Raw genomic sequence first — 576,716 nt, forward strand, 5'->3', positions numbered from 1 at the left:
CCTGCCCTCAGAGGAGCAATGCCTGGCTGATCATCACACAGACCTATGCTACGGCACTGTGAATAAGCCAGCATTTTCCACTCACCCCTTGGACAAGTGACCTCCGACAGATTCCACTCAGAGGGAGGAGAAAATGGGCATTCTTCTTAGAACCCCCACTGTTCTTTGTGTTTGCTTGTTGCTGTTTGTTTGTGAGACAATTGAAGCCCTGTTCACAGTAAACAAAGCCTTTTCTCAGAACACAAATATGCTTCTTAGTGAATAGGGAGAGGCTTGGTTGCAATCAACTATGGCAGCTCTGGTATAAAATATATATGTAATTCCAACTGCCTTGCAATGATTACTTAATTATGTACTCAATAAAGGTAACTACTCTGGAAACAATTAACTTTCCCTGATCAGAAGGGTCAGAGCCCATAGCCAGTCAACTTTGGAAAGGAAATTATATATTCAAAGTGGTGTGTGTGTGTGTGTGTGTGTGTTGTGTGAAACAAAGTTGTCTCTTGACTGACGTAGGTGTTGACTGATTTGAATTCTTATTTGTGTTTAATTTTATTTAAGAACCAAAGATTTATTCCCCTCATTTCCAGGGTGAAGAGAAGGCCTGTGATCACATTTCATGCTTGGGGAGAAAAGATAATGTGTTAGACTTATATGTATGAATAGAAACAGGTAAATAGTCATATTTCCTTCTAACTTTGTAATTTAAACAGTGTAAGTCAGTAGGGAAGGGTTGTAATTGAAGCCAAAGTAAGTGAGGTGAAAATTACTAGGTGTTGGAGCATCTGCATCTCATTTTAATTAGGTGACTGTAATAGCAAGATCAAAAACTTTTCCTTGTCACTCAATCTGTTGGGCTTTCTAATCAAGAAAACAAAGGGATTGTTTTGTCTTCAGGAAAGGGTGACCTAAAACAATCCTCTCTAATTACCTAGACAGAGCAGCAGACAGATTTGGCCTCAGGGATGAGTGCGGCTCAGGGAAGGTGTGTTGTGAGGCCAAGGTACTCTAAGACCAGCCCCACAAAGGCCAGCCCCTAAAGCCCTTAGGGACAGTGATTCTTAATTTGGCAGCTTGGAGTTTTTTCCCTTCCCACAAGGCAAAGTAGCTTAGAAGAAAATGTATCACATCATGAGTCTTGTGGGCCTGGGTTCTAGTCTGAGCTGGCCTCACCATTTGTGGGTCATCATTTGGGACAGTCTTTCAAATTCTTGGCACCTCATATTCCTCATCTGTACAATGGACTTAATGATAGCTGCCCTGCCTACCTCACAGGAGTGTGTAAAAGTCAAATGAGGTGAATGTTCCACCTCTTCTCCAATGGGATATGCTCCTCTTCTCCAATGTGTGTACAAAACGAGATCCCAGTCCTCTAAATTTTCAAATTAAATGACTTTGAGTTCCCATCCTGCTGATAATGAAAATGTCTTTTCTCTCTTCCGTAAATACTCCTTATCTGTCAACAAAAGCAGCCAGAGGGACCAGTTAAACAAAAGCCCTGCCTAGTCTGATAAAGAGTTCTGGCTCCTTTTCACGGATGAAGCCATCTCAGCCACATGATGCCCATATCAAGGCCTGGGGGGCTCCACACACTGTAACGCTGTCTTCCTTGTCCATTTCCAGATGAAGAGTCCAGGGAGAACTGTTTATGCTCTTGATGCGGGGTAGGCAAGCCCAAAGTGGAGCTTAGCCCACAAGGGTTCTTGGCTTTGCCCAGGAAAGAATTCAAGGGCAAGCCAGAGGTAGAAGCAAACAACTTGATTGAAGAGGCAGTGTTACAGCGCCATGACTACTCCTGCAGTGCAGGGCCACCCCTTAGGCAGAGGTAGTGGCTCAGGAGTTTCCAGTCATATTTATACCCATTTGTAATTGCATGCAGATTAAGGGGTGATTTCTGCAGAGATTTCTAGGGTGGGGGTAGTAACTTTGGGGTCATTGGTTTATTGCCACGGAAAGGGGCGGTCACTCTAGGTGTTGCCATGGCAATGACAAATCGACATGGCTTGCCGGTGGGTGTGTCTGATTGAAAGCTGCTTCTGTTCAGGCTCTCTTTCAGCTAGTCATCACTCTGGTCCCATGCCAAGCCCCTGCCTCTGGAGTGGAGTTCCCCCTCCTACCTCATTCTCACTGACTTCTGCCTCCCTTTACCACCTGGTGCTCTTCCTGACTGCTCAGCCCACTCTTGCCTCCAGCCAGGACATTGAGGCCTAGAGAATGAGGCCCATAGTACACTGCAGGAAGGACAATTGTAAACACTCCCCGTGTTCGGTCCATGAGGCCTATACTCATGGACATCAGTACATGATACTTGGCGGCCTTGGCCTTTGGTGCCATGCTCTTTGAACTGATACACTCACAGCCATTTTCCCTAAGTATATCTGTGGTGCTGCCCTGTCCAGGCCCAAAGTGTTTGCATTCTGAGCTACAGATGGCCTGGATAGAAGCAGCAGTTAGTCAGTCCTAAGTTTATCCCTGTCTCTTGTCCCAAGCGTTTGTGACATTCTTTACAAGGAAAAAGCTCTACCTTATTTCAACTATAAAGCATGATACCAAATATGTGATGGTCATTATTATACTTCTAATGGCGCTGAAAGATCTAGTTCAACACCCACCTTTTAAAGAAAAATAAAGCAAGACATAAGAGGTTGCTCAATTGCACACTGCTCATTTGTGGCAGATCTAGGAGTACAAGGCATGTGTCCCAATTTCTAATTCATTGCAAGAGACCACACTCTATTAAAGTACAGACTTCTAAATTGTAATCCCAGAATGTGGAGGCTGAAGAAAAAGGTAGAAATGGATTTCATTCTCACGTAGCAGCCCAGAAGCCCATGGCCCAGGACTGTGGGGCAGCTCCTCAGTCTTCAGTGAGTAGCTTCCATTTCACGTTCAAGCAGCTCTTCTAATTGTGCCAATTTCTTAGTCAATAGGAAAGCCAAAGAGATAGTGGGTGCAAGAGCATGCTGAGTCATTTTGAAGGGGTAACCCCAGTGGTTGTGTGGAGTACTTAGCTCACACCCCATGGGCAGGAATATAATCCCAGGGCCACACTGAGCAGTAAGGGAGGCCGGAAAATGCAGACTTCAGGGCCTTGTGCTCTTCTGAAATTCAGAGGTGTGCATCATTTTTGTAAACAAGGGAGATTAAAGACTAAAATGTGGCCGGGCGCGGTGGCTCAAGCCTGTAATCCCAGCACTTTGGGAGGCCGAGACGGGCGGATCACGAGGTCAGGAGATCGAGACCATCCTGGCTAACACAGTGAAACCCCGTCTCTACTAAAAATACAAAAAAACTAGCCGGGCAAGGTGGCGGCGCCTGTAGTCCCAGCTACTCGGGAGGCTGAGGCAGGAGAATGGCGTGAACCCGGGAGGCGGAGCTTGCAGTGAGCTGAGATCCGGCTACTGCACTCCAGTCCGGGCGACAGAGCGAGACTCCGCCTCAAAAAAAAAAAAAAAAAAAAAAAAGACTAAAATGTAAGGTCCGAAACTGTAAAACTCCTAGAAGAAAACATAGTGAAGATGTTCCTTGACATTGGTTTGTCAATGATTTTTCTGATAAGAAAGTAATAGCATGGGTCAGGTGTGGTGGTTCACGCTTATTAAGTCCAGCACTTTGGGATCCACCCAAGGTGGGTGGATCATAGGAGGCCAGGAGTTCAAGAACAGCCTGGGCAACATGGTGAAACCCCATCTCTACTGAAAATATAATAACTTAGCCGGACGTAGTGGCACACCGTTGCAATTCTAGCTACTCGGGAGGCTGAGGCAGAAGAATCACTTTAACCTGAGAGGCAGAGATTGCAGTGAGCTGAGATCACACCTCTGCACTCCAGCCTGGGTGACAAAGTGAAACCCTGTCAAAAAAAAAAAAAAAAAAAACAAAGAAAAGAAAAGATAAGAAAAGTGAAAAAAGAAAAGAAAAGAAAAGAAAGTAACAGCCCAGGCAACAAAAGCAAAAATAGACAAGTGTGACTACATAAAACTAACAACTAAAAACCTTCTGCACAGCAAAGGAAACACTCATCAGAATGAAAAGGGAGTCTAAGGAGTGGGAGAAAATATTTGCAAACCATATACTGAAAAGGGATTAATATCCAAAATATGCAGGGAATTCACAAAACTCATAAGCAAAAAAACCTGATTAAAAATTGGGCAAAGGGCCGGGTGCGGTGGCTCAAGCCTGTAATCCCAGCACTTTGGGAGGCCGAGACGGGCGGATCACGAGGTCAGGAGATAGAGACCATCCTGGCAACATGGTGAAACCCCGTCTCTACTAAAAAATGCAAAAAATTAGCCGGGCGAGGTGGCGGCGCCTGTAGTCCCAGCTACTCGGGAGGCTGAGGCAGGAGAATGGCGGGAACCCGGGAGGCGGAGCTTGCAGTGAGCTGAGATCCGGCCACTGCACTCCAGCCTGGGCGGCAGAGTGAGGCTCCGCCCCAAAAAAAAAAAAAAAAAAAAAAAAAAAAAAAATTGGGCAAAGGACACAAGTAGACATTTTTCAAAGAAGACATACAAATGGCCCACAGTTATATTAAACGCTGCTAACCATCACTAATCATCAGAGAAATGCAAGTCAAAACCACAACGATGTGTCACCTCCCACCTGTTAAGATGGCTACTATGAAAAAGACAAGATATAACAAGCGTTGGTGAGGGCGTGAAAAAGGGCCCCCTTGTATTCTGTTGGCAGAACTGTACATTAGTACAGCCATTATGGAAAACTGTATGAAAGTTCCTCAAAAAAATTAAAAGTGGAACTACCATATGATCTAGCAATCTCACTTCTGGGGATAAATTCAAAGGAAATGAAATCAATATGATGAAACGCTACCTGCAACCCCGTGTTCATTGCGGGAACATTCACACTAGCCAAGATTTGGATACAAACTAAGTGTCCATTAATGGATTAATGAATAAACAAATTCTGGTACATATATACAACTGAATGTTGTTCAGCCATAAAAAAGAAGAATATCCTGTCACTTGCAACAACATGGGTGAACCTGCAGGACATTATGCTAAGTGAAATAAATCAGACACAGAAAGTCATATACTGCATGATCTCACTTAGCTGCAGACTCTAAAATAGTTGAACTCATAGAAGTAGAGAGTAGAATGGTGGTTGCCAGGAGCTGACAGGGTAGGGGAAGTAGGGAGATGTTGGTCAAAGGCTACAAATATTCAGTTATAAGATGCATACATTTTGGGGATCTGAGGTACAGCACGGGTGGCGACAAGTGTTAATTAATTTGACTAATGTAATTATTACACTATATATGTATATTAAATCATCACATTGCACACCTTGAAAATATTTAATCTTTGTCAATTAAAATTTCTAAAATAATTGTTTTAATTTTTTAAAAAGGGAAATGTATGTATACATATACACACATGTGCATATAAATATGCGTATATATACACATGTGCATATATATGCGTGTGTATATATGTCTATATGTGTATGTGGATATATATGTGTGCTATATATGTATATAGTAATTAACCACTACACATGCTACATCAATACCTGGTTTAGGCATCCTTCCTCCACCAAGCCTTCCCTGAGCTCCCTGGCAGTGTTGAGCTCTTCTCCCCTCTCCCAAAGGACTCTGTGCATAAAGGTTTCTAATACACAATGCATTGGAAAGCTTTGCTTCCTCATTAGACTATATGCAAATCAAGGGCAGGAACTGCATCTTTTTTACCTTTATAAGCCCACAGTCTACATTGAGCCCGGTAAATTGCGGGGCACAATAAATCATTTGCTAAATGGAGTTATCATTACTAGACATAACATAGTAAAGGTTGAGTCTCCATGTACCACATAAACAAAATTACTACTAGTGAATATCATAGTTGTCCTAATAGTTGTAGCATAAATTACACACTCACCAGGTGTCAGGCACCAGGCTACGTGTTCTCTGGACATTAGGTCATTTAATCCTCATAAGAATACTCTTAGGAAAGTAACTTTTGTTACTTCCTTTGGCAGATAAGGCAACTGAAGGCCAGAGAAATTAAAGAACTTTGCTATACTCACCGAGTTAGTAATTAGTGGACCCATGGTATATATTTGGGTGACCCCACAGCCAGTGCTTTTAATCATCTTATCTTATTAGGTGAAGTGGGACAGGGTATCCTTTTAACGTGACAAAGAGTGCCTATCAGAAACCAAAAGACAGCCAACGCTGCAGGAGCCTATGTGATTAATAACACAAGAGAGTCAGACTCATCCCTTAGCAACATTCTTCCAACAATACGCAATAACAACGTGCAGCCAATCACACAGATATTCCATATGTGCACAACCATGTCAATACTGCAGGGATGCTCTTTCTGTTTTCCAAAGAGCTTTGACATATAAGATATAGTTAGTAGCTGACATTTGACGTATTTAAAACAAAACATTAAACTTTTAATACCCTAAAATCCCTTGACCCTTACTAGAACCCCACCCCAGCACACAGTCAAGTACCTCAGTCATTTGCAAAACCACAATAACAATTGAACATACAAAGACAGTAGAATATAAATCAGAGGTAGCCCAAGAAAGCAGAGTGGGCATCAAGGGATTCTGACCTGGATGATGGCACTAGGGACATACAAGCACATCAGCTCTGGAGACTAAGCACATGCATAGAGATCTTGGCTGAGTACAAGCCTAAGAGAGAGAGAGGCGAGGTGTTTATTTCTCTCTTCATTAATGCTCTGCTGTGTAAGTGCTGATAAGAATCTTCTAAAACTATTTTAGGAGTTTTTTTTTTAATGCAACTTGGGTTTGTTGGGGGCAGAAGACTCATGATTTGGAGGAGAAAAAGACAACAAGATTTGATTTCACAGATGCTTCAGAAATAATGGCACAATCTTATCCGTTTTCAGCAAATATAATCTGAAGCATTCAACTTCCGATAAAGGTGTATCGTCTTCATTCGTGCAGCAAACTGCAGATTAAGCTTTTTTTTAATGCTGTTCAAATTGCCTGTGAAGCAACCTTTTATGAGATATGATGGTTCAAACAATTTTGCAAAGAGCAGAAGACAAAGAATACATTTTTACCCTGAGCTGGTTTCCTAGGAAACACTGAAAAAATGTAATACGATATCTCTTAGAGGTAGTTCAAGGACCAGGGCTCCTCTTTACTTATTTAATTTTTTTGAACAGTGTTTAATATCTGCTTCTTCCTCTCCCTGCAGTGGAAACCTAGAAAGTTGAACAAACTCTCTTGTACCTGGCAGCCTGAGTGTCCTCTTGTTAATTGTGTGCCCACCCTAAACAAAGGAAAATTTGAGCCAAGTTGCACATTCATTAGTCTTTGGTACAATTTGAAATAAGAAATTAAAGAAATAGAATTTGAACATTTTGCTCTACCATAAAAAAAATCTCCAAATACCAACAAAAAAAAATTAAGAGGGAAAAAGCCAGCCCACTCTTTTTCAAACCATGTCTAAATTAATCTGTTTCAAGGTCTTCAAATACCATTTATTTTAGCTTTATTTATACTTTGGCTCTTCACCCGTCTCTGATGTGCCAGCATATGCAGGCTGACAGAATTGTGCCCAAATTAGCAAACTAACACATTTCCCAAGTTCAGATGCAAGACCACCAGGGGCTGGAGGTTGCAGAGAAGCCCAGGATGAAATGTTGGGAGAACCTGCAGGTCAGGAACATGTTAGGGAGCACAAGGTTGTCTGCAGTGCACCTCTGTGGGCCTTGATTTCCACCATTCATTACTCGTGTGAAGAGAAAATCAAAATAGGAAAAGTGAAGAAACATCTGGGCTGTGTGGGAAGGAGTTAAATTTGATTTTAAAATAAATAAGGCGTCAAAGCTTCAGTTTCACTTATTCAAAAATTTAAGATGAAAAGCAAAATGTTGGTTTAAAGAAGTTTGGAATCTTTTTGCGGGTGGGTGAGGGTAGGAAGGGGCTGCGACCTCAAACAAAACTCCTCACTCTGCAGGTGCTTCTGTCCTGCCTCACCTGAGGATAAGGCAGTGAGTTAAGAGGACAGTGTGGACGGGGGGCTCCCTGCTAGTTCGCCCCACACATTTCTTCACAACCACTGAGTCTGGGTAAGACATGACATTCTGGGAGGAAACCTCTTCAAGCTGAAAACAATACCATTGTTTCTCATTTGGAATCTTTGAGGAAGAGAATTAGTGTGGGAGTCTTAAGGGTCATCCAAACACATGGAATCACTGCCTTTTTAGATGGGACACTGTGTGAGGAGTAGCCTAGGGAACTGGGAAATGCCAAACCAGCAAAAGCGGATTGGCACATGCCATGGGCCTCCTTAAGGTGGACCCAGGCTTATGGTGATCCTCCTTAAGGGTCCTCCTTAAGGCAGGTCTTCCTTAAGGCAGACCCTCCTTATGGGATCCAAGCTCATGCCAAAGGACACGGCAGGCCTTGGGGGTCCTCCCAACCCCACCGTACACATTGTTTCTTTTTTTTTTTTGAGACGGAGTCTCACTCTGGTCCCCCAGGCTGGAGTACAGTGGCACAATCTTGGCTCACCGCAACCTCCACCTCCTGGGTTCAAGCGATTCTCCTGCCTTAGCCTCCTGAGTAGCTGGGATTACAGGCGCCCGCCACCATGTCTGGCTAATTTTTTGTATTTTTAGTAGAGACGGGGTTTCACCATGTTGGCCAGGCTGGTCTTGAATTCCTGACCTCAGGTGATCCGCCCGCCTCGGCCTCCCAAAGTGCTGGGATTACAGGCTTGAGCCACCGCGCCCGGCCTATACCGTACACATTTTTTAATGCAGGTTGAACTAGATGCAAACGAATATGAGGACTTCATCTGAAGACAGAAAGTCCAATTTTAAAAGCACCCTGTGGGATATGTGGGAAACGAAAAGACAACCCTTCCCGTTTGCCTTTGTATCAGAAGGGGCAGGTGAACACGAAGAAACACATCCTCAGGCAGTGGCAGAACTGAACCGAGCTGGTTTCCGAGGCACCGTGGGCCTTTGGACGTCATGTCTCCTGGCTTCTTTTTTTGACAATAGCATCCTGTCTTTCCTTTGAGAGTTAATGTTCTCCTTGCTACAATCTTGATGCGACCATTAATTAAACTTGCTGGTACTCTCCTAACAAAGTGGTGGGCAGATGACCCAAGCCAGATCAATCGACATCTTTTTCCCAAAATCTTTAGAAGGAAGTACTCAATGATTGGTGCTCATGCCTGAACATATCCACACCCACTGGAAGTGCCCTTGAAGGCCCAGCCCCAGGCTGTCAGTTGGAAGGAGCTCTGGACATAAAGGTAGAAGAATACCTATATCAAGGAAGGCCTGAGGTGAAGTGCAGTTTGAGGGAGAAGCACACGTTGGCACACATGGTGGTGAGACTGGAGATGGAAGCTACTGTATGAGCCTCCTGTCGCAAATAAGTGGGGCTATAGGCATCGTGATTCAGCCAGGTCAGCCTAGACCTTCCGGAAGACACTGGTGAGTCAGGGGGACAGGTCACTGGGCCTTCTGGACAGGGTACAACTTGGAGGCCAAACTGGCATGACAGATAGAAAGATTCATTTGATTACAAGTCATAGAAACGTATTCAGCCCAGTTTAATTAGCTAAAATGGGAATTTGTTATGAGGATATAGGGTGCACAAATGTTTTTGCTTTTCTTCGTCAACTTTCTCCATTTTCTTAAGTTTATTTTTATATGTGCATAAGGCAAGGCTTCCATCTTTTTGTCTTCCAAACCAATACAAGGGGCTCTTACCTGGTATATTGAGTAAGGCCCTCCATATCCACAAGTTCAGCATCCATGGATTCAACCAATCGCTCATTGAAAATATTTTTAAAATTAAAAATAATATAAAATTTAAAATAATACAGTATAACAACTATTTACATAGCATGTACACTGTATTAGGTATCATAAGTAACCTAGAGATTATTTAGATTATACAGGAGAATGTGCATAGGTTACATGCAAATACTATACCATTTGATATCAGAGACTTAAGAATCTGAGGATTTTGATATCTGTGGGGGTCCTGGAGTGAATCCCTGAAAATACTGAGCAACGACTATATCTCAAAGAACCTGATGCAAGAATTCATTGGTTCTCATAAGGGCCTGAAACCTAGAATTACAAATTCAAGAAGCAGGGCACTTTCTCTCTCTTTCTGTGGCACCCTGGCCTCTAGTGTCCCGTCTTAGTTCAGCTCCAAAAACTGCCACTCTCTGATTATCTGCACATGGGTCTAATGTGGCTGCTCTAGAAAGGCAGTCTGAGCTTCCAAAGCACATCACTCTCCAGTTCAAGCACCCACCAGAGATTGGCCAGCTTCTCTGTGTCTCAGCCTTGTGACTTGGGATTGGAGCCCAGGGTCAGAGATCTGTAACTGTGGTGGCCTTTGTGTAAGGAGACCTGGTAGCCATGCTGCCTGAGCAGGCCATAGCTTACCTGTGCTCCCTGGAGCCTCCATGCAGACAGAGGCAATATCTGCCCTCTGGAAAATTTCTCAAGTGCCATCTAAGGACAGAAGGAGTGAGCACAGCCTGATTCTGGAGTTCAGTAATTAGCACTTATAGGTTGAGCAGCTTAGAGAAATTGCTTACATGTTCTGAGCCTCAATTTCCTCATTTAAAAAAACAAGAGGGTGTTTATGGGAGATAATTGAATTAGATAATTTAAGAAAAGTGTCCAGCCCATACTGGATCTCCATAAGCCATTTTCCTTGTGTTACCTGGGCATATAGAGGGTACCAGAGGGATCAGAGGACAAGGACCCTTTCCTGTGAATCACACACAGGTAGCAACAGATTTTTCCTAGCTTTTCTGAAAGCCTGTGCTGGCTGTAAACACAGATTTACTGAGTTTGCTCTAACATCCAGGCTCTGTGTGTAAAACCATTAGGCTGAGTGACAGTGCTGTAAGCAGCCTCTGGGACCTGCATATGTTTAAACAAACATGACATTCTGCATGGCTAATGTGACTCAGTAGGTGCTGCATGTATCTTTAGTCTTTAATGGTAAAAAATATATATATATATATTCCCCAGAATATCAGAGCACTAGCTGTCAGGTGAGAAGGAAAAAAATCTCAATACATAAATTGTATTCAGAGCTGAGGGGATGTGGGGTCTTGAGTGCAGTTGTTAGGGAATGGAGTTTTAATCATTAGCATCTCTTTTCTTGGGTAAGCCTCACTCTGGTTGTTTTTGGTGTTTGGTTGATAAGAATTGTGGTATAATTCTTGTGGCCACAAAAAAAAAAAAGTATTTTCCCCAAATGTCCGTGAGAGAGTCTGAAATTGATTCATTTAGTCAGCAAACGTTCTTAGCACATCATATTTCCTGTGCTGTTCTAGGGGCCGAAAAAGTGCACAGGCGGAGAGATGAATGCGATGCAGTGAGCCGCGTGCTCTGATCAGGCTCCTGACACTCATTGAGGAGCCACAGGAGGGACCCCTCCCCTCTGTGAGACTGAAGGTGGACCCCACACTGTCTTAAAGGATGAGTAGGAATTGGCTACAGGAGTGGGGTTGATGGTTGAGTTTGGGGGCGGAGTGGCATAGAGGGGTTTGTTCCATGAGACGGGAAGAGCCTATATAAATAAAGTCCCAATAGATGTGGTCCTGGAAGAATGTGCAAGCACCCAAATTCTTCAAACCCAAAATGGACACATTTCTTTGGATGTTAAGGTCTCTGAAGTCAGCACACATTATACAATCAATATCTATCTACATATCATGTTTGTCCCTGGACAGCACCCTCCTCAGCCCCCCAACACACACACACAGTGTAGCCACTGGCACTGGCATGGGCCCTCACTTACTTGGTCTTTTGTTCTCATGGTATCTATGTATATTCCCACTAACCATATATTGTGAATCCTTTAATTTGCATTAGCCAGACAGCCAAGTTAATAATAGTATTATACTTCATAATATTATAAAAATCTTAAGAATGTAGCATCGTATATTTAGTTTTTCCCATGTCAACGAGTCTACAATAGGTAACAACCTTGAATGTATACCTTTTAAAATTGACATTATTTTTATTTACTAGATTGCCAGAAGTTGGATTGCTATGACAAAGGGTATGTGTATTTCAATATTAATAATTATTTCTGGAATTCACTAAAAAATGCTCCTATAATTCACAATCATACAAGTAGCAAATGATATTACCATTCTCCTCATACCCTGACCGAGGTGACTCCACCTTTTTAAGTGTGGCCAATCTTGTGGGTAAGAAGGTTCATTGTTGTTTTACTTTCCACATTTCTGAACATTAGTAAAATTAAGCAAATTTGCATTTGCTTAGAAAAACAAAAAGAGAATGTTTTCTCTTTCCTTCATCAACTTTCTTCATTAAGTTTATTTTTGTATGTGCATAAGGCAAAGTTTCCATCTTCTTGTCTTCCAAACAAATACAAGGGGTTCTTATTCAGTTTACTGAGTAAGATATACTTCCCCACTGTCTTCTAATACCAATATGGTGACTTTGAATTCTGTCAACTCAACTAAGCTGAAACTCTGTTTTCCAGAATTCCCTTCCCTGTGTGGCTCCAGGTTAGGCATGGCTACAGGAAAAACCTAGAAGTTGGCAGTAACACAGCAGCCATTGTGTTTTGAAGGTCATTTTAGGGCTCAAGGTGCTGCTGCCAGCTCTTGCATATGTTAGCTTAGGACAGCATTCAGACCTGCAGCTCCTTCAGCTCATGAGAGCTCCTTCTTCAGCTTCTCTGATTCCTAGGCCAGGTATGCCTGCACAGCTCCATAGCTCAGGGAACCAGCTTATTCTACAGGTCACTTACAGCATCAAGATTGGAGGTGGTGACAGACAAAAGCAGGTTCCAGTTTGTCCTCATGGATTCCAGTTTGTCCTTACTGCTTTGCCAGTTTGTCCTGTCTCTCCTCCCCTCCATGTCCATCTTTCCTTCCTAACTGCTAGTCAGACTCATCTACGGTGGCTCAGGTTCTAAGAACACAGCAACAGCCTTGCATAGACTTCCCCTTGGGCTCCCACCATTGCATGAGGTCAAAGTCTGCTAATATTTTATCTCAGGGCTTCTCAGCCTCACCATTATTGACATTTTGGGTTGGATAATTCTTTATTGTGGAGGTTGTCCTATGCATTGTAGGATGTCTAGCAGCATCTCTGGCCTCTACCCACTAAATGCCATTGGCACTTTTCTACCCAGCTGTTACTACAAAAATATCTCCACAATTTTTCAAATGTCCCCTGGGGGGCAAAATTATTCCCATTGAGAACTACCGCTCTATAGTACTGACAGTGGTTCTGCTTCTTTGATTGAACCCTAAGGATTATCATCACCTATATCTCATATTGTTTACAAATCTACAAAAATAAGGATCTGTTTCCTTATTCTATTCCACTGATAAATTTGTGTGTTTGTGCCAGTACTATGCTTTTTTAAATTATAAAAGTTTTAAAGCAGGTAAAACTAAGCTGCCACACTACTCTTCCGTTAAAACATGTCTTTCGCATTTTTTGCATATTTATTCATCCACATGACATCCTGGTTAAGCTATCTTGTAAAGAGTAGACTTTTAAACTGGAGTCCCTGATCCTCTTGAAATTGAAAAATCGTGTGGGTCCAGAGATGGCATGTAAGGTGGTCACTGTGAGTCTTAACATCTTTGTGATCACCTTCTCTTTTCACAATCCCCTACCTAAGAGTCTCAAAGGAGCTGGCAGGCAAATCAGGGTGGTCCATCCACATTCAAGATGAATTCAGTGAATGCACAGAACCGCATCCCCCAAATTTGTGAGAGACCTTCTGGAGAAGCCTCCTGAGTGTGACCTAGTACCCAGGGTGTACCTCTCAGGGGGCCAGGAGCACACCTTTACACACAGGGTGGGAAACTTCTTGCTTTGGCAGGCAGTGAAGCTTCGTAAGTGCACCGTATCATATGTTCATCTCTCATTTATTATTTATACCCCACCTGCTTCCAAAAGGATGTGACATAACTTTCAATTCAAAGTACAGATAGGAAAGAACCACACAAGCTCTGAAACTGTCAGGAGGCAACAGCCAAGAAGAAGAGGCAATAGCGGGAGGGAGTCTGTAGAATAATAATACCGGAAAGCATTGCCTTAGCTCTGAACTTTCTGTCCAAGAAGAAAAGAAAGGAAGAAAGCAAACACAATAGCATGCAGTTGTCTTTAGCTAGTAACAGGAAACAGATCATCAAGACAGGCCTCTGAAGAACTCTGGCCCCTTTTGCCAGCAGAGAGCCAGGCAAGGAGAAGAGAATATCCCTGAACATCCAGCCTCTGAAGGGACCTGTGCCCATTACAAAATTGCTAATTTTCTGTTGTTCAAGGGAAAGCTGCCCTTGTAGAACTGTTTATTTTACTCATCAAATATTTACTGGGCACTGGCTCCAGACAGACTTGGTGCTAAAGATTTAAAAGTGAGAGTAAGAAGCTAATGCCCTCCTTCAGGGAACTCATAAGTCAAGTGAGGAAGACAGATGTGAACAAATAATTGAAATGGACCTTGATAAGATCCCAGCACAGAGATGAACATTGGGCATCAGAGTACAGAAGGGAGGCAGGAACTTTACTTGGGAGGGATACCAATACATAGGAGAGCAGGGCGGAGGAAGACGGGCACTCTCAGCTGAAGACATGACACCCGCCTCCCACAGGCAAACACAGCACATAACTAGGTAGCCACGTTTTTTTTTTGTCTGTCCCCCCCCACCCCTTCTTTCTTTCTTTCTTTCTTGACAGAGTCTCTGTCACCAGGCTGGAGTGCAGTGGTGTGATCTTGGCTCACTGCAACCTCCGTCTCCCAGGTTCAGGCAATTCTCCTGCCTCAGCCTTATGAGTAGCTGGGACTACAGGCACCCGCCACCATGCCTGGCTAATTTTTTGTATTTCTAGTAGAGACAGGTTTTCATCATGTTGGCCAGGATGGTCTCGATCTCCTGACTTCATGATACACCTGCCTCGGCCTCCCAAAGTGCTGGGATTATAGGCATGAGCCACCGCAGCCGGTCTGCCAGTTTTAGGGAAAAGGAATGAGGTGGTGCGCATGAAGTGTAGAGTGCATGGTCATGGTGAAACAAGTGGAGACATGAAAACTTGGCTGCCATTAAATTGTGAAGAACCTTTTATGTAAGGCTAAAGAATCTAGCTTTCGGCTTGGGAACCATCAGAGGTTTTTAAGTAGGGAGTGCTGAATTCAGATCTTGGATTTTGTGCATTTGCTTAAGATCCTCAAATTTATACCCATCAGGTTTATGAAGAGGCTAGAATTGGTCAACACATCTCACCTGGAGCAACCCAGAGCTGAAACAAGGGCATTTCATACAAGCTCAGTGTTCTTTTGCAAAGCAGAACTGTGTGTCCTTTGTCATAATAAAACAGATAACGAGGGACTTTGGCTCAGCGCTCCTACTTAGACACAGCCAAGAAGAGAAGTAAAGTCAGCAGCAGGGGGCTGCTTCCAAGAATAAATCTAGGAGTTTTGGAAGGAAAAAAAGAAAGACACATTTGTGAGTCATCTAAAAATACATTCCATGGTGAAGGACACACAGGTACTTTCTGCTTTTCTCTGTAGTTAAAAGAACATAAAGTAGCCAGCTCCTATTAGTGTAAATGATCAAAGTGGTTTTCTAGTGGAATAAAAAGCCAAGGGCAGCACAGTTGAATGAGGGACAGGAGTCCAGGATGGATTGAGGACCAAGGACAGTGGCTGTAGGACAGTGGGTTCCAGTGTGGACAAGAAATATACCTATTCTAAATCTAGGGAGGAATGTAGGGAGGAAAGGAGGGGGCAAGAAGCAGCAGCTCTGCTCTTCCAGCTCTGTGCAGGAAGAAAGATGGTGCCACTGACCCCTGCTCTGTTTCTGACAATAACCAAATATCCCTCTCCTAGAGGACCAGCCTCAGCAGCCTCCCAAACCAAGCTTATCATCCTTCACCGGACCAGCCATTGTGAAAGTTTGCTCATTATATGTGTTCTAAGTCTAAAGGATCTAGTAAGAAAGGAAATATTTCCAAAGTTTGAACATACAAGTGATTTATGATGCCAGAAACCCTGAAGTAGGAGCGGGCTGCAATCCAGCCATGACACTTTCATTTTATGACTATCAAGACCTTCGTGTGCAGATCCGGAGCATTCATTGTGACCCGTAGCTTGATATAGTAAGTCCTCCCACAGGGCTGCGTGATATCATAAGTTTGTTTGCATTTTTAAAAGCCAGACATGATTGATTTTTCCCTCTGCTCTTCCTGAGAACCAATCTTTCATCATGTCTCACGGCTTTTATGACTTCTCTCCAAATATCTCTCCGGCCAGTGTCGCCTCTGGCCATGCAACACCTCAGATCTCCCAGAATCCCTTGGAGAGATAGTCCTCGGAGCTCTAAACTCAGCTAATAAAGATAAAATTGCTTTCTCCTTTGGCCTTGGCTCCTTTGCTCTCTGACACCATTTGGACTCGGATACCTGGTAGAAGTTAAGAAAATGACTACCTTAAAATGATAATGTTTTGTTAATAGGGAAAACCTCAGGCTGAAAGTGAGCACGCTCCCTAGACAAACTGAGAAACTCAGCACGTTTTGTGATTGGGGACCATTAGCCTCCCTGTAGCCTCCCCATCTCACTTGGTACCAACTTCTCATGCTCTCTATACCTCTCTGGGGTTAAGATTCTTCTCCTCCTCCTGGATCCTCCACCCAGATTTGCCTCTTACCACCCACTTCCCATGTTCCAGACTCTTCCTGATGTCCAGCCTTCCAGCAAACTGCCCTGAGTCCCATCTCACACCCAGTGATCTGTTAATTAAGCTAATGATGAAGTGGTGGTGCTGCAAAGAAAGTCGTCCCTGATGGTGGACTGCGTAAGATGCTTCTGTTCCTAGAGTATGCATGTAGTGTGTGTCCCCTGTGCCTCTTCCTCATGCTTTGTAAACCCTCATATTCCCTTGGCAAAACCCTGGCTCCACCATTTTATGCCACCTTGATGGGACTATTGGTTGGGTTGCCCTGGTCTGTCACAAAACCTGGGACACCAGACCGCAGCCAGGCCAAATAGGGTCTTCTTGTGAGAGTGGCAAAAAGATAACCAACTTATATAAAATGAAGATTCTGGAAAAAGCTATGCACTAATTCTGGACACGTAGTTTTCCACACCTGGACTGCTTCCCTTTTTGACCTTTCGAAGACCTGAACAACCATCTGATGAAGTACCTTCCCTTTTCATTTTCCCTTATATTTGTTAGCAGCACAAAACAGAACAACAACAGGCCGGGCGCGGTGGCTCAAGCCTGTAATCCCAGCACTTTGGGAGGCCGAGTCGGGTGGATCACGAGGTCAGGAGATCGAGACCATCCTGGCTAACACGGTGAAACCCCGTCTCTACTTAAAAATACAAAAAACTAGCCGGGCGAGGTGGTGGGCACCTGTAGTCCCAGCTGCTCGGGAGGCTGAGGCAGGAGAATGGCGTGAACCCGGGAGGCGGAGCTTGCAGTGAGCCGAGATCCGGCCACAGCACTCCAGCCTGGGCGACAGAGCGAGACTCCGTCTCAAAAAAAAAAAAAAAAAAAAAAAAAAAAAAAAAACAGAACAACAACAACAACAAAAACCTACTAGCATTTCTTAACTTGAAAGGATGGTAAAGTACGGCCCATCTTAAGAAAAGGAAGCCTTAGGAGAGACTATTTTAGACAAAATGGCCTTTAGGGAGGTTTCATGTGCTCTCTGAGAAAACAAAAAACACCAGTAGATGCTTCTGGCAGATCTCAGGGTGATATGGTTTGGATCTGTGTCCCCACCCAAATCTCATGTTGAAATGTAATCCTCAGTGCTGGAGGTGGGGCCTGGTGGGAGGTGATTGGGTCATGGGGGAGGTTTCTTATGGTTTCACACAATCCCGTCTTGGTGCTATCATTGCAATAGTGAGATCTGGTTGTTTGAAAGTGTATGCCACTTACCCCACCACGCTCTTCCCTCCTCCTGCTCTAGCCATTTAAGACGTGCCTAGGCCGGGCGCGGTGGCTCAAGCCTGTAATCCCAGCACTTTGGGAGGCCGAGTCGGGCGGATCACGAGGTCAGCAGATCGAGACCATCCTGGCTAACACGGTGAAACCCCGTCTCTACTAAAAAATACAAAAAAAACAGCCGGGCGAGATGGCGGGCGCCTGTAGTCCCAGCTACTCGGGAGGCTGAGGCAGGAGAATGGCGTGAACCCGGGAGGCGGAGCTTGCAGTGAGCTGAGATCCGGCCACTGCACTCCAGCCTGGGCGACAGAGCGAGACTCCGTCTCAAAAAAAAAAAAAAAAAAGACGTGCCTACTTCCCCCTCACCTTCCACCATGATTGAAAGTTTCCAGAGGGCTCCCCAGAAGCCAAGCAGATGCCAGCATCATGCTTCCTGTACAGCCTGCAGAACCATGAGCCAATTTAAACCTCTTTATAAATTACCCAGCCTCAGGCATTTCTTTACAGCAGTGCAAGAATGGACTAATACACAAGGTCTCCCTGTAGTTTTACCAGTACACTCCACTGAGGGGCAATCAAAGGGCTGAGGGAAACATTTGACATGTGCCAAGGCCTCTGCATGAGTATCTCACTTATTTCATGGCCAAGAGGATGACTCTGCCAAGCAGCCTGGCCAAGCCTTCCCCAGTCACCCTCCCCAAGGTGACGCTGAAGAGCAGAGCTGCCTGCCACATCTGCAGGAAACTCTGCCCCGACTGCACAGTAGAGAACAAACTAGAGAGCCCAGGAGAAGGGTTCCTCCCTCTCCCCTCAGCAGGGCTCTGGCTCCTGGCTATCACCCTCCTAGACAAAGGGGAGAGAAATGGGATCAAATGTGGTCAGACACAGACATACCAGGAGGCTGATAAGGCTCAAGCTTCGAGGCCCGTACTTGCACCGGCCCCTTTCCAACCTCATCGTCTATAAAGATTCAGTTCTCTACCTAATGCCATATTGTTATTTTCTATGTTTTTCATCAAGCAGGCCCTCAAACTGTGTAAGCACTGGGCCCCACAAAACTTGCATCTCTCCCCAAATGTACCACAAACAGAGGAAAGAGAAATAAAACTAGGAAACCCAGAGATGGGTGCTCTCTAAACAAAATCAAAAACTAAATTTTTACTTTTGAAATAGAATAGACTTGTAACCTGGGTGTGTCTGGATCCTCCTTCTTTCTGTCAGACAAGGGGATGTCCCTCCTTACCGAAGGGGGATCCAGGGCCAGCAAAGAAATGCACTTTATGGTCCCTCGAGCTTGCGGAATTGTGTCTGGTCTGTAATGGACTCCTTCTAGCAGTCCAAAGGGGAAGGGCTGGACGCTGCTGTCAGGTGATCAGGAAGCAGGTGCTTCCTCTTTGGAAGAACCGCCACCCAGAATGCACCCACTCTGAACTCAGCAGGATGTTGGATTGAAGGTATCCTAAGGTAGACACAGTAGATGAGCCCGAAGATAAGGCTTTATCGAACTAATGCTGTCCCTTGCCCCATGCAAGGTTGGGGGTAGGAGAACAAAGCCAGAGTTTGGACCTTCTGAGGATGTCCCACACATACAGTACTTTGTTCTTGCCCAGGGCAGCTGTTAGTTCATGCTGTGCCTCTGTGAGAATTAGAAAAATAAAGAAATCTCCCCTTCTAGATGGTCCTCCACTGCTCTATGAGCCCGACACCTGGCTTGGTAAGTGGAGCTGCAGCTGGACTCACGTCCTTACTCACCCCTTCAGCTCCTCGCTGATGCACAGCGCTTTGACTGCCCAGTCTGACATGGGGGCCCTGACTCTGTCTCCAGGTCATCTCTAGGACTCTTCTCCATCCCCCTTCTTTTGTAGCCCCTCTCTGTGCTCTGCTTCTTCCAGTTTTTTGCCCCTATCTGTTTGGATACAACCCTTCCCGTGAGAGACAAGCCTGCAGGGCTAAAGTGAATGAAGTTTCCTGGACTGGTGCCCAGTGATACTCCTTGTCCCTTGCTTTCCTTTGCTGGCTGCAAAGTGGAGAGAGGTAGATAGATCAGGCCACCTTACCTAAGAGCAAATAGCCAATAAGAGTTCGTTTTCTTCCAAAGTCAATACAATCTGATTTTATACAACATGTGCTTGTTTTTTCTATTAACAGCAGCTTGGCCTTACTCTTAGAGAAACAATAATTATGAGATTATTATCTCAAAGGAAATAGTGCCATGTCCAAACAGTTACATTCTCATAAGAAATTCCCTACATACAAACAAAGATGGAGGAGAAGTTTCAGTACATGACACCACAAAATGTTTTTAGGGCAGAGCAAAAGAATAAAGCTCTAGGCCCTCCTATGCACCAGTGATTCACTTTGTTCTACTGCTTCCCTGGAGCAATCACTTTCTCTGCTATTTAAAATATGCAGCACTTATTAGGGAGTGTGGAAGCTATAATGTAGTTGTCTGTTAGCTATTGCTATAATAATGCTACATAAACTCAGACACATACAACAAGCATTTATTTCTCTCTTATGCATCTGCAGATCATCTGGGGTTCAGCTGATCTAGGCTGGGTTCAGCTGGACTTGACTCAAGCTGTGGGCTGGGTCCAGGTCTCCCACACATGTCTGTCCTTCTCTGTGAACCAGAAGTGTCTTCAAGCGTGTTGTTCTCATGGTGAAAAGTGGGAGTGCAAGAGAATCAACTGACCCGCAAAAACACATTTCAAGCCTCCACTTGTGTCATATCTGCCAAAATCTCAATGACTGAAGCAAGTCACATGGCCAAGCCCAAAACAAATCAAGATGCCAAGCCCAATATCAGTAAGGCAGAAAAATATATTCTGCCTCTGATAAAAAGAACTTCAAAGGTACATGGTAAATGGCACACAGAGAGCGGTGAAGAATTGAGTATAACAATACCACCTACCATAGAGACAGAGGAGAAAGGGAAAGGTGGCAAAAGAAATAGTATTTTTAGGTAACTGCTTTGTAGCAGATACTCTACTATGTGTGTCAGGCTCGAATGTTTATTTCACAAAAGCTCAATATTGTAAATGGGAATTGTAGATTTCCCATCACATGGGAAAGCTGAGGAGTGACTGAGCCAGGATTTGTGCCAGGTCTAACATACTCCAGACTATGCCACCAGATTAGAGCCCAAGAGAGCAAAGCCTGGAGTCGTTTCTGTCTCTCTCAGAGCTACAGATGAATATTGAGCCAGGAAAAAGGTAAATAAACTGTGATCATTTCAAATGCAGTCTTTTTTTTTTTTTTAAATGGACCTGAAGCAGGGACATTATATTGAAGGAATAATTGGAGTCCAGTGACCTGAGTTCTTCATTAGACTGGGAATCCACTGCTCGCTTATTCCCAGAGCTCTTTCGGTCATTTAAACCAGTCTTGGACTGTATGATTTATACTATTCTATCCTAAGAATCTGTGTTACGATAGGATCAGGAGCCATTTTCAAGACCTATGTAACAAGTTCGGGTGTTTCCGTTTTTAAATTGCTTTCCTGCATTTGACTTGTTATGTGTTGATACAGAACGCAGGTATGAGACAAAGAAGATAATGTTGTCAATAGTGCCCAGGTGTACTTGTGAGTTCCTTAGCGTCAAGTTTGAGATTGAATAGGATCCTGTTAGGAAAAACAAAACAGGACACAGAAGTGTAAGGATCAGATACTAAGTTAGTTGGTGCTGAATAAATATTTGTCAAAAGAATGAAGTCATCAACAAGGATTTTCCACCTGTGCTGAGCAGCTGTGCCGTGCTTTGTACCATGAGTGCCTGGGCCTGGAAGGATGATCAGGATTCTTCTAAACCATGAATACTTCTCCATTCAGAAAAAACCACAACCTCTGAGGCTTATTCCAACCTGCTCTTTCTCCCTTCTCCTTTTAGCCATCCATTGACCTCCTGATAACTCGCCTATGTTCACTGATGGCTTAGGCTCAGAGATTCCAAATGTTCCCTGATCCACAGGTCCCACTAACACCCTGGGAACCTGATGTCACGGTGAATGGTCATAGAATACTGGAGTCTTGCAGTTTCCAATTTTCTCAGTGCCAGCAGCCTTAGTCTTCACCATACTCACCTACCCTGGGGCCCAGGCTCTTACCCACATATATCACCTTAGGCCATATTTTCAAACTAGAGGTCAGAGCCATTGGTTAGACAGCTGCTGCATTCTTACAAAATAAAGTAGAAAAGGGAATAAAATATCCAAGAGCATTGCATGTAATAAGGGGTTTTTATTCCATGAAACGTTTGTTTAAATTATGTGTATTGATATGTACACAGGGCTGAGATGTCAAATTGTTTTTTCCTGAGAGTTATGCTCAAAAATACTTTCTTTGATTTGTTTTTATTTGCAGAACATTCCATTTTTCTTTTTTTTTTTTTTTTTTTTTTTGAGGCGGAGTCTCGCTCTGTCGCCCGGACTGGAGTGCAGTGGCCGGATCTCAGCTCACTGCAAGCTCCGCCTCCCGGGTTCACGCCATTCTCCTGCCTCAGCCTCCCGAGTAGCTGGGACTACAGGCGCCCGCCACTTCGCCCGGCTAGTTTTTTTGTATTTTTAGTAGAGATGGGGTTTCACCGTGTTAGCCAGTATGGTCTCGATCTCCTGACCTCGTGATCCGCCCGTCTCGGCCTCCCAAAGTGCTGGGATTACAGGCTTGAGCCACCGCGCCCGGCCTCCATTTTTCAAATGTCATTTTTTTCATAGCTACCTATTCTTATATCCATTCTTCCTCTACTCCACACACTCACTGTTGCCACTCTTTTGGTTCCATGCAGGCTCGTTAATGCAGCAGGTAAAAAAAAAAACTTCAGAACAGAGATACTAGTGCATTATAAATCTCCAACTCTATCCCAATTCCCTCTGATATTCTGATATATATACACACACACAGTACTGTACACACACACATTGTCCAGTGTGGATAGGGTATGTGTGAGCAGAGGCACATGAAGGAAAATACTCACACTTGAGTGGATATTGAGATAAAAGGTAAGTTTCACATCTGAGCGGATGTGGGATATAACAGAGATACTACACCATGACCAGAAACTCAGACATGGAAGTTTGCAAAATCTTGGAAGTTTGTAAACTCTTGGGCAAGGAGGTATGAACTTGAACATTTGAATTAATCTCATGACATTAACTCAAAATGCAAGGATTTCAGCTGTCATCTCTGGATTACAAAATCCATAACCTAGAAAGGTTATGTCGGTATTGAAAACTAGAAAGCCTAGTATTGAAAACTCCAGCTGTAATCTAACTTTGATTCAATACAGATCGTAAGGTTCAAAGTTTCCCTTTGGGTATTCAGATATAGCAGGGGTTCTCAATATTGATATTTTGGGTTAGATAATTCTTTATTTGGGGGGCTGTACAGTGCATTGTATGATGTTTAGCAACATCCCTGTCCTCTATCAACAAGATGCCAGTAGCACCCTCTCACTCACCTTGTGACAACCAAAAATGTATTCAGACATTGCCAATTGTCCCATGGGGGAAAATTCACCCCAGTTGAGAACCACTGGGTTATAGCAATGACACCAAAAGCCATGTCATGAAGTGCCTCACTGTTGATAAGTTCCTCTCCAGCCATGATCTCCTTGGCCCTACACAGCAGCACTGCCAGGTAAGGCAGGTCCCACCGGAGCTGTCCATTGCCCAGGACTCTCAGCACCTCAGCCTCAGCCTTCAACTCTGAAATCTAGAGTCTATAGCCTCACATTGTTGAATCAATCACAAAATGAATTACTTCTCACCCCTCCTCAGTCCTCTGGCAATGCCAGGACAGGAATAAAAATATCAGGAGACAAGATGTAGACAATGTTTTAGGAGGCCAGAATCTCATGATTCTGACTTGCACTGAATTATGAGAACAGACTATTAGCATCATTTACCTCTTCATATACAGGAGGCTAAGGCCCAGAGAAAAGTAATAATGTCCTTCATGTTGAACAGGTATCAGTGGTGCTCCCTGCTCTGGGACCTAGATCCCCTGATCCTGAAACAGAGCTCAAGAAATGTTAACCGTAGACAATTGCAGTGCCAGCCTCTCTGCATCACAATTCCAGATTCGTGGGAGCCAATCGCAGTCAGACTCTCAGGTTGGCAGCATTGTAAAACATCAGGGGGCACCATTCACATAGAACATGGAAATGCCTATGTGATGCCTAGTTCCAGATAAAAAGGACTTCAGGGCCACCTATGGGTAAACAGCAAATCTCAGAGAAGCTGGCAATGAAGTGAGCGGGCATCTCAAAAGGGTCCACTGAAGTGATTACAGACAAGTTACTAAATTTCTTGGAGCTTCGATCCCCTCTGGTCAATTTGGCAATTTTAAAATGTGGCTCCCAGAATCTCTGGCACACTTGTCATTCAGATGTATAGGTCTTTGTGCCTTCCCTTTGCATCCGGGCTTTGTGACAGCAGGACCATTAGAATATGGCACAAATGCTGCTATGCTAGTGTCTAGATCTAGGTCTTTAAAACTACAAATTTTCACATTACATCTCTAGAAATGCCTACTCAAGAGACCCAATTATCATGCTGTAAGGATATCCAAGTAGCCCCCAGAGAAGCCCAACTGGATGGCCAGCACCACCTTGCCAGCCAGGTGAGGGAACCATCTCAGAAGTTCAGCTTCCAGCCCTCAGTCAAACTGTCTCAGCTTATCCTTCATGGAGCAGAGATGAGCTTCCTCGTAGAGCACTTCCCAAACTGCAAACCCATGAGGTAAGTAATGATTATTGGTGTTTTCAGGCACTGTGTTTTGGGGCTGTTATGCAGTTATAACCAGGAACACTCTTATTCTCAGCCTTCCTCATGGAAGTATTACGGCAATCTAATGGGATAGATATGTTATCTCTAATGAGATAGAGGGCATCAAATGTAAAAGCTCTTGGTAAACCAGAGAAAGTCAAATCAGGTTTATTTTGTATTATTCCAAGGTAAACAGGCAGCAAAGCCATGATTCTCTGAGCCAAGTCAGCAGCTGGCCTGCGTTCAGGGCAGAGAGGTGGTTGCAAAGACCAGACGAGCCTGTTAGAAGAGGGGAGGATGGAGAAGGAGGAGCTCAGGACAGAATGCTGTAGTTTGTCAAGCCTCAGGACTAACGGTGACCTGTGAGGTTGTCTGGGACCCTTCCTCCAGACAGATACATGAAGAATATTGATTTTATTTTAAAGGTTCTATGAGAAAACAAATGTCAGTGTCTAGCAGTAAATTTGAATTATTCCATATTCTTTGTTAGGAAATTCTAAACCAAGTCCCTCTGGTTTCCTACTTGGTCTGTATGTTGTCAAATAAATTAAGGGACAAAAGTAGAAAGTCTAAAATGAAAACAATTTAGAAGAGTTGGCTAGAAAGGAGAAGCCAAACAAAGAGATGGCCTGAAAATGGGGCGGGAGCTGGGGGAGTGGGAGGCAAAATCACCGGCACCTGCATATGCCAGGACATCATCGGCCAAGGTATGTCTGGCCCGGAGGGTGTTTCCAGAAGTCTCAATCATGGCAAAGCGCTGTTGTGTTGCTGTCTTTCAAGAAATTATTTTCACCATATTTGTATTGGATATTTTAGAAGCTGAATGGAAATCTGGTATGCCCAGTCCCACTTGGTGATGGCAATTCATAAATTGTTTTGCACATTAAGATGCAAACACTACCAAAGGGATCTTTGTGAACCAGGTTTAGTGCTTGGTCATGGCTCTCCAAGAGCCTTCCTCTTTTGCCATGCAAAGCTATCGCTGAACTTGGTGGAAATGGCCTTTGACCTTCTTGCTACAGTGGATCTTCTAAAAAAAAAAAAAATGCTGAAGAAAGGTGGATTGGAGCCGAATAAATCTTGGAGACCAAAAACAATGTAGGTGCTATTGCCACCATATAAAGTCAAGACAGAAGGCCGGGCACAGTGGCTCATGCCTGCAATCCCAACACTTTGGGAAGCCAAGGCTGGAAGATCACTTGAGGCCAGCAGTTTGGAACCAGCCTGGGTAACATGGCGAAATCCTGTCTCCACAAAAAATTTAAAAATTAGCCAGGCATGGTGGTATGCACCTGTAGTCCCAGCTACTCGGGGACACTGAAGTGGGAGGATAAGATCACCTGAGCCCAGGAGTTGTAGGCTGCAGCAAGTTATGACTGCATCATAGCAGCCAGCCTGGGCCAAAGAGGAAGACCGTATCTCTAAATAAATACATAAAGTCAAGACAGAGGCCAACTCACTGATAAATGGAAAGAAAATGAGTCTTGAGGACATTGTCTTGGCCCCAGCCACTCTACCCCTTGTGCACTGCAGCCTACATGAATCAATATAATTCTGTTTTGGCTGAAGACAATTTGAGTTGGCTTTTTTTGGTCATTTGCAGCCAAGAGTCTTAACTGACAAACACAGACAAAAGAAAATGTCCTGAGTGACTGTGGCAGGAAAAGCACATGGTAAATAGTTTCATTCTTTGCATAAATATTACAAAGACTCCCACCCCAGTAGGTACTCTTTCGTTTTCTCTTCCAGCCACCTCGCAGCCTTCTTCCAGATAGAAAACCGCACTGGTAGGCAAATCCTGACCACCCCTGTTATCATCCCTCCCGTTACTGAGCCTAATGCATCAACTCAGCTCCTCTCTCTCTCCCTCTCTCCTCTTTCTGTCTTCCTCAATCTCTCTCTCTCTCCTTCTCTCCAGTTAGTTTTGACCACAATAGTGCATGCTTGTGAAAGAGCCTCAGGTGTCAAGGCCAACTAGTAACAAGAAACAAGGAGTTCAAGTTTTGGAAAATGCCCAGCTACTTGATAGCCAGCCCATAAAAACCCAGCAAGCATCAAACAGCACAAACTGTCTCCAGGTGGATCCAGTTTTTCCCTAAGAACAAAGCCCATGAAGAGGCAAGAGAAGAGTTTCCACTCACAAGCCATTTGAGGACAACCACTTCACTCCCCCATGTTTTCTGGGACCGTCTCACTTTTAAATATTCTGTCCTGTGACCAAAACATGTAACCTGATTTGGGATTCTGAAAATATAGCTACTGTAGGTAAAGTTATAATCAAGCTAGCTTTTATCTTCCGGAAAAGCAGTTCCTATATAGAGAGTGGGAGCTGGCCAGGTATAGTGCAGTGCAGGTGCCTGCACTGTCCTCACCCATAGCCGAGAGGGAGGGTGGTGAGAAGGTGACAGGGCAGCAGCTTAGAGATTCCAATTCTCAGAGCCCTGAGTACAGAGGGTTCCCTAGAGTTGAAGAAAGAGTTCTTGGTCCCCTTTGGCATTGATTACCAAAGTGTGGCACTTCAGACGACTTTTTAGTGCTACACAAACATTTTTTATTTCAATTGTCATGTCCCAATGTCAGAGTGTTTTAGAAAAACATATAACTAATAAGTAATTTCATGACTAGTATTGCTAAAGATGAAACCAAAATACTTTAAAAGTGAGTCTATCAGGCCAGGAGCTGTGGCTCCCCCCTGTAATCCCAACACTTTGGGAGGCCAAGGTGGGAGCATTGCTTGAGCTCAAGAGTTTGAGATCAGCCTGGGCAACATAGGGAGACTCTGCCTCTACAAAAATTTAAAAATTAGCTTGGCATGGTAGCATATATCTGTGGTCCCAGCTACTTGGGAGGCTGAGGTGGGAATATCTCTTGGTCCTGGGAAGTCGAGGCTGCAGTGAGCCATGATCATGCCACTGTACTCCAGCCTGGATGACAGAGTGAGACCCTGTCTCAAGAAAAAAAAGAAAGAAAGTGAGTCCATCTAAATTAAAATAGTAAATAAATAATAGCTCAGTGACCTATTATAATAACAAAAATCATAAGATGGTAAAGAAAGAAAGGAAATTTGGCAAATTCTGCTCCTGGTTATCACTTTGAGGTCTTCAATGAGGTCTACTTCTCTGGACCAGATTTCCTCAGAGTATCCAGTTTTGTTTTTCTTGCTTTCACCTCTCACCCCTGACTGGCTGGACCCAGAAAGTTGTAGTTGGCTTTGTAAGAATGGTGACCAGGCAATTAGGCTCACACTAACTTCCCAAACTATGCTACAAGAACAATTAGCTATATTATAAGTGTGCCACAGTGGTGATGCAAGTTTTATGTGATTTAATACACACTTCATGGGTAGACCTCACAGTAGGGCATAAAATAAAAGGCTAATCTGTTCACAACTTTGAGTGCAGTTCAACACCATTTAAACTTCTACTAGGCCGGGTGCGGTGGCTCAAGCCTGTAATCCCAGCACTTTGGGAGGCCGAGACGGGCGGATCACGACGTCAGGAAATTGAGACCATCCTGGCTAACCCGGTGAAACCCCGTCTCTACTAAAAAATACAAAAAAACTAGCCGGGCGAGGTGGCGGGCGCCTGTAGCCCCAGCTACTGGGGAGGCTGAGGCAGGAGAATGGCGTAAACCCGGGAGGCGGAGCTTGCAGTGAGCTGAGATCCGGCCACTGCACTCCAGCCTGGGCGACAGAGCGAGACTCCATCTCAAAAAAAAAAAAAAAAAAAAACTTCTAGTAAAGGAAGGAGCATTACTAGGTGCCATAGTGGGGAGGGGCCAGAGTAGGGGGCTGGTGGAGAAAGACAACACTCTCTCCACTCTCTTGGTGGCCTCATCTAGGGAGGGAAAGAGCCGTTAAAGCTGCACAACCTGCTTTATTTCCAATTCTCTAGCTCTGGTTTGGGCACCTTCCAGCTACTCTTACACAATAATTCTCTGTAGACTATATATCTATGTCTCTTTATTGATGTCTATCTCAAAGCCAGGCAAAAGGGACTCTCAGACCATAAAACTAAATTTCAGAAAAATCACAGACTTAGAGTCTTAGAACTAATTGTAACCCTAAAGGATGCACCAGAAGTCAAGACAAGAGCCTGAATATTAAAGTCAGAAGACCTGGATTCAAATCTTCACGATCTCATTTCTTCGCTATATGATAAACATTGACTTAGATCTTACGTCTTTCTTAGTTTCCTCATTTTTAGAAGTAGATTGCTACACCAATCTGCCAGAATTCTTGTGACAATTCAGACAGTTTATTTTATGTAGAGCACTTGGCTCACAGCTGACAAATACTGACTGTTCATTCCCTTGTTCCCTTCCCTTCCTCCTTCCAATGTACAAGCCAGCAGGAGGAGGAAGGCGAGTGGGCGGCTGCCATGAAAGGGTTGGGGGTGGAGATGGAGGGAAGGCCAGAGGCTTAGCTGTGGTTTTCACAGGCAGCCATACCCCTTTCAGCCCTGCCCCTCCAGGCCTTACAGACAGGAACATTTTGCAACACTGCTGGGGAAACCACCCATAAGGAGTAGACCTCACAGATGGAGACAGGGTCAGACAAGGGCACAGAAAGTTGGGCTGCAACAGGCGGCCAAGGCTTCACTTCCCAGCCTGCTCCACCCAGAGACCTCTCCCTTGCCAGAGGTTACATTTTGAATTTTCCCTCCTACGGATGCTCTCTCCAACTCACAGGCCCATTTGGCAACAGACTGCAAGTGATGGGCTTTGGCAGGTCACATGACTTGGATACCATCCGGGACTCCATAGTTTGGATGGTGGACTGCAGCCACAGTGCAGGGCATCTGATTCAAGAAAGGAAACATCTATATGCTTTGTTTATTTTATTATTGTTAGGAAATGAATATATGCTGATACTAAGGAAAGAAAACTGAAAAATTACCAATAATTTCACCTCCCAGAGATAACCACTATAAATGAATATCCGTAAGCATTTCAGTTCTCATTAAAAACTGAATTTCTCTGCCATCTATTTCTTATTAAACAGCTTTCTTTCACTATAACAAGACACCTGGCAAGTGGTTTATATGAGGACTGTTCCAACACTGTCCCAGGCTATGGGTTCCAGCTGGCCCTGGGTTACAGAAGTGAAGGTGGAGGCTCTGTGGAAGGCAGTGCTGGGCACACACATTGCACGCCCAAGTGTGCCCTTCCATGGCCAATGCTGGTGAGAGGGTCCACATACTGTTGGGAGCCAAACCCACTGGCCCTTCCTTGAACTAAAAAACTCAACAGAGAGGAGAAATGAAGCTTTGCTGCACTGGATTTCTGCAATCACAGGACAGGCAGAGAAAGGCAGGAACAGAGACGGACTAAAAAATCCAAGCATTCCTCACCTCTCCACTGACTTACATTTCTATATTTTCTGGGCATTTTCCCCTGATTGCAAGGCCTCTGAAGGGCAGTCTATTCTGCTCATCTTTGCATTCTGAAAAGAAATGGGGGTGGGGTTTATAATTACTCTCTATTACTATGAATTAGAATGATATTCAATTAGTACATTGTGCACTTAAATGACTTATTTATGATGCATAATTGATAAAGTTTTGTGTACACAGCTTTGCTGAATCACTCTAAAAGTTTCAAGGCCTCAGATGACAACTAAGCTTTCTCGTGGCTTCCTTGCCACCTGCTCTTTTGGGCCTATTCCATCAAAAAGGTGATAGTTCTTGCATCTCCCAGGTTTCTGACTTTCAAAGCAAAAATGGTTGCATCTCAGTTGCTGAGAAGCCAGGGGAGTCCATGTATTCCTGCTGCCAACTCAGAAGGGAAAGATGAAGTAAACAGCAGGTGTGAAGACTAGAGCCGTCCTCCAGGAGCTAATGGAGCAGAAAGGAGCTACTGGCTGACGTCCCACCACAGCAAGGGGGTTGGGAAGACTCCCCACTGCAGCCAGTGCCTCCAGCTACGTTTGTAGGGAGGGCTGAACACCTGGGTGGTCTGCTCACCTGTCTTCCTGTCTTAGAATCTCATGGGCTGCCTGCATCAGTCACAAGTTTGAAGCCCAGGCAGCTGAGCAGGCAGAAAAAATTTGACATGAGGCAGGTTCGTCTTTCGGTGCTATATTCATTTGCTAGGGCTGCCGTAACAAAGTACACAGACTGAGTGACCTACACAGCAGAATGTTTTTTCTTACTATTCGGGTGGCCAGAAGTCTGAGATCAAGGTTTCAGCAGGGTTGCTTTCTTCTAAGGTTTCTTCCTTGACTTGTAATGGCGGTCTTCTCCCTCTGCCTTCATACAGCCTTCCCCCGTGTGTGTCTGTGTCCCAATCCCCTCTTCTTATAAGGACACCAGTCATATTAGGTTAGGGCCTACCCAGATACCTCATTGTAACTCAATTCCCTCTTTAAAGACCCCATCTCCAAATATCGTCATATTCTGAGGTAACTGGCAGTGGGGTGGGTGGCGGTGGTGGGGTAGTCAGGACTTCAACATACTTTTTTTTTTTTTGAGACAGAGTCTTGCTCTGTTGCCCAGTCTGGAGTTCAGTGGTGTGATCTCAGCTCACTGCAACTTACGCTTCCAGGGTTCAAGCAATTCATCTGCCTCAGCCTCCAAGTAGCTGGGATTACAGGCATGTGCTACAGCACCCAGCTAATTTTTGTATTTTTAGTAGAGATGGAGTTTCACCATGTTGGCCAGGCTGGTCTCGAACTCCTGAGTCAGGCGAATCCACCCACCTCGGCCTCCCAAAGTGCTGGGATTACAGGCATGAGCCACCGTGCCCAGCCAACACATCAACTTTAGAATGGAGATGATTCAGCCCACAACAAGGCCACCCTCTGCGGCGCGTGATTTCCACTCATTCTCACCTGGGCTGCTCTCTGTGCTTTGTCCCAAATCCAAACAACAATCAGGTGCAAAGAGAAAAGCGAGCTGAGGGAGGTCAGATTCAGCCACATGGTCATGGAGGAATCACTATTCCCTCCCTCCCTAATCTCCACTCCAGGGCATTTTTCACTATCAGACTATGAACCTGATCTCATTTTCTTGAGTTTAATTTAGCCAATAGTTTTACAGCACAGATTGCATTGGATGAGGCAATCATGGCGCCAGTCCCTCTCACAGCCACAGAGGAGGGAAGTGGCCCAGGCTGTTCTCTGATCAGAGATGGTTAACCTGAATCCTATGGCTGATCTTCCCACACAAGAGCACAGCTGATTGGCTCAGAGACACTCACACGACACTCACATGACCAGCTGACTTTTGGCCTGATAGGAAAAGTTCTTCTAACTACAAATAACGACATTAACTAGGACAATCTGAGATCTTTCACCTCTCCCTCTGGAATAGAAACAGGAAATATGGAGAGATGTTGGTAGTGGGAGGAGCAAGAAGACAGGAGAAGGAGTTGCCGTGCCAGGCTGGATTGTAGGCACTTTCTGACACTACTGCCCAAGGTGTTTGAGTCACTGTGAATCCAGGAACAACCTTTCAGATCTAGTTACTGTAAGCTGCACCTCACGGGGGATTGAGTTCTGAGCTTTCCAATATCTAAAATATTACCATAGCAACATGTGATCAGTACAAAAATGTTCAACAAAATATTTTAAAATCTTCAAAACCTGATGTATATCCCTTACAGGTTTTTGACTAGACACATCTCCAGTGCTCAATAGCCTAATGGCTACCATATTGGACTGTGCAACTTTAGGGACTAACCCAATGGGAGCCTTCAGTCCCACCAAGTACATAGTTAAAGCCATTATCCAGATCACTCAGGCCCTAAGCTCATCTTTTTCTTTACTGTCTAAATTGAGCGATTTTGTTTCTCTAGAATCCAAACTTCAATTATCTTGGAGCACAAGGATGTACTTACTTGGGAGCTTAGGGAGCAACCTTCACTTTTAGACTTGAAAATAAGAGGAAGACTGGAATGATTTGCCACGCTAAGAAAATGTACCAAGTGATTCAGCATCATATAAATTTACCCAGCTTGTGCCATGGAGGTAGGACAACTCTGAAATTGTGAAAACTCACAATACTCTCCAGCCCCGTGCCAGGCAGAGTCATATATGTGATATTGTTTATCTGTTAAGACAGCTGTTGCAGGATAGGCATCGTTATCCTCTTGCCCCCTACAGATTGGGAAACTGAGGCAGGGGAGTGTGGTGACTTGCTGGAGGTTACTCACTTAGTGGGTGGTAGGGCCAAGATTCAAACCACTGTCCCTCTCGTTCCAAAATTGGTGCTTTTCAAGGCACTCCAAGGTTCCAGGGACTTGGGCTTAAAAATAACTGCTCTAGAAAATAAAGTCTAAGGTAGGGTGGGAAGTGTTGTTTTTGTTAATGTTTTAGCAGATTTTTCAGATCCCAGCCTCAAGTGCTTTGCACATCAAAGACTCCCTTGGCTGAGCAAGCTGACCAGCACTAGGAGAAACTGTGACTCCTTCATGTTCCTGCTCTGCTGAGAAGCTAGAGGACAAGCCAACATGAACTTTGCTGGCAGTAGAAGCTGGGCCTCCTTGACAGGTGTAGTAAGATGAAGAAGATTATGTCTGTTACACTGAAGAGCACTTTGGAATAATGGCGCTGTCTCTAGCTTTATCTTTAAACTCCCTGGTCTGCCCTTAGTATGCCAAGCTGCCTGCAGAATGATCATTCACTACCTCCAATCTCTGGAATTGCTCCTACCTCAAACCCAGCCCAGGCTGCCTGATCCCTAGGATGTACTCAAAGACTCACCTGTGTAGGTCTGAGTTTAATTACATTCGTCAGGCAAGGGATTTGGGGAGCTTTAATTTAATGCTGGTGTTGAATGCTTTTAAATTATTTTAAATTTTCTGAGACACCCAGGTGCAACACACATCTTTTATAAATTATAGAGCAAATGCTGTGGAGGTTGGGTGCACAGAAGGGTCAAGGATCAGAACAGATCCCCAAAGGATGAGATATATTTCTGGCATGAAGGAAGAGCTTAGCACACACCTATCATTATTGTTAATGGGACTGAGGTGTTTGGCTTTCTCTAGAGGCGCAGCACAATGCAAATTTGGCTCTTGGAATTCAGTTCCTTACTGCTGCCGGCCTGCTCAGTAGCACCGAGCCCTGGTGAAATGTGTGTCAAGTTCTTCAAAACAATTATTGCTGCTGGAGAAAAAAATGATCAGCGAAGTACTCTGAAGTTAACACCTCCTCAGAGCTGGAAATGGAAATGGAAATGAATTCTGGAAATGTTTGCATTCTTTTTAATATGAATCCACAGACATGTCGGCTGCTGTGTGCAAAATGAGAGATGGCATTTTAACAGATGATAATGAGCTTAGGAAGGAGTTTGCAAGGCGTAGAGGCCAGAGTAAAAGACTGGTGGTTGTGGTTTGGGTTCTTGCCATGGTTCTGCTGTATGACCTTGGGAGAGCTACTTAACCTCTCTGGGCCTCCTTTTGTGAGTCTGACCTACGAAAGTGTTAGGACCAATAATTGATATTAGAGTAAGATTAGCTAGAAGTCCCATCAGATGTGACTGAAATTCTCCCAAACACAGGAAAACGCATCTGAAGAAATAGTCCTGTAGAAGGTAAATGCTTCTCATTCCTAGAACCACTGTGGCCTAGATCCTCTTGGTTCCTGGACAGAGATGATTTGGGGCATATCCCAAGGATGGGATGGGAGATTCCTCCACCCAGAACTTTCCACTTACAGGTAGAAGCAGAGCCAGAAAATTCTGACATGAACCATGAGGCATGGACTGGGATATTAAAATGAGACTCACTGTGTTTCAGTTTTGGCTGAGGCTCCAGAGACTGAGAAGTATCAGTGAACATTAGAAGCCAAGAAAGCCCCAATCCAAAGTGAAGTTCTAGACCACCTATGGCAGCCATTATTAAGTTTTGTCCCCTGGCCATAATCTGCCTGGAGGCTGTAACGTGGTTGGGGTTAAGGAAGCTGCCTTCCTTCCAAGAGAGTTGAGAGTGTGCTCTGAGTCTTCCGGACAAATGCTCTCTCCATGCATTAGGGTTGAGAAGGAAGGGTGACTCCTCTTTTCAATCCAGCCGAGATAGGCTTTAAAAGAACCACTTGGAGAGCTTGACCTGTGTCCCCTTCAGTAGGTGGGGTCAGACTCACACCTGAAGAAGCCCACAGGCAGGAAGCTTGCTGAAACAGAGTGGCAGGGTAGAGAGAGTAGATTGAGGGCCAATTACACTTCCTCAATGGCGGTGTTTCAAAGATTAGATGTGGGATCCTAGGAAGGGAGCTGACTTGGCAAAATCTTAGACCAGTTTCATATGGACCACCTGGAAGGGAGATGGGACCCAACGGGGCCAGTGGAGTGCTGAATGAGCAAGGGCTCAAGGAGGAAAGGTGATTTCCATTGCACTTAAAGTTTCCAAAGAAGAGAACGACCCCCACAGAGACCAACTGAAAGGTCTCCATTGGGAATCTGTCCAACCAGAAGGTAACAACGTGGGTTACGGCTATGGAAGTCAAATATGACAAAGTTTCCAATTCCTTACCTCTCCTCTCCACCATCTCAAAGCCCCGCAGGAGCCTGAAGCAGCCTGGTGATGTAGGGAGGAGCAGAAGGACAAGGCAGAGGGGGAATGGAGAAGAAGCCAACCATTCTCCCTCCCCCACTGCTCAGGCCCAGGGTGGGAGGAGAGAGAAGATTTAACATTTGCATTAAGTTTGAAGTGTTAATGATTAGGGCAGACTGAATATTTCAATTATTGAAATTAAGCTATTCTTATAACTTAAAGTGACCTGAGAACTTTTTCTTATCTAAGAATGGCAGGAAAAACCATGGGACTTGCTTGATCGTTTATCTCATGAGTGGGGAAAAATTATCTACAGTGAGAAAGAATAAAATTGTTACCTGCCTGCACTCTCCCGAGCTCAAGTCATTCAATGTACCAGTTACTTCCTCTTCAGGGACAGCAGTGTGTTAGCAGTGATGAAGGTACCACCCTCTGGTACAGATGTGATTTGGTGACAGCATTTTGTCAATTCGCAAACCCAGCTGGACACATGAGATGGCCCATGATGACAATGAAGTCACTGATCCTAGAGGCAGAGCTGAGAGACATTTGGAGATGTGCTGCCTCTTTTCAGTCTCTGAATGTTTGGTTGGTGTCCCGGAACTAATATACTTCCAAAAGTGCTTCACTAGAATGTATGTTTGAGTCATAAATACTCTTAGACACACACACACACACACACACAAAAATTTCATTTCATTTTATCAATTACATACTAAAGCCCAGAGAGGTTAAGGCATTTACTAAGGTCACTATTCTTTTGATTGCAAATGACAAAACTAAGCCAGACACAGGAAGAAAGGAAGGAAAGAAAGAAGGAAGGAAGAAGGGGAAAAAAGGAGGGAGAACAAAAGAAAACTGGAGAGGAAAGGGATCGTTTATTAACATTTGGAAAGTCCAAGCATTACTCGTTGAAGGTATGGCCACAGCCAGTTGCTCAATTAATGTCCAAAATGTATATTTCTCCATTTCTTAGTAACGCGTTTGCCTTTCTATGAGGTGACAAAAAATGGTGACCAGAGGCTCTAGCCTTATAGTTTAACTAACTAGGTAGTTTCAGTGAAATTAACTACTTTTCTCCTTAGTTCCAGTGAAAGTCACAGATTGAATTTCATTAACCTAGATTAAATTGCATTGTCCAGTGCTAAACTAATCACCATGACCCTGAATGTCCCTAAGGCCGGAGGAATCAGCTCCAAAGAAAACATGGACTAGGAGTGAGAAAGAGCTATTGTTACTTGGAAACAGGGAGGAGGGCCATAGACAGGCAAAAACAGCAGATGTCTCCTCTGGACATACAGCCAGTAAGTAAATGGCAAAACTAGGATTAGAACTTACATCTTTTGATTCCTAAACCAAAGATTTGCATAGGCACAAAGTAATTTCATTGATGTATCTCTTTTAAAATATGCTAGCCAGTATAAATAGGGTAAATTTAGGTCCAAACACTGAATTTATCCTGAACTCTTAGGTAAAGAGTCTGCTAAAAATAAACTTACGTAAACAAGATCATTTCATATACAAGATGGCAAATGGAACCATCAGCCTCATTTTATTAGTATTATTCAAAAAAATCATTTGTGCTCTAATTTACTCTGACACTAGAGAAAGCTCTAATTTGATAAATTCCTGATTCCAGATTACAAAGTGCCATTGCTTTCACATGAGTGAGACAAATTTAGAGTAAGCTGGCAATAGAGTCAAATCTATTCTTCAATGCTCTCTGGAGTTCTGTCAACCTATCACAATTAATTCCAAAAGTAAAGAGAGCTTAATAAGGCTTGTGGAAGTGACGAAGTTGTTCATTTGTCAGACAAGAGATCAAGAGCGTAAGTAGAAAGTCTAATGTGCAAACCTGCACGTCCTGCACGTGTATCCCGGAACTTAAAATAAAACAGAATTAAATACAAACAAACAACAAAAGACATTCTAATGTGAAGTTTGGGGATTTTCTCTTTTTAAAAATCTGTATCCGTGCTACACAAAACTTTGAAGCTTCAGTGAAATGCCAGTTCATCCTGGTGGTTGGCCAGTCCCAAGTTGAGTCCCTCAATCCCTTACCGGAAGAGCGAAAGCACAGCGATGGTGGGCAGGTGTGCTCTGACACAAACAGAGAGGGATTTCCGTAATTTCTGAACTCAACTCCTTGCTTAATGGAGATTAAACTTGGGATTGGGAGTTCATACCTTGCTCTGCCATGGCCTGAGATGAAGTGAGAGGGAGTTGGGAGCTGGAGGGTCCGCGTGCCCTGAGTGCCTTCAAGGCCTTGAATGAAAGTTCTGGGGCCAGAAACGGACATGCTGAAGGTGGTTCAAGCTGTTTGAGAGCATAGGGATGGATGGACATAATTTTCAATGCATCATCACATAAATCACTGTGTTCACACAAACTTCCTGAGAAAGACGGGCTTCCCCTGACTTCCCCAGTGAGAAGCCTATGCCTTGGAGGGGCAAGGGACTTATGCAGCTTACTAGCCTAATGAGAAGGCAGGACTACATCCAAGTTTACCAATTACCAGCCTTAGAACTAGAGGTCTGGCCTAGGGCCGAACATTCAATGAAGACTTCTTTAAAGCTTGATGAGGTTCCATCCATCTTTCCTTCCATTTGTCTGTACATCTGTCTGCCCTTCTATGCATCCATCCATCCATCCATCCATCCATCCATCCATCCATCTAGCAAATACCCTCGTGTGACAGACTGTGCAGATGAGACACAGTCTTTGACATCTGGGAGTACACAGCACCCGGGAAGCACACATTCAACAAATCCTTCCAAGAGTGATGAGTATCGAAGTGGAGCATAGCAAGGAGCCTGGCCTAGTCTCCCAGGTCCTCCTGGGAAAATACTACAGCCCCAGGTGTGAATCTCTAAGAGTGTCACAGCCAACGTGGGACAACAGCTGGAAGGATGAGGCTGCCCAGGGCGCCCTGCACAGAAGGAAGGCTTTGTGCTGGCTCCGTGTGGAAACTCTGACTCGGGGCAGTGTGGGCTTTCAGATGGATTTCCTATCATTTATCTTCTTATCAAAAGGTTTAATCACTTTCCGCTCTCCTGACTGTATGGGAATAATGAGCTTATTCTATCCCTACCAATACAATACACAATAGAAACAGTTCAGAGACTATTTGGCCTTCTAAAATGAATGTTTTTACTGTATAAACATCATTAAATCCACAGTTAAAGGAATGTTTAAAGAAGACAAATCAATCTCAGTAATCCTACACACAGCTACTTCGTCACTGCATATTGCCTGCTGGACTTTGTATGAATAACAAAATTAACTTTATGTGAAAATTAGTTGTCATCTCATTTGCCCAAGAAGCTGAATATATTCTGACATGGAATGGACCCATGGCTTTTGGAGAAGAAAGCATGCTCCTTCATGATTTCCAACTTCTTTGTCTAGAATGGAAAAGTACTTAAAAACGGAAAACAAATCGCCATGGTTTCTGAACAGAGTTCGTTTGCTTAAGTCTTGTTCTGGAAACAGTTAAAAATTTCATTACATTCCTTGAGGGCAATGTCTATATCATATACCTTGATGCTCAATTAGCTCACACCCCTAAACAAAGCTCCTTTATATGAAGTCAGACATATTAAGTAACAAAAGCAGCATGAAACTTGAGACATTCTAAGCTGCAGTGGTCCCTAGTACGTGTTCGGCCGGCCCTGCACAGAATGATCAGTCAAGTCTTCAAAAGCGATTCCGGCTTACCTAGACTCCTTTATCTAGCTTCTCGTCCAGGTAGAAGTCAGGGCCCTCATCCTCCCTCCACCATCAAAAAGACAGAGTGCTTTGCAAGTCATTGGTTATTTTGTCCTGAGGAAGGATTCATCACTGATACTGTTACTTCGGCTGCATTAAACTGTTTTTTTTAATTGTACAATAAAGGTAGATTTAGGAACTTGCAAGTAAGTGAAGAGCTATGGGAGGCAGGGAAGGGCCCCCAAAGCACTCCACAGCCTTGCTACTCAAAGTGTGGTCCGTGAACCAGCAGCATCTACAGCCCCTGAGGGCTTATGAGGAAGGCAGAATCTCTCAGGCTCCCCCTCGGCAGTACTAAATCAGAATCTCCATTGCAACCAGACCTGCAGTGGGGGCTAATGTTGCTGATCAGGGACCACATTTTGAGAGCCCCTGCCCTAGAGCTATTCAGGGAATCCACACACTTAGAATGTCCCGCCTGGGTGTTTTGCAATGGGGGGGCAGAAGAGGCAGTTTATTAGTTTTCATTGCGTTGTTGTCAGTGGAGACCAACTGGTAGGGCACATGGGACCCTCTTATCACAGCATGATCACATTGAATAAAAAGGTTAATTGTGCAGTTCTGAAGCCATGCCGTATAGAATAGTATTGGTAAAGTCTCATATTATACACAGAATTGGAATCTATGACAATCCTCCACAATTAAAAAAAAAAAAAAATCCATCAAGAATTGCAGAATTCCAAGACTGGAAAAGGCCTTGGAAACAGTATATACTTTTCTCATGTGTTAGGCCACAGAAATGCCAGCCATCCTTTTCCAGGCTCTGTCATCTGTGAATCTTGTTACTGTTTACATATACCAAAGAATTCATTAGCATCTGTGTGACTATTTTGCTAATATTATAATCTTTACTGATATAATTTATTATCTTTAAAAAATCTATTAGAGTGGTGTCATCTAAAAGACTCCTGAATGCGAATGTTCATGCTAAAGCTGGTAAAAATCTCTCCCAAATCAAAATCTTTGCGAAGGAAGTTACATATGGTAAAACACCACAATGAAGCCCACCCTCACTCTCTGATGTGCTGTTAATGTGGGAAAAGGCTCTGCAAATTATTAAAAATAATGCTAAGAAAATAAAAAGCAGCTTTAAAGCAAAAAGGCAACACAATAATTAGAGATTTATGTTCTCATGGAACACATCCAACTTTACATTTATTGCTATGGGAAAATTTGTCTTGAGTTATGCAAGACCCTCAAAACAGCATCCGTTGCATAAAATATGACCACTACATATATGAGAATATTTCATTCCTCAGGTAGCTGAAGCCAGAAATGTGTTCTGATGTGTCCAGCATGATTTCTCCACTTGCTTATGGAACTGGGCAAGGCCTCGCGGTCTCCTGGGGCCCCTCATATCGTATTGCAGGCAGTGATCACACGATCACATGATAATTATGCCATTACCAACAAGAGAGCTGGTTTTTAATTCATTTTGTTTTTTTTTTAAATCCAAGCTGATAATACTGCTTGCGCTCTGGGCTTGAGTAAGGCTCTTGCCTTGTCTGCCATGCTCAATAGCTGTTTTACTCCTCAGGGCCTCAGTTTCCTGTCTGTAGAAAGAGATTTACCCTCTGCCTGACAGTCACTGCCTGAAGGGAGTTGTATGAAGGACAAAGAGCCATTGAACCATGGCACCTTTCGGGAGTAGGGGAGCAGGGGCCTCAGCCATGTCTCCAGCGGGGGAATGGTGTGCTGGTCCATCCACACTCTGGCCTTGGTGGGTGGGGGCCATCACAGGGTGGGACATAACCATCACATTCTTTTCCTCTCTGCAAGACTATGGTAGTGCCACCTTGGCGGTGTAAAATGTAGGGCTGCATCTCAGGAGAGAGTGAGGTTAGCTGTGGGATCTCCGTAAAGTGGCCAGTCAAAACTGTGAGGGGATGAGCTCTGAGTATTAAAAGGTAAGGACCAAATGAAGTGGAGTTGTGGAAAACATTCCTACCTGAGGAATGAGAAGAGGAGGAGCTTCCAAAAAAAGGGCTGAAGACGATGATCAGAGAGGTGGTGTGAGAGGCGCCCACAGAGGACGCTTCTGCAAACTCCATCTTGTCCATTACCCTGAGTGGAGTGTCACTGAAGTCAGAGAGGAAGAACTGAGTTGAACTATATGAAATTGCCATTTTTAGGTTAACAAGATGATCAACTACTGGCAATTTCATATGGTTTAGCCTAAAATTACCTACTAGGAAGGCTTGGAAGGTGGGAGTCTCTGCAGTTTGCCTATCGTGGAAGGTGGGCGTGGCAAGGGTGAGTGGAGCTGAGTGGAATAGGGAGAGCTCTGTCTGTCCCCTCTATGGGGGGTGCTGTGTGAGCAGGAAGGGGGTTCAGAAATGAATACACACCCTCTAGTCCAACAAATGGTGACTGCATTGAAGAGGAAGCCTACTCATATTGATAAGAGGTCAGTCAAAACAAAAACCTCCCTGCTGTGGAACCCAATAATGCAGCATTTCTATAGAAAACTAGTCCATGGCCATCTCCAAGAGGAAGGAATAGGATACACTGTTTCCTAAAAGTATTTGATCACAAAATACATTGTTTTCATGGAGCTTCTCTCAGGACTGGTGTTTTGCCAAATGTATTTTGGTCATTCAGAGAGGAGTTGGGCTGAAATACCTACGCACAATCTATGGAGCAAAAAATTAATAGTGTAAACCAGATTTCTATTTTCAATACAAACATGAAAATACTTTGGGGGAAAAGACTTTCCAAAGAGCTGGGAAGTATTTGAGAAGCACAAAGTACACATAAATTATGCATATATTATTAATAAATAAATTATTCATTAAAACAGGTTCCGTAAAGATATGGCTGAAGCAAGACTAGGTCAGCCTAGTTGAAGACATATACTTAAAAGTAATATGACTACATTGCTTCAGATATATTCACACGCTTCAATCATTCAAACTAGTTCCACCATTTTATTCTATACTTAAACCTTTTTAATCTATCTATTTAATTCACTAATTCATTTGAAAACATGTGAAGGGTACTGTGCTTGGTATCATGAGGCTACCAAGATGAATAAGGCAGGGAATTTGCCTTCAAGGAGATTTCTGTGAGAGAGGTGCTAAACCAGGTAGATTAGAACGAATATTCTCCAAAGTAGAAAGTGATTAAATAGTATATGAAAGACACAATTAAGTGCTAGGGGCTTCTGAGGGAGGGAGGTTGCTTCCAGCTATGGATGAGAGAGGACTTTGGAAAGGAAATTCTATCTGTGAAGGCAGGGCAGTGGAGTTGCTGGTGAAGAAGGCATTGCAGATGGAGAGAACAGTGGGCGGAAAGAGCATCCTTTAGTGGGCATCATAGATTGTGTTTGGCCACTTAAGCACAATGTTTGTACAGTCGAGAAGACAAACTAAGGATTGAGACTTGATTCTGTCGGTGAATCGGAGTGCCAAGTGGGCGATCAGAGGACTGACCAACCTGTGACAGTGGGAGTGTGGGAGGTAGAACTGACAACTGCAAATGCAAAGGACAGGAGGTCATAAGAGGCTTTAATAGAGAGTTCTGAGTTAAAAGAAAAAAATGTGTACTGTGAAAATATGAAATCTTTAGCTCAGCTCTGTCTGCCTTGATATTAATATATTTCACAACCCATACCTGAGAGTAAACAAGGAGATTCTGGCAATATGCACAGAGTGATTTGCCAAATACATGAGAATGGAAAGTGCCTTTGTGTTCATGCTACTTAGAGTAGCATAGAAACAAAATAAATGACTCTGGGGCCTTTCAGTGTGGCCTCTGGGAGATGCTCACATTGGGTTATCATTAATGGTAAACGGCCCTGTAAAGATATGGCACATGAGTGGCATATGAGCAACAAAAAATAAAACAACACAGTGCGTGGGCTGTGGAAGATACAGCCAGCATGACCCCTATGACTGAACACCTGCCATGTTTTTTTTTTAATTTAATCTTCATATCAGTCCCAATGCATTATATTATCTCTATTTTATAGATTAAAAAAGAAAACACTTAGGTTCAGAATAGTCCAAAAACCTTTAAAGAAGCAACTTTGCAAGCCAGGGGCAAGGCCTCAATTTGAATCCAGGCCCTTTTCACCCCAGAAGAAAGGCTGTGCAGAAGCCACACCTTCGCCTAATCAACACCAACTCCCTGTCTTCTCACCATCTTGAATCCCTTATCTGTAAAATCAGGGGTGAATTGGGGGAAAAAGGTAGGCAGGGACTAAGTCTGTCTACTTCACAGGTCCATTTTGAAGCTCAAATGTGGAAGAACCTTTCAATTTGGAAGTAAGAACTTTATTAACGTGTATGTTTTGAGGGACACAGTGGGGGCTCTTCTAAAAAGCAGCTAGGCAGTCCTCGGGAGGAATATACATTTAAGCAGGTGGTCACAGAGGCGGCCGAGAAGGAAGCCGGCAGAGTTAAGAACAAACTAACTCAGGCTCTGCAGCTTTGCCTATGGCCAAATCTGGGTCCCAACTTACTGAAACTGGAACCCCTTTTCCCCCTTCTGGTTGGCCCTGAGGCTTTGGGCCATAACTCGCCAGGTACAGTGAAGCCTGCAGAACCACCTTATGTTGCCCACCCAGTGTCCTCCCATCGCTGGCCTGGCCCCAGGCCTCTGGCCAGGTGCTGGAGCTGATAGCCCGAAACCAAGGCCACCACCAGCAACACTGCCAAGGGATTTGGTCTGGGTCCATGAAGCTTGTCCTGCCACTGGGAGAGAAATGTATTCAAAATGTAGTCAAGAAGGCTTCCTTTCTCTGCTAGCAGAGGGGGCCTATGGCTCCCCACAGTCTGCATGATAAATCAGTACAAAGACACCAGCTTCAAGGCCATAAGGGACTCTTATTATCATAGGCCAAACACGGAGTCAGTGCTGCAGGATTTATTTTCTAGCTCATAAATCTCAGTTGATTAGAGCATGTCCTCACAGCATTGCAGAGCCCTCTCCAGCAGGAACTGTGCATGAAGCTACGGCCGTGGTTCCCAGGAGTCTAGGGCCAGCAGAGAAGGTGCCACTTACCTAGCAAGCAACGCACTTTTGGTTTGAATTCCAAGTGTAAAGAAATACTGTGGGGAGGGAGAGGAGGTTCTATCTAAATTATCCAGAAAATGGCCTCTTCCGCTTGGCTTGATGAGGGAAGAGTTGCCCTTTGGGGCTTTGTGCCACCCACCACTGAAAACTAGACATTTTTCCTGGGCTCCGGACCACCAGCTGAACTTCCATCAGGTGTGAAAGGGCCCACGAACTTCCTGAAATTATTTGGGATGTGTCTGCATCATATGTATTGCGTATGTACCAATGAGAATCCCTCTTGGGAACCTTATTAGTCCCCTCTTGGTCTCTACTGGGACCTTACAGGGCCCATAGCTTTCTTATATCTTGAGAGAATCATAATCCAAAAACAGTTACTAACTTGTGCTCTAGGAAGATAAACCTTCTCCATTCTTCCTTTCTGAGAAGCAGAACCCTATGCTCCCAAACAGCCATGAGCTGCTTTTGCCTGCCTGGAACATGAACTGCAGGCAGGTTCTATGGCATGACTCTCAAATTGCTGTTTAGCTTTTCAGAAATTGGCAGCATTTTCTCCCCGACTCTCGCAAGGACACTTCACCTCACCCTTCCTGGCCTTTCTTCCTCATAAAGCCAGCTTCTAAAAGAGTAGAAACAGACACTCAGTTACCCCCTGGGGTAGGGGCCTTCTGGGGACAGAGTGCAACCTAGAAGGAGGCTCAGGAAACTTTGCATTCTGAGGCCTGGGAATTGGAGGAGCCGCTGCCTAGCCCCGGGAAATGAGTGTAACAGCTTGCAGAGAGCTGAGTGTGCTACATAATCCTGTCTTAAAAGAAGGAATACCCCCTAGAGGTAAACAAGAACTATCAGAAGGCCTCAGAGCAGCCGCCGTTACCCTAGCCAGAAAAGATATGACAGCCTCAGAATTGTAAAGAGCTAGTTGAGAGCAGCACAGGATGCGTACAGATGCAAAATATTTCCAGTGCAAAAAAAAAAAAAGGCCAATGTCAGAAGCCAGGGGGGGATTCAGGCAACAGAAGTGCCTCTCCTCCTGTCTCCCTCCTGAATAGGTGTCCCAGGGGGCCTTGCAAGCTGGCAGTGCTCACTGGAGAGGCATGGAGGGCTGAATGCCTCGCTCCAATTAAAGCCTAAGGACCCACCCCGCTGGGTCCCAGCTGTGCTGCTGCTCCACTTGGGAAAGCAAACCCAGACAAGCTCCGCCATTCAGGAAAGCTTCAGGCCTACGTTGTTCTCACGGAGCTCGCGTGAATAGGAAATGCTGTGGTGTCCAGATCCACTCTCCTTAGCAGCTCAGTGCATCTTCGCTGCTGTCATCTGCTTCTTCAGAGGGAGAAGGGAGAGTGTGGAAAACCACGCTGCCCAACAGTCCCCGGTCTCTTTTTAATAGTGTGCTCTGCTCCCAGTTCTGTTTCTAAAGGGGTTAGGGGTCTAGCAGCAGAGGGCACCTCCCACCCTGGAGGCCGCTTTTTTCTTCCCTAAAGTCCACTATGAGCTCCAGCAGGTATCAGAAGGGACTGGAGCAGGCAAGTGGGGACTGAGGCAAATGGACAGCAACTTCATGAGAGGATGCACATCCAATGTCTTCAGGTCGGCAGACCTTTCAAGAGAAGCAGGAAATCTGTGTTTGTAAGTGAAATGTTCCATTTACAATGGTTGGCTTAGGTTTTAAAATAGTAGTTTTGTAGGAAAAACACAGGCAGGGGTCTCCTTTGTGCTCCCTCTGCTCTTCAGGGAGGTGGTCCTGCAGGCCCTGGTACAGTGAAGCCTGCAGAACCTCATGTGGTTCTGCACACCCCTGCACACCCCAGCTAGCTCCCCTACCTCCTCGCCCATACCAGCAATGCCCGGGAGCCTCACCCGGCACAGCCATGTAGAGCAGCCAGCTCCAGAGAGCCTTGAGGCTGAAGAAGAGATTTGCTCTTTCTGCAATATGTAGAATTCACAGAGCCACAGATCCACAGATGTGAGCAATAATTTTGGCCCCTCCACAATCACCATTTCTGGTCAAGAACAAGTTCCCATATCCTTGTCAGCTGTAGAATCTGAAACAAGACATGGTAAAATCACACCCACTTTTGCCTCATGTGGCCATGATGGAAGAATGACAGCCCTTAAGCATTCCGAGCTCCTCTCAAAACAGTCATGACAGCTTCATCACTGCACACTGAAATAATAGTTATTAGCCTTATTACAAAACCTCAGTATTCTCATGGCATCATACTCTAGCCATATCTCTGTGAAGTACCAGAGATGTCCACTGTTTTCCTCATTTCATTGTATGGACTGAAACTGAGGAAGGAAGAGTTTGAAACTGCTCAGAGCCCCCACCTGCATTCAGGCTTAGGATTTGGATCTTGGGGGTCTCATCTTAATATCACTTCACGCTGCCTCCTCTATCCCTCTGCATACATTCTTTTTCTGTCCTGTGGCAAAATGAGACTTTCTTTTCTCCTCTTCCCCTTCTTTCCTTCTTCTATTCATCCCTTCACAGGAAGTTAGAGCAAATATTCAAAGTCTTCATTATCATAGTAGCCTTTTAAAGTTTTGCCCCTGAGAGGCAGTCAATATCCTTAAGGCTGTTTTGCTAGCAGATGACTTACTGTGAACAAGCGGAGCCCAAATCCTCTTACAACAACATACTCAGCATCCCTCTGGTGTGACACCTGGATACTCATGCCCCTCCGCAATTCTTGGGGCCCCACGAGTACTCATAATTGGTGAGTGGACAAACTTGCTTTCTGGCAATGAACCAACCATACCTATGTCCTCTTCTAAGTATTACAGTCGAAGAATTGCCCACTTTTCTATGATTCTTTATGAAGCATTTGCCATGTGGAGCTGAACCAGATACAGTTAGGAAGACCCTTTTAATCTCCCTTTAAATATCTTGCTCTCTGATTTACTAGAGTGTTGTATATGTTTTGCCAGAAAAAAAAAGGTAAAAAAATTCATCATTGATAGTTACCTTCTATATTCTTATGTATTCCAGCTTTGCTTTTGAGCACAGAAGTTCAAGGCCTTTCTTTCTCAACCAGTGAATTAGCTAGTCATGTTAACAACTGATCATCTCTGCCTCAATCTCTAAAGGACATTTAGGAATATTAAAAACACTGTCCTTGCAAGTATTACTGCAAGATTTGAGGTTTATCATACAACATAGTGACTATAGTTAATCCTGATGTATTGAACGCTTGAAAATAGCCAAGATAGTAGATTTGAGGTGTTCTCACTACAAAAAAAATGTTAAGTATGTGACATAATGCATATATTATTTAGCTCAATTTAGCTATTCTACAATGTATACATCTTTTAAAACATCATATTGTATACCATAAATATATATAATTTTGTCAATTAAAAAATAAAATGCAAAAAATCTCTGGGTCCTTCTTCAATCAATGAAAAAATACATATGAATGAACAAATTATATAAAATAATATTTAGCCAAACTGCTAAAATATGTGATAGAGACAGCACATTTTCCAGGAGCGCAAAGGGAGAACAATGAGAGCTGGAAAAATCAGAGAAACTTCCTGAAAGAAGTGATATTTGGTCTCGAACTTGAGAAATGGGAACAACTGAATTGGAAACTTAGGGGTAGGAATGACCTTGCTTTAATTGGCTGGGAAAAATGAAATTTCTGGTTGAGTTGAGATGGGAAAGCAAATGGAATCCAATAAACAACATAGAGAAAACATTGGGTGAAACTATGGGGAAATTGCAGGCTTTTACGTTCAGCCTCCTTTTGTTAGAGTTTTACGAAAATTAGTCTGGTAGTAGTACTTGGACTGGATGCAGAACACACAGGCCAGAAGGGCTAGCTAATGCTGAGTGCTAGATTGGGCAACTACTATAGACTGAATGTTATATCCCCCAAATTTCATGCTGAAAACCTAACCCCCAGTGTGACGGTATTAGGAGGTGGGATGTTTAGGAGGTGATTAGGTCATGAGGGTGGTGTCCTCATGAATGGGATTGGTGCCCTTGTAAAAGAAACCCCAGAGAGCTGCTTCATCCCTTTTACCAAGTGAGAAGACAGCTGCCCATGAACCAGGAAGTGGGCCTTCACCAGACAGTGATCTGCCAGCACCTTCTTCTTGGACTTCCCAGCCTCCAGAACTGTGAGAATAGGTGTGTGTGTGTGTGCATGTGTGTGTGTGTGTGTGTATATATATTTAAATCTATATACTTAACATTTAAAATAAATAAATAAATATATATATTTCCTGTTTATAAGCCACCTGGTGTATGGCTTAAAATATAAACCATAGACTAGTCTATGGTCTGTAATAGCAGACTGAGCAGACTAAGACAGCAACTGACATGTGTTAAAAATAAAGAGATCTTACAAATCTACAAGAAAATAACGAATACCCTCCTTGAAAAGGACAATATTAAGCAGGTTGCAGGAAAAAAAAATGAGAAAATATATAACTTCCTACACACACACACAAAGAAAGTTAAAAAATACAAGTTGGCAAGATTAAATAAAAAGATAAAAGCCAATGCTAATAGGCAAAGGGGCACCATCATACACTGCTGGTAAGAGTACAAATTGGTGTATGTTCTGTATTTGCTATCATGTGTCATGTGCAGGCTTTTGACCCAGCAGGTAATTCTACCTTTCAGAACTTATACTAAAGAAAGAATTAAGTCTGTACAAAGAATTTGTGCAAGGATATTTATTATATCAAGCTTATCTTGGTCAAAAATTAAAATAAATTTTTAAATGTGGAGGCCGAGAACAATGGATAAGAAATACGTTTATTGATATAGAAAGTTGTTTGCCATATTATCAAGTCTTTTTAAAGGCATAGAGCATATCACAAAATAGTATGTGTTGTGTGATCCTATTTGCACATAAAAGCAAAATGAGTAAATACACACATAAATATATATACATATACCTAAACATACATTTCTCTCTCTATACACATATAAATGTATATATACACACACATATATATGTATATCTACTCATGTATATATAAAACTGAATACAGTCATGTGTCACTTAACAAGGGAGAAATGTTCTGAGAAATGCATTGTTAGGTGATTTTATTGTTGTGTTCATCAGAGTATACACTTAACCCTCGAACATTGAAGGGGTTAAGGGCTCCAATCCCCCATGAAAATACACATATAAGTTTTGACGTCCCCAAAACCTTAGCTACTAATAGCCTGCTATTGACTAGAAGCCTTACCAATAACATAAACAATCAATTAACACATATGTTATAGGTTACATGTATTATATACTGTATTCTTACAGCAAAGTAAACTAGAGAAAAGAAAATGTTATTAAGATAATCATAAGGAAGAGAGAATGCATTCACGATTCGTTCAGTGGAAGTGAATTATCATATAGGTCTCCATCCTCATAGTCTTCACATGGATTAGGTTGAGGAGGAGGAGGAAGTGGGGATTGGTCTTGCTGTCTCAGGGATGGCAGAGATGGAAGAGTGGAAGAGGTGGAGGAAGTGGAAAGGGAGGCAGGAGAGATTTATTGAAATTAAATCCATGTTTGTAAGTGGACATGAGCAGTTCAAACCCAAGTTGTTCAAAGGTCATCTCATCTATACTGACACAAACCTAGATGTACAGCCTACTACATACCTAGGTTATATGGTATAGCCCATTGCTCCCAGGCGACAAACCTACACAGCATGTTACACTGAATACTGTAGGCAGTTGTAACACAACGGTATGCATTTGTGTATTTACACATATCTAAACATAGAAAAGGTACAGTAAAAATACAGTATTATAATATTATGGGATCACAACTGTTTATGCCATCTGTCTCACTGACCAAAACATAATTATGTAGCACATGACTGTACACAGATGTCTACACACCCGATATTAACATTCTATATATCTAAGTAGTATGATCATGAGTAATTGCTATTTCTTTCACGCTTATTTTACATGCTTATTTGAAAACTTCTTTCTTCAATAAGCATTTTAGAAATTTAAAACAGAAAAAGCGGCCGGGCACAGTGGCTCACGCCTTAATCCCAGCACTTTAGGAGGCTGAGGTGGGTGGATCACGAGGTCAGGAGATCGAGACCATCCTGGCTAACAAAGTGAAACCCCGTCTCTACTAAAAATACAAAAATTAGCCGGGCGAGGTGGCGGGCGCCTGTAGTCCCAGCTACTCGGGAGGCTGAGGCAGGAGAATGGTGTGAACCTGGGAGGCGGAGCTTGCAGTGAACCGAGATCGTGCCACTGCACTCCAGCCTGGGCAACACAGTAAGACTCCATCTCAAAACAAAAACAAAAACAAAAACAAAAAAACAGAAAAAGCTCTGAATCTTCTGCTAGGAACTCAAGGTAGTAAGGTAAGCAGGTTTGATGGTAATTCAGATATGAAATGATGATGCTAAAGGACAAGGCAATTCTGAAAGAAGCACCCCAGTGTTTACAGTCTAGAACCCAGGGTTAGTGTGGCCTCGCAGAAAAAAGATAATTTGCTTCCTAAGACAAGTTGCATTTCCCACTGTGTGGTCCAAAGAGCAACACGTAGGGAGGGAAAGAGGAGAGAAATCAGAACTTTTAAGTGACAAACCTGAGGCCCAACAGAAAGATAGTGACAACAGGGTATAAAATCCAGCACCAAAAGCATGAATAAAAACTGCCATTTTCCATGCAACCGCTGGATATCTAAATCCTCTACATGAATATACAGCGTATCTGTGGATATCCATGTGGATATCTCTCCGTATTTTTTAAAAGTAGGGAAACAAATTCACATTACTGAAGAGATATATTTGTTCTAGAATCTCCCTCAATGGAACAGAAAGATTTCAATTTAGCTCAACAATTCAGCCCAACATGTTTGTTGAGTGTCGTCTATGGAGTTCTAAAAAGCAAAGTTCCGACCCCCTCCTAAAAATGGCAATGTCAACAATGACAGTATCTTACTGTTATGAAACATTCCTTATATCATTCACTTTTTACAGCAGCATTCTCATGTATAGTCATCTCTCAGTATCCATGGCGAACTGATTTCAAAACTGCCTGAGGATACCAAAATCCATGCATGCTTAAGTCCCTTATATAAAATGGTATAGTATTTGCATGTAAACCACACACATCCTCCCACGTACTTTAAATCATCTCTAGATTACCTCTAATACTTAATACAATATAAACAATTGTTATACTGTATTGTTCAGGGAATAATAACAAGGAAAAAAAAGTCTTAAATGTTCACTACAGATGCAACCACCCCTTTTTAATAAATATTTTCAACTCACAATTGGAACCCACATATACTGGGTGGAAGGAGACCAACTGTAGTTACAGTGAACCATTATTATACCCATTCTACAGATGAGGAAATTGAAGTTTGGGCAACAATCAGGACTTGACTTAAATGTGCTGACTCTCTTCTCTCTAGGTGACTTATTGAAGTATTTTTAAAACAAAACTCATTTCAAAGGCAGCCATTTATTCCAAATATTCATTGCAATGTTTGATATTTAAGCAAAGGAAAGGGTGCAATCATGCAAATCTTATTTATCGTGCCTCATTACACAATCAAATTAAAGTTGGTGATACATTGAAGTGTGAGCCTCAGTGTTTTGTTTTGCTTTGTTTTGTTTTGTTTTGTTAATCCCACAATGGAGTTTCTGGTCTACTAATCAACCTTCAGCCTGGCCTTTCCGCCTCTGGAGCGCGCCCTCAGGAAAAAGGAAATACTCTCTGTTGGAGGAAGCCAACTGGGCCAGCTGACTTTGAAGGACATGGAATCTGAGCAGGCGCAGGATCTCTGCCCTTGTACCTGCCACTACCAGAATCCCAGTCCCTCCCTAATGAGAACCTGTGTGTGCTCTTGGGAGGAAGAGAGGACACGAGCATGTTCCTCCCTCATTTCCCGTTCTCTCAGAAGGGCTGGCACTTGCTTCCTCACAGCTCCTTTGCAGCCTCTTCCTCCTGCTTTGAAACACCCTGATGATTTTAAAATGCAGGCTACAGTCTTCCAAACTAACCCACACCAGAAGAGCCCTCATAACAGTGCAGGATGTGTTCTCAGCTTCCCTTGGTGCTGAAAAATCAACATGGGGGGACAAAAGACTCTGTTAGAGAGCAGAGGTCCCCTTGTGGGGTGCGGCCGGGATGCACAGCTGTGAACAGAAGGTGGATTCCAAGCTGGGGAGGGGCTTTGAGTGGTTTGAAGGAGAACATTAATAGAGCTGGGGGTTTTGCTTGTTTGTTTTGTTTGGGAGTTCCTCAGATGTCTGTTTTATTTGTTCATTTTATTTTAGAAAAAGTGAATTTATATGTCTTTAGATTTAATTTTTTGAATAGGTAATGCACTTGCATAGTTGAAAAACCAAAAACCATATAAAAACGAATACATAGAGAAATCTTGCTCACACGTATGCCTTCAGCTCCTTATTCTCTCCCCTCCTTTTTATTAATTTCTTATGTATCCTTCCATTTTGTTATATAATATACTTATTTTCTCCTTTTCTTATTGAACAGCCATTCTCAATGGGGGTAATATCACCCCCAAGATGGTGATAATTGGTTTCTGGGAGTGAAAAATTCTTACTCTTTTTATGTATAAATCACAGATACACATAACACATATACTACATAAACAAATATGCATTGTATTAAAATTTCATGGGAGGGTGGGGATTAGGAAAAATGTTTTAAAATGTCTTCTTAGGGAAGTGATAATGATTTTTAAAAAGGTTGAGAAGCACCGTCATAAAAAGCGGCACACAGTATATGCTGTCCTGCACCTTGCTTTTTTCACTTTGCAAGATATCCTAGAGATAGTTCCATATCAATTCATCCAGAGTTACTTCATTATTTTTATAGCAGCATAGTATTCCATTGTGTAGATGTACCTTACTTAAACAGTTCCTTATTAATGGGCACTCACTTTGATTCTAATCTTTGATTTATAATATCACAGTGAATAGTCTTTTACATACTGAATACATGTACAGGTATATCTGTAAATAGATTCCCAGAAATGGGGTTGCTAGGTCTGGGGTAAATTCCTCTAAAATGCAGACAGACATTGCCAGAAGCCCCTCTATTTTGCACTCCCAACTTTGTCTATCATCCAATAAATAAGAAACAGTTTAGCTACCTTTTACATGGCATTGTGTGGGTCCTCCTGAGGGTCATGTTAGTGGATGGGCTAGGGGTAAGGTGGTCATGGGGGTTCTGGGATCTTCTATGGGGTGTGCTGTGACCAGGATTTCTGTAGCCCTAAAGAAATGCAGGTGAGGCCGGGCGCGGTGGCTCACGCCTGTAATCCCAGCACTTTGGGAGGCCGAGACGGGCGGATCACGAGGTCAGGAGATGGAGACCATCCTGGCTAACACGGTGAAACCCCGTCTCTACTAAAAAAATACAAAAAACTAGCCGGGCGAGGTGGCGGCGCCTGTAGTCCCAGCTACTCGGGAGGCTGAGGCAGGAGAATGGCGGGAACCCGGGAGGCGGAGCTTGCAGTGAGCTGAGATCCGGCCACTGCACTCCAGCCCAGGCGACAGAGCCAGACTCCGTCTCAACAAAAAAAAAAAAAAAAAAAAGAAATGCAGGTGGGCCTTGGCTAGGCAGAGAGCGGGCCCTTTGTGACACTATCTCAGGCAAGGAAGTGGACCCCGATCATGGACGAGGAGCTCTAGGTCATCAGAGAGAGTATTACTTGGGATGACCTCAGGCCATGATATGGGACTTGGCACCCCTCCCCCATAACATAGAGCCTCCAACTTGTGAGCTCCCAACACAATGCAACCTTGATTTCCAATGGGGGGTGGGGCAAAGGGCCTGGCCAGGGAGGTAATTACCACGCGGAATATTCAGGCTGCCACACAGCTCAGTTGTTGATACAATTCCCTTCCCACTGTCTTGTGTCTACCACAGCTGAGCAGGAAGAGAAGTCAGGTTGGCATCAGCCACACCTTGCCCTGAAACCTCGAGGGACACCACCTTCTTGGATTGTGCGCACAGGCAATACCGCAGCAGAAGCAGCCCCCTCGGTGCAGCCCCACTTTCCCTGTGATCTGGGTGGCAATTAATTGCTAGCTCGAGAGACACTTGTGCTTAAGACCGCAACTGAGTCTGCCAAGATATTATTTGGTCCTGAAGTTATTTAACCAATGTAATCATATTTGTTTTCAACAGAAATCTGCTGTATTCAGAAGTTTGAAAGCGAAGCGTCTGGGCTGCTGCTTCGGGTTCTGTGTGGATCCCCTCATAGAGACAGTCATCTCAGCACGAAGGGCACACATTTGCCTTTCCCTGGTGCTTATTAACTGAAGTCAAATAAATCATAAAACAGAGAAATTTTATGCTGCATTACAATCACGTCTAGGCTATTGCTGGGCAGGATTCGGACTCTTAATTTATTCAAGACTCACCTTCCTTCCTTGTTTTCCAGTCAACTTCCTGAGTCCACGCTCTTTCCTGCATAGTTCTGTAAGCAACCCCAGACTCAAACCCTGCTCAAAGAATGCTTTTTAGTTGAGTGAATGAATTTAAATAAATAAACACCTGCCATAAACATGACTTCAGAGATGAAGTGGGCACGGTTCCTTCTCTCACCTCCACAGCTTCTTGGAGTGCAATAAAGCTTTGTGCCCTCAAGAAACATGATAGAGGTGTCAAACTACATAAATTGTGAATCATAAGTCACAGTTCCATTTGCTCTGCCACGGTGTAAAAATTGCAAATTTTTCACCAAGAAAGAAAAGAACTATGAGTCCCCCTATATCACTCAGCTCCATGACACCTCCACCACCCACATCCACCCGGAGCTGCACTCTGCCCCACAGACTGGCCTGTCTGGGCCAGCACTTACACAGCTTGTCTTCTCTGGGTGCATGCCTTCTTCACCCTCCTTCAGTTGATCAGTATTTCAGACAGGTTCCATTGTTCTTGTGTTCATGGTAGCAATGGTAGAAAAATATATCAAAATTGAAATTTCTTCTTTTTCTTCCCGGTAAGTTTCTCTGTGGTTATTCCTCTCCAAAACGCCAACAACAGCATTCTCCCTTTGTCTCTCCCCTCCGCACCCTACCCCTTTCCCTTCTTTTTCCTATGAAGACATTTTTCTCCCATCTGCCCTAGAATTCCAGAGAGGTGGGACAGAAACCACAAAGGTCCCAGGCTTAAGAGAAACAACTAGGTCTTTTTACAAAATGATCTTCAGTACTTGTGTAGGGACACCCCTAAAATGTGAGGGCTCACACTATGGCTACGATGAAATTCCATGGCTTCTCCAAGGCCCTTCCTAGATCTGAGGTGCTCCCATATCTTGAACTTCTACTTCCAGACCCCACCTCTGGCCTAACTGGCCAATCTCGACACAGTGAGCCAGGCAATATTGCCAGATGCCAACACTACTAGATAGGCTAAGCCCAGCAGTGATTTATTTATTACTGGGCTATAGCTACAAGGTTTGGTTTGGGCTATGGACTTAGTGGGCCAGGACTGTCTTTATGCCACCTCCACATAATGCCAGCGAGAGGGTCTCAGTATTGCCTTTGGGCAGTGATAGCATGAGATGACATTTTGAGATGGAAAGTGCACGACAGCTTTCCTGGTGGCCTTAGGCCCACCCAGTTCTCCCTCTTTCTTGCTTGTGGTTCTCAGGAATAACTAGAGGCCAGGCGAGGTGGCTCGGCACCTGTAATCCCAGCACTTTGGGAGACCGAGGCAAGCAGATCACCTGAGGTCGGGAGTTTGAGACCAGCCTGACCAGCATGGAGAAACCCCATCTCTACTAAAAATGCAAAAAATTAGTCAGGCATGGTGACGGGCCCCTGTAATCCCGGCTACTCAGGAGGCTGAGGCAGGAGAATTGATTAAACTCGGGAGGCGGAGGTTGCAGTGAGCTGAGATCCCACCATTGCACTCCAACCTGGGCAACAGGAGCAAAACTCTGTTTCAAAAAATAATAATAATAATAAAAATAAGAACTACAGATGGTGCTGGGAGTGGGAGTGCAACATCCTGAGCTACGCGGGAACTGGCCTGAACAGCCTGGGCTCTGTTCCAATACCCCCAAAAAACAGGATGACCTTCAGTGTTTTCACCCGGGGTACAAAACCCAGTGTGGGCTGCTGTCCCAAGTCCCTTAGCTGCAATGTAAGAGGAGACTCTATTCCTCCCAGGCAGGATACCTGGAGCATTTCTGAGCCTTGGGGGACTGACTGCAGTAAATATTAGGCCTCTGTTGTGTCTTGCTGCCTCTCTGTAAGTAATAAATCCACTTCATGCAACTTGTTGGGGGCAGGGTGTTTTGACCTACTGAATACAGACAAGTTGGTAAGCAGTGCACAGTGAACCTGCTTCACAGGATGATCACCTGATGTATTATATTTAAGACAATGTGGTCATAGTGTCATCTGAAATTTAAATCGGTTTTAGCAAGTTCCCTGTACCTCAAAACTAATGGAGGAAAATTGAATCAACTTGTAAAATATAGAAGTCTTATTTATTCTTTGGCTATCTACTTATTTATTTTATAAACATGTATCAGTATGCAAGGTGCTCTGTGGTAGAGCACAAAGATAGACAAGATGAGCCCCTACCATCTAGAAATTTAAAGAAGATATAATAATAATATTTAATATAGTAATAACCACAACTAACATTGCTGAGCACTGCCAGTCTCTGTTCTGCATACTCAGCTTGGTTTTACTCATTTGATTTGCACAATAGTCCCATGTGGTAGTTACTGTTATTATCCTCATCTTTCAGATAAAGAAAGTGATGCACAATAAATGCCTAGGCCAGGGTGTGTACCCAGAAAGCTGCCTCCAGAATCCATATACTTGACCACTATACTCTGAAACTAGATGTATTAGTCAGTTTTCACACTGCTGATAAAGACATAACTTGAGACTGGGTAATTTATTTTTTTAAAAAAGGAAAGGTTTAATGGGTTCACAGTTCCACGTGGCTGGGGAGGCCTCACAGTCATGTCAGAAGGTGAAAGGCACATCTTACCTGGCAGCAGGCAAGAGACAATGAGAGCCAAGCAGAAGAGGAAACTCCTTATAAAACCATCACATCTTGTGAGACTTACTCACTACCCTGAGAACAGTATAAGGGATCTGTCCCCATGACTCAATTATCTCCCATCGGGTCCCTCATTCCATTACATGAGAGAATTGTGGGAGCTACAATTCAAGATGAGATTTGGGTGGGAACACAGCCTAACCATATCACTAGACAACAATTAATTGATGCAGAAATGAATGAGATCTCTAAAACAGGTGAAAATAAATTGCTATAGGAGTCTAGAGGAGAAGGTGATGCTCTGGGGTGGGGGATGGAGGCAGGGGCATGTCAGGCAAGGCTTCAGGGAGAACATGGTATTTGTGCTTAACCTTAAGAATGAGTAAGTTTGGGAAACTGGAACTCTCAGATGAGCTTTCCAGGTAGAGATGATGTGGTCTTAGAGGTAACAAAGAAGCACACCACTTACAAGAACAGTAAAATGTCCAGCAAAAAGAGTTTTAGGGGAACTGTGAACTAGGATTGAACATGTTTGGAGAGAGGGGATAATGTATTTATGTTGTAAAATAAATCTTTCAAGCATGATAGGACTCATTTAGGTCTGATTCCCCCACAGAGAAGCACACATGGCAGGTAGTAAGAACATCTGCTTGGGGTGCTAGAACAAATGAGGGGGGTTGGGGGCACCTAGCAATGGAGAATTAAATCCAGGTACTCACCTTTTTGCTGTGGCTTCAAAACCTTCCCAGGGAAACATAACTTTTTATTATCATAGTTAGAATAGACCCAAGCCCATGCCTCAAACTGGCTCAGTTCCCTTTTTAAGGTGAGGTGTCATGAAATTGCAAAGACAAATGACTTGGTCTTAGCAGATGGCTGGCTGTTCAAGCTGACAAGTCTATGGCCATGTCTCGAGCTGTGAGTCGCAGTGAACGCATTCCCTGCTGGAGATGGCTAGCAGCTTTATCTCCTTAAGTGTAATGGCTTGTTTCTCTGCTGAAAACACCATATTCTTACAACAATGTGGCCTCTGATGCTCAATTCAGGGCTGTCTCAGCCCCAGCATTGCAGGCAGGGTGATCTCGCTTTTCCTGACACCTCACAAGCCCAGACAATGTAGTTCGAGCAGCGATGCAACTCCAGGACCTGCCTGAGCCTAGCCTGCAGCTCTGGCCTGGCCAACAGTGGTAAGATACACACATGTGTTACAGTTTCAGTGGTCCTGAAATGCAGGAGGCCTGGTTAGAAAGTGCAGCGGGGGAAGGAGCGGGATAAGCGAGGACGATCATCAGTCTCCTGGTTTACATGGATTCTCAGTTGTTCATTTGACTGAATATCAAACTTAGGTGAACAGATGGTAATAAGATAACATCAAATGCTTCCACTTCCTCTGGCTCTCCTTCTTTGTCCTCAAGAGAGTTCCAAGGATTTTTTGTTTTGTTTTGCTCTTGTTTTTTAACAAAGGAAACTAGACAAAGCAGCATAGAAATCTTTGGCACACTATGTGTAAGGGAGAAGGGAGGTATATTGTCTTTGCAGAAGGGTAGCTGGCATTCTTCTGTTCTGCTTGGATCCATGACTAAGGAAAGGAATCACTAGCAAAGAGCAACAGGGCTTCAGTTTCTGGGCACGAGACCATATGAGGGAAATTAATTGGCTTTCTGCTCTCAGCCGCCATCTATTGCCGGGCAGGGCATGACGACATGAAGGAGGCAGCATGTGCTGAGATGTGCATCTCATAATAAATTCTCCATCCTTGCTGAGAAAAATAAAGCGTTTTCTTACACATTCGTTTGTCAGACATCTTGGGCATACTGAGGTGAGAGAGAAAAAAATAACAGAACTCAAAATAGCACAGCATTGCGTGGGAAGGATGATAAAATTATGGCACTTTGAATGGTGACAGACATTGAGGTTTCATTTTATTGCTCTATAAAAGTGTGCTTTGGGAGGTATGCTGTTTCTGTTCCTCTTCTTTCTCCACGTCCCCATGTTTTCCTCACATGAATATGTACATTGTCGAATATTTTACTTCAATTTTGGATGTTTTTACCTCATCTCATCCTGCTTTAGATCCACGCAGCCTTGTTGCTCAGTGATGGCTGGGAGCCTTTACTCCTGCACAGCATGGAAACGTCCTCCAGCACTGCCTCTCAGAGGGTCACTCCTAAGGAAATGTTTGCTGCCCCTCACTGTCTCCTGGGCCACATCATTCAAAGACCAGGGGGGCTGCTGTCCCTTAAAAAGGCAAATGCATCCCCAAATCTGGGACATGAGATTCCCTGGTATTTCTTCCTATCACCAGTTCACAGGAGAGAGGCAGCAAATATCTGCTGAACTGAAAAGAAACTGCTGTGTACATCGCTCACCTCCAGTCATGGCAATCTGAAGCCGCTTTTGCATCTTTGCCATCCCAGTTTTGTTGAACAGTTGTTTCTCCAGTTGTAGTCATGTGCAGAAATCCTGCCACATTGACATCAACCCCAATCCTAACCTGAACAGCCCAGGAATAACAGGGAGAGGTTCATGCCTCAGTCTCTAATCCCTGCAATGAGGGATTTAAAGGTTCCCACGGCACTCATTCACATGTAAGCTCTCTTAGACAAGGCATGACATTGGAGTCTGCATATAACGAGGACTCCACCAGTGTTAACTACTATACTAATTGGATCTAACTCCTGAAGTGAGGGATTTAAGGATTCCCATTGCACTCATTTGCATGTAAGCTCTCTTAGACAAGGCATGACATTGGAGTTTGCACATAACAAGGATTCCACCAATGTTACCTGCCATACTAATTGAATCAGGCAAGGTTTCATCAGAGAAGCACAAGCACTGTGGATGAAGTGTGGATAAAGACTCTTGGCCAGGCGTGGTGGCTCACGCCTGTAATCCCAACACTTTGGGAGGCCAAGACAGGTGGATCACAAGGCCAGGAGTTCGAGACCAGCCTGGTCAACATTGTGAACCCCCATCTCTACTAAAAATACAAAAATTAGCCGGGCGTGGTGGCACGTGCCTATAATCCCAGCTACTCAGGAGGCTGAGGCAGGAGAATTGCTTGAACCTGGGAGACAGGTTGCAGTGAGCCAAGATCACGCCATTGCACTCCAGCTCTGGGCGACAGAGCAAGACTACATCTAGAAAAAAAAAGAAAAAAGAATAAAGACTTAGTACTTGCAGGAGTCAGACCTTCTGCAATGGTAGTGGCAGACCATGCTGGTGATGCAGTCTATGCAAGCTGTTGCTTTTGCAGCTGGTATCTGAGAGTCTGCAGTCACTATGGGTCAGCCAGTCAGTCAGTTGAGAAGGGAGTGGGATATGGGTGAGAACAAGGACAAACTGGAATTTGCAAGGATGAGCTAGGATTCCCATGACAGCGGGAACCCAGGTGGACAAGTTGAAACCCATTTCTGCCTCTTACCACCTCAGTGCTATGGGTGACCTACAGGAGAAGCCAGTGCCCATTACCACATAATGGCATAATCACCTGGCACAGGACTCAGAGAAGCTGAAAAAGGAGACCTGGTCAGAGCTGGCAGACCTGCAGAAGCAGGTGCTGGCCTACAACACCTGCCGATCAGCACCCACATATGCTTGGTGCCCTGCACTCACATTCAGAGCTTAAGAACCATGGTTCTTGCTTCACCTCCACCTTCCAAAATTTTATTCAAAATGTCTCATGTAGCCAGGGCTCATTAGGAACCATGCAAAGCAGGGAAATCAGGGGACTGTAGCTTTAGTTTAGCTAGGTTCATACAGTACAAACCACCATAATACTTGTTGACTGTGACCTTCCAGCTCTATGTCCCTCATCCTTATTTGCTGAAGAAATACTGACCTAAATATGATGCATTCATCAACACCCACTCTAAGGCCCCCGGAAGCAAGGAATTATGTGCGTTTTGCTCACTGCTGTATCCCTATGCCTAGAAGATTCTGAGTAAATTTTGGTTGAATAAGTCAATGCCAGGGATAATCAGAGGAAACTCTGACCTGTGCTCAAGTCTTCAGCCCATTCTGTCTGTTTTTACATCATCTCTGAATTAGCAAGCATTAACTGAGCATCTATTTTGAGCCAAACACTGGGCTGGATACTGAGAAGAATGCAAAGAGGCAGTAAAAGTCACTCATGCTCTGAAATTATAGTCAACTGGCTTAAGAAGTGACATCTAAATTCATCTGAAGCTAATAAACACCACAGTGTTACATTTTGGTAAGTGGCAGGGAGTGCTAATAAATACTATAGGAATTCCAAAGAAGGAGAGATCCTTATAGGTGGCTTCAGGGAACGCTTCCCAAAGGAGGTGAGAGTTCAGCCAATGCCAGAACATAGACAGAAAGAAGAGAGATAAAGAGGATGACACAGGCAAAGAAGCAGAAGTCAGAGTTCAAAAGGCACATGGGGGCAACAGGAAGGCCCTAACTCATCTGCTTTTGAGGCTTTGCACAGAGGATGAGAGGACAAAGTTGGAGTTCACTGAAAGGATGCCACAAAGACTGCCTGAGCTCTCCCAGCATTGTGAATGGAAAATGAGCTCCTGTTGATTTTCAATAATGATTCAAAATAGCTGACACTCACTAATCATTTACAACGTGCTATTGCATCCATCACGGAATCCCAAACTCACTCCTAGAGAGTTATTATTATCCCCATCCATGGATGAGGCATCTGAGGCTGAGAAAGATGAAATGCCTTGCCCAAGGTCACCCAGCTCGTAAGTGGCCAAACTGGAATTCAAATTCGTAACAGCCAGAATTCATGCCTGTGCCTGCAGCTCCATCCCTTAGCTCTCCACTGCACAGAGATGAGTCTACTGTCAATGACCTGTTCCTCCCTAACTGCTCCAGGTCTGCCCACTCAGGCCTGCAGTGCAAAATCCTAGTGAGGGAGATGTCGCTGCAAATGATAAGCCACCAATCAAATGTTAAACCCACGAGGCTTTCCGTCATTTAATTTCAGTTTTGAGTAGCAAAGAAAATATCCTAGAATTTAAACCAGCTAAACAACAAGAGAATTTTGCTGCCTAAGAAGGTGCTTTCTCTATGCAGGAGGGTGGATTGGGGAAGAGAGCCTGTAGTATTTATTTGGAATAAGCACTTGGTCCCTTTTTGCTTTTTGTTTAACAGAGATTTCCCTTGTAGATTGCAAGTTTCTTTTGTGAGAAATACGTTCCGTTTATAAGGTTGAAATGCACTCATCAATGCAGATAATGACATGTGCATGCACACTGAAATCATCACCTCAGTGTCCAGCCTGTGACTGCCCTCCTGACAGATCACAGCCTCCTCCTACCGCGTGCTGGCAAGCCCACCCCGACTTCTGAGAACTGCTTCAGCAAGGAGAGGCCCAGCTGAGGCGATGAAGTCAGAATGGGAAAGGAGCTCAAGCTAGTAAATGTGTCAATTTATTTGGACTCCCTGCAATTTAGAAGCTGATTTCAAAGAAAAATTGCTTCAGGCTTCAGTCTCCTTCTGTCATTGCCAACTGTAGCCCATTTTACAGCTGACTGACCACCATCTAAAAAGGGTCCCTGGTAGTCACGGCAGGCCTTGATTGCTCCCGCTTGCTGCCCCCGAGCAGAAGTCACAAGCATAATTACAGCTAATGGAGGCAGGTTGGGGCAGGCCATCCCCCCACCTCGCCACCACCTGCTTCCCCAAGGACCAGGCCGTGGCCTGCACACACAGCTGTTTGTTGTGAATCCCAAGTCAACAGCTGACATGATTCATTAGAACCTCACACTCCTCTGCTGCAATCTCCTCACACCTCACACTCAGCCCGGTCCACAGGCTTCCTGCTCCCTATTTCCCCTCGCCCACCCTAGCCTGACACCACCTCTGAGGTTAATTATGCTGCCTCAAGGCCTCCACCCAGAAGGAAAATAAACAGTCTGATTTTGCCAGGAGTCACTGGATAGGGGAGAGAGGGGCAAGAAGTCCACCCCACACATGCATAAATCACAGCATAGGCCTTTTTCTTTAGCAGACTAAATCTGAGTATGTCTCATTTAAAATCCATCTCTCACCCATTGCCTGCCTGAGACTGCGGATAAGGGGTTATCAGACCGCTCTGTGGCAATAAGGAACCCATTAATCTCAACCTAGTTTCCAGAAAGATTTTTTTTTTTTTTTTTTCTGGTTCAGAAAGGGCAGTTATTTAAAAAGGGTTGTTTGGAGGACAAACCATTAATACGTTTTCCCCTCAAAAAACCCTTTAAGAACCTATTAACAGAGCCTCAGTTGTTCAGAGAGGCGATTCCTCCGCATGGCCTATCTCAGGGCAATTGGGGGATGTTATTACGTCCGCTGAAAGAGAGCCTGTTCTGAGGGACCAGGCGATCTGCAGGAAACTCCAGGATGGTGCCTCAGCCAGAGGGGTTATTCTAGGCCGGGGTGAAACGCGGAAGGCCAGAAGCTCATGGAAGTGGACACCTGCAGGTGGGGCCCAGAGGACGAAGGGTGGTTGACTAGATGCCCTTTATCCTCCACTGTTCTCCAGCCCTGGGCTCCTTGCCTGCACTTTCTCTTTTTGTGAAGACAGCAGTCTAGACGAATGGAGATAACCTTTCCAGACCAATCCCCGCAACCTTTCGCCAGGACATTTGCATGCAATTCTTATGAAAGGTCACCCAGAAAACTACGTGGTCAAACAGCACCCTTCCAAACAACAAATGTGACAATTAAAACAAAGCACCCTTCTCATTTGATGGTGCGGAAGCAGCTGGCTTTCAGGACAGCTTGGCTGGCCCAGGCTTGTGGCATTGGTTACCTGAGGGAAACAATAGCAGCTCTATAGGCATTTCTGTCTGAAAGGGCAGGAGCTGCATGCCTGCTTCTCAGGCTCAGGCCAGCAAGAAAGGGGCATCAGGAGACTTTTCATCAAGGCTGCAAGGACGTTTCACATCATCCCAGGATGCTATCTCCCACTGTGCGTGCCTGTGTGTGCGCAGACATACATGATCACATCCCAGCACGCTATCTCCCACTGTGTGTGCCTGTGTGTGCGCAGACATACATGATCACATCATCCCAGCACGCTATCTCCCACTGTGTGTGCCTGTGTGTGCACAGACATACATGATCACATCATCCCAGCACGCTATCTCCCACTGTGTCTGTGTGTGTGCACAGACATACATGATCACATCATCCCAGCACGCTATCTCCCACTGTGTGTGTCTGTGTGTGCACAGACATACATGATCACATCATCCCAGCATGCTATCTCCCACTGTGTGTTCCTGTGTGTGCACAGACATACATGATCACATCATCCCAGCACGCTATCTCCCACTGTGTGTGCCTGTGTGTGCACATACATGATCACATCATCCCAGCACGCTATCTCCCACTGTGTGTGCCTGTGTGTGCACACAGACATACATGATCACATCATCCCAGCACCCTATCTCCCATTGTGTGTGCCTGTGTGCACAGACATACATGATCACATCATCACAGCACGCTATCTCCTGTGTGTGTGTGTGCACAGACATACATGATCACATCATCCCAGCACGCTATCTCCCACTGTGTGTGCCTGTGTGCACACAGACATACATGATCACATCATCACAGCACGCTATCTCCCATTGTGTGTGTGTGCACAGACATACATGAAGATATGTTGTTTTGATTGTGTGTGCCTGTGTGTGCACACAGACATACATGATGAAGATATGTTGTTTTGATTGTGTGTGTATGTGTGTGCACACACATACATGAAGATATGTTGTTTTGTGTGTGCCTGTGTGTGCACAGACATACATGATGAAGATATGTTGTTTTGATTCCACAGCAGGGCTTGACAGGGTATTTCTCTTTCATTCAATTCTGAAATTGCCAGATTGTCCATGGCCTTGTTCTGGAATTGAAAACATATGCTGGACTATTGGAGTTATTTATGTATGTCGGACTGTCATTTTTCTCCTTCTCCTAGGTTTTGCTATGGAACCAGGTCTTTGGTGGAAATGGTGGCTTATGGGTAGCTTAGGGTTCTAAGAAGACTCTCTAATGCCCACATATGCTGGCTGTATTGATGAGTGTGTGGTGCCTGCTTGGATCACACTTTACACAAAGGAAATCTGGCCCATGTAAAGCCCTTGCTGTTTAGGTGGTCTAATTTTGACCCATTCCTTTCCATCCACACCCCTCCCACACAGCTGATTGGATCAGGGATTGTAGACCTAACTCACAATGAACCAATTGAAAACTTCCAATGACCCATGACACACACATTTAAAACCAAACAAACAAAAAAAGAAAAAAAAAAAAAAAGGAAGAGGAGGATAAAGAACTGAACAAATTGGCTGGGCGCAGTGGCTCAGGCCTGTAATCCCAGCACTTTGGGAGGCTGAGACGGGTGGATCACGAGGTCAGGAGATCGAGACCATCCTGGCTAACACGGTGAAACCCCGTCTCTACTAAAAAATACAAAAAATTAGCCGGGCGAGGTGGCGGCGCCTGGAGTCCCAGCTACTCGGGAGGCTGAGGCAGGAGAATGGCATGAACCTGGGAGGCGGAGCTTGCAGTGAGCTGAGATCCGGCCACTGCTCTCCAGCCTGGGCGACAGAGCAAGACTCCGTCTCAAAACAAAAACAAAAACAAAAACAAACAAAAAAGAACTGAACAAATTAAATTCTCTGTCATGTGAACCATTAATCAGAAAAGAATCTCCTACTGGCAGAAGTAAACCTAGAACTAAAGAGGCCAAAATTAAAGGTGAGCTGGAGCAGTGGGAAGCACAAGGAGCCAATGGTGGCTGCGAGTGAGAGAGGAGACGTCACGTAGAGTGTAGATGTTTCATCTTAAGAGTGAGCACATGGGTGAAGACCCTCCAGAATCTCTGGCCATGGCTGCTAGAGCCCCTGCCCCCTGCTCCCTTGAATCCTTCTCTTCTAGTTGCAGGTGACCCAGCTATACCTTACTTTCTGTTCTAGGATCCCAGGAGCCTCTGGTCTTTTTCATTGCTCCACATCCATCTCAACATGAATTCTCCTTTACTTAACCTAGCTTGAAAAGACCTCTGTCCTTTCCCTGAAAACAAGCCTGGAAAAACAATAAAAGACATCTTGAGGAGACTAGCTTCCCGGGGCCTAACAAAAAAGAGTGATTACATTAAGAATACATTTAATTGTTGCTGTTCTATTAGATTAAAGGAAGGAAGACAAAAGCGCTGATTTATGAGACAATCACCAGACCCAGAGAGGAGGATACAGAGAGCTAGAGGCAGTGCCTTTCTACAGATAGGAACCTGATTGCCTGTGAGGGAGAAAGACATGTGTCTGATCCCACGCGCTGGAACTGCTGTCCATATGGAAACTTGAGAAACTGAAGTAATGCCAGGCAGCTCTCAGGTCTCTTGGGCAGGGCCAGTAACACTGGGCACTGCAGCAGACCCAGCCTAGGAAGAGGTCAAAACCCTCTTCTGCCTGATTCCATCAGCCTCTCAGAACCTGACAGAAGATGAGAGCATGCTGGAGAGTCAGGTAGATTCATATTCTAGGGTAGGTGTCAGTCTCTTAGGTGTTTTATCTCTTTCCTGTTTGATTTACAATGGACATGCCGTCGGCTAAGGAGAATGCACAGTATTTTTATAAATATCAAAAAGTCTATGTCATTAAGTATTCTTTACAACTTGTTTGAGGAGGCTGGTAGGACAAAGACTGAGCAGTCCATATACTGTGAAAAGACCTCAACTAATCAGAAGGATTTAACAAACCCATACCTCTCAATTAACCAGATATTTTTACTTTCTACTTTTATAAACACAAAAAATCAAATGACAAATCAATTAAAAATGTCAAACTAGGTTATGACATATAAGCTGCACACAGAGACCTCCAGGATGATCACCTTGAGGTATTGTGCACCTTGAATAATGTGAAAATGTTATGCTCATTAAACTCTACTTACTAAGGCATGGAAGTGGCTGCACATTTTTGGAAAGATTTGCAACAAGAGAAGTTTCTGTTTTATTTTCATGGAACCAGGGAACTGGATGTTTCAATGCCTACCTATGAGACACTAGTCATGTTTTAAGACTGTACAACAGCCTGAACATCATATTCTCTTCTGAAAAGAGAGACTATGAGGATGGATTTGCCCAATGTCCCTGAGCTAGGTGAGAGCATCAAGCACTCAAAGGCATGAGTGAGCCATTAGACATAAGCAACTGTTGGGATCTGGACAAGGGAGTTAAGAGACATGGGTTCAAGTCCCAGACCTGTCACTCAAGGAATGACCCCAGAAAAGCCCCACATCTCAGTATCCTCAGTTGTAAAATGGATAAAATAAAGAGATTGCATTTATCAAATGATCTGTCTCTAAAGATTAGCTCACTTCCAAAATGCTGTACCATGATTTGGAGAGAAAACTTAAGAGGCTGCTTATCTTGATGTTTAGCCCTGAACTCCAGGTAAGTTGTAGAAGTGGTTACATTTGGATACATTTGACTGAATCCCATGCTCTGCATTACAATTTTGCCCTGTGGTGGGAAACTGCACCTGACATCATATTCCTGCATGGCTAGTTCTAGCTCACAGAGCTTTTCTTTTAGTCACGGAAAGAATTGAAGGTTCCACCCAGTCAGTCAGAGTTGGCCTTTAAAAATATATTCTATCCACAGTGGGGGCCCCCTGAGCAGACTCGAAATTATATAGCCCCCAAATCATTTTCTATCTTTCAGACCCTTAATTCCAAGCCAAACAAACCCAGAGTTCTTCCAAATCCATGTGGAGGTGAGGAAGTGGGAGGCTCCATTTGGGGAAATGATGAGGTTCTTCCTTCCTCTTGGGGCTGAGTGAGCTCCCTCTTTAGGACTCCCACGACCTCAGAGGCCAAGGTTCAAGAGCCTGAGAAACAGGGCAGAATCAGGTTTCCCTTTAGACCACAGACCACGAGTACTCTATCCACTGTAACAGGTATGTATAATGTAATGTTGTATTAGTCAGCATTCTCTACAGGGACAGAACTAGTAGCAGATATATATATGATTGTGTGAGTATTTTATATATATATATACATATATATGATTGTGTGAATGTGTGTGTATGTGTATATATATGTGTGTGTGTGTATATATATATATATGGGAGTTTATGAAGTAGTATTAACTCACATGATCAGAAGATCCCACAATAGGCCATCTGCAAGCTGAGGAGCAAGAAAGCCAGTCCAAGACCCAAAGCTGAAGAACTTGGAGTCTGATGTTCAACAGCAGGAAGCAACCAGCACAGGAGAAAGATATAGGCTTGAAGGCTAGGACAGTCTAGCCTTTTCATGTTTTTCTGCCTGCTTATATCCTGGCCATGCTGGCAGGTGGATTAGATGGTGCCCACCCAGATTAAGGGTGAGTCTGCTTTTCCTAGCTACTGACTCAAATGTGAATCTCCTCTGGCAACACCGTCACAGACACACCCAGGATCAATACTTTGCATCCTTCAGTCCAATCAAGTTGACACTCAGTATTAGCCATCACAAACGTAATCAAAGTGGAAGAGAGAATATTTCTAACAGTTACCCTCTTAAGCTCTGGGGTAACATAACTTGATTAAGTGACTTCATCTACTTTAACTTTAGTCTCCTCATCTATAAAATGGGCCTAGGAAAAGTCTTCACTTCATAAGTGTGGTGTACAAATTCAATGAGACAATTCATGCCAAGGAAAAGGCATGTAGAAAGTATTTCGTAATGTGTAGTTCTTGCTTATGTTGTATCCCAAGGATCCTAAAACCCATGCTTTATCTGCCCCCTGAAATTCTCCCATGAGAACAAGGTAACACCAGAGCTCAGTTCTGATTTGACCTACATGTCTCATCTGTGAGAAGGAGTAGGGGCTGTGGAACTTTCTGGTTTGGAGTGGGCATGAACCAGTTCCCTGGTTGTAAGCCAAGACCTCTGAATTTTGCACCTGTGATTTCACTTCACTTCAAAGTCCCAAAGTACCACCCCTGCCATTTGTGGAGGTGAGAAATGAGTCATTTTTGCCACCTTCCTCAAAGCTCTGATAATTTTAAACACACCTATGTTCATTAGTGTTCCATGTGAAACATAAAATAGCTTTTAGTTAGGGTTTGGGCAGTCAAATGCACCCAAGCTTAATTAGAAAAGAAGGAGTTGTATAATGTCATGCAAAGAAGAATAGCCTGAGTCTTAGTGTGGCATCTGTGGGTGAACTAGGAGGATCAAGGGAGCAGTCATGATTCACTCATCCTGGCTCTGTCGTTTGGCAGCTGCAGAACTGTGGGTAAGCTGTCGAACCTCTCCAAGCCTACATGTCCTCCTTTATAAAGAGAAGAAGGTAAAAGCCTTCCTAGGGTCATGATGGGGACAGTGTTCTGTAGGTAAGTATTTGTTGCTACTGGGTTCACTGCACTTCTCTCCATAGACCTGATGGCTTAGGTAGGCAAGTCTGTTAACCATTTGGTATCTCCTCATCATTGGCAACCACAAGCAGGCAGCTCATTCTCTCCTAGGACTTATCTTCAACTTGCACCATGGGCAGTACCTGAGAGATTTCAAATCTAACACCAGCAGGAGGTACATGTCCCAGTTGCACAATGTAGTCAGGCTGGGAGTGAGTTGGAGCCAAAAGAGAAGGAACTACTTTCCCATGATTCCCACTGGCTGTCCCTTGCCCCTAGAGAGAGGCCACATCCAGTTGGAATCTGGCAGGGACTGACTCAGTAGGGATTCTGGTTCTGGTAGCACACAGAGAAAGTCTCCTTGTCTCTTGAATATCTCCAGTTCCTTCTGTGGGACTTGCTCCATCTGATGTCCTTCGAGTCTTGTCACAGCATTTCCCACTTTGACTTGCTGTTTACTTAATTTTTTCTTACTATTAGACTTGCAGTCATTAATAGCATGGACTCTGGTCTTAGACTATCTAAGCTAAAATACTGCTGTACCACTTGCCTCAGTGCCCACATCTGTAAAATGAGGGTGAAAATCACTTTTCCTTAGTAGGGATGTTGTGAGGATTCAGTGAATTTATGCAGGTAAAGCACTCACAAGTAGCATATGTGTTGACTCTTTTATTATTGCTTCCTTTTGCCTGAGTGACATCTCATAATTAGCAGGGTTCTTCAGGGGTTTCATCTTTCAAAAGAGAGGGGATAGAGACTGCCCAGTCAGCTCTTCACTCTGGACATTGAGTTAATCCATCATCTTGCAATACACAGTTGGACTCTCTTCCTGCCTGTTTATTGTGATCCTAGAGTGGCTCCATCCTTCCTGTTCTTGGGACAGTTCCTCTTTTTCTGGAACTATCTGTTTACTCATAGTTCTGTATATCCACCCTTCTCCACACAGAGAGAAATTTTTCACATTTTACACACATATTCACATTTTACAAAAAGATATAAACTTAACTTAAAAAAAAACAAATACTCAAATATGCCAACCCCACCAATATTACCCAAGGGAAAGGGCAGTTCTCTGCTATGTTCCTAATTCTCCCTAAATGTGGGTGGCACCTAGGAGACTGCTTTGGGTTTTTAAAATATTTCCCCTCAACAGCTATCTTTTTTAAAGCTACAACAACAAGGGAGTTGAGTTAAAAGAGTTCTCTAAGGTAAAATTGTCTTTTTTGCCACTTAGGTAAAACTTACGGAAATAATATTCCAAAACACCACACAATACCCTCTCCCTATCAGACCCCAGTCCTCCTGGCCCACAGAGGCTCTTGGCAGCAAAGTTCATCTTTATGCAAAGCTCTGGTGAGAGACATGGGTAACTCTGAGCACTCCTCATGCCTTTCCCAGTCTGTATAGCACAAGAAACTCCAGACATTTCCAAAAAGTTACCCATCAGCTTCCCAGTAAAACAAAAGGCCATAAATTGGCACTTTCTTTTCTCTCTCCACCCAAGCTGTTCATACAGACAAAAAATTTAAGTCTGCAAGTTGACAAATGCTTTCTTTTTTTTTTAAAGTAGCTACCCACATTAAAGGAAGACTGTTTAATTCTAGATCTACAGCTAGAAGATAAAAAATAGGAATAATGAAAGTCTGAGATGTAATTGTTAAGAAAGGCATTTTTAAAATCCTCTTTGCCAAGTCTTTAAACAGGTAAACCACTTATTTAAAGAAAGTATGAAGATCTGAAAATTCTAATGGGATTTTTTTTTTTTTTTTTTGGTTTAAGACATAATGATTTCAGTCTTCAGAGACCATAAAGCAGGGTTTATAAAGCTCTCTAAACTGTCAGCTGAATAATTATCTAGCCAAGCCCGTGTGGAGGTGACTCCCTGTGATTCAGCTTCTTTCCTGTTTTGAAACAGAAGGTTATTAACCTCTGGAACAAAATTTGGCAAAGTCAGGAACGTCAGTTTTATGCAAACAGTATTTCCTTTTTGTGGCCTTCCTTTTCATCCTATGATGTTTAATTTTTTAAAGTCTTACAAATATACTGAATTCTACTCAACCACCCTTTCCAAATGCCCCAGAGAGCATGCAGAACTTAAAAGAAAAAAAAAAAAATGAAACAAGTCTCCGTTTTCCAAGGTGGCTAGAGCCAAATGAACTTTATGTCAAAAACCCACGAATAATATGACAATTTATATTCCAAAGAGAAGGTGAGGCAGGCGCATTAAGGGTCGTATGCAAAATAAGAATTCTGGAAAAAAAAAAAAATCTCATTACTGCCAAACCTGTTGGTTTTTTAATATGATTATAATTTTAAATTGTGGCTTTCAAATATCTAAGTGCTTGGATGTTATTGCTTTAAAGTCTCCACTTGAGAGATTGTGGCTGTGGTTTCCCTTTTACCTAAAAGTAATCTGGACAGCTGAATAATGGGCTCCTCCATTTGTTGCATGGACCTGTCCATCATATTTTGAAACTAACTTATTCAGCCTCCTTCCCCACAGGATGCAAAGTATCTTCAAGCAAAGACAATACATGTCATTATCCTAACTTGACTGAAGGAAAAGCTAAGCAGTGAACTTGAGATCAGATGCAAAACCTGAAATGGAGCAGAAACAGTGCCTGGCTTGCTGGTGTTCAAAAAGAACCCTTGCCTGGGTGTTAGACAGGGCTGTTCACTACACCAAACCAGGCAGGAGATATGGGATTCATGGAGTAGAACACAAAAGCCCAGTTCATTGAGTATAAAGAAGGAAAATTAACAGCTCACCTGTTCCAGAGCTCGCCAGCTTCCCTTAAGCTTAGTCAAACACGGTATTTTGTTGTTTTTTGTTCTAAAACCAGAAATCTACCTACTACTGTTTCTGCTGCTGCCTGTCATCTGCCACATTCAAAATGAGCCTGAGGTAGGCAGGTGTTTTCCTGCTTCGCTCTCAGGGAAAGAGTGGAATTGGGAGAAGGACAATGAACAAGAATGCGGTCCTGGCCTCCTATCCCCAACTGAAGATCACCTTAGCTACACGGTCTCCATTATCTGTGTCAAGAAATGTGGTTAGCAGACATGGACACATCACCAAAGCAGCTGTAACTGTTCCTGGTAGGATGTTATTTCTAAACTTATCAGCCTGAACCGTGCTTTAAGGACTGGAACCGGGTAGATATGCCATCACCATTCCCTGGACAAACCAACAAATGAAGCAGCATAAAGCAGCAATCCTACAACCACATACTTGGTAGTTTCCTCCTGGAATCCGGAGTTATGTTGTTCGAGTGCTTTATTTTACCACGATGTTTTCAGGTCATCCTAGCCTTAAAAAGGCGCATGTTTGGCCGGGCGCGGTGGCTCAAGCCTGTAATCCCAGCACTTTGGGAGGCCGAGACGGGCGGATCACGAGGTCAGGAGATCGAGACCATCCTGGCTAACACAGTGAAACCCGTCTCTACTAAAAAATACAAAAAACTAGCCGGGCGTGGTGGCGGCGCCTGTAGTCCCAGCTACCCGGGAGGCTGAGGCAGGAGAATGGCGTAAACCCGGGAAGCGGAGCTTGCAGTGAGCTGAGATCTGGCCACTGCACTCCAGCCTGGGCGACAGAGCGAGACTCCGTCTCAAAAAAAAAAAAAAAAAAAAAAAGGCGCATGTTTTTGTGACTTCCTCCTGCCTCAAGATAAGCTACTAACTTCTCGGGAAACTTCTCTATTCTAACACTTAAACTTCAAAGTTTGGGATTGGCATTCATCTTCTCTCTGAATTCAGCTGCTTGATTCTCAGTGTTCCAAGTGCCATAAACATCAAAGTCTCTTTGACTGTTTCTTTCCCCAAATTTCAAAGCCCCTTGTGAAAATGGACTCCCAAAATCTCCTGTCCTGATATCTTGGAGTTCCCAGCTCTGACATGATAATTAGGCCCTGATTAGTCTGCAAGGCTAGGTTCAAATATATGGCACATATGTATAAACCACGAGAGCTTGGTAGCTGCATTTCTCAGTGCCAGCCTGCCTTTGTAATAGAGAAAATGCACACACAGTCCACAAGAGATGCTGAGACAATTAATTATCTCAGCGTAACCAGAGAATAGGGGCTCCTTTAAAGCCCCTGTATTCTTTGATAGCATTAACTCCATGGCTCCCGGGATCATTGGCATTACCAAGTCATATTGTAGCCAATCTGTCTTTCTCTGCTGCCTGAAGACCCCCCAAGAGCTGTCTTTACCTTCCAGCATACTCTCTTTCTTCCTAGAAACTAGAACAATTGTATGACATGCCAGAACTGACCAGTGACTACTTGGTTAGAGGACATTTTGAGGGATACCTTTTACTTCTGCAAAACTTAGCAAATCAAATCAAAACAAACAAATAAAAATACAACAGCATGGCATCCTCAGGATAAGGGGCTAAAGTAAACAACATCTAATTTTGACAGGTAGATGGAATTGTTACTTTAGATTGTGGCAAATCTATAGGAGGAAAAGTAAACTCGTGGTCTTTATAGGAAATCAATGGTTGAATATTGAATATTACAATGTGGACCAATTTCACCCAGATAGAATTCCTAAGTACATTGATACCTAAGTAATTCTTTCTTAGGTGTCCTTGAATCTTTAGAAAATCATTTCTGATTTAAATCCATGTAGGTCTTACCTATTTTTTATTCAGTTTATTCCTGGATAGCTTACAGTTTTGTAAATGTCATCTTTTTTTCCTCATGACATTTTCAAAATTGCTTATTAATTGGGTGTAGTATCTGGCCAACTTGCTGAATTCTCTTATTAGTTGAAATCATTTTTCAGTTGATTTGCATGGATTTTCTAAATAGAAAATTATCGTGTCTGCAAGTAAAGACAGTTTTGTCTGTTCTTTTTCAACACTTATGTTTTATTTCTTTTTATTATTTTATGCCATGAGTGAGGATTTTGAGCAATACTAGTGTGTCCTTATTGTTTTTGTTTCTGATTTCAAAGTGGTGATTCACCACCGAGGACGATATTTGCACGGGGTTTCTTTCCGTTATGAACATAAAGCTGTCTTCATTTTGATTTCTATTTTAAGTTTTCTAATCATTAATGGGTCTTTAATTCATTAACATTTTCTTCTAAATCTATCAAAATGATGTGATGATTTGATCCTCTTAATTCTTGATCAAACGAATTACATTGATAGATTTCCTAACGTTGAAAAATGCTGGCATTCCAAGGATAAGCCCTACTTAATTAAGATGTATTATACTTTTAATATACAAAAGAATTTAATTTGCTAATGTTTTATTTAGGATTTGTGTACCTTTGTTCAGGAATGTGATTGATCTACAGTCTTCTTTTCCCACATTATCCTTGTTTAGTCTTGGTATATGGTTATGCAATCCTCATAGATGAGTACAGAAGCTTCCCATTTTATTCCATGTTCTGAAAGAAGTGATACAGCCCCCAAATTATGTCACTGGTGACCTGAGCCTTCTGGCTAGCTTTGATTCACTTTATAATGTTTCTGTAATTACCTCTTTTCAGTCAGTGTCAGAATTTATATTTACCTAGAAAAGCATCCATTTTTTAATGTAGATTTTCAAATTGATTGTAATGAAGTTGAACATGGTATCTTTTAATGTTTTAAATCTCCTCACAGGATCTAAGTCTGCTTTATTTCTAACGTTGTTTTGTGAATGTCCTCCTTTTTCATAACTGCAGCCTTGATCAATTTTTCTTTTTTGCTTTTACTCCATTAATTCCTGCATTTCATATGTTTATTTATTCTTTCCGTCTATTTTTTTGGTGGGGCATTACCTAATTATTTTGTCACGAGCTTCTTAATGCATAAGTTTAATGCATTTTTACAAACTTTTCTCATTGTCAAATTAGGACATTTAAAGCTATAAAATGTCCTCTGAGTATAATTTTATATACAACCTCTGAGTGTAGTTTTTTGTAAAGTGCTGTTCTCACATTTTCATTTAGTCCCAAATTGTTTTTAATCTCAGTAAGATTTCCTTTTTAACCCTGAAATTATTTAGAAATCTGTGTTAAAATTTCCTGGTAGATGTATCTAGAATATATAATATTTCCACAAATTATTAATGAAAAGACAAACAATCTGTTATAAAATAAATCTAAATTTAAACAAGTACTTCACAAAAGGAGATACTTGATTGGACAATAAATTTACAAAAAGGGAGTCAGGCACAGTGGTTCATGCCTGTAATCCCAGTCCTTTGGGAGGCTGAAGCAGGTGGATCACGTGAGGTCAGGAGCTCGAGACCAGCCTGGCCAACATGGCCAAACCTCATCTCTACTAAAAACACAAAAATTAGCCAGGCGTGGGAGGCGGGTGCCTGTAATCCCAGCCACTCTGGAGGCAGAGGCAGGAGAGTCGCTTGAACTTAGGAAGTGGAGGTTATAGTGAGCTGAGGTGGCCCCACTGCACTCCAGCCTTAGTGCAGAGACCTCATCTCCAAAAAAAATTATAAAAAGGAGTTGAATATTTAATATCATTTTAATATTAATGTTTCAATATTGATATTCAACTTTTTATAAATGTATTGGCCAATCAAATATTAATATAAATATATACAAATATATATAATATAAATATTAATATTTCCTAGTCATCAGGAAATGAAAATCAAAACCACAATAAGATATGTCTTGTATTCTCTCTCTCATCATTGTATGATATATGATGTATATGATATGACAATGAGAGAAAAAGAGAATATAAAACATGAACTGAGACCTCACAGAGCTTACCTTCTAGTGGTAAAGCCTAATGTTTTTGTCAAATAATCATACAAATTTAACCCATTTACATATATTGTAATTACTAATATAATTGGATGTATTTCCATAATCTTATTTTATGTTTTCCATTTATCATAATTTTTTTTTTTTTTTTTTTTGAGACAGAGTTTCACTCTTGTTGCTTAGGCTGGAGTGCAGTGGTGTGATCTCGGCTCACCGCAACTTCCGCCTCCTGGGTTCAAGCAATTCTCCTGCCTCAGCCTTCTGAGTAGCTGGGATTACAGGGATGCTCCACCCGCCCTGCTAATTTTGTATTTTTGGTAGAGACGGGGTTTCTCCATGTTGGTCAGGCTGGTCTTGAACTCCCAACCTCAGGTGATCCGCCTGTCTCGGCCTCCCAAAGTGCTGAGATTACAGGTGTGAGCCACTGCGCCCAGCCCATCTATCCTAGTTTTAAGAAAAGTTGTTAGTCTTCCCTTTTTAACATTTGTTTACATTTAAATACTTTGATTTTTTTCTGGAGAACATTGGACATTATACATCTTATTTTTATTTTTTCTTGGTGATTATCCTTCAATTTTAACACACATTTAAGCATATATTTTTCTATGAATATCTGGTATTAGTCAATATCTCTATACTCTCCCTGGATAGTTACCTATTGATTTGACACAATTCCAAATTAGCCTACTTTCACTTTCGCCATATCCTATCCCTCCATTCCAAAGCCACTACGTTAAGATCATTTGAAATTTTAGTTTTAGTTTAGTTCTATTATTTTTTACATTGTGCTATCAACAACTTTTTAGATTTAACTTATAATTTTACAGGTTTGTTTAACACTTTGTTACTTATTGACCACTTTCTTAGCTTCCTTTTTCTTTTGCTAGAAATTCTTGAGTATATCTGTTTAGAGAGGGTCTGTGGGTGGTAATCTTTCCAGTCCTTGCATGTCAGCGATTTTATTTTGCCCTTCAACTTTAATGGTAGTTTGGCTCAGCATAAAACAGTAGTTTTCTTGCAGCTGTTCTCTTTTCAGCAGTTGAAAACCAATGAATTCCCCTAAGTTGCTGTCATTTATGTTCTGGTGCTGCTTTTCCTTAGATTTCAGTTTAACAAATATTTGTTGAGTTTCCACTATGAGTTGGACACCTTCCTAGGTGCTGAGGATACAGGGATGAGTAAGACACTGGTCTGTGCTCTGTGTGCTCGGTTCACTCCCCATTTCTGTCCCAGTCTTCCTGTGCTTCTCTCAGACCCCCTTCTCCCCAAGGAGCCACCTTCCTCAAAGCAAGCCAATGGCTAGGCTGTGCAGCAGCAAATGGTGTGGTCTGACATTAAACAAACAAAAAAATTCCTGCACTGTGCTGACTTAATTCTCATTCTTATGTATTTGGATGGGGGAAATGCCCGAAGAATGAAGCTGTAAAAATATTGCTACTTGCCCACTGGCCATCCACCCACTGAGGGAAGACCTCAGGCCATCTGGTCTCTTCTGATAAATGCTCTGACCCAGCTCTGATGGACACACCATGTCTTTCTCGCTATCATTTCCAGACATTTTCATGAGTTATGACATTGGGAGAAAAAAGACTAGCTTCTTGGCAAAGCAGTTTCCTGAAGGGAAAAAAAAAAAAAAAAAATGGGGCTGAGGGTGGAGGGAGCATTTATTAAATTACCTGAAAAACTTTTTTGAAATGCACTTTCTGGGTCCTTACCCCCAGAAAATGAAATTTGACCTATTGGGGGACCCCAAATACACATGTTTTGAAAAAGTGCTTTAGGAAATTGTCATATGTATTTGACACATGACCACCCTGCCACCTCCTAGTGGACAATCACTGATGTTATCTAACTCTTTCCTTTTATACATGGCCCACAGAAGAAAGGTGATTGATTTGCCTAAGGCTACACAGCTAGTTAATAGTAGAGCCAGGAAGAGACCTGAGAACATTCTGATTCCCAAATGAGTGCTTCTTCTGACATTACCAATGCTTCCCCTTTAACTCTTATTCTTCTGGCAATGATCATCATCATCATCATCTTCATCAGACATTCTACTGGTGACATTACATAAAATTATCTCTTGTATTTGCAATAGTCCTATAAGACAAGTATTATCTCCATTTCTTACTCCCTGTCCATGTTGCCAACCTTCACATACTATGCATCCTGAGGCTCAGGATCTGCCATCACCAAGTTCCCCTATATCTTTTGTCCCTTTTCATAAGGTCTCTTTATATCTTGCCTTAATGGAAATTTGGCTGTCCCCTTCATCTGCAGTGTCTCAAATGGAGACAATTCCTGTCCCACCTTATTCTCCTTATATCAGAGTGAAAGTGGAATAAAGGTGACATTGTACTTTAAATGCAGTTATCTTCTCCCCTCCTTCAAAGCCCCTAGATCGTAGATCCTCTGAAATTCATGTCACCAAACTTGACCATCTGCCATCCATATCTGCTACTGTCATCTACCAACTCACTCCCTTCATTCATTAATAACTTTAACACCTGGCGCTCTACCGCCATTCCTAGCCTTGGTAACTTTAACAACCTTGTAGAATAGTGGAATACCTTACCCTCTGAGTTCCCTGACCTCCTCCTCACCTCCAACAATCATTAATCTCTATTTCACCTCGGCCACACTCTCACGATTGTGTCCCTAACCCTGTCACCACCAGTTAAGGTACCACTTCCAAAATCTGTATTTCAGTACTCCCCATGCTCTGAGATCAATCTATTGACCCTACCATTTTTATCTCATTATAAATATACAAAAGATACATTATATATGTTCTTCTCTTTATCCTCACATACCTTCTTGTTCTGCTCAATTCCTTGGTTCACCATTATAATTACTGCTTTGTGCATTCTGTTGTTTTTCTAACCTTTCTCTTTCTGTCAAACTCACCTGGTAAATGCACACTCAAGATTAAGTCTATATCCACATATCTTGTGACTACACCTGAGGAGCTCAAAGTTGTGGCAGAAAACACAAAGATGCTAATAAGTTTACCTTCATCACATTACTGCATACCCCAGATAGGCACTCAGCACCCCTGGCAGTTTTATGATACTTCTTTAATGTGTCCACTTTGTGAAAATATTTCCTTCGCATCTTCCCTCTTGTCCTTAAACTTTATAAATGGCTAGCTTAGCCTGGGTTCCCCTAAAAGTCATGCCTAAAACAAAGACTTATCCCAAGGTAGTTGTTATAAAAAGCAATCCTAGGGATCCAGAGACAGGATCCGAGGAGTGAAACAGCGGAAGGGCAAAGATGCATGAGTGAGTGGGCTGCTCCTAGGACAACAGATGGTCAATTCCATGGGACCTTCTGAAGATCCTGATAGGATGCAGCTTGTATTTATCTGCTTGGGGAGTAAAATGGTTGGGCATTTATCCATAGGATCCTGCCTTCCATTGGTCAAAGGTGGTTTTTGACACTAACTTCCTCACATCTCCAGACTGTCCATGGATGAGTGCCCAGTGGATTCGACAGGCATTCCACACAGCAGCCTCAGAAGGGTCCTGGGGCAGACACTGCCACACTGCTGCAGAGCAAAGCTGTTTTGACACCTTTTCAGAAGTGGCCACTGCAACGGTCAGAAGGGTAGGGAGTGACACTGGGAGGATTTGAAATGGGGCACAAGAGATATCCCTTGTACCTTGCCTATCTGTCATGGACCCTCTAAACCTAATCTGAGTCTTTTTCAAGGCTGCAGCCTTTACCAGGACTTAGTGCAAGAGTATGAGTGACACAAACTCTGATCCCCTGCCACAGCTGATCTCAAGACCATACTTGGTAAACATCACTTATTTCTAACACCCGTTCTCCATTTCCCTTGTCCTCGGTCAGTGTTTAGTTACTGTAAGGTGCTTGTTTAGTGCAGTGACAGAGACCCTTATCCCTAAGAGCTCTGATCCCTTACATACCCTTCCCTTGCCATGGTTGTGGAATTGTGGGTCTGCCATCATTATGGGGCAAGAGAACACTGAAAGTCACTCCTGTAGATACCCCGAGGTTCAGACATAGGCCTCCCTACCCTCCCTGGCTAGCTGGCAGCAATCCAGCCCATCAAGCCAATAGGGTCTAGCACAGTGTGAGTACCATTTCGGTGCTGGCCTTGGGAAGAAAGTAAGAGAGACAGATGGATCAAAAGTTATGCATAGTAGTATGGGGGCCAGAGACCTTAACAAAGAAGGGCCTATCCTTTCTTGAGGACCTATTATGTGCCAGGTAGTTTGGGTGACTTGTCATTTCCACACGACAGTGCCACTGTTAACCTCATTTTCATAAGAGGGAACAAGTTCAGAGCAGATAACTAACTTGCGGAGCCAGAGTTCACACCCAGATTGCCCAAGGGGGTGAAGTCTACCAGGCAGGGCTCCTTTCAAGGCCCAATCTGACTAGATTTGCATGCAAAATACATAACGAATCGCGTACCCAGACACTGCCAAGGTGTCAGATGATGACACGGCCGGCCGCAGGGCACCTGCAGCATCCCCCTCCGTCCTCCCTCCAGAACCCCTCTGTGCTTCTTTTGGGTGTGAGGTGTCTTGGGCAGACCAGTCAAGTGTGATTCTTTCAAATCTATCCTGTAAACGCACCTTCTCCTTCTTAAAGTCTCCCTCTTCCCAGGAGCCTCCCTGTGCACTTCAGGAGCAGCACCCAAGCAGGTCGCCCGTCCGCAGGGGCTGGATCCCGTCCGCGCGGTGGCGGCGTAGCGGGCCTGGGTCTGGCCTCGGGCTAGAGAGAGCTGCCGCCTGCTTCCTGTGGGAGCGGCGACAGCACCACAACGACAGCGCGGGCAGGGCTCGGGGAGGGTGCCGGGAGGACCCGAATCAGAGGAGCGGGCTCCCATCAGGAGAGGCAGGGACCGTGACCAAGCCCCAGAAGCGTGTCGGGCCCAGGTGAAAGCGCCAGGCGGCTGGGGAAGAGCAATCAGATGGAGGAGTCCCAGATCGGGAGCCGTTTAGGGAGGACAGCAGTCGCCTCCAGGGTACGCAGGCAGGCGAGGAGCCGCCGGGGCTGGCTGCGGTCGTGCGAGGGCCGCTCGGAAGCTGACGAGGGATTTCGAGTGCCGCCCGGAGGAGCCCCGGGGCCTGCGGCGGGACGGAGGGCGGCCTAGGCGGGCTTGCGCGCCGACCTCGTTTCCCGCGTGCCCTTCCTCATCTCCTCGGGCTGCCCCCGCTGCCCGTACTTTTGTGACAGCCTCAGCCCCTGCCGTGGCTTCCTCTCCTTGAGTCGCTCTTGTTCTCTGCTTGCTGGCTCCCAGGGCCATGGTTCTTCCAGAGGGCGGCTGGAATAACAGGCTGCAGCCTCGGCATCCCTGGGGTGGTAAGAGTCAGGGCTGCTGTTCAGTGGGTGCCTCCTCTGTCCAGGCCCAGCACCGGAGCGCCCCAGCTTTACAAAGACAGCAGAGCAGGCCTCCCTGCGCGGGCTCTGGGCCAGACTCCCTTCCTGGACTCTGGCCACTTCTGCCACTTACTGGTTGTGAGACCATGGACAGGTCACTGAACATCTCTGTGCCTCAGTTTCCTCCTCCATAAAACAGGGATGCTGACGGTGATGACACTACTTTCCTTTTAGGGTTGAGTGGAGAATCCTTAGAGAGGTGCAGAGCTGACATGTGTTTTGAATCATGTCATCTACTCCTTAGAACCACGTGTGAATTGTCACATTTTATAGGGGGGAAACGGAGGCTCCAAAGTTCATAGGCACTTTCCAGATGACACATCTAGCAGGAGCTGAGATCTGAAACCTACAATTTGTGACTCTAGGGTCCATGCTCTTTTTGGTCTTTCAGAATCAGAAGCACAGAACGAGACAGACCGACAGGTAGACAGGTAGAGAGAGCCCATGCAGTGCCTGGGCTGGCCCTGGACCCCTGCCAGAAGCAGGGGTTCTAAGTGGTGCTGCTTCACTTTTACTTCTACTCAGTATCCTGGGAACCAGACCAAGATCGGGAGCCAAAATTCCCACTGCAGAAGGAGAGGCTCCAAATTAGATGGGTATAAAAATAGACACAGACAGGTGATCTTTCCCAGCTCCTTCTTTCTCCCCTTCCACAATGAGAGCTTAGTGATACCCTAGCCACCTACCGAGAAGCCATGGGCCCTGTGGGAGAAAGATGGAGCACTGCGGGGTTTATACTAAAACAGGAATTGCAATCTGGTTTCAGAATCTCATCAAAATCCTTCTCTTGCCCTTTTGGAGGCTCTGTTTCTAAACAGAAACCAAGCGGAGGAACAGAGATTGTGGAGTTTCAGGACTGTGCAAAGGCTCCAAGCATTAGAGCATTCTCTAAGCTCTCCCAGTTCTTGCCTTTCTTCTCAGTTTTCTTCTTGCAGCCCTGTGCCAAGCATTCAATTAATCACCCTGCTCCTGCCCCCACCTCAGCCAAATGGGTACCAGATGCATCATGTAGACTTCGGACAAAGTGGGATAGAAAAACTTTACTCAGACAGATCGGCAGAGAAAACACAATTAGGCAAAGCACACAGAGCTGAAGAAGCAGTAGGCAAGCCAAGTGTCCAGGAGCTCACCTGCAACACATTTCCAGGAGCCCCTCAAAAACCATCCATTTCAAATGGGGGCCATATGGGAGCCCCTACCCAACAATGACAGGCTCTGGGCATAGCAAATCAAGAGTCACCATGCCAGGGGCTGGGGAAGTGAAAAGAGATGAATTTGCTTGTGTTCCACCCTGGGGTCTCCAGGAAGGATGTAGGGCCTGTGGCTGCTGTGAAAACACAACAGCTTAGTGCCAAGAAGCAACCAGAAAACTGGCCCAGCTCCTTCCTGATCTTGCAATCTAGACCTCCAGCTGGGGCCCAGAATTGCAATCACTGGAAGAGGAAGGAACAAAGGCCCAGTTTGAAATAACTCTTTCTTTGGGGGTTCTGCTCGGATCCCTGAGCTGAAAGTAACAGCCATCACCTTGCGGGGCTCCCTAATGGCCTGCCTACTTGGAGCATCAGGCAGCCTGGGAGGAGCTCCTGCCAACAGCACACACCCAGAGCCCTGGGCAGTTTGATCCTGCTACTACCTGGGAGCAGCAGCTGAGATGCAATAGTCATTCACCTTCCACCAACATTACAGATACTAAAGTGAGAATTCCAAGAACTGCCTCTTACTTCAGAGAACAGCACAGTGCCAGGAAGCAGTGCTGCAAGCTCAGCCTTATATCAGACAGATAGAACCTCAAATTCCAGTTCTACCTCTTATGAGCTGTGCGATCTTGAGCAAGTTACTGAACCTCTCTGGGCTTATTTCCTCATTTGTAAACTGGAGATAATACACATAATACATTTAAAGTTGCAAGGAAGATTAAGAGAAATAAGCACATGTATGGTGCTGAACACAAACCTGGCACACAGTCAGAACTCAATAAATGGCAGCAGCTTTGTGCTGAGCTCATTAAAAGGACATAAACACCTATAGAAATAGGGAGGTAGGAGAGAGAGGAGTGAATATGAGGAATAAATCTGTAGCTGAAAGGTGTGAGAAGATAAAAGAGCTACAGTTGGAAAAAAACATAGCAAAGTGTCAATAGAACTACGTCATCCACACCCACTTATAAAAAGAGGAACTGAGCTCTCTAGCTTATTAGCAGGGGATATGTTCTATTTAAAAAAAACAAACCAGCCCAAAGTACACATCAACTGTATTGCATCCACATAGTGGAAATGATCACCCAGCTCTCTTCTTTTCCTACTCCATAGCCTTGCATGATACCTGAGCTTGGCTCCCCTTGCATTTCACCAACAAGGTCCGTCTTTTCTCTTTCCTACCTACCCTCTTTTTGTTACAGAAATGATTCCAGATGAAAAGTGATGGGTGGATTCCAACTAGAAAGGAAGGTATCCCAGTGTCCTTTTGGAGGCTCAGTCCCTGGAGCTGGTCTTGGCCACCACCTCTGTCCATAGGTCTGATACCACCACAACCCACCAGTGTGGCCCAGCATCTGCTGTGTTCTCTTCCCCAGAGCTAACCAGCGGACCTCAGCACTCACAAGGATAGCAGGAGGGAGGAGCCACATGGCTAAAACCTGGGAAAACCAGGTCAACTACTATAAATCCATGGAGCTTGTATTTGGGGATTTCGTTTAACAGAGGAGCAACGAATCTCAGTCTGGAAAATTTAGCTTCATTTTCTTCAAACTTAAAAGTCCAACTCTGAGCTGCCAATTCAAGTGTCTGGTGAGAGATTCAGTCCAGTTGCTGTCGAGGCCCCTCCCTTCCTAGGCTGCACAGGAATCTGGGGAGGCTTATCTTGCTCAGAAGATAGTGAGCAAGAGTCTCCAACTGCCTGGACATCAAGGTTGCCTCTCACCTCTTAGGGCCAAACCCACAGCAGTCCCTGGAAGTCTGATTGCTCTTGGCTGAGTGACAGATTCACTGTCAGACTGGGGGTTGAGGAGGCAGGGCCTTGGGCTCAGTCTGCTTATGTGTAGGTGTACTATGCTGCCTTCCCCTCCGAATTTCATCTCCTCCTTGGGATATGGCTACAAAATGGTAATGTGGTTTCACTCTCGCCCTCCCCATAGCTCCAAAATCATTGAATCAGGAGCACAATCTCTCCTTCTTCTCCCTCACCGACCACGGAGGCTCTAGAGTGGTTCAGTGGTGTTCCTCTAAAAGGTATGTCCACTCGGGCCTCAGTATGCATCTATTTGGAATAAGATGTTTCTTCAGATGGAACTAAGGTAAAGATCTCAATATGAGGTCGTCTTGCATTAGGGTGGGTCTCAAATCCGATGACAAGTGTCCTTATCAAAGAAAACAGAGACCCAGTGTGGAAGCCATGTGAAGACAGAGCCAAAGAATGCCGGAAGCTGCCAACAGCCACCAGGAGCTGGGAGAGAGGCGTGAAACAGACACTGACTCAGAGGCTCCAGAAAAAACCAACCCTGTGATACCTTAATCTTGGACTTCTGCACTCCAGAGCTACGAAATAATAAGTTTCTGTTGTTTTAAGCCACCAGGTTTATGGGCAATTCCTTAGAGCAGCCCTTGGAAATGAACACAGGCTGTTCGTATTCTTTCTTTAATTACCTTAGGCTTTTGCAAAGGACAGTCTTTTATCTTCCATAGCTTTTGCTTTCTGCCTTGCAAAAACTTCTATGGCACAGAAATAATAAGGCCCTAGATCCCTGCTAACAAGGGCGAGGAAAAGATAAGTACAAAGGAACACATGCAAACTAAATTCTCAATAAATTATACTGACCCCAAACACTTATGGAACTTTTACTTGAAAAAAAGAACTGTGGTGAGTGGTGTGTGAGAGGACACAGAGATTAAGCCATGGAGCACCTAGGTTAAGTCTGGGCTTCCAAAGAGGTATATTGGAGGTTGGAGGTTTGTAGGTCTGATCTAGCTACATGGTTAATGGTTCATTTCCCCAGGAAGTAAGTCTAAGGTATCAAGCCAGGAAAATACACCTGCTTCTGAATTTGCTCATCATTCTCATAATACGTTGCTGTGAGGAAGTTGGATCTATCCGGAACCACTGGCCCTGGTGGGAGCTTTTGACCCAGGCAGATAGAGTAAATGTGAGGTATAAGAATAAAGGAGAACACAGCTAAGCCCTGTCTCTCCTTCCCTTGGCTCCATTCCTGGATATTCATGCCTGGGACTGACATTGCTCCCAAGTAGTGCAACATTTTCAAAACATATCTAACTCTTTATAACTGCTATAGCATAAATTAGTGCTAATTTTAATCCCTAAGCAGTGAGTCAACATGGCTATCTAGCAAAATTTAAAAACTAGTAATTAATAGGTACAAATAAATGCTTTCTGACTACTGTAAACTGTTTTTAACTTGTTTATATTTATTCCATGTATCATCTCAAAACCATTCTATTTTTAAATCCAGGTCTCTTGGTTCTCCGTAACTGTCCACAGATAACCTGGGACTTTAGTATCAAGAGTTCTGATCTGTGCACCAAACCCCTGTGACATGAATTTACCTATAAAACAAATCAGCACATATCCACTGAACCTAAAATAAAGGTTTTAAAAATAGTTCTGTGCAACATCCAAAGGCTTCTTCTGTGTATTTCTTCTGTCCCCATAAAATGCAGATGGCAAAAAAAAGACACAAAAAACTCAGAAATGGGCCTCTAGTCGATTCGAAACAGTTGTTCAATTGCTTTGATCCATCCCAATTAAGTGAGTCATCTGCCTCCATTCTCCTGGTCTCTGATCTATTTCTGTGGTTTAGTTTTAATACCTTAAACTTACCCTTAAGCACGGTCATCAGCACTGCTTGCCTCGCTTTGCATTTCACGGAACAATTATGACTTGAATTGGCTTCGGTGAAAAGGTAAATATTTCATAAGAGAAGGAGCTAACCCTCAGAGCTAATGGAACAAAGGACTTGAATGCTACCAAGTGTCTCTTCTTGTGATTCTTTCTTTACTCCTCTCTGTTGTCCAGTTCATTTTCTAAGATCGGCTTCCTTCACTTGGTTGGGAATTGACTGTCAGCCACTCCCTTGACCCACATGTTTTCATCATGGGGAGACTTATGCCATTTTATAGCACCAATGGAAAAAAATTCTAGGGAAAAATGCTGATTGACTTGGCTTAGACTAGATGCCCATCCCCATGACTATTGGTATTTATGATTGACAGCATAAAAAAACACACATGAATGGGGAATGAGTTTTCCCAAGGACAAGGAAGGTGTTATTCCAAGATAAAAGGAAGGTGATTACAGGAAAACCAAAACAAAACACCCCTTGATGTCCACTATTCTTTCCTTGACCACAATATGGTATTTCTCTCCAAATATGTAACTGCTTAAAGCTGCTGTGGCTCAAGGAGTCTTTCAGACAACTTTCCTGTGCTTATTCTTCTTACACTGATAGGTGGCATTCTTACCAAATTCACCTAAGACTCAAGAGAAGAATGCTGTTAAATCTCCAGTTATTCATTATATATGTGTGTATGTGTATATACACACAATTTGTATTGTAAACACTTTACAAGATACTCTTACTTTTTATACAATCAAAGTTCATTTAGGTTTACCTACATATTTTTCACTGTGTTTGTTCTTTATTCCTTCTTACATGTTAGAATTCCCACCTGGGCTTACTATCTTTCTGTCTAAATCACATCCTTTAGAATTTTCTTTGGTGTAAGTCTGATAGTGCTCATGTTTGTTCTCATTTCTTCTGTATTCTTGAAGAATATCTTAGTTTGGTATAGAATTCTAGGTCAGTAGATTTTTTTTTAACACTTTGACTCCATGTTCTTCTACTGCTCACTAATTGTCTATGTGGCTGTTGAAAAGTCAACTGTCTGTGTAATTGTAGTGCCTTTGATGATAAGTTGCATCTTTTTCTCTACATGTTTTAAAATATTTGCTCTTTGATTTTTTTTTTTTTTTGTAGCTTCATTTTGATGGGGTGGAATTTTTAAAAAAATATACCATTTGACATGTGATGCCCTCCTTAAATCTGCAGGTTTCGTTACAGAAAATTGTTAGCAATTATCTCTTTAAATTTGCCTCTGCCCCATTTTTACTTGTCTCTCCTTCTGAGATTAATCTTAAACGTATTTTAGGTTTTCTTATTCTACCAAATGTGTCTCTTATCCTCTTTTTAATTTTTTTTATTTTTCTGTGCTGTTTTAGATAATTTCTTCTGATGTATTTTCCAATATACTAATCCTCTCTTCAGTTGGGTCTACTGTGGTAGTTAACCCATTATTTAATTCTTAATTTAAGTTATATCATTTTTAGTTCTAGACATTCTTTTGTTTCTTTTAAATATCTGCTATATCACATTTTATTACTTCCTGTTTTCTGCAGATCAAGTTGACTTTTATGGCTTAGAAGTTTTATAGTCTGTGTTTGACAACTCCAATATTTTAAATTTATTTATATTTTCATGTCTTATTTCCTTGTCTATCTGGTCATCTGTTGTATGCTGGTCTGAACATATATGTATATATACATGCATGCTGGAGAACCAGGAAAGCCAGCAGTGTAGTTAAAAAGCCTCAGAATCAATAGTGTAGATTCCTATCTAGTTCTGAAGGCCTGAGAACCAGGAGCACCAAGGACAAGAAAAGATCCGTTTCCCAGCTCAGTCAATCAGGCAAAATTAATTCAACCTTCTTCCACCTTTCTGTTTTACTTAGGCCCTTTTGGATTGTTTGATGGTCACCCACATGGGAAGGGTCATCTGCTTTACTCAGTCTACCAGTTCAAATGCTAATTTCTTCCAGAGACACCCTCACAGACACACTCAGAAATGATGTTTAGCTACTGGCATCGTATGGCCATCAAGCTGACACATAAAATTAACCATCACAAGTCCATCCACTGTCAACGTGGCACTCATACATGTCTCCTTAAGCCACACTTAATCTTCAAATAAAGACAAATAAGGTCAAAATTCCACCTAATGTGATACAACTATCCTGCATACAACCAAAAATGTACTACCCTCTGCCCTAGAAGAAAAGGTAAAGTTCTTGAGTGATATTTACTTTTCTTCTTGATATTCATAACTTAAATACTCTCGTATAAAATTAGCAATACTAAATACTATGATATAAAGTCAACATATCTTATGTTACATAAGGGAATGAGAGAAGAAAGAAAACAAAGAGATACACATATTCTAACAAAATGAGAATATATGCTTGACAATTATAGTCTTCATTTCTGTAACTGGTCATGTAATTATAGCTGGTATGTATAATTACTTTCTGCCACCCACTCTGTATTCCCTTTGCTTTCAGCAAGCATCTTGGCTGGTTCTTTACCCAGTGGGGTGATCCAAACTTTTGTTCTTGAAAGGTCTGGGCTATTAGTGGTCCTGCTTAGATTGGGTTGTAGTTTTCCATTGACTTTAATCACAGGGCATGGTAATACTAAGATGCCCTAAGGGATCTGCCATATTCCACATATACGCTTCCTTACCTCCATGGCAGAATAGCAGTCCAATTTGTCCTCTGTAGTCAGGATTAATCACCTCAGCCAGCACAGTAATTGTCTTCTTTTCTGTTAGTCTGAAGTGTCTGGGTGGAAGTCTTAACTTCCAGTTCAGTGGAATTATTGCTGTATTTCCTTGGGGAAGTATTTCCTCCTTTGGAACTAAGACCTCTAAGCCAGGAGAGCATAAAGTCATGGGAACAGAAAGAACAATTTTTTCAAGTAGAGGTCACTGGGCAGAAGAGTAAGTGGTGCCACTCTCATTTTCACCCTTTGATTCAGCAATCCGGACTGTGGGAGAAACAACACCTTGTATTGCTGGATTCAGGACACATACAGTTTTCTGGAAAACCTTGCCTCAACCCTGCAAGGCATTGCCACCTAGCTGGTGCTGTAGTCTTCAAAAGGCCATTTCACCATTCCGTCAAACCACCTGCTTTAGGATGGTGGGGTGCACACACTATCTAGTTGCCTCTTTAGCGCTTCAAGATTGTTATTTTTATATTGCATGTAGATTTTTAGTTTTCCTCAGCAGAAAAGTTGCTCTAAATGTCCTAGCTTGCAATTTTAGGAGTTATTATATGTTAGTAAAAAATATTATACTAGAAAATAAGAATAAAAGAAAAGAAAAATCCTCCAAAATCCCACCATCAGAGATATCCAGTATTAACCTTTTAGTAAAAATATTTTCAGAACCCTTTCTACACAAGCAATCACACATAAATTATTCTACATAAATGGAAACCTGTATAATTAGCTACCCTGTAGCTTTTGCTCAATATGTTTATTTTCCAAGTTAACTTAGCTATTGTAACTTATAATGTTTGCATAATAATGCAGTTGACCCTTGATAAACATGAGTTTGAACTTCAGGGGTCCACTGATAGATGGAGTTTTTTCAAAAGCTATATTAGAAAATTTGTGGAAGATTTGCAACAATCTGAAAACTCACAGACAAACTGTGTAGCCTACAGATACCAAAAAAATTAAGAAAAAACTATGTAATGAATTCATACATGTATATAATACTCTATCATTTATTTACTACCATAAGATATGTACACCTCTATTATAAAAAGTTAACATTAATCAAAATCTACACAAAATCAGACCATGCATAGTGCCATTCACAGTCCAGAGAAATGTGAACAAACATAAAGATGCAGTATTAAATTATAACTGCATAAAATTAACTGTGGTACCATACTCTACTATTGTAGTAATTTTGTAGCTACCTCCTGTTGCTACTGTGGTAAGATCAAGCATTGCAAGTATCCTTTTAAAATGCCATACAATGCTAATCATGCTTGCTTGAGCAGTTTGTTTCTCCAGTAAATTGAGTATTGCCGTAAAAAAAAATTGCCGTGATCTCTCACACAAGCCACTGTTGCAGCTATGCCAGCAGGCATGAACACCTTGCACTTTTTATAAAATACACTTTAATCTCATATTGAAAATTCAGCTTTTAGTGGCACCAGGATTGCTCTAAGAAAGGCATGCCCTGTAGTCCCAGCTACTTGGGAGACTGAGGTGGAAGCATTGTTTGAATTCAGGAGGTTGAGGCTGCAGTGAGCCGTGATCACGCCACTGCACTCCAGCCTGGGTCCCTAAAAAAAGTGAAAGAAAACGCAAAGACATACCTATAGGCTGTAATATGATTCGAGAAAAAGCAAAGTCAACATATGAAAACTTTACACAAAAGAAAGGTGAAGAATCTAAAGCTGGAGAATTCAATGTCAGCAAAGGATGGTTTAATAATTTTAGAAAAAGGTTTGGATTTAAAAATGTCAAGATAACAGGAGAAGCAGCCTTTGCTGACCAAGAAGCAGCAGATGAGTTCCCACACATCATTAAGAAAATCATTGAGGAGAAAAGATACTGCCCAAAAAAGTTTTTAATATATGATTTTAGTAGATGAAAGTGGCTTATCCTGGAAAAAAAATGCCACAAAGAAAATTTATTATTATAGTAAGGAAAAGAAGTGAGCACCAGGATTTAAGGCAGGAAGGGATAGGCTAACTCTACTATTGTGTGAAAACACAGTCAGGTTTATGACTGGGATTGTCATCACCTATAAATCTGCTAATTCCTTAGCCATGATGGAAAAGATAAACACAGGCTTCCAGTTTTAAGTTTGTACAGTAAAAAGGCCTAGACAACAAGAACTCTTTTTTTCTGAACTGGTTCCATCAGTGCTTTATCTCTGAAGTCAGAAAGTACTTTGCCAGTAAGACACTACCTTTTATTAGACATGCCCCTGCCCACCCAGAACACCATGAGGTCGACACTTAAGGCATCAAAGTGTTCCACCTACCCCCAAACACAACATCTCTAATGCAGTCTCAAGATCAGAGGGTCATAAGGACCTTTAAGGCTCATTAGACACAGTACTCTATGAAAAAGATTATCAACACTGTGGAAGAGAACCTTGATAGAAATAACATCATGAAAGAATTATCTTCGGGCCGGGCGCGGTGGCTCAAGCCTGTAATCCCAGCACTTTGGGAGGCCGAGACGGGCGGATCACGAGGTCAGGAGATCGAGACCATCCTGGCTAACCCAGTGAAACCCCGTCTCTACTAAAAAAATACAAAAAACTAGCCGGGCGAGGTGGCGTACGCCTATAGTCCCAGCTACTCGGGAGGCTAAGGCAGGAGAATGGCGTGAACCCGGGAGACGGACCTTGCAGTGAGCTGAGATCTGGCCACTGCACTCCAGCCTGGGTGACAGAGCGAGACTCCATCTCAAAAAAAAAAAAAATAAAAATAAAAATAAAAATAAAAAGAATTATCTTCAATGGCATAATTCAATTGAAGATACCATCATTATTGAAAAAGCCATGACTACCATTGAGCAGAAACAAAAAGTTCCTGCTGGAGAAAACTGTGTCTAGATATTGTACATGACTTCACATAATTTACAACAGAGCCAGTCAAGGAAATTATAAAAGAGACTGTGGATATGGAAACAAAAAAGTATGGGAGGTGAAGGATTTCAAGATAAGAATCTTGGAGAAATCTGAGAGCCAATAGATACCACACCAGAGGAATGAACAGAAGACAACTTGATGGACAGGAGTGCTTCCAAATCAATGACAAATTATGAGGAAGAAGACATAGAAGACGCGATGCCAGAAAACAAACTGATGTTAGACAATCACGCAGAATGGTTCTGATTATTCAGGACTGCTTTTGACATTAATGACATGGACTCTTTTATGATATGAAACTAAAGCAAACAGTGGTAGAAGGATTGGTACTATATAGAAACATAGTTTCGAGAAAAAAAGGAAAAAGAGTCGGATGTGTTTTCGTCAAGTTATGCCAAGTGTACCTGCCTCCCCTGCCTCCCCTTCTACCTTCCACATCTGCCACTCCTGAGACTGCAAGACCAATGCCTCCTCTTCTTCCTCCTCCTTAGCCTACTTGATGTGAAGATGAAGAGTATGAAGACTTTTAGGACAATCCACTTCCACTCAATGAATAGTAAATATATTTTCTCTTTCTTATTTTCCTAATAACATTTTATTTTCTCTAGCATACTTTATTCTAAGAATACAATATATAATACCAGTAGCTTACAAACTATGCATTAGTCGACTATTTATGTTATTGTTAAGGCTTCCAGTCAACAGTAGGCTATTGGAAGTTAAGTTTTGGGAGAGTCTAAATCTATACAAGGATTTCTGACTGCACTGGGGTGAGTTCCCCAACCCCCATGTTGTTCAACTGTATTTATACCTAACACATATTGAGTATTTACTATGTGCATGAATTTTCAATGTATTAGCTCATCTAATCTCTGTAATAACTCTGTGAAGTAGATTTTATAGATTATGAAGTTACTTTATAGATTTTGTAGTGTTTTATAGACTAGAAAATTTAAGCAAAGATAAATAATGTGATCAAAATCATAAAAGTAGTAAGAGGTAGGACTAGATTTAAACTCAGAGAGACTGACTCCAAAATCTATGCTTATAAGACCTATGTCAAACTATACCACTATCTAGATTTATTTAATGTATTAAACTAAGCCCTCTATTGATGGATAATTAAATTACTCAGTTTTATTATATACAACTTTTAAAAATTCTTGATAAACATCTTTATGTACTTGCTTATTTATTTCCTCAGAGAAAATTCCTCCAAAGAGAACTGCCATGTATATGCATTTAAAATTATAGATTTTGATACAATTGCTAATCTGTCCTCCAAAAAAAGTTTACCCATTCACAAACCCTCCATTAGTTTATAAAAGTGCCTATCTATTGACATGCTTTTTAGCATTGAGTTTTGTCATTTTTTTGCATTTGTTTTCCAATAGTGCTTATTGAGCTATTCGTGTCTAATCAGCTGTCCGATTCCTAATTGCTGCATTTCCTCTGTTAAGCCTTGGCTTTGACCCTGCTTTTTCCTCTCCATCAGTTTGTCCCAAGGAGACAAGCTTTTTGATTATGTTTCCTTTCAGAACAGAAAGCATTCTTCAGGATACAGGATCACTGAGAATCTCTCCTAAACCACATGTTCTGATTAGGATGCGCTTACCTGAGTGAGTACTTACTATGTGCATGAATTTTCAATGTATTAGCTCATCTAATCTTTGTAATAACTGTGAAGTAGATTTTATAGATTATGAAGTTACTTCATAGATTTTATAGTGTTTTATAGACTCGGAAATTTAAGCAAAGATGCTAATTTCAGAACTGCTATTCTTTCCCCTTTTTATGCTCCAGAATCGCTCACTTCCTCTCTCCTTTCTAATCAATGAATTTTCTAACAAAGATGCTGCATGACTGCCAGTAACCTACCATTTTTTCCAGGCCTACATAATCTTCTACTTAGAGTGTGTGAGCTTCTAAGCTTGTTACACTATTTTTTTTTTTTTTTTTTTTTTGAGACGGAGTCTCGCTCTGTTGCCCAGGCTGGAGTGCAGTGTCCGGATCTCAGCTCACTGCAAGCTCCGCCTCCCGGGTTCACGCCATTCTCCTGCCTCAGCCTCCCGGGTAGCTGGGACTACAGGCGCCCATTACCATACCCAGCTAATTTTTTGTATTTTTAGTAGAGATGGGGTTTCATCATGTTCGCCAGGATGGTCTCGATCTCCTGACCTCGTGATCCGCCCGCCTCAGCCTCCCAAAGTGCTGGGATTACAGGCTTGAGCCACCGCGCCCGGCCAGCTTGTTACTCTATTAAAAGTGACTTGCATGGTCCATTTAAAAGCTGTGGTGTGGTCAAAGAGCTTCAGTCTAGAAACCACAACACAATTTTTAAGACAATACTAACTGTCTTCCTTTCTTTTTTCTTTCCTACCTTCCTTATTTCCTTCCCTTCTTCTTTTATTCTCTTCTTCTTTCATTTTGAGACAGCCAGGTTGGGGAGGGGGTCCCTGGATAAGTCCCAACCAGCCTGCCCACTGAGGTGGAGCCTTGGGAAGTTCATGACATTTGCAGCAGGAAGGAGCCTGGGTGGAACCTGGGATATGAACCACTAGGCAGGAAGCATCCTAGCAGGGACTCTGGCTTAGTCCATTTTCCCCTTTTCTTCCTTTTCACCTAATAAAACCCTACTTCGTGCACCCTTCAAACTGTCTGTGAGCCTAAATTTTCACGGTCATGGGATGCAAAAGGACCCCATCTTTAGCTGAACTAAGGAAAAGCCCTGCAACATTTTTTGGCACCCAATGTGGGCCTTGAGAGGTGGTGAGTGAAATGGGGACTCAAAATCTCCCACTGTTGCTTCTAAGTCTTTTCATACTCAGACTGAGGGTGGGGGAAACAACATCCCCACCTGCCCTGTCACTCCCAGGCTTTTTCATGGCCTTTTCTTCATCTTTCGGGAGGGACCAGTAAGCAGCAGCTCCTCACCACTCCCCACTCCCTGCTGGGGCTGGGACATGTGGCCCAAGGGTTCTGCACAATCTGCAGGCTGGTTCCCAGCCAGGCTGAGGCAGCCTTCCCCTTCACCAGTCAAAGGGTTTCAACTCTGTTGGACAGTAATTTAGCTTCATCTTTTCTCCCAGGTGGAGTAACCAGCTGCATAAGAATAAGAGGTTCTTCCCAAGGAATTTATTTTTCTTTCTTTCCTCTTCTCCACCCCGTCAGCAACTAACTTTTAAAGTTTTTTTTCCCCCTTTACTAGACCAGGTCCCCCAACGATCACTGTTCGTATTTTCTGTAAAGCTTTAATTATGAAGAAGGATTTGTGGAGCTAGTCTTGGGCTGTGACCAAATCCGGTGTGCTTTGCATGTCTGTGTGGCTTGTCCTGTAAGCTTCCATCTTGCTTTACATCCTTGGGGCATGGCCAGTAGCCACTTGGCAAGGCTTGGTTTAGCAATTCTGCCTTAGAGGATGAGTCCCCTCTGGTTCATATCTGCATGTTTTCCTAGCTCTGTCTCCTAGAGGGCCCCACCCAGTGACTGGGTTTTCTTCTGCCTGTCTGTGTATGTACTGTGTGTGATGTCTGTAAAAAGAGCTCTAATTAATTTGGCCTAAAGAAAGACAAGTGTTTGTATCTAATATTTTTTTAAAGGGAAGTTAAGAGCTGGGAAACCTTTCAGTTCATGTGACTTTAATCTTTGAAAAATAAAAGCAGCCTTAAAGATTATTAGTAAAATGTAGTTGTCATCAAGAGTCAATAGGTAAACTAAACTATGCAGCTCAGATGCAAGGTTTGCTGAATGTTTTAAGGTTACAAACGCTTTTTGGATTTTGAGCACTGTCTGTCTTGTCTGCTTTACAATTGTTTAGGTCTGGGGACTTATCGAACTAACCATGCTCTCAACTAACAAGGCAAACCTTAGATGCACTTAGCACACAATTAAAGCAATTTACTAAGTTTTATCTTAAAATTAAAAATTGATAGGAGTTACCATTATAACATGTAACTGAAACTACTGAAAATAGATTTATGTGCAAGGTGTGTACAAACAGTAAAACGTGTTTTTTAATAAAAGGTTATATGAAGGCATGGAAATGTAAACTTTTGCCTAGGGTTAAAGGATTGTTTTGAGTTAAATTAGGAAAAAGCTGAAGGTTCAAAAAAGTGGTAGATGAACTGTGGAAATTAATCTTGCAGAGGAGGTTCTCTATGTGAACATATTGACTACATTCAAAAGGGTTATACAAACTTTTTGCTTCTTTAAAATTTCTGAGTCATCATTTTAGCAAAATAAATAACTTACGGTAATCTGGAATACTATTTCATAACATCAAGTGCTTTAAACATATTTTAAAGCCCTCCCCAAATCAAACTTCAGTTTCAAAATTATCTTCCCTGACACCTGGCTTTTTGGATAGTCCAGAGAACCCCTGGAATGTCCAGAAGAGAGAGGTAAACAGGATTATTTGACATATTTAGGTATATGAAATTGCCAAAATGATGTTCAATCTTCTTTAGGTTATATCTTGGTGAATAATGCTAATATATGTTCCAAAATTGTATGAGATTTCTAGAATTTTAATATCCGAGTAGATGCTATCAATCATAAGGTTGTTATGTTATGTTATTGGAAGCCACAGAGACAACCAAACTTATTTGACTATTGTGTTTTTAACTGTGACTACCTGGACATTTTGCTATTCACAGAAAATTGTTGTCTTATTTTAATCCTTTTCAAAAGATGGCTTATAATAAGCTATAGAACTTTAACAGGTGCTCTCAAATACAGGCTTCTGATAACTTTGGAGATTGTGACATTGGAATAAAGGAAAATGTACAGGTCTCATGAAGAGCTGAAACGCTCATGAATATCAACCAAAACAAGAGTTCACTAAATGGACTGAACTCAGAAAGTTGAAGCAACGTTTTTGACTCTTGCTTGGAATATTGCTGACCCATGTTTTGTTTTTCAGAGTCAAGGAAACTTATTTTGAACTATTTATGGCCTTTAATAACTAAGTAAGGTGTATACTCCTGTGATCAAAATTTGGAGTATGTTTGTTTCTCTCTGCCTGGCTCCTCTACAATTTGGAAACTCCCTGTGAGTTTTTTTATGGCAATATAATTAGTTGCATCAGTGCAATAAGAATCCATTTTTCTCTTGCAAGAGAATACAACTCGAGAAAATGGTTATTTTACCAAAGGTTTGACTGGAAGGATATGCTTCCCTTTAAGGAGTCAATCTCAACCTGCAGAGCCAATAAAAGCCCACTGGAGAAAGTGGCCTCATACCCTCATCTACACAGTCCATGTACAGGGCTCCTGACCAGTGGTTAGTAAAGAATGTCACTTTCTAACAGAGCCAGGAGCTCTAAGTTTATCTTGCGACCTTAAGAGGAGAGGATCACCCAACTCACAGGTATTTGAGGATACAAACCCATGGTTAGGCTCAGCTTTAAAAGGTTTTATCTGAGATTCTTTGTGGAACAGAATTCCATCAAGGCAATCCAAAAGACCTATGTAGAAATAATTATTCTTGCTGTAATTTATGCAAAGAATCAGGCCAATTATAAAACTTAAGTCTATTTTGCAAACCACTCAGTCCTACAATGAATTGTTTTTTAACAAACATGAGGACTAGAGAGAGATAAACAATGTTTCAAAACTTCTCATATATTTGTCATTAAATTCTAAACTCATTATTAGCTTTTAAGTTTTTGCCTACATGTTAGACTAACCCTGCTTGCTCCTGTGGACCAACCAGCAATTGCTGGCTGCAGTTCGTAAAGAACAAAAGGGATGAGTAATACAGAAATTCAGATCGGTATTCTAGTTCTGAGCAATTATCCTACAAATACTGCCAGGTGACTGGAATAAATAGGATGCCTGTCACTCAGAGGTTTCCTTTTGGGAAAGTATAACCAAGGGAGCTAACCAAAGCCAAGTACCATGCACCCAAATCCTAGCAAGCGTAACTACAGCTACCAGTTATCTGGGTATGTCAAAAGACACCCTTTTTCTCCCCCTTGGAGGAGAACTCAGTTCTGCAGTTTCACCTTAGCATTTGGCTTATGATAAGGAGTCCATGCGTCTCCCCTCTCCCCTGCCCCGAGATACATTTTTGTCCAGATGCAATTCCAAGCTTAGGGTCAAAGCCCTAGGAAAGAAAATTGGATCTGAGGGATCCAGAGGCAAATGACAACAGAGGTTGAAAGGCATAGGGCAGGTAAGCATGGCTGATTCCTGCCAAATAAGCCAACACTAAGCTTCCTGTTTCATGGATAAAGGCCATGTTAATATTCATGGCATAAATGAGGTCTAGGGAATTTGAAGGCTACTGACAGGAGGCAGGAAAGAGACAGGTGAGAGTGGGTAATTCCTATTCTCGAGGGTCCTCTATTTCATGGGTGCAAGTTGCTTTTACACCCATGGTGGCACCTGCCAAGGTCACCAGAACTTGGGGATGCAAGGATGGAAGAGGGAAAATAGACACTCTTCTCTCTCTCCCTTACTTACCGCTGGGTATCTGCTAGGAAGAGAAGGGAAACAGGGATGCCTGCTTCCCCTTTCTAAATGGGTAGCCATCCCTCTTCAGTCTGTACCCCTTTCAAATGCATCCTGAACCTTTGGGACATCTTTTTAAAATGCCTTCTTTTTCCTTTCGTCTCCTCGGTTTTCTCTTCACTAATAGGTAATTGGGTCTCCGTACTATGGGACACTCCCCTCAGATGCATCCTCCAAACTGGAAGGAGTTAATTTCCCAAACCTTAAACTGGTTGGGTTAGGATAGGGCCCAGTGGAAGGGAACCCAGAAGCCCAACATGCTGGCAAAAGGATAAGGTCCAGTCGGGATTTTGGCCTCCCTTTCCATGTGCAAACTGGTAAAAAGCCTTGGGATTTCTGAGCTGTTCTTACCCCCACTTTGTTTCATTTTGATACATGTTTTCTAATAACCCAGTTTGTCTGTTCTTGCCTTCAGGCCATCAAACTCCACACAGTCATGCAACTGGAGCCCCTGACGACGGACCCTTCTGCTGGAGACCCTTTAAATAGGCCTCTGAGGGAGCCCTGACTGTCATTTCCCCACAACAGTAGTGCCCTCTTTCAGCAGGAGGCAGTTAAGATTGGTCTTTGTCCTTATCCTGAATCTAACAGCAGCTAGATGTATTTTCTTAGAGGGGAGAATGAGACAGCCAGGTGGGAGGGGGTCCCTGGAGAAGCTCCAACCAGCCTTTCCAATGAGGTGGAGCTTAGCGAAGTTCAGGAGCCTGGATCCTCCTCTTCGTGTGTGGAACCTGGGATTTGAATAACTGCAGGGCGGAAAGTGCTCTAGCAGGGACTCTGGCCTAGCGAGAGTCCCTCTTTCCCCACTTCCTTCCTTTTCACCCAATAAAACTCTGCTTCACTCACCTTTAAACCATCTGCGAGCCTACATTTTTGTGGCCATGAGACGGATAAGGACCCTAACTTTGCTGAACTAAGGGAAAGTCCTGTGATACTTTCTTCCACATTTCTTTCTTATTATTTCTTAAACACTACAAGGACAATACCTGATCCACAGCAACAATTCTTAAAACTCCACTTTCTTCTACTGCTCTCAACTGTTTCCCCTTCTATTTCTTTTCCAGTATTTTTCCTTGCAGCTTGCCTACCACTTCTTCTTTTTCCCATTCTCCCAAATCTGCATTGTTAAAGCTTAAAGAAAAATGGCAGAGACTTTCTTGGAGGGCAAGGGAGAGAAAAAACTGAGCACAGGAAATTAAAAAACTGACCTGTCTTCTAAAGAAAGTGGAAATGGTGGAGATTCTCTTACACTAATAATTTTTGTCCCATCAGAAACACAGTTGCACAGTGTCTTAGTATGTGTCCAAGTTTTTCTGATATGCTGATAGGCAGAAGTGATACTGTGCAGGTAAACCCTACTGGGGAAGGAAGGGTGGACATGGACAATAAAGTGATCAGGTGTGATATCTTGTCTTGGGGAAATCAGTAGAGTTAGGATAGCCCTCACACTATGGTCGTCATTGAGGCTGCAGTGAGCCAGTGCCACAGAACCAGAAAGTATTAGAGATTAGACAGAGAGGTCTTAAAGGTTCCCAAGCTCCTCATCTTCTTACCTATGTTCTTTGGAACACTAGGGTATATTAAGATATTTAGAGAAGGAGAGAGAGGAAGAGAGAGAAACTTTAGGTTAAATGGTTAAACAATTTTCCCTACTGCAGGATCTCTCAGAAGCATTAATATGATAATATTAATTAATTCATTATCTCTAAGAGGAAGAGGCTATGAAATGTAGCTCTAATGTTTCCTTAACTTATTTGACCACAGAACTCTTCTCTTTCTGGAACCCCTACTTTTCATAACATGATCTGGCAGGAGTAAATATAATTTTACTTTTGTCTTTACTTTTATACATGATATGTTTTGTAACTCCAGATGTTTTGTTAACAATGTACAGAATTATTGGGAGGAGAATTTACAATATGACCCAAGGCATTTCTTTACGTTTAAAATGTTGTAAAGCAGTAAATATTTCCATTTTTTCTAAATATCCTTTAAGTTGACAAGAATAATACATTTTCATCATAGAAAACTTGTAAAATATCAGCAATTTTCAAGATGATACTGAAAATCATATCTAGAAGATACTGAAATTCAGTGATATTGAATTAGCATCTAGAGATAATTATCTTAACATGTTATGGGGTTTCTTTCTTCTGTTTGTATGTGTATGCAAGAGAAGAAGCATAGGAGAAAATTGATATTTTTTCTCATTCATTGATGGATTCATGGTGAGACCCTTGTAACAAAAGACACATTTACAAGGGAAAAACACACAAATTTATTTAACTTTTATATGACACAGGGGACTTCAGAAATGAAGACCCAGAGAAACAGGGAAAACTGTATTGTTATGCTTAGGTTTGATGACGAGTGGTCAGTTGTGCAAAGGTCTGATTGGACAAAAGAGGATATAACCTAATGGTATTAAACTTGGGAAACCATTCAGATTGTTCTTTGTGTCTCTGTGTCTTGGAGGATAAGGATGTGCCTTTCCTCTGGATATACGAAGGACACCTCTGGAATGAGGGTTTTATGACTACCTCATAGGAAAGACAGAATCCTTGTATGTCCTGCCTCAGGCGAAGATAGGTGAAAGAGTTAAGAGTGAACGTCTTGTTTCTGCTGTTTCCTCCAAGCCAAGGTGTTATATTTCGGGGTAGCATACCCTGAACCACATCATAAACATGTGAGTGTGTACATATATAGCTTTTGGGGAAAATTAGGGTCATGCCATGTGTGAAACCTTGCACCTTACTTACTTTTCTATTCACAATATTTTGAGCATGTTGTTAAATATTCATTCGAAATGGTTTTAAATAGCTGTATGTTATACTCTGTTGTATGACTACATCAAATTTATTTGTTCCAATTTCATTGGACACTTAGGTTATTTCTAATTTTTCATGGTTATAAATAACACCATGATAAACATTTTATCTCTGCATATTTTCTGAGGAGATACCAGAAAGTATATTTGCTATGTTAAAAAGTGAAACTGCTTAAAGATTCTTTTTTTTTTTTTTTTTTTTTTTTTTGAGGCGGAGTCTCGCTCTGTCGCCCGGACTGGAGTGCAGTGGCCGGATCTCAGCTCACTGCAAGCTCAGCCTCCCGGGTTTACGCCATTCTCCTGCCTCAGCCTCCCGAGTAGCTGGGACTACAGGCGCCCGCCACCTCGCCCGGCTAATTAAAGATTCTTGTTTCATGTTATTAAACTGCTTTCAAGAAAGATTATTCCAACCCAGAATACCACCAATAGTGTATCAAACAGCCTACCTCACAACACACTGGTGTTAGGACATTTAAATTTAAATTGTATTTACCTGTTGTATAAATAATACTGTATATAGTGCAAAATGTTTTAAAAATTCAAAAGCAGTGAAACTTTCCCTTCCACTCTGGTCCTCCAAGCATCACCCTCCACAGAGGCAACTGATACTTCTTGTGAATACTTTCAAAGACATTTTGTGCGTATATTAGCAAATATATGTAAATATATTCTCTTCTCCCCTTACAATCTTGCTTATTTCAGCTAATAATATTGAATGGATCTCATGTCACATTAGGACATAAAGGTGTTTTTATATATTTTTGTTTTAAAATACTGTATGTACCTTTGTTCATTTTTATTGACACATTGTAATTGTACCTATTTATGGGGTAAAATTTGATGTTTGATACATATATACACATATAATTATACAACATTATAATTATAAAATCAGGGCATTTAGCATATCTATCATTTCATGTATTTATCATTTCTTTGTGGTGATAACACTCAAAGCTATTTTGTAATACACCATACTATACTATTAACCATAGTCACTCTACCGTGCAATAGAGCACCAGATTCCTTCTAATCGTAACTTTGTGCCTGTTGACCAATCTTTCTCCGTCCTCTTTGCCCACCTTTCCAGTCTTTGGTAACCCCTGTTCTACTTTCTGCTTCTATAATAACAACTTTTTTTTTTTTTTTCAGTTCCACATATAACTGAGATCATGTGGTATTGGTCTTTCTGTACCTGGCTTATTGCACTTAACATGATGTCCTCCAGGTCACTCAATGTTTCAAATGACAAAATTTCATTCTTTTTATGGATAAGTAGTACTTACTCCATTGTGTATATACCACATTTTCTTCATCCATTCATTCATTGTTGGGCATTTAGGTTAATTCCATAGTTTAGCTATAGTAAATAGTGTTACAATAAACATAGAGTGCAGATATCTCTTCAACATACTGATTTCATTTCCTTTGCATATATACCAGGAATGACATTGCTGGATTACATGGTAGTTCTATTTTTAGTTTTTTCAGGAATCACCATACTGTTTTCTATAGTGGCTATACTAATTTACAATTCTTCCAACAGTGTATAGGTGTTCACTTTTCTTTAGATCCTCACTGGCACATGTTTTCTGTTGTCTTTTTGATAATAGACACTCTAATTGGAGTGAAGTGTTTTCTCATTGTGTTTTTATGTTTCCCTGGTGATTCGTGATGTTGAGCATTTTCTTTTTTTGTGTACCTCCTAGCCATTTGTATGTCTTCATTGAGAAATGTCAGTTAAGGTCTTTCTTTTGCCCATTTTTAAATTGGGTTATTATTATTATTATTTGCTGTTATTTAAGTTATTAAGTTTCTTATATATCTGGATATTAACCCCTTGTTAGATAGATAGTATGCAGATATTTTCTCCTATTCTGTAGGCTGTCTCCTCACTCTGTTACTTATTCGCTGTGCAAAAGCTTTTTAGTTTGATGTAATCACATTTGTCTATTTTTGCTTTTGTTGCCTGGGTTTTCAAGTCTTATTTTAAAAATCCTTGCATAGCCCAGTGTTATAAAGCATTTCCCATATGTTTTCTTCTAGTAGTTTCATAGTTTCAGGTTTTACATTTAAGTCTTTAATCCATTTTGAGTTGATTTTTGTATATGGTGAGAAGTGGGGGTCTAGTCTTATCCTTCTGCATATGGATATCCAATTTTCCCAGCACCATTTATTGAAAAGACTGCCTTTTCTCCAAGGTGTGTTCTTGGCACTGCTGTTGAAAATCAGTTGGCTGTATGTGTGTCCATTAATTTCTGGGTTCTCTATTCTATTTCACTGTTCTACAAGTCTGCCTTTATGCCAGTACCATGCTGTTTTTGTTACGATAGCTTTGCAGTATATTGTGAAATCAGACAGCTTGATGCCTCCAGTTTTATTTTTTTTGCTCATAACTATTTTGGCTATTGAGGGCCTTTTGTGCTCTCATATGAATTTGAGGGTTTTTTTTTCTATTTCTGTGAAGAATATCATTGATATTTTTATAGAGATTACATTAAATCTATAGAGCACTTTGGGTAGTATGGCCGTTTTAAAAATGTGAGTTCTTCCAATCTATGAGCATGGATTAGCTTTCCATTTATTTGTGTCTTCTTCAATTTATTTCATCAATGTTTTATAGTTTCAATGTCAACATCTTTCACCTTCTTAGTTAAGTTTATTCTTAGGTATCTTATTTGTTTGGTAGCTATAGCAAATAAAATTGGCTTCTTTATTTATTTTTCAGATAGTTTGCTATTAGCATGTAGAAATGCTATTAATTTTTGTATGCTGATTTTTTTATCCTGTGACTTTGCTGAATTTATTACTTCTAGAATTTTTTTTTTTTTTTGGTGGAGTCATCAGGGTTTTCTAGATATAAGATTATGTTATCTGCAAGCAGGAACAATTTGACTTCCTCCTTTCCAAATAAGATGGCTTTTCTTTCTTTCTTTTGGCTAATTGCACTGGCTAGGACTTTCAGTACTATGTCGAATAGGACTGGTGAAAGTGAGCATTCTAGTCTTTTTTCCTTGTTCAGCATGATCTTAGCTGTGGGTTTGTTATATATGGCCTTTTTTATAATGGGGTACCCAATTTGTTGAGAGTCTTCTATACCTAATTTGTTAAGAGTTTTTTTTTTTTTTTTATCATGAAAATATGTTGAATTTTGTCAAATGTTCTTCTGCATCTATTGAAATGATCACATGGTTTTTGTCTTTCGGTGTTTCACGTTTATTGATTTGCATAGAGTTGAGTCATCCTTGCATCTCTGGGATGAATCCTACTTGATTATAGAGAATTATCTTTTTAATCTACTGTTATTCAGTTTGCTAGTATCTTGCTGAGAATTTTTGCATCTATGTTCATCAGAAACCTTGGCCTATGATTTTCTTTCTTGTTGTTGCTGTTGTGTCCTTGTCTGGTTTTGAAATCAACGTAACGCTGGCTTTATAAAATGAGTTTGGAAGTATTCCCTCCTTAATTTTCTGGAATAGTTTAAAGAGAATTGGTACTAGTTTTTCTTTAAATATTTAGGTGAATTCAGCAGTGAAACCATCAAGTCCTGGGCTGGTATTTTGTTTGTTTGTTTTTTAATGGAAGATGACCTCCTTATTACTGATTCGATATCCTCACTGCTTATTGGCCTTTTCAGAATCAATACATTTTCTATTTCTTCATAACTTAATCTTGGTAGGTTGTATGTGTTCAGGAATTTATTCATTTCTCCTATATTCTCAAGTGTGTTGGTGTACAGTTGTTGACAACGGTCTTTTACGATCTTTTGTATCTCTGTGACATCAGTTGTAATATCTCCTTTTTCATCTCTGATTTTACTAATTTGGATCCTTTTTCTTCTTAGTCTAGGTTAAAGGTTTCTTATTTTGCTTATCTTTTCAAAAAAGCAACTCTTCCTTTTATTGATCTTTTGAATTGTTTCTTTAGCTTCTATTTGTTCATTTCTGCTCTGAGCTTTATTATTGTTTTCCTTCTACCAATTTTGGGTTTACTTTGTTCTTGTCTTTTAGTTTCTTGAGGTGCATGGTTAGGTTGTTCATTAGAAATTCTTTTTTTTTCATGTAGGCATTTATTGTTATAAACTGCCCTCTCTGAACAGCTTTTCCTGTTCTTGTAGGGTTTGATATGATGTGTTTCCGTGTACATTTGTCTCAAAGAAAGGTTTAATTTTCCTTTTAATTTCTTCTTCGGCCTTTTGGTTATTTGGGAGCATCTTGTTTAATTTGCCATGCATTAGTAAGGTTACTGAAGTTTCTGTTCTAGTTTTATGCCATTGTGGCCTAAAAAAATACTTTAATTATCTCTATCTTCTTCAATTTGTTAAGACTTGTTTTGTGGCCTGAAATACGATCTATCCCGAAAAATGTTTCATGTCCAGTTGAGGAGAATGTGTATTCCATAGCTGTTCGGTGGAATCTTCTGTATATGTCTGCTAGGTTCATTTGGTGTATGTCATTGTAACTCCAATGTTTCTTTTCTTTTTTTTTTTGTTTTTGTTTTTTTTTTTTTTTGAGACGGAGTCTAGCTCTGTCGCCCAGGCTGGAGTGCAGTGGCCGGATCTCAGCTCACTGCAAGCTCCGCCTCCCGGGTTTACGCCATTCTCCTGCCTCAGCCTCCTGAGTAGCTGGGTCTACAGGCGCCCGCCACCGCGCCCGGCTCGTTTTTTGTATTTTTTAGTAGAGACGGGGTTTCACTATGTTGGCCAGGATGGTCTCGATCTCCTGACCTCGTGATCCGCCTATCTCGGCCTCCCAAAGTGCCGGGATTACAGGCTTGAGGCACCGCGCCCAGCCTCCCAATGTTTCTTTGTTGGTTTTCTATCTAGTTGATCTGTTCATTGTTGAAAGTGGGGTGTTAAAGTCCCCTATTATTATATTGCAGGATGTCTCTCCTTTTAGCTCTAATAATATATGCTTTATATATTTGTGTACTCTGGTGTTGGGTGTATATATTTTTTAGAATTGTTATATCCTCTTGTTGAATTATCATTAAACCTTCTGTCTTTTTTTTAAAACAATTTTTGACTTAAAATCCAATTTATCTGATGTAAGTATGGCAACTCCTGTTTGCTTTTGGTTTCCATGTGCATGGGATATCTTTTCCCATTGTTTCATTTTCAATCTATATTTGTCTTTAATAATAACGTGGTTCTCTACTGGGCAAAATACAGCTGGGTTTCATTGTTGTTGTTGTTTTTTTGTAGAGACAGGGCCCCACTGTGTTGCACAGGCTGGAATATGTGGTTACCTGCAGGTCTGATCATAGTACCCTACGACACCCTTGTAATCCTGGCCTCCAGTGATCCTCCCACCACAACGTCATTAGTATTTGGACTACAGGTACAAACTTACACATCTGGCCATGTTATTACTTGTGTACCTGCTCTTTTTTTCTTTCTTTGTCGTGGGGCTAAAATAAAGAGTCTTGTAGGTAGAATATTTTAGATTGATAACAACTTAACTTTGGCTGCATAAAAATACTGTACACTTTTTCCTTTCCCTATCCTACAATCTGTATTTTGGTTGTCTTAATTTTCTAAAGATGTAAATTAAGGCAACCAAAATACAAATTGTGGGATGGGGAGAGAAAAAAGTCTAGAGTATTTTCAGCCACTAATTGTAGCAGCTGATGTTTTTGATCTTTTTGATTTTAGACATTGTTATAGGAGGACTGAAAGATTTACACAGTACCATTACTGCACTGGGGTGTTCTGAGTATAATTATGAATTTACCTAGATGAGTATATTTTATACTTTCACATGCTTCCATGGTAGTAATTATCATCTTTTAATTGCCAGTCAGCACCCTCTGAAGCATTTCTTGTAAAGCCAGTTTAGCGCTAATGAATTTATTCAGTTTTTGCTTATCCAGAAAGGTCTTTATTTCTCCATCATTTCTGAAGGATAGCTTTAATGAATATAGCATTATTGACTGACAGTTTTGTTTATTTCAATGATTTGAATGTATTTTTGCACTCTCTCCTGGTCTGCAAGGTTTTTGCTGAGAAATTTATTGATAGTCTAATTGAGATTCCCTTACATGTGACCCAATGTTTTTCCTTTGTAGCTTTTAGAATTCTCCATTTGTCAGTGACTTTTGACAGTCCTATTATAATATGCTTCAGAGACGATTTGGGGGATATTGAATCACACTGAGAATTTGAGTTTCCTGGATCTGGATGTTCACAGCTTTCTTCAGACTTTGGAAGTTTTCAGCTATTATTTCATTAAATAGGTTTTCTGCGCCTTTCTCTATTTCTTTTCCCTCTGACACTTCTTTTTTTTCTTTTTTTTTAAAATTATACTTTAAGTTCTAGGGTACATGTGCATAATGTGCAGGTTTGTTACATATGTATACTTGTGCCATGTTGGTGTGCTGCACCGATCAACTCATCAGGACCCATGAACTCGTCATTTACATCAGGTATAACTCCCAACGCAATCCCTCTCCCCTCCCCCCTCCCAATAATAGGCCCCGGTGTGTGATGTTCCCCTTCCAGAGTCCAGGTGATCTCATTGTTCAGTTCCCACCTATGAGTGAGAACATGCAGTGTTTGGTTTTCTGTTCTTGCGATAGTTTGCTGAGAATGATGGTTCACAGCTGCATCCATGTCCATACAAAGGACACAAACTCATCCGTTTTTATGGCTGCATAGTATTCCATGGTGTATATGTGCCACATTTTCTTAATCCAGTCTGTCACTGATGGACATATGAGTTGATTCCAGGACTTTGCTATTGTGAATAGTGCCGCAATAAACATACGTGTGTATGTGTCTTTATAGCAGCATGATTTATAATCCTTTGTGTATATACCCAGTAATGGGATGGCTGGGTCATATGGTATTTCTAGTTCTAGATCCTTCAGGAAATGCAATACTGTTTTCCATAATGGTTGAACTACTTTACAATCCCACCAACAGTGTAAAAGTGTTCCTATTTCTCCACATCCTCTCCAGCACCTGTTGTTTCCTGACTTTTTAATGATTGCCATTCTAACTGGTGTGAGATGGTATCTCATTGTGGTTTTGATTTGCATTTCTCTGATGGCCAGTGACGAAGAGCATTTTTTCATGTGGCTGTTGGCTGTATGTATGTCTTCATTTGAGAAATGTCTGTTCATATCCTTTGCCCACTTTTTGATGGGGTTGTTTTTCTCTTGTAAATTTGTTTGAGTTTTTTGTAGGTTCTGGATATTAGCCCTTTGTCAGATGAGTAGGTTGCAAAAATTTTCTCCCATTCTGTAGGTTGCCTGTTCACTCTGATGGTAGTTTCTTTTGTTGTGCAGAAGCTCTTCAGTTTAATTAGATCCCATTTGTCAATTCTGGCTTTTGTTGCCATTGCTTTTGGTGTTTTAGACATGAAGTCCTTGCCCATGCCTATGTCCTGAATGGTATTACCTAGGTTTTCTTCTAGGGTTTTTATAGTATTAGGTCTAACATTTAAGTCTCTAATCCATCTTGAATTAATTTTCGTATAAGGAGTAAGGAAAGGATCCAGTTTCAGCTTTCTACTTATGGCTAGCCAGTTTTCCCAGCACCATTTATTAAATAGGGAATCCTTTCTCCATTTCTTGTTTTTCTCAGGTTTGTCAAAGATCAGATGGCTGCAGATGTGTGGTATTAATTCTGAGAACTCTGTTCTGTTCCATTTGTGTCCAAATCTCTGTTTTGGTACCAGTACCATGCTGTTTTGGTTACTGTAGCCTAGTAGTATAGTTTGAAGTCAGGTAGCATGATGCCTCCAGCTTTGTTCTTCTGACTTAGGATTGTCTTGGCAATGCGGGCTCTTTTTTGGTTCCATATGAACTTTAAAGCAGTTTTTTCCAATTCTGTGAAGAAACTCATTGGTAGCTTGATGGGAATGGCACTGAATCTATAAATTACGTTGGGCAGTATGGCCATTTTCACGATATTGATTCTTCCTATCCATGAGCATGGTATGTTCTTCCATTTGTTTGTGTCCTCCTTTTTTCACTGAGCAGTGGTTTGTAGCTCTCCTTGAAGAGGTCCTTTACATCCCTTTTAAGTTGGATTCCTAGGTATTTTATTCTCTTTGAAGCAATTGTGAATAAAAGTTCATTCATGATTTGGCTCTCTGTTTGTCTGTTACTGGTGTATAAGAATGCTTGTGATTTTTGCACATTAATTTTGTATCCTGAGACTTTGCTGAAGTTGCTTATCAGCTTAAGGAGATTTTTGGGCTGACATGATGGGGTTTTCTAAATATACAATCATGTCATCTGCAAACAGGGACAATTTGACTTCTTCTTTTCCTAACTGAATACCCTTGATTTCTTTCTCTTGCCTGATTGCCCTAGCCAGAACTTCCAACACTACGTTGAATAGGAGTGGTGAGAGAGGGCATCCCTGTCTTGTGCCAGTTTTCAAAGGGAATGCTTCTAGTTTTTGCCCATTCAGTATGATATTGGCTGTGGGTTTGTCATAAATAGCTCTATTTTGAGATACGTTCCATCAATACCTAGTTTATTGAGAGTTTTTAGCATGAAGGGCTGTTGAATTTTGTTAAAGGCCTTTTCTGCACCTACTGAGATAGTGATGTGGTTTTTGTCTTTGGTTCTGTTTATATGCTGGATTATGTTTATTGATTTGTGTATGTTGAACCAGCCTTACATCCCAGGGATAAAGCCCACTTGATCATGGTGGATAAGCTTTTTGATGTGCTGCTGGATTCGGTTTGCCAGTATTTTATTGAGGATTTTTACACCGATGTTCATCAGGGATATTGGTCTAAAATTCTTTTTTTGTTGTTGTTGTGTCTCTGTCAGGCTTTGGTATCAGGATTATGTTGGCCTCATAAAATGAGTTAGGGAGGATTCCCTCTTTTTCTATTGATTGGAATCGTTTCAGAAGGAATGGTACCAGTTCCTCCTTGTACCTCTGGTAGAATTCAGCTGTGAATCCATCTGGTCCTGGACTTTTTTTGGTTGGTAGGCTATTAATTATTGCCTCAATTTCACAGCCTGCTATTGATCTATTCAGGGATTCAACTTCTTCCTGGTTTAGTCTTGGAAGAGTATAAGTGTCCAGGAAATTATCCATTTCTTCTAGATTTTCTCGTTTATTTGCATAGCGGTGTTTATAGTATTCTCTGATGGTAGTTTGTATTTCTGTGGGGTCGGTGGTGATATCCCCTTTATCATTTTTTATTGCATCTATTTGATCCTTCTATCTTTTCTTATTAGTCCTGCTAGCGTTCTATCAATTTTGTTGATCTTTTCAAAAAACCAACTCCTGGATTCACTGATTTTTTGGAGGGTTTTTTATGTCTCTATCTCCTTCAGTTCTGCTCTGATCTTAGTTATTTCTTGCCTTCTGCTAGCTTTTGAATGTGTTTGCTCTTGCTTCTCTAGTTCTTTTAATTGTGATGTTAGAGTGTCAATTTTAGATCTTTCCAGCTTTCTCTTGTGGGCAGTTAGTGCTATAAAATTCCCTCTACACACTGCTTTAAATGTGTCCCAGAGATTCTGGTATGTTGTATCTTTGTTCTCATTGGTTTCAAACAACATCTTTATTTCTGCCTTCATTTCGTCATGTACCCAGTAGTCATTCAGGAGCAGGTTGTTCAGTTTCCATGTAGTTGAGCGGTTTTGATTGAGCTTCTTAGTCCTGAGTTCTAGTTTGATTGCACTGTGGTCTGAGAGACAGTTTGTTATAATTTATGTTTTTGTACATTTGCTGAAGAGTGCTTTACTTCCAATTATGTGGTCAATTTTGGAATAAGTGCGATGTGGTGCTGAGAAGAATGTATATTCTGTTGATTTGGGGTGGAGAATTCTGTAGATGTCTATTAGGTCCGCTTGGTGCAGAGATGAGTTCAATTCCTGGATATCCTTGTTAACTTTCTGTCTCATTGATGTGTCTAATGTTGACAGTGGGGTGTTAAAGTCTCCCATTATTATTGTATGGGAGTCTAAGTCTCTTTGTAAGTCTCTAAGGACTTGCTTTATGAATCTGGCTGCTCCTCTATTGGGTGTATATATATTTAGGATAGTTAGCTCTTCCTGTTGAATTGATCCCTTTACCATTATGTAATGGCCTTCTTTGTCTCTTTGGATCTTTGATGGTTTAAAGTCTGTTTTATCAGAGACTAGGATTGCAACCCCTGCTTTTTTTTTGTTCTCCATTTGCTTGGTAGATCTTCCTCCATCCCTTTATTTTGAGCCTATGTGTGTCTCTACATGTGAGATGGGTCTCCTGAATACAGCAACCTGATGGGTCTTGACTCTTTATCCAGTTTGCCAGTCGGTGTCTTTTAATTGGAGCATTTAGTCCATTTACATTTAAGGTTAATATTGTTATGTGTGAACTTGATCCTGCCATTATGATATTAAATGGTTATTTTGCTCGTTAGTTGATGCAGTTTCTTCCTAGTATCGATGGTCTTTACATTTTGGCATATTTTTGCAATGGCTGGTACCGCTTGTTCCTTTCCATGTTTAGTGTTTCCTTCGGAGTCTCTTGTAAGGCAGGCCTGGTGGTGACAAAATCTCTAAGCATTTGCTTATCTATAAAAGGTTTTATTTCTCCTTCACTTATGAAACTTGGTTTGGCCGGATATGAAATTCTAGGTTGAAAATTCTTTTCTTTAAGAATGTTGAATATTGGCCCCCACTCTCTTCTGGCTTGTACCCCCACTCTCTTCTGGCTTGTAGAGTTTCTGCTGAGAGATCTGCTGTTAGTCTGATGGGCTTCCCTTTGTGGGTAACCCGACCTTTCTCTCTGGCTGCCCTTAACATTTTTTCCTTCATTTCAACTTTGGTGAATCTGACAATTATGTGTCTTGGAGTTGCTCTTCTCGAGGAGTATCTTTGTGGCGTTCTCTGTATTCCCTGAATTTGAATGTTGGCCTGCCTTACTATGTTGGGGAAGTTCTCCTGGATGATATCCTGTAGAGTGTTTTCCAACGTGGTTCCATTTCCCCCCTCACTTTCAGGCACCCCAATCAGACATAGATTTGGTCTTTTCACATAATCCCATACTTCTTGCAGGCTTTGTTCATTTCTTTTTCTTCTTTTTTCTTTAGACTTCTCTTCTCGCTTCATTTCATTCATTTGATCCTCAATCGCTGATACACTTTCTTCCAGTTGATCAAGTTGGTTACTGAAGCTTGTGCATTTGTCACGTATTTCTCGTGTCCTGGTTTTTATCTCTGTCAGTTCGTGTATGGCCTTCTCTGTAATGATTATTCTAGTTATCCATTCTATTCTTTTTTCAAGATTTTTAGTTTCTTTGCACTGGGTATGTAATTCCTTCTTTAGCTCTGAGAAGTCTGATGGACTGAAGCCTTCTTCTCTCATCTTGTGAAAGTCATTCCCCATCCAGCTTTGATCCGTTGCTGGCGATGAGCTGTGTTCCTTTGGAGAGGGAGATGCACTCTTATTTTTTTAATTTCTAGCTTCTCTGCCCTGCTTTTTCCCCATCTTTGTGGTTTTATCTGTCTCTGGTCTTTGATGATGGTGACATACTGATGAGGTTTTGGTGTGGGTGTACTTCCTGTTTGTTAGTTTTCCTTTAACAGTCAGGACCCTCAGCTGTAAGTCTGTTGGAGATTGCTTGAGGTCCACTCCAGACCCTGTTTGCCTGGGTGTCAGCAGCAGAGGCTGCAGAAGATAGAATATTGCTGAACGGCAAGTGTACCTGTCTGATTCTTGCTTTGGAAGCTCCGTCTCAGGGGTGTACCCCACCATGTGAGGTGTGGGGTGTCGGTCTGCCCCTAGTGGGGGATGTCTCCCAGTTAGGCTACTCAGGGGTCAGGGACCCAATTGAGCAGGCAGTCTGTCCGTTCTCAGATCTCAGCCTCCGTGTTGGGAGATCCACTGCTCTCTTCAAAGCTGTCAGACAGGGTCATTTGCATCTGCAGAGGTTTCTGCTGCTTTTTTTGTTTGTTTAGCTGTGCCCTGTCCCCAGAGGTGGAGTCTACAGAGACAGGCAGGCCTCCTTGAGCTGCTGTGGGCTCCACCCAGTTCAAGCTTCCCAGCGGCTTTGTTTACCACTTAAGCCTCAGCAATGGCGGGCACCCCTCCCCCAGCTTCGCTGCTGCCTTGCCATTAGATCGCAGACTGCTGTGCTAGCAATGAGGGAGGCTCTATGGGCGTGGGACTCTCCCGGCTAAGTGTGGGATATAATCTCCTGGTGTGCTGTTTGCTAAGACCCTTGGTAAAGTGCAGTACTGGGGTTGGAGTTACCAGATTTTCCAGGTGTTGTGTGTCTCAGTTCCCCTGGCTAGGAAAAGGGATTCCCTTTCCCCTTGCGCTTCCCAGGAGAGGCGATGCCTCGCCCTGCTTCAGCTCTCGCTGGTCAGGCTGCAGCAGCTGACCAGCACTGATTGTCTGGCACTCCCTAGTGAGATGAACCCAGTACCTCAGTTGAAAATGCAGAAATCACCTATCTTTTGTGTCATTCGTGCTGGGAGCTGGAGACTGGAGCTGTTCCTATTCAGCCATCTTGCTCCGCCCCGCTGACACTTCTATAATGCAATTTTTTTTTCACTAATGGTGTCCTGTAAGTCATGTGACCCTTCTTCATTGTTTTTATTCTTATTTCATTTTTATCTCTGACTGAGTTATCTTAAAAGACCTATCTTCAGTTTCAGGAAATTTTTTTCTTCTTTATTCATTCTGTTGTTGAAGTTCTCAATCGATTTTTAAATTTTATTCATTTCATCCTTTAGCACCAAACTTTCTGTTTGGTTCTTTGTGATATCCCTTTGTTGAATTTGTAATTAAGATCATGGGTTACTTTATTAATTTCATTGAATTGTTTGTGTTCTTGTGTATTGCACTGAGTTTTTTTTAAGATCATTGTGTTGAATTCCTTTTCAGGCATTTTGTAAATGTCCTTTTTTGAGGGTCTGTTATAGGAGACTTATTTTGTTCCGTTGGAGATGTCATGTTTCCTTGCTTTTTCATGTTTATTGGGTTTCTGCTTTGACATCTGGACCTCTACTGGAATGGTCATCTTTTCCAGTTTACAAAGTGGCTTTTGAAACAAGAGGCTTTTTTTTTTTTTTTTTTCATAGATGGATCTTCGAGTGTCTGTTGGGAATGGTGCATTGGCTCTGGTTCTGGGTGGACTCAGTATTGTGGTCTTTGTAGATTCATTGTCTGTAATTTGTCATCTGCAATACCTGCTATTGTCTCAGTGGCATAGTCTGTGGGAGTTTGTGACAGTGGTGGTGCAGTTTTGATGGTGCAGAGGTGCTGGGTTTGTTGTCAGGCTGGGTGCATGTTGGTGTCATTGGCCAGCAGGCTGTGTGCCAGGCTCTCTGGGAGGCCATGGCTACCAATGAGCTGGCTGTCAGACTCAGCATGGGTGCATGTGGACCAGGCAGCTAGATGCACAGGGCTCTCCGGTGGGGTGAAGCTGTCTCTAGGACAGCTGGAGGGCTGGGGACAGGTGGATGTGGACTGGGCAGCTACACAGGTAGGAGGACAGGGTCAACTCTGGGTTGGCTGTTGGGCAGGGAGTGGGCCAACGGCTACACAAGAGCCTCTCCAGTGGGGTAAAGCTGCCTTCTGGATGAGAGAGAAAGAGGGACTTGATTTGTAGCATTTGTCAATTTCCATGATATAAATACATTTATGACGGCTTTTTTTTTTTTTTTTTTTTTGAGACAGAGTCTCACTCTGTTGCCTATGGTGATAGGGGTGGGTGCACATGTGCTTGACCGTTGCATGAGGCGTTCACACTGTGCAGGCCATCTTGTTTCCCTGGAGGATAGAGTGCCTCCTGGGTTTGAACATCAGGATGTTAGTCATTTTTTCCAGTCTACATTCTAGGCAGTCAGGGTATTTGAGGTGTAGGCCCTTGTGTGAACATAGTGAAATGACAGTGAGGCCACAGGGATGGGGGATTTGGTACCTACTGTCTCCCAGAGCAGGGCACATTCCAGCAGTGGGTCCAGTTTTCAGGATGGCACTATGCCACGGCAGCTTAGGTCACAGGGGTGGGGGCTGTCCCAGAGGTTCCTTCTCTCGGGCAATGCAGCTGTGTAGTTATGTGACAACTGTCCACACAAGATCTGTGGCCTTTGAAGACTGGAGGAGCCTCTTGTAGGAATTGCTGCCAGCGTTTGTGGTGGTGATGGCAAACTGCCAAGGATCTCCTTCTTACCATCTCCCCAGAAGAAGACGTCCCCTTGGCTCCAGGACACGAATGGCAGGGTAGACAGTGTTGCAGAGGTAGGCTGCCTTGCTGCCCTCTCTGTGGTGCTATGCGCACGTCCACGCTCCACAGGGATCTGACTGCTCCCCTGCTGCTCCCCAGTATAATTTCTCAGACTCTCCAGTTGAGATATAGTTGTTTATTTGTTGTTTTGGTCCCATTTTGGTGGGGGAAGTGGGGCACAAACCGAGCACCAGGCAAGTCTAGTAAGTCTAGTTGCCATCTTGATAATGTCCCTTTGTTCTCATATACTTTAACAGCTGATTGGCATTCCATTGTGTAAAATGTTCTACAGTTTTTCAAACCAATCTTCTACTGAGAAACATTTGTGCTACTGTAAAACAAATGCATCACTACACATATATGCACAAATATTAAGGCCACATTCCTAGATTTGTTACTGCAAAAGATGTGTGTAGTCAGTAACTTTGTTAGGTATTAACAAAATGCTCTGTGGAGATTATGCTGCTTTATATTAAAAATAACAGAATGAGAGTGTCTATATTTCCACACTTTCATCTGCTGATGTACTGGTAAATAATTGACAACTGGCTTTCTGGGAGAGAGAAAGAGGGACTTGATTTGTAGCATTTGTCAATTTCCATGATATAAATACATTCATGATGGCTTTTTTTTTTTTTTTTTTTTTTTTTTTTGAGACAGAGTCTCACTCTGTTGCCCAGGCTGGAGTACAGTGGCGTGATCTTGGCTCACTGCAACCTCCACCTTCCAGGTTCAAGCAATTCTCCTGCCTCAGCCTCCCGAGTAGTTGAGACTACAGGTGTGCATCACTAGGCCCAGCTAATTTTTGTATTTTTAGTAGAGACAGGGTTTACCATGTTGACCAGGTTGGTCTCCAACTCTTGACCTCATGATCCGCCCGCCTTGGCCTCCTAAAGTGCTGGGATTACAAGCGTGAGCCACTGCATCCAGCCACCATGGCTGATTTTAAGATATCAACATAAAGCCATTGTATGGGGAGTTGGTAAGAGACATGCACAATCAGCTTTTACACTATCCTCATCTGTGCAGAATATTAGCAAACATTTTAATTATCAGCAATATGACTGGCAAAAATGATATTGTGTATAAGACTGAATATCCTTTCATATATTTAAGAACATTTCTTTCCCAGGAGCTATTTCTTTATGCCCTTGGTTTATTTCTCTTTTGAGCTAGAGGGCTGTTTCTTATTTATTTGCTGAATCACTTTATATAGTAAGATTATCTGTTTCATATATGATTGTAGTAGCATATAGTTCCCTTTTTATGTTTTGACTTCATTTATGATTTTTGCCCTGAAGGAATTTTTAACTTCATATGGTTATATTTATATTATTTTATTATGTTCCTTAAGTTATGTATTACAGTTAGATTTTCTCTACTCTAAAAATTTAAAAATATAATTATTTTCACATGATTTCTTCTTGTAATTTTATAATTTTATAAAATCTTGGAAACTTTTTTCTCCATGTTTCTAATTTTTGGTGGCACATTATTTAAGGCAAATAGATCAAGTTGGTTGACAGTGTTGCTCGAATCTCTTACATACTGACAATTTTTTTTTTTTTGGTCTATTGGTTCTACTAATTGAAATCTTCAACTCTTTCTGCAGATTTGTCTTTTTTCTTTTCCATTCTATCAGTTTTTGCTTCATGTGTTTCGAAAGTCTGTAATTTGGTGCATACATATGTAACAATGTTATTCTTTGTTGATATTTTGACTTCTTTATAATTATGTAGCTGCCATGTTTATTCCTGTAAACATTCCTTGATCTGAAACTTATTTTGTATTATATAGCCACCCGATATGGTTTGGCTGTGTTCCCACCCAAATCTCACCTTGAATTTTAGCTCCCATGATTCCCATATGTTGTAGGAGGAACCTGGTGGGAGGTAATTGAATCATGAGGGCAGGTCTTTCCCATGCTATTCTACTGACAGTGACTGAGTCTCACAAGATCTGATGGTTTCATAAAGGGGAGTTCCCCTGCACACGTTTTTTTGCCTGTGCTGCTGCCATGTAAGACATGATTTTGCTCCTCCTTCACCTTCTGCCATGATTATGAGGCCTCTTCAGCCATGTTTAACTGTGAGTCAATTAAATTCCTTTCCTTTATAAATTACCCAGTCTCAGGTATGTCTTTATTAGCAGTGTGAGAATAGACTAATACAGTAAATTGCTACTGGTAGGGTGGGGCACTGCTATAAAGATAACTGAAAATGTGGAAGCTACTTTGGAACTGGGTAACAGGCAGAGGTTGGAACAGTTTGGAGGGCTCAGAAAGACAGGAAGATGTGGGAAAGTTTGGAACTTCCTAGAGACTTGGAAGACTCAGAAGAGAGTAAGATGTGGGAAAGTTTTGAACTTCCTAGAGACGTGTTGAATGGCTTCAATCAAAATACTGAGAGTGACATGGACAATCAAGTCCAGGCTGACATGGTCTCAGATGGAGATGAACTTTTTGGGAACTGGAGGAAAGGTGACTCTTACTGTGCTTTAGCAAAGAGACTGGCAGCTTTTTGCCCTAGAGATATGTGGAACTCTGAACTTGAGAGAGATGATTTGAGGTATCTGGCAGAAGAAATTTCTAAGAAGCAAAGTATTCAAGAGGAAGCAGAGCATAAAAGTTTGGAAAATTTGCAGCCTGATGATGTTACAGAAAAGGAAAACCCCATTTTCTGGGGATAAATTCAAGCTGGCTACAGAATTTGCATAAGTAACAAGGAGGCCACTGTTAATCACCAAGACAATGGGGAAAATGTCTCCATGGCATGTTAGAGACCTTCATGGCAGCCCCTCCCATCACAGGCCTGGAGGTCTACGAGGAAAAAATGGTTTTGTGGGCTGGGCCCAGGGCCCCCCTTTTCTATGCAGCCTTCAAACATAGTACCCTGCATCCCAGCTGTTTCAGCTCTAGCCATGGCTAGAAGGGGCCAATGTACAGCTCAGGCCATTGTTTCAGAGGGTGCAACCTCCATGCCTCTGCAGCTTACACATGGTGTTAGGCTATGGGTACAAAGAAGTCAATAAATAAGGTTTGGGAACCTCTACCTAGATTTCAGGGGTTGTATAGAAATGCCTGGATGTCCAAGCAGAAGTTTACTGCAGAGGTGGGGTCCTCATGGAGAAACTCGGCTAGGACAGTGTGGAAGGGAAATGTGGGATTGGAGTTCCCACACAAAGTCCCCACTGGGGCAACGCCTAGTGGAGCTGTGAGAAGAGAGTCACTGTCCTCCAGACTCCAGAAGGGTAGATCCACTGATAGCTTGCATCATGCACCTGGAAAAGCCACAGACACTCAATGCCAGCCCATGAAAGCAGCCAGGAGAAGGGCTTTACCCTGCAAAGCCACAGAGGCATGGCTGCCCAAGGCCATGGGTGCCCACCTCTTGCATCAGCATGAGCTGGATGTGAGACATGGTGTCAAAGGAGATCATTTTTAAAATTTAAGGTTTAATGATGGTCCTATTGGATTTCAGACTCACATGGGGCCTATAGCCCCTTTGTTTTGGTCAATTTCTCCCATTCAGAATGGGTATATTTACCCAATGCCTGTACCCCCATTGTATCTGGGAAGTAACTAACTTGCTTTTGATTTTACATGCTCACAGGTGGAAAGGACTTGGCTTGTCTCAGATGAGACTTTGAATAAGTTCAGACTTTGGGGGACTGTTGGAAAGGCATGATTGGATTTGAAAAGTAAGGACATGAGATTTAGGAGGGGACAGGGCAGAATATGGTTTGGCTGTGTCCTCACCCAAATCTCATCTTGAATTGTAGCTCCCATAATTCCCACGTGTCATGAAGGGGAAACTGGTGGGAGGTAATTGAATCATGGGGGCGGGGCTTTCCCTTGCCGTTCTCATGATAGTGACTAAGTCTCACAAGATCTGATGGTTTTATAAAGGGCAGTTCCCCTGCACACACTCTGTTGCCTGCTGCCATGTAAAACATGTCTTTGCTCCTCCTTTACCTTCCACCACGACTGTGAGGCCTCCCCAGTCATGTGGAACTGTGAGTCAAGTAAGCCTCTTTCCTTTATAAATTACCCAGACTCGGATATGTCTTTATTAGTAGCCTGAGAACAGACTAATACACTACCCTAAATTTCTCTTGGTTACTGTTTATATGGTAAATATTTTCTCTTCCCTTGCTTTTAACCTATCTCTGTCTTTATACTGGAAAAGGGTTTTTGTAAACTGCTACAAAGTTGGTTATTATTTTTATTTTATAAACTCCTTTTTAAACAAAAGAAAATACGGAGTCTCACTCTGTCACCCAGGCTTGAGTACAGTGGTGAGATTATGGCTCACTGCAACCTCAAACTCTTGAACTCAAGCTATCCTCCCACCTTAGCCTCCCAATAGCTAGGACTATAGGCACGCCCTACCATACCCAGCTTACAATCTCTGCTAACTGGCATGCTCAGACAACTTATATTTAATTATAAATATGATTGGGTTTATATATACCACATCTTTATTGGTTTTCTACTTGTCACATTTACTCTTTGCTTCTTCATCTACTTTCCTGACTTCTTTGGTATTAATTGCATGTTTTTAGTATCCCATTGTATCTCTATTATTAGTTTATTAGCAATATCTTTTTTATATTTATTTTTAATGGTTGTGCCAAGGTTTAACATATATAGCTACAATTTATCACAGCCTACTTTCACATTATGTTGTAAAAATTTATAAAAGTAGTATACTTCCATTTCCCTCCTCCCATCTTTTGTGCTATTTCCATACATTTACTATAACCTATACTATAAGTTCTACAAAACACTATTATTATTTTTGTTTAAAACAGTCAAGTATATTTCCATGATAGTAGAAATTAAGAGTATTTTTTGAAATATTTACTCACAGATTTGCTATTTCCAGTTCTTTAGTGGGGGGGGGAGGGGGGAGAGAGAGAGAGAGGGAGGGAGGGAGGGAGAGAGAGAGAGAGAGAAAGAGGGAGGGAGAGAGAGAGGGGGGAGAGAGAGAGAGAGGGAGGGAGGGAAGGAGGGAGGGAGAGAGAGAGGGAGAGAGAGAGAAGAATGAGTAGAATGTGTGTGGTTTCAAATTTCCATCAGAAACCATTTCACTGTAGACAAAATTCCCTTTAATATTGCTTACTAACGTAGACTTGGTACCAATGAATTTTCTTAGCTTTTGTCTGAAAGTCTTTATTGCCTTCATCTTGTAATGATGTTTTCATTAGGTTTAGAACTTTAGGTTGACAGATCTTTCACTCATCCGCCTCCATACACTCTGTAAAGATGTCATTTTAAAATGTGTTCTCAAAGTCTTCTGTCATATTTATCTTTACTTCTCTATATATAATGTATATTTTTACTCTGGATGCTTTCATTTTTACTTATTTCTTTTCTAATACTTTCTTTCCTTATATAGTCTAAGTTTCTGACATGTATCATTTTCCTTCTCGCTGTAAAACTTCTTCTAACATTTCTTGCAAAACAGGTCTACTGATAACAAATTCCCTCAATTTTTGTCTGATGAAGGCTTTATTTCTCCTTAACCTTTTGTTGTGGACTGAATGTTTGTGTCCGCCTAAAATTCATGTTGAAACTCTAACCTCAATGTAATAGTTTATAGAGATGGTCCCTTTGGTAGTTAATTAAGTCATCAGGGTGGAGCATTCATGAATGGGATTAGTGTACTTATAAGAAAGGCCAGAGAGCTAGTTAATTCTCTTACTTCCCTGTGTAGATACAAGTTGGCATTCTGAAGCCTGGAAAAGGGCCCCTCATCAAAACATGACTATTCTGGCAACCTGATGTTGGATTTCCAGTCTCCAGAACTGTGAAAAATAAATTTCTGTTGTTTATAAGCCAACTAATCTACAATAATTTGTTTTAGCAGCCCAAACTGACCAAGGGACCTTTGAATGATAAAATCAGAAAATACAAAACTCTAGGTTGGTGGGTTTTCTTCTCATAGCAGTTTAAATATTGCACTCTCTTCTCTTCTTGCTTGCATGGCTTCTGAGGCAAAAGATGTAATTCTTATCTTTGCCTATCTATAGATGTTTTTATCCTCTTGCTTCTTCCAGGAATTCTTAGTTTTCATTTTCAGCACTTTAAATATGATATGCCTAGGTGTCATTTCTTTGCTTGATTTTTGCATTTATCTTTGGCATTCTCTGAGCTTTCTAGATCTGTGGTTTGGTATCTGACATTAATTTGAGAAAATTTTCAGCCATTATTCCTTCAAATATTTCTTCTGTTCTCTTTTCTCCTTCTGGTATTCCCATTATACATATGTTACACCTTTTGTAATTGGTCCGAGTCCTTTGATACTCTGTTTCAAATTTGTTAGTCTTTTTCAGTTTTTGAAGTTTCTATTGATATAACCTCAGGCTCAGAGATTCTTCCCTCAGCTGTGTTCAGTCCACTAATGTGCCCACCAAAGACATGCTTCATTTCTATTCGTGGTTTTCATTTTTAGCATTTCTACTTTTTAAATTAGAGCCCTTAGCATATTATAATTGTTTTAAATTCCAATAATTCCGACATCCTTGCCATATTTAAGTCTGGTTATGATGCTTGTTCTGTCTCCTCGAACTGTGTTTTTGCCTTTTAGTATGTCTCATAATTTTTTGTTGAAGGCCAAACATGCCATACTGGGTTAAAAGAAATTCTGGTAAATAGGCCTTTTATTATGTGACAACAAGGCATGAGAAAAGGGGAAGCATTCTATAGTTCTATGATTCGGTCTCAGTCTCTTAGTGAGCCTTTGGGCTGTGAACTTGACAAGAGCTTCTCAGTTTTATCTCCAAGCTCAGGTGGGACAGAACATCTACAATACGCTGAAGTTGGCTTCCCCTCACCGAGGTTACTTAGGCTCTGACTAATCTGTTCCCCATCTCAGACTTGTGCACATCGAGCTTCTGGCAATTTGTTAATTATAGCTTAGGTTTTCCTACCCTGGTACTGATTCCAGCAGAGGGTTCTGCTTGCAGGTTTCTGCTCTGGTGAGTTGTGATTCTCTGTATTTGTCCTCTGTTTCTCCAGCTTTGGAGGCAGTGGTTTTCCCCGGACCTCATTCCTCTTGTTCAGCTTTGTACTTGTTAAGATGGAGTGATGACTTTCAAGTTCTTTACATGCTGAACCTGAAACCAGAAGTCTGGAGGCTTTTTAAGATGTTTCTCTTTATCACTAGTTGCCAGCAATTTGATTATGATGAACCTTGGTTTGTTTTCTGTTGTTTCTTTTTTTTTTGTCTTTAGACAGAGTTTCCCTCTGTAATGTGATGTGACCATAGCTCATCGCAGCCTTGACTTCCTAGGTTCAAGCAATCCTTTCACCTCAGCCTCTTGAGTAGCTAAGACTACAGGAGCGAACTACCACGCATAGGTAATTTTTAAAAAATGGGGGCCAGGTGCGGTGGCTCACACCTTTAATTCTACCACTTTGGGAGGCTGAGGCAGAATTGCCTGAGCTCAGGAATTTGAGACCCACCTGGGCAAAATGGTGAAACTCCATCTCTACTAAAAATCCAAAAAGAAAAAAATTTAGCTGGGTGTGGTGGTGCACACCTGTAATACGAGCTACTAGGGAGGCTGAGGCACAAGAATTGTTTGAACCCGGGAGGCAGATGTTGCAGTGAGCTGAGATCGTGCCATGTATTCCAGCCTGGGTGCTGGGCGATAGACCGGGACATGGTCTCCGGAAAAAAAAAAAATTATGGCGACAGGGTCTCCTTATGTTGCCCAAGATGGTCATGAACTCGGGGGCTCAAAAGATCCTACTCCTACCTTGGCCTCTCAAAGTGCTAGAATTATAGGCATGAGTCATTTTACCCAGCCTTGTTATGTTTCTTTTGCTTCGAGTTTACTGAATTTCTTGGATCTGTGGGTTTAAAGTTTTTGTCAAGGAATAAAATGTTTTAGCTATTACTTCTTCAAATCTCTTTTCTGATCCCCCTCACTTCCTCTTCTTCTAGTTGCAATTGCACGTCTGACTGTTTAATATTGTCCCATTGTCCCATAACTCACTGATGCTCTGTTCATTTTTTCAAGTCTGGGTTTTTTTTTTTTTTCTGTTTAATTTGGGGTCATTTACATTTGTATAACTTCAAGTTCACTGATCTTTCTTTTTTCAGTGTTTAATCTGCTCTTGAATTCAGTATATTTTTCATTTCAGCTACTGTATTTTTCATTGCTTGAAGTCCTATTTAGTTCTTCATTTCTTCAATTTCTCCCCTCGTTGTGCCCATATTTTAAAAATTTGAACAAATGTAGCGTATTTATAATAGCTTTTTAAATACACTTTTCTGATAATTCCATCATCTCTGTCATTTCCAGATTTATTTGTACTCATGGACTTTTCTCCCAGGTATGGATTGCATTTCTCAGATTCTTATTCTGTATAATTTTTTTGTATAAAAGAAAATGTTATATAAGTAAATAAAATTTTTGTATAAATTTTATTTTCTGTATAAAATATATTCTGTAAAATAATTTTTATTGAAACTCAGACATTGTAAATTTCACATTGTAGAGTGCTCAATTTTGTCGTATCCCTTTAGTGTTAAGCACTTTCTAGGGGGTAGTTACGTTACTTTCACATAAATTTATCCATTTTGAGGTTTTAAAAAAATTTTTAATCTATTTATTTATTCTGAGACTGGGTTATGAGACTGACTAATTTTTGCATTTTTGGTAGAGTCAGGGTTTTGCCATGTTGCCCAGGCTGGTTTCAAACTCCTAGGTTCAAGTAAGCTGCCCACCTCAGTCTCCCAAATTGCTGAGATTAAAGGTGTGAGCCACTGTGCCCAGTCACTTGAGGTGTTTTTTAAAAGTTCTACTTAAGATCACACAGAGAAGCCCTTGTTTTGGGGTGATTTTGTCCCATTTCTAAGGCCTGACCCTTCTCAAGTCTCTATTGAATGTCCTTGAATTAAATAATGTCTCTTCACTGTGACTGGGAAACATTAGTCAAACAATCCTAGTCTTCTGTGAGCTCTGGGAATTGTTTATTTTAAAGTTTCCTTATGGTTATTTTACTTTGGAAGTTGTTATTGCCCAACTTTGTGGTGTATCTTCCATTTCTCTCCTCATTATATTTATGCTTTCCTTTAATTCCTTTAACAAATATGCGCAGACTGATAATCAACCAAAGTTGCAAGGGACTCCATGAACACTTCTATGGCAGTTAATGCTTTGTAGGCAGAAGGAGAAGTCACTATATCTATGTTTAATGGAGATGGAAAGAGATGCAGAAATGTTGCATCATGTTTTTGCAGATGGAAAGAGATGCAGAAATGTTGCATCATGTTTTTGCCCTCAACTTTTCAAATCCCAAACACTTAAGTTACCTACAGTTATTTTTAAGAAATATATTTGAAAATATTTAAGTATTAAGCATTTTACTATATGGTTTGAATGTTTTTGTTCCCTCCAAAACTCATGTTGAAATTTAATCCCCCCCCAAAAAAAAACAGTGTTGGAAGGCGGGGCACAATGGGAGGTGTTTAGATCATAAGGTCTTTGCCTTCATGAATAAATTAATGAAATTATAAAATGGGCTCACAGGAGTGGGTTTGCTCTTTTGAGCCCTTTCCCTTCTACCTCCTGCCATGTAATGATGCAGCAAGAAGGCCCTTACCAGATGCAGGTGCCTTGACCTTGGACTTCCCAGTTCTAGAGAGAACTGTAAGCCAATACATTTCTGTTCATTATAAATTACTCAGTCTTAGGTATTCTGTTACAGCAGCATAAAACTGACTAAGGCTAAAATATATTCTATTCTTAGAAATAAGCCATTCAGGATTATATCTAAGTTTTTTATAGCCAACAAAATTTCTGCTCTCTGGATCCTGTTCAACATAAAGCAAGAAATGCAAGATGAAAGGGGCTAGTACCTGAGTATAATAAACGGTCCAGCTCTATAAAGATTAGGTAAAAATCTATTGTGCACTCTGTCTCTTGTGAATAGGGCTTAGAATTTAACCTCTATAACTTTACGGAGCCAATTCCCACTACCTCATGTTATTGAAAAAAATGTGGGATAACAAAACAATACTGTTCATTCTCTCTCTTTGTCTCCTATCACTCCGAACAGAGATGCTCAGAGAAACTATATTATTATAAAGATCTCTGACTATATCTACAAATATTCTCTAGCCTATCCAAGCTTTCTTATGTCAATAACCTAACACCCTACTCTTCTCTGACCTGTGAACAGCTCTGGCAGAAGAATAGCAGGATTTTGGGAAAAGAATACACTGATGGAGGGAGCTCAGCAGCAATTTTTGTGGTTATTTTTTCCAATGAATGGCACAGAGCTGAATCCTGATAGCATAACTAGTCCTGATCTCTTTGAAGATAAATTGTGAAAACAGTATTTCCTACGATGAACTGGTGGAAAAGAAATAGTCTATTCATAATCACCTTAAATGTTGATATCAGCATAGCTGGAAAAATCCCCAGGCTACATCCCATGGTAAAAATTTACTAATTTTGCAGGTATTAAATCAACTGAATAATTTTGGATGGATAGATAATGGAAGTAGCCATTCTGACAGCTAAAATACTACAGGGATGGAAACTTAATTTTTAAGTCTCTGAAAATAATTGCAAGTAGAATTTTGTATTTTTTAAAGCTACACAATTGGGATTGTTTCTCATGATAAAATGTACATTTCTGTAATCTCTGCATGCCAGTAGTGTTAACCTTTTATTTAGAAACAAATACGCAGTTTAACTACTACTGTCTGAAAATCATTAGACAGTAATCTCTCCATTTACCTTAACAAAAAAGGACCCAGGTCTGATTGGACCAGGTTGATATAATAAACACAATAAAAGATTTTCTTTCCCATTTTCAACACAGTGTTAAAGCTCTGATAATATATTAATATACTGGGCACAATATAATAGCCTGTGGTGTTAGTTTCAGATGATGAGAAGCACAAAACTTTCACAATTCTCTTGCTTACAACTTTCTGCCTGGTCAGCTCTAAACAAAGAACTATCAAGTTGGCAGAAGGTACAGGAAGGAAGAAAAAACAAGGAGCATCTCACTGAGCATATTACTAAAACTCTTCCCTACTAGGCTCTCAATAATGCAGAAAAGAGCTGTGAAAAAGAGTTGAGAACTCCTCTGGGGCAGAGATTTGTATTTTATTTCTGTGACTTCAGTGCCTAGTATATTTCTGGACACAATGCAGAGGAGTGTTACACATATCTCTTCCATTGCTGAGGTTATGGTAAAGAGAAGGAAATTAACCCAGATGGGGCTCACCCCTCCTCTTATCAAAGATATGCCTTCTCTGATGGACTCACACTTCACCTTTATAGCCAAAATGTGAGGTCTTACTGTCTGTCGTGTCTTATGTCTTGTTTGAGAATTTGTATATTTCCAGCAGAGGGAACAGCATGTGATAATTTTGGGAGGCATAAGATTGTAGAACATGTTTGTGAAATAGTTTCTCTCTCTGTTTTTGCTTTCCTATTCTGGCTGTGTAGAGAAAGTGCAGAGATTACAATGAATCATACTCCTTCGTTTATGAAATGGTATCACAATTGGTATGCTCAGGTTTTTATTTATATATCTATTACTTTTTCTCGTAGACAGGCTTCTGACTTGTGACAAATTAAGGCTCCCATTGATTATGTTTATAACAAAAAGTCATATGAATTTTTAATTGCTTTGTAAATTATTTGTATAAAGACATCTGAGGGTCAAGATTCTGGAGAGAAACTGAAGGGAGAGAAGGAAACTGATCCCCTGCAGCCACTTTTTCTCTGGAGGCATTTTTTGATTTGGGCCAAAGGCCAAGAGCCTGGGAACCAAGCTTTGACTGCGCAGAGGCAGAGAAAGCAGCAGAACTTTTTGGAAGTAACTACAGAGCTGGAGACCAAAGGGCCCTCAACATACTTCCAGTTTTCCCCTAAAGACATTTGCCAAATTCTGAAGCTACATTAGTTGGGGGCCTAAAAAGCTTAAGCAGAAGGCTTTATAAAAGCAGAATGGACACTGGGGAAGTATCACTGTGTTAAGGAAACAAAGAAAGAGTTCACGATCTGCCAAAATGGGGGGGGTCACCATGGCCATAGCAGGTTCTCAATGGAAAATCTCAAGAGTTACACCCTAAGAGCAGGAATAAACAGTAGGTAGACTGAGGCTTAATAAAATCTGCAACTAAACATTTTCTTAGCTCCTGATCAGATTAAGTAATCGGTTCTCACTTTATACATCTAATAAAGGGTGAGTCAACTCCAGGGAAAGATACGCATCATTTGAAGCCTCTAAAATTTTTTAAATCCACAATGTCCAGCATACAATACAATTAAACTAGAGTTAAGAAGCAGAAAAGTGACTGATAATAAAGAGATTAAACAGATAATAGAAGTGGACTGAGAAATGAACTAGATACCAGGCTTGCAAACAAGGACTTCAAAATAAATAAGATTAATATACAAATAAAACAGAAAAACAAGATAAAACACAGGTAGAAATTTTGTTACAGGGAATCTATATGGTAAAATAATTAAACTGACATTTTGGAACTGTAAAATACAGTATCTGGGAGCCTCTGCTTCTAGTATAGAAGGGATGAGCTTCTCATACAATGAATCCTCTTTCAAATGGCACCTTTATATAAACCCTGGAAAAGCACAAAACAAAGAGAAAAAACTATCTAAAGGCTCTGGAAATAGAAAAACACAGGCTGATTATGAAGGACAGCTGAACTTTGAAAAGTGACCAGCAGAGTGAATCTCCCATTTTTATATTGCTTTGCCCTGAAGGCAGCAATAGGCATAGTGTCAACAGTGCTAGGTCTCCAAAATGCCAACAGAAAAATCCCCTTAAACTTACTGTCCACAAGAAGCAGGGAAAACATCCAGTGACAACCACAGCCACTGAAGAATGAAAGGAGAACCCTGGAAAACAGAGGGCCAGCGATGGGAACAGCTCATGTCTATGGCTAGTCAATGAACATGCGTGAATGGGAGAAACTGGAAGCAGCGTGCAGGTGAACTTTAGAGAACCAAGCCACCACACAACACAGACATGTTGCACATGTTACACAGTGTGCAACTTGAGTGTAAATCTAAAGTATGATCCTCCACGTTCCAGCTCTTCAGGTCAGAATGGGTTCAAAATCATGCCTCAAGTGGGGCTATCAGGAATATCACAGGAACTGATAATTAGTAGGTGTCTGTTGGGACTGACTCTTATGAAAAATTCAGCTACTTTACCACAACTATCCAAGGACATATTTTTCATTCTATCTGTCACTGTAACAGGTAAAACTTGTAAAACCTGGCTTGGAATCACTTAGGCTGATGTATGTAGATGGACAAGCACTGTGTGGTTGCCAGGGCCTTTACATACGTCACACATTTAACTGTAAAAATTCCAATTGTTTTCAATCTTTGTGCAAGATTCAAATGCCTCCGGAATTAGCATAGATTGTGTTCCTGGGCTTAGGCCATCTCCAGTTCCCAGCAAATAAACAACAATATGTACAGATCAAAGTTCTGACTACTGGTAAGATATTACTACTCTATTGTCTTTCCAGATACCTTGAGTAGGACCATCATACTGTAGCTGACCATTTCTAGCATTTGTAGCTGCCAACATATGCAACATCCTCTGTAATCATCTAATCTAAGATTTCAACCCCTTGCTCTTGCTCAGCTTCCTCTGAAACAGCAATAATTCATAGATTTGGGTTTTTTTGTGGTAATTTCTGTATTTTCCAGGTGGCTTTCATGCCTTTTTTTTCCCTCTCCTCTGACTGTGTGTTTTCAAATAGACAACAGAAAAACCCACCAAAAACCCAGTCGTTGAGCTCACCTATTCTTTCCTCTGCCTGGTCCATTCTACTGCTGAGAGCCTCTGATGAATTCTTCAGTTCAGCAAATGTGTTTCTCATTTTCAAGATTCTGATTTTTAAAATATTATTTCAACTAAAAATTGTAATGACATTTATTTCATAACTGACTGTACAGCTACTATTATCAAGTAGTATGTGCAGTTGGTATAAGAATACATATATACAGTATATGGAACCAAAGAGACCTACATAATCAACGGCCAAATGATTTTGACAAAGGTGTTAAGATAACTCAGAGGGGAAAAAATGATCTGTTTAACAAATGATGCTGGAAAAATGGGATATCCATTTAGAAAGAAGTGAACCTAGGCTCTCTCTCACATCATTTATCAAAATTATCTTAAAACAAATTACAGACTTTTGGTTCCAAAATGGTAGCCTAGAAGCAAGCTGGCTTCACCTCCCACAATATGAAACCATAAACAAATACACAGCAACAACATTTTTACCAGCAATAATCCAGAACTCAAATATGAGGATAAGACAGCTCCCGGGGCCACAGAAGAGTAAAAAACTCTGAGCAAATGGTTAGAGAACTGGACTTTCACATATGTGATGTGTCCCCCACCTCTACCCAGCACTACATGCATGGAAAATCTCCCCCAAACTCAGAATTTCCACAGAAAAAGTGAGACTGAAGTGATCAATTAGCTTACCCACCATCCTGGGTACCTTGGCAGGAGACCTGTCTTTGTCTTGACCCATGGGAAGCACAGTGACTCCTTGAAGGGAGAAATATCCCTGAGGACAGGCAGAGACAAAAGAGGGAGGGGAGACTGTCATCCACAGCCTGGAAACTCTGCTCTGTTACTTAGCCAAAGGAGATACCATATGAAAGAGGTTGCTCAACAGCACCATGCTGTAGGAGGTATGTTCCACAGGTCTCCTGGGCACAAACCCCCTAGCCAGTCAGCCTTGACACACTGATGGGATAATCCCTTTGGGACTGCCCTGATTCATGACAGGCAGAGCTCTGATCATTTATTAATGCCAAGGTGAACCTGGGCTTAAGGTACCACTTAAAGCCAAAAAAGAGGCAGCAACTTAGCACTAAATATTTGCTAGCCAATATATCCAATAAAAACCAAAATAAGCTGAACACAATAAAATGGAGTAAGTAACTAATCTTTCAATGCAAACACATAAATCTGTACCCACAAGAAACAGCAGCAAGCAGGGAACCATGACCTCCCAAAAGGACAAAGCAATAATAAGCAGAATCTCTAAGAGATTATGTATCCACGATGAACAAATTATTACTGAGGTTTCATTTGCCTCAGGTTCCAATGTGGCTCAGAATGGCACTGTTCCTGACCCAGCCTTTTTAAAAATTTTGATATTTTCTTCATTATTTTTTTTTGTTAATCTTTGTTTTGAAAAATATTGCCTTAAAATATTATTTATCTTGATTGCTGAACTTCCTTTACATTTTTTGTCTGAAGTAAGTGCCTTACTTGTCTACCCTACTCCAGGTCTCCTGCTGTGTCTTAAAGGTGAAAACATTGAAATTTTAATACAATTCAATTTAAATAAGTAACTCTATTAACAATTCAGAGCGATGTTAGGATTAAAAACTTTCTAAAAATTTCTGTTTTAGACAAAAGGCAGCAAAGCATATACTCCACCTGAGCACTAAGATTGAGGAAATGTATGTCTCACTGATTTCTCATAGAAAAGGCTTATGTGACTACACTTGTGACCTCACGAAGTTTTATTCCACTGTGTAATAGTAAAGGGTCTCCCAGAATCTGTAAGTGAAGGCTCAGTTATGTGCAGCTTAATGGTTTTTAAAGATTAGCTATTAGCTCTCACCTGAATGCAGCAAAAAGTATCCTGGGGACTGTTCCCCATAGGAAAGAATACCTGGGACTTATGAGGCTCTACTGTTGGGGAGTAAGCAAACAAAAGAGCTGCACCTTGCATCTACTTAATAGTGTCTGGGTCTGGAAAAAGTATCACTTCTGGAAAAAGTGCCGAGGGTAACCTTCACAGCTCCCTGCATTGAGAGGACCCAGGAAGAAGAGATGGGACTGAGGACGGCTCTTAGATGTTTCCCTTCTCTGAGCCTCACGAGGTAGCCCAGCCCCACCTGTGGAAATCATGTCGCGTGGAGAAGGGGGCCTGTGTGACTTTCCTAACACCTCAGGAGATCATGTTTTGAACTTTAAAAACATGTGCGGCCACTTGTTATTTGTCTTTTTTGCTTTATCTCTGGGAATTTCTCTGTGATCTTTCCTCCCTGTAATTCTTTAAATTAAAAAAGCCTCAAGGAGAAAAAACAACAACAACAAACAACTTTTTATGTGTCAATGCTAATGAGATAACTGAAAAGATGAAACTGAAAACCACCTCCTTGGAGACCCCGGAATGAGTCCCAGGACAAAAAAAAGAAGTATTTTTTGTGATTTGTCATGGATTCCAGAAACCACTGTGGTTCCAGGCATCATTTTGGGAGTTAAGAGATAAAAGGACTCTTCCCACCCTCTGGCCATGGCCAAGCAAGTAAGACGCACCAGTCCAAGACACAGAGCAGGACAACCACAAGTATACAGTAGTGTAGTTTTTGGTAATATAGTTAAGATTTCCATTCTCCTTAAGTGGCATTCTCAATAATAGTAAGCTTTGAATTATGAGAACAAACTTTATAGAGCCTGATGAACTGTTCCTATGCTCAAGAACTGAATTTAGGTGACTGTCTTCAGCTGTATGGTGATCCCTGTGGTGGACAAATAAGCACAGGCCTTAGGTTTTCCTTAGGAATGAACTAGCTAATATTAAGGCTTTTAAAAAACAAAACTATAACTATTAAAGAAGAATGCATTTTTGGAAATATTTAATTTTCTCTGAGAAGAGAATACCATACAGTTTAGAGAAAAATTCGCTAGAGCCTCTAAGATAATGTTAAGAACTCTTTTTACCAAATGTCACCATTACCTCATATTACTTACCTCAGTGCCTCCCAAACTTTCTCACATCATCCTACACACAAGATATATTTCTCTATCATATTGGAGTAAACCTTAGAGGATTTGTGAACCCTCAACTAGGCTGCTTACAGCTTAAAGAATTTAAAAGATATATGTGTCAACAGGAAAAAGCTATTGATACAGGAGTTAAAAAGAAATCACTTAGGCAGATAGTGAGGGCACAGGAGTCCTTGGTAAGGTTTTCCTTTTAATGAAAAGCAGTCCCCCAATCATTTTCTTTTGTAACAAAGAGCAGCCTGTAAAATCAAGCTACAAACACAGACAAGCAAGCTAGAAGCTGGCACAGGCGAATGTCGGTGGTTGTGCCAATAGAAAGAAGCTACCTGAGAACAGGCATGTTCAAAATGGCAGCTACATCTTCTCTTCTCTCTGCCAGCCATGTGTACAGTATGGAATAGACAAGATGTCCCTGGCCAAGTAGAAAGCCCGCTTGCATAAGATTAGGGTGGAGCGACCAGCCTCCCTTGTGCACCATGTAAATGTCACACCTGATGGAACCAATCTGTGGGCCCGAGGTAAATCAGACACCACCTCCTCAAGCCTGCCGATAAAATCTGGTATAATCCGCTGCAGGCAGCCTTTCTCTTTTGGATGCCTCTCTCTCATGAGAGAAAGAGAGCTGCTCTCCTCTCTTCTTTATTCTGCCTATTAAACTTTCCACTCCTTAACCCACTCCATGTGTGTGTGTCCGTGACATTAATCTTCTTGGTGCAAGACAACGAATCTCGGGTATTTCCCCAGGCAAAGATGCCACTTCACTAGATCCATGAAAATATAGGGACCTTTCACCTCAGTTAAATACATGAGAACCTGACCAGTGGTCACATCTATGCCAGACAGGTTGCGGACTCTTGTGCTCATTCCAAGACAGAAGGGGCATCATGCTTGGTGGACCTGTTTCGTTTCTGGAGGTAATAGAGTTTTCAATGGGTGTCTGCTCTGGTCTATTCACCACATATCTGATGAAAACCTTTTGCTGACCTAAGTACTGAAATGATTTTCCACCCTACTATGTGATCTAAAACAAAACTTTAACTTCTGAAAAGGCATAATATATGTTTGTTAAAATTAAACAATTTTTTTCTAGATTTCAAAAATCTAGATACATTCATAAAGATAAATTAGGCACTATCACTCTTTCTGTTTATCTATCTCTCTTTCTTCTACTAAGCACATGCTTTTTCTACTTAGCCTTTATTTGATATGTGCCTTTTTTAAAAAAACAAAAAAGCAAAAAACTGTAACATTTGAGATTTGAGTAGGTCTTAAGGCAAGAAAAGGCTCTATCGGGCCTAGACATCCGTGCTAGTGACCCTGTGAATTCCAAAAGCGCTGTGGCATCTGCAGAAGCTTGGAGCATCATCTCAAGCCTGTGGTGAGGTCTGTAAGGTTTTAAAGCAAGGCCTTCCCCTTTGAGGCCTTACTGGGCTCTGATGGATTCTGAACAGGGGAAAGGGGTGACCACAGGATCCAGACTATTCACCATGAGCTTTGAGGCCTTACTGGGCTCTGACGGATTCTGAACAGGGGAAAGGGGTGACCACAGGATCCAGACTATTCACCATGAGCTTTGAGTCCTTACTGGGCTCTGACGGATTCTGAACAGGGAAAGGGGTGACCACAGGATCCAGACTATTCACCATGAGTGCTCTCTGCTCTCCCTAGCTATAAAGGTGAGCAGGCGAAGAAACAATCCATTATTAGATGGAAGGGATGTTTATGAGACCGGGGTCTGCCACATCTATCAGGCCATATGGAAAGTTCTCTATGACTAGCTACCTGAGAGGGAAAAAAAACTAAAATTCAGGATAAAGAAGCCTCAACTAGATGCTGCCTTCAAGAAATGCATCTCATCTATAAAGACCCACACAAACTGAAAGTGTAGAAAAAGCTATTTCTTGCAACTGGAAACCAAAAAAACAGCAGGAGTAGCTATACTTAGATAAAATAGACTATGAATCTAAGATCGTAAAAAGAGATAAAGAAGGTCACTACATAATGATAAAGGAATCAATTTAGCAAGAGGATATAACAATTATAAATAGCTATGCAGCCAACATCAGAGCAGAATGCATAAAGCAAACATTAATAGACTTAAAAAGAGAGATAGACTGCAATACAATAATAGTAGGGGACTTTAACAGCCCACTCTCAGTAATGGACATATTATCCAGACAGAAAATCAACAATGAACCAGCAGAGTTAAAGTGCACACCAAATCTAATAGGCCTCTCTGACATTTATAGAACATTTCACCCAACTGCTGCAGAATACACGTTATTTTCATTAAAACATGGGACATTCTCCAAAATAGATTACATCTTAGGTCATAAAACAAGTCTGAACACACTAAAAAAAAAAAAAAAAAAAAAAGAAGTCATATCAGTAATCTTTTCTGAACATAATGAAATCAAACTAGAAATCAGTAACAAAAGGAACCTCAGAGAATACATGAATACATAGAAATTAAACAAAATGCCCCCAAATTACCAATGGATCAATAAAGAAATTAAGAAGAAAATCAAAACTTTCTTAAAACACATGAAAATGGAAATACAAAATACCAAAATCTGTGAGATCCAGCAAAAGCAGTCCTAAGAGGGAAGTTTACAGTGATAAATGGCTGTATCATAAAAGCAGAAAGAGGCTGAGTGTGGTGGCTCACGCCTGTCAATTCCAGTGCTTTGGGAGGCCAAGGCAGGTGGATTGCCTGAGCCCAAAAATTTGAGACCAGCCTGGGCAATAAGGCAAAATCCCATATCTACAAAAAATACAAAAAATTAGCTGTAGTCCCAGCTACTCAGGAGGCTGAGATGGGAGAATCATCTAAGCCTGGGAAGTTGAGGCTACAGTGAGTTGTGATCATGCCACTGCACTCCAGTCTGGGCAAAACAAAAACAAAAACAAAAAAAAACAAAAACACAAGGCAGAAATACTTCCATAAACATTATAACAATGAATCTTCAGAAACTAGAAGAGCAAGAACAAACCACATTCAAAATCAGTAGAAGAAACAATGAAGATCACAGCAGAAATAAATGAAATAGATATTAAAAAATACAGAAGATCAAAAAAATAAAAAGATGGGTTTTTTAAAAGATAAACAAAATCGACAAACTTTACCTAAACTAAGAAAAAATGAGAGAAGATACAAATAAATAAAATCAGAAACTAAAAAGGAGACGTAACAATTGAGGCCTCAGAAACAGAAAGAAGGCTGGGCACGGTGGCTCACACCTGTCATCTCAGCACTTTGGGAGGTCGAGGTGGGTGGATCACCTGAGGTCAGGAGTTCGAGGCAAGCCTGGTCAACATGTTGAAAGCCCATCCCTATTGAAAACAAAAACAAAAAATAGCTGGGCATGGTGGCAGGCACCTGCAGTCCCAGGTATTCGGGAGGCCGAGGCAGGAGAATCACTTGAACCCAGGAGGTGGAGGCTGCTGTGAGCTGAGATCAAGCCACTGCACTCCAGCCTGGGTGGAGTAAAACTCCATCTCAAAAAAAAAAAAAAAAATTTAAAAAAAAGAAAGAAATAGAATCATTAGAAACAATTATGAACAACTACATGCCAACAAATTGGAAAACCTAGAAGACGGATAAACTACTCAACACATACAAACTACGTGTCTCTTGCTTCTCAGCACACAGGCGTATGCACATCTCAAATCAGTTAATCAGCATGCACTCACTCCCAATGACAGCCAACAAAGACATTCTAAACATGGTTTGGCTTTGCTCATACAGACCTTGCAATATCTACATTCATCTTTGGCTCATATGTGACCCATCTGTTGATGAAAAATTAATGAAACACAGTGTGTCACATATGCCCATACATTCATTGTAGGATTCAGGCTAGAAGTCATGCTTCTGGGGATGTGTCAGAGGATATGTGGAACAAATTCTGTTGATTCTTCCCCACTTAATAAAGGATTCCATGCCTTGGCTCCCTGGAAAAACATCTGACCAGAAATAGGAAAACGTCTTGATAAGTAAAACAACATGATAAACGAAGATCATTAGCATAATTAAGCTACAGATGTTGGAAAGGAGTGATAGAGAGGCTTTACATACAGGTGTGAGACTACATCAGAGAAATGAGGGATACTTTGATTACCGTGAGGGGCATCAAACCCCAAATCCAGCACATTTGACAGACTGCTAGTTGTTTTCCAAAAGGTAACAGCATTGGCAGGGGAACTTCTTGGATCCCAAAAATGGACTCCTTTAGAACTACTAGGTAAAGGATAACCATGTTTTAAGGTATTTTTTTAACCACTTCCCGAAATGGCAGTTTGTATTACCACTCCTTCCCGCCCCACTTGGAGAAGCAATGCAGTGTAATGTCAAGGGTTTAGACTGAGGATTATAGAATCTGCTGTCTACTCTTGGCTCTGCCAAGAGGGCTACATGACGTGGGACAGGTCATTTGTCCCCTCTGAGCCTCACAAGTGGTTAGAGCACTTCGTATTTATTTCCCTGGTTCTTTCTGGGTCTGTGTTGTTTTCATTCTTTCCTTCTGAATGTTCCCTTAGCTTGTCCTTAACAGCAATCATTCACTCCACCTCCCAGTTGGGGCCAATTCTGCTGTTTGACCTGCAGTTGGAGCCAATGCTGCTTATCCCAGTCAACATTATTGATCAACATTACTGAACAAATAAATGATCACATACATGAACAAATTTTTGACGCTTTCCTTTCAGCATGCTAGACCTCTCAGTAGGCTGTTATTACATTTCAACAAATAGGGGTGTTAAAATTAACTCAAATTGTGCTCAATTAATTAGAACTTATTCAAGACTTTCTATGTGCCAGGCATCAAAATAGGCAAGTGCTTGTAGTGATCTGAGATATATGATCAAGTCCCTGCCCATAAGAAACTTTACCGTGTCTGTGACTTCACACCAACATTTAGTGAGTGCATCAACTGGGGACCAATCAGGAGAAAGAAACCAAACAGTGATTTAAATAAGGGAAGTTTAATATAAAGAATGATTAAGCTGGCTATGCACGGTGGCTCACACTTGTAATTCCAGCGCTTTGGGAGGCCAAGGCGGACAGATCACCTGAGGTCAGGAGTTCAAGACCAGCCTAGCCAACATGGTGAAACCCGTCTCTACTAAAAATACAAAAATTAGCTGGGCAGAGTGGCACATATCTGTAATCCCAGTTACTTGGGAGGCTGAGGCAGGAGAATCACTTGAACCTGGGAGGCAGAGGCTTCAGTGAGCCAAGACCACGCCACTGCACTCCTACCTGGGTGACAGAGTGAGACCCTATCTCAAAAAAAAAAAAAAAAAGATTAAGCTATAATAGAACAGTAACTATAAGATGTAAGAGAACTTTATAATGCTCTATACGGGGCTGAGGGAGAGTGCTCAAAGAAGGATGAAACTGGAAGGGCTCTCCTCAAGGCTATCTTGTTGCAGAAGGTCTACTTGCAGTTCAATGGATGGAAGAGAGGTTTGCTGGCTTGTTCATGCCACAGCTGGTTCACAGTCACTGAGCAAGAAGAAAGCTACTCTCTAGGAAGTACATGAGCCACAGGCAGTGATTGGGTATGCACAAATACACTGGGAATCACTGTTGGGCAGAAGGCTTGGCACTCCTGGTGTCCATGTCAGGAGGGCAAATCTGAGGGGCTGGGTACAAGTGGGTCACAACTGATGAGCAGGTGAGTGGGCATGCAGAGGGACTAGAGGTATTGCTCTGGGCAAGAGGGCTAGAATTTCCAGTGTCTGTGTTGGGAGGGCTACAGGAAGGTGATGACTAGGCTAGGCCAGGGCTGCAAGCTTATCAAGGGACTATGTGCTCTGGCTGGGGCACAGTACCACCAGATGCACTCACACTCATACCAGTGACCAACAGTGCAGCTGCTGGAGCCTACAAGAGAAGTCTCTTTCTCCTGCATTGTCCCTCCAGCACCCTCTACTTAGAAAACTTAATATGGTGCTCACATAAAGGAGGAGAGCTTAAAGGGATTCCAACCATTAACAGCAGAGCAAGTACTCAAGGGAAAATTTGGAGGGGCAAAAATTGATAATTGGCACAGTGAAGTATTAAAAGAGCCTTAAACTAGGGCTTAGATATTCTGAGTTCTAGTCTGAGTTCAGCTGTGTAATCTTAGGCAAGTGACTTAGGTAACTAGGGCTTAGATATTCTGAGTTCTAGTCTGAGTTCAGCTGTGTAATCTTAGGCAAGTGACTTAGGTGTCTTAGTTTTAGTTTGTTCACTTACGAAATGGAAATAACACTTGTTCAATTAACTAAAGAATAATGCAAGGATCAAATGAGAACAAGCATATGAAAGGACTTTATAAACTGTAAAGTGCTACACATTTCCAATGGGTCATTGCTGTGGTAGTTGTATTCAGTATTACACTTACCATCAAGCTGAGTAATGTTTAGTCTAGAATTAAGGCCAAAGAGATGAGCCCCTTATTTCGAATCCCTAGCACCTAGTACACTTACTTAAACAAAATAAAGAGGTTTGTCTTTGTTACCAGAACTACAGTTTAAAAAACTTATTTCTTGATGGACAGTCTCATGAAGGTATTGCTGTGTCTACTCAATCATGATCAACCATAGTCTCTCAAGGGTGGCACACACTCATCTTTCCCCATTTTTCATCTTACCAGAATGCTGCTGGTGGAGTCAGTAGGAAGAGCCTTTTTGCCCCCTGATCAACCTCTACCTGAGGACCTAAGGCAATGTTTTTACTGTAGATCCTGATATGCAAGCAGAACTAGAGCACTCCAGAAGTAACCTCATTTGACTGGCCTATTAGTTAATGGGTAAATACATGTATAAATGAATGAATGACTAAGCAAATAGAGTTACCCGGCCAAGGCCGTGCTCAGCATCCTATTAGAATACAATAATTATAAGGCTATCAAAAACCATTGTTCTTTAAATATAATGCCTTTTCACACACACACATGCATGCACACACACACAGAGCACTACCTCTGTACAGTTTCCTCCATTCCTTCCTCCTTCTTTTCAAATAAATGAAGAAATCCTGAGTATATATACAAAATAACTGTTATTTTGTGTATTTGCAGCATGAAACTCACAGTAGAAAATACCAGGGTTCTGTCTTGGCATCTTGGCCACTGCTCTCTGAGATCTGGAGTCTCTCTCTGTGTGAAGGGTAAGTTCCTGATGGTCTCTGCCTGTCTTGGGACCACTGTTGATTCATGCAGGGAGAGAGCCGAGAACAAGCTGTGGCTGAAGAGGGCAAAATATGACGACATGCTAATTGGTTTGGGAAAGGAACCTCCTGCCATCTGGCTCTCTGCCCCCACAGCAGTGGTCAGGAAGGAGAAGCAGAAAGAGGCAAACAAGCTGAATGGCTCTGAAACATATCGTGGAACATTTCAGACCCCCCCTGCAGGGAACTGAAATGTTGCATGTTCTTTAAAGCTAAATATCACTAATTTAATTTAAATAAATTTTTTTGTACTGCCTATAACACATTTTGTGAATCAAGTTCAGAAGAAAAAAAAAGACACATATAGATTCAGGTATGGTAGTAGTTAATTGTCCAAGGCAGAAACAACTTGGCATTGCAGAATCAGTTTCTTCTGCTTTTGATACACACTGGGATAGGTTAAATACTTCAGGGTGAAAATAACATATGGAAAAAGCCTTTCATTCATTCATTCCCCTGCCTCAAGCACATCTCATGGGTTTCAAATGATGTAAATCATTCCAACTTGTAGATGATCAAATACGTTTAAAAAAGGAGGCACAAAGGTAGCCCTGAAGCCGCTTGGACATCTGTTACTGGAGCACACAAGAGTAACTTGATCCATCAGTTAACATCTCATCCTCTCTTTTTCTTGGTTTCCTACTTAGCTATGTTGCACTGTAAATGCTTAGTCTGGAAAGAGAGGAGCAATGTTTTGTATTGTTCTTTTCCTTCTACAAATGCAGCAAACAGCCAAAAGACAGAGTCAAGCCAGGCTACTAAGGGCATATTCCATACCTCCGCACTTTCCTAGGGAGCTAGACGGGGATGTTCGAGTTCAAGTTCTCACTCAGAAGCATATAGAGGAAAGTGAGTGTAAGGTCAATTTCCACCATGCCAGGAACTGGGAACAGACTCTCAATGGTCCATTGTGGCATGAAGGTAGCCAATGAGCCTTTGAAACTGACCCAGCAATGTCTTCCCTCTGCTTTCAGGGAGGTGAAATTTTTGCTCATTTAGAATGGAGGGTTAGAAGTGTCAAGCAGGTCTTCTTTGGGAGTCAGAGTCACTGATTTCAAAGCCTTCTTCTCTAACTGGAGGGTCACTTGAGAGTTGAAAGGTACGAACGATACCTTTGATATTTTTGCCTATAGCTCTCTGCACGTTTATCACTGAAAAAAAAAAAAGACAGATCTGCTAAGAAGACCTATAAAGGACAGAGGCTGAAATTGTGATTGCATTCATGGAACCTGACTAGAAAATTTCCAAATGCCCAAATCTTAACCTGCCATTCACTCCTGATGCTGACATTTCCAAAAGAGCTACATGTAGAAAGACTGATAGCAACTGGGAACCAAAATGACAATTATCTTTCAGAGCTTGGTAAGGTTGTGTAAGAGCATATGTTCATTCTTAAGGCCTAAGAAAGACAACTCCCTCCCTACCTGCCCCTCTTCCCCACACACCTCAGCTTCTCCTCAAAACCTGGACTCTCTCTATTCCAACCCATGCAGTGGAAGCGAGAGGTGCAAAACAAGCACCACCCAAGGGCATGGTCTTTTTACAGCCGATCTGGTCATCGATGAACACGGCCAACCAATACTTTAACTGACCAAACAGAATGGCAAGTCATTCCTCCCTAAAGGATGTGGGAGAAGCAGAGAGGGCCAATAGGGAAGTAGGCAGAGAGGCAGAAGCATTTCCTCCTCTATAACATATTCACCTTCTTTCCATAAAAATGTTCTATTTGAAATCCTATACAGAGAAGTTTATGAAATTGATTTGGCTTCCTTTAGTAAACCCTAAAGTTAAAACCCTTACAAAAATGATGAAATACGGTTTAAATATTTAATTATAGGAGAATTTTTAACATTTCAAAAAATACAATCCTAGGGAAAGAAAATTTGACCTGTTGTGGCTCTATTTGTTCAAGTAGACTCTTGTAACCCTGGATCTCCTTACATTGACTCTAGAGCTAAATATAAAGATTAATTAAAAGAATTGCCAAAGATTATCTTGGTTACAGGTTTAACTGAAAGAGTAAACTAAAGAAAAGGTATCAAAGAGTAGAAATGCATTTACAGGAATGGCATTAACTTAAGGAAAATGATCCTGGAAAATCAGACGGGAAGAGTGTTTCATGGGAACCAGCACAGAACCACAGCACTGTAAAATCAGGGCCTTTGGGTCAATGCTTATTGAGGGCCTGAAGAAATCATCTCACCGGTGGTGGCCACACTCTACTGGTCCATCAGTTTAGGGCACCTATCAACACGTATGAGCCTGCCAAGCAGGACTTTACAAGATCACTGACCCAACCATAAAAATAAGGTTAACAGCGTATCTAGCAAAGATGGCCACCCTCAGAGTCCTCCAAGCCTGCTGTGTAAGAAATGCCTGTGCTGGATAATTTGCAAGTCCAGAAAGCCGATGCATCCAAACTCAGTTTCTTTTTACTACTCTTTTGTTTGGATGACATAAGGAAAGAACACACTTTGCAGTAAGAACCAAAACTCTGACAAAGAGGGCCTCGAGTTTCAAGGATTCACAGGGCATTCTGCCATAAGGTAGAAAAGTTAGATGTTATAAATCATTACTCTATGATAAGAAACTGATCCCTCACATTGGGCTCTACATCTAAGGGCACAGTCTTAGTTGCATAGGGAAATTTTAAACTAAAATTAAACTAAACTATTACTGAACAGCTTTCTGTGTGGCTCTGTTTATCTTGCCTGCATTCTGTACTATCTATGTCAACTTCTGATTTTTGTCCAGCTGGTACATTTGTGATAAGCTGGAACAATCTGTGCCATGTAAAGGGAGACTTAAAAAAATTTTGTCAGAATTGTCCCACATCAGTGAGGAAAGCCTGTTTGTAGGCAGTGTGTATAGGAGTTTGTGTGTGTCTTTAATCAAGATACTCTTTTCAGCAGGAAATTAAAATCTTCTGGGTAATGAGCTCAGAAAATCTATACACACTGTACCTATATTTCAATATAAGAATGTTGTTGATGTCTCTCTGGAGCACTTCATTTTGACCCTGTCACATAAATCAACTCTGAAATTGCTAGGAATGTAACTGTTTTCAGTCTTTGCAGCATCAGTACCCAGCAGCATGTGTAGGTCAACTTCATGAATACCATAAATCTTTTCACAGCAATGGGAGAACTTGCTCTAGCTTTCTGGAGGGCAGAAATCGGGTCTCTGGTTGGTTATAAGGCTCTTATTCTCATGTTTATCTCCTGGATGATGAATAAAAGGTTCAGTGACCTCAGGAGATACTCCCTAGAAGGGATGTGGCCATTCTCTAATGGAATTACCAAATACCAGCATATCTGGCTAAACCAGTTTGAAACTTACTTTTGCACAACTTTAAGTTTACAATTATTTTAAGAATTTAGATGCTACTGTGCAAATAAATGGAGAGAGCCAAAGGTAGAGAAAAACTATTTACGTACTCAGTTGATTCAGTCAGTATTTCGAAAGCACCCCAATGCTGATAGAACTACTTGCATCAGCATGGAAGAGAGTGAGAAGCTGAACTGCAAAGCAGAGCACATGCTCTAGAATATACAAGTCACCTTTTCTCTAGTCAGCTGGAAATTACAGTGCTCCTCTGCCAAACCATAACCACATTCTTGGGATGGAGAGGAGTGCTGGCGCTTCTAAGGCTGATGTTTAAAGCAGCCTTTTCCAGGGGACAGCAGCTTTTTCCTTCGTCCCCTTAGGTAGTCTGGTTGAAACTGCAGAAGAATTTGACATGTGCACTAGAAGTAGTGCACAAAGGAAACTTAGAAATCTCAGAAGGAAGGAGAGATGAGGAAAGGCCTTGAGAAATCACTACACTCCTTGCCTTACAGCAAGCCTATATTTATTATAGATTAAAAAAACTTTACTATTGACTTTTCCTTTAAAGTTCTGGGTAGAATGCACAGTGTTTTTAATTTTTATTTGCCAATTAAAAAATACAAACACAAGTCAGAAAAAAAATAAATGCAGCTATTAAATTTACTATTAACTGCTTTCCTTTACCTAGGTTTTTTGAAGGAAAAAAATCTTTAAAACTCATTAAAAAATCAGATTCTCATTAAAAGATGCTAAAAATGACTGAACTCTGGTTTCACTAAAGGAACATTATCATATATTCATTATTTTTTCTGCCTTGGAGATTAAAACAGTGTCTCTAAGCCTGTAGCACCTTCTTCCTTACAGATTTATAGGCTGGACTTGCTTCACCTTTCTTGTCTTTGCAGACTATTTCTTTTGAAAGAAAAATCAGTAATTTTCCATTTCAAATAAAACAAAGTAGGCTATGAAAACTGCCATCACTTAGATTTGGATTGTAGGTCTCCATAACAGCTAGTACAACCTTATACTTCAGAGAAAAGCAGAAGAGCTTCAAAAAGACTTCAGGAGTGTGCATGTGGGGAGATGGAAGCAATGATTAAAAATCCTTAAAATTCTCCAAAATTAAAAATGCCATTAAGCTTTACTATGAAATACCTCAAATTAAAGTGTTCCTAATTTTAGCATTAAATGAGGCTGGTCTATTGAGTAGGGCTATTTGCATAATGATGGCAAAAAAAAAAAAAAATTAAAGTTTTAGGGAAGCAAAATTGATCTGAAATTTAAATTCAAATTCCTGAGTAGCTTCTGACTAATGCATCTGAATAAATCAGAACCATCCCAGTCCTCTTACTCAACAGTAGAAAAAGAATTATGGAAAGACTTTGGGGGAAATTTACAATATACTCTTATGGTTTCTCAAAACTTTTGTCTCAGAATAACCACACTGAGGGAGGGAGGTGAATATAGGTTCCTAATAGCACTGAGAATTTAGCCTAAAGTTGCAGGCTGTAAGCACAAAGGTTTTGTTTTGTTTTTTAAAGTTTCCCATTTCCTCTTGAACATTTATATGTATTTTGCCATAAATTGTTAATCTCCATTTTAAAATATGTTTTACATCACTGTAATTACAATAAAATTATGTTGCCACCATATTAGTTAGGCTACAGGCAAAACTGCTGTGTATAGCCTAAACTGATTGCAAATTTAATTACTCAAACAAGATATTTTATTTCTGTCAAGGGCATGGAGACAGTTGTGTTCTATAAGGATATTCAGGGACCCAGGTTCCTTCTATCTTGTTGCTCCCTACCTCTTAAAGCATTAGCATTCTTGTCTGCTCAAAGCTGACTCAGCTCCAAATTTGGGTTTCAGTCACAGAAAGGGGAACACAACTGGGGATGAATGATCACTTCCATTCACAATTCATTAGCGACACTTAGTTCCACGGCTGCAGTAGCTGCAAAAGAGGATGGAAAATGTAATTTCTTCTACCTCTGACAAAAAGTAGAAGTGATGCTATTGAAATATATACAATGTCCATCTTATGACTTTTTGTGTTCCCTACCAACTACCTTATTCTTCTAGGGATGCTCCAGTTTAGAAAGCACAGTACAAAGCAGGGTGCTGCATCCTTTCTTTCTATAAAGGGCCAGGTTTTAGGCTTTGTGGGCCATACGGTCTCTGCTGCAACTACTCAACTCTGTTGTTGTTCAAAAGTAGCTACAGACTACATGTAAACAAATGAACATGGCTGTTGTTTTAGTTATCTATTGCAGCATAACAAATTACTACAAAGTTAGAGGTTTAAAACAACAAAGTTTTCATCTCACAATTACCGTGGGCAGAGTTCAAGCATAGTTTATTTGGGTCCTTTGTTTAGAATCTCACAAGGCTGCAATAAGAGTCAGTTGGACTGTGTTCTCATCTAGAAGCTTAACAGGGAAAAAGCCAAAAACAAAACAACAACAACAAAAACTATTTCCAGGTTAATTCAAGGTTGTTTGCAGAATTTACTTCCTTGAGGTTATAAGGCTAAGGGCCTCCATTTCTTGGTGGCTGTTGTTCTCCCTCAGCCCCTAGAGGTCACCCTCAGTTCCTTGCCATGTAGCCCTATCCACAGCCTCTCTTACAACATGGTATTATTTCTTCAATGCAAAGAAGAGAGAAAGTCTCAAGAGTGAGTCTGGTAGCAAGACAGCTGTGTTTCAATAACATTTTATTTACAAAGACAAGCAGTAGGCCATGTCCATCATTTGCTGACCCTTGGTATAATGAATGAAGTGTAGAAGACATTATTCAAGGTAAGAAGAAATCAAAGTTCATTGAGTAGTGAAAAAGTTAGATTTCTCAGAGCCAGAAGGGCCATGTGGAAAGGTACTCAGAAAAAAATATTTTTTTCATTCTGGTCCCATAATACATGTATTATCTCATTTTTTAAATAAAAAATAAAAGCAGAATTGGCATTGTATTAGGATCTGTGATTATAAAATGGAGCTGTTATTAGAATGCCAAATAAGTTTAAAGTGAAGGGGTTTCATAGCAAGCTTTCTACAATGTTGACTCGAATTCAACTTCACCTGGAAAAATTTCAACAGAAAGCCTGCTTATTTTCTTAGTGATTATAAAAATGTCAGCTAATGCTTATTATATGATTGAGATTCAAGGATTATGCTAAATGTTTAACATGAATTTCACTTAATCTTCAAAATATCTTCAAAATAATAACTCGTAATGAGTTATAATAATAGGAATAGTAATCTAAATAACATGAGTTATTTATTTTGAAGATTATATATTATTATATAAGCCTTATTATATAAGCCCTTACACTTAAATACTGAGTTATTGGCTCTCATATTTGCTGATTTTTAAAGAGATTTATTTTTCAATCCTTCTATAGTTATCAACATGACATATCTCAATATGTCCCATCACTCTTCCTAAACCAACATTGATCTCAGGTTATAAAGAATGTTGAGGGTGAAATGTATAGACGGAAGAAGGGGCTGCTGAAGGTGGCTTGAAGCAAGTGAGTTCTCATTCATTGTTTGTGGGAGTACAAATTAATATAATCCTTTGGAGAAACAATTTAGCAATACATATCAAACGCTTTGAAATACATAAATGTATTTTTGAAAATACACAAGAGGTGTGTATATTTGTATTATAAGATGTCTGTTTCTTTGTATGTTGAGATGGGGTTTTGCTCTGTTGCCAATGCTAAAGGGCAGTGGCATGATCATGGCTCACTACAGCCTCAACTGCCTGGGCTCAAGCAGTTCTCCCACCTCAGCCTCCCAAGTAGTTGGGACCACGTGTGTGTGCCACACCTGGCTAATTTATTACTATTATTTTTTGTAGAGACAGGACTTGCTATGTTGCCCATGCTGGTCTCAATCTCCTGGCCTCAAGCAATCTGCCCACCTCAGCCTCCCAAAGTGCTAGTATTACAGACATGAGCCACAGCACCCACCAAATGTTTGCAGTATTAGGTAGGTACTTCCAGGAAGTGAGATGGCAAAAGGGAGCAACTTTGTTTTAATGAGCAACTGTATATATATGTATGAGAAAAGGTATCATTCTGTCACCTAGGCTGAAGTACAGTGGGGTGATAGAATGACTCTGCAGCCTCAACCTTCCAGGCTCAGGTGATCCTCCCACCTCAGCCTCCTGAGCAGCTAAGACTACAGGGATGCACAACCAAGCGTGGATAATTTTTGTATTTTTTAATAGAAATAAGGCTTTGCCATGTCGCCTAGACTGTTCTTAAACTCCTGGGCTCAGGCGATCCTCCTGCCTCAGCCTCCCAAAGTGCTGGGATTACAGGCATGAGCCACCAAACCTGGCCTCATTTTTTATAATGAAAATTCTATTAAAGATAAAAATAGAAAATAAATCTTCATACTTTTGACACAGCAACTCTACTTCTAGGAATCTATACTAAATATCACGAGAGATGTGGTCTAGGGTTTATGTATAATTATATTTATCAGTGAGTTCCTTATGTTAAAAAATTAGAACAAATGTGCCAAAATTTGGATAATGCAATTATTTCGAGACATATAAAGTATATAAAGTATAGATCATTCAAGTGATAAAATATTTAATATACATTAAAATTAAGTTTGCGCAATAAGGCTATGAAAAATGCTCATGCTGTAAGGGTATCTAAAGCAAAGTATGAAACACAATTGATGGCATTACTTCAGTTTGTTAGGAAAGAAGAAAAAATGAACAAGAAAGATAAATGGATACAAAAAAAACTGCAATAAATCTATCAAACTATCATTAATGGCCATTTTTGGATAATAGGATTTGATAAGTTTAGATTAGTTATTTATGATTTTTTGGTATTTCCTAAATAAAAATAATTGTAATAATTTATATAATTAGGGAAGAATTACAAATATAGATTGTAATAGATATAAAAATTAGTTCCTCTTGCTAACAAGCAATTCTATGTCTATTCAATCCTCATGTCACACACTCGTGAAAGACATACAGTAAATCTACTTGCCAAGATTGCAGTTCCAGGCCCCATTAATCTCCTCATTCACCTTATTTTTATAAAAAAGTAACATGCACTTAATACTCTTTAGAAATGCCACGTGTTCTTTGACTTGTGCATCATAACAACAGTAATGTTTTAAGAAAGAAATAAAGTTATCTTCAACTACATATTTCAGAAATAATTATCTTCTTAGTTGGCGTCAGACCTTCTACTTGCCCTTTATTTAGTGCCTCTGAGTCAGACTTTGTTGAACCAGACTAATGGGAAGAACACTATTTGCCATATTTTTGCATAGGTTTCAAGATATTTCTTTTAGGGAGCATGTAACGAACTACTTTCAGAAAACTTCATTTCTAACCATCATATTTAACTTGGATACCTACATGGAGAATTCAGTTTGGCCACTAAACCAATGAAAACTTCTGTTTATCTATATGGCTACTGTCAGGAAGGCCTATCAAATGTAACTTGGGATGATGTATATTTATACGTACATGAGAAAAAGTCTGAAAGAATGTTTACCAAAATGTTGATAGTACCTCTAGGACTTCAGGTGTTTACCTCTGAGAACTGGCAAAACAGAGCATAAAAGAGTAGGAGAGATCCTACAAGCCACATTACATTATAAACATGCCTTCCAGATATTCTACCAATGAAAGTTTGAGTTTAAAAACTTTTAAAATGAATCAACTATGGAAAACTGTAATAGTTGTATTCTGAAATAATCCAAACTCTCAATTCTTCTAAGCAACAGCTTACAAATAGATATACAAACAAATGTGGGTATAAATTCCATATACTGAATATTTGAGAGATATTTAACAGCTGTATTTCCCAGATATTTCAAATAAGAAATGTGCTTCAATTTCAACGACTTTGGTTATTTAAATATAGGACATTTCTGAAATCAAATTTCTTCATGTGAAGAAAGTCATGTTTGATTCTCTTTTTGAGAACAATATAGATATTTCATTCATAAAAAAATTCAAGTTTTTTAAAACAAATGTATGTAAATGTACTCATTTACAAACATTCATGGCATAAAATATACTATAAATGTATAAAATAAAAGTACACTTCAACCAATCCTAAGACACAAAAATTTTATTAACAGAAATCAACATATTTATAGAAAGAGAATATAAAAGGTATCTGATTTGAATAATGGTGCCCATTTAGCACTCATTACGATTATTTTATTCAAGATCTGATTCTGTCTCCCAAACTATAAAGTGAATCATTATTAATTTGCAGCATAAAGAAAAACACACAAAAACCTGGACTATTATTAAATCATTAAACTCAGAGAGAAACTGAAGTTGACAGAGAAGCTCAGACTGGAATTAACTGATACCATACTACTCACTATTTTACATTTCTTTCCTCTATTATTTCTGAAGCAAAATATACTCACCATATTCAAATAAAAATGCCATAGTGTATTTGATTGTAAAGTATGTGGCTACTTTCTTAATTTTATTCATCTAATTACCACAGTTCTGTATTCTACTAAGGTACATATCTTATCTTGTATCCATGGACCCTCCTTGATACATTACGGTATCATCAAGCAAGTTTTAAAAACTAAGCAGGACAGGCAAGAAAGCAACACTATGACAGTAAAAAAAATATGGTATTCACTTTTGTTTCCTTTAAAGCGAAAGTCTTCTTAATAATTATTGTTGGCTGACAGAACTAAAGAAAGTATATTAGAACCTCAGTACTCTTAATAATGATCTCTCTTGGTTGTTATTTGTCTAAGAAGTGATAAACCATATAATTTACAGAAAGCAAGCCACTGAATCCTTCAGAAAACACAACCTGGCAATGTATCTTCAATGCAAAATAATGAGGTGGCAGGAGCATGACGAAAAAAACAGTCTTCGAAAACATCATGTAAGGGAGTCCAGTTGTGCTTGTATAGTCTCTAGCTATTTACAAAGACAAAAAAAAAAAAGAGACATTAGTGAAGTGAACGAAACTCATCAATTGTTATTTAGACACATGCAAATAGAAAGGAAAAAATGGCACTGGTAACTATGAATATTAAATCCATTCACATAGCAATAAAATTACCAGTTAGAATATTTTTCTTTTTCTGTGAAGATATTAGAATTTGTGCTTGAAAATTTAAGTTTTCAAATTTTCAAAGAAAGAAGATTTCTTAATACTGTTAAGTGTCTTCAGCTGTTTCATTTTAAATTATCACTACATAATTTTGTTTTTAACGAGACATGGGGTTTTATTGGAGGCTTATGTACGAGGGAGTGAGTACAGTGGTGGTGGGCTGAACAGGATAACCACACGCATGGTCCAGTGGCAGTGGGCTGGGCAGAAGAACTGCCTACTTTATAAGATTTTAAAGTTGGGGGTGGAGGGAGTATATTTTCCTGGATTACAAAATCAGTCTTCAGAAAGAAACATGAAATATGCTCACAGAGAAATCTCTAAAGGCATGTTTCCCTTTACCTTTGGGCCCAGAAATTAAAGTGTTTGACATATATATTTAAAGTGTCAGTGTGGCTACGAATCACAAAGTCATTATTTAATGTTTTATATTAAAGCAACAATCCTATTGCTTTAATTCAAACGATTTTCCTTTTCTTCCTGGTTGAGTTTTTCAGATTCTCTTCATTTCTCCTATACTTCCCCCTGTGAAATATAAGGTGCTTATAAGGGAAGCTTAAAGAACTTAGTTCCATAATAGGACATTTAAAAATAAGAATTCATAAAATGAAAACAAAATATTATGAAAAAAACCTCACATATTAGAAAATTATTTTAAAAATATAGACCTTGTTATAGAAATCAAACAACTCCTTGTGACTGAATTCCACAAGAACTTTCTCCAGGCTCTGTAAGGAAGAAAAACAACAAAAAGAATGTAGCTGCACACAATTTACATCACATTTTTTCTCTCCAGCTAATCTTAGACTATGACATAAGATTGTCCTCTGAGTGGTTTTTAAAAATGCTTACCTGCTCTACTCAACCCCATGATTCTTAGAACTCAAAAACGCGTTAATCACACTCTACTTTAGCAAAAGGTTTCAACTCTACAGAGACATCTGTCCTTCAAGTTGACTCTACGAAGGTTAATAAAACATATGCCAGTAACAGAACAACTTCATTATCTAATTTTTTTCAAGACAGAGATAACACATGAGATTATATTTCATCTTTCTCAGCAGTCTGTTTGAAATCTAGTAAATACCATTACACAAAGACACTGGAGGCAGGATATCTGATTGAACTCATCCAGCCATTAATGCCTCACGTCAGCACAGCTACTGCCTCCAAGCACTAATATTGCAGTTGTGATCTCAACATGCTGAGGGTTACCTTCTTTAATGTACAGACTCAGCAAAAGTTCGCAATTAACACAACAGTTTCAAAGCCAGGACTTAAACACTCTCTTTCCTTTTACTTCACATGCATTAGAGAATCCTTTATGGGTGCTACAGATGCTAAGTAATATTGTATATGTATGTATGATGCTGTAGTAAAGTATGATATTAAACTAAACCCAACTCAACTCAATCCAACCTACTTTTGGTTGACTCCATACACTGAGGAAACAATTCAAACAAGTTGCTTAAGACTGCTCAAATGTATTTATTTTATTCAAGGTCCCTCTGAAGAAGTGAAAATTAATGAGGAGACAATGCCAAGAATATGCTAACTGCTCTGATCACACTGCTGCAATCACATGATATAAAATGGGCATCATGAACTAAAGAAGTAGAAAATTGATGCAAAATTGAGCCACATAATTAATTGTTTATGGTCATTTCCAACATACTATTTATTCTAGTTCCCAGTTCCTATGTTCACTTTTGTTTATCTGTTTTAATGATTTTCATTTCTATTTACAAAGCCGACATTTCAAACCAAATTATCTCTAACTAATTCCAGAAGAGTCAATGGGACTATGTTCAGAAAATGTATCTCACTTTTCATGAAGCTAAGTGTACAGGATCAAATTTCCATACTTCTAAGTACTTCAGCTTTAAAATGGATAAAGAAGTACATCTGCTTTAAAACCTCTTCCCTTAAGAATATAAAATCATGAAGTTTTTATACTATATTAGAAAAATTCATTGGCTGTCACACATCATTAAAGCTCCAAAGATTTAATCAGCATCATCTATACACACTATATGTCCTCCTAGCAGATAAGGAAGGATGATACCCTAAATTTCTGAGAAAAGCAAGACAAGTTCATTACTCTCACCTCCATCCAAAAAGCTAGGAGAGAATGAAGGCTGAATCAGTGTGTAAACAACTGATTTGATGTACCCCTAAAGGTAGCAGTCAAGCCACGTTCCTGTTTTCTGTATTTTGCTTTGCTTTGTTTTAAGGTGGTGTTTCCTAAAATGTTACATTGATGAAGGAGAATAAATTTAAATTCGAAAACACACTTCTTAAAAGAACAATAGCTATCGTGGTAGACTAGAAAGCTAGAGGACCTCTTTCCACCACTAGATAGCAAGTTAACAATATATGAATCAGAACACCCTTGTGAGAACTTGAGAGACCAGTTGAGAAGCTACAGCACCCATGTCATTACAAAACCAAGAAGAAATTCCAATGAACGTGGTAGGAAATTAATTCCACAGTGTTCAGTGTATCCATGCGGATATCCTCTCCCATGTGGAACAGTTGGAGCAACCAAGAAGAACCCTCCAACCCCCATGCCAGAGCTCTTCCCTCAGGACAGAAACAAAAGAATGAACCACACATCCAACATTCTGGCTTTCTGGGGGATTCCCAAGGAACCGGTTTCTGTATCACTTAAAGAAGGGCACTCTCAGGCCCAGCACCAGCGTTTGGAAGGCACTGAAAACAGAGGTGAGAGGCATATTAGAGCCGCAGTTCCACAGGCAGGCGCCAGAGGGAGTAAGATATCAGAAAACATTTGAGAGGCGCTAGAACTCCCAGCTGGGCTGATTAGTGAAGGGCTTTCCCTGCGCAAGGTCAGTATGCAAAGACTGGAGGAGGTAGTTGTTTTTCAAAATGCCCAGCAAAAATCACAAAGCATACAAAGCAATAGGGAAATATACCCTAATCAAAGGAACAAAATAAAACTCTGGAAACTTACCCTGAAGAAACAAAGGTCTATGAGTTACCTGACAGGGAATTTAAAATAACTATTATAGGGATGTTTAATGAGCTAAAAGAGGGCTGGGAGCAGTAGCTCACATCTGTAATCCCAGTACTTTGGGAGGCCAAGGCAGGTGGATCACCTGAGGTCAGGAGTTCGAGACCAGTCTGGCCAACATGGTGAAAACCCTCTACTAAAAATACAAAAATTAGCCAGGCCTGGTGGCATGCACCTTTAATCCCAGCTACTCGGGAGGCTGAGGCAGGAGAATCACTTGAACCCAGGAGGCAGAGGTTGCAGTGAGCCAAGATCGCGCCACTGCACTCCAACCTGGGTGGTAAAGTGAGACTGTCTCAAAACGACAGAGAGAGAATACAGACTATTGAAAACAATCAGGAAAATGATACATGAACATAAACACAGAAACTATAAAAAAGAACCAAACAGAAATCCTGGAGCTGAAAAATACAATAACTGAATGGAAAAAGTTATTAGAGGTATTCAATGACAGTCTTAGGCAGAATGAAGAATCAGTGAACTTGCAGACAAGTTATCTGAAATCACTGAGCAGAGGAGAAAAAAGAAAGAAGAAATGTGAAGTGATGCTAAGGGATTTAGGACAGTATCAAGCAGGTCCATATATGCATGATGGGTATTCCAGAATGGAAAGTAAGAGAAAAAACATAAGAGAGCTTATCTGAAGAAAAAATGGCTGAAAACTTCCCCCATCAGTGGACAGAAATGTACATACAGATCAAGAAATTCAAAGAACTTCAACTAGGAAAATCCAAAGATAACCACACTAAGACACATTATAGTCAAACTGTGTAAAGTCAAAGACAGAAACTTAAGAGCAGCAAGAGAAACGTGATTTATCACATATGAGGGAGCTTCCATAATATTATCAGCAAATTTCTCAGCAGAAACTTTGAAGGCCAGAAAGGAGTAGGATGATATACTCAAAGTGCTGAAAGGAAACAAAAACAAAAACAAAAAAACTATTAATCAGGAATACTGTATCTGGCAAAACAGTTCTTCAAAAGTGAAGAAGAAATTAATATTTTCCCAGATGAAGACAAGCCACGGGAGTTCATTACCTGAAGCTACTCTACACAAAATGCTAAAGGAAGTCCTTTAAGTTGAAATGAAAGGACAGCAGGCAAAAACACAAAGATGTATAAAAATATAAGTGTCTCTAATAAAGGTAAATACATGGAAAAATATAGTAATAGGTACTACTGTAAATTTAGTGTATGAAATTTAAATGAAAAAAAAACCCAAAACAAAACAAAAACCCATAAATCTATGTTAATGTATATATAATATATAGAAACGTAATTTGTAACATCTATAACAAATGGAGAAGTGGAGCAGTAAAGGAGAAAGTTTTTGTATGTGATTAAAGTTAGGTTGTTATCAGTTTGAAATAGAATGCTATAACTTTGAGATGTTTTATGGATTTACAATGGTAACCACAAAGTAAATATCTATAGAATACACACAAAAGGAAGTGAGAAGGGAATGAAAGCATATACCACCAGAAAAAAAATCAATGAAACGCAAAGGAAGGCAATGAGAGAGGAAGGGAACATAGACAGCAACTAACAAAACGGCAGTAAGTCCTTGCGCATCAGTAATTATTTCAAATGTAAACAGATTCAACTCCCCAATCAAAAGACATAGGCTGGTTGACTGGATAAAATAACAGAATCTAACTATACACTGTCTATAAGAGACACACTTTAGATCTAGCAATACACATAGGCTGAAAGTGAAAGGATGCAAAAAAAAAATTCCATGTAAATGATAACAAAAGAGCAGAAGTGGCTACACTAAAATCAGACAAAATATACTTTAAATAAAAAACCATTACAAGAGACAAAGAAATACATTACGTAATAATAAAAAGGTCAATTTACCAGGAAAATATAACAATTTTAAGTATTTATGTACCAAACCTCATAGCTTTGGTGCATAAATACAGTAACTTCTCACTTAATGTTGTCATAGGTTTTTGAAAACCGTAACTTTAAGTACAATGACAAACAACAAAGTCATTTTTCCCCCACCATTATGATAAAAGGACATTGAACAAAATGACATTATTTAAAAGCCTGCTGTACACTGTTTTGCTTAAAGATGCAGTTTCCAAGAACCTATCACAATGTTATATGAGGACTTACTGTATTTCTATGAATCTAAATATATGGAACAAACTTTGGCAGGATTGAAGAAATTGGCAACAACACAATAAATAGTAGGAGACTTCAATATTCCACTTTCAACAATGAACAGAAGTATACAGAAAATCAATAAGGAAACAAGATTTAAAAAACCCTATAGACCAATGAGACCTAACAGACATATACAGAACACTCCAATCAAAAATAGCAGAATATATATTGTTGAGTACTCATGGAACATTCTCTGGGATAAGACCATGCATTGGGCCACAAAACAAATCTTAAATTCCAGAAGTCTGAAGTCAAACAAAGTATCTTTTCTGATTACAGTGGAATACAACTAGAAACCAGTAGCCCAAGGAAAACTGGGAAATCTACAAATATGTGGAAATTAAACACATTCTCATACAATCAATGGGTCAAATAAGTCATAAGGGGAACTGGAACTGGGAAATACCTTAAGACAAATCAAAGTGAAAACACAGCATGCCAAAATTTTGGGATGGAATGAAACTACTGTTAAAGGGTTAAGTTTATAGCTGTTAAATGTATAATGTAAAAAATACATATATATATATCTCAAGTTAACAACCTAACTTTACACCCAAGAAACTAGGGGGAAAAAAAAAAAACCTAAGGTCAAAGTGAGCAGGAAGAAGAAAATAATATAGACTATAACAGATAAATGACATAGAAAATCAAAAAACAATATAAAAATTCAAAGAAATTAAGAGTTAATTTTTTAAAAAGATCAACAAAATTTACAAACCCTTAACTAGACTAATTAAGAAAAAAAGAGAGAAGACCCAAATAACTAACATTAAAAATAAAAGACAGGACATTGTAACAGATGCCATAGAAATAAAAAAGTGTTATAAAAGAACACTATGAACAACTGTTTGCTAACAAGTTGAATAACCTAGACAAAATGGATAAATTCCTACAACCAACCTACTAAGACTAAATCATGAATAAATAGAAAATATGAACAGATCAATAAAGAATAAGGAGACTGAATCAGTAGTTAAAAACCCCTCAACAAAGAAATGCCCAGGACCAGATGGTTTCACTGGAGAATTCTACGAAACATTTAAAGAATTAACATCCATTGTCCTGCAACTCTTCTAAAACCTTGAAAAACAGGAGATACTCCCAACCTTATTCTAATGAGGCCAGTATTATCCTGGTTCCAAAGCCAAAGACACTACAAGAAAACTACAGACCAATATCCGTGATAAGTATTGATGCAAAAATCCTCAACAAAACACTAGCAAACTAAAGTCAAGAGCACATTAAAAGGCTTATACACCATGGTATTACAATAAATATCATTATACAAGTAGTAGTTATTTCTACATTGCAAGCATGGTTCAGCATATGAAAATGGATTGGTGTATTACACTGCATTAACAGAATAAAGGTGGAAAGACACATAATCACCTGAATTGATACAGAAAAGCATCTGACTTATGTCTGTCATAATCATTGCCATTTGTCTTTCAATCCATAATGACTTACAGAAGACCATGGGGAATACAGCAGTGGTAAGTGTTTTGCCTATATTTAGACAGCATACACTCCACAGTCTTCCAAGGGGTGGCCCAGGGCAGTTGTTTTGTGGGGAAATAAGAATGGAGCTTAGATGTGCAAGATAAAAAGGAAAGGGTGGCAGGCCAAGGGCCAACTCCCCACATTATCATGTTCTGACATGGAATCCCCCAAGGAGTCCAAAATTTTTAAATTTAAATCTGTCTTTCTAAGATATCATGAAGATATCATGTAAGGAGAGTAGAGCACATTTAAGAGTTCGGTAGCTTTTTAAATGACTTTTACGTTTTTATGTATGATATGGATCTCCATTTTTACACTTGCTTCAGGTCTTACAAATATTAAGAGTGGGTCTGATCAAAAGCTACCCTGGAGCCACTGCATTTTTAGGAGGAAAACATACTCAGCTTTCCTTAGGACTATAACTAGGAAGTCACAAGTTTTCTTATAAAACCAGGATCAACTAACTTCATTTTTTACTTGTCATAAAATGTATGGAAGGTTTTATCCATTATTAATTAAGTATATTTTCAAACAATTTATCTTCAGTTTGAACACAAATCAGTGGCAGCCCCCACAGATATATGAAAAGCATTGAGTTCAATGGAAGTTCAATTACTAGTATTAAAGGGTGCTTCTCTTTGGATTGTCTAGGCTCTACATATTTCACCCTTAATTTTATATACTTCTGGCCTTTGAGTCAACCCACAGTTCATTAGTATCTTTGTTAAGGGAAGAAGAAGAGAAAATAAAATGAAATTCAGACCTGTCATCTTAGTTATCAGTAGCAACTCTAACAGACTTCATGGAGAAAAATGTAGAAACTCCTGGTTAAAGTCGTTTTATAGGCTGAATCTGGCAATGTATATAATTATCCATGTGCTTCCTGCCTATCACTGTCATTAGATAATGGAACTTGACTATTTGGCCCTATTTTTTTCCTCAGAGTCAGAAAGACTGGATAATAAAATGTAGGATATTATGTCATACTGAATAAGAAGAGAAATACCCTAATGGCATAAAGTACAGCTGTGAGTTATGAAAATGCATCTGCATCTTGTCATCCATAAACCAAAACTATCTTGAATTAAACCAAAGAAAGTATATCTATCTAAACACATATATATATGTACACATACACATACATACACATATACACTCCTTTAGATGATACTGTGCCTAGTTTTTAAAAATAGTTGTCTTTAGCATAAAAGTTAACGACATTACATCTCCATTCTTCCAGAAACCAGATACAAGGATATTTTCATATAATGCAAAATTGGATTTTAGGTTAAAAGATTTTAAAGAAATTAAATTTGCTGATCATTCTTTTTTTTTTTTTTTTTTTCTGAGACGGGGTCTTGCTCTGTTGCCCAGGCTGGAGTGCAATAGTATAATCACAGCTCACTGCAGTCTCGTACTGACTCCTGGGTGTAAACGATCCTCCTGCCTCAGCCTGTGAGTAGCTGGGACTAGAAGTACACTACCACACCCAGTAAGTTATTTTTATTGTTTGTAGAGACAGGGTCTCACTATATTGCCCAAGCTGGTTTCAAACCCCTGAGCTCAAGTAATCCTCCCACCTTAGCTTCCCAAAGTGTTGGGATTACAGGTATGAGCCACTGCACCTGGCCTTTGCTGATAATTGTAACAGGAAGTCTTTCAAAGGAATACAGTAACTGGATATGTAATACAAATTATTTCTGGAAGGACTTTTTGTTGGTTGTTTAACAACAATATCAGTGGATACTGCCATTATGCAGTAAGACTAATAGGAAACATTAATCAGATTTGGTTAAAAAGTTATTTTGAGGCCAGGCACAGTGGCTTACGCCTGTAATACCAGCACTTTGGGAGGCCAACGTGGGCGGATCACCTGTGGTCAGCAGTTCAAGACCAGCCTGGACAACATGATGAAACCCTGTCTCTACTAAAAATACAAAAATTAGCCGGGTGTGGTGGTGGGTGCCTGTAATCAGAGCTACTCGGGAGGATGAGGCAGGAGAATCGCTTGAACCCGGGAGGTGGAGGTTGCAGTGAGCCAAGATTGTGCCTCTGCGCTCCATAGCCCAAGATACTGATATACATACACACCCTTCCACACAAATGAATAAGTTTTAAAACATAAAGATGAAGTCAGTAAATAAGGTAGGGTTTTTGTTTTATTGCTGTCGTTTTTGTTGTAGGTAGAATGGTTATTTTTGTAGGAGAGGTGATGGATTTGTACTGAGTCATCCGCAGTATTGCATGATCCCTCTTGAGATAAAAGTATTTAAATGTGAGATGTTTTGGAGGCTACTGCAAAATGACACCTGCTCAAGGGAGAATAAAGCAGGATAACATTTTTCTTAGTCTTCCATTCTTGGTTCTACAGAATCTTGTCTAATCTAACTTTCTTAGTTCCCACAAAACCCACCAGAAGTCTCTATTCCTATGTGCATATGTTTATTCCTCATCTATCAACTATGACTTTAGGCTCTATTATGGTCTGAATTGTGTGTCCTCAAAATTTGTAAGTTGAAGTCCTAACCTCTAGTACCTCAGGAGGTGACTTTATTTGGAGATGGAGCTTGGAGGTAATTAAGGTAAAATGTAGTCATGAGGATGGCCCCTAATCCAAATGAATGGTATCCTTATTAAGAGACAAGGATACAGATACATACAAAGGGAACACTATGCAAAGACACCAGAGAAAGACAACCATTTACAAGCCAAGGAGAAAGACTTTAGAAGAAACCAAATGGATTTTAGATTTCTAGCCTCCAGAATTGTGAGAAAATAATTTTCTGTTGTTTAAGCTACTTCATTTGTGTTACTTTGTTACGGTTGCCCAGCAAGCTAATGTAAGACCAATCACCTCTTCTGGGATAGATAAAAGAGATCCTTATCATAAGAGCAATGTAAAAGCATTATAGAGTTTTAGATATACGAGTGATATAATTATGTTTACATATTTAAGAACTCAATTTGGTTTTTATTTGGAAATGAATTAGAACTGGCTGAACTGTACATGGAGAAACTAGTTTGGAGGCTACTACATTAGTCCAGGCAAGACAAATGTGATGGCAGCAATGATAAAGAAAAGTGAAAAATTTTGAGGTAGTGTTTAGAGGGAGATGAGACAGCACTTGATGACAGGTTTGAACTGGGATGAAGGGTAGTGAAAAAATAAAAGGAGTCAAAAATGACTCTCAGGTTTCTGGCAGAAGTTGGAGGGATGGAACTGAGATTAGAAACTCTTAGAGCTGCAGATCTGAAGAAGGGCAGGATCCAAAATACGGTTTCAGATACAATTAGCTTGATATGTCTGCAAGATTTCCTTGAAAATATATATCTGGAGAGCCAAAAAGATTTAGGTAAGGGATATACATTTGGAAGTCACTGATATATTGATGATATTTAAAACCACAAAAGTGCATGAAATAGCCCAGGAAAAGAATGTATTTTTCCAGATCACATGGGACCAAAAAAAAAAAAAAAGTAGTATGAAAAGAGAGGTAGCCTGAAGCTGAACCATAAGGAAATTCCAATATCCAGGGTATGCAGGTGTTCAATAAATGTTGAGTATCATCAGCTTCACTAATGTTTTCTGCACAGTATTTTGAAATGTACAGTGGACATGCATTACATGAATCAAAACAAATCAGTAAATGAGTATACAGGCAATAAACTGGATGGCTTATTTTTAAGTCTTCCATTTTCCTGTAAAACCCATTGAAGTCACTAATATTGTTAACTAAATATACAGAGACTGAAGACTTACTCTCTCTCTTCTGCTTGTATATGTAAGATTACAACTAAGAACTTACTTAATAAATCCATTACTTACATTGTCTATGCTGATCTCATGCATTAGTACTAAACTCGGACTTTATGCATCTAATCTAAAAACAATGCAAAGTGAAAATGAAAGTGCAAAGATTAATATTCTGTCAATTTCTTAAAAGAGAAGAAAGATGTGTTTGTTCACCCATTCCTTTTTATTTTTAATTTGTAATCCTATCTATGAGTACCTGGATAATGTTGCATATACCCATTAGCACAATTCCCATGGAAATAGAATTCAGTAAGGTCTTCAGAAAAGTCTGACTTGATGAAAGCTGACACTAAAAATACCCTCTGTTTTCCCATTAGTTAGGAATTAGGAACACATATACATTTTTCAAGAGAGAAATGCATTAACCTCTTCACAAATTACCCAGGCAAAAATATCCTCTAAATAATACAGATATAAACTAGGTAAGAATTAAACCAAATTTACATTGCTTAGCTTTAAACCTTAAATTGGATATCAGAATCAGAAATGATAAAATTATCTTTTCACCTAGAAAATCAGGAGATAGAATATTCCAGTAAAAGAAATAGCACTAAACTCTTGTCCAAGTTGAATGTAACAATACTCGGCTAGGTACTTAGAGAGGAAGTTTTCTTTTTAGTTATAGAAATAAAAGGCAGAGATAAAATGTAAATAACATTTCAAGTCATACTAAATGAGTTTATAAAACAAAACTCATTAGGCACCATTTATTAAATATGTCTACAGATATATTCCTATAACTATATAATTCGAGACTGTAAACATATTCCAGTATCTCTATTATTTGTTGACAATATTTACTAAGTATTATTGTTCAAAAACCTAGAGATGTAATTTCAGCTCCACCTTAGGCTAAATAAACCATGAAACTCTACTCATGATTACAACTGTTAGTCATTTCTGTCACCCACTATGTTCAGTCATTCAGTAAACATTTAAAGAGTAACAAGTGCTGTCCAAGAAATGTGCTCATGATACAAAGATGAATGTGCTATGGCAAGGAACAGACTCTTGATGAAAGAAAGATCCTCCTCTATGTTTGCAGGTTGCCTTTTATAACTAAGCTCCCAAATATGGGACGAACTGTACATGGGGCACTGAGGGAGAAAAGGATTCTCTTCCCATCTCTCCAATCCATGAAATCAATCTTGGCAACCAAAGGGGCAATCAATAATTGATGTCACAACCAGCTGTGGCTCAAAGGGCACCAGCATGAGAAGGTAGAAGCAAAGCATGCTATGCGGAGTGAATGAACAAATTTCTACTTTTCTGTGAGGCAGCCTGACTACATGATCTCCCAAGATTCTTTCCAATTCTATGATTCAAGAATGTTGAAAAGTACATCTATGTATGCAAGTTAAACTAGTGAATGGAAGTAGGTAGAGCCACGAAATGTCATTAAGAAAACACTTAAGCAATATCCTTGCCCAATCCTCTTATTTAATAGATGAGGAAAATGGTGCCTGTAAAGGTGAAATAACTCATATGTAAAAGTGAAACATGTCACTGTTCTTTCCATTGCATTACTGTGGTAGCTTGAGATTGTTACAGCACTTTCACCTGTGTATCAAGATAATACTTAGAACTTAGGTCCTAAACAGTTTGCACAATGACTTCCATTAAATAACTCATTCTATACAGAAATATTTCAAAGCTTTGCTAAGGGTAAATATTTTGATAAATATAGCTGATGGGGTGTCACACTGTCTTAAGTAATAAGAGGTAATGCTAGGTTAAAGTCTTTAATTTCTCAAAAATGGTCTGAAAAAATATAATCAAATCTCTTTGTATATTACACCAATTAGACCAACAACATTTTCACAGCCACTGTGAATATTTTACAAACATTAATACAATACCATTGCCAAATTTAAAAAGTGAGGTTTTGTTAAAGTTAAAATTCTAATACCAAACAAATAAAAAAAGTTAGTCCAGTGAATATACCATATATATACTGATCATTGTCACTTGAATTTCAGCTGATCTCTGTTGCCACCTCAAGCCCTATGATTCCAAAGACTTCATTAAAATATTATGCAGTCCAGCAGTTTCCAAAACCTCACAGGAATGTCCCCACTCTTTAAGAGGGGCACTGGGCAAACACAAACTCCCAAGCTTACATCAACGTTTGATAAAAGTTACAAAAGGACAACTGCAACAAATACATGGAATACACCACAAAAGGCATTTTCCCAGTGTTAAATCAATCAAATTATAACTTTTAATTTTTGAAAAGTACAGTTTAACAAAATGGTTACCTATTTAAGAATGTAAGCAGCAAAAATTCTAAACTTAGCATAGCGTTCAAGACTTCCAAACTCTGGCCCATGACTCTTACAGACGCATCTCTCAATATCCTCTTAATGCACTGCATGTGCAGGCAGTATGGAAGTACCAGTAGGGTTTTACACACTGCTCTCTGGGTCCTTTTTCATGTTGTCTCTTGTGTTTTCCCAACAATGCTTCCAATTGCATGCATGCACATCCTGCTGCACACATGCACACACCAGTGATTTCATTTAGCTAGATCATTTAGTATAGTTCAGTTGACCTCATGTCATTTTTCCCGAAGGAAAAAAATATCAGATATGGAAAATACCAGAATAAGTGCATTTTGTCTAAATGATTTCAATATTTTCTAATTATATTGTAGTATTTGACCCCAACGATAGTAGTCTTACAGGTCTTAATAAGTCTTGTTTACTCAGAAAATACATGGGCTAAATAGTGCAGTAATTAAACTCTAAGTATTTATTCTGTAGTTAGCTTAAAAAGTAGCACCTCACTCTTGAAGGTCCTCACCTCAAGCTGGTTAAAGCAAATGCTTTTGTATTTTATACATGTTTAGCTAAAAAATACAACAGTTTTTTAGCTGTCAACATAACAAACTGTCTTTGACCAGAAACCTTTATTCAGTATAAAAACTGTGTAAGAGTGTGCATGAAATATTTTCATGAAATGTTTAATTAGATTACATTCATTTTGGCTCTTAGGTCACTTGACTTGTTGTCTATATATTATATTTTCAGTTTGGCTAAAATACTACTTTGCTCCAGTGTAGATAAAATATGCTTGGCAGTCATATCACCACCATATTTTCCTTCCTCTTAAAAATACAATGTGCTATGCATGAGCAGTTCATAAACTTGGAGCCAATCAAAACACACCTCGTACAGTATTAACTGTAATTTATTATGTGTGTGCTGATATTGCCATTACGATTTTCAGCTTTGGTACTGAAATATTTAGCTATGGTTGCTGAATATAATCAGCAAGATAAGAGGTTTTGAATATGATTATTTGAAGCTTTTTAAACAGTGAGAAACTAGGTTGAAAAGAGCATTGGCAGCTAAAAACAATGGAGCTTTTTCTGTACTAAATACTATAGGTAATGCTATATTTTTCTATTTATAAGTATTTATAATTTATTCTAAGGATAAGTACTTATCTGATTTCTGAAACATTATCATTTGTAATAGGTACATTATTTAACTTCTCAAGACATGTGTAACTATCTTGGCGGAGGGATTCTGGGTAAATTATAAATAACAAATTGAAATTCTGTTGTTTCTAGTGTGTAGTTTTAAAGATTATGATCTCAACATTCAAATTTAGGTTTCTCTTTTCTTTATAAAATGACTGCAAGAGATTCATAAACAGAAATTTAAATGATGCATGTGTACTTTCAAAAGCTACTATGTATTTGGCATCCTAAATTAAATAACCTAATGTAATTCACTGAGTAAGAAAAAGGTAATTAAAAACATGCGCAGGCTTAATATTTTTCTATCTTGTGTTGTCACAGAAGTCTTCAAGGAAAACAGGACCAATGTGCGTACCTCAATGAGTGTTGATTTGGCAATTTAGTTAAATTTACACTTCTTATCAGTGAATAGAAGCTCTGTTTCAGCAAAATAAAAAGAGCGAGCGAGTTCAGCGTTTACTTCAAGTTATGAAGGGCATTGAGTTTATCATACAACAGGCAACTGAAAATCCATTGTAAACTGTAGCATAATAACAGGAAACATCCTATTTTACCTCCAACACTTGTGGAATCAAACTCCTAAAGACAGGCAGGTACAGTAACTAATTTCATAGGAAATGTGGTTAATTTAAGGCAGTAACTATCCAGAAGAAAATTTTAACCTCTAATGATGCTCTTCCAAATATACATGACTGATACAAACTGGAATTCAATTTTCCATGCACATTAGCTCTCTGCTCACCTAATGACCAGATTATGATTCACAAAATCTTCTTGGAATCAAGTGAACAAATGATGCATACTCTAAAAAGTACATGGTTTAAACGAGTTGATATATTTCTATAATCCTTAGTATATCTGGAGCTCACAAGTAAGGATTTCATTTTATGTTTGAAATACAATGTCTGTTGTGTACCACTGTGAATTCGACGCAGCAACAGCTGATAGTTCAGTTTGTACAATGGTACCTGAATAACGGATGGAACATGGGTTTTATTCGTAACTTCGTGAAAATAACAACACTGGAGAATTTAACTTATACTTTTTGGTAACAGCTTTATGGAAATATTCATGTCCCACACAATTCACCCACTTGACGTGTATAATTCAATGGTTTTTAGAATGTTCATACAGTTGTGCAACTATCACAATTAATTTTAGAACATTTTCATCATCCCCAAAAGATACCCATGCCCTTCAGTTATTTTCCACCAACTCTCCTGTCTTACCCCCTGCTCCCTCCTCTCCAGGTCCTAGGCAACCAATAATCTACTTTATTCTAACAGATTGCTTACTCTGGAAACTCTATCAATTTGAAATGGCATCATATATGTGGTCTTTTATGACCAGTTTCATTCATGTGGTACATTTTCGAGATGTATCCATGTTGTATCATGTATCAGTATAAATTCTGTTTAGCAAGGTTTGTATCTCAATTTAAGCAACTGAATTGTTAAGGTTAGATTTTAAAATTTATAATTAAAAAAGTCATGTATGACACAAACACATGCTTACACATAATATATGATAATGCTACTAACACACTTTGATTTTCCTTTGACAATTAAGAAGATACGGATGGGCGTGGTGGCTCACGCCTGTAATCTCAGCACTTTGGGAGGCTGAGGTGGGTGGATCACCTGAGGTCAGGAGTTTGAGACCAACCTGGCAAAATGGTAAAACCCTGTCCCTACCAAAAATACAAAAATTAGCCAGGTGTGGTGGCAGGCACCTGTAATCCCAACTACTTGGGAGGCTGGGACAGGAAAATCGCTTGAACCCAGGAGGCGGAGGTTGCAGTAAGTTGAAATAATGCCATTGCACTACAGCCTGGGTGACAAAAGCAAAAGTCCACCTCAAAAAAGAAAAAAAAAAAAAAAAGGATATTTCTGAATCATGCTTCACATGCTTATATATATTGTATGTGAAATTAATTTTTATTTTTCTTTCTGGCAATGTCTTATTCGTATTTTAAGACTCTTCTGAAGTGTTACCTCCTCTGCAAAACCTAGCCTGATTTCCTTTCCCCCTTCTGTCCACCTGTTGCTTGCTTTGGTGCTGTACAGCACAGTAAGAATACCTGTGTTAGTACTTATGATCATTTTACAGTGAAGGCTTCCAAAACATAGTGTGTCCTTGAGGTCAAGGGTAGTTTATTTCTTTACTTTTCCTCTAAAAGGAGCCAGGATTAAATAAGAATAGGGGATACTTATATTACTTATAAGCACAGTGATTACTTGTATGCTCATTAACATATGGCAAAACAAATCTGGCCATTAGCAGCTTATGCCTTGTGATTTAGAATCTGATGTTCTACATAAAATAAAACACCTTTGTGAAGTATGACATCTTTACTTCATTAAATTATTCAACTTTCTAATTATATACTTACTTTGATTGCAAATTAAGCCATCAGATATGTTCTGGTGCTTTGATTTGTACAGAACATGGTGTATTTTATGGATATTGAGACTAATTTCACTTGTTTTTAACATAGATTTACAAGCAACATGCTAGAGTGTTGGGGTTACAGCAATGATGAAGACAATGCATACAATCTTTGCTTTCCTTGAGCTTACGAGTCCAATAGAGACAAATAAACTGAGGTTACAAAATAATGTAAGTGCCATAACAGGGAAAGTATAGGGCACAGAGAACAAACACTACACCTACATTCTGGAGTCAATAAAGGATTCCTAGTAGAACTGATATCTAATCTGATACCTGAAAGATAAATTATTGGGAATAAAGCAGGGTGGGGGATATTCCTACCAGCAAAAGAGAACATGAAAGGGAAAAGCAGACCAGTCTACTAGTAATTTAAATTTGTGATGATGGTGGCTTGAACCAGCATAGAAGCAACAGAATATAACAGAAATATATAGATTTAAGAGCTATTTTAGAGGCACATCCACAAAACTCTGATTCTTTCCATGAAAGAAATGGGTGGGATGAAGAGTTAGGAATCAAAGATGAAGCACAAGTGCCTGCCTTGGGCAACTGAAAGAAGGGGAGGGCCATTCACTGAGATAGAATGTGGGTTGAGGGAAGTAATCTTGGGGATGAAAAAGAGGTTGGGAATTACGAGTTCAGTTTAAGACATGTATTTCGAAGCATCTTTGGATAAGCATGTAGAAAATACCAGCAGGCCATTAGATATACAAACTCGGTATTTAAATTAGGAATCTGATACAGATTAATACTTAAGTGTGCTCAGGAGGGAGAAAAACAGTCAGAAATTAGAGCTACAGTAACACAAAGTACTGCCTAAGGCAAATGTGCCAAGAAGATCAATAATAAATCCTTAAGGCACACCAATAATTAAGAGACTGCCTTGAGAGGTAGGTTAAAAACTAGAGGTAGGTCAGGGACATTAAAGAAAGAAACATTTTTAAGGAGAGAGTGATGAGAATGTCAACTGCTCCCAAGAATCCAAATGAGACAAGGACTGGTAAGTTTTCATTTTAATTCAACGATGAGAATGTTACTGATATTGGCAAAAGTATTTTGGTGTAGTGATGGGGAAAAGCCAAGCCCAGCTGAACAGAGGAATGAGTATACAGTAAGGAAATCAAACACATGTAGATCAGGGATTGATAGTCTGCAGGCCAAGTGTGACCTGCTTTCAGTTTTTGGGCAAAATCTGACCTGCTTTCAGTTTTTGTAAATAAAGGTTTATTGGAACACAGCCACACTCATTCTTTTATATACTGTCTAAACCTACTTTTATGTTGTAACAGCAGAGCCGTATAGTCTGCAAGTTTAAAATATTTACTATTTGGCCCTTTACAGAAGAAAGTTTGCCAACCTCTATTGTAGACAAATGTCTCAAATTATTAGTTCTATTTACCAAAAGCGACCTAATAAGCATCCATATTTCTCATGTTTACCATGAGACTTGCCAGTTAGAAAGACCTGTTGTTGATATATAAGTGGAACTAAGTAAAAATCTGCTGTACTGAATACAGTGTAATTGCTCATCTCAAGGCTGAAATTTCAGATCCTCTTCACTATCATTTAATATATTGCTGTTTTATGGGAAAGGTTGGTGACAGTTGCAGAGGTTGTTAGAACATATCTTTGGGTAAATAAAATACATCACTTAGCTCATATTTACATACATTTGACAACATTAGTAATGACTGATATAATCTAAAGTTCTCTAAGAGAAAACAAATGCAATTTTAAGATTGATACTTTAAAAAAAGTAAATTGTACCCTCAAGTTTTCTCTGTTTTCTATAGTTTATTAATAATAAACGCCTTTTTTGAACAATGACTTTAGTTAGTTCCAAGTATTTTATTTTAATGAGTCATTTATTCACATGAAGTCAATAAAAAATTTGAGTGTCAGTTTTAAAACTCCAGTTCATCTACAAAAAGAATTCAAAGGCTTAGATCAGAAACATTTCAATTGTGCTGTTTGGCTTTTGCTTGTTTTATTGGTCTTTGCCTGGAATCACTCATAGCATAATGAAGCTTCACAATTTGGTTTAATGTTTTGTATCTGTTAATGATTAGACAGGCTACATGCCTTTGTAGTCTAGTCATTAATATTAATGAGTTTTGTGACCTAGGCCAAGTTAATAAAACAAACTTCTAAATATCCTGTTTAAAAGTTCTCAATAATAATTTTGAACTTGAAATTGTTTTACAAAATTCTTTTATAGGGCCGGAAAATATACAAAGGTTTCAATGACATCTTCTATCTTGGATGAGGAAATATGACAGAATGGTGAGAGCATCTATCAAACATCACTTTTTGATTACAGGTCACATATGGCTGGTTCAAAATCATATATTTAATGGAATAGGGAATTAAGACAGATTATGAGGAGGGTTCTTCAAAAAGCTCATGGAAAATGCATATTATAAAAAAACTACGCATGGATTTCAAAATTCTTTTGCACCAAAATACACTAACTTTTTTACAGTATGTCTGAGCAGAATCTACTTTGAGGCACCAAGAAGGATAAGACATCCATTTAAAAATAGCCCCTATCAGAGCAAAATGAATTCTTCTAAAAGTGAAGCAAGAACAAACATTACATTTATGATGAATTGTGGGTGAAATGTGGTGATGTCATTGGTGTTTATATTATAAAGACTTGATGGAGACAATGCTCAAAAGAAATTAGCAGTTTCCAAGTGGATAACTTGTTTTAAGAAGGGATGAGACAACGTTGAAGATGAAGCCCACAGTGACAGACCATCCACATCCATTTGGGAGGAAAAGAATAGTTCATGCCCTAAGAGAACTGAAAATTAACAGCAGAAACCAGAGCCAACACCACAGACATCTCAATTGGTTCAGCTTACACAATTCTGACTGAAAAATAAGTTCAGCAAACTGTCCACTAGATGGATGCCAAAACTCTTACAACACCCAGATCAACTGCAGATAAGAACAGAGCTTTCCATGAAAATTTAAATGAGTGGGGTAAAGGTTCTGAAGCATTTCGTCCAAGAATGGTAACAGGATATGTAATATGGCATTACCAGTATGATCCTGAAGACAAAGCACAATCAGAACAATGGCTACCAAGAGATGAAAGTGGTCCAGTCACGAGAAAGGTTATGGCAACAGTGTTCTGGGATGTTCAAGTCATTTTGCCTAGTGACTTTCTGGGAGGCCAAAGAACGATAACATATGCTTATTATGAAAGTGTTTTGAGAGCATTAGCCAAAACTTTGGCAGAAAAACACCTAAGAAAGCTCCATTAGAGTCCTCCTCTGCCACGACAATGCTCCTGCTCATTTCTCTCATCACACAGAACAATTTTACAAGAATTTCAATAGGAAGTCATTAAGCATCCACCTTATAGACCTGATTAGGCTCTTCTGACTTTTTATTTCCTGATCTTAAAAAAATCTACAAAGAACATCCATTTTTCTTCAGTCAGTAATGTACAAAAAGACTACACTGATATGGCTAAATTCCTCAATTCCAAAAGAACTGAGGGATGGACTAAATGGCTGCTATTATTGCTTACAGAAGTGTCTTGACCTTCATGGAGCCTATATTGAGAAATACAATTTGTATCTTTTATTTTTATATTTTAATTCAATTTTTCCTTGACCTTTTTGAAGTACCCTCATATTCCATAGATGACTGAATACAACATAGAAACAGGTTAAATTTGTGTAATGCCAAAGTGGTTGAAAGTAAGTTTTACTTTCATGTCAGATCTAAGCTAACAAATATAAAACTGAGAGGTTGGTGGTTACAAAAAAAATAACTCATTTGTATCACGGAGTTGGGAAAAAGTAAATGATTTTGTAAAAGTGGAATGTTTCCATGGAGCAATATTACTTAAAGTAGGGTGAAATAATGGCTTACGAGTTTCCTTTTAGACATTTAAGCAGGGGCTGACTTAAATAAAAGTTTGCCAAATCGTGTAGAAGCAGCCAAGGACTATGCTGCAAATCAGAACTCGTCCAAGTAGACACAGGCTCCTTCTAATTGGTCTAGACTAATGTGAAACCATCATTTTTAGTAACAGAGATGACTCATGCCCTTCTTAAATGCTGATCTTCCATATTGGTAGCTTAAGAGTAAAAACCACATTAGTCATCATGCTCTCAGTCTGGTCATGGTTTAGAATGTTAACCCAATTCATGGAGAGTACTTATACTTATGTAGTAGAAACTAGATTTGAGATAGGAAATAAAAGTATACAAAGTGTACCAAGCAGAATTAGTAACACACCCTAACTTCTATTTACGGATGCTTACTAAAATGGTTATGGAAATGATTATATAAAGATATAGAACCTTTATATAATCATAAATATATATTTGTATATATATATAATTTATATATAATCTTTATTATTTTTTTTTGAGACCGGGTTTCGCTCATTGCCCAGACTAGAGTGTAATGGTGTGATCTCAGCTCACTGCAAGCTCTGCCTCCCAGACACAAGTTATTCTCCTGTCTCAGCCTCCCAAGTAGCTCGGATTACAGGCGCACACCATCAAGCCCAGCTAATTCTTTTGTAAATTCAGTAGAGGTGGGGTTTCACCACGTTCATCAGGCTGGTTGCGAACTCCTGACCTCAGGTGATCCATCCACCTCGGCCTCCCAGAGTGCTGGGATTACAGGTGTGAGCCACCGCGCCCGGCCTCATTTATACATAACCTTTATATAATGGGCATGATTACATAAAGCAGCAGCACCTCTTTTCTTTCTAGTCCCCATGCTACTACCTAATCTAAGCACTCATTTTTCAGAAATCAGAATGCTGAATTTGCTAAAATTCCTTTTCTTCAGTATCTCCATTCTCTAGACCATTCTAAATGCAGATGCCAAATTCAGTTTTTCTAAATGCCACTCTCTACAAAAGATAGTCAATATCTTCTCCATAACCAACTGTAAAGTTCTACCTTTTTTGCCTAGAATTTAAAGCTTTCTATAAACTGGTCCCAGTCTAATTTTTCCTTTTTCAATTATGAAATATTTAAAATGTTAAAATAACAGGAACTAATAAATGAATATAACAGATACCCTGTAACCCAACACCCAGATATAACAATGTATTAACTTTTTTGCTTTTGAAAAGGCTAAATAAAGCATCTAGTTAAAGTGTGCTATTCATCCCATCTCCTTCCCTTTAGTAAAAGGATAAAACCTTGCTGTAAATAAAAATGTAAAGTAGGAAATAAGAAACAAGGAACAAAATACTTAAAAATATAAAAACATAATTCTTCACTATGTCACAATAAGAATAATTTCTAAAAATGCTACCCATTTACTAACCTTAGAAGGCTTGAAAGTCAGAAAATAACAATAAAAATGGCAATTAATACATCTTTTCCCTTCCTTTCAAATTTGTGACAGAGGTGAAATTAACCTAGTTTCTGGGGATGGGATTAAACTACGCAGAAATGGGGTAAAAAGTATATACCAATTCTCTCATCCTCATCCCTTATTCCTCTAACAAAAGGTTGAGAAGATTGGCAAGTCAGACTAGGAAGGGTGCTTTAATAACCTATATGTATGCAAACCAAGATGGCTTACAACCTCAGCAACCAAAATAATTGGCAAAATCACACTTTCTTTTGTGCGCTTATGGAAAAGCTGGGGGGAAAGGGAAACTTAAGAAGAGGTTAAAATACTTGAGATGAATCAGAACACAAGATAAGGGAAAACCATACAATTTCAAACATATAATTATACAAAACCATAAAAACTAACATTAAAATGCCTGAAAAAAATACCAGGTAAAAATATGGCTTGGACTAATCCAATTTTTCCAACTTGAACTACATAAGATTTTTTATTTTACTGCCTGAAATCTAAAAGTCAATATAACCTATAAAGTAAAATGTGAAAGTCATAAGGAGAAATCACACCGTTTAACAATCTCAGTATAACTTGGTTCATAAATTGGGGCAGGAAATCATAGGTTTGGTGGGTGGCCCAAAATTTCTCCAAGTGGATTAGCTTTCCCCTTAAAGGCTTGGGAGAAAATCTTTCCTCTAGAAATACTATGATCAGAAAACACTATTTCAGTATTTTGAAATAAAGTGTATAATAAAGTGTATTTTTTATACAAGTTTTGTTTATGTCAGTTTTTAATAAACATAAATGTGGGAAAAATTCACGATAGTAAAAACAAATTTTTATTCTGAGTGCAACTATCTTTTGTTGTACTTTAAATATTAACAGATTATGGAAAGAGATTTAAATTAAAGAGCATAATAGAAGTAGTTCCTGTAGAAAGTAGGTTTACTACTGCTGCATTAACTCAGATCTATTAGATCAGCTTACAGATAATGTTAAGATTAGATGTAAAACATAATACCCATAAAATATTTTATAACATTTTCATATAAAATAAACGTTAATCCTTAGCATCTTTGCCAGATTCCAGTTTGGTTAACTTCTTTCCATTGAAATATACCTCTTTAGTTAAAAATAAAAATGTAACAGCTTAACCTTTAAAAAATCTATAATTTGAATCTGTAATACCTCAAAAATTATAGAAATTTCCAATTTTAAATGAAAACATGCATTACATTCAAAGGTCTGCATAGGCATAAATATTTTTCTTTTTCATATAGTCAAATTAACTTTGGGCACTGCATTTTCCTCAAAACAATCCTTTGTTCTCATTGCTCCCTTACGGAGAAGGTCTTCCTCTAATTAATTTCACTTGACAAAATCCTGCCCATTCTTTACGGGCCAGTTAAAACATTTCTTCCATGAGGCCTTCCCCACCTCCCAAAAGGAATGCATCTCTTTCTGAGCACCAGTGTCTTCCATATTTGAGCCAGTAATGCAGCACCTAACACATACTGCCTTCCTGCTTTTTTTTTTTTTTTCCCTGAATATGTATTACCACTTTTCCAGTAGGATGAAAGCTTCTTAAGGGTAGGATCTTGTCTTCATTTTAGTATAGCACAGTGCTTAAGAGTGTGATCTCTGGTGTCAAACTGCATGGGTTTAAGCCAGTCTTCCCAAATCGCTGGCTGTGTGACCTTGAGCAAATTGTGAAATATTCTATGGCTCATCTGCTTCATCTGTAATATGGGATAATAACAGCACCTACTTGACAGGGATATGAGGACTTACTTATTGCAAGTGTTTACAATCACTGTCATCATCATCATTTTTTATGTTCCACATGTACGTAGCCCAGGGCCTTGAATACAACAGATGTTTAATAAATGCTTGTTAACTTGAATTTTTTTAAGTTTTCAAACTAAGTGGAAAATAAAGCCATGTGGAAAATGCTGAGTAAGGAAAACAAAAACTCTATGTAATGTTTTAAATAAGCAATAAGTAGATAAACTTAAGTACATAGTTATGTAAATGTCCCAAAAAATTACTTTTTGGAAAGTGTGTAACATCACTGCTTAAATATAACCTAAATATGATTACTATTCTGAAAGCTATTCTCATACCTATAGGTTGTCTGAGAGGCCCTTTACATAAATAATCAAGGTCAATTTCAACAGTACTACCAGAACTTAATGAAAAATCTTGACTTTGGGGGATAGTGAAAAAAAAGCCAATATGCAGAATATTATGCTCTAGCAGAAAGAGCATGTGGAGAGCTGGCCTCCTTTCCCACATCACATTGCTTATTAAATTGCAATTTCTAGCTCTCTTTAGATGTAATGTCTCTTGAACACAGACCACCAATAATGCAAAATTGTGTTATTTTGTGAAGCAGACAAAATGCCTGTAATAGAATGAGGCTATGAAATTCATTTCACTGGTGACCACATCCAGAGATTAAGCCATATTATCAAAAACATTTTTCCTACTTTTTTTAAAGAACACATGAAAACAAAATGAAATGTTAGCTACTCTGAATATAGGCAGTGTCTGAGATTTTTCGGACATGAATATATTAATGATAAGCTATATGACTGCATGTCATTTACATGGAATGGACTTGCTATAAAAATCAAATAATGTCTTAGGCTAAAAGAACTGACCATACTTTGCATTTACATGACACCTATTTTTCAAGGAGCTCAAGATATTTTGCAAAATCTGACAGAAATGGTGTATCTCTCCATCAAGCTCCTAAAGGAAAAAAATGTTAAGAAAAGCATGTGAGTAAGAAAAGCACATGAGAAATTAGCAATATGGGGCAGTGCTCAGACCTATCAGTCATACAGGATATTACAATGTTGTGTCTGTTATGTAAACAGGTGGGCCTCAGGCTTCTGTTTTCAAATCAAGCCTTGACTTGACCTTTACATGACTTTCTAGTTAACGCTCTCGCATCATCTGATAACAGAAGAGACAGGGAGTTGTAGAAAATATAATCTTTGCATGCTAAGTGCTACAGTAAATGTAACAGTAATGTCAGGTGCTGTGAAATGAATTGTCAAATTACAGACCTAGATTTTAGTGAAGGGACATCCTGATGCTGAGCTTTCACTAAACAGTAATTTTTGTAACTACTAAAGGGAATAAACTAAAATATTAAACACTTCCATGGCTTCATACATATATTCAAAATTTGACCTGAATTACAGCTCAACAAACCTGCAGAAGAAAACCCTCTTTCTTCCCCCAGCACCAAGTTCTGTACTTTAATCACTAAAATTCCTCTAAGAAGAATGCACACCTGAGAAAGCAGGGCCAGATGGATTCCATACAGCAAGAGGTAGCTGGGAAACAGAAGAGTTTGGCTTGATTTAGGGGCCACTCCTTTAGTTAAGGCTCCCGCATTTTACATAATAGGTATATAGGTTCACATTCTGAATAAAGTCTGGCTCTCTAAAAATCTTTTCAGGAAGTACAGTTTGCTCTGTCGACAAAAAGAGTCAAACTCTGTAAAATATTTTAAGAGATTTATTCGGAGTCAAATATGAGTGACCATGGCTTGTGACATAGCCCTCAGGAGGTCCTGAGAACACGTGCCCAAGGTGGTCGGGGTACATTTTGGTTTTATATATTTTTACGGAGGCATGAGATATCAATCAAATACATTTAAGAAATACATTGGTTTGGTTCAGAAAGGCAGAACAACGCAAAGTGGGCAGGGTGGGGAGGGCTTTCAGGCTATAGGTAAATTTAAACATTTTCTAGTTGACAACTGGTTTATCTCAAGACCTGGGATCAATGGAAAGGAATGTTCAGGTTAAGATAAACGATTGTGGAGACCAAGTTTTATTGTGCAGAGGAATCTCTCAGAGAGATTCTTATCGTATCTAAAAGGGTGTCTGGCTCTTAGTTAATTATCTCCCGGATCTGGAAAGAAAGGAAGGAAAACAAACGGGAAAGGGGATTCTCTATAAGATGTGCATTTTTCCCACAAGAGACTTTGCAGGGCAATTTCAAGGTATGGCAAGGAAATATATTTTGGGGTTAAATATTTTTTCCTTGTCTCATAATGTTATGCCAGAGTCAGATTGAAAAGTAAGTCACGATACATAGAGTCAAATAAAACCCCTCTGATGAGAATTTATGGTTTTAGGGCATGACTCTCTAGATCCCTTAGGTAGGAATTTGGGTAAGATAAAAAAAATCAGAGCTTAGTCCTCAGCTCCAATTCAAATGTATCTTAGTGTTTCATAGATGTTTTTAAAAAGTCCTCCAATAGCAAAAATATACACTATTTCATTTTCTAAAATATATGTGTGTATAAGTAAAAACTGCTTATATATTTGTGAAGAATTTCTACACAACCATAGACATTTTAAATGATGGCAACCAATATCAAACCAAATAAGCAAACAATTAAAAAATATGTTTAGCATGACAACCAGTATGAACCAATTTCAAACAATTTCATGTTTTCCCTTTGTAAGGTTAACTATTTATATTACAGCCACTAAAGATACAATTTCCAAAACCCTGTTTTCAAATTTTATACTTTTTTTCAAAAGGAAACAATAGTGCCTGATAATACTTACATTGGCCATTTTAAATGCCAGATTGTAACATATTTGACATAGAAATATTGCCAGATATTGTGCAAATGGGCCTTAACTGGTACCTCAAATCATTTTGGGAATCAGTAATAATGAGGCTATAAAAAATGATCTTCATTTTGCTGGTACAAAATATAAAGGACAAAATGCTTAGGTATTTTATCTTCAGCTCACTTCAGAGTGAAAAGATTTGGGGATACATGACTTAATAACCAACACTTACAAAATAATTCACTTTTATAATGAGTTATACATTTAAACATAATTAACATACTTGAAAAAACTGGCCCTAAATTCAATCTTCAACTCTAAGAAAATCATATTTTAATTGCTAATGATGAAACGCAGGCATTTGTTTTGGTATAGTATTGGTAATTAAGAAACTGAAGAATTATGGATAAAACAAAAACACGTATGCGCATCACCTGTAAATCCTCTTTGGTCTAACTTTGAGCCGTTAATGACCGTTCTCTTTAAAGTTAATTTCAAAAGGCAACACGAAGAAATTGGTTCATAACATATATTAAACTTCTATTCTGTGGAAAACTATATTATTAACTGATACTTCAGCAGTTTTGAGGGTGTAGAAATTTTAATCTAACAGGTAAGTGTAGGGCAAATGAAAATATACAAAACTAGATCCAAACAGAACAAGATGAGAGGAGACACTGATCAGAATAGCATGGCATCTGAAGAGGAAAGTACCAGCTCTTAGTCAGACTGCCTGTGTCTGAATCCTGATTCTACCACTTATTAGTGTGGCCTCAAACAAAGTAATTAACCTCTCTGTGCCTTATTTTCCTTATCTGTAACTGGAAAAAATAATACAAACTTACCTCAAGGGACTGTGTTAGAGATCATATGACATGTAAAGTGCTTAGAATAGTCAAAGATACAAAGTAAGTGCTCAATAAAAATTAGCTAATTATTATTATAAGACCAAAAGGAAAAAATATTTCTGAAACCGAAACAGTTAAGAATGGCTGGCCAGTGGAACCAAAGGTTGAAGAGAGATCCAGAAGACAGAGAACAGAGACAGGAGCACTGAACCTACTGGTAAGATTTCAAAAAGAACAGTTTAAGTTGATAAGTGAAGATACAAGTTAGAGCACTAAAAGTCTGGTTGTTGATAGGAATGAGGTAGCCAGAAATCTGTACATATACAAAAATATGGAAAATAAAGACAACAAAATGGATAAAAAGAAAGAAGAGGCAGGAGTCGGGTGTTTTGGTCAATAATAACCAGAAAGATGTCAAATAAGTGCACTGAAATAAACATTTCTAGTCATGGTAACATGTTTTTAGAGATACCCAGCTGCAGGCTGCACTGACCAATTTGATAAAAGAGTTAATAAGTTATGATAAGAATATACATCTACATTACTCATAGCCTTACCAAAAAATAAATATAAAATAAGGAGGATCACCACCACCTGCACAAGAAAATCCTCCAAATACCCACAGAACTCAGTGGTACCCTAGGCAAGACTAGTAAACCTTAAAAGGAAATAGCAATGGTCACATGTACCGTTTTCATCTCCATGAGCACACCGACGATTTCTGATTGAATCCAGCTTTTCTACTCAATAAACAGTTGTGAACATTATAATCGACTTCTTTTTAACCAAAACTAGTCATGTTAGCAAATTAGGTAGTACTGAGAAATTTAATTAGTTATAGCAGTTTTCTTTGTGAAATATGTTTTTACTCAGTTTTGGATGCAGGTGCACTTTTAAAAGCAAAGCAACACATTTCCATAGGCTACTGACGTCTCTCAAGTAGGACTTGGCTTTACTAGAAAACAGTAAAAGAGAAAAATAAAGTCAGATTTGGCAAGTCTTCACAAGGCATACAAAACCAATTGCAAAGGTTTGTTAGTAATTTTCAACATTCACAAAGAGAACATGTTTCTTCACAACTTTTTTCTATTTTTGAATAATGACAAACATACAATACTTATTCCACAAATAAACTCTAACTATATAAATGAAACTCTTTTCTTATTCTCTTTTAAATGCCTATTCGCAAACTTTGTTTCAAAATACCATTATAAAAAATATGACAAATTCAAGCCTGGGGTCTAATATTAAATTCATTTTCCAAAAATGTAATTAATTAAAATGAAGTTATAAACAAACCTCTGTCCATTTTAGAAGACCGTTAATTTTCTTGTACAGATGAGCTACTGCTCTGCAGGACCATTAATATAACACCTAATTTTCTCTTTTTATTAAATCTTGCCTAGAGCAAGACAGTGAAGTTCTTTTATAATCTCTATTAAAGTACATGAGGGTTTACTTCTTTAATATTGGTAAGTTAAAATTTTCAAGATACTGACATGCCATAGCACTTTTGAAAATAACATGCCTACTAAATGGGTCAATATTGAATACGTCAAAACAATCCATTTGCTACCAAGAAATAAAAATATCACCTTACGCAAGGTGTTCTTAAACAGGATGACTAACAATAAACATTACCCAAGAAATTTCTCCAAAGACAGTGGTTTACACAGGGAAAAATAATAAATTGGTGATAGAGGCTAATGCTAAATAAATGTCCTCTCTAAATTCATTAAACACCAGCAATATTCAGCACATTTTTCTCCCTTTAAAATATGTTGATAAGCCTCCATTGAAATGGTTTCATCATCTCTTAGTTCTCTTAATTTCAAAATCTGTATTTTTACATTTTACTTTAAAAAAAAAAATGGATGGCAAATGAGGACACATATACTTCTTTTCTTTCCCCTCAAATTCCATATAAAATATATTTCTAAAAAGAAGAAACAATGATAGTGCAGGAAAATAATACCACTGCAGACCAAAAATTCTGAAGAAGTTCTATAAACAACAACAACAACAACAACAACAAAGAGGGGAGGTGATTAGTTTAAAGGTAAAATCAGATTTGAGAAAATGCAGTTAAAACAAGAAAGTGTGAGTCTGCTACAGAGGCTCAGAGAAACTCAAAGCTCATGGTCAATAAATAACAAAAGCAGGAGTATATTTTCCCAAATGTGATTTCTGACTGTGGAGAGTCCCAGATTAGAGAAACAGAATAAGGTGGCAGCCAATTGATGCAAAGGTAGTCCCAAACCCACGTGAAAAACTTCTGCAACCAGGAATCCCCTGCCCAGCCATACCCACTTCTTTTGCGCTACAGTTACTGGATGAAGGCTTCTGTAATGAGAATCTACATACCCCAAGAAGTAAAAGGGATTCTCATTCGGGCTGATGAAATATATACTCTCTAGCCACCAAGACTGTGCAGTCTCGGCTCTCCACTATTCAACAAACAAGAACCAGCCAAAAATCACCAAACACTTGCGGAAAAATTTGCAAGAAAGTCACCAAACTTAACATATTGAAGAAATAACACTCAGCAGAGTAAAAGAAACAGAGGAAAATGTTAAATATAATTATCATTCTCAGTGAGATTTGAAAAGAGAGCACACTGACGAAAAGAACAATTATAAAAAAAGAGTACTACAAAATTAAAAACATGACGAACAAAATAATGACAATACAAAGCCTTAAAAAAGAAACTGAAAAATTAAAGGACCTTTGAGACCAGACTGGCCAACACGGTGAGACCCCGTCTGTACTAAAAATACAAAAATTGGCCACGCATGGTGGCGTGCACCTGTAATCCCAGCTACTCTGGAGGCTGAGGTGGGAGAATCACTTGAACCCAGGAAGCAGAGGTTGCCGTGAGCCAAGATCGCATCAATGCATTCCAGCCTGGGTGACACAGCGAGACTCTCAGAAAAAAAAAATAAATAAATAAATAAAGGACCTAGAGGAGCTATAAGACAAAGACAAAAGATCATTTAGAATCCACTGCAAAATGAGCAAATACAAAGTAAGAGAAAAGGAGGATAGATCTAGTTCTAGTAGTTACTGAATGAAAGAATAAAACAGAGAGAACTGAGTAGAAAAAGTAATCACAGAAATAAAAGAAGAAAACTTCCCTTAGCTAAAGGTAGATTCAGGTTTCAGAAAAAAGCAGAGGTGCAGGGAGAGGCAGCTAAGGAAAAGCATTAATAATATGGCATCCTAGTATAACATCAAACCCCAAGGATAAAAATTCCAAAATCTTCCAAAGAGAAAGAAAGAAGACGAAGGGATGAAAAAGGATCATCTACAGTGGTACAAAAATTATATTGATATCAGAATTCTTTTTAGCAATATGAGAAAAGTCAATAGAATAGTATTTTCAAAGATCTAAGATCAAATTACTTAAACACAGAACTCTATGTCAAGTCTAATTAGCAATGAAATGAGAATAAATATACATTTTCAGTCATGCAAAGACAGGCTAGTTTAATACCTTCAGATACAATCTAAGAATTATTAAATGATCAATTCTAGTAAAACAAAAAAAAATCAATCTAGAGGAAAAAAGATGTGGTGGTGTCCAAAAAGTAGTAAACTAAATTTAAATAATTATTTATGCATAATTTTAAAAGGAAATAATCTAAAATTAAAATACAAAAGTATTCTACAATAGTAACAGGGAGGAAGAGAGTAAGTGTGCTATAGATCTTGTCTAGGGGAGGAATAGATATGCCACAAAATTTAAGACATCGTTAGAAATGAGTATTGACATTCGGTAAGAGTGAAGGTTTCAGATGTGTTCACAATACAATTTTTATTCTTTAAACAAGCAGATGTCCATGAATGGAAAAGAAACCCAATTTATATGCCTTTAAATTCAATATGAATTTGCTTTTCTTCAAATATACTCATATTTGTAGATCTGTATTGATATGTAAACATTATTTACCATTATACCATTCCTGGGGCTGCTGAACCCTCTTTAAAACCAACTGGACAAAAATGATTACAGATAGCCTTGAACATTCTACATCACACAGAACCAAATAATGAAACTGGGTATACAAAACTGTGATTCAAAAAGCTTCAGGATTAATTCGTGAAAAATTACTTCTCCCCAAATTCAGAAGATCACAAAATCTTTATCTTCTAGGCACATTATACAAAGTGGTCCACATATAAGAATCTTAGAATTTTCTGTTGCTGATATTTCCATTAAAATTGATCTGAACCCACCATAATATTCCTTTTGATATATTATTTCTTTTGGAAAAATTAACCTAATTTTGAAAAGAGCTGATCGCCTTAAATGTGTTTACAAAAAAGAACATGAAGTCTTAAACTAATTCCATGATTTCAGGTAAAGGGCCCCCTGCTAAGAAAAACGCTGCGGGTCTCAATGAGCCTTCCATTTACTGTGTGCTCTTGTGTACTCATTAAGAGCAAACCACCTGTCAAAAGCTGTTTGGTCTTATTGTTTCACTTAAATGCCCTCCTATGCATTTTACTTTCATAAATTTCATATGAAAGTAAATAAATATTTCTATACCATGGAGTATCTGGAACTGGTTAGTATAGAAGTTAAAAATATTATTAGGAGAAAAAGAGAAGCAGTCCATCTTTCTACTCAGTAGACAACAAGCTATATAGTTAAAAATCTCTATAAAGGCCCTTTGTAAAGGTTGAGCATCCCTAATCTAAAAATCTGAAATTCTCCAAAATCTGAAAGTTTTTGAGCATTGACATGACACTACAAGTAGAAAATTCTCCAAGTGACCTCATGTGATGGGTTGCAGTCAAAATGAAGGAACACAGCACACAGTTTATTCAGAATGTCTCCTCATCCCTAGAGGACCCATTTCTTGGTCCCTCAAGTGTTTCCAGTATTTCTTCTTATCTAAAAAATAAAATAAAATACAGTGTAGAGTAACCTTTTAATAAAAACAGCATTGCAGGTAAAGTCTGAAAGCCTGCCATTGTTTGTTGTTGTTATTGTTTTAACAGCTGATACAGGTATTCTGGTGATGCTATTATGCTGCTTAGTTACTCTGAACTCATTTTCTTTCACTGTTAAGTACATACATGTAAGTCTAAGAAAATGGCTGTTTATCAGTAACATACAAATTCAGAGTCAGGAATGACAGTGATGCCAAACACCACAGAGTGTCCACATGGCTGGCTGAGACAAGGATACCTTTGCTTTCTGATGATTCAATGTATGCAAACTTTGTTTAACGAGGAAAATTATTTAAAAGATTACATTAAATTACCTTCAAGCTATACGTTTATGGTATACATAAAAAATAAATGAATTCACGTCGAGACTTGGGTCCCATTCCAACATATCTCATTATGTGTATGAAAACATTACAAAATACAAAAAAAATCCAAAATCTGAAACATTTCTGGTTCCAAGCATTTTGGATAAGGAATACTCAACCTGTATATTGTTTCAAATGCCAAAGATGGAGATGAGAAAAATGCCCATCCTTTGATTTCTTTAAATATAAATCCAAGAACCTTTAATCAAGATTCTTCAGATCTTAACTGTCACATACGTGCAAAGGGAATTTCTATAGCACCCAAAATACAAGGTGTTACAGTCTATTATAGACTAAAACCAACACCTAAATTATACTTCACTATAATCATGTCATAGCTACTGACTGTCAGACACAGAAAAATAATATTCTTCATATACTCAATAACCTCAAAACGAACAGAAGTTGTATACTACCATTTGAAGTTTCCACTCGTCTCCAAGATCAGTCCCATTTGGTGATTCAAAATCATTTTGGACGAAACATGGTTAACTCTCATTACATTGTAGATTCTTTTCTTCTTCTTAGATATCCATTCAGAAGACAGGTACAGCATTTTAATAAAATAAAATATTACAGACATCACTCTTGGGATATTTTTCAAATGCTTTTGGAAATTTTTTATAGAAGATAATTTCAGTCATGCATATTTGGGCTAATTTATTTAGCTGAGATTGAATATGAAAATAGCTCAATATGCATATCCGTGAAATTTAAGGAAATGAGAAAAATTAAGAGTGGATCTAACTGCAATGTTTCTGAACACGACATTCAATTCCCACTACTAAATGGTTTAAAGATAAGAATTATGTTCTTCTTTTCTACTTAATGAGACTAACATTTCTTAATGTTTTAATAAAATATTCTTGATGTCTTACAGGCAAAAAAGATACAACCCGAAAAAGTAAGCATTCATGGGCTGTATCTTTTTTGCCTGTAAGATATGAAGAATAAGTAACTGAATACATATATTCAGTTAGCATATATGTACACTATTAAATAACAGTGTTAGCTTATGCTATTATTAAATCCAAACTAAGATTATAAAATGTAAAGACTATCTAACTGTTCCTAAATTATATCTCATCAATATATTAGCAAATGTCTTCAGAGGAAACGGTAGTTTCCGTAGACGCCTAAGATTCGACTACTTCTCTTGAAAATAGAATCTGCTTTAATTTGTGAAATATCTGTATAATGGGGAACAAATACTTAATGAACAATAAACTGAAGGTAAGAACATAATGGAAAAATCAAGCATTTAAAAAGCCAGCTTCAGAAAACAATGAACAAGCATAATAATAAAAACAGGTTGCACCTATCTTCTTGCCTACTTGGTAGCATCACTTAGGAGCTCTGCGCACATGGGTAGCTTTGGACACGGGCAAGTTTCGCTTTAGGCAGGAACTTAAATGAACTGGTAGGAAAACTGCACCTCCCCGCCCCACAACCCAAGACAGAATAACATAGGCTTAGTTGTGGCGTGCCAAGAGGCATGACAGAAATGTCACTCTTTCCCATATAGTTCTTTGCTCACAAGAACTAAGATCAGACTGGTTTCTAATCTGGGTTGCAAAAGGGAAGTAGGGGAGCCAATTGTCCCAGTTTCAGATATGGTCCTTTAATTGAGTCTCTTGTTTTGAGCTCTATATCTTCATCCTTGCAGATTCTCAGACCAGAGACTCTCCAGGGTTCAGGCAGGCTGATCATTTCCCTCCCATCTCTTCCTCTGCACTGCTTGTTCCATCAGTTAGCTCATTCCCATTTTTCCTTCTAGTAATTTCTTGAAAACATACAAGTGCTAGTAAGTCTCTCTGATTTTCTTTGTTCCATGGATGTACTCCTTTATGTATATGCCTCTATGCCTTTGTTTTAGTGAGGTGTCAGGAAGGATAAGAAGTTATCATGTATGCTCAGTCCTCCATCTTCAATCAAATAGATTTTTTTTCCTTTTTAGCCAAACTACTTCCATGTAGTATCTCCAATTGTGTATACAAATCTTGTCTGCTAACCCATAGAACAGCTACCCTTTCTAAGAACAAATAAAAACGCCACAGCATTTCAATTTAATATAAATTGTATATGAATTGAAAATTATACCTGAAAGATAACACATTATTATTACTATACCCAATGCATAATTAAGAAAACCAATTCATCTAGTGAATCTCAAAAAGATTCAGTTTCTGTTTCAGGTTCAAATGTTTCCTTACAAACTAAAAGATAAAAACGTAATTTTTTCCAGTTATCACAGCGATTGAATTAGTTCCAAGATAATGAAAACTAGATGTTTGAAAGTAAAAAGTTAGATTTCTTTCAAAACAGGGAATGAATAAAAAAGATCAACTATGGTTAATACATGGAAGTTTGAGGGAATATAAATTATCATTATTCATAAAATGAAATTTGAAAAATATAACAATATAAAACTTGAACATTCTGGAAACATATTAACTTTATGATAAATATACTACTAAACAAATATAATTGTTAAGTGACTTATGTGAATCATAGATAATTAAATCATTATGTTGACTTTATTACTTTACTGTCATTGTCGGTTCATTTCATAAAATCAGATGTGGACCTAATCTCTTGCCAAGAATTCTCCCAAAAAACACAAATATAACAAGAAGCATAAGCCATATAAAGGCAACTAAAAATCTGTACTACATTACACACCTATTTTTAAGATTTTAATTGGCTATAGTAAGAGAAAATTATTTTATAAACTATAATATAGTTTATTTGCTATAAATCCATTGACCATCACAGTCGTGCCAGCATTATCTTTCAAAATTCAAATGTTTGTAACCCATAAGGTGCAGATGTGAACATGGGGGAATTAACCCTGACTAGTCTCTTCTCATTTCTAAATTCTCTAGTCAATTTCAAATTCTCAATATTTTATTAATACTTTAGTACTTTACTACCATTACAAATAAGAATTCCTTTTTATTTAATATCAAAGTAACTTCCAATCATTGTGATGCAACAAATATGATTAATTAAAATTTTCCATTGAAACAAATGAGCACTACAAAACCGGATTTTGTGGTTTGCCATGGCCAGGCCATTTGATTTATCCAGATATCCAACAGATGAAAGATCCAAACACAAATCCACAATAATCACTCAAATAATGTTTGAGGGCATATCTCAATATTTTCATAAAACAAAAATAAAGAATATTTCAATAAAAAGTAAATACTTCTTTGTAATTATCTGTTATCTGAAACAGCCCCAACCATAGCAGTCCCAAATACACCAAGGTAATGAGAATGTATGATGAAAAATATGACTTTAAAGGAAGAATATGGATGGTAACCATGCTCTGATGTGAATATATTTTTCTTTCACTAAAAACAATAAAAATTGCTAAAGACAATATCATTAACATTTAACACAGCTTAAAACTGTAATAATGGGCACAATACCATTTAATGTTACTTATTATTACTTGGTTTTAGAAATCTCCAGGATGTTCAAACAAGATGTCAGTAACTTAAATTCCTTTTGTTTCAAATAATATGCATGGTGAGAAATTGCTTTTGTTTTTTTCTGTCTCTGGTATTCTATTTCAATTTTGTCAGTATATTTCTGGATCCAAGAGATGGCAACATACATGAGTTGCTTCACATGACAGATTTTGTTTTTATTTTAGTGTTGTTTTTAAAGTTGGTAGAAAAGGAAAACAAGAATACTTGCACAGCCAGGCCATAGTAACTCAACTTTGTCTCTAACAGAACCAATAGAGACCTGTATGAATAACTGCTACATGGAAGGCCACTCCCAGAAATTGTGCAAGTCTTTAGACCAGGACAAATGTATTAAAACAAAACAAAACAAAATTACAACAAAAACGGAACTTCACAGGCTATTTTGATGCCTTACTAGGGTCTGGCACACCTGGCATAGATCAGCATTAAGGGCTTTACTTTCTCGTATTTTCCTTTACCTTTCCCAAGTCTTCGTTGTAAACAACTTTTATTCTTTCTCTGTCAAACAGGCTACCTGCTTTACAAATGCCTAACTCTTAACATTATACTTTTTCTAATTACCCCTCACAGGGCTGCCTTGTAGTTCCATCTGTATCCATCTGTATCTGAACTGAAACTTTCAGTGCTGTCCAAAAGTTACACTTAAGTCAATTAATGCACTCCTAAATTGTAATTAAGAGAAATTCAAGGTCATAGAAGGATGACTATTTAATAAATATTCTGATGTGAGCACATGCTGGCTTGTATAGAGCTTAAAGAAAAATGCTCAGTTATTTATTTTTTGGCTTAGCACAGTATTTTCTACTCACTGCAGTAAAAGTGGTATTTTTGGTCAGTGAATATGATTCTTTTGTTTGCTTAGGTCTTGAAATTTCCATCAATAATTCTTTGTACAACTTTTATTAAATTTATAGCTATTGCATAATTTTGATATTGTGTTATCTTTTTAACTTTTAAGTTCAGGGGTACATGTGCATATTTGTTACATAGGTAAACTTGTGTCATGGGGGTCTGTTGTACAGATTATTTCATCACCCCGATATTAAGCCTACTACCCATTAGTTATTTTTCCTCATCCTCTCCTTCCTCCCACCCTCCACCCTCCAATCGACCCCAGTGTGTGTTGCTCCCCTATGTGTCCATGTGTTCTCATCATTTAGCTCCCACTTATAAGGAAGAACATATGGTTTTTGTTTTCTGTTCCTGCATTAGTTTGCTAAAGATAATGGCCTCCAGCTCCATTCCAGTCCCTGCAAAGGACATGATCTTGTTCTTTTTTATGGCTGCATAGTATTCCATGGTGTATATGTACCACATTTTCTTTATCCAGTGACAGGTGTTTAGCTTGATTCCCTGTCTTTGCTATTGTGAATAGTGCTGCAATGAACATACATATGTGTCTTTATAATAGAATGGCTTATTAATATATTCCTTTGGGTATATACACAGTAATGAGATTGCTGGGTTGAATGGTATTTCTGCTGTAGGTCTTCAAGGAATCACCACACTGTCTTCCACAATGGTTCAACCAATTTACACTTCCACAAGTGTATAAGTGTTCTCTTTTCTCCACCACCTCACTAACAAATGTTATTTTTTTGACTTTTTAATAATAATCTTTCTGACTGAGATGGGTATCTCATTGTGGCTTTGATTTGCATTTCCCTAATCATCAGTGATGTTGAGCTTTTTTTCATATGACTGTTGATCATATGTATGTCTTCTTTTGAAAAGTATCTGTTTATATCTTTTGCCCAATTTTTAATGAGATTGTTTGTTTTTTCTTTGGAAATTTAAGTTCCATATAGATACTGGATATTAGACCTTTATTAGATGCATAGTTTGCAAAGATTTTCTCCCATTCTTTAGGTTCTTTGTTCACTCTGTTGATAGCTTCTTTTGCTGTACTGAAGCTCTTTAATCAGATCCCATTTATCAATTATTGCTTTTGTTGCAATTGTTTTTGGTGTCTTCATCATGAAATCTTTGCCTGTGCCATTGTCCTGCATGGTATTGCCTAGGTTGTCTTCCAGGGGTTTTATACTTTTGTGTTTTACATTTCAGTCTTTAATCCACCTTAATTTTTGTTTATGGTGTAAGGAAAGGGTCCAGTTTCAACCTTCTGCATATGGCTAGCCAACTATCCCAGCACTATTTATTTAATAGAAATCCTTTCCCCATTGCTTGCTTTTGTCAGGTTTGTTGAAGACCAGATAGTTGTAGGTATGTGGCCTTATATCTGGGTTCTCTATTCTGTTCCATTAGGCTATGTGTCTGTTTTTGTACCAGTACCGTGCTGTTTTGATTATTGTAGACCTGTCATATAGTTTGAAGTCAAGTGGCGGGATACCTCCAGCTTTGTTCTTTTTGTATAAATTGCCTTGGGTATTCAGTCTCTTTTTTGGCTCCATATGAACTGTAAGATAGTTTTTTTCTAGTTCTATGAAGAATCTCAATCGGTGTTTAATAGGAATAGCACTGAATCTATAAATTGCTTTGTGAAGTATGCCATATTAAATATTGATTCTTCTTGTTCATGAGCATGAAATGTTTTTCCATTTGTTTGTGTCACTTCTGATTTCTTTGAGCAGTGTTTTGTAGTTTTCCTTGTAGAGATATTTTGCTTCCCTAGTTAGCTGTATTCTTAGGTATTTTAATCTTTTTGTGGCCATTGTGAGTGGTAGTGTGTTCTTGATTTGGCTCTTGGATTGACTGCTGTTGATGTGTAGAAATGCGAGTGATTTTTGCACACTGAGGTTGTATCCTGAGACTCTGCTGAAGTTGTTTATCAGCTTAAGAAGCTTTTGGCTGAGACTATGTGGTTTTCTAGAAATTGGATCATTTCATCTGCAAACAGGGATGGTCTGACTTCCTCTCTTCCTATTCGGATGCCCTTGATTTCTTTCTCTTGCCTGTTTGCCCTGGCCAGGACTTCCAATACTATGTTGAATAGGAGTGGTGAGAGAGGGCATCCTTGTTTTATGCCAATTTTTAAGAGGAATGCTTTTGCTCATTCAGTATGATGTTGGCTGTGGGTTTGTCATAGAAGACTCTCATTATTTTGAAGTATGTTCCTTCAATACCTAGTTTACTGAGAGTTTTAAACACGAAGGGATGAATTTTATCAAATGCCTTTTCTGCCTTTATTGAGATAATCATGTGGTTTTGTCTTTAGTTCTGCTTATGTGATGAATCACATTTATCGATTTGCGTATATTGAACCAACCTTGCAGCCCAGGGATAAAGCCTACTTGATGGTTGTGGATAAGCTTTTTGATGTGCTGCTGGATTTCTTTTGCCAGTATTTTGTTGAGGATTTTGTATCAATGTTCATCAAGCATAGTGACCTGAGGTTTTCTTTTTTTTGTTTCATTTCTGCCAGGTTTTGGTATTAGGGTGATGCTGGCCTCATAGGATGAGTTAGGGAGGAGTTGCTCCTCAACTTTTGAAATGGTTTCAGTAGAAATGGTATCAGCTCTTCGTACATCTGGTAGAATTCAGCTGTGAATCTGTCTGGTCCTGGACATTATTGGTTGGTAAGCTATTTATAACTATCTCAATTTCCAAGCTCGATATTGTCTGTTCAGAGATTCAGTTTCTTCCTGGTTCCGTCTTGGGAGGGAAGATGTGTTGAGGAATTTATCCATTGCTTCTAGATGTTCTAGTTTATGTGCACAGAGGTGTTCATAACATCCTCTGATGGTTGTTTGTATTTCTATGGGGTCAGTGGTAATCTCCCCTTGTCATTTCTGATTGTGTTTATTTGAATATTCTCTCTTTTCTTCTTTATTAGTCTAGCTAGTGACCTATGTATTTTATTAATTTTTTTTTCAAAAAACCAGCTCCCAGATTTGTTGATGCTTTGAGTGATTTTTTGCATCTCAATGTCCTTCAGTTCAGCTCTGATTTTGGTTATTTCTTGTCTTCTGCTACTTTTGGGATTTATTTGCTCTTGGTTTGCTAGTTCTTTTAGTTGTGATGTTAAGTTGTAAGTTAACTTGAGATCTTTCTCAGTTTTGATATGGGCTATACATTTCCCTCCTAATACTGCCTTAGTTGGGTTGCAGAGATTCTAGTATTTTGTATCTCTGTTCTCAGTAGTTTAAAATAACTTCTTGATTTCCTGCCTTAATTTCATTATCTACCCACAAATCATTCAGGAGAAGGTATTCTATTTCCATGTAAGCATATGGCTTTTGTGTATGTGTGTGTGTGTGTGTGTGTATTTTTTTCTCCATTACTTGTTAGGTGGTAATGGTGCAGTAGCATCTTAAAATACCTTACTTTTAAGATTCAGCCGGGGAACCTTCTCCTATTCTTTACCCCTCCTCAGATACTTCTCTATTGTACCCCCATAGTTCTTGTACATCTCATGACATATATCATTGTATTTTAATTTAATAAATTCATTTGTCTATTCACTAGACTGGCTTCTTTGCATTATAAACAAGACTTCACATAGATGCTGGGACCTCAAAGATTTCTAATAAATACCTACCGAATTAAGGAAACATGAATTTATGTTCTGTATCATGATGCTAGCGAAAATTTGTTATTGTTTATTTCTCACAATGAATAAACATGGGGTGTATCCTGTGTCCAGTGGGAATCAATTATTGATACCCAGTGATGTAGACAAGTTGTCTTAAAAAAGAAAAAAATGAAGGAAAGCAGCCTCTTCTTTTACCAGTCCCCACCTCAACCATATAATTTTATTTAAGAAAAAAGCTGTGATATCAATTTCTCTGTACCATCAACAGTTCTTGAAGTTGCCTTGACAAGCACAGACTTCTTGAATCAGTCCAAATACATGACACATAGATAATAATATGTGTGTATGTGTAGACATCTTTAGTAGAAATAGCTTTTCAGATACTGACTTAACATTGTCTTCCTCCCAGCTTTCCATTAACTTAATGATTTCAGATACAGTTTCAAGTTGCATCTTAATTGTGGGGAGTGGGGATGGTATTTAGTCTCTGGCTCCTGTTTTTTAAGGTTATTTCTGAGACTGCCTTGGAGTGGTTAAACCCAAAATAAATGCAGTTTACTGCCTATCACTCCATATTCTTAAGATGGTTTTGCCAGCTTTTAGAGCCTCTCAGATTTTCTAAAATAAGGTCAAGCTGATTCTACATCCTATTAGTGGTAGGTGTTAGTGCTGTCACTTCGGCAAAATGTTTTTGACTTGAGATTGAATCATTAATCTAGGGATATCTTGTTAATAAATTTACTGAATACTCACTTGGACTTTTTGATGTAGCAGCTTTTAATACTACAGCTTTTTCATGTGAGCCAGTTTACTTCTGGCTGAACTATATTTTCATTTAATTGTTTAAACACCAAGATACTTGGAGAATCATATTCTCCCAAGTATCCATAGTCTGACAAATAGGAATTTGTATGTTTTATAATTTCTAACTATTTTCCTCAAAGTCATTATTTCAGAAATTAAAATATCTAAGTTTTCACTTCTGGGGTGACATTTTCTGGCAGTGGATACAAGACATTCTTCAATTCAGTTTGAAAGAGTAAAATTTGAAGTTTCTGTTTTCCTTAACTAGGCTATCCCTGAACACGTTTGTAATGCAAATTGAGTCAGTCAGATCTTGGCTTTCTTGTAACTATAGTCTGGTGGTCTTAAAAAGAACTGAAATCATCTAGAGGATGTTACATGGTACAGAATGTAGTGGTTACCACTGTACTTTTCTATATTCATAGTGCAGTCAGCATTTAATTTTGAAATATGACAAGTTGTCTATTTGTTCCACTAGTAGTACTTTTTGGACATCACAATCACTTCAGGTTGTGCTCTTAATCCTGTCCAGGGCATTATTTAATGAAGAAAAATAGGATCAAAAGAAACATTTTAAAAATAAACATTTTAATTAGCACTTGAAAACTTAAGCACTTTCATTAATGTTTCCCCAGATGGAGTCCCTCAACTAAATCAAGATTTTATCTGCTTGTCAAGGTCCATCTCAAATGCATTTCTTTTTTGAAGCCTATCCAATGAGAATTATTATTTACTCTTCTTATATTATCTTAACATCATTTTTACTCCTTTATTCTAGTGAAGCATAATATTGTGAGATCAGGTATTTTATGCTACAGAACCCTCTCACCTCTAAAATCTTATCTGAAAAGCTCAATATATAAAACAATGAACAGGCAACTTCTCTGGCTGAAGCAGAAGTAGGAGGGCTGGAATCCTATATATCTCTTTCTGCTCTCCCCTTTCATTCCCACTGGGTCAAAAGTACCTGTTAAGGACATAGTCCCAGAAACTGGCTGTTGTTCAAAATAATACAAGCTTTGGAAGCAGGCCACTAGCTATTGAACCTTGAGAATTCAATCTAAACTCCAGTTCCGTTACCTGTAAGATGATGATAATAATAGTGTCAAATCCTTAGGATTGCTGAGAGGATTTCCTAAGATAACTGTTAAAATGACTTGCACAGTGCCTGGTATGTAACCCTCTATAAACAGTTGTTAAAGTGATTGAAATTCTCAAAAACCACATAGCTAATTAATGGCAGAGCCAAAACTAAAACCTGACAAAGGCAATCTGTCTACTATATTATCATACTAATAGGCAACAGATATGCATATATATACCTTAACAAAACTTTTAAAACTGAAATGACTTTTTCCCCTAAATCTTACTATACAATTATCTGTTGTCTGTTATTAGATATGGTCAGAATCTTCATAATCATTGGGTCTGTCTGTGAAACCTACAACAGCTATCGGCATTCACCTTCATAGCTGTTATCTTCAGAGTTAAGGAATGTATATTAGTCACCTTAGGAGATAACTCAGGGTCCTATGACTGCAGGTGACATAGGTCTGCCTTTTAGTTTAATGTAAGACAGAAATTACTAAGGATTTTTTCACAAGTTGAGGGATCCTCTGAGAGGTTAAATTTACCCAGGCTAACTAAAAGCCAAATGGGCCAGGCACAGTGGCTCACGCCTGTAATCCCAGCACTTTGGGAGCCCGAGGCGGATCACGAGGTCAGGAGATCGAGACCTTCCTGGCTAACACAGTGAAGCCCTGTCTCTACTAAAAAGAAAATACAAAAAATTAGCCGGGCATGGTGGCAGGTACCTGTAGTCCCAGCTACTCGGGAGGCTGAGGCAGGAGAATGGTGAGAACCCGGGAGGGGGAGTTTGCAGTGAGCCAAGACCGCACCACTGCACTCCAGCCTGGGCGATGGAGTGAGACTCCGTCTCAAAATAAAAAAAAAAATGAATAAATAAATAACAAATTAAAGCAGAGTGTGAGAGGATAGTTTTACCATATTAAGAACTAGACGGCTTGTATTTTATTTCACATACAGTCTGTGGCACTTTTTAGTAAAGGTTGTGTCAGTAAGTGAAGTTTTTTACTTTGGTACAGAGTACGCAGACTTTATGGTGGCTCACAAAATTACAGATATGTAGGTATTTGCAGTTTGCCATTTACTTTAAAAAAGTTCTGAGGCAAAATAAGTTGTTTTGATTTTGCTCCAGAGTCTAACCTAATCCTCTGTCTTCAGTTTTATTTTTAATGGTAGAAACCATTTCAAAGAAATGTCCACATACAGTTAAAAATACTTTTCAATATTATAAGGAAGCAACAACTAGATCCTTTTTACTAAAGATGATACTCAACTTCATGTTCTAATTTCTAACGTCTTTTTTCTGATGAACCTCAATTAGTAGTCCTGAATTGACCTAGGAATGGAAGTCTCGGCTTCATTTCTGGTCTACCCAAGGACCATAAACTAGTCACTTCATCTTACTGGGCCTCAGATTCCTCCTTTTTAATGTGAGGAATTTGACTAAATAAATATAAAAAGTCTGTTTTAACAAAAAATGGATCTACCTCAGTTTAAAGATGTAGAGGAAAATTAATCTTGTAGCCTGGAATAATTTTTCTTTATTTACATTTTAAGGAGCCAAGAGTTTATAAACAGTACACTATGCAGAAAGTGATTACCCATCATATTAGAACAATAGCTACAAGTTTGAAATCACCACTTGGCTTTGAAAATCTTAACCACTATTTTACCTTTAAGTTGAATTATGCTACTTGACCTAAGTAATACCCAGATTTACTGGAGTTTGATGTGTCTGTTGACACTAGTGATTCTTCTTTCTCATTCCTTTCTCCTGATTTCTTGCCTAGGACACCGAAGTGGGAGAAACTCTTTGAGTGGAACTTCTCAGGTTCTCTGTGCAAAGTTCTCATGCAACATGGCTCAAGGACAGCTGTGAAGAACTCCTACCAGCTGCATACGGTTGGCTAGTTTTGGAGAATGATGGACCACCCACCCCTCCCACTCCCTGCCAAATGTTTGACTAGAAAATATTTTAAATATTTGAGATATCACAATTTATAAGAATTATGTGTTTATGAAGTTTTCTCAGGAAAAGCTAATTTATAATTAAAATATTACAATTAATCTTTATGCTTGGGATAGGCAGATTTCAGGAGGAGATTGCTGCATTCTCCCCTCTTTCCTTTGCCTTCATTCTTTCCTCTTCTCCATTCTGTTTATTTCGCCCTCCTCATCTCACTTCACCTCTCTCTTCCCGTATGTTTCTTCATCTTTTTTTCTTTTTTGTTACCGCTTCCATTTCTCTCATTTTTCATCACCTGCCTGCCTACACTTTATGTTCTTATTCTATGTACCCTTGCCTTCTGTCTTTCCTTTGTTGAACCTGAAAGAGGACTCACTCTGGCCTCACATAGTGATCCACTATTTTCTGCCTGTCTGTCCTTGTGCTCACTTTTATGAAGCAAAGTATAGGAGGAACAAATTCAAGGGTGTCGTTATGTTATGCACCTCAACTCTTCTACTCTGATACTACCACCAGTCATTGTGGACTCTATTCTCTTCGGGATACTACCACCAGCCATTGTGGACTCTATTCTCTTCGGGATACTACCACCAGTCATTCTGGACTCTATTCTCTTCGGGATACTACCACCAGTCATTGTGGACTCTATTCTCTTCGGGATACTACCACCAGCCATTCTGGACTCTGTTCTCTTCGGGATACTACCACCAGCCATTCTGGACTCTATTCTCTTCGGGATACTACCACCAGTCATTGTGGACTCTATTCTCTTCGGGATACTACCACCAGCCATTGTGGACTCTATTCTCTTCGGGATACTACCACCAGTCATTGTGGACTCTATTCTCTTCGGGATACTACCACCAGTCATTGTGGACTCTATTCTCTTCGGGATACTACCACCAGCCATTCTGGACTCTATTCTCTTCGGGATACTACCACCAGCCATTGTGGACTCTATTCTCTTCGGGATACTACCACCAGCCATTCTGGACTCTATTCTCTTCGGGATACTACCACCAGCCATTCTGGACTCTATTCTCTTCGGGGGGAGTGAAAAATAAGCTAAGTTATAAGTAGATAGTGCCAATCAGTTGAAGAAAAGAGAAACTTTCCGCCTTGTCAATCATTTAAACACAGCAAACCTGGAGCAGTCCTCATGTCATGTATAGCTGTAAACTCTATGAGAACAGGAGCACCCAATGTACCACCCTGCTCTTACTGGTAGAATTCATTAATTTATGAAAGGTAATCGTAAATCACCTTATATGCTTAAATAGTTATGACAGGGCTTTTAATTGGTTTGCACATGGATTCTGATCAAATGACAGCTGCTATTGTTTCCACTGTTTTGACCAGCATTTTATGAATCTTCTATATGTCGTGGAAGTTAGCATTACCTGAAAAAGCCACTCCAATACAAAGCTAAATGTTACAACAGTCAGATTTTATTTTCTTCCTGACTTTTAAAATGTATTGCTCAAAGAGAGGTAAAGCTCATATAAGGCCCATGTGAGCTGCTTTTAGCTCCAGAATCATGAGTTTTTCAAAAATTAAAAAAAAAAAAAAAACCCTCTAATCTTCTCCCCTTTTCTTCAGTATCCATTGATTAAGGCAATTCTAATAACTCTCACAAATGTGTGACTAAGTCTATGATGAGCCTTCTTTGAAGGGAAATCAAAGTTTTGATGGGAGAAATAGAAGCTCATTTAAAAAGTATTTGTTACTAATGCCAACAAATTTTGTGAGTTTTGCTGGTTAACCAAGAACGTATAAAAAATCCACTATGATTCTTGTGTGAAAAGAGTTATTTTTGCATAGGAATTTTGGTTGAAAGGCATGGTTTAAATTGAGTATAAATTTGCGATTGGCAAAAACACAAGCTTTGCTGTTGTTTAATTAAAGAGACAACAGTTAAGAACTTCATTGAGCTCTTCAATAGAAGACATACACTTTTTAAAAAAATCAACTTGTTGACGCAGTATGCTGTTACTATGCTAGAATTGCTTTAATCTTGGAGAAAAACAAATTTTTGGAAACCTAAATGTAAAAGTTTCAAAGAAATTTAGGATCATCCAAATCATTAGTCTAAGCCACTGAAGACATTAAACAGATCCATATTTGTAAGTGACAGAAACAATTACTGGTTTATGTACTATCCAGTGGTACTATGTCAAAGCCCAGTCTCTCCTTCACAAACCTGGTTCTGTGCTTTGCTGGAATCATTCCCTGGGTGTTTACCCCATATAAGGAGTATGAACTGGGGGTTTTCATCTTGTTGCCAGTAGAAACAGATTTTTATGTCTTAAGTAGAATTGATGTTGTTAAATTGAATATGAACTCCTGGGGCGCCTACGTATTTTTTAATTTTCAAAACCAACTGTAAAATGTTGAAGTATAATATTAGTCCTTCTATGGCACATAGGGTACTTACTGATGAGGTTCTCAGAACAGAAGCTTGAGGTTAGTTGAAAAAAGCTTCGTGGGAATTTAAGCTGGTTTCTAATTATTAACATGTAACATTTAGGGAAACATTTCAAAATTACAGTTAAAAGTGGTCAGGATGACATATAATAAAATCAAAGATTTGAGAATTGCCTAATTTAAGTTCATTCAAAACTCTTGCCTTTTAACCCATTAATCATGAAAAATTCTGTTCTTAATTATCATGCAGTCCAGTAAATATGAGCAGTTTTTCTGTCACCAATGCCATGAACAATCTGACAATTTCCTGATAATGTTTTATTATAGTGGCTACAAATAATTCTGGAAAGGGCATTTGAAGAAATATCTTGCTGAGAAGCATTGTTTCTTCCAGGAAGTAACCTTTCATATTGGTCTAAACAGTTCAAGGAGATGGCCTCCTATTGGAACTCTAGGGCATTACTATTTTCAGACCTTGTTTGTGTGCAACATGAGCCATATTGATTTACAAATAATATAAATTTATTCAAAACAAAATACAGTAACATTCTGGGAGCAGACTGCTTTTACTTTTATTAAATTTATCTTTATTACAACTAAGAAAATTGCTTTGAAACAATGACATTCTGACCCCTTAGCTTTGTTGTCATTTAAAATCTTTCCCGAAGTTTCTACTGTTATTCTAACTCTTCTCAGTAGAAGTTGATGATATTAGTACAGATCAGAGGATGTAAGATTTAACACCACTGCTAACTTGCAAGAAATACAAAATGTATTTATTGCATTTTATGAGCATTGCTCATAATTTAACCATAATAATAAAAAGCAGATTAAAGTAATACCTGCTCATGTGATTGAAATACTTCTTAAGAGAACTTCAGGTTACAAATCTTGCTTTTTTTTTTTCTTTCCTAGAAGCAGGGTAGCACTATGTTGCCCAGGCTAGTGTCAAACTTTTGGGCTCTGGCAATCCTCCCAGCTCAGCCTCCCAAGTAGCTGGACTACAGCATGTGCCACTGCGCCTGGCAATTTTTTTTTTCTGTAACATTTATCTACATTTTAAAATAAAAGCTTGGTGTCGTATTTTTTTTCAAGTTAATGAACTTATGATAGAACTAAATTGAAAATCATGTGATTTGTAAAACTGTAATGTTACATCTGTTTTAATAAAACTACCAAAGAGAAAAATGCTCAAATTTAACCATTACTATTCTGCTCTGTAAACACTTCCCATCTCTCTCACACTAAGAAATCTCTACACTAGCCTACAAAGTCTAGGCTAGTGATGTAGCCCATTTCAATTTACCTCTCTTGATCTTATTTCCCACCATTCTCTCTCCCTCACTCAATGTACTTGAGCCACATTAACCTGCTTGCTGTTCATCAAACATACCAGAGACATGCTACTTTAGGGTCCTTGTACTAGTTATATCCTCTGCCTGTAACATTCTTCATTCAGATAGCCACAATCTTTGCTCAGTGCTCATGTCAGCTTCTCAATGAGGCCTACCTTGGTCATTCTATTCAATAATCGCAATTTGCATACCCCCATCCCAATACATTAACTCTTTTGCTCTACTTCTTAAAAAAATCTAGTTTAGATTGGTTTTAGTTTCACAGCAAAATTGAGAGGAAGATATAGAAATTTCCCATATAACCCCTACTATCAGTATCCCCCACCACAGTGGTACATTTATTATAGTCAACGAACCTATACTGTACACCTCATAATCACCCAATGTCCATAGTTTACATTAGGGTTCACTCTTGGTGTTGTAAATTCTGTGAGTTTGGATAAATTGTAAGTATCATACATGGTATTTACTGGAGCCCTAAAAATCATCTGTGTTCCATCTACTCATCTCCCACCCCCAACCCCTGATCTTTTTCACTCTCTTCACAGTTTTGCCTCTTCCAGAATGTCATATAGTTGGAATCATGCAGTATAGAGTGTTTTCACATCGGCTTGAGTTAGTAATGTGTATTTAAGGGGTCTCCATGTCTTTCACGGCCCAATGGATCATTTCTTTTATTTTTCTTTTTTGAGATGGAGTCTTGCTCTTGTCACCCAGGCTGGAGTACAGTGGCATGATCTCGGCTCACTGCAATGTCCGCCTCCCGGGTCCAAGCTATTCTCCTGCCTCAGCCTCCCTAGTAGCTGGGATTACAGGTGCCCGCCACCACACCCACCTAATTTTTGTATTTTTAGTAGAGACAGGGTTTCACCATGTTGGCCAGGCTGGTCTCGAACTCCTGAGCTCAGGTGATCCACCCACCCCAGCCTCCCAAAGTGCTGGGATTACAGGTGTGAGCCACCACACCCAGCCAAATCATTTTTCTAGCACTGAATAACATTCCATTGTCCTGATGTACCAAGTTTACTTATCCTCTGGAAGACATCTTGGATGCTTCCATACCCAAGGTTATCTAGGTTTTCTCCTCTGCTCTACTTCTTCTGTTACAATAACATGTATCATTTTCTAACAAACTATATAATGTTCTTATTTCTAAGGAACATAATGTGGCGAATGAAACATATAAAAGAGTGTTCAAAGATAACCAAAGATAACAGGTGGGCACAAATAATGTATGTATGCTATAGAAGAAAATCAGGGAAATAATTTTTAAAAACCACCAGACTTGAAGAAAACTATTAATCTTAAGATGCAAGGGCTGAGCAAGTTATCAAGCAGACTGAATGAATAAAATACTCGAATCCAAATATATTCTCTTGAAGTTTTATCCACCGAAGATAAAGAAGAAAATCCTAAGAGATTCTAAGAGGGAAAAAGATGTTACCAACAAAAGAATGTGAATCAAATTGGGATTCTATTTCTCATCAGCAACCATAAATTCCAGGACACAATGGAGGAAATGTCAAGGTTCTATAGGAGAATGATTTTGAAAACATAAGTCTACATACCCAAACTGTCTATTAAATATGAAAGCAAACAGAGATAATTCAGACCTTCAAGAACTCTGAAATTGTATCTCCAGTATGCCTTTTCTGTGGAAGATCTCTGAGGATATACTCCAATTAAATGAGGGAGAAAATTGTCATAGATGAAGAGGTGAGAGCTAAAAAACAACAAATCTAACCCAGGACTTAATAGGAAAGTGAAATGCCTGAAATGCTTCAATGACAGCTTTTCAACTGTTCAAGAAAGCAACTGATTCAACCTGGAATTCAAAATGGAACAAGCAAGCAACATTCCTACAATCTGTACCCAAATGGAATTACAGCTTTTACCATTCTGAATCCTGTAGGACCAAAAACACTCCTAAAAAGAATTAAGTATTCATTATCAACCTGTTCTCTGTTTTTGACTATGTTTTGACTGATGAGCTTCTTACTAGTAGCCCACACTCTCTCTTCTCAATTGTATCAGTTTGTTAAAGTAGGTGCCAGCACATTGGAAAAAATAAATGGTAAAAATACATATGAAAGGCACCGATCTGAAATTATATTATACAAATGATTGATTTTTATGTCCTCTTACAAATATCTTTACATTTGAAGAAGTTCACTGGTAAGATGTAGACAGACTAGGTGGGGGTTTTCCAGTAAAATGAAAGGTGTCAGACTCTGAAGAGACTGCTCTTATCCAACTCTTTTCTAAGTGGCTGCTTAGCAGAGCTGCTGCCCTTTTCCCCGGGCACTCCTGCGGCTGCACGTGAGCTCTTCCCTGTGCTCTGCCACCATTACACTTGAAGGGAGCTCTTCACAAAACGGACTCTGAGAACCTTTTAACATCAGTACTCTTTAACCGTATAGGTGAAATTATCCAATTGGGTATGTTTTTAGAACGAGTACTATTTTTTCGGAAGTTCCTAACTCGATCTGTGTGTAAATTATTTACGGATGAATGGAGTTGCAGCCAAATTACCTTACTTAAATGCATCATTACTGGACACTTCAATGGTTTCTCCATTTGAACACTGAATTTTACTTTACTTCAAATATATTTGCATAAGCAGTCTACATCATTCATGATTTACCAGTTTTACTGTATTAAAGCAATAATTTTACTCATCTTCAAAGCCATATGCATTAGATTATTGCTACCATGAGAATTTATGTAAACAATGGGTAATTGTTCCTGTCCATGTGATCTTGTGCTAATAATTATTCTAAAATTGAAATTGTTTTATTTTCATTGCTATTCATTACCTTTTTGTTTGTTTTTAAACAGGCAGCCTTTCAATTGCCAGATTTACGCGTGTGTTCGTTAGCAAAGCCACCCTAGTTGATTGACATAGCTGTCCAATGGCTTTCTCTGTCTTTCCTTGATATTATTTCTATGAGGAATTTCATTGTATTACTCTGATGCTTCTGAGAATTTCCCTGCCTGCCTTTGTTACTTTGGCCTCCACTGTCACCTGACTTCCATAGCAGATGTCCACTCAAAGCCTAGTCTTTCTACCTACAATGCCAGTGAAAATTTTAGACTCCTTTCACTGTCTTTCTCTTCCTTCCCCTACTGGGGACCCTGACTCTTCAGATACTTTAGCATCAATGACTGAAGATCTTCCTATGTTTGATTATTACTCTTTACCTCTTCTGTTAATGTAAAAACTTCATCTTTCCAGTTATCAAGGATTCTTCTAGAACCCTTCTTTCAGCATTTTGAGGTCTGATTTTCTATGCAAATGGCTTCCCATCTGAAAACAATAGCTTAAAATTCTAACAATGGCTTTACATCATCTGTCCTACTACAACCCTCTCACCTCTCCTCTTCCAATCTCCCTCTTGTTTACTGTGCTTCAGTAAAACTCTCTCCTTGTTCATGAAGATACCAAGCTCATTTTCTTCTCAGGGACTTTGCCCTTGCTGATTTCTTTACCTGGAATGTTCTACTTCAAGAACATTCCTCATGGGTTATCCTCTCACATCTTTCAAATCTCTACTCAAATGTCACCTTATCAGTGAGGGCTTCCTTGACACCACCTTATGAAATTAGTCCCCTTCACAGCTTGAAAGTAAATATTTTATTAGACAACCTAGTTGTTTTACTTTTTTGTTTATTGTCTGTAAACCTCTACTAGAATACAACTTCACAAAGGTCAAGAACTTTCATAAACTGTTATGTGTAGTTCCCCCTTATCTGTGGGAGATATATTTCAAGTCCTCCAGCGGATGCCTGAAACTGCCAGGAGCACTGAGCCTTATATATACTAAGTTTTTTCCTATTATACATACCTATGATAAGTTTAATTTGTATATTAAGCACTGTAAAAGATTAACAATAACTAATAAAACAGAATAATTATGACTATATACTGTAATACGAGTCATGAGAATGTAGTCTTTCTCTCTCACACATACATTATCTTATTGTACTGTACTCACCTATTTTCAGACCACAGTTAAACACAGGTAACTGAAACTGTGAAAAGTAAAACCATGGATAAGTGGGGGAATATTATATCCTAAATACCCAGCATAGTGCCTGGCCCAGTCGTAAGCACTGAATAAATATTTGTTGAATGAATAAATATTATAAATGCTATCGTGCTCCACATTTTATTCAGGCACACCATTTAGCTGGAATTGCCCAATCCCTTTAAGGGTAAGAGCACAGAATTACAATGAGACTGCCTGGATTTAAATGGCATTTGGGTGACCTTATACATGTACTTACCTTCTCTTTGTTTATCCTGTATCTCATAGGTTGTTTGAGAATTAAACAAGTTAATATATGTAAGGCAATTAAAAGAGTACCTGACAAATGCAAGTACTCTGTAATTTTATGTGTAACGAATTATTCAACATCAAATTTTATAACATTTTTCAGCTTATTGATCTTTGTTTTTTTATTTATTTTTACTTTTTTGAGATGGAGTCTTGCTGTTGCCCAGGCTGGGGTGCAGTGGTGTGACCTTGGCTCACTGCAACCTCCTCCCCCCGGGGTTTAAGCAATTCTCTTGTCTCAGCCTCCAGAGGAGCTGGGATTACAGGCACTCGCTACCACATCCAGCTAATTTTTGTATTTTTAGTAGAGAAGGAGTTTCTCCATGTTGGCCAAGGTGGTTGATCTTTGTTATTTCCGAACATTTATGCCAAAGTCCTTTTTGATGTGAAGAGTACTGGTACCAACACCATGGATTGAATTATCCTGCCTCACTTGTCTACCTTTTGATTTTAATCATGATTTTGATATTTCAATTTAAAAGACTTTTTTTTTTTTTAGGACAGTGATATTTAGTCTGTGTGTCTGCAGTACTCATTATTGGGCCCCCACTTATAACATCTCAAAGTCCTCCATTTCTAATTAGAAATTCATAACCCAGTAAGCCAATGGGTAAGTTACAAAAGGCAGCTTCCTTGGGGCTGGATAAACAATAAATCCAAATGGAACCTGGACTTCCGAAATTGATATAGTATGCAATCCTGGCATGCTGTTTAGCATCAGAAGCAGGGCTTCTGCCAATTAGAATGTGTTGGTAAAGTCTGTGGTTCTTTCCAGCTGCCAGACAAAATTCAGTTCAGTGTAAAGTGGCTCTTCAGCTTGGTGCAGTTGACTACAACTAACTTAGATGACCTCTTTGCCATGGAGGGGGTGTGAAGTAATATCATTCAGTCCAGAAGTAGTTGTTTTAAACATATCTTAAACTGTTCTTTAAATACAAAATGACATTTGTTTTTTGTTAAACACACTACATTTTATATTCTGCTTTTTTTTTCTGGATTGTCTTAGAAGTAAGTACTGTCGTATTAATGTTCAATTGTTATTTCCCAATTAATTTCTTTAAAGAATTTTAAGTAGCCAATACCAGTCATATAAATGTTAAAATAAACAATACACTTTGTAATGACAATTTTAAGAGCGAAAGCATTTTAGTTATCATACTAAAATAGTTTTATCTTTCCCTTTAGACTAGGAATCTGAAAGTCAGAAGAAAATTTTGCCCATTGTTTAAGAAATAATGTTTGTCATCAGACTAAAGCTGCTAAAGTAGCCCTTGATCTCCATAGATTTTAGTGAAGTATAGCATTCGTACAGCTCAATGAGTTACCACAAAATAAACATACCCATATAACCACCTCTAGCTGAATAAATAACACATTACTTGCATCCTCAGAAGTCCTCTTACTGACCCCTTACCTCTACCATTTTTGTTTCCAAAGTTAACTACTGCTAACTGTTCTAATATTAAACATTAGTATTGTATCCTTTTATAAATAGAAGTAGTCAGAATTAGTCAGAAATAGTTGTTGACGTGAAAAAGTTGTATTATTAAAAACTGCTACATCAAAAATTCCAAGTGAGTGGTCAGTAAATTTATTAACAAGATATCCCTGGATTAATGATTCTATCTCAAGTCAAAAACATTTTGCCAAAGTGACAGCACTAACACCTACCACTAACAGGATGTAGAATCAGCTTGACCTTACTTTAGAACATCTGAGAGTCTCTAAAAGCTGGCAAAACTATCTTAAAAGTATGGAGTGATAGGCAGTAAACTGCATTTATTCTGGGTTTGAACCACTCCAAGGCAGTCTCAGAAATAACCTTAAAGAAGAGGAGCCAGAGGCTAAATAGTATCCCCACTCCTCACAATTAAGATGCAGTTTGAAACTGTATCTGAAATCATGAAGGCAAGGAAAGCTGGGAGGAAGACAATATGAAATCAATATCTGAAAAGCTGTTTCTACTAAAGATGTCAACACACATACACATATTATATATCTATATATCATGTATTTGGACTGATTCAAGGAATCTGTGCTTGTCAAGGCAACTTCAAGAACTGTTTATGGTAAAGAGAAATGGATATCACAGCTTTTGATATCAGTTTTCTTAAAGAAAATTATATAGTTGAGGTGGAGACTGGTAAAAGAAGAGGCTGCCTTCCTTCATTTTCTTTTTTAAAACAACTGGTCTACATCACTGGGTATCAATAATTGATTCCTACTGGACGCAACTACAGGATGCACCCCATGTTTTTTTATTGTGAGAAATAAACATAGTAACAAATTTTCACTAGCATCATGATGTAGAACATAAATTCATGTTTCCTTAATTCAGCAGGTATTTATTAGAAATCTATGAGGTACCAGCATCTATGTGAAATCCTGGTTATAATGCAAAGAAGCCAGTCTAGTGAACAGACAAATGAATTTATTAAATTAAAATACAATGTTATATGTCATAAGATGTTCAAGAGCTATGGGGGTACAGTAGAGAAATATCTGAGGAGCAAAGAATAGGAGAAGGTTCCCCGGCTGAATCTTAAGAGTATGGTATTTTAAGATGCTACTACACCATTACCACTTAACAAGTAATGGAGATAAAAATAAAAAAGCAAAAACAAAAACATGGTAAGGCTGCTTTGCTACATGGTGCTTCCTTATGCAAACCTAAGGAGATTACTATGCTCTTTGAGGCCTACTTTTCAATGAACATAATTCAGAATACCTAGACATTGGAAAATACTACAAAACAGATAGAACGAACCTTTATGATATATGAGGCAAAGAATCAATAGTGAACAAAACCTAATAAAGTTTATACTCAATGGACTGTATCATTAACAGTGAGTAAGCTATTCTTGATTTTTTTTGGGGGGGTGGCTCAGGTATGAGTAATCATATATCTAATTAGTGTTTTTAGGTGGTCTAAATAAAGGACTATAAATAAAAGATATTTTAAATAAATACCATTTAAATTGCTGGGGATTTTTTCATCTTAAATAACCAAAGACCTGAATTAACTCAGGCTATGTTACTTTATGTTGCCACACAAAATTTAACATAATAAAGATATATCTTTTTACTTGCTGGACAAATAAATTGTGCTTGTATTCTGTTGCATGAATAACTACATTCAATTACATACTGTCATAATTTATTTTCTAGCTGTTTCATATATGAACCATTTGTCTTCCAAATTAGATGATAAACTACTTTAGTGCAAAATCATACTGTCTTCTCCTTTTGTATCCTTTAGCAGCTAACACGGTGTTGGGTTATAGAACTGTTCAATAATTGCTTGTTGAATTGAACAGTACCCTTAATCATTGCCACTTCTTTTCTTTGAAGTACAGTTGAATAGATGTAATGCTATAGTGCTGTCAAGTCTTTATGCTTTGTCCTGCTTCTCTGCCTACCTTGCCAGAAGAAGGTAAATTTGATCTTTATATTTACTCAGTGAATGCTGATCCTGCTAGGATTATTAAAATGACAACCAATGCCAGTTCAAGTGGTAAGTTTTATTACATACGAATACCTGTCCCTAGAGATTGAACCCAAAATGCCTGTATATCAGACTAAGCCATTACTGTATTTGTCTGCCCCGACTCAAAACAAATCATCAATCTTAGATACAAGTTTGATGCCCCATCTTTCATTCTATGAGTAGGATTAAAAATAGTACAAAGGGAAATAATAAAAAATAATTATGTTTAAAGTAGATAAATTATAAATGTTCTCTATGTACTCCTTCTTTTATGCCTAAATGTAAAGGCAAATCAGCACCTTTTTAATGTGAAACTCCTCTACTATAAATTGTAATGTCTATAGGCAAATATTTATTTTACACTATTTTATAAAAAGATAAAATCATCTACCCTACTTAATCCTATCCTGAGCTGGGAGTCAAAAATATGATTCCCACACTAAGTTTTCAAATACAAGAATATGTCTCAATGCTTACTCATTTCAGTAATTTTTCTTTGCTTATGACAAAAGAAAAAACTGAATTAAGAAACAGTTAAAGTTTGTTTATAATCAGGGCTAAGTTACAACATAAGACTAACAAGGAGAGAGTCACAGTGATCCTAAAAGATCTTATTTTAATAAGCCTGAAAGGAAAAGGATCAGAATTCAGACTTAATTTTTACAGTCCTAATATTCATGAAAAAACACAAATTATGCAACCACAAAAGTATTCATTTAAAAATCACAGCAGGACCATATTATTTCTTGAGGTTTAACTGAAAATTTGAAATAAAAAGCAGTGGTTTATTAAAGGTTCTTTGTCAAACCTATTAATTAAAGCAAATTTTCAAACATTTTTTAAAACCTACAATTCTGGTTATTGAAATAAAAATTACTACATACGAAAGTGATAAATGTGATATTTTCTTTAATTTGCCTATATTAATTTAATATTAACATATAGCTCGTGTCATTTGGCAAAATCAACAATGTGAATAAAATGTTATTTTTTTGAACTTTAAGTTTTAAAATTCTAGCCTAGAATACAAATGATGTTAGCTATCAAAAAAAATGATTTTGTGGCTGACATTGCACTATATTTCTTCTCAGTTTTTAAAGGGGAATTAGAAGTGTACTTTTCAACCAAATCACTACAATAACTGTTATTTATTTGGCTTAAAACTCTTATCTATAAGCTAACTTGACTTTTAAGGAAAGCAGGAATGAGGCCAAAGTGAGTACCTTAAGAAAGAATCATAGTAACTGTATTCACATTTATCGCTGCAATGAAAAAAACCTCCTACTTCATAATCCTGTCTCCTATAAAAGATTTTAAGCTCCACTGAAATGTATGTGCTTTATTCTGATGACATTTTATTCTCTCTTTTGCCTTGCTGACACTTATAACATGACCTAGTTTGGCTAAAATTACCAGGTGAAAAAAGTAGCTGCAGTGTGGTAAGTGATTTTACCTAGACACGATGTCTGATTCCCACTGGTATATATACACACTGATGTCCCTGGGGGAGAGAACTAATTCCTTCTACTTGTCTTTTTCATGATTAAAGGCACCGATAGTAACTTTTTAACATTCCTTGCATCTAAGCTGAGAAACTGAAAAGCTGTGTGAATGCTTGGCATCACCAATCAAGTCAGAAAACATGAGGAGAAAAAACATCCTGAAGCCAACACCTTGGATAATGAAGATAATAAGAATAAAATCACCTAAGTGGGCAGCCTTAGTATTTCTGGACATGTTCCATAACCCCCACAGATAATAGTGGACTGGTTATTACCTGTGTCAGAGGAGACAAAACATAAATATGGAATTTCAAGCAGAGTACTATTTGGTGGCAGGACATATAAATTGAACGAACTTTTTTTGCAGATCATATTAAAGATGTAGAGAAAATGAGATTTCAAAGATCTTGTGAAAGACAAAAGGAAATCAGAAGAATATCTAAAATGAACTGATGGAGGATAAAGAGGATGGGTAACCACAACTAAATTACCAGAAAGTTATCAGAATTATTGGTAAGAATAATGTTTGTTCAAAGGAAACCAAGGCCTGTTGAAGGAGAATGAGATGCTTCATTACCGAGAAAACTAGGTAAGATCTCAGGGCTTTGAAATAAGAAAAGATCACCATGAAATTTCTGTTAAAAGAAAGCTAAATCTAGTACTAAAGCAGTGATACTTTTTAAGTGACCAACTTAATTTATGGCAAGGATAGTGAACCTATAGTACAGAGAGATACAGACCCTGCTTTCCTGCTTACCACTCTGTGAAACCAGAAGGCAAAAGAGGGGGAGAGTGAATCAGCTAAACAGTATACATTAGAGCAGTACACTTATCTACCCTTTGGGCCTGGGGCATAAAATAATATGAACTCATACGAAATGAGAGTGAAGTGGGAGAATGTCTGAAAAATATTTAAAACTGAAACTCAGCAATCTGACTATATGTAAAGTCTCTAGTAATTCATACTTCCTGCTACTTTAACAAAAAATAGGAAGATCCTTGAAATTCTACATTTATGTTTTGTCCTCTGTCTCCCAGCTGCCAGTCCACTATTATCTGTGAGGGTTATGGAACATATTCAGAAATATTAAGGCCATCCACTTAGGTGATTTCATTTCTATTATCTTTATTTCCCAAGGTATTGGCTTCAGGAAAAATTTTTTTTTTCCTTGTGTTACTACAGGGCTTGGTTTTCTAAGTTGATTGGTGCCTTTTAGTCCCAAGTCCCCCAATATTTCTACTAAGTTCAATGACAAACTATTTTCCAATCAAATGTCTAGATATCTGTAGCAGTGAAAAATAGTGACTCTAAATGCACTACTAAATAGAGATACACATGTAATTAATACAAACTGTGAAAAGTCCATCAGCTAAAATATAATTTGCTGCTCTTTAAAAAAAAAAAAAGGAAGTACAAAGTATAAACATGAACTTACAAACTTGGAAGAGTTGAGGTGTAAGTTAATGTCTAAAACATCATTTGAATTTTATTGAATGTTTAGAAGCTCTTGTTTTAAATGTACTATTTGAAATCAATAGGGATGAAGTAGTTTAACTTTTGGTTATGAGAAAAACTGACGTGGTCATACAAAACCCCAGAGATACCAATAATAAGATACTACATTAAAGCAAACAAACTACTTAAAGATACTTTAAACTTTCGAATGCAGACATAAGGCTGAGGAGAGTTTTCTTTTGAAAACTAGAAGGGGTAAGAATTGAGAGTTCATACTGGCTCCAGGGCACTGACCAAACTCCATAGCCACAGCTACAAAAAAGAAGAAAAAAAATGGCATCACACTGGCTAAAGATGCTAGAACTTAAGAGTTGAGAGCTGGAAAAACAGCTGAAAATTTAAAGGAAAAATCTTAGCACCAAGCTGATGTCAGAAGGCACGAGACTCAAATTCAGAGCACAAGCCACACAAATTCCTGGCTGACAACAAAAATTACACATGAGCAAGGGAGGCCTATGAAGCCTAGTGAAAAAGCAGGAAGAGAAAAAAAAAAAAAAAAACAAGATTTTAAAATCAGTGATTCTTTTATTAACTGAGAACATTCTTCAATCATTTACAGCTTGAGTGGTAGAAAGATGAATCTAGACAGGCTTGATGTGTCGGAGTACAGGGCCCAAAGCTGGCATAGCTACTGTCAATTAGGAGGAAATTCTGAGACACAAAGAAACAACAGAGAAGATGAGCATCTACCAAAATCTTTGGGCTACCACATTATGCATGTACAAGGTGGACCTACAGGTGTTCAGGTTAACAAAGCAGCAGAGGAAAGGTGTAAGCTGAATACCTCACAGGAGACAGTTTGTGGTTTCAACCCAAGGAAGTCAATTGCCTACTAGAACAAAAAGCCAAGGTCCTCGAAAGAATATGACAGAACCCAGAGTCATTTCACTATGTGTTTCCCAGTGTCTAGTCTCCAACCAGAAATTTCTACATACACCAAAAAAAAAAAAGAAAAAAAATCCCCCCAAAACAAACAGGAAAGTCTTCAAGAAATTAGGAAAAAATACACTCAATACAAATGACTCTAACTGGGCTGAGATGTTTAATTTAGCAAGTAAAATAATTCAAAAAAGCTATTATAAATATATTCAAAGAACTGAAGAAAAATATGCTATCAGTGAGTGAACACAGAATAAATCTCAAGAGAAAAATAGAAACGAAAAAAGAAAACTCTAGATCTAAGAAGTATAATAAGTGAAATAAAGTATTCACCAAATGGGCACAGCAACAAATTGGAAATGGCAGAAGAATCGGTAAAACTGCATTATGGGTTAGGAGAAATTACCCTAGTTTATGGCGAGTCCCATAAACTAAAGATTAGCCTACAGATTGTTAAAGGATATTATATAAAATGTTAAAGTAACATTCTTATCCATCTTTTATTTAAATTTAAAAGAAAAGGTTAAACAATATTGCAATGTTTCATTCACTACAAGCCTAAATGTTATCACAGAACCATGGAACTATCAAATACTAATCAGCATTTAACGTCAAAATAAAATGTAATGCCAACAATAATTATTATTAATTAAATCAACAAATAAGTGCATCAACAATATCCCAGGTGATATGGTTTGAATATTTTGTCCCCTCCAAACCTCATGTTGAAATGGGATGTCTGATGCTGGAGGTGGGCCTAGAGGGAGGTGTTTGGGGCTTGGGGGAAGATCCCTCATGAATGGCTTGGTGCTGTCCTCACAATAAATGAGTTCTCGCTGAGTACATATGAGATCTGATTGTTTAAAAGAGTGAGCTGCCCCTTGTTCCCTTTCACCATGTGATATGCCACCTCCCCCTGTGCCTTCCACCATGATTATAAGCTTCCTGAGGCCTTACCAGAAGCAGATGCTAGCACTATACTTCCTGTACAGTCTGCAGAACCATGAGCTAAAATAAATATCATTCCTTTGTAAATTACCCAGTCTCAGGTATTCCTTTATAGCAACAAGAATGGATTAATATACTAGGCAATGGCTGGGAACTGTAGAGACAACAAGTAAAAACAGAGATGGCTCCTATCTACATAGGGTTTCCTAATTCTAGTGAACAAGAATAAATGAATTCCCAACTGAAGTCCTCATATAGACTAATGATTTATTTGAGCAGCAAGATTTATGAACTATCTTTCGCTGAAAAAATACATTGCTTCAATTTTTTAAAAGGATTAAGAGTTAAACGACCAACCTCAGAATCCTTAGAACTTGGACTGAGAGACAGAAAGATCACGGTTAAATGAATAGTCCAAGAGATGGAAGCTGAAAATGGAAGCTTTGTTCTTAAAAAATATAAAACAAAAGAGACAAACAGTAAAACTATTTCCATGGTCTTATAGTGGTGCTTCTAATACATGCTTTACTTTTTAACAAATTTCTAAAATGAATTCAGCACATGGAAACATAAAAATACTGTTAAGCAGTTCAGCAAAGAATACCAAATGGAATAACCATCATTCTTAAGGCTATGTTCAGTGGCTTATTTTAATCAGATAATTTCAAGTGTTGCCTTTGAACCATTCCAGTCTGGTTTCACCTCTTCTCACTGACTCCACTCCTGTCATCATGAGCTTCTTTCAGGGTATCTTACAATACATTGTAGTCTCTTCAGAGTTTTTGAACATACGATTCCTGCACTCCAATAACATTCTCTCCAAACCCCTTCTGTCCCTCTCTGACTCAACCCTACGGTCTCTGTCACATAAATTTTTCCCGAGCTTCACTGGATTACGTTAAATATCCCTAGACTATGTTCCAAAAGTACCATGAGCTACCTGCTTTCTTAGAACTTCTAAAATTTCTAACCAGAAATTTAATGTTTCATTGACCAGTATGTTTGCAAATGTATTCCCAGAGCCTGAGACACTTTCTACTACATAATTTGGAGCTGAGTAAATATTTGTTTAATAAATGATATTCAAATAAAATGTAGATAATAATATCCTATTTTTTTGTCTCACATATTACATTGTAATAAAAACTTTTTTTCTCTGATCTATAAATTTAATTTACCTTATACTTCTCAATACTAAATAAAAATCCTCTGACTTTTCTAAGGTAATTCCTAGATTTGACTTCGTCACATTTTATCCTATCTTTTTTTTTTTTTTTTGAGGCAGAGTCTCGCTCTGTCGCCCAGACTGGAGTGCAGTGGCGCAATCTCGGCTCACTGCAAGCTCCGCCTCCCGGGTTCATGCCATTCTCCTGCCTCAGTCTCCCAAGTAGCTAGGACTACAAGCGCCCGCCACCTCGCCCGGCTAGTTTTTTGTTTTTTTTTTTTTTTTTTTTTTTGTATTTTTTAGTAGAGACGGGGTTTCACCATGTTAGCCAGGATGGTCTCGATATCTTGACCTCGTGATCCGCCCATCTTGGCCTCCCAAAGTGCTGGGATTACAGGCTTGAGCCACCGCGCCCAGCCCCTATCTCCTTTTTTTAAAAAAAAAAAAATTCAATATAGAAAATATCTGACTCCTGTTAAGACTGATATTTATAATTTATAGGTGACGGCAAAATATAGTGAAAAATAGCAACTTCAAAGAAATAAGAACACAGACAAGTAAAATTAAAATAACACAATTCTATTACATATTTTATATACTCCAATCAAGAGGAATCTGAAGATATCAACTAAAATAACCATAATATTAAAAAGGGGGGCCGGGAGCAGTGGCTCACGCTCATAATCCCAGCACTTTGGAGGTCGAGGCAGGCAGATCACAAGGTCAGGAGCTCAAGACAAGCCAGATTAACATGGTAAAACCCTGTCTCTACTAAAAATACAAAAAATTAGCCAGGCATGGTGGTGCACACCTGTAGTCCCAGCTACTCGGGAGGCAGAGGCAGAAGAATTGCTTGAACCTGGGAGGCGGAGGTTGCAGTGAGCCGAGATGGTGCCACTGCACTCCAGCCTGGGCAACAGAGCAAGACTCCGTCTCAAAAATAATAAATAAATAAATAGGCTAAATGTTGTTTTCTTTTGAATTCTAGCTCTTTTGTGAACAAAAGGTCAAAATGAAAAACTGAGATAATTTTTGGCACGATTATCTTTCTGTCCAGCCTCATGTTCCTGAAAAGAATATTAAATTCCCTCATAAAACATTGTGTCAACTTTACAAATACAAGTAGACTCTTTATTCTACTTCTGAAAGCATATTCCCATTTAACTAGATGAGTCAATGAGTCAATTTAATATAATTTAAATATAAGAGTTTGATACCCTAATGGGTACAGAAACTATAATTATTGACCAAAACAATTCTAATGCATATTAAAAGATTCCATGTTTTTACTAAAAGAGATTTCAGGATGAGTAGATTTCCAAATTAAAATATTAAAATTTAATTCCAATAGTCAAAATTAAGTTTTGTTAAGGTCCATGTAGACTGCCTTACTATTTTCTTCAACTCTTGAGAATATTTTCTTTTTTTTTTTTTTGAGACGGAGTCTTGCTCTTTCGCCCGGGCTGGAGTGCAGTGGCTGGATCTCAGCTCACTGCAAGCTCCGCCTCCCGGGTTTACGCCATTCTCCTGCCTCAGCCTCCGGAGTAGCTGGGACTACAGGCACCCGCCACCTCGCCCGGCTAGTTTTTTGTATTTTTAGTAGAGACGGGGTTTCACCGTGTTAGCCAGGATGGTCTCGATCTCCTGACCTCGTGATCCGCCCGTCTCGGCCTCCCAAAGTGCTGGGATTACAGGCTTGAGCCACCGCGCCCGGCCTGAGAATATTTTCATGAGAACAGAGTAACAGACTTAAATGAGATTTAGCTATCACTGAAGAGAGTAAGAAGTTGCAATTTCATCTCAATTATGCTCTGTGCCTTTCCCTAACTTCTTAACACCCCAGATAGCATTAACATTTTCTTCCCCCTCCTATGATCACATCTCTATTTGGAACATATGCACTTATCAGTATTATCTGCTGCACCAAGGCTTACCTATATCCACTCCTGCTAACTAAAGAAGATGCGCACATTGACAGATTCAGTTCATCTTCTCACAACCTGCTAAAACAGACTTTATTTTTTTCTGGTTGAACTAACTACCTGCCTATCTACCTCCCTCCCTTCCTATCTACCTATCTAAGTTATGTTTTCTCTGGTAAGAAAACATGTTGGAAAATAAGCAAAGAACTGCAAAAATCCATCCTTACTTTCCTCTTGATTTTCTACTCATTTAAATAAAGAATGGTGGCTAGAACAACTAAAGCATAATGTTCAAAAACAGAAGCTATCCTGCATCTTTCAAAAAGTAATAATGCAACATTTCATCTGTGCATAGCTCACAGTGAAGAGATACCGGTATCTACACTTTTCCAAAGTCAAACAAAATAATCACTACTAAGACCTAAACCTAAGATCTTTTCTTCACAGCATTTTGAAGAGCTTGAAAACACAGGCTCTCACCAGGGTTCTGTAACTAACTAGCAATGTAACCATGAGTAACTATACAGCCAAGAGTATCCTCAGTAATAAGATTAAGGGACTGGTGTTTAGATTCAAGACCAACAAATTTGTATGCCTGCTGTACAGTAACAGATCAATATACTGAGACAGCAGGGTTTGTAACACAGAAAGAATTTAATGACTACAGGGTGGCTGAGAAAGGAGATGGGAGGAGATCCCCAAATCCATCTCCCAGAGGAGTTCTGGGCCAGGGATTTTAAGGGGATAGTAGAGGGCAAGGGGTTGGAAAATTGGGGTCATTGATTGGTTGGAGTAAGGGAGATGAAATCATGAGGATACAGAGTGTGTTCTTTGCTGAGTCAGCTCACCGTCAGACCAGCTGGTGCCTGTAGTTTCACTGGTATGCAGGACCTGAAAGAATATCTTAAAGGTGCCAATGTGCCTTTGGAACAGTTAAAAAAAAAAAAAAAAAAAAAAAAATTCAATATAGAAATATCTGACTCCTGTTAAGACTGATATTTATAATTTATAGGTGACGGCAAAATATAGTGAAAAATAGCAACTTCAAAGAAATAAGAACACAGACAAGTAAAATTAAAATAACACAATTCTATTACATATTTTATATACTCCAATCAAGAGGAATCTGAAGATATCAACTAAAATAACCATAATATTAAAAAGGGGGGCCGGGAGCAGTGGCTCACGCTCATAATCCCAGCACTTTGGAGGTCGAGGCAGGCAGATCACAAGGTCAGGAGCTCAAGACAAGCCAGATTAACATGGTAAAACCCTGTCTCTACTAAAAATACAAAAAATTAGCCAGGCATGGTGGTGCACACCTGTAGTCCCAGCTACTCGGGAGGCAGAGGCAGAAGAATTGCTTGAACCTGGGAGGCGGAGGTTGCAGTGAGCCGAGATGGTGCCACTGCACTCCAGCCTGGGCAACAGAGCAAGACTCCGTCTCAAAAAATAATAAATAAATAAATAGGCTAAATGTTGTTTTCTTTTGAATTCTAGCTCTTTTGTGAACAAAAGGTCAAAATGAAAAACTGAGATAATTTTTGGCACGATTATCTTTCTGTCCAGCCTCATGTTCCTGAAAAGAATATTAAATTCCCTCATAAAACATTGTGTCAACTTTACAAATACAAGTAGACTCTTTATTCTACTTCTGAAAGCATATTCCCATTTAACTAGATGAGTCAATGAGTCAATTTAATATAATTTAAATATAAGAGTTTGATACCCTAATGGGTACAGAAACTATAATTATTGACCAAAACAATTCTAATGCATATTAAAAGATTCCATGTTTTTACTAAAAGAGATTTCAGGATGAGTAGATTTCCAAATTAAAATATTAAAATTTAATTCCAATAGTCAAAATTAAGTTTTGTTAAGGTCCATGTAGACTGCCTTACTATTTTCTTCAACTCTTGAGAATATTTTCTTTTTTTTTTTTTTTGAGACGGAGTCTTGCTCTTTCGCCCGGGCTGGAGTGCAGTGGCTGGATCTCAGCTCACTGCAAGCTCCGCCTCCCGGGTTTACGCCATTCTCCTGCCTCAGCCTCCGGAGTAGCTGGGACTACAGGCACCCGCCACCTCGCCCGGCTAGTTTTTTGTATTTTTAGTAGAGACGGGGTTTCACCGTGTTAGCCAGGATGGTCTCGATCTCCTGACCTCGTGATCCGCCCGTCTCGGCCTCCCAAAGTGCTGGGATTACAGGCTTGAGCCACCGCGCCCGGCCTGAGAATATTTTCATGAGAACAGAGTACAGACTTAAATGAGATTTAGCTATCACTGAAGAGAGTAAGAAGTTGCAATTTCATCTCAATTATGCTCTGTGCCTTTCCCTAACTTCTTAACACCCCAGATAGCATTAACATTTTCTTCCCCCTCCTATGATCACATCTCTATTTGGAACATATGCACTTATCAGTATTATCTGCTGCACCAAGGCTTACCTATATCCACTCCTGCTAACTAAAGAAGATGCGCACATTGACAGATTCAGTTCATCTTCTCACAACCTGCTAAAACAGACTTTATTTTTTTCTGGTTGAACTAACTACCTGCCTATCTACCTCCCTCCCTTCCTATCTACCTATCTAAGTTATGTTTTCTCTGGTAAGAAAACATGTTGGAAAATAAGCAAAGAACTGCAAAAATCCATCCTTACTTTCCTCTTGATTTTCTACTCATTTAAATAAAGAATGGTGGCTAGAACAACTAAAGCATAATGTTCAAAAACAGAAGCTATCCTGCATCTTTCAAAAAGTAATAATGCAACATTTCATCTGTGCATAGCTCACAGTGAAGAGATACCGGTATCTACACTTTTCCAAAGTCAAACAAAATAATCACTACTAAGACCTAAACCTAAGATCTTTTCTTCACAGCATTTTGAAGAGCTTGAAAACACAGGCTCTCACCAGGGTTCTGTAACTAACTAGCAATGTAACCATGAGTAACTATACAGCCAAGAGTATCCTCAGTAATAAGATTAAGGGACTGGTGTTTAGATTCAAGACCAACAAATTTGTATGCCTGCTGTACAGTAACAGATCAATATACTGAGACAGCAGGGTTTGTAACACAGAAAGAATTTAATGACTACAGGGTGGCTGAGAAAGGAGATGGGAGGAGATCCCCAAATCCATCTCCCAGAGGAGTTCTGGGCCAGGGATTTTAAGGGGATAGTAGAGGGCAAGGGGTTGGAAAATTGGGGTCATTGATTGGTTGGAGTAAGGGAGATGAAATCATGAGGATACAGAGTGTGTTCTTTGCTGAGTCAGCTCACCGTCAGACCAGCTGGTGCCTGTAGTTTCACTGGTATGCAGGACCTGAAAGAATATCTTAAAGGTGCCAATGTGCCTTTGGAACAGTTAAAAAAAAAAAAAAAAAAAAAAAAGAATATCTCAAAGGGAAAACTTAATATTTCTTAATGTTCAAGTTGTTATCTATGGAGCAGTTAAGGAGAACTATAATCTAAGGTCTACGCGATTCTAGGACAATAGGCACCAAACAACTGTGAAGAAGTAAACCAGAGAGCAAGCCTGACCTAGTGATTAATGCTGAATGTGCTGCAAGCTTGGTTTTGTTTCTCACTATCCCTTCTTCCCTGATTAATTTTGTAAGTTTATAGGGAGGGTTTCATTTAGAAGACAGTCCCTTTAAAATAATTATTTTAAACCCACTTTACAGATTCCCATAGGGTAACAGGTATAAGCTGTTATTATTTGTTGTTTGAAAGCACTAACTAAAGGTGCCACCAATTTAGAAACATAATTTTTCAGTTGATGATTTAGATTTACGAAGTAATTAAGTATATTTGAAAATCTGGAATAATAGACATGTAAGTTATATTATTTTTCCAGTGTTTATACAACACTTGGGTTACATATGTATCCATGGATCCTTATAACTCTACTTTTCTTTCTCTCACAAAAAGTCCAAGGCTGCCAAGCTCAGAAACTCTGACGTATACAGATATGTTCCCTGCTGTACCCTAACATTCTCAAAGTTTATTATCTACGATGTTCATCTCTTTCAAAGGAATAAAAGAATAACAGGGAACAGATAAACACGATCACCTCTCAGTCATCTACTGTGACATTCTCTAGGGGCTTGGAATTCCTTTACTTCCTGATGAAATCCCCCACAACTCAAGTCACGTAGTCTTCACGCCTGAAGAACATGAATGAGGCAGAATGTGTCTGAGAAACTCAGTACCTAGATTGTTATCTGAAACTTTAATGCCTGATTTTGCTCCCTAGGTACCTATAAGCCATTTTTGGATGTACTGTTATGTCTTATTACCTTAAAAAACACACCTGAATACGGCTTCTTCTCCTTAAGAGCCAAAATTATCTCCCAACTGTCTATCATAGGAAGCTTCCGCTTTGATAACTGACTTTCAAGGTTGGAATAACCTGGGCTCCCACTATGTATCCAAAACAATTTAACATATAACCTTATGAGCCAAACCTGACAAAGACAGTATAAAAAAGAAAAAGTAGAGACTATTTAATTCCTTAATAAAAAACCTCTATCAAAATATTATCAAATCCGTCAATGTAAGAAAAAAAAATACCAGCACGAGGTAGAGTTTACAAAAAAATAGAAAAGTATATCGACATAGTTAATTTCTTCACAAATTAGAAAGCAAACATGGTATGATTCAAAAACCATAAGATTACATCATTAGACACTGAAAAGTATTTGGTATTTTCAGCAACTACTTGTATTAGTTACCTATGGCTGCTGAAGGCAAATTACTACAAACTCAATAGCTTAAACGAAAAGAAATGTATTCCTTCACAAAGTCCAAAAACAGTTTCACTGGGCAGAAAACAAGGAGTCAGGAGGGCTGCATTCCCTCTTGGGAATCTGCTTCTTGCCTCCTCCTCCTTCTAGCTGCCAGCATTTCTTGACTTGTGGCCATGATCCTAGTCTCTGCCTTAGTGATCGCACCATCTTCTCTTACATATGTCTTTGTCAAATCTCCCTCTGCCTCTCTCTTGTAAGGACATTTATTATTGTGCTTATGGCCTACCTAGATAACCCAGGAGAGTCTCCCAATCTTTTTTCCTTTTAAGTTAACGCTTACATAGTCCACAGATTAGCAGTTTCTATCTGTGGGGAGCTGTTATTCTGCCTGCAGCACTACTAGTTAAAAAAAAAAAAAAAAAAAAAAGAAAACTATCTGTATTGGTTTGCTAGGGCCGCCATAAGAAAACGCCATAGACTGGGTGGTTTAAACAACAGCCACCAGCAACAGTCTCCAGATTTTCAACAACAGTCTCCAGACTTTCCGTTCTGGAGGCTCAAAGTCCAAGATCACGTTGTCCGCAGGGCTGGTTTCTCTTGTGGCTTCTCTCCTTGGCTTTTGGATGGTCTTGTCTCATAGGTTTTCTCTATTAAAGTAGACACTGGTAGCTAGTCTTTTTCTTACAAAGACACCAGTCATACTAGATTACAGCCCTACCCTATGACCTTATTTAACCTTAATTACCTCATTAAAGGCCCTATCTCCAAATACAGACACATTGGGAAAGATAGCTTCAACATACAAATTTTGAGGAAGCACAATTCAATCTATAACACACTCTAAGAATATTAATATGGGGGTAGAGTCAATGCCCTATTCAAAGCTAGCTGGGATTTTCCAGTGACAAAAGAAGGAATGTAAGTTCTTTTGGAGCCCTTACTACTCTTCTACTATTCAGAATTGTCCCTAAAATGTTCTCATAGTATGTATTCTTTCTTCTATTCTGCCTCACCAAGAGAATGCTTCCTGGGAATATGGTTCTACTTTCCTTGCTTCCAAGAAAATTTGTGTCAAACAGAGATTAGGGAAGCTCTTACAGCTAGCCCATATACTCGTCCTAAGTGAAGAACTCTTGGTTTTATCAAGTTGGATAAATTTCTTTAGAAAACTGCATTTTGCTGTCATCAGGAAGCATCCTTAGAAATTGTGTGAGGAAAAACTATTTTTAACAGTGAAAAATAATAAACAACTTAAATGTACACAGTGGTATTTATAAAGAGTTCACTATTAAGAGTGGTTGATTTGGAGCAGTGTGAAGAAGAGGCAAGAACGACCCCTAGATTGACCAAAGCTCACATGCCACCGCATCCTATGCCCAGCACCTATGTTCTACCACCATCGCAAGAGAAAGACTGAAGGGGATGCTAAAGGAGATAAAGCCAAGGTAAAGGATGAACCACAGAGAAGATCTGCGAGGTTGTCTGCTAAACCTGCTCCTCCAAAGCCAGAGCTCAGGCCTGAAAAGTCCCCTGCCAAGAAGCGAGAGAAGGTACCCAAAGGGAAAAAGGGAAAAGCTGATGCTGGCAAGGAGGGGAATAACCCTCCAGAAAATGGAGATGTCAAAACAGACCAGGCACAGAAAGCTGAAGGTGCTGGATGGAGATGCCAAGTGAAGTGTGTGCATTTTTGATAACTGTACTTCTGGTGACTATACAGTTTGAAATACAATTTGTATCAAGTTTTATAAAAATGCAGAATTTTTACTTTTTTTTTTTAAGCTATGTTGTTAGCACACAGAACACTTCATTGTTGTTTTGAGGAGAAGGGGCACACATCACTAATAGAGTGTCTTCGAAGCTGGATTGATGTGGGGAAAACACATTTCCCTTCTAGTTCTGAGAGACTTCCTCTTGGCTTCCAGGAGGAGGGATTCCCTGACTTTGACACACATGGCCACCTTGGCACAAAAGCCTTGTGGTACTGAAAAACAAATTAGTTTTTATGTCCTCTTCTCCCTTTCCACCTTTCAGCATAGACTTAATTCCCTTAAACCCAGACATCTGTTGGGACCTGACCCCCACTCACTGGTTACCAGTGTGTCAGGCAATCTGGACTTTCCAGTGATGCCACTGAGATGGCACCTGTCAAAAGAGCAGTGGTTCCATTTCTAGATTGTGGATCTTCAGATAAATTCTACCATTTTCATTTCACTTCCTGAAAGTCAAGGTTGGCTTGTGAAAAGTTGTCAAACAGCATGCTAAATGTGAAATGTCAACCCTCACTCTAAACTTTGCCTGTTCAGAGCATCAGATGAAGACTTCATTGGGTTTTATGGTGGCCTTCTGATTTTCGGTAGTCCATTGAAGAAGGGAGTTTGAAAGTTGTTGTATACTGTTAATGAATGTCTGCCCATGTCCTGCCTGAAATACCACGACTGTTTATGGAAAGTACCTTTAATAAAGCTGGCTACAGTTTGGCTTGGAAAAAAAAAAGAGTGGTTGATTTGCACAGTGGGATTGGGGGAACTTTTTTTCTTCTTTATACTTGTTTGTATTTTCCAAATCTTCCCTAAGGTCATTTATCACTTTTAGAATTTAGAAATCCTTCTATAAAAATATATAAAGTTCTGGTTTTTAATAACTATGTAATGACTATGTCTACTCAAAAGTATCTTCAGAATGACCTATTTAAAAATCTATCCCCTCAAAATATCCTAATAAATCCTATCATCTTTTTTTGGACTAAAAATATAGTGTAACAACTGAAGAACAGGTTAAAAAATGTTAAGAAAATTGTAATTTAGAATTGATATGATTAATTTATATCTACTTTAGAAATTCCTAGGCTAGGACCAGGTGTGGTGGCTCACGCCTCTAATCCCAGCACTTTGGGAGGCTAAGGCAGGTGGATCACGAGGTCAAGAGATCAAGACCATCCTGCCCAACATGGTGAAACTCTATCTCTACTAAAAATACAAAAATAAGCTGGGCGTGGTGGCGTGCACCTGTAGTTCCAGCTACTCAGGAGGCTGAGGCAGGAAAATCACTTGAACCCCAGGGAGGTGGAGGTTGTAGTGAGCAGAGATCGTGCCACTGAACTCCAGCCCGGTGACAGAGCAAGACTCCGTCTCAAACAAACAAACAACAACAAAAAAAGAAATTTCTATGCTAGACATGTGTAACATTTGCTGATGACTATAATGTTTGTAATAGTTCTGGTGAAAATATGGGACTTATAGAAAAACATAACCTATTATGAAACTATTTCTGTGAGAACATCATATTTGTTTTGTTTCTACTGAAAGCACAAAAACAAACTTTCCAGTCCATATAAGTACTGTATACATGCTAAGTGTGATCAGTTTTCCTACTTTCTGTTAACATACATTTAAAACCTCAATCGTCCTCAATGAGAAATCTTCTAATTTGTTGTCTGTTCTTTTTCCAATAATAAAAATCTCGTGTAATGGTTAAAAATATAATTTTTAAAAAAGGATTTCCTTAATGTTAAAAATGTAGGCAAAAATATTGGATACTGGGGTTCTTTTAGGATTAAACCTCTAATCTGCCTAATTGGAGAAAATTATCAGTGTGGTAATGGTCTGGATTGTTTTATTTCAGAACTGTTCCCTTGATATCAAATTCTATAAATGATAAGGCCTTTCCTTTCCCACGAATGGCAACTTTAGAAATTGCTTTTCTATTTTGACCTCTATATTAAGGACAAAAAAACTTATTTCCCTTCCAGGTATTCAGTATATTTTCCAATATTCATCTCCAAATTTTCTTCACAAAAGCAATTTTTTTAAAGACTCCATATTGATTACAATAATATTAAAAGTATAATTATAAATAAATGAGAATAAAAGGAAATGTTTTTAAATTAAGTACTATATTTATATAAATTTTATATATATATATGTGTGTGTGTGTGTGTATATATATTTTAGATGGAGTCTCCCTCTTTCGCCCAGGCTGGAGTGCAGTGGCGTGATCTCGGCTCACTGCAACCTCTGCCTCCGGGTTCAAGCAATTCTTCTGCCTCAGCCTCCTGAGTAGTTGGAACTACAGGCACATGCCACCACGCATGTCTAATTTTTGTATTTTTAGTAGAGACGGAGTTTCACCATGTTGGCCAGGATGGTCTCGATCTCCTGACCTCGTGATCCACCCGCCTTGGCCTCCCAAATTGGTAAAATATTTAATATAATCTTCATGAATTTTTCAAATTTTATAAAAGCTAGATGTAGCAGTAATGACTCCCTCACTAAATGAATTTGACCATACTGCATCAATACTAGCTATAATACTTAAAATACTTTGAAGTATTTTCTTTAATATAAACTTTATGTACTTATATTTGTATAAAATGTTGACTATACAAGTATTCATTTCTTTTTCTTATATTGGATAACACTCAAATTTGACATCCATTTGCAGATTCAAACACTATTTAAAAATGATGCTAATACCTTAAAATGAGAAATAGCAAAAGTATAATTATTATATATCAATAAAATATATTTTCTCTCAAAAGAAATTAAACCAATGTGGGTAAAAACTATATTAAGGATTACTTTTTAGGAAAAACAACACGAACTATTAAGAAAAAATGAAAATCCCTCTCTATTTGCATAGAAGACTGTGCAGAAAAGACTTCTAATATCTCAACTGATCTCCAGCCCCATAATTTGTGACTAATAAGTGGGGATGAAGGTATAGAAAATCTGTTTCACTTCACTAACAGGATTATAAGAGAGATCATATTTCTCCAAAACATTATGATAAAAGCTTGCTACACACTGCTTTGATTATAAAAAGAAGAATCACTGCAGGAAACAATGCAGCAGACATTTAACTGGGTATATTTCCTATGTTATGTATACTGAAGTCCGGAGTCCCAAAATTGAGGCCGTAATTTAAGTGCAGATAAATAAGGAAATGAAAATACCAATGAAAAGATCAGAGATAAAAAGATATTTCAATGCAATTAATTTAGCAAATACTGAGCAACCATTTATTGCCTGGTTTTGAAGGTCACATACAATACCTTGAAGAAACTCCTGTATGTTTTAGTTTCCTCATCAAAATGGCAATATTATTTAATTCTTACAGTGGTTAAGATCAAATAAGGTAATATATAAAAGTGCCTGTAACAATTAAACATCCAATGAATGACTGTTCGTTCTATTATTTTTATTTACTAACGTAACCAATGTGCTTCTTTCTTTGGTGACAGAATAAAAAATTTTTGTTTTCAAAAATTTAATTTCCACATTAGCAAAACAGCTTCACATTTGCTCATTAATGTAGCTGGTAAATTTCATGAGTGAATACTGTAATTGTGAAATTACTCATTGTCTACTTCAAAAACATTAATGAAGATAATAATTATATTTTCTATTTCTTCCCTTGCTCATTTACAACTGTATGGTTCTACTTTCCAAGAAGTTTGCATCCCTTACGCAATACAAAGGTCCAGAAAGCAATAGCTAAAGGTTTAAAGACAAAGTTTGACTTTTAAGTCCAGTTCAGAGAGAATGAAATATTTCCAAACACAATAATCAACTACTGTTTAGGCTACCCTATATAATGCACTACCATTATCTGTGAGCCACAGAGTGGGGGTTCTGTATTTTCATAAAAGCAGGTTTTTCTAAATATGATAAATAAAAATTCAAGCCAAAGTTGTTTTAAAATATTCTATTCCATGAAAAGGACTGAATGTAAAATACAAAAAAATTCATTTTTGTCCCTTTTAACAACAAATTTGGGTATATAAGTAAAATTTCATAAATCATTCACATTTTATCAATCACATTAATGTGGTATTTGTACTAAAAATACTAATCACATAAAAAATAACACCATATTATGAAAAGGCCACAATTTTCTGGAAAATAAAAATAAGACTGATAAAAAAATACATGGTATCTACATTTTTCCAGAAGTATATGCAATATAGCGAGGAAATGAGATGGCAAATGGTTCCTCAATGTAAAAGACTTCTGAAGAGGTTACAAATCCATTGGTCCTTAATCTTTCATGGGTTATAGACTGGAAAGTACTCACATATGCTTCACAGAAACCATGTGTGCACACATACACAAAATACGGCAGACAATTTCAGGAGTTTCATAGATCTTCTGAATATAGACCCTACACAGGTTAAGAATCTTTACATAGATCCTTAATATTCAGTGATTACTTTTACCATGACCCAGAGGTCCAGGGTCTATGCTAATGTGTCATTTTGCTAAGACCCACGTTGCAATCATACTAACAGAAAGCTGTAAGACTGCTGTTCAGTAACAAGAACTCAACTAGCAAGGGAGCCTAGTATTCATATCTGTGTGAGTCTGGCAAATCTACAACTCATACTAGTGGAAAAATTATTAAGAATTGCTTTAGTGGTAATCATTAATATATTCAGAAGGTCTCTGAACTTCTCATATTAACAAAGGGAAGACTGTTTTTTCACACCATAGGGCTCCTTGGCAAGTGATATCATAATGGTATTCCAGCAGAAAGCAGACCAATAAAGTATGACAAACCAATCAAAAAATAAAGCATATTATCTTTATAGATAGTCATTAACATACTTATTAAATCCCTAACATATTAACTTCCTATCATTGTGTAATTTACAGAGATAAAAGATACAGACCCAATCTTCTAAGAGCATTCACTGTTATACACCAGGCTTATACCTGAAAATACTGACCCCAAAAACCACATGACATAAATTTTATTATGGATACCCCAGAACAAGTAATTATAAGTGTCAGATATATACAGAATATTCCAGTTTCTATAATCATTAAAATTCTAACACAGATTTTCCGATAGCCTTCGATGATTGTACTGTTATACACCACTATTATGTTGAAGCAAACCATTAAAAATCCAGCTAGTTTTCTTAAAGTTGGTCTCATAAAATATGATGAATTCATTATTTAATTTCAACAAAATGTCAAGAGTAGCTTCATGAAATAGTGTACAGCTTACATGTTTATTTTAAAATCAGAAGTTCTGGGCCGGGCGCGGTGGCTCAAGCTTGTAATCCCAGCACTTTGGGAGGCCGAGACGGGCGGATCACGAGGTCAGGAGATCGAGACCATCCTGGCTAACACGGTGAAACCCCGTCTCTACTAAAAAATACAAAAAAACTAGCCGGGCGAGGTGGCGGGCGCCTGTAGTCCCAGCTACTTGGGAGGCTGAGGCAGGAGAATGGTGTAAACCCGGGAGGCGGAACTTGCAGTGAGCTGAGATCCGGCCACTGCACTCCAGCCTGGGCGACAGAGCGAGACTCCGTCTCAAAAAATAACATAACATAACATAACATAACACAAGAAGTTCTATACATCTATCACCCTGGCCTATCTCTTCACTTTACACCCCCATGATCCTCTCTATCCAACTCCCCTCACATTCTACACACACACACACAAACACACACACAGCATTTCAGTACCTTCTGTCATTGGAACCTCATTTCCATTTATGATCTTCATTCCCCTTGCAGGCCTGCCCTGCAAAAAGCCCCAATCCAGAAGGACAACTACTGGCTTAGATATGTAGATACATTTACTTCTCTTCTTCAAAAGATAAAAGGATGCCTGAAGAGAGGATGACTACTTCTACTTTTATAACTTCAGGAGGGAAAAATACAGTTTCTGGCTTTTCAAACTGTAGTTGTGACTGTATTTTCCCATCAAACCACTGCTACAGATGGTTGTTTCACTCTATGGTATTATTTATACTACACTAAGTTACATTACGAATTAAACCAACTTTTGAAAGCTGGAACAGAAACCCAAAGGATATTTATCAAGTTGTGTTCAGGGGAAGGAATTTCGAATGAAAATACTGATGATAATGGTTTATTGTGTATGGTGTGTACAGGGCACCATGGCAAATAGTTTACATATATTCTCATTTAATCAACACAAAGAAGTAGATATTATCATTACTTGACACATAAGAAAACCAAGGCTCAGAAAGTCCAGAGTGAGAAGTCAAATGTTCTGTCTGATCCAAGCCTGTGCTCTGAGCTATCACACTTCACTGTCTTGTATTTTTGTTTCAAGTTTTAAATATCATTGTAAAATATAATCTTATTAATATTTCATGAACAGTTGACTGCCTCTGTGAGTATGTGAGTATGTATGTGTGTGTGTGTGTGTGTGTGTGTGTGTGTGTGTGTGTGTGTGTGTTTAATGTAGCTGCAAAGAGGCATATATTAAACTTGTTTTGACCTTTGGAATCTACTTATTTAAAATTCTCCATCTATTTCAGAAGCAATTAAAAATGCATCTATGTATGTTATTTGAGCATTACTAGAAATTTCTTTATACAAATCCATATTAATGTGCTAATAAGTAACAAATACATATACAGTCATGCACTGAATAATGATGTTTTGGTCAACGATGAACTGCACAAACAATGGTGGCCCCATAAGATTAAAATAGAACCAAAATTTCCTATGGCCTAGGTGATGCTGTAGCCATCATAATGTGGTAGTGCAATCCATTACCTTTTCTATGTTTAAATATACAAATACTTAACATTGTCTTGCAATTGTCTATAGTATTCAGCACAGTAACATGCTGTATAAGTTTACAGTCTTGGAGTAACAGGCTATATGATACAGCATAGGTGTGTAGTAGGCTATACCATCTAGGTTTGTGTAAGTATACTCTATGATATTTGCACAGGGATCAGATTGCCTAAAACACATTTCTTAGAATGTATCCCTGTCATTAAGTGAAGCACAACTGCATATACATACAAATATATGTACATATACACACACACACAAACATAATTATACAGAGATATAAACATCCCTTATTGGTTCAATTTATCTGAAGAACTCTAACCTAATGATTCCATTGTAATTTTGTACAAAATTTAGCAACATTTAAATTATTAACAAAATATACCAAGCATTGATAAAAAGCTAAAATAGTATTAAATATAATAATTTCAAATATTAAGTCACGTTCCTCAATTCTGTTCTTGTAACTATGTGTTATTATTACCTTTTCTAGAGGAATAATAATAATATTAGACAAATTAAAAAAATGTTTTTAAGAAAATTACCTGCTTGCTTCTACTTTCAATGTACCATGTGAGAGAAAAATAAGTTCTTTACCTACATGAATGATTGTGAAAAGAAAAATCCCAACACTATAAACACTTGGACAAGATCGTATAGTAAGTAAGTAAAAGCTGGTTTGGAAATAAGGTGACAGTGATAAACGTAGTAAGAAGGAGTTGCATTTAGCATATAACCTGAAAGTAGAGACGACAGGAGTTGTTGACAGACTGTACGTGGAATATAAACACACAGATCACCACAGACTATTCATAAATGCTTACTAGATAAATAACAATGTCTAATAGTAAGTCTGTAATGTGATCTATTACTTGTCAACAAATACACCCTAATTTACTGAGCAGTTTTCAAAATACTTATCTTATCCCCTATATTACTTAGATTGTATTTCACAGCTTCCTCTGCTGTCATCCCTACCATTAATGCTTTTTAAAATATAATTATTCATCTTCCAAGGAAAAAGATCTATAAACACACATATAAACACATCAGTATGCCTGTATATGTGTGCTTGCATGTATATATATATGTATATATACACACATAATTTTAATAGCGTAAAATGCTTAAGTTTAACAAAATACGTAACTGCTACGGTTTGTCTCCTAAAAAACTCACGTTGAAATTTAATTGCCATTGCAAATGTATTAAGAGGTGGGACCTTGAGGAGGTGATTAGTTCATGTGAGTACTACCCTTATGAATGGATTAAGACTGTTATTGCAGGAGTGAGTTAGTTATCAAGGAAGTGGGTTAGTTATAAAAAGAGTAAGTTTGGTCTCGATTTTTTCTCTGTCTCCTAAGCACAACTCACTTCATGTGATGTCTTCTGCCACATAATGATGCAGCAAGATGGCCATTATCAGATGCCAGAATCCTGCTGTCAGACTTCTCAGCCTTCAGAACTATGGGTCAAATAAATCTTTTTTCTTTACAAATTACCCAGTGTGCAGTATTATTACTGCACCAGAATAAAGAGAGTAACTATATAAAATGTTTTTTAAAAATAAGATGTCACCATTTTTGTGAATGAGTAGCTAACAATATCTTAAAGAAGACTGCTAAATAGATATGTACAAAAAATTTTAAATATATATAAAAACATATTTAAGTGATGCATGGAGAAAATTAACTGAAAATATTTTAACCAGCATGCTATGATTTCAGATAACACTGAATTCCTTGCTACTAACCGCTACTGAATTTTATATGTTGGCTTTTTTTCTTAGTGTTTTAAGACCATTTAACTAGGAGGCAGAAGCATGGGTTCAGTTCAGTAGTACCACACATACTAGCCATATGAATAAACAAATAAGTCTTTTTAACTCTCCTGGTCTATTACTTCCTGTACAAAACAAGACTAACAGTAATACTTGCAAGGTACTTCTTTAGAACTAAAAATCATACAGAATATTCTGAGCTTTGGGTTTATCTGCCAAGAAACACTATTTTGAAATTAGTACTAACTACAGATTTCATGCACCAAACTGGCAATTACGTTGTTAGTGGTCAGTTAAGATAATCTTTTCTGTTGTGAAACAGTGAAACTACTAAGTGCCAAATTTACAAAGCCTGAATCAGTAACTAGAAAATATTATATTTAATATCTTGTTTTTATAAAGGTCAGGGGAAAGCAAAATTAAAGTTAAAATTTCCACACAGAATTATAGAAAAAATTTATTAAATTAGTCAAAGTACAGCATATGATGTGCAAGCCACAAACAAAAAGAAAAAAAAAAGTTGATCTAATCATATCGCTTTGAAAGGCTTTAGGGTAAGACTTGGAAAAAGTGGAATAGCCATGGAAGAGGAATCAAATTAGTACACCAAGAACAAAGAAAAAAGAGACAGAATCTGGCACATAAATCAAAAAACAAAAGTAAAAATTTAGAAAATCACCACTCACAATAAAAGATTTTCCCAATGTTTGATCTAACAAACAAACTATAATTACAACGGATAAACAGTACCTGCATCCCATAAATACACAGCTATAACTGTGTAAAAGTTTAAGTATCACCACTCCTATTCAACATAGTGTTGGAAGTTCTGGCTGGGGCAATCAGGCAGGAGAAAGAAATCAAGGGTATTCAATTAGGAGAAGAGGAAGTCAAATTGTCCCTCTTTGCAGATGACATGATTGTATATTTAGAAAACCCCATCATCTCAGCCCCAAATCTCCTTAAGCTGATAAGGAACTTCAGCAAAATCTCAGGATACAAAATCAATGTGCAAAAATCACAAGCATTCTTATACACCAGTAACAGACAAACAGAGAGCCAAATCATGAATGAACTCCCATTCACCATAGCTTCAAAGAATAAAATACCTAGGAATCCGACTTACAAGGGATGTGAAGGACCTCTTCAAGGAGAACTTGGAGAACTACAAACCACTCCTCAATGAAATAAAAGAGGACACAAACAAATGGAAGAACATTCCATGCTCATGGATAGGAACAATCAATATCGTGAAAATGGCGATACTGCCCAAGGTAATTTATAGATTCAACGCCATCCCCACCAAGCTACCAATGACTTTCTTCACAGAATTGGAAAAAACTACTGTAAAGTTCATATGGAACCAAAAAAGAGCCCGTACTGTCAAGACAATCCTAAGCCAAAAGAACAAAACTGGAGGCATCACGCTACCTGACTTCAAACTATACTACAAGGCTACAGTAACCAAAACAGCATGGTACTGGTACCAAAACAGAGACATAGACCAATGGAACAGAACAGAGCCCTCAGAAATAATACCACACATCTACAGCCATCTGATCTTTGACAAACCTGACAAAAACAAGAAATGGGGAAAGGATTCCCTATTTAATAAATCATGCTGGGGAAATTGGCTAGCCATATGTAGAAAGCTGAAACTGGAACCCTTCCTTATATCTTATACAAAAATTAATTCAAGATGGATTAAAGACTTAAATGTTAGACCTAAAACCATAAAAACTCTAGAAGAAAACCTAGGCAATACCATTCAGGACATAGGCATGGGCAATGACTTCATGTCTAAAACACCAAAACCAATGGCAACAAAAGCCAAAATAGACAAATGGGATCTAATTACATTAAGAACTTCTGCACAGCAAAAGAAACTATCATCAGCGTGAACAGGCAACCTATGGAATGGGAGAAAATTTTTGCAATCTACTCATCTGACAAAGGACTAATATCCAGAACCTACAAAGAACTCAAACAAATTTACAAGAAAAACAAAAACAACCCCATCAAAAAGTGGGCAAGGGATATGAATAGACACTTCTCAAAAGATATTTATGCAGCCAACAGACACATGAAAAAATGTTCATCATCACTGGCCATCAGAGAAATGCAAACAAAACCACAATGAGATACCATCTCACACCAGTTAGAATGGCAATCATTAAAAAGTTAGGAACAACAGATGCTAGAGAGGACGTGGAGAAATAGGAACACTTTTACACTGTTGGTGGGAGTATAAACTAGTTCAACCATTGTGGAAGACAGTGTGGCGATTCCTCAAGGATCTAGAACTAGAAATACCATTTGATCCAGCCATTCTATTACTGGGTATATACCCAAAGGATTATAAATCATGCTGCTATAAAGACACATGCACACGTATGTTTATTGTGGCATTTTTCACAATAGCATAGACTTGGAACCAATCCAAATGTCCATCAATGACAGACTGGATTAAGAAAATGTGGCACACATACACCATGGAATACTATGCAGCCATAAAAAAGGATGAGTTCATGTCCTTTGTAGGGACATGGATGAAGCTGGAAACCATAATTCTCAGCAAACTAAAGCAAAGACCAAAAAAAAAAAAAAAAAAAAACCAAACACCGCATGTTCTCACTCACAGGTGTGAATTGAACAATGAGATCACTTGGACACAGGAAGAGGAACATCACACACCGGGGCCTGTTGTGGGGTGGGGGGAGGGACAGCATTAGGAGATATATCTAATGTAAATGATGAGTTGATGGGTACAGCACACCAACATGGCACATGTATACATATGTAACAAACCTGCACGTTGTGCACATGTACCCTAGAACTTAAAGTATATATATAAAAAAAAGAATAAAAGAGGTAACCCTTACAAAGCATTCAACAGAAATTTGTATGCTTCTACAACCAAAAGATAAAATAACAGGAAGCTGTTCAGACTTCCCTGTTTGTTCTCAATCAGAGAAAGCTTAGTAAAAAAGCAAAATGAGAAAAAATATGTGGTCACCTCTATCTCTACTCACACAGTGAAAAAAGAAAGCTTGTGTTCACCTCCACTGAAATTACTTTTATGTATTTCAATTATTAAATACTTAAGGTGTAAATATCACATAGACCAAGGTAGATTACTACGGTCCCTGTCCTTCTAAGAACTTAAAATTATAAACAAAGGCATTACAAACAGTCAGAACTCAAGTAAATAATCCACATTACCAACATGTACAAGGAAGGAATAACTGTTCATTACTGCACAGTGCATAACGAGGAGTCATGCCTGCTTCATGTATAGGAATGGCTAGCCAGGAGATATGAAATGAGAAAGCTTCCAAGAAGTGATGGACATACAGGAGGTTTTTTTGGTGTGGGGAGGTGAACAGAGGGTATTCCAAAGGCTACACAGGACTTGGAAAAGGCTCCAAAAGTGCAATAAAATGTTTATAACTGACTACGGCTGTTCAAATCACTTTTACAATATAGTTAGAGATACTAACCTGTATGTTCCCTTTTCTAACATTAGTGCTAAATGTTTTACTTGGATTGTTTAACCTATACATTCTCTTATTTAAGGTAGAGTTTATTTATTTCAGCAAGAAGGAAACTGAAACAAATAATGAAGTGACTTGTTCAACTTCACTAGTAAGCAGTACAACCACAACCAAGAATAGAACCTAGGCACTGCAATTCAGGAGCCCATGTTCTTACCTACCATCTCTACTAAACTGCAACTGCATAATAGCAGAAATATGAAGGTCTCTCATTCCCAGAGATTTACACAATGTCCCACCCATAGTAGACTCTCATTAAATAACAGCCAAACGAAAGAATGGGAGGCAATGTTAAAGGCTGGCAGTGTGATAGAGAGAAAATATTGATTTTTAGCTGGGCATGGTGGCTCACACCTGTAATCCCAGCACTTTGCGGGGCTGAGGCAGGTAGATCACCAGGAGTTAGAGACTAGCCTGGCCAATGTGGTGAAACCTCATCTCTACTAAAAATACAAAAATTGGCTGGGTGTGGTGGTGCGCGCCTGGGGTCCCAGCTACTTGGGAGGCTGAGGCATAAGAATTGCTTGAACCCGGGAGGCGGAAGTTGCAGTGAGCCCAGATCATACCACTGCACTCCAGCTTGGGTGACAGAGTGAGACTTTGTCTCAAGAAAAAAAAAAATGCTGAAATACTGATTTATTTCCCCTCTCTGATACTGCAATATTCTGAAACCAGTTGAGATAAACTGATGAATAAAAGAGAACATCAATATTATATTTGTATAACTTCTTGAAGGACCAAAAAGAAGAATCCAGAAAGTAAGAGATCTCTCACTATACTCACGTCCTTCTCTAAGACAGGGAATTACTCATTTCAGTGGTTCACAACTTGGATATAAAGATTCATCTAAACTATTAGTAATAAAACAAAATGCAATTCATACCAATACAAAACAAGCTATTGGACATTTGTAACTCCTAAAAATTAAATGCCTATATGCTTATTTCAAAATCATGGGAGTAAAAAAAAGCAAGTATTCTAGATTGAATATAACACACATCACGATATAATAATTATAATTAATAGAGAAATTTACCTGATTCAAATAATTCAGCTCAAGAAGGGAAAACACATATGAAAAGTACTTCTGATTCTCTCAAATGTTCACTAACCTTAGTTCTTAAAAAATAAAAAAGCTTATTAAAATAGCAAAAGGAAAAAACTAGATTGTATCTTTGAAGTTTTTTTCACACAACATTTCTATTTACAATTTTTTGAGGAGATGGAGAGAGAAGAGCTGTTGCTTCCTCATGCCTACCAATCCAACAGAATGGGGTTCTCAAAGGAAATTAGACTGAATATCCCACACTGGCTGGAATATGTATCTGATTTTAAAATCTGCCAAAGAGGTTTGCTTATTGCAGTTTATCTTCCATAGAGTACATATGAATTTTATTTTTATTTCATCAATTATATTCTCCAAGAATATTCTCCCTCCTTTAAATACGTGAACAACTGTCCCCAATTTCTTTCTTTCTTCAAATACATGAACAACTGTCTCTAATTCCTTCTCTTTTCCTTTTCCTTCCCCTTTCCCTTTCTTTCCTTTCCTTTCTTTTTTTTTTTTTTTTTTTTTGAGATGGAGTTTCACTCTTGTTGCCCAAGATGGAGTGCAATGGCACTATTTCGACTCACTGCAACCTCTGCCTCCCGGATTCAAGCAATTATCCTGCCTCAGCCTCCCGAGTAGCTGGGATTACAGGCGTGCACCACCACACCCGGCTGATTTTTTTGCATTTTTAATAGAAACAGGGTTTCACCATGTTAGCCAGGCTGGTCTTGAACTCCTGACTTCAGGTGATCTGCCCACCTTGGCCTCCCAAAGTGCTGAGATTACAGGCATGAGCCACCGTGCCCGACCACTGTCTCCAATTTCTATGCTTTTCCAGTGCTAGAAATCAATGATAAATGTGCATATGGGTTTATCTACCCATGAGAAAAATAGAAACTGCTGTTTCAACTCTAAGGCTACTCAAAGGAACAAACAGATTAGGAAATTTAAACAGTTCTACTGGCCTAAAATCCATAATAAATTTGTAGAAATTTCCTTCATGACTTTTGTGAAACCCACAATCATACACACCCTACCATAAATTAAATACGAAGCTCCTTGGGAGCTGATGTCTCAAACGTTTGATTTGAAGATACTTCAGCAATGAGCTAATAATTTCAGAAAACAATTTTCAGAATTAAGTATGATGAAATTTTATTCAACTTTGTTTCTAAAGTGCTCTTTTACTTCCAGACACTATCATACAAATGATACATGTAAACTAACAAAGGAGGAAAAAGAATCAGTGGAAATGATTCCAAGTATTTTAGGGAAATAAGAAACACTGAGAATAATATAAAGCAAATATGTAACTGACAGTATCAAGAAAATAAAGTAAAAATCAAATAGATGCTAAAATATGTTTAACTTAAAAATACTCAAGTGTTCTTAACACGATGTGAAGCTGAAAGGAACTGTTATAACAACTTATTTCTTAAAAGGAGCCATCTTGACCTCATTTTTTAATTTTATATTTTTCCAAGGTATGAAATAGAATGCTATTTAGAAAGGAACATACAGATACACATAAAACATATATACACAAAAACATACATGCACGTGTCATTATATGCGTACATACACAGAGATCTAAAGGCATATGTGTGTATATATATGCATATATGTGTATATGTATATGAGGTAGTTTTCAACAAATCCTGTAACTGAAAGGAAGGCTAGAAAAGTCAGCTAATAAAACAGATTACTGGAAACTTCCTCCAGGTAAAGAATGATTACTGCTTTCAGATGATGGTAAAAATTCAGTAACACCAGACGTAATACACATAGTATACTCATTAAGATTTAATGTACTTTTCTCTTTCAACAACTAAACACGGAGGGACTGCAGGGAGTTGTTTTTTATTGCTAGGAAAATCATATAATGGTCAGAAAAGTGAAAATAAATGTCCGTGAAAAATTCTGCTTGCTTTCATTTGTTTAAGGAATGCTTTCGCTTATGAAGAGGTTCCTTCCTCTCTTTCATTTAGAATTTAAAATTTGTATTTTCGATATTACTGCTTTCAGAGTTAAGGTGGTTTTGGACAAACCAGATCATGACCATTTAGGAATCTATGTTTAAAGGAATAAAACAAAGAGCGGCTGGAGCTTGGCAGTCATTTTACTAGTTTGATTTAGCAGCATCTAACAGAGATGGCAAGTTTTATCATGCAGCTTTAACTACCAAATTCACAAAACAAACAAAAGGTTTACCACGGGAGGTAGAGAGTGATCAGACTATATCCTCTAGTTACTCTCCCAGTACAACCGCATGTGTTGTCTAAACTTGCGACGGGAACCTGGGAGCTCATCAAGAGAACTGAGCTCTAGCTGAGCGCCTTCTTCAATACCATATGCCATGGCCTCCACAGCAAATAAAAGGCTCACATGCAGACATCCATTGTAGGATCAAATATGAATATTAAAATGGAGTGTAACGTTAAACTTGCAATGATGGTGCTGAATTTGTATTCAGCATATTAAGTTTCAATGAATGATTTTTTGTTTGCATCTTATTATTGCTTTTAACATATTCTGTAAATCAAAATAAAGGGGAAAGGCAGATTGGTGCTTCCGTTATACTTCTGCCTGTAACACAGAGGAAGAGTATACTATTAGATATTTCCTCCTCAAAAACGGCAGATAATCTTCTTAATATTCAGTACCATCAGGAACCAGAACTAAAAAGAAAATTATTAAAGGTTAAAAAAAAAGGAGGGGGGAGAGAGAAAACATCTAAATGAATATGGTATTAGAAACAATAACTTAAGCCTCGCTGTAATATTTCCCTATATGAACCCTTCATACCACCTTTCAGAAAAGTGGAATTTAATGACATAGAAAGATCATTTAATTGGGAGTCCAAATATTTAGATTCTATTCCCACCTGTGTCACTTGCAGGATGTGTCTCTTGGGATAAATTAAAAACCTTACTTTGTTTCACAGACTTAAAAACCAACCACAACTAACCACAACTCTCTTTTAACACTTCAGTGTAGTCCATGTCAGTCTGTGACATTCAGCTGGGATTTCTGGTTTCTGGTCTGGCATGTAAGAAGCTTGGAAGTCACCATTCCATCCTAACAACAAATAAAAATCTCAACAAACTGAAAAATCAACGATTCTTCTTGGATCTATAAGAGAAGTAAAGTCATAGCGTAAAGCATTGCCCCCCAGATTAGAGAAACAGATATAAATACAAAGAATTATAACTTATTGGAGTAGAAACCCAGAAGCAGAAACCTCCATGGGAACTAGTGCCAGTGTAAGAAAACTTACACCGCAACTAACTGCTGGAGTCAGCGTGGACAACTGTAAAAACTGAAACACGCAGGAGCCTCCACAAGGAGGCGCCTCACTTCTGTTGAGTTTAACTTCCAGAAGCCTGATCCGGTTCTCACAGTGAATACCGGAGAAAAATCCACTCATGCTTCCAGCAAAGGAAAGGACACACCATTTTTAAAATATGCCAGATCATTCTGCTCTTCTTACCAAGGTCAACCCACAGAGGAAACTATTTAAACAGAGCTTAACCTATTGGAGTTCTATCAGAGCCTAACTGACTTACAGGAAGGAAAATATCCAACTGCAGTTGGCACTAGCCTTCCAGGTGGGAGACAGAAAATACCCAACTCCAGCTCACTCTAGCCATCTGTCCAACTGGAGAAGGGATAAAAACACGGAGAAGCACTTGTGAAGTTAACAGTCAAGAGGCATAGGCTTGCTAAAAAACTGATACTTAATCATAGGACAATAGAACACTTCTCTTCTCCCAACATAAAAACACAGTTTGAAGAGGACAGAAGGAGCATCAGAACCAAACACAGCTATGGCAGGGATGTTGGAATTATAAGACCAGGAATTTAAAACAACTGTGATTAAGATGCTAAGGGCTCTACGGGATAAAGAAGACAGCAATAACAGATGAGAAGTACAAGCAGAGAGATCTAAGAAAGAACCAAAAGAAATGCTAGAGACCAAAAACACTGTAACAGAAATCAAGAATGCCGTTGAATGGACAAAACTCAGGAAACAACCTCTGAGCTTGAAAATATCTCAACAGAAAACTTCAAAACTGAAATGCAAAGACAAAAAAAAAACCACACAAAACAACAACAAAAACAAAACAACAACAACAAAACCCAGGAGGAAATGTAGGACAACTACAAAAGGTATAACATATGTGTGATAAAAATCCTAGAAGAAAGAGAAAAGAAAAAAATGTAAAGCAATAATGACTAAAAATGTCCTCAGGTTAATGTCAGACATGAAACCACAAATCCAGGGAGGTCACGGAGCACCAGACGAGATAAATGCCGAAGAAACTACACTTAAGGATATCATATTCAAATTACAGAGTATCAAAGAAAGACAAATCCTGAAATATTCCAGAGCGGGGGGAAAAAATCTTACTTACAGAGGAGTAAAGATTATTACATCCAATTTTTCCTCAGAAACAGTGCAAGCAAAAAGGGTGGAGCGATGGGTACAAAAATATATATGTAGAAAAAATGAATAAGACCTACTGTTTGATGGCATAACAAGGAGACCACAGTCAGTAATAATTTAATTGTGCATTTAAAAATAACTAAAATAATATAATTGGATTATCTGTAACACAAGGGATAAATGCTTTGAGAGGATAGATACCCCATTCTCCACGATGTGATTATTACACATTGCATCCTTGTATCAAAACATCACAAGTTCCCCATAAATATATACACCTACTATGTATCCACAAATATTAAAAATACAAAAAGAGTGGAGTAAAATATTTAGTGTTGAGGAAAAAACCCACCAACCTAAAATTCTGTGCCCTTTGAAATCACCCTTTAAAAGAGAAGAAGAAAGCCAGGCATGGTGCCACATACCTGTAACCCCAGATACGTGGGAGGCCTGCTTGAGCCCAGGAATTGAAGACCAACCTGGGCAGCATGACGAGACCCTGTTTATTTTAAAAAGTGAAGGAGAAATAAATATCCTCTCAGGCAAATAAAAATCAAGAAAATTTTAGGCTAGTGGACCTGCCTCACAAGAAATGTTTTTTAAAGTTCTTTAGAAAGATGTTAAAGGAGATAGGTCAGAAACTCACATCTACATAAAGAGGGAGCATTAGGGAAAGAATACACAAAGGCAAAATAACTTTTTTTCATTCTTAATTGATCTAACAGATCCAAATCATTATTATTTTGAACAAACAGACTTTTTAGATACAGTATCAAAGCTACAGTCCATAAAAGAAAGAAGTGACAAGCTGGACTTCATTAAATTAAAAACAAAAAATCTATACTGGGGAAGACACTGTTAAGAGAATAAAAAAGACAAGCCAAAGATGACTAGGAGAGAATATCTGTAAATGACATGTCCGATATAAAGGAACGTTATCCAAAATACATAAAGAACTCTCAAAACTCAACAATAAGAAAACAACACAGCTTAAAAGTGAGCCAAAGACCTAAACAGATACCTCATCAAAAAAGTTACACAGATGCCAAATAAATATATAAAAAGATGCTCCACACTGTATGTCAGTAGAAAAATCCAAATTAAAACAAAAATGAGAAACTACTACACACTTACTAAAACGGCCAAAATCTAGAACACTGACACTACCAAATGCTGGTGAGGATGTGGAGCAACAAGAACCCTCACTTCATTGTTATTGGAAATGCAAAATGATATAACCACCTTGGAAGACAGTTTGGCAGTTTCTCACAAAACTAAACATGCTGTTACCATACGTGCAATCCAGCAAACATGTTCCTGGTATTTATCCAAAGGAGTTGAAGACTTACATGTATACAAAAATTTGCACATGGAAGGTACAGCAGTTTTATTTATACTTAGCAAAACTTGGTAGCAATCAAGATGTCCTTCAGTAGGTGAATGAATAAACTGTGGTATCTTCAGACAAGAGATTATTTAGTACTAAAAATAAATGAGCTATCAATGCATGAAAAGACACAGAGAAACCTTAAATGCATACTACTAAGTGAGAGAAGCAAATCTGAAAAGACTTCATACTGTATGATCCCAGCTCTATGACATTTCTGAAAATGCAAAACAGGAGTGCAGAGGATTTTCAGTGTCGCAGAAATTGCGCTATACGGTACTACAACGGTGGCTATAATTGTCATTATACACTTGTCCAAATCCATGAAATGTACGACACCAAAAGTGAACCCTAATATTAACTGGGGTCTTCAGTGATAATTACATAGGTTCTTCTATTGTGACAAACATATCACTCTAATGGGGGATATTGATAATTGGATAGGCTATGCATGCATAGGGGAAAGGAATATATGGGACATCTCTATACCTTCCTATCAATTTTACTGTTAACCTAACACTGCTCTAAAAAATAAAGTCTATTTTTTTTAATAAATAAGTTTTGGTCATTCCATTAAAAATGACTTCCATAACAACCAATTATGTCAATACAATGTTTGCAATTCTTTATAGTATTAGGCGAAGTCAAGAGACTGGCTTCTACAGCTGAACACCTATAAAAGGCATACAGAAAGGGAAAAGCCAAAATGTACTTAAAAATTAAGCTCTGTCTTCAGCTGTAACTAATATTAAGGTCTTTCTGCTTAAGGGTACAATGTATATTCCTGAGTATAACTTGATTTAAGGCTATAAAAATTATGTGTGAGGTGTGTATAAATGTTGTAGAAAAATTATCAAAAATAATCAAGACCGCATATGTGTAAGTGAGAGGAGGGAGCCAGGAGGGGGCATCAGTGGGTGTCAAGCCTTCCGGGTAATAATCACAAGGGACGTACCCATAGCTCTGGGCTACACTGACCTGTGAATCTGCACTTAGTATTTCTACTTCTCCTACTGACTCAATATATAACCTAGGCAAGTCACGCGATCTCCCTGTACTTCTTTATGTGATTCTACTCAAAGGGTAATTGGCTGTTTCACAGGGAACTATACTTTAATCTGCACTTTACTGCACTGTCAGAAAGGTGAATAAAGTGGCAGAATCCTTCCATGAATTTCTATTTCAAAGAAAATAAAATTCTGGGGCCAAGCACGGTGGCTCACATCTGTAATCCCAGCACGCAGGGAGGCTGAGGCGGATGGATTGTTTGTGCTCAGTTTGAGACCAGCCTGAGCAACATAGTGAGAACCTGTCTCTACAAAAATAAAATGAAATAAAAACTAGCCAGGACTGGTGGCACTCAAGTCCCAGCTACTCAGGAGGCTGAGGTGGATGGATCACTTGAGCCCAGGAGGTGGAGGTTGCAGTGAGCCAAGATCACACCACTGCATTCCAGTGTGGGCAACAGGGTAAGATCATATCTCCAAAAATAATTCTGTTTTCAACTCCACTTATAATTTGGCAAGAAACAGAAAAAAAGCACTGTAATTTCATGTACTGTTTGGGTAAAATATTAATACAATGACATTGTGCAAAGTAATAAATGTCGTCCTAGGTGTTAATGTCTTACTAAGTCTTCAAAGCACACTACTACCAAATGGATGCTGAATGAATGAAATGAATTTTACAGTCTCTTCCAAAACTCAAAATTCTATGATTGTAATGTAGGCTATGCAAAATTTGATAAGGCAACCCCACATTAAAAAATGCCAAAAGGGTTTACTTTAGAATAAATAAAACATTTATGTGACAGAAACACTAAACTTTCTTGATTATATACTTCTGATATAAATTACTGAAAATCTGTAAGGAGAAAATACTCACAAAGTTGTTATTTGTATGTAAGCACACATTGAAAGAGAGAAATACAGTTATAGCAATGCTCCTAAGCTTAATTTAGTAAATCATACATCACATTAAAATATCCATTTTTTTAAGGTTTTGTTCAGTGTCTTCTTGATAAATTTGAAAATTAGTAATATGATGTCCTTTATATATAAAGATGAAGATTTACATTTAGAATATACTATATTAGCTATTTTTCCAGTCATCATATAGACTGTGAAAAGCCATTCATACATATATTTAGTATTTCTGTGACTAACGGCAAAAGGGATGTTTGAATTTAAGTATGTACTGCGCACAGCCTTAAATAATAAACATTTTTCTTTTCCTTTAAAAAAAAAAAAAAGCACCAGTAAAACATCAACTCCATAATCCTGACTCTTTAATATCATGTGATAATAATCTACATTAACAAAAGCAAGAATCACAGAGTTAACAGATTTGGCTATTAGGTTTTTTTTTAAAAAAACATATTTATTTTTCCATAAATTATTGGGGTAGAGGTGGTATTTGGTTACATGAGTAAGCTCTTTAGTGGAGATTTGTGAAATTTTGGTACACCCATCACCCAAGCAGTATACACTGCATATTTGTAGTCTTTTATCCCTCACCGCATCCCCCTTCACCCCAAGTCCTCAAAGTCCACTGTATCATTCTAATGCCTCTGTGTCCTCATAGTTTAGCACCCACAAAACAGTGAGAACACACAATGGTTGGTTTTCCATTCTTGAGTTATTTCACTTAGAATAATAGTCTCCAATCTCATCCAGGTCACTGAAAATGCTGTTAATTCATTCCTTTTTATGACCGAGTAGTATTCCATCATACACACACACACACACACACACACACACACATATATATATACCAGTTTCTTTATCCACTCGTTGGTTGATAGGCATTTGGGTTGGTTCCATGACTTTGCAATTGTGAATTGTGCTGCTATAAACATGTGTGTGTGCAAGTGTCTTTTTCAAATAATGATTTCTTTTCCTCTGAGTAGATACCCAGTAGTGGGACTGCTGGATCAAATGGTAATTCTGCTTTTAATTCTTAAGGAATCTCCACACTGTTTTCCACAGTGGCTGTACTGGCTTACATTCCCACCAGCAGTGTAGAAGTGTTCCCTGATCACTGCATCCACGCCAACATCTACTGTTCACTGATTTTCTGATTATGGCTGTTCTTGCGGGAGTAAGGTTGTATTGCATTGTGGTTTTCATTTGTATTTCCCTGATCATTAGTGATGTTGAGCATTTTTGCATATGTTTGTTGGCCATTTGTTTTATCTTCTTTTGAGAGTTGTCTATCATGTCTTTAGTCCACTTTTTGATGGGATTGTTTTTTTCTTATTGATTTGAGTTTCATTGTAGATACTGGGTATTAGTCCTTTGTCAGAGGTGTAGACTGTGAAGATTTTCTCCCACTCTGTGGGTTGTCTGTTTACTCTGCTGACTGTTCCTTTTGCCATGCAAAAGCTCTTTAGTTTAATTAGGTCCCAGCTGTTTATCTTTGTTTTTATTGCATTTGCTTCTGGGTTCCTGGTCATGAAATTCTTGCCTAGGCCAATGTTTAGAAGGGTTTTCCAATGTTATCTTCTAGAATTTTTATAGTGTCAGGTCTAAATCCTTAATCCATCTTGAGTTGATTTTTGTATAAGGGGAGGGATAAGGATCCAGTTTCATTCTGCTACATGTGGCTAGCCAATTATCCCAGCACCATTTGTTTAAAAGGGTGTCCTTTCCCCCACTTTATGTTTTTTGTTTGCTTTGTCAAAGATAAGTTGGCTGTAAGTATTTGGGTTTATTTCTGGGTTCTCTATTCTGTTCCATTGGTCTGTGTGCCTATTTTTATACCAGTACCATGCTGTTTTGGTGACTATGGCCTTATAGTATAGTTTGAAATCAGGTAGTATGATGCCTCCAGATTTGTTCTTTTTGTTTAATCTTGCTTTGGCTATGAGGGCTCTGTTTTGGTTCCATATGAATGTTAGAATTGTTTTTTCTAATTCTGTGAAGAATGCTGCTGGGATTTTGATGGAGATTCTGTTGAATCTGTAGATTGCTTTTGGTAGTATGGTCATTTCTACAATATTGATTCTGCCCAACCATGAGCATGGGATGTGTTTCCATTTGTTTGTGTCATCCCTGATTTCTTTCAGTAGTGTTTTGTAATTTTTCTTGTAGAGGTCTTTGACTCCTCGGTTAGGTATATTCCTAAGTATTTTATTTATTTATTTGTTATTGTAAAAGGGGTTGAGTTCTTGATTTGATTCTCTGCTTGGTCGCTGTTGGTGTATAGAGTACCTACTGATTTCTGTACATTAATCTTGTATCCGGAAACTTTGCTGAATTCTTTTATCAGTTCTAGGAGCTTTCTGGAGGAGTTCTTAGGGTTTTCAAGGTAAACAATCATATCGTCAAACACTGATGGTCTGAATTCCTCTTTACCAATTTGGATGCTCTTTATTTCTTTCTCTTGTCTGATTGCTCTGGCCAGGACTCCCAGTACTATACTGAAAAGGAGTGGTGAGAGTAGATATCCTTGTCTTGTTCCAGTTCTCAGAGGAAATGCTTTCAACTTTTCCCCATTCAGTATTATGTGGGCTGTGGGTTTGTCACAGATGACTTTTATTATATTATGGTACGTCCCTTGTATGCTGATTTTGCTGAGAGTTTTAACTGTAAAATTGCTGGATTTTGCTGAATGCTTTTTCTGCATTTATGGAGATAATCGTGTGATTTTTGTCTTTAATTCTGTTTACATGGTGAATCACATTTACTGACTTGTGTATGTTAAGCCATACCTGCATCCCTGGTATGAAAACCACTTGATCATAGTGGATTATCTTTTCAAATGTTGTTGGATTTGGTTAGCTGGTATTTTGTAAAGGATTTTAGCATCTGTGTTCATCAAGGATATCGGTCTGTAGTTTTCTTTTTTGGTTATGTCCTTTCCTGGTTTTGGTATTAGGGTGATGCCAGCTTCATAGAATTAATTAGGAAGGGCTCCTTCTTTATCTTGTGGAATAGTGTCAAAAGGATAGGTACCAATTCTTTGAATGTCTGGTAGAATTCTGCTGTGAATCCATCTGGTCCTGGACTTTTTTTGTTGGTAATTTTTTAACTTACCATTTCAATCTCGCTGCCTGTTATTGGTCTGTTCAGGGAATCCAATTCTTCCTGATGTAAGCAGCTAAGAGCTGTATCTTTCCAGAAATTTCTCCATCTCATCTTGGTTTTCTAGTTTATGTGCATAAACGTGTTCAAAATAGCCTTGAATGATCTTTTGTAGTTCAGGGGTGTCAGCTGTTAATATCTCCTGTTTTGTTTCTTAGTGAGGTTATTTGGATTTTCTCTCTTCTTTTCTTGGTTAAGTTTGCTAATGGTCTATCAGTTTTATTTATCTTTTCAAAGAACCAGCTTTTTGTTTCATGTGCCTTTTGTACTGCTTGTGTTTCAATTTCACTTAGTTCTGCTCTGATCTTGGTTATTTCCTTTCTTTTGCTGAGTTGGGGTTTGGTTTGTTCTTGTTTCTCTAGTTCCTTGAGGTGTGACCTTGGAATGTTAGTTTGTGCTCTTTCAGTCTTTTTGATTTAGGCATTTAGGGCAATGAACTTTGCTCTTCGCACTGCCTTTGCTGTATCCCAGAGGTTTTGATAGGTCATGTCATTATTGTCATTCAGTTCAAAGAATTTCTTAATTTCCATCTTGATTTCGTTTTTACCCAATGCTCATTCAGGAGCAAGTTATTTAATTTCCATGTATTTGCATCATTTTTTAAGGTTCCTTTTGGAGTCAATTTCCAGTTTTATTTCACTGTGGTCTGAGAGAGTGGCTTGATATAATTTCAATTTTCTTAAATTTATTAAGGCTCATTTTATGGCCTCAATCATATGGTCTATCTTGGAGAAAGTTCCATGCACTGTTGAACAGAATGCATATTCTGTGGTTGTTGGATAAAATGTTCCGTATGTATCTGCTAAGTCTATTTGTTCCAAGGTATAGTTTAAATTCATTGTTTCTTTGTTGACTTTCTGTCTTGATGACCTGTCTAGTGCCGTCAGTGGAGTACTGAAGTCCTCCACTATTATTGTGTTGCTGTCTATCTCATTTCTTAGGTCTATTAGTAATTGTTTTATATATTTGGGAGCTCCAGTGTTAGGTGCATATGTTTAGGATTGTGATATTTTCCTGTTGGACAAGGCCTTTTACCAGTATATAATGTGTCGTTAACTGCTGTTGCTTTAAAGTTTGCTTTGTCTGATGTAAGAATAGCTTCCCGTTTGCTTTTGGTGTCCATTTGCATGAAATGCCTTTTTCCACCCCTTTACTTTCAGTTTATGTGAGTCCTTATGTGTTAGGTGAGTCTCCTGAAGGCAGCAGATAGTTTGTTGAGAGTTCTTATCCATTCTGTGGTTCTGCATCTTTTAGGTGGAACATTTAGGCCATTTACATTCTATGTCAGTATTGATATGTGAGGTACCATTGCATTCATCGTGCTCTTTGTTGCCTGCGTACTTTGTTTTTTTGTTTTTGCTTTTTAATGTGTATTTTTGTTTTATAGGTCCTGTGTGATTTATTCTTTAAAGTGGTTCTGTTTTAACGTGTTTCCAGAATTTGTTTCCAGATTTAGGTCTCTTTTTAGCAATTCTTGTAGTGGTGGCTTGGTAATGTGAATTCTCTCAGCATTTGTTTTTCTGAAAAAGACTATCTTTCCTTCATATATGATGCTTAGTTTCGCTGTATATAAAATTCTTGGCTAATTGTTTTGTGTGAGGAGGCTGAAGATAGGGCCCCAATCCCTTCTAGCTTATAGGGTTTCTGCTGAGAAATCTGCTGTTAATCCGACAGGGTTTCCTTTATAAGTTAGTTACCTGGTGCTTCTGTCACACAGCTCTTAAGATTCTTTCTTTCGTCTTAACTTTGGATAACCTGATGACAGTGTGTCACGATCTTTCTGTGATGAATTTCCCAGGTGTTCTTTGTGCTTCTTGTATTTGGACGTCTACGTTTCTAGCAAGGCTGGGGAAGTTTTCCCGGATTATTCCATCAAATATGCTTTCCAAGCTTTCAGAATTATCTTCTTCCTCAGGAACACCGATTATTCTTAGGTTTGGTTGTTTAACGTAATCCCAGACTTTTTGGAAACTTTGTTCATATTTTCTTTTTTCTTTGTCTTTGTTGGATTGGATTAATTTGAAGACCTTGTCTTTGAGCTCTGAATTTCTTTCTTATAATTGTTCAATTCTATTGCTGAGACTTTCCGGAGCATTTTGCATTTCTACAAGTTTGTACAAAGTTTCCAAAATTTTTGATTGTTTTTTCTTTAAAGTATCTATTTCCTTGAATATTTCTCCCTTCACTTCTTGTATTGTATTTTGGATTTCCTTGCATTGGGCTTCACTTTTCTCTGGTGCCTCCCTGATTACCTAAATAACTCACCTCCTGAATTCTTCTTCAGGAAAACCAGGGATTTCTTCTTGGTTTGGATCCATTGCTGGTGAACTAGTGTGATTTTGGGGGGGGCGTGTTAAAGAGCCTTGTTTTGTCATATTACCAGAGCTGGTTTTCTGCTTCCTTCTCATTTAGGTAGACTCTGTCAGAGGGATGGTCTAGGGCTGAAGGCTGTTGTTCAGATTCTCTTGTCCCACGGGGTGTTCCCTCGATGTAGTACTCTCTCCATTTTCCTATGGACGTGGTTTCCTGTGAGTCGAACTGCAGTGATTACTGTCTTCTGGGTCTAGCCACCCAGCAAGTCTACCCAGCTCCTGGCTGGTACTGGGGGTTGTCTGCACAATATCACATCCTGTGATGTGAACCATCTATGGGTCTCTTCTCCGTGGATACCAGCGCCTATTCCAGTGGAGGTAGCGGGGGAGGGGGGACTGGGGGGTAGGGTGTTGCAATGGACTCCATGAGGGTTCTTAGCTTTGGTGGTTTAATGCTCTATTTTAGTACTGGTTGACCTCCTGCCAAGAGGTGGCGTTTTCCAGAGACCATCAGCTATAGTTGTATGGAGCGGGACCAGCGGTAGACAGGAGCTTAGAACTCCCAAGATTATATACCCTTTGTCTTCCGCTACTAGGGTGGGTAGGGAAGGACCATGGCGGGGAGGGGCAGGGCTAGGTATGTCTGAGCTCAGACTCTCCTTGGGTGGGTCATTGCTGCGGTTGCTGTTGGGGAAGGGGGTGAGATTCCCAGGTCACTAGAGCTGTGTACCTAGGAGGATTATGGATGCCTCTGCTGAGTCATGCAGGTTGTCAGGGAAATGGGGGAAAGCTGGCAGTCACAGGCGTCACCCAGCTCTTATGCAAACCAAAGGGCCAGTCTCACTCCCACAGAGCCCCCCAACAGCCCAAAGTCTGTTTCGAGGTGGTGGGCGAGACAGCCTTGAAAACTTGCCCCAGGCTATCTGCCTCCCAGCTGTAAAAGAAAAGGGCTTGGTTCCCTCACCTGCGGAGTGTGCACACCAGATTTGTGTCCTCCCCTGAGTTCTGGCCAGGAGGCTTCTCACCCTGTTCAAATTGTTACAAAGTTCAGCTAGAGATTTCCTTCTCTCTGTGGAGTTTTATCCCCTGCTCCCCTGGCCATTATCCTGATGGATCCCTGTGGTGTCAGGCAGGAATGGCCTTGCTAGGGGACCCAGCGAGCTCCAGGCCTTTCTGCTTCCTTCACCCCTGTATTTCGTTCAGTTCTCCAAATGGACTCAGCTCGAATTAAGGTCAGAAACTTCTCCCACAAAAAGACCTTCAGCTTCTCCAGTGGAGGTGTGTGTTTGGGAGAAGAGGGTCTCCCTTTCCCACCTCCGCAGTTGGGGCACTTGCAGTATTTGGGGTGTCTCCTGGGTCCTGCAGGAGCAGTCTGCTTCCTTCAGAGGGTCTGTGGGTCCTCCGGGATTGCTGGTTTGTTCTTGTAGTCAATCTGGAGCTAAAATTCACAATGCAAGCCACCACACGCTGCTCTGTCCAGAGCTGCAATCTAGTCCTGCCTCCCATCTGCCATGATCTGGCAAGAGCAAGTTTTTTAATATAGAAAGTAATATTACAGCTCTGTGTGTCTAAGATTATTTATCCACAAACTTATTCTCCTTGATAACAGTGGCAAGTGGTAAATATCTTTTTCAAATATGTATCAATTATTCTAAATTCTCTGAATATGAATAGCTTTTAAAATGTTCATCTGTACTGTACGTTATTAATAAAAACAAGGACAATAGACTGACTTGCCCACCATCTATGTGGCTATGTACATTTATCCTGGCATATCTGTGTAGCTTTCATTGAGATCGGTTTTCGTAACGCACAGTCTCAAATTAAGGGGAATTCTTTGCTTATTATAACATTTCCTAATATTGACTCAATCAGCCTACCACTCTAAAGGGCCACAAGTTATGACAGGACTTTTAAAGTGAAGTGCTAAGTATCTGAATACAAAAACAAAGTGAAAATGCTTGAAATTTTATTCATAGCTTAATTAGTCCAAGTTGAGCAGACTCCCTAAGCAAGCCATAAGATCATGACGCAACTTTGTACGGCAGTTAGCAGCCCCTGCGAATACACTTTATTCTGATAGAATCTACTTTGACTGTTTATTTTTACACAGATTCTGACCCTCACTTACTTAACTGGCTGCCCCTCACAAGAACAACTATACATGATTTTTAACACACACACAGGCACATCTCATTGAAAAATGCATTACATTACAAAAATATACTTTAAGTTGAAAAAAATTTAAACCAATTTCCCCACAGAACTAATGTTATGAGCAGTAGTTAGACTTCCAGACTAGTTTATAAAATTTAATGTGAGATTTTATTTAATGTGTTATTAGTTGAACAACAGAACACTTTTGACCTCTTAATTCTAGCTAGCTGGGGACCATCAGGAACAGGAGTAGCAAAAGGGCAGTGTTTATTAGTATCATTAATAGTACCGGTGGTAATAATATCAGCCGCCATAATAATATTATGGAACACCCACCATGTCTAAGGATTGTAATAAATGCTTTACCTAGTTGATTTCATTTAATTTCCATAATTACTCTATGAGATAGGTATTATTATTTTCATTTTACAGGTTAAAAAATGGGCTTTTGAAAAACTAAGTGACTTGACTAAGGTCACATAGATTAGAAGTGGTAGGGTCCCAAGACTCACACTTAGGTCCACATAACTTCTCAAGTCCATGCCATCTACCACTTTCCTACACTGCCAGGCTTCAAAATACCCACCTTCCTTCCCACGGCCAAAATTCTCAATCCTTCAATAAAAGTGATCCCAGCTACATAATAGGAGAAACATTCTGATCTAATTTACATTGGATATAAATGACTCAATCTTGCCAGAAGTAGTGTTTTCATCTAAAAAAGAAGGCAAGTGAACCCAACTGAATTCAATTACGGTATATTAGGCAGTGAAACAAAAGGAAGGAGAGCACTTTCAATGGGAAACTTAAGCCCTACTTAAGAAGACATCTGTACTTGTCTGAGTGCATCTTTTCTTTTTCAGAAATACCACTACGCCATTCAGTGTGATACTGAGAGACCCATCAATCATGTGGCCTTCCTTACACAAACCCTAGTAGTCATGAGAACCAAGCAGGCCCAGTACATTTTTCCCCCTGCAAATTACTAATCACCATTGGGGAAAACAACAGTCGGCCATACTTACTTGAACTGCAGAACTGTAAGAACGATACACATGTGCACATAGGCAGTCCATGGAGAAGCCCTGTCAGAGAATAAAGCCAACACAGAGGAAAGCAAAACCGAAGAATGCAGAAACAAAACTGTGTGGTGCTGGAACCCCTGGATTCTGCCATGGCTGAGGCTTGTTTCAATGTAGCTGTTTGAGCCAATCAGTTTCCTATATTTGATTACGTTAATCTGTGTTAGGTCTCTGGTGCCAGCACTCAAAAGAGCCCTCACTTAGAAGACTCTTGAGGTCGTGTTTTCTAGGCAGTGCTTTTGGAATTTCTTTTCTTTACCCATTTCAACACCCACAGATATGGTACAAGCAAGAAGGAAAATGAAGAAAATTTCAATTTCAGATCAGGAATGACAAGTAAATGCTAAATACAGGCATTTATGAATGGTGTTGGGAAAGTTAAAGAAAGTATTGATAAAATATTTGCCTACTTAGAATATATACCAAAATCTGGAAATAGCCTGCTTCTGTCATCCATAAACTCGTATTTTCACTCACGTTTGACAGAAAAATCACAATATTATAATGTCAAAACTGTAGAGAGTTATATAAGGCAACGGGGTGTAAAATGTAGCAAAGTGCTTATTATAAATAGAATATTTAGTTCTAGCAAATTTGGTAATATGTTTGACTTTTAAAAATACATATTTTACATGACTTAAATATTCACTTAAAGTGTTTGTTTCCCAACTTGTACTCTATCAATTTAAATTATCCTGAAAGTAAACATGTAGCTATCTCAAAGTTTTATAGAACTTAAGGTCTGAGTTTTCATTCTTATCTTTCAGGATTAGTATTTCAGCTTAAAGTTATTAGTTACTTTCCTTGTCAATAATATTTCAGGTACAAAAGTTATATGTAACTAAAATATAAATAAGAGGTATTCCTCAAAATATGGTATCAATACTTTACGATTCCAACTCAAGATGATTTAGCATTTATATTCCAAAGAAACAGAGAACCCTTGGTTGCCAATGACAGAAAATCTAACCCAAACTGGCGTAGGCAAAAAGGCAGTGTAATGGGTCATGTAACTGAAACTGTAGGATTGGAAATCATTTTAGAAATAGCTGGGTATTTATCAAACTATAAACTATGGTAGCAATTTCTGTACATATGTGTACGACTTAGTTGTATTTAAATGCACATAAAATTATTTTGTATATAAATAGAATTCCACAACATAAATACACTGTCACTATTATCTGTCCCTCCATATATTAATCATATATTTTAGCTGCATATTTAACTTTCAAACAGTTCCTAATTATAAAAGTTTCATAACATTTTCTAGTAGGTATATATTTAGGCCTCAAAATATACCACCAGGACTCAGTTTCTCTCCCTCCATCCTCTCAGTTCTACTTTCTGATATCTTGGTCTTCTCAGCTCCATGTGATGTGTGAGGCTGTGGTGCTTGAAGCTGCAACAGCTATCGTTCAGTGGAGGTATCCTGATATATACTCATCCAATCTCAACCAATCACTGTGTTGAAGGAGATAAAGCGTGCTGACTGCCTAGGCATAGGTCACATACATCATCTCTGAGTTGGTGGAAATAGCCTTACTCTAACAGCAGGAAAGGGAAAGATTCTTCAAAGAAAAATCAAGGGATGTTTTTCAGAAGGTCAGGAGTACATGCCTAGCACAAATTATTTCCTCTCATAATAAAGATAATATTAATAAACAGTAACAAATAAAAACATGCTTTAAGTTGTTTTCATCTTGCTAAAATATATGAACAATTTCTTGAAGATAACACTGTTCATTAGATTTTCACTACTGTTTTCTTCTGATGCCATAACTTAAATGATGTAAACTTTTATTTCCTCTTTCTTAAATTCCCTTTACAGTGTTAACTGAAATTTAGGGTTTTGGCAGCTGTGGCTATAAAAAAGTAGTAACATATTTCCAAACAGCTAGGGATTAAGATCCTAGCTTTTTCCAAGAGAATTGTACTAGTCCAGTTGTTGGTCACAAAGAATGGAAGTGATTTCTGGTTAAGTTAAGCAGGAAAGAATTCAGATGTCACACAAAATGACGAAGCTGAAGAACAGACATGGGAAAGAAGATGGCACTAAAGAAGGTTAGGAAGCCAGAACTGCAACCAAAATCATGCCGGAAACAAAGACAGCCTAGGAAGCCTCTGCTGAGAATATGGCACCACCACCACCGCTGGAACCAGTATCTCCACTGGTATGAGACACTGGATGCTGCTCTAGCCACTGGAGGCTGAGGTGGGAGGACTGCTTGAGCCCAGGAATTGGAAACCACTAGAAGAATAAAGTCTAAACTGTCCCTACTTCTTTTTGAGACGGAGTCTCGCTCTGTTTCCCGGGCTGGAGTGCAGTGGCCGGATCTCAGCTCACTGCAAGCTCCGCCTGCCGGGTTCACACCATTCTCCTGCCTCAGCCTCCCGAGTAGCTGGGACTACAGGCGCCCACCACCTCGCCCGGCTAGTTTTTGTATTTTTTAGTAGAGATGGGGTTTCACCGTGTTAGCCAGGATGGTCTCGATCTCCTGACCTCATGATCCGCCCGTCTCGGCCTCCCAAAGTGCTGGGATTACAGGCTTGAGCCACCGCGCCTGGCCTGTCCCTACTTCTTTGCATCACTTTTCCTAGATGTGAAGTCTCATGCAGAGATTTCCAACTGCTTGATGGAAACTCCAGCTGTCACAGGAGGTCATATGCCCCAACCTCTAGCTGTCACAGGAGTTATGAGAGGAACTATCTGTTCCACGTTGGCTCCCACAGAGGGAGGCAGAACCTAAGGCACTCAGAATAAACCCTAACATACAATGAGGCATCAGTAAAATTTGTATTCTTGTAAAACACTGTTTAAGGAATTATGTGGCAAATGTTGTTTTCACAATGATATTATGTGACTGATAGCACAATCTTCATTAATAACAAACACATGGGCTGGGTGCAGTGGCTCATGCCTATAATCCCAGAACTTTGGAAGGCCAAGGTGGGTGAATTGCTTGAGCTCAAGAGTTCACAACTAGCCTGGGCAACATGGAGAAATCCCCTCTCTACAAAAAAATACAAAGATTAGTCAAGTGTGGTGGTGCACAGATGTAGTCTCACCTACCCAGGAGGCTGAGGTGGGAGGATTGCTTGAGGAGAGGTGGAAGTTGAGCCGAGATTGTGCCACTGCACTCCAACCTGGAGGATGATAGAGCCAGACCTTGTCAGAAAGAAAAGGAGAGGAGAGGGGAGGAGAGGAGAGAGGAGGAGAGGGGAGGGGAGGGGAGGGGAGGGGAGGGGAGGGGAGGGAAAAGGAAGGGAAAAACCATGTGCTCACTTACTTCAGTAGCATATATACTAAAATTGGAAAGGTACAGGTAAGATTAGCATGGCCCCTGCACAAATTCATTAAGTGTTCCATTTTTTAAAAAATAAAATAAAAACTATTAAAAAGAAACACAAGAAAGATATTCCTAATATCACATAATTGCTGGTAGAACAGAGGCAAAAGCTGATTACTTAAATCAACCTTATTGGCTCTAATTAGAGCAAAAAAAAATTCCACGCCCGCCACCCCCAGTGTATTCTGCCTGTAGAACATACTTGAAGTCAAGTGGACTTGATAAGGCAAAAACAACAAACCTAAGAGGTAATCAAAGCTTGTCCCTTAGGAGTGGATCATGACAGGTCATGGACAACTTATTTTCTTCTCCCTCATGAGTGCTAATTGGTCAAATAAAATCAGTCACTAACTGCAAAGTAGGTACCAATGTTCATCTAGGTTAGTTTCCATTATAGTTACTGGAAACTAACAGAGTAAGCCTTCTGCTGTAAACTGACATAATGATGTTTTAGGTCACCCCTAAAGATTCCTGTCCAGATCTGAATCTATATACTTGAAAAAGAAAAGCTGTCACTTGGTTCCTATATTACCGAACTGCTTCTGTGATTACAAGGTAAAGCCCCTTATTATTCTCTCAGAATTCTACCCAAGACACATGGCTATAATAATAACTTAAATAAAATAAAGTGTGAGATATAAAGAAAGTATTTTTTAAAACACTGTTTACAACATAGTTATTTAAGTGTAAATATGTGGAATCCAGCAATTTTATTTATAAAAATGTTTGGTTAAAAAAAAGAATGTAATTATTATACTACGCTTTCTCAACTCAGTTAAATACAAACTATATTCACTTCCAAATTTCTGTTGGATATTTAAATTAGAATATACTATAAATATATTATATGTAAATATTAATATATGAAGTAATTTAGAGAATGTTAACACATAAAGAAATTTAGAGATCATTTAATCTACTTTGTAGCAGCAGTCCAAATCACTCTTCCTTGTTACAGCCATAAATAGATAGGTTGCTTTTTTTACATCAATATCTTTACACTAAAATTTCTTCAAAAATTAATTCTAATACTATTTACCAATCCATCAAATATGGCAGCAATCGCTATACATATGTATAGTATTCAATTATATTTAAATGCATATACAATGATTTTGCATGTAAATAAAATTTACAAAACAAATACACTGCCACTGCTATCTATTCCTTTGTATATTCATTAATTTATCATACATTTTAGCTAAATATTTAGCTTTCAGATAGTTCCTAAGTTTCATAACATTTCATTTATTCTACAGCATTAGGAGCTGAAAAGGGTCTAATATATTCAGGAAGAAAACAGACTTTCTGGGGTCTCTTTTGAACACATGTATTCCTATACTGTTTTTAAAGTGTTTTGTTTTGGTTTTTAGAAACTTGACTCATTTTTTTTTTACACTTTAGGATATACAGCGAGTAGTAGTCAATAAATAATGAGATTTGATTAAAAGTGCCATAAGAAACAAAATACTCAGCTTCCTAATATTTGAAATTATTACATATTTATAGTTATTTTTAAAGCAAAAAGGAGAGGACAATAAAGGCAAAGTATATAGTTGTGCACCTATGATGCATTACTGGCTACGGTGCTTAGTAACTCTAGTGGAATCACTAATAGTTTTTATCCACTTAAAATTCATTATGCTGCTAAGGAAAAGACACTCTCATAAGGCCAAGGACACAACTGATGCACTGAATGGGGAAAAGCTACAGTTGTTAATTTATTCAGTCATTTCTTCAACAAATATTTCCTGAGCTCCCTTCAGGTATCCAGTCCTATAACCAGTGTGATCTCTACTCTCTAGAAGCCAACATTAAAAGGAACAGGGAGAATGATAAATACATTATTACAAATGTGACAGGTGCTGTGAAGAGAACGTATAAAGTAGGAGAACTCAGCCAGCTCAGGTCACGGTAAACCTCCTTCAGAAGACAACATCTGGTGAGTGAACAGTTAGGTGGGAGGAGTTGAGGAAGGCAGAGTGTTCACCAGTTAAAGGACAGAACCTGAAAAAACCCAGAGAAGGAAGAGAATATTAACCATATTTCATGAAATGAGAAAAGTGCTTATAGCTAGAAAGGAGAGAGAGAATTGTGTAAATATAATGTTAGGGATATGAGACTATCAGAAGGTAATGGGAAAGCTGTTAAATGCTAAGTAGGGAAGTGAAAAAAATTTACAAAAGCAGTTTGGGTTATGGGAGCAGAAGCTGTATTGGAATGGGCTAAAGACAATGAAAATAAACAATTTGTTTAAAAAGTTTGACTGTGGGGTGAGAAACAGGGTTGCAGTTGAACCAACAAATTGATTATTTGTTACCTTCATTTGCTGCTTGGATTTATTTGAACATGTTTAAATGTTGACAGTAAAAAGCCTACAAGGAGAAAGATAATGAAGATGGAAAAAAGAAAAATTCCTCAGATGATTAAAAGGGGTGGAACCCAGACCTCAGGAAATTATAGGTAACCATTAGCCCAATGTGTTATTTTCTCCAAAACTGCTTGATGGCAGTAAAGTCAGGTAAGATTCATCCAGGGTCAGAGTTCTTGCTGGTTGTTACAGAGAAGACTAATGGGAAAAGAACTTGCAGACACTGAAAAGAGAGTAAAGTGATTAGAGTCTAAGATAAGAAAATAATGAAAATAGTAAGGATCTAATAAAGAGACCTCAATGTAGTCAGAGGAGGAAGTAATCAGAGGCAAGGTACCTGTATTTAACAGTTGTAAAATTTGTAATGAGGGCTCAAAACGTGGCTCTTTGTGAGTCGAGTTCAATGCAGGAACTAGAGGTCAAGGAATGTTCCCACCAGGAATGCCCTCTTTGCATAGGACCCTCATCCTTTTGCTATGTCTTGTTCTCTGAGAACTCCATCAGTAAGACCATGGAATTCCTCCCTACTTCCCCACTCTAATTCCCACCCATTCTCACAAACTTTAAAACGCCAAGGAGAAAGCAGGGGGAATCTGAGAAAAAGGAAAGCCAAGAAATAGACTGCTTGACCTTGCTTGTATTTTTTCAAGCTTTTTTGTAATACACAGACCCCTTCGTTCAATCAATACCTTACATAGAAATACAAATGGTAACACAGAAAAGTATAGCTGCTCTGCTAGAAGTAGGACCTCAGGTACTGTTAAATGCCCCTTGTCTTTGTCCTTCCCACATACTTATATCTAGAAGACACCTAGGACTCACAGCACAACTGATCATTCTTGTTCAAACTGAACAAAAACATACAAATTCTACGCTTTCTTAAGACACACATTCTAGTATGGGTCATTGTGGATCACACAGGTTAAGACAATATGAAGATCTATGGGCACAAACCTCTAAGAAAAAACGAAGAAACTTGACTTGTATCTCCCTTTCTATACTTAGCAGTAGGACTTGTTCATCTTTGGGAAGAAACCTGTATGTGCCAAAACTTTCATCACACATTTTGTATAACTGCCTTCTATTCTTTCAAAATTCTTGTCAGGAAGTTAAAATTATTCTCATTTTGCAAAATAGGAAGTTAAGGCCCAGAGAGGTCAAGTAACTTGCCGACAGTCACAAAGTGAAGAAGTGAAGTGGTCAGGATTCAAAGCTGATTTCAAAGCCCCAAAATCGAGTATATCACATTGCCTCCAAGGCTCACCAATGTAACAATGTTCCTCTATATCACATTGCCTCCAAGACTCACCAATTTAACAATGTTCCTCTACCACCAATTATATATAAAATCTTCCGGCTAAAAGCCCATAAAATGTTTTCTCATACATACTATTCAAAATAGCTCAACCCTAGAGAATTATCATGTAACTGTTTTAGATAAATAGGGCATAACACAGGCATTCTAACAGATCACTGCTGAATCTGTTTTCTTTTGGTAAATAACAACTCCACTGCTACTAGAGTAAAAGTTGACACTGATTTTTCAGGTTTGGTATTCATTATATCTTAATTCTAAACCAACACTGCTGAGATTGTACCCTAGGAGCCAGTGTTAACCAATATTATCAACCAGAAAGGCTGGGTGGAGGTGAAATTGCAACTACTAAAAATATCTCTATGAAGAAGTAACAAAAGTCATGGAAACAAATATTTGAAGAAAACAGTCACTAAATAATAGGCTCACGAGAAAAAGAAGCCCAAATCAATTCAACTTATTGTAGAGGAAAGTTGATTTTAATCAAGATCTTCAGGAAAAAAACCTAAAGGTCAGATATATAGTTAAGAAAAATAAAGAAAATGTAAATACATAATTAGGGAGTGAATACAAAAGGAATGACATGCTGGATTTAAAAAAAAAGAGAGAGCGAGAACTAAGGACCACATAGAAATGTCTGTCCTTTTCCTATGTGTTATTATGGTAATAAATACATCTATTGGTCTTCCAGAAACGATGTGATATCCACAAAACTTATTTTACTAGTCATGAAAAGTATTTGTTCCCAAAAGCACCATGACCTCAGTAATTTAACATTTGGAATTTGAGAACATAGTTAACTGTGATTATTAACCCTTAACAGGAGACTGATTAAAATAATTAAAATCCACATAACATCTAAAAGTTATATTTTGTTTAAAATAACACCAGTATGCTCTGCAGTGCATGGAAACATAAATCTCAAAAACATCCCACCACATTTCGAATAAGCACTAGTTCTATTCACATATAGCCTGCCACCAAATATACTTGAGTATGATTACAGTAGAGATATTTCCCAAGGGCAACAAAGGAACTGCTTCGTTAATTATCAGCTATCCAGGTAACCCAAAACTAAATGTAGAATTTATATTTCTACATTCATTCAAAAAGTATTTATTAAATGGTTACTCTGTGGCAGGCAGTGTGCTAAGTGCAGTGAATATATTGAACAAAACAGAAATGGTCTATTTCTTTAAAATATACAGAAACGGCATTCTCTCAGAACACAAAGTTACAAGTTTAAATTAAATACTACTTTGAAGATTTTTATTAATTTCAAGGAGGCTTATAATTCACTTTCATAAGGATATGGGTTATTTAAGTCCTCCTAATAGTCCCTTGGATAACTGAAAGATATGTTAAAAATAAAAAAAAGACTTTCATTTTAATAAGTCTATGTAGTCATTGAAATTCTAGGGCATGAGCCAGCTAAAACCAGATTTTCAAAACTACTTCGGTCATTTACATTTTTTGAAGGAGTCTGCTAAGATCTTTAGGTTTTAGATCTTCTAGGAACATTTTTCTTTCGGTTCTTGCATCATCCTTAGTCTCTCCTATAAATATTAACATTTCATATTTTGACTAACTCAATATAATGTTAGATATTATATGCCCATGGTAATTTATTTCTAGGTTCTCTGGTGAGTCAATGGCCTCACTCATCAACAATCTCTCTATGATCATCGTATTAGTCTGTTCTTACACTGTTATGAAGAAATACCCAAGACTGGGTAATTTGCAAAGGAAAGCAGTTTCACTGACTCACAGTTCTGCATTGCTGGGGAGGCCTCAGGAAACTTACAATCATGGGAGAAGGCAAAGGAGAAGCAGGTACCTTCTTCACAGGGTGGCAGGATGGAGTGAGTGCAAGCAGGGGAAATGCCAGATGCTTAAAAAACCATCAGATCTCTTGAGACTCACTATCATAAGGACAGCATGGGGGAAACTGCTCCCATGATTCAATTACACTACTTGATCCCGCCCTTGACACGTGAGGATTATGAGGATTACAATTAAAGATGAGATTTTGGGTGGGGAGACACAGCCAAACCATATCAATCAAGTATTTATTATTTTCTGGACAATCTGATTTTTTCCACTTGGAGATAGAATTTTTTTTTTTTTTTGGTATTTTTTTTTTTTTTTAGTAGAGACGGGGTTTCACTATGTTAGCCAGGATGGTCTCGATCTCCTGACCTCGTGATCCGCCCGTCTCGGCCTCCCAAAGTGCTGGGATTACAGGCTTGAGCCACCGCGCCCGGCCAGAATTTTAATCCCTTTTTACTCAGCTTTCTAACTTTTTAAGATTTGTATATGTCAACATTCCCTTAAACCTCCTCAAATAGATTGTTTTCCTCATTATTGATAATCTTTGTGTTTTCTCTAGAATACTATTTTGTTTCTCTAAATTTTATTAATATCTGAGAAATATTCTAAATTTCTCAGCAACAAAGTTTCTTTGATTTCTCACTTTAATGTATCAATTTTTAATCACCTCAACCGACTTTTTTTGCTCAAACTCTCAAAACACAGCTGAGCTCCCCGACACCCATCCCCCCCACCTCTTCCCCATTTCAGTAAACAATACTACCATTCGTTAATTTACATAAACCAGAAACCTATTGTTCTTAACTTCTCCCCTTTCTCTTTCACCTCCCTCCCTGCCTTCCATCCATAACCTTAATATTAAATGGTAGCCTAGAGCTAGAGTACTATCAGTTCTTAGACTAAAGAAACTTTGTTTTTGCCTCAGAGCTTGCATACATTCAATTGTCTACTCGAATATTGTGACTCCCTCCTAATAGACCTAGCTGCTTCTCTTCTGTGGGTCTCAATTGCAATGCCATCTCCTCAGAGATCACCACACCTAAAATAGTTTGCTAATAGTATCAATTATCACCTTGTTCTTGTCCTTCACATGACATATTTCAACTGGCAACTACATAATTTGCCTGTTTACCTGTTTTTGTCCATATATATGTCCCCTAAGAGAATATAAACTCCATGAGGGCAGGAGACATGTCTATCCTACTCTTTATCTCCAGCTCTAAATATGCCTGGCACATATTAGACGTTTAGTAAATATTTACCGAATAAATGAATACAGTAGAAAGTTTACCTAAAGAAATGCTGAGATGTTGGCCAATTTTATAATCTACTACTACCATTATAAGCAAGAGCACAATGCCAGAAGTTAAAGATCACCTGCTTAAATTAAAAAACCTTCCTTCTCATTTTCATCTTGATTAGGTCAAATGGTTCCACCATGATCTATAACAGTGATTCTCAAAGTATGGTCCTTGGACCAGAAGCATCCAGCACATTTCAAAATAATATTTCTCTAAAAATATTCGTAGAATTCAACAAAACAGACTTCCTATTATTATTTCCTTCTTTATGTGGATTTTTATGATTAACCATGTTTCATACTTTTCTTTTAAATCTATGACTCAAAACTCAGTACCAATAATGTAGATAGGTTTAAACTACTCTGATTTCTGCTAATTTCTTTCATACTAGTTGTAAAACCCTAGCTCAGCTTTAATTCACATTGTATCACTGTTTCACACAACTTCAGAAGATAGAAGATATAAAGCATAATCTTGGTCAATAATATGAACACTGGTAAACAAACATCCCAAAAGCATAAACGTCAGCATTTAGAATTCACATATTGAACTGACCATACATTCACATACCACTTTCAGAGATGTCAGTGTAATCCAACAGAGAAGTACATTAGAGAAATAAAATAGATTTCTAATTAAAATGAAAGTACAGCAAGAATAATAAACAGTTTTTTAAATTTTATTTTATATTTTTTGGAGACAGGGTCTCACTCTGTCGGCCAGGCTGGAGTACAGCAGCACAGTCTCAGCTCACTGCAGCTTCAACCTCTCGAGCTCAAGTGATCCTCCCACCTCAGCCCACCAAGTAGCTGGAACTACAAGTGTGTGTCATCATGCCCAAGTAATTTTTATAGAAACAGGGTTTCACCATGTTGTCCAGGCTGGTGTCGAACTACTGGGCTCACACAATCTACCCACCTCAGCCTCCCAAAGTGCTGGGATGAGAGACAGGAGCCACTACATATGGATAATTAAGACTTTTAAAATAAGCATTTCCTCATTTTCTCCTAAACATTACAACAAAAAATTCATTAAAATGATAAGAATTAAAATGTAGTCAATAACATATATATATACAATCCCCCTAAATGACCCCAAGTCAAAAAAAATTGATTTTTATAAAAATAGCTTTAAAAATGCATTTTTTTAGCCAGGGTTTTTTTGTTTTTTTTTTATTTTAGTTTCACTAAATTTGTTTTTCAAATAAACTTTTAAGATTGAAGGTCACAAAAAGAGAAAATGTATAATTTCTTAAACAGAATGAATTGCTAATAGAAAATTTCACAATAAATTGTATTCTCTAGGCAACTATTATTAAAAATATGAGGCACTAAAATTATGTATAAAAATCAAATCCATTATTCCAAGACTAATACAGGAAAAAAATCAAATTAGAAAAAATATACACTTCTCTCGTACTCCATTTCAGTGGTTTAGGACCTAAACAAAAGATAAATGAATAACTGAAAACATAATTTAGTGAACACATTTTAAAACATATCCTAAGCAATAGATCAGTGACAATTACGAATTTAGATACACTATTGCTAATCTGTATTAAACTATATCCATCAAGGTTTCTATAAACCTGAATTTATTATTCCATTCAAAAATGTTTTATACACATAACTGAAAACGTACAGAGATAACCTAAGCACCTCCAAGTGCATACAATAGATATAATCAGCTATTAACCCTAAAACCTCCATTCATCCCAGCCCTCCTTCCAAGTTACTTTGTTTCTGTCCATGGAAACAGCATTCTGCTTGCTACACTCTTCTTCCCTTTATTTTCTATAGGAAACTGCCATCTTGTTCAATCATTTTCCCCCAAGAAACATCTTATAGATTTGAGTTTTCTACTTCATTCCTACTACTACTACCTTTTCCTGCCTCAATATTACTTCAGTCTTTCATGGGTACCATCACACTGACCTTCCAGTTGATAAAACTGATATAATTTTTATCAAGTCATTCTGCTCAAGAAATCTATAAAAGCATTCTGGTGCTTATCCCATAAAAACTACCTGGTTTGCAAGGACCTCTTCAATCCAGGCCCAGGTTACTAACTGAAATTAATTCCTATTGTGTACCTTCTACTCTCAGTAGGCCATCCCCTATGCTCTGTGCCAGGTCTTTTAAGCTTCCTTTTTGCTCCTTCCATTGTGGAAGAGCTCTTCTCCCCACCACCTACCCGTATCTTCAATGTCTCATTTCTTCTGTATGCTTTGAATCAAGCCCATTCCACATAGGCTCATGGGTATTTACAAATGGAAAGAGTACCAGGCCAAAGTCAGGAAACCTGTGTTCTTACTCTGGTTCTGACATTATCCAGTAGTGTAACTCTGGGCGGATTTTTGAGTTAAACAGATAGTCCAGACTTTTGTTTCCTCATCAAAAAAAATGAGGTATTAGATTGTTTCTAAAATCTGTTTTAAAATTATTTAACTCCTAGAACACTTATAGTCTTAATACTTTATCACTTAATCGTACATTAAAGGTTTTATGTGTATTGAATCTTATTTACTAGGTTATAAACTTCCCGAAGATAAAAGTTACGTATTGTATGTTTTATATTTTTGCAAACTCAGCAAGCATGACACAGTGTTTTATAACATAATGGTCCTCTTTCAGCTATTTTATCTATGGAATCATAAAATTACATGGGTAAACATGGGGCCAGAGGCATGATGTATTACATTTTAAAACAAGCTTATTTTGTATTCCTTTAACAAAGAGCATCTGAAATCCCTAAGTCTCTGGTTCAGGTATATTATTAAGTAACATGTATCTAATGTAATTGAATAATTAAAGTATACAATGTTATATTTTGTTAACACTTTGGAATGGAAGATATTTATATGAATACATCCTAATGATCATCTGCATCAACTACAGCTAACCACTTCTGAGAATAAATCAGGGCATTAACCTTTGTGCTAAAACCTTATTATAAACCAACTTTCCTTAATGCTACTAAGAAAAGCAGAGTTGGGGCCGGGCGTGGTGGCTCACGCTTGTAATCCCATCCCTTTGGGAGGCTCAGGCAGGTGGATCACAAGGTCAGGAATTCAAGACCAGCCTGACCAACATGGTGAAACCCTGTCTCTAATAAAAACACACACACACACACACAAAAAAAATTAGCCAGGCAGGGTGGCACGTGCCTGTAATCCCAGCTACTTAGGCGGCTGACGCAGGAGAACTGCTTGAACTTGGGAGGCGGAGGTTGCAGTGGGCCAAGATCGTACCATTGCACTCCAGCCTGGGCAAAAGAGCAAGACTCCATCAAAAAAAAGAAAAGCAGAGTCAACTAACTGTAAAAGGCCCATCTAAGCTAGAAAGTAAACTTGGCCTGAGATGATATATATCTCCTGGTGCTATATACAATATTAAGTGCTTCTTAGGAATTATTAGAATAGTGAATATTTTTAGGGACAGGAACTCAAACAGGGGGCATCATCCCTGTTATTATAGTTATGCACAAATTTTTAAAATTATAAATATTTACACATGTACATTTGCAAACTCAAGGTACATTTTTGGTGTCTTCAGGGGTTTTATTGTACTTTAATATGTGTTAATTTTATAGTAATTGTATAACAACTACAAATACGTAATGTAATTATCTACTTTAGAACAATTTTATAAAGTAAGTTTTGTTTAAGGCTTAAATCTTACTAATTAATCACAGAATCTTAGAGGTGGGAAAGAACCTAGAATCACAGGTCTAACACAATGTTTGTTACATAGTAGAGGCTCAATAAATAAATATTTATCTAAGCAATCTTGTAATATTAGTGCAAATAAAGGAAGACAATCCAAAATGAAGTGGTTTCTATTTTAGCTCCATCATTCATTTCAGCAGATGGCTCATTTTCACCTTACTTGCCTTATCTCTAACTTGCTTTATCTATCATACAGCTATACATCTAAACATTAGGAAAATGAAGTAATTATAGACATAGGATTTTATTTCTTTTACAGGCACAAAACACACAAGAGCCCAAATAACTCTCAAGTATAATGTGTACCATTCTGAACCCTATCTTTTTAAGTTAGGGTACATGCTCATATTATCTGAGTCAAAGAATATTAAAGCCAAGAACGCAGGTTTATTTGTTCAGCTAATAAACGTTTATTAAGCACCCACTATGTGCTGTGTAAATTCCAAAAGGAAAAATATGAATAAGGAAACAAAACTCAGTATGAAGTGGGATGAGAGATACATAGACAAATGAAAGCATGTTCAAAGTAAAATGGCCACTTAGCACTGAGGAAGGTTTGGGCAAACAAGGAAACACTAGGTGGCATATAAGTTTTAAAGGACTGATAGATTTTTCCAGATGCAAAGGTAAGGGAGAAGAGAAGAGATAAAATATGCAAAGGAGAAGAAAATGATGTTTGAAAATCTTTGAAAAATTGAATGCAGAAGGTTCCTAGGATGACTATGGGAAAGTGGGATGAAAATAAACAGAGTAGGCAGAGATCTGATCCTACAAAGTCTCATTATTCTGCAGTTGGCGGGGGGCGGGTCACTTAGACATTTTAAGCAGGAAAGTATCATATCAGAACTTTGTTTCAGAAAAATGACACTAGGTTGGAAGAGGAAGATTCTGAAGGCAGGAAGATAAATTAGGAGAATAATGCAGTCCCTTAGGATGGAGATAATAAAAGCTTCAGTTAAAGCAATGAAGATGAAAAGATATTAATGGAAAGAGCATTTACATTTACATGTATTTTAAATATAAGACGACAGGAGGAAGAAAAATACAGTTGTCTCTTTCTTTCCTGTCTCAAAAACCATTCCAAATGTCCTAGCTTATTTCTGGTCCACCCAATACCATCAATCCCTCCCGTTTCCATCTCCATTCAGACCCTTTGTCCACTGGATCCCTGTCTTCATCACCTAAGGCTCTTCCAACACAATACGTGTTCTAGAACATGCTACCAGTCAGTGGCACTGTGACTACCTTTGCAAGCCCATGCAGGAGCCTCAGCTTGACTGCAACCGCAAAAAGATGGTTTCCTGCTTGTCCAGCAACTACAGACCAACTCTGGCCCCAGCAGACTGTACCTTCTCTAACAAGGTCTGAACTCTTAACTTTGGGGAAGGACCCCTCTTCCAAGTTGTTCTTTCCTTAAAGACTCTCCTCCTTCAGGCCTAGTATGTTTGTGACAGTTCTCTTTACACTTTTATGGTTACTCACATATCACAGCTTCATAATTCTTTCTATTAAACTTCCCCTGTTTAAAATTACTTTGTGATTTCTGTCTCCTTATTAGATTTAGGGAGACACTGACAACAATCATAAGAAATAAATAACTAATAACACAGAATAACAACATGAGAACCAGTAACTAGGAAATTTTTAAAAATAATTAAACGAGAAAATTATTTAATTATTATTATACCCATTAAGAGTACAACCTTATAGGACCTCAACATCAGAAAACAGAATTTAAGACGCTAAAATATGAATTTTATATACAAGATAAAGTAAAACATATAGGAAAATAACCATTAATAACATGAGCTTTAGGGACCTTAAAATGAAGACATACAAAATTAAAGGACTTGGAATAATAGTGGCAAACCCACATCTCAGATGTTAGGTTAAATGTTTCAGATTCTATTTGTAAAAGCCTAAAGTAGAACAGTGAATAATTCCAGGCCGGGCATGGTGGCTCACACCTGTAATCCAAACACTTTGGGAGGTCGAGGAGGGCGGATCACTTGAAGCCAGGAATTTTAGTCCAGCCTGGTCAGCCTGGCAAACCCTGTCTCTACTAAAAATAGAAAAAAATCAGCAGGGCCTGGTGGCACATGCCTGTAATCCCAGCTACTCTGGAGGCTGACGCATAAGAATTGCTTGAATCTTGTAGGTGGAGGTTGTAGAGAACCAAGATCGCGCCACTGCACTCCAGCCTGGGAGACAGAGACGATCTGTCTCAACAAACAAACAGTGAATAAGTCCAAAAAGCCAACAAGGTGAACGTGAGATTCAAGCTCAGAACATTTCTTTTTCTTATTTTTTGCTAAACTGTGGTAAAATATACGTAACATAAAATTTACCAAAGTAGCCATTTTAACTATACAGTTCTGTGGCATCAAGTACATTCATATTGTGCAACCATCACCACCATCCATCTCCAGACTTTTTCATCTTCTTTAACTGAAGTTCTGTACCCAGTAAACAATAACTCCCTACTCTTCATTCCCCCGGCCTCTAGCAACTACCATTCTGCTTTCTGTCTCTAGGAATCTGACTGCTCTATGTACCTCATAAAATAAAATCATACAACATTTGTCCTTTTGTGACTGGTTTGTTTTACATAGCGTAATGTCTTCAAGTTTCATCCATGTTGCAGCATATGGCAGAATTTCATTCCAAGACCGAATAATATCCCATTGCATGTATATACCATATTTTGTTTATCCATGCATCTGCCAATGGATACCTGGGGTGCCTCCGCCTTTTGGCTATTGTGAATTCTGCTGCTACAAACATAGGTGTATAAATATCTGAGTCCTTGCTATTCTTTTGAATATACACCCAGAAGTAGCAATGCTGGGTCATATGGTAATTCTATGTATAATTTTTTTATGAACTGCCATATTGTTTTCCAGAGTGGCTATACACTTTTACATTCATTCCCACTGGCAATGTACATGGATGCCCATTATTCTTTTCATGCTGCCATTTAATAAACACCCATTATGTGACATAAGGACATCTACTTAAAACCGACTATTCATTCAATTCATTTACATTAAGTTACTAACTACCTAGCCCACTGAGCTGCAGCAGTTTTTTTTTTTTCAAGCCACTGTCCTTATGAAATAGTGAGGTGATACAGACACAAAAATAAAAAACATATATATCATGTATTAAATACAACTGAGACAAATAAAACAAGGTAAGGAGATAGAAAGTAATGCGAGAGTGTTTGAAATGTGGTGGTGAGAAAAGTCACTCTGAATGTGGCATTTAGAAAGACCTTCAGGAAGGAAATAGTTATGAGAGACCACAAAGAGCTCTGTTCCCCAGCAAACTGGTTCTCCACATCTCTTAATCAGCAAGCTATATTATATCTGCCATCAGGTACAATTATTTAAAAGAAAGAAAAATTAATCTGATGTTTTAAATTGCTTAAAGGAGTTTCAAACTTAAGTAAACATTTAGAAATTGACCATTTCCTTATAGAGAGGTTAAAATGGGACACATTAACAGACTTCAAAGGCAACTGTTAGCTTTGATTAAAAATTGAGTAAGAGTGGCTACTACCTAGAGAAAATCCAAAATGTTTAGGAGAGGATTTCTGTAAAGACAACTATAGGCAAGTAAGACACAAGTTATCCAGGTAAATTCTGGAGTTATCTTTAATGACTCACTTTATCCCACACTTTGTATCTAACCAACAAATCCTATCATCTTCACCTTCAAAGTATTTTGGAATTCCCCTTTACTACCTCCACCATCATCATTCTGGACGAAACCACTACCATCTCTTGACTGAACGGCTATTCTACTGATTGATTACCCATCAGTTATATCATTGCTCCCTTGCAATCTGTTTTCTGTGCAGTATTATAGTGATCCTTGTAGACTATACTTCAGAACATGTATCTTTTCTGCTCAACATCCTCCATTTTGGGGAAAATTCAAAGTCTCTACCAAGGCCTATAAGGCAATACAGAATTCCATGTCCTCCCCTACCCATTATTACTCTCACCTTATTAGCTGAACCTCTCTTCCCACACACTCTACTCCTGCCACACTAGCCTCCTTCTGGGAATTTAGCAAGCACACTTTCATCTCAGGGTCTTTGCATTTGGTGCTCCTACTTACTGGATTGTTCTTCCTTACGACATGCACATCTCTTTTGGGTATCCAGTTAGATATTATCTCACCAGGAAGAAAGGCCTTCCCTAACTACCCAGTCTAAATAGTACCTTTATTGGTCTCCATCTCCATACCCTACTTAATTTTTCTTCATAGTGTTTATCACAACCTGATGGCATATACACTTACTCAATCTACGTTCTTTTTCCACTTACTAGAATGAATGCTCTAAGAGAAAAGGACTTTGCTTTGCTTACTGCTGTATCTTCAATACCTGGAAGTATATGGCACATGGTACATTTTCAATAGATGTCTGTTGAATAAAAGAATTAAGGAATGAATTCATATTACTATATTATGACTGTCCTTGTTCCAAAAAATAAAAACAAAACAAAACAAAAACCCCAAAACAGTTGGAGAAAAAATGGATCAACAAGGAAGGTGATACCCAATGCTTTGGCTTCTGCAGTCAGTATATGCAATTCTATTTGTAACTCTACAATGCATCTAGAGTAGGTGGATAATTTATGAAACTATAACTCCTCTACTGAAAACAAAGAACCGACCATAACTTTTGGAATGACTTCAGATCATAGCTGGAGAGGTAAAAATTAAAAGCTACCAAAAGTGAAGGGCAAACACTAAGTACTTCATTATAGAGGATGAAATAGTCTTTTTTTTTTTAAAAAAAAAAAGCTATTCATAATGTGATGGCTGAAAATAAATTCTAGCTCTTTGTAAGTATTTTCATACTAACTGTATAAATTAAGTTGGATGATCCAGTTCACCAAAATAACATAGAAAGTAAAATGTTAAAAATCAGGAAATTCCGAAGTTTACATTTCTACTCTAACATTAACTTGCTTAAACTGGCTTATATAACATTTTAAGGGTGTATATATAACAGGAAAACTGAATATAACTAAACTCACAGAAATAATGTTGATATATCGCTGCTAGAGGAAGTATAACTTAGGAATTTCCTGATTTCTAAGAGCTGCTGTTCAATGCCAAGGCATTAATACAACTTTCTTTCATTTTTAACTACTTCAAAAATGGAATAAATATGAAACAAGAGGCAGCTGTTAGATGAATTAAGATTATATGACTTTATCTTAACCTTAATATTTATTACCTAAATATTTTCATTATATATTAAAAGATAATATACAAACAAAAGAAAGGATTATACGTATTAATTTACATTATCATGAATCTCAGTACTCTAATACTTCCATTATTTTAAGCAGTTTAAATTTTACAAACTTTACATGAGCAAAAGTTAAAGATCTGATTGTGTTACATAAAATTATTAAAGACATCCTCTCATATTGTCAATTCTTGTATTACTCAAATTTTTGCAAGAATAGCAACACTGAAATTTCATTGCATTTTTCTGTAATTAAAAAGCATGAAGAGTTCAAGCTCCAAAATCTTACTATCTCAGATGAGTAAAGGTTAGTAATATCTCAATTTTAAACTATATCTGTGCACAGCCAGGATTCAGAAGCCCTGTGCTCCTCTTCTCCATGCCGCCTAGCTTGGTTCAGGGCTGTGGCTCTAAAAGATACCCTGGAGTATGACTTCATAACACAAAACACTGTGAGTAAATCTTTTCAAATAGGAACTCAGCTGTTTCCTAAAGTGTCAGACTAAAACTCTGTAGGACTGAGGAAAAAACACAAATATTTCCTACCTAGGGTAGATCACATAAAGTAATAGTTAGTCTGAGCAAATGCTCCAGATTTGAGGGACCTCCTATGATTCTGTAGAATCAAAAAGCTAAAGGTAACTTGTAATTCGGGGTAGCACATTTAGAGACAAAGAGGAAGCATCAAATTCCTACAGAACACAATTAGCATCGTCACAGTACTTTTCTTTATATAATTGCTCACTCCCTCTGTGAGTACTCCTTTCCTCCTATTTATCCCTGAAGCAGTGTGACAGCCTTCGCACACCTTTAATAATCCAAAGCTTTTCTTTACTTTCCCCTCCCACCTCCCTTCAGCTTTACATATTAAATAAAATCCTCTTGCTAGAAAAATAGCAGCTGTTAAGTCAATATGGGATGTTTCCTTAACATTCAACACAGTTTACCATATGTACGATATAAAGTTGCTTGGGCTGAAAGATATATTTTTCTAATCTTTAGGTTATTCTTCTGTAAGCTGTGGACATACCACTAAGCAAAATCTTATTTTGAACATCAACTAGCAGCAACTGAGTTTAAATGTAACAATTCATAAAATAATGGGCAGATTTTATTATAATTTAAGTTCTGGGATACATGTGCAGACATGTGCAGAATGTGCAGGTTTGTTACGTAAGTATACACATGCCATGGTGCTTTGTTGCACCCATCAACCCATTATCTTCATTAGGTATTTCTCCTAATGCTATCCCTCCCCTAGCCCCACACAAGCTGACAGGCCCTGGTGTGTGATGTCCCCCTCCCTGTGTCCATGTGTTCTCACTGTTCAACTCCCCCTTATGAGTGAGAGCACACAGTCTTTGGTTTCCTGTTCCTGTGTTAGTTTGCTGAGAATGATGGTTTCCAGCTTCATCCATGATGCTGCAAAGGACATAAACTCATCCTTTTTTGGCTGCATAGTATTCCATGGTGTATACATGGACATTTTCTTTATCCAGTGTATCATTGGTGGGCATTTGGGTTGGATGTAAATCTTTGCTATTGTAAATTGTGCTGCAATAAACATACATGTGCATGTGTCTTTACAGGAGAATGATTTATAATCCTTTGGGTATATACCCAGTAATGGGATTGCTGGATAAAATGGTATTTCTGGTTCTAGATCCTTGAGGAATCACCACACTGTCTTCCACAATGGTTGAATTAATTTACACTCCCACCAACAGTGTAAAAGCATTCCTATTTATCCACATCCTCTCCAGCATCTGGTGTTTCCTGACGTTTTAGTGATCGCCATTCCAACTGGCATGGTATCTCAACGTGGTGTTGATGTGCAATTCTCTAATGACCACTGATGATGAGATTTTTTTCGTATGTCTGTTGGCTGCATAAATGTCTTCTTTTAAGAAGTGTCTGTTTATATCCTTTGCCCACTTTCTGATGGGATTGTTTTCTTCTTGTAAATTTATTTAAGTTCTTTGTAGATTATGGATATTAGACCTTTCTCAGATGGACAGATTGCAAAATGCTTCTCTCATTCTGTAGGTTGCCTGTTCACTCTGATGATGGTTTCTTTTGCTGTGCAGAAGCTCTTTAGTTTAGTTAGATCCCACTTGTCAATTGCTTTTGGTGTTTTAGCCATGAAATCTTTGCCCATGCCTATGTCCTGAATGGCACTGCCAAGGTTTTTTTCTAGGGTTTTTATGGTTTTAGGTCTAACATTTAAGTCTTTAATCCATCTTGAGTTAATTTTTAAATAAAGTGTAAGGAAGGGGTCCAGTTTCAGTTTTCTGCATATGACTAGCCAGTTTTCCTAACATCATTTATTAAACAGAATACCCTTTCCCCATTCCTTGTTTTTGTCAGGTTTGTCAAAGATCAGATGGTTGTAGATGTGTGGCGTTATTTCTGAGGCCTCTGTTCTGTTCCACTGGTGTGTGTGTGTGTGTGTGTATACATATCTGTTTTGGTACCAGTACCATGCTGTTTTGGTTACTGTAGCCTTGTAGTATAGTTTGAAGTTAGGTAATGTGATGTCTCCAGCTTTGTTCTTTTTGCTTAGGATTGTCTTGGTTGTACAGGTTCTTTTTTTGGTTCCATATGAAATTTAAAGTAGTTTTCTCTAATTCTGTGAAGAAGTTCAACGGTAGCTTGATGGGGATGGCATTAAATCTATAAAGTACTTTCGGCAGTATTATCATTATCATGATATTGATTCTTCCTATCTATGAGCATGGAATGTTTTTCATTTGTGTCCCCTCTTATTTCCTTGAGCAGTCGTTTGCAGTTTCCCTTGAAGAGGTCTTTCACTTCCCTTGTAAGCTGTATTCCTAGGTATTTTGTTCTCTTTGCAGCAATTGTGAATGGAAATTCACTCATGATTTGGCTCTCTATTATTGGTGCATAGGAATGCTAGCACATGATTTTGTATCCTGACACTTTGCTGAAGTTGCTTATCAGTTTAAGGAGATTTTGGGCTGAGACAATGTGGTTTCTAAATATAAAATCAAAAAGAGAATTTGACTTTCTCTCTTCCTATTTGAATACCCTTTATTTCTTTCTCTTCCCTGATTGCCCTGACCAGGGTTTCCCATGCTATGATGAATAGGGGTGGTGAGAGAGGACATCCTTGTCTTTTGCCAGTTTTCAAAGAAAATACTTCCAGCTTTTGCCCATTCAGTACGATATTGGCTGTGGGTTTGTCATAAATAATTCTTATCATTTTGAGATACGTTCCAGCAATACCTAGTTTATTGAGTGTTTTTAGCATGAAGAGGTGCTGAATTTTATCGAAGGCCTTTTCTATACCTATTGAGATAATCGTGTGGTTTTTGTCATTGGTTCTGTTTATGTGATGGATTACATTTATTGATTTGCATAGGTTGAGCCAGCATTGCATCCCAGGGATGAAGCTGACTTGATCATGGTGGATAAGCTATTTGATGTGCTGCTGGATTCAGTCTGCCAGTATTTTATAGGGATTTTCACATCAATGTTCATCAGGGATACTGGCTTGACATTTTATTTCATTTAATTAATTAATTAATTTTTGAGACAGAGTCTCACTCTGTCACTCAGGCTGGAGTGCAGTGACGCGATCTCGGCTCACTGTAAGCTCTGCCTCCTGGGTTAACGCCATTCTCCTGCCTCAGCCTCCCGAATAGCTGGGACTACAGGCGCCTACGACCACACCCGGCTAATTTCTTTGTATTTTTTAGTAGACACAGGGTTTCACCATGTTAGCCAGGATGGTCTCGATCTCCTGACTTCATGATCCACCCACTTTGGCCTCCCAAAGTGCTGGGATTACAGGCATGAGCCACCGCACCCAGCCAACATTTTTTTTGCTTGTCTCTGCCAGGTTTTGATATCAGGATAATGTTAGTCTCATAAAATGAGTTAGGGAGGAGTCCTTCTTTTTCAATTGTTCAGAATAGTTTCAGAAGGAATGGTACCAGCTCCTCTTTGTACCTCTGGTAGAATTCGGCTATGAAGCTGTCTGGCCTGGGCTTTTTTTGGTTGGTAGGTCATTAATTACTGACTCAATTTCAGAACTTGCTATTGGTCTATTCAGAGATTCAACTTCTTCCTGGTTTAGTCTTGGGAGGTGTATGCGTCCAGGAATGTATCCATTTCTTCTAGATTTTCTACTTCATTTGTGTAGAGGTGTTTATAGTATTCCCTGATGGTAGCTGTATTTCTGTGAGATCAGTGGTGATATACCCTTTACCATTTTTTATTGTATCTATTTAATTCTTCTCTCTTTTCTTATTAGTGTGGCTAGAAGTCTATCTATTTTGTTAATCTTTTCAGAAAAACAGCTCCTGGATTCATTGATTTTTTTGAATGAATTTATTTTTTGAATTGGTTTTTCATGTCTCTGTCTCCTTCAGTTCTGCTCTGATCTTAGTTATTTCTTGTCTTCTGCTAGCTTTTGAATTTGTTTGCTCCTGCTTCTCTTAATTGTGGTGGTCTTTTAATTGTGATGGTCGGGTGTCAATTTTAGATCTTTCCTGCTTTCTCCTGTGGGCAGTTAGTGCTATAAATTTCCTTCTAAACACTGCTTTAGCTGTGTCCCAGAGATTCTGGTAGGTTGTGTCTTTGTTCTCATTGGTTTCAAAGAACTTTTTATTTCCGCCTTAATTTCATTATTTACCCAGTAGCCATTCAGCAGCAGGTTGTTCAGTTTTCATATAGTTGTGTGGTTTTGAGTGAGTTTTTAAATCCTGAGTTCTAATTTGATTGCACTATGGTCTGAGAGTCTGCTTCTTATGATTTCCATTCTTTTGCATTTGCTGAGGAGTATTTTACTTCCGAATATGTGGTCAATTTCAGAATAAGTGTGGGATGTGGTGCTGAGGATAATATATATTCTGTTGATTGGAGTGGAGAGTTCTGCAGATGTCTCTTACGTCTGCTTGGTCCAGCACTGAGTTCAAGTCCTGAATATCCATATTAATTTTCTGTCTCATTGATCTAGTATCGAAAGTGTGGTGTTAAAGTCTCCCACTATTATTGTGTGGGAGTCTAAGTCTCTTCATAGGTCTCTAAGAACTTGCTTTATGAATCTGGGTGCTCCTGTATTGGGTGCACATCTATTTAGGAAAGTTAGCTCTTCTTGTGTTGCACTGATCCCTTTTCATTATGTAATGCCCTTTGTCTTTTTTTATCTGTTGCTTTAAAGTCTGTTTTATCAGACACTAGGACTGCCACCCCTGCTTTTTTTTTTTTTTCCATTTTGTTGGTAAATATTCCTCCATCCCTTTATTTGAACCTATGTGTGTCTTTGCACGTGAGATGGGTCTTCTGAATACAGCACACCAGTGGGTCTTGACTCTATCCAATTTGCCAGTGTGTGTCTTTTAATTGGGGCATTTAGCCCATTTACATTTAAGGTTAATATTGTTACATGTGAATTTTATCCTGTTATTATGATGGTAGCTGGTTATTTTGCCTGTTAGTTGATGCAGTTTCTTCATAGTGTCGACAGTCTTTACAATTTTGTATGTTTTTGCAGTGGCTGGTACCAGTTGTTCCTTTCCATATTTAGTGCTTCCTTCAGGAGCTCTTGTAAGGCAGGCCTGGTGGTGACAAAATCCATCAGCATCTGGTTGTCTGTAAAGGATTTTATTTCTCCTTCGCTTATGGAGCTTAGTTTGGTTCGATATGAAATTCTGGGTTGAAAATTCTTTTCTTTAAGAGTGTTGAATCTTGGTCCCCACTCTCTTCTGGCTTGTAGGGGTTCTTCTGAGACATGCGCTGTTAGTGTGATGGGCTTCCTTGACCTGTCTCTCTGGCTGCCCTTAACATTTTTTCTTTCATGTCCACTTTGGTGAATCTGATGATTATGTGTCTTGGGGCTGCTCTTCACGAGCAGTATCTTTGTGGTGGTGTCTGTATTTCTTGAATTTGAATGTTGTCCTGTCTTGCTAGGTTGGGGAAGTTCTCCTGGATAACATCCTGAAGGGTGTTTTCCAACTTGGTTCCATTCTCCCCGTCACTTTCAGGTACACCAATCAAACATAGGTTTGGTCTTTTTGCATAGCCCCATATTTCTTGGAGTTTTTGTTCATTCCTTTTCATTCTTTTTCTCTATTCTTGTCTTCACGCTTTATTTCATTAAGTTGATATTCAATCTGATATCCTTACTTCCACTTGATTGATTCAGCTATTGACAATTGTGTATGCTTCACGAAGTTCTGGTGCTGTGTTTTTCAGTTCCATCAAGTCATTTATGTTCTTCTCTAAACTGGTTATTTTAGTTAGCAATTCCTGTAACCTTTTTTCAAGCTTCTTAGCTTCCTTGCATTGGGTTAGAACATGCTCCTTTAGCTCGGAGAAGTTTGTTATAACCCATTTCTTCTGAAACCTACTTCTGCCAATTCGCCAAACCCACCCTCCATCCAGCTTTGTTTCCTTGCTGGTGAGGAATTGTGATCCTTTGGAAGAGAAGGCGCATTCTGGTTTGGGGAATTTTCAGTCTTTCTGCATTGGTCTTTCCTCATCTTCATGGATTTATCGACCTTTGGTCTTTGATGTTGGTGACCTTTGGATGGGGTTTTTGTGTGGATGTCCTTTTTGTTGATGTTGATTCTATTCCTTTCTGTTTGTTAGTTTTCCTTCTAATAGTCAGGCCCCTCTGCTGCAAGTCTGCTGGAGTTTGGTGGAGGTCCACTCCAGACTCTGTTTGCCTGGGTATCACCAGAGGAGGCTGTAGGGCAGCAAAGATGGCTGCCTGTTCCTTCCTCTGGAAGCTCTATCTCAGAGCAGCACCCGCCAGATGTCAGCTGGATCTCTCCTGTCTGAGGTGCCTGTCAATCCCTGCCGGGAGGTATCTCCCATCAGGAGGCACGGGGGCCAGTGACCCACTTGAAGAGGAAGTCTGTCCCTTAACAGAGCTCGAGTGCTAGAACCACAGCATGTCAATTTATTAGATGGTGCAATTTATTTCAATGCATTAGATGGTGCAAATAAAAACTTGCCAGAACTTCCCCTAGAGTGCTTGTCTATGGAGAATTCCAGTTATCCTGGAAAAAAATGGTTATGTTTGGCTACTTAGAGTCTTATACTTGTAATTAGAAGATCTGGATTCAAGTCCTTAAGCTCTGCAAATAATAGAAAAAGGAACACTGTACATTTTTATAAAAAATAATCTTTGCATCTTATAATTCAAAATATATATTCCCTTAAACAATTATGACCAATAACAACTTTAAGGAACAACTATTATCACCATTTTGCAGACAAATAGACTCAAGTCCATGTGCCAAGGAATAAAACTATAGAATTGTTTAAATGTGCTAACTTATTCAGCCATACAATGTCTAGGTATGCCACAAGTGATGCAGGATAGTTCAGGATGACACTCTTAGTGAGTTTGCCACCATAGGTGACCCACCTCAATTCATGTCACCAAATATGATTAGACTAAAAAAGGGTAAGATGAACCACCTCTCAGGGGCAGATACAGGGTAATCAAGTATTATTAACTGAATTCTTGTATACTCCAAAATTCATTTTATAGCCCTAAACACCAGTGTGGTTGCATTTGGAGATGGGGCCTCTAGGGAAGTATTTAAGGTTAAATAAGGTCACAAGGGTACAGCACTGATCTGTTAGAATGAGTGCCTTTATAAGAAGAGACACCATCTCTCTGAAGACTACATTAGAAAATAAGAAGATAAAAGAAAAAGAAACTTAAGTAAATAAGAGACACCTGAGAGCTCACTCTCTATCAACTCCGCGCACGCGTGCGTGCACACACACACACCCCTAGGAAAGATTATGTGAGGACAAGGCAGGCAGGCATCTACAAGCTAGAAAGACAGCCCTCACCAGAAAGCAAATTTCCCAAGACCTTGATTTTCAACTTTCTTCCAGAACTGTGAGAAATAAATGCCTGTTTTTCAAACTACCCACCCTGTGATATTTTGGCAGCCCTAGCCAACTAATACACCAAGTACATAAGAAGCATGTGAGTGGCTATTAATTTGTAATAAGAAATGACGATTACCAAAAATACTCCTTAAATACAATTACCAAAAATATGCATTATCAGAGCTGTGTTTCAAGCAAAGCATGAAAGACAGGAGAACCTGATTAAGAGGATATTTAAAATAGCCTGAGGTATGCTTTTCACCATAGGCACTCCCTCATCAATGGAACCAGATAATTCAGACTTTTCTCATTTCAATTCCTTTTCATTGTTCATTGCCAACTCTCATCTTAGTCTCAGGGATTCTCTTCGGTCCTCAACAGCATAAGGACATGTCAGAAACTTGAGAGGGATACACACTTTCTTTAAATATGTTTAAAAAATTAGAAAAGCTGTAAGCGATAGACTGAGATCAATACTGACTTTATCACTGACTTTTCATGTCTTGGCCATGATTCATTCTGTGTAGATCCAAGTTTTCATGGGTGCTTTAGTCTCCAAGAACTTCAGACAAATTCCAGGGCTCAGGCTATATCTCCTCTTCATCCTCCTTTGCCAAGGGCACATTACAGCTTATTAAGTGAAAGTACGTAAAATATCGTCTTTGGGCTGTACAACACAACCCACCTAAGAACATTATAAATTTTCTCCCAAAATTCTGCAACTAACTCTTAATTAGTGGTGAAACCCAGATCCACACTTTTTACTATTTCAGACATTATTATGAGTAAATACATGAAGTAACCCAGAATTTCCTTGAAATAAACATATATGTGGTCATTTGTAAACCACAAGTTAGCTTTTATAATTAGTGTTTTAAAAGCTAACTGAAAATAGACAGTTACTAAAATAGACAAGTTACTATTTTTGCTTAACATTTTTATTTCATTAGCATTAATGGCATGAACATTTGACAACACAGGCATGCTCACTGAGACACTTTTCTAAACCAATGAAAAATTAATCATAGAATTATCTAAACCTTTGTGTGAACAACTGTCAATTACCCCCACTTATTTGGAGGTAGGGGAAAAATTAACCAGAAATACAAAACAGAAATTAATCCAGAGTGGTTTTTTATTTTTATTTTTTTTTTTGAGACCAAGTCTCACTGTGTTGCCCAGGCTAGAATGCAGTGAATAGCCTAATCTCGGCACACTGAAACCTCCGCCTCCTGGGTTCAAGCAGTTCTCCTGCCTCAGCCTCCTGGGTAGCTGGGATTACAGGCATGTGCCACCATACCCAGAAAAAAAATACAATTTTTTTTTTGTATTTTTAGTAGAGGCGGGGTTTTACCATGTTTGCAGGGCTAGTCTTGAACTCCTGACGTCAGGTGATCTGCCCTTCTTAGCCTCCCAAAGTGCTGGGATTATAGACGTGAGCCACCAGGCCTGGCCTCAGAGTGTTATATTGACTAAGGAAAATAGTTACACAAAGTATTTCCATCATCCCTTTGTATATAAACCTGTAACTTCTAATGGGAAAGGATAGAAACTATGTTTATGTACTTATATACAAGACAACACCAAAAACATACATAAATTTCACACAAATGGAAACTGGGTGGGTTTTCGTTTGAACATCATTTAATTTAAAAAATTAAAAGAGATGTATAATTTCATCTTTTCTCAAAAGCACAGAAAGCATTCTAAACAAAAAATGGTTTAAGAAGACATTATAACTTACTGCTTTATATTATAATAATAAAATAATAATCTCTACTAATTCAAGAATGCCATACCATAAAATTAATCCTATATACTATAAACTATTCACAAAATCATCAAGAGAGTTTCCTTGTGTTGATTTTTTGGTTTATCTTTTTCTTTTTTTTTTGGAGACAGAGTGTTGCTATTGTTGCCCAGGCTAGAGTGCAGTGGCACGATCTTGGCTCACTGCAACGTCCACCTCCTGGGTGCAAGTGATTCCCTGCCTCAGCCTCCCAAGTAGCTGGGATTACAGGCATCTGCCACCATGCCTGGCTCATTTTTTGTACTTTTTTTTTTTTTTTTTTTTTTTTTTTTTACTAGAGGTGGGGTTTCACCATGTTGGCCAGGCTAGTCTCCAACTCCTGACCTCGGGTGATCCGCCTGCCTCGGCCTCCCAAAGTGCTGGGATTACAGGAGTGAGCTACCTTGCCTGGCCCTGGTTTATCTTTTTTTAAATTATAAGACATTTTTAAGAAGCAAAGGCCAATTTTTTAAATTACAAAGATACTTTTAAAAATCTAAGATCTAGCTAGTACAGAAATACGTTTTACCTTTCGATATTAAAAGTTACTTGTATATATCTAATGCTGAATTATCTAAAAATTCCTCACTCCAGTAAAATAATTATTTATTCCTTTAGCTTAGTCTTTAAGTCGAGACTCTTCTTATCTGAACCTCTAAAGAAGTGGTAAAGAAGGCCCACAGGTGGCACAGAGGTTTCTAGAAACTGACAGAAGTATAAGCAGGACAAATTCTTAACAATGCCTGGCTCCTTCACTCTCCTTCACCCAACAAGAGTTGCTCCATTTTTGTCAGATACATATTAAGACTCTGAACATCTGATAAATTTTTTGAAAAGGTGTTGTATCTAAAACAGTTCCAAAACTACTGCTCTGAAGTAGACTCTCTAAGGTGTTCTGTGCGATAACCAAACACTGATGGAGACATTTACCACTATGTCTCTAAAACACTTTGATTTCTCAGCTGAATATCACAAAATTGACCAAACAATACACAAACTGTCCCTTTGGATAGCAAAGTACACACTTTCGTTGCTAATTACAGTGTTATCTACAATTTAATGTTTTCAACCAAATTAGTTATAAATTGGCAAGTTCAAGTATAACGAATGATAAAGAAAATCTATATATGTACATATATAGATATATCACTTATCTGTATGTGCTATTATGTAGTAGCAGTCTTATTAAACAGTCACTACCATGCCAATCTAAAATACCTGAGTGGGTGACTATTATGCAACTTCTGTATAACCGGAAACAAAATACTCACTCACAAAGCTATCTATAAATTATTGCACTCATCTGTTTATAGCAAAAAAGGTTTCATAAATTTCAATAGGTCAATGAAACTACTTAAGGTGTATGCTTATAATTTTTGTATTTTCTTGTACTTTAGAATGAGGTCAACATATATTACAATCAGTCAAAAAGTGGCGAAAATAACCAAATTTAAATGGGGATGAAAACTGGACCATCATTAACATGAGGGAGAGAAACTTCTGATTTCTCATTTTAAAAAAGACCATGCTGTAACTAGCAGCATATTTTCAAAAGACGATTTAAAAGCCCCCAGAACACAGGTGTGCACTGCAGGGGTGCACTTGTACATGAAGTTTTTTTTTTCCATAAAAGTTATATGAAGTGCACCTGCCTCCCGTGCCTCCCCTTCCACCTTCTCCATCTCTTCTGCCTCTGCCACCCCTGAGATGGCAAGACCAACCCTTTCTCTTCCTACTATTCAACATGAAGATGATGAGGATGAAGACCTTTATGAAGATCTGCTTTCACTTTCACTTTATGAAGAAATAACATATTTTCTCTTCCTTATGATTTTCTTAATAACATTTTCCTTTCTCTAACTTACTTTATTGCTAAATACAGTACATAATACATATAATATATAAAATATATGTTGACTGTTATTGGTAAGGCTTCTGGTCAACGTAGGCAACTAGTAATAAAGGTCTTGGGGAGTCAAAAGTCACATGCTGATTTTTCACTGCACAGGGCGCCCCGGCATTGTTCAAGCATCAACTGTACTTGTAACTTCCCCTGAGAGTCTATTCCCAACCACTTATAAGAAAAAGGAAGAAATACATTTATTCAGCTTCTATTGTATATCTGGCACTACACCATTATATATACATTATCTTCGTTAATTCTCACAACCACCCTAGGAGATAAATATTCACATCCCAATTTTAAAGATGACAAAGATAAGAACATAGCAGAGAAAGAATTTAAACCAGGTATGCTGAATCCAAAGCCCGTGATCTTTCTACGTCATCAGTAGTTTCTAGACATTTAGATTTCACAGACCAGTACAATACACAGATACACATGCACGTACACATTGACCAAAAACAAACCAACCAACTGGCTGGCTTCATGGGGCCATCAATATTTTATTTCCCAAGAAATGAGATATTTTTTCAAAGCCCTACTATTTACCATCAGTATTATTTTAAAAACTGATATTAACATGAACAAAAAATACCTGAAATTGAGAAACAAGCCTCCTGGGGAAAAAAGCCTTATACCAATATTTTCAACACAGAATAGCACAGGTTCACCAAATGGCAAATGACAACAATTGTACTGAATCACACTGCTTCCCGTAAGAGAGGCAGCGCACAGAACCCGAAACTCACACTGCTTCCCGTAAGAGAGGCAGAGCACAGAACCGAAACTCACACTGCTTCCCGTGAGAGGCAGAGCACAGAACCGGAAACTCACACTGCTTCCCGTACAGAGGCAGAGCACAGACCGGAAACTCACACTGCTTCCCGTGAGAGGCAGAGCACAGAACCGGAAACTCACACTGCTTCCCGTAACAGAGGCAGAGCACAGAACCGGAAACTCACACTGCTTCCCGTAAGAGAGGCAGAGCACAGAACCGGAAACATTCTCCTACATCCTCTTCCTACTTTCGTTACAAAGGTGATGAGAATGCATGTTGTCTTAACTAAAGAAATGGGATTTCTTAATTTTTATATGCCAAGGTTCTGATGACCAAGAAAACTATAGAGGCTTAAAAAATAATGAGGTTTCTGGTATCAGCAGATTGTTCATTCTCAATACAGGTATTTACTTTGTGCTTTCACAAGTATCTTCCTTAGGCTTTTTCTTCAAATAAAATCTGTAGATGTGATGCAATCAAAACAGCTGTTAAAGAGTATAAATCTATTACCTTGTACCTAAGAGACTCATCCATCTTCAGTTGCATTCCTGTCTTTCTAGCTTTATCTATCACATTTAATTAAAAAGAGCATCTTGTCTTCCTCATGTTTTAATACAGCATCTGATATTAGGATGCTAAGTTACTATAAGAAGGTCAAAATACAATGGATTCAGCTCACTGCCGAATGCAGGAACAAATTCATTAACAAATGAACTTGAGCTAAATTTTCAGAGTAAATATATCTATATATATATATATTTTTTTTTTTTTTGAGACGGAGTCTCACTCTGTCGCCGGGGCTGGAGTGCAGTGGCCGGATCTCAGCTCACTGCAAGCTCCGCCTCCCGGGTTCACGCCATTCTCCTGCCTCAGCCTCCCGAGTAGCTGGGACTACAGGCGCCCGCCACCTCGCCCGCTAGTTTTTTGTATTTTTTAGTAGAGACGGGGTTTCACGGTGTTAGCCAGGATGGTCTCAATCTCCTGACCTCGTGATCCACCCGTCTCGGCCTCCCAAAGTGCTGGGATTACAGGCTTGAGCCACTGCGCCCGGCCTATGAATTTATATTTTTTAAAAATTCATAGTTTATCCTCAAAACAGTAACCTGCAGCAAAAGTCGTAACAATTCTGCAGCACGTATATCCAAATACTCATTACAGTCTCTCCCATATCTCTATTTCTAGTCTCATTTACTTGTTAGGCAGAAAATAAGTTCAAGGGTATAGTAAAGGAGGCAAATGGGCAGAAAACAACCTCTTGTTTGCTATCTCACTGCACTTGAAACGGACCTCTATAATTCACTACCATTTATAAGCGTCTAGCATATCAACATCACATTAGTACTTTACTGCCTCCAATTCCTGGTCCATAACTATTCCATCCTGAAAAGTCATAATACAGTGTTATTGGAACAATCTATTCATATTGTAAATCACATGTTTTCTATTTTTTAAGCCACTGGGGAGGTGAATTAAACATTTTTCCAGGCAATACATTTAAGTTTCAATCTTAATAAACTTAGTCATTGTGTATACTCTTCCTTTTACCCAGACCATGCATTCCTTTTTTCACTTACTGTTTAAGGCCTAATTCAAATGCGTTTTCCTCTGTGGAGTCTTCTCTATGGATCTAGACAATATCAACCCCATGCATCTTGCACTCAGCCTGTACTTGGAATAAACCTCCACAGTTCATTATCATGTATAAGCATCCAGTGTTCGGGGCACCACCTTAGGTGCTTGACATATTTCCCCATTAACTGCACTGCATAAAGCCTTTTCTCTCACATCACTGAGTTTGTCCAGAGCAGGAACCTTAATATCCTTTTTATCTCCTCAGCACCTACCTCAGAACTTGGATAAAGAGTGACAGGAGGGACACTGCAATTATTTGCAATGTATGCTCAGGGAAGGCCTCTCTGATGATACTCGAGTAGAGACCTAACAGAAGGGAAACAGCAATCCATGTAGATATCCAGGGAAGAAGCATTCTAGAGGAGAAAATGAAAAGTGCAAAGGCCATGAGGCAAGAGCATTTTGGAGTGTCAGGAAACACAAGGCAACTTCTATGGTCACAACAGAGTGGAGGGGCTGGGGGAACAAGGTAAGAGGTGAAATCAAATAGGCAGCATGAGTTTAGATCATGTAGGTTCTTACAGGCCTTTGGGTTTTACTCCGAGTTACAAGGAAAGCCTGTAAAATACACAGAGCAAAGAAATTATCTGAATTATATTTTCAAAGTATGACTACTATGAGAGCAACACACTATAGAAGACAAAGGTAGAAGCAGAGAGACTGGAGGCACAGATGAGAGACTCATGTCAAACATAAATGATTAGCCACAGGAGAAATAAAATTTCCTGGACTTCATTAATGAACATGGTGACCTAGACCCTCTAGTCCCTATGACAAGACTGCAAAAGATGTTAGCATCTGTTACTTGTCAAGTACAACAAAACTGTCAATAAATTAGTTTGATCTCAGAAAAAAAACAAAAACAGTTTGCAAGGCAAATGACACTTCATTTACAAAGGACTTTACATAATGTACATTAATTCTTAAAGCTTTAGATATGGATCCTCAAATCCATCAGATTAATGAAAGTCAAAACTACAAAGACAGGAACGAATTAGTCTTTCAGTAATAGGAGATTTTCACACTAAGGATTAAGTAAAACTACTTAAGAAAATATAATTTTAAATGAAAATTTTAAAACTTTTGCTGTTTTAAAACTTTTGCTGTCCAGGCATGGTGTCCCATTCCTATAATCCCAGCACTCTGAGAGGCTTAGGCCAGAGGATTGCTTGAGCCCAGGAGGTCAAGGCTCCAGTTAGCTATGATCATGCCATTGCACTTCCGTCTGGAGGAGAAAGAGAACGAGGAAAAGGAAGAAGAAAAGAGAGAGAAAGGAGGGTGAGAGAAGAGGGTGAGAGAGGATGGAGAGAGGGGAAGGGAGGGAGGGGAAGAGGGAGGGGAAGAGGGAGGGGAAGGGGGAGGGATGGAGGGGAAGGGGGAGGGATGGAGGGGAAGGGGGAGGGATGGAGGGGAAGGGGGAGGGAGGGGAGGGGGGAAGGGGGAGGGATGGAGGGGAAGGGGGAGGAAGGGAGGGGAAGGGGGGAGGGGAAGGGAGGGGAAGGGGGAGGGAGGGAGGGGGAAGGGTGAAGGGAGGGAGGGAGGGGAAGGGGGAAGGGAGGAAGGGAGGGGAAGGGGGAAGGGAGGGGAGGGGGGAAGGGGGAAGGGAGGGAGGGAAAGGAAGGGGGAAAGGAGGGAGGGGAAGGGAGGAGGGAGGGAGGGAGGGGAAGGGGGAAGGGAGGGAGGGAAAGGAAGGGGGAAAGGAGGGAGGGAGGGAGGGGGAAGGGAGGGAGGGAGGGAGGGGAAGGGGAAGGGGAGGGAGGGAGGGGAAGGGGGAAGGGAGGGAGGGAAAGGAAGGGGGAAGGAGGGAGGGGAAGGGGGAGGGAGGGAGGGGAAGGGGGAAGGAGGGAGGGAGGGAGGGGAAGGGGGAAGGGGGAAGGGAGGGAGGAAGGGGAAGGGGGAAGGGGGAAGGGAGGGAGGAAGGAAGGAATCTGCAGGCAGGCAGGTGGGCAAGGATCTGCTTGAAAGCCTTGGAGAGTTAACAACAAAGTAATGATTTACAGGCCAGGATCTAGAAGAAATGGCAGCCCAAGAAGGTAACACAGACTTTGGAAGCACACCTCCCCTCCCCTTTCACAAAAGTAGATATTCAAATAGTTGACTAAAAAAAAAAGTAAAGGCAAGCCATCTTAGCAATTAAAAAACTATTAGAACCACAATAAAATACCACTAGACACCCACCAAAATAGCTAAAACTAAAAAGACTATTACTAGCAAGATCTGGAAAGGATGTAAAACAATCACAACTTGTATTCACTGCTGGTGGGAGTATAAACTGTACAACTACTTTAAAATTAAACACATATATTTTGGTAAATTGCAGAAATGACTCCAAATCTTCACCTCTCACTATAAACATAACCTTTGAAGTATGACTTTGCAGCATGTTCCATCAACAATTAGAATCTACTTCCCTATTCCTTAAATCTGGCTTATTCTTTCATATTCCTTTAGCCAACAGAATATGATGAAAATAACAGTGTGCCTGTTCTGTACTAGATCTCAAAAGGCCTATCCTATGTCCTTTGTGCTCTCTCTGAACGAAGTGAACAGCCCAGGGTAACCTGCTAAATGATAACAGACATAAAGTCCAGTCATCCCACTGATTAAAATCATCCCAAACTAGACTCGACAAATTGCTAAAACATGAGCAAGTCAGCCTTCGATCAGCCAAGCCCAGCCAGCCAACTACCTTGCCCACCTACAGACTTGTAAACAATAATAAATGGTTATTGTTTTAAACCATTAAATTTTGAAATGGTATGTTATTAGCAATAGCTAACTGATGTTACCAAAGGTAAGGTCCTGCCATAATTTTTAAAAAATAAAATATGTAGTATTGGCTTTGGAATTAAACAGTGGCCTTCGGCTTGAAAAACAGTGAGCAATCTATTCGGAAAAATTAGAAATTCATTAAAAAATTGTTATCAGAGGCTAAAAAAAATAGGAACTTGTGATATGTAGTAACAAAAAAATGGCAAAATTGTGTTCCCTATAAAACTCAGAGGATGAAATATTTACTTAATAAACATTTGGATTTGCCTGAGATCTCTAGGCAGAATATTGAAAATAAACTGATTGTTCCTAACTGTACACCATAAGGCAATATGGCAACAAAGAAATGAGCTAAACAGAAAACTCATCAGTTACAAGGAGAATTTAGAAAAAATAAAGGGGGCAAGGACTGTGCAGGGTTGCAAAACACAACTGCTGCTCATCTCCCGTGTATAAGCTGGCAAAACAGTCTCCAAATACAACATAGTCTGGGACAGTAGATCAAAGCAGAAGAGTCACTGTAAAACCCTTTGTTAATGTCTATAAAAGAATTATAAAGAACTTATTCCAACTTGAGGGGGTTATGGAATTAGATTAAAGAAGGCCTACAAAAATCTTAAGAGTTGTATTGGCCAAAGTGATACCACTTAGACTAAAAGAGATGAAAAGTATTCGAAACTCAAAAGGCCTCCAGGCCCCCAACTTTCTATAGATATGAAGTAGGATGAAAATGTTGCTTAAAGGGCATATTTTCCAGCTCAAATAATGGTGGTGTAAGAAGCTGGGCATTTTAATTCTCCAGCCCTAATCTGGAAAGACATCTTCAAGGAAATGAAGACATCAATGAATGGAACTGTACTGTAATAGATGCTTTTATATCTGCTATCATATTTAATTTCCACAACAACCTTGTGAGGTAGCTGTTGTCCCCATTTTCAGATCAGAATCTGAGCCTCAATCAGGTAAGTAATCTGCTTGACAACCTCCAGCAGCTTCCGAAGTGTCAGACAGTGTGATGACAAAGTTCGTGCTGTTTTTACTACATACCAGTGCCACCACTGGTCCTTCACCTCATTCTCTATTATTTGTCAAAAACATAATACGGAGTTATTTTGGAATTGGATAATAGGACAGCTTAACCCTTTATTTCGTACATAAATGCAGGAAGGTCAGGGAGGTGTTGGTCTTAGGGCACACAACTATTTAGTAACAAAATATAAGCACTCTCTACATTATTATTAACATGAAGAAAAAAGAAACCAAAAATAGTAATCCTCAGCTAGACCTTTTTAAATATAATATACTTCTCAAAAATTGTAGGACCTCAATTTAAGATAATTGACTTCTATAATTTCTTCTTATACTAAAAAATGTGATATATTAAATTTAATGGTTTTAAATGAAGAAAAATTAGTGGATAATTAATGCTACTAATATAAAGGTAAACCCCTATTGTCTAAAGCAGTGTAAGTAAAGCCTACAAGAGTAGAAACTGTGAGAGGCAGTCATACTTGAATCTAAATCTAATTAAAATAATTTGGCTGAAAGCAAAAGAATCACAATCAATGTATGTGGAGGGGAAAAAACAATCATGTCAGAATTCTTCAAATTAGGCACTCATTAAAACAATGTAGTCACATTCCTCCCTTTGTCAATTTAAAAATTAACACCTATCATCTATACTATCCTCTTTTTCTCACCAGAATACACAGGATGTCTATTTATCTACAAAGTTTTTACAAACATATATCTAACAAATATAGAACATATATTAAGAACCTTGTATCTCTCCTAACAGGCTCTGATGCTATAAATCAGTAGAAAATGGAAATAGGAGGCTTTCTTAATGAAAATAGTAGTGTTTTTAAATTCAAAGAAATGAGAGAGACTCTGAAGATCCTGATGGCATATGTAAGTAAAACGTAACGATGACGCACAGACAACCCAAGTCGCCAGTTAATAGAAACTTCATATTTATGTGAATTAAATGATGATTCACATGTATTAATTCAATTATAAACTCTGCAACCAGAAACAGTATAACTAAATAATGCAGACAATTAAGTCCACACTTCCCCTGAAAAAGTGTAAGCTCTGGAGTGAGTATAAGATGGAAAAGATGAATCTGCTGTTTACTCAGTCAATGCATGCCAAGGTCTTGTGCGTTTCCAGGATCTCATGTGTGCTAAAGATGACACCAATGTTAAAAGATACATACATGTATTCTGAGTGCTTAACTAAAGAAATAGCAACAGTTCCAACAAAACTGCTAAAGAAAAATAACATAGCTGCCACAGACTTATTTAGAAATGTTATACTGGGATTCAATGTGGTACCTTCCCAAGGCACTCCTTCTCCCTCTGAAGAACAGCCTTGTCTGAGATTATCACCTTTTGCACTAAAGTGAGACCCTAAATTCCATCCCTCCCTAAAATGAGATCCCACCGTACATTAAAAAAAAAAAAAAAAAAAAAGGCTATCACTCATTTTAAAATTATGTGCAAAAAGAAAAAGAAAAGTAAGTCCTGTGGTCAAGGCTGGCAGAGATGAGGATTAAGGAAAACTATGTGTGACAAATAAAGGTGGCCTTTATATATGGCTTTGGGCCAACTTGCCACATAAATCCCTTAATGTATAAGTGTTACCTAAACTATCTGAAAGAATTTGTATATCAGAGCTCCAAAGATTACCTGAAACTACTAGTAAACCAAACTTCTCCAAAAGGAGTATTGAAAATGAAAAGCACCCAGGTGAACAGCACTCTCAGAAAACAGGTCATGCTTGCCCTCTGTCAACTAACACAACTGATTGGTGGCCAATACTGCATTGCTCAGGAAATGTTTACACTTTTATGCAAGTCGCTGCTATTAACTTTTGAGATCACTAACAATAAACTACCCAGTATAAATTTCAAGTTATAAATCCAATATGAATAGTTATATATATCTAATCAGCAATTAAACAATGGGAGAGAGAACTAGGTTAAAAATAAAAGTAACAAAATAAAATTTCTTCTTCTTTCCATTTCTAAGTGAAATTATGCTTCCCAAACCTAACTCACATTCTGGCACTGACAGAAAATGATAATGTTTACACTCTACAAAGCAGTTAAGTAACAACGCAGCTCACGCAGCCCGAGGCTGGGTGGCTGGGAACTCAGGTCCCCTCAGACACTGCCTGGCTGCCCCAAGGGCATATGAAGTCAATCAGTATCTCAGCTGACCTCCTGCCTACTTGTATTGCAGTTGAGTAGCTAAGCTCTAAAAAAAATCCAGTATGGATTCTATTTTATGCCCCCAAATTCTCTGATTCTCTAGTACTATAAGTGCTCCATCACCCAGAAAGCCCCACCAAAAAAAAAAAAACAGGAACAATTCTCAACCCAACCCTTTATCAAGGTCATTCTCTCACTCTTCACATTTGGCAAATGGAAATAAATCATCTACCCTGAGGAGGGTTTCATGGGTATCAAAGCAAAATGTTTAAGAGCAAGATAAAGATTATGAGAATAGGGTTTATTAGAGAAGCCATGGACCACACTTTAACAGGTGGCAAAGCAATCACTATGGAAGCAAAGTGGCTACTTTATTAAGCTGCAAATTATTTTCACCCCTCTGGGCCAATAAAAGAAGTAACTCACTGCTTATTAATTGCAAAGGACCAATGAGGAAAAAAACATAAAAGCCCACAGAACAATACCTGGCACATATTAATTGGTCAATAAATGCTTATCTATGATCATTATTGTTTTTGAATATGGTGGTATCAGGTATAGTGATTACTGTGTGCTCTGCAGCTATCAAGACTCTCAGCTTTGATCAGCCCAACCCATCCAGGCTGACTAGAATTCAAGGCAGCAGGCCCTTATCCACAGAAGAAACAGTAAGGTAGCTCAGCCACTTGCAAATTTTATATAATATTATGAAGAAATCAGATATCCCCTCAGCCTCCAAAGGGGAGCTCTGACCCACACTTACCTCTTGACAGAAAATGTCCTCGTGAGAAATGCTTATGCTTTTTCAGGAATTACTATTAATTAGATTCCATTTTAATTTGTATTTTTAAACTTATCTTGCATCTTAACCTATATAAGATCTGTCAGTCTCCAAAGATTATTGCTTTTAGGAAACATACAGCCAAAATATATAGAATTAGGTAGCACTATTTTATTCATAAAGGTCATTCATGTGTACTGTTGAAAAGATGCACAAATATGCTATTATGTGGTAGCCTCTGTCTTATTATTAAACAGTCACTACCATGTCAATCTAAAATACCTGAGTGGTTAGCTATTATGCAACTTCTGTATAGCTGGAAACAAAATACCCACTCACAAAGCTATCTACAAATTATTGTACTCATCTGTTTATAGCAAAAAATTTCACAAATTAGAATAGGTCAATGAAACTACTTAAGGTGTATGCTTATAATTTTCATATTTTCTTGTACTTTAGAATCAAATGAGGTCAACACATAATTACAATCAGTAAAAAGGTGGCAAAAATAACCAAATTAAAATGGGGATGAAAACTGGACCATCATTAACATGATGGAGAAAAACTTCTGGTTTCTCATTTTTAAAAAAGACCATGCTGTAACTAGCAGCATATTTTTAAAAGATTATTTATTCTCTTAATCTAAAATTGAAAATTAAATAATACCATTCACTTCCTCTTTTAGCAAAAAATAATGATTATTTTATGCCTGTCTCAATGCAGTGTTTTGAGGCTATGTGTAGACTTTTGAGTCCTATAGCTGAAAGCTACTAAGTAAATACAAAGTATTAAAATTGAGAATGATGACATAGAAGCCAAATTTTTGATCTACATTTACAGCTGGCACATTGCCATACTATCCCTGTGGATTTCTTCTTTCACAGCTCATACTCTCTGAAAGGTCACTGTGAAAAAAAATCCCACAGGGAGGGAGTTCAAGCAGCCTACAATAGAATATTAGTAATTAAGGAAGTGGTATTCTTCCTCCATATTCATTTAAGAATCATTTCTACTAAAGAGAAAAGGAACAGTGATTTGTTAAAAATGATGGCTACAGACAACTCAGTCTCAATTCTAATAGTCAGGTTAAAAAGCAGATTACTGTACTACTGCACAGGTTTTGTTTTTGTTTTTGTTTTTCAAAGAGCAAATTCTTGTACAACCCACCAAGCCAGTATTCAGCTATTCCTCAAGATAATATATTCATCATAAAAATTATTTTCCAGAGCAACTCATGTTCCTGATAATAAACTATAGCACTGCAAATTCAAATTCAACTAACATTAACTTGAGTCACTTAGGATGTGAGAGCCTTAATGGGCACTTCACAAACATTATTTCATTTAACTCTATCAACCCTACAAGGCAAGTATTACCAACACATTTTCAAACTGGGGTATTTACCACAGAAAATTTCCCACAGTCCAAAAATGTAAATTCAGCTTTCTCACTTCAAGTCCAATGTTCTCTCTATTATATCAGATTAAGTTCTCATCTAGCTGTGCCAATAATCAACTTACACATCATTTAACCTCACTGGGACTGAATTTTCTCATCAGTAACTTAAAGGGTTGATTTATTTCTAAGAGGGACGTGTGCGTGTGCCTTTTTATAAAATTTACCATTTTAATCATTTTAAAGTGTACAATGTAGTAGCTTCCAATACAACAACAATGCTTTCTAATTACAGAACGCTTTTACCACACCAAGAAGAAGCTCACACCCACTAAGGTCAACTCTCCATTCTTTCCTCCTCCCAGACCCTGCAACTACAACTCTGCTATCTCTATGGATTTGTCGAACTTGGATTTTTCATATAAATGGATTCGTACAATAAGTGATCTTTTGTGTCTGGCTTCTATTACACAGTATAACATTTTCAAGGTTCATCCACATTATAGCACATATCAGTACATCAACCCTTTTTACAGCTCAGTAATATTCCATTCTCTATATATAACACAGTTTATCATGTACTGATAGACACTCGGGTTTGCTATGATCTGAACGCATTCCTTAAAATTTATATGTTGAAACAAAATCACAAACATAATAGTATTAAAAGGTGGGGCCTTTCAGAGGTGATACAGTTATGAGGGCAAAGCCCTCATGGAAGGGATTAAGGCACTTAAAAAAGCTTGAAGGAAAGGGTGTGCTCACTCCCTCTTGCTCTTCTGCTATGTAAAGACACAGCAAGAAGGCCCTCACCAGACACTGGATGCCAGTTCCTACATCTTGAACTTTTCAGCCTCCAATATTTTAAGAGATAAATTTCTGTTTCTTATAAATTACCTAATCTCAGGTATTTTGTTATAGCAGCACAAATGGACTGAGACAGGGTTATTGCTACCTTTTAGCTATGAATAGTGCTGCTATAGATATCTGTGTACATGTTCATGTTTGAGCCTTTGTTTTAAATTCTTTTGAGTATATACCTAGGAGTGGAATTGCAGGGTCCTAGGGTAATTCTATATTTAAATTTTGGAGGAACCACCAAACGTTTTCCACAGAAGCTGCTATATTTTATGTTTCCACCAGCAACTATGAGTGTCCCAATTTCTCCACATCCTTTCCAACACTTATTTTCCTTATCAAAAAAAATATATATAGCCATTCTAGTGGGTATGAAATGATATATCGTTGTGGTTTTGATTTCCATTGCCATAACGACTAATAATGTTCAGCATCTTTTCATGTTTATTGGCCATTTGCAAATCTTCTTTGGAGAAATATCTATTCAAGTCCTTTGCCCATTTTAAAAATTAGATTGCTGGCCAGGCACAGTGGCTCACACCTCTAATCCTAGTACTTAGAGAGGCCTAGGTGGGAAGATAGCTTGAGCCCAGGAGTTCAAGACCAGCCTGGGCAACAAAGTGAGTTCCTGTCTTTACCAAAAAAATTTTATTTATTTAGCCAGGCATGGTGACAGGTGCCTGTAGTCCCAGCCACCTGGGAATACTGAAGCAGGAGGGTCACTTGAGTCCAGAAGGCTGAGGCTGAAGTGAGGTATGACCATGCCACTGCACTCCAGACTGGGTGACAGGGCAACCCTATCTGAAAAAATATTAATAAATAAAATAAATAAAATTAGGGTTTCATGTTTTTTTGTTGTTATTGTGTTGTAAGAGTTCTTTATTCATTCTAAATACAAATCCCATAATATAATTTATGTAACTTTAAAATGTTTTCTCCCATTCTCCAGGTTGTCCTTTCAATTTCTTGACAATGTTCTTTGATACACAAAAGTTTTCCATTTTGATGAAGTCCAATTTATCTTTTCTCTTTGGTTGCTCATGCTTTTGGTATCATATTAAGAATCCATTGGCAGAAAAAAAAAAAGAATCCATTGACAAATCCACTTAAGATCCCTTTCGGTTAGAAAATCTCACAAGCCTTTGCTAATTCCATAAATAAAGTTGTACCTGGACAATTCTGGTCATTTTACTGTTGAGAACAACAAAGATGTTATGCTGGGATATTTATGGTACTGCTCTCACCAAGGAAGTAGCAGCACATTAACTATGGGTAAAATTACCCTTTATAATGGATAGGGTAGAACTTCTTTATGTCTGAAAGAGACTTCACATCTACTCTAATATAAAGAAGAAATCAAGAGGGGGAAAGAGAAAGAGGAGGAAAGGGAAGGAGCACAATCTCATGGTTTAAAAACCCCATGAATTAATAAACACACACACCGTTTTAAAAGACATTCTACACTCTATGTCTAAACATGTTAATCCCTGAAAGAGGAAGTCTCCCAGCAATAAAAATCTGAGATTTTAGCAATTACTAGAATTCCAACAGAATTCACATGAACAGAATTTCTACAATCTTCTTCCATCACTTTAGTCAACATGTTAGGATACAGTATTTTAAATATGGCTTTAAAGGCAAATGCACTGCTGAAGGACTATTCGAATAAATAAATCATATTTACCAAAAAAAGAAATAAGAAATGGAACATACAAACAACAGTATCCTATGTAGTCATTTAAAATGATGTTGCTGAGTAGACGCTCATTTATTTACTGACAATAAAATATGTTGTTTACAATATAATGCTTTATGGGGAAAGACAACTAGTTTACAATGGACAGATTTGGAAAGATATATGCCAATTAAATATGTCACTCAAAGTGATTACCTCTAGGTAGGATTGTAGGTGAATTTTATTTTCTTACATTTTCTGATTTTTCCTCAATGTAAATTACTTGTGTAATTTTTTAAAAGTACAAAAGAATTTTTAAAAAGATAAAATCAAGGTTCTTTAAACATGAAATTTATAAACAACAATTTCTTTCTACACATTCATTTACTATTACATTTCATCTTCACCCAGTATATGTAATTTGTGAAATACATGTTTTAGTTAACCAGCCACAACAATCACAACATATAGTTTCACTGATGTTGTAATAGCAGTTATTGACTATAAGCAAAATTTATATAAATTCCAGATAGTCAACCAATTTTTAAAAGCTTAAAATATGATATTTTTTAAAATACTGTATAATTTGCTATTTCATTGATTATACTTAGGAATCAAACATTTATGAAACAAGCAAGTTAAAAGGGTTTGTAAAAATTAGATATTAATCCTGTCTGTTTCTCCTTTGTGCTGGCAGCAAACGGTAGGATAATTGGTGAGATAAAGGATAATACTGCTTCATCAACCCTATTTCTATCCCTTTGTTCATCAATGGCCCTAGTTATGGTATATTCCCACTGCCTTATGAATATCATTCTCCAGCACATGATAAAGTAATAAAATTGACTGTTCCTTGTGCACTAACCAAACGGCTGTCTTCAGCAGATCCTCAAATACATCATACAGATGCAGTCCAAAAACACAGAACTGATGGTGCTAGGTTGATGCTAAATACCCAAAAAAGAAAACACCCAAACCAGACTCATAATCATTAGGCATCTTGGGATGGCCACATTTCCAAATAAGTCCTGGGATATAAGACTTGAGGATCTGATTAAATCCTTAAAGTATTTTAGCTTTTTAAAATATAGACATGGCATTTCTGAAAGATTGCAGCTTTGGATCATAAATATTAAGGACAGCTGAGAAACTTTGAAAAACAAAAATACTTTATATGAAAACCTAATAGAAGAATCTTCACTTTTCCCAATACCATCAAAACAGCCAAAAGTGCCCAATAATTCGTTCTGAGAAATATATAGTTACAATTATTCTTCCTCTTCATATAAGTTTAACTTCCTCTAAATAATTCTCATATAAAGGAAAGGAAAAATCTGAAAAGACTATAATCCGCACAATCCATTAAAGACATATTTAAGTAGTCACATAGTAACTAACATTGTAAACATGCTTAAAATCTTATTTGAACTATGCCAGGAAAAAAGAGTGTTTCTCAACCTCTTTTACTGCCAAAATAATTGGGACTGGATTCAATATCCAATAATGCAAATTACTTATAAGAAAACAATCTAGACATCTTTGTCTTGAAGTAAAATTTACAATAATACCCTCAAAATTATAATACCAGATTCAGAAAAGCAATTCAAAAAATCACCACTGATGTTCAAAAGCTAATATAATTCAAACAACATACAAAATTCTCACATTTTAATTGATTTCTGGATATAGTATCACTGACATAGTGGGCTCATTATGAAATTAATACTCTACGATTTCCAGCAGATGCTGGGTATATTATCAACCAAGGAAGCAAGAGATCAAGGAGTAGCCACTGGACACACATTGTGAATTCCTAGGATACAGAATAAATCTTCATATAATTAGACCACTTCAGTTTCCAAGCTGATGCAGGGTAAAGGTTCAGAAAAGACTAGCTTTCAAGTTTTACACGTATCCACTTCTCTCTCTTAACAGATAAACTATACACCTGATCAAGCCACAGACATCTCAAGACTCAAATTAAAAGTCACTGAGTGATCCTGGAAAATAATGCATCTACATGAGGCTCCTCTATAAACCTCAAGGGAAGCTATATTACTGCATTTTCATACTGCTGTTAAGAACTGCCCAAGAAAGGGTAATTTATAAAAGAAAGAGGTTTAATTGACTCACAGTTCAGCATGGCTGGGGAGGCCTCAAGAAACTTACAATCATAGCTGAAGGCAAAGGGCAAGCAAGACACCTTCTTCTCAAGTTGGCAGGAAGGAGACGTGCCGAGGCAAGGGGTAAGAGCCCCTTATAAAACTATCACATCTCGTGAGAACTCACTCACTATCAGGAGAACAGCACAGGGGAACCGCCCTCATGATTCAATTACCTCCACCTGGTCTCTCCCTTGACCCACGGGGATTGTGGGGATTGTGAGGATTACAATTCAAGATGAGATCTGGGTGCGGACACAAAGCCTAATCGTATCAGAGACTATGGCTAGGTTCCAGCATATTTCTAGATAGTTTCTCCCTCTCATCACTCACCATCCTATCCCTGAACACACATACACAATACTCACTTACCACCTGGCCCAATTTAGACTCCAGGGTCAGTTACTAAAATTTACTCTTTCGTAGACATAGGCACACCCTTTGTCCTTTTCACCCTTCACTAAAAACACCTGGCAAAGATAAAAGCATGATTAAACCCAATTATCCACCTACGCCACATGTGCACCTGAGCAATTAAAAACAGATGAAGAAAAATACACACCCTGCCAACAGTTCTCACCTCAAATTCATGATCACAAATCACAATTGGGCAATCAGCTCTGTGTAGTAACAGTAAAATACCCCAAAATTACCTACTTTGTTCAATTGTCCAATATCCAAAATAACTATTTCACACTTTGTCCTCTGTTTTCAAACCTACTAGGACCACCCCATTCTCCCAATCTCATGACAGCAGCATTGAGAAAATAGAAGCAATCAGATCATTACAACTTTCTCTTTCCACCATCAAAACCACCTCCCTAACCCATCCTCTTTTCTCTCTATGAAGACAAAAGAAATGTTCCCACTCTGATTGAATCCAACCTTTCCATTTGTGCTCTGAATCTCACATCTCACTTTCTCAAGAAATGTATTAATATATCCCTCTCCATTCTGCATCATTTTCTCCCCCAGGGGATCTGTGGCATCTGCATACAAACCTCCTCTAATATCTCCAGTCACTGAATCCACATTCCCCTACATCAACTGTCCTATTTCTGAAACAGTTACCGGTATCACTACTTCCACTCTCACCTCATATTCTTTAGTCAGTTTATCCCAATCAGGTTTCTTTCTCCTCCTCTCAATTGTTACTGAAATCATAATGGTCTAGGTCATCAGAGAAGTCCATTTTACGAAATCCAACAGTCACATGTCTGTTCTTCTCTTTTCTGACCTCTCAAATAGCATTCAGTACTGCCCTCCATCTTGAAATATTTCCTTCTCCTGTCCCACAAAGTGATCACCAGTGATCTCCATGTCACTAAATTCATTTTTTAACACTATGCAGTGATTATAAGCTCAGGCTATGGAGTCAGACAGACCTGGGTTCAAATTATGGCACCATCACTTTCTTTCTAGTATCCGATTTAGAGAAAGACACTTAGCCACTGAGTCTGGGTTTCTTGATCTACTTAATAGGAAAATACGAGCACCTGCTTCATGGCTGTCGGAATTATTATCTTCTCTCTCTGCCCCTGCTTCCCTCTAACTTTACTTAGTCGCAACAGGTGACATGATTCACCCTAAGATGCTCTCTTCCTTTGGTATTTGGCTAGTCCTTCCCAATCACTGTCACAAGCTGTTTCAATTCTACTTGTCATTTAAATGTTAGTTCTACTGTATCCTCTAAGTGATCTCTTCCATTCCCAAGACTGAAATTATAATCTCAATGATTTCCAAACCTCAATTTCTAGTTTACAATGTTCTCCCATGTCTCAGACTACAAACCTGACAATCTCCACCTGGATATCTCAGGTACCTCCATATTTGAAATGCTCAAAAAATAAACCTCTGTCCTCTTTCAGGTGTTTTTTCCTCCATCTGAAAGCTTCTCTGCCTGTCACAGTTTCTAATTTCTTGCTATTGGTTTCCATGTTTCCTCCTTTGTACTAGTCATCAAACTTACATTTATTGGCTTAACATATGTATTTCCTGCTAGCCCATAAGCTCCATGACAGAAAATAAAACCTGCCTATATCACAAATACCTTGCCTAGTAACTCACATGTAGTAAATGTTTAAAAAATATTTCTTGATTCATCTTGAGCTGAATTCAAGATGTTTAAAAAGTCAGTGCATATTAACTTTATTGAATTTAGCATTAATTGATGGTGCCATAATTTGAACCCAGGTCTGTCTGACTCCATAGCCTGAGCTTATAATCACTTCATAGTGTTAAAAAATGAATTTAGTGACATGGAGATCACTGGTGATCACTTTGTGGGACAGGAGAAGGAAATATTTCAAGATGGAGGGCAGTACTGAATGCTATTTGAGAGGTCAGAAAATAGAGGAAAAAAATACATATACATATATACAAACAGACACAGACACATATACACACACATAGGAATATGAGTCAGCCTTGAAAAAGGATATAGTGCCATTTGCAACAAAATAGATGAATCTGGAGGACATTATGGTAAGTGAAATAAGCCAGACATGGAAAGAAAAATACTGCATGATCTCACTTACATGTGGAATTTTTACAAAATGCCTAGTAGAACAGTGATTATCAGAGACAAGGAAAGGGAGAAAATGGGAAGCAGGTCAAAGCATATGAACTTGCAGTTATGTAACATAAATAAGTCTGGAGAGCTGATGTACAGCATGAGGACTATAGCTAATAATATTGTATCGTAAACTGAAATTTTGCTAGGAAAATAGATTTTAGGTGCTTTTACCAAACACAAAAAAAATGTAATTATGGCAGGTGATGGATGGGTTAATTTTCTTAATAGTAGCAATCATTTTACTACGTATATTTATATCAAAACAGCATGTTGTATACCTTAAATATATACAACTTAAAAAGCCACTCAACAATGTTAAATATGTGAGAGAATGATTTTATTTATATTTGAATTATGTCTTATCAGTTGAATTATCTCGTCTGTATGTGTAAACAAGGGTGAGAAAGTATTCTTTAGTGTGATTTATTCTAATAAAGATATGATACGGGATACCTCAAGAAAAAAAAAAGGAAAAGGCAGACCAACTCACATAACGCTAAAAAATGTGAAGGTCCTTCCAAATCAGTTAATACTAACACCACCTTTAAGATGAAAAGATGTAAATTTCTATAACAAGAATTCATGATTTGAATAGCATACATATTTTTCTCTGAGAAATCTGTCCTAAATAGATCTGAGGGCATCTTTTCTTTTTAACTGATATAGCTTATTTGCTCACAAGACATCAACATCATTGATGTCATGTAGCCCTTACAATAATATTTGTTAATAAAAGGCAGCCTCTGTTGAACTGACATCATTTATAACTTTACTTACTACATGAGAGTAAATGGTGTTTCTAATGGACTAAAAATGTAAAATTGTTTCAACTTAGTCAAATAAAGGGGAAAGAGAAAAATTAAATCTAGACTCCGTGTAACTATAATCCCATGAACAACTTTACATTTTAGAATAGCTTTCAACACCTTGAAACATACACACATATTACAAGATCAACTGCTAAGTTATTACATTAACAAGACGATACAGCATCCTACTGATAAACTGGAACTCAAATAAAATTGCCTGGATTCAAACCCTAGGTTTACTGTTTACTATCTGTATAACATGGGAATATTATTTAACTTCTCTGTGCTTCTACATCTCCACTTATCAATAAAATAAGAATAATAAGAAATCATGCCTGGAAGAGATGTTTTAAACATAAAAAGAGGTGATACCATGTATAGCATAAACACTTAAAAAAGAACTTTTGCCCATTTTTTCACACTTAATAGAATTTGTCACATATTTTGGAAATAAGAATGAAGAGCTCTAAGTCAGAAAACTAGTATTAAGAGTCCCAAATTCATTCAAAATCATAATTACTTTTACGTAAAGTACTTTCTGCAACCTGATTATAATCTAATTTAACATTAAGATAAATAAAAGTTCTGTCAGGGTGATTTTACCACAGTTATTGCAAAAGAAAAAAAATGAAACACAGGGATCCTTCCTCAAAGATGTACAAATAAAATGTGGAATCCCTGTATTAACAAAACAGGTTTGTCTTTAACAGGAATTTACTGGGGAAAAAAGTGTACAAAGATTAACAGCAAAATTAAAGTATTTTAAGATATTCAAAGTTAAAGTGTTGGTGTCAGACAATATTATCAACATTTGTTACAAATGACATTACTCTCTATAAATAAAGAACTTTCAGCTGACTACAATGGGCCTAGAACTAGTTACATTATAACCTAATAGTGCCATTCAATTATCTTATGGACTATTTTATGCTTTTTTCTCATGAAGAAATTAATATAAGTGACATAATGTAACAAAAAAGTCAATAATGTAGAAAGCTTTTAATATATTTCATTCTGGCAAATGATCATATACAAATTTCAAAAGTCAAATCATGATGATTTCATTTATTTGTTCTATACATAAATGATTAATAAGCATTAATTTTTTTATGGAAATAAATAAGGGAACTCTATTGTTCTATACAGATTAGAAATGTAAACACTTAGCATTTCCTTCAACTACTGACTTCACAAATTATTTTAAATGTTATTTCAAATAACACTGTGAATGCCAGAAAAGGCTCGGTAAGCAAAGCACTCTACTGCCCCCTAATGAAAAAAACTTTAAGTCAGAAAACTCAATTTGAGGTATCTGTGGAACAGGAAAATAATCTCACTTTCCTAAACACAGTAGACAAACATTAAGACAATTAACCAAAAACAACTAGAATACATATCAAAATACTGCAGGAAAACTACAATCACCCAGTTTTTGTGATAAAATTAGTAGCAAAACAGGAAAGCCTTGAGACAGAAGTGTTCTAAGAAAGGAGACTACAGTCAAACAGTGTTATCCAGTGTGATAGCAATTAAAACTTCACTGCAGGCTACATTTTTCATGTGTATGTTAGAAGGGAAAAAGAAGACAAGGAGCTCCTCATAAACCACACTCTTCAGTGAATTACAGTAAATTTTCAGTTCAACAGCTCGAAAGTAAACACCACCAAAATACTCCCTCACAATTTACAGTGACACTAATCCTCCCAATAGTTTAATATATGTATATTTTCAGGATAACTACCCTGTAAAATACACATTTGTGAGAACTGTACTCAATGCTTCCTGTTTTAAACAAACACCAACTTCATAAGTATGATAGTTTTGTACTTTAAGATACTTTATATCCTAAACTAAGCAGTGATAACATTTAATCTCCCTTTTGGTAAAAGCTTTCCTTTCCTTTAATAAACTTGCTTTTTAAAACATGCTCTATACCCTCATTCCTTTTACTTAATATTCCAACCTGTGAAGAATTCTCATTTCATAACAAAGTAAATATTTGAGAGAAAAGTAGTGAGTGGTCCTTAATAACAGGAGTCACATAAAAATTAACATAAGGAACAAGATGAAGAGTATAAAGAACAGAATACAAAATCCTAACATCAAGGAGAAGGTACACAAAAGAAAGAGCAGTAATTCCAGCCAGCAGTACACTGAGGAGAACAGGGATCGTAGGTAACCGGTCCTTTAGAGCTAGGGCACACCATATCACTTGGAGATGGTATGTTTCTGCCTAGGTGATGGTAGCTCTATACCTCATTATGTGTCTATTGTTTAGGAGATAAAAGACACCGGCACAAAATGTGTACAATACCGTAAAAGAGAAAGGCAATACAAAGAAGTCACTTAAGTCTACATACAAGATGAAAGGGAAATATCTTTTACGTATGTGTGCTTCTGCTCTTCTTCCTCAGCATATTTGTTAATGAAAATGGTGCTCCAGCTCTGCTAGAGTTATAAGATTAATCAAGGTGCATATATACATTTATTCAAAATTTCAAAATACAAACACACAGAAAAACATAAATGTACTCAAGCTCATATTTCAAATGAGCTAGATTTCACATCTAGATATTCACATCTTCCTGAATAATCTGAAAGTCTTATTAACATGGCTGTCTTACAAGAAGCATTATTCTTTTATTCCTACTGCCTAAAAATATAATAGACACATAGGCATACTTTGAAGATGTAACAAAGAAGCTAGGAGGACTTGAGAATCCCAAAGACAAGCATTGCTGCACTCATGATGCTTAAAGCATATCCAATGTATGTGGTGAAAACAGTGTACTTCCAACATATAAAATGCTTTTAGCTATGCAGACTTAACATTAGGTAGTCACGAAAAGTAAAACAGAGGAAGTATATAGCTACTTGGAATGTGCATGTATGCATGTATTTTCACTCATGGAATAGTTCCAGTCTACACTAGTGAGTTCCAGATCATCATCCTATACCTAAAGGAATACCTTACTCAGTTCACAGAAGAAATAAAAGGGACTTTCCAGGCTCTTTTTCCCCTCCCTAATTTCCAGTAAGGATATATATGAAAAATATAATAAAAAAAGGTGGGGGGGAGAGTGAATGCAAGGAACAAGGGAAGAGGTAATAATTTCATCAGGAAATAATGAGAACTTTGAATTAAAACAAATGGATTGATTTCTTTATTTTAGCTAGAAACAAAACAGTTTTATTGATGATGATAGTAGCAGCCAGCATTTATTGAGCACATGCTGTACTACTGGGCACTGGACTAAACACTTGACATATTCTAGGTATTCAGTCTTCATAAACATTGTGTGGATAGATAGATACTAGCACCTGTATTTTACAGATAAAGAAACTGAGAATCAAGGATTAAGTAATTTGCCAAAGGTTACACTACACTAAACTGCAGAGCACATAGTAGTCTCCCTGCCCATGGTGGGAGGATACACTCCAAAACTCCCAGTGGAGGCCTGAAACCATGGATAGTACTGAACCCAATATATACTGTTTTTTCCCATATACACAAACCTATGATAAAGTCTAATTTATAAATTAGGCACTGTAAGAGATTAACAACAGTCATAATAAAATAGAACAACCATAACAACATAGTGTAATAAAGTTATGTGGACGTAGTCTCTTTCTCTCATCTTACTGTACTGTACTCACCTATTTCAAACAGCAGTGGGTAACTGAAACTACGGAAAGTGAAACTGCAGATAAAGGGAAACCACTAGACATACTCTAACAGCTTGACTCTAACCACTAAGTTCGTATTACTTTCCAGCGAAAATCTGTGAAATAAAATGATACTTTTGAAACACTGTAATAAACTAATACATTATATATAAGACTCAAGTCAACTGCACAGAATTTTATTGTCATATAACCTGGGCTAGGTACTTCTGAAAGAAGCCAGAAACGTGCATAATAGAATGAATAGTGAAAGTTTTAACAAAAAAGTAATAATATTCCCATTCTTCAATTCCTGTTATTAATACTAACATTTCTTCCATTATTCTATTATCGCATTCAGTCACTGTAATCTCCTTCCTCAGATATTCTCTAATACCTCATTTTCAATTCTATTTTGTCTGAAGATGAGATAGTCTTATCTACTTAGGAGGAAAAAGTCACTCCCCCTTTTCTATCTTAAAAGATAATCAATTACAATATAAAATATGATAAAAAGCTCTTGTCATATCTGAAAGACGTATTTCCCTATATGTTGCAGTAACAAAAACTATTTCATGGCAATGCTTTGATCTTTAATAATCATGTTCAAGTTGTTCTGAAATTAATAATAAAGTAAAAATCACCCTGTGGTATAAAAAAAAATTATATTTCTCAAAAGCTGGGATTTAAACACATGCAAGCATACTACACTACTACACACACAAAAATACAATTCAGGTCTCCATCATATTTATTGTTCCAGGCACTAGCTGGACAACAAACAATATTCCCTCTACCACATATATTCAGCTTAAAACATGAAACACTCAGGAATATTCTCAAATACCTAAAACATTAAAATCATAATTTTATGTGGTCTTCACCAATTTTTTTTCACTGCAGAATTTAAAAGAAGACATTATGAAATGTTTTTGCATGAAAGGTACTTTGCAAGATAAGCTATTTCTTGAGATAAATAACGGTGATATTTAAATCTGACATCAAAATCTATCAAAAAAGATCCACTTATTAATAATTGTTTAACTGAATTATGTTTAAAATTTAAATCCAGAGAGCAAAGACTGCTAAGAATAAAAAGTTTGAGTCCCAACAAACAAAATACATCCTTTTAATGGGATACCATTTCTTACCTTTGAATCTTCATTGTTCACTCCGAGTTGTAACACAGCTTGAGGAGATTTTAGTTTTGCTTGAGCAGAGTGAGCCATCTGAAGGTTAAGTTGCCATCCAACCGTCTCTAGCTTTAAAAGACAGGTGTAGATTTGAATCAGATGGTACAGAAGGAAGAAAATAGTCAACTTTAAGCAAATCTCCACTCTGCAGGAATGTGTACGGGTAGGCTGGGCTTCACAGAAAGTCAGTTCCAGGGCTCCTTTAACCTACCTCATCTGCGAGTTCTCCCTTTGGGCTTACTAGATTGGCCTCCTGCCACACCTGTCAAATTTAACAGCAAAAGTCATCTTTAAATATACTCTATTCTAAAAATAAAAAATTCTAATACCAAGCAGTGAAATACATTAAAAGAGCCAATGGTTTTTAAATATTAAATAGTAAATTACTATTTTAAAATAGTATTTTTTAAAACTAATGGTTTTTAAATAGTTACAAATTTCAACTAGTAAATAGCATAAATTGGTGAAAAGCACTTTAATGACTTCCCATCATCTTTCAAAAACCTTTGCATTAGGTACTATACAGGTAAAATTTTGTTTTTTTCTTTTTAATTTAGAGGGAAACTAAAGTATCCAGATGGTAAGAGGTTCACACTTTTAGATACAATGAGATTGAAATAGTCAGGCAGAGAACTCATATCTACTACCTAGCAAGTGTTACACAACAGACTATCATACTTTACAAGGTACTCTTACTATCGTTCCCAGTTGTAACAGAAACTAATCAGAACATTTCCTTTGAATTTATTAGTTAATACAACAGCAAAATTTTAATCAAGTAAGACAAAAATAGTAAAGGAAGACTAAGGCAGAGAAACTTTTCTTATAAAGTATTAAGGAGCACAGATGTGGCTTTATACTGAACTTCAGCAGCTTATTGGTGCCTCCAGCTTCAAAAGTTTAAAGTTTTAGATTTAATTTCCTGTAAATCTCAAGTATCAATATTTAGGGAAGTTTTGTGAAACACAATTGTCATATGCCTCTGAGAACACGACCCTAATAATAGATTTAGTAAAACTACCTTAACAATACTGGGTAAGAATGGCAGGCTCACAACAATTTTTCCTTGACTAGAATACTAATCACTTAATTTGAAAGACTGTTCAACAGCTAGAATCACAGCAGTGACTCAAAGCCAAGTTGGAAAGAGAGCAATGAAAGTATTATCTATTTGAGAGAGGATGTGATGAGAAAATAAAGATACAGTTCTGTTCCTTCTGGCACCAAACCTTTTAGAGGTTATGGGTAAAAAGAAGGAAGATGTTGTAGAGATATAATCTATAATATCTCTATAATACCTAATACAAAATCAATTTAATGGTACATGTTAAGTAAGGATTCTTTATACACTGATCTTTAACACTGATTAAGTAAGCACAGTCTCTGAAACCAGCCTGACACTATTATCAAGTCCCATGCAATAGACTCTCCAATAAAATAGGAATAAATGTCATAACCATTCTCATATATTAAAAAAGCATTGGCATACATGTCGTCTTAATTGAAAAGCACATTCCAGGTATTTATATTGACCTGTAAAATGTTGCACTTACCTTATTTAATTGATCCTATCCCTCTCCATTAGGCACTTAACATAACTAATGAAGAGAGATATTAAGTGAATAAATTAAAACGCACACCCTACCATGATCAGGCCTTGATATTAATTAATGTATGCTTAAGCACTGCATAGAGATGATGCAGACAAATTAAAAAGAATCCTGAATTTGAAGCTTATGATTTGGTTCACGCTTAAACTATTACTAGCTATGTGACCGTGGCTAAGCCACATCTTTCAAGATCTCAATTTCCTCATACAAAATGGAACTCAATCCATTTGAACTACCTACTTTTCTGGGTTACTGATAATATCCAATAGCATGCACACTTAAAGGATTTTGGCAACTATAAAGTAGTATAAATATAAGGCATTTTGGTCACCTAATTTGTTCTATAATATCTTCTAAATATTTTTCAAATATTTTCCAAAATTCATGACTGATTTCAGACTCTCATCATCCACATATTCCCAGACTATCACAATAGTCTTCTAACTGGGCTACCTGCCTCCTATAGAACCTCATCCCATCATCCCACTTCCCTTCTTAAAAGTCTCCAATGGCTCCTTACTACCTACAAAATAAAATCCAAACTCTTAAGTCCTAAGTCTAGTATACAAAACCCCTCAGGACGTGATAACAACCTTTCCAGTCCTATGTTCTAGAACATATTCCTAATTATCTATAATTTAGCCACAGTGAACCAAATAAGATTCCCAGAACACACTACGCTGTTTCACATATCTCTTCTTTGGCTCCAATGTCACCTCCTCTGTTATTTTTTCCTTTCCCTTCCCTCTGTAGTCTGCTACTCTGTTCCCTCAGCACTCTACATCTTTCTCTATTAACATTTAGATCAGTTTATTGCAATAATTTGTCTACATGTCTATCTCCTCAGAGTAGAGTGTAACCTCCATTAGAAGACAGTTGGAGTCTTATTCACCTTTATATCCTTGTGACCTACAACAGCCTCTAACAGAGTCAACATTAAAGATTCCTCTCAGACAAGTGATCAATCACATAACATACACAAACTTTCAAGAAGTATTCACATGAAAATGAATGTATGAAAGAGGAAGAAAAAAACGTTGTATTTCCACTTGGCTATGGCTTTGGTAGGAGGCAGGATTGCAACCTATAGAGCTAATATTTGGTTGGTTCTTCACATACACATACATACATACATACACACACACACACACACACACACACACACACATACACCCCACCTGTCACACATACAATATTATCTGCAGGCCAAAGCATGTCCAGAAATCCTTTTTATAATGAGTAAACATTACCCTAGCTTTCATTTGATTTGCTAAATGGCAGCTGAGTGTGGGCTGTGAAGTTCCATACTAATTGACCTTAAGCAAGTTACATATTCTATTCACCTCTTTGAGCCTCAGTTTTCTCATCTGCAAAATAGAGACAATAATATCTGCCTCACTAAGTTGTAAAGGGTTAAATGGTGCATTGTCAAATATTGAGTTAGTGGCACCTCCTCTCCCAATTTCTCCAATTAGGTGTTCTGTCCAATCTGTATATTCTTTCCCCAACTAGATAAGTGTGTATTTATAATATGGCCATGAGTTAGCCTTTCTTGTTGATATTATAAATTGTCTTTGGAAAATACAACTTAAAATATATATCATCACACAAGAAACTATCAAGTATTTTGATTTTAAAAGTACAAACAAAATTGCATATTTTAAACACATTTAGAATGTTATTATATTCATTTAAGAAGATTATTAAAAAGTCATCTGTCAAAAAGATACAACTCTAATTTTAAAAGTTACTAACTAGAGATAGGTACACAAAGGCTAGCCTGCAAACCTCATGTTAATCAAGACTGTGTTACTCATTCACAAAACTTCTTAGCTATGTGGTTAGAAGAAAGGATAAATTAGAGTCACCACTTAAATATTTTGGGTCGCAGACTATTTGATAACTGAATGAAAAGTATAGAAATTTATCTCAGAAAAGTACATACACATTCAATAATTTTGGATAATTGCATCAAATTTTGAAAGACTTATTTACTACCCACTCCCTAAGTAGAACCAAGTAAACAATTTCTAGATTAGAGTTTCTTCGACTTCAACTAACAGTAAGAATGACTGACAAAACAAATGTCCAGAAGACAGGGAAGCAGGGTCAATAAATGAACAAACTGTATTCTCAGTCCCTGGATAACAGAAAACTAATAAGTGAACTGTGTCACTACTTGCCTTGCTTTATTTTCTTAGGGCTTTTTACCATCTATCATAACATATAGTATTTATTTGTTTGTTGACTACCACTTAAGATTCTAAACTCCTTGGGAACAAAGTTTTTTGTTCTTTTTATCAGTGCTATATCGGAGCACTTAGAATAATGCCCAGCACACAGTAGGCACATTCTACATCTATCTGTAGAATTGAATTGAAATAAAGAGTATGCACAAGGAAGGTAATTTTTAAAAGGCATAATTTTAGGTGTTCATGGATTGGCTTTCTTAATTTCCAGAGCCTTTTCTACTAAATTTTGTCATTGAAAAATATTTGTTCCATGGCCACATGACAAAGTAATAAAGAAAGTAAATAAAATTGCTGACCTCGTATGTGTTTGTGCATGCATACACCCACACATAAAGTTTCACAGAAGAGGCTGAGATCTGAGAACGGAAAGACTGCCTGCTCAAGTGGGTCCCTGACCCCTGAGTAGCCTAACTGGGAGACATTCCCCACCAGGTGCAGACCAACATCCCACACCTCACACAGCAGGGTACACCCCTGAGACGAAGCTTCCAGAGCAAGAATCAGACAGGAACACTCGCTGTTCAGCAATATTCTATCTTCTGCAGCCTCTGCTGCTGATACCCAGGCAAACAGGGTCTGGAGTGGACCTCAAGCAATCTCCAACAGACCTATAGCTGAGGGGCCTGACTGTTAGAAGGAAAACTAACAAACAGGAAGGACACCCACACCAAAACCTCATCAGTACGTCACCATCATCAAAGACCAAAGGCAGATAAAATCACAAAGATGGGGAAAAAGCAGGGCAGAAAAGCTGGGAATTCAAAAAATAAGAGCGCATCTCCCCCTCAAAAGGAACGCAGTTCATCACCAGCAATGGATCAAAGTTGGATGGAGAATGACTTTGTCGAGTTCAGAGACGAAGGCTTCAATCCATCAAACTTCTCAGAGCTAAAGGAGGAATTACGTACCCAGTGCAAAGAAACTAAAAATCTTGAAAAAATAATGGAAGAATGGATAACTAGAACAATCAATGCAGAGAAGGCCATAAACGAACAGACAGAGATAAAAACCATGACACGAGAAATACGTGACAAATACACAAGCTTCAGTAACCGACTCGATCAACCGGAAGAAAGAGTATCAGCGATTGAGGATCAAATGAATGAAATGAAGCAAGAAGAGAAGTCTAAAGAAAAAAGAGGAAAAAGAAATGAACAAAGCCTTCAAGAAGTATGGGATTATGTGAAAAGACCAAATCTACGTCTGATTGGGGTGCCTGAAAGTGAGGGGGAAAATCGAACCAAGTTGGAACACACTCTTCAGGATATCATCCAGGAGAACTTCCCCAACCTAGTAAGGCAGGCCACCATTCAAATTCAGGGAATACAGAGAACGCCACAAAGACACTCCTCAAGAAGAGCAACTCCAAGACACAAAATTGTTCGATTCACCAAAGTTGAAATGAAGGAAAAAATGTTAAGGGCAGCCAGAGAGAAAGGTCGGGTTACCCACAAAGGGAAGCTCATCAGACTAACAGCAGATCTCTCGGCAGAAACTCTACAAGCCAGGAGAGAGTGGGGGCCAATATTCAACATTCTTAAAGAAAAGAATTTTCAACCCAGAATTTCATATCCAGCCAAACCAAGTTTCATAAATGAAGGAGAAATAAAATCCTTTACAGATAAGCAAATGCTTAGAGATTTTGTCACCACCAGGCTTCCCTTACAAGAGACCCCGAAGGAAACACTAAACATGGAAAGGAACAAGCAGTACCAGCCATTGCAAAAATATGCCAAAATGTAAAGACCATCGATACTAGGAATAAACTTCATCAGCTAAAGAGCAAAATAAACAGCAAATATCACAATGACAGGATCAAGTTCACACATAACTATATTAACCTTAAATGTAAACGGACTAGATGGTCCAATTAAAAGACACAGACTGGCAAATTGGATAAAGAGTCAAGACTCATCAGTTTGCTGTATTCAGAAGACCCATCTCACATGCAGAGACACACACAGGCTCAAAATAAAGAAATGGGAGAAGATTTACCAAGCAAATGGAGAACAAAAAAAAAGCAGGGGTTGCAATCCTACTCTCTGATAAAACAGACTTTAAACCATCAAAGATCAAAAGAGACAAAGAAGGCCATTACATAATGCTATAGGGATCAATTCAACAGGAAGAGCTAACTATCCTAAATATATATGCACCCAATACAGGAGTACCCAGATTCATAAAGCAAGTCCTTAGAGACTTACAAAGAGACTTAGACTCCCATACAATAATAATGGGAGACTTCAATACCCCACTGTCAACATTAGACAGATCAACGAGACAGAAAGTTAACAAGGATATCCAGGAATTGAACTCATCTCTGCACCAAGCGGACCTAATAGACATCTACAGAACTCTCCACCCCAAATCAACAGAATATACATTCTTCTCAGCACCACATTGCACTTATTCCAAAATTGATCACATAATTGGAAGTAAAGCACTCCTCAGCAAATGTACAAGAACAGAAATTATAGCAAACTGTCTCTCAGACCACAGTGCAACCAAACTAGAACTCAGGACTAAGAAACTCAATCAAAACCACTCAACTACATGGAAACTGAACAACCTGCTCCTGAATGACTACTGGGTACATAACGAAATGAAGGCAGAAATAAAGATGTTCTTTGAAACCAATGAGAACAAAGATACAACATATCAGAATCTCTGGGACACATTCAAAGCAGTGTGTAGAGGGAAATTTATAGCACTAAATGCCCACAAGAGAAAGCTGGAAAGATCTAAAATTGACACTTTAACATCACAATTAAAAGAATTAGAGAAGCAAGAGCAAACACATTCAAAAGCTAGCAGAAGGCAAGAAATAACTAAGATCAGAGCAGAACTGAAGGACATAGAGACATAAAAAAAAACCCAAAAAATCAATGACTCCAGGAGCTGGTTTTTTGAAAAGATAAGCTAAATTGATAGACAGCTAGCAAGATTAATAAAGAAGAAAAAAGAGAAGAATCAAATAGAAGCAATAAAAAATGATAAAGGGGATATCACCACTGACCCCACAGAAATACAAACTACCATCAGAGAATACTATAAACACATCTACGCAAATAAACTAGAAAATCTAGAAGAAATGGATAATTTCCTGGACACTTATACTCTCCCAAGACTAAACCAAGAAGAAGTTGAATCCCTGAATAGACCAATAGCAGGCTCTGAAATTGAGGCAATAATTAACAGCCTAGCAACCAAAAAAAGTCCAGGACCAGACGGATTCACAGCTGGATTCTACCAGAGGTACAAGGAGGAGCTGGTACCATTCCTTCTGAAACTATTTCAATCAATAGAAAAAGAGAGAATCCTCCCTAACTTATTTTATGAGGCCAACATCATCCTGATACCAAAGCCTGGCAGAGACAAAACAAAAGAAGAGAATATTAGACCAATATCCCTGATGAACATCGATGCAAAAATCCTCAATAAAATACTGGCAAACCGAATCCAGCAGCACATCAAAAAGCTTATCCACCATGATCAAGTGGGCTTCATTACTGGGAAGCAAAGCTGGTTCAACATACGCAAATCAATAAACGTAATCCAGCATAAAAACAGAAAAAACAGAACCAAAGACAAAAACCACATGATTATCTCAATAGATGCAGAAAAGGCCTTTGACAAAATTCAACAGCGCTTCATGCTAAAAACTCTCAATAAATTCGGTATTGATGTAATGCATCTCAAAATAATAAGAGCTATTTATGACAAACCCACAGCCAATATCATACTGAATGGGCAAAAACTGGAAAAATTCCCTTTGAAATCTGGCACAAGACAGGGATGCCCTCTCTCACCACTCCTATTCAACATAGTGTTGGAAGTTCTGGCTAGGGCAATTAGGCAAGAGAAAGAAATCAAGAGTATTCAGTTAGGAAAAGAAGAAGTCAAATTGTCCCTGTTTGCAGATGACATGATTGTATATTTAGAAAACCCCATCATGTCAGCCCAAAATCTCCTTAAGCTGATAAGCAACTTCAGCAAAGTCTCAGGATACAAAATTAATGTGTAAAAATCACAAGCATTCTTATACGGCAGTAACAGACAAACAAGAGAGCCAAATCAGGAATGAACTTCCATCCACAATTGCTTCAAAGAGAATAAAATACCTAGGAATCCAACTTACAAGGGATGTAAAGGAACTCTTCAGGGAGAACTAGAAACCACTGCTCAGTGAAATAAAAGAGGACACAAACAAATGGAAGAACATACCATGCTCATGGATAGGAAGAATTAATATCGTGAAAATGGCCATACTGCCCAAGGTTATTTATAGATTCAATGCCATCCCCATCAAGCTACCAATGACTTTCTTCACAGAATTGGAAAAAACTGCTTTAAAGTTCATATGGAACCAAAAAAGGGCCCAGATTGCCAAGACAATCCTAAGTCAAAAGAACAAAGCTGGAGGCATCAGGCTACCTGACTTCAAACTATACTACAAGGCTACAGTAACCAAAACAGCATGGTACTGGTACCAAAACAGAGATATAGACCAATGGAACAGAACAGAGTCCTCAGAAATAATACCACACATCTACAGCCATCTGATCTTTGACAAACCTGACAAAAACAAGAAATGGGGAAAAGATTCCCTATTTAATAAATCATGCTGGGAAAATTGGCTAGCCATAAGTAAAAGCTGAAACTGGATCCTTTCCTTACTGCTTATATGAAAATTAATTCAAGACGGAATAGAGACTTAAATGTTAGACCTAATACCATAAAAACCCTAGAAGAAAATCTAGGTAATACCATTCAGGACATAGGCATGGGCAAGGACTTCATGTCTAAAACACCAAAAGCAACGGCAACAAAAGCCATAATTGACAAATGAGAACTAATTAAAGAGCTTCTGCACAGCAAAAGAAACTACCATCAGAGTGAACAGGCAACCTACAGAATGGGAGAAAATTTTTGCAATCTACTCATCTGACAAAGGGCTAATATCCAGAATCTACAAAGAACTCAAACAAATTTATAAGAAAAAAACAACCCCATCAAAAAGTGGGCAATGGATATGAACAGACATTTCTCAAACGAAGACGTGCATACAGCCAACAGACACATGAAAAAATGCTCATCATCACTCACCATCAGAGAAATGCAAATCAAAACCACAATGAGATACCATCTCACACCAGTTAGAATGGCAATCATTCAAAAGTCAGCAAACAACAGGTGCTGGAGAGGATGTGGAGAAATAGGAACACTTTTACACTGTTGGTGGGACTGTAAACTAGTTCAACCAATGTGGAAAACAGTATGGTGATTCCTCAAGGATCTAGAACTAGAAATACCATATAACCCAGCCATCCCATGACTGGGTATATACCCAAAGGATTATAAATCATGCTGCTATAAAGACACATGCACACGTATGTTTACTGTGGCACTATTCACAATAGCAAAGACTTGGAATCAACTCAAATGCCCATCAGTGACAGACTGGATTAAGAAAAAGTGGCACGTATACACCATGGAATACTATGCAGTCATAAAAAAGGATGAGTTTGTGTCCTTTGTAGGGACATAGATGCAGCTGGAAACCATCATTCTCAGCCAACTATTGCAAGAACAGAAAACCAAACACCACATGTTCTCACTCATAGGTCGGAATTGAACAATGAGATCACCTGGACTCGGGAAGGGGAACATCACACACCGGGGCCTATTATGGGGAGGGGGGTAGGGGGAGGAATGGCATTGGGAGTTATACCTCATGTAAATGATGAGTTGATGGGTGCTGACGGGTTGATGGGTGCAGCACACCAACATGGCACAAGTATACATATGTAACAAACCTGCACGTTGTGCACATGTACCCTAGAACTTAAAGTATAATAATAATAATAAAAAGAAATACTCTATAGGTACAAATTAGATATAACATGACAACAGTTGTAAAATTTTTAAAGTGAAAATGATTTCATCTTTTTGATGTATAATATGTACACATATATAGCCATAATAATGCAATATAAAATATTTCCTGAACATGAACCTTATTTCTTATTCTTTGCAAATTTACAATTATTTAAAAAAAAAAGTTTCACAGAAAATAATCAGTAGTCAGAAAGCTTAAATGAAGAGAAAATACAGAAAGGATAACTAGTATTACAACCTAATACTTTATAGCTACATAATGCAATTTTAAAACCTCTTTTCAATGAAAAAAGAAGACAAAGAAAACTAACAACCCTGTGAGATAGGTAACACTTATCCCCATTTTACAGATTAAAAAGGTAAAACAAATGTAAACAATTGGTGAACCGGGATAAAGAATATATGGGGCTTCCTTACATCATTACTGCAACTTTTCTGTAAGTTTAAAATTCTATCAAAATCAAAGGTACAAGTTCAGTCAAGTGAGAATCATCATAAGATACTGAATCAAAGTGGAGAAAGTCTCATGTGGAATTTTATGTTTACATAGTCAAAAAGTATCTACCCACGATTGCTCTTTATTTATAAAACAATAGAGTAGTAATACAGTGGAGAACCTCACCTTACCCAAGGGTTCAAAATTAACATTACCAAAAAGTAGCTAATGAACATCTAGTACCTGTAGGTGTGATAGTCTGCAAAAGTCACAGTGTCACTTACACAGTATTCTAATCAAAAAATCAGAATCTACATCTGATCATGAAGAAACAACAGACAAATTAAAACTGAGGGATGCCCCATAAAATAAGTGGCATGTATACTTCAGAAATATCAATGTCCTAAAAGCTAAGGGAATAAGTAATTCCTTACATTGTTTACAATATTTTATTATACATTCTATTTGTCAGGTCTATAGTAGGCATTGGCAATATAAACAAGATACAGTTACTCTGCTAAGGTTGCTAAGGTGAAAAATCTTATACCATTTAATTATTCCTGAGACTCATAACTAAGCAAATAAGACAATCACCAATATTTTAGTTACATGTGAAATAAAATTCAGTATAGAGTTTTGCCTTCAGTTAGCTAATTATATTTGCTTCTATTTAAAATAAAACTCTACCCTGTGTATATCATACCAGTGAACTATATTAATGTAATTTGTTTTATTATTTCATATTCAAATTTAAATCTGAGGGTCCTTACACTTTAATGTGCTAGGTTTAAATATGATCAAAATAATATAAAACACAGGAAAGAAGGCCACTAATATTTATAATGGTTTTCAACCCATGCCAAAACTGTTAACACAATAGTTAGGCATCTCACTTACATTACCTTTTACCTGAGAATGTTACTAAAATGTCAGCTCAAAATATTATAATTTCAATATAATCTTAAATTCTTACAATTGCTCTGTAAACCAAAATTCTAAGCACATCTCAAATTAGCCAAAATTACTATATTAACTCTTTTTTTTGAGAGAGTCTCACCCTGTCACCCAGGCTGGAATGCAGTGACGTGATCTCAGCTCACTGCCACCTCCACCTCCAGGATTCAAATGATTCTCCTGCCTCAGCCTCCCCAGTAGCTAGGATTACAGGCACACGTCACAACACCTGGGTAATTTTTGTATCTTTAAGTAGAGATGGGGGTTTCACCATGTTAGTCAGGCTGGTCTTGAACTCCTGACCTTGTGATCCGCCCACCTCGGCCTCCCAAAGTGCTGGGATTACAGGCATCAGCCACTGCACCCGGTCACATTAACTCTTTAAAATGGGAAAAGAAAATGTAAAGTTACCAGTCAAATTTTTACCAGTAGCTCTCTAAAAACAGTAGCATTACAGTTTTTGGACTGTGTCCCACAGCAAGAATACTTTTTATGCTGCAAACTGATACACATACACAAAAGTTTCACAAAACAATTTTTATCTAGAGCAGTGTTCTCTGATAATCTGTTATGTTTCTCTTCTTTTTTTTTAAATGCTATTTCAGAAACCTTTAAATTGATTTCATTACCCACTAACAGAACAGGTCATCTACAGTTTGAAAAACAATGCTTAGAAATACTGAATGAGTTGTAAAAACTATGTATGTGTGAATATTCATGAAAGTTATTATTTATTATAATAAATCATAAAAACATAAAGTTAGAGCCAAAACTACTAAATCTGAAAACATCATCTATGTTATTTTGTTATAATCCACCATTTATTTTATAACTGCCAAATGCCATAAGCGGAAATTCTATATATGTATAGTTCATTACACAAACTACAGCCATACCTCAGAGATATCACAGGTTCAGTTTTCTGACCACTGCAATAAAGCCAAAATAAAATGAGTCACATAAATTTTTTGGTTTACACTATGCTGTAGTCTATTAAATGCACAAGAGCATTATGTCTTTAAAAATACACCCCTGAATTTAAAAACTTCATTGCTAAAAAACACTAACAATCATCTAAGCCCTCAGTGAGTCATAATCTTTTTGCTGGCTGAGGGTCTTGTCTCAAGGTTGATGGCTGCTGACTGATCAGGGTGGTGGCTACTGAAGATTGGGGTGGCTGTGACAACTTCTTAAAAGAAGACAGCAATGATGTTTCCTCACATCAAGTGACACTTTCATGAAAGATTTCTCTGTAACATGCAACGCTGCTTGACAGCATTTTATCCACAGAACTTTTTTCAAAATTGAAGTCAATCCTCTCAAACCATGCCACTGCATTATCAACTACATTTATTAATATTCTATATCTTTCTTGTCATTTCAACAATGTTGATAGCATCTTCACCAGGAGTAGATTCCATCTCAACCAATTTCATTGCTTATCCAACAAGAAGCAACTCCTCATCCATTCAAGCTTTATCATGAGACTATAGCAAATCAGTTCCAGTTTCAGGCTCCACCTCTAATTCTAATTCTCTTGCTATTTCCATCACGTTTGCAATGACTTCCTCCACGAAATCTTGAACCTCTCAAAGTCATCCATGAAGGCTGGATCAACTTCTTCAAAACTTCTATTCTTGTTGATATTTTGACCTCCTCCCATGAATCACAAATGTTCTTAATGACATCTAGATAGAGAATCCTTTACAGAAGGTTTTCAACTTACTTTGCCAAGATCCATCACCATCCATAAGTAATCACTGTCTATGGCAGCTACAGCCTCACAAAGTGTATTTCTTAGGTAATAGACTTGAAAGTCAGAATTTTTCTTTGATCCATGGGCTGAAGAATGAATGTTGTGTTAAAAGGCTGGGAGAACAAAACAAAACATTAATCTCCCTGTATATCCTCATCAGAGCACATAGGTGACCAAGTGCACTGTCAATGAGCAGTCATATTTTGAAAGGAATGTTTTTTTCTGAGGAGTAGGTCTCAAAAGTAGTCTTAAAATATTCTGTGAACCATGCTGTAAACAGATATGTCATCCAGGCTTTGTTGTTCCATTTATAGGAAGAATAGACTTAGTATAATTCTCACTCTGGGATTGTTGAAATGGCAAATGAGCACTGGGTTCAACTTAAAGTCAATGGCCACATTAGCCCCTAACAAGGCAGTCAGTCTGTCCTTTGAAACTTTGAAGTCAGGTATTGACCTCTGTAGCTGCGAAAGTCTTAAGACAGCATCTTCTCCCAATAGAAGACTGTTTTGTCTCCACTGAAAATTTGCTCTTTAATGTAGCTACCTTCATCAGTGATCTCTGCTAGGTCTTCTAACTTGCTGTAGTTTCTACATCAGCACTTGCTGCTTCACCTTATACTTTTATGCTCTGGAGATGGCTTATTTCCTTAAGCCTCATGAATCAACTTCTGCTAGCTTCCTATTTTTCTTCTGCAGCTTCCTCACCTCTCTGAGCCTTCATGGAATTGAAGAAAATTAGGGCTTTCCTTTGAATTAGGCTTTGGATTAAGAAAACATTGTGGCTAATCTGATCTTCTATCCAGACCACTCAAATTTTCCTCTTATCAGCAAAAGGCTGTTTCACTTGCTTATTATTCATGTGTTCACTGAAGTAGCATTTTAATGTCCCTCAATAACTTTTACTTTGCATTTACAACTCAGCTAACCACTGGCACAAGAGGCCTGACTTTCAGCCAATCTCAGGTTTCAACACGCTTTCCTCACTAAGCTTAACCATTTCTAGCTTTTCATTTAAACTGAGAGATATGCAACATCTTTCTTTCACTTGCACACTTAAAGGCCATTGTAGGATTATTAACTGTCCTAATTTCAAAACTGTGTCTCAGGGAACAGGGAAGCCCAAAGAAAGGGACAGAGACTGAGGAATGGCTGGTTGGTGGAGCAGTCAGAACATACCCATTTATCCAGTAAGTTTACCATCTTATATGGGCATGGTTTGTGGCATCCCAAAACAACCACAACAGAAACATCAGAGATCACCATAACAGATATAACCATAGTAAAAAAAAAAAAAGTCTGAAATATTGCTAGAAATACCAAAATGTGACACAGAGACACGAAGTGAGGTGGTCACAGGCCTTCAATTTGTGAAAAATGCAGTATCGGGCCGGGCGCAGTGGCTCACGCCTGTAATCCCAGCACTTTGGGAGGCTGAGGTGGGCAGATCACCTGAGCTCAGGAGTTCAAGACCATCCCGGTTAACATGGCAAAAGCCCATCTCTACTAAAAATACAAAAAAAAAGTAACCAGGCATGGTGGCACATGCCTGTCATCCCAACTACTCTGGAAGCGGAGGCAGGTGAATCACTTGAACCTGGGAAGCAGAGGTTACAGTGAACTGAGATGGCGCCACTGCACTCCAGTCTGGGCCACAGAGCGGCAAGACTCTGTCCCAAAACAAAAACAAAAACAAAAAAAAACCAGTATCAGCAAAGTGAAATAAAATGAGGTATGCCTGTATATGCCACTATTTCTATCTAAGAAATGTAACAATTACAAAGTTGATTAAATGTTTAATATAAGAACATGAATAACTATTTATAACGCTAAGCTAAATCTTACTCCAAACATTTTTTCCCGACCTCATTGACTTCTTCCTATTCAATCTACAGAAAATTCTCTACTTATAAAACAGTGTGTTCTGGTATCAAGTTTGCATCTAAAAAAAAAAAAAATCCTTCCACTAACATCTAAAAACTCCTAACAAATACAAAAAAAAAAAAAAAAAAAAAAAACCTAAGAGCTCTATATAGAAAAAAGGCAAACTGATTTTGGAGAATCAAAACATAATGTAAGATAGCAAGATACCAAGAATTGAAACAAAATGCCATGAAACCAAGTTACCCATGTTTTGTGACTCTGCCTTGAGGTAGTCACAGTCACTGCTCACTAAAGCAGTGGTTTGGGAGACAACCACAAATACGAGCTCGCCATCTTTGTGGGTGAAGGAACCAGATAAAGGAGCACAGGACAAGAACCTCCAGAGAGTAAGAGGGGAATCTCCGTAAGAGATGAAGGAACCCTCAAATTCTGGTTTTAATTTCAGCCCAGGTGTCTGGATGACTCCTACATTAACAAAGACAAGTGGAACACAGAAAGCAGCTTGCAGCCAAGACTTAAAGCACTGAAGGGAGATTTAAGTCACTAATCACAAAGGAATGGCAGATTGCAGTTTGAGACACACCAAGTTTACTGCCCTAAAAGCAAAATATCAGAGCAAAATAACAAAATCAAGAAAAGGACCGGGCACAGGTGTTACGGGTAGTTAGGCATGAACAGGGTAGGAGAGGACTCTCTCCCACCCACTAGGAATGCTAGGTAAGGGTTTGGCAAATATTACGTTGCCTCTCTAAAAGTAATACATTGGCAGCTGGCCCCAGGGAGAGGCCATTTCCTGATGGTTCTCACCTGTTGCACTGAAGTGTTAATTGAATGCAGAGACACCAAGGAGCAGCTGGCCCCAGGGAGCGGCCATTTCCTGATGGTCCTCACCTGCTGCACTGAAGTGTTAATTGAATGCAGACACACCAAGGAGAAGCAACTTCCTGGGCATGAGCATTAAGAAACAAAATGGCAGAGTATGATCTGCCAGGGGCACACCACTGGAAAAGGGAAAAAAGCCTCAGATGAGCATGCATACAACTTCCTAAAACCACGACACATGCTCACCTCCCAAGTGTAGGGAGGGCACTGCATATATGGGCAGCCCACCCTAAGGGAGGATTCACAGGAAAGGGGTCAGCCTATAAAGTCCTAGGATGATAGTTAACCACGACACTCGTTCTTCAAATTGCCCACTTGGATCTCTTCCAAGTGTAAATTTCCCTTTTTTTCCCCCTTCTCTAAAGCTTTTCAAATAAACTTCCACTCCTGCTCTGAAACTTGCCCTGGTATCTTTTTCTGCCTTATGCCCCTCGGTCATATTCTTTCTTCTGAAGGGGCAAGAACTGAGGTTACAGCAGACCCATAGATTCACCACCAATAACTTGGTGAATAACTTCCAATTATAACTTAGTGGCTCATGCCTGTAATCCCAGCATTTTGGGAGGCTGAGGTGAGAGGATCGATCGCTTGAGCACAGGAATTCAAGACCAGCCCGAACAACATACTGCGACTCCATCTCTACAAAAAAAATAGAAAAAATTAGCCGGGCACAATGGGGTATGCCTGTAGTCCCAGCTACTCAGGAGGCTGAAGTGGAAGGATCACTTGAGCCCAAGAGGTGGAGGCTGCAGTCAGCTATGATCAAACCACTGCACTCCAAGCTGAATAAGAGAGAGAGGCCCTGTCTCATGAAAAAAAAAAAAAAAAAAATCAAGAACATAATATTCATATTGTCTAGAATATAATGCAAAATTAATCAATATAAGAAGAGCCAGACAAATGTGATCTAGCCTCAAAAGAAAACATAATCAATAAGTGCCAACCCCAATACAATCTACTGAAGTTTTCAGACAAGGATTATAAAGTAGCTACTGTAACTACATCCACTCAAGTAAATGAAATTGTTCATAAAAGAAGAAAAGATAGAAAATTCTGTCAGTAAAATAAAAATTACAGAAGAAAAGTAAAAACTTTAGAATTGAAAAATACAATACCTTAAATGTATAATTCATCAGGTTAGTTTAATAGCAAAATAAGATGACAGAAGAAAGACTCAATAAACTTGAAAATAGATAAAATGAAGTCCTTCAAGAAAAAAATGGAGGAAAAGTTTTTCGTTTTTTGTTTTAATTTAAAGAATCTCAAGAAACTTTGGGACAATTTTAAAAGATAAAAAATATGGGCAAACATAGTACCAGAATGAGAGAAAAGAAAGAGTGGAGGAGAAAAATATTTCAGGAAAAAATAATGACAGAAAACATCCCAAATACAGTGAAAAATATAAATTTACACATTTAAGAAGCTCAGAAAACCCCAATCATAGTAAACTGAAAGAAGCTCCACACCCAGGTACCCCAGAGACAAGCGATTAGAAACCAAAAGTAAAGAAAAATACTTAAAAACACCAAGAGAAAAATGACATATAACACACAAAACTCATGTGAAGAACTACGAAGTTCACATCAGAAACAACAGAATAAGAAAGACAATGGACTCATGGGATCTAATTAAACTAAAGAGCTTTTGCACAGCTAAAGAAACTACCATCAGAGTGAACAGGCAACCTACAGAATGGGAGAAAATTTTTGCAACCTACTCATCTGACAAAGGGCTAATATCCAGAATCTACAAAGAACTCAAACAAATATACAAGAAAAAAACAAACAACCCCATCAAAAAGTGGGGAAAGGATATGAACAGACATTTCTCAAAAGAAGACATCCCTACCGCCAACAGACACATGAAAAAATGCTCATCATCACTGGCCATCAGAGAAATGCAAATCAAAACCACAATGAGATACCATCTCACACCAGTTAGAATGGCAATCATTAAGAAGTCAGGAAACAACAGGTGTTGGAGAGGATGTGGAGAAATAGGAACACTTTTACACTGTTGGTGGGATTGTAAACTAGTTCAACCATTATGGAAAACAGTATGGCGATTCCTCAAGGATCTAGAACTAGATGTACCATATGACCCAGCCATCCCACTACTGGGTATATACCCAAAGGATTATAAATCATGCTGCTATAAAGACACATGCACACGTATGTTTATTGCGGCACTATTCACAATAGCAAAGACTTGGAATCAACCCAAATGTCCATCTGTGACAGACTGGATTAAGAAAATGTGGCACATATACACCATGGAATACTATGCAGCCATAAAAAAGGATGAGTTTGCATCCTTTGTAGGGACATGGATGCAGCTGGAAACCATCATTCTTAGCAAACTATCACAAGAAGAGAAAACCAAACACCACATGTTCTCACTCATAGGTGGGAACTGAACAATGAGATCACTTGGACTCGGGAAGGGGAACATCACACACTGGGGCCTATCATGGGGAGGGGGGAGGAGGGAGGGATTGCATTGGGGAGTTATACATGATATAAACGTCATGCACATGTACCCTAGAACTTAAAGTATAATAAAAAAAAAAGAAAAAAAAGAAAAAAAAGAAAAAAAAAAAGACAATGGAAGGATTATCTTTAGAGTTCTACAAAAAAAAAAAAAAATCAAACCAGATTTCAATATTCCATATAAATATATTCAAAAATGAAAGTGAAATACATACACTTTTAGGTAAATAATAACTTGAGAATTTTGCTGCCATTAGACAATACAAAGAGATACATCAAAAAAGGTTTTTCAAGTTTACAGGAAATAACGCCAAAGGGAAACTCAGATCTTCAGGAATGAATAAAGACCATTCAAAGTGCTAAATACATAGGCAAATATAAAACTTATTTTTCCTTTTAATTTCATTAAAACAGACATGGCATAAAATTTAAAAAATCCTCATCATGTCTTATGAGATTTACAATGTATGCATATATAACACACACATTATAGTGTGTATACATATACACACACATATGTACTTACGTATATACACATATGCATGATACAACACATTATATAGTGTAACTACATATGTACACATGTGACAACAGAATCAAAAGATTGTGCAAAGGAAGTACTCTCTGAAACAATCACTAAAATATAATGCATAGAGATACAAATTAAAAGCCAATAGAGCCGGGCGCGGTGGCTCAAGCCTGTAATCCCGGCACTTCGGGAGGCCCAGACGGGCGGATCACGAGGTCAGGAGATCGAGACCATCCTGGCTAACACGGTGAAACCCCGTCTCTACTAAAAAATACAAAAAACTAGCCGGGCGAGATGGCGGCGCCTGTAGTCCCAGCTACTCGGGAGGCTGAGGCAGGAGAATGGCGTGAACCCGGGAGGCGGAGCTTGCAGTGAGCTGAGATCCGGGCACTGCACTCCAGCCCGGGCGACAGAGCGAGACTCTGTCTCAAAAAATAAAATAAAATAAAAAATAAAAAAATAAAAGCCAATAGATAAAATTCTTTTTTTAAAAAAAACAACCCCAAAGAAGACAAAAATGGCGGAGGGAAAGAGCAGAACAAAACACTGAGGAAGACAAACAGAAAACAAATAATGAAACTGTATACCTAAATCTACCCACATCAATAATCACATTAAATATTAATAGGGTCTAAATGTCCCAAATAAAAGACAGAAATTGCTAGATTGGATTTAAAAACACAAGATACAACAACACAGCCAAAGATTTATCTTAAATAAAATGACATAGATAGTGTCAAAGTAAACAGATAGGAAAAAAATATACCATGCAAACAAGCAGAAGAATGCGGTACTGACTATATCACATACACACACACACACACACATATACATATATACATGTATTTATATGTGATAAAACAGACTTCAAGTCAAAAAGCATTCTTAAAGATACTTTATAAGTAAGGCATAATAATCAAACACATGTATGTGCCTTACAATACGCAAAGAAAAAATTGATGGAATTATAAAACAGGGTATGCTTCAAATGTCAGTATATAGGCTATCTGGGTCTCATAATACAACTTCCCCTGGTGGGTGGATGTAAGGAAAATGGATGTGCTTCAGTCAAGAATAGGCCAAAGCAGACATCCAGTCCAGCACGACTCGGCAAGTTTGGAGTGCAGGCATACAACTGCGCTCATTATGTAACCTGTTTGTATAAGCTCATACCTGGCTCTGAGCCACTACTGTCTGTAAGGAGTCTAACTGTCCTGCTGCCACTGGCCCAAGGGGTGGGGGGGGGGGGGGCAAAGAGAGAGAGAGCAAAACAGCTGACGCTGTGAATAGTGCTGCTGCTGCTACTGCATGCATAATAGAGCCAGAGCTATCCACCTTGCAGGCGGACAGTGGGAAGGCCAGGAAAGGGCAGACACACCAGGAAGTGTGGCTGTAGGTGTGGGGGCAGCAGGAGTCAGAGTTGGCTGCTGAGAAGGGGTGCGGCCACAGCAGGCAGCCAAGACAAAGGTTGATGGAGAGAGAGAGCATAATAAAGCCATATATTTCACCTGCCTACAGCCCCCCAAAGTGTTCTTTCAGCTACCCACTACCCATCTACCCACACCCCTTGGACCTCAGCTTGGGCTGGAACCTGACACTTCATATAACAGAAGAGAAATGGTAAAAAGTAGAACTTATTTTTTTCATGTATACAAATTTTGAAAGAAATATCTATTATTTTCTTCAATACTGATAATTGATGGGAGAGGAAGATTATTTAAAGAAAGGAAAGGGGCCGACCCCAATGGCTCACACATGTAATCTCAGCACTTTGGGATTCCAAGGCAGGAGGATCACTTCACGCTAGGAGTTCAAGATCAGCCTGGGCAATGCAGCAAGACACCATTTCTCCAAAAAATAATAATTAGCTGGGTGTGGAGGCATGTACCTGTAATCCCAGCTACTCAGGAGGCTGAAGCAGGAAGATTGCATCAGCTGAGGTGGCTGAAGCTGTAATAAGCCATGATCACCAGCCTGGGCAACACAGTGAGATCCTGTCTCTTAAAAAAGAAGAAGGGGGCCAGAGACAGTGGGTCACACTAGCACTTTTGTAGACGGAGGTGGAAGGATCACCTGAGGCCAGGAGTCCAAGGCCAGCCCAAGCAATACAGCACGACCTGATTTCCACAGATTTAAAAAATAAGCCAGGCACAGTGATAGGCACCCGTAGTCCCACCAAGTTGGGAGGCAGAGGTGGGAAGACTGATTGGGCCCAGGGATTCAAGGCTGCAATGAGCTACGATTGTGCCACCACACTCCAGCCTGGGTAACAGAGCAAGATCCCGTCTCAAAACAAGAACAAAAAAAAAAGGAAGGAAGGAGTATGTTAGGAAGAATGAAGATTTTCAAAGAACACTGCAAAGACAGAGGTTAACAAGACTTACTGCATTAGGGCACATTTCTTTAAACATGTTTTTGGGCAAACCTAAACTACTTTTTTACATGACAGCTTCAGAGATGGAGGCAAACATCAGGGAATAGGAATCATAATCTCAAGTATTATATAACCTCTTTTTTAATCATCTTAAGGGCTGATTTTTTTATCTAAGTTTTAAATTCTGAATATGAACTTACCCAACATTTTTTAGTTTTTGGTGAAATCTCTGAACCTCCATCATAACATCATTGTTTTTAACCAGTTAAAACTGTATTTAAATTTCTGGCCCACTACTCCTAGTTCCATGTTTTTGGGCAAACTAATACTTCTAATCCTGGGTTTCTTGACATTGGATAAAATAGACGAATGCTAATTTAATGACTGCATTGAGTTTTTGTGGGTATAAGCAAGAGAATAAAAGTACCAGCACATCATCTGACAAACAGATTCAAAATACAAGTTACTTCACAGTTCCCCCTTTCCCTTTAAAATCAATATCAAGTATTCCCATAGTAATACTGTGCAGTCTATTTAAGACTTTTAAAAAATTGTAAACAAGTGAAGCAATACCTCTTCATGTTTGCCTAATTTATTTCATGGCAGGTTTTCCTTTGTTGTGCAAAACTGTAATCAAATTGACCTCTTCAAAAGTACTTTAGGGTAGAAACTTCTCCCCCTCCTGTGTATTTAATTCCAGGATTCACTTCTAAACATAAAGCTTTATATGGCTTTATTTCTCTTAAATGCCATTGCTACAACAAATCTCTGATACCTGTAACTATGTTCCAGCCTTATTCTTTCAATGTATTAGCATACTCTCTGATTCTTGGCATGGAACCCCAGTTTCCCTTCTTCACATGTGTCTCCTTTGACCTTTAAACAACACACCTGTTTGTCTGCAAATGTGCTATCTAAGTTTGCTTTGGATATATCTCTTGTGTAAAGCCCACAAAGTTGTTCTTTATGATTCACTGTCCAAGGAATTTTCTTTAAGTAGGTGATTTGCTCATTTCTATTCATTGTTATAAAGATGTCTGATCTCTGTTCTGAATGATTTTATATTACATTTTCTGCTTTTATGGCTATTTAAATCTCATTGTGTGATCTATTTGCCATATATGTATGTTATTTCTGTATACACATACAGAGTCTGTTCTCTGACCACATGGTATCAAACTATAAATCAATAACAGAAAGATAATGGGAAAATCTCCAAACATCTGAAAGATAAACAACACATTTTTTAATAATCCATTTGTCAAGGGGTCTTAAAGGAAATAAAAATATACCTTGAACTAATTGAAAATGAATACACACTGTATCAAAATTTGTGGGTTACAGCTAAAAGCAATGCTGAAAGGGAAACTAAAAGCACCAAATACTTACATTTGATAAAATGGGAGAGAAAGATTGTTTAAAGAAGGGAAAAGGATTGGGCACAGTAGCTTACACATGTAATCTCAGCACTTTGGGAGCTCAAGTTAATGATCCAAGTTTCTACCTCAAGAACCACAGCAAAAAAATCAGCCTCAACTGAACTCACACACTTATATAAAAACTTAACTCAAAAGGGATCATGAACATAAATAAAAACATAAAATTAGACAATTTCATTTTTTAAAAAAACTAAGAGTTCCAGAAAATCTAGGGATAGGCAAAGAATTCTTAGACAACACCAAAAGCATAATCTATAAAAGTAATAGTTAACAGGTCTTCACCAAAATGAAAAAATTCTGCTTTGCAAAAGACCCTATTAAGAAGATGGAAGTCAACCTACAGACTAGGAGAAAATGTTTCCAAACCAAATATCCAACAAAGGATTAGTATCTAAAATATATAACGAACTCCAAAACTCAACATCAAAAAACCAATTAATCCAATTAGCAAATGTGCAAGACATGGAGGCATTTCATTGAAGAGGACATGCAAATTGTAAATGAGCACAAGAAAAAGTGTTCAATGTCATGAGTCATCTGAGAAATGCTAATTAAAACCACAATGAGATAACACTATACACCTTATCAGAACGGTTAAAATAAAAAATAGTGACAACACAAATGCTGGCAAGCATATAGAGAAAGTGGATCCCTAAAATAGTGCTGGTGAGATTTCAAAATGATACAGCCACTCTGGAAAACAGTACTTTCTTATCAAACTAAATTTACAACTACCACATGATGCAGCAATTTGTACTCCTGAGCATCTATTCCACAGATATAAAAACTTATGCTCACACAAAAACCTATATACAAATGTTGATAGCAACTTTATTTGTAACAGCCAACAATAATTCCAATGTCCTTCCAGGTTAAATGCTTATGCAAACTGTTTTTATACGTACTTTTTATTTTTGCATTGTTGACTTTTTAAAAATGTTTTATTTCTATAGGTTTTTGGGGAACAGGTGGTCTTTGGTTACGTGAGTTCTTTAGTGGTGATTTGATTTTGGTGCACCCCTCACAGAAGCAGTATACACTGAACCCAATTCGTAGTTTGTAGACTTCTATCCCTCCCCCCTCGCACCCTTTCCTCCTTAGTCTCCAAAGTCCATGGTATCCTTCTTATGCCTTTGCATCCTCATAGCTTAGCTCCCACTTATGAGTTAGAACATAGAATGTTTGATTTTCCATTCTTGAGTTACTTCACTTGGAATAACAGTCTCCAAACCCGTGGAGGTTGCCACGAATGCCAGTAATTCATTCCTTTTTATGGCTGAGTAGTATTCCATCATATGTATATACACCAGTTTCTTTATCTACTGGTTGATTCATGGACATTTGGGCTGGTTCCACATTTTTGCAATTGTAAAATGTGCTTCTATAAACATGCATGTGCAAGTATCATTTTCGTATAATGATTTCTTTTCTTCTGGGTAGATACTCAGTAGTGGGACTGCTGGATCAAATGGTAGTTCTATTTTTACTTCTTTAAGGAATCTCCACAGTGTTTTCCATAGAGGCTATACTAGTTTACATTCCCACCAGCAGTGTAGAACTGTTCCCTTTTCACCACATCCATGCTAATATCTTTTTTCTTTTTTTTTTTTTTTTTTGATAATAGCCATTCTTGCAAGAGTAAGGTGGTATTGCATTGTGGTTTTGATGTGCATTTCCCTGATCATTAGTAATGTTTAGCATTTTTTCATGTTTGTTGGCTATTTGCATATCTTCTTTTGAGAACTGTCTATTCGTGTCCTTAGCCTACATTTTGATGAGATTGTTAGGTTTTTTTTCTTACTAATTTGTTCGAGTTCCTTGTAGATTCTGGATATTAGTCCCTTGTCAGATGTATAGATTGTGAAGATTTTCTCCTGCTCTGTGAGTTGTCTGTTTATTCTGCTGACTGTTCCTTTTGTTGTGCAAAACCTCCTTAGTTTAATTAAGTCCCACCTATTTATCTTTGTTTTTGTTGCATTTGCTTTTGGGTTCTTGGTCGTGAAGTCTTCACCTAAGATAACGTCTAGAAGGGTTTTTCCGATGTTATCGTCTAGAACTTTTATAGTTTCAGGTTTTAGATTTAAGTTCTTAACCCATCTTGAGTTGATTTTTGTATAAGGTAAGAGATGAGGATCCAGTTTCATTCTCCTACATGTGGCTTACCAATCATCCCAGCAACATTTGTTGAAAAGAGTATCCTTTCCCCACTTTATGTTTTTGTTTACCCTGTCAAAGATCAGTTGGCTGTAAGTATTTGGGTTTATTTCTGGGTTCTCTATTCTGTTCCACTGGTCTACATGCCTATTTTTATGCCAGTACCATGCTGTTTTGGTGATTGCCTTACAGTATAGTTTGAAATCAGGTAACATGATGCCTCCAGATTTGTTCTTTTTGCTTAGTCTTGCTTTGGCTATGCAGGCTCTTTATTCATTCCAGGTGAATTTTAGGATTGTTTTTCTAATTCAAAAGAATGAGGGTGGTATTTTGATGGGAATTGTATTCAATTTGTAGACTGCTTTTGTGAGTACGGTCATTTTCACAATATTGATTCTACCAATCCATCAGCATGGGATGTGTTTCCATTTGTTTGTGTTTTCAATGATTTATTTCAGCAGTGTTTTGTAACTTTCCTTGTAGAGTTCTTTCACCTCCATGGTTAGGTATATTCCTAAGTTATTTTATTTTATTGCAGCTATTGTAAAAGAGTTTGAGTTCTTGATTTGATTCTCAGCTTGGTCACTGTTGGTGTACAACAATGCTACTGATTTGTGTACATTAATTTTGCTGAATTCATTATCAGTTCTGGAGGAGTCTTTAGGGTTTTCTAGGTATAAAATCATATCATCCGCAAACAGTGACAGTTTGACTTCCTCTTTACTGATTTGGATGCCCTTTGTTTCTTTTTGTTGTTTGACTGCTCCGGCTAGGACTTCCAGTACCATGTTGAATAGAAGTGGTGAGAGTGGGCATCTTTGTCTTGTTCCAATTCTCAGAGGAAATGCTTGCAACTTTTCCCAATTCAGTATTCTGTTGCCTATGGGTTGGTCATAGATGGCTTTTATTACATTGAGGTATGTCCCTTGTATGCCAAATTTTGCTGATGGTTTTAATCATAAAAAGATGTTGGATATTGTCAAATGCTTTTTCTGCATCTTTTGAGATGGTCATGTGATTTTTTATTTTAATTCTGTTTATGTGGTATATCTCATTTACTGACATGCGTATGTTAAACCATCACTGCATTCCTGGTATGAAACCCACTTGATCATGGTGAATTATCTCTTTTTGATATGCCGCTGGATTTGGGTAGCTAGTATTTTGTTAAGTATTTCTGCATCTATGTTCATTGGGAATAATGGTCTGTAGTTTTTTGTTTTGTTTTGTTTTGTTTTTGTTACATCACTTCCTGGTTTTATCATATGGTCCATCTTGGAGAAAGTTCCATGTGCTGATGAATAGAATGTATATTCTGCAGCTGTTGGCTAGAATGTTCTGTAAATATCTGTTAAGTCCATTTGTCCCAAGGTATAGTTTAAATCCATTTTTTACTTGTTGACTGTCTTGATGATTTGTCTTGTACTATCAGTAGAGTATTAAAGTCCCCCACTATTACTGTGTTGCTGTCTATCTCATATCTTAGGTATAACAGTAATTGTTTTATAAATTTGGAAGCTCCAGTGTTAGGTGCGTATATATATATTAAGGATTCTGGTATTTTCTCGTTAAACAAGGCCATTTATCATTATATAATGTCCCTCTTTGTCTTTTTTAACTGCTGCTTTAAAGTTTGCTTTGTCTGATGTAAGAATAGCTACTCCTGTTTGCTTTTGGTGTCCATCTGCATAGAATGTCTTTTTCCACCCCTTTACTTTAAGTTCATGTGAGTCCTTATGTGTCAGGTGAGTCTCTTGAAGGCAGCAGACACTTACATAGTGAATTCTTATTCATTCTGCAATGTTGTATTTCTTAAGTGGAGCATTTAGGCAATTTACATTCAACGTTACTACTGAGATATGAGGTACTATTCCATTCATTGTGCTATTTGTTGCATGCATAATTTTTTTTAATTGTATTTTTGTTTTGTAGGTCCTGTGAGATCCATGCTTTGAAGAGGTTCTATTTTGATGTGTTTCCAGGATTTGTTGCAAGATTTAGAGCTCCTTTTAGCAGTTCTTGTAGTGCTGGCTTGGTAGTGACAAATTTTCTCAGCATTTGTTTGTCTGCAAATGACTGTATATTTCCTTCATTTTTGAAGCTTACCTTCACTGGTACAAAATTCTTGGCTGAATATTGTTTTGTTTAAGAAGGCTTAAGATAGGGCCCCAATCCCCTCTAGCTTGTAGGGTTTCTGTTGAGAAATCTGCTGTCAATCTGATAGGTATAGGTTACCTGGTGCTTTTGCCTCACAGCTCTTAAGATTCTTTCTTTCGTCTTGACTTTAGATAACCTGATGACAATATGCCTAGGTGAGTATCTTTTGTGATGAATCTCCCAGGTGTTCTTTTAGCTTCTTGTATTTAGATGTCTATGTCTCTAGCAATGCCGGGGAAGTTTTCCTTGATTATTCCCCCAAATACATTTCCCAAATTTTATATTTCTCTTCTTTCTCAGGAACACCAATTATTTTTAGGTTTGGTCGTTCAACATAATCCCAAACTTCTTGGATGCTTTGTTCATTTTTATTAATTCTTTTTTCACTGCCTTTTTTGGATTGGGTTAAATTGAAAACCTGGTCTGTGAGCTGTGAAGTTCTTTCTTCTGCTTGTTCAATCCTATTGCTGAGACTTTCCAGAACATTTTGTTTTTTGTTAAGTGTGTCCTTTATTTCCTAAAGTTGTGATTTTTTTTTATTTATGTTATCTATTTCACTGAAGATTTCTCCCCTCATCTGTTGTATAATTTTTTTTTTCCTTAAATTGGACTTCACCTTGCTCTGGTGCCTCCTTGATTGGCTTAATAATTGACCTTCTGAGTTCTTTATCAGGTAAATCAGAGATTTTTTCTTGGTTGGATCCATTGCTGGTGAGCTAGAGTAATTTTTTCAGGGGACTTAAAGAACCTTATTTGGTAATATTACCAGAATTATTTTTCTGGTTCCTTCTCATTTGGGTAGACTATGTCAGAAGGAAGATCTGGGGCTCAAGGATGCTGTTCAGATTCTTTTGTCCCATAGGGCGTTCTCTTCATCAAGTACTCTCCCCCTTTTCCTAGGGATGTGGCTTCCTGAGAGCTGAGCTACAGTGATTGTTGTATCTCTTCTGGATTTGGCCACCAGCAGAACTCCCAGGCTCAGGGCTGGCGCTGGGGGTTTTCTGCACAGAGCCCTGTGATGTGAACCATTCTCAGGTCTCTCAGCCGTGGGTACCAGCACCTGCTCCCGTGGAGGTGTCAGGGCAGTGAAAGGTACTCTGAGGGTCCTTAGTTTGGGTTGTATAATGCATTATTTTTGTGCTGGTTGGCCTCCTGCCAGGAGGTGTTGCTTTCAAGAGAGCATCAGCTGTGGTAGTTTAGGGAGGATCACTGAGTGGGCTGAGCCCTAGAACTCTCAAGAGAATATGTGCCCTTTGTCTTCAGCTACCAGGGTGGGTGGGGAAGGACCATGAGGTGGGGACAGAGTTAGGCGTCTCTGAGCTCAGACTCTCCTTGAGCAGGGCTTGTGTTGGCTGCCGTGGGGGACAGGGGTGTGGTTCCCAGGTCAATGGAGTTATGCTCCCAGGAGGATTATGGCTGCCTCTTTGGTGTCATTCAGGTTGTCAAGGAAGTGGGGAAAGCTGGCAGTTACAGGCCTCTCCAAGCTCCCACACAAACCAAAAGGCTGGTCTCACTCCCACCGTGCCCCATCAACAAGATGGAGTTTGTTTCCAGGCAGTGGGCAATCAGGGCTGAGACTCTGCCCAAGTTACGAGCCTTCCAGCTGAGAAAGCAAGCAGGGCATTTGCACCTCCCTGTCTCAAGTCTGCACACTGGCTTACCACCCTTCCCTGAGTTCTGGCCAGGAGACTTTGCATTGGGATGAAATTGTTACAAAGTTCAGCTGGAGGTTTCCTTCTGCCTGTGGTCTTTACCAGTTCCTCTGGCAGCCGTCCCAAGGACCCCTGTAAGACAAGTCAGAAATGGCTTCCCTAGGGACCCAGAGAGCTCACAGGGCTTTTCCCACTGCCTCCTCTACCCCTGTAATTCACTCAACTCTCTAATTTGACTCAGCCTCCAGGTAAGATCAAATCCTCCCAGACCTTCTGGTTCCCCAGTTGAGGGTGTGTGTTTGGGGGCAAATGATTCCCTTCTTTCCCAGCTTGGGCATTCGCAGTCTTTTGGCTATCGCCTGGGTACTGCAGGAGCACTCGGCTTCCTTCAGAGGGTGTGTGGATTCGCTCAGCTTTCCTGGTATATTACTGCAGCGGTAGTTCTGGAGCGAAAGACAACGCAAGTCTTCATGCAGTGATCTGTGTGGGAGCTGCAATCTAGTCCTGACTCCAAACTGCCATTTTCCCTAAATCTCTAAGCAAACTATTTATATCCATGCTCCACAATACTACTTAGCAATAAAAATGAATGAACTACTGATATACATAACAACCAAAATAAAGCTCCAGAGAATTACTGAGTAAAAAAAGTCAACCCCAGAACATTACACATTGTATGATTCCATTTATATAACATATTTAAAATGGTAAAATTATAGATATGAAGATTAGATTAGTGGTTGCCTGAAGGACATGGAGTAGGCAGGGAGGAAAGTAGGTGTGGCCATAAAAAGGCAACATGAGAGACCCTTGTGGTGCTGTAAATGTTCTGTATCTTGACTGTATGAATGTCAATGTCCTGGTTGTGATATTTTACTCTAGTGAGATAAGATGTAACCACCAGGGTAAACTGGGTAAAGGGTAAATGGAATCTCTGTAGTAATTCTTACAACTGTGTGTAAATCTATAATCATATTCCCAATAAAAAAAGGCTAAATTTTTTAAAGGGGGAGCATGAAGAAAAGGAGAAAGTAGAACATTAATAAATATAAATAATTACAAAGAAAACTTGGTACGTTCATATTTACATCCCATTCTTAGGTGTATGACGGTAGCATTTAAAGCAAATTCACTCCTCTACAAAGTCCCTATAATTCTAGCTGTCTTTTCCATATTCTTTGTTTCCTAAACTTGTACATACAGAATGAAGCATAACAACTTTTTCTAAATCTTTCAGGGAGAAGGACATATTTCAAGCCAATGTAATCTGCTTTGTACAGTTAGTTTTTTAGGTATTTCTTATTATAAACCTCTACCACCAAGAAAATAATACCTGCTGGTAATATCAATTTAGAATCTGTTAGAAATCATACTTATAATTTCTCAATAATTTGTATACGTATGTATACGTAATTAAACCTTTGTTTAAAATAATAGACTGAGAGTAACTTTATATTTGTCTAAAATAAAGAATTTTCCATTCTTTCCACCATACTATATGAAGACTAAGTTCCTCAGGAAATGAAAGTTTGCCAAAGGAAACAAGAAGACACCACCAATTTAGGAATACAGGTTGTTGGAAACAACATTCTCTATACCAGAGCAAAATATTATAGCACAGGTAATCACACCTCAGTTTTGTATCTTATTTTCTTTGGAAAACAAATGCTATAGAATATAAGGAAGACATTTACAATCAGCTAAAATAGGTTCACTAATCAAGTGAGCAAAGTTTTTAAAATGTTACTTGGAAGCCCTCCAGGAAATCCCAAATGTTATCCCCATTTTTAGGCTGACAAGGCTCAACTTACAAAGTTGCATTCTAAAAGCACACTTGTTTGAAAGAACAAATTTGCAAACAGAATAACATTGTAAGTGGTGATTAAATTACCAATGAATTTAATAGAAAGGACGCAGGTAGTTCCCTGCTTTTGTATATAGTAGATTCCTAACCAGAGGAATGTCTAAAACTCAAAAAATAATAAAAGAGGTTCCACTACCCCTCACTCTACAGCTAAAAACAAATTACACCATGACGTTAAGACAAATTTTCAATTTTCAGCATTTTATATATGTGGTTTTCTTAAATATTATATACACATATATCAGTCTTAAAGCCACAAGCATTCAATTTGAGAAAAAGCCTGGTGTTTTCAGGATACTAATGATTCTTACCTCTATGTAAGTTGTATTAAGTTTATGAAACCTGTACTTATCAGTAGAATCAGACTTTCATCTTAGTTTTCTATTCATTTTTTTAAAGATGGCAAAATGATATAAAGATTACATCAACTATCACTGCAGTATAAAGTGGGCAATGCTGTTAATGTTTAAGTTTTAACTGCAAGAAACAGACAAGGCCGTACTTAAAAACGTTTATTAGTTAGCTGATGAATGGAAGCTTGCATTTAGCAAACTAAAATAATTTTAGTGGTATGGATGAACAATAACCACCTGTGTAAATAAATTCACTCTCGGTTCATGGCCTCTACCTCTTTTCACCTTTGGGAGAAATGAAGGTATTGAAATAAAGGTGCTACCTACCCTGTCCATCAAGGGACTTAAAAGAGTGAAAGAACAGAAGCTTAACACTGAGATTCACCCAAAAGCCAATGAGATACCAATAGCTGAAAAGTTGGTCACATTAAAGCCAAAGGCCTGACATCTATAACCTGGACACCCCTACCAGTTCAGAAACCCCTTTCACCCTTGTCACAGCTATAAGCAATGATGTTCATCACAGAGCTATCAGTATATTCTGGACTGACAGTATGTTACCATCACTTCCCATGGTTAGATACCAAACTCTTTGGCATTGCCTTCTCTATGCTGTTATTCTTCTAAGAATTAATTCAATAAGGATTTACTGAGTACCTACTTAGTCCTAAGTACTATTTTAGGCTGGAGGTTATAGCAGTGTAAAAAAATCAGCAGAAAAAAACTACCTTCATACAGCTTACATTCAAGCGGGCCAAAAGAGACATGAAAGATAAATGATTAAACAAAACAGTTGGTATCAACAGCTACAGAGGAAAACAAAAACAGAGTGGGATTAAAAAGTCATGAAGAGGGTTTGTAATTTTTTTTTAAGTGGCCAGAAATGACCTCATTGAGAAGCCAGCAAAGTTGAATAAAAATCTAAAAAAGATAAGAGGGCAAACATTAGCTTTCTAGGGTGAAACCATTCCGGCGGAGGACACACCAAATGCAAAGTCCTTAAATCAAGCTGGCATGACAATAATAAAGACGGCAGTAAGACTAGAACAGAGCGATCAAGAGGCAGAGTAGTAAAAGACAAGTTAATAAGCTCTTATAGGCCACGTAAGGCCATATAAGACTTTATAGGCCACTGAAAAAAACTTCGGGTTATTAAAAGTGCAATGAGAAGTCATCAAAAGACTGGGCAGAGAAATGACATCATTTCACTTCGGTCTTGACAGGACCAGTTTGACTACTACGATGACAGCAAGGACAGAAGCAGAGAGGATCATCTAGGAAGTGACTGCAAAAACCTAGGGAAGAAATAGTCTGATCCAGGGCAGATATGACTCGAAGTGCTGAGAAAACGTCGGATTACCTCAGGACACTTGAAGAACTATTTGAACGAGCTGGATACATACTGTAACTGAAACAAAGCATCAATAATGACTGACTGCAAAGGCTTTTGGCCTCAGCAAACAAAAAAATTAATTTTTTAAAAAACCTGAGTTACCATTAACTGAGAGAGAAAAGCTACAAGAAGAACAGTTTTAAGGAGAAAGATCCAAAGCTCAGTTTATTTTATTTTTTTTGAGATGGACTCTCGCTCTGTCACCAGGCTGGAGCGCAGTGGCACAATCACGGCTCACTGCAACCTCTGCCTCCCAGGTTCAAGCGATTCTCTGGCCTCAGTCTCCTGAGTAGCTGGGATTACAGGCACGCACCACCACACCCAGCTAATTTTTGTATTTTCAGTAGAGACAGGATTTCACCATGTTGGCCAGGATGGTCTCGATCTCTTGACCTCATGATCAGCCCGCCTCGGCCTCCCAAAGTGCTGGGAATACAGGCATGAACCACTGCACCCTGCCTCAATTTATTTTTCGAGTGTTGTTTGAGATGCCTATTAGACATCCAATGAAGTTATCAAGTAGGCAGGCCCAGGATACAGAAAAAAAGAAATAATAATTTAAAGACTAAAGGAGGCCTACATGAGATTAGCAAGGAAGTACATATAGACGGGGGTGAAAAAAAGGAAGAAAAAAGACCAGGGATGGAGTCCTGGCATACTGCAAAACTTAGAGACTGTGGAAATGAGGAGAAAGTAGCAAATGTGATAGAAAGAAGTTTCCAGAAAGGAGAAAAAACCCATAAGAGTATGGACTTGACTTTTATACTATCATGAATGCTGGGGAGACAAAAACAAACCTAGAATTTCTGTCCAAAAAGCTCCAAGTCTAATGGCAAAGATAAACAGGTGAGAAAATGACTTTGATATAATATGCCACCATATATGTAGAAAGCCGCACAAAAGTTACTTACACTAATAGGTGATTTTAGGAAGCTTATGGCAAAAAGTTTACTATGAAAAATCAATATTATTTCAATACACTAGAAACAAACTGGAGAACATACAAAATGCAGTTCCATTTATAGTAGCAACCAAAATCATACAAATACATAAGGATAAATTTAACAAAATTTATGCAAGTCATTATCATGAAAAAACTACACTATTGCTGGAATAAATTAAAGAAGAAACCAACAAATTGAGAGATACACCATGTTCATAAATTTGAAGGCTCAACTGACATATTATAAGATGTCAATTCTTCCTAAAGTGATCAACAGATGTAGGGCAATCCCAATTAAATTCCCAGCAAGGATTTTTCAAAAAATAGAAACTGACAGGCTGATTTTAACATTTAAATAGAAATGGAATAACACAAATTGCCAAAGCAATTTTTAAAAAAAGTTGGAGGAGTTATACTACCTAACTTCAATACTTACAACAATTAAGATAATGTGGCATTGGCTAGACCAGACATACAGATATACCAATTGATTTCTGACAAAGGTGACAAAGTAAATAATGGTAAAACTGGAAATATGTACAGAAAACAGAACAACCTCTAGCTCACAGCAAACATAAAACCTAACTCAAAACAGATCACAGACCTAAACATAAATGCTATAAAACTATCAAACTTCTACACAAAAGAAAATCTTTGTGATCTTGGAATAAGCAGAGATTTCAGTTAGGTTTCTATAAGTGTAAACCATAAAACAAAGAAAAAACATAAAATGGAATTCACCAATATTTTTAAATTCTGTTCTTCAAAAGTAACCATGAAGGAAAAGAAAAGGCATACCACAAACTGATAAAATATTCACTATAAATATTCACTGACAAAATATTCACTACAAAGGACTTGTACATAAAATATATAAAGAATTCTTACCAATCAATAATAAGAAAACAGAAATCTGTACAAGAATGGGCAAAAATATGAACAGAATTCACAAAAGAAGCTATACAGTGGCCAATAAACACATAAAAGATATTCAACACCCTTAGCATAATGAAAATGGAAATCATCACATACCTCTATACACCCACTATACCACCCAAGTGTTAGCCAGAAGAACAGCAAGTGCAGGTTACAATATAAAATGGTATAATCACCTTGGAAAACTGTTGGGCAGTTTCTTATAAAGTTAAACCTATCCCTACCCTGCAACTCAGCCAATCAACTCCTAGGTATTTACCTTAGAGGAATGAAAATATATGCCCATATGAGGATTCCATTCCAAGATGGCCAAATAGGAACAGTTCCAGTCTGCAGCACCCAGAATGATCGACAAAGAAGATGGTGATTGAAGCATTTCCAACTGAGTAACTTGGTTCATCTCATTGGAACTGCTTGGACAGTGGGTGCATCCCACAGAGGGTGAGCCAAAGCAGGGCAGGTCATCGCCTCACCCCGGAAGTACAAGGCATCAGGGGATTTCCCTTTCCTGGTCAAGGGAAGCCATGACAGACCTGGAAAATTGGGACACTCCAGCCCAAATACTGCACTTTTCCAAATGTCTTAGGAAACGACACACCAGCAAATTATGTCCTGCGCCTGACTTGGGGGGGTCCCACACCCACAGAGCCTTGCTCCCTGCTAGTGCAGAGCCTTGCTCCCTGAGATTGACCTGTGAGGCAGCAGCCTGGCGGGGGAAGGGTGTCTGCCGCTGCTGATGCTTGAGTAGGTAAACAAAGCAGCCAGGGAAGCTGGAACTGGGCAGATCCCACCACAGCTCTGCAAAGGCTGCTGCCTCTGTAGACCCCACCTCCGGGGACAGGGCATAGCTGAACTAAAGGCAGCAGACAATTCTGCAGACTTAAACGTCCCTGTCTGACAGCTCTGAAGAGAGCACTCGTTCTCCCAGCACAGTGTTTGAGCTCTGAGGATGGACAGACTGCTCCTCAAGTGGCACCCTGACCCCCATATAGCCAAACTGGGAGACACATCCCAGTGGGGGCTGACTGACACCTTCATACAGGCGGGTGCCGCTCTGGGACGAAGCTTCCAGGGGAAGGACCAGGCAGCAATATTTGCTGTTCTACAATATTTGCTGTTCTGCAGCCTCTGCTGGTGATACCCGGGCAAACAGGATCTGTAGTGAACCTCCAGCAAACTCCAACAGACCTGTAGCTGAGGGACCTGACTCTTAGAAGGAAAACTAACAAACAGAAAGGAATAGCATCAACATCAACAAAAAGGACATCCATACCAAAACCCCATCTGTAGGTCACCAGCATCAAAGACCAAAGGTAGATAAAACCACAAAGATGGCCGGGCGCGGTGGCTCAAGCCTGTAATCCCAGCACTTTGGGAGGCCGAGACGGGTGGATCACGAGGTCAGGAGTTCGAGACCATCCTGGCTAACACGATGAAACCCCGTCTCTACTAAAAAACTACAAAAAACTAGCCGGGCGAGGTGGTGAGCGCCTGTAGTCCCAGCTACTCGGGAGGCTGAGGCAGGAGAATGGCGTAAACCCGGGAGGCAGAGCTTGCAGTGAGCTGAGATCCGGCCACTGCACTCCAGCCTGGGCGACAGAGCGAGACTCCGTCTCAAAAAAAAAAAAAAAAAAAAAAAACCACAAAGATGGGGAGAAACCAGTGCACAAAAGCTGAAAATTCTAAAAACCAGAGCTCCTCTTCTACTCCAAAGGAACGTACCTTCTTGCCAGCAACGGAACAAAGCTGGACGAAGAATGACTTTGATGACTTGACAAAAGTAGGTTTCAGAAGGTCGATAATTACAAACTTCTCTAAGCTAATGGATGATGTTCGCACCCATTGCAAGGAAGCTAAAAACCTTGAGAAAAGATTAGACGAATGGCTAACTAGAATAAACACTGAAGACCTTAAATGATCTGATAAAGCTAAAAACCATGGCACAAGAACTACGTGACACATGCACAAGCTTCAATAGCCAATTCAATCGAGTGGAAGAAAGAGTATCAGTGATTGAAGATCAAATTAATGATATAAAGCTAGAACAGAAGTTTAGAGAAAAAAAGTAAAAACAAACAAACAAAGCTTACAAGAATTATAGGACTATGTGAAAAGACCAAATCTACATTTGATTGGTGTACCTGAAAGTGATGGGGAGAATGGAACTAAGTTGGAAAACACTCTTCAGGATATTATCCAGGAGAACTTCCTCAACCTGTCAAGGCAGGACAACATTCAAATTCAGGAAATACAGAGAACACCACAAAGATACTCCTCAAGAAGAGCAACCCCAAGACACATAACTGTCAAATTCACCAAGGTCGAAGTGAAGGAAAACATGTTAAGGGCAGTCAGAGAGAAAGGTCGGGTTACCCACAAAGGGAAGCCCATCAGATTAACAGCAGATCTCTCGGCAGAAACTCTACAAGCCAGAAGAGAGTGGGGGCCAATATTCAACATTCTTAAAGAAAATTTTCAACCCAGAATTTCATATCCAGTCAAACTAAGCTTCAGAAGTGAAGGAGAAATAAAATCCTTTACAGACAAGCAAACGCTGAGAGATTCTGTCACCACCAGGCCTGTCTTACAAGAGCTCCTGAAGCAAGCACTAAACATGGAAAGGAACAACCAGTACCAACTGCTGCAAAAACATGACAAATTGTAAAGACCATCGATGCTAGGAAGAAACTACATCAACTAACAGGCAAAATAACCAGGTAACATCATAATGACAGGATCAAATTCACACATAACAATATTAACCTTAAATGTAAATGTGCTGAATGCCCCAATTAAAAGACACAGACTGGCAAATTGGATAAAGAGTCAAGATCCAACAGTGAGCTATATTCAGGAGAACCATCTGACGTGCAGAGACATACATAGGCTCAAAATAAAGGGATGGAGGAAGGTCTACCAAGCAAATGAAAAAACAAAAATAAGGAGGGGTTGCAATCCTAGTCTCTGATAAAACAGATTTTATACCAACTAAGATCAAAAGAGACTAAGAAGGCCATTACATGATGGTAAAGGGATCAATTCAACAAGAAGAGCTAACTATCCTAAATAAATAAATATATATATATACACCCAATACAGGAGCACCCAGATTCATAAACCAAGTCCTTAGAGACCTACAAAGAGACTTAAGACTCCCACACAACAATAATGGGAGACTTTAACACCCCACTATTAATATCAGACAGATCAACGAGACAGAAAGTTAAGAACGATATCCAGGACTTGAAGTCAGCTCTGCACCAAGCGGACTTAATAGACATATCTACAGAACTCTCCACCACAAATCAACTGAATATACATTCTTCTCAGCACCACATCGCACTTATTCCAAAACTGACCACATAGTTGGAAGTAAAGCACTCCTCAGCAAATGGAAAAGAACAGAAATCACAAAAACTGTCTCTCAGACTACAGTGCAATCAAATTAGAACTCAGGATTAAGAAACTCACTCAAAACCGCACAACTACATGGAAACTGAACAACCTGGTCCTGAATGACTATTGGGTAAAAAACGAAATGAAGGCAGAAATAAAGATGTTCTTTGAAACTAATGAGAACAAAGACACAACGTACCAGAATCTCTGGAACACAATAAAAGCAGTATGTAGAAGGAAATTTATAGCACTAAATGCCCACAAGAGAAAGCAGGAAAGATCTAAAATCAACACCCTAAGATCACAATTAAAAGAACTAGAGAAGCAAGAGCAAACAAATTCAAAAGCTAGCAGAAGGCAAGAAATAACTAAGTTCAGAGCAGAACTGAAGGAGACAGAGACAGAAAAAACCCTTCAAAAAAAAAAAAAAAATCAATGGATCCAGAAACCAGTTTTTTGAAAAGATGAACAAAATTGATAGACTGCTAGCAAGACTAATACAGAAGAAAAGAGAGAAGAATCAAATAGACACAGAAAAAAATGATAAAGGGGATATCACCACTGATCCCACAGAAATACAAACTACTACCAGAGTACTATAAACACCTCTGGGGGTATCACCACTGATCCCACAGAAATACAAACTACCATCAGAGAATACTATAAACAACTCTATGCAAATAAACTAGATAATCTAGAAGAAACGGATACATTCCTGGACACATACACCCTCCCAAGACTACACCAGAAAGAGGGTGAATCTCTGAATAGACCAATAACAGGTTCTGAACTTGAGGCAATAATTAATAGCCTACCAACCAAAAAAGCCCAGGACCAGACGGATTCATAGCTGAAATCTACCAGAGGTACAGAGAGCAGCTAGTACCATTCCATCCGAAACTATTCCAAACAACAGAAAAAGACGGAATCCTCCCCAACTCATTTTATGAGGCCAGCATCATCTGATATCAAAGCTTGGCACAGACACAACAAAAATAGGGAATTTTAGATCAATGTCCCTGATGAACATTGATGCAAAAATTCTCAATAAAATACTGGCAAACCGAATTCATCAGCACATCAAAAAGGTTATCCGCCACGATTAAGTCATGTAATCCATCACATAAACAGAACCAACGACAAAAACCACGATTATCTCAGTAGATGCAGAAAAGGCCTTCGATAAAATTCAACAGCGCTTCATGCTAAAAACGCTCACTAAACTAGGTATTGATGGAAAGTATCTCAAAATAATAAGAGCTATTTATGACAAACTCACAGCCAATATCATACTGAATGGGCAAAAACTGGAAGCATTCACTTTGAAAATTGGCACAAGACAGGGATGCCCTCTCTCACCACTCCTACTCAACATAGCATTGGAAGTTCTGGCCAGGGCAATCAGGCAAGAGAAAGAAATAAAGTGTACTGAATTAGGAAAAGAGGAAGTCAAATTGTCCCTGTTTGCAGATGATATGATCGTATATTTAGAAAACCCACTTGTCTCAGCTCAAAATCTGCTTAAACTGATAAGCAACTTGAGCAAAGTCTCGGGATACAAAATCAATGTGCAAAAATCACAAGCATTCCTATACACCAGTAACAGACAAAAAGAGAGAAAAATCATGAGTGAACTCCCATTCACAATTGCAACAAAGAGAATAAAATACCAAGGAATCCAACTTACAAGGGATGTGAAGGACCTCTTCAAGGAGAACTACAAACCACTGCACAATGAAATAAAAGAGGACACAAACAAATGGAAGAACATTCCATGCTCATGTATAGGAACAATCAATATCGTGAAAATGGCCATACTGCCAAGGTAATTTATAGATTCAATGCCATCCTCCTCAAGCTACGACTTTCTTTACAAAATTGGAAAATACTACTTTAAAGTTCATATGGAACCAAAAGGGAGCCCGCATAGTCAAGACAATCCTAAGTCAAAAGAACAAAGCTGGAGGTATCATGCTACCTGACTTCAAACTATACTACAAGGCTACAGTAACCAAAACAGCATGGTACTGGTACCAAAACAGAGATATAGACCAATGGAACAGAACAGAGGCCTCAGAAATAACACCACATATCTAAAACCATCTGATCTTTGACAATATCTGACAAAAACAAGAAATGGAGAAAGGATTCCTTGTTTAATAAACGGTGCTGGGAAAACTGGCTAGCCATATGTAGAAAGCTAAAACTGGATCCCTTCCTTATACCTTATACAAAAATTAATTCAAGATGGATTAAAGACTGAAATGTTAGACCTAAAACCATAAAAACCCTAGAAGAAAACCTAGGTAATACCATTCAGGACATAGGCATGGATAAGGACTTCATGACTAAAGCAACAAAAGTAGTGGCAACAAAAGCCGAAGTAGACAAATGGAATCTAATTAAAGTAAAGAACTTCTGCACAGGAAAAGAAACTACCAGCAGAGTGAACAGGCAACCTACAGAATGGGAGAAAATGTGTGCAATCTACCCATCTGACAAAGAGCTAATATCCAGAATCTACAAAGAACTCAAACAAATTTACAAGAAAAAAAACCATCAAAGAGTAGGCAAAGGATATGAACAGACACTCCTCAAGAGAAGACATCTATGCAGCCAACAGACACATGAATAAATGTTCATCATTACAGGTCTTCAGCGAAATGCAAATCAAAACCACAATGATACCATCTCACACTAGTTAGAATGGTGATCATTAAAAAGGAAAAAAAACAGATGCTGGAGAGGATGTGGAGAAACAGAAACACTTTTACACTGTTGGTGGAGTGTAAACCAGTTCAACCATTGTGGAAGACAGTATGGTGATTCCTCAAGGATCTAGAACTAGAAATACCATTTGATCCAGCCATTCCATTATTGGGTATATACCCAAAGGATTATAATCATGCTACTATAAAGACATATGAACATATATGATTATTGCGGCACTATTCACAATAGCAAAAACTTGAAACCAACCCAAATGTCCATCAATGATAGACCGGATTAAGAAAATGTGGCAGATATACATCATGGAATACTATGCAGCCATAAAAAAGGATGAGTTTATGTCCTTTGCAGGAACATAGATGAAGTCAGAAACCATCATTCTCAGCAAACTATCACAAGGACAGAAAATCAAACACCATATGTTCTCACTCATAGGTGGGAACTGAACAATGAGAAAACTTGGACACAGGGCGGGGAACATCACACACGAGGTCCTGTTGTCAGGTGGGGGCCAGGGGGAGAGACAGCATTAGGAGAAATATCTAATGTAAATGATGAGTTAATGGGTGCAGCACACCAACATGGCACACGTATATCTATGTAACAAGCCTGCATGTTGTGCACATGTACCCTAGAACTTAAATGTAAAAAAAGAAAATAAGGGCCCATACAAAAACATATACATATATACATACAAAACATACACATAAACATATACAAAAACATACAAAACATATACCTAAATGTTAATCACAGATAAACATTAATTAGGTTTATTCATAATAGCCAAAACCTAGAAATAGCCCAGATATCCACAAACGGGTGAACGGATAAGCAGGTATATCCATATAGTAAAATACTACTCTGTAATAAAAAAAGAACAAAGTACTAAGATAAGTAACAAAATGGATCAGTCTCAAAATCATTATAATCAGTGAATGAAGCCAGACACATACAAAAAGTGTATCTGTAAGTCCATTTACATAAAATACTAGAGAATGCCATCTATAGTGACAGAATGTAGATCAGGGGTTGCTTTGGGCCAGGTTAGGGCAGGAACGGACTGCAAAGGAAAATGAAACTTTTGAGGGTAATGAAAATACTCTGTATCTTTTAAAAATTTTTTAAATTTTTATTTCAATCGTTTGGGGTTACAGCTGGTATTTGTTTACATGGATAAGTTCTTTAGCAGTGATTTCTGAGATTTTAGTGCAACTGTCACCCAAGCAGTGTGCACTGTATCTAATGTGTAGTCTTTTATCCCTCATCCTCCTCCCAATCTTGCCCCCCAAATCCCCAAAGTCCATTATATCATTCTCATGCCCTCACAACCTCAGAGCTTAGCTCCCAATAAGGGAGAATATAAGATATTTGGTTTTCCATTCCTGAATTACTTCATCTAGAATAATGGCCTCCAGTTCCACCCAAGTTGCTGCAAAAAACTGTTACTTCATTCCTTTTTTATGGCTGAGTAGTTCTCCATAGTGTATACATACCGTATTTTCTTTATTCACTTGTTGGTTGATGGGCACTTAGGTTGGTTCCATTCATTGGAATTGCAAATCATGCCGCTATAAACATAATGCCCTGTATCTTGATTACCATGGTGATCTCATGGACATACATCTATAAAAATTCATGGAACCATACAATTCAAAAGAATACAGTGTATACCATGCAAATTATAATTTTAGAACATTATTTTTTAAAGATACAAGGCAGGCACAGTGAGTCACACCTGTAATCCTAGCACTTTGGGAGGCTGAGGCAGGAGGACCAATTGCTTGAAGCCAAGAGTTCAAGACCAGCCTGGGCAAAATGGCAAGACACTCTCTCTGTGAAAATGTTTTTTAAAAATTATCTAGGCATGATAGCATACACCTGTAGTCCTGGTTACCTGGGAAGCCAAGACAGGAGGATTCCTTGAGCCCAGGGGTTCAAGGCTACAGTGAGCTATGATCACACCACAAGCCACTGCATACTCCAGACTGAGTGAGCAAAACGCTGTCTCTGGAAAAAAATAAAACAATAAGATGGCCAGGACCAGGATATCAGAGATGACTGGTATACAGTATATAACCTATATTACACAGATGTGAATCTATTACCATATCTTACAGCCAAGTGACTGCCTACTTTCTATAAGACATACTGCACAAATCTCCAACACAGATTAGGCAGCCTCCAGAAGACCTCAGGAGTCTGTTGCCCCCTGCAAAACTCCAACAGTGACTAAGCCAACACATTCATTTTGGCACTCTGTACTTTTAATTTGGCTGCTACATCAAATCATAATGAGAAGTGCAAACACTTTATTACAAACACAATTCAGGGATGTTCCCTAACCAATATCCTCAAGTTTAGACACCACAAAACTCAGCCTAGTGTCAACTGTTAGGGTGACAAGGAACTTAACTATATCAATTGATCAAAGTACCAAATCATAAGACTGGCCTTCACATTCAAGATGGAAGGAATTGAGGGGAATCATCAATGTATTTTTTTTTTCAAGTTGTTTGTCACCTCTGCATACCAAGAATATATGAAGATAATAGCACAAGTTTGAGGACACTGAAATGTCATTCAATGAATGTTCTCACAATTGGCAACACTCTGAAAAAGTACATCAATTCTATTTCACAAATGCACATCTTTGAACACTGTGACATAATAAGAGTAATTTTGCTAACAGCACAGTTCCCTGGCATTAACGAAATCTTTATTCAATTTGTTAATGGTTCTGGTTTCAGTCAATTACTTATGAAGTGGAGAAATACATTCTGTTTCAAATAAGAATGATTAAGAGTCTCTTAGATCTAAAGCTTTTTAAATTGATTTCTGCATCAACAGCTAAGTCTATCACTTTTTTTTTTCTGGAAAATTTCCATCTGTTTCAAGCTAAAGCAATTCTTTCTATATTTTCACTTTTAAAGAGAAAATTTTTTAAATGACTAGAATCTAGTACTCTAGCAAAATTCAAGAGCCATAAAATAAATGAACCACAAAAAGGCTTAAAGTACAACCAAAAATGAAAACACAAAAGAGTATTAGGAAATACAAAATGCAGTTCATAGTCTCCTCCTTTAATTGTCCTTTTCTCTATCAATAAATAAAAATACCCCTCTTCATAAGAAAACTGAATAAAGTGAACTTAAAAATAGCACAGTTTGTAAGGCAGGGATATTGCGCATGTACTCATTGAACAAATATTTATTGACACTTTACTATCTCCCAAAGACCAAAAATAGTGAAAATAACAGCAGTAAACAAACAGACAAAAATTCCTGCCCTTGAGGAGCTTATATTCTGGTGGGAGAGACAGACAAAAAAGTAAATAAGCAAAATATATAGTGGGCCACAAAAAAATAAATATTATGGCGAAAAATAAGATAATAAAATGCCACAGAGGAGGTGGCACTATCAGGGAAAGATTCACTGACAAATGTCACATTTAAACAAACACCTGGAGAAAGGAAGCCAGCCAGCCCTATGAACATCCAGTAGAACTTTTGAAGTAAGGAGATTAGAGGTATTCAATAAGCCAGGTAGAGGATGTTAAAAGGAGATGGTCAACAATGTAGGTTGTGGGCTGAGGAGACAACAGATCATGCAGTCCTTAAAGACAATTGTAAGAACTCCAACTTCTACAATTAGTTACATGGAAACTCTAAAATGGAAATAGAGCGGGGTGGATAAAATAAGACACATTTGTTAAAAATCACTTTTGGAGTTCTTAGTCTAGTAATGGTTGGGAAATAGCTTATATTTCCCAACCATTGAAGATAAAAATGTATAATCTCTATAGAAAATGCTTTTTTAAAACGACAATTTGAATGCATTAAGAATGACTAAAATCAGGCTGGGTGTGGTGGCTCATACCTGTAATCCCAGCACTTTGGGAGGCCAAGGCAGGCAGATCACTTAAGTTCAGGAGTTCAAGACCAGCCTGGCCAACATGGCGAAACCCCACCTCTACTAAAATACAAAAAAATTAGCCAGGCATGGTGGTGCATGTCTGTAATCCCAACTACTCGGGAGGCTGAGACACAGAATCGCTTGAACCCAGGAGGTAGAGGTTGTAGTGAGCTGAAATTGTGCCACTGCACACTCCAGCCTAGGCAACAGAGCGAGATCCCATCTCAAAAACAACAAAAAAAGAATGACTAAAGTTAGGCAAAAGTTAAAGGAAATTTGACTCTTAAAGGAAACTAGTCAAGTTGAGATTCACATATATATGACTTTTCCCAATCCATGTAGCATGGGGAGACTAAAACTTAAATAGAAAGTTTCAGACTTTTTGGCTCGAGGGGTCAGCAATCCCCATCACTAGATATTTACCCAAGGGAAAAAAACATAATATCCATAAAATGATTGGAACACAAACATTCACAGCAATCTTATTCATATTACCCAGAAACTGTAAACAACCCAAACATATATGAACAGAAATACGGATAAACAAATTGTGATATTTTCATATAATGGAATGACACTTAGCAATAAAAGATTTACTAATAAATGTAATAATATGAATGAATTGAAAAAATTGTTTTGAGTGACAGTCAAATACATATTATATGAGTCCATTACATTAAATCCAAGAGCAGACAAAACTCATCTGTGGTGACAGAAATAAAAAAGTGAGGATGAGGTTGAAAGGAATTGACTAAAACTGGGCACTTTCCCGCTGATGAAGATTTTCTATACTTTGTTATGTATCATAATCAAATGTGTGTAATAACTTCTGAAACCCATCAAACTGAACATTTAAAATCTCTGCATTTTACTGCAGATAAACATTTCAGTAAAAAGTAGTGAAGAGAATACATCGCAGCATTTAAAGCTCACAACCACATATAGTCCATTGATTTAAGCATACAGAAAAACTACGCCTTTTACATAACGTACCGACACTAAAGTAACAAAAATGGCAGAAATTTGAATTGTATGTGAACATAATTACAACAAAATACCCTTGCGATAAACAAAGACAATCATGTTCAGAAGCATTTAAATCTTGAAGAAGCTCTCAGATATGTATTCACAGTTACATATTGTGCTTCAAGCTTTAGCTACATAAAGTATGCTTTTTCTGTCCTCTTTAGGATGAAGCCATTCGACCATCCATAGAATGCCAAAAGAAATGAAATCAAATTAGAGAAAATAATAAAACAAGAGAACATGTTTTTAAAGTAACAATTTCTAATTTCTTATACTCCATATAAAAGATAGGTATTCAATAATTAATGAGACAACTAGTTGTTAACAATAAAGTAAACCTTACAATGGCTTAATGGGGATTTTTTAATGTTACAGTTATCTTAGGACTATTGTCTATCCATTTTTTAAATGTAAACTTCTCAAGAATCTGTAAGAATAAAATACAAAGTTTCACTACATAATAGTTTATATTATGGAAAAAATCTGCCATGTACTCGGCGAAGTAAAGAACATTCTTAACAGAAGAAAATCACATTAAACACATTTTAAACATTCAAACTAGACACAACTGTTAAATTTATATTTTAAAACTCCCTAACAAAACCCTAAGTGCATTTTAAGAAAAGGAGTCCATAAATGCATGCTTGAAAGAGCAAGCTACTCAGAAGTGCTTAAAATATGACTTACATATATGTCTCATAATCTTATTTGTAAAAATATTTTAGAAAATATATATAAAAGAACTCAAGTTGTTTCCTTTAGGTATCTCCCAAAAAAGAAATACTGATGTCAAAAACATTTGACACGTCAGTTTTTACATTTAGTATGGTAGAAATACATGTAAAAGAGCTCTGAGCAGAATTTCAGGAATAAAATTAAACATAGCATTCAATTTCTGTCTGAAAAGAATTCATGATTTAATAAATGTTATGAACACACGTATTATAACAACAAAATCAAACAGAAAACTCTGTTAGAAGAACACTGCTAACAGTCAACATGGATTCAAGAGGAAAGAATACAAATTCTAGTAAGTTATAGTGACATTTCAGTCTCAAGTCTCCAAAGAGGTTAAGACAAAGTGTTAAAGTCATGCTTATAATGTAAGGGTTCCAAGAAAGAACACAGGCGTTCAACAGAAAAGCAAACAGAAACTCCAAAATCAAGAGAGGAGGAGAACAAACAGCTAATGTAGACGGGACAGGCTGGCAACCAAAAGGGAGTCTGCAATGTGGGAGAAGGCAACTGAGTGTCTTTCTGTGGTCCACTTTCCTACTGGAGAATCAATTGTATAATCCAGGCCATGGGAGTGTATCTTGACCCTCCCAAACCTTGAATTTGACTTGGGAAGCAACCAGGTGACTGTATAAAGGAGCGGCTACAGGGAAATAACACACCCTGGGTTCCATGCCTTCCCTGAGCAGCTACAGTAAGATGCCATTCTCAATCCTGGGGCTTAACAAATTGTGTGACCTGGAAACCTATGGCACCAGTCCTGAGAATCAGAGTAACTCAGCCTGTGCTTTGCTGAACTGGGGCCTGTGTAGGAAATGGGATTCTGCAACCAGGACTGAAAAGCAAGCATGACATAAACTCCAGCCCCCAGCTTGGGAGCTAGGCAATCCCCAAGAGGTGAGCAGAATAAGAGCTGTCAAAGCAGTCTGGACCTGACCTGGGCAGGGCTGAGTTATGAGATAGGTGAGAACTGCCCAGTCTGACTAAACTACAGGATCAGCTGCAAGAGCGAGGATAGGGAAGGAAGCCCCACCAGGACTGGGACATGAGAGGGACACAGATTCACAACTTGCCAGCCAATGCTGGAACCACTGGGACCAGTAGCCCCACTCTCCCATCATGGCAGTACTTTAGCAAAGGTGCTGTCACCCCTCATGCAAGCATTTCATAGGACAAGCCCAGGCTTTCCCAATCTAGATATACCCAGCTTTGCCCTACTCTCTGAGACACAATGCAGGATCTGGGCTTCTGGAGGTCCCATGGTCCAGCCCACTGCCTGAGACACCCAAGTACTTCTCCAAGGAGACACTGTTTGGGCATAAAAACCCTGCCATTACTACCTCAGTTGGTTTCTATCTGCAAGTGCCATATGGCCTGGAGGTCAGCCCACATGTCAATTACAATAACTCCCAACACAAGGGCACTGGGGAGAGCATCTCACCACCACTGCAACCACCATCACTGAGGTCACCCAGCTGCCCAAGAGCTCATGAGCCCATTCACTTGCCCAGTACACTGCTACCAAAACTAGTATTCAAGACAGCCACCCAGAGCCCCAATAATCAGCCTGCATAGAACTGCCAACACATGTGCCAGCACACACTGCCCAATATATAGACCTACTTAGACAACCACTGCTACCACTGAAACCTGAAGAAGGACCTATCAAGCATTCCAGTCCCTGGCAAAATTTCACCACATCCTCCATCAAAACGCACACCCTACCTAACACACAAAGGAATCCACAGATACCAATAACAATATTTATAGCCAAGAAAATCATAAAATATTCACCAATGCACACACCCAGAAATAAAAACAAGTGGCCTCCCCAACCAACATCAAAGTCACATATACAGCAGCAAAGTCTACTCCCAACAAAAGTTAAATTAAAAAAAGAAAAGCAATTGTTGTTCCAGATGTGCTGGAATGAACATAAAAACACAAGAAACATGAAAATGCACAGCAATATGATACCATCAAAGGAACACAATAATTCTCCAACAATAGAGCAGAACCAAAAAGAAATCCTTACAACCCCAGATAAAGAATTCAATATTTGATTTAAATTAAGTTCAATGAGATGCAAGATAAATCTGAAAACTAATACAAAGAAATCAGAAAATCAATTCAGGATATGAATGAGAAATTTGTATCTCAAGGTGATAAAAAATTCTGGAACTAAAAAATTCACCGAAGGAGATACAAAATACATGGAAGTTCCAACAACAGACCTGGCCAAGCAGAAGAAAAGATTTCAGAACATGAAGACAGGCCTTTTCAAACAGTGCAGTCTGATGAAAATTTTAAAAATAAGAAAAAAATGAATAAAGCTCTCCAGGTGTTTTGGACTACATAAAGCAATTGAACTTATGAATTACTGGTATTCCCAAAGGGACAGAAACATCAAAAATCTTTGACAAAATAATAGATTAAAAACTCCCAACATTCTTGGCTGTAAATATTGTTATTGGTATCTGTGGATTCCTTTGTGTGTTAGGTAGGGTGTGGGTTTTGATGGAGGATGTGGTAAAATTTTGCCAGGGACTGGAATGCTTGATAGGTCCTTCTTCAGGTTTCAGTGGTAGCAGTGGTTGTCTAAGTAGGTCTATATATTGGGCAGTGTATGCTGGCACATGTGTTGGCAGTTCTATGCAGGCTGATTATTGGGGCTCTGGGTGGCTGTCTTGGATACCAGTTTTGGTAGTAGTGTACTGGGCAAGTGAGTGGGCTCATGAGCTCTTGGGCAGCTGGGTGCCCAAGGCTAGCAAGAGATACAGACATAATAGATACAGGAGACTCCATGATCTGCAGGCAAATACAGTGTAAAAGGGACTTCAATACAGCATATTATAATGAGTGTCTAATGTCAAAGTGAAAGAACAAATCCTAAAATCAAGAGAAAAGTGTCATCTATAAAGGAAAGTCCGTCAAATCAACAGCAGACTACCCAGCAGAAACCTTACAAGGCAGAAAAAAATGGGATGACACAAAGTGTGAAAGAAAACAACTATCAGCCATGAATTGTATATCCAGGTAGTATTAAGCTTCATAAGTAAAGGAGAAATAGTCTTTCCCAGATAATCAAATACTGAGGAAATTCATGAAAACTAGACCAGTCCTACAGGAAATGCTCAAAGGAGTCCTAAACTTGGAAGAGATAGGACAATATTTATCACTGTGAAAACACACAAAAATATAAAATACACTAGTAAATATATCATACAAAGAATGAAAAGAATCAAATGAAACCACTACAGAATTCCAACAAACCATAAAGACAGACAAAAAACCTCAAAAGTTTACAAAATGATGAAAAAAACAATATGACAGGAACAAAATCTCAAATACCACCTCAAATGTAAATGGATTAAATGTTCTACTAAAAAATATACATTGGCTGAATGAATTAAAAAATCAACTATAGGGCAGGCATGATGGCTCACGCCTGTAATCCCAGCACTTTGGGAGGCTGAGGCAGGTGGATCATGAGGTCAAGAGATCGAAACCATTCTGGCCAATATGGTGAAACCCCGTCTCTACTAAAAGTACAAAAATTAGCTGTGTGTGGTGGCGAGCACCTATAGTCACAGCTACTTGGGAGGCTGAGGCAGGAGAATTGCTTGAACCTGGGAGACGGAGGTTGCAGTGAGCTGAGATTGTGCCACTGCACTCCAGCTTAGCAATAGCATGAGATTCCATCCAAAAAAAAAAAAAAAAAAAAATCAGCTATATGCTACTTACAAGAAACCCACCTTATCTGCAAAGACACACAGACTAAAAGTAAAGGGGTGGAAAAAGACATTGATTGATATTATGGGTCAACGAAAATCCAAAGCAAGCAGAGGTAGCTATATTTGTATCAGATAAAACATACTTTACAATAAAAATGTAAAAAATAAAGGAAGTCATTATCAGCCAAGTTCTATATCCAGAAATATCAAACTCCACAAATGAAGTAGAAATAATCTTCTTTCCCAGACAACAGAACACGAAAAGAATTCGTCAAAACTAGACCAGTTCTACAAGAAATATTCAAAGGAATCATAAACTTGGAAGAGACAGGGTAACCCCATCAGGAAAACACAAAACTATTATAGGTATCAGTTCTACAAGAAGACATAATAATTCTAAACATACATGCATCCAACATTTGAGCACCTAAATTCATATATTACTAGACCTAAAGAGAGATACACAGAAAAACAGTAATAATAGAGGACATCAACATCCCACTCACAGCATTAGACAGATCACTAAGACACAAAATCAACAAACATCGGACTTAAATTGGACTTCAGACAAAATGTACCTAACACACATTTACAGAATATTCTATCCAACAACTGCATAATAAATATTCTTCTCATCAACACACGGGATATTCTCCAATATAGACCACATATTATGCCACAAAACAAGCCTCCACAAATTTTTAAAAATCAAATGACAGCAAGTATCTTCTCAGACCACAGCAGAATAAAACCAATAACAAGAAATCAATATCAAGAAAAACTCTGGAAACTATATAAATATAAAAAAATTAAACAATATGCTCCTGAATGACCTTTGGATCAATGAAAAAGTTAAAAAGAGAATTTAAAAATTTTATGAAACAAATGAAATTGGAAACACAACATACAAAAACCTGCAGGACACAGCAAAACCAGTGCTAAGAAGGAAGTTTGCAGCAACAAATACCTACATTGAAAAAGTAGAAAGATTGTAAATTAACAACCTAACAACACACCTAAAGGGACAAGAAAAGCAAGAACAAACCAAACACAAAATTAGCAGAAGTAAAGAAGTAACAGGGATCACAGCAAAACTAAATGAAATAGAGACCAAAAGTAAAAATTAAAAAAAATTAATGAAACAAAAAACTAGTTCTTTAAAAAGATAAACAAAATTGATCAACTGCTAGCAGAACTAACCAGAAGAAGATCCAAATATAATAAGAAATCAAAATGGAGATGTTACAAATGATATGAGAAAAATTCAAAAGATCATCAGAGACGATTATGAACAACTATATGTTCATAAACTAGAAAACATGAAGAAAATAGATAAATTCCTAGAGACATATAACCTGATATAGTTTGGATGTATATTCCAATCCAAATCTCATATTGAAATGTAATATCCAATGTTGGAGGTGGGACCTGATGGGAGGTGATCGGATCATAGAGGCAGGTTTCTCATGAATGATTTAGCACCATCCCTCTTGGTATTGTCCTCACAATAGTGAATTCTCTTGAGATCTGGTGGTTTAAAAGTGTGTAGCACCTCCCCCTTCTCTCTCTTGTTCCTGCTCTGGCCATGTGATGGGTTTGCTCCCCCTTCACCTTTTGCCATGATTGTTCATTTCTCAAGGCCTCCCCAGATGCTACTAGCATCATGCTTCCAGTACAGCCTGCAGAACCATAAGCCAATTAAACCTCTTTTCTTTATAAATTACCCAGTCGCAGGTATTTCTGTGTAGCAATGTAAGAATGGACTAATACATAACCTTAAAGATTGAACAAAGAAGAAATAGCCTGAACAGACCAATAATGGGTAGTGAGATTAAATCAGTAACAAAATCCTACCCCAAAAGATGTAGGACCAGATGGATTCACACCTGAATTCTGCCAAACATACAAAGAACTAATACCAACTCTTGTAAAACTGTTCCAAAAAGTTGGAACAGGGGAAAGGAATTCTCCCTAATTCATTCTCCAGTATCATCCGAAAACTAAAACCAAACAAGGACACAAAAATAAAGAAAACTAAAGACCAATATCCCTGATGAATACAGACACAAAAATCGTAAACAAAATACTAGGAAACAGAGTCCAACAGCATATTAAAAAGATAATACACCACAATCAAGTGTGTTTTATTCAAGGGATGTAAGAGTGGTTCAAAATACACAAGTCAATAAATGTGATTCATCACATAAAAAGAATGAAGGAGAAAAACTATATGATCAAATCAATAGACTGAGAAATAGCATTTGACAAAATTCAGTACCCCTTCATGATACAAACTCTCAACAAAGTGGGCACAGAAGAAATATGCATCATAATAATAAATGCCATATATGACAAGCCCACAGCCAACATCATACTCAACGGGAAAAGTTGAAAACATTTCCTCTAAAACCTTGGACAAGACAAGGATGCCCATTTTCATTCCTCCTATTTAATAGAGTACTGGAAGTCCCAGCCACAGCCATCAGGCAAGAGATAAAAGGCTTCTACATTGGAAAAGAGAAAGGAAAATTATTCCTGTTTGCTTAAGATATAACTTATATCTAGGAAAAGCTAAAGATTCATGAAAAACTCTCATATTTAATAAATGAATGTAGTAAAGTTGCACAACACAAAATCAAAATAAAAAGTAGCATTTCTTACACCAGTAACAATCTAGTTGAGAACAAAATCAAGAGAACAATCCCATTTACAATGGCTACAAGAAAAATACAATACATAGGAATTTTTTGTTTGTTTTTGAGACAGAGTCTCATTCTGTCATCCAGGCTGGAGTGCAGTGGCACTATCTCGGCTCACTGCAACCTCCCCCTCGCAGGTTCAAGCAATTCTCAGGCCTCAGCCTCCCAAGTAGGTGGGATTACAGACATGCACCAGCACACCTGGCTAATTTTTGTATTTTTAGTATAGATGGTGTTTCACCATGTTGGCCAGGCTGGTCTTAAACTCCTGGTGATCACCCAGGAGTGGTGATCCACCCACCTCAGCCTCTCAAAGTGCTGAAATTACAGGCATGAACCACAGTGCTCAGCCAAATATACAGGAATATTTTTTAACCAAGGAGCTGAACGATCTTATTAGGAGAACTACAAAACACTGAAGAAAGAAAATTGAACAGGACATAAGCAAATGGAAAAACATCCCATACTCATGGGTCAAAAGAACTATTGATGATTTGTTGGCAAGATGGCCGAATAGGAATAGTTCCGGTCTGTAGCTCCCAGCAAGATTGACACAAAAGGCAAAAGATTTCCGCATTTCCAACTGAGGTACCTGATTCATCTCATTGGGACTAGTTGGACAGTGGGTGCAGCCCACGGAGGCTGAGCAGATGCAGGGTGGGGTGTCGCCTCACCTGGGAAGCACAAGGGGTCAGGGGATCTCCCTCTCCCAGCTAAGGGAAGATGTGAGAGACTGTACCCAGAGGAACAGTGCACTCCAGTCCAGATACTGCACTTTTCCAACGGTCTTAACAACCTGCAGACCAGGAGATTCCCTCTGATGCCTGCGCCACCTAGGCCCTGGGTTTCAAGCATAAAACTGGGTGGCTGTTTGGGCAGACACAAAGCTAGCCACAGGAGATTTTTTTGTGTGCGTGTTTTTTTTCATACCCCAATGGCACCTGGAATGCCAGTGAAAAAGAACTGCTCACTCTCCTGGAAAGAGGGATGAAGCCAGGGAGCCAAGTGGTCTGGCTTGGTGGGTCCCACCCCCACAGAGGCCAGCAAGCTAAGACCCACTGGCTTGAAATTCTCACTGCTAGTACAGCAGTCTGAGGTGGACCTGGGAAACTCAAGCTTGGTGGGCGGAGGGACATCCGTCATTGCTGAGGCTTGAGTAAGTGGTTTTACCCTCACAGTGTAACAAACCCACCAGGAAGTTTGAACTGGGCAGAGCCTACCACAGCTCAAAAAGGCCACTGCAGCCAGACTGCCTCTCTAGATTCCTCCTTTCTGGGCAGGACATCTCTGAAAAAAAGGCAGCAGCCTCAGTCAGGGACCTATAGATAAAACCTCCATCTCTCTGGGACAGAGCACCTGGGAAAAGGGGTGGCTGTGGGTGCAGCTCCAGCAGACTTAAACGTCCCTGCCTGACAGCTCTGGAAAGAGCAGTAGATCTCCAGCACAGCATTCGAGCTCTGATCCAGGGACAGACTGCCTCCTCAAGGAGGAGTCACTGGAAGAAACCTCACAGTAGGGGTCAAAAGACACCTCATACAGGAGAGCTCTGACTGGCATCTGGTGGGTGCCCCTCTGGGAAGAAGCTTCAGGAGGAAGGAACAGGCAGCAATCTTTGCTGTTCTGCAGCCTCCACTGGTGACACCCAGGCAAACAGGGTCTGGAGTGGACATCCAGGAAACTCCAGCAGACCTGCAGCACAAAGGCCTAACAGAAGAAAAACTAACAAACAAAAAACAATAGCATCAACATCAACAAAAAGGACGTTCACTCAGAGAGCTCATCCGAAGGTCACCAACATCAAAGAACAAAGGTAGATAAATCCACAGAGATGGGGAGAAACCACAGTAGAAAGGCTGAAAATTCCAGAAACCAGAATGGCTGTACTCCTCCAAAGGATCACAATTCCTGGCCAGCAAGAGAACAAAACTGTATAGAGAATGAGTTTGGCGAATTGACAGAAGTAGGCTTCAGAAGGTGGGGAATAACAAACTCCTCCGAGCTAAAGGAGCATGTTCTAACCGAATGCAGGAAAGCTAAGAACGTTGAAAAAATGTAAGACAAACTGCTAACTAGAACCAGATTAGAGAAGAACATAAATGACCTGATGGAGCTGAAAAACACAGCACGAGAACTTCGTGAAGCATACACAAGTATCAACAGCTGAATCGATCAAGCAAAAGAAAGGATATCAGACACTGAAGATGAATTCAATGAAATAAAGCAAGAAAACAAGATTAGAGAAGAGTGAAAAGAAACAAACAAAGCCTCCAATAAATATGGGACTATGTGAAAAGACCAAATCTACGTTGCATTGGTGTACCTGAAAGTGATGGGGAGAATGGAATGAAGATGGAAAACACATATCAGGGTATTATCCAGGAGAACTTCCCCAACCTGGAAAGGCAGGCCAACATTTAAATTCAGGAAATACAGAGAACACCACAAAGATACTCCTTGAGAAGAGCAACCCCAAGAAACATAATCACCAGATTCACCAAGGTGGAAATGAAGGAAAAAATGTTAAGGGCAGCCAGAGAGAAAGGTCAGGTTACCCACAAAGGGAAGCCCATCAGACTACAAATGGATCTCTCAACACAAACCTTAACAGGCAAAACAAACAGCTTACCATCATAATGACAGGATCAAATTCACACATAACAATATTAACCTTTAATGTGAACAAGCTAAATGCCACAATTTAAACAACAATTAAAAGACACAGACTGGCAAATTGGATAAAGAGTCAAGACCCATTGGTGTGCTGTATTCACAAGACCCATCTCACATGCAAAGACACACCTAGGCTCAAAATAAAGGGATGGAGGAATATTTACAAAGCAAATGGAAAGCTAAAAAAAGCAGGAGTTGCAATCCTAGTCTCTGATAAAACAGACTTTAAACCAACTAAGATCAAAAGAGACAAAGAAGGGCATTAAATAACGCTAAAGGGATCAATGCAACAAGAGTTATCAATCCTAAACATACATGCACCCAATACAGAAGGACCTAGATTCATAAAGCAAGTTTTTAGAGACCTACAAGGAGACTTAGACTACCACACAACAATCGTGAGAGACTTTAACACTCTACTGTCAATATTAGACAGATCAAAAAGACAGAAAATTAACAAGGATATCCAGGACATGAACTCAGCTCCGGACCAAGTGGACATAACAGACATCTACAGACCTCTCCACCCCAAATCAACTGAATATACGTTCTACTTAGCACCACATCGCACTTATTCTAAAACTGACCACATAATTGGAAGTTAAACACTCCTCAGCAAATGCAAAAGAACGGAAATCAAAACAAACCGTCTTTCAGATCACAGTGCAAACAAATTAGAACTCAGGATTAAAAACTCACTCAAAACCACACAACTATGTGGAAACTGAACAACCTGCTGCTGAATGACTAATGGGTAAAAAAAGAAATTAAGGAAAAATAAAGATGTTCTTTGAAACCAATGAGAACGAAGACGCAACGTACCAGAATCTCCAGGACACATTTAAAGCAGTGTGTAGAGGGAAATTTATAGCACTAAATGCCCACAAGAAAAAACAGGAAAGATCTAAAATCAACACCCTAACATTACAATTAAAAGAACTAGAGAAGCAAGAGCAAACAAATTCAAACCCTAGCATAAGACAAGAAATAACTAAGATCAGAGCAAAATCGAAGGAGATAGAGACATGAAAAGCCATTCAAAAAAATCAATGAATCCAGGAGCTGGTTTTTTGAAAAGCTCAACAAAATACATAGACCCCCTAGACAGATTAATAGAGAAGAAAAGAGAGAAGAATCAAATAGATGCAATAAATAATGATTAAAAGGGATATCACCACTGATCCTACAGAAATATAACCTACCATCAGAAAGTACTATAAACACCTCTATGCAAATAAACTAGAAAATCTAGAAGAAATGGATAAATTCCTGGATACATACACCCTCCCAACACTAAACTAGGAAAAATTCGAATCCCTGAATACACCAAAGACACCTTCTGAAATTGAGGCAGTAGTTAACAGCCTACCAACCAAAAAAAGTCCAGGACCAGACGGAATGACAGCCGAATTCTACCAGAGGTACAAAGAGAAGCTGGTACCATTCCTTCTGAAACTATTCCAAACAATAGAAAAAGAGGGAATCCTCCCTAATTCATTTTATGAGGACAGCATCATCCTGATACTGAAACCTGGCAGAGACACAACAAAAAAAAGAAAATTTCAGGCCAATATCCCTGATGAACATCAATGTGAAAATCCTCCATAAAATCCTGGCAAACCAAAACCACCATCACATCAAATAGCTTATCCACCATGATCAAGTTGGCTTCATCCCTGGGATGCAAGGCTGGTTCAAGATATGCAAATCAATAAACGTAATCAATCACATAAACGGAACCAATGAAAAACCGCAAGATTATTGCAATAGATGCAGTAAAGCCCTTTGATGAAATTCAACAGCCCTTCAAGCTAAAAAAAACTCTCAATAAACTAGATATCGATGGAACATATCTCAGAATAATAAGAGCTTTTCATGACAACCCACAGCCAATATCATACTGAATGGGCAAAAACTGGAAGCATTCCCTTTGAAAACTGGCACAAGACAGCGATGCCCTCTCCCACCACTCCTATTCAACATGGTGTTGGAAGTTCTGGCCAGGGCAATCAGACAAGAGAAAGAAATAAAGGGTGTTCATTTAGGAAAAGAGGAAGCCAAATTGTCCCTGTTTACAGATGACATGATTGTACATTTAGAAAATCCCATCATCTCAACCCAAAATCTCCTTCAGCAACTTCAGCGAAGTCTCAGGATACAAAATCAAGGTGCAAAACTCACAAGCATCCCTATACATCAATAACAGACAAACAGGGAGACAAATCATGAGTGAACTCCCATTCACAACTGCTACAAAGAGGATACAATGCCTAGTAATACAACTTACAACGGATTTGAAGGGCCTCTTCAAGGAGAATTACAAACTACTGCTCAAGGAAATAAGAGAGGAAACAAACAAATGGAAAAACTATTCCAGGCTCATGGATAGGAAGAATCAATAGCGTGAAAACGATCATACTGCCCAAAGTAATTTATAGATTCAACGCTATCCCCATCAAGCTACCAATGACTTTCCTCACAGCACTGGAAAAAACTACTTTAAATTTCATATGGAACCAAAAAGGAGCCCGCATAGTCAAGACAATCCTAAGCAAAAAGAACAAAGCTGGAGGCATCATGCTACCTGACTTCAAACTATACTACAAAGCTACAGTAACCAAAACAGCATGGTACTGGTACCATACAGATATATAGACCAATGGAACAGAATAGAGGCCTCAGAAATAACACCACACATCTAAAACCACTGCATCTTTGACAAACCTGACAAAAACAAGAAATGGGGAAAGGATTCCCTATTTAATAAATGGTGCTGGGAAAACTGGCTAACCATATCCAGAAAACTGAAAATGGATCCCTTCCTTACACCTTATACAAAAATTAACTCAAGATGGATTAAAGACTTAAACTTAAGACCTAAAACCATAAAAACCCTAGGAAAAAAACCTACACAATACCATTCAGGACATAGCCATGGGCAAAGACTTTACGACTAAAACACCAAAAGCAATGGCAACAAAAGCCAAAATTGACAAATGGGATCTAACTAAACTGAAGAGTTTCTGCACAGCAAAAGAAACTATCAGAGTGAACAGGCAACCTACAGAATGGGAGAAAATTTTTGTAATCCATGCATCTGACAAAGGGCTAATATGCAGAATCTACGAGGAACTTAAACAAATTTACAAGAAAAAAAAACAACCCCAACAAAAAGTGGGTGAAGAATATAAACAGACACTTCTCAAAAGAAGACATTTATGCAGCCAACAGACACATGAAAAAATGCTCATCATCACTAGCCATCAGAGAAATGCAAATCAAAACCACAATGAGATACCATCTCCCTCCAGTTAGAATGGCGATCATTAAAAAGTCAGGAAACACCAGGTGCTGGAGAGGATGTGGAGAAACAGGAATGCTTTTACACTGTTGGCAGGAGTGTAAATTAGTTCAACCACTGTGGAAGACAGTGTGGCGATTCCTTAAGGATCTAGAACTAGAAATACCATTTGACTCACCCATCCCATTACTGGGTATATATCCAAAGGATTATAAATCATTCTACTATAAAGACACATGCAGATGTATCTTTATTGCAGCACTGTCCACAACAGTAAAGACTTGGAACCAACCCAAATGCCCATCAATGATAGACTGGATAAAAAAAAAGTGGCACATATACACCATGGAATACTATGCAGCCATAAAAAAAGGATGAGTTCATGTCCTTTGCAGGGACATGGATGAAGCTGGAAACCAGCATTCTCAGCAAACTAACACAAGAACAGAAAACCAAACACCACATGTTCTCACTCATAAAGGGGAGCTGAACAATGAGAACAGATGGACATAAGGGGTGGGGGCATCACACACTGGGGCCTGTCAGGGGGTTGGGGGCTGAGGGAAGGATAGCATTAGGAGAAATACTTAATGTGGATGACAGGTTGATGGGTGCAGCAAACCACCATGGCACGTGTATACCTATGTAACAAACCTGCAAATTCTGCACATGTACTCCCAGAACTAGAAATATAATAAAAAAAGGAATTGTTATTATTAAAATGACTACACTGCCCAAAGCAATCTACAGATTCAATGCAATCCTTATCAAAAAACCATTGTCATTTTTTACTAAATTAGGAAAAACAAGCCTAAAATTCATATGGAACCAATGAAGAACCTGAATGGCCAAAGCAGTCCTAAGTAAAAAGAACAAACTTGGAGGCCTTACGCTCTCTGACTTCAAATTAAACTGCAAGGCTATAATAACCAAAACAGCATGGTACTAGTATAAAGGTAGACACATATATCAACAGAACGGAATAGAAAACCCAGAAATGAAGCTACAGATTAACATGTAAGTGTTCTTTGACAAAGTCAACAAGAACCTATATCGAGGAAATGATAACCTTTTCAATAAATGGTGCTGAGAAAACTGGCTTGCCATAGGCAGAAGAATGAGACTAGACCCCTGTCTCTGATCATATAAAAAAATCTCAAGATGAATTAGAGACTTCAATGGAAGACTTGAAACTTAAAATACTAGAAGAAAACCTAGCAAAAACTCTTTTGGACATTGTTCTAGGTAAAGAATTCATGACTAAGATCTTAAAAGCACAGAAAGCAATAATAAAAATAGACAAATGGAACTTAGTTAAACTAAGAAGATTTGCCCAGGAAAAGAAGTAATCAACACAGTACAAAGAAAACCTGCAAAATGGGAGGAAATATTTGCAAAAATATTTGTACCTGACAGAGGACCAATATCTAGAATGTACAAACAACTCAACAACAACAACAACAAAAATAATCTCATTAGAAAGTGGGCACAGGGCAAAGGACATGAATAGACATTTTTCAAAAGAAGACATAAAAATGGCCAACAGATACATTTAAAAATGCTCAACATCACTAATTAGAGAAATGTAAATCAAAACCACAATGAGATACTATCTTACCCTAGTCAGAGTGGCTATCAAAAAGTGAAAAAAGGCCGGGCACGGAGGCTCACACCTGTAATCCCACGCTTTGGAAGGCCGAGGCAAGTGGATCACGAGGTCAGGAGTTCAAGACCAGCCTGACCAACATGGTGAAACCCCGTCTCTACTAAAAATACAAAAACTTAGCCAGGCATGGTGGTATGCGCCTGTAATCCCAGCTACTCAGGAGGCCGAGGCAGGAGAATTGCTTGAATCTGGGAGCAGTGAGCTGAGATCGCACCACTGTACTCCAGCCTGGGTGACAGAGCAAGACTCTGTCTCAAAAACAAACAAACAAAAACAAGTGAAAAAACAATAAATGTTAACAAGAATGTGGAGAAAAGAGAAAACTCTTATGGAAAATAGCATAGAAAAGGGAACTCTATGGAAAATAGTATAGCGATTTCTCAAATAACTAAAACTATAAGTTACATTCAATCCAGCAATCCCTCAATGGGGCATCTACCCAAAAGAAAAGAAATCAGTATACCAAAAAGGTACCCACACTCCTGTTTATCACAGTACTCACAATAATAACAATATGGGATCAACCTAAATGTCCATCAATGGATGACAGGATAAAGAAAATATGGTGCGTATATATAGACAATGGAACACTATTCAGCCATAAAAAAGAACAGAATCGTATCTTTTGCAGCAACATGGATGAAACTGGAGGCCATTATCTTAAGTGAAACAAGTCAGACACAGAAAGACAAATACTGCATATTCTTACTCATAAGTGGGAGCTAAATAATGTGTACAAATGGATGTAAAGAGTAGAATGGCAGACAATGGAGACTCAGAAGGGAGAGGAGGTGCTGTGAGGGTGATAATGAGAAATTACCTAAAACTCCTGAATTCACCATTATGGAATTTATGCATGTAACAAAATTTCAATTGTACACCATAAATTTACCCAAATAAAAATAAATAAATGGCAAAAAACAGATGTATTAAAAAGTGAGATGAGATGAAATTTTAAAATCTCTTCAATCATATTTTGCAAAAACCTATTAATATCAAGTGTTTTTTCACTTGGCCCTCTCATTTATTAGATCTAAACAACAAAAGATAACAAGAGGGGGCTTCCCAGTAATCTTTGATAAGGGCACCAAGAATAGACCATGGGAAAAAGCCTTTTCAAGTAATGGTACTAAGAAAACTGGAAACCTACATGCAAAAAAAATGGAACTGGAACTTTATCTTATACCATGTACAAAAATTAACTAAAAATGAATTAAAAACTTAAATGAAAGATCTGAAACTATAAAACTTCCGGAAAAAAATACAGGAAAAAAGCTCCTTAACACTGGCCTTGGCAATGATTTTCTGGATATGACACCAAAAGTGTATCACTTTTTGGATATGAAATACGTAACAAAAGCAAAAAAAAACAGGCATGATTACATCAAACTAAAAAGCTTCTACACAACAAAGGAAACTTAACAAAATGAAAAGGCAACCTATAGAACGTGAGGAAACAGAGGTTCGGCATCCTTAATTCAAAAATCCAAAATCCAAAATGCTCCAAAATCTGAAATACTTTGAACTCCAACATAACACCATAAACAGAAAATTTCCACCTGATCTCATGAGACAGATCATAGTCAAAACTTTGTTTCATACACAAAATTACTTAAAATATTGTACAAGATTACCTTTAGGCTATGTACATAAGGTGTATTTGAAACATAATTGAATTCAGTGTTTAGACTTGCTTACCATCCCCAACACATCTCATTATGTATATGCAAATATTCCAAAATCCAAAAAAATCCAAAACCCAAAACACTTCTGGTCCCAAGCATTTCAGATATGTGATACCCAACCTGTATTTGTAAACCATGTATAAGGAGTTAATATACAAAATATATAAGGAACTCACAAGCTCAATAGCAGAAAAACTAATAACCCATTTAAAAACTGGGCAAAGGAACTGAATAGACCTTCTCCCCTAACCCCCCAAAAAAGGCATAAAAATGATGAGCAGGTATTTAAAAAAGTAGTCACTATCACTAATCATCAAAGAAATGCAAATCAAAAGCATAATACAAGATGACCTTACATCTGTTAAAATAGCTATTATCAAAAAGACAAGAGATAGCAAGTGATAGCAAGAGAGCAGAGAAAAAGAAACCCTTGTACAGTGTTTGTGGGAACGTTAATTGGTACAGCATTTATGAAAAACAGTATGGAGGTTCCTCAAAACGTTAAAAATAAAACTATCATACAATCCAACAATCCCACTTCTGGTATATATCCAAAGGAAATGAAATCAGTATCTTGAAGAGATATCTGCACCCGCTTGTTCACTGCAGTATTATTCACAATGGCCAACAATGTATTCATATGGAAACAACCTAAGTGTCTGTCAACAAATGAATAGATAATTAATGGAATATTACTCAACCTTTAAAAAGGAAACACTGCCATTTGTGACAAAATGGATGAACCTGGAGGGCATTATACTAAGTGAAATAAGCCAGGATCAGAAAGACAAAACACTGTATGAGCTAATTTATATGCATACTCCAAAAGTGTAACTCACTGAAGCAGAGAACCGAATGGTAGTTGCTAGGGGATGGGGTATGGGGGAAATGAGGAGATGCTGGTCAAAGGGTACAACTTTTAGCTTAAAATAAATTAAGTTCTGGGACTCTAATGTACATTATGGTGACTACAGTTAAAAATACCACGTTGTTTAAAGTTTTCAAAGATAGCAGATCTTAAATGTCCTCACACACACACACATACCACACATAAAAGGGGGTAACTGTGTGGTGATGGATATGTTGATTAATTTGATTATGGTAATCATTACACAATGTATAAAGCTATCAAATCATTACATTGCACACCCTGAATACACATAATTTTTGTTTATCAATTATACCTTGATAAAGCTTTAAAAATAAGCATTTTTTAAAACAGAATAAAAATAAACACCATTTGATTTTTTTAACATTATTTCATTGAATCTTACCCTCTTTGAATTCAGAATTACAGTCTTTCCTCAGTATCTAGGGAGGACTGGTTCCAGGACCCCCTACAGATACCCAAAACTGCAGATACTCAAGTCCCTCATATAAAATGACATAGTATTTGAATATAACCTCCACATATCCTCCTTTATACTTTAAATCATCTCTATATTATTTATAATAACTAATACAATGACAACACATCACTTCATTTGTGGGGATTTAACATAGTATTCAGCACATGGCAAATTCAAGTTTTACTTTTTGGAATTTTTTGTTTCCCAAATATTCTTGATGTGCTGCAAGTTTAATCCATGAACACGAAATCCAGGGATACAGAGGGTTGACTGTACTACCAATATGTGTTCTGCTGCAAGCACCGCACAGTTTAAACAGTTTATGTGGGTAAGACCCTAAGTTACCATAAAACAGTTAAAGTCATTGCACGTACACCTTTTTCATCATATAAGTCAGTGTAATATATTTCTGTTACAATTTAAATGGCATGATCTGTTTTCACATCTGGCTATTTTGGCCACAGTATCCTAAACAGTTCTCAGAATAAAAAAGAAAGATAGCATTATAGCTGCCAGAGGTAGCAAGATATAAAAAGAGTAAGACTTAGAGATAGACAGATCCAATCCTCTTCTCAGTTTCATCATGGACCACTTGGGATAACATGATAAAGTGACTAATATTTTCTAAAGTTTTATTTCCTCACTTTCAAAGATATGTGACATGGTTTGGATCTATGATCACAACAAATCTCATGTGCAACTGTAATCTCCAGTATTGGAGGTGGGGCCTGGTAGGAGGTGACTGGATCATGGGATGGGGGCAGGCCTTTCATGAATGGTTTAGCACCATCCCTTTAGTGCTATTCTTGTGGTAGTTGAGTTCTCGCAAGATCTGCTTGTTTAAAAGTATGTAGCACCTCCCTCCTCCCTCTCTCTCTTGTTCCTGCTCCTGCCATGAAAGACACCTGCTCCCCATTCACCTTCCACCATGATGTGAGTTTCCTGAGGCCTCCCCAGAGGCCAAACAGACGCCAGCACATCATGCTTCCTGTACAGCCTTCAGAAGCATGGGCCAATTACACCTCTTTTCTTTATATAATTACCCTATTTCAGGTATTTATAGCAATGTGAGAATGGACTAATATGAAGTACATACAAACAACTACATAAATCACCCTGCATAATGCCTGATGCAGAAAAATTTCACAGCTAACATCTATGTGTCAGGATAGTATAACAGCTTAGGAGTGTGACTATTCTTGTCAAATCCCAACTCGGATACTTATTTAGCTGTACAACCGGGGCAACTTTTTAAACCTCTCTAAGCCTCAATTTTGTAAGTGCATGTATAAACTAGAACTATGAATGGGTTTTGTACGATACAAAGAACTCCTTATAACATCTGACCCACAATAAGCACAATAAATGTTTGTTATTACTATATTGTCTTATTTAAGCATTCCAGACTTTAAAAGAGTATATTAGCTATCCTATGATATACCCAGAATTACCAAAAGATAATGTCCAGAATTCTCAATGGGACAATGTACAATTAATCAGGGCCTTCTAACCTCTTTATTTGCATATTTTATGTAACAAATGATTAATGTATTTCTTAAACAGAAGCTTCTGTAATGCAGCTATGGGAAAAATACTACTTTTAAAAAAACAAACTGTCATCATGAAGACACTAAAAAGTAACTTACTATTAGAAGCAGAAAACAAAAATATCTTTAACTGTTATGACTACTAATGTGCAAGGAAAAAAAATGGACTGTATAAAATATAGGAAAAATATAAAGAGAGAATAGGCTACTATTAAAAAACAAGAATTTTTTAAAAATGAAAATGGCTTTAAAAAAGAATTGCAGGGAAAGAAATGGAAAGCTCAAAATCTGTACAGGATATAGGAAAAAGTAGAATTTAAAATGATAAAAAATGAGGCAATGACACAGAAGACACTTGAGAGCAGTAAGAATACAGAATGTTTAAAAAGGGAAGTAGAGAAGTGAAAACAATAAAGCGGCATTTTCTAACATCCGACTTAATAAGAGCCTGAATGCTTTCACCCTAAAACTGGGAACAAGGCAAGGATATTCAGACTTACCACTCCTACTTAGCATCATGTTGGAAGTCCTTGTCAGTAAAATAAAGCAAGAAAAATAAAAGCTGTACAGATTGAAAAGGAAGAAATGAAACTGTCTTTATTCGCAGACAATGTGACTGTCTACAAAGGAAATCACAAAAAGAAAGCTGCTAAAGCTCCTGTAAGAAAGCTGCTAAAACTAATTAGTGAATTTACCAAGGTTACAGGATAGAGATCAGTATAGAAAATCTATTGTATTTCCATATATTAGCCATAAGCCATTGGAAAACAAAATTTGAAAAATACTACCAATAGTTCAACAACAACAAAAAAAAAAAAAGAAAGAAAGAAAGAAAGAAAAAGTACTTAAGGTACAAACCTAAGAAAATATGTACAGGATTGATAAGCTGAAAACAAAAGACACTGATAAAAGAAATCAAAGAAGATCCAAATAAATAGATATACTCAATACTTGTTAAAAAGTCATGTCTCAATAAAGTTATTTACAAATTAAACACAACCCCAATCAATACCCCAGCAGGATTTTTTATAGACATACAAAAGCTGATTTTCAAATGTATACGGAAAGGCAAAGAAACTAGGATTGCCCGAACAATTACGAAAAAGAAGAAAAAAGTCAGTAGGTTCACAATACCTGATTTTAAGACTTACTATTAAGCTATAATAATTAAGGCAGTGTGATATTGGCATAGACAAATAGGTCAATGAAATCAAAGAGAGATTCCAGAAAAAGACTCACACAAAAATATCAAATGTTAGACAAACACATTGTAATTCAATGACAAAATGATAATTTTAACAACAAATCACATTGGATCAAATGAACATCCACACGTAGAAAAAATGAACTTTGACCTGCACTTTATGTGTCATACAAAATTAACGTTAAATGGATTTTAGATCTCAACATAAAATATATATATGTAAAACATTTAGAAGAAAACAAAAGAGAAAATATTTGTGTCATGATTAGGCTGCAAATTCTTAGAAAACCAAAAGTAGGATCATGAAAAGAGAAAAAAAAAAAAAAACCAACAGATTTCATCAAAGTTAACAGTTTTGTTCCAGGAAAGATACTGTTAAAGAGAATGAAAACGAAAACTATGGATTAGGAGAAAATATGTGCAAATCATATATCTCACAGAAGACTTCTAGAGAATATACAGATGCTCCTTTACTGACAATGGGCTTATGCTTCAATAAATCTACTGTAAGTTAAAACATAATAATTGACAAATGCATTTAATACACTTAATCTACTAAATATCACAGCTTAGCCTAGTTGACCTTGGACATGTTCAGTAAACTTACATTAGCCTATAGTTGAGCCAAATCATCTAATACAAAGCCTATTTGTTAATCAATACATAACATTTTTGCATATTTATGAGATGTGTGATATTTTCTTATATGCATAGACTGTGTAATGATCATGTCAGGGTATTTAATATATTCACCACCATGAGCATTTATCATTTGTGTATGTTCAGAACATTTCACTTCTTCAATTCTAGCTATTTTGAAATGACCAATATATTAATATCAACTATAAGCACCATACTAAACTATCAAACTTTAAACTTATTACTTCTGATTATATGTTTGTACCCGTTAACCAGCTTCCATTCATCCACCCTCCGGCCCCATATCCCATGCATCCTTCTCGGCCTCTGGTGACTACCATTTTACTCTCTATCTTCATGACATCAACTTGTTTAGCTCCCACATAGGAGTGAGCGCCTGTTATATTTGTCTGTGTCTAGCTTATTTCATGTAACATAATGATCTCTAGTTCTATCCATGTTGCTGCAAACAACATTTCATTCTCTTTTATGGTTGAATATTATTCTCATGTGAATTACACCAAATTCCCTTTATTCATCCATCCACTGATGGACACTTAGGTTGATTTCTTACTGTTGCAATAAACACAGGGGTACAAATATTTCTTTAATATACTGATTTCCTTTCCTTTGAATATATACCAAATAGTGGAATTACTGGATTGTGTGGTAGTTCTAATTTTAGTTTTTTGAGAAATCTCCATACTGCTTTTCCGTAATGGCTGTACTAATACACATTGTCACCAAAAGCATATGAGAGTTCCCTTTCTTCCACATCCTTACCTGCATCCATTATTTTTTTCTCTTTTTAATAGCCATTCTACCTGGGGTAAGATGATAGGGCATGTTTGGTTCTGACTTGCATTTCTCTGGTAATTAGTGATGTTAAGCATTTTTTCATATACCTATTAGCCATTTATATATCGTCTTTCAAGAAGCATTTGTTTAGATCCTTTGTCCACATTAAATGGGATTAGTTCCTTTGCAGTTGAGGTGTTTAAGTTCCTTGCATATTCTGGATATTAGTCATTTGCTAAGTCAATAGTTTGTAAAATTGTCTCCCATTTGTCAGGTTGGGTCTTCATTTTGTTGATTGTTTCCTCTATTGTACAGAAGATTTTTAGTTTAATATACTTCCATTTGTCTATTTTGGGGTTTTGTGGTCCATGTTTTAGGAATGTCAGCCATAAAACTTTTGCCTAGACAAATGTCCTGGAGTGTTTCTCCTATTTTCTTCTAGTATTTTAATAGTTGTGGGTCTTATGTTTAAGTCTTTAAGTCTTTAATCGATTTTGAGTTGATTTTTTATATGGTGAGAGAGAAGGGCCATTTCATTCTTTTGCATAGTTATCCAGTTTTCCTAGCACCATTTATTAAAGGTGGTGTCCTTTCCCCAGTGTATGCTCTTGGCACCTTTGCCAATCAGTTGGCTATAAATACATGGGTTTACTTCTGGGTATTTTATGCTGTTCCACTGGTATATATGTCTGCTTTCATATCAACACCATGCTGTTTTGGTTACTATAGCCTTGTAATATAAGTTGAAATCAGGGAATATGATGCCTCCAGCTTTGTTCTTTTTGCTTATGATTGCTTTGGCTATTTGGGTTATTTTTTGGTTTCATACAAATTTTAAGATTATTCTGTTTCTGACAGGGACTAGACTCTTAATATGGAGCCATGCTCCAGCTGCCTAAGACTCAGGGGGTGCACAGAATCCAGTAAGAGCACCCTTTCTCGAGCAATGCCATTACACGAACTCCAGAGAGCTCCCTGTGCCAGTATTGAGGCCCACGGGGTTCAAGAACTCTCCCACAGTTAGGATTACAGGATTCTGCAGCAAGAATGTGGACACCTAGGGATCTCTCATTTACCCCAACTCTACACTGAGGAGCCTCTCCAGGCTTCTGGTTGATCCTAGCAAGGCTGTCCACCTCTCCTCCCTCTCCTCAGGTGTTTCCGGTCACTTCTCTGCTGAACTCTAGCATTCTCTTTTAGATGTTTTATTTAAAGTGCGATTACCTACTCACTATTTTGGTTATTCTTTGTGGAGAAGTGTCCTGTGCTTCTAGTCAGCCATCTTGAAAAGCCTCCAAAAAAATGAATATCTTATGTACCCACACATCACTAGCCCAGGAAGAGATCAAAAGTAAAAGTATGTCGAAATTGTGATAGTTTTGCACCACTGTAAAATCTAAACTTAAGTCAGGGACCATATCAGACAATTTTCTGACTTTATAATGGTGTGAAAGCAATATGTATTCAGTAAAAACCATACTTCAAATTTTGAATTCTTGGGCTAGCAATATGTATGATATTCCCTTGTGATGCTGGGCAATGGCAGCGAGCTATAGCTTCCAGTCAGTCATGTGATCACAAGGGTAAACAACTGATTCTCTAGAGTGTACTCTATTTTTGACTTAGGATATTTTCAATTTGCAACAGGTTTATCAGGATATAAGGCCATTGTAAGTTGAGGAGCATCTGTGTTTCTTTCGCCTGACTCTACCTCTCAAATCAAAATATTATCACTTTAAAAACTCTTCAGGTGTAATAATTCATGCCATACACTATTGAAAAACATATTTAAGATAGTATGTTCTATACCTTATAGGGAGCCAGAATTCTCTGCCTGAACTTTTCAACTGTTTCTTGACCCATAGAAGACCACGTATTGACAAATGCTTCAGCTTTGTCTTGTCTAAGATGAATGTTCTCTAATTGCTGCTGCAAAGCTGCTGGCTTCACATTGTGATATACTGCCTATTAAAAAGAAAAGAAAATGACTTATGTCCCTCATCTTCATACAGAAACCTTAAACTATAATAAAAACAAAATTATTTTTAAATGACTTAAGTCAAAAAAAAAAAACCTCATAGTCCTATTACAGACATTTTTGGTTATTTTACAAATAATAAAATCTACAACCAAGGGCTGGAAGATTCAGGATTAAATGGCCTAAATTATCCAAGATTTTTTTTTTTTCATTTTTGCCTATGCTTTAAGTAATCCTAAATCCACTTAATAACCAAAAAACTTCTTCTTTGCTTTGGCTATGTAAATAGTACCCTAATTAAAATTTCATTTATTTCACTTAATCATTTCAAATAAGTATACAACAGTTTTGTTTCCCAACTAACAATTTTTTTCCAAGAAGCACTTTCTCAAAATTACCTTGTCTACCAATTTCCTACATGATATATAATTAAAAGTTGTAAAAAATTTTAACAGTGATACCAGTTCTGTTTCTTACATTATTCTGGAACACCATGCTATGCTGTCCTACTCAATGATCCTTTTCTTCTACTGAACACCCACCAAAAATTAGAACCGCATTTATCTTTGTGATCTATAATGTATGTAAGGCTGTAGTAGATAACTGGCAGCTTGTCCTCCTAATATGTTCATTAAAATGCTCATGAAGTTACAAAACTATTTAAAGTTTTATTTCACAAATATTATTTTTAATCAACCAACAAGAATTTATGAGGATCTATTTTAAGCCCATCAATGTGTTAGGCTTATATAAGATACACAAAAAATATGATCCTGCTCCCCACAAATTAGAATCTGGTGAAGGAGGCATAACTAACATACATGAACTGCTGAAAGACTAACAATGTGCTCTACTGTGATGAGCCAAGGATTTTTAAAACTCCAAATAAAGGAAGACTGAAAGTATAAGGGGTCACAGCTCAAGTAAAGGAGATAAGCCTTGAATAGGAGCTTACATCATGCAGCGAATTTAGATTGGAAAAAGGGATGCAGAAGGCAGCTTAGCAGCACATGACAATACTTCTTTTCTAAATGTCTGTCTTACCCACCCAGTCAATACATCCCCCAAATCATTTAATATCGTAAGTAAAATATGCCCATTTTTCCATTATACCAAGTACCAACGAATTAACATATTTTGTAACTGTCTCAAATCAATGAAGTCTCAATTCATATTTTCAAATACTTTATAATATTCAGGTATTTTTCCACTGAAATTGTTCACAGCTTCCATTCTGCATACTTTTTAATCAAAAAAACAGAATGTTAAAGATATCATAACAATACAAATATGTAGTAAACAAATCATGGTTAGAAAATTTGAGGCAACAAAAATACCTGTTCTAAAATAAATGATATTGTTTCAAGAACTAGGTGAAGATCTTGTTTCTCTAGAGAAAATGCCACTTGAAGTTTTTCTTCCTCTTCTTCACTGAAACTGCTCTCAGCCTATAATACAGATAGCAATCTATTATATTAGCACATACTCAGACATTCAAAATTCATACTTGACAGAAGATTCATTTATTCGTATACGAGATGAGAACTTTAAAGGAAAATACATGGTGAAAAGAAATTGACGTGCATGTAAATTTATAAAATGTATGATGCTCATTTCTAGACCTTTGTAAACAAAATAAATTAGATTACACAAATATGTTGTGGTGACTCAGGTCATAATTACGAGCATCAGAGCCCTGTGCTAAGAGGCTCACGTATCCTAAAGAACTGCTGAGATACATGGATGATTTTTAACTAGAGCAAAAACAAATCTGAGACTTCTGTCCTTTTATGTTTCTTGGGTCTGATTTTCATAACTCTTCCATTTCATCTCATGATCAGCAGTCATTTCTTAGAGCTGCCTACACGCCCCATGACAGCATCTTCAACCCCCAGTTTGCTATTTTTAGTCTGCCATGGTCAGGAACCCAGAGAGGTGACCTCTCAAAACCAGATATATAGCACTGTTACCTCAACAGGCTTCGTGTGAGGGCCTCAAAGTCTCTCCTATGAAGCCAAGTACATGAGTTTTTTTATTGCACGAGCTGTGACAGTTATTTTTGAAGTGCAAAGGCCACAAATGTTTATTTCTAAGTTCCCAGCTATGGAAGTTCATCTGCCTTCCATCAGTATTTCCCAATGCAAACCGCTGGCACGCTGAATGAGACAATTCTTTGTGCAGGACTGCCCTAAACACTGCAAAATATATATATTTTTTGAGACGGAGTCTCGCTCTGTCGCCCAGGCTGGAGTGCAGTGGCGCAATCTCGGCTCACTGCAAGCTCCGCCTCCCGGGTTCCCGCCATTCTCCTGCCTCAGCCTCCCGAGTAGCTGGGACTACAGGCGCCGCCACCTCGCCCGGCTAGTTTTTTGTATTTTTTAGTAGAGACGGGGTTTCACCGTGTTAGCCAGGATGGTCTCCATCTCCTGACCTCGTGATCCGCCCGTCTCGGCCTCCCAAAGTGCTGGGATTACAGGTGTGAGCCACTGTGCCCAGCCGACACTGCAAAATATTTCTAAAGTCCCTGGACATTAAATACCAGCAGCAGCCTCCACACATTGTAACAAACAAAGAAACAAAATCTCCGTGTATTTGTATATGCCAGGATGAGCCAGGAAGATGGTCAAAGAGGACTCCCAGATCCATAATGTGGTATGCCCACATTCTGTACCTAAGTTGTCTTTGTTCCCTCATACTGATTCCTACTCGGGACTCCAAGGAATCAGTCTGGACAAAAACATATCTTCTGCCCATAAACAGATGAAACTTGGTAAAATAAAAGTACCAGTAGAGGGGCAACAAAATCCCAAAACCTCTTCACCAATCTGCCTGCCTCAGTTTCACTATTCTAAGAATTCTGCCTCAAGGCAAGGGCCAACTTGATGGAGTCGGGGCACATAAAAGTTGGCACATCCTGAAATGCAGTGCAAACTTGACTGAAGAGCTCTTACCAAAATAAGACCCCCTACAAGATGATCCCCTGAAACTGTAAAGAAAAAAAACAATTACACCTTTCCTGACATTTTCTTAGCAGGCAAGTATTCACATACATATGTTTCTTTATTTAAAAGTACCTGGACATTAAATGCCAGCAGGACCGGTAACTTCGCTTTTCAACAAGCACCTCTATTCCTCTCCACTCCCCTACCTCTGATGACAAGCATTCAAGCTTCTCCATGGAATTCTTTAGCCACTCAGTTAACTCTAAGATAGATACTTATTCTCAACTCCATACATGACTGAGAATGTCAAAGACACACATCACAATTTTCTGTGCAAGTGCTCCACTCTCCCTCAGTGTGAAGAACAAAAGATGTGTGTAAGACTTTCTTGTCCCATATTGTTACACACAAGCAAGCACCCACCAGCTCAAGAAATAAAGCAGCATATCTGTATCGCCCACATCATTTGCTTTTGGGCCAATTTATGAAACACTCCATACCCTTTCCTGAGGTTTCGTGTAATAAGGGATAGAGTTACGGAGCCAAGCTGCCCTACTAGCTAGCTGTGTGACCTTGGGAAAGTTACTTAACTGATCTCTGTCTCTATCTTGGTTACCTCATAGATAAAATGAAGATGACCAGAGATGAGAACAGTACCTACTTTTTCAAGTTGCCGTAAGGATTAGATGAGCTAGTAACACAAAGCCATTAGCACCACACCAGTCAAAAAGAAACCAATGTAACTTTATGAATAGCAAATACCACAGAATGCTGCTGCTATCATTGCAGTTTCTCCTTTCTCTCCATCCACATCACAAATTCCTTAGAAAAAGGAATATATTATAGAAGACTGAGGTTTGTTTTGTGTTGTCCACAGCAAGGAAAATAATTAACTCCAAGACTATTTACTGAGTGCCAACTACACTAGTAGCAATGTATTAGGAATGGGAATTACAAAGATGAGTAAGACATAATCCTCAAGATATTTAAAACCAGAGGAAGACACATTAATAGGTTTAAGGGATTTGGTTGCCTTCTAATCATGAAACAAATACTTATGATGCAGTACTAAAATCAGGTGAGAACGAATTACAGCACAGAAGAAAGAACAAACTGCTGAGACTGAGACTATGAAATCCTTGAAGGATGAACAGGTTACTCAGTAAAGAGCAGAAGAAGGCCATTTACAGGCAAGGGAAAGAGTATATGCACAGATACACTGCTGGAAAAGTTCATGGCATGTTGTAGTAAACAGGCACCATCTAGTGTAACTGGAGCACTTACAAAATGAGAACGTAGACTGCAGCCCTATTATAATGCGACTGGTACACAATATTAAGCATTTTAAACTTTTCTCCATGGGGCAATGGATAGTCACTGATGGCTTTGAACACTGTGAAAATTATAATCCATCTTTGTTTTAGGAAAAAAAATTAGAAAGTAATTTACATAGTATTATGAAGCAGTAGAAAACAAGAAGACTATAGGCAGGGAAATCAGTTTGAAGGTAACTATTGTCATCTAAAAAACAGGTAATAAGGATTTGACCTAGAATTGTGAGAACTTGGATTTGAAAGACACTTCGAAGGGGAAAGGCATGGTTTTAAGGCTGGCTCTTGGCCAGGAAAAAGAAGAGGAAAGAGTAAGAGTCTTGGTTCTCACTGGATGATGATACCTGGCACTGCATAGAGCAGTCAGTGTGTGCTCTATAAATATGTCAGATGCAATCAAATTTTTATAACTTGATAAAGAAATTAACTTGGATTGGGCTAGGTAGAGAATTACAAAGCATTCGCATGTCCAAAACAACCATACCCTTAAAATAAAAGTGGAAGAAGAACAAAATTACCTGAAAGATTAAATACTAGTTGATAGAAAAAAACCACAGAATTATTCTTAGGAAAAATCAAACCAAGACATCAGAACTTTTCCCTAAAGTATATTTTATAGAACATTAGTCCCAAAATACATACCATAATAAAACAGATCCAAGGTCAAAACACATTTGGAAAATGTTACCTGCCATAATCACCCTCACATATGTACCACAAACACTAGCATCTAAAATACTCTGAAAAGTTCCATAATTTAAAAAATTTAACTTTATTGAAGACAGAGTTTCTCAAACTTTTGACCACGAAACATTACCAAATCTTCCACAGAACCAGTGTCCCTAAGAATATACTGGAGAAGCTATGGCTTTGCAAAAAGTTCTCCAAATAATCAGACTTTCAATTAAATCAGAAAGAAGATTACAAAGTGTGGAAACACAAAAATACAAACCTTCAGGTGAAGTTTTTGAAGAATCCGAGTGAGCAACCGTGGAAATCTTCCTATATCTATTGCATTGATCAGTGACACTGCTTTCTTCATGCTAAAGAAAATTATAAAACAAAGTTTTAAAATGAGCTTTCCAAGTTGAACTGTACTTTCTAAAGTTGTCTATAAGTTTTCATTCCAACAACTCTGATTGCTATATGGTAAATCTGAATGAAATAAAGGAAAACAGAGGACAGCCAGCAAAAAGGGCAGGGCAACCTGAACATTTCCAAAAAGATGCCCCCAAAATTACTTCTGCTGAAAAGGTCCATTTGGCAAATTTTCTCTTGCTTTTGGGCAAACCAAACTACTAGGGAAAGCTTGTACTCTGCAGGGTAAGAGCATTAATCTAGTAGAGTGTTTATATAACCATTTAACCCAAAAACGGAACTCTGAAAGTGGTGGGAGGAGAGGGATAGCAATTATAGCAATTACACCAAAAACATAAAGAAGACTGCAAGGCAAGAAACTTTCCAAATACTGTGTACAAAAACATTTGGGGTCACTAAGGACACAGTTATTTTAAAACCCTCTTTCGATTGTAATAATCAACTTTATTATTACAATAATCATCAATTTTGAGATAAGGTTTCACTCTGTCACCCAGGCCGGAGTGCAGTGGCACGATCTCAGTTCACTACAGCCTCTGTCTCCTGGGTTCTAGGAATCCTCGTGCCTCAGCCTCCCAAGTAGCTAGAACTACATGCACAGGCCACAACGCTGGCTAATTTTTGTATTTTTTGTAGAAATGGGGTTTCGCCCTGCTGCGCAGGCTGGTCTCTAACTCCTGAGCTCAATCAGTCCTGCGGTGGCTCACGCCTATAATCCCAGCACTTTGCAAGGCCAGGGAGGACGTATCACCTGAAGCCAGGAGTTCCAGACCAGCCTAGCCAATATGGTGAAACCCCATCTTTACTAAAAATACAAAAAAATTAGCTGGACATGGCAGTGGGCGCCTGTAATCCCAGCTACTTGGGAGGCTGAGGGAGGAGAATCGCTTGAACACAAGAGGGGGAAGCTGCAGTGAGCCAAGATGGCGCCATTGCCCTCCAGCCTGCACAACAAGAGGGAAACGCCTCCTGAGGAAAAAAAAAAAAAAAAAGAGAGAGACATCTGCAGGCCTCAGCCTCCCAAAGTGCTGGGATTACAGGTATGAGCCACAGGACCTGTCCTGTAATAATCAACTTTAAATGATGTGATGAGAACAATTCTTTACTGCACCATACTGGATACTGTTTTCTGATGTAGCAGTGTTCCCCAAGACATTGGTATGAGGAAAGAAACTGGCAATCAGAACCAAAGTGAGGCAGGAAAATAGGGTCGGGAGGCTGGGAACATAAGGCTGATTCACACTTCAGCTATGACAGGAAATGTCCTCCATATAGGGCATAGGCGGAGTAAATGACTTTGTAACTTTACTTCATCCTCTTCGTGTACATAGGGAGTACACCAAGTAACCAATGGAATCCTCTAGAGGTTATTTAAATTCCCAAAAATTCTGTAGGGGCCCTTCAGCCCCTATACTCAGGCAGTTTCCACACTGTGGAGTGTAGTTTCATTTTCAATAAATTTCTTCATTCTGTCCTCGCTTTTGTTTGTGCGTCTTCTCCAATTCTTTGTTCGAGATGCCAAGAACCTGGACACCCTCCCCTGGTAACAAAAGGAATCCAGGAAGAAGGAAAAACTTTAAAATAACTCTTTTCTTCTGGAAGATTCCTGCCCAATCCAAGCACAAAGAAATTACTTCCGAATACTATTTTGCCTATATACTTCAGTACTTTTTCTGTATCCACATACCACCTGCACTATTACTTATTTTTTTCACAAATTAAGTCTTTTTTTACTTAAATAATGTTAAAGGGGAACTTTATGTCACCACCATGGACAACCAGCTTTATCTACCATAAGTAGAAATTAACTAAAAATTTGTTTAAAATGCAAACAAAAGCAAATGCTACCAAAGCCAGGCTAGATTCTGTTACCAATCAAAAATTCGGTCCCGGCCTGGCGCGGTGGCTCAAGCCTGTAATCCCAGCACTTTGGGAGGCCGAGACGGGCGGATCACGAGGTCAGGAGATCGAGACCATCCTGGCTAACACGGTGAAACCCCGTCTCTACTAAAAATACAAAAACTAGCCGGGCGCGGTGGCGGCGCCTGTAGTCCCAGCTACTCGGGAGGCTGAGGCAGGAGAATGGCGGGAACCCGGGAGGCGGAGCTTGCAGTGAGCTGAGATCCGGCCACTGCACTCCAGCCTGGGCGGCAGAGCGAGACTCCGCCTCAGAAAAAAAAAAAAAAATCGGTCCCATATTCGATCCTGATTTAAAGGGGGCATTAACACATGTTGGTCCAGCACCAGCGTGAGCCTTTCTCACCACAGGGTCCGAACGGGAACTGCAATCGGAAAGGGAATACCGTCCCACGTGATTCGGCGGCACTCAAGGCAGCGTCCGGGAACTTCTGTTACCAAACTCCGCAAACAGTGACGCAGACCCCATGCTTGCAGACCACACGCTTCCATACAGCCCTCAGCTGCCAAGCGCACTGTGAGCCCCACAGGTGGACCACCGTGAAGGAAGAGGCGCCACACGGCCCCACGCACGCCGCGGACCCGGCGTCGCGACCTCGGCAGCCCACCCCACCCCACCCCACCCCACCCCACCGGGTCCGCCGCGGCGGCCGGGCGGCAGGCAGCAAGGGCAGCCTTGTGCGAGCCTGATCCGCGCCTTCCTGGGCGCGGCCACCGCAGGAGTTTAGCGGATCAGCTACCTGGGGCTTTCCCGGAGGATCAGCGCCGCCGGCACCGCCATCCTCGACTTTCTCGCACTGCCGCCGTGTGTCAGCTGCGCCGAAGCCAGCCAATGGCGGCCGCGGCGGACGGAAAGCCGGAAGGCCCAAGCCGCGCAGGGGCCGCTTTAGCGTTCTGGGGCTCCTGCAACCCCGGCACCCGGAGACCTGTCCCGCAGTCCTGGAGGGCGGAGAGGGCGGCCCAGTTGTCCTCCCGACGCTACAATCGTGTTGGACTTAAGTCTTTGCTTATATATGTCTTTATATTTATGTATTATATATGTATGTACATACGTGGGCAGGGGTGTGTGTGTGTGTGTATTTAATAGGGCAGGTTTAAGCAAGTCCATGTACAGACCTGGATAGATATGTGTGTGTATGTATGTGCATATATATATGTTATTTTTAATAGGGCATGTTTAAGCAAGCCCATGTGTACATACTTGGATACGTGGTGTGTGCGTGTGTGGGTATATTTTTTAAATAGGGCAGGTTTAAGTGAGCCTGTGTGTACATACTTGGATAGGTAATGTGTGGGTTTTCTTTTTTTTTTTTCCTGCGTTTGGCCTGCTGAGAGGCAGGCGGTTGAGCCAGCTCCCCTGAGCCTGCCCAGGAAACTGCGCATCACCCCTCAGGAAAGGTGGTGCCTCCAGTTCCACCCTAAGCACTGTGCCATCAACCCCTCCTGTATCTGCATCTGCGGGGCTTGTAGTATGTACGTTCAATTCCTTCAGCAACGTTCAATGAATGAGCGCCTACTGTGTACCAAGCGCTGTTCTAGGCACGGGAGATACGAAAGGCCAAAATTCCTGCTCTTTTTTTGAGGTCTTTTAGGGTTTGCCAGCAGTCTAAATGGACAAGTATTTGTTGAACCCTTCTTTAGAGTCTGACACTGCAGAGTAGGGGAGATGAATCGCTGCAGTGAGTGATGTCAAGGACCTCATCCAAGACTAGGGAGACACCATGTTTGCATAAATACCTTGGTCTGCCTTTGAGAAAAACATGGAGTGAGTTAAAGGAATTCAGATGTGGGAGCAGTGAAAGGCATGGGAGGTAAGATCAGGAAAAGCTTCCTAGGGCAGGTGGCAGATGCGGTGGGTCTGCAGAGATGTGCAGGATGAGGCAGTATGTTTCAGGTCAGTAGAGTAGAAGGGCGGTTTGACGTTTGAAGAACAGGAATTTAGACTAGAAAAAGCCTTTAATGGCTGGTTGTGGCATGTGCACTTAATCTGGTGAGAAATGGGTAGCCATTAAATGTTTTTTCTATCCATTAAATGTTTTGAAGCAAAGAAATTTTGCAATGGGAGTTGGTTTTTTGAAGGTTGCTGTCAGCAGAATGATGATTGGAATGGAAAGAGGTAAGCAGGAGAGCTACCTGGAAACTACTGCAATAATCTATGGAAACCAATAAAATCCTGTGGTACTAAAAAGACATTGGTGAAATAAAAGATAGTGGATGGATTAGTTACATTTCAGCAGTAGAATATTCAAGAGCTGCCAAAAAATTGAATTTAATTTTCCTTCCTAATTATGTTTTACTTAAATTATTATTTAAATTAGTTGGCATTCCTGGAGCAGCCCAAGAACAACCTAACTGAAAGGAGAAACCAGATTGCAAATTAAATGTGAATAATCTCCACATGGATAATTGAGTCAATTATACAATGTGTTGAACACATACAAATACATTTAGTTCCACAACACTCTACAGTCCCCAATGTATGCATATCTGAAAAAGATGTATGTGAATCTACATAAATTATAGGTCTCTGATCCAAACACAGATTACCTCATCTGCAACTTAAAAGGGTCCCAGTTCCCTCATTCTTTGAATCATTTCCCTTTTGTCTTGATTCCTTTCCTGAAGTAGAACCACTAACCAACTAAAACTGTTTCAAATCCCTAATGAAGTTCACCCTCTGATTGCCTTAAAAATATACAGCCAGAATTTTGAGCAAAAGAGCATCAAGATGGCTCAAATCCCAAATCCATGTAACCTTGGACAAAGTACTTAACCTCAACAAGTTTCTCATTCTCAATCTGTAATGGGGATGAGAATAATGTCTGTTCCTCCAGATCTTAATGCGATTTAAATAATGTGATACGTATGTAAAAGAAATATTCTACCCTCCTTAGAAAACAAACCCAGACCTCTAAGGTTTTCATAAAAGCAAGTCTCCAGGAGACACAGAGGCCACTTACTCTAATTCTCTTCATTTTCAATGATGGACTGATTACTACTTATTACCACGTATTTCTATATAGGCGTGATGCTGTGAATAGTTTCACACCTCCAATGAGAACCTCACCCAAGACATTTCTGCATTCTCTGGCGTGTAGGCATCTATGTTCATGAAAAGTCCTTTTAGTTGTCTGCTATTATTGTGTGGGAGTCTTAAGTCTCTTTGTAGGCTCTTCAAGAACTTGCTTTAGAATGTGGGTGCTCCTATATTGGGTGCGTATATATTTAGGATAGTTAGCTCTTCTTGTTGCCTTGATCCCTTTACCATTATGTAATGCCCTTCTTTGTCTTTTTTGATCTTTGTTGGTTTAAAGTCTGTTTTATTAGAGACTAGGATTGCAACCTTGGCTTCTTTTTGCTTTCCATTTGCTTGGTAAATATTTTTCCATTCCTTTATTTTGAGCCTATGTGTGTCTTTGCACGCGAGATGAGTCTCCTGAATACAGCACACCGATAGGTCTTGATTCTTTACCCAATTTGCCAGTCTGTGTGTTTTAATTGGGGCATTTAGTCCATTTACATTTAAGGTTAATATTGTTATGTCTGAATTTGATCCTGTCATGTGATACTAGCCGGCTATTTTGCCCATTAGTTGATGCAGTTTCTCCATAGTGTCGATGGTCTTTACATTTTGGTATGTTTTTGCAATGGCTGGTACTGGTTGTTCCTTTCCATGTTTAGTGCTTCCTTCAGGAGCTCTTATGAGGCAAGCTGGTGGTGACAAAATCCCTCAGCATTTGCTTTTCTGTAAAGGATTTTATTTCTCCTTCCCTTATGAGGCTTAGTGTGGCTGGATATGAAATTCTGGGTTGAAAATTCTTTTCTTTAAGAATGTTGAATATTGGCCCCCACTCTCTTCTGGTTTGTAGGGTTTCTGCAGAGAGATCTGCTGTTAGTCTGATGGGCTTCCCTTTGTGGGTCACACGACCTTTCTCTCTGGCTGCCCTTAAAATGTTTTCCTTCATTTCAGCCTTGGTGAATCTGATGATTATGTGTCTTGGGGTTGCTCTTCTTGATGAGTATCTTTGTGGTGTTCTCTGTATTTCCTGAACTTGAATGTTGGCCTGCCTTGCTAGGTTGGAGAAGTTCTCCTGGATAATATCCTGAAGAGTGTTTTCCAACTTGGTTCCATTCTCCCCAACACTTTCAGGTACACCAATCAAACATAGGTATGGTCTTTTCACATAGTCCCATATTTCTTGGAGGCTTTGTTCGTTCCTTTTCACTCTTTTTTCTCTAATCTTATCTTAATGCTTTATTTCATTAAGTTGATTTCCAATCTCGGATATCCTTTCTCCCATTTGATTGATACAGCTACTGATACTTGTGTATGCTTCACAAAGTTATCTTGCTGTGTTTTTCAGTTCCATCAGGTCATTTATGTTCTTCTAGAAACTTGTTATTCTAGGTAACAGTTCCTGTAACATTTTATCAAGGTTCTTAGCTTCCTTGCGTTGGGTAGAACATGCTCCTTTAGCTCAGAGGATTTTGTTATTACCCACCTTCTGAAGCCTACTTCTGTCAATTTGTCTAACTCATTCTCCAACCAGTTTTTTTCCCTTGCTGGTGAGGACTTGTGATCCTTTGAATGAGAAGAGGCATTCTGGTTTTTGGAATTTTCAGCCTTTCTGCACTGGTTTTTTCTCACCTTCGTGGATTTATCTACCTTTGGTCTTTGATGTTGTTGACCTTCAGATGGGGTTTTTGCATAGGTGTCCTTTCTGTTAATGTTGATGCCATTGTTTTTTGTTTGTTAGTTTTCCTTCTAACAGACCCCTCTTCTGCAGGTCTGCTGGAGTTTTCTGGAGGTCCACTCCAGAGGCTGTTTGCCTGGGTATCACCAGCAGAAGCTGCAGAACAGCAAAGACTGCTGCCTGCCCCTTCCTGTAGACACTTTGTCCCGGAGGGTACCCACCAGATGGCAGCTGGAGGTGTCTGTCCACCCCTGCTGGGAGGTGTCTCCCAGTCAGGAGGCACGGGGGTCAGGGACCCACTTGAGGAGGCCGTCTGTCCCTTAGCAGAGCTCGAGTGCTGTGCTGGGAGATCCACTGCTCTTTTCAGAACTGGCAGGCAGGAACATTTTAAGTCAGCTGAAGGTGCACCCACAGCCACCCCTTTCCCCAGGTGCTCTGTCCCAGGGAGATGGGGGTTTTATCTATAAGCCCCTGAGTGGGGCTGCTGCCTTTCTTTCGGAGATGCCCTGCCCAGAAAGGAGGAATCTAGAGAGGCAGTCTGGCTACAGTGGGTTTGCACCCAGTTGGAACTTCCCGGGGGCTTTGTTTACACTGAGGGGAAAACCGCCTACTCAAGTCTCAGTAATGGCGGACGCCCCTCTGCCCACCAAGCTCAAGCATCCCAGGTCGACCTCGGACTGCTGTGCTAGTAGTGAGAATTTCAAGTCAGTGGACCTTAGCTTGCTGGACTCCATGGGGGTGGGATCCACTGAGCTAGACCACTTGGCTCCCTGGCTTCAGCCCCCTTTCCAGGGGAACAAACAGTTCTGTCTCTCTGGCATTCCAGGCGCCACTGGAGTACAAAAAAAACTCCTGCAGATAGCGCGGTATCTGCCCAAATGACCTCCCAATTTTGTGCTTGAAACCCAGGGATCTGGTGGTGTAGGCACCCAAGGGAATCTCCTAGTCTGCAGGTTGCGATGACCCTGGGAAAAGAGTAGTATCTGGGCCAGATGGCACCATCCCTCATGGCACCCTCCCTCACGGCTTCCCTTGGCTAGGGAAGGGAGTTCCCTGGCCCCTTACGCTTCCGGGATGTGACAATGCCCCACCCTGCTTCTGCTCACCTTCTGGGGGCTGCACCTACTGTCTAACTAGTCCCAATGAGATGAACCAGGTACCTCAGCTGGAAATGCAGAAACCACCACTTTCTGCGTTGGTCTGGCTGGGAGCTGCATACTGGAGCTGTTATTCGGCCATCTTGCCAGCCAAGTAAAATATCTATTGCAAACTTTTATGAAGTCCACCTTTTATTACATTCTGTATTAGCCTGACTTTTCTAGAAAATAAGCCTAGTTATTATACATGCTCAATTGGGAACTATAATTGCAAGGGAGTAGGAATGCAGGCAAAAGGAAACTAAGGAAAGGTAGGGAGAAAGCAAATACAGAGTGGCATGTTATCGAACTGGTTTCAGCTTCAAAACCTAGCTTATTTCTCAGTACTCTGGGATATTTCCAGAGAGGCTATTCGGAATCACTGTGTCTTAGAACAACATGGGGTTGGAGTGCAAGAAAGAAATTGAACTCTTTTCAATTTTTTCTTTCTTCATCAAAATCTGTCCTATAACTCATGCTCCTGCATTTCCAGGATATGTCACCTCGTGCCTCTAGGCAGCCCCACTGGAAAATTCAGAGCTTCCATGGGCCCAGTAGAATAGGAACTGAGTCCTGAAGCTATAGCAGAAGAGGAACCCGTGGTTCAATCCCTGCCCATAGCCCCTTCTCGATCCCCCTCCCTCTGCCCTGCCAAGGGTGGCAGTGAGTGACAGGGGCTTTAAACCATGGGACTGTCAAGAGTTTCCAGGGGCCATTTTGTCAGGAAAGTAGAACAACATGCTGAAGCCTTGGAAACAAGTGGGGCTGAACTTACCTGGGAAGGGACATAACTTAGAGACAGTTGTAGCCTTTAGTGGTGTCTCAAAACAAGAGTTGCTTGGGCCCTAACTGCTTCAGTCTTCATTATGCAGCTTTTTCAATTCATATTCATGTAATTTTCCCAAAGTACATCATGGCACAACTTGGAGTGAGGTCTGGTGTCAGCTCTCCCTGTATCATGAAAGCTAACGCTTCCTCTGAGTGTGAGCTTTGTCCTGTTTGGAAGGGCTCCTTTGTGGCCTCTACCTACAGCCCCACTATGTTCTCCCCCTCCCCCCATTAGGCATGATTTATATTTTTGACAGCCAGTGAAGTAAAGCCAAGATCTGGGATGTTTTTCTCCCAGAAGTCTCCCCCAACCCTAAGGGAACTCTGAAGACACCAGGGAGCCTCACCCAAATCTATCCTTCGACATTCCAGTCCCAAATGCAAATGATTATCTTTGGAGGAAGAGTAACACCTATTCACCCACCAGAATCGTGTCCCCAGAAACCTAGTCCAGCTGAAATGATCTTTTAAGTAAGTTTTTGATATATATTCTCAAATAGGGGGATGCAGACATTTTATTGTGTACCCCAGATTGTTCTGGCAAAGGATTGGCCAACTATGTGACCCAGTTCTTTAACATTTTGAAAGCCTGAAGTCCTACAACTTATCCTGAGTTCATCAGATCCATCTAGCAAATGGACATATAAAGGCAGGTGACTAAAACTATCTGCTACCCATGCCTGACTGCCAGACTGACTATAAAACACAAACTTCATATTCAACAGCTTTGTCACATTCACCTGCAGACACTGTTGGCCCAGTTTTCCTCTTTCCCACCCTGCACTGCACAAGGTCTTCCTCTCATTATCATCACACACATGCAGTTTCTAGCCCTGTTTTTAGCTCTGCAGTCAGCACTTGCCTCATAGGTGTGAGAGAATCAACTGAAGTGGAACTGAAGAACAACAGCCTTCTAGATGGTAAACATGTAATTGTTCATTTCACATTGCCTCCCCAGAGTCCTAGGGGAATAAAGTTTTTAAATTATATAATCTTTATTTTTGAGTTACGTATGTAAATATTCCTGTTTAATGTGATACACATAGGGGATAAAGAATGCTTGAACATAATCTATTCTCTGAATATTTGCACAACAGGCTGTACTGTAGAAAGAAGCAAGAAATGGCCAGGCGCAGTGGTTCACACCTGTAATCCCAGCACTTTGGGAGACCGAGGAGGGCAGATCATGAGGTCAAGAGATCGAGACCATCCTGGCCAACATGGTGAAACCTCATCTCTACAAAAATACAAAAATTAGCTGGGCATGGTGGTACGCACCTGTAATCCCAGCTACTCAGGAGGCTAAGGCAGGAGAATTGCTTGAATCTGGGAGGAGGAGGTTGCAGTGAGCTGAGATCATGCCACTGCACTCCAGCCTGGTGACAGCGTGAGACTCTGTCTCAAAAAAAAAAAAACAGAAGCAAGAAACAGAAAGAGAATAGTATCCAGGTTGTAGGCCACATTTTCCCATAAAAAACAATATTTATGTTCACCCACCCTTAACAAAATGGAGGGTAGGGAAGAGGATGAGAGGGAAACATTTATTAAAATGTAGCAAAAATACACTTTGTAATATATGAACAGATCCCCTCATAATGTGTTCTCAAACTTAAAGTTGAAAACCATCTCAAATTTTCACTCATCCATTTTCATTTGCACCTAGTTTTCCCCGTCCTACCTCCCAGAGGCCTGTGCCATTAACAGGACTGATATTTACACATAGGATGTGTGAAAGACAAAGTGCTTGCTTCAGTAATTTTCACCTGTGAGCACCATTTGAAAAGAATCGGTGGACATGTCAGAGCAAGGCAAGATTACAGACTGCCTTTTACCCCAGGGCTAGTAAAAAAAATAAAGAGTAAACACCATAAATAGACAAGAGGAAAAAGAAGTCAAATCATTAACAGCAAACGAAGCATAAGTTAATACTACACTTGAAAAATGATCTGATGAGAAAAGAAACAGAACTTCTGCCTTAGCTAAGCTGGATCCTAAAGGTGGTCCCCAACTTTCTGAAACTGTGCTAGGAAAATAAGGTTTCCACAAAACCATGAGAGTTATCTTTATATCCCCAGACTTGGAGAGGAGCAGAATTGGAGGTACATAGTCAGCCAAGAAGAAATCATGGAAAATCCCTGGAGAATATAAATGCCTGAGGCTGACACAGGACTAGCAGAGTCCAGAGGAAGCTCCAGGGGTCACTCTTTTGATGTATCTGAGTGAGGGAAAAAGTAGAGCAAAAAGGCAGAAAAAAAAATACATCTAATTATCTCAAATGATAAATAGGAAGCTATGAAATTTGAAGATAAAAGAGAAAATTTTAAAAAAGACACCCACGCAAAAAGCCAGTGGAAAAGATTACACTGAAGCTACAGTGAAAATAGCCTTCCCTAACCCTCCCTGCCTTAATGTTAACACTGGCTGAAACCCACAGGCACTCTGATTCTTTCTCTATATTAAGTGGAAATGAAAGAATGAAATGGGGAAGCAAAAACTAGGGCTGACTCAGGAAGAATCAGAGGTTCCGGTACTCCACAATGGAAGGAGGACTGATCTGAAGCCTGGGGGATACCCCCTCCGCTATTGGACATGCCCGTACCAGTCAAGTGAATCTTGATACAGCACAGTTGACAAAAATCTCAGAGCTAAGAAAGTAAAAACTAAATCCACTAACAAATGCTACCCTCAACCCCAAGCTTTTATTAAAAAGTACAATGGAATATTGAGCCATCAAGCTAGCATAGATGGAAAGACAGATCAATCTAACATTTAAAAGAACCGAGAAGACATATCAGAGAAAATAGAGGTCTGGGCAGAGCTGTTCATGCTAAACACAAATAGGATAGGAAGAAATGCCGTGACAGTTGTGTAATAATTTTACAGGAACATATATAAAGGAAAGCTATAGAGTATGCAAAAAACAAAAATTCCACTTGAATGCTCTTGAGATAGAACTTAAGAAAGAAATTAATTCAGTGAAACGAGCTAAAAGACAACTTGACAAAAGATCAAAATTAGATGTAAAGCACAGAAACCAAAGAAAGAAAGTCAGGACTAAAAACACCATTTCTTGTGATATAAATTAGAAACTGCAAGGAAAAGACTACACACAATTTTAAACTAAATTATGAACAAAGCAGAGGGGCTATGCATAGTGAATGCAAAGAATGAGACAAACACAAAGTAGATACTAATAACAAAAACCAACCTAAAGATGACTGTGTCCCCAAGGCAAATGACCCCATAAATAGACACAAAAATACTTTCAAATATGATAATAAAGAATCTGACTCCATTTTTGATGTTTGCTGACAAATTTCAAGCCCTACCACTCCCTCTTCCCCTTCTGCCCCACATCTGGGCAAAGTGTTAAAGAAGCCCAGCTGTTTCCTTCTCTGGCACTGATGGCAAATTCAAACCACATAAACCACTGACTGCATCGGGGAACCCTCATCCTGGCCCGAACCCCAACCATCATAAAGCCCCAGGCCAGTTGACCTTCCCTGCTGCCTTAAGCCATTTTTGGTTTTGCTTGAGAGTGTGCTCTGCTCTCCCCAGAAAACCTCATTATGTAAGTAATAAATCTTGTTACATACCTCCCTGCTGCATGAATGGCATCATCAGTCTAGACACCTGTATCAGACTGTTTTCGCACTGCTGATAAAGACATACCCAAGACTGGACAATTTACAAAAGAAGGAGGTTTAATGGACTCACAGTTCCACGTGGCTGGGGAGGCCTCACAATCATGGCAGAAGGCAAAAGGCAAAAGTCATGTCTCACGTGGCAGCAGACAAGAATGAGCCAAGTGAAAGTGGTTTCACCTTATAAAACCATCAGATCTCGTGAGACTTATTCACTATCCCAAGAACAGCATGGGGGAATCGCCCCCATGGTTTAATTATCTCCCACTGGGTCCCTCCCACAACACGAGGGAATTATGGGAGCTACAATTCAAGGTGAGACTTGGGTGGGGACACAGCCAAACCACATCAACACCTAACCAAATTTGGGGTACAAAATCCATTTTGCCTCTGTAGGATGATCAAAACAAATTAATAGAAGACGATTTCTCTGCAATGTTAGAAAGACTGAATACACAGTCTAATGAAAGAGCAAATTATTTTTTGGATACACTGATAGAATGTGATGATTCTGGGACAGATTCTGGTAAAATTATCAAATTCCAAGGATAAAGAAAAATTTCTTCAAGCGGCATGGTGAAAAAAGCATATCACTTACAAGAGTAAAATAATCAACAACTTTCAGACTTCTTCATAGCAATGTCTACGAAGTGTGGAGAAAAGTGTATCATGCCCTGCCAACATGCTATACAATATTAAAGCAAAAGTCAGATCTTACTAAATATGATTGCATTCGTAGTTTTCATGGGCTCTTTTTATAAAAACTAATAGTTGAGAATGAGCCAACCAAGAGATTAATGAAAATAAAGAACTCAGGAGCAGAGATGCTGTGACATGTAGTGAACATTAAATCCATATAAAACTAAAATGTAGTTAATTTATGAAATTAAGTAGAAATGTTATAATATTTGACAATATAGAATCAACATATAGCTTAGAGAACTAATTTTTAAGTGGACAAAATTGGGTGGAATAAAGTTTTAAGAGTACTTATTTCTTTATCTTTTAAAGCAAATGCTATGAATCAAACGTTCTCTTAAAGAAATACAACAGTACCCCATAAATATCTGTACCTACTATGTCCCAACAAAATTTTAAAAAATTAAAATGAAATACATTATTTAAAAAATGAATTGATTATAACTTCTTAAAATGTTTCCATAATCTTTTTTTTTTTTTTGAGTTGGAATCTCACTCTGTTGCCCACCGCAGCTCTGCTTCCCGGGTTCACGCCATTCTCCTGCCTCAGCCTCCCAAGTAGCTGGGACTACAGGCGCCCACCACCACGCCTGGCTAATTTTTTGTATTTTTAGTAGAGACGGGGTTTCACCATGTTAGCCAGGATGGTCTCGATCTCCCGACCTTGTGATCTGCCCACCTCGGCCTCCCAAAGTGCTGGGATTACAGGTGTGAACCACCACGCCTGGCCCCAAATGTTTCCATAATCTTTTTAAACATTTGCAGAGGCGGCAGTATAGAGAACTCTAGTCTGAATATGGCTCGTGGGCTATAGAAATACTGTGCTTGCTTATTTTGTTTAACCCACTCAGGAGTGACATAGACAATGTAACCAGAAAGATTCTTATTTTGAAAACAATAGAAGAAACTTAATTTTTATAGTTTGCTGCATGAATCATATAGTCACTATGCCTAAAGGCATTTAAGTTTATGACCCCCATCTTAGAGGAATACTTTAGGGACAAACATCTCTTTGTTAAGGAAACAACTCTCTAATATACAGCAATTTCTATAGTTTGTTTTTAAACTTCTCTTTTCCACTTTAATAAAATCATTTCTACATATCTGTACCACATATATTAGATATATAGCATATAGATTGTGATCTAGATATAAATATGCATACAGTGATTACTAGAATTAAGTTTGGTTCATGTCTACAATTATTTCAGGCTGGTGTGATTTTCTGTAAGTTTTTACTTTCTCTGTATTACTTAAATTTCCAATGATGAGAATTAATTATTTTTACCATCAGTTACTATTCAAAAGATCATAAAGAAAAAGATAATTAGTTATGTGCCCAGGATATTTTATATTAGGTACTAAAATAGTTCACACGCCAAGAAAAATTCTTTGGGGGACCTAACATTAACATCATTCTTACGGTAATTTGTAAATAATATTAATCTATTATTATCAAAATATACTTAAGATTTTTGTGTGTTAAATGAAAGGTCTAAAGTAAATTAGTAATATTATTGCATTTGGAAAAAAGGCAAACATATATCTCTTCAGTGTAACTGCCTGTTTTTTATTTACACAAGATTTTAAAAGGTTTTTTTCTTTACTGTTTGCTTAGATTGGTAAAATAACAAGATGGGTGCAGTTACTTTCCTTCAGGATCAGAGTCAGCATGGCATCGCTAAAGACAAAGTGGTGCTTCTAACAACAAAGAGCTTGAGAGGTTCCAATCGGACCCTTACAGCCATTGGTAAATACAGATTATGTGAATGACTCTACCCAGTCTCGTAGTTCCAGCATGCCATACCCATTCTCAGTTCTGTGTCTAGTTTTGTGGTCTCTTATTTGTAATATACTCTCCCCACAGTTCCTACCTCTCTAGAAGGGAATATGTAGAGGTATTTGGGTTGTTCCAAGGCCTTGCAAATGTTACTGGTACATAACAGGAATCACAGTCTCACACAATGATGAATTATCCACCCAAAGTGCCAATAGCATCTGTGTGGAGAAACCAAACCTTCAAGACTTCAAGATCCAACTCAGTTCACACTTCCTAAAATGTACACCACCTACTCATGTTCTTCTCTGGAGCTTTGAGAGGGTTTCTTATATGAAGCAGACGTTTTAGCAAGGAGTTCTATATGATTCCCTTTATTCATCAGCCACCTGTTGTAAAGGCATAGATCCATCGTTGACTTCTTCAGAGACCTTATCATGCCTGGTATCATACGGGTGCCTGGGATAGATAAAACTATTTCAGACCCTTTTACAGTGAAGATTTAACATCTCAGTTGGACAGCCAATTTAGTTAAATCGTACGTCTAAAGGTGCAGAAATCTGTGAATGCTATATTCAAAGAGAAATAGTGTGTATCCCTAAACACATAACGTATGTGATTCCTTGATTTATTCTACTTCGAAATTAGTAAGTTTTATTGAGATCTTGAAAAATGAGTTGCAATACTGTATTTTCATAGCTGTCTTTCCAGAACTCAGGACACTTCACAATACTTTCATGTTTTGACAAACTAATGTTAAAATACTCTGTTCCAAATGTGTCTATGTTTTTTTTTATTCCCTCATAACTTTTCCTTATTTTTGTATGACAGAATTTGTTCATCAAGGTCAACTTGGTAAATATATAATTGCGGAACATTTGATTTGAGGTATATCTTTAGTGTGAAAGCCTGTTAACTCAATCACACCTAGTGCCCCAATCTTGGTTTCTAATATCATTCTCCGATAAAAAGAGGCTGGACTTGTTGGAGAAATGGCTGATTCTAGGACTGGGGCAGTAAGCACAGAATGAGCCTGGGACATCTTGTAGTGCAGGGAGTAAGGAAGTGCTGAGAAAGTAAAATAAAATTTTAAAACTCATAATGATTCAGATATGTTAAAGGACCATAGAACGCAACTGAAAAAAACTCCTAATAAGTTAAAACCAAAGAATAAAATAAATATCCACACGTCTATACTGATATAAACAAATCATTTCATGAATTATTCCATTAGTTAATTAATTGAATAATTATTGAGTAAATAGGGAGAGAAGACAAAATTTCCTGCATAAAATTACAAATAATTTATATAAATACCCATCCCTAAAAAGAGGGAAGCATAACTCTCTACTCCTTCGTTACAGGCTACACATAGTGACTTCTTTCCAGAATGCAGTTTGTGAGGGTTGTAGGGATAGAGTCACTTTACGGTGAAGAATCCTGACAAGCACCACCTCCACCAGATGATCAAGGCCACATTATCAGTGATGAATCACGTGGGTAGTAAGTGCTCTTGGTGTCATGAAAATGGCAGTTGGTCTTCGTGTCTTCTTCCAGAAACCCGTAACTCTGGTTTCATTATGAGAAAAACATCAGACAAATTCCAATTTGGGGATATTCTACAAAATACTTGACTAGGAGTCCTCAAAACGGTCATCAAAAACAAGAAAAGCCCAAGAAACTGTCACAGGCTAGAAGAGCCTAAAAAGACATGATGACTAAATGTAATGTGGTATTTTCAATGGGATCCTGGAACAGAAAAAGGACATTGGGCAATAACTAAGAAATGCAGATCAAGCGTGGACTTTGGCTAACAATAATTTCTTATTATTAGTTCCTTTATTGTAACAAATATGCCATACTTATTTGTCAGTAATATGGGAGATTGGGTGTGGGGTATATGGCCCCTTTTTACAGTCTTCACAATTTTTCTGTTTCTAAAACAGTTGTATAAGATAAAGTATATTTGTTTTAAACCTATTAACTATTTTCAACTTTTTGAATTATGAAAGGAGTACTACTGTCGAAATGACACTTATAAAACTTAGAAACATTATCACTGTGACACTTTCCATAGCAGCACAAAGGTCACGGGTACCATTATGAGTGCTGTGTGGTGCCGCCCAAAGCCTCCCTTTGGAGGAAGGATGTATTCCCACAGCTGCAGTGAAGGGTGCTGGCTGACACTGCTGAGCTGTCAGTCCTCTTCAGGAATTGCCTCACCTAAAGAGTACCACTTAGCACAAGGCCACATCCACTTCTCAGTGCAGTCTGTATCTGACTGGTAATATTTAACAACCAGATCTCTGAAGAGAGAAAAACCAGTGCCCTTATTTGTAGCATTTAACCAGTTTCTATAGTGTTGATGTTTCTACCATAGCCCATATCAAGTACCAAAGTGCGATCAATGAATGCCCATCGGGGAAGAGATGCATACAATCGCCTCCCAAGCTGGAATGAGCCGGCTCTAGCACATCACTGTGTCCTTTTGATATCAACTTGGGACAACATTGAGGAGCCATTTCAAATTCACAGCTCCTGGAGGGCCCGCTGAGTGCTTATTATGACTGCATTGCAGCCCAATCTCTCCCTCTACCCAACTCTGTTTCCTTTCCATCCCTTCTAAGCATTCGACTCAACAGCACTCAACTTCCTGCATGTGAATCTCATCTCAGATTCTGCTTCCTGAGGAATCTAACGTGCAACAGGGATTTCTTGCTGGACAAACTAACCAAGAAGATTATTATTCAATGATTGCTTAAAGTACTTGAAGACAATTATCTTGGCAATTATGATGCTGATGGTGGTGGTCATAGGACAACAAAGGAAAGGAAAAGTTTTTGTCTGACACACTCTCAAATTCTATTTAAACAAGGAGTCAGTATATGAAAAAGTAAAAATAATAAACAAGATGAGATGGTTGAGATGGGGTCTGACTATGTTGCCCAGGCTGGTGTTAAACACCTGGGCTCAGGGAGTCCACCTGCCTAAGCCTCTCCAGTAGCTGGGATTACAGGCATGCCCCTCCATGCCTGTTAATAACCAAATATTTTAATGAAAATAATTTATGCTACTCTCTAGGAAACCCAGAGGACCTTTGGTAACCATGCCTATTTTACTTTACTTTCACATGCCCTTAACACGTAATCTACGTTGTCATTATCCACCATGCATTTATTGAATATTTACCTTGTGCCAAGCTCCGTGCTAGGGATCTTGCACTTAAAAAACACCATCCCTTCTCCTAAGCTTCTAAGGAACTTACACATCGGTATGAGGCCACAAAACAACAGTGAAGTGAAAACGTGTCATGATTCATGTGAGTACAGGGCACTGTGGATGCTCTGAATACATAATGATAGCCATCATTTATCAAGTTATGTTTGCCGTGTACCCAGGATTGTTTCTGATGCTTCACAAGCATTATTTCCTTAAATCTCACAGCAATCTCCTTTTGGATTTTTGCATAGACCATCACAGTAAGTGATTACATGCTTACCTCTTTCATATTTGGCTTGTTGTTTTAACTAGTCTGACACCTGACAGTTCAGCTCTCTCTCCCCGAGCTCAGCAAGGTTTCTGATGGTTGGTTCCTGGCTCATGATGTGTGACTACCCAGCTCATAAAACTGGCCTGGTATCTTTTCTCCCTGAGGCCAAGCTTTTCTACATTTTCTTAGATCTGGTGGGCCCCCTTTTTTTTTTTTGCTTAACTTAGCCAGAGCTGTTTGCAGTTGAAAGATCCCAGCTGACGTAAACAATAAGAATATAACGATCATGAAAAGACAACAAAGAATAAGAGCGCAAAGATATAGAAAAGAGAGAGATGATAATATTTGCTACAGGGCTGTCCCTAAAGAACCCAGGGAGGAGGGTCCGTCCCAACTGACTGGCCTTTAACAGGAGAGAAACTTGCCTCACGGAAACTACAAGAATGGAGGCAAAAAAAAAAAAAAAAAGGTGTGGATAGAGATTCTTACTAGGATTGGGGGCAGGAGAAAGAATCAGAATGTCAAAGTTATGTATCAGATGGCCTCTATCATTTCCAAGAAAACAGCAACATTGAGGAGAGGCTAAAGAAGTGGGGAGTTAAAGAGGCCAAACGTTTCCATAGCTGCTTTGGAGAATGGCCGAGGAGTTGACTGGACTGAAGGAGGCATCGTTATGGCAATATGGAATGGCATCAGTCTGTATAACTGGGTACCTTCACCACAGACAGCTTGAGAAAGAGACACAGCAGGAATCAGGCCTTTTGTCTAAAACATTTCCTGAACTTTACTTATTGTGCTAAATGTATCCTTTTTTAAAGTTATAATATTATAACAGTTATAATGTTAAAGTTTTTTAAAGTATAAATTTGAAAAATTAAATTGAAAAGTTTAAATAGTGCCAGGCATGGTGACTCACACCTGTAATCCCAGGGCTTTGGGGAACTGAGGCAGGTGGATCACTTGAGGCCAGGCATTAGAGACCAGCCGGGGCAACATAGCGCTTGAGCCCTCATCTTAAAAAGCTAAATAAAATTAAAAGTTAACCAGGCGTGGTGGCTGTCACCTGTAGTCCCAGCTGCTCAGGAGGCTAAAGCGGGAGGATCATTTAAGCCCAGGAATTTGAGGTTACAGTGAGCTATGATTGTGCACTCCAGCCTGGGCAACAAAGTGAAACCCTGACTTTTAAAAAAAGAAACAAAATCTTGAGAAATCATCTTTTATTCCAAAGAAAATATAAAAATCTCACTGAACCCAGCCTTAAGTAATCTTTTTGAAAAAATTCCAAATCCATTTGAAAAATAGTGGTCTTGATTTTGTTCTGTGTAAAACCTAAAGTACATACAAATGGCCAGCAGAGGGAGCCAAAACCATGTATGTATTTCATTTGTAGATCGTTTTTAGGAAAGTGATTAAAGATTACAAAATGCAAATAACCTTCATCATTCAAGAATATATGCAAAAATCATAGAAATCATATATTTAGTGCTACTCTATGCCAAGTACTGTATGGAAAATTCAAAGCTAGAATGGGATTCTAAATGTGAAGCAACGGAAAAAGCACTCCTTCCTCTCACTCTCTAGACTTTTTTGGGTTTTTGTTTTTTTCTTTTTTCTTTCTCTAGGACTTTTCTGTAGTAACTCCTGAAAAGCAAAATAATTTGTGTTCTATTGAAGTGGGAACATTTTATGAGTTGCATGAACACTTTTTCAGTTCCTATTGCTGAGAACACAATTGTTAGCAGTGTGTTGAAAAGAAACGGGAGGGCCTTAGCTCACACCTCTTAAATCAGACTCTAGGTGTCTCTCAGGAAACAGAAGGAAATCATTTTTGTGGAAATTTGTTGACAAGGAATTTGCCTCAACTACACTATACATGTCTCTCCATTTTCTGGACAACAACTGCATTAGTTAAGGTGTTTTGTTTATAAGTAAGAGAATCCAACTCTGACCAACTCTGGCTAACTAAGGGGGGGAATAATTTACTGAAAGAATGCTGGTTAGTACTATCCTTTCAATAATTTATAAATATTTGGGGAAAATGGTTGATATTTAAAAATCACAATGAATATATTTTGTATAACTTTATGTCCACAAATTTGAAAATTTATATAAAATAGATAACTTATAGAAAGATATATATGTAATATGTAATACATAAGAAAAATAGAAGAAAACAGAATATAACTATTTTAAAAACGAATGTATTATTGACAACCTTCCTATTAAAAAAAAGAGAGAGAGAGAAAGAAAACAACAAAAAAAATCCCTTCAGGTCCAACTGGCCTCACTGGCAAGTTCCAATAAACGTGTGAGGATGAACAGTTTCACCTGAAACAAAGACTTGTACAGAAAAGAAAATGGTCACCGTCTCCTTTTATGTGGCGAGTATCACCTTGACCTGAAAGCCCAACAAGGACTTCCATTTGCAGGAAAATGAGTAGACATGCTTTTTTTCTGTTCTTCTCACTACATACAGTTACAAACTCTGGACATTATGAATAAAATAAATACGAGATGACTCTGAAAGGCAGAGAGAAGGAGGCAGACTGGCTAGGGACCTGGGACATGAGGAATGACAGAGCAGTAAGTACCCTGGGTTTCTTTTTACTTCATACATCCTTAGGTATATGAAGACTAGGTAACAGAGATGCCAGCAATCCAGAAATGCCAATAGGCATAGATGGAAAAAGCCCCCAAAACCTTGGTCTCTGTAGCCAGAGAACCAAGAAATAGGCAGCGCAGCAAGACAGAAAAGTTTTAAACAATAACCCCTCTATTCCACCAACAATCACAGAAGACAACTGTGCCCTCACTCCCACCAGCAAAGGCTGAATAGGGAAACTGGACTTCCACCCTGGCTAGGCTGTAATGAAGTACCCCAACAATGGAACACATACTCACCAACATATATCATAACTCAACCTCTGAAAGCTGGAAAACAATTTTTTTAAAGCAACCAGAGAGAAGCAATGCATTACTTCTGGGAAAAAACAATTCAAAAGACAGGTTTCTCTTCAGAAACATTGGAAGCTGGAAGAAAGTAGCAAAAAATATTTTAAATGAGACCCCCCAAATCAAGAACGAGGTAAGGCTGTTTGCTCCCACAACTGCTATGAGAGTAATGGGAGGTCTCGCCAGAGTAATAATGAAGGAAGTGGACAGATAATGCATACACATTAGAAAGAAAGAAATAAAACAGTCCCTGTTTGCAGATGACAAATTCTATCTACATAGAAAATTCCAAAAAAATTTACAAAGATTTTTTAAAATCTATGAACAGCCTTCTAAAACTAACAAGGGACTTCAACAAAGTTGCAAGATCAACATACAAACATCTATTTTATTTCTGCATGCTATCAATAAACACTGAAATTTAAAATATGATACCATTTACAATTGTCGAGAAAAATGAGACACGTGGTTGTAAATCTAACAAAATACATATAAGACTTGTAAGCCAAAAACTATGAAATGATAATGGAAAAAACCTATAATGGAATATGGATGGAATGATAATGGAATAAATATACGAAAGGACATGCTGTGTTCATGAACTGGAAGGGAGACTCAAGGTAATAGAGATGTCAGTTCTTCCCAAATTGACACACAGATTTAACACATTCCTATTTTAAAATGCTAGCAAGATTTTTTTTGTGGATATAGACAAGTTTAATCTAAAATGTATATGGAAAAGTAAATGAATTATAGTAGTTAAAACGATGTTTAAAAGAAAAACAAAATGAGGGGAATTATTTTACCTAATTTTAAAACTTGCAGTTGGCCCTTGAACAACAAGCTTGAACTGCCTAGGTCCACATATACACAGATTTTCTCCTGCCTCAGCTGTCCCTGAGACAGCAAAACCAACCCCTTCTCTTCATCCTCCTTCTCAGCCTACTCACTGTGAAGATGAGAAGGATGAAGACCTTTATGATGATCCACTTCCATGTAATGAATAGTAAATATATTTCCCCTTCATGACAATTTTCTTAACGTTTTCTACTCTTTAGCTTACTGTATTGTAAGAATACAGTCTGTAAATATGTAACATACAAAATATGCATTGGTACCCCTAACCTTTGCACTGTTCAAGGGCCAACTGTATTATGTATCCGCCATCACAAAGACTATGTGGTATTGTCAGATGCATAGATGCATAGATCAGTGTAACAGTCTAGAGGACCCAGAAATAGCCCAGCACAAGTATGACCACCTGACTTTTTACAACAACGCAAAAACAATTCAGTGGAGGAAGGATAGTCTTTTCAATAAGTGGTGCCGAAAAACAGTTGGATATCCATAGGCAAAAAGGAACCTCGACCTAAACCTCGCATCTCGCATCTCATACAAAAATTAACTCAAAATGGATCACATAAAACCTTTAGAAGATAATATAGGAGAAAATCTTTGGTAATGAGGGCTTGGATAAGAGTTCTTAGATGTAACACCAAAAGCACAATCTGTAAAAGACAAAAATTTATAAATTAAACTTCATTAGAATTAAAACTATTGCTCTGTGAAAGACCTTATTAGGAGGATGAAAACAAGCTGTAGAGAGAAAAATGTTTGCAAACATGTATCTGACAAAGAACTTGTAGCTAGAATATATAAAAAAATTCTCAGAACACAGTATTAAAAACATCAAATAATCTAGTTAGAAAATGGGCAAAAGATATGAAGAAACATTTCATTCTGATTACATACAGATAGCAAATTAACACATGAACGTGTCAGCCATTAGGGAAATGCAAAGTAAGACCACAATGAGATATCACGAATTACCAATCCAAATGGTTAAAATAAAAAGTAGTAACACTACTAATTGCTGGTGAGGATTAGAATAAGTGGATCCCTCATGCACTGCTGGTGGGAATAAAGGGTACAGCCACTCTGGAAAACATTTTGGCAGTTTGGGTGTCACTCTGTTGCCCAGGCTGGAGGACAGTGGCACAAACATGGCTCACCACAGCCTTGACCTCCTGGGCTCAAGCGATCTTCCCACATCAGCCTCCCGAGTATCTGGGACTACAGGCACGCACCACCAGGCCCAGTAAATTTTTTAGTTTTATTTTTAGTAGAGACAAGATCTCACTATGTTGCCCAGAATGGTCTCAAAATTCTGGGCTCAAGAGATCTTCTAACCTCAGCCTCCCAAAGTGCTGGGATTACAGGTGGGAGCCACCACGCTTGGCCTCAACTTCCTTAATGTGCCTAAAAGGCCTCCCCTGAAATGAGTACTCTCTGCTCTGCAGAGGATTCTCATGCTTTCCCCTCCACCCACCCAGGCTTCTTCTAGTGTCTGAAACATGCTCTACCCTTTCCTGCCACAGACCCTTCAACATGCTCTTTATTCTGCCACAAACCTTCTCCCCCACCCCATCTTCTCTGCGACCTTTTTCTCACTTTTCAAGCCCTGGAACTGTGATCACTCCTTTAGGAAAGACTTCTGCGACTACCCATGTAAAGATGTCCTTAATAACTCCTCTCACCCATTACTCTTTTCACACTCGTTTGTGTCACGAAATTATTATTCTATGTCTCTCTCCCCACATGACTATTTCAAAGGATGTGAGTTGAGTAATTTGGTTTTACATCTTCCTTACTGGACTGTGACTCTTAAAGGTAATGCAATTCATTACCGTGTTAACACAATGTTTAGTTCACAGTGTATGCTCAGTCAAAGTAAGTGCAATCTGGAAAACCCAGTAAATTCTATGGAGAATGATGCAGAAGAATGTGAGTTCTCTTGCTCCGTGGACAGGTGTACTGTAGTCACACTATTACTTTTAGGACTTTGCTTATTTTAGTCCTGAAGCATACGTTAAGCAACAAATCCAGAATTGTCAGAAATGTTCCCTGGCACAAGTAGATTGTGCAGAAGTGAGTGCTAAAAACTGATTATGAAGGAAAAATAAATCCTGAAAACTCTATTTATAAAAGGCTGGTCACAGTTGCTCACACCTCTAATCCCAGCACTTTGGGAGGTGAGGCGAGCTGATCACTTGAGGTCAGGAGTTTGAGACCAGCCTGGTTAACATGGTGAATGAAACTCCATCTCTAATAAAAATACAAAAATTAACCAGGCGTGGTGGTGCAAGCCTGTAATCCCAGCCACTTGAGAGGCTGAGGCACGAGAATGGCTTGAGTCACAGAGGCGGGGGTTGCAGTGAACCGAGACTCGAGACTGCGCTACTGCACCGCAGCCTGGGTGACAAAGGGAAACTCCATCTGAAAAAAAAAGAAGAAACAACAACAACAACAACAAAACCCCTCTATTTATAATATTTCAAATTTATTTTAAAACTTAAATGCTCTTATTTACTTTTAAATTTTTATTACATTACTTTATTTAAATACTTCCAGCTTTGTACCATGGCAGTATCATAGTCAATGAGGTTTAAAGACTTCCTTACATTATGTATCTAAAATAATTTAGAGAAGTGGTTCTCAAAGTGTGGTCCCCACATCAGTAGCATCAACATCACCTGGGAACGTGGAACAGATGATTGAGCTCTGTCCCAGATTCTGAGTGTGCGGCCACAAAAATCTATGTTTTGACAAGTCTTCCAGGCAATTCTGATGAATGAGAACCACTGACTTAGGGTTAAAAAAAGACTGTCATAAAAAAAATGAATTCAAAGAAAGCTGAATTTAATTTTTATAGCTCCGATAATGTATCAAAATTGAAAAGACCACATCATGTATCTAGTCAATTGATTATCAACAGACTCAATTAGCAAACATATAGAAAATCATTTTTGTATAACTTGTTTCCTCTCTATGAAAAAAAATCCTGAAATACTATTTCTGAAATCAAAAATATGTAAACTCCTGGCTTTTAGGATATTAAATTCCTGACTTCTCAATTTTACAAGTACAATACAAATTTTTAATGATTAAAAATACTACCAAGCATTACTAAATTTCATTTTTATGTTATTAAAACATGAACAATAAAACATGACGCTATGGGTATACAGTGCAAAGTCACAGGTTTTTTTTTTTAATCCAAATGGCAATTCTGATTTACAGCTAGTGATGTATAAGATTCTAAGGATAACTAGATATTATAAATTTAAGATTCTATGTTCCATGTAAGAAAAGCTCTCAGCCACAGAGTTTTGAAAATCTTTTTTTTTTTTTTTTCTTTTTTTTTTTTGAGACGGAGTCTCGCTCTGTCGCCCAGGCTGGAGTGCAGTGGCCGGATCTCAGCTCACTGCAAGCTCCGCCTCCCGGGTTCCCGCCTTCTCCTGCCTCAGCCTCCCGAGTAGCTGGGACTACAGGTGCCGCCACCTCGCCCGGATAATTTTTGTATTTTTAGTAGAGACGGGGTTTCACCATATTAGCCAGGATGGTCTCGATCTCCTGACCTCGTGATCCGCCCATCTCGGCCTCCCAAAGTGCTGGGATTACAGGCTTGAGCCACCGCGCCCGGCCTTGAAAATCTTAAAGCTACATTTTCTCAGATATCAGCAAAGAGGGAAGAGAGTTTTAATTTGAAGGCAGAGTAGAGATGAGGGTGCTGATGAGAAATGCTGATCCCTCCATTGTTACATTCTTCAGTTGTAAGTTAAGGAACTTGAAACTTGTTGACACAGTTAAGAAGGTTACAGAATTATTGCCCATTCTACATTGTTCTGGGGCTTGACAGAACATGAGTCTTCAGTATGTTTTTTTCAATATTTCCCCCAAGCCCTAAAAGTCACCCAAGAGAAAGAGGTTGACTTAAATGTCTAAGAAGAAGAAACAAATCATTCCATATGCAAGAGCACCTAGTCAGGAACATTAAATGGCAGCGTGCTGATGAGCTCTCCAGACTCGGTGACGATGGCATCGTAAACCCACCGTCGGTTGCAGCGGCACTCGGGCCCACACTTGTTGGAGTTACACTTGGGGCATGGGTAGAAGCAGCCCAGGCAGTTCTTCTCTAGACAATCACACAGGTCAACATCATTACAGAGGAGTCTGCCACTTTTGTCGTACTTCCTCATTACTCTACAAAGAAAAAGCATGACATTAACATGACAGTGCAATCATCCTCAACATTGAGAATAAATGAGTGCACAATAAACATCATACACGTGACTATTTTACCCTGAGCCAGAACTCCAGAGATTACCAGAAACACTCCAGAATATTCGATGGCAGTGACGTCATGGGAAATTCAGTCAACATGAGATCAAACAACTTCCAGTGCAGCCAGGCTTGTCGTCTAGAGTAACACTTCATTTTTCTAGCATTGCTGGGAAATGCAGAGCTCTACCTAAGAAAATTATGAGGAATAGCGAACTAAAACTTCCTCTGACAAATGCTCCAAAGTTTCCTTTAAAATATTACCATTCTTGGCCGGGCGCGGTGGCTCAAGCCTGTAATCCCAGCACTTTGGGAGGCCGAGACGGGCGGATCACGAGGTCAGGAGATCGAGACCATCCTGGCTAACATGGTGAAACCCTGTCTCTACTAAAAATACAAAAACTAGCCGGGCGAGGTGGCGGCGCCTGTAGTCCCAGCTACTCGGGAGGCTGAGGCAGGAGAATGGCGGGAACCCGGGAGGCGGAGCTTGCAGTGAGCTGAGATCCGGCCACTGCACTCCAGCCTGGGTGGCAGAGCGAAACTCCGTCTCAAAAAAAATAATAAAATAAAATAAAATAAAATAAAATATTACCATTCTTGATGGATTTTTCCCTAACAAATTATTATTTTTTCTTAAAAGCACCATGCCAAATGCAACTACCACATTTTTGTTACCTAAAATTAGAACTGTCAGTTACTACATCATCATCATTTAAAGAAAGAAAAGCACCTTTGCTAACAGACTCCACGTGCCATTTCTTCTCTTCCTTTCTGATTCTGCTTTTTACCCAGTGTGGAGGGAGAAAGGAGGTGACCAGGAATGGAGGATCATGCATCGCAAGCTCTGAGCGAAGGCGAGATGCTCTGTCCCAGAGGACAGCGCAGAGTCCAGACTTTCTCTGTTAGCCTCTACAGCATGGTCAGGGACAAAGGACTTTCACAGGAATCCTACCACCTTCTCAAACCCAACCATTTGGAAGTAAATCCTTCAAAACTGAGTTGCTTCAAAACCTGAGAATAACAAAAATACCTCTGTACAACTTTTAGCCGTTATTACCACTGAAGTCCAAACGGCTGGTGGTCCCAAGCTAGTATGACAAAATTATATATAATACTCCTGCACCCTTTGTCCCCAAGCAGGCACAATACCTCCTCTCCTTCTGTTCAGCTAAGTTATATCGTTCCATCTTCTTCCCTTTCCTAAGAATGCAGGGAAGGGAAAGGATTGCTTAGTCATTATGTGTACTTGCTGCCTGATGATCACGCTTTAGCAAGAATGCCTTCTAATGAAGATTCACATTTGAAGTGCTTTGTGAAATGAAACTCTTCCTAAGCAACCCCCAGGAAATTTAGCAGAAGAGGATACTTTAAATCTATTGTAAGAATGATGGAGTAGATGGTCCTGAAACCAACCTACAGCACAGGTCAGATTCTGTCCTCCCTTTGCCTTAACTCAAATACTCTCCTGTGTTGGTAAGGCTTTATGGTTTCCTGCCTATTTGATGCTTTTGTGTGTGTGTGTGTGAAATCCTGAATTATACACATCAAAGCATGCAAAATATATACACTACATGCATAGATGAAGAAGAATAAAACAAACCAGTGTGCCCACTGTCCAGCTTAACAAAAGAGTGTTACAGCTGCGAAGTCCTCTTCATTCCCCACCCATTGCATACCTCCACCCTCCCCTCAAAAAGGAACTGTACCTTGATGTTATAAAGTCACTTCCTCGTTTTGCTCTTAGTTAGGACACATATGTAGGTGTCCCTAAACATACTGTGATTTTTCTTTTGTAAGTTTCTTTGTTACTCTGGTCATGAGTTGAGATTCTTCCATGATGATACATGTAGCTGTTCAAATATTTTCACTTCTCTATATATTCCACCGTGTACATACACCACAAGGTATTTATCTTGTCCATTGTTGATGGACATTTGGATTATTAACAGTTTATTTTCTTTGGTATTTCAGTGATGCTATGAAACTTCTTAAACATATTAGACTTTTTCCAAGATATTAGCATATACTCAGGAGTGAAGCTGTTAGGTCATGAGGCACATAGGTAACACTAAGCTGTTTTTAAATAGTGGTTGTAGCTTTTTACCCTTAATTGATATCCCATAGCTTCATCAGCTTTGATGTCGACAGACTAAATTCTGACTCGCTGGGGAGGATGGTGCTTCTCTGCATGTGCCGATGAGGTTCTATAACCTGAATGTTTATCTGTTGTTTCTTCTGTGAAATGTGTTTATCAGTTTATTGATTTTTCTATTAGGATATTTATACTTTTCTTATTGACTTGTAAGATTCTTCATATATTTTGGAACTGATTTTTTTATATTATAAATAATTTCTACTTTATGATGTGTCTTTCAGTGTTTTTATGGAGTTTTAATGGGCATATTAACTTTAATATAGTCAAATTTATCCTTTTCCTTTATAGTTTGCTTAGTTTATTATTATTATTAATTAATTGATTGATTTTTTTTTTTTGAGATGCAGTCTTGCTCTGTCACCCAGGCTGGAGTGTAGTGGTGTGGTCTCCGCTCACTGCAACCTCCACCTCCTCCCAGGTTCAAGCGATTCTCCTGCCTCAGCCTCCCAAGTAGCTGGGATTACAGGCGCGTGCCACCATGCCCAGCTAATTTTTTGTATTTTTAGTAGAGATGGGGTTTCACCATGTTAGCCAGGATGGTCTGGATCTCCTGACCTAGTGATCCACCCACTTTGGCCTCCCAAAGTGCTGGAATTACAGGTGTGAGCCACCGCGCCCGGCCAGTTTGCTTAGTTTATACTTATGATGTGCTAACAATCATTGTGCTTGATGAAAGTGCTGTGCCCATTTGATATCCCGAATTCATTCCCATGGTTATATCATTTATCCTTCTAATGATACATCTTCGTTACTTTTAAATCATCTTTCCTACTAAAGCCATTACTCTATTACAGGGCTATTGAAGCCTTTTTATAAAAATTGATTCCTAAATCAGGATTATAGTCTATTTTTCTGTTTCTTAAGGTTGCTAACATCCAGACACATGGGTACTATTATATTTTAGAAGAGATATTTTTAAATAATAAATTATAAAAAGAGGGAACCTTTCATTGCTTTGTCAAGGAGAACTCATGTATTTCATAATCCCACAGATCAAATATAATAAGTCGGAATCTTACTTGTATTTTGTAGAAAAATATTCATTCATCTTTGACATCCGGGCTTTCTTTTTCTGCTGCCTTGTTTCAGGATTGAAGTCTGCTACCTGTGGTCCAGGGTTTTGAAATGCCAAGCATCTTAACTGCCGCTCTATTTGTTGCTATTAAACAAATAAAATGTATTAATAGTAAGAACCAGATAGTTTTATGTTTTACTTTTCCCCAAAATGAACTTTCTGTCACTTTCACCATAATGGCATGAAATATATATGTTTTACACAAAGAAATAAACAGTTTAATTTAATTAAGTTTCAAAAGATGGTGTAAATGTTCTCAAGTTGGGCCATTCTTTCTGAATAAAGAAATAGTATAACACTCATAAAATAAAATGTGAAAAACAATCAAGGGGAATAGACGAATTCTCTTTAAAACTGCAAAACGGCACTCAGCTTTCCAAATGTGATGGGGATGCACATCAGAACTAGCATTTGAGGTGGGTAAGGACAAAGGAGTAGAGGCCCTTCCTCAGCTGTTAGCTAAAGAAGCCCATGTAGTGTCTCAGCCCACAGTGAGAACGCAGAGTAGATCCAGCACTCCCCTTCAGCGCCCTGGGACGCACTTCGGAGCTACTCCCTACCCAGGACTGGCCTCCACGTGGGGCTCCCATGCAGAACTCAGCCACCTGAAGGATTGACTTTCAGTCAAAGTCAGATTGGAACAAGAGAAATATTGCTAGGATGACTTTCTAGGGCATAGGGGGACATTTTCAAAAGTCCTGGAGATTTTTTTTTTTTTTTTTTTGAGATAGGGTCTTGCACTGTCACCCAGGCTGGAATGCTATGGCATGATCATGGCTCACTGTAGCCTCATTCCCCCCGGGCTCAAGTGATCCTCCCACCTCAGCCTCCCATGTAGGTGGGACTACAGGACGCACCACAATGCTTGGCTAATTTTTGTGTACATACGCAGTACAGATGGGGTTTCACCATGTTGCCCAGGCTGGCCTTGAATTCCTGGGCTCAAGGGATCTACCTTGGGCTCCCAAAGCACTGGGATTACAGATGTGAGCCACTGTAATTAGAAATTAAATGGGGCCTGAGCTGAAAGACGATTAGACATTAAATGGGGCCTGAGCTGGCAGACAAACAACAAAATGCTTCCATGGAATATTGTACTGATAACTTATTGTGAACATGTAGCACATGTCATGAGGGAAGAAAATGCTCTTTTGAAGGATTATGGAAGAAAATAATCTCAGAAGCACAAAAACATATAGGCTGACATATACATGAAATACTCCACCTGGAAACAAAGGGAACCTTTCAATATAGGAATTTCAATGTAACAAATTAGTAACAGAAGAACGTCATGGGCTTTTCTGCAGTTTATTTAGTTTAATACCAGTCTAGTCAGTCTAAAATAATACAGTGTTTCTTTTAAATTTCATCTTGGTATCTGTGTATGAGTTTGTTTTATAAACTTAACCTGAAACTGCTCTGCATTAGGTACGGTTATGAAATATGTACACCTTAGTACCATCGATTACTATTCTAAGTAGCACAGCAAGGTTAAGAACAGAGACGCAGGGTCACCTGCCTGTGCTCAAGCCTTGGCTCTGCCACGTACTAGTGGTGGGCCTTGAGCACATTCCTATGTCTCTAGACCCCAGTTTCTCCCTTTGTAAAATGGACTTAACAACAGTATGGTGTGAAAAGGATTAGATGAGTTAATACATACAGTTTTAGAGCCATAACATGACATAATAAGAACAAAATAAAGATTCATTAAATAAAAACATTTGTATATATTCCCCACAAAAAGCAGAATTTTACTGTACTGAACATTGGGCTAAAAATCAGGGTACACAGGGGGTGGAGAGGAGATAGGTGAGGCGAGAGCAGCCGGCACTGAGCAGTGGGGTGGAGGGAAAGCTCTATCAGCCTGTGTGGCAGAGCTCCTCCCTGTGAGGCCCTGCCTGGGCCCATCTTCCCACCTACATCCATGGGCATCTCAGAGATCCTCGAGGCAGCACTCCCCAGTAGCATGGAATCCTAAAATCTGTGTGCCATACCAGTTGTTTCTGTCCAATTTGACAGTTCTTCTCAGGAAAACTACGATCTGTGTGTCCCTCTTGAATGGAATTGTTTTTCTCTGATTGTTCACTCATTTCTGGTCACTAAAAAAGTAATTGGAAAAAATGAAACATATTAGTATCGTATATTCCCAGTGACTTTATCTGGTGATTCTTTTCTACTCTCCCTCCACGTCTCACTTTTTTCAAAGTCAGACTACATCTGTACTCCCAGTACCTTTTCTCCCACTCACTGAAACCTTGCATCTGACTCCCCCAGACCACTCTACTGAGTGTCTCCTCTGCCAGGGGTTCCAGGAGAAAATCAACTGTACATTTGACAGTCCTTAGCATCATAAACCTCTCTGAAGCAGGATTAAGAAGCCTCTGAGTTTTTAGAACTCCATTCTTCCTTCTTTACACACACTCTTGAAAGAAAAAGTAGGATACGTTAATGTCATACCCAGTAATGTTTGAAAAGCTCATCCACTCCCATGGTCTCAGCTGACACCTCTTCATGTATCATTCCCACAGTGACTTCCCAAAGCCCTGCCCTCCTCATTCAAGTTTTCTGATAAATTTCTAATGCAACTTGTGCTAAATGGTAATCAGTTTTTCATAAAACCCCACTGCTAAAATGCCTGTTACTTACTTCTTCTAAATTACTTCAGTAGTATACATACAGGGTGTGTGTGTGTGTGTGTGTGTGTGAGAGAGAGAGAGAGAGAGAGAGAGAGAGAGATGGAGCCCACACAAGATGCTAATCATGAGTGACAGTCCAGGGCTGGTCTGCAATGTTCTATCAGAAGAGACCACTCTCCAGAGGAAGCTTCCACAAGCCCTGCTGTTTTCCCTGACTCTCATCTACTACCAATGCTGACTACAGGGTACCATTTCTACCAAAGGAACTTAAGAGTTACGTGTTATCATGTTGGCTTGACTCATTGAGCAGCACCTCCAATTGCTGACCAATTGGAAATTCCATTTCTATCAATGGGAAATCGCCAAACTACTCTCAACAGTGACTGGACTAATTTACATTCTCACCAACAGTGTGTACGTATGCACCATGGAATACTATGCAGCCATAAAAAGGCCTAAATCATCTCTTTTGCGGCAACATGGATGCAGTTGGAAGCTGTTATCTGAAGTGAACTAACACGGAAAAAGAAAACCAAATACTGCATGTTCTTACTTATGTGGGAGCTAAACCCCGGCTACACATGGACAGAAAGATGGCAACAATAGACACTGGGGGCTACTGGGATGGGGGGAAATGGGTTGAAGAACTACCTATTGGGTACGATGCTCATTACCTAGGTGCGTTATCTCCCTGTAACAAACCTGCATATGTACTCCCTGTGTCTAAAATAAAACTTGAAAGTAAAGAAATACAATATTCACATTTTTTTAAAAATCACCTTTTTATTTCTCCTTATAAAATTCAAACAGTCATTCTCAGGAGAAGTAAATAACAGCTATTTTAAAATGCATCTATTCATAAATAGAATTCATAAGCAGATATATATATTCACATATATAGATATGAAATAAACACATTGAAGCGTCAATGGCTAATTTAATTTTGTTTATCTTGACTTTTCAGTCTTTGTATTTGCTGCCATAATTTCTACTGCCATTATTTTGGAGAATTTTAATTTATTTTTTTGTGCATGTTACATAAATACTTAGGGCTGTGAAAAAATGTAATTTATAATAACTATTATTTCTAATTGGAAACTACAGGGCCATAAAGACTTGCATGTGGAGTTTATGGCGCTGCTGGAGTTTCTTACTGTCCTCTCATAGCCAACTTATATCTCTTTTATGGTCCTGCAGACTATTTGTTGGCTTAACATATTATGAATGAAAGAAAGGACACATTTAAAAGATGGCAAGGGCAAGGAGGGTAAGGGCTGAAAAACTACCTATTTAGTACTTAGCTCTTTACCAAGATAATGAGTTCCATCATAATCCAAACCTCAGTATCATGCAATATACTTCTGTAACAAACCTGCACAGGTACTTCCTGATTCTAAAATAAAAGTTGAAAAGGAAAGAAAAATTAATTAAATTTAATTAATTACACTTTGTCTACATCAGTTTCTACTTTGATGTCCTCACATGCAATGTCAGACCTGATCAGCCAAACATTCCTATGAAGAATTTTTCAACTTGTAGAAGATAAAAATCATATGGAGTTGTTTCAAAAATCACTAATTTTCTTCTGAATCTCAGACCTCCTGCAGTTGTAATTTGCAGGAAAGAATCTGGTATTCTGCATAATTAATAAGTTTTCTAGATGAACCTTATCATTAGGCAATGAAAGGAAATGATAGGGTAGGAAAAGTAGGTATAATTTTCTCCACGCAGTCTGATGGTAAAACTATTGTCTATATAGATGGTCCCTGACTGAAGATGGTTTGACTTAGAACTTTTTGACTTTATGATGGTGTGAAAGCATGCTCCTTGATTTGCCATGGGCTACGTCCAAATAAACCCGTAGTAAATTGAAAATATCATATGCCAAAAATGCACTTTCTACTTAAAAATATTTTGAGTTTATCAGTACGTAACCTGATCATAAATAGAGAAACATTGTATTATCTCCCCATCGCTGACACCATAATTCATTTAATACATTCCAGCCCTGCGAGTATTCCAAAATCAGGAATCTCTTTATCTCATTTTTATTAAAATACTTCAATGACTCCTCTCTGCCAATAATATCCCACCCTTCTGGTATATAGGTGAAGGTTCATCATAGCTGTCTCTAAACTTTATAGGCTCATATTCTGTCATACCTACACTTGGACCAAAGCTATCTGATCCCATTAATCCCATTGACCTCCCAATTCTTACCTAACTAAATCTTTCCATTTTAAGCTCTGGTTCTGCTCCCTCCTCTAAGAAGACCTTTCCGATCCACAAAGATCCTTTTCTTTCTTGGGCTGTTTGGAACTTCTTCAATAAAATTCCCAGAAAGGGGTCCCAAATCCTCTAGCTTCCTCATGTAGCAAATTTTCCTCCTCATGGGAATAGATGTGACCATTAGACTACAAGCATCTTTGCAAGCAAGAACTTTTCCTGCAAATATATTAGATAGACTTAACTGAACTGGGAGAAAATGAATATCTTACGATGCCTGATGTACCTTTGTTTAAATCTTTAGTGAACTGTAGGCCTCTACAAGCAAGTTAGGAGCAAAACTTGCTTCTGTATATTCCAAATAAAGCAAAAAGAAATTACAATAAAATTTCACTGGGGACTGAAATTGTCATTGGATTTTATTACAAGCTCAAAATATCTGTCCCAGGAAAAGTAGTAAAAAGCTTCAGAACGCACCCCTCTCCACACCCCCCACCAACTTCTCTCTTACTGGATATGCCCAAGGCAGGGATTCCTAACCAGAAAATGCAGGGGGTTCTTGAACTTGAATGAGTAAAAAGTACATACTCGTTTTCACCAGTTTCTAACTGAAATTCTTCTGTTTCCTTCTATTATGATGTAACCAACAAACCACAGTAGTGTTAGCAGTACCTGTGACATTGCCGAGTATGGAAACAGATTTTCATACCCCACTAGAGTTGCCATAGATGTCAAAGTTTGACTTATGTTCACCACTTCTTCAAGATAATAGTAGCTCTTAGACATGCTACTAGATCTTGTTTGCTGTGTTAATAATTGGGCACATATATTACTGTCACAATATTTTGATAAGCATATTTCAGTATAATTGGTTTCCTTTCTTAACTTACAGGTTTTATTTTATACAATTAAAAATAACATTCTGAGAGACGGTCCACAGATATCACTGTCTGCCAAAGGGATCTGGGATACAAAGATAAGATTAAGAACTGCCAAAAGGCAGGCAGAAACTACTGCCACCATCTCCGCTGATGACGGTGATGAGAAACAACAGTTCCCAGCTCAGGATCATTCAAACGATACAAGAGGCTCATCTTCAAGCAGGCCATCTGTATGCTAAGGTATTGCATTTGAGGGGGATACAAAAAGTGTGAGATCGGGTTAAGAAACTGATTTGTCCTGACATTATGTCAGATTGCCCATGAAAGAGCCATAAAGTGTTCTAATACAAAGAGAAGAGGCCCCCCCAAAAATCAGACTCCTAGACTTTTAACACAGACTGCTAGAGCAGAGGTGGTCAAAGTGTGCTCTGAAGATGGGGCAACTGTGCAGTACCAGTACGGGGAAAGAAAAGAAGCTTGGGTCAGAATAGAAATCAACCGCTTCGTTAAGCATAGTGGTAGTGTTGGGGTTTTAAAAACAATATCTCAAAATGAAGGCTTCAGAAATAGCCTCAGAAGCAAAACTTTCTCTGTCTTATGCCCTCTTCTCTCTCAGTCCTAATCTCTTTTGAGTCTGGCCATAGAAACTAGAATCCCTCTTCCCCAAGGTGGGCTAGAGAAACCAGCACCCCTTTTCTCCAAGGCCAGTCATAAAACCTTAAAATATTACTCTAACTTTCCCTCCACCCCATCTGTGTAAAAACTGACCATAAAGAAATCATTAATATCTGACCCACCTTGTTTGACCGTAGATCATAAGACCCATTCCGGAGAGGGTCCTGCCTTATACCCAGAAGGAAGGACCACATGCTAGAGAGGCCAGGGAGAATGTAGAGAGATGGGACTTGCTGGGTCTCCCCACTCGGTCTATTAGCATTAGATCATACATTTTTTGTCCAATCATAGTTTTATACAGCTGTCCATACCTTGTTGAACCTAAGCAGTACAATTTTCTGTATTTTACAGCTGAGGAAACCAAGGCTCAGAAATATCATTTGAGTCACAAAGATACTAACAGGCTGTATAAGTTTGGATCTCAGATTTAGGTGGCCCCCAATACTATGCCCTTCTAAGAATGAAACACTTCAAGGTTTATTTTATTGGTGATTACCATCTCTACACAGAAGCCTGGGGAAGGAGTAGTAAAGGATGCACTATACACAAGCTCAAGCTTTCCTCCTTCAGCTCTTCTTCAGTAACACAACACTCAAAGGGTATACGAGGAAAGAAAAGCCCCCTGTTTAGGGCATATGAGCCACGTCTGACTTCACAATTGGATTCTGAAGAAAGTCACTATATTAGTCTTCTCAGGCTTCTATAACAAAATATCACAGACTGAGTGGCTTCAACAACAGACATTTATTTCTCATAGCTCTAGAGGCTGGGATGTCCAAGATCAAGGTCCCAACTGAGTCAGCTTTTGGTCAGGCTCTTTCTGGCTTGCAGGCTGCCTGCTTCTTGCTAAGTCCTCACAAGGCCTTTTCTCGGTATGCACACGGAGAAAGAGAGGCTGTTTTCCTCTTCTTACAAGACCAGCAATTCTATCAGATTAGGCCCACACCCTAGGACCTCATTTAAACTTAATTACTTCCCAGAGGCCCTATCTCTAAATATAGTCATGCTGGAATTCGGGCTTCAATTATGAATTTGGAGAGGACACAGTGAAGTCAATAGCAGTCATATACAGATGAAATTACCCTTGAAAATCCCTTCAGAAAATGCTACATTGAAATAGCCCAGCACAGCCAGGCATTTCTTTAGCACTGGAACAGATTATCATTCCTTAGGGTCAGCATCAGACGAAGCAGCTGGCTTATACATAGGAGCCATGATGGCTGAATTATCCATGATGGATACATGATGTTTACTTTTAAGCCTCAGAATCCCACACCCTGGCAAGGTGCTCATCCTGTGGAGGCCTCAGGAACCACATCCCTTGAGGGAATGGCACCAGGTCCACGCCTCTGTCTTCACACTAACTCTGAGGCACAGGTCATCGAGAGGAACTCCAGGCAACATGACTCACACGTTTATTGTTTCCATTTATGTTTAGGATTGCCGTGGCAGGTAGAGTTGAATTTACATCAGTTGATTGTGTCTTGCATGGGATAGAATCAGTAATTTTCCATGATTACCCCTATGGACACTAGCAAATTATCAAAGAAAGAAAAGTTCTGTTTAAATTCTAGCCTAAAAGTTGGTCTCTGTTCTTACTCCTAGCAGATAATGTCACTTATTCAGGGACACTATCTGTAAGATATCTCTTGGAATATATTTGGAAGTGAAAGATACACAATAAGTGTATCACACAAAAGTGAAGTCAATACCACCAGGGGCATGTCTGGTAAACAGAAAGGACACCTGTGCAGGTGGTCAGTTAAGTCATTCCCTTGCTGCCCTCTCCAAGCTGTTTCAGTTGTTTTCAAAACCACAAGACAATAACCTCTAAAAAATCTCCACTGCCATTTGCCCTTTAGAATTAAAAGTCACTTTGATTTAAGCCTTTGAGAGTGTTGTTAGATAATCAATATTAATGCTCTAGAAGCAACTGTATCTCCAATATCCACAGATTCCTAGAGATACTTTTGTAGTTGTATTTTCCTACACACACACACACACACACACGCACACACACACTTCTGTGGCTCAATATGAAACAATGTGAAACACTTACAGTATATTTAAAATAATTTGAAAGTGCACTCAGCAGAGAATTTCATCATCTGTGGAACACAACACCACCAAACAGTTGCTATTGTCACAAAGGCTACAGTCTGGTATCACTTTAAAACCAACTCCCTTAAACAGCCTGTCTGGGTCACTGACAGATCAGCATCTAAAAGGGCCTCTCTACTACACCTTATTTGCACCATGGATCTCTTGAATTATACATTCAAATTATTTCTTGCAATTTTAAAGTTTGTAAAAAACCAACCCTGTCTGTTTACCCTCCTCCACTAATGGAGAGTGGAAAAGGATGAAAACTCTTTTATGAGACCAGAATACTGTGCTACTTTCAGCATTATCCTGGTAAATATATTCAGCATTTTCCTGATAAACATCCTTCAAAAGCACTCATCTCAAATATTTAAGTGTGGAGGTTCTTTCTTCCAAATCCCAATGGCTCTATTATGCTCATTTCTTAGTTTTTATTTTTATTTCCATTTACACTGCAATAAAGGAACTCCAATAGTCTTTCACTCTTAAGTATAACACATTAATATAGCAATACACATTCAGAATCTACGTCATGTGGCTTGTTTTGTCTCTTCCTTCTCTACCAGCCTCAGAGGGCATCGGGTTTAGGATGCATCATTTGTAAAGGTGCACCTTTCAAATGATGAAGTTTCACAGTTCTGTTACTTCCTGCTTCTTAATGTGAGTTGCCTCGTGAAGATGAACTAGTAGGGTGGTAAAGAGAAAGAACACATACCTTTAAGTTGGATGAAAAAGAAGGAAAGAATACTGGAAAGAAAGGAAAACTGTACCGCCTTCTTTCCTTTGTTTTGCTGAGAAACCATAGAACCCTCAAGGGAAAATGAGAAGGTCTCAAAGGTGCTTCTACAGTTTAATCCTGTATAATAATGGCTGGGATGAGGGGAGGTAGAAAATGAAGGAGGGGATGGATGCAAATTTAACTCACTCTTCCACCATGACTCTATTCTAAAATCATATGAAATCGGATTATGAGAATTCACTTTCTCTCCCATCTTCCATTCACAATAATCTAGAGTTAAGTTTTTACTCTACTGTTCAGTCTCATATTGCAACTTCAAAAGTTTAACCAATATTAATACCAAATTGTCCCCTTTGCTATTTTGTACTTCAGTGCAAATAGCACTAATAGCACTACACACACACACACACACACACACATATATATATACACACACATATAGATAATGTTTTTCTTAAATGTTAAAGCCATTTAAGACAAAGCTGTTTTCCCAAGAGAAAACTAAACCATGTTTATAAACTGTGTCTAAGACATATACTAATCTCTAAATTACCACCCTCTAAACATTGTCCTCTGCCACCAGGGTTTGGATATTATGTTGTGAGTCATTAAAACCCACTTCACTGGCAGGCTAATACTTGCTCTGTTCACTTGTGAATTATAGGGTAAAAACTGCCGTTTCATTACTAATTACTTTTACTGCAAAGAACAAGGAAAGGAAACAAAGTCTTCAATTATAAGAGCTTGCAACCCATCTGGCAATGATGCAAAAATCCTAAGGTGGTTCCAGAATGAATATACTTGACCTGAACTTTTATGTATTAAGCCACTGCTTATGTATTAAGCCTTTGCTATATTTTGAGACTACACAGCAAATTTTGCATAATTAAAAATGTGTTCCATCTTGCCAGTTCCAGACTGATAAAATTCAAAGCTGGTAAAAATCCTACCAGACTTTTCCACAGTCAATCATTTCCTACAAAATAAATTCTTTGGACAATGTCTGACTTTGCTTTTAGACACTTAGCAGGAGAAGGGAATCTTTGCTAACGTACTAAACTAGCACTGGAATACAGCAAATGCATCAAGGGCTGAGGGCAAAGACAGCAACACTCTTGAAACTAGACAGAGGAAAATGTTCTAACAGATAAGGCTTGTAACCAACCAAGAAAAGTCCCAACTTAAAGTTTTTTTAAAAATAAAATGCCAAGAAATAACAGTGCACCACGGCACTGAACATTACTTCCTCTTATTTTTCTAATTTAAGTGAGAAAATAAGTCATACGAAATAATTATCCTGTACTATTTACAAGTTTCTCAAGCAAAACTTAATATAGTTTTTGAAATAATGGTTTAACTGATAAATCTTCGGGAGAACTTTATCTCACTTTTTTAAAGATAATTTCCTTTTAAAAGACTGAAGAGTATTTTTCAAAGGTAATAATACCTCATTAAATTTGCAAGTCCAGAAATTATTGAACTTCTGACATGATTTTTGCTATAAAATTATATTTTTTCATCTTCAGATATTCTCAGGTTTCTTAGAGAATAAGTTGAATGTAATGTAAAATTGGTTGCTTTTTCAAATGAAGGATTTACATATTAAAACACTCAGTTTACCCTTTAATTCTCAGAAAGTAAAATCTTCACGCTTATGAGTTGTGAGTGGTATTATCAGGTTGGTGGTACAAAGGTGATTGCAGTTTTTGCCACTACTGTCAACAGCAAAATTGCAATTACTTTTGCCCCAAACTAAATTTATTTTACCAGTTTTTAGCTGTCTATATATTAATTTGGAATATACTCTGTACTTAAAAGTGACACAACTCCTGAGCTTATCCATTGCAGCATTGTTTATAGCTGTGAAATATTCGAATGCCCATACATAGGAGAGTGGTTGAAAAAATTATGGTACATCCACATGTACCATAAACATGTAGTACTACACATCTGTTAAAAAAATAAAAGAATAAGGGAGATCTCTATGTAGTTGTATAAGATAATTTCCAAAATATATTGTTAAATTTAAAAAGCAGAGTACAAAGAGTATTTATAGGATACTATCCTTCATATAATGAAGAAGAATTATAAGAAAATTCTTACTGTAGCCAAGTAATTTTAATAAATTCTATATGATACAGGGTGTGGCTTATGAAATAATTAAAAAGTTGCTGGCTTTGGGAGTTATAAGCATCCAAGGAGGGGCTACAGTAGGAAACTCTCCAGTTTTATCTTCCTAAAGCTGTTAGCATCTTTCTTAGCACTTATTGAACAAGCTCTCACTGGGCTGCTCCAATCCTCTAATTGAAAGGCTCCAAGAAGAACAACCCTTATTGTCGGGGTACTATTACTTCTGGTTCGCTGTGGTTACTGTTTTATCAAGCTGCTGTTCTACTGTGAAGGTGTTACAAGTTGTATTTTCGAAAAGGTACACTTTCTAGTGGGAGTCATCATGGGGGGCCAGAAGTGGATGGCACTGATATAGAATACTATAGACCTTAGCCAGGACCAGTGGCTCCATCACTGGATATACTCAAGGGTATCTGTCCACACTGCCCTTCAAATCAATACTTCTTAATGAACCAGACAATGTGCCAATGATAAAAGGGCAAATAAGACACAGTTCCTTTCTTCAAAGTGCTCACAGGTCCAAAAGAAGAAGATATGTAATTAAATAAGTACGAGATGTGCATCACGAGTATTCAAGGCACTGCTGAGCTGAGGGGGCAGAAGGGGTGGAGGGACTAGTGTGCTGTCCCTGGGAATCAAGGTGTCAAGAAAGACTCCTGGTCGGACATTGTGGCTCACACCTGTAATCTCAGCACATTGGGAGGCCAAGGTGGGAGGATTGCCTGCACCTAGACATTCGAGACCAGCCTAGACAACATGGTGAGACCCCCATCTTTACAAAAAATTTAAAAAATAGCCAAGCATGGTGGCTCATGCCTGTAATCCCAGCTACTCAGGAGGCCGAGGCAGGAGGATCGCTTGAGCCTGGGAAGTTGAGGCTGCAGTGAGCCGTGATTGAGTCAGTGCATTCCAGCTTGGGTGACACAGTGAGACTCTGTCTCAAAAAAATTTGTTTTAAAAAAGACTCACTAAAAAAGATGCCAGTTGGTGAATCCTGAAAAATGCACAGGGAAAACTCAGGTAAAGAGGGAGGGAGAAGGACATTCTAAGTGACTGGAGCTGCTATGAGCAAGAGTTTAAAGCAGGAGAAATCTACAGATTTCAGAGGGCTCTAGTGGGGGTGTCAGGGGTTGTCTAGGCTCTGACATGGCTAAACTGCAAAGTGCACTCCAGTAGCTTCTCTGTGTGTATATAGACTCTAATGAGTATCAGTCCCAGTGACAGAAATGGAGTGGCCAGCAGGCAAATGAAATAAAGTCAACAGAGAGGAGAGTAAGCAGAGTTATGCAATTTCAGGACCTCCAGCAGATCCATTTTGGAAAATCATTAAAACAATTTAAAAAACAAAGAAACAAAAACAAAACAAAAAATAGGATAAAAACTACTTCAATGTTTTCCCCCAAAACTTCCTTGTAGAACTAGCATGACTTATATGCCAGTAAATAAATACATATATTTTTATATATTGAAAAATAATAATAAAGCAGTGAAAGTATTCTGTATAATACTTCAGTGGTGGATATATGTCATTATACATTTGCCAAAAGCCATAGAATAGGATGCAATAGACAAAGAACAAACCCTAATATAAACTGTGAACTTTATCAATATTGGCTCATGAATTATAACAAAAGTACCATACTAATGCGTGATGTTAATAATCAGGGAAACTGTTGGGGGATAACAAGAGAATACATGAGAACTTTCTGTGCTTTTTGTTCAATTTTTTCTATAAAACTAAAACCTCTCTAAGAAATATTCTATTGTGTTTTTTGATGCACAGCATAAAAACTTTTTACACAACTTCTAATTTGAAACAGAGAGTGGTATAAGTGAATACAATGTTCAGTTTAATTGTTTTATATTAAAAGAAATTATTTTCCTTATGTTACTATTATTACTATTATATTTACTACTACTTTTAACACAATTATTATGCTAATATTGTGTTAGTAATTTGACTTACTAATATCGTGCACTACGTCCCAGTCCTAGGACACGTTTTGTTCTTGCTGTACCTAAATGTGCCTTTATTCTCTTTTCCAGAAATGCCTTCCTGTCACTCTTTAATCACTCCTTTAATGCCTTCCCTTCACTCCTGTTATATACCAAATGGTTATAATTTCTATTATTCTATATAAATTATGTAATTTCTATTATGGCCATTTGGTATATATAACAAGAGTGAAGGGAAGGCATTAAAGGAGTGATTAAGCCAAATGGCTATAATAGAAATTATATATAGCCATTTGGTATATATCAAAAGTTTTAAAATAGACATTATCTTTGACCCAGCAATTCCTCTTTGAGAAATTTATTCTAAGGAAAGATAAAGATCTTCGCAAAAATTTAGCTACAAGAGTAAATCTTGTATTAATTGCTAGGCATCGAGTTGCTAAGTTGGGAGAATAAAAAGGTTGGCAGCAACTTAATTGTCAAAACAAAATAATGTGATATGAAGTAGTCATTAAAATAATGTTGTGGAAACGTATTTGTTAAGAAGCAAGATTGATACACATTGTTGTTACAAAAGCAGGTCTGAGAATGCAGAGAGTTTTAAAATTTGTGAGACAGTTTAGTATATCATATTTTTCTAGGAATGTAACCATTTCTTCTACGTTTTCAACTTTATTGGCATAAATTTGTTCATAATGTCATCATGTTATCATTGACGTCTGCAGCATCTGTAATTACGTAATGTATTCATAACACTGTTTATTTGTACCTTTTCTCTCAGAGATTTCTCATCTTCTCAAGTTTTAGCTTTCTTGTTTTTTCTATGTCATATTCTTCTAAGAACTTTGGGTATATTTTGATGCTTTGTTGTTCTAAGATGTATGTTTAGCTCACTAGTTTTCATTCTTTTTTCCCCTTAATGTAAGTATTTTGGGATATAAATCTCATTAGGTTTTTCCCTGCCTACCCAGCTTTGTATCATCTCTCCTTTTATCGTATCTCTATCTTTGATCTGATCACTTGTTTCAAAGAAGAAGTGTTTTCTTAATGTTTTTGTTCCATGGAGAAGTTTTTTTGGTCTTTTGTTCTGCTTTGTAGTGTATTTGTTTTTCTATGTGTCCCTTACTGGCTATTTGATTTTCCTGGTACCTTTGTAGAGACCCCATTCTGGTTCTTTCTGTTCAATCTGTGATCTTTGCATGAAGGCCATCCTTTCTGAGATACCTATTTGTTGAAAGATTATAGGAAGAGGGCCTGGGATCAGGAGTGGATGAGCTTAAGAGAGCAAGTGGTTAGGTGTGTTGACTTGGGAGCCTTCCCACCAAACCCTGCTCAGGACATGACCCTCTGTCCCAGGCTTACATTCCCTCCTGGGGTACTACTGAGTCTAAAATGTTTCCTGTCCTCTTATGGGTCAAGACCAGTAACTGCAGAGCTGACTGCCACCCACCTTCTTCCCCCACCCTGCCACCAGAAAGCAAAGGCGATTTGTCTGCACATTTCCTCATTCTGCTTCACTTCCTCTGCAGCCCCTGGGCCCCAGGGACTCCCTGAAAGGCTCTCTGGGGCTTGTAATTACAAAGTGTTACAGATTTGGCCTCTCAGGGTAAGCCACTTAATTTTGAAAGGTTCTGCCTCCTGTTAAAGATCCACAGAAACATGTATTTGCTCTCAGATTTCTTTTACAACTGGGTCCAAATGTTGTTTTTTAGAAGTAGTTAGTCATAGATTGTGTTTTTCAGAAAGTGCTCTATTTCCTCAGTGCATTGGATTTTCATCTTTTTCACACTCACCCTCCCCACCCCATGTTTCCCAGGCTAACTTCTAACCTAACCTAGTTTCCCTGCCTTAAGTCCTTTCAATCTCCACACTTCGCTGCTGAAGTTATTTTCCTTAAAATTCTTGTCTGCATTGTGTCACTTTCCTCCTCCAAAACCTTTGTGGTCCTCAGCATGAGATTTTGGGCCTTCCATGACATGACCAAATTCTACCTTCCCAACCTCATTGTCACTGCAATCCTTTCATTAGCCTGACACTAAATTCTAGCTAGAGTGCTAGAATCTTTCCACTTCTAGGACCCGCTTACGCTTTCCCCAGTGTATGTCTAAAATCACCATTGTGTAATCATCCCCACTGCTCAGTTAGAATAAGCACCTCTGTTTCCATGTTTGCAAGCTTGTTCATAGTTATTTACACACTTGTCTCCCCTATCAGACCTCTCCCACTTCAAGGCAGGATCTATATGACTTATTCATTTCTATGGCATCATCTGCCATGGCAACTGGCACATTGGCACTCGTGCATATCCACTAATAGAAAGGATCAATGGCACATTCTTCACTGTGAATAGTAACTTAGTGATCTGTTTCCCAGGAGTCTGAGCAATATAAGGCTTTTTTTTTTCAGGTTCTAACCCACTCCGCCATCCCTACCTCTCCTCCTACCTTGCCCTGTTAAATTGGAGCATAAGATTCCTGCTTTGCATGATAGGCAATGCAAGTCTTAAGGTTCACAAACACAACAGTGGCTGAGAGCATTTCCTCTCCATGAACCTTACATTTGCAATGCATCCCCTCTTCCTGCTATTGCTATAACCTATATCAATGCAGTGTTGATCTCAAATTGGTGTTAAAATAAAACCCACAACTAAAACCAAACAAAGCACATTCTTATGTGCAGGTAAGAAAACAGATATTAATAGTAGATATCTCTGGATTTTTTTATACTTTATCATTTCCTGTATTTACTCATTTCCTATAATAAGCATATATTTCACAATTTTTAAAGGTATTAATATTTTAAAAATACTTCTAAGAATAATGTAGAACTCTCTTGTATGTGTGAAATAAGTATGTCCAGCAGATGGCACAAAATCCCTAATCCAGAATTAAAACAGTTAAAAAAAACAAAACAAAACAAAACCCTTGCTACTTGAAGAATGCCATGTGAAGGGCATGTATCTTAGTGACCAGGAATCAGCCAAAATGGAGATTGCTTCCAGAATCTTCATCTCCACTAGGTATGGTTTGTTTGTCTCTGCTATAGTCAAAGGTGAGTCGTGTCAGAGGAAAGGAAGGGGCCTCTGTGAAATGCAGGATGTGTGGGACCTGCAGAGGCTGCAGGGCAAGTTGGACTGTGCAAAACATTCTCGAAAAGTGGACAAGCTGTGTATCAACGCGGTGTCACATCTGGAGAGGGCTTTGGAGCCCATATAGTCCATGCGTTTTCGGACAATGTTTTTACCATTTTTTTCCTAAATAAACTTCAATGTATGAAACCAACGGAAGTGAATCTCTCCTATTTAAAGCAGGGGATGGGATGGGAGGCAAGGGCCATGCTGGTCCTTCTCTTTGTCCCAGCGTAGCCCCACCCCTTGTAGCTGACATAGTCAATAACTGGCTATACTTAATCAACATTTATGAAAACCATAAAATACTTCCAAGAGGTCCCTAGAGAAAACCCCTAATGCAGTGGTTTCATTTTACTGCTGAGAAAAGGGCTGCTCAGAGGAGAGTTGCAAATTAAAAATGGAAAAACATACAAAAAGCAAAAAAAAAAAAGTCTTAATTGACTTTAAAGGAAAACATCAATAAGAATATTCAAAATGCATCAATAAACTTAGTACAGATGTTTTCACAAATTTGACATCTGAAACTGGAATTATATATTAAATTTCTGATATTTTAAACATTAGATTCACTTAAATCTGGTTTATAGTTATAACGGTTTATGGAAACTATAGGAAACAGCATTTCAGCTAACGTGAGGTTTCATGAGAAATGTAAGCGTATTTCTAGGTTACATTTTTACAAATAAAGTTTATTTATATCAATAAAATATCCTTAGGTTGTAATTCCTGCACAATCTATAATTTTTCAACGCAACTATAAACCCAAACAAATAGTGACTTGACAGCATGAAGCTAGTCATTTTAGAGCTTCTATAAGCCCCTAAAAATATATCTAAATAATGTTTGCAAAGTAGATGCAACCATCTATTTAAATGCATTTACCTAAAGTTTCTTTTTAGAACAAGTCCAAATTTAACTATTCTTATGATAATTATCTTATAAATTTTCCTTTGTTTTGGACACCCATTTCTGTTATTTCCAGGAGCTTCCCACTTGACACTATATTATTTCTGGTTTACGGAAGATATATGTGTTTTTTTTAAAAGCTTTCAGAGAGGCTTCTCAGGGTGTAACAGTATCTTAACCATGTCCTAAATTAATAAATAAAAGGAAAACCCAAAGGTGAATGGGGTTTACAGTAGAGAGCATGGGTCTTAAATTCTAGCTTCTGCTTCTGCTAGCACTGTGACCTTAACCCCTATTTCCCCATGTGTTGAGATCAGAACAATTATACTGACCTGAGTTGGTTAATAAGCCATTGTGTCTCAGTTCCAAAACCACCTTGTAATGCTCTGCTTTGTGATGTTAGGACTCGGACTATGCAAACCACATTTTAGCTTTGCCAGCTCTGCCAACAGGGTTGTCGAGGGACGTGAAAGGTTGGAAGAGAAAGAAGGGGCTTGCTTGCTCCTTCCTGTTTGCTTCCAATTTCTGTCGGTATCACCTCAGCAATGCTTTTTCCTCCTGGCAGTGGCTGTTGGATTCCAATTCTCAGGATTCTTCCCTCAGTCTCCCAGACCAGCTTAGTAAGTTCCCACAGAGATACCAGCAGCAGCTGGCCAGAGCCGCCTCCTCAGAGGTATGAGTCCAGCTCCCAGGGGCTTTCCTCTGAGTTTTTGGGGCATCAGCCCCAGTCAAGTTGACCCTCTCCTTAAGGTCTGGATCCTGGCTGGGCTGAGCCCTGTCTCTGAGATTCTGAAGGAGCCACACCACCTTGTAGGTTCTAATAACTCCACCTCCTCCCTTGTTACCCCCCGCCCCCCGCCAGAAGTGCTAACTGTTTCTTGTGGTTCCTGTCTCCATGTTATCTCAGCCTTACTCTTTTGTCATTTTGGTTCTCCAATACCAATTCCTTGTAAACAGTTCTCATTCAAAAAAGCCGATTTGGTTTCTGATTTCCTGACCAACTATGGAGAATTCTAGGAAATAGATTCTCAAGATAAGATTCTGAGCTTAGGCTTGATCATGACTTTGGGCTTGAACACAGTGCGGACTCCTAGTACTCCCACGATTAATCAGCAATCACCTGTGGTTGATTACAAATCAAATACCTACTCAAGCAAGTGCCTTCTGGGACCAAGTGGCTGCTTTGTTTAACAACTATGAAGATCATATGGTGAGATAGCTATTTCTGTGTGCACTGGAGTGCTTACGAGATGAAAATGACCAACTTGAGACATGGTCAGAGAACCAGAAAACTTCTAAGGCAGCTGTAAAAGAGTCTCTTAAGTTTCGTAGTTGCTCTGTGGGACACATCATTACAATGCAAGCTGAATTCACAGCCTTGATAAGGCTCAAGTGTGAGCACTAGAAGATTGGTTGGGAAGGAGAGAGATCCTGAGATTTGGAATAAGAACATCTGGGTGAAATCAAACAAAACAGAAAATCTTATACTCCTTCATCCAAACTTCTACATCCTAGTAACTTTAACCTTTGCCCATTATTCCGCAGTTTTGAGGCTGAGAACTACTTCCGGAGCTATAACTTGGGGTTCTTCTTTTGTTTTTTTCACTTCTCTAATACTTGTTTAACAAATCCTTAACATTAAAATCTCTTTGCTAAAACAAGCAAACAAAATTGATCTGGCTTCTGTTTTTCTAACTGAAGCCTACTGGACACACTGTCTTATAGGGTTATTTTGAGGCTGAGACAAGGCACATGTAGCACATAGCTCAGTATGGTGTATCACCCACAGAAGACACTAAGCAGGTAGTAGAATTTCCCTGCTGACCACATCTTTTCCCTACTTCGTTGTGCTACTTCTAGTCGAGCAAGTCAAAACTTCTCTCTGAACTTATTTATAAAAAGAGGTAACATTTCTCTAAAAATGGGGGTATGTGTTGGGGGAAATGAAGGAAAACATCAACCTTGTGAAGAAATGAATAATAATTCATTTCTAGAGCTACTACTAGTACTTTCACCCTGCCTCCCTCTGACAGGAGTTCATAAACACTGAGGCCACCCTCTAGTGCTAGGTGATCAGAAAGGTCTCCTGCTCACTATTGACAAGTCAAAGGAACACTTTCTGGAAGAAACCAGAGCTATTCTCTGTTATGGAGAATTATCAGGACAATCTCCTAAATGAACCCTGAGAGCCCTGGCATCACTAAGGATTGTCCCTACCCATAGGAAATGATGGGACTAACCACCTGTGTTGATCTCAAGTAAGACATGCAAACTATTCTCAAAGACAAGGTGATCATTTCACAGAGGATAGAAAACCCCAAACTCTTGCAAACTCCATGCTTAGAGCTCCTCTAATCCTCTGATGTGTATCTATGAATCCTGACAGTATAGGACTCATCACGTCATCAAAATCGTCCACCTTCAGTAGAAGCCTGAGAGCAGAGAAGGTGACAGCCTCATCTCATTGCTTGGTATTGTTTGTGAAAGAAAGCAAAGACAATGAGGAAGCCTTTATATCCCGCTATTTCTTTTCCATGGCAATCAAAATAATTAAAGTGCAGGTCAGCCAAGGACAGGCAAGTGTTCACATACACACTATTCCCACAAACATATACTCTATTATAAATACACACACAGCCTTTTTTTTTCACAAAATAAACTTTTTAGCAAGCAAAGTAAGTTATAATATACTTTTAAGAATATAGCTTGGGTAGAAAGAGTTTCTATTAAAAAGCCTGCAACTTATTATTTTGAAAATCCTGGCCGGGCGCGGTGGCTCAAGCCTGTAATCCCAGTACTTTGGGAGGCTGAGATGGGCGGATCACGGGGTCAGGAGATCGAGACCATCCTGGCTAACACGGTGAAACCCCGTCTCTACTAAAAATACAAAAACTAGCCGGGCGAGGTGGCGGCGCCTGTAGTCCCAGCTACTCGGGAGGCTGAGGCAGGAGAATGGCGGGAACCCGGGAGGCGGAGCTTGCAGTGAGCCGAGATCCGGCCACTGCACTCCAGTCCGGGCGACAGAGCGAGACTCTGCCTCAAAAAAAAAAAAAAAAAAAAAAAAAAAAAAAAAAAAAAAAAAAGAAAATCCTGATCTAAGGATCTACATTTTAAAAATAGAGTAGATAATATCTACCTGTGTTTTCCATTCTGTGCCTCTAAATTCCATTTAGAATTTTGAAGTCATGTTGTAGCACCCAAATCAAGATAATTTTATTCATCTAGTTAGATTTCCTTCAATGAAAAAATTACAGGTGATCTTAATTTATGAAGTTATGTCCCCATAAGCCTATAGGAAGTTGAAAATGCAGTTAAAGCACCAAACATCATAGCTGAGCATAGTCTACCTCAAATGCTCTGAGAACACTTACATTAGCCTCCAGTTGGGCAACATCATTGAACACAAAGCCTATTTTATAATAAAATGTTGAATATCTCATGTAATTCATGGAAAACTACACTAAAAGGGGGCAAAAAACCAGAATAGCTCTGTGGGTAGTCAAAGTATGATTACTATTGAATTTGTATCACTTTTGCACCATTGTAAAGTAAAAAAATAGTAACTCAAACCACGGTACTTCAGGATTGTCTTAGTGAAAGGAGGTGGTAATCTGCACCTAGCAGAGAGCTGTTATTTCACTTCTACTAGATAGTAACAATTAAGAATACTTAGCCACGGGCCGGGCGTGGGGGCTCACACCTGTAATCCCAGCACTTTGGCAGGCCGAGGCAGTTGGATCACTTGAGCCCAGGAGCTCGAGACCAGCCTGGGCAACATGGCGAAACGCCGTCTCAACTAAAAATACAAAAAATTGCCCGGGCGTGCTGGTGCATGCCTGTAGTCTCAGCTACTCCAGAGGCTGAAGTAGGAGAATCACCTGAGCCTAGGAAGTCGAGGCTGCGGTGAGCGGAGATGGCAGCCCTGCGCTCCAGCCTGGGTGACAGAGTGACACCCTGTTTCAAAAAAACAAAAACAAAAGCCACCACCACAAAAACCCCAGAATACATAGCTATGTATCAGGAATTACATGCCATCCTCCAAGGTCCCCAGTGGACGCCTAAAACTGTGGATATTATCGTCCTCTATATACACGACTGTTTTTCCTGTACCTATGTACTTAGGATAAAGTTAATTTATAAATTAGGCATAGGAAGAAATGAACAACAGTAACTAACAATAAAATAGAACAATTATAACAATATATTGTAATTAAAAATACGCAAATATGATATCTTTCTCTTTCAAAATATCTTATTGTACTGTACTCACCCTTCTTGTGATGATGTAAAATGGTAAAATGGCTACGTGATGGGATGAAGTGAGGGCAAGAACACAGGCATTGTGACCTAGGTGGAAAATTCCAGAAATAAACAACTCTTAAGTTTCAAATTGTGCACTGTTCTTAGTGGTGCGATGAAATCTCTTGCCCTCCTGCTTCGGCCCACTGGATGGCAATGAGTCACCATGTAGTCACCTTGGTGATTAGAGCACCTGTTGCCGTATTGCAGTGCTTGTGTTCAAGTGACCCTTATTGTACTTAATAGTGGCCCCAAAACACAGGGTAGTGATGTAATATTTTTGAACTATAGTTGACCATGAGTAACTGAAACTGTGGAAAATGAAACTGCAGCTAAGGGAAGACTACTTTACTATACTTCTAGATGTGTACTGTTTATCACTGATTCTATAAAATGGTAAAATATTATTAGCTATTACTGTAATATGGACTAAGTCAAGTTGTTGGCATAATAGTTTCAAGTTACATGATTCACTCATGTATATGTAAAGGTCTTCCCAAAAGTCTTAGTGAAATTGTAAGATTGAATACTTTTGGAAGTATAAAGGCTACAAATTTTTATATAAAAGTTTCAAACAAACTTTATTTAAAAGTGTAATGACTTACATTTATTTTACATTTATATAGCTTTGTTGATTTTGAGTAATACATTTAAAAATTTTAAGTTTTTAGTCCCTCTGGTTGAAGATAGGAAATGTTGACTGAAACAAGAAATTAAGTCTTTTCGGACAACTTGCATTTCCAACTTGGGCATAATTATTAAAATACTTAGTAGATAACTTCAGGATTGTAGCTGTGGCCATTACCAAATTTTAAAGAAAAAAGTGACTTGAAATGAAAGAGCATTGCAGTTCCAGTAACAAATAATTCTTTTATTTAAGTTTAATTTATTCAGAAACTTATAGAAAAGCTGGAGTTACTATAAAAATATTTTTTTCCTGAATCCACAGGTTATTGCTTCACTCCTTGATGTGTATTTCTCACAGCCAAAATATTTTCTACATAAATACAACAAACCATCAAAGTTGAGAAATTAACAATGATAGCATCTAATCTTCAGACTCCACCCAAGTTTTGCCAATTGTCCCTGTAACATTAGTCTTTTATGGCAAAAGGAACCAGGTCAGGACCACACACTACATTCAGTTGTCATGCCTCTAAGCTCCACCAGTCTAGAACGGATCCTCTGTCTTTCCTTGACTTTCATGACCTTGAGACTTTTGGATATTATTTTTGTGGCATGTCCCTCAATTTGTTTTTTTCTTCATTATTAGATTCATGTTAGCAGCTTTGTTAGAAGTATAACAAGAATATGATGTAGTTTTGTCATTTCATCTTATTAAATAGAATAAAATTTCTATTTATCCCACTGTGATGGAATATCACTGGAACTGATCACTTGATTGAGGTGACATCTGCCAGGCTTTTCCCATTGTAAATTACTCATTTTGCCTTCATTATTCAACTGTACTTTGTGGGAAAGAACTTTGAAATTATGTAAATACCCTTCCTCATCAAAATTTTAATTGTTATTTAGCTCATGATTTCTCATTTTGTTCCCTTACTGCCTTTATTATTATGATTCTCAGACTTTCCTAGATTTGGCCAGTGGGGTTTCCTTCAAGCTGGCTTTTGGGCCCATTTGGTATGTCCCATTATTTTTTTTAGTACTTCCTTGCTTTTTGCTTCAAAAGATGTTCCACTTTTAATTGCCCCTTTCCTTTCCTGTCCTGGCCCTGAAATCAGCCATTTCTTCAAGGAACTTTGGCTCTTTTAGTGGAGAATGGCATCCAGAAGTCAAGATATGGGCAATAGCTGTGCTCATTATTAGGGTTGTCTTAGTTCGAACTGACATAACAATACACCATAGACTGGGTGGTTTAAGCAATAGACATTTCTTTCTCACAGTTCTGGAGACTGGAAGGTCCAATATCAAGGTGCCGGCAGCTTCGGTTCCTGGTGAGAGTGCTCCTCTTGGCCTGTAGACAGCCACATCCTCTCTCTGTGTTCACCTGCCGTTTTTGGTGCACACACATAGAGGGAGAGAGAATGCTCTGGTGTGTCTTCCTCTTCTTGAAGAGCACTTACCACATCATGTGGGCTCCAACCTTAAGACCTCATCTAAACCGAATTACCTCCCAAAGTCCTACCATTACCTTGGAGGTTAGAGCTTCAACATATGAATTGTTGGGGGATACATTCAGTCCATAACTAGGTGTTGCTGCTGCTACTCTCACTCAGGAGGGAAGCTAGAGTCTAAATCCATTAGGTTGGTGCAAAAGTAACTGCAGGTTTTGCCATTACTTTTACTCTTTCTTTATCTCTATATAAATAGAGATAGGTAGAGATGATGTAGATATAGATATATTAGGTTGATGCAAAAGTAATTGTGGTTTTTGCCACTAAAAGTAATGGCAAAAACTATATCTATGTGTATTCAGATAAAGAGCAAAATATATCTACACATATTACAGCTGTTCGTTACATACTTTACAAATACTTATAAATCTATCTATATATTGAAAACCATGAGTCCACACAAATACTTCCAATTCCATACCAGAACAGTTCATTCTTGTTCCCTTCATTTAAATATCTGTAACTCCCTTCTCCAACTATGAGAAGCCTGGATCCTATTATCGTGGATGTATTTTCTTGTTTGACCCATAGCCCTGTGGCGACTCACCTTTTATATCTGCCTCTCTCCCTCCCAATGTGGATTCCCTCCTTACCCTCCCCAGGCTCTGATACCTCATACTAGGCCACCTTCCAACATATGGATATCCTCTTTACCCCACAAGGACTTGAACTGCCCATTTTGGGTTGCACAACCCCCATTAGATGCCCTTCTCACCCTATCTGGGCTCTAAGTCACCATGTCATAATCCCCTCCACCACCGTATGGTAACCTTATTCACCCTGTCTGGGTTCTGATATCCTGCTGTGATCTCCTCTCCCCTGTGTGGATTCTTTCTTCACCCCATGCAAACTCTTGATGCCCACTTCAAGTCATGGGCCACCCTGCTCCATTTCACCTCTAGGACTGACTTATTTATGAAGGGAAGGGAAGAGGAAGAGTCCAAATAACGCCTAAAAATGTGTGTTGTAGAGATAAACTTTGCTAAATCTTGTTGAATTAGAGAGAAGAATGAGCCAAAGGCAACATATGTATGGTTTCAAATGCTGCTAACTGTGCTAAATCATTATTTGCACGGGGGAGGCAGTTATATTTGCTTGTAAGCAACCCTTAAGGCTTTGCTTTGAACATGGTAATCCTGCTACTGTTTGGATGAGAAAAAAATAGCTTTTATTGGAGCAAAGAATGGATTAAACACGAGAAGTAACTAAGATGAGCTACATTTTAAATCTCATCTCACTTTGCTTCTTCATTCCTTCCCCAGAATAAATTGCTATACAGATTGGTCCCAGAGATCTAAATTACAAAAGATGTTGAACATCACACTAAGGCATTTGTTCTTTCATTTGAAGTCAACAATGACAAGTCACTGAATGGGTTTGGGCCAAAAAAAAAGGCGTAAGATTGTGAGAAAAAATTTAATTTCTAATTATGAAATTGGAAAAAATCATGACTATATTGAATATGTTGTTAATTATTTTCAGGAAGAAAGGTATACAATAAATGGACTGGGTCAGGGAAATCATTTTATAGTTGGGGTGATAATAGATAAGCAGTTTTTATTGGTTAATAAAGTATTAATGCCACGCAGACAAATCAGCCTCAGTACCACTCCCTGACTTGTTACTGCATTATTGCTATCACAGAAACCAATCAACAATTACTTATTTTTATACTTTGTATAAGGTAAAGCATAATAAAATGCAGTGCTTAAGTCACCGGCTTCATCCAAGTAAGTAAAAATGTTATATCATCTATTTTTTTTCTCATATTTAGAGGAAAGACTATTAATCAAATATTTGGGCATTTGATTTTGGAGAAACACCTTCAGCAGTATTTAATTACCACAGAAGCTAAGATGTAACAGGATTCAGTTTAACTTTTAACTGTCTGGAGAGACAGTTTAACTGTCTGGAGAGACCAGCCTACATGCTCTTTTGGCAAGATCAGTAGTTCTTGGCATCACCCAATACCAGGCATCAGAGCCTTCTTGACCCTGAGTGTCAGCCTCAAAGCACGCTCGGTGGACTGAGACCATGGTTGCATGGGAAGACCAAGGAGTGAGGATAAGAACAACCAGGCAGAAGGAAGGCAGAGGTCACTGGAAAGAGGAGAAAGGGGAAAAGGGGAGAAGGGAAGAGGGAGCTCGAGAGAGGAAGAACGGGAGTGGAAATAGAGGAGAGACCTATGTATGGTTTGAATATCTCCCTCCAAGGTCATGTGTTGGAAACTTAATCCTCAATGCAATGTTGAGAGGTGGGACTTTCAAGAGGTGATGAGGTCATGAAGGTTCTGCCTTCATGAATAGATTAATGCTCTTACCGTGGGAGTTGGCTAGTTGTCTTGGGAGAGGGTTCTTGATAAAAAGGATGAGTTCAGTCCTCTTCCCTCTTCTTTCTCTTGCCCTCTTGCCTTCCACCATGGGGGATGACACAGCAAGAAGGCCCTAGTGAGATGCGGGCCCCTGGACCTTGGAATCACCAGCCTCCAGAATGGTAAGAAACACATCTCTGTTCTTCACAAATTACTCAATCTAAGGTATTCTGTGACAGCAGCACAAAATGGACTAAGGCAGAGAGGAAGAGGAGGAAGAGAAAAGCAGTTGAGAGGACACATGAAGACAAAGTTATTGAAAGATGAGATTCATTATCAGAGGAAATATGGGAAATATAGAATGAGTGTTTAAGAAAAAAAACAGGGAAGTATCTCACCTGTAACACTTTGAAGGCATGCAGATATTTTATTGCTGAAAATTTACATTTCTAAATTTGAAGAAGAAATTCTCTGACCTGTGCTCTCGTTTGTTCACATGGTGAAGTCCCACAGCCTCCCTCTCAGGGAGAATCCTCTTGTGAAGCAAATATAAAAGCAAATTTTTGTTTCGTCTTTTCATTTATGGCTGCCTTAACTTATACCAGAAATAGGAAAAACGTCTTAGGTCACATTGCTTTGAGCTTATGTAACATCTGTAAAGACTGTTAATTGATGTCATACTCCTTAACCTTTACATATACCACCCTGAGGTGGAGATGTGTAGTTTTACCCCCATTCTACAAAAATAAAAATAAAATAAAAGATTAAATCATGTATACAAAGTCTAGAAGAGGAATAATTGGCTTTAGTTGTCTTGTTTTAATCAAGCATGAGAAAACTAAGCTAATTCCATACATTGGGACTGACCAAAATGTGTAAAGTAAGTTAGTCCACATTACAAGTAGGTTCAATTTGGCCAAAAGACACCATGTTTCAAACTTAATCCCCTGAGTGCAAAACTGTAAGATTATGCTCCAGTTAGCCTTGTGGTTCTGTTTCCTTCATTTCAGGATTCCTTTTGCCCTAAATAGTAGCCCATACTTGCTATTGTCTTTTGACATCATTCTTTTCACTCATATGCTTAGGCTGAAAGGGTGTCCATCCCACTGGTGAACACACAATCAAGAGCTTCAGAGCAAAGCCTTCATCTCCACTGTGGCCTCCACCACAGCAAGCCTAAGTGCACTTCCATGGATCCTACAATCATTCGTCTTTTTGCGACACCATGAAATTCAGTAACGAGCAATGCGTGATTCAATGCAGGATATACTGTGGGAGAGAGAAATGGGCAGGAGAAGACATACTTCTTGCCTTTAGGGCTCGTTAAATTGTCTCCTCTTTCTTTTTCAACTTGCTTTTCTTTGGCTCTTCTGTCTTCTAGTGAATATACTTTTTGAGTTTCTGTCTTTTCATATTGTCATGTTATCTTCTCATTAGTCTTTTCAATTTTCGATGTTGAACTAAATAAACCCTCGGGCCTGGCTAAACTTATTTCCCTCCGCAAAGAATGTGCTACTCATTAATGCCAATGATTTTATATTCCACTGGCCTTCACAACAAAATAAGCAAGACTTTCTTAGGTTAATTTGTTTTTACACAACATTTAAAGTAAATTCTGTGGGATTACAGCCCAACGTGAAGTGACATCTTTCCCAGAAATACAGCAGCATTGGCAAAATTGTCAGCAATCACCCAACCTCAGGGCCAAACATGACAATATGAGAAGAAAGGCACTCTGAGTAATACATGTGACTGAAATACAAAATGTATGGTTTTCCAGACTCACAAAGTATTGGAAGACAAAACTGTGAGCAAACTACATTATAATACGCCAGAGGAGTGCTGAAAGATAGCCACAAGCTATGTGTTTCTCCTTAGCCACGCAGCCATCCTGGCACTTTGCTTCTTGTTTTTCAGATTTTCATTCTTTATTGTCTGTAATTTGGCATGAACGCTGCTCCTTGAGTGGTCCTCCAACATGTTACTGAAAAACTGCTGCAGCTGGAAGGACAGAGAGACAGATGATCAGTGCAATCTAACTTCCCATTTGGACAAAACAAATATCTAAATGCTAAGCAGCAACATGATTTTGCAAATTGGTGATGATGGTTGGAATGAGTAGAAATGTATACTCCCAGATTGTGTGTCCCTGGGGAGACTGTGACTGAGACAATGTGATGAACACCACACCTACCCTAAAGAAGCAGATGTAGACAGGAAGGTCCATGAAGCAGAAACTATGCCTTATTCATTGCTCTATTCCCAAAGCACATATTAAGTCTCAATGAATATTTACTGAAGGCAAATAGTGTGTTCTCTAAGATTTGCAGACAGAGACACAGTGAACTCCCCCACTTTTTTTAAATCTCAAAAGAAACAGAAACTTCCAAAGCTCAAAATTGGTACGTAATAGTTACATCTTTACAAATGTCATTCTTTATTTGAGAACACTTAGATAATGAATTCGTCCATTGGCTGAATTACCTCATTGGGTCAGGTCAAGCATTCAGTTATCAGAACATTTGTTGCAATATTAGGTATAAGTCAGACTCCAAGTGAATAATAAGTTATATTCCAAAATATAAATAAGTTATAAGTTTTTTCAATTTTCATTTTACCAAAAGTCTCTTTTTGTATCAGTGGATTAGAACTCCAAACACAGCTATAAGATGAAGATGCGCATTCCAGGTCACAACAGCTCACTTCAACCCTAATATACTCAAAATTGCATAGTAATAGGGCTATTAAGCCTAATTACAATGTAAAAGAAATGTTTTAGGGAAAAGTAAGTTAAAGAGCCAGGAACAATCCTCCCCCACTCTTTCCTTCCCTGCTTACACCTGCCAGGAGGTGGTAACCAACAGCCCACAACTCCACATCACGGACAGTGTGCCCAGGATTGGGCTCCTGTAGTGGTGGGTGGTGGGAGTGGAGTGGCGATGGTGTTTGGGATTGTAGGTGGGCTTTATGTGTGCCTGAGAGTATGTCTAGCAGGGGAACATAAAAACCAGAGCCAGAGATGCGGAAGGTGTTTGAAAATCGTGCCTTTGGAGAGGAACAAGGGAGGCAAATGATTTCATTTTCACTTTCTTTTTTATTATTTATTTTAGATACTACCCTGTGAACTGATGCAGCACAGCAGGACTGCTGGACATTAATAGTTGTTGGCACGGATATTCATCTTAGCTAATTCATTTATTTTTTTAAATTGCAACAATTTACTGCTAAATCCATTTTTCCAATTTTGAAAAGCTGTCAGTGACTAGAATTTTGAAATTTTGAAGATTGCTAAATTTATACAAATCTCATTTATTATTCATTAACAACAACAAAATTTCACTAGATTCTGTAGAGGCAAAGATTGAACTAATGAATTTTAGAAGATAAAAACACACACTGAATCTTGATTTGCGGAGCTTTTGTATCAGCATGTTCTGGGTGTAGTGTGCTTTTCTTTCCCTTGTCCAGGGAATCCCTGATAAATCAGGTCCTGACAGCTTAGCCTTAGGCAGGCCAAAACTCAAAAAAAGATAATTTCTTTGGGAATTAGCAGTTCTGCTTCTCTCATGATAACAATGATATGACTTCTACTTGTACTTTTTTTTGCTTAGGATCAACGTTCAGGCCTTTATGACCTATACATGTATTTGTTTATTTGCTTAGGGAGAGTTGATTTACCTTTATTTACAAAGGCTCTTCTTGTTCTTATTAACATAGTTTCAGGCCCTGGTGTTTAATTTTAATCAATTTTATTGGGATTTAATTTATGTACAATAAACTAGATATACTTAAACTGTACAAGTCAATGAATTTTGACCAACGTGTACCCCTTTGAAACCATAGACACAATCAAGTACATTTCCTCTACCCTGAAAAGGGGTCCTCAGGCCCTCTTGTAGTCCATCTCTCTGTCCCAGGCAACCACTGATCTGCCCTTTGTCACTATAGATCCATTTGCATTACCCAGAATGTGACTGGTTTCTTTTACTAAACATAATCACCTTGATATTCATCCATGTTGCTACACAAATTTTAAAAATTTCAGGATAGTATTCCATTGTGTGGGTATATTACTTTTCCTTATTCATTTACCTATGGATGGCCATTTAGATGGTTTCCAGTTAACATTTAAAAAAACTGCCTGTTTCCTGACATGGTTGTGCCATGTTACATTCCTCCCAGCAAGATAAAAGAGTTCCAGTTGCTCCATATCTTTGCCACCATTTGGCGCCATAAATCTGTCTAATTTTACCTACGCTACCGGGTGTGTACAGGTTGTATTTATATTGTATCCTTGTTTTACTTTGTGTGAAAGTATCTTTTTGTAGACATTTGCTTTTGTCCGCTTCGTTTACTTTCTGGTTACAGCCCTTTGTCCTTGCAGAACTACCCTTTCCCCTTCCCATTGCCTGTGACTTGGGTGGGGCTGTTCGACCCTGGCTAGACCAATCAGAGTATTCCATCTCCCCTGGACACAGTGATTGCTGCCTCTGACCTAAGTAGGACCAACCAAAGTGCTTTTTTCAGGGCAGGAACTCTTGAAGCTGTGAGAAAGTATCCTTCCTTCTGCAGCTGGGAGTGCTGAGGATAATATAAGCAGGGAGCTATGCTTCCCTCCACATGGAAAAAGACTGCCTAATAAAATTCAGCCTAGAGGAAAGCAAAGCCAGGAAACGGTAAGAATCTAGAATAGACAAAACTAAGATATCATCTCAGTCCTCAGGAAGCTTATTGTAGCCTCATGGGGTAGACATATTTACCAGTGATTACACTATAATGTAATAAGCACTATGGTAAAAATATATTCATAGGATTACTTGAAAGTATAGGTGAGGAAAGGGTATAAATCCTTCATTAAAAAGTTCCCAGAATAGATAATAGGAGCAGAATCTTAAAGGATGACTAGGAATTATCCCACCAGGAACTGGGATGAGGAATGTTCTCCAGACAGAAGGTAGAGTGTTTCTGAAATCCAGAAAACGTGAAGCTATAAAATAATTCAAGAAAATTTGTAAGTGGTACAGTATAGCTAGAGGAAATGTGTTTAGGGGTGTCTGTCCATCTCTCTTGCCCTCTGACACTTTGTGGTGAGGTGAGCAAAAATGAAGCCAAACTGTAATGCAGGGGCCAGATCATGAAGGGCCTCATGTGCTAATCACAGGATTTCAAAATTTCTCTGAAAAACTATGCAAAGCTACTGAAGCTCTGGAACACAGCAATGACTGGCAGTGATGGCAAAGGTGGGAGAGAAGGAAACCCAATCTGGGACAGGAACCCTGGGCGAGAGTCCCCTGCATTCAGGTGAGAAAGGATGAAGTACCACCCTCCATGAACAGGTGACCTCTATTTCAGGAGGAGGATACAATTAAAAACACTTCTTCACAGTGATACAGCAGCAACAGAAGCATAGAATGTAATAATTCAGATAAGCATATTATTATTTTTAATTTTAACAAGTCCAAATTGCATAAAAAGTGGTTTCCAAATTATTGTATTTCATAATATTTAAAGTGCTTACCTCCACAATCTGTAAATCTGTAGTTATGGCTCTCCCTATTGCATATATTAGATTGATCAATGATTGTGTGCCATACCTACAAGGCAATAAGATGTTAATCAAGGGTGGAAAGCATTTTGCAAAATAAAGCTATATTTTATACATCAGATGAATGCCAAGTGTATGGCCCCTATTAATTCCTATGTCCCAAATCTAAGTAAAAACATGTATGAACTAGTTTAGCTTCATCTTTCAGTAGAAAATCCTATTAACACTAAGGAAATATTGATAGTTAAATACTTATATGTGTTACACAAATCTGTTATCTAAATCTAAAAAGTTCTTCTTAAAAACAACCATTATCTATTAAATGAGGTAGTTGGAATACATGTCACATGTCTCAATACAATTTCTAAAGGAATAAATAAATATATAAATTGTGTTCCATAAAAAACAGTAGTTAATAGAGGATCCATTTCAGAACTGCTGACTAAAGCACCCTGAACGTGTATTTAAAATGTTTTCGTGCATGCTTTTTTGGAGAGAAGATCCGTATCTTCCGATGTTCTCTAAACGTTGGTGACCCTGAAGACTGAGCACCATGGCCCTACCTGTGCTTATTTCAATAGGTGTGGTAGTGGAAACTTTCCCTCTAGTTTAGTGTCCCTGAATATCTAGCAAAAAAAAATCTTAAAATAACTGTGAAGTATTGCTATGAAAAAACAGCAGATACTTACCTGCTCAAAGTGTGGCTGTAGTTAGAAAAGTAAATAAAAGACTTTTGGGTGCATTAAAAAAGAAAGAAAAATTAAAATAGGGTTATTATAATGGACTGACCAAGAGATGGTTGAATAGTTAATATACACAATTGATTTACTTCAAAAATATGTACTTGAACTTAAAAATTATAAGAGTTAACTTTGGCATAATATACTAATAAAGGTGAGAGAAAATAGTGCTGCTATTTTTCTAAGTTCCTAGCTGTAACTTGCGCTGTGTCTACCTGAGCAACGTGAAGGACAATATAACTCTGCATATAATTGAGGCAAGCGAAACTGTTTTTATGAAGAAAGAGGAAACATTTCTTAGTTCTCTATTTTAATTGGCCAGCTAGGCAGAAAAAACCTATAAAATGACTCAAGAAACTTGAGTTCCAAAGAACCCAAATTTCAACCTTAAAAATAAAAATAGAAAACAGAGGAAACCTACCTATGGTGCTAAATGTCTTAATTTCTGCCAGACACAGGAGAAAGGTACCTGAGGAGGCAGGGCTGGGTTTGACATTACCTTGGAAAATTTATAAATTGTAAAAATGGAGAATAACAGATACTTAGAAGCATTGTTCTGGAGCGTAAATGAGATAATGTATATGGAAGCACCTATTAGATTACCTGGCACACTTCATTCCTTCCTGCTCTTGTCAACTTCAAGAGGGGCTATTTTTGAAACAGATGATTTATCATTCTTGTTGAGAGAGCAATCTCTTTCAAATATTACTCAACAAAACTGCATTACAAATAGTTTACCCCATCAGTGTTCAAATACATTCTAATTAATATGAAGTCAAAAGCCAATATGAGTCAATATAGTAATCCTTTTTAAAAAGTTGATAACATCTAACATTAGTGTGGGAGCAGTGATTTCGGCACTCCAGTCTGGCTCTCCTTTCTGCCTCTCCCTCTTCTCACATTACCCCTCCCTTCATCTCCCCCGCCATGTCAGATTCCTTCTGGCAAGGATGGCCATGCGGCAAGCATGGGGACACCAAGGCATCCAGCCTGATTCATGCCATGGGAACAGACTCCCCAGTGCTTGGACCCTCCACTCTAATAACCTCTCACTTTGCTTGTGCTCCTGTTTAGCCCTTTTGGCTGTGTTCCCTATCATGAAATACAACCAAGTAGAAGTGAAAATGATTCCATATTTTTAAGCTTAAGACTTTAGGCAATGTAATAACATGTGGAGAAAAAAAATCAAGTGCTTAATAAAGAGGATAAGATTCATTTTGGACAGGATGAGTTTAAAACTGATCATGCTCTGTATTCTATATTGAGATAAAACTGGCTTTTCTGTATGCTGTGAAGCCCATTTAACAGAGATGATGGCACAAATAATGCTTCTACCACATCCATTGAAAAGTCCCCAAAATACTATTGCTTCATCCCTATTCATATGCTTCCATAGGACCTACTCATAGCTATGTGTACCTACTGACTTTTCTGTAACTTGAAAGATAGCTTCATGACCAGTGGAGTCTTTCTCATTGGAATGAGTATTCGAGAGATCATCTTTGGCCCAATAATTAACTAAATTTTCCCACACCAACCAGTGCAATGCCCTGTACATGACAGTGAGGGGCAAGACCAAGCCAAAAGTTGTTTTATTCAATCAAATATTCCAAAATGTATTTCCAGATTAGGCTTCCTGGGAAGAATTCTGGGCCTGGCTGAAAGGAACAGCGGTTCCTGCACCGCTATTGGCGACGTACTCAACTCCAACATGTGCCTTGGTGTGCAGACGATGTCTGTGAGCTTGCCTGCATGTCACTGTGAGACATATGCCCATGAGCGCTCTGAGATAAGGGAGGGATATACTCAAAACCACAGCACTGGTCACTTCATGCCCAGGGCCAAGCTGGACATAAGATGGTATTTTTTTGTTTTTGCATTTAGGCAAGCTGCCTCTGCCAGCCTGTCTCTCACCCTGTAGAAATGGAGCATAAGATCCCAACAAGATACCACCTTATGGGAGGGGTGCAAAGCCGCTCTGCTCGTACTCCTCCTGATTCTAGCTCCCACAGCCAAGACCAAACCAGCAACCAAAAGCTCGACACATTAAAAAGCAAAAACAAAAAGAAAATGAAAACTTCTGGAATAAGAAGTAGATTATTCAAACTTTTTCTTAAAAAAGCAACTGACTATGGGCAGAGGGAAGGATGAATAGGCACAGCACAGAGGAATTTTAGGGTAGTGAAAGTATTCCGTATGATGCTACAGTGGTGAATATGCATCATTATACATTAATACATCAACACCCATAGAATGTGCAACACCAAGAGTAAACCCTAAGGTAAACTAGGGACTTTGGGTGATAATGATGTGCCTGTTTATGTTAATCAATTATAGTACAGCTGTGAGCCACATAACAATGTTTCAGTCAACAATGGACAACATTAAAAAGGAGCCAAAAAATTCTTATCCCCTAGCAATGTCATAGTCATTGTAACATTGTAGCACAATGCATCACCTTTTCTATGTTTAGATATGTTTAAATACATAAATACTGGCTGGGCGCGGTGGCTCATGCCTGTAATCCCAGCACTTTGGGAGGCCGAGGAGGGCGGATCACGAGGTCAGGAGATCAAGACCATCCTAGCTAACACAGTGAAACCCCGTCTCTACTAAAAAAGACAAAAAAATTAGCCAGACGTGGTGGAGGGTGCCTGTAGTCCCAGCTACTCGGGAGGCTGAGGCAGGAGAATGGTGTGAACCCAGGAGGCGGAACTTTCAGTGAGCCAAGATCACGCCACTGTATTCCAGCCTGGGCAACAGGGCGAGACTCCCTCTCAAAAAAAAAAAAAAAACACAAATACTTACAGTTGTGTTACTACTGCTTCCAGTATTCAGTAACATGCTGTACAGGTTTGTAACCTAGGAGCAATAGACTATACCATAGAGCCCAGGTGTGTGGTAGGCTCTACCATCTAGGTTTGTGTAAGTACAGTCTATGCTGTTCACATAAAGACTAAATCATCTAAGGATGCATTTCTCAGAATGTATTTCTATTGTTAATCAACATGTGACTGTAAATGTGTGGCTCTGATGCAGGATGTTGATAGAGGGGGAGCTTGTGCCTGTGTGCTGACAGTGATATATGGGAACTCTGTCTGCTCAATTTTGCTGTGAACTTAAAACTATCCTAAAAAAATTAAGTTTATTAATTTTTAAAAAATCAACTGAAAAGCCACTTCATTTATTTAAACATCTTCTGGAATTGAGATAAATAAATCACATCATGAGAAGGGCTTTCTAAGTAAAACAAATTTAAAATATTTGAACAAATCTTGGCATCTCAAAATGTTTAAAGGATATAGCATATCTTTTTTTTAAAAAAAAAAAAAACAAAACGGAGTTTTGTTCTTGTTGCCTACTCAGGCTGGAGGGCAATGGGTTGATCTTGGCTCACTGTAACCTCCGCCTCCCGGGTCAAGCGATTCTCCTGTCTCGGCTTCCCGAGTAGCTAGGATTGCAGGCATGTGCCACCATGCCTGGCTACTTTCGTATTTTTAGTAGAGATGGTGTTTCTCCCTGTTGGTCAGGCTGGTCATGAACTCCCGACCTCAGGTGATCTGCCTGCCTTGGCCTCCCAAAGTGCTGGGATTATTATAGGCGTAGCCACTGAAAATGTAGAGGCATTAGTTAAGAATACATTGAAAGATTAAATATTTTCAGTAGTACTCTCATAAAATAAATAATTAAGAAGTATGCATTTTCTTACTCAGGAGGAAGTAAATAGAGAGTTGGGAATCAGAGCCAGGGGACACGCTTTCTAATTCAAGTTTTTTTATTTACTAGGTATTGACTTTAAGTTATTTAACTTCTGAGTCTTGGTTATTAATTGGTAATTATTTTATGGGTGGCTGTGAAAACTGTAATTATTGCATATATAAACACATTATTTTGTTTTTTAATTTTTTGGTAGAAATAGAGTCTTGCTATGTTGCCCAGCCTGTTCTCAAACTCCTGGGCTATAATGATCCTCCTGCCTTGGCCTCCCAAAGTGCTGGGATTCTAGGCATGAGCCACCATGCCCAGACTAAACATGTTATTTTAAAGAACAACATCAATGTGTGTTTTTCATTCTAAACATGAGACTCTAATACTGCTGAGGGATGTTATCAATAACATAAAAATAGAAATTGATAATATTGAGAAAAAGAAATAAAGTGAAGGATAGAGGGACTTGTAATAAAGCACATACATCATATTATCTCACTAAGATAATAATAATAAACATTAAACATTTAGTATGTACCAATCACCTTAAATAGCACATTATCAAATTATCTTAAAGCCTATTCATTATTATCCTCATTTTATGAATGAGAAAGCTGAAGCTTAGGTTAAAAATCTTGTCTAAGGTTACATATTTAGCACTCTCCTCATCCTAAGATTGATCTAATTCTAGATTCTATTGTCTTAACTCTTTGACATACCATGTCTCTAGTGGATACATGAAAAACTAAAGCACAATAAATAAAAGGACAAACGACAGTAATGAAGAGACACTTTCCATAGTTCTTAGAGGAAGAAACCACCACTTTGCTATACTGCTCTAGTTAAGTCTATCCCCATCCCCCAGTTCTAGAACTGACCCCCAAGAGTGTTCACACACTGTCATAATCAGGGCAGCCTGTGTGTGTTTCACACACGACACCAGTTAGAAACAGGACATCACCAATGAAGAGCACAGAAAATAAAACTCCTTCACATGATATTCAGCGCCTATTATCACCCATCTTTCTCTCTGACCCTCAACTTAACTTCCCACTCCTATCTCCTCTCCAGTGCGCTAAGCTCCTGCCAGCTACTGTGACTAGTCCCAAGTTGGCCTCCCAGCTCTGCCTCCAGGCATTTCCTGATGTTCTGTCCTCCAGGTAGAAGAAGGAGATTTGCAACTGTGCTTGTTCAAATCACATGCACATCCCTTTCTTCTCCTTGAATCCCCAAAAGCCCCTGTCATCTCTCCTCTACAGCATTTATCAGATACCAAGTCCTAATCCCTTTACATCTCCGGTAACAATTTGAACTGCACCTTGATGTAGAAAAACTAAACCTTTTTATTACTAGAAAGAATCTTACATTTATCGAATACATCTATTATTCTATAGAAGAAGAAAACAAGGCCTAAATGTTAACTAATGGGTTTTCCTTAAGTTCCAGAACCAAATGAGAGGGTTGGAAAATTTTGTTTCTTCCATCTGTCTTTCTTCTGGAACAACTGGTCTACTGGCAAAATGACGTTTTGTTTACATCAGCATATCCCAAGCTGAAGTATGGAAGAACTACACCTAGAAGATGTTGTGTAGTCAAACTGTATGGAAAACTCTAAGTTTCCTTCTGCAGGGCTTCTTGGATACTTTATAATGCTAAAATGCACTGTGAGTCTGCAAAAGTGAGGGTTAAAACAGTTTCAAAACTGATGGAGCTGTTGTCTCCGTCTGTCCCAGAAGGCTTATCATCCCCATCTTCATGAGTAGCATCCAGTGGAATATGCGTGAGAAAAACTAAGTGCTAACTTGTTAGTGATCAGTCACATTTTAGCAAATTCAGTATAGATACTTTCCATATCATTAATATAAAATTTAATCTGGCATAAGCATTTTTACTTATAATTTTGTACTACCTTCATCATTACATTAGGACTAGTGACATACATATTATCATGTCAAATATATCTGTTTAATTAGTCATAATTAAATATTCAGATGTACAAAGAACTAAGTAAATGTTCCTGTGCCATTTTGACTATAAATAAAATTTTAATTATTAAGTTGAACTTTTATTTCCTTCTTATAATCCATAAATAATGTTACTGTCTATTCAAACAAAATTATTAGCAAAATTGAGCAAAACTGCTGACTATAAACTAAGCCCTAAAAACAAATACATAAGATGTAGAGAGCAAATTAATTTGAGTCTGAAACACTTTTTGTGCAGAATGTGCAAGAAAAGTGAACTAAGGCAAATTTATCAGAAGTAGCATAGGCATCTATTTTATGAATATGGCATGTTGTCAACTAACAGATAAAAATATTCAAGCCATAGTTAAAAATTCATGCATCGCTCTTCCATAACACAGGCAGTTTGTAGTGAGATTAAACGAAGGAAAAATGATCACTTTTCTAGTCAATGCAAAGGACTTTTGTGACGTAGCTAGACTACAGCTGAGCTTCCAGCGCCAAACCAGTGACCTAAATGAAAGAAAGGTCTCACTCTCCTTCTTACCTTTTACTCACAGCTTGCCAGTTGTTGACTAAGAAGTCTTTTGCGACATACCGGCCAACTTCAGATGCTGCCACAATCTCAATTACATTTGTTTCATTAGAAGTGAATGGAGATGTGCTGATGGCATACTCCATAAATCTGCAAAAGTGCATTTGCAAAAAATACATTTTAAACATCCAACATAAAGAGTTAATTTAAATAAACGAAATCAAAATCGCATGGTTCTAAGATCGTGCAGCACAAATACGCATCGTTTTAATACTTACATTAGCACATTTCTATTTTTTTCCATTACCAGGAACTTTCAAGGTAAGTTGAGCATAATCACCTGTTAAGTATCCATGGGTCTTTGCTGCAGCTCATTGCGTAAGCAAGTTGAATCTTTTCTTCTTCCTTTGTTGTATTAGTGTAAGTATTTAACAAGATGTCCCACTCTTTATCACTTCCCAAGGCAATGCCATAACATAAAACCACATCTTTAATTGGATAAGGTATTCTGTAAAATATAATATAAAATGATATTTTTCATAGTAGTTATGTTTCCCCAGGTTATCATATTTTAGAAGTATGAATCTAGAAAAAATATTTGTAGTCACAGATATAAAGGTCAAAAGTAGGAAACTAGAGAGGCAATTGTCAGAACTGTCATTAGCATTAATTCCATGAGAAGAGATCATCAATTCCAAACTAAGGGGCTTTAAGAAAGAAGGAAATTAGAATAGTATAGAGTATATTGATAATATAAGTTGGTCTTGTATCTCATATCTCATTATCACATTTCCTAAGAGTCCATCTGAGGTGGTATATTAAAGGTAATAAAACTAAAATGAGAGTCTCAGCACTCAGTGAGGCAACAAACTAAGAGAGAGATGGAGAGGGAGGTGCTCTGCTGCACTCATAGATATAACAATCACAAACAATCATAAAGAACAACCTATTAAGACTCAAAACAAGCAGAGACAGCTCAAAATAAGTGCTTATTGGAAGAATGCATTGGCAGTGAAAGGTCCTAGGTGACAATTCATTGTAAAAATTCTAGTCTATTGTTATACACAGACCCACATTAAACACTGGTTTTTTTAAAAAGGTATTTGAAAAGAATAGTAGGAGAGAGCGCCTAACCAAGTGAAAGCAAAACACTCATTCCCATAGTGAGTACATCAAAAAGGGAAATTGCTGGTGCTTAAATAGGACAAAAACAAGAGGAATTACAATATTACTCTTACTCATTTTCTGGATGGTCCACCCATTTTGTGAAGAGTTCTTTTGACAGCTGAAGGCAGTCTTCAAGGCCCAACCAACACGCAGTTCCAAAAAGTTTTTCCAGTGATATTCTTGAAGAAAAAGTCAAAGGAAAACAGTTTATTTTGCATTACCACCTTCATTTTCTCTGCTTCCAAGAATATGTGTTTCATAAAAAGTTGGGTACTTTTAAATATCCTTTCAATGACATCGGGTTTGTTTTAAAAAATTGCTTTTGTGGATGACAGAAGTATTTAAGATTCAGAGAAATATTTACTGAGAGGCTCCTAGGCACCAAAAAAAGCTCCTAAGACTAGTATTTTTTGAAAGTGAGAAACAAATTACTGCCATCCTTCATCTCCCTCAAACACACATGGGTGTACACACCACAGCTGTTGTCAATTTATTTTTCCTCTCTTTTTACTAGAATTGCCTTATGGATAAAAAATGATTTTAGAGTATCTGATCTAATAGACTTTAAAATAAAGTTCTTTCTCTATACAAGAAAGGGAAAGGGAAGAGTTCATTTTTCTCCCCTTCTACAATTTGCTTTCTCTTACTTTAGTGTGTTTCTTCTACTCCTCCTGGCTGTTATATACATGCTCAGAAAAAGAATAAAGGTGTTTGGTTGGTTTGGTTTGTTTTTACAGCTGAGCAGGGGTATACACTGTACTTTAAAACAAAATAAGTTCAAAAGAATACAGTGAAGACCAATAATAAATCCAGGTAAGTGATACCTTGTGGTCCCTACTCCAGTTTGGGGTCAGGGTAAAGAAACCCAAATTGGCCATAAGTTTCCAGAAAATGCAAGCGCCAAATCTCTGTTACTCCATCTTCCAGTTTCAACCCAGCCTGGCCTGACCTTCTGATAAGCTGAAGAGGAATGTGTAAGGGTGGAGGTCCTCTGAGAGACATTCTAGGTATTCATTGACATACTCTACTCACTCCCTCTCCTCACCCATCCCAATCTCAAGCTGATAGCAACAAGCTGGAGTTCTGTGGAAGCGCAGTCTAACCCCTAGAGCTGCTCTGAAGAGAACTGTCCCTGGGATGCTATAAAAAGTAGGCTGCTTCAGTCCAATTTAGGAGAGCCAAGGATATGTCTGGTTAACAAATATAAAGTAGGCTGCTTCAGTCCAATTTAGGAGAGCCAAGGATATGTCTGGTTAACAAATATGCTGTCTGATTGAGCACACTTTTGCCTTCCCATTCATTCATACAAATTGCCTAGCCACTCTCGATCCCAGCTATTCCTTACCATTGTCCACCTACTCATTCATTACATTTTATGTCCTTCCAGTCACATCCCTTAGCACTAAAATTTCTGCTCTCCCAGAATAGTACTATTGAGTCAGAATAATCATACTTTGTATATTTTGTATTTCTTTCTTGGTCTAATTGATTTGAACTTAATGTTGGCCAGAAGTTGTAGGTATAATCCCTATACTGTTACTGGCCACAGAGTCCCTCCCTAAATCTAGAGACCATCTTACGCACAAAAGTTAGGACACAAGGAAGACGGAAATACTATCACCCCATTTTGCCTCTTGCCTCCTTCCTAGACCACCATGACAGTGTGCTTACTCTCCTCACCAAACTGGTAATATGAAAGTCATTTGTGATACTAACCTGTGCTCACACACAGTGACTGATCTCTATCACTGTCAACCTACCTCATCTTATCTGCATAATGACTGAATTTATGTTAACAATAATACACAGAGGGCACCTTTTCCCCTATGGCTTTCCCATGCCCTTCAACTCACCGGTATAGGCTAGCTTTGCTTAGCACACCTTCACCAATAGTAGGAAACATTTATAATTTCAACCAGTAGTCTAGGCTTTGAGAATATAGAGCTGTAAGTTCCTATGTGTACATGCACGTGCTTTGCAGGTAAATTAAGATCTAAAACGACTATTTTCTGTTAGAATACATGTAGCCCACCAACCTCTGAGCTATTGTTCTCAAATAATAACAGCATATAAAATATCTCAATGAATAACAGGTATGAAGGTTTTATTTTATTACTTCTGGAAGCCTATTAATATGAATGCATTTTATTGAATTATCACTTCTGAAAACATACTTACAGAGCTAAGTAGTCATCTTGTAATGCCAACACATTTTCACGAATTATAGTTGAATAAATATTCCATATTAAATTAAGTCTCTTTAATAGGTACTTCTATAAACAACAAAGAAAATACACTGTTAATTCTGGTTTGCAAACACTGAATTTTCACTGTGCTCTATTTATCTGAAAAGACATTGATAGGCAAGTGGCAGATACTTCTTCAGAAATTATCTTTATCTGTTACTAAATATATAACTGGTTTATTTTGTAACCTCTTTGGGTTTAGTTCCATTTTACATAAAATGTGGTTTACCATAATACCAATGTTACAGTGTATTATGAGGATTAAATAATATAATATATTGCAAGCACATTGCCTGGCACAAAGCAATAACTCGAAAAAAATTAGCTATAATTATCATTTAACATCATTGCATACATTTCCAGTTATGTTCAAAATAGAGAAGAAATGTAAAAATATAAAACAGTCTTTCTACCATAAAACATCCATATTAAGTATACATTCCTCAAAAAACAAAACAAAACAAAACAAAAAACTGGTTTATGTCCTGGACAAACTGAAGCCCTAATTTTAAAATAAATATAAGCTATCAATTTATATTCTATAAATATAAAATTATAGAAGTTAGACATTTACTAATATATCCCTAAGAATTAACTAGATACTGTTCATTGAAATTCTTTAAAAACAAGGATTAGTTTTACTTCTTTACCCAGAACAAGTCATCAGATGTTATCAATGAGCCTCCTCAATTTCACCAAAATTTTAGTGCCTTCTTTTATTAATCACCATCCCAAGGTCAGCTAAATTCCCATTGGTACTTTGGCCACTAGGAAAAAGAATGTCTGGGACCATTAGAGGTATTTGTGATCTCATCCTCCGAATGGCCCAGAAATTCACTTGAAATTATCACCTAACATACTTTTTGGTTTGTGTGACCCGTAATTCCCCAAAGAGGTCTACCTAACTTTTGCTTTGAATTCACCTTTGCTATTTTTTCCTGTAATTACTGTTTAAGATTTAACAATGGAAAATATATTTTTAAATTTATGATGGCATGTTATTTCTCTGTTCAGTAATTCTCATTTCTCCCTTTCTTTTCCTAACATCAAAAGCATCTTCAAATTTTTACATTTTCTGGAACACATCTCTCTGGATTTAAGTGCTGTTCCTATGAGTCAGAATATTGCAATTACAGACACAGAGTTGCTACAATTCATTCTGGTTACCTAACAATCTCTTACAAAAATAGTTGCTAATAAATACTATTCTTTTCGCTAAAAAAACAGGCATACCATTTCCATCCACTTCTGGTTTCTTAGGACACACTGCCACTTCACCAAGAATGAAGTACCCTTCCAAATCTCACTCATCTCCTAGACCAGGTCTATGACTAAGGTATTTTCTTCCAAGATCAATCAGCCATTGTTAAGGAAATGAATATATATATGGAACTAAGACTATTACTTTGGAAAAGACCTGTCTCACAGATGCTGGCTAAAATATGAAAAGAAGAAGAGAGGATTTATTTAAAAACTACATAAGAAAGAATGAAATTACCTTTAATAATGGGTATATATCATAGTTGTTCACATCAGAAACAAGATCCCTGGTTACCAAGTTTACCAAGACTGTATGCCATACTATAATTTCATCTTCTTCAGCAAGGTACTTGGTTAACTCAAGTGCTGTTTCAATCTCAATATAATTGTTTCTGTTTGATTTAAAAACACACACACTCAAAAAACCTTCACTTGCTAAGTAATTTGCATGCGTTCGATATTTGTTCCATGTTTCAATGCCTGACTTCAATAAGGCATGTGAATAAGTTAAGAAATGAGAAGGTAAATGTCTCATCTTATAGAAAGGATGAAACCCAAGCAAAGTTGACAGGCTTCCATTTCAATTTGGTACTTTCAAGTGTCCAAAGTCTTGAAGGCTAGAGAAAATTCAGGCCAAATGTTGGACTGATTATTAGGAAGTAGAACAGTTATGCATTCTATATGCATTTTTGTGACAGCATAGTTTGCATTCAACAAGTACTAATTAGAAGTCATTCTCTATCTAATGCTCTGACAGCTGCTGATGTGCACACCAACTACAGGCATACCTCAGAGATATTGTGGATTCTGTTTCAGACACAATAAAGAGAATATCATAATAAAGCAAGTCACACCGTTTTTTTTTTATTTTCCAGTGCATATAAAACTTATGTTTACACTATACTGTAGCCTATTAAGTAGCAATGGCATTATGTCTAAGAAAAACAGTATGCACACCTTAATTTAAAAGTAGTTTACTGTCAACAAATGCTAACAACAATCTGAGACTTCAGCAAGTCATAACCTTGGCTGCTAACTGATCAGGATGGTAGTTGCGGAAGCTGGTGTGACTATGGCAATTTCTTAAAATAAGCAACAATAAAGTTTGCCACATTGCTCAGTTTCCTTTCACAAAAGATTTCTCTGTAGTATGCGATGCTGTTTAACAGCATTTTACCCACAGCAAAACTTCTTTCAAAATTGGAGTCAATTCTGTCACACACCCTGCTGCTGCTTGAACAACAAAGTATACATAATATTCTCAATCCTTTGTTGTCATTTCAACAACGGTCATAGCATCTTCACCAGGACTGGATTCTTTCTCAAGAAACCACTTTCCTTGCTCGTCCATAAGAAGCAACTTCTCATCCACTCAAGTTTGATCATGAGATTGCAGCAATTGAGTCGCATCTTCAGGCTCCACTTCTAATTCCAGTGCTATTGCTCTTCCCACTGTATCTGAAGCGATTTCCTCTACTGAAATCTTAACCCCTTGAATTCATCAATGAGGATTGAAAACTTCTTCAAAACTGCTGTTTATATTGATTTTTTTTACCTCCTTTCATGCATCTCAAATGTTCGTAATGGCACTTGGAATGATTCATCCCTTCCAGAAGATTTGCAATTTACTTTGGCCAGATTCATCAGAAGGATCATTATCTATGGAAGCTATAGCCTTATAAAATGTATTTCTTAAATAATAAGAGTTAAAAGAAAGAAAGAAATTACTCCTTGATCCATGGGCTGAAGAATTGATGTTGTGTTAGTAGGCATGAAAACATTAATCTCCTTGTACATCTCCATCATAGTGCTTGTGTAATCAAGTGCATTGTCAATGAGCAGTAACATTTTGGAAGGAATCTTCTTTTTTTTTTTTTTCCTGAGTAGTAGATCTAAGCGATGGGCTTAAAATATTCAGCAAACCATACTGTAAACAGATATGCTGTCATTCAGGCTTTGTTTTTCCACTTACAGAGCACAAGCAGAGTTGATTTAGGTAATGTTTAAGGACACTAGGATTTACAGAATGGTAAATGAGCATTGGCTTCAACTTAAAGCTACCAGTTGCATTAGCCCCTAACAAGAGAGTCAGCTTGTCCTTTGAAACTTTGAAGCCAGGCATTGACTTGTCCTCTCTAGCTATAAAAGGCCTAGAGGGCATCTTCTTCCAATATAAGACTGTTTCATATTGAAAAACCTGTTGTTGGGACAAAAAACCAAACACCGCATGTTCTCACTCATAGGTGGGAATTGAACAATGAGAACACTTGGACACAGGAAAGGGAACATCATACCCCGAGGCCTGTCCTGGGGAGTGGGGAGGGGGGAGGGATAGCATTAGGAGATATACCTAATGTAAATGACAAGTTAATGGGTGCAGCACACCAACATGGCACATGTATACATAGGTAACAAACCTGCACGTTGTGCACATGTAGCCCAGAACTTAAAATATAATAATACTTAAACAAACAAACAAACAAACAAAACCAGAAAAACCTGTTGTTTGGTGAAGCCCCCCCTTTTTTTTTTGAAACGGAGTTTTGCTCTGCACCCAGGCTGGAGTGCAGTGGCGCGAACTCAGCTCACTGCAAGCTCCGCCTCCCAGGTTCACGCCATTCTCCTGCCTCAGCCTCCTAAGTAGCTGGGACCACAGGCACATGCCACCACACCAGGCTAATTTTTTGTATTTTTAGTAGAGATGGGGTTTCACCATGGTCTCGATCTCCTGACCTCATGATCCGTGTCCCTCAGCTTCCCAAAGTCCTGGGATTATAGGCGTGAGCCACTGCGCCCGGTGGTGTAGCCATTTTAACGATTATCTTAGCTAGATTTTCTGGATAACTTCCTATAACTTCTACATCAACATTCGCTGCTTCACCTTGTACTTTGTTGTGGAGATGGCTTCTTTCCTTAATCTTCATGAACTAACCTCTGCTAGCTTTAAACTAGCACCTTTTCCTGCACCTTCCTCACCTCTTTCAGCCTTAATAGAATTGAAGAGAGTTAGGACCTTGTTCTGGATTAGGCTTTGGTTTAAGGGAATACTGTGGCTGGTTTGATCTTTTATCCAAATCACTGAAACTTTCTCCCTATCAGCAATAAGGCTGTTTCACTTTGTTTTTTAAAAAATCATTCATGTATTCACTGGAGTAGCACTTTTTAATTTCCTTCAAGAACTTATCCTTTGCATCTACAATTTCGCTGTTTGGTGCAAGAGGCCTAGTTTCGGCCTATCTCAGTTTCAACATGCCTTCCACACTAAACTTAATCATTTCTAGCTTTTGATTTAAAGTGAAAGATGCAGGACTCCCCCTTTTACTTAAACCCCTAAAGGCCATTGTAGGGTTATTAATTGGCCTAATTTTATTTTATTTTTTATTTTTAGACAGAGTCTCGCTCTGTTACCCAGGCTGGAGTGCAGTTGTGTGATCTCACCTCACTGCAAGCTCTGCCTCCTGGGTTCATTCCTTTCTCCTGCCTCAGCCTCCCAAGTAGCAGGGATTACAGGTGCCCGCCACCATGCCCAACTAATTTTTTTGTATTTTTAGTAGAGATGTGGTTTGCACCATGTTAGCCAGGATGGTCTTGACCCCCTGATCTCATGATCCGCCCACCTTGGCCTCCCAAAGTGCTGGGATTACAGGCTTGAGCCACTATGCCCGGCCCTAATTTCAATATTACTGATTCTCAGGGAATGGAAAGGCCAAAGAAGAGGGAGAGAGATGGAGGAATGGCTGGCCAGTGGAGCAGTCAGAATACACAGAATTATTAAGTTGGTGGCCTTATACAGGCACGATTCATTGCACCCCAAAACAATTATAGTCACAACATCAACAATTCCTGTTCACAGATTACTGTAATAGATATAACAATAATGAAAAAGTTTGAAATATTGTACGAATTACTAAAATGTGACCCAGAGACATAACATGAGCACATGCTGCTGGAAAATGATGCTGATAGACTTGCTTGACTCAGGGTTGCCACAAATCTTTAATTTGTAACAAATGCAATATCTGTGAAGTCTTAAAGCGAAGCACAATAAAACAAGGTATGCCTGTAGTACATATGACACTACACTTGCCTACCATTGAGGAGCTTCAATGAAGAGCTGAGACTTATGCATAAGAAACCAGTAATGAAAAGTACCAGAAAAGGCAGTGAATACTGTAAAGTAGCAAAGAAGGAAAATATGCACGTAGAAAAGTCAGGGATAAGATAGAAAAGTCAAGGAAGGCTTCACGGAGGAGAAACTTGGGAAGAGCAGTGAAGGATGCATAGGATTAAAATAGGTAGAAAAAGAGGAAGGCAGCCTAGGACAAGTAAGATAAGGTGGGAATTAGTGTGATGAGCAGATGAAGCTAACTGAGGCAGGGGATTTCCTTTGTGTATAGTGAGAAATAGGGCCTAATAGGTAAGTTGGCTCAAACCTGTGCAGATCCTTGAATGTCAGGATGAAGAATTTAGGTGGAAAGGTACTCTAGGCATTTAAACAATTGGAATAGCATAAAGAAATTGATGTCTAACAATTTTATTGCAATAGTGTTACAGAAGACAGAATGAAATTCAAAAGGACTAAAGACAGGAGGCTAATTTAATAGGCCAGGCAAGAGATGAAGAAAGCTTGGCTTAGTGTGGAAGCAGTGAAAGTGGTAAAGTGAGCCTCCGAAAGACATTTCTAAGAATGAAGAGATAAGACTTGGTGACTGCGCATGTAAGATGAAGTAAAGAGAGGAATCAAGGATATCTCTGAGGTTTCAAGTTTGGGTGATGAAAAGAAGAGTACCTTTGCCATGCAGGGAGAAATTGATAGCAAGAGCAAGGTAGAGACAAAAATGAAGTTCAGGGTTTAAGGTACTGAATTCATACGACCACAGGATAAACCTAAGACAGGAGGAAAGATAAGTAACAATGTAGATTTGGAAGTCATCAACATGTCCTTCCACAAACATTTACTGAGGACCTTACCTCTGCTGGCACTCTACAGATACGCAATAAAATGGTCACCAAAACCCAAGAGTGAATGAGTTATCAAAGGAAAGATAGAAGAAAGTAATATAACCATGATTGGTCCTAAGAAGCTCACAGCAGTAGAAGAGGAGTCAGATACACAAGGAGAACCAGGTTTGCATATCAGAGTCTAAGGAAGCCAAAATGACATTTTCAGGAGGATGTAGTCAATAATAGTAAAGTCATGGTGATCTTAGAGAGAGAGGAATTTCAGCAAAGTTTTAGACAAGGAAATGTACTGCAAGTCACAGAGGGTAAAAGGAGTAAAGAAGAATAAAATAAGTAGACATTTACTCAAGCAATATGTCTGGCTAAAGAAAGAAAAAATACTAGATAATTTACTACATATATTCCTTAATTTTATTGACTGAAAATTTAAATTCTGAATATTTATTAATTTACCTGGTTATAACCACTTAGCAGCATATCTTACACTGAGTAAATCTAATATAAATAAAATAAATAATTGTGCAATATATTAAAATACAGGCGAGATTGCATTAAAATTGTAGCCATCACCCTCGGATAACAGAAATCACTGCCAAATCTCAATTGGTAGTCTTTTTATTTCCAGCAACTCATTATATTATAAAATTCCATTGCAGCTACAGAATTGCATCCTATTCTGAATCAGTTATGGCCTATATATACTAAATAATCAAATTCATAGTGATGAAGCTATTATTTTTATAAAGGTCTCGAGGTATATTCTAAAACCATGAGAGAAGAAAATATACTCACTTAGACAAGGAAAAGGCATCATCAATCAACTGCAGTCTGTGAATAACAGGAATAGCCTACAGAATTAGACCCAAATATGTCCAGAAGATGAGAACATTTTTCAGTAAAGTTTTCAAAATAACAACAATTTAAAGATTACTGCTGCCTATAAAACACCTTCATGTGAATTATCTCATCTGCAGAGAAACAATAATTACTGAGGATAGTCCCCGTAATTTATTTATCATACATCTGTTTTTTAAATAAATGAACCCTCTGGACATCAATCATAAGGCTTAAATACGGCAGAGAGTTTTGCCAAAATACTCCGGAAACATATCATGTTAAAAAATAAAATAGGCAACCAAATTTAAAAGGCCTCTCCAAAACAAGTATACATTAAATTGTATTTCAACATCCAAATTATTTTCAGGGACGCTTTTGGCATAGAAGCCCTTAAATAAGTATTATTTAGTGCTCTTTTGGTAACATTGAGGTACCATCTTTTTTCACATGGTATTTATCTTAAGATTTTACTAATGAGACAGAATGCCACCAACAGTTCCCTTTATATCCGTGGAACGGCAGGGGCCAATTGCCAGTGTAATTCTTTAGACTTCTATTTGAATTCCCTGGCATTGCCAGGCCATAAGACTCTTCTGTCAGCTCAGTCCCTAAGGGGGCCCAAGGCCTGCTACATCATACCTTCAGCACCTCTCAGCACTGTGATCTATTTGGTTCAAAAACTTTATCTTCACAGCATTTCTTTAAGGGTCCGAGCAAGTCAAGTTTAATTCTTCAGCTGGTAGAGTCTAATTTCTTTTCTGGCAGTACTAACATGTTTTCTAGATTAATATTAATCATAAAGATTCTCTTTTATTTGCTCACCAATTATGTTGTGGAAATAATTTGCCTCTGTTTTTCAATAAGTAAATCTACAATGGTTTCAATAAATCATTACTATAATGGTATAACCTCGTGCTTTCATGGCTTAGAATACCCTCCAAAATGTAATAAGAATTCAGACACTTTGAAAAGATTTGAAAAGAAAATATTATTGTAAGTGGCCTTTATAGCTTTATTCAAAATCCCAATAATTTGTTTTAATTACAGAATATGTTATGAATCCCTGAATTGTGTCAGGCCTTTGTTAAACATAATACATGTATTATCTTATTTAATCTTCACGATAACCCTGTAAGTTTGGTATATTATACTACACATATAAGAAATTGAGGACAACCAGGATGCCTTCTCTAGCCTTCTAAGGGTTGATCTTTCTGTTAGGAAGAGACTCCACCTCCATTCCCACCCCTCACCTCCAGGAATACTGAAGAGAGTTTTTTGTTTGTTTGTTTTGGTTTGTTTTGTTTTTTCCCATATTCTTACAAAGGGGAGATTTGGCTCGAAGGTGCCATACATCTGGCAAACAGTGAACAGAACAGGAACGTAAGTCTTCCTGACCCAGAACCGAAGCTCTAAACCAATATGCTAGAGAAACTGCTGTGTGTCTCAGAGAACCTTCAAACACAGAGACACGCCACACAGAGACATCTTTGAGTTCAACACTCCAGTTTCATCAATGGAGTCTAAATGAACCACCCAAGGGCTCACAGCAAGTCACAGCAGAGCCAACAGTACTGACTCCTAAGCCGGCGTCCAGCTCCACTCATGGAAATTTAGTTTAATCCAGTTAAAATCTGATTGATTAGAACTGGCCAACATTTTAGTGTTTATACACTGCATAATTACTTAGTTATTTTATGATATAAAGTGACATTGGACTATTACTGATGTTTTGTGAATTAACTTCTCTCTTCTGAGGGAGAGTGGAAATATGTTTTTAGAAGTAAAATTAGTATTTTCTAGCATTTACTGAGTACCTATTATGGATTTAGAAATTTTAAGTATACTTTCACCTACATCATCTCTAATCCTCATGATGAATAAAATATAATAATATTCTCATTTTAAAATGAAGAAATGGAACCAGGACATTTAAGTAATCTGCCGAAGATCACAAAACTAATGATTAATAGGAAAATGCATTCCAATTCTTACCTGGAAAGGTTGTTTTGGAAAAGCAAGATGAATGTTCAAAAACACAACACATTTAATCAAAATCTCCACTTGCTAAGAATAAGAAAAAAAATCTTTTGTAAGCCTGGAGGTGAGGGGCGGGGATGTAGGTAGAATCCCTTCCCACCAGAATGTTCAACCTCTAAAACACTAGAGAAGGCATTATAAATTATATTTAATTAAAAGTATCAAAAATAACCTTACCTTAGGATCCTTTTCAAGTTGTTGATTTAGTTTCTTCCAACCTAATTTATCATAATTAACTCTATAATATCCAGTCATATTCAAATTCAAAATCACCCAGTCGTGGTCAGAATCTGAAACTTGCATTTCAGGGAATACTTCTATAAAGGAATATGGGAATAATTTGAAATGGTACATTTAAAAAAGATTTTAATACCTATTTATACTACATACTCAATTCTAAACAATAAACCAATAAAACAAAAAATTAAAGGAATTCTAAAATATATAGTGCTCTTACTAGGTCATTATATATTTTTCACATATAATAGCTTTTGATTTGACACTTTTCTTTAAAACTCTATGTTCAACAAGAATATTTTAGTTTGAAATGAGATAGCTTTTCAAAAGCTAGATATTTCAGCATTTTATTCCCTGCCTTTATATGTGCATATATGTAAAGATGTTTTTACAATTTGTTACTTACTGCTTCTTTGATCTAGCCAAACTAAAGATTGCGTAGTTCCATTTTTTATCCAAAGAATAGGGACAATCCATGTGTCACTTGTTGGAAGAAAATAAAAAATTTAGTTACTTTTCGCACATAAAAACATACACTCTGAGCCACGATTAAAGAGACGATGAAACAGCACACAGAACTCGGGTTCTTTGGTCATTCTCTCTGGATATGCAGGCCTTTGCTCTTAGGATTACTCACCACTGTTTTTACAAGCTAGTTTTACTTTCGCTATTGTTTACTCCTCTCTCCTGTTATGTCTTATGGATTTACTTCCTTTTATAACTTAGGTAGCTACTAAAACTCTTATGTCCGAAACCTTCAAGGCCTGTGTATGTTAAATTATAGACACCTGGCTTCACTCAAGGGTCGTTCAAATGCTGCAAACAGACCCAAACCCATCCATGCCCAGAGAGGTGAAAAGTAGTTTAGAAGAAAAAGCTTGACAATCACTTCAAAATACTTTCAGCCTCAAGCATTCTCCCCATCTGAAAAGTATTCAACAGGAATCATCCATGACATTTATATTTATTGAATGTCTGCATTCTTCCCACATTGCTGGATGTGACCTGGATGAAGTAGCCAGCCACAGGAAGCACATTCGTCATCGGAAGAGACACTCTACTCAGAGTTTGGGCAATATTTCCAATCTTGTTAAGCTCTCAGAAACCTGGTGTCTTGAAGACTGTCAACTGTGGGTCTGTGTTTATCTGCATAGCTAAGACACACAGGTCTTCTCAAAAATCGCAGAGTAGTACAGGGAGAAGGAACTTTTGAGTGTCCCATTTCTCTCTCCTGAGGCTTTCAAGAAAGAGTAGAACTATCTGAAAATTTTGGTGATGGTATTTGAAAATTAATTACTCATTTGTGCTGATACTGCAATGAAATGTGAAGATAAAAACTATCAAAAACTGTTGAAAATCAGCTAATAAATTAAGAAAGGGAAGAGAAGAAGACAGGGATATAGTCTAGGCTATTTCATACTCTTTTCACTTTTACACAGTCTTTTGGGATACATGCTATTGCATGTATTTTATAGATAAGGCAACTGAAACTCACAGAGCTTAAATAATACCTAAGGTTTGAATTTTTGATAGGCCAATATCTGAACCCAGGTCTGACAGAATCTAAAGGCCATCATTCTAATGTTGTGGGTATGGCTACAAATACACAAACGCACGCATCCACACACATATGTGCACACCCCCGCACAGAACTAGTCCTCAAGGAAATAGTTACCATTCAGTTTCATTTTTAAGGAAGAGAAGACTACTCTGCAATAAGACTTCCTTTCCTCTTTACTAACATATGGCAATCTATGGCTCTATCTTATTGTCTCCAACTTAGAATCCCAAGTAATTCATCACTTCTGTCTGAGGGACGAAGAGGAACACACAATACCCCACAGCTTGGGTTGCTGATGTAACCCTAAATCCCAGGGTAGGGGCACCGTGTCTTGAATCCCTAACTGCGAGTCTCTGGCCTTGCCTGGACACAAGGACTCTGCTTCACCCTAGTACACAGTCACATTGCAGAAGTGTGTATGCCCAGCAGGGGTAAAGCTTCTTCACCCACAGGCTGGATTCCATTGGGTCAGAGCTCAACCCCAAGGAAGGTGAAGACAAAGAAGAGCAAAGCTACCTACTTGCTGGTTAGAAGAGTCCGATTTTTAACCTTTTCAAGATAAAATGGCTCCTGTTTCATGATGCCAGTAGACACATTTAAAGTGATCACTGGAAAACCACTCTGGTGTGTCCAACTGTCCATTATTTTTTTTATTGTTGCTGGCAAAATAACTGTACTCTGGTCATCTATGGCCTGTTTTTAAAAATCATCACAAAAGCAGGTAAGGTTATCAGTGAAACATTTTGAAGTAGCAATCTCCAAAAAGAAGCTTGGTAGCTATTATCTTCCTCACTTATGTAGTAGTCCTGCAGTGGGTGATCCTCTGGGGCAAATTTGGAACTCTGTTTATATATGAATGGTTCTTTAATTAATTCATTCAATAAATATGAACACATATTTATTGATCCAACATGTTCCATGCTCTGTTCTGGGCACTGGGAATATAGTGAAGACTAAAGACACTACCCGTGACCTAAGGGAGTTCTACAACAAGACGAAGTTATTTTCCTGTGGAACTGCCATGGCCTCCCAGCCTTTTCCAGTATCATACAAAACAACTCAGTAAGAACGTGTCAGAAAGTAGGACCATTACCATTTGAAAATGCCTCCACAGATCATCTTGCTCAGCATTTGAGTAGGAAAACGTCTTCAAATATGACTGTGAAAAGAGAAAAGTTAAGGTTAAAATAAATAACATGCCAAAGCAATTTATGTTTACTGCCATCCAGGTAACAACTATTTTGCAAGCTCACCTTGAGTGCACTGACAAATAAATGCTCATTCAAGAAACCAGAAAGCATCCGGGCCATAGATGCTCCCTAGGAAAAAAGAAGTTCTCCGTTATTTGAACAAAATTCAGTATCTCCATACTGATACAGTCCATATTTATAAGCAATATTCTGAGCTGTGCTCCTGATTGCCTTTTGCATTTTAGTTGAATGTTTGAATTATTTTGGAATGTGCTAATAAAATAGTACACTAATTAAGAGGTAAAAGGTAAGCAGATGGCCTACATGTAAAGAGTACAGAGTATATAACATTTTTAAAAATTGAGTTCTTTACAGAGCAATCATAAATTTCCACCAAGCAGAAGGGTTCACCTGAAAAGTAGCAAGTTGTTAAAATCTATGGTTGGTGGATCCAAGCATTAATATGGGCTTGACTGATATTTGCAAGGTGAGAATTAATTTAATCATGTTTGCTGAAACCTATGTATTGAATTAAAATAAGGTTATTTTCATAAAAAGTTTTAAGTTGTATATTGATATAGGACCCTTAGAATCCATTTTATGCAACTTTCTACAAAAGTATAAAACCAAAGGAAATTTCTAACTGCTTTTACCTTGCTGTAAGTGAATAAGTCATAGAGTTCCTCTATTTCACTTGTTTTGAAATGTTCCACCTTCAAGGCCACAGCTCTAGTCACCAGGGCGTGATCTTCTCTGAGGACATTATGTAAAATGTTGGAAAAAAAGACCTCATTCTATAAAGGAAAAGATTGAGCAACATTAACTCCTGAGGTGTCACAGAAACCAAAATTCTATGGTCCTCAAATACTTTCAAAAACTGATATTGAAGAGGGAGAAAATTCAGTAATTGAGAAGTGTCTATGAATTGAAAGGTGCCAAGTAAGTCAGGATTCCTTGAAAAACAAAACTATAAGACACTTTCCTTCCCATTTGTATTCTTTTTCATTTCAGTTTTTAAAAACTCAATTACAAAGTTAATATGGTTTCCAAAAGCCACCTACATTTCCGACAGGGAGGTCCATGGCCATCCTGAAAGGGCATTCCTTAGGGTGGTTTTAATTATCTAAAATTTCATCAGTAATTTTATCAATAACTCCTTAAAATTAATCAACCTCTCTTTCATGAATATTTACAAACTAAAAGCATGCCAGATCTACAAATTCACAACGATGCTGACGTAATAAATGAAAATTTAAAATAAATCTGGATACTACAGTTTATGGCTCATGCATTAAGATAAGGCAATTTATTATATTTTAATGAGAACCATAGGACTCTTCAAAAGACTAGCTCTCTCTTAGACACATGATAAGGGCAATTTCTCCCTGAAGTAAAGCTAGAAGAAAAACCAGTTTATAGCCAGAGAGCCTTGTGATGACAGAGCTAGAGCAAAGACCAGTGGAGAAGTTATACTGACACACGTTCACAGCCTGGAGAACCAGGTGAACCCCTCATGATCCACAGGAACCCTCAAGTCCCCACTGACTATCTTTGGGATCTGCAAGTTGACTCTCTCAGCCTTCGACAGCGTCAGATTTTCAAAACCTGTTTCACTTCCATTTGCCAATGTTCTCATCAATCCCTTTTTATAAGCAGATTATTTTTAGGCTAGTAATACCATTGATTAGGCTATTATCAAACTCTGTTTTTCCAGAAATAAGAAAACCTATCATGTAGAGCAATACATCTCAAATTTTAACATGAATAAGGATCACCAGGGGATTTTGTCAAAATCATCTTCTGATTCAGTTGGTTTGGGTTGGAGCCTGTATTTCTAATAAACAACCCGATTATGCTGATGCTGCTAGTCTGAGAATCACACTGAGTAGCAAGGATTTGGAGGAGTCATCAGTAAGCATGGATTTTATTAGTTTAACACTCAAAGCTTCTTGAGAGTGTCTCACTGGTGACCTATAAGCACAATGTAGAAAATAGAGAAAATAAAATCACCCGTGATATCACACCCTCAGATCACCACCACTAAAATGTTAGTGTAGTTCTTTTCCATCGTTTTTCCTATGTACTATTTATTGCCATAGTTGTAAAATCTTTTTATCTTGCTCATTTACTTATTATAGCATTTTACAATTTTGCTACCTCATCTTTATAATTATCCCTTATAATGGCTGCTGCATTATAAAGAAAACAGAAACATAAATTGAAAGAAAACAAACCAAAATGTAATAGTGATTATCTCTGTGTGATCAAATGAAGATGATTTTCTTCTTTTCAAAGTACAGCAGATAGAAATTTTGCAAAAGAAAAACCTTAAAATATATAAATACATAGCTGCATAATAACCCATCGGGTCAATGGCCCATAATTGATTCAATCATTTCCCTTTTATTAGCTAGGCATTTAAATTACTTTAAGCTTTTTGCTGTTTTAACCAGTTTTAATGAACATTTTTGCACATACTGCTTCTCTACATTTTGTGGGTCTCCCCTAACCCCATCAGAATAGATTGTCTTTCTTTCTTCTGCCTGCCTGGCATAGGTTTTATGTAATCTTCTTGATATCACTATAACCATACAAGGTAATTAATGACTGAGACAAACACCTCTTCCTCAACACCCTAGAGGTCTTTCTACTCTGGGCCTCCCATAAAGTGATGCTGTCCATAGCCTGTTTCAGTTCTATTGGAGGGAAACATTACATAAAACATGACGTCAGCTTTAAAAAAAAACAAAAAACAAAAAACTAGCTACTGCATATAGTGATTAGATAATGTGAATCTGTATACTCACCATTAATTTGTCTCACAAGCTGCAATATGTCAGAGAAGGCCTATTAAAGTTTCTTCCTTTTTTTTTTTTTTTTGGAGACAGTCTTACTCTGTTGCCCAGGCTGGAGTGCACTGGTGTGGTCATAGCTCGCTGCAACTTCAATTTCCTAGGCTCAAGCAATCGTCTCACCGCAGCCTCCTGAGCAGCTGGGACTACAAGGGTGCACCACCATGCCCAGCTAACTAAAAAAAAATTTAGTAGAAACGAGATTTCGCTATGTTGCCCAGGCTGGTCTTAAACTCCTGAGCTTAAGAGATTCCCTCACCTTGGCCTGCCACAGTGTTGGAATTACAGGTGTGAGCCACCACGCACAGCATAGAATCTACTCTTATCCTCAGAAATATAACACTACTTATTGTAATAAATTTGTACAGAATATCATGATGATTAAAAACACAGAATCTGGAGTTAAAGTGCCTGTGTATGAATCCTTCCTCAGTCTTTTAGGAGTTAAGTGACTCATCAAAGACCACCAACTTTCTCTCTCTGAAACTCAGTTGCCATCTGAAAGTGGGTAAAACAACAATGTCCTCAAAGGATTATTATGAGGACTAAATTAATTTTCATAATGTTATAAGCACAACAGATAGCAAACAGGACATGCTCCATAAGGGTTAACCACTGTGGTGATTACTTACCATTATTTTTATTATTATCCTTCAGAATTGTTCTGAGGATTGAATGAGATAATATAAATAATTCTATTTAAGTACATAAAACTAGTACCTAGTTAGTGGTAGTTGTCTCAACAGTACCTAGCAGATGTCATTATCATCTGTTGAATGACTGCATGAAACCCATTTTACAAATGAGGAACTAAAGCTCAGAAGTGTTCATCTGCCTGCCTCAGCTTACCATTATAGTAAAGACAGAGTAACATCTGATGGCTGCAGTGCCCATATGCACCTTTTCCCTTCACCAAGTCTGCTGCTTTCTTAGATCAGGCAGCAGGAAGGTGTAGGAAAGTCAGTGAGTGGTAATGTCAGGGCCAGAGCTTCAGAGTTCCAGAAAGCCTTCGTCCTTATGTTCTGACCCCTTGAGCATAATCCATTCATATCAGCTGAAACTAGACCTCGAAATAGAAAAAAATTAAAAATCTGTTTCTGCCTAAGGGTCTATGATTCTGTTACTCAATTTCAATCACATTATTAGATTAAAAGGAGGTTAAAGTTCTTGATCTCCAAAAATCTTTGAAAGGAAAAGTAAGATTTTTAAAAACAAAGAACGTGGCAATGTCCTCAATCGCCAGGATCTGACGCTTTCACTCAGCTCCACAAGCAACTAAGATATATAGAAAAGAGTGACTAACAAACTAATGATAAAAAGAAATAATGAAAAGGTACAAAAAGAGACTAACGTAATCTTACCTTCAAAAATACCAGGAAGATGTTTTTGGCAAGTTTTGCGAGATGCTGATAATACCTTAACCATTTTAGTTGTTATAAGAGGTAAATGAAATTGATGTTCATGACGTATTCTATCTACTTAAGAAAATAGAGTAAATTTCATTGTCTTACGGGAATTAAACTTCTTCCCTTATCAACTCTATCCACAGAGTTAACTTAGGACATATTCAACTGCTTTCAAAAGAAGTTAGAGATGGCACTAACCATGAGTGAATAAAAGTTATGAAAGAGAGATACAAATGATTTTGTAGGCATAGAGTAAGTGGAAAGGACTGTTGGAGACAGCTAAGACAATAAATACATACTATATGTAGATAAAGTATATATATATATACGAAAAGAATTGTATATTGAAGTCACACACACACACACACCATTAGCTTCTTGAGGATAAGAACAATCCAGTGTGTTTTTGCCATAGAGCACAGTGGTTAAAAGCATGGGATTCGCAGTTGGCGTGACCTGGAATTGAATCTCAGTTCTGACATTTAATAACTATGAGACCTTGAGCAACTTACTTAATGCTTCTATACCTCAGTTTCCTCATGTGTAAAATAGAAATAACAACAGCACTCATACGGTTGGTTTGTGGACTGAATAAGATGATGTATGTATAGTGCTCACACTGCCTGGCACTTAAGTTCTAAGTACTCACTGAATGGTAAATACAGTATTATTGTTGTTATCATCATGCTTGTCATCAGACTAGACCCAGACAGCTGGTTATAAAATCAGGCCTGTCCCAATTGGGCAAATGACCTTGGGCAAGTCATTTAACCTTTCAGTACTTCAGTCTCCTGATCTATATAATGATATCCAAACTTTCCTCCAGGACAAGTAGGGCCTATGCATAGTCCACGGGGAGGAAGAGAGAGGCGCTGCCGAGTGACTGGGCTGGGGGACTCTCATAGGATGTCTGTAAAGGGCGGGGAGGTGGTATGGAACTCGGGTGTTAAAAGCCTGCACTACATCAGTGCTTGCCAGATGCTGTGATTTCATAAACAGATAAAAAGAGATTATTTAAAAGGTTTCTGTGGCACTAAGATAGGCTTGCCAACTTTTTTTTTCCTGCCAAACTATCAACCAAAACAAGTACCATCTACCTACCGTCCATTATCAAGTTTCATAAAAGGAGGAAAGCTTACTTCCAAAATAATAGAAAGAATATCATCTTAGAATTTCCTTCAGAATGAATAGATTTAGCCTGTAAAGAAGATCCAGCAAGTGGAGATAGCATTAAATATTAATAAATCCTTTGAATGAGTGAAGGCAGGGAGGAGAAAAGAGGTCAATAATCCAGCCTTGGAACAACGGGAGCTGAGATGAGACGGGGACCAGCAAAGAGGCAGGAAGGAGCAATCCTGAGGACCAGAGAGGTTACAGGAGACAGAAGAGAGGAGGGGAAGAAGATGCAAACCAAGAAAGGACCTCTGGTTTATAAAAGAAGTGAGGTTGGCCGGGCGCGGTGGCTCAGGCCTGTAATCCCAGCACTTTGGGAGGCCGAGACGGGCGGATCACGAGGTTAGGAGATTGAGACCATCCTGGCTAACACGGTGAAACCCCGTCTCTACTAAAAAATACAAAAAACTAGCCGGGCGAGGTGGCGGGCGCCTGTCGTCCCAGCTACTCGGGAGGCTGAGGCAGGAGAATGACGTGAACCCGGGAGGCGGAGCTTGCAGTGAGTGGAGATGGCGCCACGGCACCCCAGCCCGGGCTACAGAGCGAGATTCTGTCTCAAAAAAAAAAAACAAAAAAACAAAAAAAAAGGAAGCGAGGTTTATACCAAAAGATAACATTAAGTCTAAACATGTAGATAGCTAAATCAAATCCATTTGGTTTTATCATGGCATTCTAAAGGCACTACATAATTACTCTAAATAAATTAAATATCAGAAGTAAAACCTACAATTGAAAGAATTAGATTTGCACATGGATGTATTTATTTTTCAATATTACTATTTACTCAAATTAGCAAAACAATATCAGCAATAATATTAAATATGAAGTATCATATTACTTATAAAAGCCATGCACTACTGTTACAGTTGCTTTAAAATACAGTCTAGGTTGGGCACGGTAGCTCACGCCTGTAATCCCAGTACTTGGGAGGCCGAGGCTGGTGGACATTTGAGACCAGTCTGGGCAACATGGCGAAACCCCATCTCTACAAAAAATACAAAAATTATCTCGGGATCGTGGCACACGCCTGTAGTCCCAGCTATTCGGAAGGCTGAGGTGGGAGAACTGCTTGAGCCCAGGAGGCCCAGACTGCAGTGAGTCAAGATCGCGCCACCACACTCCAGCTTGGGTGACAGAGCAAGACCCTGTCTCCAGCCTGGGTGACAGAGCAAGACCTAGACTATATACATATATAGTCCATATAGTAGGAATAAGAAATATATGTAGTAGGAATAAGTGAAAATAATCTTAGGCAGTCATTTAAAATCTTTTTAAAAAAGATCTAATGATTTGTAGAAATGCTCAGGATTATGAAGTGGAAATACGAATAGGTAGAAATACGAAGTAGAATATGAAGTAAAAAAAGCAATATAAAAGTTTATGTAATTCCCACTTTCAAAAACATTTACAATAGATAAAAAGCCTGGAATTTAAAAAAATATATCAAAATGATAACACAAATTATTTTTGGTATTATAGGTAATTTATTATTTCTTGTATTTTCCTATATTTTATACATTTTCAAGAATTAATATGCATTACTTCTATAATTAGGAGAAAAAATGTTAAATAAACTTAATAAACATACTTACTCTTGGGAGTTTAGGATTAAAGTAGTTAATTACTTCAAACTCAAAATAAGATGCAAAACCCTCCTTGAGCCAGATGTTGTTCCACCAATTCATGGTAACCAAGTTTCCAAACCACTTTTGGAAATGAGAAGAAAAAAGAGCTTTCTTAAATTCAATTTTTAAGTTATATTCATTGTAATTGCATGTTAAGTAAATGTAAGGTCGAAAGACATAATTAAAATTTATTTGCCATCAATAACAAAACTTGAAGACAGGACAGCCAAAAAACAAGTTGTTGTTTTCACATAAGGAGATATTAGTCATGCATTTCTCAGAAATATTCCATGTTCAGTGATTAAAAGCAATTTTTGTTTTAAAACTGCGATGTTTAAACATAAGGTCAGTTAGAATAGCATTTCTTAAACTGTCCACTTGGCTCAAAAGTTGTTTTTAGTTCCTTAAAACAGAAGCCCTGAATGCTGACTTGCCACCTACTAATTCTAGTACCTTATACTCTAAATAGGCTACAACTGGATTTTACTTTAAGCAGTTGTTTATATTTTAAGAACATAATTTGATCTGTGCCATGTACAAATCACTCAAGTAATCATATGTTCTGCAATATGGTTCAGCTGTCATTATTTTCTGTTTGAACTGAACAGAAAAAAAAAAAGTGTCAAATGGATGATGAACAGGATTAGGAAAGAAAAACAATGATTTCCAAACTAACAAACCCAAGGCCTGGTATTTAACCAAATTCTTATAACAGCTATAATTACTAATAGCCTGTATTGCAAAACAATGTGTCACTTAGGCTATCATAAAAAATAACACTTTGGGTGACTTAATAAAACTTGTGAATGTGTGTGTTTTACTGTGCATCAGGGTATTAGTCAATCCGAGTAAACTGCTCTTTTCCAAAACTTCTTATGGAGCCACATTACTAAGATAACATCGCTGAGACTCTTTCTTTCTTAATAGATTTGTATGAATGGAGCAGACACTGAAATGCAGATACGAAAATCTTCATCAAATTAAACAGCTAAACTTCTAAAATCCCAATGCAAAAGCAAATAGATCTGATTAAACGGATTGTCGTTTACACAACCACTGGGAATGCAGCTCAAGGGTTAATTATTGCCACCTTGCTAATGTAAAACCTGCATCCATTTAACCTCTCTCCAACAACAGCAACAACAACTAGAAATGTATAACAATCTGCTGATGAAATGTGCATAGCTTTCAGTGATCCTTTTGAATAGCTCTTAGTTTAGGTGAAATGAAAATAAAATACTCCTGTGTCTGCATGGCTTACTTTTCCTGAAGAGGACTTTGTGGAGCAAAGTTAATTGTTGGATGTAAATACCCAGCCCTCAGCCAAACTGTACAGTCTCCTCCCTATGATCTGTCACCAGTAGTTCAAATCTACCCTGAATCTGAGTTTTCCCTATTTTTACTCACTGTCATACTTTGTGATGTTTTTCTTTTTAAAATATGGTATTTTAAAAGATGGCAGGGTCTTATTGGGGTTTTTAGGCTATTTTGGTAGCGCACCTGGAAAATAACTTCACGTGAAATAAAAGAACATTTTACCACATGCCTGGTGTCCAATCTCGTGGGAGACAATGTAGGAGATCAGAATCTTTTTTTCTGTCAGTTGATCTTTTGGTTCCAACAACAATACTGATTCATCAAATATCATTAGTCCCCAGTTTTCCATTGCATGGTTGTCAAAACTAGGCAAGGCAATTATATCTAAGTGGATTTAAATGGAAGAGAATATAAAATAATATTTTCTAAAAAATGGGATTTTTTAAATATCTCAAAATGAAATCATAAAATTGCCAAAAAATACGAGAATATTTATAACCTGAAGGCAGAGAAAGCTTTTTAAAGACTAATACCAAAGACAAAACCCAGCAAATAAATTATTTTGACTAGTTAAAATAAAATATTCTTGATAAAGGACTTGTATTCAAATATACAAAGAATGCTTCTAACTCAGCAGTAAGGAAACAAACAACCCAACTACAAAATGGGCAAAAGATCTGAACAGACACCTCACTAAAGAAGATATATAAATGGCAAATACGCATACGAGAAGATGCCCAGCATCAATTGTCACACCTCACTAAAGAAGATATAGAAATGGCAAATACACACATGAAAAGATGCCCAACATCAATTGTCACTGGAGAATATTAAATTAAAACAATGAGATACTACCACACACCTACTAGAATGGCTAAAATCCAAAACACTGGCAACACCAAGTGCGGATGAGGATGTGGAGCAACAGGGACTCTCATTCATTGCTTGTGGGGATGCAAAATGGTACAGTCACTATAGGTGGACCATAAGATCTGACAATTACATTCCTTGGAATTAACCCAAATGACCTGAAATCTTATGCCCACCCAAAAACCTGCACACAAATGTTTATAGAAGCTTTATTCATAATTGCTAAACGTTGGAAGCAACCAAGATGCCGTTAAATAGGCTAACAGATAAACAAACCGCAGTACATCAATACAACAGAGTATTAATCAGTGATAAGAAATGATAGATCATGCTAGGAAAAGATATGGGAAATTTTAAGTGCATGTTGCTAAGTGAAAGAAGCTGGTCTGGGAAAGCTACATACTATGCGATTCCAACTATATGACATTCTGGAATAGGCAAAACTATAAAGATAATAAAAAGATTGGTGGTTGTCAGGGATTCGGGGGAAGCAGGGGAAGATAAATCGATGGAGTACAGGAGATTTTTAAGGCAGTGAAACTATTCTGTATGATACTGCAATTGTTGATACTCATCATTATACACTTGCCAAAACCCATACTGCTCTACAATGCAAAAACTGAACCGTGAGATAAACTAGGGAGGTTAGTTAATACTAATGTTTCAATATTGTAGCAAGTGTACCATACTAATGCAAGATGTTGACAACAGGAGAAAGGAGGGAGATGGAAGGAAAGAAAGAATATATGGGAACTCTCTATTTTTCACACAATCTTCCTGTAAACCTAAAACTGCTCTAAAAATAGTCTATTTATATTAAATACTTTAGCCAGGCATGGTGGCTCATGCACATAATCTCAGCACTTTGGGAGGGCTAGGCAGGCGGATCACTTGAGATCAGGAGTTCAAGACCAGCCTGGCCAACATGGTGAAACCCTGTCTCTACTAAAAATAGAAAAATTAGCTGGGCCTGGTGGTGCGCACCTGTAATCCCAGCTGCTGGGGAGGCCGAGGCAGGAGAATCACTTGAACTTGGGGGACGGAGGTGTCAGTGAGGGGAGATTGTGCCACTGCACTCCAGGCTGGGTGATAGAGTCAGATGCCGTCTCAAAAAATGAATAAATAAATATAAATATTTTAGTTCACCAAAATACACTATAAACAAATTTGAAAGGCAAAGAATAATATAGGGAAAAATATTTAAAGCATATACAACAAGCAATTAGACAACTTTTTAATATTTAAATAACTCTGAGAAAACAGAGAAAAAACCAAACGTAAATAATGCACCAAAGAAATACTTCAAACAGCCAAAAATCTTATTTAAAATGGTCATCATTAATCATCAAAAATCAAAAATTAAAATGATTTATCTTTAAAATACATAGGAGTCTAATAATTAATACGTGTAGGCATAGGAAATTTGGCACATAGCCTACAGGTAAAGTGTCAACTGGCACAATAATAATCCAAACACCTAGCTCTATCAGTCACTATAATATTTTGATATTCAGTCCAACTTTTGACTTGAGAGTGAATTAAAATGATAGCAACATGAGAAAAAACACTGTTCTATATAAGGGATACATGAACACCATTCATATAATCTTAGATTCTAAAGTTTAGAATTCATTGAACAAGCTACAAGAAAATAAGCTAAAAGAACAACACAGAAGAAATAAACCAAACTGTTCTTCAGCCACCTCACTGACGGTAAGGGTGTGGCATGTGCGGGAAATGCTGGTAGGGGAGGCATTTGTTTTGTTTTGTTTGTGACTCAGCAAAGAGTTAAAGCAATTAAGAAACATTAGTTATCCTTCTCCTAAAAACCCAGTAATAGAGGAACTCTTTATTTTAATCACCTATCAATAAAAATAAGGTTTTGATTGAGTGCCTCCGATGAGTGCTCATAGGGTAACATCAGTTGAGATGCTATGAAGGTTACAAAGAAAGTATCAAATGTATCCCTGATGTCCAGGAATTAATAATCTGGTCAGAATTTAAGTGGAATTACTGAACTAATCACATATATTTATTTCCTCCATCCCCCAAAAAGTTTGCTGTTGACCACCTGACTGCCATAGGTTCTAGAGGCACAAAGAAAAAACCCTTCAGATCCTAACTCCAAGATCTAATGAGGGAGATAATTAAAATATAATTGGTCAAGAGTTCAAATGGAGGAATACGCAGGATGCTGTGGAAGTGTGAGAAAAGAAGTCAGGGAAGGCTTCCTGGATGAGGAGGCACTGAGTTGAGAAACCAAAGGGAATTAAGCAGTGGATAGAAGGCATTTCAGGATGTGCAAACTGCATGTGTAAGAGCCTGGTGGAGACAAGAGGAAGGGGAATGCATAGGAGTGAGCAGAGACAGAGCTAGAGCATCCTTCCCACTCAGGAACTGCCAAAAGCCCTGAGAGGTTGGTAAGAGAAGCACCTTTAGAAAGACATGGTACTGACTTCAGACTTAACCCTCAGGGCAATGGGAGGTCACACAGAGGTTTTAAAGAGAACAGTAACATGATCAGATTTTCTCTGGAAAGATCCTTCTGGTTTCACATGAAGGATGGCTTGGAGGGAATGTGGAGAAGCTATGAGAGTACAGCTGTGGTGGAGATGATGATGAAAACTAGGGAGAACCAGGGGGACAGTAAGAAGTGAGTGGATGGATGGATGGATACAGGGGATGATAAGACGACTAATTAGATCGAGGGTGTGCTTCAAGGGAACAGGGTGTCAAGGATGACTCTGGACTTCTCATCTAAATAAATACAAATAGAACTTTTCTTGCCAAGACAAGCGGCATCTTGGGAGCCTCAAGCCCCAGAAATGCCAGGAGCTTAGTCTCCATGCCTGAGCTCCTGCTGCCTCCAAATCCCTGAATGATAGGTGTTACCTCCAGGATTTCTGTACGGGCCGAGGGTGGTTTCCATCCCTTCATTCCCCATTCCTCCTTAGCCAGAATGCTCAAGCTGCAGAGATCCTGACTTCCTGGGGTTCAGAAGGCTCAAGCTCCCAAATATTTACTCCCCACCTTCTTCCACTATCTGCCAGTATAGGCAGAGCATACTTTTTCCAAGTCTTCAACTAACGTGTCAGAGGAACAAAATACATTTACATGATAGTTTCAATTTAGAGAGAAAAAACATTGAGCAACTTTCTGAGCTGAGTGACTCATACAATTTTAAGGACATACCAAACAGGTCTATGAAAGGTTAAATATTTACGTATTTCCTTAAGGATCATATTATATTCACATATCATTCCAATTTTATACAATGCAAATTCTCAGTTAGGACCACTAAGTCCTAATTCAGTGATTCACAGCTAATGGATATTTTAAAAAGTACAACTTAGTAAAGAGAACTGAAGTAACTTCTGAAAGCCCACTAGCTAAAGTGATCCAGACACAGCATTGCAAACTTGCAGTATGAGAGAAAAAGCCTGAACACGAAAGAGAAAGCAGGGTCCAGAGGATGGGAAGCTTCCATTGAGTAGCCAGGAGAGACCTAAACAGTCTGAGCGCTCTTCGGCAGCTCTGTACAGAGAAAGAACCGGTGAGCCTCTGTGTTTCAGAAGCTGTAAGACATAGGTCACGAGGCTAACTCCAAAACAGCAGCTAAATGGTGACAGTGGATCCTTATGGGTTTGTCTGTGTGTCTTGAGGCTTCGACCAAGGGCCCAAATAACAGGAAACCAAATGCACTGAAAGGAAAAGATGACCTCACCTGCTTTTGGAAGAGAGTAACTGATATTAAACAAATCCTCCAGAAAAGAGAAGGTGGGACCTGTGATGTTCAAAGCAAAGTCTGCACTTGCATTTGCAATGGCATCTTTCCGGGCCCAGATACGTATCTAAATCAAAACAGTTAAACAGTGATGAGGAAAACCAGTAGTGATTTTGTAAGGAAGCAGTCTGCTTGCTCCAATTCCCTGCTGCTGAGTCAAAGTCTTACCTTTTCAGAAGAAGCTACATAATAAAATGCTTGCATGCCTACATGTCCTGAGAAAACCCCTGAAGGCTGTTCCCTAAGTTACGAACCGTGATTCCCCCGAAACTGTATTTCGATCTTTGACAGTAGCATGTATAATCTGGAATCATAAAACAACCCTTGGAATGGGTCGTACAACCATCTATTCCTACAGTAAGTGTAGATTCTATAGGCATTTTGTACACTTCAGGCCCTTGCTTCCCATTTTAGGATATATTACTAATGATCTAAAACAGAATTGCACTGTGAGTGGAAGTCATATAGTATGGTACATATTAAGCATTTTTAAATCATGCAAATTTAAAATGGTTTGGCAGTTAGAACATTAATAGTCCTACTTTACTTTCAAAATTTGAAATAAGGTTAATTCTCCTAATTTAAAAAAGTTCATCAAATGTCTCATAATTTTAAAGTTGTCGAAGCAAGTAAATTAAAATTCTCTTGTTATTCTGTTGCAAAATGACACTTCCACTTTAGCAAGGAAAAGGAAATCTCTGCCATGTGTTGTCTGTTTTGTGTGACCACACTGTTGTTTGGGTAATTGGAGCTTATTTGTGTGATTTTGGTGAGTAATATCCTATTGTTTTAACATTAATTTTTACTGTAAATTGAAAGTACTGTAAACTCTACAAAAGGTAAGCATTTTTTTTTTTTTTTTTTGAGACGGAGTCTCGCTCTGTCACCCAGGCTGGAGTGCAGTGGCCGGATCTCAGCTCACTGCAAGCTCCGCCTCCCGGGTTTACGCCATTCTCCTGCCTCAGCCTCCCGAGTAGCTGGGACTACAGGCGCCCGCCACCTCGCCCGGCTAGTTTTTTGTATTTTTAGTAGAGACGGGGTTTCACCGTGTTAGCCAGGATGGTCTCGATCTCCTGACCTCGTGATCTGCCCGTCTCGGCCTCCCAAAGTGCTGGGATTACAGGCTTGAGCCACCGTGCCCAGCCAGGTAAGCAATTTTTAATAGAATTGCTAGCATTAATGTTAAAGAACATGCATAAAACTTAAAGATCTTGGAATGAAAGTTACCAAGTGAGATAATTAAAATATTCGTCCTGTTGTGAATGCAGTTAATTTAAGGAAGAACGCTCTGCAAAACGTTAGAGAAAATGCTAAGGAAATGAAAGAATCACAGTATTTACAGATTTGTGCCCTCCAAGAACATATTCGTCTTACTGTGCTTTTATTTCTGCTTAAAAGTATTTTTAAGAATTATGTAAATTCTGAACTACTTACATGTTTCTTATGTTTATTCTCATGCCACACATTAACCACACTTTCCATTTCACGAAATCTTTATCTGTTACTTAATGAGAAATTTGTAAACGGGTTGGACTCTATTCCAAGTGTTTTTTTTTGTTCCTCTGCAGAGTGTGTAATGGACTCATTAACTTTGTAAAGCTGAGCTGTAGCCAAATGTTCACATTCCACTGATAGACTCATGCCAAACCTCAGTGTGCTGGCTATGAACATGCCTGTCTTAGGCATGCTGCATTTCCTTGTTGCTTCTATGGCAGCTGGCATCCTTTCCAGGGTGATCTTTCACCAATAAATAGATATCATCCCTCTACAAGAATTGTTGACTGTGCGGTAGCACTTACCACAACAAGGCACTTGAGATAATGGAAGCCGAGGAATCACCTTTGGTCTGTCATTACCTATGGGAGCCATGGCGCCCATTCCTCCTTGCCTAACTCAAAGCACATGCTTCCAAATCATGCCTGAGCAGATTTAACAATATAAGCCATGCACGTTTAACTTGGCCAGTGTTATATCTGTAGATGACAAGGATCTACTAGTAATTATTCAATAGGAAAATCCAACTGGAGCCAACAGCTTACGAAGATAACAAGCTATCATTTGCATCTAACACAGTATTATTAATTCATTAAGTTAGGAGGAGCTTTGAGAATCGCTCAGCCAACACAATATTAGTAATTCATCACCAGGTTAGGAGTTGTAAAGGAGGAGTAGCTTTGAGTGATTCTCCCCGATGAGCGGCTTGTCTCACCCACTGCTTCCTTTTCTCCACATGTCAACGGTGCAAGCCTGGAAGATCTCGGGCCCAGGAGAGTATGTTAGCGAGCTACAGGGCCTGATTTTTCTCAGCTCGATGAAGTCTATGTGTCTAGAAAGAACTAGGCCCAAGGCCCACTGTGATAGGGAGTAAACCAGTATATAAAGCACTGCCAGTATAACTTCTATATTTTCCTAAAAGATTATTATAAAGGGGGTAATTGGGTGAAAACTAGCGATTTCTGGACAGAGTGCCAACTTTACACAACTCAGAAACAGCATTGCAAGCTCCAGAACTGAAGAATACGGCAGTTCAGCTTCTGGATAGGTATGGGGACAAGCGCGACTTTATATTAAATGCTAATCCACTATGTAACTTCTGACTAAACTTGAGTCTAAGAGTGCCTCTAAATGTCTAGTTAACGTGTTAACTCATTATGTAGAAACACCTATTCATAGTTAGTTTCCTTCAAAACCACCCTTGTTGTTCTGGAAATCATAGGCTGTGATGTGGCCAACTACACATTTCTTCCAGAGCATGTATGCTTTTCCCGGAAGATATAAGCCCTGGGTCTGGGGAATTGCAGAGCAAAGGTCTACTTGTCTTGCAGCCAGCCAAGACCATGCTTCTGTCTTTAAGTTCCCCTAATAAAACATCCCAAACCAACAAACTAGATTTGTCTGCCTCCTTCCTCAGTCTCTCAGCTCCTTCTGCATTTGGGGGTCGCTTTGTTATAGGGCCCTTTCACAGAACAACAGGGATAATATTTTAACCTGCATGCACCGTTCCAGCCATCGCAGTTGTTCCTGGCTGGTGTCTGTTTTGACTGGTTGATGCCCAGCAACGCTGGTTGCTAACTGTTTTGAATATCACCCAAGCTTCAAGACTCCATTAACCCTGGGATAAGTACACATCACACACTAAACCCAAACATCAAGGTGCCAGTGCAGCAGTGCTCCCCATTCTCTCCTGTCTTCTGCAAAAGCAGAAACACACTGGGAAGTGGGGGCACAGACCTTGCCTTGAGGAGTGGGTTTAATATGGAGTCTTTCCATGAAAACCTATCCAAAGAACGGCAGTAGGAAATGTTATGTCCCATTCTGCAAAGCCACACTAAGAACTTTTACAGGGCTTGGGAGAGAGAACTAGGAATCGATTTGGGATATGCAGGCATAACCACTGGATGCAGAAAAGAATAGATGAATAATCTGCAGCCAGTACACTCTTCCTTACCTACAGAATCTTCCTCACTCACCTCCTTGCCCCTTTCTGTTCTGTTGACATGGTCATAGTCACATATAACAAACGCAACTAAGTAAGTTGGCATGTGGGGCGTAGTGGAAAAGGTAGTAACAGTCCATTTGCTTCCATTCACATCTTCTTTTACAGACTGACCTAGAGAAATTTATTTTAGTTCAAATCACAGCAAATCTAAGCAATAACACGTCTTTGAAATAATTTGTCAAGTCAATTGTCACCCAGCTACTCCTTTCCAGCTATTCCTCATAGTCTAGCAGTTCAGATTTCTCCACCTACTCCTAAGCTATCCAAAACTACATTAGGAAAATCTCAAAACAGTATCTTGGGCCTGAATCAGCATTTTGAATAATATGGGCTTGATTGAGGGCCAAATCCACGAGCACTATAAGCTTAGTCCCCAATCTGCCTCCTTTCTCTCCCACCTAATTCTATTGTTTTCTAGTCCAGCCCATTTCTCACAACACTTAATCTAGAGCTGCCCAGGCCCCATGGTAGGTCAACAAGGTGCAATTCTACTACTCTCAGGTTTCAACTAAGACTTTAGTGGAAGCAATCTGGGGCCTTTAAAGCTGAAATCACAAACTCAAATGCCTACAAGGGCCAGGCACTTGATGTGAAATGGGTTGGTGTACGCTAATAGGGAGTGGTGAGGATCATCTGAGAAGAGGCTGCAGGAGGCAGCCAACCTCCTGCTGGAGACAGCAAGACTTGTTGACCTGGGAACCTGCCTTTAGATGACCATTGTGGATGCTAAATTCCCTTTCAACTAAGGTCCTGAGACTTAAAGCCTCTTCTCAAATGTAACTGATCGCTGCCATGTAGGAGCTGTAGGTCCAGTGTTGTTAGAACTTCTAAGTTTTCACATTTAAATTTTTATGTAAAATCTCTGGATATTTTAAAGTTGGAAACTGATTTAACAAAAAGAAAAAAGGCACATGAGCCAAATGAAACACAGCTGTGCACCAGATTCAGTCTAAGCCCACCAGCTTGTTGTCACTAATGATCAACAGTTGAAGCCCAAACTAAGTGGCAGGCAGACTGCCTATATATAAGAATAGTATAAAACCCACAGCTTCTAATACGAAAAGAATCAGGATTTACCATCTCCAAGATGTGGATGCTGACACATACCCCAGGTGACTGCTCTACCTAATTATAGTAGACTGTAATTGTAACATACCATAATACACTGCCTGGAAAAGCTACTGGTGTAAATGTGATTACAAAATTTATATAGATAGACAGCTAGATATAGACAGAAAGCATGACTTACCTAGCTTTGGCATGTTGGAAAGGGCCACATAACTTGGATGATGAATAATTGTAATATTAAAAGTTGCCTTCAGAGCTGGCTCATCAAAACAAGGGAAAACATACCTGGCAAATGTTGGTTCCAGCTGGGATGCTAACAGGGCCCTGAAATACATGTTGGGGAAATTTTAATTTATTTTTATCTCAACCCAGTGGAATAAAAAACACGTTGAGATGATGGTTTGTAAGTTTGTGTGTTAGAGGAAATTTCCTCTCATCTTCCTCACTGCCCACCCCATCACACCAACACACTCCAATTATCATGGCACCTTAGAATTCTCCTGAGATCTAAATACAAGCACACTCTTGACTTTTCAACCACAAAATAGTATTTGCTTTATGACATCATAAACCTTTAAAACCTTTTACAAACAGAATAGAAACAAATATAGCAGATCTGCAACACCAGTCTTTTGAGAACCAGGTCTTTATAAAGCTAGGAGTACCTCTTTGAGAATGGTCCACTGCTTTCATCTTCCACTAAAGGAAAAGTCAGTGGAAGAATGTCTACATTTTTTTCTTTTTCTCACATGCCTCCTCTTCTTTCTAGCTAAAAACTTACAAAAAGTTTCATTTTGGACACCCTTGGGAGTAAACAATATGGGTACATGCTGATTGAACAAAACAACTTTCAATTATATATGGGTAAATGTATCAAATCCCTACTGATTGTTCCTCTATCTCCATGGCAAAATACAAAGAGTGACATTATCCCACCACATAAAATACAAAGAGTGACATAATCCCACCACACACTGGTGACTCACAGGGAAAAGCTTAGGGACAAGAATACCCTGAGCAGACAAGAAGATGTCAGGTATACCCTCTGCCACTACTGACTGAGTCTGATGACAGCATAGGTCCCAGCAAACAACTTCCTTCTCAAAACAAACAAACAAACACACACACACACACACACACACACACAAACCCTGCAGTCTCATTATCCCATTTGCGAAGACTTGCTTACCTGGGAACCTGTCTTTAGATGACAACTATGGATGCTAAATTCCTTTTTCAACTAAGGTCCTGAGACTTAAAGTCTCTGATACATTTGTTTTTGCATCAGGCCCAATTCTTGAATAAATAAAAGGTGAATTCAACGAAGATATCTCAAGAGTGTATGCCATCCATTACTTACCCTTGTGATCCCTCCTTCACCATCATAAGGCCGCTGATTGCATAAAAATTCACACAGCTTTAGGAAGGACACGCAGGACAGTTGGCACATGCAAACACCTCTCAGTCAGCTATTTTGAGGTGTCATAACATCATTGTGTTGACAAAAACAATAATTTATAGTAAGGCCTGTTTGGCTTATTTGCTCTTGCCCACATTATTATATGCTTACTTGCATAGACTGGACGGAGCCCTGTGGGCTCTGACATTAGCTACTTTTACTGCAAGACCCTACTCCACTCCATCTACTACCAACTGAGAAATCCTGGACAGTCACATAATCTTGTTAAGTCCCAGTTTCTCCACCTAGAAAATAATGACCCTATTTACCTTGTACTGCTGTTTGAGCTTTTAAATTATTGGTAATTAAATTTACCAATAAATTCCCTTTGAATTCTCCTATATCCCTTCCAATCTCACAAATCATTCTTGATACAGATGAACTATAGAATAATTCAAAGAGGGATAAGTTACAGGATGGAATAGAGGTTCGGAAATCACTAGTTTCAGATGCATCTTTAAATGTCCCAGGGTTGCCGGGCGCGGTGGCTCAAGCCTGTAATCCCAGCACTTTGGGAGGCCGAGACGGGCGGATCACGAGGTCAGGAGATCGAGACCATCCTGGCTAACACAGTGAAACCCCGTCTCTACTAAAAAATACAAAAAACTAGCCGGGCGTGGTGGCGGGCACCTGTAGTCCCAGCTACTTGGGAGGCTGAGGCAGGAGAATGGCATAAACCCTGGAGGCGGAGCTTGCAGTGAGCTGAGATCCGGCCACTGCACTCCAGCCTGGGCGACAGAGCGAGACTCTGTCTCAAAAAAAAAAAAAAATAAAAATAAATAAATGTCCCAGGGTTAGGGAAGGTGGGAATGGTTAATGGGTACCAAAAGAAAAACAGAAAGAATGAATAATAACTAGTATTTAATAGCACAACACGGTGACTATAGTCAAAATAATTTAATTGTACTTTTAAAATTAACTAGAGTATAATTAGTTTGTCACATAAAGGATAAATGCTTGAGGGGATGGATACCCCATTCTCCATGATGTGATTATTATGCATTCCATGCCTACATCGAAGTATCTCATGTACCCCCCCACATATATATAACTACTATTATACCTACAAAAATTAAAAATTGAAAAAAAATGTTCTAGGGGCTACAGCTGACCACAGGTTAAACACGAGTCATATTTGTCTCCCCAGTAAATTTGAAACTGCTAGAAACGAGAGGTTATGTATCTTTTTCTTCTGTATAAGTTGACAAAAATCTGGGTTCACAGCAATTGTGTACGTATCTGTTTAGCCAAGAACTAATATAAAATAAAAGCAGCATGATATCAGTATATGCAAAAGAATATAAAGTACTTTGGCAGAGTTTGTTATACTGGCATTTGTTTTATGGTTTTAGTTACTGTCTTTAAGGGGATGGGACAAAGTAGAGAAAATTCAAGCCATTGACAATACAGTGGAAAGAACAGGCATGAACAGGAAATTCAGCCACCGGAGTTCTTGCTTGGAATCTGTAAAGGCTGTTGTGTAACTTTGGGAAAGTTGCTTAACATACCACTTAAATTTTCTATAAAATGTAGATGATCTCTAAGGCCACTCAGAACCCTAAAACTGTGATTCTAAGAGCGATTAAGATATCCAGCAAGATGGAAAAAGAGCCCATGAGTCATGTAAAGTTGGGAGAAACAACCCCCTTCCAGGTTCATGCGTGGCCTTCAGGAGGTCTTTGAGCCTCTGAAATTATAGGGTATTTTGTACAACTGGTGGCATATGAAAAAATACATGCTTATGTATTTTTTAAAAGCCAACACATGCCTATTGTCTTTGTAACAGAAACTATAGGAAGTAAAGCTTGATCATACATTCTCAGCTGTCATGACCTCACAAAGCTTATGAATCTCAAAGAGGCTGCACGGTGGGGAGCGGAGAGAAAATTAGACTCTTTAAGGAAGTGGGAAACTTTATTTTACAGATTCCAAAAGTGAACCTGGAGCGTAAAAGCAGGTGGAGATGCCAGCTTAAAGAGTCACCACTTTAGCAAATCAAACATCAAGCAAGCATCTTCCAATTCCATGATTCAGGTCTCCAAATAAGTAAAATAAAGTCTCTCAAATTTAATTCAACTATTTCCCTCCCTAGTTTTATGCAAACAAACAAAAAGTTAGGGGAAAATCCCTACAACACACAGTCTCTGGCTCTCAACCTTAACTGCAGAAGTCAGGTCTAACCAGCAGCACGTATGATCTAATTATGCCACCTCTGGGAACTTCACAGTGGTGTTTCCTTCCCTTTTCTCTGTGCTTTGGACTCAAGCAACCCTCTAAAGATACTCTGACCTCAGAAAATAGAACCATTCACCAGCCTCTCCTCCCTTCAAATCTCACTGAAACATGGTATTATGATGTCCATTAAGTCTGTGTTTAGAATTGTCAGCTGGTGAGGGAGTTAATTTGGGAGAATTTGTCTCCTTGTGGGTCAGTATTGCAGAGCAAATTTACTGCCCTCTTGTCTAGAAAGAGAATCATGGACTCACTGTTTTCTCATGCTGGAAGTGGATCATGGACTCACTGGTTTCTTTGTAGTCAAGAACCACATGACACCTTTGGAGAATAAATCTACTACCACATTAAAAAAATCTACTACATCGACTCAGTAAGCTATTTCATTCCAAATTATTTTACGAACTTTGTATGCCTACAGCTCTAGTTAACAGGTGCTGAATAGCATAGTTGGACAAGTATGAAATAAAACTCTTAGGAAAGTTGTCCTCCCACACAGTGTTTTTTACACAATAACGCACTCAGAAATCAAAATGTTTAGTAGAGCCAGATGTTACACTTACTGGACTGTGTAACATCCAGTGAACCACATCCATGTGGTTCAAGGGTTGGCTTATGAATCATGTTCATTTATTACTTGTGTAATAGAATCTGAAAACTGAAGTTTTCACCAGGCAACAAAACATAATAGATGTAAAATTCCACAGAAAGGTGCCAAAACATGTTATGAAGATTTTCAAAATAAATGGCCTTGAGAACCTGGGTTTGCCTGTTGGACTTCTCAGCTACATGAGGGCCACAGAATAAGGATCAGAGAATAGAGACAAAAGAGATCAGAGAAGATATCTCTTGACGGATGGGAGGGGTAAGCATTATTTTGCCAAGCTTTCCATGCTCTCAGGGAGTTGGGAGGAGGGGCAACCTTCTAACTATGGGCTTGGAGGAGAGAATCCCTCAGAGAGCAGTGAAAGCGTTTCCTCAGGCTGAGAGGCTTAGAAGCCCAACTTACTTTTGAGAAAGATGAAGTTGACGGTATGGCCAAGGTCTAACTCCTACCAGGTGGGGATCTAAAAGGCATGAGAATGGCTGACTTCTTTGGAGTGCTGCTGCCCTGGGACTCATGCCAGTCTCAGGCCAGGGATGTATGAGTGTTCCTTCCAAGAGCTGTGTCCCCTACCACACAAAGTGAGCCAGTATGGGCACTGTCTTGGGTTAGTACAATAGAGCCACCTGGAGGAGTCTGAAGGAGCTTTGAGATATGCTGCTTGGTGTCTACGGGCTAAGGAAGAAGTCATGATGACTATCAGAACAAAGAAATAGGAGAAGTTGCTGAGTCAAGGAAATTGTAGAAAAAAAGAGGGAAAACAATGAATAATCCAGGAAAATGACATCTCAAGGGGAAAATGCATCTGTAAGACCAGAATGAGAAAAAATGACAACAGTGCCAGCTCAAGTAAGAAGTCCTATGCATCACCTCTCCCTGTCACCCCAGCCCCATGGACCGCCATGGAATCAAAATAGCAGCTATCAAGACAGGCAAAGAACAGTAGAAATGTGAGGTAAAGAAAAGAAGAAGGACTACCACCCTCTACCTTACTGCAGACTTCCATCCTAAAAACCAGCCCAAGAGTAGGGAGTGGAGAATGGGAGAAAATGGAGTTGGGAGAGAAGGAGGTTTAACAGTAAATTAAGTTTGAAGGTTTGAATATTACACAGGACTAGATTTTCTAATTTTCACATCTAACTTATTTGTGACTTAGCTACTGTAGATCACCTGTCACCTAAGAATAAGCAGGAACTTACAGGCTGCTGGGGTCCTCATGCAGAGCAGAAAAGTTACCCCACGGACTAAATTTCCCACTGTAAAAGGACAATAGAAAAACAAAGTTGTGTTTTTACTATTCTATAAGCTGTGCTTTTTCTTTTTCTTTTTTTTTTTTTTTTGAGGCGGAGTCTCGCTCTGTCGCCCAGGCTGGAGTGCAGTGGCCGGATCTCAGCTCACTGCAAGCTCCGCCTCCCGGGTTTACGCCATTCTCCTGCCTCAGCCTCCCGAGTAGCTGGGACTACAGGCGCCCGCCACATTGCCCGGCTAGTTTTTTGTATTTTTAGTAGAGACGGGGTTTCACAGTGTTCGCCAGGATGGTCTCGATCTCCTGACCTCGTGATCCGCCCGTCTCGGCCTCCCAAAGTGCTGGGATTACAGGCTTGAGCCACCGCGCCCAGCCTAAGCTGTGCTTTTTCAATATGCTAGTTATACCTATTTTCAAAAGACACAGGATCTGAAGCTTTGCTGTGCAAAACCATCTCCCAGAGAGAACTGCTCAGCCACATGAAATATGTGGATTTGACACTTTTATAGGATAATGAAATGACATTTTCCTCTGTGACATCAGCATCATGTGTCTGGCACTTGAGGTCTCTGACCTTGTTTTGCGACTTACAAATTATTTTCCTAATACTGCTCAAATTTCTCTCTTGTATGTCATACCCTAATCACCATGCCAGATTTCCTAGCATAAACAGCAACTGCAAGGAAGTGTTTGTATTCTCTGTTCACTCTGCCTATACCTCCACAAATTCATTGATTTAATCATGCTGCTTTCACCTTTATTTGGCACCACAAAATATCCTAATTTTCACCAACTATTTCACACTTTCCTTATTTGATCTTGATCGTTCTATTTTCATTTCTTTAAATATCTTTCAGTTCCTTCTTTTCTTTAATCAAGGGAATGCTAGACTCAAAAATGCAAGAAGTATTCTGGGAATCTTTGAACAAAAATGGGATTATATGAATTCTCTTATTAAATTTCAAAAGTGAAGAGACCTTAAAGAGTCCCACCATCTTAATTTACAGATGTGAAAACTGACTCCCCACGAGTTTATGCAACTGATTAGACAACCAGCAAGTGCGCAGTGGTACCAGAATCAAGGCTCCAGCTCCCAAGCCTGGGGTCCTTTCCAATGCATTGCCTGCTTTGAAGTACATAATGTAATAAATACTAAAACTAAACTAAACTAAGATGTCATGAAGATGACTAGAGATTAACTTTATAATTAATAGCATTCCCAAATCTAAAGATAATGAGACTTCTGTTTGCCACCACAAAGGAGTAACATAGGCTCAAATCAACCTTCTGCTAAAAACAGTTTTAAAAGCTGACAAAATATATAAAACAACTATTTCAGACATACGATAACCAGAAGCACAGGACTGTGATCCTCAAGAGAAGAGAAACAAACAAGGCAAAGGCTCCAATTACCCTGTTTTTCTGCCTTGAAGCAGTTTCTAAACTGCAGCACAGGAAAGAGAAACTGAAACAATTCAGTGGCCTCACTGAGTTGAAGAGACAGACGTTAGAGTTCAGGGACACCTAGACAGCTAGAATTTGCAGAGTAGAGTATAAGAGAAGAGGTAACTATGCAGGGAAAGACTTCCAGAAATCTGCATAGGATTCCCCTCAAATCTTTGCTCAAATATTAATCATCATGAGGTCAGGCAAAGAGAAGCTGTTGGGGAAAGAATACGTACCAGGGAAAGGTAAGCTGAACACTTCCCAGAGTTCACATACTGTTTGGAGTTGTGGAATTTTCTCGAGCCAGAGTATTGAAATCTTCAGAATATATAGATTATTCAACAGAGGGAGTCCAGATGGGTGATGCCTGAGTAATGACCTAAAGCAGCCCTACAGTAAAGGCTTTTTTAGAGTCATTCTCAAAGAGCTTAAAAACATGGCTCAAGAGAATCAAACAAGGATCAACAGGATCACCAAGTAACTTCAGATACTATACAAAAGGGCCAGCATTCTCTAAGCAATATAGCCAAATCCAGCATTCAACAACATAAAAGTTTAAACGTCAGGCATTCAATAAAAAAATGAGAAAATACCCAAACATTTCGAAAGCAAATAATGCAGTTCTAATAACACAGGAGTCACAGATGAAATCAAAATGGAAATTAGAAAGTATTCTGAACTACCAAAAAAAGAAACAACATAACATCATTTGTGGCATGGCATTAAAGCAATAGTTAGGGGGGAAATGTATCATATTAAATGCCTATCTGAGAAATAAAAGGGTATTAAAGTAATGAGTTTGTGTCAACCATAATATAGAAAAAGTAAAAATAAAGCCCAAAGTAAGAAGAAGGGGATAATAAAGATCAAAATATAAATCGTTGAAATAAAAAACAGAAAATCAATAGAGAAAATCAATGAAGTCAAAAACTGATTCTACAAGAAGATTAGTAAAATAAATAAATCTTGACACAAGTCCTACAACAGCACTGTCAGGTAGTGCAGAGCTGGTCAGATGCACTTACTCTCATCTAACCAAAAAGTAGGAGCCAATGCCATTACCTGGGTTGTTGCTACCTGGCGAAGCTCAACAGTATCCTGAGCACCAGAGAGGAGGTTGGCAGAGGAACTGAATCAAAGAGGTTGTGAAGGATATAGGGGTGGCAGAAGTGGCACCGAAGAGACCCCTCTATATCCCTGGAGGCTGTAGCCACTAGTCACTGGGAGCCACTGCTCTGTTTCAGATTGAAGAACGACTTAGTTGGTACAGTGATCAGTCGTGGTGGGTCAAAAATAAAGGATAGCCAAAGCACAACAAACATCAAAATCCAAGTAATAAAAGGACATCTGGAATCATTAGTCAACATTTTTGGCAGCAAGGCGATGCAAACAAAAGCACAACTAGTAATAGATAAATGTGTTTTTTAAAAAAGCAAATTACAATTCAGAACGCAGAATTGATTTATCACCAATTGAGAAAACCTTTTACAAAGAATCAACAACAAGTTCAATATCCCAAGTGCAAGTAGACAACTGGAGGAAGGAAAATTTTAATATAGTGTGTGATGACTTGAAAAATGGTAAGACACATCCTATCCCCAATTCTACCTGCACATTTGATGATGCCTTTCAATGTTATTCTGAAGTTATGGAAAACATTAAAAAGGCAGGTTTTCAAAAACCAACACCTATTCAGTCACAGACATGGCCAATTACTCTGCAAGGAAAAGATCGAAGAGGGGTAGCCCAAACTGGGACAGGAAAGACATTATGCTATTTAATGCCTGGATATATTCATCTGGACTTCCAACACATAGAGGAAAAAGGAATAGACCCGCATGTTAGTCCTTACGTCTACTCAGGAGCTAACTCTTTAAGTGGAAGCTGAGTGATGCAATAAAAGTTTAGAAGTGTTTGTGTATATGGTGGTGGAGATGGAGACAAAGAAATAGAAGACCTTAGGAAAGGTATTGATATCATAATTGCAACTCCCAAAAGACTGAATGATCTGCAAATGAATAACTTTGTCAGCCTGCGAAGTATAACCTACTTGATTTTAGATGAAGCAGACAAGATGCTGGACATGGGGTTTGAACTCAAGATAATGAAGATTTTGTTAGACGTGCACCCAGATAGGCAGAATATTATGACCAGGCAACTTGGTCGTATTCATTTCATTGACTCGTACAATCTTATTTGAAAGAGCCCATGCTTGTCTACACTGGTACACTGGATCTGGTTGCCATAAGTTTAGTGAAGCAAATATAATGATCACCACAGAGGAAGAAAAATGAATTTATATCTAAAGTTTTCTAGACAGTATTTCACCCAGAGACAAAGTGATTGTCTTCATTTCCCAAAAGGCAGTTGTAGATCATTTATCAAGTGACCTAATACTTGGAAATATATCAGTAGAGTCTCTGCATGGTGATAGAGAACAGAGAGATTGGTCGGGAGAGAGCACTGGAGAATTGAGGGTTGCCACCAAATTGATTAATATTTTAGAAACAGCAAACCAGAGTGTTCCAAAGGAGTTAGCATTAATGGCTGAGAGACACGAGGCACATCAACAACTAAAAAGGAAATGGGGAGACTTCAAGGAAGGCCCAATAAGTTTTATTAAGATCTTTTGCTGAAAAGTGTTACTAGCTTAGCAGATGTAAAACTTTAATAACACATATACCTTCAAATGCCTGCTTTCTTAAACTAGGCTTCATTAGTGTTTATACTGCAATCGGCATTACCTCTAAGAGTTTTTAACATAATAAATTGTTAGGTGTTACTCTTTCACTACTACCTAAAGTCTAGTGAATGTATCTTTAGAGTTGGTACGTGTATAGATTGGTATAACCTCCTATGAACAACTTGGTAATGTATAAATTATAAATACATAGGCCTTTTGATCTGGCAATTTCTCTTCTATGAATGCATTCTACAAGTATGTCTAAAATATTTGTATATCAAAAGACTAACTGAAATGTCTAGAAAGGGACTAGATGAAGTATTAAAAGCAAAGAACTTTCTACTATGATGGTGGACTGAGTTAAAACAGTAAACCTTTTTTTTTTTTTTTTTTTTTGGTTCCATATGAACTTTAAAGCAGTTTTTTCCAATTCTGAGAAGAAACTCATTGGTAGCTTGATGGGGATGGCATTGAATCTATAAATAACCTTGGGCAGTATGGCCATTTTCACGATATTGATTCTTCCTATCCATGAGCATGGTATGTTCTTCCATTTGTTTGTGTCCTCTTTTATTTCACTGAGCAGTGGTTTGTAGTTCTCCTTGAAGAGGTCCTTTACATCTCTTGTAAGCTGGATTCCTAGGTATTTTATTCTGAACAATGAGATCACTGGGACTGGGGAAGAGGAACATCACACACTGGGGCCTATCATGGGGAGGGGGGAAGAGGGAGGGATTGCATTGGGGAGTTATACATGATATAAATGATGAATTGATGGGTGCTGACGAGTTGATGGGTGCAGCACACCAACATGGCATAAGTATACATATGTAACAAACCTGCACATTATGCACATGTACCCTAGAACTTGAAGTATAATTAAAAAAAAAAAAAACAGTAAACCTTACCTCCTACTTCAAACTCAACAAAAAAGCTAGATAAAGTATTTTTGAAAAAGGTGTTCCCAAAGCTGGGTTATGAATGGGGGCTTATTTTATTCTGTATATGTTTAAAGAATTTTCCATAATAAAAAGTCCATATTTACCAGCCTGAAAAAAGATAAATCTCAAGGCAGACCAAATAAAATTATTGAATATTAGAAGTAGAAGAAACCTATGAAAGCTGAAGAAACTGGTTAGACAACTAGTAAGTGTTAGAGTGGTACTAGATAAGGGCTCCAGCTCCCAAAGAGAGAAGACACAAATTTCCAATATCAGGAATAAAAGAGGTGATGTCACTACAGGGTTTATAGATGTTTAAAATAATAAGGAAATATTTTGAACAATTTTGTACTTATACATTTGGCAACTTTGATTAAATGGATGAGTTCCTAGAAAGAGACAAACTACCTTAGTATACTAATGAAGAAATAGATAACCTAAATAACCCTGTATCTATTAAATAAATTTAACTTAGAGTTAAGAACCATCCCACAAAGAATTTCCAGGCCCAGGTAGCCTTATGCGTTAAATTCAATCAGAAGGTTAAGGAAGAAATATTACCAATTTTATATAAATCCTTTCTGAAAATCAAGGAAAAGGGAGTACTTCTGAATGCAATATTTGAAGCCAGTGTTACTTTGACATCAAAATCGGACAAATACATTGCAAGAAAACTACAACTACAAGTCAATAACTCTCATGAACATAGAGCAAAAAGTCTAAGCAAAATTTTAGCAAATCAAATCTAATAATATATAAAAAGGCTAATGCATCAAGAACAACTGGAATTTATTTCAAGAATTCAAGGTAGACTGGGTGCAGTGGCTCATGCCTGTAATTCCAACATTTGGGAGGCCAAGGGAGATGGATTGCTTGAGCTCAGGAGTTTGAGACCAGCCTGGGCAACATGGCAAAACCCTATCCCTACTAAAAATACAAAAAAATTAGCTAGGCATGGCAGCATGTGCCTGTAGTCTCAGCTACTCAGGAGGCCGAGGTAGGAGAATCACCTGAGCCCTGGAAGTCAAGGCTGCAGTGAGCTGTGATTGCACCACTGCACTACAGCCTGGGTACCAGAAGTGAGACACTGAAAAAAAAAAAAAAAAATGGAAGGCTAGTTTATCATTAGGAAATCAAATTAATTTACCATATTAACAAATTAAGCAATAAAAACTATATAATCATCTCAAAAGATGCAGAATACACATTTGAAAAAATATAACATCCATTCCTGATCATAGCTCTCAGAAAATTATAAACAAAAGGAAATGTTCTCAACCTAATGAAAAGAATCTACCAAAAAAAAAACCTTATAGGAAAAATCATAATTAATAATTAATGGTGGAAGACTGAATGCTTTCACCCTACAATAAGAAATGAGACTAGGATATCTTTACTTACTTTTTCTATTCAACACTGTATTAGAGGCTCTAGACATTGAAATAAGGCAAGAAAAATAAATAAAAGGCATCAAAACTAAATAGAAGTAAAACCGTCTTTATTTAAGACAGTATGACAACATATGTAGAGAATTTAATGGAAAATTAAAAGCTTTTTTTAAAATGAAAAGATGCTAAATGAAGAAGTGATTTAGCAAAGTTGTAGCATACGAGATCAATAAGCAAAAATTAATTAGCAACAAACAATTAGAAATTGGAATTCTTAAAAATATCATTAACAATAGATATTCAAAATATAAAATATCTAGGAATGAATCTGACAAAATATGTGCAAGATATATACAGTGAAAAATATAAAACCTGAATTCATAAAATAGTTATGAACCTATTTTTCAGTTGTGGTTTGTCTTTGTATTCTTTTAACAGTGTCTTTCAAAGAGCAGAAGATTTACATTTTAATGAAGCTCAGTTTATCAATGTTTCCTTATATATATCAAGCTTTTGATGTTGTATCTATGAAAACATTGTCTATCCCAAGCTCATATAAATTTTCATCTGAATTAATAAAAATACTTGAATTTACAACTGCATTCATAAAAAGACTTATTCATGAATATTCCTGGAAACTTTATTTGTAACACCTCAAAACTGAGTAAACAAGACCTAAATAAGTAGAGAGATACACCATATTTATGGGTTAGAAGATTCAATATTTTTAACATTTGAATTCTCCTCAAATTTTTCTATAGCGTCAACATAATCTTAGTCAAGATCCCAGCAGGTGCTTTTTCTTCTTTATTTAATAGATATTAACAAGTTAATTCTAAAATTAATATGGAAACACAAAGGACCTAGAATATCGTAAATAACTGGAAAAAAGTTGGTAGATGAATAACACCTAGTTTCAAGATTTATTACAAAGCTACAATAATCAAGACAATACAGAATTGGCATAAAAATACACAAATAGATCAATAGAACAGGCTAGACAATCAAAATATATACCATATATATATGAAAAACTGACTTTTTTACAAAAGTACAGACACAACTCAGTACAGATAGCATAGACTTTTTAACAAATGGCAGTGGTACAGTTCAATGCCCATATGCAAATAACTCTTTAATCCATACCTCACACCATATGCAAAAATTAATTCAAAATGGATCATACATCTAACTATAAAACTTCTGAAAGAAGGCATAGAAGAAAATTTGTACGAGCTTGGGATAGATAATGTTTTCATAGATACAACACCAAAAGCCTGATATATACATATAAGGAAACATTGATAAACTGAACTTCACTAAAATGTAAAACTTCCGCTGTTTGAAAGATACTATTAAAAAAATACAAAGACAAGCCACAACTGAAAAATTATTTGCAAATCATGTATTTGAGAAAAGATCCTCTCTAAATTCAAGAGTAAGAAAACAAACAGCACAAGAGAAAAATGGACTGAAGATTTTATCAGACATTTTGCTAAAATAGATGGATAACAAATAGTTACAGGAAGTGATGCACAACATTTTTAGTCATTAGGAAAATATAAATTAAAACCATAATAAAGAATGCTATACACCTATTAGAATGGCTAAAATGAAAAAATCTGGCAATACCAAGTGCTGAAAAGGATTTGAAACAACTAGAATTCTCCCATATGTTGATAAAAATTTTAAATGATCAAATTTCTTGGAAAACAGTTTTGCATTTTCTTAAAAAACTAAATATTCATATGATTTAACCACTCCACTCTTAGGTATTTACTCAAGAAAAATGAATTCATAAAAAGACTTGTATATGAGTATTCCTGGAAGCTTTATTTGTAAACAGCTCAAAACTGAAAACAACCAAAATGTCTTGGTAATTTGTTGGATAAACAAATTGTGTTATATCAATACAATGAAATGCTACCAGTAATACAAAAGAACTGACACACACAAAAAGAATGTACTTCAGATGGGTGCGGTGGCTCACTCCTGTAACCCCAGCCCTTTGGGAGGCCAAGGCAAGAGGATCACAAGGTCAGAAGATCGAGGTCATCTTGGCCAACATGGTGAAACTCCATCTCTACTGAAATACAAAAAAAAAATTAGCCAGGTGTGGTGGTGTGCACCTGTAATCCCAGCTACTTGGGAGGCTGAGGAGGGGAATCACTTGAACCCATGAGGCGGAGGTTGCAGTGAGCTCAGATTGTGCCACTGTACTCCATCCTGGCGACAGAGCAAGACTCCGTCTAAAAGAAAAAAAAAAAAAAAGAATGTATTTCAAAGTAATTCTACTGAACAAAAGAAGTTAGACATGAGAGTGCATATTGTATGATTCTATTAATATAAAACACTACAAAATGCAAATTAATCTACAGAAAGCAGATCCATAGTTGCCTGAAGATAAGAAGGTTACAGTGATGTAGAAAGGAGAGATTATAAAGAGCAGAAGAAACTTTTGGACATGATGAATATGTTTATTAATGTTGATTGTAGTGGTGGTTTCACCACCACATATGTATACATATGCCAAAACTTACCAAGTTTTACACTTTAAATATGTGCAGTATATTGTATGTCAGTTATACTTTAATAAAGCTGTTTTAAAAATCACTAAAAATATAAAGCAGCAAGAAAATGTGTATGATAACCCAGGAAAAAGAAGTCAATAGAAAAAAAACAAAAAATGACAGAGATGCTAAACTTAGCAGCTAAGAGCATTAAAACAGCTATTATAAATATGTCTAATATGCTCAAGGATATTAAAAATGAACATTATGAAGAATGGTATGAAAGATATGAGAATGTAGAAACGTTAAAGATAAAAATTGCAGTATCTTTTTTTTTTTTTTTTGAGATGGAGTCTCGCTCTGTTGCCCAGTCTGGAGTGCAGTGGCATGATCTCAGTTCACTGCAACCTCCGCCTCCCAAGTTCAAGTGATTCTCCTGCCTCAGTCTCCTGAGTAGCTGGGACTACAGGTAAATGCCACCACACCCGGCTAATATTTTGTCTTATTTTTAGTAGAGATGAGGTTTCACTGTGTTAGCCAGGCCTTGATCTCCTGACCTCATGATCCACCTGCCTCAGCCTCCCAAAGTGCTGGGACTACAGGCATGAGCCACCATACCAGGCCAAAAATTACAATATCTTAAATGACAATTTCACTGGATGAGACTAAAAGCAAACTAAACACTGCAGACGAAAATAATTAATGAAATTGAGGACAAAACCATGGGAACTATCCAAAATCAAACACACAGAGAAAACATACTAAAAAACAAAGAAAAGAACGTCAGGACGTGCCTGTAATGTCAGGCAGCCTAACAGGTAATTTGAGTGCCAGAATAAGAGGAGAAAAAAAGTACGAAACAGGAAAAAAAAATTAATAGTGGTTGAAAGTTTTTCCAAATGTGAAGAAAACCTTAAACTCGCAGATACAAGAAGCTCAGTGAACCCCAAAACAGGACAAACCAGGGCTCTCTTATTTCCTTAAGACATGAGAACTAAGACACTTCCTCCTGTACACAAAGGCTATATTGAGAAAGGGGAAAGAAAGAGGCCTCTTGAAATGAGAAGACTTTTTGAATTAATCAGATGATGTGACTTGTGAACCATTCCTTCATAATAGTCAAGGCTTAGTGCTTTCCATTGATGATGGAGCCCTCATCTGGGCTACTGCTTGAATGGCCAGGTCTCTGAGCCTGGTTGTAATTCCTTTCGAAGTCACATCTTGGATAACCAGTCACACTCTATAGAACTTTCCTCCATGGGACTTTGTTTAACTGCATATCCCAGCTTGGCCTCCTTCCTTTCTCAGTCACGCTTGCCCATTCTCCAGCTGATTTTTCCTGGGAATACTTACTGAAAAATTACTTTCGTAAAAAAAATTTGTCTGAGGGTTATACCTTGTCAGAAGGAGGAGGGGAGAAAGTAGACTCTTGCTTTCTCCATTTGTTCTTTTCTCTGTCTTCCCCCACCTTCCTCCCTGCATTAGAAGGACTGTCCACTCTCCTCTACTATATAGCAAGGACTGTTATCAAAAAGGGTGGGGGGGGGCAGGGCACGGTGGCTCACGCCTGTAATCTCAGCACTTTGGGAGGCCGAGAAGGGTGGATCACGAGATCAGGAGATCCAGACCATCCTGGCTAACACTGGGTGAAACCCGTCTCTACTAAAAATACAAAAAATTAGCCAGGTGCGGTGGCGGGCGCTTGTAGTCCCAGCTACACGGCAGGCTGAGGCAGAAGAATGGTGTGAACCTGGGAGGCCGAGCTTGCAGTGAGCCGAGATTGCACCACTGCACTCCAGCCTGGATGACAGAAGGAGACTCAGTCTCAAAAAAAAAAAAAAAAAAAAAAAAAAAGGGTGGGGGACCAGATGGGCACCTGTCCTTCTAGCTAGTCAGGAGGCTGAGACAAGAGGATCACTTGGGCCTGAGAGTTTGAGGCTGCAGTGAGCTATGATCGTGCCCCTGCACTCCAGCCTGGGTGACAGAGTGAGATCCCATCTCTGAAAAAAAACAAAGGCTGGGGAACTAAGGCTGTCTCAATATTTTCAAAAATCAATCAATATAATGCCCATATTAACAGGCTTAAGAAGAAAAAAAATCACATGATTATATCAATTTATGCAGAAAAAGTGTTAGAAAAATTCAACATGCATTCATGCAAAAAAAAACTCTCAGAAAAAAACATGAATAGAAGACAATGTTCTCAACTTGATAAAAAACATATACAGAAACCTACATTTAATATTATACTCATTAGTAAAGGCTAAAAACTTTCCCCCTAAAATGAGGAGAAAAAAGCAAGAATGTTCATTTTTACCACTCATGTTTAACATAGTGCTGGAAGTTTTAGCCAACACAATAAGGCAGGAAAAGAAAATAAATGGCAGATAGATTGAAATGGAAGAAATAAAACTGTATCTATTTGTAGACAACATGATGCTCTATGTAGACAATTCCAAAGCCTCTACAAAATGAAAAACACAAAGCTCTAGATCTCATGTGTTCAGCAAGGGAACAGGATACAAGATCAACATACAAGGCAGTTTTTCTATATAGTAGCAACAGACATGTAGAAATCCAAAATTAAACATATAATACCATATACTATTTCTGAAATAAACTTAAATATTTGAGTGTGAATCTAACAAAACGTGTAGGCTTTGTATGCTAAAAATGATAAAATTCTGATGAAATAAATCAAAGATCTAAATAAATGGATATTTCATGCTCATAGAATGGAAGATTAAGGATAGCAAAGCTATCAATTCTCCCTAAATTTACATAAAGGTTTAACATAGGTCTTATCAAAATCCTAATAAGATTTTTAGTAGCTATATATAAGAATATCATAAAATATATAAGGAATGGCAAAGGAACTAAAATAGTTAAAACAATTCTAAAAAAAGAAGACAATTTCAAGACTTAATGTATAGCTACAGTAAGCAAGACTATGTAGTACTGGCAGAGGAATCAACACCTATGTTGACGAACAGAATAGAGAATCCAGTTAATAGTGTGGCCAACAGATTTTTGACAAAGGTGCAAAAGCAATTCAATAGTGGGAAGATAGTCTTTTCAACAAATGATGCTGGAAAAAAAATGGATATCCAGAGGCAAAAGAATTAACCCCAACCTAAACATAACATCTTAAAAAATTATCTCAAAGTGGATTATAGATTTAAATGTAAAACACCTTTGGAAGACAATATAGAAAATCTGCAGAACCTAGGGCTTGGTGAAGAGTTCTCAGGCATGACACCAACAGCATGACCCATTAAAAAATAGACAAACTGGAAACTGGGCACCAAGATGGCCGAACAGGAACAGCTCCAGCCTCCAGCTCCCAGCGTGAGCGACACAGAAGATGGGTGATTTCTGCATTTCCAACTGAGGTACCGGGTTCATCTCACTGGGGTGTGTTGGACAGTGGGTGCAGGACAGTGGGTGCAGCCCAATGAGCAAGAGACGAAGCAGGGTGAGGCATTGCCTTACCCGGGAAGAGCAAGGGGGAAGGGAATTCCCTTTCCTAGCCAAGGGAAACTGTGACACACAACACCTGGAAAATCGGCTCACTCCCACCCTAATACTGGGCTTTACCAAGGGTCTTAGCAAACGGCACACCAGGAGATTATACTCTGCGCCTGGCTCAGAGGGTCCCATGCCCACAGGGCCTCCCTCATTGCCAGCACAGCAGTCTGAGATCTAACTGCAAGGCAGCAGTGAGGCTGGGGGAGGGGCGTCTGCCATTGCTGGGGCTTAAGTAGGTAAACAAAGCAGCCAGGAAGCTCGAACTGGATGGAGCCCACCATAGCTCAAGGAGGCCTGCCTGCCTCTGTAGACTCCACCTCTGAGGACAGGGCATAGCCAAAAAAAAAGGCAGCAGAAACCTCTGCAGATGTAAATATCCCTGTCTGACAGCTTTGCAGAGAGTAGTGGTTCGCCCAGCATGGAGTTTGAGATCTGAGAACGGACAGACCATCTGCTCAAGTGGGTCCCTGACCTCCCCGTAGCCTAACTGGGAGACATTCCCCACTAGGGGCAGACTGACACCTCACACCTCACAGGGTCGGGTACACCTCTGAGACGAAACTTCCAGAGGAACGATCAGACAGCAACATTTGCTGTTCAGCAATATTCACTCTTCTGTAGCCTCCGCTGCTGATACCCAGGCAAATAGGGTCTGGAGTGGACCTCTACCAAACTCTAACAGACTTGCAGCTGAGGGTCCTGGCTGTTAGAAGGGAAAATAACAAACAGAAAGGACATCCACACCAAAACCCCATCTGTACGTCACCATCATCAAAGACCAAAGGTAGATAAAACCACAAAGATGGGGGAAAAGCAGTGCATAAAAGCTGGAAATTCTAAAAATTAGAGTGCCTCTCCCTCTCCAAAGGAGTGCAGCTCCTCACCAGCAATGGAACAAAGCTGGATGGAGAATGACTTTGAAGAGCTGAGAGAAGAAGGCTTCAGACAATCAAACTTCTCCAAGCTAAAGGAGGAATTACAAACCCAGCGCAAAGAAACTAAAAACCTTGAAAAAAGATTTGACGAATGGCTAACTGGAATAACCAATGTAGAGAAGTCCTTAAACAACCTGATAGAGATGAAAACCATGACACAAGAAATACGTGACAAATGCACAAGCTTCAGTAACTGACTTGATCAACTGGAAGAAAGGGTATCAGTGATTGAAGATCAAATGAATGAAATGAAGCAAGAAGAGAAGTTTAGAGAAAAAAGAGTAAAAAGAAATGAACAAAGCTTCTATGAAATATGGGACTATGTGAAAAGACCAAATCTATGTCTGATTGGGGTGCCTGAAAGTGACAGGGAGAATGGAACCAAGTTGGAAAACACTCTGCAGGATATTATCCAGGAGAACTTCCCCAACCTAGTAAGGGAGGCCAACATTCAAATTCAGGAAATACAGAGAACACCACAAAGATACTCCTCCAGAAGAGCAACTCCAAGACACGTAATTGTCAGATTCAACAAAGCTGAAATGAAGGAAAAAATGTTAAGGGCAGCCAGAGAGAAAGGTCAGGTTACCCACAACAGGAAGACCATAAGACTAAAAGTGGATCTCTCGGCAGAAACTCTACAAGCCAGAAGAGAGTGGGGGCCGATATTCAACTTCTTAAAGAAAAGAATTTTCAACCCAGAATTTCATATCCAGCCAAACTAAGTTTCATAAGTGAAGGAGAAATAAAATCCTTTACAGACAAGCAAATGCTGAGAGATTTTGTCACCACCACGCCTGCCCTACAAGAGCTCCTGAAGGAAGCACTGAACATGGAAAGGAAAATCAGTACCAGCCATTGCAAAAACATGCCAAAATGTAAAGACCATTGATACTAGCAAGAAACTGCATCAACTAATTAGCAAAATAACTAGCTAACATCATAATGACAGGATCAAGTTCACACATAACAATATTAACCTTAAATGTAAATGGACTAAATGCTCCAATTAAAAGACACAGACTGGCAAATTGGATAGAGTCAAGACCCATCAGTTTGCTGTATTCAGGCAACCCATCTCATGTGCAGAGACACACATAGGCTCAAAATAAAGGGATGGAGGAAGATCTACCAAGCAAATGGAGAACAAAAAATGGCAGGGGTTGCAATCCTAGTATCTGATAAAACAGGCTTTAAACCAACAAAGATCAAGAGAGACAAAGAAGGCCATTACATAATGGTAAAGGGATCAATTCAACAAGAAGAGCTAACTATCCTAAATACATATGCACCCAATACAGAATCAACCAGATTCATAAAGCAAGTCCTTAGAGACTTACAAAGAGACTTAGACTGCCATACAATAATCATGGGAGACTTTAACACCCCACTGTCAACATTAGACAGATCAACAAGACAGAAAGTTAAAAAGGATATCCAGGAATAGAATTCAACTCTGCACCAAGCAGACCTAATAGACATCTACAGAACTCTCCACCCCAAATCAACAGAATATACATTCTTCTCAGCACCACATCACACTTATTCCAAAATTGAGGACATAGTTGGAAGTAAAGCACTCCTCAGCAAATGTAAAAGAAAAGAAATTATAACAAACTGTCTCTCAGACCACAGTGCAATCAAACTAGAACTCAGGATTAAGAAACTCAATCAAAACCACTCAACTACATGGAAACGGAACAATCTGCTCCTGAATGACTACTGGGTATATAACAAAATGAAGGCAGAAATCAAGATGTTCTTTGAAACCAATGAGAAAAAAGATATAACATACCAGAATCTCTAGGACACATTTAAAGCCGTGTGTACAGGGAAATTTATAGCACTAAATGCCCACAAGAGAAAGCAGGAAAGATCTAAATTTGACACCCTAACATCACAATTAAAAGAACTAGAGAAGCAAGAGCAAAAACTTTCAAAAGCTAACAGAAGGCAAGAAACAACTAAGATCAGAGCAGAACTGAAGGAGATAGAGACACAAAAAAGCCTTCAAAAAAATTAATGAATCCAGGAGCTGGTTTTTTGAAAAGATAAGCTAAATTGATAGAATGCTAGCAAGACTAAAAAGAAGAAAAGAGAGAAGAATCAAATAGACACAATAAAAAATGATAAAGGGGAAATCACCACCGACCCCACAGAAATACAAACTACCATCAGAGAATACTATAAACACCTCTACGAAAATAAACTAGAAAACCTAGAAGAAATGGATAAATTCCTGGACACATACACTCTCCCAAGACTAAACCAGGAAGAATTTGGATCCCTGAATAGACCAATAACAGGATCTGAAATTGAGGCAATAATTAATAGCCTACCAACGAAAAAAAGTCCAGGACCAGATGGATTCATAGCCGAATTCTACCAGAGGTACAAGGAGGAGCTGGTACCATTCCTGCTGAAATTATTCCAATCAATAGAAAAAGAGAGAATCCTCCCTAACTTATTTTATGAGGCTAACATCATCCTGATACCAAAGCCTGGCAGAGACACATACACAAAAAAAGAGAATTTTAGAACAATATCCCTGATGAACATTGATGCAAAAATCCTCAATAAAATACTGGCAAACCAAATCCAGCAGCACATCAAAAAGCTTATCCACCATGATCAAGTGGGTTTCATCCCTGGGATGCAAGGCTGGTTCAACATATGCAAATCAATAAACGTAATCCAGCATATAAACAGAACAAAAACAAAAACCACATGATTATCTCAATAGATGCGGAAAAGGCCTTTGACAAAATTCAACAGCCCTTCATGCTAAAAACTCTCAATAAACTCGGTATTGATGGAACATATCTCAAAATAATAAGAGCTATTTATAACAAACCCACAGCCAATATCATACTGAATAGACAAAAACTGGAAGAATTCCCCTTGAAAACTGGCACAAGACAGGGATGCCCTTTCTCACCACTCCTATTCAACATAGTTTTGGAAGTTCAGGCCAGGACAATCAGGCAAGAGAGAGAAACAAAGGGTATTCAATTAGGAAAAAAGGAAGTCAAATTGTTCCTGTTTGCAGATAACATGATTGCATATTTGGAAAACCCCATCGTCTCAGCCCCAAATCTCCTTAAGCTGATAAGCAACTTCAGCAAAGTCTCAGGATACAAAATCAATGTGCAAAAATCACAAGCATTCTTATATACCAATAACAGACAGAGAGCCAAATCATGAGTAAACTCCCATTCACAATAGCTTCAAAGAGAATAAAATACCTAGGAATCCAACTTACAAGGGATGTGAAGGACCTCTTCAAGGATGACTATAAACCACTGCTCAATGAAATAAAGGAGGACACAAACAAATGGAAGAGCATTCCATGCTCATGGATAGGAAGAATCAATATCGTGAAAATGGCCATACTGCCAAATGTAATTTATAGATTCAATGCCATCCCCATTAAGCCACCAATGACTTTCTTCACAGAATTGGAAAATACTACTTTAAAGTTCATATGTAATCAAAAAAGACCCCGCGTTGCCAAGACAATCCTAAGCCAAAAGAACAAAGCTGGATGTATCACGCTACCTAACCTCAAACTATACTACAAGGCTACAGTAACCACAACAGCATGGTACTGGTACCAAAAGAGAGATATAGACCAATGGAACAGAACAGAACCCTCAGAAATAATACCACACATCTGCAACCATCTAATCTCTGACAAACCTGACAAAAACAGGAACTGGGGAAAGGATTCCCTATTTAATAAATGGTGCTGGGAAAACTGGCTAGCCATAAGTGGAAAGCTGAAACTGGATCCCTTCCTTACACCTTATACAAAAATTAATTCAAGATGGAGTAGAGACTTAAACATTAGACCCAAAACCATAAAAACCCTAGAAGAAAACCTAGACAATACCATTCAGGACATAGGCATGGGCAAGGACTTCATGTCTAAAACACCAAAAGCAATGGCAACAAAAGCCAAAATGGACAAATGGGATCTATTTAAACTAAAGAGCTTCTGCACAGCAAAAGAAACTACCATCAGAGTGAACAGGCAACCTACAGAATGGGAGAAAATTTTTGCAATCTACTCATCTGACAAAGGGCTAATATCCAGAACCTACAAAGAACTCAAACAAATTTACAAAAAAAAAAAAAAAAACCCCATCAAAGAGTGGGCAAAGGATATGAACAGACACTTCTCAAAAGAAGACATTTATGGCCGGGCGCGGTGGCTCAAGCCTGTAATCCCAGCACTTTGGGAGGCCGAGACGGGCGATCACGAGGTCAAGAGATCGAGACCATCCTGGCTAACACGGTGAAACCTCGTCTCTACTAAAAATACAAAAAACTAGCCGGGCAAGGTGGCGGGCGCCTGTAGTCCCAGCTACTCGGGAGGCTGAGGCAGGAGAATGGCGTGAACCCGGGAGGCGGAGCTTGCAGTGAGCTGAGATCCAGCCACTGCACTCCAGTCCGGGCCACAGAGCGAGACTCCATCTCAAAAAAAAAAAAAAAAGAAGACATTTATGCAGCCAACAGACACATGAAAAAAAAAATGCTTGTCATCACTAGCCATCAGAGAAATGCAAATCAAAACCACAATGAGATACCATCTCACACCAGTTAGAATGGTGATCATTAAAAAGTCAGGTGATCATTAAAAACAACAGGTGCTGGAGAGGATGTGGAGAAATAGGAACACTTTTACACTGTTGGTGGGACTGTAAACTAGTTCAACCATTGTGGAAGACAGTGTGGCGATTCCTCAAGGATCTAGAACTAGAAATACCATTTGACCCAGCAATCCCATTACTGCATATATACCCGAAGGATTATAAATCATGCTGCTATAAAGACACATGCACACATATGATTATTGCGGCACTATTCACAATAGCAAAGACTTGGACCAATGCAAATGTCCATCAATGACAGACTAGATTAAGAAAATGTGGCACATATACACCAAGGAATACTATGCAGCCATAAAAAGGATGAGTTCATGTCCTTTGTAGGGACATGGATGAAGCTGGAAACCATCATTCTCAGCAAACTATCGCAAGAACAGTAAACCAAATGCCACCTGTTCTCACTCATAGGTGGGAATTGAACAATGAAAACACTTGGACACAGGAAGGAGAACATCACACACCACGGCCTGTTGTGGGATCAGGGGAGAGTGGAGGGATAGCATTAGGAGATATACCTAATGTAAACGACAAGTTAATGGGTGCAGCACACCAACATGGCACATGTATACATATGTAACAAATCTGCACGTTGTGCACATGTACCCTAGAACATAAAGTATAATAATAATTTTAAAAAAACAAGTATATGGGGAAAAAAATAGACAATTTGGACTTCATCAAAATTAAATTGAAACTTTTATTTAAAACTTTTATTCTCTGAAATACCTTATTAAGATGATGAAAAGACAAGCTATAGGCTGGGAGAATGTATTTGCAAACTATATATTACTCACAAAGGACTTACATCTAGAATATATAGAGAACTTCTAGAATTCAACAGTAAAAAATAAAATCTATCAGAAAATAGGAAACGGCATGAAGAGACATTTCACTGACTGATATACAGATGGCAAATAAGCACACAAAAAGATGTTTAACATCATTAGTCATTGGAGACATGCAAATTAAAACCACAATGAGATATTACCATACACCTATCAGGACAGCTAAAATATAGTGACAAAACCAAATGATGACCATGATACAATGAACCTCTATCACTCATATATTGCTGGTAGGAGTATAAAATGGTATAGCCACTTTGAAAAACAGTTTGGCAATTTCTTAAGAACTAAACATGCAACTACCTCATGACCCAGCAATGACACCTGCGAACATTTGTCCCAATGAAATAAACACTATGTTCACACAAAAACCTGTACAAGTGCTTTGGGAGGCAAAGATAGCAGGATCCCTTGGGGCCAGAAGTTTGAGGCTAGCCTGGGCAACATAGAGGGATCCCGCCTCTTAAAGAGGAAAACCTGGACACAATTATTCATAAAAGATTTATTTGTAAAACCAAAAACTGGAAACAACCAAAATACCCCTCAATAGATGAATGACTAAATAAACTTTCATACATCCATACTATGTAATAGTACTTAGCAATGAAAAGACTCAAACTATTGATGCATACTTGGATGCAAACTATTGATGCATTATGCTGAATTAGAAAAGCCAATCTCTAAAGGTCACATGCTATATAATTCCATTTATAGAACATTCTCATAATGACAAAATTACAAAGATGGAGAACAGATTAGTGGTTGTCAGGAGTTAGAGATGATTAGAGAGTGGTATGAGTGCATATAAAGGAGACGTATGGGAATGATCTTTAAGGTGGAACAGTTCTGTATCTTTATTACGGTAGTTTTTGCACAAATATATGCACATGATGAATGACATAAAAACATATATGCATAGTACCAATGTCAAATTCTTTCTTTTGATATTATAATTATGTAAGATAAACTAGATGAAGTGCACCTGGGACCTCTCTACGTTATCTTTGCAACTTCTGGTGAATCTATAATTATTTCAAAATAAAAAGTTAGAAAAAAGTATGAGATACTGTATTAGTCCGTATTCATGCTGCTATGAAGAAATACCCAAGACTGGGTAATTTATAAAGAAAAGGGGTTTAACTGACTCACAGTTCTGCATGGCTGGGAAGGCCTTGGGAAACTTATAGTCATGGCAGGAGATGAAGGGGAAGAAAGGGGAAGAAAGGCACTTTGTTCACAGGGCAGCAAGACAGAGTGAGTGCAAGCAGGGGAAATGTCAGATTCTCACAAAACCATCAGATCTCAGGAGACTCATTCACTATCAGGAGAACCGCATGGAGGAAACCACCCCCTTTTTCCAATTACCTCCCACCGGGTTATGGGAACTACAATTCAAGATGAGATTTGGGTGGGGACACAACAAAACCATATCATGTGCCTATAGTAGGCATCAGAATTATCTGAGTCAATTGTCAAAACATATAAATTTCTAAACCCCATTCTAAACTCACTGATCTATAATTTATTTTTGCTTGTTAAAAACTTTTAATTCTAATAAAATATGCATAACATAAAGTTTACCACTTTAACCATTTTTAAGTGTATAATAATTTCAGTAGTGTTAAGAACATTCACACTGTTGTCAACCTATCTCCAAAACTCTTCTCATCTTACAAAACTAAAATCTATACCCATTAAGCAATAACTCCCCACTCCCCAGCTTTGTCCTCTCCTCTGGGAATCTTCTTAGACTCACATATACCAGGAACTTGACAGGTTCCGTGTTTAGATAGCAAGGAAGCTGATCATAATGATAATCCGACCTAAGGATAGCAGTTACCACTACCCAGGCTGTATGTGTCACCGTGTACTCCCTTTTTAATTTAATTCTCACAGTACTCTAATAGTTGACAAGTATTGTATCTATTCTGTGAATGAGGAAACAGACTCAGAGAGGTTAAGAGACTAGTTCAATTCGCACAGCTCAGTTTCAAACTTAGGCCTGCTGGGCTCCCAGAATCCGGAGTACCACAAGCCATCCTTCTGTTGCAGGTTCTTCATGACCCTGGCTTCAAGCTTAACCTTAGTTGTCTTTTCCTTGTGGTTTCAGAAGCAGAGACCCAGAGGGTAACAACTCTTCCAAAACATCACAGTTTTGGAGCCTGACCTTGGTTTATGAACATCTGTAGAACTTTATTAAGATTTCTTCTTGCTTGAATTTTAATGTTCTGAAAATATGGTTTCTAGTTAACACTAGAGTTAGCAACACAATAGAAAAATTGAATGGGACTTTCCTTTCCCATTTTTGCAAGCTTGTCTGGGCCATAGTCCCACTGAAACAGGACCAAGGAAGAGGTAGGTGAACAGAGGAGGATTTACCGACCTACAGCAAGAAAAAAAAAGTCAGATATGTAGGTAAAGTGTTTCCATTTTTTCCTCTGAAATATTTTGCACCCTGACCTACACAGTAATTTCAAAAGATTCCTTCACAAGTTGAGTAACACATCATCTGAATAAGAAAATTTCAAAACTAGTTTTTCAAGCATTGATGTATTGTTTAAAAGAAAAACCAAGCACGCCGCCCTTAAAAACAAAAGTTACAGATTATACATCCATGAGAGCAACTCTTTAAATTTATTTTAAAAACATTTGAAATTTTGAAAGTAGTGCAGGAGATGGTGTAGGGTGTAATTTAGTGGGATTCTTTCCCTCAGAAAACATCTGAGAACATTTTCTCTAATAATAAAGGGCAAAGTACATGCAGTTGTGTTCGGCGCAAATGCTCCACCAGTGTGTGAGTGGACAAAGAGATCGCTGGTTGGAAAAAAATAAATTTTGGTATCTCCCATTTAAGCTATTTCCCCGGCGTTCGCCGGAGGACAGTATTGTGGTCTCAGAGCGTGGAAAGAGACAATTCTTCTTGTGCAGGGGCAGGAAACTTTCCGTGTAGGAGATATTATCTCAAATGAGTGTAAAAAGAACACATGTCTGCATTTCTAACAAGCTCCCTTACAGCTGCTGCTGGTCCAAGGACCAACTTTTGAGGGGCAAGTTGTTGAATGGGGTGAAGAAATTTCCTGCTAGACAGGAAAGGTGCTTTCTGAAGAAAACGATAAGCTTCTGGGGTACCAGCGACCTAAAAAGGGGCAGCAATACAAGCAAACTGGATGAGCAGATACAGGGTTGAAAACTGGCCAGAGGAAGGACAGCGGCCTCCGCCTTCTCTTTATTCGGAGTAAGGTTTTAGGAAAAGGGAGAAAGGAGGCGCTCGCCCTCTGTCTGGCTTTGAAAGAAAACGTCGCGGTGTGTGATGTTCCCCTTCCTGTGTCAAAGCGTTCTCATTGTTCAGTTCCCACCTATGAGTGAGAACATGCGGTGTTTGGTTTTTTGCCCTTGTGAGAGTTTGCATTAGTAGATATACCTAATGTAAACAACGGGTTAATGGGTGCAGCACACCAACATGGCACATGTATACATATGTAACAAACCGGCACGTTGTGCACATATACCCTGGAGCTTAAAGTATAATAAAAATTAAATAAATAAATAAATAAGTAAGTAAAACGCGCAAGGGGATTCTTTGGAAAGGGCAGCAGACGCGCACTTGGACATGGTGGTCAGCTGGCCCCGCAGCCTGCACCGGGACGCAGGGGCGGGGGCCGAAAGGGGCCACGGGCTGTACAGCCCTTACCTGCGCTCGCCCTGGTCGGTGTAGACGTTGAGGAAGAGTCCCTCCTTGAAGTCTTCATACACCAGGCCGGAGAAGCTGAGCTGCAGCTCGTAGCTGCTACCAGGTTTCAGGGGCTCACTGAGCTCCAGCACCATGTATTCCGTGTCCACCGCGAACCACACGTCGTCCACGGGCACGCGGCTCACTGTGGCGTTCCCAGTGCCCGGGGACAGGGGGCCCCGCACCTCCGCGCGCTCGCAGTCCTGGAACAGACTATGCAGCAGCAGGCGAGAGGTGGCCACAGTGCAGCGCACCGTGATGTTCACGCGGCCAGTGAAGAGCAAAGACCCGGCCGGGAGGTGGTCTGGCCTCAGCCGCGGCCACAGCTCCAGGTCGTAGTGCAGCGGCACGAGCCAGGGCGGCAGGCGTAGCTGGTCCCAGGGCCCCGGGGGTCGCCAGACGCTCGGGGTGGTCGTCACCGGTAGCTCGCGTGCACTGCTGGGTTTCGGGGTCCGCGTCGGCTTCTGCCTGAGGGGAGGGGAGGACTCGGCTTCCGAGTCCCCGAGTCCAGGCAGCCCCGAAGGTGGGGCGCGCGCGCAGTGGCCATACAAGGCGGCGAGTACGGCCAGCGCCAGCAGGAGGGCGGCTACCAGCCCCGCCAGCAGCAGGGCCACCGCGCGGCTCACATAGAAGCCTGAGTTGGAAGGGGGCCCCATGGCAGGGACCGGGCTCGGGCGCGAGGCAGGAGCTCAGAGACTCTGGCAGCTGTCAAAACCCCGGCCAGGGTATTCAGTGCTGGGACCCCTGCCCCTCCTCTCTTGTAACGTGCCTCTTCCTCCTGGAAGAGCCTGGACGGACTGGAACGCAGCAGACAGCGGTTGGGACCATGACTTCCCCCTCCCAGCTAATCAGACACAGGTCCCAGCCTATCCACTCCCGCCCCCGGCCAGCGCCAGGGAAGAGGCGGACCTGGCGCACCCAGGAGCTTACCCCTTTGAGTTAGAAGAGAAAGACCCCACGGAAGATGCCTCCAGGGTCAGCACGGGGAGGGGGCGTTCAGGCCAAACTCGAATTCGTACGCCTTAAACGTGGATATTTGGATGAGGGATGTGCCCCGGTACGGTTTCAGGTGTTGTCGGAGAGGGGACAGGTACGAAGCACCTCTATCTCCAAGCCAGCCATGAGCCACCAGCAACACACCTGCTCCACCGCCAGGCAGGGTTTCGTGTGCTAGGGGGTGGTAAGGGCTAGAGGACCAGGATATTTGGGAATGCGCTCGGAAATGACCCTGCAGGGCGTCGGCTGCGCCATCTGAACAAATTTCTGGAGCCAAACGTGTAGCCCTAACTTCGCTTCCTAAATAAGCCCGGGAGGCATGCGGCCCAGGCAGCGAAGGCGAAGATGGAAACAACGTCCGGAGGCCCGGAAGCTTTCCAGAGCTTAGGAAACCAGGCTGGAGGAAGAGGCGACTAAGTGCTAGGTAGCCTGGCGTCTGCGTCTCCGGGTGAAGTGGGGTTGTGGGGCAGAGCAGGGTTAGGACCGCGTTACCACAGGAAGGGGCCTGGCCGGACGGTTTTTCTTAGCTCTGCAGCTGCCAGGGCCGGGATTTCCCTTCCTGAAGCCGGGGGAGAGGGGACACCTGCTTTCAAAACCGGCCTGAATCAAGCAAAGAGTATAAAACAACTCGGCAGCCAGTGTTTCCACCCAGAAATTCCTGGGCTGGAACTGGTTTTCCCGGCGGTACCCTAGTCGCTGAGGCTTTCACATGTTTGACATGGCATATGTTTGCTATTTAGCTGGTGCCCTGAGCGAATTCTTGGCTCTGCGCTGGATCTGGAGTCTGCATTCATGCACGCTGATGAATTGGAAATGAGATTGCAAGCATCAGGAGGCACTGGGGACGGAAGGGAAGGTAGTTAGATCCCACTGCAAGTTGAAGATTTTAAACTATCCTGTCTTGAGACTGCAGTGTGTGTGTGTGTGTGTGTGTGTGTGTGTGTGTTACAGCGAAAATACAATCATTTTTTCCATAGCAGCTATAAAACGGTGTTCGCTTTACTACTGCTTTGACTCTATCTCAGTTTCAATGAGGAAACCCTTTCGCCTGGGTTCAGAGATGGGGTAGCCCACGGTGATTCTCCTGGGAAATGCGTGCTTGTTCCTTGAACTGAAGTGAATCACATAAACACCAGCATCATCACCCTCTGGAATAAGCAGGGAAGTGGAAGAGATTTGGCATCAAGCTCACGCAGATAGTTGTGCTATCATCTGTGGACCAGTCCACATTAAGACCATATGACTTATTTTTTTGGATTTGCTTTCTTCAGAAACTTAAGGATTATATTAAAAAATAATGATGACCACATGCATCACTCTCAGAAGATCGTGAATACAGCTGAGGGAGAAGCTCCATCTATTTCTATGTACCTACCACAAGTTGTGCTGCCAGAATTGTGAGCTACTGCTCTAGCAGGGGCATCTCAGTTTAGATCATGTTCAGATTGGGATTGTGACAGCTGTGGCACTAATTAACTAATTACTGGCCTTAACAACCCGTGGACAATTTCTTGAAGGATTTCGAAGGATTTCCAGACACTCAAGGAAAGGTAAAAAAGAAAGGTAGTCAGTAACACGATTATTTCAAACATATTAAAGGTATTCCTCCCCTCAATTAAGTACATATATGGACATTAGCATTTAATTCTATTTTTTCTAATATAATTAAAGAAATAGAGATTGGCTTCCACCAAAAAGTTTCAAAGTAATAGTCACACCAAATGATTCAGCAATTCAAGTATCTTATTAAAGGGAAAACATTTCTGATAAATCATTAATGTCACTCCAAAGACGTTGCAAAATAACATACTGGCTGAGTCAAGATTATAATAATAAAGAACTGGAAAAGTATTATATGAACTATTTGACATCTCAATGAAAAAGTAGTTCGGAATATAGACCAGTTGCTAGGAAAACATTTTCTAGAGCTGCTCAGAAAATCTGCTTATTCAGAGCAATGGAAGCGGTGATTCTCAACTGGGCATAATTTTTGTGCCCTTGCCACTACCAGCACCTCATTTGACAATGTTTGGAGATATTTTTGGTTGTCACAACTCAGGGGAGGAAGTGCTACTGGTATTTAGTGGGTAGAGGCGAGCTGTCCTCTAACAATGCACTGGACAGCCTGCCACAACAAAGAAGTATCCTGCCCAAAATGTCATTAGTGCTGCTGTTCAGAAATCCTGAACTAAAGCAATAATCCTTTTGCATGCTACCCAGGTAAAACTTCAGCTTTGTATCTTGTGCTGTTTACTTTTGTTGTTTATGTTTATACTTTGGCATGTCTATCATTTTTCCATCTTTATTTCTTAGTACTTATTATGAAACCCTATATTTTATTATATTTCTTGGACCACACAACTTGATTTTTCTTTTCTTTTTTGTCTACTCTGAAATTTTAATTTTTTGAGTGGGTAATATAAGTTTCAAAACTCCAAACAATATGACTTTTTTTAGTTTGTAATTATTATTTTTCCGTAAGTTATTGGGGATACAGGTGGCATTTGGTTACATGAGTAGTTCTTTGGTGGTGATTTGTGAGATCCTGGTGCACCCATCACCCAGGTGGTATACACTGCACCATATTTGTTGTCTTTTATCCTTCACTCCCTCCCACTCTTTCCCGCAAGTTTCCAGAGTCCATTATATCATTCTTATGCCTTTGCATCCTCATGACTTAGCTCCCATATGTATGTATCAGTGGGAACATACAATGTTTGGTTTTCCATTCCTGAGTTACTTCACTTAGAATAATAGTCTCTTTCCATTCCTGAGTTACTTAGAATAATAGTCTCCAGTCTCATCCAGGTCATTCCAAATGCTGTTAGTTCATTCCTTTTTATGACTGAGTAGTATTCCACTGTATATATACACCACAGTTTCTTTATCCACTCGTTGATTGATGGGCATTTGGGTTGCTTCCATGATTTTGCAACTGTGAATTGTGCTACTATAAACATGTGTGTGCAAGTATCTTCAATGTGAAAATTTATACATTAAGATATCTTGCTTCCACCACTTCCATAGTTAATCATTTTTAATAGTATTTTTTGTGTAAACTTTCAGTGTTTCCTCATGCAAATCAAGAGAATAGAATTATATGCCCTTGTATTTCTCTCTTTCTTACAAGAAAAACAGTATACTATATTGCAGTTCCTCACCTGCATTTTCATTTAACAATATATTCTAGATATCTTTTCATATCAGTCCACAGATACATTTCACATACTTTTCTGCAGCTGTATAGTATTATATTGCAAAAATTTCCCCCGTTTGGTTATTTGCATGGATTCACCAGACTCCACAGAGTATATTCATATAGGTGTTTATTTAAAGGCAAAGGATATGGTATAGCAAGAGAAAGAGAGTACAGGCAAGTACTGGAGGTTAGAGAGACATCCAATGTGCAAAGAAAGAAGAGCCCTTATTTGCACAAATGGCCATGCTGTGTCACCAGCTTGAGCTACCAATGTCTGTGAGAGGAATCTTTTCTAGAAAGACCTTATAGTGAAATGGCCCAATGGGTTCTCCTTGCCCGCTGCCCAGATAGAGCTAATGTATCAAGACAGGAGAATTGCTGTAGAGAAAGAATTTAATTCACACACAGACAGCTAAATGGGAGACTAGAGTTTTATTAACTCAAATCAGTCACCTTGAACATTTGGAGACCAGGGCTTTTAAGGAGAATTTGGTAGGGATCAGGGAGTAGGGAGTGCTGATTGATCGGATCAAAGATGAAGTCATAGGGGCTGAAAGTGGCTTCTTCTTGCTGTCTTCTTTTCCTGGGTAGGATTGCAAAATGGTTAGGCCAAATTACCAGTCTGGGTGGCATCAGCTAGCATGTCAGAACCTAGGGTACAAAAAACATCTCAAGCACCAATTTTAGGTTTTGCAATAGTGATGTTATGCCTAGGAGCAACTGGGGAGGCTCAGAATCTTATGGCCTCTAGTTGCATGACTCCTGAAACCATAATTTCTTATATTATGGCTAATTGATTAGTCTTACAAAGACAGTGTGGTCTCTAGGTAAGAAGGAGATTTATTTCATGAGGAAGTTATTATTATCTTTATTTCAAAGTTAACCTATAAACTAAGTTTCTCTCAAAGCTAGTTTGGCCTATGCTCGGGAATAAACAAGGACAGACTGGAGGTTAGAAGCAAGATGGAGCTGGTTAGGTCAGATCTCTTTAACTGTCACAATTTTCCCACTGTTAGAATTTTTGCAAAGGCAGTATCAAAAGGTGAAATTGCTAGTCCTTTAAATAATCAAGCCAAGTTTTTCAGACCCATAAGTCCAGTTGCAAACCATCAATTTTAAAAAACAACCTGGGAGGTTCCAGGGAGAATTTCAGACCTTCATCACCACATCAAAAACTGGCAGCTACTGGAAAGAGCAGAAAGGTGTCTGAGTCCCTTTAAAGCCTCACAGAATTGTCATTATTTAAACTATTTGGTAATTTCCTGGAAGACCTCATTTACAAGGCTGTCTTTATTTGATATACTCAGAGTTCATGCAGTGTGAACAGCCTTTCCTCAGGGTCACTGGTTGAAAACAAGAGGCAGTTGTTTAGCATTGCAACTACCTGAGATGGACAAACAACTGGGGCAAATAATAAGCTCATTAAAAAGCTTAAGAAGAAAAGCTCAGGAATGAGATATCTGTAGGGGGCTTTGAAAAGCTCCAAAGTATTTCTGAAAATCTGTAAGGCCATATACATATATAGAATTATACCTATGACCAGGACTGTATATGTACTCAGGAAATACCTGAAAAGTCCCGAAGGTCTCACTTCTAGCTAACCTTGAAGCACTGCTAGAGCTGGATATGAAGACGAAGGCAGAGTTGTCAATTGCCTGCTAACTGTTGATGGGATGCCACAGCACACACACAGAGCCCCTTCTTAAAGACTGGGAGATGACTTATTGGTCCTAGGCATTTAAGGAAATCTCTGTTTAATTATTAGTTGACTACTAACCAAACTGAGCAAGGATATCAGTGGCCACCACAAGAAACCCTGGAGAAAGATAATCTGATTTTCAGAGTTGTCACATTATGTAAAATGTCATGTTTCCAACAAAGAAATTATGAGACATGCAAAGAAGCAAGAAAGTATGCCCATAAGCAGGAAAAAAGCAGTCAATAAGTGTGCCTAAAGAATGTCAGACACTAGACAAAGACTAGACAAAGGCTTTAAATTAGCTTTTTATTTTTTATTATACTTTAAATTCTTGGGTACATGTGCCCAACGTGCAGGTTTGATACATAGGTATACATGTGCCATGTTGGTTTGCTGCACCCATTAACTCGTCATTTACATTAGGTATTTCTCCTACAGCTATCCCTCCCCTAGCCCCCAATCCCCCAAGAGGGCCCAGTGTGTGATGTTCCATGCCCCGTGTCCAAGTGTTCTCGTTGTTCAATTCCCACCTATGAGTGAGAACAGGTGGCATTTGGTTTTCTGTCCTTGTAAGAGTTTGCTGAGAATGATGGTTTCCAGCTTCATCCATGTCCCTGCAAAAGACATGAACTCATCCTTTCTTATGGCTGCATAGTACTCCATGTGATGTGCCACATTTTCTTAATCCAGACTATCATTGATGGACATTTGGCTTGGTCCCAAGTCTTTGCTATAGTGAATAGTGCTGCAATAAACATACGTGTGCATGTGTCTTTATAGTAGCATGATTTATAATCCTTTGGGTATATACGCAGTAATGGGATTGCTGGGTCAAATGGTATTTCTAGTTCTAGATCCTTGAGGAATCACCACACTGTCTTCCACAATGGTTGAACTAACTTTCACTCCCACCAACAGTGTAAAAGTGTTCTTATTTCTCCATATCCTCTCCAGCATCTGTTGTTTCCAGGCATTTTAATGATGGCCATTCTAACTGGCGTGAGATGGTATCTCATTGCAGTTTTGACTTGCATTTCTCTGAGACCAGTGACGACGAGCATTTTTTCATGTGTCTGTTTAAATGTCTTCTTTTGAGAAGTGTCTGTTCATATCCTTTGCCCACTTTTTAATGTTTTTTTTTTTTTTTTCCTCGTAAATTTGTTTGAGTTCTTTGTAGATTCTGGATATTAGCCCTTTGTCAGATGGGTAGATTGCAAAAATTTTTTTCCATTCTGTAGGCTGCCTGTTCACTCTGATGGTAGATTCTTTTGCCATGCAGAAGCTCTTTAGTTTAATTAGATCCCATTTGTCCATTTTGGCTTTTGTTGCCATTGCTTTTGGTGTTTTAGACATGAAGTCTTTGCCCGTACCTATGTCCTGAATGGTATTGCCTAGGTTTTCTTCTAGAGTTTTTATGATTTTAGGTGGGACATTTAAGTATTTAATTCACCTAGAATTAATGTTTGTACAAGGTGTAAAAAGAGATCCAGTTTCAACTTTCTATATATGGCTAGCCAGTTTTCCCAGCACCATTTATTAAATAGGGAATACTTTCCCCATTTCTTGTTTTTGTCAGGTTTGTCAAAGATCAGATGGTTGTAGATGTGTGGTGTTATTTCTGAGGTCTCTGTTCTGTTCCATTGGTCTATATCTCTGTTTTGGCACCAGTACCATGCTGTTTTGGTTACTGTAGCCTTGTAGTATAGTTTGAAGTTCGCTAGCATGATCCCTCCTGCTTTGTACTTTTTGTTTAGGATTGTCTTGGCAATGCGGGCTCTTTTTTGGTTCCGTATGAACTTTAAGATTTTTAGTTCAGCTTTTTTTTTTTTTTTTTTTTTTTTTAGAATTTTAGTTTTTCCAATTCTGTGAAAAAAAGTCATTGGCAGCTTGATGGAAGTGGCATTGAATCTGTAAATTACCTTGGGCAGTGTGGCCATTTTCACGATACTGATTCTTCCTATCTATGAGCATGGAATGTTCTTCCATTTGTTTGTGTCCTCTTTTATTTTGTTGGGCAGTGATTTGTAGTCATCCTTGAAGAGGTCCTTCATATCCCTTGTAAGTTGGATTCCTAGGTATTTTATTCTCTTTGAAGCAATTGTGAATGGGAGTTCACTCATGATTTGGCTGTTATTGGTGTATAGGAATGCTTGTGATTTTTGCACATTGATTTTGTATCCTGAGACTTTGCTGAAGTTGCTTATCAGCTAAGGAGATTTTGGACTGAGACAATGGGGTTTTCTAAATATATAATCATGTCATCTGCAAACATGGACAATTTTACTTCTTCTTTTCCTAACTGAATACCCTTTTTTTCTTTCTCCTGACTGATTGCCCTGGCCAGGACTTCCAACACTATGTTGAATGGGAGTGAGCATCCTGGTCTTGTGCCGGTTGTCAAAGGGAATGCTTCCAGTTTTTGCCCATTCAGTATTATATTGGTTGTGGGTTTGTCATAAATAACTCAATATTTTGAGATACATTCCATCAATACCTAGTTTATTCAGAGTTTTTAGCATGAAGTGCTGTTGAATTTTGCCAAAGGCCTTTTCTGATGTACTGAGATAATCATGTTATTTTTTTTCACCGGTTTTGTTTATGTGATGGATTACGTTTATTGATTTGTGTATGTTGAACCAGCTTTGCATCCCAGGGATGAAACTGACTTGATCATGGCGGATAAGCTTTTTGATGTGCTGCTGGATTCAGTTTGCCAGTATTTTATTGAGGATTTTCACTTCTATGTTCATCAGGGATATTGGTCTACAATTCTCTTTTTTCTGCTGTGTCTTTGCCAGGTGTTGGTATCAGGATGATGCTGGCCTCATAAAATGAGTTAGGGAGGATTCCTTCTTTTTCTATTGATTGGAATAGTTTCAGAAGGAATAGTACCAGCTCCTCTTTGTACCTCTGGTAGAATTTGGCTGTGAATCTGTCTGGTCCTGGATGTTTTTTGATTGGTAGGCTATTAATTATTGACTGAATTTCAGAACCTGTTATTGGTCTATACAGGGATTCAATGTCTTCCTGGTTTAGTCTTGGGAGGTGTATGTGTCCAGGAATTTATCCATTTCTTCTAGATTTTCTAGTTTATTTGTGTAGCGGTGTTTATAGTATTCTCTGATAGTAGTTTGTATGTCTGTGGGATTGGTGGTGATATCCCCTTTATCATTTTTTATTACATCTATTTGATTCTTCTCTCTTTTCTTCTTTATTAGTCTTGGTAGAGGTCTATCAATTTTGTTGATCTTTCAAAAAACCAGCTCCTGGATCCATTGATTTTTTGAAGGGTTCTTGTGTCTCTATCTCTTTCAGTTCTGCTCTGATCTTAGTTATTTGCCTTCTGCTTGCTTTTGAATTTGTTTGCCCTTGCTTCTGTAGTTCTTTTAATTGTGATGTTTGGGTACTGATTTTAGATCTGTCCTTCTTTTTTGTGGGCATTTAGTGCTATAAATTTCCCTCTACAAATTGCGTTAAATGTGTCCCAGAAATTCTGGTATGTTGTGTCTTTGTTCTCATTGGTTTCAAAGAACATCTTTATTTCTGCCTTCATTTCGTTATTTACCCAATAGTCATTCAGGAGTAGGTTGTTCAGTTTCCATGTAGTTGAGTGGTTTTGAGTGAGTTTCTTAATCCTGAGTTCTAATTTGATTGCAGTGTGGTCTGAGAGACAGTTTGTTGTGATTTCTGTTCTTTTCCATTTGCTGAGGAGTGCTTCACTTCCAATTATGTGGTCAGTTTTAGAATAAGTGTGATGTGGTGCTGAGAAGAATGTATATTCTGTTGATTTGGGGTGTAGAGTTCTGTAGCTGTCTGTTAGTTCTGCTTATTGCAGAGCTGAGTTCAAGTCCTGGATATCCTCGTTAACTTTATGTCTCATTGATCTGTCTAATACTGTCAGTGGGTGTTAATGTCTCCCATTATTATTGTGTGTGAGTCTTAAGTCTCTTTGTAGGTCTCTAGGACTTGCTTTATGAATCTTGGTTCTCCTGTATTGGTTGCATATATATTTATGAGAGTTCACTCATCTTATTGAATTGATACCTTTACCATTATGTAATGCCATTCTTTGTCTATTTTGATCTCTGTTTATGTAAAGTCTGCTTTATCAGAGACTAGGATTGCAACCCCTCCTTATTTTTGCTTTGCATTTGCTTGGTAGATCTTCCTCCATCCCTTGATTTTGAGCCTATTATGCATCTTTGCGCATGAGATGGTCTCCTGAATACATCACACTGATGGATCTTGATTCTATTCAATTTACCAGTCTGTGTCTTTTAATTGGGACATTTAACCCACTCACATTTAAGGTTAATATTGTTATGTGTGAATCTGATCCTGTCATTATGATGTTAGCGGGTTATTTTGCCCATTATTTGATGCAGTTTCTTCATAGCATTAATGGTCTTTACAATTTGGCCTGTTTTTGCAGTGGCTGGTACCGTTGTTTCTTTCCATGTTTAGTGCTCCCTTCAGGAGCTCTTGTAAGGAAGGCCTGGTGGTGATATAATCTCTCAGCATTTGCTTATCTGTAAAGGATTTTGTTTTTCCTTCATGTATGAAACTTAGTTTGGCTGGATATAATATTCTGGGTTGAAAATTCTTTTCTTTAAGAATGTTAAACATTGGCCCCTACTCTCTTCTGGCTTGTAGGGTTTCTGCTGAGAGATCTGCTGTTAGTCTGATGGGATTCCCTTTGTGGGTAACCCAACCTTCCTCTCTGGCTGCCCTTAACATTTTTTCCTTCATTTCAACCTTGGTGAATCTGACAATTATGTGCCTTGGGGTTGCTATTCTCGAGGAGTATCTTTGTGGTGTTCTCTTTATTTCCTGAATTAGAATGTTGGCCTGCCTAGCTAAGTTGGGAAGTTCTCCTGGATAATATCCTGAAGAGTGTTTTCCAACTTGGTTCCATTTTCCCCATCACTTTCAGGTACACCAATTAAACACAGATTTGGTCTTTTCACATTGTACCATATTTCTTGGAGGCTTTGTTCATTTCTTTTTACTCTTTTTTTCTCTAACCTTGTCTTCTCACTTTATTTCATTAATTTGATCTTCAATTACTGATACCCTTTCTTCCACTTGATCGAATCAGCTATTGAAGCTTATGCATGTGTCATAAAGTTCTTGTGCCATGGTTTTCAGCTCCATCAGGTCATTTAAGGTCTTCTCTACACTGTTTATTCTAGTTAGCCATTTGTCTAACCTTTTTTCAAGGTTTTTAGCTTCCTTGCAATGGGTTCGAACATGCTCCTTTAGCTCAGAATAGTTTGTTATTACAGACCTTCTGAAGCCTACTTCTGTCAACTCACCAAAGTCATTCTCTGTCCAGCTTTGTTCTATTCTTGGCAAGGAGCTGCAATCCTTTGGAGGATAAGAGGCGCTCTGGTTTTTAGAATGTTCAGCTTTTCTGCTCTGGTTTCTCCCCATCTTTGTGGTTTTATCTATCTTTGGTCTTTGATGTTGGTGACCTACAGATGGGGTTTTGGTGTAGATGTTCTTTTTGTTGATGTTGATGCTATTCCTTTCTGTTTGTTAGTTTTCCTTCTAAGAGTCAGGACCCTCAGCTGCAGGTCTGTTGGAGTTTGCTGGAGGTCCACTCCAGACCCTGTTTGCCTGGGTATCACCAGGAGAGGCTGCAGAATAGCAAATATTGTGGAACAGCAAATATTGCTACCAGATCCTTCCTCTGGAAGCTTCCTCCCAGAGGGTCACCCACCTACAAGAGGTGTCTGTTGGCCCCTACTGGGAGATGTCTCCCAGTTAGGCTACACAGGGTCAGGGATCCACTTGAGGAGGCAGTCTGTCTGTTCTCAGAGCTTAAACACCATGCTGGGAGAACCACTGCTTTCTTTAGAGCTGTCAGACAGGGATGTTTAAGTCGGCAGAAGTCGTCTGCTGCCATTTGTTCGGCTATGCCCTGCCTACAGATTTGGAGTCTATAGAGGCAGTAGGCCTTGCTGAGCTGCTGAGCTGCAGTGGGCTATGGCCAGTTCAAGCTTCCCGGCCACTTTGTTTACCTACTTAAGCCTTACCAATGGCAGACGCTCCTCCCGTAGCCAGGCTGCTGCCTCTCAGTTTGGTCTCCGACTGCTGTGCTAGCAGTGAGCAAGACTCCATGGGCATGGGACTCACCAAGCCAGGCATGGGAAAGAATCTCCTGGTCTGCTGGTTGCTAAGACCTTGGGAAAAGAGTAGTATTTGGGCAGAGTGTCCCATTTTTCCAGGTACAGTCTGTCATGACTTCCCTTGGCTAGGAAAGGGAATTCCCCCGACCCCTTGCACTTCCCAGGTGAAGCGATGCCCTGCCCTGCTTCAGCTTGGCCTCTGTGGGCTGCACCCACTGTCCAACCAGTCCCAATGAGATGAACCAGGTACCTCAGTTGGAAATGCAGAAATCACCCATCTTCTGTGTCAGTCATGTTAGGAGCTGCAGATTGGAGCTGTTCCTATTCGGCCATCTTAGAGCCAACTCTTATATTAGCTTTTTAAATATGTTAAAAGAAGTAAAGGAAATCATGTCTAAAGAACTCAAGGTAAATATAAGAGTAATATCTCATTATTATTATATTCTCTCATGGTAATACCAATAAAGAGAGAGAAAATATTTAAGAAAAACCAATAGAAAGTCTGGAGTTGAAAGTACAATAACTGAAATAAAAAATTCAGTAAGTGGGCCCAACAGTAGGTTTTATCAGAAAGAAGAAAGAATCAATGAAACTGAAGATAGGTCATATGAAATTATCCAGTCTGAGGCACAGAAAGAAAAAATGAAGAAACATGAACAGAGCCTAAGGGACCTGTGAGACACCACCAAGCAGACCAACACACACACTGTGAAAGTTTCAACAGTAGAAGAGAAAGAGAAGGGGATAGAGAGATTATTTGAAGAAATAATGGCCACAAATTTCCCAAATTTGGTGCAAGTTATGAATCTACAAATCCAAAAAGCTCAACAAACTTCAGGTGGGATAAAAATCAAAGAGGCCCATACCAAAACACATTGTAATCAAATTATAGATGCTATATACAAAGAGAGAATCTTGAAAGCAGCAAGAGAGAAGTGACTTGTCACATACAAAGAATTCTCAATAAGACAATCAGCTGATTTCTCCAAAACCTTGGAGATTAGAAAGTAGTGGGTTAATATATTCAAAGTAGTGAAAGAAAAGTCCTATTCCTGGAAATTCTATATACAGCAAAATTACTCTTAAAATGAAGGAAAAATTAAGATATTCCCAAATAAATAAGAACTGACGAAGTTTGTTACCACTAGACCTGAACTGCAGGAAATGCTAATGGGAGTTTTTCAGATAAAATGAAAAGACAGTAGGCAGTAACTCAAAGTCATGAAGATATAAAGATCTTTGGTAAAGATAATATGTGGGCAATTATACAAGCTAACATTTTTATAATTTTGGTTTGCAACTCCACTTTTTGATTTTTTATGTCATTTAAAAAACAAATGCATAGAAACAATTATTAATATATGTTACAGGACACACAAAACATAAAGATGTAATCTGTGACATCAATAACCAAAGCAGGGAACAGAACTCTATAGGAACAGAGTCTTTATATGCTATTGAAGCTAAGTTAGTATAAATTCACATTAGGTTATTATAATATTAAGATGTTAAACACAATTCCTATGGCAACCAGTAAACATCTATAGAATATTCACACAAAGAAATGAGAAGAGAATCTAAATGTTTTATACAAAAAATCAACTAAACACAAAAGAAGGCAATAATGGATGAAAGGAGGAACAACAAGAAAAAACTACAAGGCATACATATATAAACAAATAGAAAAATGGCTGAAGTAAATCTTTCCTTATTTCTAATTACTTCAAATGTAAATGCATTAAATTCTCCAAAAGAGATTGGCAGAATAGATGTTTTTAAACATCTAAAGATCTATAGTATAGATCTATAAGTAGACCTAACTATATGCTGTCTACAAGAGACTCGGTTTAGATCCAAATACATAGGTTGAAAGTAAAAGGAGGAAAAAAGATATTTCATGCAAATAGTAACCAAAAGAGAGCTAAGGAAAGTATACTAATATTAAATAGACCTTAGATAAAAAAAGATGTAAGAGACAAGGATATTACATATTAATAAAAGGTTTGATACAAGATATAATTATAAGCATTTACACACCTATATACCATATTCTCAAAATATGAAGCAAAAATTGACAGTATTCAGGAGATGAATAGTTCTACAATAAGAGTTGAACACTTCAGCACCCAACTTTCATTAATGGATGATTAACCAGACATGATAAGAAAATAGAGAACTTGAACAACACAATAAACCTATTAGGCCTAAAAGACATATACATAACACTTTATCCAATGATAGCAGAATATACATTCTTCTTAAGTGGACATGAGACTTCTTCATGGATAGACCATATGTTAGGCCAGAAAACAAGTCTTAATATATTTTAAAAGATATATATCATACAAAATATCTTCAACAACAATAGGATGAAGTTAGAATACCAGAAGGAAAATTGTAGAACTCATAACTATGTGGAAATTAAACAGCATACTCTTAAACAACCAATGGGTCAAAAGAGAAATCACAAGGGCAATTAGAAAATACTTAGGGTTGAATAAAAACAAAAACACAACATACCGCCACTTATGGGATACAGTGAAAGCAGGGGCTGGTAGGCCATCCAATCAGAGATCTCTAAGACTGGATTGGGACATGCATGAGCCTATCTCATTTTCTCCTTTTTGAGGTATTTGGAGCTCCTTGACCTACATGACAGATTAACCAGAGGACCTGAGTACCTGTGGTATATGCACCTATGGGAGCATCCTATGGTTCCATGGCTGGGCTCAAATGACTAGACCCTGGTTCCAGAAGGGGTAGCTTCATAACCTGATCACTCCTGAAAGCTCATGTAGTATTTCCTTTGTGAGCTTATACAAGATTTGGCTACCAGAATGGTGCTCATGTGATCTTTCTGGGTAACTCTGAAACATCTTGTATATAGGATGAGTTCAGGACCCTGGAGTACCCATTGTCCACTACTATCCCTTGGGCTTGAGCTATGTATCTGGATCCATGTATTGGCTCTTGCTTATCTATTTTATGACAGCAAGATCAGCCCCAGTCTGCAATATCTGAAGGCAGCAAGATGGGAGGCAGGTGTCATTTATTCATGACCCCCCTGCTACCGACAACCAAGACAGTTGCCCCATCCCCTCCATAGGCTCCATACTATATATTTGCCCACCCCTGGGAGTGGCTGCATCTATTTGCTCACAAGCATTTTCAGACTGTGGCTCTGCAGTGCCAACGGGCCCTTCCAACTGATGTCCTCTCTTGCCTCTGATCGATGTGGTGACATCATGCTCTCCCAGCTTGGTCTTAAGGTATATTGGATAAGGAAAAGACATTTCGGCCGGGCGCGGTGGCTCAAGCCTGTAATCCCAGCACTTTGGGAGGCCGAGACGGGCGGATCACGAGGTCAGAAGATCAAGACCATCCTGGCTAACATGGTGAAACCCCGTCTCTACTAAAAATACAAAAAAAAAACTAGCCGGGCGACGTGGCGGGCGCCCGTAGTCCCAGCTACTCGGGAGGCTGAGGCAGGAGAATGGCGTGAACCCGGGAGGCGGAGCTTGCAGTGAGCTGAGATCCGGCCACTGCACTCCAGCCTGGGCGGCAGAGCGAGACTCCGTCTCAAGAAAAAAAAAAAAAAAAAAAAAGGAAAAGACATTTCTTGCTCCGATGGAAACACTCCTTTTAGCCCTCACCTGGGTGGCAATGTGTGGAAGAGAAGAGTGTGGTCAACATGGAAAAGGACCACATTCTAGGAATGCCAGGATTATGTTCTAAAGAGTTTAAAGAAGACCTAGGATTGTAAAATGTGTTGTTTCGTTTTACACCATACAAATTTGAGGAATAAATTTAACACAGTCAGAAAATAAATTATCATTTACATTTTTGTGGATCCTATGAGTAAAACTTGCATGTGTAGGCATTGTCAATGAAGCAAAATAACAACTTTTGTTTGAGTCATTAGAAGCCAGTATTTATAGGCAGCACAATGAATAATGTAGTGTCAGGAGTAATAATGTAATCAGTATTAAATAAATGGAGTTAAGGAACTGAAGAAGAAGGAAGGCCTATACTAAAAAAAATATAAACAGGTCTGAAGAGCCATAGCATTGTGAGTAACAACAGCATTGCTACCTTTTTCTCCCAGGAGGCAGTACGAAAGAGCCCGGAATTATCATTGTGAGTAACAACAGCATTGCTACCTTTTTCTCCCAGGAGGCAGTATGAAAGAGCCAGGAATTATCATTGTGAGTAACAGCATTGCTACCTTTTTCTCCCAGGAGGCAGTACGAAAGAGCCAGGAATTATCATTGTGAGTAACAACAGCATTGCTACCTTTTTCTCCCAGGAGGCAGTACGAAAGAGCCAGGAATTATCATTGTGAGTAACAGCATTGCTACCTTTTTCTCCCAGGAGGCAGTACGAAAGAGCCCGGAATTATCATTGTGAGTAACAACAGCATTGCTACCTTTTTCTCCCAGGAGGCAGTACGAAAGAGCCAGGAATTATCATTGTGAGTAACAGCATTGCTACCTTTTTCTCCCAGGAGGCAGTACGAAAGAGTCAGGAATTATGCCTATGACAATAAAGAATGTGAACTGATGATTCCTGTTCCTGGACAGGAAGAGATGGTGCTTGAACACTAAGAAGAATCTTCATATGCACTGATTGGAAAAGAAACCAATATGTTTCCCTTTTCTACTCATCATTCTGTCCCTTCATTGAAAAATCACCGTATCTTACATGAGCCCATGAATTCGTATTGTGTTTTAAAGAATCAAACTGCTAGCCTTAGATGAGGCCCTGCAAAATGAATTGCCAAGTGCCCCTCATGGCGATGGCCTTGTTGGATAGGATACTTATTAGTGGTACTCAGGAAATAAGATGCTCTCAGTGCTGCCTATTGGAGAATTTGTTTTGACCTTAGACTCAAAGCTGGAATTAATTCTCCCCAACAAAAAAGGAAAGGAATATGAAGCACTCTACTTCTCAGCAGAAAGATACAATGAAAGAGGAAAAGAATGAGGGATAGAGACAGGAGGAGACACATGGAAGAGAAGCCTGCTCAGCTGCAGACATAGAAGAGAAATCACCCCTGGGGTGGGAAGTTATTGGAAGCAGGTATTATATTTAGCTAAGAACATTAGCAAAAGAAAATTCTTGGAAGTAGAACAACACGTTATATTTTAAAGTATTTGCATTATGTGGTTGGGGATATGTTCAGCATCTTCTGTAACTGGTAATCAAGAGCTTTTGGAAAATGATATGTGCATCCATTCTAGAGCAGACTAATGTGTGACAGATGACAATGCGAGAGACAGCATATAAGGATGGCTGAACATGAACAATGTGACACAAAGATAAATCCGTATTATCAGTGTACCAGGCACCACTCTTACTGAGGCAATGTTTTCTTTTGTCCAGATCTTTTATGTCTCTCGTTCACTGTACTTTTTCAAATAATTATTGACAGATTCTTTACTGACATTTGATGCTGTATTGTATCCATTTTTTCTCTGAGCTTGGAGGTTTGCATTTATTCAAAGCAAACAGGTGCATCCTTAGCAGAGCCTTATCTACTTTGAGTTCTAATGCTTCATGAGATGCATTTTCTTACTGTTTTTTGTCAGATCAAACAAAAAGGTCCCTCTTGTTGTTTTCTGACTTTTTCTTAAGCCTCAGCCCATTTTTGACTTTGATCTTCTAGACACTCTTAAAGATTCATGTCAGTCTGTTGCATTTCTCCTAGACTCTATGCTCCTACTTTCTTTTTAAAATATGTACCTGTAAAACTTGTCCCCTCAGGGACTCCCTATGTAGCCACCCTGGTTTCTTACTGTCCTTTCTCTTGCTCTTACTAATCGGAATTGTGGGTTATACCAGGTCTTTCTTGTTGATTAAACAGCTGCTTGCTCAACTGGTTCGATCCTTACTGCCATCTTTCCTTCTCAGATTTTTGGAACAGGAATGTTCTTTTATACTGAAAGAGCTAAATCTCAATAATCAAGGTGTCATAAATACCTCATGCTTGCTATAGTTTATAAAATATATTTGGGTGTATTTTTCATTGAATTCCTCCATTTTCTGCTAGTTTATCAGCCAACTTGTTTGCTAGTAAAAAGGCAGGATTGAGGTTAGTAAGATAAGTAGGTTGAAATTATCAAAGGGATAACTTCAAATCATTATTGGACATTCAAGTAAAAGAAAAAGAAAAGGACCTTTGAATGACTTCATAAAACAAGTTATTTCCCCAAATCACAAATAATTCCTGATTATTGGTTACTTTTCTTCAGAGACCTAAAGAAGAACATTTAAACCACAGAACAAATGCCATGGGTGTTTGTAAAACTGGAATTCACTGTGGGCAGTGAGGTAAGGGGCCTATGGAAAAATCTGTGTTATTACTGGGATTTTTAGGGGCCAATCTTATTTTTATTTTTTATTGTTATTTGTTATTTATTTTTAATTTTTACATTTCTCTTTTGGTTTTCTAACAAACACATATACCTTCTAAACTAAGAATGCTCTTAAGGTGTCTTGCACGGCTAGGCAGGGACTCCAGAATAGGCCAACAGATGGGGGGTGCTTAGATCACACTGCCCCATCCCACGGGCAAGACAGCCCTGCTCAGGTCCAAGTGTAGCAGCTAACAAAGGCTAAAGCCACCTAAAGGAGCATGGTGGGCCTTGAGGGATGGGTGCCCATGGCTCTGCTCCACTATAGCCATTCCCATGCCAAACCCTCTGGGCTCCATGCAGGCTGGAGTTCTGCCTCTGTCAATGCTCTGGGCAGTTCTCCCTGCCAGCTCAAGTGTCCGTGGAGAGTGTGGGATTCTGGAGGTCTGTGGAAAAAGTGGACCACTAATTGCCTATTTCACGCACTCCCTTCCCTAATGAAACCATCTTTGCAAAAATTATCAGTGAAAAAATTACGACTGAAAGAGATCTGACCTAACTGTCTCCACCTTGCTTCTAACCTCCAAGCTGTCCTTGTTCATTCCCAGGCATAAGCCAAACTAACTTTCAGAGGAATTTAGTTTATACTTTAACTTTGAAACAAAGATGATGACATCCCTTTCCCAAACAAACCCCCTTCTTGGCTGGGGACCAGACCATCTCGATAAAATAGCTCTATCTGGGCTGTGGGCAAAATGAACCCATTGCACCAGGAGTTGCCTGGGGCCAGGACTGAGTCCTGATGATCGGCAACACCATGCAGAGTTCCCAGCTTTCATGCAGGGTTCTTCCCAGCTTCCCACCCTTTCATTCCCAGCTTCCCACCCTTTCAGAGTTCCCAGCCTTCCCACCCTTTTAGTTCTTTCCTAAGATCTGTTTGGTGTATGCTGGTCTTCTTGATGGTTGTTCTGTGCGGGAAACACGTGAGGGGAAAAGAAAAGGCACACAGAATACTTTTAAGGATAAACAGCCTTTATCCCAAGTATACGGCAATATAGATATAATAAGCAAATGATAAGCAGATTGCAATGGGAAGGGGAGAAAAAGAAAAATGTGTGTGTGTGTGTGTGTATATATATTATTATTTTTTTTTTTTTTACACTCACCAGACTATGGAGGATTCGACAGCAGACCAGGGCACCAGTCTGGGCTCCAGAGTCATCGTCCACGCACAGATGAGGAGAGGTCTCATGAAGCTTCAGTGAAATCTAGGACCCTGGCTCTTTTTGTCATGAGTTGTTTGGCATGAGGCCCAGTCACGTGGGCCCTTCGCGACTGGATTCAAGGAACACAAAAAGGTCAACTTGTTTTTGCGATTGACTGTTGTTTTTCCATAAGTAACGTATAGGAATAGATTGAAATAGAGATTTCTCTGAAACAGGGCTGGATGAATGCCTCAAGGGGCTCACGCAATTTATTCTGAGACTTGGTGACCATTGTTTGTGTCCACGTTCAAAGTATTTAACTTGTCCTCCACAATGGTCTGCTCTGCCAGTGGGAGCAGCTCTTCCTGTCTGCATCTAGTCTGCCATGTTGATTCCTACTCTTTTCTCCTTATTTTTATTGTATGTCATTTTTTCTCTGTAATTATTAGAGAATTTATCAAGTGTTTCCTTCGCATAATGTAGTTACACAAAAGAAAAAACCTGTTCAGTATTGCAGCTTGGGCAAGGACAGTATTTAAGTTTGGTACTGAAAAATATATAACCAAGTAGATACGGAGTGAAATGAAGAGTCCTGCTCCCCTGGGGACGATGAAAGTGGGTCTAATACAACTTTCTGTCATCTATTGCAGCTTCATGAGGCCGAAATGAAGTCTCTACTTCCTTTCCCTACTAGTGCCAACACCACTGTCTGACTCTCTCACACTGAACAGATGGAAAATAAAGAAAAGGATAATGCTCAAAGGCTTTGCTGACTCCTGTCTCTGGGAATATCACCTTGGATGTATATCACTCCATGGATACCTCTCCTCAGCTTCCTAGGAGTTGTAATTATTTACTGAATGTAGTAAAAGAGGGAAAGAGAAGGCTGAAGGGAAAGAGGACTGGGAAGCAATGGCTGCTCCCAAAAGCCACCCTTGTAACACAGGTGACACTTGTCAGTCTCTAGTTAGAATAGTTCTGTTTCTGATCTATGGAGTGGTTAGTTGGGCTGGAGGGCTTCCTTCTTACTTCCAGGTAGGGAGATTTGCCCTGTTTCTGACTGCATGGATCCAGCAGCAACTAGAAACTTTTTCAAATCCTATCAATAGTTAATTGTTACTCCTAATTTTTAATAGGGCATTTTTATCCTATTCTAAGCTGATTAGGTATTTTAGTGACAAGCTGGGGGAGGTTGCAATCAGGAGGTCTTGTGAGATGCTGTCTTAAAGACATCTCCACTGAATCACTCATAGTTTTATACAAGGCACATGCAAATAGCTTCTCCTTCCTTCCATACATTAAAGGCATTTGTTATAGAGACCATGGCTTAAGTATTAATGAAGCACTGTGCATACCTCCCTCATAATATAATAGTTTCAGTAAATGTTTGTGGGATGAATAATTGGATTCAAATGATTAGATTCCTAGGATTTTGTTTCTCCTACTCTGTCATACCACATATAACATTTTAGTCACTCCCACTAAACTAATGTGTTTTAAATAAAGATCAACTGTACGTCACCCCTCTTTCCTAAACTTAAAAAAAAAACACTGCCTGACTTGCAATTGACATATGATTGAGAATAAACCATAAAGAAGAGTAGTGTAAAATCATGGGTGTTTTTTTCTCTGCAGTATCGAGCACACAATCTGGTGTAGAACCATGAATGTGAAAAATACCAAAAAGGTAAGGAAAAATATACATGAAATAGCAAGGCATCCTAGATAATAATACTAGAAACACATATTAAAATGTGTTCTTTTTTTAGCTATCCATTTAGTTATATTAAATCACATTAAAATTTGATTTTCAATAAAATATTTTGTTTGGTCACCTATGTAGACGAGAAATTAAGGATTACTGGAGAACTTCTCAGACAAAATGTGCATGAAACAATCAATTGCAATATGTTACCGCTAAATGAGTCCTAATGTGTTAGTTAAGGTTTAGGCTAAGCTGCTGTAACAAAAAGACCCCCCAAAGCACTGGCTCAGGCAAGACAGGAGTTCATTTTTTTCACACTATAGTTCAGAGGTAAGTGATGGATGCAGGATGAGCAGGTGGCTCTCTCATGACATAATTCACCCCCAATGGAGGTGATCCTTGCCTGGCTCACCAACACCATGTCTGCAAGTTGGCCCCATAAAGGGAAAAGAGAGAAAGTGGAAGGCAAGTGTTTTAGGGAAACGATGCACATGCTGCTGCACATCAGTTTTTTGTTCACATTCCAGTGGTAAGGAAATCATACGGCCATATCGAGCTCTAAGGAAGGCTAGCTATGCCTCTAAAATTCTATGGGGAATTTCTGTTACTAAAAGGAGGAAGTGCCATAACAAAGTACTATAGAAAAAATAATAATACATAAAAATAAAACTTAAAAGGAGGAAGGAAAGAATGGATATTGGGGAGCAATAAGCAGTCTTTGCCATCCTTGACAAATGCAGTTTAATACAGTCATTCTTTACTCAGGATTTAAAGAATACACTTACAAAAAGGAAGATCCCACAAAGCTAAACCTCAGGGAAAATGTTGTGTAGTGAAAAGCATTATTTTTACCTAAGGATGCTCAGAAAGTGCTCTGTGCTGCTACCATTTGTTACACAGTTTATGAGCCATAGGCCCCAAAATGTGAAGTCAGACCTGCCAACTGCACCTTCAGTTCTCCAGTGTTCCTGCTGAAATGACCACTTGACCCCATTTCCCATGCTTTGAAGGGGCAGGAGTTTTATTGGGCTCTGCTCTGTGACTGGCATATTACTGAACTTACTCAGAGGCCAAAGATCTTTAGTGAGCATCAAGTGAGGCTCCAGCATTTGGGTAAGTCAGGGTCACTATACAAAAGCAAGACAGGGAAAGTTCTGGAATTCAGGTAGAGAACTGAAACGCAGGAGTTGGATAATTTAATTTCCCCTCCTGGTTTTATTACATCATTAAGGACCCTTTCTATGTACTGACAGTAGCAAAATAAGATCAAGAATAATAAAAAGGTATTGTTAAGATGTGCATATGCTGAGTGCCATCAGTGATATATTCAGGCATCAAAAACTAAAATCAATAGAGATTTCATAAAGGTCTGTTTTGCCAACTGCTGCAGCTTTTTGGAAGAGATTGGTATTTTGAAGTCATTATTCTCAGTTCCTCACCACCAAATCCAATCTTTGCCTTGTTTTCCGTTCTGGGAGGTATAACTCTACTAACTGCATCAACCAGGTTTCTTTGACCTCTGACATCAGTTGGATTTGGCTAATAGGAGGCAGCACTGGGAGATCAAAGGGCAGGAAAAAGAGAAAGGCTGAAGTATTTCTTCTCCCTGGCTCCTTCTGTGCCTTAGCCCTACGATTCTGGCAAGGGCTGACCTGGTTTGTGGCCACTGCTCCTGCTGAGTGGCTCTCATCTACAGTTCCAGTTTTTTTTTTTTTTTTTTTTTTGAGACGGAGTTTCGCTCTTGTCACCCAGGCTGGAGTGCAATGGTGCAATCTCATCTCACTGCAACCTCCACCTCCTGGGTTCAAACAATTCTCCTGTTGCAGCCTCCCGAGTATCTGGGATTACAGGCGCCTGCCCCCATGCCCGCCTAATTTTTGTATTTTTTAATAAAGATGGGGTTTCACCATGTTGGCCAGGCTGGTCCTGAACTCCTGACCTCAGGTAATCCACTTGCCTCAGCCTCCCAAAGTGCTGGGATTACAGGCATGAGCCACCATGCCCGGCCACAGTTTTAGCTTTCTTCAGGCCCTAGTAATAACGTTTCTTCTCACCCATTCAAGGCTAAGTGTGGTAATGATTTCTCATTGTTGCTAAACCCAGGATGTACAATAATTCTTTATTTATACCCTTAATTTTGTTTTCTGTTGGGTCCTGATACGATAATTTTATAAGGAATTGTTCCAGAAAACAGACACTCAAAACATGACTACAGGACTGGGCAGCTCACATATTTGAAGGGCACATGAATATCCTCCTTGCTAAGACAGGGCTTACTCAGATTCTCACCAATGCTGATAGAGGATAGATTACAGTCAGAATGCAAGGGACTGGGAGATTGAGTAGCTATAGAATTTAGCTATTGTGATGACAACGGTGATTGTGAGGATTGTAGATTATTATGGTTTCTTCTGACTGCCCTGGCCAAAAGAACAAAAGAAAAAGAAGCTTATAACTTTAAACTTCCATCTCACAGTAGAAGTGGACAGTCAAATCTCTATGGTCACCTTAAAGTGCTTTATCGCATCTAGCTGCAAGACCAGCATAGTTGTGATTAGGCCCACAGTTGTAATGTCAGTTAAATGTGCAACCCACCAGGTCTTTAATGCTAAGGTAAGGGCATGGTTTGGGAAGGGGTGAGATGCTGAGACTTGAGCTGGGGATATTTGGACAGACATAGACAAAGCTGAGAACTCTGAACCATCTGTTTCCTCTGAACGTTCCTTACCAATGAAAGCAGCTCTCTATTCCATTGAGGAAACAGTCCTCCCTTGTAGAAAAACCTTTCTGCCTCATCTGGAGTAGTTACCTCGAAAGGGGATATTTATTTTCAGACCTAACCCATGCTACTTCTCATTGCCTCCCAGCTCAAAATGAGATCCTAAAATAGCCCAAAGAAGTGTAAGGTTTTCTCCACTTAGACAGCCTACATACCTAGGATGTTTCAATTTTGAATCAGGAGAAATCTGGGGAGCAGATTTGTATATATTTGTTTTGTGAATTTCTACAATTCAAACACCAAAAGTTGGTGGAATTTTCAAGTGCATTTGAAAAGAATGTATATTCTGCTGTTGTTAGATATAGTATCATATAAATGTCAACTTGGTCAATTTAGTTAACAGTGTTTTTCAGTTCATCTATATTCTTATTGATTTTCTTTTTTTTTCTAACAATTATTCAGAGGAGTATTGAAGTCTCCAAATGACAATGCAAATCTACTTTTTAAAGTTATATCTGGATTTATAAAATGCACTTTGAAGCTCTACTCTTTTGCTATATACACATTTTGGTGTGTTATGCTCTCTTGATGAAATGACCCCTTTATCACTATATTATATATTTTTTTATTCCCTGTAATATTCCTTGTTCTGAAGTCAGCTTTGTCTAATATTTATATAGCTACTCCAACATTTGATTAGTGTTTTAGAAATATAACTTTTCCTTTCTTTTACTTTAAACCTATGAAGGTTGAGCATCCCTAACCTGAACTCTTAAACCTGAAATGTTCCCAAATCCAACACTTTCTAGGACCAACATGATGCTCACAAGAAATGCTCACTGGAGCATTTCAGATTTCAGATTTTTGGATTAGGGATGGTCAACCAGTATGTATTCTGTAAATATTCCAAAATCTGAAAAAATCTGAAATCAAAAACATTTTGGTCCCAAGCATTTCAGGTAAGGTATACTCACCTGTGTATATATCTTTATATTGAAAATAATAATATTGATTCTTCCTCTCCATGAGCATGGAATGTTTTTCCCTTTGTACCATCGACAATTGCTTTAATCAGTGTTTTGTAGTTCTCCTTGTAGAGGTCTTTCACCTCCTTGGTTAAATGTATATTCCTAGGTATTTTTTTGTGTGTGGCTATTATAAATGGGAATGAGTTCTTGATTTGGTTCTCAGCTTGAGCATTGTTGGTATGTAGAATGCAACTGATTTCTGCATGTTAATTTCATATCCTGAAACTTTACTGAAGTTTTTAATAAAGTCTAGGATTCTTGTGGAGGAATCTTTAGGATTTTCCAGGTATAACATCATGCCATCAGTGAACAGTGATAATGTGCCTTCCCCTTTTCAATTTGGATGCTTTTTATTTCTTTCTCTGGCTAAGGCTTCCAGTACTATGTTGAATATTAGTGATGAAAGTGGACATCCTTGTCTTATTCCAGTTCTTAGAGAGAATGCTTTCAATTTTTCCCCACTAAGTGTGATATTGACTGTGGATTTGTGATATATGGCTCTTATTATTTTGAGGTATGTCCCTTCAATGACTAGTTTATTGAAAATTTTTATCATAAAGAGATGTTGAAATTTATCAAATGTCTTTTCTGTATCTATTGAGATGATGGGTTTTGTTCTGTTTAGGTGGTGAATCACACTTATTGGTTTGCCTATGTTCAACCATCTTCGCATCCCTGGAATAAAAACTACTTGATTGTTATGAGTTATCTTTTTGATGTGCTGTTACATTTGATTTGTTAGTGTTTTTTTTTTTTTTTTTTAAAGATTTTTGTGTCATCAAAAATGTTCATCAAGGCCTATAGTTTTCTTTTTGTGTTGTGTACTTGCCAGATTTTGGCATCAGGATGATACTAGTTTCATAGAATGAGTTAGAGATGAGTACCTCCTTCTTGATTTCTTGGAATACTTTGAGTAAGATTGGTACTAGCTTTTCTTTGCACATCTGGTAAACTTTGGCTGTGAATCTGTCTGGTCCTGGACTATTTCAGCTGATAGACTTTTTAAATAGTGATTCAATTCATTACTTGTTATTGGTCTGTTCAGGATTTCTATTTCTTCCTGGTTCAATCTTGAGAGGTTGTATGTTTCTGGGAATTTATCCATTTCCTTTAGGTTTTATAATTTGCATGCACAGAGATATTCACAGCAGTCTCTGATGAGCTTTTATATTTCTGTGGTATCAGTTGTCATGTCACCTTTATCATTTGTGATTGAGCTTATTTGAATCTTCTCTCTTTTCTCTGTTAGTCTAGTTCATGGTCTGTCAATTTTATATTTTCAAAGAAGCAACTTTTCTTTCTGTCGATCCTTTGTATGACATTTTGTCTTAATTTCATTTAGTTCTGCTCTGATCTTTTTTCTTTTCTTCTTCCAGCTTTGAGTTTGTTTCATTCTTGTTTTTCTATTTCTTTGAGATGCAACATCAGTTTGTTAATTTGAGATTCTTTTTGATTTAGCCATTTAATGCTATAAACTTTTCTCTCACCACTGCTTTTCTGTACTCTACAGGTTTTCCAGTATGTTGTCTCTATTTTCATTTGTTTCAAAATTTTTTGAATTCTTCCTTAATTTTGTTGTTTGTCCAAAAGTCATTAAGGAGCAAGTTGTTTAGTTTCCATGTACTTGTGTGGTTTCGAGAGTTCCTTTTGATATTGATTTATAATTTTATTCCCTTGTGGTCTGAGAAGATGCTAAATGTGATTTCTATTATTTTCTTTTTAGTTTATTGAGACTTCTTCTATGGCCAAGCATATGATCAATTTTAGAAAATGTTCCAGCTAGGCGCATTGGCTTACGCCTGTAATCCCAACACTTTGGGAGGCTGAGGTGGGTGGATCACCTGAGGTCAGGAGTTCAAGACCAGCCTGACCAACATGGTGAAACCCAGTCTCTACTAAAAATACAAAAATTAGCGAGGTATGGTGGCACACACCTGTAATCCCAGCTACTCAGAAGGCTGAGGCAGGAGAATTGCTTGAACCCGGGAGGTGGAGATTGCAGTGAGCCAAGATTGTGCCACTGCACTCTCGCCTGGGCAATAGAGCAAAACTCCATCTAAAAAAAAGAAAAGAAAAAGAAAATATGTTTCCATGCACAGATGAGAAAAATGTATATTCTGCAGTTGTTGGGTGGAATGTTCTGTAGATGTCTATTAGATCCATTTCGTTGAGAGTCTAGTTGAAGCCTAGAGTTTTTTTGTTACTTTTCTGTCTTGATGATCTGTCTAGTGCAGTCAGTGGAGTGTTGAAGTGTCCCACTATTATACTATGGCTGTCTAACTCTTTTCTTAGGTCTAACAGTATTTTATAAATACGGGCGCTTCAGTGTTGGATTTGTATATATTCAGGATAGTTAAATCTTCTTGTTGAATTGAATTATTTATCATTATATAATGCCTTTGTCTTTTTTTTTTTTTTTACTGTTGTTGGTTAAAGTCTGTTTTATCTGATAAAAGAATAACAATCCCTGCTCATTTTTGTTTTCCATTTGTGTGATGTATCCTTTTCCACTCCTTTACTTTAAACCTGTGTGTGTCTTTACATGTTAGGTGGATCTTTGGTAAGCAACAGATGGTTGAGTCTCATTTTTAAATCTAATTTGCCAATTTATATCTTTTAAGCAGCACATTTATATTCAAGGTTAATACTGATATGTGAGGTTTTGTTCCTGTCAGTGTTCTTAGTTGCTTTGGAGTCTCAAATGTGTAATTGCTTTACAGGATCTGTGAACTCTGTACTTATGTGTGCTTTTACGGTAGCAATTATCGTCCATATGTTTCCTTGATTAGAACTCCTTTGAGTATTTCTTTTAAAGAAAAATTGTTTTATATACTATAAATTTTACTATCTCTGCTGTTTTTTATTTTTAAAGGTATCCAAATTATCCTCTAGTATTATTTTCCATTTTCCTATAGAACTTCCTTTAATATATCTTATGGTGCAAATCTGCTGGCAATAAATTCTCTCAGCTCCATCGTGATCATACCACTGCACTCCAGCCTGGGTGAGAGAGTGAGACTCCATCTCAAAAAAAAAGAAAAGAAAAGAAGGGCTGGGCGCGGTGGCTCATGCCTGTAATCCCAGCACTTTGGGAGGCCGAGGCAGGTGGATCACAAGGTCAGGAGATTGAGACCATCCTGGCTAACGCAGTGAAACCCCGTCTCTACTGAAAACACACAAAAAATTAGCCGGGTGTGGTGGCAGGCACCTGTAGTCGCAGCTACCTGGGAGGCTGAGAGAGGAGAATGGCGTGAATCCGGGAGGCAGAGCTTGCAGTGAGCTGAGATCCCGCCACTGCACTCCAGCCTGGGCAACAGAGTGAGACTCCCTCTCAAAAAAAAAAAAAAAAAAAAGCAAAGCAAAGCAAAGCAAAGCAAAAAAATAAATAAATAAATAAATAAAACAAATTCTCTCAGCTCTTGTTCATTTGAGAATGTCTTCAGCTTTCATTTTTTTAAATATATTTTCGTAGACACAGAAGTCTGATTTTTCAGGCATTTTGCAGCACTTTAAGTATGTCATTCTTATTGGACTTTAGCTTGCATGGTTTCTAATGGGAAATCTGCCAAAATTCTTATCTTTGTTCCTCTCTATATGTTTCATAAGAAGTTCTAAGAAATTGAAACATGTCCTTAATATAAGAAGCAAACAAAGCAAAATAGAAAGAGACTAAGTTAAGATGAACAAAACCCAGCTGTAAGCATTCCAAGAATCTAATCACTTTTAGAATTCCACTTTTCTGTTCTCCCCGTTTTAGGTCTTTTAACACCCATTTTGGGCCCTTCCTGCCCAGTGATGTTGAGCATTTTTCATATACCTGTTGGCCACTTGGATGTCTTCTTTTGAGAAATGTTTACTCAGATTGTTTTCCCATTTTTTAATTAAATTGTTTTTTCCCCTATGGAATTGTTATAGCTCCTTATATATTCTTATTATTAATCCTTTGTCAAATGGGTAGTTTGCAAATATTTCCTCCAATTCTGTTAATCATCTCTTTACTTTGTTGATTTGTGTCCTTTGCTATATCAGTAGTATTTCTATATGCCAATAGTGAACAATCTGAAAAAGAAACCAAGAAAGTAATCTCATTTATTATAACTACAAATAAAATAAAATTTCCAGGAATAAACTTAACCAAAGAAGTGAAGATCTCTACAATGAAAACTAAAAAACACTGATGAAAGAAACTGAAGTGAACACACACACACACACACAAGGAATAGTCCATATTCATGGATTGGAAGATTTAATACGGTTAAAATATGCATTCTTCAGATTCAATGCAATCACTATCAAAACACCTACGACATTCTTCATAGAAATAGAAAAAAATAGGCCAGATATGGTGGCTCACACCTATAATCCCAGCACTTTGGAAGGCTGAGGTGGGTGGATTGCTTGAGTTGAGGAGTTTGAGACCAGCCAAGGCAACATGGAAAAACCCCGTTTCTACCAAAAAAGTGCAAAAAGTCAGCTGGGCATGGTGGTGTGCACCTTTAGTCCCAGCTACTTGCAAGCTGAAGTGGGAGAATCACCTGAGCCTAGGAGGTCGAGGCTACAGCAAGCCAAGATTGCACCACTGCACTCTAGCCAGGACCACTGAAGTGAGACCCTGTCTCAAAAAGAAAGAAAAAAAAGAAAAAAAAATCTAAAATGTACATGGAACCACAAAAGACCCAGAATAGCCATACTGAGCAAAAAGAATTAAATTGGAGGAATCGCATGTCTGACTTCAAATTATATTACAATTCTATATAACAAAAATAGCATGGTATTGGCATAAAAACAAACATAAAGATCAACGAATTAGAACAGAGAACCCAGAAATAAGTCCATGCATTTACAGTCAACTGATTTTCAACAAAGTTGCCAAGAACATACATTGGAGAAAGGACAGTCTGTTCAATAAATGGTGCTGGGAAAACTGGATATCCATATGCAAAAGAATGAAAATAGACCCTTATCTCTCACCATACACAAAAATAAAGTCAAAATAGATTAAAGCCTTAAATCTATCACCTGAAACTGTGAAACTACTAGAAGAAAATATTTGGGAAATACCCCAGGACATTGGTCTGGGTGAAGATTTCTTGAATAAGGCCTCAAAAGCACAGGCAACCAAAGCAAGAATGGATAAATATTATCACCTCAAGCTAAAAAGCACTTCATCTTTGTTAATCACTACTATTTTAATTTTTAATGTTCAACCTTACTAGTAAGGTTGAAAAATAGTTTTCTTATACCCATTGGATTCTTTTGGACCTTACGTCTTCATTCCATTCCTTTGCACATTCTGTTGATAAAAGTCCTAATGTTTTATTTATATATCCGAGAGGCCATATTGCACAGCAGTTAAGAAAGCAGGCTCTGAAATTAGGCAAAAAGGGGGTTTTATCCTCAAACAATGGATTTCTAGCTAAGTGACTGTATTAGTCCTTTTTCTCTCTGCCAATAAGGACATACCCAAGACTATGAAGAAGAAGAAGAGGTTTAACTGGACTTACAGTTCCACATGAGTGGGGAGGCCTCAGAATCATAGTGGGAAGTGAAAGCTACTTCTTACATGGTGGCAGCAAGAGAAAATGAGGAAGAAGCAAAAGTAGAAACCTCTGGTAAACTCACTAGCTCTCATGAGACTTATTCACTATCATGAGCATAGCATGGGAAAGGCTGGTCCCTATGATTCAATTACCCCTCCCTTGGGTCACTTCCACAACACATGGGAAACCTGAGAGATACAGTTCAAGTTGAGACTTGGGTGGGGACACAAGACAAACCATATCATTCCACCTATGTCCCCTCCAAATCTCATGTCCTCATATTTCAAAACCAATCATGCCGTCCCAACAGTCCCCCAAAGTCTTAACTTATTTCAGCATTAACCCAAAAGTCCACAGTCCGAAGTCTCATCTGAGACAAGGGAAGTCCCTTCCACCTATGAGCCTGTAAAGTCAAAAGCAAGCTAGTTACTTTCTACATATAACGGAGGTACAGGTATTGGGTAAATACAGCCATTCCAAATGGGAGAAATTGACCAAAACAAAAGGCTTACAGGGCCCATGCAAGTTCAAAATCCAGCAGGGTAGTCACATTTTAAAGCTTCAAAATAATCTCAGAATATTGCTGAACAGCGAGTGTACCTGTCTGATTCTTGCTTTGGAAGCTTCCTCTCAGGGGTGTACTCCACCCTGTGAGGTGTGAGGTGTCAGACTGCCCCTGGTGGGGGATGTCTCCCAGTTAGGCTACTCAGGGGTCAGGGACCCACTTGAGCAGGCAGTCTGTCCCTTCTCAGATCTCAGCCTCCGTGTGGGGAGATCCACTGCTCTCTTCAAAGCTGTCAGACAGAGTCGTTTGCGTCTGCAGAGGTTCTGCTGCTTTTTTCTTGTTGTTTTTTATCTGTGCCCTGTCCCCAGAGGTGGAGTCTACAGAGACAGGCAGGTTTCCTTGAGCTGCTGTGAGCTCCACCCAGTTGGAGGCTCCGAGCGGCTTTGTTTACCTACTTAAGCCTCAGCAATGGCGGGCGCCCCTCCCCCAGCCTCGCTGCTGCCTTGAGGTTAGATAGCAGACTGCTGTGCTAGCAGTGAGGGAGGCTCCGTAGGCGTGGGACCCTCCCGGCCAGGTGTGGGATATATTCTCCTGGTGTGCCCTTTTGCTTAAAGCGCAGTATTGGGGTGGGAGTTACCCGATTTTCCAGGTGTTGTGTGTCTCAGTTCCCCTGGCTAGGAAAAGGGATTCCCTTCCCCCTTGCGCTTCCCAGGTGAGGCAATGCCTCGCCCTGCTTCAGCTCTCACTGGTTGGGCTGCAGCGGCTGACCAGCACCGATTGTCCAGCACTCCCCAGTGAGATGACCCCAGTACCTCAGTTGAAAATGCAGAAATCACCGGTCTTCTGTGTCGCTCGCGCTGGGAGTTGGAGACTGGAGCTGTTCCTATTCGGCCATCTTGTTCCACCCCCCAACTTTGTACTTTTTAATGCAAAATAGAAGTTTGTTGTCAGATGAAGTTACAACTGTTCCTTTTGGAAGATTAGATTATTCTAGCAAAACTAGAGATTGTGTTTACTTTGGCAAACTGGGGTAAAACAAGCTATCTTCAAAGGTGCTCAGAATAAATGTTTTGTGGATGGAACTGAGAGATGTTTGTATCAATTGATTAGAGAGGTCAAGTACTAGATACTAAGGGAAAAACAGAAAAGTTATGAGCATCTGCACAGATGTCTTTTCATAATAATTTAATTCATGAAGAATAGAAGTTGAAAAAACAAAAACCAGAAGACACTTTCAATTTTTAGTACTTCATTATTTATGTCCCAAACCACAGGAATATAGCTCAGCTTCCTTTTGCTGGGATGGAATACATTTGAAGATGTTATTTTAGGTTATCCACTCTGAACAAGGCATTCTCAGAACTTAATATGATAACCACCTCCTTAACAATACCACGTTTCATTTTTGAACTCCAAACCAGAGTTTAGCCTCTCAGTAAAAGAGTTTTCTTGGGAATGAGAGAAGTTCTAAAACTGTGGTTTCATGATGTTCTGTTCTATGCTCAAAGCTGGAGCTGAACTGCAGAATCTCAATGAGCTGTGAGGTAACTTGCAAGTAATTTATCAACAATAGTCATTAAAATCTCAAGGTGGGATTTTAAAAATTCTTTAAAAAGGAAAAAAGTGAGATGATATAAAAATCAAATAGGCTTTTTAAAAGGAGTTTTCTGGGCCAGGCGCAGTGGATCACTCCTATAATCCCAGCACTTTGGTGGCTGAGGCAGGTGGATCACAAGGTCAGGAGTTTGAGATCAGCCTGGCCAATATGGTGAAATCCCATCTCTACTTAAAATACAAAAATTAGCTGGGTGTGGTGGTGGGCGCCTGTAGTCCCAGCTACTCGGGAGGCTGAGGCAGGAGAATAGCTTGAACCCAGGAGGCGGAGGTTGCAGTGAGCCAAGATCGCACCACTGTACTCCAGCCTGGGCAACAGAGCGAGACTCTATCTCAAAAATAAATAAATAAGAAATAAATAATAATTTGAAAAAAATAAAGAGTTTTCTTCCCCTAATACAAGAATCCAGTTCAACATTGCAGATCACCCCACACATTATATCCTCTTGTTCTCTAAACCCAAAACACAGAAAATGAATTTTAAAAGATAATTGCACAAGGATGATTAAAGGCAAGAGTGAATACGAAATTTCAACACATTTTTTGAACAGTTCAAAAAGGTCAGGATGTTAAAACTCCAGTGAGGAGAAGAGCAATGAGAAGCAGGGGGCTCCACTCCAACGAACCCCAGAAAGGCTTAGGATTTGGACATATCTGTTTCTATGGAAGGCAGCAATATGCTGTGGGAACAGAAACGAGGCTTGCATGAACACAAATGGAGCAGCCTGACTCCCCACACAACCTTTTATTCATTTTTTATGGCCCAAAGACTTCACATTACCGCCCCACCCACCTCCACACATACACATAAACTAGAGACTTGTTCTTTGGCAGAATTGAAGGGAAATGGCTCTGATCTCAAGACACTGCACCCAGCAAAGGGCAAGGGTAGGCCATGGGAATGGAAATAGGAAGACTCAACATACACAAACTGAACTCTTGGACCCTCCTCTCATTTTAGCAGATGGCAATTTCTTCCTTCCAGGTGCACAATCCACAAACCTGGGAGTCCTCCTTGATGCCTCTCTTTCTCCTATACTTCACACCTATTTTATCAGGACATCCTGATAAAATAAATCCAGAATCTGACTACTTCTCACCACCTTTATTTCGGCCACCCTGGTGCAAGCCACTCTCTGGTTTTCTCCTGGAATACTGGAACAGCCTCCTAACTGGTCTCCCTGATTCTAATGTTGCTCCCTACAGTCTATTCTCAACATAGGTGCCAAGTGATTCTTTGAAATCTGAGGTCAGAGCCTGTCATGCTTCCACTTCAAAGCACATAATAGCACCATGCTACCTCCAGTAAAATCCTTCCCATCATTCACAAGGTCTTCCTTTCACTTCTCCATCCTCCTCTCCCTTTTTCCTCCTCAATTACTCTCCATCTATTACATCAATCTTTTTTTCTGCTCCTCTTACATAACAAATCTGCTTCCACCTCAGGGCCTTTGCACTTACCATTCCTATTCCTCTGACTCAACTGCTCTAACTCGCTTGCTTTCGTCAAGTCTTTTTGTTCAAAAATCAGTTTCTTAATAAGGTCTATCTTGACCACCCTATTTACAATTGCAACCATGTAACACTCCTTATCTCCCTTATTCTGCACTATTATTTTTCCTTTTCTATAAAACTTATGACCTACTAGGATACTATTTAATTTGCTTATTTCCTGTATATACTGCTTATTGTATGTCTCCAGGTTGCTAGACACTAAGCTTCATGAGTACAGGGATCCTTCCCTATTTTGTTTACTGATGGATTCAAAGTGCATAAAATAGTGCCTGGTACATAATAGGTATTCAACAAGTATTTGCTAATGAAATACTGAATGGTTTAGGGAAAGTCTATACACTGAATGGAAGGGCTGACTTCCTGGTTTGCTCAAAAAATTTTAGCAGGGCATATACCCCAGACATAAGGTGAGAGGAGTTTATCCTTAGAAACTAAACAATTCAGAGAGAAGATCTCTAGAAAAAGACCTTTGAAGGAAAGAGCAGCTCGTGCATGTCCTGATGACCACTGAGTGAAGGACACTAGTCAACCCATCCCCACCCAGGGACTTCCTCCCCACCTCAACACACACAATTTCTAATTGACAATGTAGACCCATGTTCTTATATATGAATAGTAGCTAAGAATCAATGGTGATTTGAAAAAAACCTCCAAAAAGAAAGAAGAAAAAAACCCAAATTGAACAGCAAAGAGGAACTAAGGAAATAGAAAATGTGAGAAGCAGAAGTTAAGGTTTTAACTCAGCAATTAATATTGCTATTGAGATAAGAAATAATACTGTGAACATAAAACAAGAATGAAAATAGAAACAACAGAAAATCAAGATTAAGCTCTTGGAAATTAAACATATAGTAGCTGAAATAAAATATTTAGTGTAAAGGTTTAGATATTAAAGTCAAAGAAATCTCCTAAAAGAGAAACAAGGTGTTCAAAGAGATAATCACAGAAATCTCCAAAGAGAGAAACAAGGTGTTCTAAGAGAGAAAATTAGAGGAAAATAGGTAAGAAAATTAGAGGATTAGAAAGAGAATTGAAGAAATAAAGGAGACAATTATTGACACATTCATATAAATCTAGATTGAAAGCACATACTGTATGACCAGCACAATTAATTGGAAAATAACAACAACAACTCAAGGCCTACACCAAGGCATTTCACTGTGAATTCAGGGCACCAAAAGTAGACCACCTTAAAAAGAACCCAGAGAAAGAACAAAATGAACAAGAATCAGAATGGCATGAGACTTCTCACAATATTGCTAAAAGACAGAATAAGATTCAGCAGTTCCTTCAAAATTCATAGTGAAAATTATTTTCAAGCTAGAATTCTATATCCAGCTAAAGTAGCAATCAAGTATGATAGTAAAGTAAATATCTGAAATTTTCGAATATGTAAGTACTAAAAAAGTTGCTTCATTCTTTCTTAGAAAGCCAGTGAAAAATGTGCTTCCCCACACACTGTAGAAAGATAAAGACATGGGACTCAGGAAACAAGGGATCCAATATCCTGCGGGTGAGGCTGTGGAGCCTACCTAGAAAGAAAACAGCCCAGCAGCGTGGAAACCTGTGTCAGCTCCAGGAGAGGTGAGGGGTGGGGTGATGGCAGGATTATCCAATGCATTCTATGCTTTAACAAACATTATTGCCGCAAGTTTGACAGCTCTATTGGACCTTTTAAAGAAAATTGCAATGAATACTTGGAAACAAATGAAAACAAGAAAATGAAAAAACAAGCTAACATTAACTCCAGGAAGAAGAAAAAAGTTATCTCAAAACAAATATATTTGTGACTCTACTGTTGGCTTAGCAGTGAACAATGTGCTATATATACATCATTACAGTTTTATCCTAAACTGTGGTATAACCATACTAGGAGGATGGGAAGAAAGGGACTGAAAAAGGGTGGTGTAGCAGAGAGCTTAAGTCACCATTTGATGTAACAGAATTTCAAAGGGTACTTTCTAAAATTGACAAATCAAAAATAGCAGTCTATGCCTAGTATTTAGACATATGGAGGCAAAGGTAGAACAAACAACTAACACAGCATTGGGAAGTGTGTGGAGGGGGGTCTGGTAAAGGATTGCTGTTTTTTATTATAAGCTTTTTAGTATTTGATTTTTTAAAATTATGTATATACATTAGCAACAATATAAATTAATTTCGAAGTTAAATAAGTACATAAATCTATGCAAGTGATGCAGAAAATAGCAGAAAACGTGGGAGTGGGGAAATAAACCATAGTTTCAAAATCCAAACAATCATTGTAAGAGTTTGTTGTATTTACGTCATCTTTAATTTAAAAACAGCATTGTAATTAGATTTTATATACAATTTAAATCCTGCTTTTTTTTTAATGTAGTATCATTCCAAAAACGGTTTTTCTGAACTATTTTAGTAGCTTTATAACATTCCTCTGATCTCCATTCTAAGCCTAACAAGGACCTATGATCATCCCCACTGATTCTTAGTACTCGCATGGACAGCAAAGGTATCTCCAAACAAGAGACGACTGGGATGTAGGGGTAGCTCCTTTTAAACAAATTAAAATCTTCCATCAGGGAAAAAGCCACTTGAAAACTGAACACAAACTAGCGCAAGTAAAAAGGGAAACTTATTGGCTCACGGATCTGAAAAGCACAGGGTATCGCTTCAGGCACTGCTAGGTTCAGGCATTGCAATGTCACCAGAACCCGATTTCTCTCTCTCTCCATCCTCAGCAACATCTGCTCTTTCAGTCAGTGCTCGGTTGGCGCCCCGTCACGGTCACAAGATGGCTGCGGCAGTTTCAGCCTTACCGCTTCCCACGGAGGTCTCTTTTCCCCGCCTCCTCAAAAGTCCTGATAGTCACTCTGATTGGGCCAGCTTGTGACATCATCCAATCCGAGCCCCTGTTACTTTGGCCAGAAGATGCAGTACTTTGATTGGCCAGGATGAGTCACATACCGCACTGCTCCTCCTCCTGCAGCCACACCTGGACCCTGTGGACTGAGAGAGCAGGCGGGAGAGGGTCTTTAAATGAAAATTTGGAGCTATTTCTGGAGGACAGGGAACAGATGCTAGGTAAGGAAACAACAAATATCTGCTGCAAACTTTTGTTTTATTGTAAAATTCAAATCGAGAAGTATGAAGATACGAAAATCAGCCATAATGTTTCAAGGTGTTTCCTCAGTTGCTTACCATCCTCTGCATACCGCCCCCCCACTCCTCACCTGTGGATGCCTCCTACCACTGGGCAAGGCCACAACGCACCGTGAATCCAACTGCTAGCTGTCTCCACACCTGCCCAGGGCTCCAGGAGAAGGCAGGTTGGTAACGCTATGGATTCGTAGTGACCAGTGACCAACCCCTGCTGTGCCTCCAGTCCTACCACTTTTCTCTAACGTCTTACTTTTTCACTATCTGCCACTATTTTCACACCTTCACCACCTTCCTCACTTATAATTTCCTCCTCCTTCCCCCTTGGCTCCTACTTCACAGAGAACACAGAAGTCAGTAACTGGGAACCACTTCAACTTTCCATACCAGACCTATCTTCATCCACACCCATCTTTTTTTCTCTCCGGACACAACAAATAACATGTGCTTCTTGTCTAAGGTCAGTTCATTCACTTAGGCTCTGAATGTTATTCTCTCACATTTTCTTGGCAATCTTATGCCTTTTTTTCTTTTTTTTTAGATGGAGTCTCTCTCTGTCGCCCAGGCTGGAGTGCAGTGGCACGATCTTGGCTCACTGCAACCTCCGCCTCCTAGGTTCAAGAGATTCTTCTTCTGCCTCAGCCACCCAAGTAGCTGAGATTACAGGCATGCGCCACCACACCCAGCTAATTTTTGTATTTTTAGTACAGACGGGGTTTCACCATGTTGGCCAGGGTGGTTTTGATCCTCTTGACCTCGTGATACACCCGCCTCGGCCTCCCAAAGTGCTGAGATTACAGGCGTGAGCCACCTCGCCCAGCTATATTATGCTATTAATCTTACTCTTTCTCACTCTTACTTCAACTTTCTTTCCTCTCCCGCTCTGCCACACTCTCTCTTCTCATTTAAACATGCTGACGTCTGTAGTTTCTAAAAAGATGCTTCCTTGATCTCCTATGCCTGTCCATCTATTGTTCTATCTCCTGTATGGCAAAACTTCTTTAAAGAGTATGTGTTTTTGTTGTCTCTATTTTCTCACCTGTTACTCTTCAAATTATTCCCAATGAAATTCCAATCCTATCATCTCTTAAAACTCCACACTCGAAGATCACTATAATGTCCACATGGCTAAAGCCAAAGTTCCCACCTTATTTGGCCTCTGCAGCATTCATCACAGTGAATCCCTCCCTTCTGTTTGACTTCTGGGACCATCTCCCCTTGGTTGATTCTCTCTTCTCTGGCCTTTTCAGATACCTTTGTTTGCCTTTTCTACCAAACATTAAATATAGGAGTTCTTTAAGGCCTGGACTTGCATCATATTTTCTTCTGACTCCTGTGCTCTTTCCCTGAGTGATGCCATCTTGTCCTACAGGTTCAGAAAGCACACATATGCTGATGAATCCTGCATTTATGTCTGCAACCTCAACCCCTGTATCCACTGGCTCCTTGGCATTGGTGCTGTGTCACAGGCTCCTCGGTCTGAACTGGACTCAGTTCTTTCTCTCAACCTCTTACCCCACAATATCTGCTGCTCTTCCAATTCCTCCAATGTTTTCTCTCTTGGGAAATGGTACCTCTCTTCCCACCCCTAATTGCTCAAGCCAGAAAGTTGGGAGTTAGCCATGTTTCCTCCCTCTTCTTCACTCCTCACATGGAATCAATTGCCAAGTTTATCAGTTTTACCTCCAAGATATCTCTTTAATATTTTCTCTCCTCAGTGCCTCAACACACTCCCCTGCTAGGCTAACATCACCCCGACCTTGTGCACTGCAAAAGTCTCTTAACTTTTCTCCTCATACAGGATTGCTCTTTTCGAGGCCCATCTTATCCACAGGACTGTTTACTCCATGAAGGCAAAGATAAGAGCTGTCCTATTCATTACTTTATTTACTGTTCCTGTTACACTGCTTGGCATAGTATAATAATAAATCTCTTATAAAATTTGGGAAAGAATATAAGATTCCTGAATTCCAATTAACTATGATTTCACTTTAAGCAAACATATCTTTCACTTAGCCCCAAATTCAAAAACAAGAAAAAAATCTTCCCAATAATGAGAGTAAAAGATGTCACAAATTTATGTACTTTACATTACCGCAGTCCTATGAAGATGTCTTCAGAACCTTGGAGCGCAGGAGGGATATAGATGGGGAAATCATGTTACTTGCCCCTATCACACAGCTAGTTGGTGGAAGAGTAATATCTAGAACTCCAGGTTTCTGGCTCCCATTCCAGTCCCTTTTTCCCTCATTGTCATAGATAAGACCTATTAATGCAGCAATATACACAAAATTAATCTTACTGCCCTAAGCACTTTATTTAGCTTCCCCTGGAAATCCCAGAATTCTGCCTAGGTTATAACTATCATTCACCAGGAGCAGCAGGCTATAAACAGGTAGAGGTGGGAGTAGAAACCAGCACACTGAGTAGTAAAGAGATTATCCTGAGTTGTCTAGGATAAAATCAACAGAGGTATTTGGTTATATTCTGCCTACCCTGTTTTAGGAGACTGAAAATGTAAGATTTTCTTGCAGAAATAGTTAATATAAAAAATTGGAGGAGGGTAGGGTTCTTGCCTACAAAATTTGTTTAGGTAGAGCAGTTCATTTTTCCTAGGAATACCTGATAAACTGTAAGTTATTGTTTAAGGGAAAAAGTCACAAATTCAATGAACAAGTTTTGACAGTCCACTTTCTCCTCTTTGTTTCAACTCTATTGCCACAGAAGTTACATCTACTAGCATAGATTCAGTTTCGAGAATGTTATTACTAAGACCAAGAATCGTTTTCAAAAACTGGAGGGCTGGAGAAGATAAGATTATTGCATATAATTAAAATGTTTAAATCTAAATTAAATCTGTCTTTGAAGATAAAATCAAAAGGTCTATGATTTCCTGTGCTTTTTGGCTATGATTATGTAATCTGTTTTCCAGTTATTATCCAATGGCTTTATAACTCATAAGGCTGATTGTTGTTTTATATCATGGGTTATTAAAGCATGTATATTTATATTTATATATAAATATATTTGTATATTTATATTTATATATAAATATTTGTATATTTATATTTATATATAAATATATTTGTATATTTATATATAAATATATTTGTATATTTATATATAATATATTTGTATATTTATATTTATAGCCATATATATGTGGCTAATTTTACCCCACTGTTTTTATTTTCACCATTGCTTCATACTTTTTTTTTCTTCCTAGGACTCAGTTTAGCTTTTCTAAGCATTCACACAGGCTTGAATTAGCAAGAATTAAAATTGTTACAGCTATATTGAGGTCATAAAGTCCTTACAAACTAGGCAGCTCAACTTTACTTGATCTACATAGTCTGCAGTTCTGCTCGAAAGGTGCAGTTGCATCAATTGCTACATAAGAGATGTTTGAACACTTCTATAGTGCCATAAACATTATAAACTAGAAAAATATGTCTTTAAAAGTGTTCTTTGTTACAGAAGCATTTCTACCTAATCTTTTAACTTTCTTCCTTTCTTTGCATAAGAAATGGTAAATCTATCATGCCCACTTCATTGATCATGGAAAAAGAGGCTGGTGATCAGTTTGACAAATTGTAACCAATGTGCTGGTTCTACCAATATATGTAGCAGAAGAGCATATATATTGCTGTCTCATGTGGAGCTCTTATGTGCCACTCACTCTAGCAAGCACTTTAATGTATACGCATTTCATTTATTCCTTATAACGGTTCTACAGGCCTTTGTTTTTTTTTATTTTTTTTATTTTTTATTTTGAGACGGAGTCTCACTCTGCCGCCCAGGCTGGAGTGCAGTGGCCGGATCTCAGCTCACTGCAAGCTCCGCCTCCTGGGTTCCCGCCATTCTCCTGCCTCAGCCTCCCGAGTAGCTGGGACTACAGGCGCCCGCCATCTCGCCCGGCTAGTTTTTTGTATTTTTTAGTAGAGACGGGGTTTCGCCGTGTTAGCCAGGATGGTCTCGATCTCCTGACCTCGTGATCCACCCGTCTCGGCCTCCCAAAGTGCTGGGATTACAGGCTTGAGCCACCGCACCCGGCCCAGGCCTTTGTTTTTATCTCCATTGAACAAGAATGGAAACTGGGGCTCAATGAACTTCAGCAATTTGCTCAAAAATACAGAGCTGATAAAAGGCAGAGTCAGGATTTTTTTTTTTTTTTTTTTTTTTTTGAGGCGGAGTCTCGCTCTGTCGCCCGGACTGGAGCGCAGTGGCCGGATCTCAGCTCACTGCAAGCTCCGCCTCCTGGGTTCCCGCCATTCTCCTGCCTCAGCCTCCCGAGTAGCTGGGACTACAGGCGCCCGCCATCTCGCCCGGCTAGTTTTTTGTATTTTTAGTAGAGACGGGGTTTCGCCGTGTTAGCCAGGATGGTCTCGATCTCCTGACCTCGTGATCCACCCGTCTCGGCCTCCCAAAGTGCTGGGATTACAGGCTTGAGCCACCGCACCCGGCCCAGGCCTTTGTTTTTATCTCCATTGAACAAGAATGGAAACTGGGGCTCAATGAACTTCAGCAATTTGCTCAAAAATACAGAGCTGATAAAAGGCAGAGTCAGGATTTTTTTTTTTTTTTTTTTTTTTTGAGGCGGAGTCTCGCTCTGTCGCCCGGACTGGAGCGCAGTGGCCGGATCTCAGCTCACTGCAAGCTCCGCCTCCGGGTTTACGCCATTCTCCTGCCTCAGCCTCCCGAGTAGCTGGGACTACAGGCGCCGCCACCTCGCCCGGCTAGTTTTTTGTATTTTTAGTAGAGACGGGGTTTCACCGTGTTAGCCAGGATGGTCTCGATCTCCTGACCTCGTGATCCGCCCGTCTCGGCCTCCCAAAGGGCTGGGATTACAGGCTTGAGCCACCGCGCCCGGCCAGAGTCAGGATTTAAACCCAGGTCTCTGAGCCCTGCCTGAAATCATGCTACTTCCATCACTCAGCATGTGTCTCTTAAGAACTATTCTGTTTACTCACTACTGTTTGAAAATGGCATTTAAATGAAGCAAAAAGAAACATTTAAAATGTGTAGAATATATTTTTTAAAAACAAAGGAGATTTTTTGATATCTCCAGGTTTCATTATTCTTATTGACCTTCTTTGACTAACTTCCTTTTTCCTTGAAGTTACCTGATTCCAGGCTCTGCCTCAGCCATTCTCCTTCATCTCCAGTTACACTATCAGTTCCACTTTCTCATAATGGCAGCATTCTCGGTTGGTTTTGTATCACACAGTTAATCTGATGGAGCAGTTTAAAGCGTTCTATATTACCAAAGGGGTTAGGAAACAATGTTGTGTTTCATGGCCCTAATAAGAGGGACATAAATCCTTAAACCACCAAAGCCTGGAGAATAAATGGTAGCAGCTGGGGATGTGTAGAAGGAAAAGTTAGATTTTGCATGTTTTCCATGGAAGTTTTAAAAAATCACCTCAATTAGACAACTCATGCACTTTGTGGAAACATTACAGTGTTATTACTGACATCATCTGTGCTGGTCTGTGCCACCTTGCTTAATTCCACCTAGGACTAGCCAGCTAGCCTGGCACCGTCTCATTCCAACAAGGCCACTCCCCTTCATTTATTAGTATGTTTACCAATAGTCACTGGGGAACTGTTTCTGATTCAGTGCCTCCAGGGTTCAGCATTAAAGTTATGAGGAGAGAAGCAGCTAGTTCAGTTGGGTTATCATAAAAGTCCAGGAGAAGCAAGATGAAAAGAAAGAAAATTAATGACAAAACAAAGGAGGAAAACCTTCCAGCAGAGAGACGCTGGTGAAAAGCAGTTTGCAACACTGGCCAATGATATATCTTGGGGAAAATTTTGCCACAAGTATTTGCTATAGCTACTGAATGTAATTAAAGTGGTCTTGTTGACCAAAACCACAATCCACTATTAAATGTTTGTATGAAAAGCATTGGAAATGAGATACGTATTTTGTAATAACCATGACAAGCTTTTTAAAAAAGAAATAATAAGTACATTCATGGGAAAAGGGTAGCTGCTGCCACATTTGCCACAGTGAGGTCCCTCTACTTGCTGCATCAAAACAATTTACTTCAATTATAATTGGAATTTCATGTGGTTTTCTTTAGACACAATTATCTATTGAGAAATACTTGTTATATATATGCCAGATTCTGGGCTAGGGAAGTCAAGACATGTACACAAATAATTATAATACATGATGAAATGCAATTGTGATCAGAAGACTGGGAGCTATATTCAATACCAAGAATATAGTTCTTGGTACTGAATTACAACACCAAGAAGTAGAAGGCACTCTCTAGAAAGGAACCTTCACTGACTTTCAGATGCCAGGGGAGGCCTAACTGCCTAATAGCTAAGCACATAGACTTGGGAACCAGGCAAACCTGGATTCAACTTATCTTTGCAAATAATCAGTTGCATTGTCTGGGACAGGTTTATTGCTTATCAAAGATATAATTGCCTCATGTGTAAAAGGGAGACAAAATGCTGCTTACTTCACAGGTTGCTTATGAAGATTAACTAAAATAATCTACACGATGCCTTGTCCACAGCAGTGCTAAAGAAATAGTCCTACTAGTATTATTGAGCTTGGTGTATCTGTGAGGATTATCTGGTTTAATCAATAGAGACTTACTTTGGCTAATATAAGCAAACAAACAAATAAAAAGAAATTGATTCGTACTGTCAACCAAATAACAGAGAGGGGCTTTCTAATAGAAAAGATATTTATTTGGGAATAGAGCATTGTAATGGGAATATGCATACTATAAGAAACCATGTGCATATTTAGGAAGGTAAAGGAAGACAAAGATTTCTAAAGGAAAAAATGAGAAGGATTACATAATTGTTTTAAAATAATTATCCTTATCTACGAAGATCAATAACAAGGGTGATGCCAGTCTGAGGTTGGACAGGCAGTTGCTGGGCAGATGTCCTTGGAGATACATATAAAATTAATGAGGAGTCTCTTTGGGAGACCACTGTCACCATTTTTCAATCCTGTATCACTTGTCTCAGATTTGCAATCCAGGGAAAAAGTGCAAGATTGGCCTACACCTTTAACACATGATTGGCTATACCCACCCCTTGGACATGGAAAGGAAGGGGCAAAACGTCAGAGAAGTCTTCTTGAAAGCTATGGTGTTTTCTGAGCAAGGGAAACAGAAAAGGTGGCATTCATGGTTGAGGAGTCTAATGCTGAGGAGGCAAAAGTAAACAGGCAGCATCACTGCAAAAGTGAGCAGGAAAAAGTAAGGAGAGTGAGCGCCATCTGGAAAATTCGTCAGGGAGGAGGATCTGTGCTAGGTAGGATGAGTGCGGGCAAATTTTCCAAGGGTACCTGGAAAGCTAACAAGAGTTGTTCAGTGATGGAGTGATAGCAAGTTAGAAGCTACTGAAGAGATCTGAGGAAGACTAAATGGAAATGAAAATATATTTCTCACATAGAGTTTGGCAGGGATGCAATGTGATCTGGAAAGGGGAAAAACAAAAAGCAGATTTGACTTCAGAATTCTGTATGAGATGATGAAGAGCTAGACTGAGGTGACTACATCAGGAAACGAGAAAACTAGGTAAGAGAGATGTTGCCTTTTTTCAGAGGAAAATAATTTAATAAAAGGCAACAGCATAGATAGAATCAAAATATCAAATAATAACAAGTGTTGAAGAAGATGTGGAGAAATCAGAACTCTCATACACTGTTCAAGGGAATGTAAAATGGTACAGCTCCCTGGGAAAACAGGTAGTTCCTCAAATGATTAAACTTAAGAGTTACTATATGGCCCAGCAATTCCACCCCTAAGTATATGCACAAGAAAAATAACATATATCCACACACAAATTTATACACTAGTGTTTACAGCAGCATCATTTATGATAGCCAAAAATTGGAAACAACCCAAATGTCCATCAACTGATGCATGAATAAACAAAATGTGATATATCCATACAATGGAATATTATTTGGCCATAAAAAGAAATGAGTACTGATATGTGCTATAACATGGATGAACCTCAAAAACATTAGGCCAAGTGAAAGGAGTCAGTCACGAAAGACCACATATTGCATAATTATATTCATATGAAAATTCAGAATAGGCAAATTATAGATACAGCATATAGGTTAGTTGTTGCTTAGGGCTGGGGTACAGGGCACAGGAGAGCGTGGAGCTAAAAATACGGAGTTTTTTTTGAGGTGATGAAAATGTTCTAAAATTAACTATGGTGATGGTTGCACATATCTGTGATTATACTAAAAACTGTTACATTGCATACCTTAAGTGGGTGAGTTGTAGGATATATAAATTACATCTCAATAAAGTTTTTTTTTTTAAGTCAACAGGGCTGGGTGCAGTGGCTCACATCTGTAATCCCAGCACTTTGGGAGGCCGAGGCAGGAGAATCTCTTGAGCCCAGGAGTTTGAGACCAGCATGGGCAACATAATGAGATGCTGTCTGCAAAACATTTAAAAATTAGCTGGGCATGGTGGCTTTTGCCTGTAACCTCAGCTTCTTGGGAGGCTGAGGTGGGAGCATCCTTTGTGCTGTGATCACTGTGATTACAGTGAGCTATAATCACACCACTGCATTCCAACATGGATGGGAACAAGACTCTGTCTCAAAAAAAAAAAAAAAAGTTAACAAGGTGTGACAGTTTGGTGCAATGGGAAATGAAGTAAAGGAATGAGTCCAAGATATTTCCAAGGTCACCTATTTGGGCCAGTGGGAGAAGGCAGCTTTAAACGTGTTTTCTCTTTAGTGACAGTGAAGGAGGCACATTTTTAATGAAGTGATCAGAAAACGGCGATGTGAGACTGCTCTTCCCACAGAAGGCCAGGTGGGGTCCCTGCTTCTTGGGGACCTGGTCTTGTTTTAGACAACACATCAGGGACCAGATTCCAGAGGCTGCTACAACCCCCCAGAAATTTAGAAGTAGAAGGAAGCTTCCACTTTCCTCAGAGAGCTAAATGGCAGGTTATTTATAATATAATGTTTTTGTTGCTGCAGGACTTTCTTGAATTCTGTCTGTTGAATGCAGGTTCTGGCTGGCTTACCTCAATATCTGCATTCCCACCGAGTTAACTCCCTGTGTTGCACATAAGTTCTGCTCAATAATTCTTGTAGCAATTTCAAATGTAGATTTTTCACTTTTACTATTTTACCAGATGTTTGAAATACAAAGATAGTTATACCATCTGTTCATGCCTGCCCAGCCCCATCAGCATTGCCCTACAACTCTGCACATCTAGCTTCCTTTTTTGTGACTTTGCATGATCTGTATAGTTGTTCTTGGTGATTCTAAGACATTTATATTTGTGGAACAGGATCACACATATTGGATGACTTCATCCTGTGGGTTTATGGCATTTCTGGCCTTCTTCTATCTGGTTTTCCTTCTTTGTGACAAAATTCCAAGGGAAGCCAATAACTAATGATGCCTAAAGAGAAAGGCGGGAAGCCCCACTTGGTGGTCTGAAGATACTTGCTAACAGGTCACTGACCAATCTCTACATATTGTGTAAACTTTGGAAACACACACTTATGTCATATTGGGTCTGTCATAAGGAGTGCTGTAATGATTTTTCCTACTGTAGTTGTGCTCCTTGACCAAAAAAAATCACCTCTCTCTCTATTGAGGAATCAAGTAAATCTGCACAGTAATGAATGTTTCAAGGTCTGAACCTGGCACTTGATAAACATTGTCTTATTTAATTCTCAGTGATGAAGAAACAGTCCCAGAAAAGCAAAAGAACTTGTCCAAGGTCACTTAACCAGGATTTGAAACCAGATCTTTCTGTTTACAAAGACTGGACTAAATCTGAAAAGGCTACATACTGTCATTCCAATTTGATGACATTCTGGAAAAGGCAAAACCATGGAGACAATAAAAAGATCAGTGGTTTCTAGGGGATGTGGGGAGGGACAGATGAATAGGTGGAGCACAGAGAATTTTGGGGGCAGTGAAGCAACTCTGTATGATACTATATTGGTGGACACATAGCATTTGTCCAAACCCATGGAACCGACCACACGAAGTGTGAACCCTGATATAAACTACGAACTTTGGATGGTCGTGGTGTGTCAATATTAGGTTCATAATGACAGAAGCTACAAATGTATGGAGGTAGGGGGTATATGAGAAATCTCCATACCTTCCACTCAATTTTGCTATGAACCTAAAATTGTTCCAAAAAACAAAATATATTTAAAAAAAAATAAAGACTAGGCTGGTAGCTGATCTGTTACAATGGCTTCAACTGCTTAATACTCCCATTAGTGTTATATCCTATATTTATGAACCACTTATTTACAACAGTTAAATGCATTTGAGTGATAAGCCATCACTCAATAATGCCCTTGGATTGTGGCAGTCTTCCAATGGATGCTAGGAGATGGCTGTGCAACAGTTCTCACAGCTGGGGAGTGGCCGCAACAGAACAAAATATAGTAACTCCCTGCTACCCAAGGAGGCAGAATCCTAAAAGCAGGCCTGGTTTTCTGTCTCACTTTTCCAATAGTTGAATATTGACCAGCTCCAAACTCAGTATTGCCAAATAATTCACTTACTTCCTTCATATCGAAAAATCATGCTCATTTAAGAGGAAATATAATCCATATATTTCTGGTTCCTTTATACTTAGATCATCAACAATATGTTCTTTTGCAATAGGTGTCCAAATATCTTTTGCAATAGATGTCCAAATGTCTCTGGAGACTTTTTTTTTTCCATGAGGGCAAGAAGCTGCATTTGGACAAGAGTAATCACTAAAATTCATAACTTGAAAATTCAAACCCATAAGGTTTAAATTGCAAACTTACCCAATCCTTAAACTGAAAAGGCTCCAAAAAGCAATAATAACAAGGAGCTGGCAAGTATTCGTACATGACAGCTGGAAAAGGGGGTGGAGTGGAATGAGAGAAGAGGACAATGACTGATGTGGACACCATGGGGAAGCCAGGCTCGCAGGATCCTTTGCTGAATCCAGGAGGCACAGTGTCCTTGGAGTCCTGATGTTCTTGTTGTGGAGTGAGCAAGGACAGTAGCAGCCAGAAGAACACACCAGGCACCATGAGGGAATTCATGTTGGAAACAGAGCTAGGAGTTAAGATCCATATTTTACATAACACTGAAAATCTACAGTTGGGCCCTGAGGCTCTTCTTTGTTCAAATGTCATATATAAAGGTCTCTACTTTTGCTATCCTGTGACAGAATTTAAGTCTGGAATATAGATAAAAGAGTATGAGAGGCTGATTTTTCATAGTCAGTGGATTGGCCGGGCGCGGTGGCTCAAGCCTGTAATCCCAGCACTTTGGGAGGCCGAGACGGGCGGATCACGAGGTCAGGAGATCGAGACCATCCTGGCTAACAGTGAAACCCCATCTCTACTAAAAAATACAAAAAAACGAGCTGGGCGAGGTGGCGGGCGCCTGTAGTCCCAGCTACTCGGGAGGCTGAGGCAGGAGAATGGCGTAAACCCGGGAGGCGGAGCTTGCAGTGAGCTGAGATCCGGCCACTGCACTCCAGCCCGGGCGACAGAGCGAGACTCCGTCTCAAAAAAAAAAAAAAAAAAAAAAAAGTCAGTGGATTAAACAGTAACTCTTTTGATGATACCTATATAATAGAGTAACTCACTATGTTTATTTTTATCCTGATTTAGAAAAGACTAAGGATTTGCTCAGTTACAATAAATATCAAATGGAAATAAAATTTTATTAGCTTGAAAAAAACAAGAGTAATAAATTGTTCTTAAAATAATAATTGACGTGTAAATATATCCTATCATTAATTGCAGAAATCTGACCAAGTGGGCATTCTCCTGGAGAAAAGTTAAAATTACATGAGTCCTAGTTAAAAGAATCATGTTAAAGCATTAGTTGTGGAAGTAACAATAAAAACATGCATGGTGGAGTTCTGCTGTGACATCATGAGCCTCACAGAGACACAGGCAACATAGGCAAACATGAAATTATTGTGGCATAGACAAATTCCACATGGGGCTGTATGCCTCTGAGTATTATATTACTCACATATATTGTTCTGTAAAGTGCTACTCCTGGCCTCTTTACCAAGGAAATATGTAATGTGAGGAAAAGGGAGTTGGGGTGCATGAAGAAGAGAAAGCTCAAAGAGGCTCTAGGAACTAAGGAAGGCAGGAAGAGAAAAGATATTTAATGCAACTTGAATGGTGTTTATCCATTTTGTTGCTTCATCACTTTGAACCCGTGGTCCTCAAGTACATTGGAATAGGAGAAGAGAGATTGTGGAGGAAGCCCACAGCTCCTAAGTTCCTCAGCCCAGAGGTGCCATACATGACTTCTACTTCTGCTCATAGTCTATGGGCCAGAACTAGTCACATGTCCCATCTTAACTGCAAAGGAGACTGGGAAATGTAGACAAGTTCATGGACAATTGGTGATCCCTAGCTGGTTCCGCCATAAGCACCTACCTATCTGTGCCTTACTTTGACATTCTTTAGGCCTCCTTGCTGCCATTTCTTGCTAATTCATTGAATTAGGTCTGGTATGTCTCAACAATTCCCAACTCCACAAAATGAGTCAACAATTGAGGGAAGTCACAGAAGGAATGGTGGTACCAGAAGTCCACCACACAATACACACCATATCAGGCTTGAGCTGTAATGATGTGGAGCAAACAGAGAGCTTCCTGTCAGTGTCTCTGCATCATTTACGCCATCTCTGGAACAGACAACATGGAAATTGAGAAAAATGGTTCCAACAGATGCTCAATTCTCAATCACCTTTTCCATTTTCCTTTAAAGAAGGATATATTCCTTTTACTGGAAGAGAAGGCTAGCAAAGAGACTTCAGGTACAACTTAATGGAAGGAAAAACAAAACCCCTGAGGATGATGTGCAGGAATATGTGGATACAAGAGTATATAAGCTTGTGCCACATATTCTGTGTGTCTCATTCATGCAAGAAGTTGGGCTGCAATGCTGCACAGGGTGTACCCTTATGATGCTACCTCACATTGTCCAATGTTGTGAGCAAACAGAATTAGAGATCAGCAAGAAAATTATCCCATCACTGCCTGTCACCTCAGCCTGTACCACGAAAAGTCCCTACTGCTACTGTAATGCCAAGTGGGGCCACCCTGAAAGATCAGAGAGTGGGCCGGAAACAAGGAAAATGAGGCTCTATGCTGTCTATCTGGCCTAACAACCATGGAAGCCAAGAGCAGTGGCAAGTAACCCAGAGCAGAAATCTGAAGGCTCAGGAATTCTGCTACCACCAAATGTTGACCTTAAAGCTATCCATATGTATTAGCCTTTGAATATATCCAGGTTTTGTACAGGAATGAGGTCACATGTATGGTAATGCTCCAAAGATACCACTTTGCCCACTTACTAGCAGAAATTCCAGTGTTTTCTGTCCAGGGGTTCTCTGGCCCTAGATATCTTCCCAGTGATGTTGTCAACATGAATTAGAAATTTACTGCCATCACTAATACTACTCCTTCTAAAATGATTCTGGAATAGGCTCCTTGAGGCTAGTGAGGGTCAGGGCTGGGTGCAGAAGCTGTACATTCTTGAATGGCCCAACTTTTCCAATTTATTATACATATTTGATAAATGTGGGGCTTGCAGTACAGTAAGCTAAATGTTGTAGGGTTGGTTCTCCAGAAACAGATGCTGAGATGGAGTTTGGGTTGCAAGATGTTTATTAGGGATCCATACCTATGACGAGAGGGGGTTAAAACAGGATTAGGTGGAGGGAGAAGTCAACAGCAATGTAGGTCAACCCAATAGGGAGCTCTAGAGTGGGTATGGTCCTTTGGAGTTGTCCCAAAACAGGCTTTCATGCTAAAAAACTCTAAATAACCTAAGTATTGATGGAATGTATCTCAAAATAATAAGAGCTATTTATGACAGACCCACAGCCAATATCATCCTGAATGGGCAAAAACTGGAAGCATCCCCTTTGAAAACTGGCACAAGACAGGGATGCCCTCTCTCACCACTCCTATTCAACATAGCATTGGAAGTTCTGGCCAGGGCAATCAGGCAAGAGAAAGAAATAAAGGGTATTCAATTAGGAAAAGAGGAAATCAAATTGTCCCTGTTTGCAAATGACAAGATTGTACATTTAGAAAACTACATCATCTCAGCTCAAAATCTCCTTAAGCTGATAAGCAGCTTCAGCAAAGTCTCAGGATACAAAATCAATGCAGAAAAATCACAAGCATTCCTATACACCAATAACAGACAAACAGAGATCCAAATCATGAGTGAACACCTATTCACAATTGCTACAAAGAGAATAAAATACCTAGGAATCTAACTTACAAGGGATGTGAGGGACCTCTTCAAGGAGAACTATAAACCACTGCTCAATGAAATAAAAGAGGACACAAACAAATGGAAGAGCATTCCATGCTCATGGATAGGAACAATCAATATCGTGAAAATGGTCATACTGCCCAAGGTAATTTATAGATTCAGTGCCCTCCCCATCAAGCTACCAATGACTCTCTTCACAGAACTGGAAAAAGCTACTTTAAAGTTTATATGGAATGAAAAAAGAGCCCTCATTGCCAAGACAATCCTAAGCCAAAAGAACAAAGCTGGAGGCATCATGCTACCTGACTTCCAACTATACTACAAGGCTACAGTAACCAAAACAGCATGGTACTGGTACCAAAACAGAGATATAGAACAACGGAACAGAACAGAGCCCTCAGAAATAACACCACACATCTACAACCATCTGATCTTTGACAAACCCTGACAAAAACAAGAAATGGGGAAAGGATTCCCTATTTAATAAATGGTGCTGGGAAAACTGGCTAGCCATATGTAGAAAGCTGGAACTGGATCCCTTCCTTACACCTTATACAAAAATTAATCCAAGATGTATTAAAGACTTAAATGTCAGACCTAAAACCATAAAAATCCTAGAAGAAAACCTAGGCAATACCATTCAGAACATAGGTATGGGTAAGGACCTCATGACTAAAACACCAAAAGCAATGGCAACAAAAGCCAAAATAGACAAATGTGATCTAATTAAACGAAAGAACTTCTGCACAGCAAAAGAAACTGCCATCAGAGTGAACCGGCAACCTATAGAATGGAAGAAAATTTTTGCAATCTACTCATCTGACAAAGGGCTAATATCCAGAATCTACAAATAACTTAAACAAATTTACAAGAAAAAATTGAACTGTATAAAAAAGTGGGCAAAGGATATGAACAGACACTTTTCAAAAGAAAACCTTTATGCAGCCAACAGACATGAAAAAATGCTTGTCATCACTAGCCATCAGAGAAATGCAAATCAAAACCACAATGAGATACCTTCTCAGGCCAGTTAGAATGGTGATCATTCAAAAGTCAGGAAACAACAGGTGCTGGAGAGGATGTGAAGAAACAGGAACACTTTTACAATGTTGGTGGGACTGTAAACTAGTTCAACCATTATGGAAGATAGTATAGCGATTCCTTAAGGATCTAGAAGTAGAAATACCATTTGACCCAGCCATCCCATTACTGGGTATATACCCAAAGGATTATAAATCATTCTACTATAAAGACACATGCACACGTATGTTTATTGTGGCACTATTCACAATAGCAAAGACTTAGAACCAACCCAAATGTCCATCAATGATAGACTGGATTACGAAAATGTGGCATATATACAGCATGGAATACTATGCAGCCATAAAAAAGGATGAGTTCATGTCCTTTTTAGGGACATGGATGAAGCTAGAAACCATAATTCTGAGCAAACTATCACAAGGACAGAATACCAAACACTGCATGTTCTCACTCATAGGTGGGAACTGAACAATAAGAACACCTGGACACAGGGCAGGGAACATCACACACTGGGTCCTGTCGTGGGGTGGGGGGCTGGGGGAGGGATAGCATTAGGAGAAATACCTAACGTAAATGACAAATTAATGGGTGCAGCAAACCAACATGGCATATGTATACATATGTAACAAACTTGCACGTTGTGCACATGTACCCTAGAACTTAAAGTATAATAAAAAGAAAAGAAAAGAAATTGAAACTTAAGTACAATATGATTCATATAGGTTACTATTGTTATTATTATCATTATTATTTTAAGTATGAGATCAGATGACTCAACTTGAACTAAAGATTCCTAGCAGCTCAGGAGCTCTGCTATGAGATGAATGTCCATTAAATGCTCGGGCAGACAGTTCACATCTTCTCCTTCTGCCCTTCCTGCCCCTGCCCCAGTGTGCAAGTTGCTCAGAACACTCAGCTGTGAGCATCTCTCAGTTGTGAGCTGATTCTTCCTAAAATAACTGGAACAGTCCCCTATGCTTTCCACATGGGATGTCAGTGCTCTTCTCACATCTTTTTTAAGCCTCAATCTTGATATTTTAATTTATTTTCCATTTCATTTCTGTAAGACTTTCCTGGTTGTGAAATGTTAGGGTGGTCAGTTCATGTTTCATTAGCTTTCCTTCAAGCCTATCGAGATTTCTAGTTTGCTAAGGACATGTGGATATGGCTAGGCCCACAAGTGTTGGCTGTGCCCTGACTCTTTCTAACAAAAGTCAAGGGTAATTCCCATTGTGGTGAGAAAGGCATGTCTGACTGACAGGAAGAGGGAGGGAAAGGGTGAAGCTGAAACATAAGCAACTTCCCAGGAGCGGCAGTATCTAAGGGATGCATTAAGAAAGACGGACTGCTGGCCAGGCGTGGTGGGTCACGCCTATAATCCCAGCACTTTGGGAGGCCAAGGTGGGTGGATCACGAGGTCAGGGGTTCAAGACCAGCCTGACCAACATGGTGAAAACCCGTCTCTACTAAAGATACAAAAATTAGCTAAGCATGGTGGTGGGCACCTGTAATAGCTACTCAGGAGGCTGAGGCAGGAGAATTACTTGAACCTGGGAGGCGGAGGTTGCAGTGAGCCGAGATGGCGCCACTGCACTCCAGCCTGGGCGACAGAGAGAGACTCCATCTCAAAAAGCAAAAAAAAAAAAAAAAAAAAAAAAAAAGAGGGACTGCCGAGAACATGGTGCACTTGTTAGTCTTGTTAGTCCCATAGGAGCAGAGCACAGTCAGCATTGTTACCTCTGGATAAGAACATGCATGAATTCAGAGGCCAGGAAGTTCCAATTTCTTCAAGGATTAAGTTAGAGAATCCTAAGGGATAAGACTCTGGCCATACAGTTCCAGGAAGAAGCTCCAACATCTGTTCCATCTGTGTCTGGGCCCAGACTGGACACCATGAAGCCAACTGGCAAAATGTATTATTTCCCCTGGCCAGAAGATTAGCATCTTTAGAAATGTAAATTCTTGACTTTTCTCCCTATTCCGTATATTGTTTTCATTGTTGGGTTTTGTTTTTCTTCCTGTCAGATTTTCTTCCTAACTACTTCAAACCTTGACCTTGGACACACCTCAAAAAGAAAAATGCTGCCACCACGGATCCTGTGAGCCTGGAAGATGGTAGCTTTGGGAGGCAGGGAAGAGAATCAGACAAATTCGACAAATTCTGATCATTCTACTGTTACTTAGAAATGGGTCTAGATGTGTTATATACACTTGAATTTCATCTCATTAAACTCCTATAGGATCTGCCTGGATCTTTCCACTACCATAAAAGTGCCTTAGTGGTTGGGCCGGGTGCGGTGGCTCACGCCTGTAATCCCAGCACTTTGGGAGGTCGAGGCAGGTTGATAATGAGGTCAAGAGATTGAGACCATCCTGGCTAATATGGTGAAATCCTGTCTCTACTAAAAATACAAAAAATTTGCCGGGCATGGTGGCGGGTGCCTGTAGTCCCAGCTACTTGGGAGTTTGAGGCAGGAGAATCACTTGAACCTGAAAGGTGAAGGTTGCAGCGAGCAGAGATCACACCACTCTACTCCAGCCTGGGCAACAGAGTGAGACTCCCTCTCAAAAAGAAGAAAAAAAATGTGCCTTAGTGGTAACAATGGTGTGATGAGTAACACTTTACCTTTATCATTTCTACCCCAATTATTGATCCTTTATGAATAATCACACCTTGACTTAAACACAGCTGCTTTGCTTCTGTAAATTAAGAATTAAATTGTGTTTCCTTTTCATCTTTATCCCTAGTCCTAGATTTGATCTAATGGTTTTATAAATTTATAATCATAGAAAATTCATTTTATCAAATTTGATTTGATCTATTGGTTTTATAAATTTATAATCATAGAACTTTGACAGTCTATGATTATCTACGGGCAAATAACTTCGAATAAGGTGAAACCTTCAAGATAATGCCCTGATACTCACAATGGTTTTCACATTCCCCCTGCTAGTAAAATCTTAAAACACTCCTTTTAGGAAGACCAACTGCAGAATAACATTGAATCCCAGAATGTATGATTTCCTGAAAATTACATGCCAGTCATTTGAGTTAACTAAAATGTTAAGACACATGCCCACCATACAATAGAAATCCAAAATGAAGGCCAGTTGAAGAGTAAAGGAGTTATTTAATATTTATCTCCTTTCTAGTTCATTTCTATTTGGGTTGGTTGTTTTTTTTTTTTTCTTGGAAATTTGCATATGTGACCTCTGACTCAGACGTTTGCAGCTTTTGGCCTGGTGGACGAGGAAAGCATTGACAGGGAGGGAGATGTGGAGGAGGACGAAGGCACCAGGAAATGGCAGTGAGACTCAGACAATGGGTTTGTTGTTTATCCCTGGACTCTGATGATTTCTGAAAACCATTGCATCTTGTTTTGAGAGCATTGTCAGTTCATAGGATGAATAAAGTTTTCTTCAAGGTCATATATTACTTCATAGTGGAGCTGGGGTTCTGCAGTCCCTGTGGTGCCAAACACAGAGCTTTGTACACAGGAGACATTACAGAATTGTGTATTTGCTAAATGTAGGTGAATTCCTGAAAGTTGTGTGTGAATTACATCTTTATAAATTGAATAATACTTTTAAAACATACAGGGGGCATATTTAAAAGAATACTGCATTGGATCTTTTTGTAAAATGAGTATCTACCTCAATTTATCTATTTTGCCAGCAGAATTGGGTTTATCAGGTTTCCTTAAAACTGAGCATGACGGATGGGTGCAGTGGCTCACGCCTGTAATCCCAGCATTTTGGGAGGCTGAGGTGGGCAGATCTCTTGAGGCCAGGAGTTCGAGATCAGCCTGGCCAACATGATAAAACCACATCTCTAGTAAAAATACAAAAATTAGCCAGGTGTGGTGGTGCACGACTGTAATCCCAGCTATTGGGGTGGCTGAGGCAAAAGAATCCCTTGAGCTCAGGAGGCGGAAGTTGCAGTAAGCCGAGATTGCTCCACTGTACTCCAGCCTGGGCGACAGAGGGAGAGTGTCTCAAAAAACAAAAACAAAAAGTGAGTATGAAAATCCTTTTTTCCTCATCGGCAACATGAAGGGCTTAGACTCTTGGGTTGATCTTGAGTATTTCTGCCAGTACTAAAGTTCTGCAGTTTAAAAATCAACCTCCAATTCACATAAAATTTTGAAAGGTGAGCAATCTGGCCACCTTTGCTGCTTTGGGTTGTAGGAGAAGAAAAATAAATTTTTCTTCAACCCTCATAGGTTCTTAGTTAGAACAGCTCCCTGTAACAAAAGGCAGATTAACCAGAGAAAAACAAGCAGATGTTTTTATATATATATATGTATGTATGTATTTCATATATACGTGGGAGACACCCAGGGAATGAGTAGTTTTTAAAAAGGTGGCTTTGAATTCCAGCTAAATAGCATCGTCAACAAAGAATAGTAAATTTTTAAGTAGTGACAAGACAAACTGAAAGGATTTTGAGCCTCTAGGGGTGGCAATGCCTGGAAGGCAAATGAATGCCTCCTCTAGCAAGAGGACAGGAAAAGGTGAGAGAGTTTCTGTTTCCTGAGGCCTGAAGTGCCCCAAGATTATAACAAAAGACAATCACAAGTGTAACAAGGGCTGTGGGAGTTATGAGCCAGGAACTTTGGACAAAAGCCTATTTCATGTATGTATGATGATTATATATATACACATACATAAAATATATATTATGATTATACATAATCATAGTATCACAATAAGCATATGTATGCATATTTCTATATATATCAGTTGTATCTATATTCAGCTAAACATGAGTTCCCACAGATGTCTCCAATTCTAATCCATTACCACATATTTTGTAGATAATACAACCATGGAGAAGTATAAAGAGAACCTGATTTTCCCCTTTTCTACATAACTCACTTTTCCTATCAATTTTCTTACCTTTGGAATTTAGCAGCTCCAGCAGACCCTGCACTGGAGTGAATTTGTGTATATATGGGCATATATATTTTTTTCTTGCATCTCACGGGCCCTTTCACCCTGCAGATTCAAGGTTTTGTTTACATCTACAAAGTTTATTTTACAAAATCATATTCTTAAATATGTTTGGGGTTCTATTTATTCAGTTCTGTACTTTAGAAATACTAATTGTGTGACTGTTGAAGTTCCTTTATCTATCTTCCATAATTATCACATTCTCTAGAATCAATTTTTATGTCTTTTGTTTTTTTTTTGTCTCATTGTATGATTTTTCTCAAGCTAGTTTTTTCTTTCTTTCGTCCTAATCTTTGTTTCTTCCATTCCTCCCTTCCTTCCTGCATCTCTTCTAAAGTATAATTATTTTTTCTTTTATTTCTTTTTGAGTTCTCCAGGTCTTTTTATTTTCTCCTCTCTTATGTTCTTTAAATTCTCACGTCTGTTCTTCGAGTTCTCTTTTTAGAGAAATCATGCTATCCAACATTTCTTTGAAACTCTATAGAGCTTAATTAATTCCTATGTCGGCTGGGCGCGGTGGCTCAAGCCTGTAATCCCAGCACTTTGGGAGGCCGAGACGGGCGGATCACAAGGTCAGGAGATCGCAGACCACCCTGGCTAATAAGGTGAAACCCCGTCTCTACTAAAGAATACAAAAAACTAGCCGGGCGAGGTGGCGGCGCCTGTAGTCCCAGCTACTCGGGAGGCTGAGGCAGGAGAATGGCGGGAACCCGGGAGGCAGAGCTTGCAGTGAGCTGAGATCCGGACACTGCGCTCCAGTCCGGGCAACAGAGCGAGACTCCGTCTCAAAAAAAAAAAAAAAAAAAAAATTAATTCCTATGTCTTTGAGCGCATTTTGTTCTTTTCTTCTCTCACTCCTTTTTATGGTGGTATCTATGTATATGTGCCATGTTATTCGTTTAAAATCATTGCTTATATTGTCAACTGGGGTCAAAAAGTAGTGTGAGGAGGGGTGAGAGAGTGACCCAGGGCAGCTGTCTTCTTTGTCTCAGATTATTTCAATAATAACTTATCTTATTTCTTTTGGAAGCATGTCTTCTTTTAATTTTTAGATGTTAGCATTCAAGAGGCAATGTGGCGCCCCAAGCTTTAAGACCCAGGCTCTGTGTGCTAGTATCTGAAGAGCAGGTCTTCAAATGTGGATTCAGGTGATCTCCCCAGACAAGAAGGCTTGATGTGGGTGAGGGTGGCACATCAGCAAAGCTCTCCTTCAGCCCCACAGCCCGGCGTCCTGTGGTTTCTAAACTGTCTCGAGGGATTCCCTGCTTCTCCCCTGGGCCATCGACATCCTTAGGCATGACCACACGAAAATATTTTTTAGATAAACCTTTCTACAACATAACAATTCCTTGCAAGAAAATGTTTCCAGCTAAAGCTCTTAGAAGGTAGGTTTAATTTTCACTTTTCTCCCTCACTTTGCTTTCACAATATTTCAAGTATGCTTTAAGTTTGTGGCCTGGACTTAAGACCATTTCTTTATTTCATTGAAGATAGAGGGTTTTTTTGTTTTGTTTTGGTTTTGGTTTGCAGCAGTGGGAGGATCTTTTTGTTTCTGTCCTATTATTGTTAGATTTTTGAGTGAGTTTTGAGGAGAATGATATACTAAGAACACTTATTCAATTATGTTTAACTGGAACACATAATTATTTCTTAAGTGTTTCTTTTCCAAATTGATGAACCTGGATATTCAAACACTGGTTGAATGTGCATTTATCAAAAAAATTGTCAATGTGCTTAAAAACTTTCAGGGAATAACATCAGAACTCCTCAGTCTAATTTTCAAGGTCTAGTTTGCTTTTCAAACAACACACCCACCACTCTGTCTCTGCAGGCTTCCACTCCTGAAAGCCTGATCTTCCCTTCCTTTAATAAGCCAATTCATTCCAGCTTCTGTATTCTTGCTCACATAATGCCAGATGATCTAATATATATGACCAGCCCTGAAATAAGTATGGTGATTTAGCTTGTTAGTTATTTTTTATATTCACTTGATGACGAAGTGGATTAAATGAGGGGAAAAGGCTACTGTAAAGGTTACCACAAAATTGTTTCTATTTGGCTGCAAACTCTGGGATTCCTGCATTGAAAACTTTGATGGTCATCAAACCAGAGATAGGTAGGGCAGCATCCTCCCCACTCTGCAAATGGAAATTGAATCCCTGGATTTTTAATATTCCTGCCTGACTGTTAATTTACAGGGAACTCTCATGGATAGTCTACATTCTTTATAAATTAATAAATCATCTATTGAGGATACTTTCATCTTTGTAGATGCAGCCCACAGAATACAATAAATGATTTCATTTTTATTTGGCAATGTGATCTTTTTGAGCAATGAATCCTTTGTATATAAGTCAGAAGTTTATTGAGTAAAAAGGAAATGTCTTAATAGTAAGCACTTTTATCATCATGGCATAAATAAGCTTTGAAGTTTCACATTAAGAACTTTGTTCTACTATATTTAGTGGTATTAAAAAGTAATGGAGGGACCTACAAAGCAGGCAAGCTTTAGGAAAACATTTTAAGGTTTGCAGAATAATTTAAACTTAATTTCAACAGAAGATGGAATTCTTTGGGATTTTTTGGGTGAATAAAAGCAAGCATGCAAGTGCTAGGTCAAAAGACATGGCATTTACGGTTGGAGACTAAGATAAGCCTTGTGGCTAAGCAGTGCATAAACTTGACCTTGGCTCACAGATTTTAGCTGCCATACTTTACTCTTCCCATCTCAAAAGAATAACCAGTCATGATTACCATGACCGAGCTGCTAGGAATGACTAACACCATTTTTCCTGTTTATTTACCCTATTGGGTCGTATGATCTTAAGGAACACTGGATAACTGTGTGTGATGCCAGTGACTCCTTGGCCATCAGTGGAACACAGTCAGTCTGAACTTGCATGCGTGCCACATGAATGTTCCTGATCACCATATGCAGCTGTGAGACACTGGTCAAAGCAGCATGGCATGTTTCTAATAAGCCTGTAGGTTATTATAATACAGAACATACAGTCATAGTACGGAACAGGTCACTTACCTTCATTCACGCCTGCTGCCCTTTGTAGCCAACTCCTTCTATTCCCAACCTTTGGTAACCACTGTTCTTCATCTCTATGGTTTTGTCTTCCCCAGAATGTCATCTAAAAGGACTCATAACAGTATGCAGCCTTTGGGGTCTGTTTTATTTCAATTAGCAAAAATGCACTTGAGATTTCTCCATGTTGTTGGATAAAATCACTTAATATTCATATTCATATACCACACCTGCATAGTTTAGATTCTGCTCTGGTGAATCTCTTGAATACTGTTACTAGCTTTTTTATTGCTGTATAACAAATTACCATAAACTTACAGGCTTAACACAATTCCCATCATAACCTCAAAGTTTCCATGGTCCTGGAATCCATCCTCTGCTTAAGGTCTCACCAAGTTGCAACCAGTGTTGTCCAGGGCTACAATCTCATCTGAGGCTCATGATCCTCTTCTAAGCTCACTGGTTGTTGGCAGAATTCAGTTGGCAGAATTCCACTATAGGATCAAGGTCTCTGTTGTCTTGCTGGCTGTCGACTGAGCATCTCTCTCACCTTCTCAGCTATCCTCAGCTGCTGCTTCCTGCCATGTGGCCCACTCTACAACATAGCTGTTTGCTTCTCCGAGGCTAGCAAAAGTATGTCTCTCTTGCTTCAAATCTCTCCCTGCCCCAAATGCCTGGACCCTACCCTCTTTTTTAAAACTTGCCTGATTAGACTGGATCCACCCAGGAAAATATTCCTCTTTGTGAATTCAAAGTCAACTGGAACCTTAATTACATCTACAAAAATCACTTTACCTTTGCCACATAATGTAATCTAGTGACAGAAGTAAAGTCGTATCCTATTCCCACATCTTGCCCACACAACGGGGAGGGGATTATTCAGGGTTTGTACACTAGGATGCAGGGATCTGGGGGACTATCTTAAAAATTGTACGTATCATAATAGTCTACTCCTTCCTACCTATTTAAATGCTTCTCAAAATCTCTCTCACATCCCACTTCTTTACAAAGTCTTTCAAAGCTCCTTTTCGTAGCTAACAAAATTGAGGCTCAGAGAGTCTCTGAGCCAGTGACTCCACCGATTAACAGCAGATCCAATACCACAGAGTTATTTCACCTCTGTAGCCCTCACTTACTGCATAGCAAAGGTAGGCATTTAATGTGAAAATTTCTCAGGTGTCCCTGGCTCTAACAGCTAGAGATGCAAGTGGGATGGCTCCACTATGAGAAACTGGGCAGGTCACTGTGGGGGAACAGAGCAGTTCAACTTTCATCTTATTGGCATATTGTCATACCAAAAAAAATTGTGTGTGAACCAAAATTTCAAGAGCTTCAGAAAAGGAGCTTGAACACCAATGATTTAGCCTAGCCTCATCTTATGGATTAGAAACATAAGGACCTTTCTTACTCAACATGTCCAATTCTGGGAAGTGAGATGAAAGCCTTAACTGAGGGGTTGATTTGACTCAGTACAGAGAACAATGGGCTTCTCACACAAGTAGAGCACAGATTAGGTGTGAAGATGTCCATGCCCTAATTCTTGGAATGTGTAAGTGTTGCTTTATATGCTAAAAGGTGCTTGGCAAAAGTGATTCAGTGAAGGATCTTCAGGTGGGGAGATTACCTTGGGTTATCCTAGGGGGTTCTATGTAATCACAGGAGGCCCTAGAAGAGGGAGGCAGAAGATCAGAGAAAAAGAAGACAATATGAAGAGAAGCAGAGAGAGATTTGAAGATGCTATACTGCTGACTTGGAAGATGGAGAAAGGGGACGTAAACCAGGGAATGTAAGGAACACAGCTCTAGAAACTGGAAAAGACAAGGAAAACATTCTTCCTTGGAGCCTCCAGGAACCAGCCTTTCATTTTGCCTTTAGAGCAGTGAAACTGATTTTAGATTTCAGACCTCCTGCAAGAGAATAAACTTGCCTTGTTTCAAGCTGCTAAACTTGTAATAATCTGTTTCAGCAATAGGACATTGATATGTTAGGCATTGGAGAGAAGTGTATGTCCAGGGGATATGTTAAAATAGAATAAGGATTCTCAAACTTTTTTGACTGCAACTTTTGATAAGGAATACATTTTACATCAATATCCAATATTGTCAGAGGTGTGTGAACAAGAGCAATTCCATCTTAAACAGGAGCTGGGTAAAATGAGGCTGAAACCTACTGGGCTGCATTCCCAGACGGTGAAGGCATTGTAAGTCACAGGAGGAGATAGGAGGTCAGCACAAAATACAGGTCATAAAGACCTTGCTGATAAAACAGGCTGCAATTGTTAGATATGAGTTCTAAATTTCTTTTCAAAGAATCAGTATGTCAGTATGTTCAATTCTTTGCCTACTTTTAAACTTAACTTCCTCATAAAGCAACCTTTTTCAATTGCCTACTCCACCCTAACTCATTCCAATTACCTGCTGCACCCTGACTCATTCCGATTACTGGACGCACCCTGATTCATTCCGATTGCCTGCTCCACCCTGACTCGTTCCAATTACCTGCTGCACCCTCATTCTGATTACCCGCTCCACCCTGATTCATTCCAACTACCTGTTCCACCCTGACTCATTCCGATTACCTAATGCACCCTGACTCATTCCGATTACCTGCTCCACCCTGACTCATTCCGATTACCTGACGCGCCCTGTCTCATTCTGATTACCTGCTCCACCCTAACTCATTCCGATCACCTTATGCACCCTGACTCATTCCGATTACCTACTCCACCCTGACTCATTCCAATTACTTGCTCTGTCATAACCATTTTTCCTGCCAAACCACTCGCCCTGTCACTCTCTTTAAATCAGCCAATCAGAATTAATTTAGCCTGTGCGGTCTAACCCTGGCCAATAGGGGAATCACACAGCAGCAGGGGCCACGTGCGTCAGGGGTAAGAACCCCTTCCCCTCCTTTGTCCAAGTGTGCACTCACCATTGCTCCATCTGTAAGGGTGCACCCTTCTATAGAAGTACCTTGCCTTGCTGAGAATTAAAAACAAAAATTTATATTCGAGTGCTATTTCTTTTGTGCACCAAAACCTTATAACACAGTAAAAGAGCCAGCCAAAACCCACCAAAACCAAAATGGCAACAAGAGTGACTTCTGCTCGTCCTCACTGCTACAGTCCCACTAGCACCATGACAGTTTACAAATGCCATGGCAACATCAGGAAGTTACCCTATATCGTCTAACAAGGGGAGGCATGAATAATCCACCCCAAATAACCATAAAAATGGGCAACCAGCAGCCCCCGCGGCTGCTCTGTCTATAGAGTAGCCATTCTTTTATTCCTTTACATTCTTAATAAACTTGCTTTCACTTTGCACCACGGACTCGCCCTGAATTCATTCTTGCATGAGATCCAAGGACCCTCTCTTGGGGTCTGCATCGGGACTCCTTTCTGGTAACAATATGAATAAACATACAGTTGTGCACACACACAGAATAAAAAAGTCTTGCAAATCAGTATTATTCCACAAAATGTATTGATATTTTCTGTATTATTTTATTCTATTCCATTATTTCATTTTTTAAAAAATGTTGATTAGGACCCACTAAATAGATTGCATAACCCCAAATGAGTATCAAACACTGGCATTCAAGGAAGAGAGTAGACTGAGAAGTGTAGACTGGGATCCAACTGAAAGGGGCTTTAAATGTCAGCCTCTTGACAGCATATGATAAATGCCTCTTAGTAGCTCATAGTTGGTGCCACTGCCATCAGGGCTCTAATAAAGTATAGACTATATACCAAGTGTTTCTCTAGAACTCTGAATTCTCTCTGTAAGTAGTTCTCAACTGAGGTTGGCTTTGCAACCCAGAGAATGTTGGGCAGTGTCTGGAGATATTTTTGCTGTTACAACTTGGAGGGTGTGCTGTTATTGGCATTTAGTGGGTAGAAACCAGGGGTGCTGCTGCTAACCATCCTGCAATGCACAGAACACCCCCCAACAATGATGAATTATCCAGCCCCAAATGTAAGTGCAGAGGTTGAAAGATCCTGCTCTGGCTGGATCTTCTCTCAGTCGGTTGTGTCCAGCAGTAGTTCAATCTCTTTTGAAATCCTTCCCCAGCTGTGTCTTCCCTGTGCTCCAAGACTATGCCTCTATTACCTGGTGTAAAACATTACAAGCTTGTATGAATTAGGTTTTTGATAAGTGATGACTGCATTAAAAAGAGTTTATTATATAGTGAATCTGAAAGTGGTGACTGTGGATACGTGCAAAAGATCATCTTGGCACACGGTGGCCTATTCCAGGTTGCCACTGTCAGTCAACTAAACAAACAAATCTGCAAATTGTTTCAAATCTCCAGAACTGCAGGGTAGCTAATTTCTGTCATCTAAACATGCATTTTAGGTTAGTAGATTTTACTGCAATCACATTTAAAGTACATTTAAAGATCATTTGAACAGGGCATAGGTAGTACTAGTCCAGTAAAAACTGAAAAGATAATGACTTCCACATTATAAAGCTGTTTAGAAGCTCTTTTTGCTCAAAAAATAATTTTACCAGTGTCTCTAATCCCACATGGCCCATTGTAGGGCACTAGAAAGCAGCTTAAAGGTAGAAGGAATAGTCAGTAACCAGCATCTGTTGTTTCTACTAATAACTAGCATAAAATATACCTCATGCTTGGGAAATAATATCTAATTAAAGCCAACGAGGGACAACTTTCTGGGAGGCCCAGGCCACATTCCCAGGGCCAGCTCATTGGAGTGGGGGTGGGGACAGAGTGGTGGTGGTTAGTGTCAAAGGATGGAATATGAAAATAATCTATTTTAGCCTCCATATTGAGGGGAGAGGTCTTTGAAAAACAAATGTAACATGTATTGCTAATAATCCTAGAATAAAGGTTTTTTAGGTTTGTGTATAGTATCTCTTCTAGTTTCACTGGAACATGAAAGAGCCTATAAAAATAAACTCCAGGAAGTGGAAGATAAACTACAAAGGGAGTTTTAAACGTAATAATTAGAACCTCTGCCCCTTCAAACTAAAATAGCTTTACTGTGGAAAATACTCTGATCTTAATTTCTGTGTTGCAATATGCAGTCTCTCCCCAACCCTAAGAGAGACTGGAGTGGTGGTGAGGAAAGGTCTTAGCACACCAACATTTGGGAGCTTGAATAGTTAAGAACAGTACCAGAAAGACAAGTTTCCAGATGAGCATGTTCCAAGGAACAAACAATTGAAAGTGAAAAACGATTTACGAACCAGTGACTTGTTCCTTCTGTATTTGTATGGTCTTACTGCTGAAGCAAAGGCATATAAGTTAAAAGAAAAAAAAAAGCTACCATTTTATGAAATGCTGAACTTCTTTGTGTTTGGCACAGTGCTAAGCACTCTATATGGCATGTAATCATCACAATAGTTCTATGAGGTAAGTACCACTGGCATTCCCATTTACAGATAAGTAAACAGGCTTACAGAGATATTTGGTTTAATTAAAAGACGAAACTAGGTTTAGAAATCAGGTGTTTTGACTCTAGAAGCCATGTAATGAATCACCCTGGGACATGCAGTCCATGGAATTCTTTCAAGCACTGTCAATGGTTTATTTTATGATGGGCTCAAAGTAAAGGGAATTATTATGGTGTGGATGGTTGAAACGAGAAATATCACTGAGTTTCTTTTTTCTCTTTTTTCTTTTTTTTTTTTTGAGACAGAATCTTGCAGTGTTGCTGGGCTGGAGTGCAGTGGCACAATCTCTGCTCACTGCAACCTCCGCCTCCTGGGTTCAAGCGATTCCCCTGCCTCAGCCTCTTGAGTAGCTGGGACTGCAGGCGCCCACCACCAAGCCCAGCTAATTTTTTGCATTTTTTAGTAGAGACAGGGTTTCACCATGTTGGCCAGATGGTCTCAATCTCCTGACCTCATGATCTGCCCGCCTCGACCTCCCAAAGTGCTGGGATTACAGGCATGAGACACCGCCCCCAGCCGTCAGTAAGTTTCTTTTTATCTTTTTCCCAGTTCTATTCATTTTACTAAGCAATCTATTATAGAAGCTAGTTATAACATGGAAACTATATTTCCCAAATCCTGTGATCTTACACAGGTAGTTACCTAATATATAATAGGTTATAATATATACATATGTATATGTAGTGGGTAACTTGATAGGTTATATATAATGTATATACACACACACATATATACATATATATATATATACACACACACACATACACACATATAGTGTGATGAGGTAAAGTAGGTTAAATATTTTGGTTCTGGCATCTCACTGAGTGAGCTGTATTGTCAGTAGTAGCAGAGTCCTAATGAAATCTGTCTCCAAAATGGCTGTGATTTCCACTAGATGAGCCATTATAGCTACTATTTATGGTACTCTGAAAGACACTGTTTTGGTCAGACTTCAGTAAGCTGTGGAGTAACGGCGGATGAACTCCTTTCTTTGTCTCCTGGTCTCCTGATTTGAGGAGCCAGAAGGACTAGAGGGCAGCTGTAGACTAAAAGCTAATGTGACTCTTGTTCTGCTTAAAATCAGCATTTCCTTTTTGGGAACCAAGATTTCTATACCCATAGATCCTAGACTTGTGAGGACCAGAAGCACAAATTTCCCAAGTGGATCACTGGGAGAAGTGGGGCCGCTCCTACTTTTACCTCTTGGTGCCTGGACCTATGGAGTCTACCTACTGAAGACACAGCACCACCGATTTGTTATGATTTAGGGTATATGTTACATCCTGTAGAATATGTCCTCCTTCACAAGGTATCATCTCCAAGCTGGTGTTCAGGTGTCCCTTTAAAAGGCCATTTCATTCCTCTATCCATCCAGCAGCTTCTAGGTTTTGTGGCTTGTGACAAGACTAGTCTCACTGATCTGTATTCACTGCTATGCCTCCTTTGTTGTAAAGTGAATTCCTTGGTCCTTTGTGAGGTTAGGCAGGATCCTAGGTAGGTGGATCAAACCCTTTGTAGGTCCTTGGATAATGATGCTGGCTGAGGCCGTGCAGCCAGGAAGGGAAATTTCATACCCAGAATATGTATCATCTCCAGTCAGAATCAACTTGCTCCCTTTTCAAGACGGCCAAAGTTACTTGACACCAAGTGGTTGCCTGGTTTCCTCAAGGGAAGGTGCTGAATCAGGGGCTGAGCCTTTAGTGGTAGATGGGATATTTGACATAAGCAGTAGCTTAATCAGCCTTGGAGAGCAGGAGCCCCTGCTGGTCGGCCCATGTGCAGCCTCCATCCCCATCACTATGGCTTCTCTACTCATGTTCCTATTGTGCCAACACTGCAGTGGCCAATAACAGAGGCAGACTGACTTTCCGGTGAGTCACTCTGTCCATTCCATTGTGGGAGCACCTCTTTTGTGATAGATGCTCTCTGTCAGGTAACATACGATTCAGACTTTTCAAATACCAAACAGAAAGATTGTACTTTCATGTTTATTCCCGTAGACTCACCCACATGCCTCTTACCCAAACCTCCTTGTTTCTGATCTTCTGATCTGTTAACTAACCAGCCAAGTCATTAGCTGTGCTTCCACATGTAGTTTTACCTTGGGCCGCTTTTACTTTCATACCCAGCGGATGCCCATGTGTGCAACTCAAAAGTTCTGCCCATTGGAAGGGTTTCTGCTCACTATTGTCTTACCCAGGAGCTGAGGGAAAGGCGTTGGTCAACAGTGGAAAATGAAACTGGGGCCAGGACTTGTGCAGCTAATGTGTGCACTCTGGCCCCTTCTTTCCCATGCGCACCACTTCCATCTTACTAGAGATTGTTGCTAGGTCTGCCTAGCCTTATGATTTCGTGGGCTGGACAGATCTCAGGTCAATTCTGGAAGCATGATCACTTGTGTCAACCAGGGCGCAGTAGCACCAAGGACTTGTTTTTCAAATGGTTTATAATTTTCTACTGTGGGTGTCATGG

General features: G+C 38.9%; 5 protein-coding genes, 1 long non-coding RNA gene and 1 pseudogene across 15 annotated transcripts; 3 read left to right on the forward strand and 4 right to left on the reverse strand.

The window, feature by feature from the left end:
* Positions 1-27,597: 27,597 nt before the first annotated feature.
* Positions 27,598-146,518, reverse strand: LOC117065987. 2 transcript variants are annotated; one of them, XM_033181484.1, is made up of 5 exons: positions 144,666-146,518; positions 139,392-139,545; positions 40,910-41,040; positions 30,070-30,145; positions 27,598-27,646 (listed from the first exon to the last, which is right to left on the reverse strand). In XM_033181484.1, the coding sequence occupies exons 2-5, from the start codon at positions 139,514-139,516 to the stop codon at positions 27,607-27,609; spliced, it is 372 nt and encodes a 123-aa protein (XP_033037375.1). In that variant the 5' UTR covers positions 139,517-139,545; positions 144,666-146,518; the 3' UTR covers positions 27,598-27,606. The 2 variants fall into 2 exon arrangements, 1 of the variants encoding a protein (XP_033037375.1); XR_004430123.1 differs by lacking the exon at positions 40,910-41,040 and having other exon boundaries at positions 27,605-27,646.
* A 2,434-nt stretch (positions 146,519-148,952) lies between these two features.
* COMMD10 (COMM domain containing 10) lies at positions 148,953-381,967 on the reverse strand. Of its 7 annotated transcripts, XR_004430126.1 has the most exons (9): positions 381,406-381,967; positions 378,603-378,693; positions 374,715-374,825; positions 373,209-373,364; positions 304,310-304,420; positions 261,687-261,718; positions 255,782-256,055; positions 252,691-255,468; positions 250,705-252,391 (listed from the first exon to the last, which is right to left on the reverse strand). XR_004430126.1 is itself a non-coding variant. In XM_033181489.1 (7 exons), exons 1-7 carry the CDS (start codon positions 381,444-381,446, stop codon positions 149,759-149,761), a joined length of 609 nt encoding a protein of 202 aa, XP_033037380.1. In that variant the 5' UTR covers positions 381,447-381,967; the 3' UTR covers positions 148,953-149,758. The 7 variants fall into 7 exon arrangements, 4 of the variants coding, with proteins under 4 accessions (XP_033037380.1, XP_033037377.1, XP_033037378.1 ...); XR_004430124.1 differs by lacking the exon at positions 261,687-261,718; XR_004430125.1 differs by lacking the exons at positions 261,687-261,718; positions 381,406-381,967 and adding an exon at positions 381,052-381,211 and having other exon boundaries at positions 250,708-252,391.
* Positions 220,080-220,385, forward strand: LOC117064655 (non-histone chromosomal protein HMG-17-like). The gene has a single exon (XM_033178648.1). It carries the CDS (start codon positions 220,080-220,082, stop codon positions 220,383-220,385), a length of 306 nt encoding a protein of 101 aa, XP_033034539.1.
* Positions 253,390-253,487, forward strand: LOC117066210 (annotated as a pseudogene).
* Positions 381,968-404,382: 22,415 nt separating the features above from the next.
* Positions 404,383-430,307, reverse strand: ARL14EPL (ADP ribosylation factor like GTPase 14 effector protein like). Of its 2 annotated transcripts, none has more exons than XM_033181491.1 (4): positions 429,889-430,307; positions 410,231-410,335; positions 408,181-408,320; positions 404,383-404,928 (listed from the first exon to the last, which is right to left on the reverse strand). In XM_033181491.1, exons 2-4 carry the CDS (start codon positions 410,324-410,326, stop codon positions 404,706-404,708), a joined length of 459 nt encoding a protein of 152 aa, XP_033037382.1. In that variant the 5' UTR covers positions 410,327-410,335; positions 429,889-430,307; the 3' UTR covers positions 404,383-404,705. The 2 variants fall into 2 exon arrangements, with proteins under 2 accessions (XP_033037382.1, XP_033037381.1); XM_033181490.1 differs by lacking the exon at positions 429,889-430,307 and adding an exon at positions 425,951-426,382.
* A 3,403-nt stretch (positions 430,308-433,710) lies between these two features.
* LOC117065992 lies at positions 433,711-442,628 on the forward strand. Of its 2 annotated transcripts, none has more exons than XR_004430128.1 (4): positions 433,711-434,150; positions 438,894-439,042; positions 442,278-442,411; positions 442,536-442,628. It is a non-coding gene; the product is annotated as an uncharacterized LOC117065992 (long non-coding RNA). The 2 variants fall into 2 exon arrangements; XR_004430127.1 differs by lacking the exon at positions 433,711-434,150 and adding an exon at positions 434,513-434,548.
* On the reverse strand, positions 434,779-509,406 carry LVRN (laeverin). Its single transcript, XM_033181492.1, has 20 exons — positions 508,131-509,406; positions 480,134-480,276; positions 478,856-478,995; positions 475,326-475,452; positions 470,961-471,115; positions 469,382-469,495; positions 463,012-463,152; positions 462,422-462,487; positions 462,262-462,327; positions 461,689-461,861; positions 460,014-460,090; positions 459,548-459,687; positions 457,286-457,341; positions 451,770-451,923; positions 450,204-450,298; positions 448,097-448,204; positions 447,199-447,366; positions 446,871-447,008; positions 439,885-439,960; positions 434,779-436,367 (listed from the first exon to the last, which is right to left on the reverse strand). The coding sequence occupies exons 1-20, from the start codon at positions 508,823-508,825 to the stop codon at positions 436,227-436,229; spliced, it is 2,973 nt and encodes a 990-aa protein (XP_033037383.1). The 5' UTR covers positions 508,826-509,406; the 3' UTR covers positions 434,779-436,226.
* Between the last annotated feature and the right edge of the window lie 67,310 nt (positions 509,407-576,716).

This window comes from Trachypithecus francoisi, unplaced genomic scaffold, assembly GCF_009764315.1.
Source record: "Trachypithecus francoisi isolate TF-2019V2 unplaced genomic scaffold, Tfra_2.0 Lachesis_group2, whole genome shotgun sequence".
Taxonomy (NCBI): Eukaryota; Metazoa; Chordata; class Mammalia; order Primates; family Cercopithecidae; genus Trachypithecus; species Trachypithecus francoisi.

Bases quoted from the DNA above. Each gene is read 5' to 3' on its own strand.
- LOC117065987 (XM_033181484.1), bottom strand. From the start codon at position 139,516: ATGAATCAACAGTGGTCCCAAGACAGGCAGAGACCATCAGGAACTTAC. The intron at 41,041-139,391 runs GTGAGTTTCATG...CTCTGACTTCAG, and splicing joins GAACCCTGGTATTTTCTACT to TGACACTCCACTCAGGGTAA. The intron at 30,146-40,909 runs GTAGGAATGTTT...ATTTCTTTTCAG, and splicing joins CTCCTCTTCTCATTCCTCAG to AATGCAAAGATGAGCAGAAT.
- LOC117064655 (XM_033178648.1), top strand. From the start codon at position 220,080: ATGTTCTACCACCATCGCAAGAGAAAGACTGAAGGGGATGCTAAAGGA.
- COMMD10 (XM_033181486.1), bottom strand. From the start codon at position 381,157: ATGGAAGCGTGTGGTCTGCAAGCATGGGGTCTGCGTCACTGTTTGCGG. The intron at 378,694-381,011 runs GTGAGAAAGGCT...AATTTTCTTTAG, and splicing joins GTTCCCGTTCGGACCCTGTG to CATGAAGAAAGCAGTGTCAC. The intron at 149,798-150,661 runs GTCTATATTTTT...CTTTGTAAATAG, and splicing joins TGTTTGATTTCTATAACAAG to CTAGAGACTATACAAGCACA.
- ARL14EPL (XM_033181491.1), bottom strand. From the start codon at position 410,326: ATGAGTGAACAATCAGAGAAAAACAATTCCATTCAAGAGGGACACACA. The intron at 408,321-410,230 runs GTATGGCACACA...TTTGTTTAATAG, and splicing joins AAATTGGACAGAAACAACTG to CAACAAATAGAGCGGCAGTT. The intron at 404,929-408,180 runs GTAAGATTCCGA...TTTTCTTTGTAG, and splicing joins TATTTTTCTACAAAATACAA to AGTAATGAGGAAGTACGACA.
- LVRN (XM_033181492.1), bottom strand. From the start codon at position 508,825: ATGGGGCCCCCTTCCAACTCAGGCTTCTATGTGAGCCGCGCGGTGGCC. The intron at 478,996-480,133 runs GTAAGTCATGCT...AAATTTCTCTAG, and splicing joins TTCCAACATGCCAAAGCTAG to GTCAGTCTGTAAAAGAAGAT. The intron at 457,342-459,547 runs GTAAGGTTATTT...CTAATTCTGTAG, and splicing joins AACTTGAAAAGGATCCTAAG to GCTATTCCTGTTATTCACAG.